This window comes from Meles meles, chromosome 21 (genome assembly GCF_922984935.1).
Source record: "Meles meles chromosome 21, mMelMel3.1 paternal haplotype, whole genome shotgun sequence".
Lineage (NCBI taxonomy): Eukaryota > Metazoa > Chordata > Mammalia > Carnivora > Mustelidae > Meles > Meles meles.
The window spans coordinates 12,916,894-13,479,069 of NC_060086.1; the positions used below are offsets into that span (position 1 = coordinate 12,916,894).

At 54.8% G+C, this 562,176-nt stretch overlaps 9 protein-coding genes and 1 long non-coding RNA gene across 17 annotated transcripts; 5 read left to right on the forward strand and 5 right to left on the reverse strand.

The window, feature by feature from the left end:
• Positions 1–3,571: 3,571 nt before the first annotated feature.
• FBXL18 (F-box and leucine rich repeat protein 18) lies at positions 3,572–43,838 on the forward strand. Its single transcript, XM_045993474.1, has 5 exons — positions 3,572–3,710; positions 9,636–9,851; positions 13,231–14,774; positions 22,629–22,847; positions 39,089–43,838. The coding sequence occupies exons 1-5, from the start codon at positions 3,693–3,695 to the stop codon at positions 39,243–39,245; spliced, it is 2,154 nt and encodes a 717-aa protein (XP_045849430.1). The 5' UTR covers positions 3,572–3,692; the 3' UTR covers positions 39,246–43,838.
• A 37,753-nt stretch (positions 43,839–81,591) lies between these two features.
• On the forward strand, positions 81,592–164,215 carry TNRC18 (trinucleotide repeat containing 18). The gene is given in 31 exon segments (XM_045993456.1): positions 81,592–81,957; positions 83,906–84,338; positions 103,640–103,795; positions 105,859–105,984; positions 106,628–107,694; positions 107,696–108,335; positions 115,055–115,157; positions 115,460–115,665; positions 116,114–116,260; positions 116,721–116,911; positions 118,230–118,659; positions 119,991–120,989; positions 125,637–125,812; positions 126,345–126,481; positions 126,704–126,832; positions 128,499–128,670; positions 130,087–130,447; positions 134,113–134,385; positions 139,047–139,292; positions 148,823–149,253; positions 152,930–153,082; positions 153,432–153,573; positions 155,216–155,333; positions 155,693–155,768; positions 155,856–155,964; positions 158,040–158,156; positions 158,754–158,918; positions 159,309–160,648; positions 162,221–162,457; positions 162,546–162,620; positions 162,919–164,215. Coding segments are annotated over 30 exon segments (8,916 nt in total). The 5' UTR covers positions 81,592–81,957; positions 83,906–84,151; the 3' UTR covers positions 163,126–164,215.
• A 1,572-nt stretch (positions 164,216–165,787) lies between these two features.
• On the reverse strand, positions 165,788–191,983 carry SLC29A4 (solute carrier family 29 member 4). Of its 4 annotated transcripts, none has more exons than XM_045993630.1 (11): positions 191,900–191,983; positions 175,390–175,560; positions 174,140–174,271; positions 173,818–173,931; positions 173,288–173,416; positions 171,843–171,917; positions 170,092–170,339; positions 169,359–169,494; positions 169,089–169,276; positions 167,930–168,170; positions 165,788–166,818 (listed from the first exon to the last, which is right to left on the reverse strand). In XM_045993630.1, exons 2-11 carry the CDS (start codon positions 175,547–175,549, stop codon positions 166,679–166,681), a joined length of 1,563 nt encoding a protein of 520 aa, XP_045849586.1. In that variant the 5' UTR covers positions 175,550–175,560; positions 191,900–191,983; the 3' UTR covers positions 165,788–166,678. The 4 variants fall into 4 exon arrangements, with proteins under 4 accessions (XP_045849586.1, XP_045849588.1, XP_045849587.1 ...); XM_045993632.1 differs by having other exon boundaries at positions 175,390–175,555; positions 191,900–191,958; XM_045993631.1 differs by lacking the exon at positions 191,900–191,983 and adding an exon at positions 179,170–179,366 and having other exon boundaries at positions 175,390–175,555.
• Positions 191,984–207,694: 15,711 nt separating this feature from the next.
• Positions 207,695–247,390, reverse strand: WIPI2 (WD repeat domain, phosphoinositide interacting 2). Its single transcript, XM_045993597.1, has 12 exons — positions 247,143–247,390; positions 241,093–241,175; positions 224,103–224,272; positions 222,670–222,766; positions 222,211–222,308; positions 221,725–221,817; positions 218,076–218,146; positions 215,630–215,737; positions 214,737–214,901; positions 213,608–213,715; positions 212,716–212,846; positions 207,695–211,796 (listed from the first exon to the last, which is right to left on the reverse strand). Exons 1-12 carry the CDS (start codon positions 247,214–247,216, stop codon positions 211,684–211,686), a joined length of 1,311 nt encoding a protein of 436 aa, XP_045849553.1. The 5' UTR covers positions 247,217–247,390; the 3' UTR covers positions 207,695–211,683.
• Positions 247,215–260,561, forward strand: LOC123934171 (Y-box-binding protein 1-like). Its single transcript, XM_045994175.1, is given in 2 exon segments — positions 247,215–247,449; positions 259,241–260,561. Coding segments are annotated over 2 exon segments (1,143 nt in total). The 3' UTR covers positions 260,149–260,561.
• A 4,991-nt stretch (positions 260,562–265,552) lies between these two features.
• RADIL (Rap associating with DIL domain) lies at positions 265,553–377,581 on the forward strand. Of its 5 annotated transcripts, none has more exons than XM_045993990.1 (20): positions 265,553–265,793; positions 286,938–287,019; positions 288,455–288,615; positions 290,726–290,800; positions 293,253–293,354; positions 293,998–294,137; positions 316,243–316,841; positions 353,805–354,037; positions 355,589–356,227; positions 358,309–358,346; positions 364,127–364,287; positions 368,365–368,477; positions 369,642–369,879; positions 370,603–370,775; positions 374,259–374,409; positions 375,314–375,525; positions 375,643–375,961; positions 376,620–376,759; positions 377,008–377,147; positions 377,457–377,581. In XM_045993990.1, the coding sequence occupies exons 1-20, from the start codon at positions 265,620–265,622 to the stop codon at positions 377,560–377,562; spliced, it is 3,996 nt and encodes a 1,331-aa protein (XP_045849946.1). In that variant the 5' UTR covers positions 265,553–265,619; the 3' UTR covers positions 377,563–377,581. The 5 variants fall into 5 exon arrangements, with proteins under 5 accessions (XP_045849946.1, XP_045849943.1, XP_045849942.1 ...); XM_045993987.1 differs by having other exon boundaries at positions 265,554–265,793; positions 375,314–375,504; positions 375,667–375,961; XM_045993986.1 differs by having other exon boundaries at positions 265,554–265,793; positions 375,314–375,504; positions 375,667–375,961; positions 377,351–377,567.
• Positions 327,694–329,770, forward strand: PAPOLB (poly(A) polymerase beta). The gene has a single exon (XM_045993991.1). It carries the CDS (start codon positions 327,834–327,836, stop codon positions 329,760–329,762), a length of 1,929 nt encoding a protein of 642 aa, XP_045849947.1. The 5' UTR covers positions 327,694–327,833; the 3' UTR covers positions 329,763–329,770.
• Positions 370,793–378,726, reverse strand: LOC123934075. Its single transcript, XR_006816733.1, has 3 exons — positions 378,072–378,726; positions 377,378–377,600; positions 370,793–372,923 (listed from the first exon to the last, which is right to left on the reverse strand). It is a non-coding gene; the product is annotated as an uncharacterized LOC123934075 (long non-coding RNA).
• Positions 378,727–380,271: 1,545 nt separating this feature from the next.
• AP5Z1 (adaptor related protein complex 5 subunit zeta 1) lies at positions 380,272–390,332 on the reverse strand. The gene is made up of 17 exons (XM_045993993.1): positions 390,241–390,332; positions 387,581–387,718; positions 387,308–387,494; positions 386,871–387,015; positions 386,585–386,697; positions 386,033–386,201; positions 385,525–385,665; positions 385,203–385,240; positions 384,966–385,122; positions 384,317–384,495; positions 383,580–383,722; positions 383,111–383,251; positions 382,335–382,446; positions 382,002–382,099; positions 381,407–381,539; positions 381,115–381,329; positions 380,272–380,866 (listed from the first exon to the last, which is right to left on the reverse strand). Exons 1-17 carry the CDS (start codon positions 390,279–390,281, stop codon positions 380,596–380,598), a joined length of 2,421 nt encoding a protein of 806 aa, XP_045849949.1. The 5' UTR covers positions 390,282–390,332; the 3' UTR covers positions 380,272–380,595.
• Positions 390,333–394,650: 4,318 nt separating this feature from the next.
• FOXK1 (forkhead box K1) lies at positions 394,651–459,066 on the reverse strand. Its single transcript, XM_045993125.1, has 9 exons — positions 458,271–459,066; positions 416,220–416,405; positions 406,815–406,971; positions 406,125–406,271; positions 405,254–405,447; positions 402,789–402,955; positions 402,416–402,700; positions 401,433–401,657; positions 394,651–400,927 (listed from the first exon to the last, which is right to left on the reverse strand). The coding sequence occupies exons 1-9, from the start codon at positions 458,951–458,953 to the stop codon at positions 400,653–400,655; spliced, it is 2,319 nt and encodes a 772-aa protein (XP_045849081.1). The 5' UTR covers positions 458,954–459,066; the 3' UTR covers positions 394,651–400,652.
• Positions 459,067–562,176: the final 103,110 nt, after the last annotated feature.

Sequence of the window (562,176 nt, forward strand, 5' to 3'; positions counted from 1 at the left end):
TAATCCACTGAACCACCCAGGCGCCCCTCATTTATTAATTTTTTAAAGCAGGGTCCACACTGGAGCCCAATGCCGGGCTTGAACTCACAACCCTGAGATCAAGACCTGAGCTGAAATCAGGAGTTGGACACTTAATCGACTGAGCCACCCTCGTACCCTTGGGTTTGGTGCTTTCACTGAATGTGTTTGGACATGCCCCCATCATGGTAATATCATACAGGGCAGTTTCACTGCCTAAAATCCTCTGTGTCCCAGCTGGTCATCGCTCCCCTTCCCTGACTCCTGGGAAGCACTGATTTTTTTGCATCTCCCCAGAGTTCTGCCTTCTCCAAAATGCGGAGTTGGAGGCATCCCATATGCAGCCTTTTCAGATTGGTTTCTTGCACTGAGTAACATGCACTTAAGTTTCCTCCATGTCTTTTCATGGTTTGATAGATCACTTATTTTTAGTGCTGAGTAATTTTCCACTGTCTGGGGGCGCCTGGCTGGCTCAGTCAGCAGAGCGTGCGATTCTTGGTCTGGGGTTTATGGGTTTGAGCCCCATGTTGGGCAAAGAGATTGTTTAAAAATAAAATCTAAAAAAAAAATTCCATTGTCTTGATGAACTACAGTTTAACGTATCCATCCCTTACCAAAGGCCATCGTGGTTGTTTCTAAGTTTTGGAAATTACAAATAAAGCTGCAATAAACATGTGTGTGCCGGTTTCCTCTGTGAAAGTCACTTTTCACCTCTACGTGGACAGCTTTAAAAGGTCATTCTGGGAGCACCTAGGAGGGGGCCTCAGTCGGTTAAGAGTCTGACTTCAGCTCAGGTCATAATCTGGAGGGTCCTGGGATCAAGCCCTGCATGGAGCCTCACGCTGGGCTCTGTGCTCAGGGGAGAGGCCACGTCTCCCTCTCCTTTTCCCCCACACCCCGACTTGTGCTCTCTCTCGCTCTTTTGCAAATAAACAAAATCTTTAAAAGTAAAATAAAAGGTCATTCTTGCTGCAGTGGGAGGAGCTTAGGGAAGGTATGGTTCCTTTAAAAACTGTTCCGGTGCGATGAGGTCTCTGCAGTAGAGACAGTGCGGGCTCAGATCCCAATTTTGCTTCTCATTCGGACCTGGAGGGCGGGGGAGGGGGGGAGGTAACAGAGATCACCACCTTCCCTGCATCCTTCCCAGCCTCCACTCCAGATATTTTGGGGAACCCACAGCCGGGAGCTCAGACCTGGCTCAGGCCAGCCAGCACCACAGAGGTGGGCTCTGGGAGCAAGAGTCACTGAGAGTGCTGTGACAAAGTGTCCCCCAAACCTGGAAACCACCCGAGTGGGTCAGCACAGCGAGGTATTGGAACTGACTCTCCACCTCGGTTGCCTGCAGCCCACACTCGGCGGTTTCCAACTAAATGCTCCTCAGAACTCAGCAACTGGGAAATGCGGGACTCCCAGTAGTTTAGAGTTTGTGAATCGCTCCTCTGTGTCGGACCCCTACGGGGCTCAGCCCGGGTGATCATTTAGTTGACAGTGGTTTATCGAGGTTTATTGTCAAGCTCTGTTCTAGTGGAGGGGTGCGTGTCTAAACGTGGCGTCTCTCCTGATTGGATGGGGGCCTCCAGATGTGGGGCGAAGATCGCACGGAAGTTCGCACGGAAGTCGGCGGCAGGGGCAGTGAAAGAATTCACCTGAGGCAGAACACTGGGAGACAGAAGTTTATTGAATATACCGGCAAGGGAGTGGCAGGCAAGACCGCAAAGCCGAGGCCTTCCGCCAGGAGGCAGTGGGTGGGGGCTGTTTTTAAAAGGGGAAGGTGAGGAGGAATGGCGACGTAGGGCCTTTTCCTTTTTTGGTAACTGTAAGTAGACCAGTGGAGAGTTAGGGCCTGTGGATAGTTTGAGGTGGGTCACCTGATGGGCCCGTCTGCATTCAGCCCAGGGGTTCGCTGTGGGCCCTTTCTACCATTCCACCGCTCAGACCTGTTTGCTGAACAGTGGCCTCTACCCTGGGGGACAGAAAGTAAACACCTCCAACAATGAAAAACATACCTGATTACAGATTGTAGGGGAAAAGGAGGAATGGGTCAGGAGTTAGGCCAGGAGGAGAAACATCAGCCTCAGAAACTCCTGATGCCTGCCCAGGTCATAGTTCTGCCTGAAGTTGTGTATTTAACTGCGGACTATACCACGAACTCTTTTGAGGCAAGGACTGTGCCTGCCCCCAGGATGGTCCACCCACAGAAGGAGCTCATCAAAGGTCCCTTGATAGGAACAGGCTCAACCCAGTGGGGTGGGAGGTAAATGAGGCCTGGGGGAGAGTATATGAAACCTGAAGTACTAGGTTGTGTAAGTGTCCCCCAAAGATTCCTGTCCGCCCAGAACCTCAGAATACGGCCTTATTTGGAAACAAGCTCTTTGCATAGGTCCCTAGTTAAGGTCGTGTGGTGTCTTTATAAGAAAGGATACATGGGGGGGCGCCTGGGTGGCTCAGTGGGTTAAAGCCTCTGCCTTCGGCTCAGGTCATGATCCCAGAGTCCTGGGATCGAGCCCCGCATCGGGGTCTCTGCTCTGCAGGGAGCCTGCTTCCTCCTCTCTCTCTGCCTGCCTCTCTGCCTAGTTGTGATTTCTCTCTGTCAAATAAATAAAAAATATTAAAAAAAAAAAAAAAAGAAAGGATACATGGCCTTGGGCGCACACACACACACACAGAGGAAGATGGCCCTGCAAAGACAGAGGTAGAACTTGGGAGTGATGTCCCTGAAGGCCAAGGGCTTCTAAGGATGCTGGCCGCCACCCAAAGCTAGGAAGAGCCAGAAGAGATGCTTCCAGCAGTTGGAGCACGGCCCAGTCGACATCTTCACTTCCTACTTCGGGCCTCCACAACTGAGAGAATACATTTCTGTGGTTTAAGATCCCCCAGGTTGTGGTACTCTGTCTCATCAGCTGCAAGAAACCTATACACGCTCAGGGTCACCCCACAGTGTTCCCCACGGATTTTTCTTCGAAAATGGTTTTTACATGCAAAGCGTTACGGGTGAGCCCAGCAAGCATTTATTCGGTGCCGATGACCTGACAGGGAGCATCCCCAGGTTCCCGCAATCCTGCCGCTGAGTACAGGGAGAGAACCACCGAACAACAAACAAAAGAAAAAAAAAAAAAAAGAAAAAAGAAAAGGACACAGTAGGTCAGATAGTGCGTAGAGCTATGGAGAAAAATACAAGATAAGGGGTAAGTTTAGGGGTGGGTGTGGACGGCAGGGAGGAGGTGATGCCGTTTGCCGCGGGGTGGGCCGACCTGTGGTTTCTGCACACTTGCAGGCACCGGGACGTAAATGACGAGGCCCGGAGGCAGCAGAGTGCTGGACCGGCCAGGGGAGACCAGTGTGGCTGGAAAGGAGCAAGCAAGGAGCACAGGAGGGGGAGCCCAAGTCAGAGACGCTGCGGCGGACGCAGCGGCGCCTGACCCAGTACTCTCGAGCTCACCCCGCGCCCTAGCAAGGCCCCAAGCAGCAGCGCCGCACCCAGCATGGCGGCCGCGCCTGGCACGCCGGCTGGCGAGCGGAACTGCGTACGGCAGGCGCCGGAAGTGGGGGGAGGCCCCGCCCCCTACCAGGGTCTCTGTGGAGCCGCGGACGCGCCGGCTTTGAGCATCCCTGGCGGGCCGGGAGGAGGCCCTGGGGCTGCGGCTCCGGCGGCCGCGGCCCCGCCCGCCTTCGACATGGCCAGCTCCGGAGAGGTACGGCCGGCGCCTCTCTCCGCTCTCCTTCCTGCCCCTTGGCCTTGGCTCCGCTCGGGCCTTCCCATCCCGCCCCGGTCCCTTTTGCGTCCTTTCCATCTAGCCCCCTGACCCGCTCCATCCTTCCCGTCCCGACCGCGACCTGGCCCACTGCTTCCCACCTTGACTTCGACCCCAGCCCCGGTCGCGCTTGCCCCTTTCCGCCCCGAGCCTGGCGTCGGCCGGGTTTGGTCCTTCCTGACCCGACCCTGGCCTCGGCCCCACCGTTTCCTTCCCATCCTTAACCTGGCCTTGCCCCTTGCCCCATCCTTGCGTCGTCCCGCCCCTCAAGCCCTCACCCTGTTGCGAAGTCCCAAGCTCTTTCCCTCTTGGGTTTTCCATCCCTTTCGCAGCCCCGCAGTCGTGACCGCCAGAGTTCTTCCCCGCCTCTGCGCCCCAGAGTTCCATGCTGCTGTAGGCCTCTCAAGCCATTTTCCCATGCCCCTGCACGTGGGCTCAGCCCTTGGAGCTGAGACGTTCGTCTTCCATGTCCATTGTGCACCCCATCTCCTCTATCTCTGAATGCTCAGTTTCAGCCCACTTTTCTCTGCGCCTGCTTGTTGTGTGACTTGGGGGCTAATGGAGGAAAAGCCATTTTACCTGGGAGACTTTTGGCTTACCCTGGAATTCCTTTACCCCATGCTCCACAAGTCTGGGACTGAATTCCTGTAATGCGGTGCAAGGTATTTTATCTGCAGACCAGGGTATGTGCAATCTGGACTCTGATTAGCATCTTTTCATTTGTTACTTCCTGCCTATCTTTATGTGTACTTGTGGCTACCTGTGTGTCTGTTTATCATCTGGGACTTGGACCTTTGAATACCCTGTTTTAGGGGCTTACTTGTGCTCTGGGGAACAGGAGTCAGAGGGTCAAGCGTTTTCTTCGAAATGTTTGGGCCTGAGGTTGCTGACATTCCTTTTCATTCGAAGTGAGTTTGGCTTAGAAGTGGCCCCTAGATTCAGGGGGAGGGTGTGGGACACACCTGCAGACTGGTGGTGGGATTGAAGGGTCAGAAAGCCACAGCTCTTTAAGGAATAGTTATGGAGTAGCCTGGCTGTGTTAGCAGATTCCAAGTGTGTACTTGCGGGAGCTGGTACCTTGTTCTTACGGGGTCCTGGCACAAAGGGGCCTCTGTTCCTTGACACACAGGAGTGACATGGCCAGTGAGGCCTCTTATTACTTTGTGGACGTCTTTTTCTACCCTGGATGTGGAGATCAAGGTCCCTTCTGGGATGTTCTATTTATTATTTATTGATATATAGCTTGCAGGCTGTGAAATTCACCGTTTTTGTTTTTTTTTTAAAGGTTTCATTTTTTTTATTTGACAGAGAGAGACAGCGAGAGCAGGAACACAAGCAGGACGCCTGGGAGAGGAAAAGCAGGCTTTCCACCGAGCAAGGAGCCCGATGCAGGGCTCGATCCCAGAACTCTGGGATCATGATCTGACCTGAAGGCAGACGCCCAATGACTGAGCCACCCAGGCGCCCCAAAATTCACAGTTTTAAAGTGTATGTGTGTGTGCGTGTGTGTGTGTTTAAAGTAAGCTTTATGCCCCAGTGTGAGGCTTAAACTCATAACTCTGAGATCAAGAGTTGGAGGCTTCATTGACTGAGCCAGTCAGTGCCCAAAGCAGTTTTAAAAACATATTTGCAAGGTTGTGCAACTCTCCCCACTATAGGATTCCAGAATGAGGTGGTCTTAGTTTGAAAGTCATTACTGGCTTTAACACGTGGACGCTCAGGATTACTCCCGGAGTTTCTTGTAGTGCTTCAAACGATTCTGAAGCAGCGATCTGTTGACTCATCTGGTTCAGTGCTTTTCCTTGGAAATTACCAAGTGATCCCTGTTCCACACCCGTTCTTGGCCTAGGGAGCAGATAAGCAAGCAGGCAAACCGTGACAGATTAGGCTGGAGCAGGAGGAGGGTACCTGGTACAGCAGGGGAGGGACAGGGTGAGGGTGAGTTAAGCCTGTCTGGCTGATGCTGGGAGGGCTTCATTGTGTTTGAGCCTAGTTCTGAAAGTAGCAGTTTTCCTGTGTGGTGGCATGTCTGGTGGAGGGAACAGCTTGTGGGAAGGCTTGGAGGCATGAGGGAGGAAGGGCATGTGCCAGAAATTGCCACCTGGAGAAGCAGAGACCTAGGAAGTGGGCAGAGTGTGGAGCGGAAACCCATACAGTTGTGCTCCTCTTCTGACTGACCCTGTATTTTATAATGCCAAATATGTTACGTATAACATTTTCACATCATGAAGGTGCGCTGTGATGCGCCTTTCTGTTGTACCCACTGCCCAGTTATTTAAGAAACATTTCTTTTGGAGCGCCTGGGTGGCTCAGTGGGTTAAGCCTCTGCCTTCGGCTCAGGTCATGATCTCAGGGTCCTGGGATCGAGCCCCGCATCGGGCTCTCTGCTCAGCGGGGAGCCTGCTTCCTTGTCTCTCTCTGCCTGCCTCTCTGCCTCCTTGTGATCTCTCTGTTAAATAAATAAATAAAATCTTATTTTTAAAAAAAGAAAGAAACATTTCTTTTCCATTTAATGTTTGCTCTTTTTTGTTTGTTTGTTTTTTTAAGTAAGCATTACGCCAAACACGGGGCTTGAACTTAGAACCCTGACATCGAGTCACATGCTCTACCACCAGCCAGCCAGATTGTCCCCCCTCGTCCCCCTCTCCCCAGCCAATGCCCAGTTTTCACAGTTAACACGTGACCAATCTTGTTTCATCTCTGTCTCTCCCTTTGGCTCATTTACATCATTCCAGACATCTCATCAATTGGTTTGTGAATTCTGTGGTTTCTTTGGGTGCCTGACGGGTAAACATCTGGGAGGGAGGATTTTTTTTTGGGCAGATACTGAAGTTTTAGTACCTAATTTTTACTCTTTCTGTCTTTCAGTTCTTAAAAAAAAAATTGTGAGATGTTACGTTCTGAAAAGTACATTAAACTCTTTTTAACCCTTATGCTTCAAACCACCCCTATAAGTGGTCATGACCTGGTTCTAAACATATGGTTCCCAGAGGCGCCTGAGAAAGACCACCTGTCCGTCCTCTTCCCTGGTCTGATTTCTGCAAGACCATGGGGGATGCCTGTCCTGGATCAGGAAGCCCCAGCAGCCCTTTTCTTGTGGCGTGAAGGGCAGTTTCAGCTGGTCAAACCCGGCCAAAGGCTACTCAGGCTACTTACCTAATGTTTTTTTTTTGTTGTTTTTTTTTTTTTAAAGTAAGCTCTTCGCCTAAGTGTGGGGCTTGAACTCACGACCCCAAGATGGAGCGTCATGTGCTCCTTATCTAATGGTTCTGAGATAGAGAGTGGGTCTGCCATAGTTCTGCCAAGGCTGAAAACACATGGTTCTGACAGGCAGAGGGAAGCGAGGGTGGCAGTATATGGGTGTATGTGTGTGGAATTGGGCGTATTCTCTGGGCTACAGGTTTTGATTCCTTCCTTCCCAGGGACCATTCCTTGTTTGCTTTTGGCGTCTGCAGAGCTTCTGGCTTTCCTGGGGAAAAGATGTGTGTGTAGACTTAGAAACCACAGGTCCTTGGCTTGGAAAACCTGGATTCCTGGCAAAAGACTTGACTATTGCAAACCCGGCAGCCACCTCCCAGGATCGGCCTTTGGAGACCAGGTTCAGCCAGCTGCTCCCAAGTGCCTGCATTTGGGAGCATGGAATGTGGGGAAAATCACCTTGTGGGGTGTGCTGAGACTGGATAGAGGGGGCTGGAACTGGGTTCCTGCCCCCCTCTTTTTTTTTTTCCTAAATGTGAGCTCCATGCCCAGTGTGGGGCTTGGGGCTCGAACTCACAACCCTGAGATCAGCAGTCACACGCTCTACTGTCTGAGTCAGGCAGGTGCCCCTGTAACTTCTGGGTAGGTTTTTTTTTTTTTTTTAAAGATTTTATTTATTTATTTGACAGAGATCACAAGTAGGGAGAGAGGCAGGCAGAGAGAGAGAGAGGAGGAAGCAGGTTCCCTGCAGAGCAGAGAGCCCGATGTGGGGCTCGATCCCAGGACCCTGGGATCATGACCTGAGCGAAAGGCAGAGGCTTTAACCCACTGAGCCACCCAGGCGCCACTTCTGGGTAGGTTTTAAGAGAAATTCAGTATTAGTGACATTCTGTGAGGCTGGAGCTTCTGACAGTGTTCTGCCCCCTGTTCTCACTGCTCTGAGAAGGCCTTCTTACTTTGATAAGCCTGCAGATAGGGATGAGGACGGGTTTGCCTCAGGCTGCTCCGTGGATTCAAGCTGTCCCTCCCTCTCGTCCCCGGGCCCTTTCCCTGCCTGACCCCCCCCCCCCCCACCGTTTGTCAGCTTTGCCTGAAAAGGACCCCTCTGGTTGAAGCTTCTCCCCGCGATGGAGTGTCTGGGTCTGGGGTGGGGTCTGGGACTCTGATACCCACGACTGGCTCTGGGAAGCACTGAGCTAAGGAAAGTCACTAATAGTTGAGAACGGTAGCCCCAGAACACGGCACCCCCGAGCACTTGGACTTGGGGGCCATCGCAGACCTCCAGAGTAGCGAGACAGGACTAAAGCCACCTCAAATGGAAAGGGGAGCAGGGAGGGCTGCCTCTTGCGGAGAAGGGAATGTGGGCAGAGCCAGCACTGTTAAACAGGGGGACGTATCTGTGGAGACCCTCTCCCAGGCCTGGGGAGGGCTTGGCAGGCCTGGAGCTCTTCAGGACCTAATAAAGGGGTGCCGCAGTCGGATTGCCTGGGAAACCCCTGGAGGCTGCGTGGGGTGTGCGCAGCGGCTCTCCCGCCCCGGGGTTCACAGTTGCCATGGCAGCAGCAGGGCTTTCCAGGCCTCAGAGCTTCCATCCTTGCAAATATGTGCAGAAGAAAAGTCAGGCCGGAGGAGGAGGGCTCACAGACAGAACTGCTGCAAACGGCAGGAGAAATAGTCCCGGTGCCGTCTCCTGGGAGTGGTCCGACAGGCACCCCCGGAGGACGGTTTGGGGGGGGCTGGACCCCTTCCAGGGCGTGCTGGGAAGATTCAGGGGTCCCTGCCCACCATGGGTTTCCCCTCAGAGCCTCCAGTTACTTGGTCCTCGATTTGGGGATTTGAGGTCCCACCAGCCCTGGTGGAACCCCTCCCTCCCTCTCATTGTACACATCAACCCAGGAGCGGCGGAAGGCCCGCGTCAGAGAAGAAAACCTTTTGCAGATAGCTACCAGAACAAACTGAAATGTGGGCACAGCTCGTGGCAGATACCAACAGGAGTTCCTAGCCAGAAAGTGTGATAAGGTGGGGCTCTGTGGCGTGCTCCCTGTTAGCTAGTACTGGTCTGAAGACAGAAAAATGTCATTAGCAGGTGCTCTTTCTTCTTCATAAGGACTGGATGGTCTCATTCTCTGGCTTTTCTTGCCCTTAATGCCAGCGCTGAGAAGAGCTGCCCCTGCTGCGGGCTGAGGGCTGGGGGTCCATCACAGCAACCCCAAGAGGCGAAGACACTGCTGTCACCCCTGGTTCTTACTGTTTCTTGATAGAATTCTCCTGCCTAAGCGTTTCTAAGAATCCAGAGTGATACTGGGACAGTGGGAGGATAGCAGCTTTCCCAAGCCGACAGCCTTGGCCGGTGGTCGGAAGTTGAGTCTGAAACACGCCAGATTTGGTAGGAACCCTTTAGTAGGAAAAACTCCTTAAATTTGGAAAAGAATTGAAATTTCATTTTGAATCTCCTACTTTTGAAGAGAGACCTGGTGGGCAGATCTGAAAGGGGCTTCTGAAGAATATCTTGGCTTCTTGCTCTGTGGTTAAGATTTTGGGAAAAGCACCTTCTTTCCCACAGACTGTGGTGAGGGCTGCTCTTGGCATTTGTCCTTGGCCGAGGAGGCCAGGCTGAAGGCCACCATTGGGGATCCCGTGGGAATTCGGTATTGTCTTTATTTGCAGGACACATCCAACGATGACGACGTGCCCCCTGCAGCAGCCGCCATGGCGGCGGGCGCCCACCTTCTCGGCTTCTCGGACGAGATCCTGCTGCACATCCTGAGCCACGTGCCCAGCACAGACCTGGTTCTGAACGTTCGGCGCACCTGCCGGAAGCTGGCGGCGCTGTGCCTGGATAAGAGCCTCACCCATACTGTGCTGCTGCAGAAGGACTACGAGGTGAGGTGCGGTCGCGAGGGTGGGGACGGCCCACGTGCCCACCCAAGGACTAGCCGGGCAGTAGAGCGCCGCGTGGCTGGTGACAAAGTGGGCGGGCGCTCAGAGTCCTGACTGGCTCAGCCTCTGAGACACCCAAGGTGACGAAAGCTAGAGGCTGAGAGGTGCTGGTAGCGGGCCGCCCAGCAGTGGGGACGTGGGCCCAGTGGAGGCTGTGCTGGGAGGGAGCTGGACTTCCTGGCGGATGCCCAGGAGTAGGTTCTGGAACTTTCTTGGTGGTGCGGGGAGGCCCCATCTTACCCCCGCAGCAGCTGTGTGTGGGCCTTCAGCTGCCTTATACCCTCCAGGCCAGGCTTCTAAGTGTCTGCTCTTGTGATGGGCAGGACAGGTGTCGCCTTGTGCTTTTTCCTGGCCTGGGTAGGGTGCTGGGGTGCCCAGAGTGCAGTTTCCATCCAGGGCTGGGCCGTTTGTCTATCTTCTTTCCAGAAGCCACTGCTAGGGCTTTTTCTTGTGGAGTTCTAGGAGTCCTCTTGTATTTTGGATCCTTTGTCAGATACCTGTATTGTGAGTATTTTCTCTTGGAGTCTGTGGCTTGCCTTTCTTTTTCTTTTTTTTTAAACAGTGTCTTTTGAAGAGAAGAAGTGTTTAAGTTGAAGTCCAATTTATTGATTTTTTTTTTGAGTTCTTGTTTTTTGTAATCTGTTGAAGTAAAGTATTAAACCTGAGGTTGTGAAGATCTTCTGCTTCTTTCTCTTGTAGAAGTTTCATAGCTTTAGCTCTTACGGTAGGCGTGTCATCCCTGATGTGGTAGTCTGTATGTGGTGTGAGGTAAGGATCGAGGGTTCCTTCCTTTGTTTTTTTTTTTTTTTTTTTTTTTTTTTTTTTTTTTTTAGATTTTATTTATTTATTATTTCACAGAGAGAGAGATCACAAGTAGGCAGAGAGGCAGGCAGAGAGAGAAAGGAGGAAGCAGGCTCCCTGCGGAGCAGAGAGCCCGATGTGGGGCTCGATCCCAGGACCCTGAGATCATGACCTGAGCCGAAGGCAGCGGCTTAATCCACTGAGCCACCCAGGCGCCCCTGGTTCCTTCCTTTGTATATGGCTTTTCAGTTGTTCCAGCATCACTTACGGGCAAGGTTGTCCTTCCCTCAATTTGCCTTGCGAATTTTTCAATGATGTGATTAAATTTTAATTACAGTATAGCTAACATACAGTGCTATGTTAGTTTCGGGTATAGATCATTTGGTGCTCAGCACAAGTGCACTCCTCAGTCCCCATCCCCTCTTCTCCACTACCCGCCGCCCACCTCCCCTCGGTCACCATCACTTTGTTCTCTGTAGTTAAGTCTGTTTCTTGGTTTGTTTCTCCCTCTTCTTTACCTTTGCCCTTTTGTTTCTTAAATTCACACATGAGTGAAATCATACAGTATTTGTCTATCTCTGACTTGTTGCCCTTAATATTATACTCTCGAGCTCCATGCACGTTGTTGCAAACGGCAAGATTTCATTCTTTTTTATGATTGCCTCGCAACTTTTTTTTTTTTTTAAAGATTTTATTTATTTATTTGTCAGAGAGAGAGAGAGAGATCACAAGTAGGTAGAGAGGCAGGCAGAGGCAGAGGGAGAAGCAGGCTCCCTGCTGAGCAAGGAGCCCGATATGGGACTCGATCCCAGGACACTGGGATTATGACCTGAGCCGAAGGCAGCCGCTTAGCCAACCGAGCCACCCAGGCGTCCCCTCACAACTTTTTTTTAAATTAAGATTTTATTTATTTATTTGAGAGACAGAGATCACAAGTAGGCAGAGAGGCAGGCAGAGAGAGAGGAGGAAGCAGGCACTCCTCGGAGCAGAGAGCCTGATGTAGGGCTCAATCCCAGGACCCTGGGATCATGACCTGAGCCGAAGGCAAGGCTTTAACCCACTGAGCCACCCTGGCGCGCCTGCCTCGCAACTTTGGTGGAAAAGTCAACTGACAACGTATCTTAAAGATAACAATACAGATCCTGACTGGAACCCACATGTTAGGAGGCTGTGGGAGGGATTCCTTGGTGAAGCTATGCATTTGAACCCTGGGTGAGGCCCCTCCAGAGCTTGGTTCTCTCGGTGAGAGCGGAGTATGTTCCTTTCTGCTGGGGGAGTGTGGGTGTGCGGGGAGGCTGAGCTGACTCCCCAGAGCCAAGGTCAGGCTCCCTGCCTGGGAGGGTTCTTGGCGGGAGAGGGAGGTGCCCCCAGCACAGTGTCGCAGCACCATGTATCAGGACCCCTGATGTGTGTGTCCTGTGCTTGCGTGGCCATGTGTGCGTGAGTCTACCTTAGAGAAGTGACCGAGATGCACAGACATCACGTGTGCGAGTGCTCCAGGCAGGGGTGCTATTGAAGGCCTCCTTGGTGGTGGTTAGGATGTCCTGCTGTTAGGATGTCCCTGAGTTCCCTCGCTAGATGTACCATGGCTTGCCTAACCAGATCACAGCAGGTGTTTGAGGAATATTTAATGATGTGACAATGCATCGGGTTTCCAGGGCATGATTCCACTGTGTGATTCAGGAAACCCCACGTAAGGTAACATTTAGCATCTCCGCCATTTCTAAGTACGTGCTGCTGTATGTTGTACAGGACGTCCGTTTGTGGTGATGTGCCGCCATCACCGGCGCTCCTAGAACTTTTCCATCGCCCTGAACAGAAAGTCTGGATCCCGAGAGCAGTAACTCCCTATTCCCCTTTTCCCCAGCCCCTAGTAACCTCGGTTCTGCTTTTTGCTTGTGAGTGTTCCTCTTCTGGATAATCGTGTAAGTGGGGTCACACAACATGGGATCTTTTAGGACTGGCTTCTTTCCCCTTGTGCTGCGTCAAGGTTCACCCCCTGTGGCGTGTGTTGGAGCTTCGCTTCCTTCTGTGGCTCCGTAGTCTTGCCTTGTATGTGCAGACCACGTTGTGCTTACCCATCCGTCTACTGGTGGACGTTGGGTTGTTTCATCTCCTGTGACTAGTGCTGCTGTGAACATCGGGGAGCCTGGAGTGAGTCCCTCTTTTTCCCATTCCCTCGGGCGCACGCCTAGGAGGGGAATCGCCGGGGCCCGTGGTCACTCTGTGTCAGCTTTTTGAGGAACCGCCACACTTTTCCGCACCAGCTGCACCATGTTTAGGTTTCTGCCTAGCCGGGGACTGTGGGAGGTGAGCATGTGGGAGGGGAAGGAGGGGCCAGTGCTCCCCTCCAGTGTACCCCCTCCGCTGGAGTAGTGAGCTCCTGCAGGGCCCCTCAGGGCTCCCCGATTGTTGTGGGGGAGGGTGTGACCCGAGGACGAAGGAGAAGGAGTCGCTTGGGTGCCTTCGGCCCCTTCCCTTCGTTGACCGCCCCCCGGCCTTCCCTGGGCCTTTCCTGCAGGCGAGCGAGGACAAAGTGAAGCAGCTGGTGAAGGAGATCGGCCGGGAGATCCAGCAGCTCGACATGGCCGGCTGCTACTGGCTGTCGGGCGCCACCATCGAGCACGTGGCCCGCTGCCGCAGCCTGGTGAAAGTGAACCTCTCGGGCTGCCACCTGACCTCCCTGCGCCTCTCCAAGATGCTCTCGGCCCTGCAGCAGCTGCGCTCCCTGGCCATCGACGTGAGCCCCGGCTTCGACGCCGGCCAGCTGAGTGGCGAGTGCAAGGCCACGCTGAGCCGCGTGCGGGAGCTCAAGCAGACGCTGTACACGCCGTCCTATGGCGTCGTGCCCTGCTGCACCAGCCTGGAGAAGCTGCTGCTCTACTTCGAGATCCTGGACCGCACGCGCGAGGGTGCCGTCCTGTCGGGCCAGCTGATGGTGGGCCAGAGCAACGTGCCTCACTACCAGAACCTACGAGTCTTCTACGCGCGCCTGGCGCCCGGCTACATCAACCAGGAGGTGGTGCGGCTGTACCTGGCCGTGCTCAGCGACCGCACGCCTGAGAACCTGCATGCCTTCCTCATCTCTGTGCCCGGCAGCTTTGCTGAGAGCGGGGCCACCAAGAACCTGCTGGACTCCATGGCCCGCAACGTGGCGCTGGACGCCCTGCAGCTGCCCCGGTCCTGGCTCAACGGCTCGTCCCTGCTGCAGCACTTGAGGTTCAACAACCCCTTCTACTTCAGCTTCAGCCGCTGCGCCCTGTCCGGCGGCCACCTGATCCAGCGCGTCATCGACGGCGGGAAGGAGCTGCGCAGCCTGGCGAGCCTCAACCTCAGCGGCTGTGTCCACTGCCTGTCGCCGGACTCCCTGCTCCGCAAGGCAGAGGACGATATCGACAGCAGCATCCTGGAGACGCTGGTGGCATCCTGCCGCAACCTGCGCCACCTCAACCTCTCGGCCGCTCACCACCACAGCTCCGAGGGCCCGGGCCGCCACCTCTGCCAGCTGCTGGCCCGACTGCGCCACCTGCGCTCCCTGTCCCTGCCCGTCTGCTCCGTCGCCGACTCGGCGCCGCGGGCCGACCGCGCTCCCGCCCAGCCCACCATGCACGCCGTGCCCCGTGGCTTCGGCAAGAAGGTGCGCATCGGTGTGCCGTCCGGCCCCGGCCCCTTCCCGGGCCAGGCGGGCCCTCAGCCGTCCTCCGTGTTCTGGTCCCTGCTGAAGAGCGTGCCCTTTCTGGAGCGCCTCGAGCTGATCGGGTCCAACTTCTCCTCCGCCATGCCGCGCAACGAGCCCGCCATCCGCAACTCCCTCCCGCCCTGCAGCCGGGCGCAGAGCGTTGGGGACTCGGAGGTGGCCGCCATCGGGCAGCTGGCCTTCCTGCGGCACCTGACGCTGGCGCAGCTGCCCAGCATCCTGACGGGCTCTGGGCTGCTCAGCATCGGCCTGCAGTGCCAGCAGCTGCAGTCCCTCTCGCTGGCCAACCTGGGCATGATGGGGAAGGTGGTCTACATGTCCGCCCTCTCGGACATGCTGAGACACTGCACGCGGCTGAAGGACCTCAGGTGAGAGGGCCCCGGCAGCTCCTGGCGGTCTGCGCGCCCCTCGGAGGTGGGAGGGGCGGTGGGGGAGCGTGGTTGGCCCGGCCACGTGCAGCTGGGCCCATCTGCCAGGGTGGCCTCTAGTGGCTGAGTGTCCGGGTGGGGCTGACGAGGGCCTCGCAGCGGGGGAACGGTCAGGGAGGCGGCTGGGGCCAAGCCCAGGGAGGGCAGGTGGGAGGTGGGAAGCGGGGCCTGACCGGGTCCTCATCGTGGCGGCTGTGAGTGATTGCGATCACGCTAGAAGATGCTGCTGTGTGCGCAGTCTTGCTCCGTCCTTGTGACCGCCCCATGAGGTGGCTGCTCCCGTTCCCGAGCGGCAGAGCTGGTAAGTAGGGGGGCTGGGAGGCCAGCCTGGGGCTTTCTGTCCGACTTTGTGATTCTTGGAGCTACAAGTCCGTGAGCTGGCCTCAGCCCCCACCACCGCCTGTACGGGAAGGGCCTTTCCGACTTCTGAGGCGCCCACGTCTGCCTTCTTGCTGGCATGTCTGTGACACTAGGCATCCACCCCCTCTCTTTTCACTGGTTCTTCTCTGTCCCGCACCTTGTCCCGCCTTGCTTCTTCCCGTGCTGTTGCGGTCACGTCACTGGCCTTTCTGGAAGAAGCGACAGTAGGGGCGAGGCCAGTAGGCCACCTGTCCGTAGGAGCTGCGGATGGATCCCTGTGTTTGACAATAGAAGGCTCCACAGGCCTGCGATCCTGCTGACCGAGGGAGTCTGTGATTAGGAATTGAGTGTTCCTTAATGAGGGGAGGCCAAGGAGAGCATTAGAGGTCAAATTTCACCCAGTTCCGAGTCAGGGTGTTTCTGGATCTCTCATTATTGCCGTCAGTGCTTTTTGCTTTCTTGCCAGCCCATTAAGCCTTGTACCTTTTCTGACTGGACTGTGGCTGAACCGTTTGGTCATCATCCAGGAGTGTTGGGTAAAAACAGAAATCAGTGAAGGTAAAATAATGTAATACAGTCACGTAATTCAACAAGTCAGAGTAGTCGAAATCTCTCCCCCAGACACCTGCCTCGTGTCCAGAACATTCAGTGTCTGCTGCCTGCAGAGCCGCCTGGACACGGCAGGTGCTCCCGGCTGCCTGGGCTGCTGGCCGGTCTGCCTGGGGGAGGGGGAGCGGGTGTGGCGTCTGAGCTGGTCCCCCCCTCCCTGCCCTGTTCCTCCACCTGTAAAGTGGGGCTGGTAAGTCCAAAGGAATTTGTACCTGTAAGGCCTATGGAACAGGGCTTGGCACCTGCTGTCCCTGTGATGGTTCTTTCTCTGTCTAGCAAGTATGTGAACACCTGTCACGCCGGGTTCTGTCTGTAATGAGAGATCCTTGTCCCTGGGAGCTGACATTCCAGTGGGGAAGTGGGCCAGCAGTGCACAGAAGAAAGAATGTGGTTTATGAGTGAGTAAGGGAGGCTGGGGAGAAAGAAGCAGAGCGGGCTGAGGGTTGCTGGAGGTCAGGGGTGGGGTGGATGTCATGAAGGTGAGATTTGAGAAAAGATTTCACAAAGTTAAGTTAGCGAAGTAGAACCTGGGAGGAACATTCCCAGCCAGACAGGTGGAGCGGCACGAGCCGCCGATGACTGGGAATCACAGGCAACTTGCATTTAAGTGAGTTAACATGAAATACGGTTTCTCAGTGGTATGAGCCACAGTTCAGGTGCTCGGTGAGTGCACGTGCTCGTGGCTGCCGTGGTGGACAGGGCGTACATATGGAACGTTCCGGTCTGCGCGGAAGGTTCTGTCGGACAGAGCCAAGTTCGTGCCAGGGCCCTGGGATGGGCGGTGCCGGCTGTTTCAGGAGCAGCCAGGGGCCCAGGTAGCTGGAGGGGAGCGGAAGAGCAGGTCACACTGCTGTGTCCAGGCTAGGGTGGGAGGCTGTGTCCGACACTCAGGGAGAGACCCGGAGTTGGCTGATTGATTGGATCCATGGGGCGGGTGGGGGATCAGGGTGAGTCCCGATGATGCTGAGGCTTTTGGCCCGAGCAGCTGAGCTGATGGGGCTGCCATCAGCGGAGAGGGAGCCTGTGCAGCTCGGCTGCGCACGTGCACGCCGGAGTCCGTGAGGCCGTGGTCCCCAGCCTGGGCCTGGGGTCACTCAGCAACAGTAGGAGGCTCTGGAAGAATCAGCAGAGCCGGCTGAGCGAGGGCAGGCGGGCAGGCGGGGAGCTGGCAGACAGAGCTGGGAGGCATCCCAGGAGCCACGGGGAAGGGCTGGGGTGCCGACCGCAGTTGGATTCTGCTGGTGGACTTGTCACGGCTGCCAGGTGCTTTTCCCACATGTAAGGTTTGACCCCTTTGACATTTGCAACAATGCTAGGAGTAGAGCTATAGTTGTCCCATTTTGCAGATGAGGAAAGTGAGGCCCAGAGGGTTGAGGAGCTGGTCTGTGGGCCCCTGGAAGCACTTCCTGCCTCGTGGGGCCATTGAGCATCCAGCAGCGTAACACAGCAGCATTCAGCCGTCACCGAGTGGCTTCCGGGGCTGGCACGTGATCCTTGTGGCGAGGTCCTCCCCGGGAGCAGGGCTGAGCATGCATGGTGGGTTTTGTGGCTGGGGAGGCCCGCAGGACCCGGGATAAATGGGTTTTGTAGGTCAGCCGAGAACTTGACTGCTGCGCATAATGGGCTCTCTGTGCACGCCGGCTGCTGAGAACCATGTCTGATCAGAGCTGGGTACTGCCTGTTCAGAACAAACATCGCTTTCTAAAAGGCGGCCAAATGGCCCGGTTCCTCTGGATTCCTGCCTTCTGCGGCAAGCTGAGCCCAGGAGGCTGGAGTGAAAGGAGCAGGTGGTACTTGCCCACCTGCCGTCGGCAGGAGCCACAGAGAGGAAACGGTGCTCCAAGCCCGGGAGAGGCTGGCACGCTGCTTCTGGGGCCACCTCCTGGGCAGCTCCTGCTCTTTCTGGTGGAAGGTCCCTGAGAAGACAGCCCTTGGGGTCCCTAGCCGGCCAGCTGCTACCACTCCTGTCCCTATCAGTGAGGCCCATCAATTCGAGCTTTGTGCCTGCTGGGACTTCTGGCCAGGAGCTGTGTCCGTGCAGCCAGGGCCGCTCCTGCGGGGAGGTGGGGCCGGAACACATCGTTCTGTGGCGCACCTCGGCAGAGAGAGGATTACAAGCTGGACAGAGAAGGGCACCTTCTTTCCCAAGACTGATTAAGCCCTGCCTCACGGGGGAGGGAGGGGAAAGCATTACCCTGAGTCACCCAACGCTGCTCATGACCTCAGAACCAGGGCAGCGTCTGGGCGGAAGCAAGAGGGCCGGTTGGAGCCAGGCCTTGGAGGCTGTCCCGAGACCGCCCTAGAGGCCTAGCTAGGTCCCTTTGGAGGTGGGAGGGCAGAAGAGGGGTGCTCCCTGAGCACCTTCCTGTGCCCACAGAACCTTGTGGAGCCCAGGCTGCCTTTCGGGGAGCTGAGGCCAGATCCTCACTGGTTGGAGGGTTGAGGAATGGCTGAGAGGGAGCAGGGCCAAGGGCCCCCCAAGGTGAAGGTGATTGTGATGGATCATTTCGTCATTCCCAGCCCCCCGCAGTGCTGAGAGCAGAGGGGAGGTTGGGATGTGTGGGCCCTGCCCGCCCGGGCAGCTGGTGGAGTGGACAGGCTTGCCCCCCTCCCAAACACCTGTTGTAGGCGGCTTCCTTCAGAGTGGGAGAGCCTGGAAGTGGTTGGCTAGTTGAAAACCTTGAAAACCATTTAAAAGTGTATGAACACAGCACGGAGCCCCGTGCTTACTGGGTTTGTAGCCAAGCTCTCCCGGTCACGTGGACCCGCAGCGCCACCTAGTGACCAGGGCGCCCCAGGTCTGTGCTTCCTTTCTGGCTGGTTGCCCCAGGGACCAGCCAGAGCCACACAGGCCCCATCTGGACTTCTGGCCCTCCTGTATTCCAACTTTCAGGTCTGCAAAGGGATGCTTACCTTAGGACTTTTAAAAGAGTGATTTGTTTTTGAAAGAGACAATGAGGGATGCCTGGGTGACTCGGTCAGTTAAGGTGCTGCCTTCAGCTCAGGTCATGATTTCAGGGTCCTGGGATCCAGTCCTGCATCCTTGCTCAGTGGGGAGCCTGCTTCTCTCTCTGCCTCTGCTCACCACTCTGCCTGCTTGTGCACTCACTCTCTCTCTCTCTCAAATAAAGAGACAAATAAATAAATAAAATCTTAAAAAAAAATGAAAAAGTTCAAACATTTTTGCAAGAGAAGCCAACTTTTCCAAAACTTCACATTCCTAGCTGGGAGGACATTTGCTTGCTGTCTGGGCCCTGTGTGACTTTGGTTGTCACCTTGCCCTCGGTTGGGGTGCATTAGGACTGCACCCAGCCACCTTCGCATCTCTGAGGGGTGCTGCTCTCTGCTGGCTCTCTGAGTTCTTTCTTTAAGGATGGAGTTCTTTCAGAACCCATAAAGTTCTGAAAGTGTCAGGCCGGGGTGTCAGGGTGTCAGGCCGGGGCTCCACATCTCTGGAATGGGACACCTGCTTGCGTCACGTCTCTGCCGGCTGTGGCCGCTGGGGGGATTCTCGCCATAGGGTGCCCAGAACGGCCCCACCAGCGGCTTCCCTCCTGCCTCATGCTTCGTGCAACTCTTGTCATCCCTCATGTGTCCTGAGTCTCCGCTGGTGGTGGGAGAGTGAACGTGAGGCTTTTTTTTTTTTTTTAAAGATTTATTTATTTGTTTGACAGCGAGAGAGAGAGAGAGAGAGAGAGAGATCACAAGTAGGCAGAGAGGCAGGCAGAGAGAGAGAGAGGGAAGCAGGCTCCCTGCCTAGCAGAGAGCCCAACGCGGGACTCGATCCCAGGACCCCGAGATCATGACCTGAGCCGAAGGCAGCGGCTTAACCCACTGAGCCACCCAGGCGCCCGAACGTGAGGCTTTTTGAAATCTTACCCCAGGAGGACCCACAGTTCCCTGCCACAGTGTTAGTGTCAGGAGCTTACTAAATTCAATCTTTCTTTCTTTCTTTCCTTCTAGAGCTTATTAGAACTCCTTCCTTTCTTCCTTCCTTCCTTCCTTCCTTTCTTCTCTTTCATCTCTATAACCCATGCAGGGATTGAACATGTGACCTGGAAATTGAGTCAGAAGCTCTATTGACTGAGTCAGCCAGGTACCTCTCTACTTACATTTAATTAAAGCAGAATTAAGGGCCGCCTGGCTGTCTCATTTGGTAGAGCATGTGATTCTTGATCTTGGGGTTGTGAGTTTGAACCCCAGGTCGGGCATAGAGAGTACTTAAAAAAAAGAATATAAAATAAGATTAAAAACAGTCTCACTGGGGCGCCTGGGTGGCTCAGTCATTAGGTGTGTCCGCCTTCGGCTTAGGTCATGGTCCCATGGTCCTGGGATCGAGCCTCGCATCTGGCTCCCTTGCTCAGTGGGCGGCCTGCTTCTCCCTCTGCTTGTGCTTTCTCTCTCTGTCAAATAAGTAAATAAAATGTTAAAAAAACACACACAAGAAAACCAGTCTCACTAGCCACATTTCAGTGAGTGGTGGCTCCCCTACTGGACAGCTCAGAATGGAACATTCCGTTGTTGGGGGACGTTCTGTCTGGTGGCTGCTCTGGTAGATGCCTGGCATTGGTCTTTCTTTCTCAAAGACCCCATTTTACTTACTTAATTACTTATTTATTTTTTTTTAAGATTTTATTTATTTATTTGACAGACAGAGATCACAAGCAGGCAGAGAGGCAGGCAGAGAGGCAGAGGGGGAACCAGGCTCCCTGATGAGCAGAGAACCAGATGTGGGGCTCAATCCCAGGACCCTGAGATCATGACCTGAGCCGAAGGCAGAGGCTTTAACCCACTGAGCCACCCAGGCACCCCTATTAATTAAATGTTTAATTTATTTTTAGAGAGAGCACGAGCAGGGGGAGGGGCGAGGGAGAGGAAAAGAGAATCTCGAGCAGACTCTGCGCTGAGCATGGAGCCTGATGTAGGGCTCGATCTCATGACCCTGAGATCGTGACCTGAGCTAAAATCAAGAGTGAACGCTCGGGGCGCCTGGGTGGCTCAGTGGGTTAAGCCTCTGCCTTCAGCTCAGGTGATGATCTCAGGGTCCTGGGATCGAGCCCCACATCGGGCTCTCTGCTCAGCGGGGAGCCTGCTTCCCCCCCTCTCTCTGCCTGCCTCTCTGCCTACTTGTGATCTCTCTCTCTCTGTCAAATAAATAAATAAAATCTTTAAAAAAAAAAAAAAAAAAAAAGAGTGAACGCTCAACTGACTGAGCCACCCAGGTAGCCCTCAAAGACCCCATTTAAAAATCTTTTTTCCTTTGTCCTGTGACTTGTTAGTGTCCCCGGGTGTTTGGGTGACAGGGATCTAGTGCATGACCCGTTTGGGCCTTGTTTGGCTTTAAGGACTCGGGGGCTATCTGCGGCCCTACAGCTAGTCCTGGTCAGATCAACGTCTCTCAGGATGTGGCCGGATTCAGAGCATTTGGGGTCTCTCTCCCTGTGGGAGCTGGGACAGGACACTCTTTTCCAGCGCAGACCTGCTGCCTTGTGGGTTTGGACATTTCTTGCTCATTCTAGAAACTTCTCTTATGAGCCCTGCGTTGCCCCCTGGCGCTTTCCCCGCGTGTCCCTGTGATGCTGTGTCTCTGTAGGGCCTTCTTATAAGGAACCAGCCCTTGGACTAGAGCCCCTCCAGTTCGGCATGACCTCATCCTAACACCATTGCATCTGCAAAGACCCTGTTTCTAAGGAAGGTGTATTCACGGGTGCCGGGGTTAGGACTGTCACACGTGGGGGTGGGGCACTACTCCCACCAGCTCCCCTCTCCTTTCTCCTAGTTCTTGGCTCCTCCTGGTAGCTCCTGGAATCCTGTTAGCTTCCCCCAGCCCGTCTTTCTTCCACTGGCTCTCATTCTAGAGGGCTCCTGTGGCCCAGTGTCCTGCCACAAATCCGGGCCTCTGCTGTTTCCACAGCTGTGTTCACAGCTGGCACTGAGCTGCCCTGTCAGTTTTCCTCAGTGCCTCCGACAGTGCTTCCCCACCACATCGCTCTGCCCTTGGAACTGCCTTGTCCTCTAGGGTTTTTGTCTGGGTGTGCAAAAAAGTTCTGTAAGTGTTTGGAGTATTGTCCTGCACTCCATGTTCCCAGGTCCTGCTCTCGTCCCTGTGGCCGGAGAGTCAGTGCTGACTCTGTTGGTCCTTCCTGCCCTTGCTGAGGCCCTGCCCGGCGCCCAGTGGGGCTCTTGCCGTCTTATCCTGTCTGTTTCTCTAAAGCAAGTCTGACCTGGGTGGATTACCAGTCTTTCTTTTGGCTTCCGCAGCTGAAGTCCTGGCTTTGTAGCTCGGCTCTTCTTACCCTGGCTCCCCTCTAGAGGACTGTGGATCTGCTCTGTACTCCTCAGCCTTCTGCATGTGGCTGGAGCGGCCCCGCCTGGCTCGGGTGCCTCTCCCGCCCCAACCCCCAGATCCCCTCCCTGTCCCTTGGCGTTCCTTCTGTGCTTTGCAGGCGAGCAATGTTGTGTGACAGGGACTATATCTAAGTATGTCTCTCTGCCTCCTGCCCAGCAGGTCAGCGTTTGAGGTGGGGGGACTGCTGAGCGGGCAGGGCAGCAAACGTGATGGCCTCTAGGGCCTGAGCAGTGACTTGGCTGGGGTCTCTGCAGTGGCTGGCTGCTCGCATCGGGTCTCCCCATGACTCTGCATCTTCTGGGAAGACCCCGGGCTCTGAGTCCTCTAGCAGTGCCGCAGGGGGTTGTGGTGTAGTCCAGCGTGGGGGCAGCTGGTGGAGGCCCTCTTTAGCTTGGGTGGGGGCCCCTAGACCGAGAGGCCCCCGCGGCTGCTGCGCCTGCCAGCGGCACGGAGCTCACTGTCCTCTCCCCCCGCAGGCTGGAGCAGCCCTACTTCAGTGCGAACGCCCAGTTCTTCCAGGCGCTCAGCCAGTGCTCCGCGCTGCAGCGCCTGTGCCTGGTGTCCCGCAGCGGCACACTCCAGCCCGAGGCCGTGCTGGCCTTCATGGCCCGCTGCCTGCGTGTCGTCGTGTGCCACATGTTCACCGGGGAGTCCCTGGCCACCTGCAAGAGCCTGCAGCAGTCCCTGCTCCGGAGGTGAGTGTCTGAGGGCGGGCCCGGCGGAGGGGCGGGGGCTGCCGGGTCGCTGGGGGCCAGCAGCTGGCTTCTTGGACATAAAGATGCCTGCAGAGATGGCGTGAGGACAGACAGGCTTCCTTTCCCCGCGGGGCCTCAGCTCCCGGGTGCTCCCTCTGCCACATGCTGAATTTCTACACAGTTGCAGCACAGAAGTGTTCTTTCCATCCCTGGCCTCCTGCGTGGAAGCTGCTTGTCCCCGTGGAACCGTTTTCCAGATGCGGGGTACCGGAGCCGCTCAGCCTGCAGCCCTTGTGGCCCCTCAGCCCCGTCCCTGGACATTTCCTCTTCCAGGGTGTGATGCCGAACCACTCCTCACAGTTGTTGTCTCGTCTCCTTAGCCTTGTTCAATCTGTGACAGTCCTCAGTCTTTCCTGGTCTTTCATGACCGTGATGCTTGTGAAGAACACTGGCCAGGTGTTGGTAGAATGTCTGTGAGTTTGGACCAGAAGTCCACAGAGGTGACTCCGTGTCCTCAGTGTGCTGTGCCAGGGACATACGGTGTCGGCCTGTCTTCTCATGGGTCTCTGAGGGTTTCTTGACTGTAGTCGCATTATTCCCTTGTTTTTTTTCTTTGAAGATTTTATTCATCTATTTGTGAGAGAGAGAGAGTGTGAGCAAGAGGGAGAAGAAGCAGACTGACTCCCCGCTGAGCACAGAGCCTGAAGCTGGGCTCAGTCCCATGACTGCGAGATCACGGCCTGAGCTGAAACCAAGAGTCGAATGCCCAACCTACTGAGCCACCCGCATGCCCCCCCATCAGCCCCTTTCTAACTAATAGTGACCTTGTGGGAAGAAACTTTGAGAGTCTGCAAATACCGTTTTCTGTCAGAGTTTTGTCCACTGATTTTAGTGTCCATTGACGGAGGTTGCCAGTGACCGTTGGTACTTTGATATTTGGCTAATGATGATTTTCTGTTTCCTTTGTTCCTTCTAGATTTGTTCTGGGAACTGTGCTGTGAGAAGGAACCAGTCCCTTCTCCACATTTCCTTAATATTTCTTTGTACCAGAATAGACTCATGGATATTTGTCTTATTCAGTGGATTTTCATCACCATCCCACTGTTCATGTGGCTGCACAGATTGTTCCAGATTTGGCCATGGGGGTGTTCTTGCAGACAGGGTCCTGTGCCCTCGGAACATGCCCCTTCCTTTTCTGAGCACACACTTCCTTTCTGGCACTATCAGACATTGCAGCCCCAGCCCTGGAAGCAACCATTTCTCCATGGAGCCTGGCTCCCTTTGTCGGAGGGCAGAATTAGAAACCAAGGTTGGCTTGTGGGTGTGCTCACTGCTGCTGGGGTGTCGTCGCCTCCAGGCCCCCTTGTGGACAGAGTGGGAAATTCATCTAGGTCTCTTACACACACAAAGAGCCCTGTAGTTCCATATCACCCATTTGCATTGACATTAAAAGCGAGTTCATACTGACACTTCGTATCCCAGGGGTCCTGCAGAACACCCCCCTCCTCCTGATACCCTCCCCCGTCGGTGAACAGCCCAGCTCTCTCTGCGGTTCGCTCCATCCTAGTGTCCATACGGAAGGCAGTTTTGGAAACAGCAGCTCACTGCCTGGCAGCTCGTATGTGTTCCCGCTCTCATCTGATCCTCATGGTCCCCTGCCTTTCAGAGTTACTCAGGATCGTTCTTTGTTTCCGGCCTCCTTCCGTGTGGTCCTGTCGCTCATTTGTAACGCAGTTGGCTTTCTGTATCACTGTGTTATTTTGCATGTGGCAGTCACACCGCGTCCTGGTGGATTATATTTGCCCGGGGTTTTGGTATGTGAGGCCTCGCTGTGGCTCAGAGTGCACACTCTATCCTCCTTGGAGAAGTGCCGACCTGTGTCTTCTTCCCTCCATCTCACCACCAAGCCCCTTCAGACAGCTGGTCCTGTCCCTGCCCAGTTACTCTTTCCATATTTTTTGCACAAATGAACAGATAGTGTTTTCTCCTATCCCCTTCTTTTTTATATGTGCTTTGCTTTTTCCTTGAAGTGTGTGTGTTGGAATTCAGTTCGTACCACTCGTGCTTACTGCCCTGCATTCTTCTTTCATTGTGGTAAGATATACACACCACAGTTTTCCCTTGTTGCAGTGTGTAATTGTGTAGCCAGGGGCATCGTGCACATGCATGCCGTTGTGCAACCCCCCTCCGCCAAGACTTCATCTTCCCAAATGGAAGCTCTGTCTGCTTAACTCTAACCTTCGGGACCCAGCCCGGACCCGGCTCCCACCCTCCGCTTTCTGTCTCTGTGAGTCTCACAACTCCAGGGACCTCGTGGACGTGGAACCTCAACTCTGGCTTTTTCTGCCCTTCCTTAGAAATTTATTTTAAGAAGCTTAAAAAAATAGAAACAGAAGACGATCGTGTATTGATGGGAAGCGTAGCTCCTCTGACTCGCTGAACCTGCCAGCAAGAGTTTGCTTTTCCAATCCCCAAGGGCACGCGAGGGTACGGGGCTTTGTATCTGTGCGTTCATCACGCCCACAGACGCGTAACGCTGCACATGGCTGTGCGGCCTGTGCTTTTCACCCGACATCAATCTGAGCTTTCTTGTTGCTCTGTACTGGGGCTGCCGAGGGCCGCGTGTGCTGATCCTCCCCGCAGGTTCGTCGCATTTTACGTGTCTGTGTGCTGACGGGTGTTCCACTTGTGTCCTGTGTCTCCTCTCTCCCCGTGAAGGTCCTTGTGCCCGCTCCCCCCACATGCGGTCTGCGCATGCCTCGAAGGGAGTGCGTTTAAGAAAATGCCAAGACGCTCTCCAAAGCCATTCTCCCAAGCCCTGCTTCCACTCACGGGCTGTGAGAGTCCCTGCCCCATGTCCTTGTCCCATTCCTTGATGTCATTAGACTTTCAGATCTTCCCGGTCTCCTGGGCGAGGACGGCCCTCTTGGTGTCCGCGCTTGGTCTCGGCTGTTCCCAGCATGGTCTGTTGTGTTTATCACCAGGCCATATCCTCGTCTGTGATCCGCTCTGCAGAACCCTTCATTCTCTGTTGGGTTTCTCTGGGGAGGGGAAGAAAAAAGCTCGGGGCCAGTGTGCCTTGGCTGTGGCTTCAGGTGGGGTGCTGAGTGCTGGGAGTCTAAACTACTGCGCTTAGTCAGTGGGCCCACCATATCAGGGCTCCCGAAGCTACTGCTTTTCTCCTCATGGTTTTTCCTGCCTGCTGTGTTCACTGTCGTTTCGCATTGCTGTCATGAGTTCCGTGACTTCCTCCACGGCCCCTGTCCACCCAGAGCTTCCTTTTAAACCTGCCACTTGTCTTTTACCCTCTCCTGAGAACGCAGGTATCAAAGCTGGTTGGTTTGTGTGCAAAATACAGCCGCATGGGCTTTGAGTGATGGCTCTGGGGAGCCTCCCCAGGGACCGCCACGTGTCATCTGAGTGCTTTGCTGCCTGCGCTGAAAGCTCAGAGAGCTCCTGTAAACCCAGGTCACACTGAGGGCTGAGTTAACTAAACAAGTGGCCAGATACGTGTTTGGCCAGGTGAGTATGTCCTGCCCCTCCCGCAGGAAACAGTGAGCTTGGGTCAGCCGGGGGTCGGTGGGAAAGCAGTTGAGGGAGGCTGTGTTCACAGGCTCCCCTCCAGTGGAAAACTCCGGATGCATGGCCTGTGTGGCCTCTGTGCCTCTCTGCAGTGCCCCACAGGTCCTCTGGGTCCCCACTGGGCTGTGTGATGGCGGGGAGTGTCACGGCAGACTCTTGGGACTCCTGAGCTCCCAGTTCCCGCTGCAGAAGTCAGGCGAGGGGTAGAACTGAAGGCTCCGATGGTCAGTATCAGATTCTTCGCCTTTGTCTTGGCTGGACCTGAGACAGCTTCTCAGGCAGGAACCGCCATGCGGCCCAAGGGGCCATGGGCCGTCTCCGCCCCGAGCATGAGAAGAAATTCCAAATTGGCAATCACTGCCTTCCTCCTCTGGGTTGAAGTTCTTTGAGGTGCAAAGATTTCCCTTCCTTCCTTCCTTTTTTCTTTCTTCTTTCTTTACTTCTCTTTTTTTTTTTTTAAAGATTTTATTTATTTATTTGACAGAGAGAGATCACAAGTAGACAGAGAGGCAGGCAGAGAGAGAGAGAGGGAAGCAGGCTCCCCGCTGAGCAGAGAGCCCAATGTGGGGCTCGATCCCAGGACCCTGAGATCATGACCTGAGCCGAAGGCAGCGGCTTAATCCACTGAGCCACCCAGGCGCCCCTTTACTTCTCTTCTTTATCAAAGATCTTTCTTTCTTTTATTTCTGAAGAGGAAGTTATTTTTTAATTTTGGGGATTTTTGATGCATGTAACATAAACTTTCCCATTTTGACCATTTTCAAGTATAGAGGCATGCCCCACTTTATTGTCCTTTATTCATAGATGCTGTGTTTTGTTTTGTTTTGTTTTACACATCGAAGGTTTGTGACAACTCTGCACTGAAGAAGTGTAGTGTCGTTTCCAACCCCTTTCTTCATTGTGTGTCTCCGTGTCCATTTTGGCAGTTCTTGCGATGTTTCAGACTCTCTCACTGTCGTGTTTGTTACGGTGACCCGTGGTCCGCGGTTACAACTGTGGAGGCTCAGGCGAGGGTTAGTGTTGTTTAGCAATAAAGTACTATTTAGCTAAGGCATGTAGATTGTAATAATGCTGGACGCCAGCACAGAGTAAGCATAACTGTTCCATGCACCAGGGAATTGAGAGTCAGTCCGTGTGGCTCGCTTTGTCACGGTGCTCACTGCAGTGTGGCATCAGGCACGGGGTCTGAGTACCTCCGAGGCGTTTGTGTAGGGTCAGTGTTGTGTAGCCGTCAGCTCTGGATTTTCCCATCTTCCCAGACCAACACTGTCCCCATCCCTCTCCCCTAGCCCCTGTTCCACTTTCTCTTTCTCAGAGTTGATGCTAAGATTTTTTTTTTTTTTTTTTGAAGACTTTGTTTTTCAGTAATCTCTACCCCCAGCATGGAACTCGAACTCACAACCCCAAGATCAAGAGTCGTACCTTCCGCTGCCTGCGCCAACCCGGTGCCCCGATGCTAAGATCTTTTAACTCTGAACTCTTTCTGTCTTTGTACTTGGTTCAGACATGGAAGCAGCAGTTACTAGGACAGTCGTGGGTGAAGGCTGTGGATCTAAAACACTTCCTGCTCCTCGGGGGGCAGCGGTCTCCCTCCTGCCCTCCGCTGGGGGCCTCCCTTGCCTGCAGTTCCCCGCAGAGCAGGTCCCCCTCGTCCCCTAGCGAGTGCGGCCATTCCTGCAGGCAGAGCCGGAACGCAGGGCGCTCAGAATGTGGATGAGTCCGGGGAATGCTTCGTGGAGAGACCTGGGCAGCTTGGGCAGTGGCCATTTCAAGACCTCTTGTGAGGAAACGCTGCTGGCCGCGGGAGTGCAGTGCTCCCAGGAGCTGACTGCCGGTGCCTCGTTTCAGTGCACGGCCAAGAGGGTCGCCGCTTCCTCCCCTGGTTTTGTGTCCCACAGGGCAGGGGAGGAGGCCCCGGCTGCTCGCAAAGTTTGGAGAAGAGCCATCAGCCAGGAGGTCTCCCAGATTCTAAGGCTCGGGTGGCCTTGCCGGACAGACTTCATGTCAGTCTGTTGTCTTTGTGGTTTGCTGCTGAACTTCTCCAGAGAAGGCTTATTAGCTAAGATTTTCGCTTCCCTGGTTGTTAAAAATGATACGTGTTTATAATCGTTCTAAAAATTCGGAACATGCATCAAGCTACTTGTAAGTGAAAGGTCCCCACGGTTCCACTCAGAGTCACGGCTGGAGGACCTGGGATGCAGTTAGCATGTGGTCTTATACTCTGATTTTTTTTTTAAAAGATTGAATTATTTATTAGAGCGAGCAGGAGAGAGAAAGCGAGAGAGAGCATAAGCAGGGGGAGTAGCAGAGGGACAAGGAGAAGCAGACTCCCCTGGAGCAGGGAGCCCCACATGGGGCTCGATTCCAGGACCCCGAGATCATGACCGGAGCTGAAGGCAGCCGCTCAACCAACTGAGCCACCCAGGTGCCCCCTCTTTTTTAAAAGATTTTATTTTTGAGTAGTCTCTACACCCAGCGTGGGGCTTGAACTCACAACCACAGGTCGGGAGTTGTGTGCTCTACCGGCTGAGCCAGCCATACGCCCCTACCCTGATTTTTTTCTTTTAAAGATTTTATTTAGGGGCGCCTGGGTGGCTCAGTGGGTTGAAGCCTCTGCCTTCGGCTCAGGTCATGATCCCAGGGTCCTGGGATCGAGCCCCGCATCGGGCTCTCTGCTCCGCAGGGAGCCTGCTTCCTCCTCTCTCTCTGCCTGCTTCTCTGCCTGCTTGTGATCTCTGCCTGTCAAATAAATAAAAAAAAATCTTAAAAAAAAAAAAAGATTTTAAAGATTTTATTTATTTATTTATTTGACAGAGAGAGAGATCATAAGTAGGCAGGCAGACAGAGAGGGGGAAGCAGGCTCCCTGCTGAGCAGAGAGCTTGATGCGGGGCTTGGTCCCAGGACCCTGAAATCATGACCTGACCGGAAGGCAGAGGCTTAAGCCACTGAGCCACTCAGGTGCCCCTCCTACCCTGATTTTTAAAAAAAATTTAACACATCGTGGATGGTTTTTGTGTGGATAAGTCTGCAAATGATTATTTTAAATTTTGTTTCGTATCTGTTATATGGGTGTCATCGCGGTTTCTGGTCCGGCCGTCATAGCTAACTGTGTGTATCATTGACTTCCCTTCACTTTTCAACTTGAGTTTTCTGGTCTGGAGCCTGGGGAGAGGTCCCGGTGGTGGGCAGGGCACGCTTACCATCGTGTCTGGACACTTCAGCACTCTCGTGGGGGTAAAAACGGAGCCGATGCCTGCTGGCACTCAGTTTTCAGAGGGCTGAGTCGAATGCTGGCTGCCCTACGCCCAGGCTTGAGGGCTTTGGGATGGACTGTCACTGTCCAGAAAGTGGGGTGCGGGGCAGGTCCTCTCCCCAGCCTCCTGTTCTCTGCCCACTGGGCTGGTGGCTGGTATAGGAGGAGGCGAAGGCTGGTTTTCTCAGGTGTGGTGATGAAGACGGTGGGCCAGGTCTGCCCTTTTAGCCTCTGGGAAGAGTCGTTGGTAGTACTCTGTCCCCCTCACTGACTCGCAGTAGGTCGCTGCACTCTTGGGGGCTCCAGCTTTGGGGAGCTGACACCTCCCTGCTAGACGTGTTCTGCCCAGAGGGGCTTGGACTGCCTGTCGGCTCCCTCCTGTTGCCAAGAGCTGGCGGCCCTGCCTGAAGGGTAGTTTCTTGCAGACACGGGAACCAGCTTTGGGTCTTCCCACCGTGTACACATGAGCCCTCTCAGAAACAGGACATCTAGGGGCACCACACAGTTCAGAGATCATGCTGTGACGAGAGGGTCTCGACGTCTCCCTCCCCGTGTAGGCATCACCAGTTGAGAAAGTTGCTTCGGCTTTCTGACCCTCAGCACCCTTCTCAACACAGCGCTCCAGCCGGCTGATGAGACTTGGCACTGAGATGCTGGTCCCCGCTCTGAGCTTCTCTTTCTCACTCTTGGTTCTGTTCCCGAGGTGCCCATCTGCCTACCTTGTCTGCCTGTAGCCTGCTTGCATCCTCCAGGCCCATCCTGGTGGCCTGCTCAGGTGCAGCCCCTGCTGGCCTGAAGTGCGCCACTCTGGCCTCTCGGACTGCACCCACCTGCCCCCTTCTTAGGACGTGTAGCACACCCCGTTACGTGCTTGGCAGCCCGTCGGCCGATGAGGTTTGGGGACTGGTGTGTGAGAGCTCTGTCTTCCCAGTGTCTCTGTGCTCTGAGCACAAGCCAGGTTCAGGGTTGGGCTCGTCGGCCTGAGACCAGACCCAGAGTCGGCCTTGGTTCGGTGGACTTCCTGCCCCAGTCCCTCTGTCCCTGTGTTCCAGCACGTGGCACAGGCCCTGGCTGTGGTGGGGCCCTCTGAGTGCCTGGTGCTGGCTGTGGGGCATGAAGGGTGTACTCCGGCCTGCCATGCCAAGGACCCTGTGTGTGGCTGCCTTTGTGTGCTCCTCCGGCGGACTTCTTGGACTCCCTGCTCGGGCCCCTGCCTGGACTTTGGGGGCTGTGCGAGCACCCCGTTCGCATGCCAGCACCCTGTTACTCCTCTGTTGTTCAAGCCTCCCGGAATCCCTGTGAGATACATGCCGTTAGCCCCGGTGTATAGACAGGGAAACCAGGGCTCTGGGGTGTGCAGCTGAGGAGTGCAGCCTGGACCCCAGCATGGGCAGGATGGGAGGCTGTGTCCAGAGGGAAGATGGGCACCCCCTCTCCAGAGGGCTGTGCCAGGTGCTGCGTGGGGTTCTCCAGAACCATGCGGGCATCTGATCCGGAGCCCTCAGATCCTGAGGGAGGCTCATGGGGCTGAAGAAACTTCTGGGCTTGCATCCAGATCCAGGTTTCTCCTCCAGCTGTGTTGCGGGGGGGCAGGGTTGAGATGCACCCTGCTGGGAGAGGCACTGGCGCCCTTTGTGCAGATACCTCCTGGTGGCCTGTGCTGTCCGCCGTTGTCTGGGGCGCGGCCACAGCTGTGGGTCTGGGCCATCCGGCACGCCATGCAGAGGTCTTTCCCGGCTGCGAAGCAGCACTGGGTGGCTCCAGGCAGCTTGGGGCCCCAGGTGGGGGACCTGCTGGCCTTCCAACCAAGTCTTGGTGCCGGGCAGGGGCCCCGGGTGCTTTTCTGTGAGGTGTCCAGCAGGTGGCGCCGCGGCCCCCTGCAACCAGCGTGTCCCTGCGCAGAGCGCTGGTTTCTCTCCTGTAGGCCCGCATTCCGCGGAGGGGAGAACTTGCAAAGGGAAAGGCGGGAATCTCTTCTCACTTCTCTAAGGCCTTTTTTCTTATCTCCTTCCCTGCCTCAGGCTCAGAAAATTACTGAGTGAGAGGAGCGCCTGGCCCCAGGCTGTTGTGCTGCTCCCCTTCCGCCGCTGCCGCCCCCCCCCCCCAGTGTGGAGATCTGGTTTATCCCCGCAGTGACTCAGCTGCAGGGTTGCTGTGACGTCTGTGGTGTGGGCCCCTCTCTGCAGGGCCAGCATCTTCCCGTGGCCTCACGCGTCTGAGCTACAAGTGGCTTTGTGTTAGGTGGTGCTGTGGTGTCCTTGTGGGTCAGCACCAAGGCCAGCAGCTCTGGCCCCGCTAGGACCTGGGTTCCCGCCCAGCGCAGCCTCTCAGGAACTAGCTGGCCTTAGGCGGGCTGCCTCAGTTTCTTCAGTGGGGAGGGGAGCTGGTGGTGAGGTGTGTCCAGCGCCAGGGGCGGCATCCTGACAGGCATTTGTGCTCTTATTTTCTGTTCTTTGCTCTTTCAAGTTCGAAATGTTTAACCTTTGGGCCCTTCTCTGACCTCTGTGGCCTCACCTGCGCTAGGTTTGGAGGGGTCCTTCCAGTGTTCCTGTTGTCAGGTTCCTGTTGGGTCTAGAGCTGGGACAGTGCCACGGGACAGCGACACCTGTGGCTTTGGAAGCTCAGCTCTTTGGGGGAGCAAGACGAAGCTTTCCACCTGCTGCCCTCCTGCTCCTACCCCCACCGTGAAAACACCTCAAGTTCATTGGGTCAGGTGTTCACTCCCACTTCCCTCCTGGCCTCAGACACCCTGCACGGAGCCAGCTTCTGTCTGTTCCATTTGCTGTCCGTCTAGAAACCCGGAGTCGTCTGTACTGGCTGAGTGAGTACCGCACAGCCGCCCTGCCAGGCTGCCCTCCATCTGGGCCCTGGTCAGACTCAGTATGGGCAGTGTCCTGGGTGGGAGCTGGGCCGCGTGGCCCTCTGCAGCAGGACTGCCCTTTGCTGCTTCCTGTGTGAGCTGTGCACTGAGCCACACCTCTGCTGTCCATGTTCCCTGGCCTGGCACTGGGTGGGGAAGGCCCTTCCCAGGGGCTGTCTACCTCTCTGATTTTTTCTGATGCTGTCCTTCCTGGAAGCCGCCTGCGAGGCCTCATGGCTCCCGGGGCTGGGGCAAGGGCAGTGTCCGTGCTCAGTCTTCGTGGTGTTCTACGCAGGGTGACAGCAACTTGCTGTGGTTTGTGTGGCCTCCTGCTGAGGTCAGCCCCACCTTCTCCCTTGGATCCCAGGAGCGGGGCTCATGCCATGGTCTCTGCTTCTGCTGGCTCTGTGACTTTGAGCCAGTCATTTCCTGTCTGAGCCAACTCTCCTGTCAGAAGTCCCAGCCACAGTCCCTGCCCCTCGTGCTGCTGTAACCTGGCAGTGGTCTCACCAGGAGCTCTGTACGTGCCCTGGTGCGTGTTACTCGGTGGTGGCGGGGCATTCTTCTGCAGATCAGACAGCCTGGCCTCGTGAGGATCGCGGACTGCTGTGGTCACCCTGCAAGATCACGGCCCTCTGCTGCTCCTGGGATATCGCGCGGCGCCCCATGAGAATGGCAGGGGTGCTCGGGGAGCAGGCTGGGGGGCGGAAGAGACTTGTGCCCTGACGCACTCCCTGAAATTTGCTGGAATTGGCTGCAGTGAGGACAAGCTGGTCCTGAAGCTTGGCCGAGGGCTCTCCAGAAGGTGCTGACCCTCCTGGTGCCAGTGACCACAAGGGCCGTGTCCATTCCTGGTCCTTCCACACCATATGTGTTTACTTGTTACAGACCTCTCTCACTGAGCCCCCTGAGGGGGCCCCGGGTCAGAGCCTATAGCTTTCCCTTTTCCAGGAACGTCAGGAACCCCGTCCCTGGGTGGGAGCAGGCACGACTCAGGTCGGACAGGCCAGACATTCCATGCCAGTCAGAGTCAGGTCTCTGCCTCTAAGGCCCTGTGGAAATTCCTTCCCCTAGGCGTCCCTGAGTGTGTGTCTCAGCATGGGCTCGTGCTGGCGGGGAATGTGGGCCCGGGAGGCCGGCAGGCGGTTTGCTGCAAGTCCCGAGCTGCCCGAGCCCCGTGCACGGTTCCTTGGCCCTGGCCCGCTGCCCTGCTCCCTGCTGGCCGGCACCTGGGCCGAGCCCCTGGGCCTGGGCTGCGATGCGGCTCTGGGCCTCCCTCTCCCATGTGCCGCTTCCTGGCCCGAAAATGCGCACGGCTCCGTCTGTGTTTGTCTTCTGTAAGCATGTTTAGAAATGAGTAAAGTTTACAGATGGAGCGATTAATTGTTTAAGTCTGGGGAACCCTGGGAGCTCTAGAATGGAAAGTGGATTTTAAAATACAGAATTAGCACTGTTTTATGGCCTTAATTGCTGTTACAGGGGCAGTTGCGCTCTATCGTGAATCGCATCGGCTTGACACGTTTTTTGCGGCGGGTTTCTGGGAACATTTCGTCATTCCTACCTGGAATGCCGAGCCGCACGTGACCCAGACAAGGACCAGGCCGACTGGGTTTTGCTTCTGCAGGTTCCGGGTGTGTGTGTGGGAGGGGGACCCTCGGCCTCGCCTCAGAGCCTGGAGGCTGGCGAGTTCTGGCTCTGTTTGTGCGGGAGGCCCACAGGGCTGCATCTGGGGGTGGATAGGCCTTGGGCCGGGTGCCATGGGAGCCACAGCAGCCACTAGCCAGTGGGGTTGGTGAGAACATCAGGAGCCAGACTGTAGCCCCTGGCTGCTGGTTGGTGATTAAATCTGGGGTCCAGAGGGAGGGGGTCCAGTACCCCATGGTGGGCTGTGACTGCGTGGGCTAGTGGGCGGGAGACCTTTCCCACCACAAGTGGTCCCCCTAGGGTCCTCTGTGGCCAGGAGGGCAGGATAGGTGGGCAGAAGTAGGGGTCTGGGGTGATTCCAGGCCACTCTGAGGCGGGCTCTGGGCATCTGCGGGATCATCGGGGAGCTTGGAAGGTGCTCCCCGCACTCCTCCCTGGTGCAGCGTCTGGGTTGTGTACTCGTTGACAAATGTCACCTCATCACCTCCAGCTTGTTTTCTTCCCAGCCACCGTCTGCCTTTCTGCTCGAAGGCCGCCGTCACGGCCCGAGTGGCTCTACGCGCTGGTCTTACCGCTTTGGCCTTTCTGTAAGACCTTTTTCTTGGGGGGAAGAGGACGTCGGCGTCAGTGTTGTTTCTCGTTTCTCTGGCAAAGAAGCACACCTAGCCAGTGTTTTGTAGCTGATTGAACCGGTTCTGCCTCTGGCCCGCTTCCCGCCTGCCCCTCCAAGACCCCTTTCTGGTTCCGTGATACCCGCAGGCCTTGAAGTCCCAGGGTCCCGCCCTCGCTGTGGAGTCGGGCCCCAACTGGTTCTGGCACGGTGACCAGAGGACATGCCTTTCCTGAGCCCCCGTGTCACCTGCTTGTGGTGGTGATGAGCATGGCACCCAGGCCGCTTCTCTCGGCTTCTCTGAAAGGGCCACAGGCAGCTGCAAGGTGCGCTTACGAGATGAAGGTGCCCTGGGAGATCGGGGGGTCTCTTCCCACCCATGCTCCGTCTTGATGGCTCCGGAACCGCGCTCTTGACCCAGTTAGGGTGGGCGGGTCAGGTGGCTCCTCGTTGTGGCCCGTAAGAGGTGTCTGAGTTCGTTGAAAGCTTGTCTTTTGAGGTATAAAAGTGTTCATACGTTTTAACCCAGCAACCCTATTTCTGGGATTTATTCTGAGGATACAGTTCAAGATGCAGAAATAATTATGCTCCCTTACATGATGTTTATCAGCATAATAGTGGAGAGAAGCCTCCACGTGTGTCCACAGGGGAGAGTGCCTGAGTGGGAGTGCTGCCCTGAGGGCCGAGCCGGAGGTCCAGGGAAGCCGGCCCAAGGCCAGCCAGTGCTGGGTTCCCTGTCTCTGTCAGGCTGGGGGGGACACGTTCTTTGTTTAATGTACAGATGTCAGGGACTGGAAGGAAGTGCAATAAACCTGACTCCCATTGTGTATGTTTCGATCCCTTGCCTAAGCCACGTCCAGAACCAGCGTGTTCTGTACCGCAGGCTAACGTGTGACAGCGGGACACGGATGACGAGGTGGGCAGAGTGGGCGGCTGGCCCAGCTGCAGTGGGGCAGGGCCTCTGTCCCCCGGGAGCAGGGTCCCTGCTCTGTGCTCCCGCACACATTTCCATCCACATTTGCTCCTTTTTTTTTTTTTAAGATTTTATTTGTCAGAAAGAGAGAGCACGCATGCACGCATGCACGCAAGCAGGCAGAGTGGCAGGCAGAGGTGGAGAGAGAAGCAGGCTCCCTGCCAAGCAAGGAGCCCGATGCGGGACTCGATCCTAGGACCCTGGCATCATGACCTGAGCTGAAGGCAGCGGCGTAACCGACTGAACCACCCAGGTGCCCTTTGCTCTTCATTTTTTTTTTTTTTTTTAAGATTTTGGAAATTTATTTGAGAGAGAGAGTGAGCGAACACAGTGGGAGAGGGAGAAACAGGCTCCTCCCCACTGAGCAGGGAGCCCGGTGCAGGACTCAGTCCCGGGACCCCGAGATCATGACTGGAGCTGAAGGCAGACGCTTCACCGACTGAGCCACCCAGGCACCTCCGTCATATTTTCTCTTTAAACAAAACAGTAATTTAGAAACAAACAAAACCTCATTTCTGCTCCCAGGAGCGTTCAGAGGAGGTACTTGGGGTCCTGAGATTTTGGGATAGGGGACGGTGCACGTCAAACGCCCGTGGTAAGTTGGCAACAGCTCAGGGAGAGATTTTTCTCCGATGCGGCTCTTTCCCCCGCAGCCGTTAACACACGGCAGGGTGGAGGCATAGGTTAACTTTTCTTTTCTTTTTTTTTTTTAATATTTTATTTATTTGACAGAGAGAAATCACAACTAGGCAGAGAGGCAGGCAGAGAGAGAGGAGGAAGCAGGCTCCCTGCGGAGTAGAGAGCCGGACGTGGGGCTCGATCCCAGGACCCTGGGATCATGACCTGAGCTGAAGGCAGAGGCTTTAACCCACTGAGCCACCCAGGCACCCCGAGGTTAACTTTTCTTAATTGCTGTCCTCAGGCACTCCCGGAAGACAGGCCTTCTGCCCCATCCGCGGAGACCCCTGGTGGACCTGCTTCTTGTGGGGTCTCCTCCCCACTCTGCGGTCACCTCTCGCTGCCTCTGGTGGGAGCCCGGCAGCCGAGCTTGCAGGTGCTGGGTTTTAGAAGGAGCGAGCAGGCCTCTGTGCGTGGGGCTCTCCTGCTCATCAGTGAGGTCCGTGGCTGGCAGTTCCAGGAAGGCCAGGGTGCCTGCCTTGTGCTCTGCCCGACACATGTCCTACACTTGCATTGCTGCCCAGGACAGCAGGAAGTGTAGATGAGCCTGAGAAGCATGACGGGAGACCTCCTTGGGGTGCCTCAGGCTGGGTCTTGGGGGTGAGCCCGTTAACCTCCTACACCTGGCTCTTGTCCTCCGAACTCACCGCAACCTTTGAGTGTTTACCTTAGCAATGCCGTTGGCCCTGGTCAGGGGAAAGTTCCTGAGAGATGACCCGTCCTGCTGCCAGTCACTAGCCTGCAATGGCTTCTAAACGTGGGTAGCTGTAAGTTTTATTTCATTGGGGCTGTTTACTTAAATCTCAAACTATATTCGAGTCACGCAGAAGCACACTGTAGCACGTTCGGAAGTTAGGAGGCGGGATACACCCGCTGCCCGCCCCACCAGAAACTCGCTTCCACCCGCCCGACCTCTTCCCTCCCCCAGCGAGCCCCAGCCCTGCACTCGCATGCGAACAAGCGCCGTCTTCCCACCTGTCTCCGCTTCTCCCTCCGCTCCTGGCGAGGCCCACCTAGCTGTGTGATGTCTCTGGTGATGCTGCTGGCCGTCGGGCCCTGGGGGCCGTGAGGCTGTAGCCGAGAGGTCACAGGCTCCTGGAAGCCCAGGGAGGGATTTTGCAAAGAAAATGGCTGTGAGTGTGCTCTGCGAGCTCAGTCCGGGTCCGGGTGGGTCCAGGTGTGAACCGACAGCAAGCAGGAGGTGGGGTTGAACTGTGGTGGGGGCACCCGCACTCATTGTCCTGGGGGACCTTGCGCGCCGTCCTGAGCGCTGTTGGCCTGGCCCCTTGGCCCCCTGGCCCTCCGCCACCTGGAGCCGCCCGGGGCTGCGCCGCCTGTGTTCCCAGCTTCGGGTGAGAAATCAGCGCCCCTTTAGCATCTTGACAGCAGCTTGTGAGGAGCCTGGGGTGGCGCTCGCCGCTGGAAGGGCGGGCAGCAGAGGAGTCTTTGCACGCACGTCCCACATCCGAGAATATTTGGTTTCAAGTAAATCACACAGCGGGTTTGCAGGCAAGGACTTGCCTGCGAGGTTCCTGGTCATAGACGCTGCTGCCTGTGAGCAGAGCACTGAGCTCAGAACTGGGAGGTATTTCCTTGGCGCCTTTATTGCCAAAACATCTAGCTCTGTGAGTGCCTTTTTGGCATTTACTCTACAACTGCCGTAAATCCATCTGGGCCTCTGCTGGAGGCCACAGGGTGGGCCGGGGCTGCGGCTTCCTTGTCCCTTCTGGGGGGCTGCAGGGAGCTTGCCTTAGTTTTGGCAGATGCTCAGGTCGCCTATTCTGTGGGCACCTTCCCATCTCTCGTCCTTCGAGACTGTGGGACAGAAGTTATCCCAGGGACTGGACGTCTTCTGTTGCGCTCTGTGGGGACCCGTGTATCTCCCTCTTCCTGGACCCCCTGCAGCTGGCGCTTCTGTTTCATCTCTTGGCCTCTGCACGGGGTGGGCGGCAACAGACTGAGACCTGCCAGCGGTCACCTGAGGGCCTGTGGTCAGGGCATTCCTTTCCCAGGCTGTCCCTGCAGGGCCCTGGGGAGGGTGACCAGGGATGGCTCCATGGCCACCGTACGCTTCTGTGCTGCATCAGGGGCTGCTCTTCCCCTGTGCGGTGGGGAGGGTGGGAAGGTTGTCTGGCAGCCACTTGTCATGAGTTGGGATGAAGGCTCGAGGCTCCCAGCAGCACCTGGCAGTTACTGCCTCGCCCGACTTGGGAGTTGGTACCCCTTGAGGGTGGCCTGTGGCCACACAGTTTTGGCTGCCTGTCCCCTCCCTCCACCTCTTGAGGGTGTTGTCCTGGCTGCGGGGCCTCAGGTGCCCAGAGGCGTGGCTTCACATGGCTTGGGTGGCTCCCAGGAGGCCCTGCTGGGCAGGAATGCTGTGGCCTGTTCCGACAGGCTGTTCTCCAGCTCTCTGTCTCCCTGGGCGGTTGCCCTCCCGACAGCTGTCTACCGATAGCTGCCTGCCCCATGTCCCCGAGAGCCCCCCCACCGCCTCTCCTGGAGTTTTGTGTGGGGGGCCCATTTTGTGTGTGGGGCAGGCACATTTCTGCCAGGGGGCCAGGCTGGGGCAGCCTTGCCCGCTGCGGGCAGCTCCTCTCTCTGCACTACCAGGGCCCTGCTAACGGCTTGCCTCTGGTTCAGTTTCCAGGCCGAGCGGCCCGCGCTGAATGTCGTCATCTTCCCTCTGCTCCACGAGGGCCTGACCAATGTCATCCGGGACGTCCCCATGGTGCACCTGGATGAGATCACCTTATTTAAAAGCAGAGTGGCTGAGGAGCCCCCGAACCTGTGGTGGTGACAGGGACAGCTGGTGCTGGGCGAAGCTGCTTCCGGCAGCCGAGCCTCCCACCTGCCGCTGTTGCCTCCGCCAGTCTCCTGGGCCTGGAAGCAGGACTGCCCTGACGGGCGTGTGGCCTAGCGACCGCTGCTCACCGCCTGCCCGTGCTGGACTCCGGGGCCCACCGGGTCCCAAGAGGAAGGATGCCCCCTCTGCCCAGCCATCCCGCACACCTGTTGTCTCCCAGGGCCTCCCGAAGCTTCCTCTTCCTTTCGGCGCTCAGTGAAGCATGGGTCTCACCTGTGAGGAGGATGAGGAGGAAGAGCCGGCTGTCAGGGTGACCTGCGGGTCCCAGCGTGGGTGTTCCTGAACTGAGACTCACAGCCGCTGTGAGCCCTGACTCCTCAGGGTCCCTGACCAGGTCCCCAGAGCAGCACGGGCCGCCAGCGCTGTCCCCCGCCGCTACTTCCACCCTTCACAGGGTGTCCTGTGTTTCTGGCCACCTGCCTCAGGCTCTGGAGGGGTGGCCTCGTGGGGGTGACTGTGCGTGTGGGGGTGGACGCGCTCCCGGGTGACACGAGGGTACAGCTGGTGATCGCGTGCCCAAGTGGCCCTTCCTTCGGGCCAGCTGGGAGCACGACGCAGTGGGCAGCTTCAGATTTGGGGCTCTCCTCCCTAGGAAGACACATTTTAACCTAATTGTGTGTCCACCGGGTTTCCAGCCAGATGGCGTCAGACAAGTTCCGGTGGCTGGGTAGGGACCCCCGTGGGGCTGGGACCGTGGGGCGAGGCCTGAGGCCGGCCTGTCGCCCAGCCAGCACGGCACTCAGCTTTAGGACCCGCTCTCCACGAAGATCTGTGTTTCTCGGGAACTACATACCTGGCCTCATTCAAGACACTTGAAATATTAAAACTTAGAAAGGACATTTAAAGCCAGAGTAGTGATCCAACTCTCCCATTTTCTAGAGCTTTATTTAGCACTTTAAAAATTTCAGTGCAGCTAATGCAAATTTGGGGAGTGACCTCCCAGTGTCCAAGGCCTCTTTCCCTGTGCTGAGGCCGCTGCCTTCTCTACCGCACGACTCTGCCCAGTGCTGGCGGCTCCTCGGCCCGTGGCTTCCGAGGGGCTGCGATCGGGTTCCTTCCACCCCGGGTCCAGGACTGACCGATCTCGGTGATGCTCCTGGAGGCCTTCGGGGGATGCTGGGCCCTGTTCACGGCTTCCAGCCAGGGGCACGTCAGTCCTGCTGAGGCTGCCTCCCCGGGACCCCCAGCCTCTGTCTCCTTCTGGGTTGGGGGTGCAGGGCCCAGTGGGCCCTGCTCACGCTGCTGGTGCCCTTCTTGGCTCCCGTCTCCTCTGGAGCCCTCAGCCCGGCCATCTTCCCACTTTGTGTCTGTGGTGACTGTCCCCCTCCCCCCATCCCATGTAGCGTGTCCTGTAGCTTACCTACTAAAAGAACAAGTCCGTGGCCCCGGGGCCTTTTCACTTGCCTTTCCGTCCCTGGGTTTTTGAGGGTGGAGGGCTGAGGGAGCCCAGGAAGCCAGACAGGGCTGCAGGAATCAAGCAGTCCCGGGGTCAGGGCCCTGGGAGGAACGGTCTCTCTGGCAGTCCCTGCTCATCCCAGGGGCTCTGCTCTACCTTCCCGTCCCTCCTCCCGTCTGAGTGGACAGGGGGTCTACACAGGTGGCGTGGGGTGAGTCTTCCTGCTCCTTGCCCTGGTTTTCATGCCTTCTCCCTGCCTCGGGCTGTAGCCGGCTTTTCTTTGCAGCCTGAACAGAGGGACTGGTCTGCAGGCTGCCCGCAGGTGAATGCCCATGGCCTTCACCTTGGAGGTCCTGATGTGGTCTGAGAGCCCTGCCTGGCCTTGGAGGCTGACGGACAGGCTGCCCTGGGCCCCAGAGAGACGGGGCTGAGGTCCCTGTAGGGCCCCATGTCTGTAGATGAGGGTGTGAGAATTGGTGGGCGCACCTCCCCTCCCCAATTTTGGGCTATTTCATGTGGTGCTCAGAGGACCCCCCCCCCCAGGTAAGGGTGGTCAGGAAAGGGCTGGTATGGGGGCTGACCGCTTCTGACCCTCAGAGCAAGCGTGTGGCTGGTGGCAGCCTGACCCGCAGGGCCGAGGTGCACAGGGCCCTGGGTGGCTCTGGGTGCCCTTCTCTCCTCCAGAGCAGCCCGGGCTCCGGCTGGAGAGTGAGCTTTCCCCCAGCCTGTGATGGTGTGTTCCCGCACTCACCTGGGCAGCCTGTTCCCACGAGCAAGCGGGTTTAACCAGCAGCATCACTGATGCCACCAAACGGGGCTGGGAGGGGCCACTGAGCCGGCGGGGGGGGGCGGGGGGGTGGCGGCGTGCAGAGCCGCCACCGCACAGCAGACCTTGTATTCTTAGCGTCCCCGTCCCCGTCCCGCTCCTAGAGCCAGAGCTTCCGCCACTCCTGCCCCGAGATGGGACTCGGCAGATGTTAATACTGAGCTGTTTCTCGCTAAGTGCTATTTTGGCAGCGGTGTTAATTGCAATTTATATTCTGCAGCATTTTATGCTGGGAAAAGAACCCACCCTAATGGTCCCCAATTGGCAGAACTGGGCTGTTAAGTGCGGACCATATGCTGCCTGCCGAGAGGGGCCTGGTCAGCACGGCTGGCTGTGCGTGCGTGTACATCCATGTGCACACGCGTGTGAGTGTGGTCTGCTTCATGCACGTGCACGTGTGCATGCGCGTGTGTGCACGCACGTTTCCATGCGTGATTGCGTGTGTGCGTGTGTACAAGGGAGAGAGAAGAGCCTGGGGCAGGTGGGCAGGATGAGGAGGGAGGAGAGGAGAGATCAAGGTGTTTATCTCTTTGTTAAGATAGAAGCCGCCTGCGCCCCCTCTGCCCTAGACCCCGTGGCTGGTCTTTCCCTGCCCTCCCCAGGTGGCCCTGGGTTCCCTGGGGCCGGCTGCCACACCTCCATACAGCCTGGTCAGAGGGGCTGAAGGTGCTTCCCCAGGACGCCCCTGGAGCCTGCAGAGACCAGAGGCCAGCAGCTTCCCTGTTCGTGGCTTTTCATTCTCACGGGCAAGTATGTTTACTTCCCAGCTCAAGGAGGCTGCCTTAGGGACACCTCACTCTGGCATATGCCCGGGGGGTGGATCTTATCCCTGCCTGTCAGCTGCCCTCTGAGCCCGTGTCCTACACCAGGCTGGAGGGTGCGCTGCTCAGGCCCGTGGCTGGGGCCCAGGATGGGCTCTGGGATGACCCCCCCCCCCCGCCCACACACACACCTTGGGCAGCTCTGCAAGCCTGGGGGCGAGCTTCCCTTGACTGCCCCTGTGCCAGGACCCACAGCTGCAGGCCACTTGGCTGAGAGGATGAAGCTTGGCGGAGGCCTGGCTGGGAGAGCTGGGCGGGGGGAGCAGGGCCGCAGGAGCCGCAGGACCCGGATGTCTGTTGGGCCTCGAGGGTCTGAAACCAGCCTGTGCCATCCTGGTTGTGCCGGCGGCCCTCCCCGAGTCTGTGCCAAGAAGGCAACGATCCTGCAGCCTCCCTCCCCACCTTGTTAGAAGGGGACCCCACCAGGGACCCACTTTCATGACCTCTTCCGGGGGCATGGGGGCAGCGGGCAGCCTCCTGCTCCGTCTGGCCCTCATTGTCTGCTTCCGGAGGGCGTGAGGGTTGCTGAGGCCTCGTGAGGAATGAGAAGCTCGTGGACGAGGATAATACTGTGTGGCTGATGATGGCAGATTTCAGCGGAGACCCTGGATTGCGGATGGAGACGTGGAAAGGGGGCACCGGTGGACAGTTCCCCTGGCCTTGGCCCCAAGCCTCCTCCCCCACACTTCGACAGGAGGGGACGGGATTGCACGGCAGGGGCTTGGGTGCCCTTGCGGTGTTTGTGCTGGGGATGCGGGATTCTCGCCGGGAGTCTCCAAGGTCTCTGAGACAGGCTGAATGGTGTCACCCGAACGTCTAAATTACTTTCTAGAGCTGTTTCAGAAATATGGGGGGGGGGCGGCGGGAGGGGAGCTTGCATTCATGTCACGGGGGCTGGGCACCTGCTGCACTCTGCCCTGGGCCAGCCGGCAGGGGAATGGGGGAGACCCAGGGCTGCTCGTGGCCGTGAGGTCCAAGAACCACGTTCACCGCCTGGGAGAGGCTCGGTTTGCAGCAGAAGCGGCTGCTCGGCTGAAGCTGGCGAGGCGATGGTTTTCTGTGGAGTCTTCACGGTGTGGGATGGATGTTCCTGGGCCGCGCTCACCAGAGCAGGCTGGTGGGCAGGCTGGTGGGCAGGCTGCAGGGCGAGGGGCAGGAGGGGCGGCCATGAGACGGCTGTGGTGCAGGGGGTTGTCCGGCCATGGCCGCAGCCCCCCTCGACCACTGCCCGTCTGTACGCGGCCAACCAGAAGCGGTTGAGCCAGCATGTTTTAAGGGGGGGGTGTGAGTCGGCCAGGGGGCTCACGGTATGAGGTGACCAGGTGCTAAGTGACCAAATACGTGTCACCTGCCTTTCCACACAGACCGTCTTTTCCGTCTGGTGATGCCCACTCCTGAATTTTGTTTTCAAATGATATTTTGAATGGGTATTTTCATGTAAATTTGTGGCATGTGGAAAGTTTCAAATAAAGTGGACTTGATTCAGAAAACCAGGTGGCCTTGCTGTCCTTCCAGAAGGGACACTCCCTGACCTTCCCCCCGTGACCCTCTAGCCCTGGGGCGGGGGGCGAGGTGGGGGACACTCATCGCCCACGGCTGTTCTGACATTGGGGTTACCTGCTTACAGATGTGAGACCCAGGAGGGGATCCGGAGGCGGCTGCTGGGTCAGCCTTTGCGGACCAGGGAGGGAGGCTGTGGGCTTCTGGAGCACAGTCGCACGGGTGTGCTGCTGCCGCCATTGCCCAGCTCCAGAACGTTCCATCCCTCTACTCTGAGACGCTGTTCCCATGACACACTGACTCCTACGCCCTCCCCAGCCCCCCGCACCACTGTCTCTCTCTCTCTACCTGAGGGCCCCAGGAACCCCAAAGGAGAGGACTGGGCTCTGGGAAGGGGCTCTGGCTGTAGCGTGGAGAGGGGAAAAGGTGGCAGCTGAGCCAGGGGGAGCCGGGGCAGGTGGGCAGGTGTCCAGGCAGGAGCGGGGACCCCAGGGTGCTGCGGGACAGAGGGACAAGGGCAGGGGCTGTCAGGTGGGCCAAAGAGGGCTCAGCTATCCCTCCTGAGCTCCCTCTGGTCCTCCAGAAGAGAGTCGCCTGAGGCAAATGCTGATTACGGGGACCAGGGGCCTCCATCCTTCCTGAAGGTCCGAGCCAATCGCCCGGCTTGGCACGCACCTAACCACAGGGCTCCCCACGATGGTCTGCTTCTGCCCAGAGCCACTGAGAAGCTGAGGAGACAGAGCCCAAGGGCCAGCAGTGACCTGCCCAGGAGGGACAGGACTGACCCACTGTGCTGCTGGTGCCAGACTGGATAGTGGGAGCACAGGAGCGAGAGGTCCCAGCGGCCCGTGCTTCAGACACCCCTGTGACCTGTGGTCACGGTGACAGGTAAGTGGTGGGGGGACGCAGCCAGGGCTGGGAAGCCATGGGAAAAGGCCACTGCTGCTGTCCTACAAGCCACGGTGTGGACGAGCAAGTGGGAGATGCTCCTGGCTTCCAGGGGCAGGTGTTTGGACTGGGCACAGCGTGGTGCCTTGCCTCAGCTCCCTGGTATCTAGAGCCTCTTCTGGAGGCTGGAATCTTCTGGAAGTGTCTTCACTCAGGTGACGGTGGTTGGTGCTAGCTCTCCACCAGGACCTCAGCCGGGCCTGCAGCCGGAATGCCTACGTTTGGCCTCTCCCTGTGGTCTGTCCATGCGACCTAGTCGGGTCTCCTCAGAGCATGGTGACTGTGTCCCAGGAAAACCCCGGGGATACGCCTTAGCTTTGGATGTCCCTTGGCGTCACCTCCACACATTGGGTTGATTGAGAAAGTCACAGGTCAGCCACGTTCAAGGGAAGGGGACACAGGCCTGCTCGACCCCCACTCCCAGCCCCCCGGGGCTCCTGTCGAGGGAGGTCCCACTGTGGAGAGTGCCTGGAATGGGAATTAGCACTCTGGCGTTTTTAGCAAGTGCCTCGCGGTCAGAGAAGAGCCCCTGCACACAGGGAAATGTGAAGGGCATTGCGCACTGCGCTAGAAAGGCCGGGCCGCGCACTTGGCGTTGACTTGGAATTGACTGGGAGGCAGCCTGGCCTTTGTCGATAGGCTGATTCTCCAAGAAAGCCGTTCTTCGTGGCGGAGATGACAGCGTAGGGGTCCTGTGTGCGGAGGGTCTGTGTTAGAAGCCCCGTCAGCCGGCAGTCGAGGCTGGAGGTGGGGGAGGGAGGGCGAGGATGACAAGCTTGGACTGTCGCCAGGCGCCTTGTGTAGGACTTAAATGTCACCAGCTTACTCCTCCTGGCAGTGCAAGGAAGCGTCACCGAACCCTGACCTTGCAGAGCTGAGGGCCTCCTGGGAGCTCCTGGGCCGCGCTTGGCCCTGCAGCGGTCAGGTGGCGAGTGATTGAGCCACTGAGTGTGTCTCTCACTGCAGAGCCCAGGCCAGAGGTCGCTGGTGTCACCAAAGCTACTTTCCCTCGGACCTTTCCTGTCTGGAGCCATATGAGGTTGCTGGGAGCGGCTGCAGCCCCTTGTACCCAGCTTTGGAGACCCTCCCCAGCGCCGCACACAGTCCTCGGCAAAGCCCTGAGGACCACCCACCCCTGTGACGAAGGGGATGGGACCCTGCGGGCGTGGGGCACAGCCTGGGAAGCCCCTGGCCGGTGGATTCCTGCCCTCCCTCTCCCCACAGCCCCACCCGCTCCCGCTTCCACAAAGCCTCATGAGCACCAGCTCGGATTCACATGGACATACACACACACACACACACACACACGAGCATGCCCTCACTGGCTCGCACGCGGCGCCTCGCACGCAGATAATCCCCACATTGTACACATGCTCACACACCCTCCACACACACCCTCGCATACCTGCGTCACAGCCACGGTGCACGCCTGCACCCCCAGCGGTCACACTCCACGTGTTCACACCAGCACTCACACCCACCCCCCCGCCACGCTTCACACCCACACGCTTCCACATTCCCATTCACACCCTCACACTACTATTGTGGGCACCTACACTCGCACTCAACGCTCGCACGAGGGACTGGGTTACTTTGACACCCCAGTTACTGAATACAACCAGTTCAATTCAAGGTAGACTTTTCTAATTTGTTTATCCTGGAAAACCGGACGATTTCAGAGAAGTAGAGCAAAGGGGAAGAGCAGTGGCCCACATTCTCGGCAGCCGCCGCGAGCTTCTGTTGATATTTTAGTTAATGTCCTTGGAGTCCCCGTTCCGTGCTTTGAAAAAAATGTCCTTTGGCTGCGCTCATCCCACTTAGGATCCTGCTTTTCACTCACGACGATAAAAGGATCCCGTGTCCTTCCCGGCTCGTCGGGCTAACGATGCGGTTCGCTGTCACACGGACGCTGGTCCCCCGTCGTTGGACAATTAGGTTGTCTCTAATTAGCCACTCTTCCAGAGAAAGCTGCTCTGATACCCTTGTGCTGGAGCGTTTTTTCTATATTTAGAATTCTTTCCTTAGGAGAGACTCTCATTAGTGAAATTTCTGGGTCTACGTATGAATTTTTTAAGGCTGGGAGGTGCCTTTAGGGGGCTGTGGAAGTGGAGTGGTATTTTGGGGTGTGGGCTGAGCCTCTTTCTACAGGATGAGCTGTCGTCAGTCCCTGGCTTCGGAGCTCCGAGGTCACCTCCCAGTTGCCAAGTTCCCTGATTCCAAAGGAACCAATTACCCGGGACGTTGATGATTATCGAAGCAAGTAAAGTAGCAAATGCAGAGAAACTGAAATGAATTAATGTCAGAGGATGTCAACCCTACCAAAGGGTGACACCCCACGATCCCCAGGTTTGCTTTTTTGTCCAGGGGAGCCCTAACCTCCAGCTGGCCATTCCCGAATTGCGGGGTGTGGTCGCAGCCAGAGTCTCAGGAGGGGACGCCTACGCGGGGCTGGGGCTGGGGTCTGGCAGCATCCCGCAGGCCATTTGCGGAGGTAGAATAAGGGTCCCCAAAGGTGTCCATGCCCGAATCCCCAGATCCCGTGACCCTGTTAGGGTCCACAGCAAAGCGAAGGTCAGTTGGCCCATCAGCAGGCTTTGGGACCGGGAGACTGGCCCCATGTAATTGCAAGCATCCTAGAGATCAGAGGAGGGAGAGCCTCCAGCATTGCCGGAGGGAGGGACCAGGACCCGAGGAAGGCAGCGGCCTTCCTGGTGCTTCCTGTTGCTGGGAAAGCCAGGGAGACGGGTTCTCCCCTCGAGCCTCTGGGACGAGCCAGCCCTGGTGACACCAGGAGTTTGGCCAGTGAGATTTGGGTCATACTCCTGACCTGCAGGACCGTATGAACATTAACTCGTGTCCTTGACCACAGTGTTGGCAATGGGCAAGGAATTCCCCCCTGCCTCTCTCTCCTGCAACCCCTGACCTGTCCTCCCGGCACACAGAGCAGCTGGCCAAGGCATTTCTACCAAAGGGAAGGATTTCTGGTGACTTCGTTTCTTTCAGTTCTTTTCGGCCCTTTTCCAGATTCTCCACAATGGTCAGGGAGGAACTTAATTCTGAGATGTAAACAAGACAAGACACACACAGGGAAACAAAGTGAACAAAAATAATTTCACGAAAAACATAGCATGGAGCTCTTAACTAGAGCAGTTCGGGTCTCTGTGCCATAGAAGGAGGGATTAGTCACAAGACACTGATCCCAAAGGCAGGTTGGGGGGTGCCACACAGCTGTGGTAACAAGATCAGGGTAAGTTTGTGCAGAGTAAAACCTGTGCCCACACAGTTAATGCGCTAGCCTTTGGTGGCGGGGTCTCGGGGGGTCGAGGAGCCCCTCTCTGGGTCCAGGAGGTGGGAGCCGTTCACAGGCTCGTTCACAGAGCCTTGGTGGGCTCTGAGGAAGTCCTTCTAAGGCACCAGCTGGGGTTTCTTCTGTCTCTGTAATCTGACCACTCCTGGGGCCTCCTAGAAGAGGAATCGTTCAGTGCAATGGTCTGTTTGTGTCCCCCGCCAAATTCATGTGTTGAAATCCTGCCCTCGACCATGATGCTCTAAGGAGGTGGAGCCTTTGGGAGGTGATGAAGAAGAACCCTTAGTGCCCTATTAAAGGGACCCCAGGGGCCCTTCCCCACCAAAGATGAAATATCGGACACTGTAAGAGCTTCTCAAAGCCCCTATGAACCTTTCATCCCCCCGCTTTTCCTTTTGGATTGGTCTACTATTCATTTATTTATAATTTTGGTTAGTCTGTTGTTTGCGCCGACGGTGAATTGTTTAATGTGCCGCACTAAACTAAAACACTTGTTCGTAACTATTTTCAACAAATGCCGTCCACCCTCCCTGGGAGAGGCTTTTAGCAGGATGTGAGCTCCGAGTCAGGTCAAATAAAGAGAATTTCTCCAACGGGGACTCCAGAGAGGCAGCAGCCGTGTCCAAGGATGCTGGTTTTTTTGGAGAACGAGGCTTTGGAGCACCGTCCATTCCTCCCGGCTCCTCCGGGACTGGGAACATGGGCCGCTGGTTTTCAAGGCCACTGCTGAGCTGCCAAGTGAGAGATGGGATGAGGCAGTCAAAACCCCACAAAATGCTGAACCTACCGAGATTCAGTCACTTTTCTGGAATAAACGTTCCCCTGGTGGCTACAGGCCTCTGGTTGATTTCCAGAGTTCTGGAAAAGTTGATTCGAATCATTTTGGCGGGGGGGGGGGGCAGTTTTTTCCATTGCTTCTATGAGGGGTGAGTTTTCAAAGGTTCCCACTTGGCCATTATTCCTCCCGTGACCACCGTCACTTTAGACGGCCATGTAATATTTCACTGGTGCTGTATGCTGTATTAGGACTTCTTCAGCTTATCCCCTATGGCTAAATTTTTTATGGCTTTCAGTCTTCTGCTCTTCCATTCGATGCTGCAGATTAAGAACAGCGCTTGACTATCATTTTACGCATGTGGAAGGGTCTGTAACAAATTCCCAGGAAGGAAGTGCCGGCTCAGAGAGCATGTGCCTTTGTAATTAGAAAGGCATTGCCCGCGTCGTGCTCCACAGGTATGGTGGAACCAGCTTACATTTCCACTACCACTGTCCAAGAATCTCTGCTTCCCACCGTCTTGCCAATAGACGATGTTCACTAACTTTTGAATTTTGCCCATCGGGTGGGTGAAAAATAGTATTGAAGTGTGATTTCACTGAGCATTTCTTCCATAAGCAAAGTTGAGCTTCTTTTTATATATTTTAAAGGTCATTGAGAGTCTCCATTCTATGTTACTTTTTTCTTTAAATATTTATTTGAGACAGAGAGTGAGAGAGCATGCATGCTTGCACAAGCAGGGGGAGGGGCAGAGGGAAAGGGAGAGAGAATCGTAAGCAGGCTCCCGCGCTGAGCGTGGAGCCTGACGCGGGGCTCGATCCCAGGACCCTGAGATTGTGACCTGAGCCAAAACCAAGTGTCGGCTGCTCAGCCGACAGCGCCCTCAAGGCACTCTTATGTTATTTTTTTCTTACTGGTCTATAGACTATCTATAAGGAAGATGAGAGTCTTTGGTTTTTTTTTTTTAATTTTTTAAAAAGATTTTATTTCTTTATTTCACAGAAAGAGATCACAAGTAGGCAGAGAGGCAGGCTCCCCAGTGAGCAGAGAGCTGGATGCGGGGCTCGATCCCAGGACCCTGGGATCATGACCTGAGCCGGAGGCAGAGGCTTTAACCCACTGAACCACCCAGGCGCCCCAACCTTTGTTTTACATCCTTAAGAAGTGCTTCGTTCCACTTCTCTCTGCTCCCACGTCTTGCTCTCTAGGGACCTGGAGACCATGGGAGCACAGACTCTGTAAGCAGCCCCTGCCCTCTGGGGGCAAGCCCCAGGCCCTGGGCCCTCCTGGAGGCTTCGGCTGTCTGACGAGCCGGCCTCAGGGACCCACCAGGTGTCTCCTGCCCATTCCTGTGTGTCTCCCTCCACTTCAGCGCTCTGTTCTGCCCGTGACTGTGGAAACCCCCCTGCCCCCCTGTCCGCCGTGTCCCTCAACATCCAGCTGCCTTTGATGTTAGCCTCCCAGGAAGCTCTCCCACTGGTCCGGGCCCTTCTGGACAGAAGCAACCCCCTCTTGTCCTGCACGACTCCGGTGCCTCGTGCAGACATCACTGCTAATGGCCGTTATTGTCCTGCCTGTGGCTTTGGAAGCCGTCTTTCTTTTCTAATACAATAAAGCTCATTTGAGAAACAGCCAGTATAAGCAAAGGAACGCTAAAGTACTCCCAACACTAATATTTCAGCGCACATCCTTCCAGCCTTTGTCTTTGGGCCGCGGAGATGTGTGCGTAGGTATCGAAGAGATTAAAATGGGATTATATTCCACAAATGACTTCGCCCAGAGCTCCTTTCGCTTCCTGTGTGTGTGGTGCACACGTGCCCGCCCCCCGTGGTCTGCGACACGGTGACTTGTGATGGCTTTGCTTACCGGACTTATTTAACTGGTCCCCCGTGATGGGGCAGTCAGGTCACTTCTAGTTTTGTTGTTTCTGGAAACAGCTGCAGTGAGTGTGCTTATAAACGGACTATGTGTGTGTGTTTCTTTCTTTCTTTTTTTTTTTTTTAAAGATTTTATTTATTTATTTGACAGAGACCACAAGTAGGCAGAGAGGCAGGCAGAGAGAGAGAGAGGAGGAAGCAGGCTTCCTGCTGAGCAGAGAGCCCGATGCGGGGCTCGATCCCAGGACCCTGAGATCATGACCTGAGCCGAAGGCAGCGGCTTAACCCACTGAGCCACCCAGGCGCCCCTGTGTGTTTCTTTCTTTAGAACAAAAGGCATTCCTACGAATCCAATTTTGGGGTCCAAAAGTGTTTAGAATTTGAGGTATCTGTACAGCGGGGACTGTCCCCCCCAGTAGCGAATAGAGTATGTTCCTCTCCTACAGCTCATCTGCTCCCTCCGTGGATGAGGAGCTTCCCCAGGGAAGATGCTGGCCCGTCTCCCCTGCGGAAGCACTCCCCTGTTGAATGTTCGGTGACATGAACTCATTCAATCAAGAGAGAGACTCTTCAGTCTGGTTCGGTCCAGGTCAGTCTCTGCGGAACGCTTGTGTCTTCAAAACACAAAAACAAAAAACCAAAAAAACCTGATGCTAAGAACTTTTGTTTCTAAAATGTGTTTAAAGCCCTAAATGTAAAAATAAACCAATAACCAACAGCAGCGGCGAACCCTAGATGGGTTAGTGCAGTCGTCCTTGTCTTGGCACGGTTGTAGGTCCTTCCGGGCAGAGAAGCCCAGGTCAGCCGTGAGCCACAGACCCTGTGGGGCAGCCGAGAAAAGAAGGGGTCCTGTCCCAGCAGTGCTGACTCTCCCCCCTGCCCCCCGCAGCAAAGACAGGGCTGGTGCAGGGCCAGGTGTGGCCAGTAGGCTGAACAGCATGCTTTCCAGGCTTCCGGCTTCACGGAGACCAGAGCCCCCAGACCCAGGCCCCTCTCCTCCACATGCCCTTGACCCCCAAAGCAGTCTAAGCTCCTTTTATGGCTCCCAGGGCCCAGCCGATGTGGGGTTGTCAGTGACCGTGTGAGGCTGGGGCTGGTGGCCCCATGTGTGTGGTCTCCCCCAGGATGACTCTCTAGCCAAGTTTGCGACTCCTCTTTGTGCTGATGAAACCGAGGCCCAGAGCAGGCCAAGGGGCGTGCATGTCCAGCTGCCAGGGCCAAAATCCTGTGGGGACAGAACAGTCACCAGGAGAGAGGTGGGCTGAGGATGACCTCATGCGAGGGGTGATTCATGCACAAACAGCACTCGTGTGTGGAGGAAGAATAGTTTCTTTGCACAAACAAGAGTTTTGGCTCCGTTTCCCAGAAGCACCATAGCTCGGAGCAGTGCTGCTCCTGAAAAAGAAAGAAAAGATATAGTGAGGGAGGAGAAAAAGCCTTTCGGTGGCCGAACAGTTGCTCTGGGGCAGAGGGCAGAGGGCAGGAGGCAGTCGTGGCATGAAAGGGCAGGCTGCTGCCCTTCTGCCTCCACCGTCAGACTGGGCCAGGCCCTGCTTCAGGGACTTCAAGCCCCTGCAGACTCCTCTGCTGACAAGGACCAGGCCAGGGACGCCGACCGTCGTGCTGGGATCTGCCACTCTGGCCAAACAGGCTGTTCTGAAGCAGACACAGGCCACCCCCCTCCCCCAACCCCTGGCCAACAAAAATCCTACTAAACACGCACGGGCGCACACACACAGAGTCATGTCTGTAGCCTTCCTGATACACACGACATGGGAGTAAAAGCCCACCTCCTTCCGTGGCCTCCCGTCACCTCCCTGACCTGTCAGCCACGGTACCACAGGTCTCTGTGAGCCCCAGAGGTGCCCTGTGTGCCCAGCTGGCCACACTCACCATCTGGTCAGTTTCCCCCAGGACTGCAGCCCCTGCTGGTCCCATGTGTCCCCCTCCCCCTTGAGGACAGCAGGGCCTGCCGTGTCCCCCGAGCTGGGCACAGTGCCTGGCACATGAGGACAGCCACCATAGTGCTGGGACTCGAGTGTGCCCTGCCCTCTGCTCCAGGTTCCTGGCAGTGGCCCCTGGTGACTTGGCTGGGCCTGGCGGGTCAGGGTGAGGCCGGCCATCGCCACGGGCACTGGCTTTGGAGGACACGTGGGTGGGTCTGGATGCCTTCCCAGGTGTCTGTCTCTTCCATTTGAGCATATGGGTCCCAGGGTCTGATGGCCAGCAGGGGGCTCAGCGGGCCCAGGGCAGAGCTTCTGAGGGTCCCTGTCCTGACCTCTGTCTGCTCCGAAAACACCCCCGACAAGGTGTACTCACCTGCCCACCACCAGGCCTGCCATGCACGCTCCTTCCGGGTCCTCGCTGGGGCTCAGCTGTCTTACTCCTCATCCAGCGGCCGGAAACCTTCCAAGCCTTAGCTCCGCCGCTCGCCCCTGTTCAGCATGCGTGCGGGGCCCAGCCGGGCCCAGCCCACAGCCCCAGCTGGGCAGTGGGATTGTGGGAGAGCCTAATGGAGACACTGCCCCCACTGAGCTTAGGGGCACCATCCCCTCTGAGGTGTGCCCTTCAAGTCCCAGCCTACAGTCTCCTTTACTGCTGTGTGGCTGTGGGGCACCAAGGGCTGCAGGACACTGTGGGGGACAGACTGCAGACACCTACTAGGGCGTGGCCACACATGTTCGTCTCCTCCTCCTGGCACACCCACAGGGATACCCCATGCCCCCCACCTCGTGTTTGTGATACTTTTTTCCTCCTGGGCCCCCAGTAAGACTGGATTTTACATCATAACCTAGAACGGAGAACACAGGCATAGTACCCCAAACTAGGCGGTCAGGAAGTGGTAGTCGCCCTGAGTGAGAGGGATGCACGTTGATACTTGACCTTGTCTTCTCCTGTCCTGTTGTTTTGTCCTTCACTGAAAAACTAAACTTCAGTTGGACGGAACCCACTAAGTGGCTTTCATGGCTTCCTGGTGAATTTTCCACATTGGCTTTTGGGAAGGACGGTTTACCGTGTGGGGTGACGTCTTACATCTTTGGGACATTAGCTTCCCCAGCTCCCCCACTGCTAACCCCCCACTCAATGCCAGGGTTGCCTCATGTACCAGCAAACCAAAGCCCCCAAACATTTCCAGATGGCCCCCTGGTGTGTGGTATCACCTCTGACCCCATGAGCGGAGGGTCAGCAGCCGGTCCTCAGGCTCCTTGGGTTGTCCAACGTCCTCGCCAGCCCTTGGTTTGGTCAGTCTTTTGTTTTGGCCATTGGGGGGTGTGTGTGTGTGTGTGTGTGTGAGAGAGAGAGAGAAAGAGAGAGATTGTTCACCCATCCACCGGAGTAACTTCCGCCTTGTATTTCCATCTACACTGCTGTGAACATGTGTGTCCACATCTCTCTTCGGGTCCCTTCTCTCAGTTCTGGGCATTTTCTTTGCTGGATTTTAGGGTAGTTCTTGTGTCAAAAAATTTTTTTTCAAGTACACTCCATACCCAACGTGGGGCTCGAACCCACAACCTTGAGATCCAGAGTCCCCTGCTCTACCAGCTGAGTGAGCCGGGCGCCCCATGTGTTGAATTTCCGAGGAGCCGCGGTACTGTCCTCCGCGGCGAAGGCACCATTTGCGTTCCCACCAGCAGGGCGCGGGGTTCCGGTTTCTCCACGTCCCCAGCAGCACCGTCCGGATGGGTGTGAAGTGGCTGCCCCTTCCGTTTGAATTTCCCCGATGATGAGTGATGCTGAGCATCTTGTCACGCGTTTATTGGCCATTGGTATGTTTCCCTGGAGAAATGGCCATTCGAGTTCATTCTCAATGTTTGAGTTAAGATGTCTGCTGTTGTTGGGGGTGGTGATCCTTTCTTAGTCTCACGCCTCACCACCCCCAGCTGTCTGGCTCCCTGAAACCATGTCTGGCTGAGTGCTGGGCCAGCGACCCCTCTTGGAAGGGGAGCCTCTGGCCGAGTTGAGCCTTTTGATGGCTGAAGCCCTAGCCAACAGCTTGACTGTCATCTTGAGGGAGAGCCTGAGTCACAGCCACTGGGTTAAGGGGCTTGTAGTTACACCCCCCTCCCAAACAGTGTGAGATCGTGCATGCTGTTGCGTGGAGTTGCTGGATTTAACATGAAACTCAGGCAGGTGTCTCTAGAAATAGCCATCCGCAGGGAGGCAGTGGTGAAGTCCACTGGAGACGGACAAGGAAGTCCTTATAGGATCCGAGTGGAAGGATGGGGATTTCCACACGCAGGAATCAGGGGAGGTTTTGTGACAGAGGGGATATTGCTAACCACCCCAAAGCCAAGGACAGCAGCGTCACTGGGAGGAGGGAGGAAGGTGGGCGGGGACACTGGAGAGGGCAGGGTCCTGCAAGGGACAGATGTCACCCCATGTGTGCCTTCGGCTCTCAGCCTTTTCATTTTAGGACCGTTCTTTTTTTCTTTTTTTTAAGATTTTATTTATTTAAGAGGGAGAGAGAGAGCTTGAGAGCTGAGAAGGTCAGAGGGAGAAGCAGACTCCCCATGGAGTTGGGAGCCTGATGCGGGACTCCATCCTGGGACTCCGAGATCATGACCTGAGCCGAAGGCAGTTGCTTAACCAACTGAGCCACCCAGGCGCCTTCGTTCTTAATGACTTTATTACATTCACACATTGGTATTGGAAGGATAGCAGTAGTAGCTTGTGTTTGTGGGGTCCTCACTGCGGACCCCGCGCCATTTGAAGCCCTCTCTCCATGAAGTGCGCTAGCTCAACCGCACGGCCTGTGAAGTGGGTGGCGTCACGTCCCCGACCCTGACCCGCTGACCACCAGCTTACACAGTCACACGGCCCACCCGACACGGAGCGTCCTGGCGGGGTTTCATTGCATTGGGTTGGGTTGGTTGGGGGTGGTGATCAAATGAAATGTGGGTTTTTTTTGTTTTTCTTCCCTGTCTCTCCCGGCTTTTTGGATCAGCTGTACATTTCATCAGGCGATTTCTATACCCTCTGCTACTTACCGAGGAATCCGTGGACCAGAGCTGGGTCAAGGCAGCGCCCTGTTGGCCTACCTCTGCAGACCTCCCTCCAGGAGGTCCACCAGCAGCCCCCGCAGTCGGGGTTCCCAGGCCGGACGTGCATTTCCCTCTGACTGCTTTCAAGGGGCTGGGCCCCGACCCCCAGGGGCAGTCACTGTTGGCTTTCCTGCCCTAGTGACACATTGTCTCATGTCATTTCTGCACAGGCGGGTTCCTCCATTCTGCTCCTCATCCCTCTGGGCTCCCAAATACTTAGGGATGAAACCTCTCTAGAATGAGAAAGGCCTTACTGAGCCCTGGGCCTGCTCGTGCCCAGCTATCTCTTTCGGGGGCAGTGAGGGTGCCCCGGAAACGCCGGGCACTTCTCCCCAGCGGCTCGCTGCCGTGTTGCCTGACAACTGGCTTCTCCTTATCAGCTCCCAGACAAACTCCAGCCAGATCCTGAAACGGCCCCACCTGTTTTTCAGTTTGTGGTTTGGGTTGTTTTTTTTTTTTTTTTAAATTTAGGAAGTGAAATGAACAACACTCATTCTGGAAGGGGAAGATAAGCCTCCGATCTGCCGGAGCGATGTCTGCTGGAAAGAAATCTCTTTTAACTTGTGGGCAATTTTCCAGCATGGCTCGGGTGGCGGGGAAGCTGGCGACACAGTCGTGGAGAGACTTGGATGGCAGGCTGTGGGCACAGGCCAGCCAGGCGCGGTAGCTGGGGTGGCATTTCGTCAGGACCTGACTTGGAGATCCACTGAGCAAGGGGGCCTGGACTCCATCACCAAGCCAGCCACCTACACCCTCCGGCCCGCCCACTCGGAGCATGGCAGGCCTTTGCTGTCCAAGGGTTAAATTTCCCAGACCTTTTGTTGCTTTTTAAAATGCAGCTTGGTCCTCCTTGACACTGGAGAGGCATTCTTTGCTTTATTGCCTTCTGGAAACTGTTCTGTCTGGCTTCCGAGGTGGCCTCGTTGCTACATTGAGTCTCTGGGAGAACACATTTCTAGGATGTGTTTGGAAGGAAATAATAGAAAACCTAGTGCAAAATGGCTTAATAATAAAGGGAATTTATTTCAGTAAGGAACCAGTAGGGAAGACTTCAGGTCAGGATCGATCCAGCAGCTTAGTAGTGTCTCCAACGACTCAGTTTAGGATGGTGACTGGCCAAATGGGTGATGGGATTCCTTGTTTATTCCTACCCCTGAATCAATTCTTATGACCAGGGAGATGAGAACACCCTGATTTTCTGGGTCCAATTAGGATCCACCCAAACCATGGGGGAGACTACAGGATAGGGGTGGGACAGATTGAATTTTTTTTATTTTTTAAAAGATTTTATTTATTTATTTATTTGACAGACAGAGATCACAAGCAGGCAGAGAGGCTGGCAGAGAGAGAGAGGTGGAAGCAGGCTCCCCACTGACAGAGAACTCGACACGGGTCTCCATTCCAGGACCCCGGGATCATGACCTGAGCCGAAGACAGAGGCTTTAACCCATTGAGCCACCCAGGTGGCCCAGATTGAATTTTATGGAGCACACAGTGTCTACTATATCTTTTTCTGGTACACAAGTATCAGAAGTACACAAGTACACTGTCGTGGATCTGACCTGAACTGATCTGAGTTGTTCTCTGTCAACCTGCAGGTCTGTTTTTAGAGGGGATGACCCTGTTCTGAGTCTCAGTGGTGCTGTCCCTTCCCCATCTCATGTTCTTGCCTCTGTATGCTCTACTTTCTGCCATGCCTGTCTCCCTTTGAGACCTCTGTTGCTCTGTGCTTGGTCTACCACAGGGCCTTTGCACAGGTTGTTCCCACTGCCTGGAGTGCCAGAGATAGAGCAAGACAGAGAAGCAGAGAGAAATCAGAGGAATAGATTAGCAGGGGGCAGTCCTAGAGCATGCCACTCTTGATCTTGGGCTTATAAGTTTAAGCCCCACGCTGGGTGGAGAGATGACTTAAAATCATTAAAACAAACCCAAACCCAACAGATTGACATGGGTGGAGAGAGGAGGGAGGGAGGCCTACAGAGAAAGAGGTCAGAGGTATTTTGGGAGGCAAGGTTGATCTGCTGAGCAGCCCATGGGGCCTCCCCTGACCCAACACATGGCTTCTGGTCACCACAACCATGGCTATGGCCAGACTTGGCCAACATGCCCTGACTTTCTGGGCACTGGTATGACAGCTGCCATCAGCTTTCTGGGTGCAAGACTGGGAGCAGGTGCTGGGCCAAACCCCCAGAGTGGCTGGGTACCCAGGGCATGGTGGGCATCCGGGAAGGGCTGGTCTCCCCCTCAGCCACCAGGGTCTGGGGCATCACCAAGTTGTCCGAACCAGATGGGTCCAATCTGTTGAGTACAGATGGGGAGATTGAGGCGGAGGTGGGGACCGACCTAAGATCCCTGACCACCTTGGGGCAAGACCAGGGCTCTCTTAGTCCTTGTGGCCCACTGCCTGATCTTAAGGGACCAATAGAGAAGGTGGCCCAATGTCCCATCACCAGGCCCCACCACTGAGTGGCCATCTCAGAAGGCTTCCAGAAGGGTCACTGCAGCTCTCCTTTTCTGTGTACTGAGGTCCAGTGCAACGTTCTGGGGACAGGGAGCCCCGGGTGGGCTGTGCTGGGCGTGTGGGGTCAGACTTGTGTCATCCCATAGGGCATGGTCAGCAGGGGTGGGAGAGGCCAGGCGGCACCCACGTCAGCAAATGCTTCCCACTGCCAGTGCTGGGCTTAGCCCAGGCACGATGGGGACCCCACAATCCTGGCAGCGTCACTGGGGTACCATGGCGGGGGGGACACAATCCCCAAGTAAGGCCAGGGCCCAGAGAGGTCACAGCTGGTGGAATGTCCTGGAAGGTTTTGCTGAACAGGGATAGAGGGAGCTGGGAATATCATTCTGGAAAGTGAGGATAGGCTGCTCCAAGCCCCCATGTGGGAACACAGCAGGCCTGTGTGGCCTGAGAGAGGATCTGGGACTTTCCCTATGGGACATACACACACACACACCTGACTTTGGGGATTACAGAAGAGCAAGGGCCTGGGGCTGGGGTATGACAGCCGCCTGCATGAGGGGTGACAACCACCCAGGTGAAGGGGACAGCAGCTCAGGTGAGGGGTGACCGGCACCCAGGTGAGGGGTGGCTGGCCCGGGCCCAGGCACAGAGGAGGAGGCAGGCCAGCAGTATGGAGGAGGGAAACCCGAGAAGCTGGGGTTGGGGAGAGGCACCCCCTGCCTGCCTTCTGGTGGCCCCAGTGGGAAGGGAAGGATCATGGTGCCTGCCATGGGGAACCCCTGAAGTCTGCACCCCGGACAAGTCCTGCGGTGAGGACCGGGGGCTGGACCGAAGACCCTGGCTCTGCGGTCTTTGGGGCGGTGGGGTGTGAAGGGGAGATGTAGCCCGGCAGGGTGGGGACACAGCATTTTGTGGGACTCATGGGAAGCTGCCCCTGGAGTTGGCCTGCCGTTCCTGGTGGGCCCCACGCTTGCAGATCCACACTGCCCCATCTGCCAGGGGCCACCCCCACCCCATCCACTCCTTGCTGGGGGGTTGGGAGGCAGGGCCCAGGTTGCTATGGTGATGGGACGCCTGGCCAGCAGGTGTCAGCAGAGCCTTCGGAATCTGGAGGAGTAGGTGTGGCTGCATGGGGGGGTGCCCTTGGCCCCTCTCCTGGGGCTTCCTCCAGCCCTGCCAGGCCCCGAGGTTGGGGAGCTCAGAGCCACCCCTGCCAGGAGCCTTGGGCAGCTATGGCCGTGGAGTGCACAAGCCGGGAAGGCAGGGCCCTGGCGTGGGGCCCTAGGGGGCTGCAAGGGGAGAAACTCCTCGGGAGGCCACTGAGAACCCAGGCTCCACCACTGCGGGCTCTAGGGTGGGGCCGGGCTCTCTCTGAGCTTTGGCCTCCTGCTCTGTAGCTCCGTGCCCTGGAGAGCCATCAGTGGCTGGCCTGGAGTAGGGGCCCATGAAGAGAATCTGCCCTTGCTGACCCCTCAGATCTGGAAGCCTCTGTGTGCCGGGAGTTCCAGGGCACGCTCAGCACACACCCCCGTTCCCATGTGCCTGTGGACCGTCCGCACCTCACTTCGGGGTCAGTGACGCAGGAATCCCATTGTACAGAATGGTCACTGAGGCCCAGGGAGGCAGGAGCCTGGGGCAGCCCTGGCTTTGGCATCCCGGCTGTCCCTTCTCTCTGAGCTTCGAGGGTGGGCCCAGGTCTCCGTGGAGGGGGACTTTCGGGCCTCTGCTCAGGCCACAGGACCGAGGAGGCTGCGGGACTCAGAGCTGGGGGCCCGAGGCAGGCTGGGCCTCTGCTGGGTGATGGAGGCAGCGGCCGCAGGCGTGATGCCACACAGGAATGAGATGAATCCACATGCTCCCTCCTCCCCCTCCCCCTCCCAGGCACGCTGCCAGCGCCCGGGAAATGCTGAGGCCTGCTCTTTTTTAAACAAAGTCTCCGCTGCCTCCCTTAGCTTATTTTCTGCACAAACAAATTAAAGATGCTGCAAAGGGGCTGAGTTTGGGAGGGGCGAGGGGAGCTGCTTCCGCCGAGTCCCTGCCGCTCTCCGCGTGGGTGCCTCTGGCCGGGTGGTCTCTGCGGCCTCTGGGGACCATGTGGGGCCCCATCTGGGGCAGGGAGGCCCCAGCCTTTGTAGATCGGCTTGTAGATCCCAAGCCTGTAGGACGTCCGCTCTTCCCCGGCCCCACCGGAGGGCTGATAACCTGGGGGTCACAGGCTCCCAGATTCTTTTCCCTGAAAAGAATCTCCCAGCTGGTGGGAGAGTACCCCCCCCACCTCCTCCCTCCCCAGTGCCCAGCATTCATCACAGGGTGGGGGGGGCGCAATGGGGTGACAGGGGGGAGAGCCAAGCACTGGTCACTGTATCCTGCCCATCCTGGGGAACCTGCTTCCTCCCCTCTCTGCTCTCCTGGCCCGGCTCCCTGATCTCTGAGCCCCCGAGGAGTGGAGGGCAGGAACCCCCTTTCAGAGGCCCTTACCCCCACGTTCATTTGAGAAAAATCAGGAAGGACAGAGAATGCCAGGGAAAAAAAAAAAAAAAAGGAAAAACCCTCAACCAAACACAGAACATCCTCCTCCCCCTTTACTCTCCACCCCGAGAGTCTGGGCCTTCTCCTCCAGATGCTTTCCTTGGGTGAGAAACATGAAATTCGGTTCAAAAGAGTGTTTATGGAAAACAGATCCTGTCCCAGCGCGGGAGCGGCAGGAACTTAGCCCTCGGGAGCGGGGAGCCGCGGTGGGGCTGGGGCTGGGACTGGGGTAGAGGCAGCAAGGCCCCCTCCCCGTGTCCACCCTGTGGGGCCTGGCTGGGGCTTCCAGCAGGGAGGTCTGTGACCCAGGTGTTGGCCGGTGCGTTCCTTCTGGAGGCTTCGACGCGGCATCTGCTCCAGGCCCTTGCCACATTCTGGAGGCTCTGGCTCTCCTTGAAAGTCGGCGTTCCCTGGCTGGAGGAGGTCTCCCTCCGACCTCTGCCCCGTCCTGCACACACTGTGTGTGTGTGTGTGTGTGTGTGTGTGTGTGTGTGTGTGTGTCTGTGTCTGTGTCTGTGTCTGTGTCTGTGTGTCTGTTAACCGTATCTGCAAAAACTATTTCCAAATAAGGTCCTATCCTGAAGTTCCTGGCGAACGTGTCTTTTGGGGGAAACACTGCTTAACCCACCACACCACTTGGCTGTGGTGGCAGAGGGGCTGCGGGCTGGGCCGCGAGGCTGCCTGGACCCAAGACCTTCAGCGATCAAAGAGGGACAGTCTCGGGCCAGCGGGAGGCTCCAGCACACCGGCACTGAGTGGAGGTCCGGGTGGGGGGATTCTGCCCCGTTGGTGGCTGGGCCGTGGGGCGCCCAGCAGCCCCTCCTGGAGAGGAGCGGTGTCCACCCACCTGGCGTGGTTGCGGGCCCCCACACCCCACAGGAACGGGCTGCTGATGGGGCTGTGGGGGCTCAGGATGCCCCTGGGTCCAGAGTGGGCACATGTCTCTTGTCCCTGTAGGCACAGCGGGGAGGCTCGGGACTTTGGGAACCTCCTGCTCAGGGCTAAAAACGCTCCAATTAAAATGGGAAGCTGGCATTGCCTCAGGCCAGGAGCTGGCCTCTTCCCTGACAAGTTGGAGACTTTAAAATCCCCAGAAGGGATCAGGTCTCCAGGGATAATCTGGTTCTGGGAGGAAAGGAGGAAAATGAAACTCCCCACACTGCCCTTGCCAGGCGGCTGGATTCCCCCAGGAACAGAATCCCTCCCCATCCCCAATGCCCTGGGCCCCGTTCAGGGACGTTGGGCACAGTCCCCGTCTTTCATCTTCCTGAACTGAAACTCTGTCCCCATTATACGTGCTTCCCACCCCTCTCCCTCTGCCCGGTCGCCTTCAGCCTACTTACGACTCTGACCCGATGTCTGACCTTAGATCTGTTTGACACCTGGCCTTTCTCACAGGCCAGCCCTGGGGTCCCTGGGGCTGCCTCGTCGGTGTGGCAGAGCCCGAGCCAGATCCCTGAAAAGAATCCCTTACCTCGGGGCAACCCCGAGCCATGACCGGCTCACCCTAGCTAGGCTTCTCCCCCGACCCCTCGCGGGTACTGGGAGGACCCTCCCTTAATGAGCCGGGTCAGGTCCCCAAACAGAATAGTCACTCCTCTCGACACCCCGATGGCTGCCACGGCCCACGCAGCCAAGTCAAGCTCCTGAGCCCTGACCCCAGAGCCCCCAGAGCACCAGGCGACAGGCCAAGGGGTCTTGGGAGGCCACAGAGCTCCAGAGACTGGCCAGTGAGCCTGAGGGTGTGTGAGTGGATACGAGGTGGGGGGCTCGGGCTGCCCACCTGTCGTGTGTGATGTTTAGCAGCCTCCCGTCCGCGGTGCCTCCCTCCTGTCCGCGGTGCCTCCTGTGGACAACAACGCTGTCACCCATCAGCCCAGCCTGCTCAGGGGGGGAGGCTCTGCCCCCTTCCTGGGTGTTGGGTGGCTGGTGGTGGGCCCTCCAGGCATGGCGGGGGTGCTGTGTCCTACAGGTCCTCCCTGCAGGCCATGGCCCTGGGAGGGGAAGGACAAGAGGGTCCTGCCCCCTGCTGCGCACCCCCCAATCCCCAGGGTGAGAAGAGGAGCTTGACACATATGTGCTGTGTGGGACAGACCCCAGAATTTTCTCTGCTGCCAGGTGGTCCCCTTTCTTGTCCCCGCTTACACACAGGGACACTGAGGCCCAGAGCCGACCTGCCCGCTGAGCAAGGGCTGTGGAGCCTGAGCCCGAGGGTGGAATTTCAGGAACGAGAGGGCAGCTGAAAGGCATTTTTAGAGGGAGGAGAAAGGGGGGGGAGCGGGGTGAAGGAGAGGAGGAGGGGGAGGGGAGGGAGAGGCACCTTGGTGCCCCTCAAGGCAGCTCAGGCCCCTCTACCTGCCCTAGCCGAGTCTCAGCGCCCCCCGGGACCCCCCTCTATTTCAGCGAGGCGCCCACCCCTCCTCTGTCCATTCCTCGGGCTGGAGACCTGTCTTCTGGGCTGAGAAGTGCCTTTGAATCCCCTGGTTTCAGATCCGGGGGCCTCTGTTTTAAAAGCCACAGGATTCGGGATCTTTAGTGAGCATGTTCAGGTCTCGGTGGAGATGGGGAGGCCACGCAGACCGGGGTCTGGGCCGGCCAAGGAAGATGCTTCTCCGTCCTGCATCCTGGAACTGGCGGGCTGCAGGGCCTGGGGACGGACGGCCTCCGGGGAGGCGGGGAGAGGGGCAGGTATTGGATGGACTTGACGGGCGCCTCAGCCTGCTGGAGCACGCACGCAGGAGGTGCTCAGTGAATGCGTGTTTCCTTCCCAGTTCATGCCACCCTCTTAAATGTTCACTCCCCCTCTCAGGGAGGAGGCTGGGCCGGCGAGAAGGAAGGAGGAACCGGCCAGCTCGGCTGTCAAAAAGCAGGCATTGACTGGGCTGTGGCAGCTGGTCTCAGCGGACCGCTGGGGGCCGCCTGGGGGGCAGAGAGGGTGGGAAGGGCAGGCCATCGCTCTCCCTGCTCCCTTGAATCACCTCCGGTCAGCAGCGTTTCCTGCATGCCCACCATGGGCTGTCGAGCGTCTTCAGCCCCACCACAGATGAAACGATCGGGCCCCGGGGGACCCGTGGTGAAGCTGGGCCCGATGCCCAGAGCTCCTCCCGCGGCCCTGGCCGTCCTTCGCGGGGACAGCTTGCAGAGTGTGGCCGGCTGCATCGTTCAGAGGTCAGAGTGCACGTGAGCACATGTGTGTGTGTGCGCGCGTGTGTGCACGGGCCTCTGCTGTCTTTGGGCGGACTCAGGGGCTCTGCGCCGTGTTTAAATACCAATGTCAAGGCTGACTGAGAGGGGCCAGACGGGCAGAGCTGCACAGCAGACACAATAAAGGCGTGGTGGCTGTGTTGTCTCCAGGGGCCCCTCCGCCCTGTGTCTGGGACGCTGTGGGTAGGGCAGGTATTTGTACAGACAGCCGTCCGCGGGGGCCACCCAGCCCTTGGCTCCCAATGGGGCCCTGCGGGTTGGGGGGGCTCTCTCTCCTACAAGCGGCAGCCACGGGAGACCCTCCCAGCACGCCGTGGCCAGCTTCCCTTCCGTGTGGGGCAGGCCGGCCAGGGGAGGGGCAGGGTGTTCTGTCGGGCCGTCCGGGCAGCCCTGCACCCCATTTTAAGCCTTAACCACACCAGGCCCGTGGCTGTTCTAGTTACTACTGCTGTGTAACAAATTGGTACAACGCGCAGCCACTCGGTACCAGCTTTTTTTTTTTTTTTTAAGATTTATTTATTTGACAGAGAGAGATCACGAGTAAGCAGAGAGGCAGGCAGAGAGAGAGGAGGAAGCAGGCTCCCCGCCGAGCAGAGAGCCTGACGCGGGGCTCGATCCCAGGACCCTGAGATCATGACCTGAGCCGAAGGCAGAGGCTTAACCCACTGAGCCACCCAGGTGCCCCGGTACCAGCTTTTTTAGCTCAGGATTTTGCGGGTCAGGAAATCAGGAAGATGGTCAGCCCCGCCCCTGCTGGTGGTCTGTCACGTGGTCACAGTCAGATGACCCCGGGCTCCGCGGTGGTCATCGCAGGCCTGGACCCAGAGAGGCTGGTGGCACGGGCAGGTGACCCAGTCAGTGACGGCCGCAGGTGTGGGGATGCCTGCCGGGGCGCCACCTGGTGGCCTCCTTGCAGTGTGGCGGTCCTAGGCTACTGGGACCCCTGACTTGGTGGCCCACCTCGGCCTGTGCATGGAGAACCAGGGGGAAGTTACACTGGACCACGGCCTTTCCTGACCCGACGTCCTATGCAAGACTTCGGCTCCATTCTTGTGGTCCAAGTCTTCACAGGCCTGCCTTGGTTCAGGGGGTGGGGTCTCAGGGGCCCCTTCTTGATGGGATATGTAAAGAAGGTGCGGGCGGGTTCAGGAACTGTTCGTGTCCAGAAAGAACATCCGCTCCACGTGTCGATGGCCATGTGCGCCTGGTTCTTTGCGCGGCTGGGGCCCTAGGGGGACCCCGGATGCCTGGGTTCCTAGAGCTGCCCTAGCAAATCGCCACACACACAGTGGCTGAGAGATGTATTTTCCCATAGTTCCAGAAGCCAGAGGTCCTAGATTACATGCTCCCTCTGCAGGCCCGAGGGGAGAACCCATCCCATGCCTCCCTCCCAGAGGCCGGTGGTGGCTGTCTGGTATGTGCACCCCCAGCCCACATCGGTCTCTGTGGTCACACGGCCCCTTTACTCAAAGTGGGTCTCTGTATCCAAAGCTCCCGATTCTTACAAGAATAATAGTCATCGGAGTAGGGCCTACTCTAAAAATCCAGCGTGTAAGTAAATAATAGATAAAATAAAGTAAGATATAAAAATGGGGTGTCTCGGTGGCTCAGTTGGGTGGGCGCCTGCTTTCAGCTCAGGTCATAATCCCTGGACCCTGGGATCGAGTCCCATGTCAGGCTCCCTGCTTAGCAGGGAGCTAAGCGAAAGCTTCTCCCTCTGTCTGCTGCCCCCCACCCCAGCGTGTGCACCCTCTTTCTCTCTCTCTTTGTGCATCTGAACCACGTTTCAATTGTAATCATCTTTATTTTAAAAGATTGATTTATTTATTGAGAGAGAGAGAACATGGGAGGGAGGGGCAGAGGAAAGGGGAGAGAATCTCAGGCAGACTCCTCATTGAGCGTGGACCCCAACTTGGGACTCGATCTCATGACCCTGGGATCATGACCTGAGCCAAAACCGAGAGTCAGACACCCAACCGACAGAGCCACCCAGGCGCCCCTCAGTTGTAATCATCTTCCTGACATCTACAAAGACCCTGTTTTCCGAGAAGGTCCCATTCTGAGGTTCTGCAGACGTGAATTTTGGGGAGAAGCTTCTCAACCCAGGAGGGAGCTAAGGTGTTCTCCCCGCTGTGGCCCCGGGAAGACGACAGACCCGGTTCCCGACTCTAGGCTTTCCTTGAGCCCCGCCTCAGCGGCATCTGACAAGTCTCGCTGCCCAGTTCCCGGCGGAGTTGCTTCCCCTGAGCAGCCTCAGTTTGGGGCTCTGTCCAGGCTGGTTCCTCCACCTGGTGGGGCTGAGCCGTGTCCCTCAAAGCCCATGTGTTGGCATCCTAACCCCCTGTACCTTGGAATACAGAGCTGGGACCGTGGGGGAGGGCCTTTGGAGGGGAGTTCAGGTAAAGGGATTTGTGAGCTGACCACCGCAGGGAGGCCCACAGGGCAAGTCTGGGCAATGGGTACACAGGGGGCAACGGGCCCCCACGGGAGGTGTACATGACATAGCCTAAGAAATTCTTTTCAACTGAACCCCATGTTTGACTTAAGCCACCCCAGTACCGATGGCTCCAGAGCAATGATAATCATTTATTTTGCTTGTGACTCGGCCGTAGGAGGGGATCTCGGCAAGGACGTGCCTCTTGCTCCCCACGGCGCACCCCCCCCCCCGCCCCGGGGTGGTTCCAAGGTAATGCCACGCCCACACGTGCATGCAGGCTGGTGACAGGGGCCCCCCCCAGGCGGCCTTCTCCACGGGCCTGCTTGGGCCTCCTCGCAGCATGGCGGCTGGGCTCAAGGAGTGTCACCCTCAAGACGCAGGAAGCAGGAGGTGCCCTTGGGGGAGACCTGGCTCAGACACGGCACCCTTGGTTCACTCCCATTCTGTCGAGAGGCCAGCTTCAACGGGGTGGTGGACGCCCCACCTTTCAGTAGGAGGCCCTCCTCGGGCCATGGTCTCACATCAGCCTCCTAAAGCAGCAGAGGCTGACCCTTCTGCGTGCATTTCTCGTTTCCTTTTTTTTTTTTTTTAAAGATTTTATTTATTTATTTGACAGAGAGAGATCACAAGTAGGCAGAGAGGCAGGCAGAGAGAGTGAGAGGGAAGCAGGCTCCCTGCCGAGCAGAGAGCCCGATGCGGGACTCGATCCCAGGACCCTGAGATCATGACCTGAGCCGAAGGCAGTGGCCCAAACCACTGAGCCACCCAGGCGCCCCCATTTCTCGTTTCCTTTGGCATTTCTGCCTTCCTCTTTAGGCCTCACAGAGGGCCCCTTGCGTGTGTCACACAGCTGGGAGTGGGTGACAGCCCATGTGGGAAGCAGCATGGACAGTCTCCTGTGCTAAACACTCCTGTCAACACCCATTTTTCATATGGGAAGACTGAGGCCCATCAGGCTAAAGGAGAGAAAAGGGACAGAGGTGGGATTTGTTCCCGGTGACCTCCCTTATATCCCTTCCCTGACCCCTGGCCCTAGTGACTCAGGGGACCACGATCCACTCAGGCCCCTGCTCCCTCTAGCCAGACTTGGCTTCTAAAACATTCTGAGCCTCCTTTGCTTGGTGCTTGGGGTAGCCTCTGCCTCTGATTGACGGTGAATTGAACTGACACATAATTTGTACCTTGTGTACAAAGGCGCGGTCATTGCCAGAAGAGAACCGAAACCAGCCATGAATAATTCCTGGGCTTTCAACAAAAACACCAATAATAGGCAAGTTTGAATAAATAGTGCTCGAGCCACCCAGGCGTGAAGGGGAAAAGAGATACCTAGAATCATTGAAGCTGGACTCCTGGACGTGGAGGCGCTGGGGCCCTGCTCCATGTGGAGGCTGGATGGGCCTTGGCTAGGTTAGGATGTCAGCAGGGTGGCACCTGTGTGTTGACCTGGGGTGGCCAGTCACCTGGGATAGGTGCGGGGGTGGGGGTATGCCTGGCTCAGCATGCTACCAGGGAGCCAGGCAGACCCTGCTGGGAGGTCTCTAGGCCTCAGCACAGACTGTTCCTTTAGCCAGGAGTGTCTGTCTCTGCCTTCTCTGCCTAGAAAACTTCTATTCATCCTTCAAAACCCTACCGGGATTATGTCATTTCATTTGTTCACTGGGTGGACATCTACTGAGGTCTAGTGGGTTGAACATGGGAGAGAGGATGATAAAGCAGAGGGCCTTTGGTGTGGGCTGTATTATGGACTGAATGTTTGTGTCCCCCCAGATTCATGTGTTGAGATCATAACCCCCAATGTGAAGGTATTAGGAGGTGAGGCTTTTGGAAGGTGATTAATTCCTGAGGATGGAGCACTCCTGAATGGGATTAGTGTCCTCATATAAGAGATCCCAGAGAGCCCTCTTGCCCTTTCACCATGGGAGGACACAGTGAGAAAAACAGCCATGAACCAGGACAGAGGTTCTCACCAAACACTGAGTCTGCTGCTGGCTTGATCGTGGACTTCCAGCCTCCGGAAATGTGAGAGGTACATACCTGTTGCTTAAGACCCTCGGGCTCTGGGTTTTTGTTATAGGACCCCAAACAGGCTGAGTTGTGTCTCCCGAAAAATGTATGTTGAAGTTCTAGCCCCTAAGACCTCAGAATGTATTTGCATTTGGAGATGGGGCCTTAATTAAATTAAAAGGGGGTCATTAGGGTAGGCCGTCAGCCAATAGAACTGGTGTGCTTATGAGAAGAGGGGGTTGGGACACAGACATGCACAGGGGGATGACCATGGAGGACACAGGGAGAGGACAGCATCCACACGCCACGGAGGGATGCTGCAGGAGAAGCCCGTGCTGGGTGCGCCTTGATCTCGGACTTACCGTGGCCTGAGCAGACTGACCTGGGCTCCTCGGCTTGTAGGCTGACTTACCGTGGGCAGTTGTGAGAAGGGGGCAGGGGCCGCTGGAAGGAATCAGTTATGTCAGGAGGATTGGGGTTCAAGACCTTCTCATCGCCATCCCGCCACGTGGCCTTGGACAAGTCACTTGCCCCACCGGGGCCTCTGTTCCTGCATCATGGCAACACCCCCAGTTCCAGCACCCCCTGGAAAGGAGAGGCAGCTCCTTTGTCCCCGGCAGACACCATGCATGGACAGGTCAGTGCAGGCCACACAGGCGGAACTCCAGTCCAGGCATCCCGAGTCTGAGCCCTGGCTCTGCCAGGGCCCTTGCAGGGTGTGGGACGTGAGGGAGGAGGACGGCTTGATTGGACACAGTCACTGGCCGAGGGTTGCCCGGGTCCCTGGGCCTCACTAGTTGAAGCCCCTGGAGTCACAGTGGCTTTGGGCTGGATCCCTCCAGTGGGGGCACATGCCAGGGAATGTGTGCCTCAGGGGGGTGGGTACACGAGGAGGCTTCAGTCTCCCCTTCTGCTTCACGGAAGGCTGGAGGACCCCACGCCTTCTGAGGGAGGCGCTTCCGTTGTGTCCTGGTGGCAGGATGGGGCCGAGGGGCAAGGGCCCCCCGGGTCAGGGTGGCGGATTGAATTGCGTGCCTCAGAAAGACATGTCCAAGCATGTGGCCTTATTTGGAGACAGGGTCACTGCAGATGTAATCGGGGAAGATGAGGGCCCACTGGGGTACAGCAGGCCTTTAATCAAATATGCCTGTTGTCCTTGTAAGAAGGGGAGAAGGGGCACAGAGACTGACCCACACAGAGCGGAGGGTGCCACGTGAAGACAGACCCAGCGGGGAGGCCGCTGTGTGAGGGGAGAGGCAGAGGCCGGAGAGGCTCAGACTCAAGCCCAGGAGGGCCCAGGAGCGTGGTCATTCCAGCAGCCACAAAGGAGGGCAGCCTGGGGGCAGGGCACACAAACTGAACTGGGTTCCAGCCCCCGCTCAGCCACCCGACCACCCGGTGTGTGATCTGGGCCGTCACAGTCCCCAAGCCTCACTCATGCAGCTGTGAGGAGGCTCCTTCTTCTCACCTGCTCGCACACACGTCCAGGAGTCGGTGCTAGCTGGTGGCGGGACCTCACCAGGCTGTCCCCTGGAGAGACCTCAGCATGTGGGAGGAGTTTATAGCTTGGTGGCCTTGGGCAATCCAACTTGTTTCCTTCTCGCCGCGTGAGCCTCTTAACACACAAGGGTGACCTGGCATCTCCTCTTCTGACCTGACCTCGGAAGCCAGGCGGTGTCAGTTCCGCGCCTCTTGTTATAGACGACGCCACCCTGGATGGGAGGAATGTCAAGGTCACTCTGCAGCCGGGAGATACCGCGTGTGGCCATTGTCCGAGGTTACAACGGGTCATGACTGCCGCTTCGGAAGGCCGGGTACTGTGCCCCGTAGTGTGACATGTTCTCACCTGGAGCAGGGATTGTGACCTGGTGTGCGGGTGGGGGAGGGGTATGCAGAGACACAGGGAGGGCAGGAGAGACAGGTCAACAGGAGACAGGGAGGTGACTCTGCAAAGTCATGCGTCAAGCAGGTGGCCAGGTCAGAACTTGAACCCCTCCCTGAGGGGGAGACGGAGGGGGAGAGGGGGAGGAGAAGGAGCACAGGGTTGGTGGCCACTGCAAGCCCCGTGGTGACTTTCTGCCTCCTTGGCAAGTCCCCGTGGGGGAGATCTGTCCCTCCAGCATCCCTCGGGTCTGATTTGATCTTGCCGTCAGAGAAGTGCTTGCTGGGTAGAGAGCTGGCTACGGTCTTCCTGCGCCGCGTTCTTCCTTTTACTACCAACTCTCCCCATTTCCCTTTGGAGAGGTTCCTTTTTCTTGCTGCAGATCTGGCGTTGGCCAAGCCCTCCCGCACCACTGATGCTCCAGGGAGAGAGTAAGGCCAGGAGAAGCTGAGGGAGAATGGAGGGGTTGGGGAAGAGGGAGGGAGGAAGAGAGCGAGCAAGCTCGGTCCAGCCGTCCCCACGGGTGTTCTGTTTCTGGGCTTCTTAGCTGTGGGCCCCAGGATTTCTTTTATTTAAGGAGGTTGAGTACCGACTCCTTCCAATATCTCTTTCCTCCTTGCGGATGGAGGGCCTGCCTGGTCTGGCCCGCGCCCTGCTCCCGGGCGCTCCGCTCCTCCTGGTCCGCGCCCGCCACCCTCCCTGTCGGCCAAACTGTCCCAGTCACTGGACCGCAGGCTCCCCGAGGACAGGACTCTGGGCCACTCTGTACCACTTAATCAGGGCTCAAGCCCGTGAGTATTTGTGAAACAAACAGGAGTGTGTAAATGCAAGGACGTGAGTGTTTGGCCTCAGGAAAACATCGACCTTTAGGAGTGTCCTGATGACTGGGGTGGTCTGAGCAGAACCTCCATGAGGCTTGCAAACCCGGGACCAGCCAGTGGCCCACTCAAGTGCTCCATTTTAGTGATCACAGTGTTAAAAACAGTGCTGAAGACGGAAAACAAAACAACAATTCAAAACATTAAAAATGAAAAAAAAGGGGCGCCTGGGTGGCTCAGTGGGTTAAAGCCTCTGCCTTCGGCTCGGGTCGTGATCCAGGGGTTCTGGGATCAAGCCCTGCATTGGGCTCTCTGCTCAGCGGGGGACCTGCTTCCTCCTCTCTCTGCCTGCCTCTCTGCCTACTTGTGATCTGTCAAATAAATAAATAAAATTAAAAAAAAAAGAAAAAAACAACAACATTAAAAATGGGCAAACTCGTGCAGACTCTTCTCTAATGTAGATCTACAAATGGCTAACCAGCACCTCAAAAGGTGCTCAACATCACTGGTCCCCAGGGAAACGCAAATCAAAACCACAATGAGATACCAACCCCCCTGTGTCGAACGGCAAGTGTTGGCGATGATGTGGAGAAACTGGAACCCTTGTGCCTGAAAAACAGCATGGACGTGCCTCAAAAAATGAGGCATAAAAATGCCGCAGGATGGGGCGCCTGGGTGGCTCAGCCGTTAAGCATCTGCTTTCAGCTCAGGTCATGATCCCAGGGTCCTGGGATCGAGCCTCGGATCAGGCTCCCTGCTCAGCAGGAGGCCTACTTCTCCCTCTCCCACTCCCCCTGCTTGTGTTCTCTCTCTCTCTCTCTCTCTGTCAAATAAATAAATAAAATCTTTAAAGACATAAAAATGCCACAGGATCGGGCAATTCCAATTCTGGGTAGAGACCCCGAAGACTTGGAGGGTTATCTGTTCCTAGCGGCGTTATTCACAGGGGCTGTAAGGTGGGGCAGCCTGAGTGCCCAGCAACAGACGCACAGATAAACAAAATGCGGTCCTGCCACACAATGGCACATTAATCAGCCTTAAAAAGGAAGGACGTTCTGCACCTGCTCCGACATGGGTGAAACCTTGAAGACATTACTCGTCGAAGTGAAATAAGCCGGACACAAAAGGGACAGATCCTGCAGGATTCCACTTATGTCGCGGTATTCAGAGGAGTCCCGTTGATGGGGACACAAAGCAGAAGGGTGGGTGTCCGAGGCACTGAGGGAGGGGGTGGGAGCTGCTTCTGGAGGCCGGAGTTTCCGTTTGAGATGATGGAAAAGTCCTAGAGCCAGACGGTGGGGCTGCCTGCACGGAAATGGGAACGGACGTAGTGTCATGAAACCCCACACTCAGAAATGGTTATGATGGCAAATTTTATGTTGTGTGTATTTTGCCACAATTTTTAAGAAAGTGCCAAGGTTAGGGGGCGCCTGGCTAGCTCCACCTAGAGCACGAGACCCTTGGTCTTGGGTTGTGAGTTTGAGCCCTGTGTTGGATGTAGAGATTACTTAAAATCTTAGGTTTTTCTGTCCTTCCTGGGCACGGGGCGGAGTTGGGGGGCAACCCCCCTTCTAGCACTGTTTCATTGGGTGTGGCCACGTGGTTGGTGAGCGCGAGTGACCTAACACTTCTGGGCTCTGGTGGTTGAACACCCCCCCACCCCCGCCCCAGGGCGGTGACCTTCCCTTCCCTGTGCTGGTCTCCCATGGAGGTCCACAACTCGGGTGAACATAGGTGGCTAGGGTGCCGTGACGCATCGCCCGGGCTCAGAGCAAACAACGTGTCAGGGAGAATACATTTTATGTGTTGTGCTAATAAGCCTTTGAGATGTTGGGGGATTTTTGTCCCTGCAAGATAACAACAGACATTTACTGCCTCTCGGTCCTGAAGGCCAGAAGCCCACAGGGTGGGCTCCTTCAGGGGCTGTGAGGGAGTCTGGTCCTCGCCTCTCCCTTTGTCTCTTAGAGGGCCGTCTCTGTCTCTGTCTTTTCAGGCTCCCTCCTGTATCTGCCAATACCCCCCTTTTACAAGGGCCCGGTCATATTGGATTAGGGGCCTGTCCTACTCCAGTGTGACCTCCCCTTAACCAATGACATCTGCAAGGACGCTGTTTCCAAATGAGGTCACACTTTGAGGTCCAGGGGTTAGGACTTGAATATCTGCATTTTGGGGGTATTCAGTCTACAACAGGCGGCCTCCCTCCCCGAGGAGGGCTGGGAAGAGCAGGGCTGGAAAGGGGAGCGGGAGGGAGAACCCAGACACTTCCAGCAGGAGGAACTGAGTGAGCAGGCCTTTCTGGCACGGGCAGCTCTAGAAGGTTCTTAAGAGACTCCCTGTGGCCACAGAAGGTGCGGGAGTGCATTCGTGCCTGTGCTGGGGGGCTCCCTCCTGTTCATCTCCAGGGTGGAGACAGGCTAAGACATGCAGGGAAAGTGGAGGGATGCGGGAAGGGGGGTGGGGCTGTCAGGTTTGATCTTCAGGATTTGTTTTTGACTTTCTGCTGACTCTAGAAATGGATCCACATGGGGGTGGGGGCGGGAGAAAGGCAGAGCGAAGAGGGAAGCTTTCAAAGCTGTAGCCATGGGAAATGTTTTTATTTTCTGCTTGAAAGAAAATGCCAAAGAAGAATAAAAAAAAAAAAAAGGGAGGGCGGGAGGGAAGGATGGGGGAAGGGAGGTGAACAGAGAGACACACGTGTGTGTCTACGCATGCACATGTGTGCGAGAGACAGAAACAGAGGTCCTGGGAGCCTGAGGGTGTGGGAGGCACCCAGGACGCCTGGGAAGGTTGGGTGCGGCTGTCCCCGCTCTCAAGATGCCACCACGGGCCCTGGAGTTGCCGTGAGGAGCACAGAAGGTGGAGGGCTGGGCAGAAACGGGCTGGGATTGCTTGCTGCCACCCAGGCTGGGTGACCTTAGGAAGACCAGCCCATTTCTCTGGGTCCCAGGGACACTTGTGACGAGTGTATCTACGACGGGGCACAGAGGCACAGGACAGATGGCGTGTCCTACGTGTGCAAATAGCAGCATCTTAGAAGAGCACTCAGAGTGTGTGTGTGTGCGTGTTAGATACCAGAAAACCCCGAGGGAGATGGAAAAGGTCCTTGTCCAGGTGCGTTCTGAGCCGGTATCTACAGCAGGTGTGGGGGAGCCCGGGGTCTGCTCTCCTGAAGACCCCTCCTTCCGGCCCTGGAGTATGGAATTTGGGCCCTGCTCCCAGGGAACGCCTGACCTCACCCGCCCATACCCCAGGCCCAAAGGATGCTGGCCTCTACATTTGTCCCCTAGAGTGGCTTGGTTGAGGGTATTTGGTGCTACTCCTGAGCTGTGCGAACTTGTCACTTTCCCTTCGGCTTCTCGTCCATCCAACTGGCACTATGGTACCAAGCCAGAGAGGACTGTCAGAGCTGGTACGAAGCAGGGGCCAGTTTGCATTAAAAGAAATATCCAGCCTGGGGGCACCTGGGTGGCTCAGTGGGTTAAGCTTCTGCCTTCGGCTCAGGTCATGATCTCAGGGTCCTGGGATCGAGCCCTCTCTCTGCCTGCTTTTCTGCCTACTTGTGATCTCTGTCAAATAAATAAATAAAATCTTTAAAAAAAAAAAAAGAAAAGAAATATCCAGCCTGGAAAAGAAGAAATTGGGAGTTGTCTGCCATGGATGGGGAAGGGCTTGGGTGTGCAGAGGCACAGGGGTCAGGGTAGTGGAAGGGGACAGAGGTAGGTCCGGGGTGGGGGCCACGGCTGGGGTACACTTTGCTCCAGAAATCTGAGCACACACAGGCCTGGCAGGGGGTGCTCAGAGGTCCAGACAGAGGAGGGGCCAGGCGGCCAGAGAGGTGAGCCCCTAAAGGCCAGGCAGGAGGCAGCCTCCTCCTGGAGCCCTGACTCCCCACCTAGGTGCAGCCCCCTCCTCCCCCAACACACGTGCTGCCAAGCCCTCCATTAGTCACCCTGGCACGGACATTCATAAATCCCATTAGTCACACCCGCACAAACTCGCCTGCAGAGCACACCCAGTACACCCAGACAAAGAAGGAGGCCCCTGAAGAGGCCTTGTTCATCCTAGAACTGTGTGGGCACCCCAGGCACTTAATAGACAGGGGGCCCTCCTCCCTCAAAGCAGCCAGCTCCCACAATCACCCCTACCAGCCAGGCACTCCCAGCTCCCCCAAATAACCACCGCCCCTCAATTCCAAACCTTCCCCGCACCCTCTGGGCACACAAGGGCCACGGTAACCGCCCACGAATGCCCCTAGCCTTCCCCCTCTCCTGCCTCTCTCGGGAGAATGACACCGTGGCCCTCTCCCCTCGGGGCCGGGCCTCGGTGGGGGTCTAACCAGGAAAACCATTCCCCAAGGTCAGCAGAACTCTTCAGCGGGCAGCCCAGGGAGCTGATTTATTGGCGGTTTATTTGGAGAAACGCTATCGCTCTTGGATTCCGGAGAGGGAAAAAAAAAAAAAATTAAAAAAACAAAACAAAACAAAACACAGGCTCGTGGTGGACTTTAACCTTGGGCTGAAACCGCAGCCTTTGTTTTCCGAGAGGCTTCCTGGGGCACCGCGGCTAGGCTCGGGCCAGGGTGGGAGGCAGGGCCGGAATGCGGCCCTGCAGCAACCTCCCCGCTCCCAGGCGGCCAAGCCAGGGCTCCATTTCCTCCGGGCCCCGCGGAGCCCTCGCAGTCCCTCCAAACAGGCTTTGAGAAATTCTAGGAAGGAGCCGAGGCTCCCACAGAAGGATCGTCTGGGGGCCAGGTTTACCGAACCCTCTGCCTCCGGCATCTGCCGCGGGCCGTTGCAGCAGTGTGTCACTGGCACGGGGAGGGGGAGGCGCCTCCGAGGGGGTGAATGCCTCCCCCTTCCACGGCCGTCCCCGCCGAAGTCCCGAGCAAAGAGCAAAGACCGTTTGGAGGTGCTTGTCCCCTATTGCGCGCACAGCCTGTGCGGCTTCTGAGAGGTGCCGGCGTAGAGGCCTGTTCCCCACCCCTCTGGCAAAGAGACACACAAGGCTGGTGACATTAGGGGTTACTATTGCAAATGCACCTTCTCTGGGTCTGTCCCCCAGATGCTCCGTGACCGTTCAGGTAGAAGGACCACCGCCCCTACCAGGCGGCCCCTAGGGCCCCGCCGACTACTGCTCTCCCTGTGGTTGGGCCATTTGCGCCAAAGCCGAAAGCTGGTGGCTGATGTGGGAGCCGACTCAGGGCTGAGAGGCGAAAAGTCCGGAGTATGCCTGGCATAGAGGGAGGGATGGGCTGGTGCGGGGTGGGGAGTTGGATGAGCCCCCGCCTCCCAGCACCGCTCCCTGGTCCTCATCACAACCCCCCCCAAAAAAAAGAATAAAGGGAGAAAAAGCCCACCTCCCTATTTCCCACGCCAGCAGAGGACTCAGGGCAGAACGATGGCGCGGCATTAAAGCAGGGTCGGCAGAGAAGGGTGGCTGGCTGAACTCTGAAAAGATGATCTGACCTAACCCCGGTGTCATCCCTTAATGGCGGGGCAACTGGGCTCAAGCAGGTGGCCGTGCGCACATTCCAGCCTCACCGCACCTTCCTAGGAGCTAGTGCCCGGCTGGTGGCCCTTCCCTAGGCTGCAATCCAGTGAGGCCCCGGCTGCCTGGGGCCCGCCGACTGCAGGGATGGAAGGTGATGGTACTGAAATGGGTGAGTCCGTTTCTCTCTTTGGTGAACCAGGAAGCTCCTGGCTTGACTCCCTGCACCGTCTCAGGGACCCCAGGCTGTGAGCGGGAGAGCAGGGCTCCCGGTGAAGTCCGGATGGGAGGCCGGCCAGGAGCACCAACGTGTGAGCAGCGGGAAGGAGGTCCCACATAGAGATTTATGGCTGCATCCGGCCCCCTGTGCACCCAGCACTCTCCGACCTCTCCGAGCCAAACAGTGGAATGGAAGACCCGACCCGGGGCCGGGGAAAGGGGCCAAGGCCGGAGGCGGAGCTGAGACACGCCGGGATCTGCTGCAGTCGAGCCTGGTGCTTCAGCCCTAGCTCTGCCCACCGAACGAACGAGCGCTCTTGTCCCTTCGGCATTCCGGCTTTGGCGCTGTGTCCTCTGGCTTTTTGGAGGGTTGGGACCCCTCGTGGCCAGGCTGGCTGAACCCCAGCTCGGTGCTGAATCGTGGCTGAGCCAGTCGCAGAAAACGGACATCGAGAATGGATGTCCCGGGCGCAGCCTCTCCGGGTTTTCGCGGTGCCCGGGTCTGGAGCTCCCTGGTTGCCAGACCAGGGACCTGGAAACAGGCTCTTTTAAGCCCCAGATCCGGCCAGGGCTTCCTGAGCGGGCAGCAGAGGCCGGTGAACGCTCGGGGCCTCCTTCACCAAGATGCCAGCACAGCGCGAGGACATAGGTCCATCCCCCTCCAGAGACGGTTTGGGGCGACGGGCGGAGGTGGCTCAGGTGTCCTTGCTTACAAAGGGATGCCAGTTTTCTCTGGGGGAAGGGGAGAATGTATGCACGTGGCCAGCAACACCAGGGTTCCAGAAAGCGCCGGGTTCTGCCAGAATAGAGCAGTGTTGGCCGAGGCTCAGGGCTGAGCCGCCGTGACAAAGGCACCACCGGGGAGAACGGGGAGAACCCGGCTCCAATTTGGCCTGTTCTTTTTTGTTGTTGTTGTTTTTTAAAAGATTTTATTTATCCATTTGACAGACAAAGATCACAAGTGGGCAGAGAAGCAGACAGAGGGGTGGGGGAGCAGGCTCCCCGCCAAGCAGAGAGCCCCATGCGGGGCTCAGTCCCAGGACCCCGAAATCATGACCCCAGCGGAAGGTAGAGGCCTAACCCACTGAGCCACCCAGGCGCCCCTGTTCTTTGGTTTTAAAACAAAGGGGAATAATTTTGTCAGTCGGTTCTCGTGCACGGAGCCCGACGCCTAGAACACACAAAAGGGCTCTCGGCTCCGCTGCCCAGGGTGGCCGCGGACGACCGCTTGGGCCTGGGCGGGTTCTCTGGGAGCTAAGGTTTGGGTTGCGAGGCGGTTCTCCCCCCCCCCCCCCCCCGCCCCATCCCAGCCGATTTTCCGCCCAGTCAGTACAAAACACACACATACACACACACTGCGTCAACACACTTTTTGGCCGCAGATCCCGCCGGGTAAACAGAAGTATGTTGCGGGGGGGGGGGGGGGGGGGAGGGGCGGAAGATGGCGGCCAGACCCGGGCGGACCGCGGACCCGGCGCCTCCTCTCCGCCCCGCACAGGGCACCCAGGCCTGGCTCTGACATCTCAGTATGGTCCAGGGCGAGGAGAGTGCTTCCCCAGCCCCCGAAGCTCGGCAAGGGAACCCCAGGGGTGCCCAACGAATGGCAGGGGTCTCAAAAGGAGCCCGGGCAGCGCCCACCTCGGGCTTGGGATCCGTCCCCCCCACCCCCGCCCCAAGATGGCTCCCGGACGCTGTTTACCCCGCGACTGCGGGGACACCGGGGCGCGGGCCCAGCGGCGAGGGGTGGAGGACGTGCAAGGACTAGAGTGCGCACAGGTCGGCCGCGGCGGGCAGCCCCTCGAAGGGACCCGCTGCGCTCCCATGCACGCTGAGCTTGGAGAGCCCGCGCGGGCAGGCAGTCCTGGGCATCGCGCCGCCAGGCCCCGGGAGCAGCCGCCGCGTCCCCAGGCCCTGCGCCGGGGCCGGGCTCCGGCAGTGACTGGCGCGGCCGCGGGCGTGAGTGTGTGCCGAGAGGGGGCTGGGGCCCACAAAGGCCCAGGAGGAGGAGGTTGGGGGAGGGGGGGTCTCGCCTGCCCTGAACCGCGACCCTAATGAAATGCAGGCTCGGTTCGCCACGCAGACAAGGCACATACCTGGAAAATGCAAACGCCATTGGCAAATGCAGGGCAAACAGGCAGAATTTTTATTAGCAACTAAATGATTTATGGCGCACATACCCCGCCATCACAATTACGGCGTCTTGGAGCATCCAGGGGTGAAAACATTAAACATTTATAAAAATAGGCCTTTCCCCCCCCAACCCTCAAGTCCTTTGTATTCCCCACCTCAACTTTGTCAAGATACATATTTTTTGCCCGAGCTATGCGAAAATTAAATAATAAAAAAAAAACCCACAAAAAAACCCCATTCCAGATCCAGGGCGGGGATAATGGGGTGGGGGATCAGGGTCTGGGCTCCGAATATTGGAGGGCAACCAGGGGGGTGGGGAAACGATGGGGACTCAGGCGTGGGAGGGCCTTTTAGGAACCCACAAAGGCCTTCGGATAAGACTCAAGGATGCTCGGCGCCTACCGGGGCTGCGCCCCCACGCACAGACCCTTCCCCTGCCTCGGCTTCCAGCAGCCCCACGCAGCTCAACTGCATTTATTTTATTTCTGCAGTCAACCCCCTCCCCCAAGGCACACAAGACACAATACCTCCTTTCTCTAACCCCCCTCTCCTCTCCGTCTTTGCTGCTGGCCGTCCCGGGGCCGCACCGGGAACCTCCCGCCGCCCCAGCCGCCACTGAGACTTGCGCGCCCTGCTCCAAGCGCGGACACCGCCGCTGTTCCCCTCGGCTCCGGCTATTTTCGTTCCTTTCTTTACTTCTCACTCCTCCCTCCTCCCCCTGCGGAGCTCTAGCTTCCAAAAGAGGGCAGCCTCGAAACCAGCGCAGAGGCTCCTGGAAGGGCAACTTGAAACTGCCCTCAAGAGGCTGAACTTTTTTTCCTCAAATTTATACTAGAATTAAATTAGACACCCCCAGTTCGCTTTCTCCAAGCCTATCCCCCCTTCCCGTTTTCTTCTAAAAGTGGAGAAAAGAAAATAGAACAAACGGGCGCTAACTAGCTCATTTTTACCCCTCCAGAAAAGTTGCTTAAAAATGGATTTAAAAAAAAAAAAAAAAAAAAAAGACCCAGCGATGCGAAAACGCTGAGTCCGCAGCGCGGGGCGAAAGAGCGGGCTTCTCTTGTTTTAATTAAAATCTAATCACCGCGGTTGCTCTCCGAGGCAGGATCGGCAAGGATTTCTGCCCCTCCAAGCTTCCATTTGAGGGTACGTAATGCCCAACCGGGCACGGGTCCCTGCGGGGCTGTAGAGAGGGTGCGGGGCCCCAGGGCGGCCCCTCCGACCGCGTCCGCAGTCCTCGCGCCCGCAGCCAAGTAGGTTGCCGCGGGCAGCTCCCGGCGACTCAACCCAGAAAGGATTTTGCTGAAAGCGCAAAATAAAAGTACAAAGTCTGGGGGATTGGGGCTCCCCTCCCCCTCCCGCCGCCGCGGCCAGCCCAGCACTTTTTGGGCTTGGCTTCTGCTTCCTCTGAGCTCAACAGATTTTTTTTTTTTTTTTTTTTTTTCCCGGTCTCGCCCTCCCTGGAGGGGGCGCGGCGGATGGAAGGCGAGAGAGGACCCCAGCCAAGAGGTTTTTAATATTACACTTTAATAGGTTTCAGAAGGCCCCGTGGAGAAATGCTAATAGGCTGAAATGTCAGAATCGAGAGGGAGTCAGTTCGCGCTCAGCCGATCTAATCCTTTTTTCTGCTCTGATTTTTTTTGGGGGGGGGGAAAGGGAGGGGAGCGCCCACGCAAAGAAAGGCTTTGGGGAAGGGCGCGCGGTGCAAAGCGCCGCGGCCCCGGCCGGGGCCGAGCGGGGGGCGCGTCCCGGCCCGCGTTTCTATAGGAACCCCTTTTAGAAGATTAGAGACTCACCCGCTACCCGCCGCCGTGGCCTCTCCAAAATATTAATCAGTAACCATCTGACACCGCGTTTCAGGGAGGGACCCGCAGGCCGAGGCTAGGAAAACGGCCTTCACGCCTGCCCATCCCGCCCAACCGCGCTGCTGGGGGAAAAGGAATGAATCGCTGCTTTGTTTTAAAAGAGTTAAAAAGGGAAAAAGCAGCCCTTGTCTGTTTTGGCTCTCCACCGCGCGTTCTGGAAGGCGCGCCTCAGGGGAGGTAGGGGGCCAGGGCCCGGGCGCGGGGTGCAGCCCGCTGGGCCCCAGGCCCTTCCCGGCTCGCTCGGCTTGTCACCACCTCCTGCGAGCAGGAAGCTGACAGGCGGCCCATTAAACCGCGCCTTGCAAAGCCCTGGATTGCGGCGACAACCATCTTCCTCTATTTTGATCACTCAGCCTAGACGCCGGGGGAGGGGGTAGGAAGAGGGAGGAGAGGGGGGGGGGGTCCGAGCTGGTGGAGGGGGAGGGCTGCCTAGAAACGGCCGGGAAAAATTCTCACCACCAGTTTTGATCATTCAGCCCCGCCGTGGGGAGCCTGGAAACTGCTGGAGCCCCTCGGTCCGTAATTGGTTTTATAGGAATGGCTGAGGGCCAAGGTGTTTACATGCGCGTGATTGGCGGTGCGCACGGCCAATAGATGGAGGCCGGGGGCCGGCCTGGTGGGGGGAGGCGGGCGCCCGGGAACAATGCGTGTTTCTTCGCTGGAGAGTACTCCCCTCCCCCAGCCGCCCCCTCCCCCCTCCCGCTGGCTTTTTTTTTTTTTTAGATCCAGCGAGAGGAACTTGAAAGGGGGGTTGTGTAATGTACCTTTTCCAATCCCGGGCTGTATATGGAGATTTGGGATTCTTTAAACCGGCGCTACCTGGATTTTATTAAAAAGCGGGGAGCTCGGCGGGAGGAAAGCTGGCTTTTCCGGGGGCTGCGGGAGCCGGGCCGCGGGAGGGCGGAGGAGTTGGCGCGCCGAGCGCTCGGCCCGGGGAGCGGTTTTCTACCAAAAAAAGGAAAGGCGGGTAAAAAGTGTGAGGCGGCTGCGGGTGGCGAAGGGGAGCAGCAGCCGCGGGATGGCGGGCAGCACGGGCGCCTAGCCGCGCCGGGAGCCGGGGCCACCACCGGAGTCGCAGTCACCGGAGCCCGGAGCCGGGAGCCCCGCCGCGCCAGGTACGCCGCCCGGCCGCCCGGCCGTCCCTGGCCGGGCGCGACGGTCTCCAAACTTCTCTGGCTGACCCCCCCCCCACCCCGCCTCCCCCTCGGGGTGCGCGGGGGGATCCCCGCAGCTCTCCGGCCCCCAAGAGCTGGATCGGGGACGGGCGTCGGCGAGGTGGGGGCACCCTGGGTAGGGTGGGGGCGGGCCATGGTGCCCCGGGCGCCCACCTGAGCCCTCAGCCCCGCTCCAGCCCGCCCAGCCGAGCTGAGGGGCGTCGGTTCCCTTCTCGGTTCCCGGCAGGCGGCGGGGAGCCAGGGACGCCGAGACGTTTTCGATTATAGGCTGTTTTTAATTAAAAGCCGGAATTCAGCCATTTTAACTGCATTTAAGAGGGGGAGAAAAGTAGAGAGAACGCAGCGGAGCCCGCAGATGGCCGAGCCAGCTTCTCGACCAGAGCGAGGGTGTTCCGGGGGCCTTCACCTCGACTTCCCCAAAGTGGGGCGTCGGGGCAGCCTCCGAAGCATTAGCTTTTAAAAAGAAAGCTACACAAAGAACATTAAAAAAAAAATCACGGAAAGCTCATCGCCTCCTTAAGACATGTATCCTCGGATGTGGCGATCTTAGATTTTTCCAAAGTAAACGCGGATCTGGTAACCAGAGCCTGATGGGAGTGAGCGAGGGAGGGAGGGAATGGGGTGTTTGTAACCAAAACCGGGTTAAAATAAGCACCCTTAGCAAAGTTGGGGAGGGAGGCTGGAGGAGGCCGGGGGGTTTGCGCGGAGGGGGTCTGCAGTTCGGGGAGCTGGGCGCCGGTCGCGGAGCTCAGGGCGGGCACCCGGAGCTGGTGCCTTTGGCATGGATCGGCGGCTCTAGGAGCGCCCGGGCCTCCCAGAATCAGGAATCCGAGCTGCTGCGGGCAGACGGAGAGCGAGCCCACGGTTGGCTCCAAGACCCTCTCCCGCCCCCATGGGAATCGGCAAAGGACAAATCTTTTAAACAAACAGCTTTAAACTGGAACTACAGGGGGATTTACCCAACGCTGGGGGAGGCGCCCCTTGGTCTGCCCGCGTTGCGAAGGTTTTCTTTGTAGATTATTTTTGGGTTGGGGGGGTAAGCTAGGGTAGGAGCAAGACTCTTGAGCCCCTTGCTTCCCCTCTGACCGCCCCCCTCCCCCCAGATCCCCGCGCCAGGCCACGTCCTCGGGCCGCAGGATTCCCAGGCCAAGGCGTTGGAAAATGAAACCAAAGCTTGTTTTGAAGGATTCTTTCCAGTCCTCGGGCGAGAATGCCACGTCTCGGGTCCTCGTACTCAGACTCTGCGACTCACAGTGGCCCAAGGGGGGCGGCGGGAGGAGGCACAGAGTCTCTTTAAAAATAATAAACAGGCTTTGCACCTTCTCTCCGGAAAAAACAAAACAACAACAAAAAAACGCTAATTGTTGGCTCGGGGCGAGCTTAGGGAAAGCAGACTCAAAAAAGGCAGGCCAGGGGCCAAGAAGGTTAAATATTAAACTTTCCGGATCAGATAGTGACACAGGGTTTAGGGAGAGATTTCGAACTACTCGTGGAAAAGGTTTCACGGTTTGAAACCCTGCAGCATGTGACGCCCAGGAATCAGTCCCACTTGGGAGGTTTTGTATTTATGCAGCCGGGTGCGGCTGAGGGGCCTTCCCCAGTTTCGGGAGGACCCGTGAGCCGCCGAGCCAGTCTGGGCTGGGGCGCAGCGCGCCACCGGCCACTTACCGAGCCAAGTGCCTGGGAGCCTGAAGCCGCCGGAGGAAGGAGCATGGATTTTTACTTTTTATGGAAAAGGGGTTACCCCCGATTTCATTTCTGGCCACCCGATCCGCAGTCCCCGACCCCGAACGGCAAGATGACTTTCTGAAACTTTGTTTTTCCCCCCCCTCCTTTTTCCTCCCCCCCACCCCGTTTCTTCTGCGGCCCGTCTCCTCTCCCCTCCAAGACGCCGTGTGCGCCGCCTCGCGCAGCTCCGTCTGGCCGCCCGGAGGGGCCCCACCGCCGGTCGCCTGTGCGCCCCGGGCCGCGGGCCCGCAGCCGAGCGCAAGCCCCGCTGGCCGCCGCCGCCATGCACGCCGCGGAGCCCCCGCCGCCCGAGGACTCTGGGACTACGCCGAGGCCGAACTTTTAGGTCCCACTGAGCGAGGCCCGCGGGCCGGGTGGGGGGCTGGCTGCGGCACTCGCGCGGAGGATGGATGGCCGAGACTTCGGGCCCCCGCGGTCCGTGCACGGCCCCCCGCCGCCGCTGCTGTCCGGCCTGGCTATGGACAGCCATCGCGTGGGCACCGCTGCGGCCGGACGCCTGTCTGCTTCTGGCTTGCCCGGCCCGCTGCCGCCCGGGAAGTACATGGCCGGCCTCAATCTCCACCCGCACCCGGGTAAGTGCCCCGCGCCGTGGCCGCCCCCTCCGGTCCCCGCGGGATCCTGGGGAGGGAGGCCCGGGAAAAACTGCTCGTGCTGTTCCTGGGCGTTCTCGGCAGGGACGCGGCACTTCCCTTTCCCTCGGCGGGTCCACGGGAGTAAGGGCAGGCTACAGAGGCCAGTCCCGAGGACCCGGCGGAAAGGGGTGCGCGGCTCGGTTGCTTTCCCCGGTGCGCCGGTGCCCTCTCAGAACACACGCGTCTCCCGAAATCCGACCCACCGGGGGCGAAACCCCGGGGCCCTTGCGGCTCCAGCCCAGGGTAGGGTTTTCAAAATCTGGGCACGAAAAGAATAAACCAGCTTCACACTCTTTGAGACATCCCTTCCCCAAGCTCGGATCATTTTCTTGGCAAACGCCCGTGGGCCCCGGTTCCGTTCCAGCTCCTCCACTTGCACCGCGCAGGGTCTCCGGGCACCGCTCAGCAGAGGGGCTGTGGGGAGGGCGGAGATCTCGGCCTTCAGCCCGCGGGCGGACACTCGCGGGAGGAGAGCGGCTGTCCCAGAACTCACACCCCGGCAGGAGCGCAGCAGCTCCGGCACTAGGAACCCAGTGTTCTCCGGCGGGCGCGCGGCGCGGTGGGGCGCAGAAACTGGGCCACCGCCATCCCGGAGCTAGGGGAAGGAAGCGGCATGGGAGCGGATTTGGCGGTCCCCGAGTGGCAGAGGGAAAACCTTGGGTCTGACATGGAACCGCGGGAGGAGGTGGCGGAGAGAGCCGGGAGGCCTCTGCCATTTTCCGGGAGGGCCGCTCAGGCTCGCTAGGGATGGCACCCGGGCAGGAGAAGCTTGTCCTGAGCTGGCCGCGGCTGCTGCAGTCGGCAGGGTGGGAAGGGAGACCAGGGGACCTCCAGACCTGCTGCCGAAGGACGCCCGGTCCCTCCTCTCTGGCTGCCTCCAGCTTCTTTGCCAGGCGTCCTACGCTTGACTTAAAAAAAAAATTCACCTCTCCTACTCCCAGAGTGTAGACCGGGAGTCTTGCGATTTCTCGGGGAGCGGCGGACTCTGCCCTCCGCGTTGGAAGGGACGCCTCTGGCCTCCCTGGCCCTGTCCCACCGAACCTGCTCGCTTGAGCGAGGCCGCGCTCGCCTGGTTTTGCTTCTCTTTGATTTTTCTCATGGAACTTTTCAGGAACCTGAGTCCCGGGGCTCGGCGGGACAAAGGGCCTTTGTGAAGCGCTGGGCAGGGGAGGGGCACTCGCAGGCGGCGAGCGCATACATACCCGCCCGCCGGGGCGCAAGGACTGGGTCTTGGCCTCCGGCCGCTCGTGTGCCTCCCCCACCCCCCCGCAGGAGCTGCGCCCACATTTCCGCCCAGGGGTCCGTGATCAGAGCTACGATTTTCTCTTAAATGTGTGCTGTGGGTGAGGGAGGGGTGCTGGGATTCTAGAGGAGGGGTCCGGGCGGCCCTGGGATACAAAGGGCCGCGGGGGCCATCCCCTTCTGAGCGCTCCCAGAGGCCACGGTAATGTTTGTGTTTGCGTGTCTTTTGAGCTCAGCCGGTCACTCAGTCCTGAGTGAGGGTGGTGGAGGACCAAGTTCTTCTGCCTGGGAGTCAGAGCCTGGATCTTCCTGGCCGGCCTTCTGCCTTCCCCCAGCCAGGGAGAGGGCGCCCCATCTCTAGTCTGGTTCCTGCCTGACCAGAGGCCAAGTGCCCTAATGAGCAGCAGTGCAAACAGCCGCTATCAAGGGGTGCCTGGGTCTGCCTGCAGCGAACCAGGGCCCCGCGGCAGACCACCTAACACCCATGGGGCCGATGGGGAGGCTGAGGCAGGAGGAGGAAGTCCAGCTGGACGTGGCTGCAAAGGCCTGTCTTCTGGGCCTCCTGCTTTAGGAGCTGCCTGACTTCTGCGTGCTTGGCCGCTGAGGTCATGGAGGAAGTAGCAGGCAGGCTCTGGGAAGAGCTGGCTGGCCTGTGCTTACCTGGGAAGGAAGGCCCGGAGGGCGCTGGTGCTCCCCCTTGCTCCCCCTTACTCCCCCCACTGTGAGTGGCCGCTGGGAGACCCTGGACCCTAGGCCAACGCCTAGAGCCCAGCCCTGTGCTAATCCCATTAGCCTGGAGGTGGAGCGCTGCTTCCCATTCACTGCTTGGGTGGGGTGGATTACAAATTCCTCAACGCAGCACCCCTCCCCCTCTTTCTTTGCTGGGTGCAGGTGCTAAATTTTCTCTTTGAGGCGCTTCTCCTACTTGGCTGTCAGCAACTTAGGTCCGGCCAGCGTTATCAGCCCTATCTTTGTTTGTTTGTTTTTGTTCTGGGAACCCGGGAGAGGCTGAGCCTTGTGCCCTGGGTCACACAGCGAGGCAATGAGAGGCCGGGTTATCTCTGGACCCCTTCCCAGTCTGCGCTGCGGAGTAGGTGGGAGTCCCTGTGAAGCCAGCCCTCCTAGACAGAGGGAGTTGCCCCAGAGCTGTGGGCTCGGCTGTGACCTCGGCAGGGCAGGTGTTGACAGGGGTTGTGGTGAGTGAGGATGCCCAGGAGAAGATGCCTTTCCTGTATCATGGGTCCAGGCTGAGGGCTTCTGCCCTTTCCTGGGCAGAAGAGGAGGTAGGTCAAGAATGAAAGCTTTGGTTAGCCATTACTTTCCCCATAACCTTGAGTATTGTTGTAGCCAGTGAGCCCTTAAATGTTAGCAGGAATCAGTGAAATGGACAAGTAAGTGACAAGCACCTGGTAGGCTTGCCTCTCTGCTCTGGGGTTGGGAGGCCTGGACTCCGGTCCTCCTCAGGCTGCAATTAAAGACCTATTAGCAGGATTTTGTACTTGGATGTTTATTCTCCCTGCCCCCATTCCTGGGGCTGGCTGGGCCCTGGAAGATACATGAATGGGGGGTGGAACCCAGGGATCAGTATGTAGAGAGAGGCCATGCACTTTGGACTGACCAGTGGACAATAGGGAGGGGGCCACGGGCCCCTTCCCGGGTGCATCGGCTCTATCTCTGGAATCCAGCTCGTCCGCCTACTGGGATTGATTTAAAGAGATTAATCAGTGGGACTGGCTGGTGGAGTGATGCGATCAAGAGATAAAGGAGATGTGCTGGGTGCTTCCTCCTCCAGCCCGAAGCTCCGCAGAGGCCTGGTGGAGGTTTTGAACTCCAGAGGGGCTTCCGCAGCCCCCTGGCTCTCTGAGGCTGCCCGTTCTTTGGCTGTCAATCCAAGCGCTTCCTTTCTTGTTCGTATGGTTCGGCAAAGCATTTCCAAGTACATCCCGCATGCCAGGCACTGCTCTGGCTCTGGGAATCTGGCAATGACCAGACAAAAATCTTTGCCCTCCTTGGAGCTCCCATCCTAGTGTGGGGGCCAGGCAGTGAGCACACAAATCAGCGAAGGAAATAATTTTAAATAGAGGTACAGGCTGTGAAGGAAAGAGTATGTCTGAGGTCTGTTTGAGCTGGAGTGAGGGGCTCCCAGGAGTGAGGGTCGCTAGGAGCAGGGCAGTGGGCGGGGGGGGGGGAGGGTGACGAGCTGGGGGTAGGGCAGGACGGGGACCCTGTAGGTCCCCCGACCGCCAGTGTTGAGGTCTTAGAATTTCACGCTGAGGAATGAGAAGGCAGTTCAGGGTTTTAAAAGGAGGTAGTGATTCGAAGTGAGGGACGTTTTACAGAAAGGGTCTGGACTCAAAAAAAAAAAAAGTGTCTGTGGCATACAAGACAAAGGAAGGCCAAGAAATGTTCCTGATTAAAAGACAGAAAAAAATGTGACAGCAAAAGGCAACGTATGGCGTGCGATTGGATCTTGGATCAAGGAAGAAATTGCTCTAAAGGACATCCTGGGGGCAATTGATGAAATTGGAGTATGGGCTGTAGATTAGCTGATAGTATCAGATCAATAGTAGGTCTCATGAAGTTGATAACTGTACAGTGCTTTTGGAAGAGAATGTCCTTGCTTTTTGGAAGTAAGAATGCTGACATGCTTAGGGACAGGGGATGCAATGGCCACCGCTGACTCAGGGATGGCTTGGGAAGAGAAAAAGTAGTATCTGTAATTTATCTATGTATGTATGGGAGACTCCGATAAATCACGGGCACTCAGTAACAGAGAGGGTGAGAGAGTTCACCACGGCTGGACCTGGGGAGGGTCATACGGCAGGTCATTGTGCTAGTCCAAACTTCTCTTGGAGTTTGAAATTATTTCAGAATAAGCATTTCGCAGAATTAGTCTGGGTTGCCAGCTGGAGGCTGTCTGGTAGATAGTGGTGAGGAGGCGGTTGGGGAGGGGACAGTGACCGGGGAAGGAGGATGGCGGCAGCCAGGGTTTGGGGGCCTCGGAGAGGCTTGGGCTGCTGGATCTGGAGAGGCAGAGAAGGAAGACAAAAGCTGGATTGGGAGGTGGGGTGTGCAGGAACAGATCTGGGGAGAAGGTGGCGATTTTAAGCTTTTTTGATTTGGAAGTGACCAGCTCGGGGGTGGGAGCAAACTTAGCTCCCTTCTGGTCACACGGAGCCCTGTTTTCCACCCCTGTCCTTGACTTCCCAGCCCAGCTTTAGCGCCGGGGGGGGGGGGGGGGGGGGTGCGCGCGTGGGAACTGGTGTCCAGACAGGTCTTGGGCCTCCCCAGGGGCTGCTGGGAGCCCTGGCCCGCGGTCAGTCCTCATGAGTTAGTGAACGTGAACAGAACACCCTCGCCGTGCACCCTCACAATCTGACACATCCGGGGCCTTCACAAGCCATCTGAAGATTCCGCCCGGCAGCCTCCAGGTTGGCCTAGGGAGGGGCTGAGGTTAAATCGTCGGAGTCTGCCATCTTGCTCCTCTGCGCGTACTGGGTGTGCGATCATTCTCTAAGCCTTGATTTTCTCATCTGTAAGATGGGGTCATTCGTGGTACTAAATGCGTTCGGTGGTTGTGACGTTTGAACGAGCAAGTCCCTTCAAGGTGCATAGCCTAGGCCTGGCCCTCTGCAAAAGTTACAGTAAAAGTGATTGCTGTAATTACTGTTATCGTTAACTGATGACTCAAGCCATCAGGCTAACAAGTTAATTCCTTGTTCTAGTCCGGTCCTCTCCAGGGGCCTCTGGAATAGTGTATATGGCCCTTGGGCTCCTGGGACTCCCAAGGTCCCAACCTGAACCCATCAGTTTAATCTCATTTTTTTTTTTTTTTTTTTTGGTGTAATAGATACACTGTAATACGCTTCAATCGGGAGTGTTGAGAACATTGCATATTTCCAAAATGAGAACACCCATGTAACTACCAACCAGCTCAAGGTCAGGATGGTTCCAGCGTCCAGAAGAAGGCTCCCTCATGTTTCCTCCTAGCGACTATCAGCCTTGCCTCCAATATCGTTCTTATTTCTGCTACCTTAGATTCGTTTTACCTATTTTTGAACTTCTATCAATGGAATCACACAGCAAGCCCTCTTTTATTTCTGGTTGGTCTCGCTCACTGTTTTGTGTGTGAAATTCATCCATCTTTGGGTGTGTGCAGTGACTGATCTCTTGTTGTAGAGTATGATACATAAAAATAGCACCATTTATCCACGCCTGTCGATGGACACTTAGGTTGTTCCAGTGTTTGCAACGGATAGTGGGGTTCTGAACATGGGCTTTCGGTGCACGTACGTACATGCTTACTGTTTGGAAATAATATCTAGGAGCAGGTTGCTCGGTCACAGGGTGTACGTTCAGTCTTAATAGTTGTGAATTTATTAGTGGTTTGCACCATTGTCTGTTCTCAGTGGTGGTATTCTGGTACCTCTGTGTCTTCGCCCTTAGTAAAACATTGTCAGTTTCTTTAGCTTCTGTTCATTCTGGGGGTTGTGTGTTAGCATCTCATTGTGTGTGCCTTTTAGAACTTTTTTCCTCTTTTATTTTATTTTTTTAAAGATTTTATTTATTTGACAAAGAGAGATCACAAGTAGGCAGAGAGAGGCAGGCAGAGAACCTGATGCTGGACTCGATCCCAGGACCCTGGGATCATGACCTGAGCCCAAGGCAGAGGCTTAACCCACTGAGCCACCCAGGCGCCCCCCTCTTTTATTTTTTTAAACTTTTATTGAGAAATATTTTTCTTACTATAAAGCTCCCCCCCTTGACAGTATGCAGTTCTACTTTATGCTTAATATAAGCCTTAGAGTAAAAGTTCCGCCTCATTTTTAAACATACATGGATTATGAAGAAAACCAGCCATGCCCTGCTTCCTGTCTCCCTAGTCTTGATTCCCTAATTTAAGTCTTTTGACTATCTCTTGCGGCCTTTTCATCCCTATTTCTGTGTAATAACTTGCTTCTACTGCTGGTTATTTTCTCTGTTGACTTGTGTGGAAGATGAAGGTTTCCCACAGGCTGTCCGAGTCTGAGTCTTTCTTGACTGTCCCATTTATTAGCGTGAGACCGTGGACAAGTTTCTTTACTTCTCTGTACCTTAGTTTTCTCATCTGTAAAATGAGGGAAAACACTAGTTTCTATTTCATGAGATTGTTGTGAGGATTAAATAGTGAAGAACATGAAAAACATTTAGAACAGTATCTGTAATATAAGAAGCACTTAGTGGGGTGCCTGGGGGGCTCAGTCTTTAAGCGTCTGTCTTTGGCTCAGGTCACGATTCCAGGGTCCTGGGATCGAGCCCCTCATCGGGCTCCCTGCTTGGCAGGAAGCCTGCTTCTCCCTCTCCCATTCCCCCTGCTTGTGTTCCCTCTCTCGCTGTGTCTCTCTCTGTCAAATAAAAAAATAAAATCTTAAAAAAAGAAGCACTTAGTAAATATTAATCTTGTTTTATCCCACCCCCCCACCATGTTTATTTTCCCTATACAGTTGTGTTTAAACCAGGCTTACTATTACGGCTTTGGCCTTGTAAATATTGTCTACATTTGAGCCAGGTAGTATAATGAAATTCACCTTTTTATTTCCTGGAGTTATTAATTGCCTTTAAAAAAGTTTTTCTGGAATATCTCAGAATCTCTTCCAGTCTCTTAGAGCACTTTTCATTTGATCAAATCTGCATGAGCTGCTGCTTTTGGGGGAGATTTCCTTCCTAGAGTTTCCATCTTCCTGTTCCAGTGTGGTTTGCTTGATGCTTGGGCCTGTTGTGGAGCCATTGTCATTCATACTCCCTTTACCTTTCTGCTGTGTTAGACCTCCTGCTTCTTGACTCCCTTGTCCGCCTTTTTTTCCTGTCTTACTTCCTTGTTTTGGTAGAGCACATCCTTCAGTAGCTTTCTGTGAAGGAATCAATCTATGGTAGGCAAGTTTTTTGGAGACCTAGTATGCCTGAGAATGCCTTTAATTCTACCGTCATACCTGACTGGCATTTCGGGAATAATTTGCCCCTAATATTTTGAAGGAATTAAAGGTTTTATTTATTTGACAGAGAGAGAGAGAGATCACAAATAGGCAGAGAGGCAGGCAGAGCGAGAGGGGAAGCCAGCTCCCCGCTGAGCAGAGAGCCTGATGTGGGGCTTGATCCCAGGACCCTGAGATCATGATCTGAGCCCAAGGCAGAGGCTTTAACCCACTGGGCCACCCAGGCGCCCTTTTAACATCTCCTTTTAAATTCCAGTGTTACTGGAGTGTGATGCTATTTTGATTCTTGACCTTCATTTGTGAAGCTTTTTTTTTTTTTTTTTTTAATTCTTTCCTAAATGCTTAAAATCTTTTAGAACTACTAAAATTCATGCTTCAGTGCTTACTGGCCATGTGGTCTTGGACATGCTTTAGGGGTGTGTGTGTGTGTGTGTGTGTGTGTGTGTGTGTGTGTGTGTAATGAGGAATAGTGCCTATTTTTTTCTATGAAGACTGAATGGGCTTATACACATAAAGCCCCAAACGTTGTTTGGCACAAAATAAGCCTGGTAGGTAGTTAACACTGTTATCCTTTTTTTTTTTTAAACTGTTACTCTTCTTTTCATCCTGGTGTTCTGACATTGAGCATGGATGTGCCTTACTCTGGGTTCCTTTGCCATTTGCTCTTTTGGGTACTCCATAGGCCATACTGATCTGGAAACAGGTCCCTTAGGATGAGTTCTTTGTTGTAATTTTTTGGTATTAACATTAATTCTTTTCAGTATTTTGTAATTCCCTTCCCACCACATTTGCTGTTCTCTGTAGTACTCCCATTCGTTTGGTGTTGGATCTCCTAGACGGATCACCTACTTCCTTACACTTCACTGTTTTCTCTTTCTCTTTGTTTCTTTGCTTTCTAGGAGATGGTCTTAACTGTCTTCTAACCTTAATATTTTTAGTTTCTAGGAGCTCCTTATAATCTGGATATTCCTCCTTTTTTTTTTTTTTAAGATTTATTTATTTGACAGACAGAGATCACAAGTAGGCAGAGAGGCAGGCAGAGAGAGGGAGGGGGAAGCAGGATCCCTGCAGAGCAGAGAGCCCGATGTGGGGCTCTACCCCAGGACCCCGAGATCATGACGTGAGCCAAAGGCAGAGGCTTTAACCCACTGAGCCACCCAGTGGGGGCACCTGGTTGGCTCAGTCGGTTAAAGCCTCTGCCTTCGGCTCAGGTCATGATCCTGGGGTGCTGGGATCGAGCCCGCATAAGGCTCTATGCTCGGCGGGAGCCTGCTTCCCCCTCCCTCTCTCTGCCTGCCTCTCTGCCTACTTGTGATCTCTGTCAAATAAATAAATAAAAATCTTTAAAGAAATTTAAAAAGTTTATTTATTTCAGAGAAAAAAAGAGCATGTAGACAGAAAATGAGAGGGAGAAGCAGACTCCCCGCCAAGCAGGGAGCCCGATGTGGGACTCGATCCTGGGACTCCAGGATCATGACCCCAGCGGAAGGCAGTCACCCAACAACTGAACCACCCAGGCACCCATTTTTTTTTTTCCCTTAAAGACTTTTATTTATTTGTTTTAGAGAGAGAGAGAGAGAGAGAGAGCTCTGCCTGTGGGGGAGGGGCAAAGGGTGAGGGAGCGTTGAGAGTGTTAAGCCAACGCCACACCTGAGCCGAAATCGAGAGTCAGGTGCTCAACCGACTGAGCCACCCGGTGAGAGTGGTCTACTTTCCATTCCTGTCTTGTTTTCTTTTCTCTCCCTTGTAAACAGCATGGCTGTCGTTTCCATGAAGTTCTGGCATTTGGGAAAGGGTTTGTCATGACAGATCTGTGATGTCCCAGCTTCTGGGATCCAGCCCACTCCCCTTCCCCTGGCCCGGGTGCCTGCATTCCTTGGTTCCTGCCATTCCCACTCAACAGGACTCCTAACTTTTGGCCTTGGGGTCCTAGAAGGCCTTAGACCTCTGTGAAAGGTAGGAGAAAAATCAGTGGGAAAGTCCTCTGGAATTGGTGTGGAAGTGAGAAGGGCCAGAGCCCTGACCCCAGGCTGGGGTGGACGTATTTGCATTATATCAGCATGAGGGCTGTTCTGGGATTCCCTTTATTTCGACTTGAGTACCTACTTTGTGGGCTGGGCTTCTGGTTGGGGCCAGGCAAAGTCCCAGACTGCCAGGGTCCCTGGAAGTGGGACTGAAGTTTAAGCCAGATGGGCCTTCTCTGGTGGCGGGGAGCTGGAGAATGCCTGCTGGGTTCTGACCTCCTGGGTGGGTGGGTGGGTGGGGGGTTGGCTTCCAGCAGGACCAGGAGGGAGGCCTGTTGGCTGTGGCTCAGAGAGAGAACTGGAGGAACAAAGCCTAGTGGCTGAAGCCAGAGGCTCCGAGGGGAGCTGGGGAGGGGAGGCGGGGCTGGCCCAGCAGGACTCCTCCCCTCCGGGGAAGGCCCTGCTGGAGCTGCTTGATCTGGCCTGGTGGCTGCTGGGGCTCCCAGACCTCTGCTTGGTTTGGGGGAGCCTCCACCGCTCAGGACTCTCACGGCTAAGTCTGTCACACTGATAGGAGCCCGGGGACAGTGGCAGTGGCCCAGCCACAGCATCAGGACAATGTAGAGAAAGCTGTCCACCCACTATCCCAGCCTGGAGCTCTGTCCATCCGCCTTGCTTAATTACCCATGTCCCAGCCCTGCAGTCACGGCTTCTTTCCTGTCCCGCTGCCTTCGTTTTACTTTAGAGGAAACTAAGGCCCAGAGAGGTTGTGGTACCCCCTTGAGTCCACACAGCTGGGAAGCCAGGGGGATCTAGGAGTGAGGCGTGAGCTCTCTGCTGGCAAGCCCCGGGGTTGAGGAGAACTAGGTCCTGGGTAGGAATTCTTCCTTCTCTTTCCTTTTTCCTCTCCTGCCTCATTTTCATTTATGTACTTGCTTCAGTTTGTGCGGATTTTCTCAGTGTGAGAGTTCATAAAAATTACTCAAGAGTGTGATATTTACTGTGTTAAGGTTCAGATTGGCCTCTCTCCCCCTCCCCCCCGACCTTTCTTCTGTGGATATTTGTTGTTGGGGTTTAAGATACACAGAGAAACGGGCACAGATCATAGATGTACGGCTGTTACATTTTTCCCACAGCCTCTCCCCTCCCTCCGCCGGCATAACCCCGGGTCATTTTCCCCTTCCCTGTCCCTAGGTGACCCCATCAAACCCCCAGAGATTTGAGCTGTCTGTCCACACACTTCATGTGCGGTATGAGGAAGTGTGCAGTGTATGGTCTCGTGTGTGTCTTTTATAGTGAGGCTTTTCCGTGGCCGTGGTCTTGGGGGGGGGGGTTGTCTTGCTGGAGGTGTTCCTGGCGTGGTGATGTCACAGTGTGCTTATCCAGCTGTTGATGGACATTTGGGTTGTTTTCAGATTTCAACTGTTACTGGTGTTTAGCCTCTTAAATTTGGACCAGGTCTGCTCATTCCTGCGCCTCGCCCTTGGGTGTATCCCGGTGGGGGCAGGTTTGCACGTCCTGCCAAACTGTTCTCCAGAGTAGCTGGACTGTTTACGCCTCTTCCCCACGTGTATTAATGTTTAATATTGTCCCACATTCCTTATGGACCTTAACCCCTCTTAATTCACATCTCCTCCCCAGTGTGAGAGGCTGAGTACCAGGGTACCAGGAGCACGTGATTCGTAATGTCGGGATCATGGGTTCGAGCCCCATGTTGGGTGTAGGGATTACTGAAAAATAGTAAACTTAAAAAACCCCAGAGAGGCTGAGTAGTCATTTTCCTGGCCATTTGGATGTATTTGCTACCTTCCCGGTGCCCATTTCTATGTTCTTGTTGTCTTTCTCTTACTGATTTGTGGGGGTTCTTTATATATTCTGGATACAAACCCTCCCCTGGTGACATGATGCACAGATCTATTTCCACGGGGTGGCTCGCCTTTTCCTTCTCTTAATGGTGTCCTGGGATGAATAGACACTTCTCATTTTTTAAAAGTTTCTATCTTTAGATAATAAGACCAGAGCAAGCGGGCTGAGGGGCAGAGGGAGAGAGAGAGACTCTCAAGCAGGCTCCCCGTTGAATGCTGAGCCCAGCGCAGGGCCGGATCCTACGACCCTGAGACCATGAACCCGAACCAAAATCCGAGTCAGACGCTTAACTTCGGAGCTGCTCAGGCACCCCTGGACGTTTCTTGTTCTAGTGCAGCTCCGTATAGCAATCTCAGCCTTTCGGTTTGTGTTTTCTTATGGTTTGTAAGAAACCTTTGTTTGCCCTCCACATGTGAAGGCATTTTCCAGTGTGGCTCTTCTGGAGGCTTTCCTGTTTTTGCCTTTTGGGTGGAGACCCACAGTCCACCTAGAATTGGTGTTGACGTGCTGTGGGAAGTTAGGGGCTCTATCGTGGCTTGACCCGCACAGATGCCCAGGCTGACCAGCCGCATGTATCGACGGCATCATCTTTCCTCTGCTTTTGTACTTGTGGGGCTGTTCGTGGACCGGCCTCTCTCGGGTCTGCTTGGGTACCCCTGTGCCGATGGCACTCAGGCTTCCCTCTCTTGGGTGTTATACTTTTGGGTATTTGATAGCAAAGACCTCCCACGTTGTTCTTCATCCATTAAGTCAAGGTTGTTTTGACTCTTTTTGATGGCTTTCTCTGTGTGTGTTGTTTGTTTGTTTTAAGATTTTATTTATTGTGAGGGAGAGCAAGAGAGTACAAGCTGGAAGGGCAGAGGGAGCAGCAGAGGGAGGGGAGCAGGGAGCCTGAGGTGGAACTCGACCCCAGGACCCTGGCACCTGCCCGTCCACTTTCTGTCTCTGTGAACTTGGCCACTCCAGGGACTTCACAGAAGAGGCCTCCGACTTTTGTCTCGGTGTTTGTCGTTCTGTGTCTGGCTTATTTCCACGTAGTGTAACGTCCTCAAGATTCATCCGTGTTGGAGCACGCGTCAGAGCTCCCTTTCTTTTTAAGGCTGAATCATGTCCGGTTGTATGGATGGGGCACATTCTGTTTATCCAGCGGATCCCTGGGAGGCTCCCACTTTCTGGCTCTTGTGAATAATGCTCCAGGGAATATGGGTGTGCACAGACCACTCCCAGATTCTGCTTTCCATTTGTATGTAACGTTTGGGGGGACACACACACACACACACACACACACACACACACACACACAGCTGTCGGGATTTGGATTGGAGTGCACTGAAGCTCTCCATCAATTTGGCCACAGTGAGCATCCTAGTAAGTGCATCTGGTGGTTTCCTTGGGAGGGACCCCCCAAAGTGGGTCTGTGCCTTTTCCCAGCCTTGAAGAGTTCTGCTGATTTGCTTTCCAAAAGCTAGGGATAGGTTGGCCCTCTGCTTACCCACCCCTGGCTGCTTCCCGCCTCGCCCCCTCCTTCCCCACAGCCAAACCCCACATGTGCTCATTCGATACATGAAAATGACATCATCCCGTTTTAATACTTCTTTGTAATCCTAACGACAAATTTTCACCGGATTCAGCCATTTACTGTCGTTGGTGATTTGCTTAGGATTCTTACTGAATGATAAGACTCTTTATACACCCAGGGCGGCAACCTACCCTCTGGCTCAGATATTACAGAAGTCCCAGCATCTCGGGATCAGTGGGAGTCTGAAGGTCATTTAATCCGGAGGGTCCTCACACTATTTTCAGCTGCTGTCATAGAAACGCCTGAGTCACATGTCCGTGCTCTGGGCTGGAATGAGCTCTTTTCTGGGCGATCACCCTGATTTGATCTTGCCGATGAGATGCTCCGATAGCCTTTGGTGAGACCATCAAGGATGCAGGCTTTCTCCGAGGCCAGAGCCTTTTAAACAGAAAGGGACAGTGTGTGTGTTTCTGTTGTGGTTCGGGGGAGGGGCCTTGGGGAGAGAAAATAGGAAAATGGGGTCCGGCGTCCGGGTGGTGTGGCCGAGTGCAAGAGTGTAGATTTTGGAATTAGAGCCTCAGTTCTTCTTCGGGCAAAAGGGTTCAGAACTTCCCCGCCCCTGCGCCGCCCGCCCCCCCCCCCCCAGCAGGGTTGAGGGGGGTGGGGAGACAGAATGAAGCAAAGCCTTGAAGCCTTTTGGCAAGCCTTATGCAAGCACCCCCCCTTCTCCTTCCCTCAGCCCTAGCTGATGCTGACCTTGCCTACCCCTCCCATCCGTAAATCTGAGTTGAGCAGCTACTGTGTGTGCAATGTAGGGCGCACTCGGGGTGGAGTGAACCCACATTTTAACGCACGGGCCTGCAGACTGGCCAGATTAGGTCCATCTCCTGTTTGCTTTTTGTTCCCCTTAAAGATGTTATTTATTTAGGGTGCTGGTAAGGGTCAGGGCAGAGGGAGCCAGAGAGAATCTCAAGCTGACTCCATGCTGAGGCAGAACCCTATGGGGGTTCAAGCTCACGACCCTGACGTCATGTCCTGAGCCGAAATCAAGGAGTTAGCCGCTCAGCAGACTGGGCCACCCAGGCGCCCCACCTCCTGTCTTTGTAAATAAAGTTTTATTGGAACAAAGCCCAGTAGTTGAAGTGGTGTCCGAGGCTGCTTTCCCTGCAGCAGGCAGAATAGGCCCACGGTGCGTGAATGATTTATTATCTGGCCCTGGCAAGAAAAAGCTTGCCGACTCCTGCGCCAGTGGGTGGAGGGGGACAGTAAACAAGGAGCTACAATAAAGGAGAGACTAATGTGTATTTGGTCTGATCAGTGGTGATAAGCACTATGGAGAAAAATAATTCAGGAAAGGGTGTGGGGGTGGGGTGGGTCGCAATCTCAAATAGCATGGTTAGCAAAATAAATAAAACAGCAGGGTTAGGGAACGCTGAATTCATCAAATGTGACTTGAGATGTTAGAGAGGGGAGTGAGATATATACAGATGGGAGTTTACAGACGATCTGCCATATCTGCAGGGAGGAATGGATTCCAGGCTGAGGTGCAAAGGCCCTGGGGTGCAGCCAGTGTGGCTGTGCGGGTCCATGTTCCAGCCCAGCCCATTTGCAGTGATAAAGTCCTTCATTATTTACTAAACCTTTGTACCCACCCTGATCTCACCGAGTACCCCTCCCTGCTCCCACCGGTGAGGACTTTAGGTGCCCATTTTATGTAGTCGGCTTCTAGAGGTGTTCTCAGTGACTCCCATTGGTTACAGTGGTGGGAGGCCCCCAGCCAGCTGAGGTGGCCTCACTGTTACTCTGGTGGGGGGGGGGGGGTCTGCTAGCAGATGGGAAGGGCACAGCCCCTTTACAGAATACATCTGGGTGGACTTCATTCCCCAGCCCCTAGCACACAGTAGCCCTACATAAGCCTTGAGGGAGGGAGGGATGGATGGATGGACAGACGGAAGGATGGACCTTGTCTGGATCCGAGTTCTGCCTTCTGGTGATCTTGGCCAGCCTCAGGAGCAGCAAAACCCTGACATCCTTCCTGTGTTTCAGGTATCAGTGAGGGGGGTGGCGATGGCTGAAAGCAGGCTGGTCAGCACCCCCAAACTCTTGGTTCCCTCCTGTTCCTGAGGTCTTTGTCCATGGCCAGCAGTATGTGGGGTGGGAGGGGCAGGGATGTTGGTGGGTCTCACCTTGGGGAGGGCAGGAAGGGGCACAGACGCGGTTAAGGCCCCTTTGCCCAGCTCCCTAATGTTCATGCTCCCAGAGGGACCCTGAACCCTTCCCCCAGGCAGTGGAGGGGGCCCACTGCATGTAGCTGGGCCTCCGTGCCTCCTTTCTTGCCCTCCCCCCCGCCCCCACCCAGGGCGCCCTTGCCTTCTCCCTGGGGCACTGGGGACCAGAGAGGGAGAAGACTGTTTTCTAAGCGCCTCCTGTGGGGGCTTCCCTCACTTTCCTTCTCTCAGGGCCCAAGTAGCAGTGGCTGGCTAGAGCTAAGGGCCCGCCACGGTGGAATTCCCAAGCTGAGGGCTTGGAGGAGCGTTGCCTAAACAACGCGGTCCCCCGTGCACCAACCCCTGAGCCTCAGTTTCTCAGTCTGTAAAATGAGGGTGAGAAGGTTCCTGCACCCCCAGGGCTGTGGGAGGGTGATCCAGGATGGGTCACCACTTTGGGCATTGGGGCACCCTGGGCAAGGAGGGAGGCTGGTCTACGGGTCTAGCCTGGCCCACTGGGGGACAGCGCAGTGCCGGCATCAGACGCCGAGAGCAGAGCTTACCTGTGGCTGCTTTTTCAGTTCAAGGTGAAATTCAGACCGTGAGCAATGAGTCGTTTGAAAGTGTGTGATGCAGTGGAAGTCAGTGCATTTGTAATGGGCAGTCACCAGCTCTCTGGTTTCTAAATTAAAAATTGATTTTAGGGGGCCCCGGGTGGCTCAGTGGGTTAATAAGCCTCTGCCTTTGGCTCAGGTCATGGTCTCAGGGTCCTGGGATCAAGCCCTGCATTGGGCTCTCTGCTCAGTGGGGAGCCTGCTTCCCCCTCCCCACCCCCGCTCCGCCGCCTGCCTCTCTGCCTACTTGTGATCTCTGTCAAATACAATCTTTAAAAAAATATTGATTTTAGGGGTGCCTGGGTGACTCACTCTGAAGCGTCCGACTCTTGGCTTTCCTCTCAGGTCGTGGTCCTCGCTGTCGACGGATCAAGCCACGCGTGGGGTTGTGTGCTCAGTGCAGAGTTGGCTTCCGATTCTCTCTCCCTCTCCCACCTGTGCGTTCTCTCCCTCGAAGAAATGAATAAATAAATAGAAAGTAAAACTTTAAAAAAATAATAAAAGTAAACTTGGATTTTAAGGAGGGGCAGGTGGAATTTGGGTAGAGGAAGCGGTCCTAGTCAGACCCTGACCTTGAGCATTTGCTCTACTTCCTGAGCCCCAGGGTTTGTCCCGATACAGAGCGGAAAAACGTTGGGCCAGCATTGCCGGGGACTTCACAGAAGCATTCCACAAATCACCTTTTACTCTGTGATCCACTTGGCACAGCCTGGGGATGTTCAGAAGTCTGCCCAGAGTCCCAGAGCAAGTGGGCCGTGGAGCCAGTGTCGGTCTTCCTGTCATCCCTGGGGACCCCTCTGTCCCCTCCTTTCCCAGGCTTCTCAGGGGCCCCATCCCTATCTCCACTCCCGTTTCCGGCAAAGAGGAGCCTTCACGGACCGTGGCTAAATGAAGTCTAAAGTAATGAAAATTTAATAAAATTAAAGATGTGTTTCCTCACCAGCCACACGTCCGTGCTCCGCAGCCACAAGTACCTGTGGCTCCTGTAAGGGTCCGCACAGATAGGCAGCGTGCATCCGACACGGCTGTGGGCCCGGTTGCCTGGCCTGTTGTGAATGGCAAGCTGGGCACTTTCGGGAACCCTCTGACAGGTACCCTAGTGGGCTCCAGGGTCCAGCTCTGCTCCTGGCCGGGGGCCCCATGACTTGAGACTGTTGGCTGTCCTCAGGCCCGTGAGAAGATTCCAGAAACGACCCGTGGGGCAGTGAAGTGATTTAGGCACGTGTGATGCCAGGTTCCTGTCCGTGTTGGTAGGGTGTTGGCCGTTACTCTTCTGAAGGATGATGGAGGATAATCATTTGTTGTGGGTGGCTGGCATTAGCTTCGCCGGGCTCCCAGAGCAGGTGGCACATGTAGCCACCAGGGGGCAGCCTGGGATCAGGGTGGGGGCCGCCCTGGTGCTCAGCCCAGGGTGGGAGTGAGAGAGACCGGAGGACTTCCAGCCAAGTCTAGGGAGAGTCCAGTGGGTCCCCAGGGGTGGGTGCACCCCAGGTGCATAGCTAGCTTTCGAGGAGAGCACCAGGTTTGCTGGGGTGGGGGCGGGGCCTCACCAAGCCTCGTGGAGACGGTGGTGACGCGGGGTGGCTGGGGCTGCAGCCAGATGGCCTGCGATGGCACATGGTGTCCTCGGGGGTCAGAGGCTGTACCTACCCTCTCTCCTAATCCTGACATGTCTACTGCTTTTGCCCCGAGGGGATTAGAAACAGTGTTCCCGTCGTCTGTCCAAAAACGGACACCTGCTACATGCTGGGCAGGTCCTGGGCACTGGATGTGGTGGGGAGGGAGGCTGACGGAGGGATCTGCGTTGTGACCAGGTGTCACTGGTGGGGGCTTGGATGCGGTGGCCGGGAGGGCCCGTGGGAGGGGTCTTCAGGGCGACGCGGGGTCTGGTTTGACGTGGGGCTGGCGTGTCCCTTAGACACGGTTGTGAACTTGCGGTCTGGGAGGGGTGTGCACTGGCCCGTGGTTTTTCCGGGGCACCAGCATCCTGGCCGGACCCAGGGAAGGGAGTTGGGGCACCGTTGAGCCCCTGTGGCGGGCGGGAGCCGTTGGTGGCATCCGGGCACCAACGCCCCACCAGGCCTTGGGAGCCGCTGGGCGGGTTTCACAAGCCTGGGCAGGGGCAGGCCTGGGCCACCCGGCTTCCGTGCGGCCCGAGGCAGGAAGAGTTGGTGGCTGATGTAAGCCCTTGCGCAAATCTCTGGCTGCCGGCTTCCGGAGGCTTCTACCCGCCTGCCTGCCTGCCAAGGAGGAAGCCTGGGGCCTAGCGGGGCCCAGAGGCCCTGCTGCCCGGGCTGGGGCCACATGGGTGTACTGATCGGCCACCATGGCCCTGGGTCCCGAAGGCTTGGCTCTGGAGTCCGGTGAGGGGGCTGGGTGAGGCTGGGCTGGAGCATGGGGGCTCCCCAGACGCAGGGTGCTGGATGGCACATGTGGCCCGAAGGTGTCCTCCTCCTGCCTGCTGCCATCTCCACTCTGGAGGACCAAGGCGGAAGCCCTGCCCCTGCAGCCTTGGTTTTCCCCCCAAAGGGAGTGGGATGGACATTCTGGCGTCCTCTGCCCCCAGGAGGCAGCGAGTGAGCACCTATTGTATACAGACCCTGCATACGGGGCTGCGGGAGACCCAGAGGTGGGACAGGGCTCTGGGAACCCCCTGTGGCCTGGGGCCCACCCGGAGTCACTTCTCTGGGTCATTGCAGACAGTACCCGCTTCCGGGGATGCGGAGACTAGCTCCTGTTGGATGCTTGGTGACCCTCCCGCTCAGCTCTGTGTGCAGGCCTCTGCCCCTCCTCCTGGGGGCGTTGGGGGAGGGTTCGGGATCCCCGCAGACTGTGTGCTGCCGCTGGGTTGTTACTCTTGTTCAGGTCACGCTTCCCTCTTAAGGGAGGCGTTAGTGTTCCCATTTTGCTGATGAGCAAACTGAGGTCAGGGGAGGGCAGTCCCTTGCCCAAGTGTCCTAGTTCCCTCTGGCCCGTGACCTGGAGGCCTGCTGGGATCTTCTGAGGGGTGGGGTGTATGGATCCTGAGGGCCAATGCTCCTCTGGGCGGCAGTGAGGGGGCGTCCCTCCTGGTATGGGCCTGGCCAAGTGGGGCGTGGCAGGGGCCGGTGCTTTTCACCCAGGCGCCCCCCCCCCCCACGCATTATTCCCCAAGTGGCAGCTGGCCACTGCATGCCCCATCTGAGGGACCTCGGGTGGGAGGCCTGGGACTCTCCTTCCTGTGCTGTTTGTCTTGCCGACTTGCTGTAGTCCTGGGATGTTTGCTGGGTGTGTGTCCCCGGTGGTGGCGCCCTGGCTGTGGGACCAGGCCCTTCCCCCCCAACCCCTAGTATCAGCTTCCTCATGCCATAAATGGGTGCACAGTTCCTCCCTCACCAGGCTGGCTCAGAGCTCCGCAGGGTCCTCACTGGGGAGGTGGGGGGAGGGATCCTCCCTGAACCGGGAGCTCAGAGCATGATGGGGGTGTAGGTCATGTAGACCTGGAGCCCCCCCCACCCCTTTGCGCTGTTGTCTCAGGAGGTCCCTGCCCTCAGCCGTGCCTCAGCTTTCATGGGCAGGTTGGGGGGACTGTCCCCTCCTGCCGAGCACTGGGTGTCTGGAGGTGAGGGCCTTCCATGGTGGTGGGCTTCCTTCTGGCCTGTTCCTCTGGGGCTGAGTTTGCAGGTTTTTTAAGTACTGGGTATGGTTGAGGGGACAGGTCTGTCCTGAGCCCAACGGTCTGGGGCAGACCAGGAAGGTTTCTTTGGTGTTCTGCCAGAGTCAGCTCTGAGAAGTGGGGGACACATGGGGAACTCGGGGTGTTGGGCTGGACAGTGGGGGCCTGGTGGGTGCCTGACAGCCCCCCCTTCTCTCTGCAGGCGAGGCCTTCTTGGGCAGCTTTGTGGCCAGCGGGATGGGGCCCTCAGCCTCGTCCCATGGGAGCCCCGTGCCCCTGCCCTCTGACCTCTCCTTCCGCTCCCCTACCCCCAGCAACCTGCCTATGGTACAGCTGTGGGCCGCTCACGCCCATGAAGGTAAGGAGTGTGCCAGGTGGGCGGGGCTGAGGGCTGTGGGCCGCTGTCCCTTCCACCTCCGGTCATCTCTCCTGTGGTGGCTGGGGGTGGGGGGCAAGCCCTGGTCATTCAGCCTCCCTGCTGGTTTTCAAACGCTCAGTGCTTCCTCTGGTCCCTGCTGCAGGGCCTTTGCACAAGCCAGTTCCTCCTCTGCAGCCTCTAACTCACCCACTGTTCATCCTATAAGACTCAGTGGACACCCCCTCCCCTGGTGCACCTCTCACTTGTGAAGACAGATATTTTCTTACCAGAGTGAGCTCTGAGGGCAGGGCCTAGTTTGTTCTGCTCACCATTAACTCCCTGGGGGCCTTTGATAATCACTGTTGGAGCAATGGGACCAGGGTCAGAGTGCTCTCCTGTGGCAGTTACTCATGGCGCTCCAGACTGTGGGTGTCTGGGAGCCCTGCAAATCCTGGACCCCCTGGGGCCACACTTCCCTTCTGTCAGTGAAGAGATAGGCCTGGGGGACTGTGAGCTCCTTCCCCGCCTCTGATGGACTTTGGATGCTGGGTCCTAGGAGCACCTGCTGCAGGCTGAGGGCTTTCCTGGGCTTTTCACGGCTCGCCGTCTGCCCACATCCTCTGCCAGAGTCTCACCAAGTCCCTATCATCATGTGTACCCAGCGTGGGGTGGGGGTGGTCCTGCCTCTCCAGGCTTGGGATGGTGGAAAGTCCTTTGGGACTGGGGTCCCATTTGAGCCTCCCACTTCAGCCAGCCAGGGCAGGGCCGGGGGTGGGGGGGACTTGGAGAGCAGAGAGGCTGCCTGGTGTCTCCGTGCTGCCAGTTTGTGCCACTGCCCTTCCTGACTCCTTTTTCTCCCGTGTTGCAAACACCAGTCACGTAGAAACCGTTACAGACCTGTGCGCGCACTACACAGCTGAATCCCCCACCCCCGAGCAGCTGTGAGAGAGGGACTGCTAGGTCTCTTTCCCAGATGAGAAGGCGTGGGGATCCCATGTGGTGTTTCAGGGGTGGAAAGAGATCATGAGCATCAGGTGGTCTTGATTATTCGGTGATTGTTGTTAGTGCGCCATTATCGAGGAACGCCACTATCAAGGGCATTGTGGGAGGAGCGTGGGTCCCGTGCGGGTCAGGCCTTGGATCTCTGGTCTTAGAGGGAGTAGCTGCGGGCAAGCGGGACCGGCGTCTCAAGGATCTCTGATAGGCCTGTGGTCCAGGAGGACCCCCAGCCCAGGCAGAGCCTCAGGACCCTCCCCCAGTGCCCACCAGCCTGCCTAACTTTCTTGGCCCTCCGTTTCCCGTGGGCCCTTGGAGGAGTCTCCTTTCCCTGCGGCTACCCTCCTGTCTTCTCTGTCCCATGGAGCCCTGATTCTGGGCAGCCCTGGCTGGGAGGAGACTGGGAGGATTCTCCCCAGGAGGCACTGACCCGACAGCTGCAGATGCTGGGTGGGCTGATAATTCAGATCAGGTGAGTGACCTGCTCGGGGTCACACAGCAGAGAAGGGACTGAGGGACTGATTAAACCAGTAAACTGCTCCACCGGTCTGTGCTAGGCTGAGGTGAACAGTCCCAGTGATTTCTGTTAGAAGTCAGGCTCCTCTATACTGGGTGACTTTAGCCAAGGGTCCTCTCTGAGCCTCTGTTTTCTCATCTTTAAAGTGAGGATCCTATCTGCTTCACAGAGTTTCGGAGTTTCCTTGAAGTTTCCGTGAGAATAACAAAGGCAGAGCTGTTGGCAGTGTTGGGCCTGTGGTTAGGGCTATCATCATCGTGATCATCACAGTCCCCTGCCTGGTTGGATCCATTTGATTCCTCTTCTTGGGGGTTTTGAGAGCCCAAGCCCCTTGGGGCTGCCTGGGCCTGGAGGGAAGCCTGAAGTGCCACTATCTGGGGGGGGGGAGGGGCAGGCAAGCCTGCTCTGGGGAGCTGGCGGTAAATCTCAGGGCTCCGTGAATAAACCAGGCTAAAATATTTTATTTTCAAGAAAAAGAGAGGGATGGAAGGAAGTTCCTCGTGGGAGTACATGTGGTGGGACAGTTCAGTTTTTCTCTTCTGTTTTCCAGGCTTCTCCCATCTGCCCAGCGGGCTGTACCCATCCTACCTCCACCTGAACCACCTGGAGCCCCCCAGCAGTGGGAGCCCCCTCCTCAGCCAGCTGGGCCAGCCCAGCATCTTCGATACCCAGAAAGGTATGATGAGGGGGGCAGAAGGGAGACTGGGCTTGGGGGGTAACTTCCGAGGGGCTTGTCTGGGGCTCCCACCACTACCAGTATTGTTCTCTGAGACCCCTGTCCCTAAGCCCCTCCCCCCCCTCAGCCTTCTGGTGTCTTCTGGTTGTGCTGTGCTCGCCCAGCCCTCTTATGCCCTTAAAACAGTCCAGGCCTGGGGCGCCTGGGTGGCTTAGTGGGTTAAAGCCTCTGCCTTCGGCTCGGGTCATGATCCCAGAGTTCTGGGATCGAGCCCCGCATCGGGCTCTCTGCTCTGCGGACAGCCTGCTTCCTCCTCTCTCTCTCTGCCTGCCTCTCTGCCTACTTGTGATCTTTGCTGTCAAATAAATAAAATCTTAAAAAAAAAAAACAAAAACAAAAAACAAAACAGTCCTGGCCTCCGCCCCTTTCACAGGTAAGACTGAAGCTCGGGAAGGTCAGTCAGCAGCCAAGACGGGACTGGGAACTCAGTACCCTTCATTTCCAGAGTCTCTCCTCCCAAGGGCTACGCCTAGCACCAACCTCCTTCTTAACCTGGGGGTTATGGGGCCCCCCTCAGGGACCCCGCTTCTGGCTGGCTGGAGGGAGGATACACCCTCACGCCCACATCCTCTCTCCCCCACAGACGGCTTCTACCTGCCCGCCCCGGGGGCTCCGGGCGCCCTGCACTCTCACGCGCCTTCCTCCAGGACCCCGGGCGGCCACTCCTCCAGCGCCCTGGCCAAAGGCTCTTCGCGGGAAGGTCCAGCCAAGGAGCGGGCAGGCCGCGGCGGGGAGCCGCCCCCGTTGTTCGGCAAGAAGGACCCGAGGGCCCGCGAGGAGGCTACGGGGCCGCGCGGCGTGGTGGACCTGACCCAGGAAGCGCGGGCGGAGGGGCGCCAGGATCGCGGGCCCCCACGCCTCGCCGAGCGCCTGTCGCCCTTCCTGGCCGAACTGGGCCCCCCGCGCGGGCCGGGCGCCGCCGAGTGCAAGGGCAAGAACCCGCCACCGCCGCCGCCTCCGGCACTGAGCCTCTGCAACGGCGCGGGCGACACAGGGCTCCCCGCGCTGGTGGCCAAGGAGGCGGCGCGCCAGGACGAGAGCGCGCGGCTGCGGCGCACAGAGGCCCTGCTGCCTGGGCCGTGCCCTTGCCCCTCGCCGCTCCCGCCGCCGCCCCCCAAGGGCCCGCCCGCGCCCCCCACCGCCCCGGCGGGGGCCTTCGCCGCGCCGCAGCCCGCGTCCGCCGGCGTTTACACCATCTTCCCCGCGGCGGCGGCGGCGGCGGCGCGCGAGCCGGGCCGCGAGCACCGCGTGGTGGCGCCCACCTTCGTGCCTTCCGTGGAGGCCTTCGACGAGCGCCCGGGGCCCATCCAGATCGCGTCGCAGGCGCGCGACGCCCGGGCCCGGGAGCGCGAGGCGGGAAGGCCCGGCGTCCTCCAGGCGCTGCCTGGATCCCCGCGGCCGCCCCCCGAGCGTCCCGAGGTGCTCCGCGAGAAGAACTCGGTCATCCGCTCGCTCAAGCGGCCGCCGCCCGCCGAGGCCCCGCCGGCGCGGGCCGCGCGCGCCTCCCCGGACACCCGGGCCTACCTCCCCGCCAAGGAGCTGCTCAAGCCCGAGGCCGAGCCGCGGGCCTGCGAGCGCGCCCCCCGCGGCCCCGCTGCCGCCCCCCAGCAGGCCGCCAAGCTGTTGGGTCTGGAGCCCGCGCGGCCACCGCCGCCACCCCGCCGGCCCTGAGCCCAAGTGGAAGCCTTTCGAGCTGGGCAACTTCGCCACCACGCAGATGGCCGTGCTGGCAGCGCAACACCACCACGCCAGCCGCGCCGAGGAGGAGGCCGCCGCCTCCAAGAAGGCCTACCTGGACCCCGGGGGCGCGCTGCCCCGCGCCGCGGCCGCCTGCGCCAGGCCCGGCGCCGACGTGCACGCCGCGGCCCACGCGCCGGGGGAGGCCTCCGCCATGCAGAGCCTCATCAAGTACAGCGGCAGCTTCACCCGCGAGGCCGTGGCGGTGCGCCCTGGCGGCTGCGGCAAGAAGAGTCCTTTCGGAGGCCTGGGCACCATGAAACCCGAGCCTGCTCCCACCACCGCGGGTGCACCGCGCACCCAGGCCCGCCTGCCACACCCTGGCGGCCCTGGGGCCGGTGGAGGCCGACAGTTGAAGCGGGACCCGGAGAGGCCCGAGAGCGCCAAAGCTTTCGGGCGGGAGGGCTCTGGGGCCCAGGGAGAGGCAGAGGTGCGACACCCGCCCGTGGGCATTGCGGTGGCCGTGGCCCGGCAGAAGGACAGTGGCGGCAGTGGCCGGCTGGGGCCTGGGCTGGCAGACCAGGAGCGCTCCCTGTCGCTGAGCAACGTCAAAGGTGGGTCTCGGGGCCCACCTCTCACCTTCTCCACGCTTCACCCTCGCCTTCCAAATTCTGTCCACCTTTGCTTCCCATCTACCTGTCTCAGGCTCGTTTTGACTTCTCCCCACTCTACTGCTACCGTTTGTCTTTTATTCACTTGTGGGCTGCGGCTGCTGTTTTGAAGTTGACTGCTTTTTCCATTAAGCACGTAGAAAAATGTGTAAAACGGAAAGGAGGAAGAAGGACAGGGATTACTCTATTTTCCCAACACCCTGAACACTTTCTGATCATTCCCTGTTGCACCTGCAGGGTTCCTAGACTACACCCAATGCCTGTCCCTGCATCCTTCATGCTTACCGCGTGACTTTTCTCCTCTCTCTGTTGGGAAATCATTATAAAAATTTATAAAAATTTTTCACGGCCTTCACTGTCCTGTCTAGAGCACACACTATAGTTAAGCTAACCGTTCCTCTCGTGGGCATTTTTCCCCCTTCTCTGATGTTTTTGCGCTCGTAATGCTGTATTGAATATTTCTGTGCGTTTCACCTTGGTATTTTGAGTCACTTTCTAAGAATAGGTTCCTAGGAGCGGGCTGGTTTTAAGTCCTCAGTCCTTGAGGGAGTAACTGCCTTACCTAGTTCGTTGTTCCCCAGACCTGGTGTGGGATCTGGTGCATGGTAGGTGTTTGATAAATGAGTGAATGAGTGACCGAGGGTGATGGATAGAAACTGGGTCCCTGTGTTCTCATAGGTCTTGACGTTTATTTAGTACCTCTGTGCCTAAAAAAAAAAAAGGCTGTTGCTAATTTCGGTGAGCAAGAATGGTGTGTTTCTTTTAAGTATTGGTGAAGCTGAGTCTTTTTCTAGAATTCGGTCCGATGTGTTTCTTTTTGTCCCTTGCGTTTGCGCTGTTGGAATGTGGTTTTGGAGGGTTGATGTTTGTGGCATTTTTCTTGGACCTGTGGACTTGATCTGCCCATTGTGGAGCCGAGAACGTTTCCAATAGGTTGGGTGGGCGCTAGGCCATATCCCCGACCTGGATGGTGTCTAGTGTGTTGGGGTGTGGGGTTTGAGACTGTTTCCCACTGTCCTTGCTCTTGAGATTTCACAATAGTTGGCCTGGATTTCTTCCCCGTGCCTCTGTTTCCAGTGTCCGGCCAGCGTCCCTTACTCAGCTGGTACACAGCTTAGACTTTACCCATGTCCTGCGCCCCTGTCTCTGGCACCCACTTGGCCCCCTTTCCTGTTACCTCCCAGACTTTACTCCTGGAGGCTGTGTAGGCATCTTGGATGAATGTCTTCTGGGACCCGCTCCCTTTCTTGGTCTGGCCCACCCGTGCTAAATTCTGGACTTTGGCCTCGGTCCATGGCACATAGCCACAGTCCTGTCCCTGCTGTCTCAGCCCTGCTCTCCCAGGTTTGCCCAGGAAGGCACAGGGCTGCCCTGGGACTCCTGCTGGCCCTCGCCCCGGCCATTTGCATGCACACAGTAGTTGCCAGGGATCTTCATCCAGCCTAGAGTGAGAGATACTCCATGGATGTTTGTGGAATGACTGAGCCGGTGGTTCTTTCTGGAGCCTGAGTGAGGGAAGCCTGTGCCCTGACCCAGGGGGCTGGTCCGAGGCACTGCCTTGTTCTGGGGTTGAAGGAGCGGATGACAGCACTGGGTCAGAGGTGGCTGGCTTGGTGGGGGACGAGCCCTTCTCCTAGGACAGAGGTTTGCATCCGGGGAACCTTCTGGGAGGCCTGAGATCTCTTTGGGTCCTTTCTCTGAAAGAATGGTCATGTGACATGGTATTTCACCCCTGTGGGGGGCTCACAGTCCTGAGTACCTGCCCAGGTTCAAGGGACATGTGTCCGTGGGTCCTGTGAGAGAGAGAGAGAGAGAGAATGCGTGTTTGAGTACGTGTGAGAGAAAATGTATGTGTTTAAGAGAAGACCTTTGAGAGTGCGCACGTGAACACGTGTGAGACGGTGTGCGAGTGCGTGTGACAGCGTGACAGGGTATGTGTGACATGGACAGAGTGTATGAGTGTGTGAGAGAGAATGTGTGGTAGTGTGACACTGTGTGACTGAGAATTTGTGAGGCTGTGACCGTATGTGTGACTGTGCGTATGAGCATGCGTGTGACTAACGGTGACTGACAGTGATGGGTGCGAGTGTGTGTGAGACGGTGTGTGTGAGAGTGACAGTGGGACTATGGCAGTGCGTGTGACGGGCAGTGACTGGCAGCATGAGACTGTAGTAGGAATGTGAGAGAAATGTGTGTGACGTTATATGTGACCGCGCATGTGACTGAATGAGTGTGACCCTGACTGCGACTGTGTGTGAACAAATGTGTGAGTGTGACAGTGTGATAGTAAGTGTGGAAGTGACAGTGTGTGTGATGTGACAGTGTGACTCAGTGACAGCGTATGACAGTGCATAAGTGTGTAACAGTGTATGTGTGTGGCAGAATGTGGGGAGGGAGGGAGGAGGGAGGACCCGATGGGCCTGGGATGAGACATTCAGGTGTTGGTCTGTCACTCGCAGCCATTGAAAAGTAGGCAGCTGGGTTCTTCCCCTTAACACAGTTCCCATCAGAAGTAGCGGTTTTTCCCGATACTGGCACACTTGGGGAAGGGCAGGAATTGGGGGCACCCCGGCCGAGTGGGTGGTCGTCAGCCTGTGTCTCCTGGTCTCCTCTCACCTTCCCTGTCTCTTGAATTTTTGGAGAGAGCCTTCTGCTGGTCCGTGGATTCAGAACCGGTCTTTGCCTCATCGGGTGTGTGCCCTTAAACAGGAGGCCCGAGCCTTCGGGGCCCTGGTGTCCGCACTGACCGGGTGGCTGCCAGGCACCCAGTAGGTGTGCCAGAACCAGGCCTGCCTTTTCTTGGCACGCGTTCAGCGTTTTGGGGTCTGAGAGCTTGTGACCGCGCCTGTGAGTTCTAGATCTTCTGGAGAAATGCCCCTGGAGGCCCATACGGGCCCGGAGATGGTCATGCCTGTCCTTAGCCCTTCAGCCATGAGCCGTAGTGACTGGTGGTGCGTCCCCAGATGCCCGGCACAGCCGCCGTCATTCAGCGGGGGGCCCGGGGAGAACCTGGTCGTTAGGTAGAATCAGCCCAGGCCCCCAGCAGCCCCTGGCAGGAGCATCTGTTGCTCTTTCGGCTTCCGCCTTAGGGAAAGCGGGCCCTGAGGAGGTGAAGGGACTGGCCCAGGGTCCCTGGGCTGGAAGGGGCAGGCGGAGCTTGAACAAACCTCAGCCCAGGTTTATGGCTCCTACGTTTTCTTCTTGCCCGTTGGTGTCACCCCTGCGGTGGAGGCATGGGGGTGGGGACTCTGGCAGGAGGGGCTGCGGGGGTGCGCCCGTGTCACCCCAGGCAGAGCTGGGGTCGTGTGGGTGTCAGCGGCAGTGATGGCCCCGGATCCTAGCGAGTGCTTGGTCAGCCTGAGCCAGCAGCAGCCACACCGCATTTGCCAGAGGGAGGCCGGGATGGGGTTGCCGTGGGAACCAGGCCTCAGCCCTGGCCTCTGCTGGGATTGGAGAGGCTGTGGCCTCGTGGTCCTGGGGCGGGGCTGCAAATGCGTGTGTCCCCAGCACCAGTGCGGTGCAGCTCCGTGCGGGGTGCAGGAGCCTCCGTGGCCGGGAAGACACTCCGATGCCAATCCCAGCCAGGGAAGCCACCTTGTCGGTCCGGGGTGTGACCTGGGCAGGTTGCTTGGCCTTCCTGTGCCTCAGTTTCCTATCTAGAGTGGGTTGAGTTCTGGGACCCATGTCCCGGGTTGATGACCCCTGAGTGAGTGAATGCACGGAGAAGATCTAGGGTCCTTCTGAGCACAGAAGGGCTGGGGTGAGGTCTGTGTCTCTGGGGCCTGCCCCACATGCCTGGGTCATGGAGGAGGAGCTGGTCTCCCACCGGCTTGGGACTCAGCGTGGAGGGTTGGGCCCTCTGGTTCACTCTTCCTCTGGCTTCCCCTCCCACCTTGAACAAAATCTAAACCATGTTCCCTTCCACAGCCTCCAGGATCCTGTAGTCTGGACCCACCTCTACTGTTATCTCAACCCCAAGCACCTCTCTTGCTTCTTAGTCTCTGTAGCCACTATGGTCTCCTCAGTGTTCTCTGGCACGCTGCTGCCCCAGGCCTTTTATACTTGCTATTCCTGCTACATAGCTTATTTTTTCTGTAGATACTTGCAGGGCTCCTTCCTTCCTTCCTCCCTTCCACCCTTCCTCCCTCCTTTCCTTTCTTCCTTCCCTGCATATTTATTGAGCAGCTCCCCTTGCGCCACGTGTTGTGTAGGGAAAAGGTACACAGCCAGGAGCGGGACTCCTTGAACCAGAGCAGTACATAGGGTTACGGAGGAAGCAGATGGCGAACCACCAGCAAGCAGGATAGTAGCACGTTGTGGTCACTGATGGGAGGGAGACAAATAAGGGAGCTTCGTGGGGAAATGGTCTGGGAGGGCTTCCTGGAGGAGGTGGCTTTTAAGCTGAGCTCTGACAGGAGAGCCTAAGCAGTCTTGGGGAAGGGCATTATGGGTAGAGGGAACAGCATGTGTGGCCCTGAGGTGACTGGAGTGTAGAAAGCCAAGGTGGTAGGGGCATGGTTCTGTGGGGCTGGTGTTCTGCGGGAGGGACAGGTGTGAATAAGGGCTCTAGAGGTGACAGGTTAACAAGGAAGGAGGAGGGTAGATCTGTAGTCCAGCCAAGCCTGGGTAGTGCAGGCATGTCATATTTCTTCAGAGACCAACCGAATTTGGAGAGAGCCGCTCTGGGGCTCTGACTTGGGGCTGGCAGGTCCCCCAAGGTGGGTGGGGCTGCAGACAGGTTTGAGGTGGGAGGTAGGGCCAGAGATGGGAAGCCGCTGACACCCTGAGTGATTGGTGACAGCCACGGCAATGGAGAGGCATCGGGCCAGAGGACAAGGGACTTGGAGCCAGGATACCCTCTGGGCACTTGTCTCTTTCAGGGACTTCAGGAATTAGTGCCAAAGCCTGTGCCTGAATCCAGAGTGGCCCAGGGAGTGGGAGGCCATCTCCTCTAGGAGAAGGTAGCTGGGCGCACACGCTGACTTCCCAGCCCAGCCGCAGGACTCTGGGTGGCCGTCCACACATTGGCCTTGCCTGCTTCCCTTCTGGCCCTTCCTACCTCAGGGGATCCCTGAACAGGGCCCCTTCCAGTCCTTTATGAAGTGGGCGAGTGGGATCAGGCTCCGTTTGGATACGGGAGCCACATTGACACCGGAGGCAAGGGACACCCTGGCTGGGTCTCAGCCCAACCTGGCTGTGGCCCTGCGCTCCCACGGAAGGCCTATCCCCTCCCTGCCTGGGGCCCGGAGGGGTTGCAGTGATGTTGAGCTGGCGTACAGGGTGCCTGCTCAGTGCCTTTGCCGACCATGGCCTTGCTGGATGGTTGAGCGGGTGGCCAGGGATGTACCTCAATGTCCCCCAGGGGCAGGCTGTGAAGCCACGTGCTCCCTTGCCCGCCTGGCCCTCCTGCCAGGCTGCTGGATGCCCTCTTTGTTGGCGCTGATCCGCCAAGTGCTCCCTGCGCTCCCCTGTTGTCCCGGCCCACCTCCGGAATTGCGGGCCATCCTCCCAGGTGCTCTCGCTGTCCCAGTGTCTCTAGCTGCCTCTGGGACACGTCCTTTCCCCAGTGCGAGGCTGCTGGCTGTCCCCCTGGGGACTTGGTCCATGGGTACATGGGCTTGGGTCGCTGGCGAGATGCCCTGGCACCCCTGAGCCTCTCCTGGGGGCTCTGTTCTTTGCTAGCTCCTGGTTTTGGGGGTACAGGGGGGGAATAAAGGGGAGATGGCAGCATTCCAAGTTGGGTTCTTTCCCACGAGGGTGGGGGCTGCTGCTGTAGCAGTAACACCTGCGTGCTGGGGGGACTGGGAGTGGCCTCCTCCCCGAGCATGAGTCCCAGCCCCAGTGGGTTTCTCTTTTGACAAAAGTCTCCGGGGCTTTTTTTGTGGCCTCTGCTGCCTCCCGTGCCCTCGTGTGCCCCAGACTGCCACATGCGTCCCGAGTTCTGGCTCATGGTGTAGAAAATGCCGAGGAAGAGGGGCTGGGGCAGGAGCGGGAGGAAGGTGGCAGGCCGAGGAGGGACAGAGGAGATGGTGGATGCCCTCCACGGGCTCCTGCCCTGCCCCCCACTTCAGTTAACTGGCTGAGTGCCAGGCTGGACTTGGGGACCTGCCTTCTCTGCCCTGAGGGGTGTTGGGGGGCCGGGCAGCTCATGGGAGGTGCAGTGGTACTAGCCTGGGTGGGTGGTGCGTGCTGGACGGGGACGGGGAGGCCCAGTGGCAGCTCCCACATTTTCTGCTCACCCCCACGTGGATCATCTCTTCTCTGGTTTTATTTTCATGTCTTGATTTTAGAAAGATTAGCCGTATGCCTGCAACAGCCAGCACCCCGATGAGACTTCAGTGGGGCTTGAGGGTGATGGCGGATTCCCTGGGACCTGGGTCTGGCTGTGCTGCTTTTTTGGCTTGAGGTCTTCCCTCCATCCTACCCATCCCGCCCCCAGAATCTGCCCTTCCACCCGCAAAGTAGCAGAGCTGCGACAGTGAATGTACTTGGCCTTCTCGCGGGATCCGTCTTACAGCATGTGGGGCGGCTCCCCATGCGAGTGCGAGTTACAGACGGGCCCTCCGTGGGGTGTGGAGGGGCCTGGCCCCAAGGACATCTGCCCGGGAGGGGGTCTCGCTGGGGCCCTGGGCTGGGGGTCACCACCTGCCCACTCCCCTTAGGGCACAGCCGAGCCGATGGTGACTGTGGGGATGAGAGGACCAGGCACCGGGAGGAGCGGCTGTTGGGGGCGCGGCTGGACCGAGACCAGGAGAAGTTGCTCAGGTGAGGGCTTGGGGGCTGCCCAGGGGCTGGGACGCATGACCCCTAGTGGGCGTGGCCTCTTGTCCTGGGAGCTGGAGCTGTCTTGGCTCACGACCCTGATCCTAGGCCAGATGGCCCCACAGTCCCTCTCCAGTGAGTTGTGTGTCCCCCCTCCTGGGGGAGGCCCTAGGAGCCATTCTTTTCTGAGCCAGAGCTGGTTCCTCTTCATGCTGGGTGTCCGCTGGGTATTCGGGGTGATAACTCTATCTCCCGTCCCCTCCCCAGGCCCACGGGGCTGTTGCCAATGCCCGTTTCCCTTTCAGAGAAAGTAAGGAGCTGGCTGACCTGGCCCGCTTGCATCCCACCAGCTGTGCTGCTAACGGCCTGAACCCCAACCTCATGGTGACCGGTGGCCCATCGCTGGCAGGCTCCGGGCGCTGGTCCGCCGACCCCGCAGCCCACCTGGGCACTCATCCCTGGCTGCCCCGCTCGGGTAGCACGTCCATGTGGCTCACCGGGCACCCCTACGGTGGGTGTGGGGTGCGCGAGTTCCCCTTGCTGGTGCTTGAGGATAGAGTGGGCCCCACGTGATCTTGTCTGGAGCCCAGGGCTGGTGCGGGGGCATGATTGTGGGTGGAGGGGAGTTGCTTGTGGGACCCATGCCCAGAGCAGGCTCCTGTCTTCCTGCAGCCAGGCCCTGGCTCTCTCTCTCTCAAGTGCGTCCTCTCCCTGCACTTGAGCTCCCTCATGAGTCTGAAGAGGGCAGTCACTAAAACACCCGCCTTGTGGGGGTCCCTTTGCTGAGCCCAGTAGGAGCTGGTGCCCAGGGGTGGGTGGCTGTGGACACGCTTGCAGCCTGTCACCCCTCAGCTTCCTGCCTGGAGGCCCCAGGAGGGTGGGGGTCTGGGGAGCCGACAGCAAGGGGGTGGGTCTCTCCCCCCGGCTCCTGGCCTTGACTCGGTTCTGGGTCCTCCTAGGCTTGGGCCCACCTCCTCTGCACCAGGGCATGGCGCCTGCCTTCCCGCCTGGCCTGGGGGGCTCCCTGCCGTCAGCTTACCAGTTCGTGAGGGACCCTCAGTCGGGCCAGCTGGTGGTCATTCCCAGTGACCACCTGCCTCACTTTGGTAAGTGGTGGCCTTTGGGTAGAGGGCTCATGGGTAGGAGGCAGACCGGGGCTTCGGGGATGTTCTGATGTCCATGGTTCCCCGTGTCATAAATCCATAGGCATCTATGTTTTAATGTTCTCCTACCCAGAACCAAAGCAGGTTTTCCTTTCCTTTTCCTTTCTGGAGCCTGCACACCCCTCCCCCCTGGCCCTGGTGCCTCCCATTCCTCGGGAGTCTGCTTGGCAGACCACTGGGTGTGGTGGGGAGGAAGGGATTGGAGACCCCCCCGTTGGCATGCTCCTGCCGTAAGAGTCCTGGGACATCCCACCTGGGGTGTGGATGGAGCGCTTGGGCCTGGGCCCTGGACTGGGGAGGTGGGTGCAGAGGGAGGCTCCAGGCCAGCCCTGCCCCGCCTCCAGAGGGGGCGGCCGGGGTCACTGGGTGGCGGATGCAGCCTCACTGTGCGTCCTGCCCCTAGCGGAGCTGATGGAGCGGGCTGCGGCGCCCCCGCTCTGGGCTGCCCTGTACCCGCCGGGCCGCGGCCCCCTGCACCACGCCCAGCAGCTGCAGCTCTTCTCCCAGCAGCGCTTCCTGCGGCAGCAGGAGCTCCTGTACCTGCAGCAGCAGGCGGCCCAGGCCCTGGAACTGCAGAGGAGCGCCCAGCTCGTGGTGAGTGGCGGGGAGAGGCGGGGAGCCCGCTGCAGTCCCCAGGGATCGAGAGGCAGATGTCTCCACAGGCAGCAACTCAGCAGTTAAGAGCTGTGAGCTGTGAGGGAGAAAAGAGGGCAGGGGCTGGTGGTCAGGGAGGGCCACCTGGAGGAGGAGGAAGCGTCTGCCCACAGTCCCGAAGGAGTTGACCATGGACAAGCCCTTCCGGTACAGGGAGCAACGTGAGCAAGGCCCAGAGGTGGATGGAGACTGGCAGGGGCAGGGTGTGGGGAGCAGCAGGGAAACTGAGGCAGGAGAGGCAGCCTGCTGGACTGGGGAAGTTTGCATTGGATGCTGTTTTCTGAGCCCAGGCTGACCTCCTCCTTGAGCCCCACCAGCCGGGCTGCCAGCTCCGTGGTCCCGGCTCCCTTCTCAGGCCGGGGCTGGCCTCTGACTACCATGTTGACTGATCGCATGGGATGGGAGACATGAGGGGTTCCCCACGTGGGTGGACTCCCCAAAAGTCCGCAGCCCTCCTGCCTCCTTCCAGAACATCTGTCCTCTGCTTGGCCTGTCCCTTTTCCTTCGGGCAGCGGTCATTCCAGTGGACTCCACCGAGGTGGCCCAGGCAGCAGGCAGGGCAGCGGACAGGGCCAGGGCCCAGGGTTTGACCCTCAGCTCTGGCATACCTGGCTCTGTGCCATTGGGTAAATGACTTAACGTCTCCGGGCTTAGGTTTCCTCCTCTGGAAAGTGCTAGTAACCCTGAATCATCAGGATTATCAGTGAGATTTAATAATTAGGAGAGTGGCTGGTGCTGGGAGCATTTCTTTCCAGTGTTTTCTGTGACTGCCTGGCTCCCTGCCCCCCTCATCTCCCCCATGAGCACTGGCTGTCCTCCCATTGCCTCAAAGAGCATCAAATGCAGGAAGAGACCCCCCTCCCAGGCATTTTGAGACTCAAAGGTGATAAGGCAGGAGCGTACTCAGTAGGTAGTGAGTTCCCCGTGAGGGTAGCTGTTCTAATGCTATCAAAGCGTGGGGAGTGGGGTGGCTCCTTTATCATCAGGAGCCTCATGCCTCTGCCCTGCCCTCCTTGTCCTGACTGCAGGTTCCCAGCAGGGCCAGGCTGGAGGCACCCCCCTCCCCGCACCAGCCCTGTCTGGGGTTCCACAAGGAACACTGTGCTTGTTACACGCGAGTCAGGATGGAATGTCCGTAGCAGGCCGGGAGGGTGGGCAGCCTGCGCCCTGGACCCCGCTTGAGGGGCCCCCGGGGATGGGGGACGTGCTGGGTGATGGCTCCTGCTGTGCTCACCCTGCCTGCTGGCCCCATCCCCAGCAGGAACGGCTGAAGGCCCAGGAACATCGGGTGGAGATGGAGGAGAAGGTGAGCAAGCGGAGCCTGGAGGCTGCAGGCAAGGCCGGCCTCGCTGCCCCGGGCCCTGGGCTGCTGCCTCGGAAGCCCCCCGGCCTGGCTGCTGGCCCCACGGGCACCTACGGCAAGGCCATGAGCCCGCCACCATCTCCCCGCGCTTCCCCTGTGGCTGCCCTGAAGGCCAAGGTCATCCAGAAACTGGAGGATGTGTCCAAGGCACCCACCTATGCCTACCCTGCCACGCCCAGCTCCCACCCCAGCAGCCCGCCGCCTGCCTCCCCGCCGCCCACTCCTGGCATCACCCGCAAGGAGGAGGCGCCTGAGAATGTCGTGGAGAAGAAGGACTTGGAGTTGGAGAAGGAAGCCCCCAGCCCCTTCCAGGCCTTGTTCTCGGGTAGGAGTGAGGTTCAGACCCCTGGGGGCCGCATGCTGCTCAGACTGGAATGGGCTTGGGTTCTGGCAGAGCTGACCCCCGCCGCTGGTTCATTACCCTCCGTGTGTCCAGCCCTTCCTTCCTTCCTCTGTCTGCTGGGTGCCTGCCGTGTGCCGGGTCTGCTCCCGGGCTCTGGAATGAACGCATGGGCATGGGGGGCTCAGCCTTTCTTGGGCCCTGCTTCGGGAGCACAGTTAATGTTCGAACCTACCTTGGGGCGCCTGGGTGGCTCCGTCTGTAAGGTGTCTGACTCTGATCTCGGAGTCATGAGTTCAGGCCCCATGGTGGGTTCCATGGCGGGCACAGAAGCTATGATACAAAAAAAACAAAATAAAACAAACCAACTGTTTCTGAAGGACTTATTCTGAGGATCAAGCAAAGCTAAGAACTGTAAGGCATACTGTGGCTGGCCCACGGGAGCTGCTGAGTGGGCACAGTGAGAACAGTAGCATGGGGATTCCCATTCTGGGTGCCCCCCATGCTGTGAGCACAGTGCTCTTCCCCACCCCGGACTGGGTCAGTGGGGTGTGCAGCGGTGGCCTGAATGGCATGCCTCCTCCCTGGTGGCTCTTAAGCGTGTGAGAGCACGGCTGGGAGGATGTGAGTTCAAGTTCAGATTCTGCCACCAGAATGCTGTGTGACCTTAGGGCAGGTGGCTGCCCCCCTCTGGGGAGATTTGATGCCATGCTCATGTCCAGCACAGAACACGTGCCTGGGTCCCGAGGGGTGCTGCGTGCACCCATCTCCCCTGGTCAGCTCTGGGAGCACTGTGGAGATCCACCTGCAGACTGTCCTGCTCTTGGAGAGGACGCTCCAAGGGGGGGAGGGTAGAGTAGGAAAGTCGGGGGGAGGGCAACATTGCATTACTGTTATTTCTTGAACAACCTGGATGCCCCAGCTCTGCTCTAACGGAATGGGGTGGGAATGGTGGACTGCAGATGCCCTGGGTGAGGACCGTGGACGGTCTACTGAGCGTTTGCTTCTGGGCCAGCCTTGTGCTGGATGCTGTGGGGTTAGGGCTGGGGAGAGAAAGTAAGCCAGTGATGATTTCTGCTTCTGAGACCTAAAGCCCCTTGGGGACAGGGTGGTGGCTGACTTTTCTCTCTGTGGTCTGGACATGCTGATGTCCCCAGATGCTGCCGGGAAGAGGTCACAGCTCTGTAGGCTGGCCGGGACAGGGGGGTGGCCACAGGGTCTCTGTCTTGGCTGGTGGGTGGATGTGCATGAGGACATGGGGGATGTCAGACGTGACAGGTTAGGGCGCCACTGCTGACTCTCCATGTCCTCGGCAGATATCCCACCCAGGTACCCGTTTCAAACTCTGCCGCCGCACTACGGGAGGCCCTACCCGTTCCTGCTGCAGCCCACAGCGGCCTCCGACGCCGACGGCCGGGCCCCCGATGTGCCGCTCCCGGCCGATGGGCCCGAGCGCCTGGCGCTGTCTCCTGAAGACAAGCCTATCCGCTTGTCCCCCTCCAAGATCCCAGAGCCTCTGCGGGAGGGCCCCGATGAAGAGCCGCTGGTAGAACGGGAGGTGAAGGCCGAAGTGGAGGACATGGACGACGGCCCTGCAGAGGTGCCCTCCCTGGAGTCTCCCCTGACATTGGCCCCCGAGGAAGCCCTGGCAGCCCCAAGCCCCGTGGCTGGCTGTGGAGGTGGTCTGCTGGAGGCCCAGGCGCTGAGTGCCAGCGGGCAGGGGGGCGTGGAGCCCCCTGGGGGCCCGGACTTCACAGAGGGGACCGAAGTACGGGTCGATTCCCCAGGCCGGACAGAACCGTGCACAGCCCCCCCGGACCTGGGGGTGCGACTGACGCCAGAGACACTGGTCGAGGCCAAGGAGGAGCCTGTGGAGGTGCCCGTCGATATGCCCATGGCCGTGTCCGTGGCAGAGGTGGTGCCTGAGGAGGGCCTAGCACAGGTGGCCCCAAGCGAGCCCCGGCCCAGCCTGGAGTTGGCAGACTGTGACGTGCCCGCCGGGGAGGGGGAGTGCCTGAGTCTGGAGGCCAGGGAGGCCGCACCTGTGCCCAGTGGCTCCTGCTTCCTGGAGGAGGAAGGCTCCGACCAGTTTCTGCCTGGCCTGGAGGACCCACTGGCTGGCATGAACGCTCTGGCGGCGGCTGCGGAACTGCCCCAGGCCAGGCCTCTGCCCTCTCCGGGCCCTGGCACCCAGGCCCTGGAGAAGCTGGAGGCGGCGCAGAGCCTGGTCCTGGAGCAGAGTTTCTTGCACGGGATCACCCTGCTGAGCGAGATCGCTGAGCTAGAGCTGGAGAAGAGGAGCCAGGAGGTGGGAGGTGAGCCACGAGGGGTGCTTGGTTTCTGGGGCATTTTTGTTTTACATTTTTAACTCTTGTAAGAATTTAAAGATTTTGAAAATCCCCAGGAGATGGCTTATTTGCATCCGTCTTTATTTTTTTAAGTGGAGACAAAACCCACATAATGAAATTGACCATTTCAGTTGGTTACAGGTTAGTAGTGTTCCGAGCGCCTTCATGTTACCGTGCAGCCGGGTCTATGGTTTTCTTAGCGATGACGTTTCTCCTTGTTCCGTCAGTGCTGGGTTTTGTACTGGCACCATTCTTGGGGTTGCAGGGGACAGGAACTCTCCTTTGAACTTAGAAAATGGTGGGGAAAATTGATTTGCTGTTGGAACCTAAGTACAGTGGTAACTAGGTAGTAAGTTTCAGGTATGGCTGGATCTGGGTGTTTCAAGTCATCAGGAGTTTCCTTTCCCTATATACCCCTTCCCCATCTCTCTCTCCAGCTGCTCCATTTTCCTCTCTGTTGGCCTCATTCACAGCAGGCCCACTGCCCCCGTGGGGGTCACCAGCACTTCCTTGCAGGCCTACAGGCCTACCCGATTCAGCAGACTCTGAAAAGAGGCCACTGCTTTCTTGGGTACCTCTGGCAAGTGTACTTTGATTCATTCTCATTGGCTCCCTGGGGTTCATGCTCTCTGCAGAAGCAAACTGTGGCCGGGGAGATGGGAAGGAACAGGCTGATTGTTCACTGCCCCTCACAGGGCTCTCCCTTCCAGAGGGCAGGGTAGCTGCCCAGCTACCTGCCCAGCTGGGTAGCCCTCAGAAGGAAACAGGTACTGTCAGCAGAAGGGCAGTGAATTCTGGGCTAGGCACAAACCCACTGGTGTTCAACACAGAAACAGGGCGTTCCAAGAAATGTGTACAGAAGGAGCTGTGGGCCAGGCGAGCCTCACCACCCCACGCTCGGCCCAGAACTGGCATGAAGGAGGGAAGGGCCCAGGCGACAGCTGTCAGGGTGGTAATGTGTTGCTAGTGTTTTGGTGCATTTTTTCTAGAACTTTTTCTGTACACACACCACTTCTAAAATTAAGATCATTTTGTAAACAATGTTCTGTGAGCCGCCCTTTTCACTTAGCATATCTCTGTGAAATATTTTTCAGAGCTGTGTGTCTTGAAACATTTTTTTAGGGACAGTCAAGTTTTCTAGCTCGTGGAGGGCCCAGCCTTCAGTAACCTGGTCCTAGATGGTACTGCCCTTTGTTTTGTTTTGTTTTGCTGTTGTAAGTAATATGATGATTATGCCTGAAGAAAAATCCTTGGCGGTCCCTCTGATTTTCCTGGGGGCCTATTCCCAGGGGGTGGAATTGCTACATCAGAACCAAGGCCACATTTTCAAGGCCTGTTTCAAGACTTGCCATAGTCCTGTGGCCCCCTGGAAGCCTGGACAGGTGCCGCCCATTCTCCCACGGGGGTCTGTTTTTGGGTTCTTGTTGTCGAAAAGTTCATGACTTCTTTTCTCTCGTTTAAATAGTTTCGTACAAAAAAAATTTTTTTTTTCAGAAGAAAATGAAAATCCTCTGGAGTCCTGCCAGCGGGTGCCTCAGAGGGCCCAGCTGGGAAGGAGGAGCTGAAGATGGGTTGCCTGGTTTGGGGACTGCTGCCCACCCTTGCTCCTTTGCATGTCCCTGCCTCATTTTCTGTTTGGGGGTCCTACTTGCCCTTATTTAACTGTGTGCTGGCACGGTTTTTGGACAAGGCTGTCCATGTGCAGCCCTTGGCACTGTTGGGTGGTGACAGGCAGTAGTAGGTGGACACAGTGAGAAGGGGACAGGGTGGAGGCGAGAAGGCCAGGGATCCTCTTCTTGATAAAGTGACCCGAGGAAGGTCAGGGAGGAACTCTTCTGGGGGAAGCATTCCAGGTTGATGGGAACAGTAGGTGCAAAGGCCCTGAGGTGAATGGTGGGTGTGGCTGTGTGTGTTGGAACAGGAGCCAGGAGGCTGGGAGTAGAGTGGAGTGGAAGGAGGAGAGTGGTAGCCACAAGGAGCTTGGAGGGTTGGGCAGGGGGTGGGTCCCTGGGCACTCCCGGAAGAGAGTTTGGAGTTGTAATGATAGGATCAGACTTCAGTGGGGTCATTTTGGGGGCTGTGTGCATAACTGGTGGATGCAAGGAGACCCAGGAGGATGCTCCAGGCCCTGGGGGTGGGGCGGGGCAGGTGGAGGTGAGGAGTGGGAGGATTCTGAGTGGAAGTTAAGGTGCAGCTAGTGGGCTTTTGCCAGACTCTGGGTGGGTGTAAGAGCAAGTCCAAGGTTCCTGACCTGACCTGTGGAAGAGCACTTTCCAGGAGGTAGGGAGCTGGGGAGGCCTGGGTGGGGGGTGACTTTGTGACCTGCAGGTGGTTTCTGCTGAGGAGGTGTGGCCCAGGGCTGGCTGGTGGCCCTGGGCTGGATCTGTGGTCCTGGGCTGGCTAGTGCACTTGAGAGGTGCTGGTGTGTAGGGATGTGTGTGCTGAAGGTCCTGGTAGCCCTCTTCTCTTCCCAGCAGCTGCTGACAGGATACAGAGCATCAGTCCTCTGCAAAAGACCCCAGGTGGCGCTTAGAGCTCCCCCATGGGCCACGGGTCATCTGTGCTGGTACCTCCACAAGGCTGGCGTGTTCAGTAGCTGGGGCTGCCGTCACAGACACCACGGACTGCGGGACTCAGATAACAGAAACGTGTTGTCTCCTAGTTGGGTAGGGGGTGGAAGTTCTAGACCAGGGGGTGAGCAGGGCTGGGTCCTATGGAGCCACCTTTGTGCCTATGTCCAGAGTTCCCTTTCCCATAGGGACACAGTCCTCCTGGATTAGGGTTCCCCTAATAACTTGACTTTAGCTTGATTTCCTCTTTAGAGGCTCTCAAAATAAGGTCACTTTCTGAGGTCCTGGGGTCAGGACTTCGGCGTGTGGATTTGGCAGGGGACACGGTTCATCCCGTAGCAGCTGGCCTAGGGTCATCCTGGCTTCACTGGGCTGTCAGTCGTGAGAGCCCCAGCAGGACTGGTTTGGAGGGCGAAGGAGGAGACAAAGGTGCACCTTGGTCCCCTCCTCTGTAACGGGGTGGCCTTCTCCTGCCTTACCCAGCAGCTAAGACTCTGATGGCTCGGAGGACCTTGTGAGCCCCACACCAGCCCCCCTTGTGAGCTGACGGGGTTCACTGAGTTGCTGCCTCAGTTTCTGCAAGGATATGGAAGAGCAGAACCCGCGCGGCTCTTAGTCGGTGGTGACACGCCTGGTTGTCACTGCTCGGGGGAGTACTGCTGACATCTAGTGGGCAAAGGTGGGAGATGCACTGCAGCACTATAGCGCATGCCCAGGACAGCCACCCTGCCCCCCCCACCCCCAGTAGCTGAGCCAACTTGGATGGTGCCAAGGTCGAGAAGCCCTGAGCCATGTGAGAAAAGTCACTAATGTTGATTTTATGGAAATATACGCATCGGTAGTAAAGAATATGCTTTTTTCTTTGGTACACGTGAAAAACTAGCACCTCAGGTACATTCGCAAAAACTGATCACACGTTAGGTCACTGAGAAAACACCAGTTTAAAAAAAAAAAGAAAACTCCTTTAACTTTGGGAGAGACTGGAGGGGAGATGACCTCCCATGGGCCACTGCAGAGATGCTGGGTTGGTGCGCCCTTTCTGGAGGGTGGCTGGAATATTTGTCAGAGAAATGTATGTACCTCGATTATGTTACTCACACAGGTGGGAATTCTCCTAGAACACGCGTGTCCTGACTGTGTGCCTATCCACCCACTACCAAGAAAAAATTTAGAAGTGACCAAAATGTCCTGTTAGTGGGGGGTTATTTTTTTAGATTGATTAAAACTCCGCAATGCAAGAGAATTGTAGGCTCCTGTTGCTGGGTCTGGCCATGGAAGGTTGCTGTTACTCTGGTGTCTTTGATCTGCAGAGGAGTCAGTGTTACAAGGTTCAGGCTCATAACATGTGACAGACATTTGTTTGCCGTGCTGCGAAGAGAGGTGAGGTGTGCTTCCGTGTGTGTGGATTGGTGCCATTTCCGTGTTTATAAAGGATGCCCACGGACATGGCTTGTGTTCGAATACGGGCACACGTTTCTGGGGCCTTCTACCAGAACGTCGGCTTTGGCACTTCCGGTGGCAGGGCAACTCTCTTGGGGAGGGGAAGGTGTTCCTTTCTTCACCCCTTTCTGCCAGGCTTGTGTTTTTTGTGTTCTCATATTACTTTTACAGTTTATAAAACTTGGGCTCCTTTTCTTTCTGGAAGTGAAAAGCGTGCATATTCCTCATGGAAAATGTAAACGGCAGATAAGCAGAAAGAGGCAGACTCTAGAAAGTACCTCTGCTAGCACTTGGCCACTCGGTGACTTTGTGTAGCAGTGGACATTTGGAACAGGGTCATGCTGTGTGCCCCGACTCTCGCGCGTACTCATTTAGCACCATGCACCATTTCTTGCCGTTCGGAAAGGCCGTGGTGTAGTCAGCATCCTGGGGGCTACCATGTGGCCTTAGGCAAGCCCTGAGCTAGCCCTGGGCCTCCTCATTCTCCTCCCTCTTTGGGGTCCGGCTGGCTGCCGTGTTCAGGAATCCTGCCCCCAGGCAGCGCGTAGAATCCTGCCCCTAGGGCAGGCATGGAAGCGTGGGCTCACCTACCTCCCATGTGCAGGTGCGGAGCGGGGCCCAGCGGTGCGGCCCTCGCTGGAGAGCCTGCTGGCAGCCAGCAGCCACATGCTGAAGGAGGTGTTGGACAGCCCCTTCGTGGACCCACTCAAGAACCTGCGGCTTCCGCGGGAGCTGAACCCCAACAAGAAGTACAGCTGGATGCAGAAGAAGGAGGAACGGGTGAGGTGTCCTGGGCCCGTTTTTGCCTGCCTGTGGGCTCTGGGGTGGGTCCCCCAGAGAAGCCATCTTGCTGGGGACATGGCTGGCTTTGCAGTTGGAAGGGCCCGATCTGAGTGCAGCTTCTGCCGCTGATTTGTTGTGCAGTCCTGGGCGAACTCTTTTCCCTTTCTGGGTCTCAGTTTATCCGTGGGACAATGGGTGACAGCCTGATGGGTCGGGAAGAGCAGGCCTGGCTGTGCCCCTCGCTGCCTGTGGGCCCCGGGCAAGCACCTCACGTCTCTGAGCCTCCATCTATAAGTGACGGGTAACGCGACGGGCCACGCTGCTTAAGCAGGTGTCCTGGGCCACATAGCCCTTGACTCAGCCCTTCGGACTTGGATTTTGATCCCTGTTCTGCGTTCTGCCCACGGCCTTGGCTAATAAGTGGCAGAGATGGGGTTCGCGCTGGGGCCCCATCACCATCAAGCCGCACCACTCCTGTGGGTGATGGGAGCCGGTGGGTGTCGGCGTCCTCACCCCGCTTTCCCTGCAGATGTATGCCATGAAGTCGTCCTTGGAAAGCATGGACGCCATGGAGCTGGACTTCCGGATGCGGCTGGCCGAGGTCCAGCGGCGGTACAAGGAGAAGCAGCGAGAGCTGGTGAAGCTGCAGAGACGCCGCGACCCCGAGTGAGTGTGCCCCCAGCCGCATCTCGCGGCCCCGGCTGGCCAGGTGACAAGGCCGCAGCAGGCGTCACCCTGCTTGGGCTCTCACAGGCACTGGCGCTCAGTAGGTTGGCTGTGGTAGGGCATTAGAGGTGTGTGTGGACCCGAGTGATGTGTGCGTATCGTGTGTCCTCCGCGCCCCCTCTACCCCCCAGGTTCACAGCCAAGCGTGTGATTCTTTTTAAGGGACAGGCGCGAGGAACCCCATAGAAGCTTGGCACGCAGAGGCCCTGGCAGGCCGAGGAAACGGACCCACGCCCTGAGCGCCCTGTCGCCCCCCCGCAAGAGAGGGAAGAGCCGCAACAGTAGCGGAAAGTAAGGCTGGCCCCTCGGTGGGTCGGGAACTGGCACAGAGCTCGGAGGGGAGGAGTACGGGCCCGAATAGGGCCTGCGTCTGGGCACCCGGGACCTCGAGTCCCTCGGACTCTGACCCGCCTGATTGGTAGCTCTCAGGGAGCACAGTGTGCGCTGCCCGGGCCAGGAGGGTGAGCCAGGCGAGTGGTGAATGGACAGGCAGACTCGTCCTCCCAGCACTGAATGGCAGATGAGCCCAGGGAGAGAGGTGTCCGTGCTGTCAGCCAAGCGCGTCCCCCACCTTCCTGCTACACCTGCTTCTTCCACGGTTAGGGACGAATTCCCGCCCTTCTCCACGTACCTCCTCCCTACAGAGGGATTCGCTGAACTTTTCAGCCCCGCCAGGACGGGCTCTGACTTGCGCTGTCACTTGGTTCCCTGTGTGACTGACAGTGTCATTCCTGTTCTCCTGGCCTGACCCGTTGGCTTGTGGCACCTGAGCCTGTGACCCAGGGGTGCTTCTTTGTGTGTTCCCTGAGTGGCAGCAGAAGCTGCGTGTGGCACCTCTGGAGGTTTTCTTGAATGGTGGCTGGAATGAGAGCTCTTCCTCCAGGCTGGACATGGGTAGGAGTGATGCTGCGATCTTCCTGGGTGTCGGGAGTAGCATGAGCCGAATGAGGCCCATCAGAGCAGCGGAGTTGGAGTGCACCCCTTCCTGGGTTACTGGGGCAGGGCAGACACTAGGCAGCCTGGTGCTTGGCTTGTGGAAGCAGAGGGGGCCGCAGGGTGGCTTCCGAAGGCACAGGAGAGGCAGTGGGTTGGCCACGGGTCTTGTCAGAAGACCTCCCCAAGGGCCCCCACGAATTGCATTTATCCTTCTTGGATGTTCCTATTGGAGGAGAGGATGGAGACAGGAAGAAATTCCCTACAGCCGGCCAAAGGAGGGTAGGGAAGCAGTTTCTGAAGACAGCAGAGGTTGGGGTTGCCAGCAGGCAGCCCCTGCATCGGAGCACAGCCTCTGGAGATGGGCACGCTTTCCTGCTTTTGCATCCAGTGTTTATTGTGACCTTGGGCTGTGTGCTTGCTTTTTGGAGCCTGTTTCCCCCTGTGTAAAAAAAAACTAGTATGTAGAACATTGTTGTGGTTGGAATATAAAGCCCTGGCATGGGGAAAAGCACATAGTAAGCACCAAGTAAATATTAGTTGCTCTTTAGCTTAAAGTAGGTAAGAGATGCCTTCAACCTGGGACCATATTCTTGACTGTGTTAATCCCAGGGGTGCAGGAGACCAGCTGGAGCCCCTTAATCCCCCTCCTGTTCTGGGAGTTCTTTGACATTTCTGATCCTTGTTCTTGGCACGTTTTGCTAAGGGGTGTGCGTGTGAGTGAGTGAGTGTACGTATGAAGAAGCACGAACGAGAAAGAGGCCAGCAGAGGATACTGCCATGGAGAAGTGTTTCTTCTTTCCTGTTAAACTCTCATTCTGCCCCATTCACAAATAGAATCCCAGCACCATAGCTTTGCAGGATCTGTGTCTCCCCAGATTCGTCACTCTGCCATCACTGTCTGTGCTTCCGACATCCGGAGCCCAGCCTTCAGGGCCGTGAGGGCGGACTCCCCCCACCCCCACCCCTACCCCTTGAGTCTTTCCTGGCCAGGGTGTTGACCAGCTGTGCATCTGGGTTTCAGGCTGAGCAGCAAGCCTCTGCTGACGTCGGAGGAGTATGAGCTTGGAGCAGGCATGAGGAAGAGGCACAAGGGACCTGAGGAGGAACACGATGGCCTTGTTGCCACAGGGAAAGCGAGGGGCAGGAACCAGCCTTGGGACGAGCACGAATCCTCATCAGACTTCATGAGTCAGGTCAGTAAGCTGCCATTCTAGGGTAGAAGGTCTGGAAGGTGTGCCAGAGGTCACACTCCCTCTCCAGGTCTGTTGATCATCCTAGTCCTGCACAGAAACTGTACAAATAATTGCTTTAGTGCCAGGGGGACTGTGCTCCAGTCTTACTGCGCTGGAGGGTGGGGTGGGGCATGGATCAAGGCCCAGAGGAAGTCAGAAACTGAGAAGTAGCCAGCCTCAGGTAGAGCTGGGACTGAAAGCCACACCCCCTGTGTGTGTTCCATGACCCTTTGCTGAAGCCACAGAGGCTGCAAGTTCTTAACCAAATAATGCAATTACTGTTGTTTAACGGTGTAATTGTCTAATGAGCAGCTTCACCGTTTCGTAGTTCTAAGAAACAAGGGCTTGATGCCATTGTAATTTCCTTGTGAACTCTCCAGGGGTAATGGGGTGAGAGCCAACTCCTTGATTTTTCTTACTTCTGCAGAGCATTGAAATCGTCCACTTAAGGCCCATGTCTCTAAATACTAATGTACCTTGTCATCCCTCACAAAGCTCCACGGAAGGGAACTCTTTCCGTTGATTTGGCCATCAGAGGGAAATACATAAGGGAGACTGGATCCAGGAGGAGTTAACAGAGCCAGTCTGTATGTCAGGATCCTTTATTTGCAAATCGTGAGGGATGCTTCTTGGCTGTTCAAAAGACCCTATCCCTCCTTTCTCCCCCGTATGTTACCTGATTAAAGAAAATACAGCTAAAATGTTCAAACGAGGGGGTGTTTATAGCTTTGAAACTGCACATTTCCTTTTGATAGCAAATGACTATCACAGGCACGGCAACCAGGAATTTAATCTGAGATCTTGAAACGGCTGTTTACTGCTTTGGGCATCCGAGGCACACCCGAGGCATTCTCTTGGCAGCTCCCGCCCATTCACTTGGATGGGCCAGTTTAGGATGTGCTGTAGTCTTCCTGGGCTGCTTCAGGTGGTCGAGTTAAATGGATCAGCCGTGCTAGGATTTGAGGTTTCTATCTTGGTTGCATGCCGGCCGGCCCCCCCCCCCCCCCCCCCCCCCCCGCGCATCAGCAGGGCCGCTTGCTTGAAGGGCTTCCCTAGGAGGCAGGAGAGCATCGGGGAGAGACAGTGGCAGCGCCAGCATTAGCGTTCGCGGCACCCATGGTAACAGCACAGTGATCAGAGCTTCATGGGCCTCATCTCAGTTCACCTTCACGACAGCCCCAAGAGGCCTGTCTGTAATTCTCCCCATTTTCCGGATCGGGGAGAACAGAGGCTCAGAGGGGTTGAGCAACTTGCTGGAAGCCACGGAGGCAGGGAGAAGGGACTGGAGCCCCGCTCCGTCAGAGCCCGTGCGCTGAAGCCCACCCTTGTCCTTTCGCCAAATGTCTTAACCCGGGACTTCCCGACTTCCCTCTACAGCTGAAGATTAAAAAGAAAAAGATGGCCAGTGACCAGGAGCAGCTGGCCAGCAAGCTGGACAAGGCCCTGTCGCTCACGAAGCAGGACAAGCTCAAGTCGCCCTTCAAGTTCTCGGACAGTTCTGGGGGCAAGTCTAAAGCGAGCGGGGGCTGCGGCAGGTACTTGACGCCCTACGACAGCCTGCTGGGCAAGGACAGGAAGGCGCTGGCCAAAGGCCTCAGTCTGTCCCTCAAAGCCTCCAGAGAAGGTAAACACAAAAGGGCCGCGAAAGCCAGGAAGATGGAGGTGGGCTTCAAGGCCAGAGGCCAGCCCAAGTCGGCCCATTCCCCATTCGCCTCGGAAGTGAGCAGCTACTCCTACAGTAAGTAGCGGACACCACGCTGCCTCGGGCCGCTTCCTCTCCTCAGTCTCCTCTGTCTGTCTCGTGGGCACTCGAAGGTCCCTTCTGCTTCTGCGCGGGCTCCAGGCCGGAAGTGTGGTGTGGTGCGGAGAGGGGGGGAGGGTATGGAAAGCGGAAGTGCCTGTGATTGGTGGGTGGGAGGGGAAGTGGACCCGCTTGTCGCGATCCTCCGCTCCTTTGCGGGAGAACAGTCGGTGCGGAGGCCTTTGTGCCATAGAGTCAGCGGCTGCTCGGCCTAGAGCGGCCGTTTGCGACGACTGACCGTAGAGCGGAGCTGGCCTTCTCTGCCCACAGGCTGCTCTCGGTCCACTGGCTGGCCGTTCGGAGGAGCCGCGTCTGTTCGCAGCGTGCACGCCGTGCTGGGCGGTGCTGGGCAGCGCACTGAGGGCTCTGCGGGCCGTGTTTGCGTCTGTGTTTCTCACAGCACTCCAGGTGGCTGCCCTAACGTTGTGCCTGGGGCTGGACCGCCTGGGTCGGGAGCGTCGAACCGGGAAGCGCAACCGCTGCTGGACTGAGGGGTCTGCTCGTCCTCTCACTGGCCGGGGCCTGCTGCATGGGAGCTCCTCCTCTGGGCACGCGGGAATGCGGCTTTCCTGAGCCGGGGTCCCCAGGCCGGAGTGTAGTAGGTGCTCCTGGGCGTGCGTGCGCGCCTGCGCAGTGGTTGGCCTTTCACGGCCTTCGGTGGCGCGTAATAGGTGCGCCTGGGTATGTGTGCGCGCGGGCAGATAGCTGGTCCTTTACAGCTTTCAGTGGCGCGTAGTAGGTGCTCCTGTGTGTCTGTGTGCACACGGGCAGATGACTGGCCCTTCATGGCCTTAGGTGGCGCATAGTAGGTGCACATGTGTGTGTGTGTGTGTGTGCAAGCATGTGTGCCTGGGCAGATGGCTGGCCCTTCATGACCTTTGGTGACACATAGTAGGTGCTTCTGGGTGTGTGTGCGCGTGTGGGCATGTGCACAGGCAGATGGCTGGCCCTTCACAGTCTTCGGTGGCACGTAATAGGTGCTCCCGGGTCTGTGTGCAGTCTCTGGTGGCTCTGGGGCGCTGTATGGCGGATAGTAGGTGCTGTGTGTGCAGATGGCTGGTCTTCCATGGGCCTGTGGTGGTGGGTAGTAGGTGCTCCTTGGTGTGTGTGTGAGTGGAGCCCCAAATGCCAGAACCCAGGAGCAGAAAGCCAGTGGCTGCTACAGAAAGGCCTGGAGGGGCTTCACATGCAGCTCCTGGCAGTCCTCAGCAGGGTCTGTTGCGGGAGTCCCCATGCCCTGACTTGGGTGGAGGGCTTTTTCGTTTGGACTGCCTGGATGTGGGTATCTGGGCTTTTGATTGGCTCTGTTTGGTTTATAGGAAGAGTGGTTGAATGTCAAGTGCAGGAAGGTAGACACCTGTAACACTGTTAAAGTTTGTTTTCTTGAGGAAAGGAAATAAAGTGTTTATGGGCTTGGAGTTAAATTATTGTTGCCCTCACAGGGCTGTTGTGAGCTCTAGTGAGTTCACGTTGGTAAAAGCTGGCTGTGGCATAAGTTTAAGCTGCTGCTGTTGGTGGTGTCTTTTTTTTTTTGTTTTCTGTTTTTTTTTTTTTCTTTTAACATTTGTATGTTTGGTTACTCAAGACTAATGGGTCTCTAGGGCTGACACAGAGACAAATATGTGAGGTAAACAGCTCCTTTGTGCCTTATGTGTTGAGGACATGCTTGATTGCCATAGCTTTTGTGGCCCTCAACTTTGGATGGGTGGGATATGACCAGGTGCATGGCTACCATGAATTCATCTCAGAAACTCATAGCCCCCGGGGGAGGAGGAAAGAAGGACTCTCCTCTGATATTTCCATCTCTGGGTTTTAGAATGTTGGAGGGAATGGGGAGTTGCTGCCTTGACTGCAAGAAGCATCCTGTCCTTGTACATCTGGAGGTCAGAGATGAGCTCAGTTCCTGAGGTCTTTGGCGTGCTCTGAGCCAGTGAGTCCCCTGTGTGCAAATGTTTGCACGCACAGAGCCATATTCGGATTGCTTGTCTGTTACACCGAGGTTGAAAATTCCACTGTCCAGGTGAGGGAAGGGAGTTAAAGTTGCAGCAGAGCAATCAGATCTGTGTCCAAGTAGATGCTAGCATTAGTAGGTAGCTGGCTCTGAAGAGAGTTCCTGGTTTGTTTAAGTAAGCTGCATGCCCAGTGCAGAGCCCAAGGTGGGGCTCGATCTCCTGACCCTGAGATCAAGACCTGAGCTGAGATCGAGAGTTGGCCGCTTAAACAGCTAAGCCACTCAGGCACCCCTCGTTTGTATTTTTCACGTAGGCTTTTCTGTAGGTAGATGAGAGGACACAGTCACAAAGCCAAGAGTGTTTTCTAGCACAAAGATGAGTGGCAGAACATGGGAAGAGAGAAAACTGCTTTGTTTTTCAACTTTGGGTTGTTGGGGCTGGGGGACATGCCTGGTGGGAAGCCAGCTCGGTCGTCATCACCCATGGTGTCTCCAGCCTGGGATGTGGGTTTGGAAAGGATGGACAGGCCGGATGGGGCTTGTCTGTGTTATCCCTGCCTAGAGTATTGAGGCCATCCTGGAGTTGGAGTCTTGTTTGGAGTGGAAAGCAGAGGTAGGTACAGGCGGAGGCAGCGAAAGGACAGACACTGCTTCTGCCTCTGCCTCACTCCCTCACCCGACACATGCACGTGCCCATGTAGTTTCTTGTGGGCATGGAGATGGCAGGTGCCGCCAGAGCTTAGCTCTGTTCGTTACTGTTCCTCGTGTTCAGAGTGGATTTTACCACATCACGGGATTACAGTCTTTGGCTGTGGAGCTGTTTTTTCCAATGAAATCTTGCTGGTCAGCCCAGCCCCATTTATAAAATGGATCAGGATAGTGTGAGGACGTTTGGGTTGAGGTTGGAAGGGGCCAGAGCTGTGCCCACTTGATGGTCCCTCTTCCCTAAAGCTGGGTGATCCTCTCCCAGGAAAGCTTGGGAACCCTGGCCTTCCCGCCCTGTGCAGGAAGGCGGGAGACTTGAGGGAAGCCAGCAGCTGTGTGCTGGTAACGAGGCCCTTTGATGGGAAGCCTTGAGTTGGAACATCACTTGCCAATTTCCTTGGTGTGACTGTGTTCAGTGGCCATTGCGATGCTGCTGGGCAGGGAGTTGGGACGCACGTGTGTGTGGTTGCTCCCCAGTCTGCCTGTGCCGCCCAGCACGCCACCACAAACTGCTCTTCTGGGGTAGAAGAGCTTTACCCGAGCCCTTCTTTTCTTGCGTCTTGTCTCTCCCCAAAAGGAGCCGTGGGCTGGGTTTAGTGACCTCCATGGCCCCGGCTGAGGCCTTCCTGAGAGTAGGGCTCTTGCCTCCCCCGGGGCCCGGAAAGGCTGTTGGCAGAGGTGGCTGCGTGGTGGGTCTGGAAAGGACGAGCTTTGTGAGGCCTGTGGCCGGGGGGCCTCCCAGGCGAGAGTCCAGAGTTCCAGGCCAGGGAGAAGAGGTCTAGGCGGTGGGACATGGCCTGTTGCACGGCCGGTAGGCACTCGGACCTCTCTGCCCCGCACGCGCTAGAGCATTCTCAGAGCCACTGAGAGTGACGAGGGACACCAGCCCCTCTGTCCTCTCCCAGCGCTCCATGACTTACTTTATTAAAAACTACTTTGACTGCAGATACGGACTCAGAGGAAGACGAAGAATTCCTGAAGGACGAGTGGTCTGCCCAAGGCCCGTCCAGCTCCAAATTGACGTCTTCCATCCTGTGTGGCATGGTGGCAAAGAACAAGCCCCCTGGAGGCCCCAAGCTGACCAAGAGGGGCCTGGCGGCCGCCCGGACTCTGAAACCCAAGCCGGCCGCCGGCAGGAAGCAGCCCTTTTGTTTGCTGCTTCAAGAGGTCGAGGCCCGTTCCTCCTTCAGCGATTCCTCGGAGGACTCGTTTGACCAAGGTTACTAGCTCCAAACACAAAGTACCTTCCGTGTTTTCTAGCGAGAGAGTGAGTGAGAGAGAGCGCGAGAGAGCGAGCGAGCGAGCACACAGGAGATGGCAGGAGATGGCGGGCAGAGGTGGCCCACCTGGGACACCTCGGGAAGGGCGGCCGTCTTGGTTCTTGGCAGCGTAGCCTGCTGTATCCGCCTGAGTCCTTCTATTTTTGTTCTTATTTGTACCTGTATCGTTGTGATAACGCCACGGCCTGGCTCTTTTTGAGCCTTTATACGGACTGTTTTTAGTCTTACCCTCTTCCGCGCTCCCCCTCTGCCCCCCTCCTCGCCTCCTCTGCCCCCCTAGACCACAGGCCTGGGTCGGGTTCTCTCGGAGGCCTCCTGGAGGGACATTTTGTAAATGGAATTCTGTCGTGTGGGCGTGTGACTTGATGTTTGTACCGCGATTTTGGTAATACCAAGCTTTATTAAACATACCGAGTTCATTTTTAACTAAACCCGTGTGCCTTGTCTCTCTTGCTGTGTCTTTACTAGACCATTAGGTTGCCGCTCCCCTCATTCGTTCCTCCTTCCCCTCCCCCTGCCTCCCTCACTCCTACCTCCCCCAAGGGCTAGAGCTGGAAGAGGCCGTCTGCCACTCTTCTCTGTTACTCAAATATCCCTGGTAGCTGTTGGCATGCGTTCATTCCTCAGGCTTAAAGTCAGCTGTGCTCACCTCCAACTTCATCTTTTGTTTTTGTTTTGTTTGGTTTTTTAGCTGCCTGTTTGTTTTTTTTGTTTTCTTAAAGCTCTATTTCTACGTAGCCACAGCTTAAAAATATAAACACTCGTTTTCTAACACTTATTTCTGTTTTAAAGGGCATGTAGGCAGTGCAGGGTCAAGACCATTTGCCGCCCCGAGTTTTGTTGTGAGATTTGAAAGCGTGGGCTTCATTGCCACCTTGAGCGGCGAGGGGCCCAGGCTTCGGAGAGAGCACTGGCCTCTGAGCCCACAGGCCTGGTCAGCTGGCAGCCCCGCCCCCCCAATCTGCCTCACCTGTGGGGAGAGGGTGGGGTTCTGTGATCCCTGCAGACATCCTGGTTCTGACCTCCCTGGGTTAGAAGCGTCCCAGGGACAAGTGGGGGAGCCAGGGGATCCTTAAGTGTTTCCTCACCCTGGTTTAGGGATTTGCTTCTGGGTGGAGCCCCTTCAGGGATTCCCAGAGTCTAGACCCCGTGCCCCCTGGGGCATGCAGAGGCCCACCTGGACGGGAACTAGGTCAGGCCCTGGGACCAGAGGCTACCCTGACTCCAGCTGTGCTCCCGTTCCTGGTCTGCCGTCTCCCTGCCCGCACCTCCCATCCTGACTTACCAGGTTCATTTTGGGTGACCAGGAGATGGCACAGCAGGGAGCCAGGTGCCCTTGGGACCCATGTTCTCTTGGGCTGCTGCCACGGCTGACCGAATGGAGTTTGGGCCAAAGAAGTGGGGAATTCAGTAACTCACCAGTCAGCCTCCTTTGCCCCTAGTCCTGGCCTCTGGACCAGTCTGGCTGGTTCACCATTCTCTTTCCTCCCTCCCTGACCTGCTCCTTCTCCTCTTGGCTCCTCCCCTTTAAAGCCAGAGTTCCAGCTTCTGTGAGTTGAAGCTCTCCTGCCCCAGCCCTGACCCCATAGAGAAGCAGGCAGCCCCTTCAGATGTCTTGGCACACGGCCGTTTGCCCAGAGTGGGCAGAGGGAGCCAGGGGCCCCTCAGAGCAGGCCAGATGTGGCAGTGAAGAGAGCCCAGATAGGGGGAGGCGAGGGGCCCCGCTGCACGCGTGTGCACGTGTGCGCACACACACACACACTCAACGCTGGTCAGGTCTTGACAGGGATATTTGGGTAATAGGGTCTTCCTGACATCCGGTACTAAAACACCTGACTGCTTGGCTTTCTAGTGTCTGCTCTCTCCCCCCAGCAGCTTGACCATACCCTCACCCTTGATCCCTGCCCATGATGCTTTGAATGTCTGTTTTGGTCTCTTGCATTTGCTCTCACGCTGCACTCTGGACGCAAAGCGAAGGCTGGGAGTAGGGCAGACGGCGCAGCGGGTCACTGAGCTTGGGTCCGAGCCTGGCTCGTTGCTCCGTAGGTAGGCAAAACCCTTTTCTTTGTGTCCCCCTGCACCTCCACTCCTCGGGGTTTGCCCCCATCGGCTATGGCAGCAGCGGATTGCTTTGGCATTTATCGATCGGGTTTTAGAAAACCGAACCAAACCGAGTTACACCAGACAACCCCACATACCGAGCCAAGAGTTTTTTGGTTTTGGTTTTTGTAAGAAAAAGTTTTTCTGTATTGCCTTGGGCTGCTTTGTTGGGACTTTTCCTCCCTCTGCCCTTGGTAGGCTCTCTCGCCTCAGGTGTGGACAGCTCCAGAAAGGCTTCCTTGGTCCTGAGACACCCCCCATCCCGGCCCCACCACTCCCTCTGCCCCGCATACCCCAGCCTGAGCAGACCAGCCACCGTGGGAAGCAGCCAGTGGGGGCTTTTTAGGCTCATAGCAGCTGGAGGCGGGGAGGGTCTCCAGAGACCAATCTTGCTTAGTGGGAAGCGAACCCTGGTTTTGGGTTTTTCCTTCCAAGCGCTTTTTCCATGTCGAGGTGCGGAGATTGGGCTGCTGCTGGCTGACTGGTATCCGGTATAGACATTCCAGGCATCCAGCAACCCAGAGCCAGCCCTCCCCCACTGGGCGTTGCTGGTGGGGAATCTTTCTGGATGGGAGAGAGTTCTGGAGTCTCCACACCTGAGCAGCCAGGGAAGGCATTCTCTAGAAGGGAAAATTGGCCACACGTCTGATTCTGTGCCCCCACCCCAGCCAGCCACCGCCCCCCCCCGCCCACCACCCTGCTCAAATTGGCCGACCCCAGGGAGGCCTGATGTGGGGGACCCAGGCGCTGCCGAAAGTCTGCCTACACTTAGCCTGCTTTGCCGCTGTGGCCCACTGGGGCGGAGACAACCATGTGATGTCCGCAATGTGGATGGATCGCAAGTGTGCACTGCCTGCTTGCCGCCTGCCTGCCCCGCTGGCCTCCATCCTGCTTCATCCATTGCTCTGGGAGCCGGGCCTCCCCCACTTCCTCTCCCTCCTCCCTCTCCTCCCCATCCTCCTCTTCCTCTTAACAACCCTCTGTCTCTGCCTCCTTCCTTTCTCAGTGCCCTTCAGGGATTCCTGAAGCTCATGTCCACCTCCCTCACCCCAGAGACCCAGGCTTCCTCGGAAAGTTGGCAGACCCCCTGCCGCCCTTGGTGCACCCGGGGCCACCACTTGGGGCTGCTGGTGGCACCCAAGCAAGCAGAGGTGGCTCAGGGTGTGGCGGGAGAACATGGAGTTGGCTGGCTGTGTCTGCCCCTCTCCATTCCCTGAGCCCAGGCACTCCCTGCCCAAGATAGAGTTGGGGGGTGGGGTGGGGGTGGGGCATGGGCCACCTGCTTATGTCCCTTCCCTCTAACTGCTGCAGAGAGTTGCCTCTGGCCTTACCTGGCCCTGCCCTGGGCTAGTGGCCCCCAGAGCCATCATCACGTGCCCAGCACTCCAGGCAGAGTGAGCAGGTGTCCCTGGGCAGTTAGCCCCCAGTGCCCTCGCCTGCCCACTCTCATGGTGTGAGGCTGTCTCCCTGGGAAGGTCAGGAGCAAGGTTGTAATCTCCCTGCAGTCTCTGTTCTTGGTGGAGAGCTTGGTTCACGTGCAGGGAGCACCCCCTTCCAGGAGACACTGGGTGACAAGACAGCCAGGGAGCCCTGGGTTTGAGTTCTGCCTGAGTGCTCGGCCACGCCAAGCCTCAGTCCCCTGGCGCAGAGTGAGGTGAGCTGACCTGCGTGCCCTCCCTTCCTGGCTCCTCATAGGTCAGGAGGCATAGCCAGCTTGTGGCTCCCTTGGCCCTGGGGACAGCGGTTTCTTTTTGTACAACAGGCTGGTCCTGTTTCTGTTTGGTCTTTGTTCAGCCTGCAAAGTGCTTTCTCCTTAGCTGAGTGGGTGCGCTGGGAGGGCCGGCCCATGCCACAGATGAACACAAGTGCTCCCAGAGGACTAGGATTTACCCCAGGCTCCCCAGCTCAGGGGAATTGCTGGGAGTCAACTTTGGACCCCAGAGCCTGCTCAAGAAGAGATCAAACTCTACCTTCTCCTGTCACTAGCCCCAGAACCCATGCCCTGCCACCCCCACCAGGCCCCTGAGTCCCTGCACCCTCACCCCACCCCCTCTCTGTCTCTCCCTGGCCTCCTCTTTCCTCTTCTCCTGCCTCCTTTCTCAGCCTTCATGTTGTACGTCGGGGCGTGTGTGTGCGTGTGTGTGTGTGAGATGGTGGAGAGAGCTGTCTCCGGTCCTTGTCCGTGTGTCTGTCCCCCTCCCCACGGCACAGGTGCATGTTGGTGTTCCCCTTACAGAAACCCTCTGATTCCCAAAGCTGCTGCCCACCTCTGGGCTGTCCTGGATGCCCACGTCTTGGGCTTGCTTTGATGGGGGCACTGGGCCATCGGCGGGGGTGGGGGGATCTGTGGGCTGGTATTGGAACCACCCCCGGCTGATGAGGAGTGAGGTGCTAGGCTGGAGCTGTGCACCCCTCGCTGGTGCTCCGGCTGAGTCGGGGCGGTGGGGGGCGGTACCTGCCGAGGCCAAGGCTCTGACTCGCCCCCTGTTTTCTGCACCAGATGAGAGCTCCGAGGAGGAGGACGAGGAGGATGAGCTGGAGGAGGAGGACGAGGCCGCCGGCGGCTATAGGCTGGGGGCCCGAGAGCGGGCCCTGTCGCCAGGCCTGGAGGAGAGTGGGCTGGGCCTGCTGGCTCGCTTTGCAGCCAGCGCCCTCCCCAGCCCCACAGTGGGGCCGTCGCTATCAGTGGTGCAGCTGGAGGCCAAGCAGAAGGCCCGGAAGAAGGAAGAGCGGCAGAACCTGATGGGTAAGTACGTACTGGCAGGTGGCATGCAGGGACACCACTGTCCCATCCTGCAGGCCGGAAACGGGCTCGGAGAAGGGTAGGGGCAGAGCTGGGGGCCGGGGGAGCCCTGCCTTGTGGGCCAGCCCCACAGGAGCAGAGTGGTACTGGTACTTGCCCCAGGAGGGGGTTCCGGAGCTATGCAGGCTGACCTTCACTGTTCATGTCCCTGACTTCCCCTGTCATAGCCTGACTCCCCCATTTCAGGTGCCTGGTGATAGGTAGCTCCAGGAAGCAGAGAGGCCTCAGGTCTGCACCGTGGGGGGCTGTAGAAGCCCAAGGGAGGCCGCTCCAGGTAGGGGACACCCAGGCTGACCCATGAGAGAGGTGGGAATCAGCTAAGTGTACGTAGAACTAGAGGTACAGGCCTGCTAAGTCTGGGCATTCGAGGCAGTTCACGTGGTGAGATGGGCATGAGGCCTGGGGTTGGGGCCTGGAAAAGGTCATCACTGGGGGTGGTCTCGTGCTGTGTCACTGTTAGCTGTGCTTACCGTCCCATTTCCCTGATGGGCAGATGGAGACAGCTGGCCCTCAAGCTTGGGCAGGAGGCTAGGCCTTGTCCTGGCCCCACTTCCTTCCTCTTTACATTCCCAGTCATATGCCTGCCTTTTTGAGACAAACAGGGGACCACCTTCTAGGCCCACCCCCATTCTCGCCTGGCCAAATGTCCCCTCGTGGGGTGCTGGGGAGCATGTGTGTTCAGGGGGTGCACTCGCCTGGCCTCAGCCTGGTCAAGTCGTCGGCCTGGCCTTCCTGCCCTTTTCTGAACCTCCGGGATCCATGCGAGGCCCTCTGGCAGGGGCTGTGACAGGGAGAGAAAGCACTGGGGTGCTAGCCTGTTCTACTCCCCGGCTCTTCCCCAGCTGCCCCTGGCTTCATGTCCTGCAGGCCACAGGATAAAAGCTCCTTCCTATGGTCTGTACTGCCTCATGGGACCTCATCTCTGGGGCAGCTTCACAGTCTTCAGGCCCTGACCTTGCCTCCTTCAGCTCTTCTTCTCCCTCCCTTTCACCCCCACCATGTCCTGCCATTGTTGCTGGGGGATTTGGGCCTGGCTCTTACTGGGCAGTGGTGCTGGCTTCCCTTCCGCTTACTCTTCTCGGATATTTTTCATCCATACGCAGCTGGAGGGCTCTCAAAGCTCAAACTTGATCAGACCACTTCCCCTGCTGAGAACCTCTGACTGGTTCCCTGATGTCCTGTGGTCACATGCCACCTGTCTGACCACCCCCCGCCCCCATTAGGCTTGTGGCTACCCAGACCGCATCATCCTGTCTACAGCCCCTGTCCTCATCCCTAAATGCGTCAGCCATCATAGAATTCACAGGCTTCTGTATTTTATCCAGGTTCTCAGCTGTATTGGCAAAGAGTTCTCCCTTTTATACTTTGAAGTCTGAGGGGTCTGTAGTGATGTCTCCTTTTTCATTGCCAAACCAGATAATTTGTTTCTGCTCTGTTTTTTGATCAGCATGGCTAGAAGTTATCAATTTCACTGATTTCTGCTCTTTTTTATTTCCTTCCTTCTCTTTTGGTGTGTTGCCAACCATTTCCTATTTTTTAACGTGCAGGCTTAGGTAATCAGCTTGGGATGTTCTTTTCTTGTGGAAACCTTAGAAGTTCCCTCTGAAGCTTGCTTTAGCTGCGTCTCACGCGTTGTCTTGTTGTCCTTTTTTCATTATTACTCTCGGTTCAACACATTTCTTAACTTGTGATTTCTACTTTTCATTCAGTGATTAGAAGTATTCTTTTCCAAATATTGGTGGGGGTTACCTGGTATATTATATTACTGATTTCTAATGTCATTCCATCTTGGTTAGAGAAAATACTCTGTAATTTCAGTCTTTTAAAACTAAAACTTTGAGGGCATATGGTATTTCATAGTAAATGTATCATGTGCACTTAAAGAATGTGTATTCTGGGGCCCCTGGGTGGCTCAGTGGTTAAGCGTCTGCCCTTGGCTCAGGTCATGATCCCAGGGTTCTGGGATTGAGTCCCACGTCAGGCTCCGTGCTCAGCGGGAAGCCTACTTCTCCCTCTCCCACTCCCCTTGCTTGTGTTCCCTCTCTCACTGTCTCTCTCTCTCTCTCTCTCTCTGTTAAATAAATAAATAAAATCTTAAAAAAAAAAAAGAATGCGTATTCTGATGCCATTATATACAGTGCTCTGTAAATCAGTTCTGTCAGGCAAGGCAGTGTGATTGGAGGTGTTAAGATCTTGTGAATCTTTGCTGGTTTTTGTCTAGTGTTATCAGTTGCTTACAGATGGGTATAACCTCCCCCCCCCCCCCATGATTGCTGGATTTTCTTTCTCCTTGTAATTTAATCCTATGGATGTTTGCTTCATGTATTTGAAGCTTTGTTATTAGGTACATATATACATTTATGATTTCCTGTTTTCCTGTTAAATTGGTCTTTTTATCATTAAAAGTATTCTTTTCTATCTCTTAATACACTGTGTTTTGAAATCCCTTTTATCTGGTAGTAAAGAGTCACTCCACCTTTCTTAGGCTTCCTATTTGCATGGTGTATCTTTTCCTGGTCATTTACTATCATCCACCTTTGTCTTCATATCTAAAGTGAGTCTCTTATAGACAGCTTATGGTTGGGTCCTTTTCCTTTTTTTTTTTTTTTTTTAAGATTTTATTTATTTATTTGTCAGAGAGAGCGCACACAAGCAGGCAGAGTGGCAAAGGCAGAGGAGGCAGAGAGGGAAGCAGGCTTCCGACTGAGCAAGAAGCCCGATGCGGGACTGGATCCCAGGACCCTGGTATCATGACCTGAGCCGAAGGCAGCTGCTTAACAGACTGAGCCACTCAGATGCCCCAGAGGAGTTTTAGGTTCATAGCAAAATTGAGAGGAAGATACAGAGATGCCTCTATGTCCCCTGCCCCACCCCCATACACAGCCTCCCCCATTATCGACATTGTCCCTCCCAGTGGTTTTGCTTGTTACCACTGAGGAACCTACCGGCCACAGACGTGTCACTGTCACCCAGAATCCGTAGTGTACATTAGGATTCACTCCTGGTGTTGTACAATCTGTGGGTTTGAGCAGATGTGTGTAGCCACCATTGTACTGTCATACAGAGTAGTTTCACTGCCTAAAAGTCCTCCATACCCCACCCCTTCCATCTGTCTCCTCTCTGCATGCCTGGCAGTTGCTGATATTCTGTCTCCGTAGTTTTGCCTTCTCCAGAATGTCATGTAGTTGGAATCGATACAGCCCGGGGGCTCTTCAGATTAGCTTCTTTCAATTAATCGTATGCATTAAAAAGTTTCTCCATGTCTTTCGTGACTTGTTAGCTTGTTTCTTTTTGGCTGTGAATCATATCGCATTGTCTGGATGGACCACAGTTTGTTTATTCCTTCACCTACTCAAGGGCGTCTGGGACATCTTGGTGACATCCAAGTTTGGCAGTTTTGACCAAAGCTGTTATAAACATCTGTATACAGTTTTTTTCTGCATGTGGACATAAGTTTTCAGCTCCTTTGGGTAAATACCAAGGAGTGTGACTGCTGGATCACATGGTAGGAGTCGTTTTGGTTTTGCAAGAAATTGCTGTAATGTCTTTTGTTACAAAGTGGTCGGACTATCTTTACTTTTTTTTTTAAGATTTTATTTATTTACTTGATAGACAAGAGATCACAAGTAGGCAGAGAGGCAGGCAGAGAGAGAGGGGGGACGCAGGCTTCCCACGGAGCAGAGAGCCCAATTCGGGGCTCGATCCCAGAACCCTGAGATCATGACCTGAGCTGAAGGCAGAGGCTTTAACCCACTGAGGCACCCAAGGTGCCCCTGTGTGGTGGTATCTTGTTTCAGTTTGCCTCTTTAGTAACACGACGTGGGACATCTTTTCGTTTGCTTATTTGCCATCCGTGTAACTTGCGGTGACATGTCTCTTAGGATTTTTGACCCACTTTTTAAATTGGGTTGTTTTCTTAATGTTGGATTTTAAGAGTTCTTTATCTGGTTTTGGAAAACAGTACTTTATCAGGTGTGTCTTATGCAAGCGTTTTCTCCCAGGCTGTGGCTTGTCTTTTCATTCTCTTTATGGTGTCTTTCACAGAACAGAAATGGGCGACCCAAGGTCATCTAAATTTTTCCTATATTATCTTCGAGGGGATTTTGAATTTTGTGTGTTACCTTTAGGTCTGTGATCCATTTTGAGTTTTTTTTTTTTTTCATTTTGAGTTAATTTTGTGAAGGGTGTAAGACTTGTTACATTCACTTTTTTGCCTGTGGATCTCCATTGGTTCCAATACCGTTTGTTGAAAAGACCTGTCCTTTTCTCCATTGTATTGCCTTTACTCCCTTGTGAAAGATTACTTGACTATATTAATGGGAATCTATTTTTGGGCTCTCTTCTGTTCCATTGATCTGGTTGTCTTGTCTTTTGCTGATAACTCGATAACTCGTTGTCATGATCACTGCAGCTTTATAGTAAGCCTCGCAGCTGGGTACTTCCAGGCAGAGAGGCAGGCAGAGAGAGAGGAGGAAGCAGGCTCCCCGCTGAGCAGAGAGCACAGAGCAGAGAGCACAGTGCAGGGCTTGATCCCAGCACCCCAGGATCATGACCGGAGCCGAAGGCAGAGGCTTTAACCAAATGACCGGAGCCGAAGGCAGAGGCTTTAACCAAATGAGCCACCCAGGCGCCCCAACAATTAACATCTTGACAATATCAAGTCTTCCTCTCCATGAGTGTGGAAGTGATTTTTCATCAGGGTTTTGTAGTTTTCATCCCATAGATCTTGTGCATATTTTGTTAGATTTAACCTAAGTATTTCATTTTGGAGAGTGCTAAGGCAAACAGTATTGTGTTTTAAATTCCAAATTTGACTTATTAATTGCTAGTATGTAGGAAAGGGAGCGATTTTTTATATATGAAGGTCATAAAATGCGACCTTGCTGGCTTATCAGATCCAGGAGATTTTTTGGTTGATTGTGTGAGGTTTTCTACGTAGAGTCTTATGTCGTCTGTGAACAAAGGCAGTTTTCTGTCTTCCTTCCCTGTCAATGTACTTTTTTTTCCTTGTCCTATTCCATTAGCTAGGACTTGCAGTATGATACTGAAAACGAGTGGTAACTGGGAACATCCTTGCCTTGTTCCTGATCTTACTGGGAAATCCTCTAGTTTTTCATCAGTAAGTATGATAGAGGGTTTTTTATAGTTCTTCTTTATCAAGTTCAGGAAGTTCTCTTCTATTACTGGTTTGGTCAGAGTTTTTATTATGAATTTGGGTTGGATTTTGTCAAATGCTTTCTATTAATGTGATGAGATTTTTTCTTCTTCTTTGGGCTGTTGATGTAATGGATTACAGTCATTGATTTTTGGATGTTGCACAATAAATCTCACTTAGTTGTGTATAATTTATTTTCGTACATTGTTGGATTTGACTTGCTAATATTTTGTTGAGTATTTTTTGCATTTATGTTCACGAGAGATACTGGTCTGTAGTTTTCTTGTACTGTCGTCTTCTGGTTTAATACTTCTGGTATTGGAGTAATTCTGGCCTCCTAGAATGAGTTCGAAAGTATTCCCTCTGCTTCTATCGTCTGGAAGAGATTGTAGGGAAATGGCTTAATTTCTTCCTTAAATGTTTGATTAAATTCAGCAGTGACCTCATCTGGGCGTGGCATTTTGTTTTAAAGGTTATTAGTTATTGATTCAGTCACTTTAATAGATAAAGGTCTACTCAGATTGTTTCTTGTGTCACTTCAGACCGTATGGCTGGATAATACTGCATTTTATGAATGTACCACATTTGGTTTATCTACTTTATGGGTTTTGTTTCCATCTCTGGGCTGTCATTAATAATGCAGCTGTGAACATCGGTGTATACGTTTTTGTGTGGACATGTGTTCAGTTGTGGCTACAGATCTAAGGGTGGACTTGGCTGGGTTATTTGGTAACTTGGTATTTAACCTTTTGAGGAAATGCCAAACTTTTCCAAAGTGGCTGTACCACTGCTGTTTTCCCCAGCACTCTGTGACGGTTCCTGTTTCCTCCCCAGTTCCTCCCCAGTACCTGTTATTATGTGTCTTTTTGATGATGCCTTACTTCTTGGGGAGGAAGCCATTCTAGTGGGTGTGCTGTGATCCCTCATTGTGGGTTTGATTTGGATTTCTCCTGGTGATAGGAGGACCCTTTCATATGCTTAGCAGCCCTTTGTATGTGGAGAAATGCCTATTTAAATCCTTGACTGCCTTCTTATAATTAAGAAGTCATCTTGTCATTGAGTAAGAGTTCTTTGTATATTTAGCTGTAACGCTCTAATTAGAAACATGGTTTTGCAAGTATTTTTTCTCCCATTCTGTAAGTCGTCTAAAGTTTTAAATTTTGATGATGTCCAAAGTTATCACTTGTACTTCTGGCATTTACGTCTTAAAAAAAAAAAAAAAAAAAAGGATTGCCCAACCCAAGGTCAAGATCAGTCCTGTTTGCTCCTAAGATTATAGTTTGTGACTTACATTTGGGCTGTGATCCATTTTGAGATAATTTTTGTGTATGGAGGGATGGAGGGGTCTTTTGCCTGTGGACAGCGTTGTCCCATATCGTTGTGTTGAGAAGTCAGTTCTTTCCCCATTCGGTCTTGGTGCCCTTGTGGAAGGAAGATCGACACAACATAAATAGGAAAGATCATTTCCAGACCCTCTGTTCTAGTTCATCAGTGTAGACGTCTGTCTTAGACCAGCAGCACAGTCTTGACTACCGTAGGAATCTCGATTACCATAGGAATCTTGGAGGAGGCTTTGCAATTGGGAAATATGAGTCCTCCATACTTGTTCTTTTTCAAGGCTGTCTTTCTGCCTCAGAGACCCTTGCATTCCATATGGATTTTACAAGTAGCTTGTGAATTCCTGCAAAAAAGCCTGCTGGAATTATGAGTAAGAATTGTGTAAATCAGTAGGTCATATTGGGGAGTACTGGCATCTTAACAGTATAAATTTTTTGATCCATGAACATGGGATGTCTTTCCACTTATTTATGTGCTTAATTTTTTTCAGCAGTGTTTTATAGTTTTTACTGTACAAGTCTTGCACTTACTTTAATTTGTGAGTATTTTTTGATGCTGTTGTAAATTGAATTCATCATCGCAGTGTTCATTGCTAGTGTATAGAAATACAAGTGATTTTTGCATATCTATCTTGTATCCTGCAACCTTGCTGAACTCATTTGTTCTAGTAGGTTTTCAGTAGTATTTTCTGTAATATAAGATCACGTCATCTGCATATATAGTTGTTTTTTCCTTTCAGATGTGTATACCTTTTATTTCTTTTTTTAACCTAAGTGCCTGGGCTAGAATCTTCTGTATAATGTCGAATAGAAGTGGGAAGACCAGGTATCTTTGTCTTCTAATCGTAGAGGAAGAACCTTCATTCTTCCACCATTAAACATCATGTTAGCAGTGAGTTTTTATGGACATCTTTATCAGGTTGAGAACATTTCCTTCTGTTCCTGGTTTGAGTGATTTTATCATGAAAGAGTGTTGGGTTTTGTCCGTTACTACTTCTGTGTCTGTTGAGGTTGTTTGTGTGGTTTTTTGTCCTTTATTAATATGGTACATTACATTGATTTTCTTATATGTCGAACCAACCTTCTATTCCTGGAATAAATTTCACTTGGTCATGGTGTATAATCTTTTTTTGTATGCTTCCCGATTACGTTCATCTCTGTTTATAAATTGTATCTTCCTAAAGGGACTGACCATGTAATCATTTAAATATGTCCTCCTCTAACGATTTTTATTGTAAGGTCAGTTTTGTCCGATACTTAGTGGAGCTAGTTCAGCTCTTTTTCAGTTGCTGTTAGTGTGGTTTATATCCTTTCCATCATTCGATTTTTAGTCTCTTTGTGTCTTACCCTTCTGTTTTATATCTCCAGTGCTTTGTTGGGTCTGTTCCTCCTTTACCGCCTTATTTCTTGGGGAGGGGGCAGGAGCACAGGACACCGGGTGGAAGTCAAGGGCACGGACTCAACTCCCTGCTGTGTCACCATGTGGCCTTGAGGTCTGGGCACATGCTCCCGCTCTCTGGGCTTCCTGCCTGTCCCCACCCCGGGGCCCTCCAGAGAACCCCCCCCCCCCCGGCCCACGCACCGTTCTTGCTGCCCCACCGGCCTCGTCAAGTACTTAACCTCCAACCTTACTCTTGCAGTCCCACTTCCCCTCTTCCAAGCACGTGTCCACTGTCCATCACTGCCCTGTCCGCCTGGCAGTCCCGCGCCCTAGGTGACGCCCCTGCAGCGTTGGATGGGGTCTGGGTTTTCTGATGGTGTTCTGTGGGAGGCTGCCGTCAGGCGGGGCCTCATTCCGTCACACCCAACAGCAGAAATCCAGCCTGCGTTTTATGGCCTGCACCCCTAATCAGCCATGCAAGCCCCCAGCTGCCTCCCTGTGCAGTGGGAAGTCTAAAGATTAATTAGTGGGATTGGTAAGCTTTGTCAGAGGCTCCCTCCCACGGAGTGTGTCCCCTCCTAGCCCAGCCCGCTGCCCTGGCTGCCTCTGTTGGGTGATGGGGCTGGGCCTCCCAGAGGAGCCCTGGAGGGTAGGCTGCCGGCTGCCCCGGGGTCAGTAGGCCTGGGGCCGTGAAATTAGGGATCTGTTTCTGTGGGGCCGAGCAGGACAGGATAGACAGATAAGGGCGAGAACCCAAAGTGGGCTGTGTGCCTGTGGCGATGAAGTGTGGACAGAGAACTCCCCGGGGTGCCGAGTGGACCTTCTCAGGTAGGAGACTGCAGGTGTCCAAGCAGAGGCCCGGAGAGACATGGCGCTCCAGGGCCCAGCAGCAGCTCAGGTGCAGGTTTGAAGGGCTGGAGCTCAGAGGGGCATCGAGAGAGATTTGTGTGTAAAGGAGCCCAGCAGCTCCAGGGTCTGGATCGAGCCCTGCCCCTTGTCTGGGAAGGACCGAGCCTCAGGTGTGACAGGAGGGGGCCGGGCCCCCGGGCTGCACGAGTTCTGGCAGGGTCTGTCCTCTAAAAGGGAGTGGGTGCCAGGGACCTCCCATCTCTGAGAAGTGGCTCCAGGAAGCGGAGAGAGGCCCCGTGGGGCTCGGGGATTTCATGTGGGCTTTCCAGCTGCTTCCCTGCGGGCGTCAGGCCCTCTCTGGCCTGCCCTGGCTTCTGGGATTCCCACGGGGCATACAGGAGGCAGAGGAGAAGCTCACGTGGGGCCAGGCAGGAATCTTCATGGTCCCTGATGATGTTCTTGGTGGGGGGCGGTTGAGGAGGGAGCAGAGTCTGGGCAGCCACGGTGAGGGGCGGGGGCAGTTCGGGACAGCAGTGGGGCCAGCAGGGTCTGCCCCTCAGAGGCGTGTGGCCCCGTGAGTCCTCCCACTCCTCCTCCTCTGGGTCTCAGGTTCTCCTCCTGGAAATGAGAAGCCTCCCTTGGAGGAGGGTGGGACCGTGGCCTTCTGCTGGCGGCCAGGGCGTCTGGGTGGGTGGGAAGTGGGGGTGCCGGGAGCCCCTGTCCACAGCCACTGCCCTCGTCCCGCATGCAGGCACGGAGTTCGAGTACACGGACTCGGAGAGTGAGGTCAAGGTGCGGAAGCGGTCACCTACCGGGTTGCTGCGGCCCAAGAAGGGACTGGGGGAGCCCGGGCCCTCCCTGGCCTCCCCTGCACCTAGCACCCGGGGCCCCGGTCCCACCAGCCCCGACAAGGCCAAGCTGGCGGCAGAGAAGGGGCGCAAGACCCGCAAGCTGCGGGGCGCCAAGGAGCCTGGTTTTGAGGCAGGGCCCGAGGCCAGCGACGACGACCTGTGGACACGGCGGCGGAGCGAGCGCATCTTCCTGCATGATGCCTCGGCCGCCGCCCCAGCCCCCAGCAGCACTGCCCCCGCTGCCACCAAGCCCAGCCGCTGCGGCAAGGGTGGCCCGCTGAGCCCCCGCAAGGACACCGGCCGTGCCAAGGACAGGAAAGACCCCAGGAAGGTAGGTGCTCCGTGCAGGGCCTGGGGGGTGGGGCGCGGCAGGAAGGGACCTGGCCTCACCCCTCCCTTCCAGGGCTCCCTCCCCTCCCGTCTCAGGGGAACACCCTCCTGTGGGAGTGAGGTGCAGGGACCCCAGAGGAGAGCACTGCCGAACCCCCCACCCCCCACTTGCGATAGGGAGGCACTCGGCGTGCTCCTCGAGCAAGGGCTCGGTATGGGTGCCCGTCTCCGAGTCGGAGTAAGTGCTATCACTCCAGTGAGGAGCTTGAACCACAGGGCAGGGTCTCTGCGGTCACGGTCATGTGCTACATGGCTGATTGTGTCGGGGACAGAGTCTGACGCTGTTGATCCTCCTGTGGCGCGTGGCTCCCCCCCACCACCCGCGGGATTCTTCCTGAATTGTCTGCCTGGGCTCCCCAGCTGGAGGATGCTTGCTTTCTGAGTTCTCTAGGACGGGCGTACTGCTCCCCTCCGTGTGCAGGCTGCTAGGAAGCTCCTGGCCTGCTGTCTCCCCTGCTGTTTGTGTGGTTGCGTTCAGACCTAGCAGCCGGCAGCTTGGCAGTGGCCTCTGACTCTGGCCTCCCCAACCCCGACCCTGATGGAGGGTGATCTCTCGGATAATGGTGACATTCTAGAGGATGTCGTGATGAGGGATGAGACTCAGCACTGATTTCCCGTAACGGGGGCTGGTGAGGCAGGTGCCGTGTTCGCGGGTCCTTGGCTGTGATTGTGCTCACCTGCTTGTCCATGGCTGAAGCCCCGTCAGCCTTCCCCCAGGCCTTGGAGGGAAGGTGCTGGATGCTACAGAATGCTCGTGGTGGTCTCACTAGATGGTCCGCTGTAGGGCCCAGGTGGCTTCTCACCCCTTTACCACTTTGTACATCTTTTACTGGCAAAGGGAAACTGTGCTGTCCGCTCACGACCCTTCTGGCACTGACTCCCTGGATTTGGCAGAGGGCTGCGTCCCACAGGACTGCACCCCAGCCCATCCCCGCTTCTCATGGCAGTCCCGGGCTTCAGCTTGGCCCCAAGCGGCCACATCAGCGGTGTAGCGGGGATTCCCCAGACCCGCGGCTCAGGGTTAATGATTCCCCAGAGGGATGCCCAGAACCCAGGGGGCGCGTTCCTTACTGTGACGGTTGATTAGGACAGACAGTGCAGCCACAGATTGGAGAGAGGCCCCGGGCGGGGGCGGACGTGGCGCTTCTCTGCCCTCTGCAGGTGCTCCCGACCCAGAAGCTCCCTGAACACCTCGCATAGGGTTTTTTGGGGACTTCTTCACTTTGGCAGGATTATTAACTCAGTCTCTGGACCCTCTCCCCTCTCTGGAGGATGTAGGGGGTAGGGGTCGAGCTCAGAGTTCCTGGCTTCTCCACCTGGCTTGGTGTTGCTGGTGAGTGGCACCCATCCCAAGGTTCGCTGGGAGCTAACCCGCAGTCTCCTCATCAGGACAAAAGGTGCTCCGATGATCCGGGACATCCCAAGGGGCTTAGGAGCCCTGGATCAGGAGCCAGGGGAGGAGACCAAGTATGTATTTCTTCCCATGTCTGTGTATCACGAGACCCTGTTGAACAGGTTACGCGTATTAACTGGACTTCACAGGTGGCCTTGCTCCCCACTAAGGTCATGACTGCTAATGATCATCCAGGCTGAGCTTTGAATACCCCCTGGGCCACACTGGGCCCTGGGCTCTTGGCCAGGACGCGGGACCCGGTGTCAGGGAGGAGTGCAGAGGCTCACTGAGCCGAGCCTTCTGACCGCACAGTTAAGGCCTGGAACAGAGTAGGCGAACTGTTGACGGAAGGAGGACGGAGATGTCCGCGGAACCCCCCAGGAACAGCCAGTGCACGTAGTTTTGTGAGACAGCGCTTCCATATCCTTCTGAGACTTGTACATTCCTGTTTGCCATCAGCCTTATTTTATCCTCCTTAAAAGTATTTTTATTAATTTATTTTGCGGGGGAGGGGCAGAGAGAGAAGCCCAAGCGGACTCCCTGCTGAGCACAGATCCCGACCTGGGGCTCGAACTCAGGACCCTGAGATCTCAACCTGTGCCCAAGCCAAGAGTGGGATGTTCAACTGACCGGTCACCCTGGCACCCCAGGAGTTGTTTTCTTAAAGAAGGTTCCCAGAAAGGGGCTTTCTGGCCAGCGGGAAAGAAACTGTTGTCAGTGTTGTCTGATTAGAACAGTGGTGTGGAGGTTGCAGGAAAGGAAGGGAAGTACAAGTCCACCCAGAGCCTGTCTTGCTGTCCCCGCTCGGCCCCGCGCGCACAGCTGCAGAGACGGTCACCTCGGGGTGAGCTACTTAACAACAGATGTTTGGGGGAAAAGTCAACAGAACCACATTACAGACGGTCCTTCAACCCCTAGGATGCCTTCCGATTTCGGAAATGTGAACAGGATGAAGGCATGCATCCGAAACGAGAAAATACAATTCTATCTCGTCCCCCTGCAAATGGGGAGCCACACTGAATACCTTCTGTCCCCGTACCGTCGTCTGCTCTGTCCCTTCGGATGCCATGTGCTGTGGATGTCATTTGTCTATTGGGAAGCCATGACGCCCGCGGTGGTCTTTCTAGTATTCGCTCGGGATTCTCTCTGTTTCTTCATTTCCCACATCCTCTGCTCCATGATCTTGGTTGGCAGTTTCAAGAATGTGTCTTTTAAAAAGCATAAGGTGACCCCCACTGCTCCCGATCCTGCCACCCGCTCATCTCCCCTGGGTCGTGCAGACCGTTAGCCTGAGCTGGCTTCTAGCCCCAAGTACCCCCACATTGTTCTTTCTGCCGCCGCCGCTACTGGCCTAAAAGCTTGTAACTGGATCTGTGATGCGCCAGTGTTTCTAAGGTCCCGGCACAGCCGGGTGCTGGTGCCTGATGCCCGAAGCCGGCGGGTGTGCTCTCGGTGCTCTGAGACCGGTTTCCACGCCGTGGGCAGGGGCAGTGCGGGGCGGAGGGCGGCCCATCCCGCTCCCCCATCCCTGGCGGGGCTTGGAGTGTGTTGGACTTGGCTCTCCCCTCACTGCTGGGGTGCCCCAGAGGCAGTTGGAAGGGTTTTGCCTGCTCCTTCTGGCACATGCCTGTGGAACTCACCGGTATTGTCCTGTTTTTGTGGCTTCACTTGGAAGAGTGAAGTGGAGGCCCCTGTGCATCCATCGCTGGGGGGGGGGGTTAAATTACCTGCACCCCGCCCCCCAACACACATACACACACACACGCACACACACACAGCTGTACATGAGCACCGGCTGACGTGACGCAGTCTCAGTGTTCATCAGACAAACTTTGGGGAGGAGGAGTTGTAAGGCAGGACTTTTGGTAAATTCCCCTCTGTTTAAAAAAAGAACACCGTGTGCGTGCAGATGTGTCTGCATAGCCCCTGTGTTTACGTGGTTGTACGAGCTGGTGGAAGGTTCTGGAAGGATGCGCCAGGCAGCCGCTACTGGTTCTGATTAGTGCCGTGGACTTGATGGGCTGCACTGGAGAGGAAGTTACACTGATACGCACTTGGGTACTTTTTTTCTTTTTTCTGAGTAACGTATAGTAGTAATAAAACAATTAGGATTAAGAACAAACGCACTTGCGGGAAGGAGGGGGGAGGTGTTTTGTTCCTCTCCCGAGGGTGAGTGGCGGGGGCGGGCGGCCTCTGATGGCACCTGTGTTGCTTCCTCACCCAGAAGAAGAAGGGGAAGGAGGCTGGCTCAGGGGCTGCGCTGCCCCCACCCCGTGTTCCCGCCCTGCCCCCTGACGCCCGGGCTCCCCACACCGGCTCCCCAGCCGCTGCCAAGAGGAGCAAGGGCAAGGCCAAAGGGAAGGAGGTGAAGAAGGAGGTAAGGCCCGCTGTGCCCAAGAGTGAGGTCCCCGTGAGCCCCTGCAGACGGGGGTGAGCTGGGTGTGCCCAGCCCCCGCGCCCTCCAGCCCCCGGCCGGGCTGTTCATCCTCAGACCCACTGTGTGTCTGAAGGTGCTGCGGCAGCACGTGTGGGCTCGGCCGTCCGACTGGCGGCCCCAGTTTGCCCTCCCTCGGGCCTGTGGGCTGAGGCCAGCTGGACCCCTGCTGCACCTGTGGCAGGTGTCCCTGCTGCCAGACATGTGCCCCCGGGTGTCTAGGGAGGGTCCTAAGCAGCAGGACTTGGGATGGCGCGTCCTCAGCCATTGGCCTGCTGTGCTCTGTCCCCAGAATCGGGGGAAGGGGGGAGCCGTGAGCAAACTCATGGAGAGCATGGCTGCCGAGGAGGACTTCGAGCCCAACCAGGACTCGAGCTTCTCCGAGGATGAGCACCTGCCCCGCGGCGGGGCCGTGGAGCGGCCGCTAACTCCGGGTGAGTACCGCAAGGCCGTGGGGGCTCCGGCCGGCAGTGGGGGCCCCAGGAGGGTACCTGGGGAGATGGCGGGCTGGGGCCCTGGGGTTGGGTGGGGGCCTGGTGTCCGTGGTGAACCGATAGGCGCCGGCTGGACTCTGGTTTGGTGAGCTCACAGGGTGGGGGGTGGCAGAGACCGATGGTTGAGTCTCGCGGGCCGCAGGCAGAGTGCGGTCTTGGCCCTGTGAAAACAAGGAGCTGTCAGTTGGTCTAAGTGGAAAATCTGTGCGGCCGGGGCGGTTTGGAAAGTGCTTCCTAATGCTTTGTCGCAGACGGATTGGGGGGGCCCAGAGGGGGATGGGGAGTCGGGATGGGAGGCCCTGTGAGGATCCCGGTGAGCAGCGGTGGGCTGCAGCGCCGTGGGGCAGCACGGACGGAGACGGGGTGGGGTGCGGGAGACGGGATGGGGTTGGGCATGTTGGGGGGGGCGTGTGGGCGGATGAGAAGGGGTGTGGACGGGTAGTGGTAGGGTGGGCATGGAGGGAGCAGGGGGAAGGTCCTGTGCCATGCTCTGCTGCCTGGAGTGTGGGGAGCCGGGAGGATGTCCCCGGGAAGCGACGTACACCTGGTACGTGGCCCCCGGGGTCTGGGGCTCAGAGGGGTGGTGGAGGATGTGAGTTGGGTGGGACAGCCGGGAGCGAGAGGACGAGCAGGGCTGTGGGCCTTCCGCCCAACCGGGAGTCAGCTGTGGTGTGTGACAGCTCTCAGTGGTGGATGGCGGGAGGTGTCTGTCCTCCCCTGTCTGCAGGCCAGCTGGGCTCGTTCCAGCAGCGGGAGGGCTCGAGGGACTGCTGGCGCTCTGGCCGCGCTGCCAGAGGCTCCCGAGGGCAAGTGGGCTCTTCCCTTGTGCCACTGGCCAGAGGGGGGCGGGCAGTCCATGCGCCCACGGTGAGGCTGTGGCGCGGGTGCAGGTGGCGATGGGCAGGTGGGCGGACCGTTCTCTGCAGCCCGGTGACCTGTGCGGGTTGTCTAGCCTGGTCGCGGCCGGGTGGAGCCAGGCTCAGGGTCCAACGGGGCAGGAGAGTAGGCCTGAGAGTCGGAAGCAGTGTGACCCAGCCTGGAGGAGGAAAACTGAGGTGCGCCTGGATTTGGGGTGCCAGAAGCACGTGGACTTCAAGCCGCAGGGCAGAGGCAGCTTCAGGATGAGGACAGGCTCGGAGGTGGTTCAGGGGCCCAGTGAGGGCTGACGGCCTCGCTGGCAAGTTTGGGGTTTGGCTTCCGCCGGGACCGGTGGCGTTCTGGGTGGAACGTCCTGGACGTTTGGCTGAAGGGGTAGCCGGCCCCGCGGGGATATGATGACCTGGAGCCTCTCGCCCAGGCGCCAGTGGCCGTGGTGTGTGGGGTAGAGGAGGGCCAGCACGAGCAGGCTGTCACCCCTGGCTCCTCCCTGCTTGGAAGCTTTCCAGAGGCCTGGGTCAGAACGGGAGAGGCTGCTCATGGCTCCACCGTGTGTCCCTGCACAAGGCCTGTCCGGCACACGGGTGGGCACACGCGTGTACACACACAGCCTGCAGGGGTGGGGGAAGGGGAGCTTGGGGCAGGGAGAATGGGTCTCTGGCTGCCCCCTGGCTCCAGCCCTGTCTCGCCACTGCCTCCTTTGCAGCCCCACGCTCCTGCATCATCGACAAGGATGAGCTGAAGGACGGCCTGCGTGTGCTCATCCCCATGGACGACAAACTGCTGTACGCCGGGCACGTGCAGACGGTGCACTCTCCCGACATGTGAGTGGGGCCCTGGGGGGCTGCGTGGGTCGCGGTGCTGGGCTCAGGGCCTGAGGACCCTCAGCTGGTCCCACGTCCAGGGTGCCGGGCCCCTGGGGGCAGCTTCTCGGAGCTGGGTGAATGGCCCCGGAAGCCCCCAGGATGTGCCGGCCTCTCTCGGACCCGGAAGCCCTCTCCATCCAGGGGAGGAAACAGACCCAGGAGGGGAAAGACTTGCCCCAGGTTTATACAGGGTATCTGCAGCTCCCCAGGCTCCAATGTCCCACCTGGGAGGTCTGGGGGCAGGGCTGGCACTTGGGGGCAGGCAGGAGGGTCCACAGGGTCCGTCCTATCAGTGCGTCTGTGCTGTGGCCTTGCAGATACCGTGTGGTGGTGGAGGGCGAACGTGGGAACCGGCCCCACATCTACTGTCTGGAGCAGCTGCTGCAGGAGGCGGTGAGGGCCGGGGTGGCAGGCCCGCTGGGTGGGCGGGGGCCGGGGCCATTCCTGGTGGATCGGGTGCTCAGTCCCTGGCTTTTCCAGATCAACGACGTGAGGCCGGCCTCCACCCGCTTCCTGCCGCAGGGGACCAGGATCGCGGCCTACTGGAGCCAGCAGTACCGCTGCCTGTACCCGGGCACCGTGGTCCGAGGTGGGCCCCCCGGCGTCCCCCATTCCCCCATTCGGTCGGGCCCCAACCCCAGTGGGCACAGACGTGAGTGACTTACGAGGCCCCTGGGCTGGCCACAGCCTCAGGCCCTCGGGCCCTCTGGTTTCACACCAGCCCCTCAGGGGTCCCACCATCGGGGAAGCCCTCTCGATCCCCGATCCCCATTTAATCCCCGATCCATCCCTGGGATGGATCTCGGGTCACGTGGGTGTCACTGACTGCCGCGAGTCTCACCCCAACACTAATGAGCGACATTAGCTTTCTGATTTCCACATGTGGACCGAGAAGAGGGGATGGTGGCCCCCGGGACAGTTGAGGTGCTGTTAGCAGAGTAAGAGATTGGGGAGCTAGACCGATGAAAGTAATAGGAGCTGGGACAGCGCCCCCCATAGCCATTGCAGACCCCATACTTCCAGGAAACGGGTGTGGATGTCCATTACCTTACCAAAAACACCACCCCCGACCCGCTGCCCAGGACAGGACAGCCCGCGGCCGTCTAGCATCCGTGTAGACACGGGAGGTGGGGGTGCTGGGCAGGAGGTCCTCTCTGGTCACGGTTCATCGTGATTCAGGTCCCCCGGAGCTTTCTGTGTCCTGCGCCATGATGGGGTCACTCTAGGGACTCCCCGGTCATGCCTCTGAGAACTTCATTTCTCCTGGAGAGCCTTTGCGTAGCTTTCTGAGAAAGCCTGTGGGAGGTAAATCCTTCCACTAGATGCGCGCCCGATCGCTGTTCTAGCCTGTGCTTGGAGACCGTTGTTGAGCTGGGCGTCAGGCCTGCGTTGGAAATGATTTTCTGCCCCTGCCTCAGAGGCACCAGGCCGTTGTCTCCTGGCTTCTGATGTCTGAGAAGTTCAGTGCCGTGATTACCGCCACAGCTTTGTAGGAAACTTGCTTTTGCTCTCTGGAAACTGTTAGGATGTTGTCATTATTCCTGGAGCTGGAATTGTGTGTGTGTCCGTGTGTGTGTGCATTGCTGGGGACTCGGGGGCGGAGGGCTCCGTGAAGCAGATGTCCTCTATCCCCAGCCACCTGCGCTGCCCCCAAGAGCCGGTCCCTGGGATGTGCCCTCCCAAGCTGGGCCCGCCGGTGGCACCTCTAACTTTTTCTTCTCGGTTGTCTGTTTCTTCACCGTTTTGTTCCGCTTCCCGGGGAGGACCCTCCGCTAACCGCGCTCTTCCGGCCCTTCCATTCTCTTGAGTTTTTGAAATTCTGGCTGTCATGGGAGAAGTTCCCAAGAGATTTTTCTTATTTTCTGAATCTTTCCTTCCCTCTCCTCTTCTCTTCTTTCTTTACTTTTTGGAACAGTTTTGTCCTGTCTTCGTGGTTTTTTTTTATTACTTTGTTTCGTATCTTGTTGCTTGGATCCATGTTACCGTTTTTTAAACTTCCCCAAGAATCTACGGTTTCCCTGTGGGGCTTCTCCAGCTCCCTTGTCTCCCGAGTCCCCCTTCCTCCCTCGCAGGGGGTCCTGTGCTCGCTCTTTGGCCTCCCCTGACCTCTCTGGTCCGCATCTGCCTCTCCTGGGAGGCTGTCTTTTTGGCCCTGCTGGTCCCTAGGAAGCAGATTGGAAACTGTGTTGTGGGGACCCCAGGTGTCAGCAGCCGGGGTGCACCGGCTGCAGGCCGGCACCCCGCCCATGGCCTGTCCTTGGGGTCTGGCGGGGCGTTTGCATGTGGGAGTGGCTCTGCTGTGCCCAAGGCGTACACCCTTAGCCTGTCCGGTGTCGTGGTCCCCTCACCCCTGGCCGCGCTCCCACCTGCCGCCAGCCCCTTGCCCGCTTCCCTCTGTCCCTTAGGCTGCCCACCCTTGCCTCGCCCCCTGTTGCTCAGGGGAGGCTCTTGGGGGAGAGTCTTGGGAGCGAGTCGGGACACCGGAATGGGAGTGCTGGTGCTCCTGCTGGGACCACGTGCCCTGAAGCTCACATTCTGCACCACTGTATACCTGTACTTGCACAGGTCAAGCCCAGGGCTGCTTACTGGCCGGTGTCTGCTCTCCTTGTGCCCCTCAGAGAGCAGGGTCCATGGGCCTCCCTCACTCTGCCCCTCTGCCAACAGGCTTGCTCGGCCTCGAGGATGACGGGGATTTGATCACCGTGGAGTTTGATGACGGGGACACGGGGAGGATCCCCCTCTCCCACATCCGTCTCCTGCCTCCTGACTATAAGATTCAGTGTGAGTGCCGGCTCTGCTGCCCAGGGATGGGGCGGGGGTGACCCTCACATTCACACCTGGCTGAATCCACACCCGCTGAGCCCAACTCTGGGCTCTGGCCACGTTTGGACCATTCACAACCCTGGGGTGGCAGTGGCAGGAACCGTGGGTGGGGCTCCCCGAGTCGGCATCAGGAAGCGACTCCTTGGGCTCCCCAGGCCAGTCACTGGTACCGGATGTTCCATGCTCCCGGTGTCCACGAGAGCATGGAATTCTCCCTTGGCCCTGCGTGTGATACGAAGCTCGGGTTCCCTGGCTGGGCTGCCTGACCTCTGGGGCTCAGTGGTTGTGAGCTTCCTCCGTGTTTTTGAGGGGGCAGTCTTGGCTCAGCTGCACCCACGCTGTTCATTTGAGGAGCCCCATGGAGCTTTCTGTGCGTGCAGACACCTGACTGCACCCCTACAGACGGGCCGCTCTCCCCAGCCATGCAGCCCCTGCAGGCAGGCCACGTGGGGTCAGCCACAGGGTCATCCAGCCCCTGTCCCCCATAACAGACAACACTTGGGTGGCTAGGATTGCAGAGACCTGGGCCTGAGCCCCCGTCTGTGTGCCCTGCAGGTGCGGAGCCCTCCCCAGCTCTCCTGGTGCCAAGTGCCAAGCGCCGCAGCCGGAAGACCAGCAAAGACATGGGGGACAGCAAAGATGGCAGCGCCCTGGGTACGGAGGAGCCCGGCGCCAAGGCACGAGGGCGTGGGCGGAAACCCAGCACCAAAGCCAAGAGTGGTATGTCGGCCCCAGCTTGGCCTTGGCCGAGGCCCAGGGGCAGGTGTGGGAACGGGTGGGCATGGGCCACACGCACGCCTCTGTGGGGACTTGGTCTCGGGTATTTGGACTGTGTGACAGATTGGGAGACCGAGGCCCGGGGAGGCACATGGTCTGTTGGGACAAAGTGGAGGTTCAGTCAGGTGGTTCGCTCCAGCATCCGGGGACAAGTGCTTGGAGCCAAGACAGCTGGGGACCACATTGGGGTCACCACCGATAGGATGACAGTGACTGGGGGGCCCAGAGTGGGCGCTGCTCAGGGGCGCAGGGCCGGGCTTGAAACAGGGCTTTCTGGCTAGGGAAGCCCCTGGCCCTGGCCTCACAGAAGCTTTTTTTTCTTCTCTTTTTTAGATAGAGCTGCCGTCCTGGAGGAGGGGGGCCCAACAGAGGAGGTCCCCAGTACCCCGTTGGCCCTGGAGCCCATCAGCACCCCGAGTTCCAAGAAGAGCCCCCCAGAACCCGCGGACAAGCGGGCCAAAGCCCCCAAGGCCCGCCCAGCGCCCCCCCAGCCCAGCCCAACACCATCCACCTTCACCAGCTGTCCGGCTCCCGAGCCCTTCGGGGAGCTGCCGGCCCCCGCCACGGTCCTGGCCCCCGCCCCCCTCGTCGCCATGCCCATCACCATGCCCGCCACCCGGCCCAAGCCCAAGAAAGCGCGGGCTGCTGAAGAGGCGGCCCCCAAGGGCCCCCGGAGGCCCGGGGAGGAGGCCGAGCTGCTCGTCAAGCTGGACCACGAGGGCGTGACGTCGCCCAAAAGCAAGAAGGCCAAAGAGGCCCTGCTGCTGCGAGAGGACGCGGGGGCGGGGGCCTGGCAGGAGCCCAAGGGCCTCCTGAGCCTGGGCGGTTACCCCTCGGCCGCGGGCGGCGGTGAGCCCAAGGCCGCCCGGCCCAAGGCCGCGGATGGCGAGCTGGCCCAGGAGCCCGGGGCCGGGCTCGAGTTCGAGAGCTCGGGCCACCCCAAGAGCCCGGACAAGGGCCAGGCGGAGCAGGACGGGGCGGAGGAGTCGGAGAGCGGCGGCAGCAGCAGCGACAGCGGCGGCGGCAGCAGCAGCAGCTCGGAGACCGAGGGGGAGGAGGAGGCCCAGGGCGGCGGCGGCCGGAACTGCAGCGCCTCCAGCTCCCGGGCGTCCTCGTCCTCGTCCTCCTCGTCGTCGTCCTCGTCCTCGTCCTCCTCATCCTCGTCCTCCTCGTCCTCGTCCTCCTCATCGTCCTCCTCGTCGTCCTCGTCGTCCTCGTCGTCGTCCTCCTCGTCGTCCTCCTCCTCCTCCTCCTCGTCGTCGTCGTCGTCGTCGTCGTCCTCGTCCTCCACCACCGACGACTCTTCCTGCAGCTCCGACGACGAGGCAGCGCCCACCCCCGCGGCCGGCCCGTCCGCCCCCCCGCCTCTCCCCAGCAAGGCGCCCAAGCCGGCGGGCAAGGGGCGCTCCTCGGCCCACTCCCCGGGCAAGAAGGCGCCGGCGCCCCCGCCCCCGGCGCCCCCGCCGCAGCCCCCGCAGCCCCTGCCGCCCAAGGCACAGGCCGGGGCCGGGGCCGGGGCCAAGAGCCGACCCAAGAAGAGGGAGGGCGTCCACCTCCCGACCACCAAGGAGCTGGCCAAGCGGCAGCGCCTGCCGTCCGTGGAGAACCGGCCCAAGATCGCCGCCTTCCTGCCTGCCCGGCAGCTCTGGAAGTGGTTCGGCAAGCCCACCCAGGTACCTGAGGGCCGGGGCCAGGGCGGGGGGTGTGTTTGCCGCCGTGTGCCGGTCCTCCCATCTCCTGTCCGCCGAGAACTGGGGGTTCGGGATGAGCTATGTGGGGCGATCCCACGTTGTGCTTGTGGCCCCCGGGTCTGGTGTCCAAAGCCGCGTCCTCCCCACCCACTCCCAGCAGTGCTGCGTGAGATGTGGGGCCCAGACCTGCCCCTCTGCGGAACACAGGCCAGAAAGCAGGCAGGGATGGGCCTCCAGGGCGGGCATCCAGGCACCATGCAGAGGGGCTCTCAGAACCCCACAGACTCTCGGTGTAGGCTTCGTGCTTAGCTGTCCTCTGGGGGAGGGTGCGTGTGACCCCAGCAGGAGGTGCAGCTTTCGCTGTGGGGGCTAGATCGGGTGCCCACCCACCCGTGATCGAAGGGAGCAGGTGCTGGTTGCCCATAGAGTCACTTGGCCACCCTTGTCGTAGATGCCCCCTGCCCCCGGGGAGCCGAGTGGACGGAGGAGGGAGGGAGTGGCCACGGGTGGCGGGAGCCTGGTGCTGTCAGAGACTAGTTGATGTAGGAACCGTAGCCGCCCCCTTCAGCTCAAATTTATTTTCAGCCTTGAGCTGAGAAGAACTTCAGCAGTGTTTAGGACCTATAGGGTTCAGTGACAAGGACATTGAGAAAGTCTGTCCCCACTGGGGTCCAAGGAGTTAAAAGTAGGAAAAGGGGATGCCGGAGCAGGTTGGAAATGAGCATGTAGGTCTCCGCTGTTCAGGCAAACTGGCCGAGTCCCCCAGCTGAGGAAGTTTCAGATCTGCCGTTGAGATCGTGCTGTTTCCGTGGGGGGGCTCAGCTTTGCTGAAGTCCGATCCTGGGGGGGCGGGGGGTTGCCCCAGAGCTGCTTGGGGCTGTGGTGGGTTTTGGCATTTTGGTGTGTTCCATCTTGGGACCCGCATGTCTGTCTCCGTGCCAGCCTATGAAGTGTTCGTTGAGTGACTAAGAAAAAGCCAGCACGCTCTGGGGGCCTGGCTGATGTGTGCCTTGTGCTGGATCATGAGGGCCCCGGGCTGACCTTAGTCAGGAATGTCCCTGGGGGTGGATGTGGTCCAGGACAGCACCCACCCGATCAGGCCACCTGGGCGGCCAACTCCTAGCCTCACGCTGCCTGTGGGGGTGTAAGAACGGGGCTGTGCAGCCGGTGACCCAAAGGGCTGTGTGACCGCTGTGGGGGGTGGAACCCTGCTGGAGCTGGGAGCCTGCCTTGTCCCCTTGCTGGGGCTCACTGTCCTTCTCTGGGCCCGGCTGCACGAGCCTCCTGGACAGTGGGTGCGGGGTCCGCGGGCCCTCCCAGGCGCCCGTGCCAGCACCGCTCCGGAACAGGGAACAGAAGCCCCTCCTAGCGGCGGGTTGTCCGTGTCAGGCGCTCGGTGTGCGGAGGGGTGAGGAAGGCTTCCCAGCTAGAGCGAGCAGGGAGTCGGCTCCCTCCCAGCCCGCCACCCCCGCAGGACCCCCCCCCCCACTTCCACCGAGCTCAGGGACAGGGGCGGGTCGGCCGGGGTCCCCTGACCCACAGCGTGTCCCGCAGCGCCGTGGCATGAAGGGCAAGGCCCGCAAGCTCTTCTACAAGGCCATCGTGCGTGGCAAGGAGATGATCCGCATCGGGGACTGCGCCGTGTTCCTGTCCGCCGGCCGCCCCAACCTGCCGTACATCGGCCGCATCCAGAGCATGTGGGAGTCGTGGGGCAGCAACATGGTGGTCCGCGTCAAGTGGTTCTACCACCCCGAGGAGACCAGCCCGGGCAAGCGCCTCCACGAGGGCCAGGTGAGGTGAGGGCTGGGGGGGTCTGGGCTCCGGGGTCAGGCAGGGCTGCGCAGGGCTCACAGCCTCCCTCTGTCCGTCCCACATGCAGCACTGGGACCAGAAGTCCGGCCGCAGCCTCCCCGCTGCCCTGCGGGCTTCCAGCCAGAGGAAGGACTTCATGGAGGTAGGGACTCGGGGTGGAGGCCAGGGCCCGCAGGCTCTCCGCACCCAGCACGGACGGGGTGCAGCCGGGCCCCCGGCCCCAGCCCTGTGTCTGGCTGGGTGCTGTCTGCTGCGCTGTCTCCCTGCACTTTGGGGCCCTTAGGCCTTCGGGCCTTTGTGTTGGTCTGTGTGTCTATCGATCTCTCTTGTTCTGTGTTTGAGCCCTGGCCTCGGCCTCTCTGGGGTGGGGCGGAGGGGTCTTTCTCTGTCTCTGCCCTCAGGGGCCCCCCAGCCCTGACGCCCGCCCGCCGTGCCCGCAGCGCGCCCTCTACCAGTCCTCCCACGTGGATGAGAACGACGTGCAGACCGTGTCGCACAAGTGCCTGGTGGTGGGCCTGGAGCAGTACGAGCAGATGCTCAAGACCAAGAAGTACCAGGACAGCGAGGGTCTGTACTACCTTGCGGGCACCTACGAGCCCACCACGGGCATGATCTTCTCCACCGACGGCGTGCCCGTGCTCTGCTGAGCACCCCGCGCCCTGCCGGCTGCCTCGCGCCCCGAGCGCCGACAGGGGCCCCTCACCATCACTGCCACGTCTCGGGGACCACGCGCATTGGTTGTGTGCATGCAAGTGTGCCCTTGGACAGCCCGGCGTACGTGAGTGTGTACATGTGTGTGCCTGTATGCATGCACGTGCGTGCACGCGTGTGCACACGTCCCCAGCCCCCCTCCCACGACCCCGGGCGCCCCTCCCGCCGGGGCGCCTCTCTGCTATCAGGGTATGGCTCTGCTGGGCCCTGGACTAGGGCCGCCCCTCCAGCACCTTGTAAGCACTTGGCCGGGCGGGGCCCCCAGGACTTAGGACCCAAGCGCCTCCAGGCTGAGGCCAAGGCCCAGCAGGGATGCAGCAGGGAGGGGGTTTTCCAAGGAACCAAACTGACACTCGCTCTGGGGTTCCTGCTGCTTGAGGGCCCTCCCCGGGGCTCTTAGGGCCCAACCCCCCTCAGCACGGAGCTGTACCCCAAGCCTCCAGCCGTGAGATGGGGTGGGAGGGCCAGACGCCTGCCCTCTCACCGGCCAGGCCAGGCCTGCTTGGGGCTCCGGCCAGGGCCCGGTCTCTGCCCTCTCAGGATGGCCTGGACTCCGGTGCAAGAGCCAGGTGCCAGGTTGGGGTGGGGGGCTGCTCACCCTGAGGCCCCGGGGAGGCCCACCCCTCCCGGCTTGGTCCCGTACACTACACACAACCCCAATGGTGCTGAAGCCCCGGCCCCGGCCGCCTGGAGGGAGCGGCAGCTCTCTAACCTGTACAGTTCTATTGTACCAAGACAAGAGACTCTCCCCGCCCCTGTATCATACGCCTTTAAATGGAGTCAACTTTTTAATTATATATATAAAGATAAATATATATAAATATATATAAATATAAACTTTTTAAAACTGTGAAAAAATAGCTATGAAATTATAAAAAAAAGCGAACACATTCTGACGTGCAGAATATTATTTTTTGTTTCCTATTAGATTGTGAGTGTCTAGCACCCAGCTTCACGGGCCTCCCTTGTCCTGAGCACATCCCACACCCCCCCCACCCGGCCCAGGTGTACTGTACTTGTCCCCAGAACAGAGAAGCAGTTAGGGAGAGCAGAGGCGGAGGGAGGGAGAGGGGGCCAGCCGGGCGCGGCGGCCCTGCTCCCCCCGTTCGGCCCCGAGAGCACTTACCAGCCCCTGCTCCTTCCAGGGGGACGGGAGGCCTCGTCCAGACAATCTTAAGGGAAGGAAAAGCCAGACTTCGGTTTTGTTTTTTGGGGGACTTACTGTTTTCCTTTTTTTTTTTTTTTTTTTTTAAGTTTCTTTTGGAATTTTGTTGGCGAATTCTGTGTGATCTTTTTCATAAAAAAAAGAAAAAAGAGAAAAAGCTATAATCGGAGAACTGCTGTTGTCTGGAGTGGTTCATTTCGGGGGCTGGGGGGGACCCTCTAACTTTCCAGGGCCGGGGGGGGGGGGGGGGGGGTGCCTCCCCTCATGCGGGGCTGTTTACACCCAAGCTCCTGTCAGTGAAGGGAAATGAAGGGTTTCTCAGTGGTCCTGGCCACATCAAAAGCCAGAAGTGGCTATGCTGGTGGCCGAGATAGGGGACAGGACCATCGGTGCCAAAAGCACTCTTGGCCAGGCCGAGGCTGGAGGTCTTGCACTCCCAGCCACGCCCACACCTGCAGACCCCAGAACAAGGCCAGTGCAGTGGTCTCAGGGATCCTGGGCAGGGGTGGGGATGCGGGACGCACCCCTCCACGGTTGGGGGGAGGCTGGGCCCAGCACCGCTACCAACCCCCTCCTGCCCTGTCAGCTCTCAGGCTGACCCCACAGGTTCTTGCCCAGCGACCTGCCGAGGGAAGGATCCTGGTGGGCGTTCTGATTCAGAGAAACGGAGTCACCGGCCCCCGGCGGCCACACCCACCTGGAGCAGTGTGCTGGCGCCACCTGGTGGCCGCTTGTGGTATTGCCTTGAGGTCTTGGCTCCCATGGCTGCCCAGGGCGCCCACCTGGTGGGGCGGGGTGGGGGTGGGGGTGATTCCTGCCCAGGGGGTCCCGGTGGGTGGGTCCCCGAGGCTGCAGGCCTGGACCACAGCCCCTCTGTGTAACCAACCCTTCTCCAAGGGACTCATACCAAAAAGTGGACCACCACCACTGCTTGGGGAAACTAAGGCACCAAACCATGCAGGAAGTTGTTCGTATCCCACGAATCAGCAGCATGAGCAAGCCTGGAGCCCAGCACCCTCAGCCTCCGGTTCTGGCTCCATCCCTGTGGGCAGGGGGCAAGCTCCCCCTGCCTTTTGTCTTTTTCCCTGTTCAAAAGCATGGGGTGCAGCCCTTCTCCCTGACCTGAGAGCCGAAGGAGCACCAAGGTGCCCGACACACCCCAGATGCGTCCAGTGCCCATGCCACTGTCCACCGCCTGGCTGGTGCATGGAGACCCTCCCGCTGCGGGACTGGTTCACCCCTGCCCCCCGCCTAGAAACTTCAGGCCTGGATACGGACAAGGCCACTTGGCAGATGGGAAAACTGAGGTCCCAGCCATGTGGGTGGCCCTGTCCCGCCAGGACCCCTTCCCCAACCCCCAGTGAACGAGGTGGCGGGGACAGCCCCCACCCGCACAGATGCTACTCAGAGGCCGTAGCTGGGCAGGTCTCTGCCTTCATCTTTTAATGGCCAGTGCGGTACAGTTAGTGGACAGACGGACAGGACACGGGGGCGGGGTGCTCACAGGGGTGCCATGGGCGTGGCAGGGCAGGCTCTCCTCCCCCTGGAAAAGCCTGTCTTTGGCAAAACGCTCCAGGATCCCTCAGCTCGAGGGTCCTGGCTGGGCAGGGACCCCGCATCTCTCCTTCCTCGCAGGGACTCACGTCCCTCCTTGGGCCTCGCTGAATGCAGATCAAGGACTCAAGCAAGCCATGACTTCAGTCGGAGTGTGTCCCTTGTAGCAGACAGGTGGAGCAGCCAGAGACGCGATGGGGGTCCCCAGGCAGGTGCAGACCGCCAGGCTGGTGGCATCAGATGGGCGCCCGGGTGCACGGCAGCAGGGGGAGGGGGGGCACCCGGGCCGGCGCAGAAGCTGTGGTCGTGGAGAGGCCAGTGGAGACCCTGGTCTGAGGCCACTGGGACCCAAGGCTACTGTTCCTTCATGGCAAATGCATTTTGCTTGGGAGAACCAGTGTTTGGGAATGGGGGGGGAATGGGGAGCCCCTCTCCTTGAGGACCTCTTAGGTCCATGAGGAGGGCTCCCTGGTGAAGGAGGGCTGGGGTTGGGGGCCGCGGGTGGGGTGGTCTGCTCTCCCGGCCGAGGATGGCCGCGACCCCAGGGGTCACTGCACACACAGGGTGAAGGGCACGTGTGAGACAGAACAGGGAGCAGTGCTGGGTGGCCTGGGGTGGCCGATGGCTCAGCAGAACCCTGGGGCCAGAGTGACGGGCGTGACTGTCACAAGGAGGAGGCCCGGGTCCCGCAGGCACTGTAGGCAGGGGGGTGGGAGGGGGCCTCGGGCCTCGGGTCAGGGGCTGTGGTGCGGGGGGTGCCCAGGCCTGGTTCAGAGGCCGGGGGGGAAGGAGAAATTGGCGGGCGCGTGGAGACAGCTGCTGCCGGTGTCCCGGGTGAGGCTGTAGGTGCAGTAGGCCACCGCCGAGCCCAGCGTCAGCCCCGTCATGTAGGACACGGTCATGGTGTTCCCTGCGGACGACACCGGACCTGAGGCGGCGGGCAGGGGTGGGCGCTCAGAGGACCACCCCGGCGGCCCGGAGTCCATGCTGCGGCTCCTTGGGCGTGGAGCAGGCGGCCAGCCGGGGACTGTTAAGCCCCAGTGGATCCATGGGGTCCCCAGGTCCTGCTGCTTCACTTGTCTCCTGCCCCCCATCTCCACATCTCTCCTTGTCATGGACCATCCAGGACGTCTAAGGGCTTCTCGAACCACCGTGCCCAGAACATGCTGCAGGACCGTGTGCCCTCAACCTCCCTCCCCTTCCATCCCAGTGGGCGGCGATCTTGGAACAGCCCAGCCTGGGGACTCCCTCTTGACCCCCGATTCCTGTCTCACGTCTGGTCTCCCAATCCACCAGCCGGCCCTGGGGGCTCTACCATCAAAACCGATCCAACATCTGCCGCTTTTTTGCAGAGATACGGCACCCTGCCCTCTCAGAGGCCCTGTCCCCCACGGTCTGGACAAGCTCAGTAGTGCCTGCCTCCTGCCCCACCCCTGCTGTTCCCTCCTCGCTGTCCAGGCACCCCTGGAAGGGGTCTTAACACACATTCCGGCCCTGCCCCTCTTTGGGCCTCCCATCCCTACCTTCCCTGGTGGTCCCCCTGCACCGTGGGCTATGCTCCCCGGCTTTCGCAAGGGCTATTCCCTTGCATTGCCCCACAGCTGGCTCCCTCCCCACTTCCTCCACCTCTCTGCTCAAAACTCACCTCCCTGGGGAGGCTTTCCCTGACTGCCCCGCTTACACTGCAAATTCCCCGGCCCAACAACCCCCATCCCTTTCCTCTGCTTGGCTTTTCTCTGTCATGCTTCTGTCCGCCACTCAACACGTTGCACGTATTGTCACGCGTCACCTTGAGGCTGTCAGCCCCACGAGCACAGGGATCATTGCCCCAGGTCCCCAGTGCCTGAAACCGGGCCCAGCACAGTCGGGACTCAGAGTAGTTTTGCGATGCCCAGAGAAGTAAGTGACTGATGCACGTTCCGCCCCTCTGAGCTCCCTGAGCTCTACTTGACCTTGGAACCCCGACGCACCTGTTGGCTACATGGCCTTGGTTTCCGTGGGCCTCCATTTCCCTGCCTTACCTGCCAGCTCACGCTGCTTGGGGCTCACTTTGCCCGCCGCCAGGATCATGGGCACGCTGCCAAAGTAGCCGCTGCTAACACCCATGAGCAGAGAGAAGACGCAGGGCCAGGCCGGGTGGCGCAGGGTGGGCGCGCCGCTGGGGTAGACGCACAGGATGAAGAGGGGAATGAAGGCCACGCGCAGGCAGGAGCAGGCCAGCAGGTGGGGGCCCCGCCAGTCCACGGGCAGAGCCGCCAGGATCTGTGGGGAGCCGGGCACGTTCACGGTCTCTCCCGAGCACACTACCCCGCCCCCCCCACCCCGCTGCGGCCCCCAGACACGGTCCCTGTCCCTGGGTGCTCCCAGCCCAGGGTGTGTCCCTGTTCCGTCAGCTGTGACCACTCAATCCATCAAATCCCTTGTTACAGCAACACAGTCTTTGCTACACTCTGCTTCCGTCTGGGCACTGCATGGGTTCCCCCCGTGTCCCCCCCACCTTTCCAGGGCGCAGACCTCCAGCCTCCTGACCCTGCCTGAGAAAGGAGGCCCTGAAGGTCTGCAACAGTTCACGGAGTGGGAAGTAGCCGGATTAGGGGTCGAGCCCACTAACTCAGCCTCGCTCCCTCGTGAACCAGGTTCCTTTCTCGGACCGCACTGCTGTGTGACCTCAGGCAAAGGGCTTTACCTCTCTGAGCCTCATGTTCCTTCACCAGAAGAAGGCCCACATCAGGCCTGCCCTGGAGATGACAGTCTTGAGCTTACCCGAACCCTGACCTCTAACCCTGCCCCGCGCTTGTAGTTCAGGGCTCTGTGCCCACATTTTCCTGGCCCCTTGGGGGACCTGCTCCTGGTAGTACTTTCTGTGCTGCTCCAGAGGCCCCTTAGCTAGGGAGCGTAGACACAAGGATGAGGTTGGCCCCAGCCTTTGTGGGAACCGCCGATAGCGAGGAACTGCCCTGCAGGGTCACTGGGGCCCTCCGCGGGGCGGGTGGGGTATGCTATCTGGCGTCTGGGGGTGCCTTAGCTTGGCTGCTCCCCTCCCCACTCGGGAGCTCAGGTGTCCTCAGCTCAGGACCTGCCCCTCCCCGAGGACCCTCCCCACAGGGCCCCGGGCTCTGCCACCTCAACCCCGCAGTGCCCTCTCCTATCCCAGGGGCACGGGAGGGGCTGCAAACCTGCCTTGCCCACGAAGTCAGAGAGGTTAAACACGGCCATGATGAGGATGGGCAGCCACTCGCCCAGGACGCAGTGGCGAACCTCAGACTCGAGCCCCGGGAACAGGCACAGTGTGATGAAGTAGGTCACAGCGATAGAGAGCATGTCGGCCCAGATGGCGCGGGCCACAGCGTAGCGGTGCAGCAGCAGGGCTGTGGGTGGGGGCCGGGGGTCAGGGGGGTCCCCCCGGCAATGCCCAGAGGACAGCCCCACCACCCCATCCCCTGCCCCCACCTTGGAAGGAGGGCCAGCTCCGTGTCACTCTGGGCTGAGGCATGTCGAAGCGCGTGTAGGCACCCCCGCCGGTCACCTCGTGGGCCGGGCTGTCCTTCGGGGACCCAGCATTGACCAGGCCTGGGCCTTGGTGCTCCTGGAGGGAGGATGGAGCCCGGTGGGCTATGGGAGGGGAGGGGCTCTCCAGCCCCCCAAGTATCTGCCCCGGCTTTTCCCTCGGCCCCCAATGCCTTTCCTGTGGATCTTCGCAGCTACCCACCACACAGGTCAGGTTTCACTTCTCGGGGTACCTCCCTGACCACTGAGGGGCCCGTTTGTGCCAGCACTGGGACACCTTGCGGGCCCTCCCCACGGCTTGGGATCAGGACTGCCTTTCCCATGCAGAGCCCATGGCACTCTCTGGGCCCCGTCTGCGAGGACTTTGCTGCTGAGGACACCGTGGAGTACAAAAGCACCCCCGGAGCAGGGATGCTGCCCCCCCAACCCCCCACGCGACCCTCCTGGCGCCCTCCCATGGGCACCCACTCTGGGCCCTCCGGGACCATGCAGCCCTGCCACCACCAGAGGGCGCCCCGCCCCGCCCCGCCCCGCAGAAAGGCTCTGCGTGACTTGTGCCCGCCAGGCCTCAGGTCCGCAGACGGGAGGAGGTCCCCTGCAGGAAGGAGCCCGAGACCCCAGCGTGGCCTCAGGGGGCCTGGCCGGACCTGGCGGCAACAGCGCCCGGCACACTCACGAAGTGGACATCCCCCGCCGCGACGTCGTGGTGCACGCGGTAGCCGGCTCTGCGGCCCGTGCGGCTGTCGCGGGGCCGCGCCGTGTGGTAGAGCACGAACCGGCTGCGCCGCACGAGCAGGTGCAGCAGGAAGCAGAGCAGCTCCAGGCCAGCGGACACCAGGAAGAAAATGAGCGTGCTGGCCCGCTCGTCCGGCAGCAGCAGCTTGGTGAGGATGCGGCTCAGGGACGCCATCACGCCTGCCGTACCTGCAGTGGGGAGCATGCCTGCTGGGCCTGGGCCCCAATGTCCACTTAAAGACCCTGGCTCCGACCTGGCCCCGCCCCCTGGCCGGCCACAGCCCAGCACCTGCGCCTGCCCCAGCCCAGGCCTGGGCCCCAGACATGCAGGGAGCAGTTCACAGAACGTGCCTGCTCAGACGACTCTTCCTTGGCACTGTGGCCTGCTGATACGCACAACCCAGGAGCATTTATGCTGCACCTGCTGTGTACCTGGTACCATCCAGCCCTGGGGACACAGTAGGGACAGGGGAGAAAGGGGTCCTACCTCCCCAATGCTCAATGGGGTGTTGCTGTAAATAAGTTGCCTAAAAATGCCAACACCTGTACAGGATGGGGAGGCAGGCAGAAGCTAGGGGAGAGACCCAGCAGGATAGGGGGCAGGCAAAGGTAGGGGGAGCCCCCCGCAGGGTCGGGGGGCAGGTAGAGGCTCGGGGGGAGCAGCCCCGGCAGGGGCTGGCCTGAGTGGTCCTTGTCCATGTCCCAGGAGCTGCCAGGAGGTGTGGGTGTGGTCTCGAGATCACGAGGGAGGGCAGTGGGGTCTCAGCAGGCAGGATGTAGGCGTGGGGTGTGACTGTGAGCCACGGGGCAGCGTCTGGCAGAAGCATGCCATGACCACTGTCTGCTGAACTGTGGGCTGTTCCCAGGGTGTGGGGTTCCTGGACGCCTAAGCCACCCCAAATCACCACTCGACAGCCACCTCGCTCACCTCTGTGACAAAACACACAGAAGTGATCTGCCTGCCCCGGGCCTTCTTGGAACCAAATCCCACAGACCTAAGGCTTGGAGCCCTGAGGGCATCTGCGCAACCTTCCCCACATGGTAGGGGGAGCAGAGTACCTCGAAGACAGCTTTCTGCCTGGACCGCACTGCGGGTCCTGGCCCCGCCGGGCACAGAAAGAGACTGAGAACATCTGGAGGGAGGTGCTGCAAAAGGGCCCTGATACGTGGGTGGGGGTGGCAGGGCCAGAGGGAAGCGGCCCTGTGCTGGGTTGCAGGGATCAGCCTGGAGGGCAAGTCCAAGGGTGCTGGGTAGGCTTCAGATTTGGGGGTATCATTTGCTGAGCAGGGGCAGGTGGACTGAAGAGGGGGGCTTGGGACAGTGAGTCTGAGAAGCCGAGTGGGGGTGCCGGGCAGGGCTCAGTGCGTGGGTCTGGGGCTCGGAGAACAGCGTAGTCCGGACAGGCTCACCAACCCCCCGCCCCTGCATACACGCACACACAGACACACAGAACACCCAGCTGCACCAGCACGCCGAGCCCCTCTAGACCGTGCCCCGCTCGGAGCAGCTCCCGCGTCTCCCATTACAGAGGTCTGCACCCCCGTACAGGGGTGCACATGCCACAGCTTTTCCCTTCCCGCCTGGAGTCCCTGCCCACACCTGCCAGGCAGGGGGACATGGCGGTCCCCATCCCCTGCTCGGAGCTCGGCCCCTCACTGGGGGTTCCTCCTGAGGGGGCTGCAGATACTCACTCTCCCCGGTCATCACGCCCTGGGTGTATCTCTTGGGCAGCATCCCCGTGTACCCGTAGAAGCTGGATTGCTGCACTTGGGGGGAGAGACAGAGAAGCAACTGTGAGATGCCACTATCACCTGCGGCCAGAGAGATGGGCTCCACCCACCCCGCCCACCAAACAGCGCGTGCCAGGGGCCACGGGCCGGCCACGCTCCATGCCTAGTTCTGGCCAATGAAACACGAGCAGAAACAACACGCGTCACATTTGGCCGAGGCACAGAAAAGCCCCCGTGGACCTCTGGGGTTTCCTTCCCCTAGCGGCAGTGACCGGAGAGGCTCCGTGTGACAGACAGGGACCACAGTGGCCCGGCTTCCAGCGACCACGTGGGCCCTCGCCTCCGTCCACATGCTGGGACATGCAGTGAGAGCCAGAAATAAGTCTTGTTCCAGGGAGCCATGGAGATTGGCGTTACCATGGCCTCCCTGTTCTCATGCTAACCAACAAGCTTCTAGAAATTCAGTGGCATCTCGGGGGTTAAGACACCCGGGCTAAGACCCTATGGGTTAGTGAATCCATGGTGTACATGGACAGACCGGAGAGGTCAAACTAGGAAAACTAGGATCACCTGTTCCTTCCCGGTATCTGCTTTTTCACAAAACAGAACAGAACGAAACGGACCTGAGGACAGTTTCCCAGAGCCCTGATTTCACTGAAAAACACACACGGTCACCCAAATGCCTCCACTGGCTCATAGCGTGCAATATTTCTTTCCGCTCAAATTGTGTGGAAGGGTACAAGGCAACTGGCCGGGACCTTTCCATGCATCACCGCCATCAAGGAGGAAAGCCGAGGACCAGGTAGGATTAAAAGGGATTAAAGACGTGACCGTGAACAGGGAGTGATCCCGGATCAGATCCTGGGTTAGAAACAGAACGCTTATAAAGGGTGCTATCAAGGCGACGGGAGACGCATGGACACGGGTCACAGAGAATAGCACTGTGCAGCGTCACGCTTCCCGACTCGGGCTGCCGTAACGTGGCGATGGAAGAAACGTCCTACCTTCTAGAAAATACACCCTCGACCGTTAGTATCTAGGCAACTCCCACATGGTGTAGGGTGAAAACACAGATTATTTTATACGTATATGTATTCAGGGGTAAAACGTATATGTATCTATGGGTGTAACGGGGGACAGAGAGAAAGCCCGTGTGACAAGACGTCAGCCATGGGCGTGCTAACGTGAAAGGTCTATGGGGATTTCTTACGCTAGTCCTGCAAGCTTTCCGTAGGCTTGAAATAGTTTTAAAATAAAAACTTAAAAAGATGAGCTAGAAAGCCACTGTCCAAACGAAACCCAGTGGCAGGGTGGCATGGTGGCGTGGGCAGGCTGGTTCTGGAAGCCCGGGGTACTTGGAAGCACCACTCCCCCCCGCCCTGCCCGCACCCGGCCCAGGTTCCTACCTGTGCAGCCTAAGGCCACGGTGCCCACAGCGGCCAGGTTGATGGCGTAGGCCTGGTCATGAGAGAAGAGCTGTAGCCAGACGTCACAGATGCTGATAAAGAGGAGGGGGCCCAAGGCCAAGAGGTAGCCTAGGGGGAGAGGCCAGAGAGGTGGGCGGTGGGCACTGGGCTGGGGTCTCCCCTCGTCCCACCCTTCCTGCAGAGCCCACTCAGAAGTGCCCTCCCTGTCTGCCTTTCTTAATACTGAGAGGGCCGAGGACATTTTACAAGTGCCTGGAAGGCTTCCTGAAGGAGGCGCCATTGAGCTGGGCCTTGAAACTGGATGTTGCCATGAAGAAGATAAGGGACAGGGAAGGGAAGAGCAGACAGGGCTCCACGACACAGTGTGGGGGTGCACAGAAGCCTGGACCCTCTTTTCACACACTGAACCCTGTAACGTTCCTAGGAGGCGTGCCCACTTCACAACACGGGGAGACTGAGTCTCCGGGACCCTGGGGAGGTGAGCGGCCGGCGGTGCGCGGGCAGCGTACCCGCGGTGATCCTCGTGTGCAGGCTCAGTCTCTCCACCAGCGCGTTGTTCAGGAGCACAGCCGCCAGAGCCACCAGGATGTAGGTGAGGCTCATGTCGAACACGATCGAGGTCCCTGTGGGGGGAGGGGCAGCCGGCAGCAGGTGCTCAGGGGGAGCCCCGCTCTCCGCACCCCTCCTCGCCAGGTGCCCGAAAGTGGCTGACAGCCCAGAGACGGGGAGTGGCTGCCCCGAGTCACTCGGCAACACAGGCTCCCCAAGCAGAGCTTCGGGAGGGCGGCCGCCGGCCCGTGGCTGGGGCAGGGCGGGGCGCGGGGGACCCACCTGGGTACTTGTGGTGCAGGTAGTCCACGTCGGTGATGAAGCTGTTGTAGGGGAGCAGGAAGCCCACGCCGGCCAGCAGCATTGCGAAGTAGATGGCGTGGTAGCCATCGTCGGGCACCGGCTCATCGACCGCTGAAGCCAGAGGCAGCTGGTAAGAGGGGGACGGACCCCTCGAAGCCCTGGCCACTGTGCCAGGACCAGAGTCTACTGCAGCACCGCCATCCCTATAACCACCACGGTCATGGCCGCCCTATCCACCGGCATTGTGGCTACCCCGCCCCCCTTCACTGTCAGAGCTGTCCCGGCAACCCCCCACGGCCATCACCAATGTGGCAGAAAGGCGGTTGGAAGACTCAGCCAAGGTGAGATGCCCCAGGACGCTGTCTGTGCTTTCATGGGTTGAGTCCCCCCCCCCCATCAGCACGCGGGTGTCCAGGGAGCGCACACATGGACATGGGAATGGGACTGCCCTCGAGGACCTTCAGAGACCCGCTAGCAACGTGGCTGCCTCCCACCCCGGTGCCCCGAGGCAGCTGGCCCCAAGGCAGGGTCCAGGTTCCCAAGGGAGAAAGACTTCTGCGTGGAGACACGCTGGTGCCATTGACCGGGAAGCCAAATGGCTACCGGCCACAGGCAGAGAAGAGGGCTGGCATCCTGGCTGGGGCGGTTCATCCTGGCTACCAAGGGGAGATCAGGGATGGAACAGAACAAAATGAGCTATCACAGGGCTCTTCCGAGCACAGGGACAGCCCTAAGCCATGTTTTGGGGCTACACTGAACAGGGCTCCTGGACCGTTCCCCTTTCGTAGAAGACATAACCAAAGCCCAGACAACGGTAACGTGCCCAAGGTGCTCAAGCTGCCAGAGGGACGGAGCTGAACCCGAACCTGTCCCACATCAGCCCCGCACACGGCCCTCTACCCAGCAAGTCTGGTCGCAGCGGTAACTGGCCCATTTTTCTCAAGGTGAGAGAACCGAGACTCAGAGAAGTTTAGGCCCTTGTCCAAGGTCACACAGCCAGGACAAAAATCAAGTTTTCGCACCTCATATCGGTCCTCCCTTCAGGCCCTTGCCCATCGCCACTGAAGGGAGGCCAGCGAAGGTGACTAAAGCGACAAGGACATCGGCTTGATCATCCCCATGGCAGACCCCTCCTGATGGACGCCATGCCCCGTGCTAAGGAACCCCCCAAGGCTCTGCGAGGGTTCTCGCGGCCCATCCCAGCTTGCCCCCCCCACCCCACCACTTACCAGAGTCCATGAAACCCGGGACGCCCTGGCCCTGAGTCGTCCCCGCCATCCCCTCCTCCTCCGGCCGGCAGCTGTCGAAGCTGAAGCTCATCACCACACTCCTTTCCGGCGTGCCCGCCACACTGGGCTCCTTGAGGCGCTGGCTGCCCACGGAGCCCATGGCAGCCTGGGCTGCAGAGAGGGGGAGGAGACGGACTGAGGGAACGTGGGGGACCCCGGCCACCGCCGTGCCCCTGGGGCTTGGCAGCCACACGCCATTCCCATCTCGGGGCACGGGACAGGGAGCCCGACGCGGGTGGCACAGTGGCACGGAGGGCGAGAGACGGGGCGGAGGAGGAAGCTGGGGGCAGAGCGTGAGCCTCGAGGGCGCCCTCCCCGCAGTCTCACGGACAGTAAGGGGGGGCCGTGCTGACCCAGGCCCAGGCCCGCGGGATACTGTGAAGCACTGCAACCCCCCGCTCTGGGGCAGGAAGTCCTTCCTCCAGTCTCGCCTCAGTTTCTCATGCTTCATGTCTACTACCTTTGCCTTTAAAAGAAAGGAAGCTAATTCATCTGTGATGAAGAGACAGCCCCACTGGGGGGCTGGGCTGGGGACGGGGGGAGTCCTGGGGTTCCCCCCCAAAAGAGTTATCCATTTTTCTTTTTTAAAGATTTTATTTATTTTTTAAATATTTTATTTCTTTGACAGAAATCACAAGTAGGCAGAGAGGCAGGCAGAGAGAGAGGAGGAAGCAGGCTCCCCGCGGAGCAGAGAGCCCGATGCGGGGCTCGATCCCAGGACCCTGAGATCATGACCTGAGCCGAAGGCAGAGGCTTTAACCCACTGAGCCATCCAGGCGCCCCAGATTTTATTTTTTTAAAGTAGTCTGTGCACCCAGCGTGGGGCTCGAGCTCTCAACCCTGAGATCCCACACTCCAGCGACTGAGCCAGTCGAGCCCAGCAATTTATTTTTCTAATGATTTTTAACCATTTATCTCCTTGTAGCTCCTCGCAGGGAACCCGAGACAGAGGCAACACCAGAGCCTCCGGCCCTGAGCACAGCCCCTAGACCCCCGCCCCACGAGGGTGTGCGGAGCGCCCAGGGAAGAGGCCAGCAGAAGGCCTACTTCCCGAGGGATCCCACATGCCCGGGACTGCCCCAATCTTTTTTGCAGTCGCCTGTCCCCACCCCTCCACCTCAGCCTGCTCCTGCTTTATCTCATTACCTCCCGCTCTCCTGCCTCAGTTTGCCCCCTCCCAGCCTCCAGGCCTGACGTGCTGACCATTACGGAGTGCCTCCCACGGGCCCCGCGTTCCCACCTTTCTCACTCTCCAGAGTTTTTACTGGGGCCTTGGAGCCTGGAGCTGTCCTGCTTCCAGGCTGGTCCAGGGACTGGGGGAACTGGCCCTGCCAGCTGGGGACTGCCTGGGCTGATGGACACCCACAAGCACAGAGAAGAGGGTCCGCGGTTCTCGGTCTGGGGGCTGGGAGGCAGGCGTAACCTCCGGTTGTCTCAGTGCTTTTCCTGAGTGTCCCCCAGCCCTGGGCCTCCTGCCACATCTGGAGCTGGGGGGGTGGGTACCAGGTGGGATTTAGGACAGAGCTGGGCCTGGTTTGAATGACCGTGGCCTTGGGCAGGATCCCACACAGGAGGCTCAGAGCTCCAGGGCCCTGTGCTCCTGGCCTCCCGGGCAGACAGGAAGGCTGGGGAAGGAGCCAGCGCCAGGCAGTGGTCTACAGCAGTGGGACGCTCTCCCCCGCAGTCCATGCAGGGCATAAGCCCAGCCCCAGAGGATGCCCGAACGCTGGACCCCTGACCTGTGTTCTGCAAAGCTTCCCAAGATGCAGCGCCCCGGCCGCGCCTGGCCACGCCACCCGGGAAGGCGGACGTGCTCAGCATCGAGCCTGGAGGTGGCCCCACTCCTCCCTCTGGCAGGCAGCGGTCGCCCATAATGCCAACCTCAGCCGCTGTCCCCACGTGCTGCTCCGGGGTCCTCCTGTGGGCAGGGGGCTCTGGCTTCCCCTGTGGCAGCCCCAGGCCCCTAGGCACGACCTCACTGGTGGCAGAATCGGGGGAGCACTGAGGTGGCTCGTCTCCACCTCTCCTGGCCTAGGCCAGCTCGCTCCCTCCCAGACCCCTCAGTCTCTACACCCACGGCCTGGAGCCTGAGCTCTTCCCCCCTGCCCATTCCTCCTCCTCTCCTGTGCCTCTTTAGTTAAAATTTAAGGACATGCACGTGGGTTTAAAAATCCAAAACTGGGGGCACCTGGGTGGCTCAGTCATTAATTGTCTGCCTTCAGCTCAGGTCATGATCCCAGGGTCCTGGGATGGAGCCCTGCATCCGGCTCCCTGCTTGGCAGAAAGCCTGCTTCTCCCTCTCTCACTCCCCTTCCTTGTGTTCTGAATCTCTGTGTCAAATAAATAAAATCTTAAAAAAAAATAAAAATCCAACAGTGCACAGGCTCCTCTCTGCTCCCCCCACCGTGCCAGGACCTCTCCATGTCCACTCATGGGCCTCAGTTTCCCTACCTCCCTGTTGTGGACAAGGAAGGTGAGACAGTACTTCACAAATTGGGGTGGGGGGTGGCTGGGGGGTCAAAATCCGGGTACTGCTGTGGGCCTGAGTGGGCTCCTGACCCCAGCTATCATTAAACCCAGGCTCACGGGCCCCCAGTTTGCACAGAGAGCCAAGGCCAGAGGTCACACAGCCCGCATTAGAGTCCCAGTCAGGTTGAGCACCTTTGGCACCCCCATTTCACCTGTGACTGAGAGGACACTGCTCCTGAAGGTGCCCACAAGGCCAGGCTGACCCCTCTACAGCGTGTCCCCCTAGATGGGCCAAGGAACCCGAATTCCATTTGGAAAGTCAGCCCGCTGGCCCTCTTTAGGCCTCATACTCATCCTGGGCCACAAGCCCTAGCCAGCAGGCCACCCTTGGATGTCCCTGGCCCCCTGTGCCTAGGCCTATTGAGTTTCTTTGCTGCTCCCCCACAGCCAAGCCCACACATTGCCCAACTACTCCCTGCTGGTTCTGCCCACAGAAAAGGGGGTTTCAAGGTCCCAGGCCGCCCCCTTCCTGCAGTTGCCGCTGGAGCGGTGAAGGCACAGACTCTGGCCGGCAGCTCCCACAGCCCAGACCCACCCCCTCCTCCCTGGCCTTGGTTTCTGCAGGTCCCAGGGCTAGCAGCACCCTGCATCCCCCAGGCTCCTTCTGTCTGTGTGGCCCTATCAGCAACAAAGTTGGTTCCCAGCCCTGCACCCCTAGGCAACAGACAGACTCCCCAGGCTACCATGAGGTGACCCCTGGGCACAGGCCCTGCCTCTTACGGCGGCGGCTTTTCCAAAAGGTAGGAGGGAGCTGGCTGGGGGAAGAGGCGAGATCGGGCAGAGGAGGGGGTCCAGGGAGGAACTTCAGGTGGAAGGACCCTTTAGGCATGCTTAGGGAGGGAGGTGGCTCCCAGACCTGGGCATGGCCTGGGACCACCGGCCACTCTTCTGGGTCTGGGTCTTGGGCTCTCAAATGGGCTGATGGGGTGGGGGGGCGGTGCTGGTCCGGTCCAGATGCTCGATGGGGCAGGGTAGGAGTACCCTCTTCCCAGGACAAGGATGGGGTGGGGTGGGAGATTCGGGGTCCCCGGAGCCACGTGCCCCCCCTCCAGGACTCAGCTGCCCCGAGCCGGCGCGGAGGGGGAGGGGGCGCGGAGTGGGGCCGCGCGCGCCGCAGACAAAGGCTCCGACAGGTCTCCGCGTCCCAGCCCATCCCCGTCCCCGCCCGCCACCTCCGCGGTGACCGCTTACCTCGGCACGGCCGGGCCCCGGGGTCCTCGGCGCGCCCGGCCCAGCCTGTGCCCGCCGCCCCCGCGCCGGGACCCCTGGGCGCCCGCGCCCCACGCTCCGCGCCTCGGGCCCGGCGCAGCCCGTGTCCTCAGCCGAGTCCGTTGTCCGCCCGGCCCGGGTCGGCGAGCGTGTCCGGGGGGCGCAGCCGCAGCCGCAAGCGCGACGGGGGCTACAGCGAGCCGCCCTGGCCCGCCCCCCAGGCAGAGCCCCGCCTGCCTTCCCCGCCCTCCCCGCCCCCTCCCGCGCGGAGCCCCGCCCCCGCCCTGCCCATCCCTGGGAGCCCGCAAAGGCGGGGGCGGGGCCAAGGTTGAGATCATCGCCCCCATACCCCAGGGAGGGGCGTGTAGCACGGCCACCCCCGGGGTGCCCTGCGTCGCATGTGGCAGGACACCCCCACTGATCTAGCCCATCACCTCCCCTCATGGGTGTGGAGGCCCACCACCCCCGTGCCCACCTCCTCCCGCCCTGGGTCCTCTGGGGAGGGGGCAGGCCTGCCGTGCCCAGATTAGTGGGTGCAACAGGTCACGCGGGTGGCCAGACTCAAAGTTTTGAAGGATGAGTAGGAGTCCGTGGGCTGGAGACCGTGAGGTGCCCAGATTCCAGCCAAGTAGAGGGGTTGACTCAACCCCTGTGCCTCTCCCTCGCATGATCCCCACGCCTGCCCAGTGTCTCCTCCTCCCAGCTTGGGAGCCTCGGTTTTCTCCCAGGTCAATGGAATTATAACCATCTCTCAGGGCTGAGGGTCCCAGCTCCCACACTTCTGTCGGATCCTCAGTTTACTCTTCTATAACGTGGTTTAAGAGAAACGCTGTGGGAGGTCAGGGGACATTGCAGAGAGGAGCCCGCAGGGTCCCTGGCAGAGGACATGAGCCAGTGATGGAGGGGGATGTCCATGCAGGGAAAGGGGTCCTACCACAAGGTGAGAACAGGACCCAGGTGAGAAGTGGACAGGTCCTACGTCCCGCCGGGGCTGGGATCTTGTCGGTGGGAATCAGGCGAGCCCCTTCCCCACGCAGAACTGGGCCACCGGGACAGGGCCAGAGGAAGTGGCTGCTAAGGCCCCCGCCAGGCTCCTGCTTGGATGCCTCCCCTCGCTTCCCAGCAGATTTGCTCCTCCTGTTGGGGTGAGACCCACCTCTGCCACCCAGCAGTCAGCCCAGAGCTGTGGTTGGCACCGTTTCTCAAAGCCTTGCCCACCCCTTCTGAAAGACCGTCAGCCCCTGCGAGTAAGCCCCTGCTTGACTTCTGTCTGGATCCTCAGCCCTGAGCCGGTTGTCTCGTGTTGTTTGGACCAGGGGAGATGGCCAGCTGATCGAAGTGATTGATCTATTTATTTATTTGAGAGAGAGAGAGAATGCAAGCAGAGAGGCAGGCAGAGGGAAAGGGAGAAGCAGACCCTCCGCTGAGCAGGGAGCCAGATGCGGGACTCGATCCCAGGACCCAAAAATCATGACCTGAGCCAAAGGCAGACGTTTAACCGACTGAGCCACCCAGGTGCCCAAAATGACAGATTTTAAAGTAAATGAGCCTTGTGCTTCCACCATGGGTCTGGAGCTTTGAAAGGGCCTATGCAGGAAGCCATGCCGAGCTCTCCTGGGTATAAATAAAAATTATTCAGTGTGTGTGAGATGCTGCCCTAGAAACCGGCGACACGTTGGTTGGGGGGTGGGATCTCTGCCCCCAGGGGGCGTCAGTCTAATGGGGGTCGCTGGCAACAAAGAGACATTTTGGGAAGCATCCAATGCCGGCAAGACAATAGGACAGAATGGTGGCCTAGTGTTTGACTGTGGGGACTGGGGTGGGCGTCATCGCCTAGTGGTCAGGGAGGACCATTCTGGGAAGGTGACACCTGAACGGAGTGACGGAAAGGAGCCCATTGTGGGGTGGTTTGTGGTAAGAATGTTTTGGGCGCAGGGAAGGGCCAGGGCGAAGTCCGGGAGCCGGAAAAGACTCATTATATTCAAGAGCAGAAAGAAGGTCAAGGAAGAACCTTCCGGGGAGAGATGGGAGGTGAGGTCAGGGCAGAAACCCAGCCCGAGGAGAGGTCTTGTCAGTGGGAAGGGGTGGGATCTCCCCAGAGCAGTCCAGCTGGAGGAAGAAGCATGACCCGACCTGGGTTTTTAATCCTCAGTCGCTGGTGGGAGTGCAAATTGCAACAATCCTTCTGGAAAGTAAATTGGCCTAAAAAACGTGCTTACCCTTTGATCCAGAAAATCTAGCCCGAGGAAATAATTCTAAATACAGAAAAGGCTTTGTACCCAAAGATGTGTGTTGTAACAGCCAAGCTTTGCAAATACAGCCCCATTACCCTAGGAGAGTGGGTAAGTTAGAGTCATCAGGAGGGGGACAGACAATGTGATCGTTATATTTGAAAGACCCAGGGAAGCCAGTAGATGTCTGTGCAACCACACTGAGGAGTCCTAAGTCGCCCCTGGGATGTACGATTCTGAGGTACCCCCAGACCGTGGAACCGGTGGGGGGAAAGTGATTAGGGACACAGAAACAGGGAATGGGAAGGAATAAAAAGATACTTGGCATCTAGGCCATAACATGTTTTTTAAAAATGGGTAAAATCTGGGTGCCTGGGTGGCTCAGTGGGTTGAGCCTCTGCCTTCGGCTCAGGTGATGGTCTCGGGGTCCTGGGATCGAGCCCCATATCGGGCTCTCTGCTTGGCGGAGAGCCTGTTTCCCCCTTCTCTCTGCCTGCCTCTCTGTGATCTCTCTCTCTGTTAGTAAAGAAATAAAAAATCTTTTAAAAAATGAATAAAAAATTTAAATATGGGTAAAATGATATTCTGTGAAAATAAAAATGAGCAGGCAATCTGCTCCCAGAAGAGAAAGGAATCTACCTAGAACAATTCCTAGCCAGGACCCAGAGGATTCTGTTGAAGATCGATTGTCCCCTCTGCTCGAAATCCCAGGCTTGGTTGGGCAGGTTCACAGAACTGCAGAATTTTACTAAAGTTTTAAAAAAGGAGCCACAGCATGGAAAAAAAAAGAGACAGAGAGAGAGAGAGAGAGAGCGAGAGAGCTTCTTCCACCTGACAGGTTTCTCTAGGAAGACAACAGACCTGTCTCACCTGTGAATAGCCATAAAAAATCCTCAGTGAGATGGTAGCTAACAAAATCCACTGACTTTAGCAGGCTCGACCACGTGGTACATGCAGGGATGATCTCCTGTAAAGAATACTTTTGTCGGGGCGCCTGGGTGGCTCAGTGGGTTAAGCCGCTGCCTTCGGCTCAGGTCATGATCTCAGGGTCCTGGGATCGAGTCCTGCATCGGTCTCTCTGCTCAGCAGCGAGCCTGCTTCCCTCTCTCTCTCTCTGCCTCTCTGTCTACTTGTGATCTCTCTCTGTCAAATAAATAAAATTAAAAAAAAAAAAGAATGTTTTTGTCATCATGCGTCGTAGGAACAGATCAAAGAAAAAACACTTGGTCACAGATACGGACACGAAAAATGGGTAAAATACCATATTTGGCTGGCCTTTGGTAAAAGACAACATCTATTCCTAATTATTTACGGACCCTAACGAACTGGGAATGAGTGGGCTTTTATGTGGATGGCACGTCAAAGGCACAGGTCTTGAAACACGAGAAGCAAGATTCGGATAACTCTGGTATTTTGCCCTTCTGCCCTCCCCAACGTCCGAGTCCTCGCTGGTAACATTGGACAAGAGAAACAAATAAGACGTTTAAAAATCGGAAAAGAGAAGTCGAATGATTCTTCTTTGTAGGTGACAGGATTATACAGCTGAAAGAGCCAAGGGACCAAGATGAAAATCTTTTGAGGGACTTCTGCAGCTCTCCCACCGGGAGGCGCGAGCGACAATCAGAGAAAGGAAACGAAAGAAAAGATTCTTTGACATCGCCAACCCAACAGATAAAAATCCCTGCAATAAGGTTATTTTCTTAGAAAAGATTTATTTGTTTATTTGAGAGAAAGAAAGAGAGCACAGAGGGAGAGGGAGACTCTCAGAGGGACTTTCCGCTGAGTGCGGAGCCTTACGTGGGTCTTGATCTCACGACCCCAAGATCAGGACCTGAGCTGAAATCAAGAGTCAGATGCTTAATCGACTGAGCCACCCAGGCAGCCCCTATCCCTGGAATAATCTTAATTAGAAACGTCCAGTACCCATACGAAAAACTTATAAAAGGACATTTAAAAGAAAAAAAAAAAAAGAAAGAAAAACCTCTGCCAGGCACCCAGAAGAAAATAAATAAACAGAAAGGCATGCCCCGTTCTTCCGCAGGAAGACGAAAAAGTGTGACCAACATGTCATTTCTCTATTTTTTTTAATATTATTTATTTATTTGACAGACAGAAATCACAAGTAGGCAGAGAGGCAGGCACAGAGAGAGGGGGAGGCAGGCTCCTTGCCAAGCAGAGAGCCCAATGCGGGGCTCAATCCCAGGACCCTGGGATCATGACCTGAGCCGAAGGCAGAGGCTTTAACCCACTGAGCCACCCAGGCGCCCCTGTCATTTCTCTAAATCGATCCTCTGATCTAACATCATCCTAGTAAAAATAACAGCAAGATGTCCTTCCTTTGGAATTAGATAAACTGCTTCTGGAATTCATACAGGAAAACGAATTTGCAAGAATGAGCCCAGAAAAGACCGAAGGAGAAGAAGCAGGAGGAGGAGGAGAAGGCGTCGAGATAAACTTGCTAGATACCGCACCTGAAACTAAGCTCTTGTCCCACAGGTGTGGGCTAGACTTTCACAAGATGAGCCAATCGAGGGGACAGAAGGCAGTTCCAGAGGACAACCCAAATTCATGCACTGACAAAGGCAGCTTGATGTATCCGTGAGAGAAAGACGGATTATCCTTGAGAAGTGTTTGTCACCATTGGGCGACAAGCTGAAGACAACAGAAAAGAAAATAAATTTGGATTCTGATCTCGTGCCTTATACCAAACCTAAACCAGAACCTATGGGCTCTGTTTCTCTGGAGATCCTAAGGCAGTGTGAAAAACCATGGTGTTACAAAGGGAGGGAGAGCATACACGGGTGTGCCTGCCTGCACACAGATTGTTCTGGAAGGATGGTAGGTTGGCAGGTAACAGCGATTGCTTTGGAGAAAGAAAACTGTGGGGCTGGGGTCAGAGAAGGGACAGTTATTTTCACTGTAGCCTTTTAAAAAAATTTAAATTCAAATTAATTAAAAATTTTCTGTAGCCTTTTGTGAGCTTTGAATTTTTTGTTATTGTTTTAAGTAAGCGCAAACATGTGAGGAGCCCAACGTGAGGCTCGAACTCATAGCCCTGAGATCAAGACCTGAGCTGAGATCAAGAGTCAGACCCTTGGGCGCCTGGGTGGCTCAGTGGATTAAAGCCCAGGGTCCTGGGATCGAGCCCTGCATCAGGCTCTCAGGGAGCCTGCTTCCCCTCCTTCTCTCTCTGCCTGCTTGTGATCTCTGTCAAATAAATAAATAAAAATCTTTAAAAAAAAAAAAGAGTCAGACCCTTAACTGACTGAGCCAGGTGCCCCTACATTTCACATTTTTCAAGTGGGACAGGCGGGATATACAATTACACACCCAGACTATTCCCTCCACGTGGAGAAGGGACTAGAAGGAAATGTAGCAAACTACAGAACTGTGTTCCTGAATGTTCCTCTCTGTTTCTCCACCATTTCTACAAGCCCGGTCAATTTGTCATGCTTTTTGCTGTGTACATGTTTCTCATGGAAAATGAAACACGTGTTTACATGCGGAGATAGACATCTGCCTCCCCTACCTGGTTCCCATGCTTCCCGCATCCTGGCTCCTGACGGCACCGAGTGATGGGAGGACTCAGGGCAGAGGGACCCCCGGGCTGGAATGATGGGAGAGCCTTCGGGGTCTGGATTAGGGCCAAAGTCCCGGCCTGTGATTGATGTTGCCCAGTGTCCAAAGGGTCTGAGCAGAGGATGGTGGTGTGTGTGGGGGTTCAAGGCTGTATTGTGGGGGCTCAAGGGGCCATCGGTGGTAGGAGGGGTGGGTGCCTCTGAGAAGGTCTCAGAGCTGAGAGGTGCAGGCCATCCCCATCGCTGGCTGGATCAGAAGATTTCCTCGGGTGCTATCCAGCTGTGGGCTCTGCAGAGCAGGAAGGAACCTTTGGTGTCAAGGAGGACATGGGGCCGGGATTCCCCGGGTGGCTCAGTCGGTTAAGCATCTGACTCCCGATTTCAGCTGGGGTCCTGATCTCAGGGTCGTGAGATCGAGCCCCTCAAAGGGTTCTGTGCTGGGCACAGATTCTCTCTCTCTCTCCCTCTCCCCTTCTCCACTGTGTGTGTTCTCTGTCTTTCTCTCTCTCAAATAAACACAGAAATCTCAAAAAGCAAACAAATAAATCTCCCAGCTCCCCTATGACATGGGACCATTAGCGTCCTCACCCAGGTTATGTGTGAGGCCCAGAAAGGTCCCTGGCTGGTAGGTCCACGCTGAGCCTTGTGGCTTTGGATCCTTGACTCTGTTGGGCTCCTCTCTGGGGGGCTCTGTGCAGCGCCAGGAAAGGGCTCTCTGCGGGGGGCGCCAGGGTGGGCAAGGCTCGGGGCCAGGCCTGTTGTCACTACCAGTGACACCCGGGTCTCACTGATACCAGTGAGGACTCTGCTAGTCGATGTCTGTCCTCTCAATACTGTAAGCAACCCTCCCTTGGAGGAAAGCCACCTGCCAGGATGAAAATGCAGCCAATAAAGGTCCCATCCATGCAGCAGGTGACAGGCTGTGGAGGAGGAGCCCGTGGCATGCCTGTCCCGTCATCTGGGCTCCTGTGGCATAGCCAGCTCGGTGCCAGGAGAGGCGGTGCTGGGATCTGCCTCGGGCCCCACCAGCAGGGGTTTGCCTCAGCTCTGCTCAGTCCCGGCCGATACGATTCCTTGAAAACCTCGTGGGCTGCCTGTGTATCAGATTACAACACTCTCCAGTGGGTAAAAGCCGCACAGGCACATGAGACATCCTCTGAGACATCCTCTCTCTGTTTGGGGCTCTGGGACATGACACTTAAGAGTTTTCGGAGACTTCTAGTTAAGCCGGGAGAGACCAAGTGTTATGATTCTCAGAAGTCTTCCCATCTCGCCGGAAGTTTCGAGCCCAGCCTGGAGGGTTGCTCAGCCCCGTCTGTTACTCCAGACAGTGGCACCTTGGAGATGTTGCCGTGTCCACACCAAAACCTGGCCACAGCCCAGGCATCCCCTAGCAGGAGATGAGTACCTAGACGGTGGTCCTTCCAGACTGCAGTGTAGTTCTCAGCAAGAAGAGGGATCACACGACTGACACCCCAACAATTAGGAGGCATCTCAAGAGCGTTGCAGAGAGTGGAAAGTCGTCACGGGCACAGAAGGGCACACACGCGTTCATTTGGACTTCTAGATGAGGCAACGCGGATCTAAGGCAATGAAGACGGTGGTCCCCCTCGGGAATCGTGGGGGGCACAGGGGGCTACCTGGGGTGACAGCGATGTTCTCTATCTCGGCAGAGCTCACTGTACACAGCGTGTGCACCTGTCAAAACTCAGCCGGAGTGGAGTCTTTGGGGTTTTCCATATAAAGAATCATGTCATCTGCGAAGAGAGAGAGTTTGACTTCTTCCTTGCCAATTTGGATACATTTTATTCCTCTTTGTTGTCTGATTGCCGTTGCTAGAACTTCTAATACTATGTTGAACAAGAGTGGTGAGAGTGGGCATCCTTGTCGTGTTCCTGACCTCAACCGGAAGGCTGCAAGCTTTTTCCCATTGAAGATGATATTTGCTGTGGGTCTTTCATAGATAGATTTTATGAAGTTCAGGAATGTTCACTCTATCCCTATATTTTGAAGCGTTTTCATCAGGAACGGATGCTGGATTTTGTCAAATGCTTTTTCTGCATCAATTGAGAGGACCATGTGGTTCTTCTCTCTTCTCTTATTGATTTGTTCTATCACATTGATTGATTTGCGAATGTTGAACCAACCTTGCAACCCAGGGATGAATCCCACCTGGTCATGGTGGATAATCTTTTTAATGTGCTGCTGGATCCTGTTTGCTAGGATCTTGTTGAGAATCTTTGCATCCATATTCATCAGTGATATTGGTCTGAAATTCTCCTTTTTGGTAGGGTCTTTGCCTGGTTTGGGGATCAGGGTAATGCTGGCTTCATAAAAAGAGTCTGGAAGTTTTCCTTCTGCTTCCATTTTTTGGAACAGCTTCAGGAGAATTGGTGTTATTTCTTCTTTGAAAGTTTGGTAGAATTCCCCAGGGAATCCATCCGGTCCTGGGCTCTTGTTTTTTGGGAGGTTTTTGATCACTGCTTCAATCTCATTACTAGATATCGGTCTATTCAGGTTGTCAATTTCTTCCTGGTTCAATTTTGGGAGTTTGTAGCTTTCCAGGAATGCATCCATTTCATCTAGGTTGCTTAGCTTATTGGCATATAACTGTTGGTAATAATTTCTGATGATTGTTTCTATTTCCTTGGTGTTAGTTGTGATCTCTCCCTTTTCATTCATAATTTTATTAATTTGGGCTTTCTCTCTTTTCTTTTGGATTAGTGTGGCCAATAGTTTATCGATCTTATTGATTCTTTCAAAAAACCAGCTTCTAGTTTCATTGATACGTTCTACTGTATCTCTCGTTTCTACCTCATTGATCTCTGCTCTAATCTTGATTATTTCCTTTCTTGCATGTGGAGTTGGTTTGATTTGTTGTTGATTCTCCAGTTCTTTAAGGTGTAGAGACAGATATGGACCCTCAACTCTATGGTGAAATAATCTTCGACAAAACAAGAAAAAATATTCAATGGAAAAAAGACAGTCTCTTCAATAAATGGTGCTGGGGAAACTGGACAGCGATATGTAGAAGAATGAAACTCGACCATTCTCTTACACCGTACACAAAGATAAACTCGAAATGGATAAAAGACCTCAACGTGAGACAGGAATCTATCAGAATCCTAGAGGAGAACATAGGCAGTAACCTCTTCGATATCAGCCACAGCAACTTCTTTCAAGATATGTCTCCAAAGGCCAAGGAAACAAAAGCAAAAATGAACTTTTGGGACTTCATCAAGATCAAAAGCTTCTGCACAGCAAAGGAAACAGTCAACAAAACAAAAAGGCAACCCACGGAATGGGAGGAGATATTTGCAAATGACAGTACAGACAAAAGGTTGATATCCAGGATCTATAAAGAACTTCTCAAACTCAACACACACAAAACAGATAATCATATCAAAAAATGGGCAGAAGATATGAACAGACACTTCTCCAACAAAGACATACAAATGGCTATCAGACACATGAAAAAATGTTCATCATCACTAGCCATCAGGGAGATTCAAATTAAAACCACATTGAGATACCACCTGACACCAGTTAGAATGGCCAAAATTAGCAAGACAGGAAACAACGTGTGTTGGAGAGGATGTGGAGAAAGGGGAACCCTCTTACACTGTTGGTGGGAATGCAAGTTGGTGCAGCCACTTTGGAGAACAGTGTGGAGATTCCTGAAGAAATTAAGAATAGAGCTTCCCTATGACCCTGCAATTGCACTGCTGGGTATTTACCCCAAAGATACAGATGTAGTGAAAAGAAGGGCCATCTGTACCCCAATGTTTATTGCAGCAATGGCCACGGTCGCCAAACTGTGAAAGAACCAAGATGCCCTTCAACGGATGAATGGATAAGGAAGATGTGGTCCATATACACAATGGAGTATTATGCCTCCATCAGAAAGGATGAATACCCAACTTTTGTAGCAACATGGATGGGACTGGAAGAGATTATGCTGAGTGAAATAAGTCAAGCAGAGAGAGTCAAGTATCATATGGTCTCACTTATTTGTGGAGCATAACAAATGACATGGAGGACATGGGGAGATGGAGAGGAGAAGGGAGTTGAGGGAAACTGGAAAGGGAGATGAACCATGAGAGACTATGGACTCTGAAAAACCACCTGAGGGTTTTGAAGGGGGGGGGGAGGTTGAGGAACCAGGTGGTGGGGTAATAGGGAGGGCACGTACTGCATGGAGCACTGGGTGTGATGCCAAAACAATGAACACTGTTATGCTGTAAATAAACAAAACAAAACAAAAAAAACAAAAAACTCAGCCGGGGTCCCCATTACATTTGCGCATTTCACTCTTGGTAAATTCTGCCTAAAAAAAAGCCCCACAGGGGCGCCTGGGTGGCTCAGTGGGTTAAAGCCTCTGCCTTCAGCTCAGGTCATGATCCCAGGGTCCTGGGATCGAGCCCCACATCAGGCTCTCTGCTCAGCAAGGAGCCTGCTTCCCCCTCTCTCTGTTTCTCTACCTGCTTGTGATCTCTCTCTCTGTCAAATAAATAAATAAAATATTAAAAAAAAACCCACCAAAAAAACCCCACAACAACAACAACAAAACCAAACCCAAACCAAATATCGACCTCTAGCTAATGATGAGCATGTTTAGCGGTGAAGTTGTCTGCCACTGACTTAGAAATGTCTTAAAAACAGCAAGATGGGTTGGTGGCTGGCGAGGGGGACGGGGGGGACGGGCAGCTGTCCCAGAAAGCTAACGGAGCAAACACAGACAGCGAGCATATGGGTGCTTTCAGCCCCATTCTTCCAGATCTCTTTATGTTGGAAATGTTCATAATAAAATGTTGGAGGGGAAAGAAGAATAAAGAGAGCCTCGCGGTGCCCCGGCCTGCCCGGCACGGCTCCTGCGGGGCTGTTTCGGGCCACCGCAGCAGCGCCATCTGCTTCCTACGGAGCTCAAACCTGATTTAGTCCCAACTTATTAACTTAAAGCCCATTAGAATCTTCCCATCCACCGCAGCCAAGAGCCTGGGGCCTGTCCAGGACACAGCCGGGGTGGGTGGGGAGGGGGGAGAGGGAGCCCCCCCAGGGCGGAGGGAGAGACGCCGTGTGGGCTGCTGTCCATGGACGTGCCTGGCGGGGCCGGGCTCAGCAGCTCGGGGACAGACGGGGGTCTCTGCTCCTCCGTGTCCCCCTGGTGCGGGGAGCAGCCTTCGCCGGAGTCATCTCCTCTAATTCTTGCACAGACAGGGGTGCCCCCTGAGCCCCCTATTAGAGGTGGAGAAGCCGACAGGTGAGTGGCAAGGTGGGGCTCCCACAGGGGAAGGTGGCTCTCGGTCACATATGCACCGCGTCTCATGGTCACAGTGGCCCCGGGACACGGGATTACAGAGGCCTCCGAGGTCCCAGGGACCACGGCGGCAAAATCTACTTATGACCGTGGACAGAAAGGCCCCTGGAGTTGCCCAGGCACCAGCCCCAGAGAGGAGAAGGCCCTTGGCTGCCGTCCCCCCGGGAGGACACAGAGTCAGCCCAGCGCACCGCCCCTGTCTCTCTGCAAGGACGGCGACGACAGGCTTGGGAGAAGAGAAGACCCAGTCATCTGGGCAAAAAAGGCAAATCAAATAAACAAGCAAAGCCCATAATTCTCTCCTCAGAGGGCAGAGACACCCATGTGGTGCTGAGCAGGGTGGGATGGGGGGCAGGGGGGACACGTAGAGACAGCAGCCCCGGGCCAGGCTCTGCTCAGATTGTCACCGCGACTCTGGGAGGGGAAGCCAGGACAGAGTGGGGAGGCTCCTGTCACACAGCCAAGCCAGGTTGACGCGTGTCCCTCCTCGGCCACCCCTGTCTGTCCTGCGGGTTATGCCGTGCCCGGGACCCCTACACCCCAGGCCTGGAGCTCAAAGGGGTGGTACTCCCTGACCAGGCTTGAGGACTGGGGTCCCCAAGCCATAAGTGGGCTCCCAGGTCTCCACCCCTCAGGACACCCCAGGTTGGCCAGCGGGCCGCGATGAAGGCTCCCGGGGCTGCCGCCGCTGGAGGCGGGCCAGGATGACAGAAACTGCCTGGCCTGGCTCCCAGAGCTTTGAGCAGGGAGAGCTCTTCATTATGGCTGCTGTGGGTGAGGTGGGGGGTGGGGGAAGCTTGGGGACCCTGGGACCTGCGGGGAGCCCTAACGCCACCCTCCCTGCCGGGTCCAAACCTTTGGCTCCCCTGCCCGCCTGGCCCATGCACCACCTCCCTGTCACCCCAGCCACACCCGGTCTTCCTGTGGCGTCCCCTCCCCCACAGGGAGTTGACTCCTTCCCGAGCTTTACTCACAGAGTTCCCTCTACCCGGGGGGCCCGCCTGTCATCACAAGCTCCCCTCTACCCCATCAGTATCTGTTTGTCTGCAAAGGCTCTGGGCCACCGTCCCCTCCTCCAGGGAGCCTCCCCTGACTTTGGTGAGGTAGGGAAGACCCGGAGCTCTCACTGGGTATCCGGCATCATTAAACCCTTGCTGCAATGACAGCCTGATTTCCAGGTGGGGATGAGGCCCAGAGAGGTGAAGGCATTTGGCCAGTGCCACACAGCTAAGCTGCTCTCTGTGTCTCGGCACAGGGCTGGGCCTGGGGGCAGGGGAGGGGGGCTCCAGAAGTGAAAGGGGCTGTTCACAAGCCGACTCTTGTCCATGGCGGGCAGGGAGGGCAGAGTGACACCAGCCCGTTGGCAGAGCCCCTACGCGCTGTCTCGCATCCCGCTGCTCTCACGCCCATTTCACAGATGAGAGATGGATGCCAGGGAGCCCCAGAGGCTGGCCCAGGCTTTCCCAGCTGGCCTCGGGGGAAGGGGCGGAAGCAGGGCTGGAGCCCCGCGCCTGTCTGCGCCTAGAGCTGTTACCCGGCTTGCGGCGGGGGCTCCGGGCCACACCTGCACCACACCTGGGCCTTACCTGGGGCTTGCTGGGCTCCGTCTGAGGCCTCTCCGGTGGACTCGGAATTTGCTGGTTGGGCACGCTGTTCGCGGGAGCCTTTGTACTCTCTATTTACAAGAGGAGGCTTGTGAGCAAATTAGCAGGGTAACCAGGGAAAATGTTTGCTTCCGTGGGTGGGAATTGGAGCCATCTGTTCCCAAGCGCCGAGAAAACACTGGAGCAGTCGCGGGGGGCCGCGGGGAGGCTCCCTGGAGCCCTCAGGCTGTGTGTCCCAGGGCGGGGAGTTCACCCTCTCTGGACCTCACTACCTGCCTCTGTAAGAGCCGATGGGGAGTGCACAGCTGTCACGACCTCAGAAGACAGCCCGCCCGCCTCCCCTCTCCGCCTGCGCACCCCCACCCCCTGTGGTGTAGACGCGGCCCCTCCTAGGCAGAGGAAACAGAGGAAGCTGACAGGAGGACAGCTCGGGCCTTCCCAGCACGAGCTTCTGGGGTTTTATCTCCCATTGGATTCGTTTTGTTCCCAGGCTGAAAATAGCTTTATTGTTTCCTCTGACTATAAAGATGGTAATTCACCAACCCAGGGAGGTCAGCCGAGTGAGAGGCACTGCTCCTTGGATGGAGGACATCTGGTTGAGGGGGCCATGGGTCTAGACGTTTCCGTGAGCTGCTTGCCACGTCTGGGGGCCTCGTGTGCGGTGAGAGCACCGACCGGGAGACGGCAGAGAGAGACGGAGGGGGGCCGCCCCACCCAGGACCCTTTGGTTCCTTGTCAAGGTCCCTGGAGACTGTCCCCCGACGCCTTGTCGTTTCCTCCGCTTGGGAGAGCAGAAAGCTTGAGTTTGAGCCTCGTCATCAGAGGAATCTGAGTCCAGCCCGGGGCCTTCTGCCTCCCAGCTGCCTCCCAGACCGCTGAGCAGGGCTCACTTGCCTCATTGGCCAAGATGAGGTCCCAATAGTGGCTGCATCCCAGGATCGTTGCTAACGACGTGCATGACACGTGCCGACCGTCCAGCCCGCTGGCACTGAGGTCAGTGCCCGGCGGCTGGGAGCCACGCTTGGCAGGATCAACAGTAAAGTGCCCGGGGCGTCTTGCCAGGCATGACTCCAGAGGCTCTGGGCTCTGCGCCCGGCGTGCAGGGTTTCGCGGTGAGGCTGGACCGCCCAGCCCGAGGCCTGTGCAGGTGGCTCTCTGCAGGCCGCCCGGTGCAAAGAACAGCTCAGGCTGCAGACGCACGTGGAATAACAGGAGACGCGCATCGTCGGGCCGCGCGGGATGCTTTTCGTCCCACTGTTCCAGAACATCCAGGCAACCCGGTGGGCGGATCAGCAGTCAGGGCAGACCTGAGCAGGAACCCCTGTGGGGCAGGGCAGGAGAGGAGCGGGGGCCCCCAGAACACTTAGGGCGTGCGGGCCTGGGTGCTGGGGGCCGATGCAGGAAGGGTCTCCACCAGGGACAGGGAACCTCAGCCTGCCGGCAACCAGAGCATTAGGGTCTGCAGGTGTGCTGGGCACCTGGAGGTCAGGCTGTCCTCCAGGCTGGGAAGGGGGCTGGATGGGGCCTTGGGGGGCGGTGGGCACAGTACCCATGCCCTTGCACCCTGTGGGATTTAGTGAGGGAACATTCTAGATGCTTCAGCTCTGCCTTCTCAGGGCTGTGCTGGAGAACACAGCTGCCCCAGATCCTGCCAAAGGGACGCTGCCAAGTGTCCCCACGCTGGTTCCCTATCTGAGCAGTCAGTCCCAAGCCCCCTACTGGGGCTCTGCGGGGACGTTTCCCCTGATGACCGGCTACGTGGCTGGAATGCAGCCCCGGACTGAGGGTAACCAAGGGGCGTGCAGGCGTGGAATGTGAGGACAGAACTTGGCCTCGAAGGCTGGCTGGGATGGCCACACTCCTGCACGTGTGACGTTTCATCGGGAGCAACGGGGCTGGCAGGGGTGGAGAAGAAGGGAGGTGGTGGACTGGGGTTGGCTAGGATGGGGGACGAGAAGTCAGAGGTCAGCACAGTGTCCTTGCCCCCCCGCCCCTCACCGCAACGCCATGTCCTGGAAGGGAGCCCAGTTGATGCCAGGTTGTTAGAAGGTGTGAGACAGAACACATTTATTCAACATGTTTGCTTGATTTATACCCACGTGGGGGGTGGGTAAAAAAATCTTTTCTTTGACCTTTGAACCAGTCCCTGAAAATTCAGGGACAGGGCTGAGCCCACGTTCCAGACGGGATACCTTCGTTCACATGGTTGGATCCCCCCTCGGAAGCCTTCCTGAGCTGTCAGATGCTGCCAGTGCCTGTGGTCGTTATAATTAACCACGGGCTGCGGGGTTAGGAGGCGGCGCGGTCGGGAGGCCCAGGGTGTTCGCTGTGGGGTCTCCTGCCTGTTCTCCAGGGGCGGGCCGTCGCTCAGAGGAAACGCAGCGCTGCTGGAAGGCAGCTCTTTTAGCTCTTTCGTCCCTGGAAGGAGCTTAGCTTGGCTGCGTTTTCCTAATCCCCTTGGAGGATTAAAGACACTTGGTCCTTGTCCCTTGATAATGCCATTTAAGGATTTACAGATCTCAGACTCTCCCCAGAGAAAGCCCAGATGACTTTGTTCTCGGCTTGCTGGGTGACCTTGATCTGGGGCTCTGCTCCTCCTCCTGTAACGGAAAGAGGTTGGCAGTGGTCAGCGGCCCCTGGAATGTCCAGTGTCTAAGGGGGTGGACTGTGCTTGCCGCAGTTAGTGCTGGTTCGAAGAGCTTCCTAGTGGGGGAGGCAGAGCCCCTGTGGGGGAGGCAGGGCTGTCGGGCACGAGGCAGAAGGCCGGTCTTAGGACAGCATCCATGGGAACACAGTGGTTGGTCAGGCATGGGCACATGGCTTGTGCACGGCCCCCCAGAGCCTTCCTCAGAACTGTGGCTGGATTGAGCTCATGGGCTTCCCCTGTGGGGTCTCCTGACTTGGGAAGCCAAGATCAAGCTGTCTGCTATGTGCCAAGCACTGACACGTAGAAGGTGAAGTTCAGGATGACAAGCAAAAGAGAGAGAAGCAAAGCCCTGGCCATGCTGTGACCCTGGATCTAGCCTTACCTGATACCTACTCTATGCGCCAGTAAATTCCCTTTCTGGTAGAAAGCTGTTCTAGCTGGTGTTCCTGCTGCTTGGGACTGGAGGAGATGGGGATGTGCCTAATGCCAGGAGGAGGAACACTTGGATTTCATCAGATTCTCAGTGAGGCCCCCGCTTCCTCCCAAAGACCAAGAAGCCTCCAGGGAGATTTCTTCCCACTCTGGAGGCCCACGCATCTCAGCAGCACTGATAGGATAGCCGTGGTGGGTTCATCATCAGACGACACGGAACGTCTTCCTGTGCTTGCCTTTCGGCCCCCTCCAGTCTGCTCTGTGCCCTGGGAGGCTGCCCCGTAGGGGCCACACCAGCGGGGTCCCTGCCTCAGCTCCTGGTTGGGTTTGGTCAGTGGAAGTCCCCAACGAGAGACTAGAGAGAGGAAGGAGGGTGGGGTCAGGGCATGTCTTCGCTGACTCCCACCTGGGGACCTCGGCCGGCGGCTTCTCTCCTGCTATCGTGACCTCCCAGAGCCCCTCTCTGCATGACCCTCTCCTTCCAGGCTCCAGTATCTGCTGCTCTGGTCTCTGCCCCTGCTTTTGGAGACGAATCGTCCTGGAATTATCCCAATCTGAGTGTGCCGTCTGTTTTCTCTGAGGGTCCGGGTGACACGCAAGCCATGAAAACCACACAGGATTGGTTGAAACGTGGCGGCTCCGGATGGGGCAGCAAGGGAGGTGGCGGGGGCCAAGGGGCCAGTAACGGGCCCACGGTGGGTCTCACACGAGCCACATGCCTCTGGCGCTCTTCTTCCCCATGTGAGGGGCCAAGACTCCCCAGACAGCCGGGCCCCAGACGGCGCATCGCGGGCTCACAAGCTGGAGTCTCGTATCACTTACCAACCGTCAGGTGGTCACAACAGCGTTGGACGTGATGACGCGCAGTGACGGCGACGTGAGGGAAGAGGCCCGCCCACCGCAGCGTGACATGCTGTAGCTGTTTTGGAAAGTGGGGTGCTGGCTCAGTGATCCAGTGCGGCCTCCCCAAAACTGAAGGCTGAGGCAACGGCAGCAGCTCGTTCTGCTCACGGATCTGGAAGCAAACCTGGCTCAGCCGGGCGGTTCTCACTCTGCGTCTCAAATGCGGTCCGTCCCGTGCCGAGGGTGGCTTTTCCCCTCGTGGGTCTGCTGCCTGGGCCACGGCTCAAAGCGCAGGGGATGGAGCTGCCGTGGCTTCCTCGCCACACCTTATGGTGGCCTCATACGTGGTGGCACGTCGTGGCTTACATTGTGGCCCCCAAAAGTACGCCTGAGTCCTAAGCCCCAGTGCCGGTGAACATGACCTTGTTTGGAAATAGGGTCTCCGTACAGGTTAAGAGCAGGGCCGGATGGATTGACGTGGGCCCGATTCCAATGACCGGTGTCCTCAGAAGCAGAGGGAGATGCGGCTACAAGCCAAGGAATGCCCAGGATCGCCGGCTTTCAGCGGGACCTGGGAGGGAGCCTGGAGCAGACCTGCCCCTGGCCCCTGCAAGGTGCGGGCAGGGCTGCCTTCTCTTGAGGACTCTCTCCTTGGCATGTAGGTGGCCGTCATCTCCCATGTCCCCACATGGCTGTCCCTCTATGCTTGTCTGTGTCCTGAAACCCTCCTCTTCTAAGGACGCTAGTCCTGCTGCATTGGGGGCCCCCCTCGGGACCTCATTTTACCTTAATCCCCCTTTAAAGACCCTGTCTCTGAAGACACATTTTGAGATCTGGGGGTTTTGGAATGCATCATTAATTTGGGGGTCGCGGTTCAGCCCACAGGATGCTCTGAGCCGTCGGTATGTGGTGCGTGTTGCGGAAGCCACAGGAGCCGGGTGCACGGCAACTCCGGGCTCCTGAGCGCCTTTCTCGAGAGACCTGGTCACCGCTGCCTTATTCTGTCCACGGTGGGTTTGCAGACGCCCTCTGACCCCCGCCGAGGGAGGCATGGGCTGGGAGGAAAGACAAAGGTGAGAAAGAAAAGAGGGAGATGGAAAGTAACTTGAAATCAAGGCTGGAGCCCGTGAGCCCGTGAAACAATGCACTCACTGTGATGTTCGGAGGACTGTGCGCGACTTTGTGAAGTCCAAGTGAGAGCTGTGTAATAAATATTCATGGGAGACAAAGAACGCCGCCTTTAGCCAAAGGTTCGCCTCTGAGCTCTCGAACATCTGTCCACGGAGCCCGGGGACACAGAGGATTCGGGCGTGTTGCCGACCACACACCCTGAAGCATCACGGTCTCCAGCCCCCGGCCCCCAACATGTCACAGGGATGAAGGACCAGGCCTGCCTGCAAATCCCTTCCCGCTTCACAAAGGCCTGTCCTCAGTGGGGCTCAGACGTGGGGAGCTCTTGGTCTCTGGGGTCTGCGGCTTCACATCCACCCCAGACCTAATTGTCCCATTGTGGCCAGAGACTGTGAGGGGCCCAATGGCCTCCCCATCTCAGTTATCCTGGGCTTTTAAGGGATTTTTAATAATTGATGATATGACTGCCTTCCGAGCTGCTGGGAGCTGAGGGGGGCTCTGGATTTTTCCGTGTCCCTGCATGGCGGGGGGGTGGGCAGCCTCCCTGACCTCCATGTCCCTACATGGGCGGGGCAGCCTCCCTGACCAGGGGGCTTGGGCCAGGGGAGGCAGGGCCTTGGAAGCACTGCAACCGGAGACCGGCCTGCAGGGAGGTCCTTCGCCGGGTCACTCACAGCTCCCCACCCCCGTCTCCCAGGAGGGCCTGACCATCCTCTCTCCATCCCAGCAGGAGAGGCCCAGGGCAGAGTCCTGGTCCACCCGGCGTGGGTCCCATGGCCACCCGGTGGTTGGGGGGAAGCAGTCGGACGGCCCCATGGCTGGGGGAGCTCATCCCAAGAAGAGGGTGCTGTTCCCGGACAGCAGAGGATGCAGCATTCATAATGATGAGGGTCACACTACAGCATCTAGAATATTCGTCAGGAGGAGAAAGCCAGAAATTGAGGGAGAAAAAGAGTCGATGAGTTAAGTGGGAACCAGCCTTTCTATTCTGGTCCCTTTGATCCTTATCGGCGTTGTGAGGTGCTGTCAACTCCGAGACGACAGGGCACCTGCGCTTTGAAGCTGCAAATGATTTTTGTAAGCAACCAAGTTTGTGTTTTTATCCCCTACCAACCCTCCCAACGACGGCTTTCTCAGGGGCGGTGGTCAGGGCGCGGAAGGCTCTAGAGGGCTGTGCTGCCTGCAGGGCTGGGGACGCTCGGTGGGGCCCCCCATGGGGGGAGAGTTGGGGGGAGTATCTTCAGATTCTGTCCTGTGACTTCATCGTGCCACTGGGCTGGGCACGGTATGGCTCGGCATGGTACGGCTCGGCTGGCGCCCGGGGTCCCTCCCCCTCGGCCAAGACAGCCCGTGTCCTTTGCCTCCTCAAGGACATTTGCAGGCTCTGAGTGTCTTCCCTTAGCCTGTTTCACTGGAAACCACAACCTTGAGCTCGAGAGGCCACACACAGTGACGCAGACACACACACACTCAGCAGACATCTAGACATGAACACGCGCATGCACACACACACACACACACACACACACTGACACGCACAGGCCCTCTCCGCAGACCAGTCTCTCCACGCCGGTGCCAAGGTCGGCCTGGATTCAAATCTTACTCTGCTGTGTGTCTTTGATCACTCTTCTCAACCTCTCTGAGCCTCAGGTTTCTTATAAAATGGGGGGCCCCGTGCAGTGCTGATGCAAAGAACCGTGCGCGTTTGGGAAGGCGCCCGTGCAGAGCCTGGTGCGCGGCGGTCCAGCAAAGGCCCAGGGCCACGGCGGGCTCATGCTCTCCAGCCCCAGGGAGGTTTGGGCTGAGGCTCCCCGCTGTTCTTGGGTGGGACTCGGGCTCCCTCCAGGGGTGCCACTTGGGGCCTTGCCAGCTTCTGGAGCCTGGCCTCCTCCCTCCCTGTCCCTCATGCTCCCCCGGTTACCCCCAAACACCAGAGATTTGCGTCTTGGGCCTTTGCACAGTCCGGATCTACCCCACCCTCCGCCACCGCCGGCCTACTCACCCCTTTGTGGGTCATCAAAGCCCTGTCACCAGCAGCTCCCCGGGGCAGTCATTCCTGACGCCACCTGCTACTCTCACCGTGAGGCCCTGAGATCAGGGGCACACATTTGTCGTCTTCCCGAGAAACTGCCAGCTCCAGGGGACAGAGGCTAGTCCTGGCTCTCGTCCCAGGGCCCGACACCGCGCGTGGCACGTGGCGGGAGGACCGCATTGTCAGGCCGGGACCAAGTGGGTCCAGAGGTTCAGCGTCCCGAGAAGCGCTGGCCAGCAGCATCGGTGCAGGTGTGGCCTGGGAGCAGCAGCTCCTGGCTCTTGGGGACTCCGCCCCAAACAACCCCAGAGCCCCGCCCGCGTGTCGCAGTGCCTGTGTGTCCCCGCGGCTGCCTCTGCCTCTGCCGCAGGTGTCCTTGCTGGCAACCGCGCTCTGCCGTGTGTGCCCCAGAACTTTGGAGCGCCCCAGCTCTGGCAGGAGGCCCCGGGAGGCCCCGCACAGCGTGGTCACTCACTCTCCGTGCTGGCCGCCAGAACCAAACCAGTAAGCCGGATGTAACCTGGTGCCGCCCCTTTGGAAGAGAGTTTGGCAGTTTCTAAATAAACTCTACCTCTTTCTTCCATATGATCAGGGGTTGGACCCCATACTCTGCACCCCCTTGAGCTTCCACGGGAGCGAAAAGCTCATGTCCCCATGAAAACCTCTGCATGGATGCCTACGGCAGCTTTATCCACAACTCTCCAAACTTGGAGGCAGCCAAGACGTCCGGCACGAGGTGATGGGGAACACGTGGTCCATCCAGACGGGAACAGTGTTCTACAACGGGTTCACGTTCACACTGCAGAGGAAGGAGCCATCCAGCCTTGAGAAGACATGGAGGAACCTTAAAGGCATATATTAGGTGAAAGAAGCCAGTCCGAAAACACCACGGACTCCAGGATCCCAACTCTATGACGTTGGGGAAAACGCAAAACCGTGGGGTGGATCCGTGGTTGCCGTGGGCAGGGGGATGGTTGGGGGCGGAGGAACATGGAGGACTTGCGGGGCTGTAAACCTTCTCCATGGGACGCTATAATGACGGCCGTGTGTCCTCACACATGTGTCCAAACCCACAGACCGTATGACCAAGAGCAAACCTGACTGAATTACGGACCTTTATGTTGTGTCCATACGGGCTTATGGATTGTAACAAAACGCGCCATCCGGGTGCGGGATGTCGGGGGAGGCGGTGCGGGTGGGGGGTGGGCAGGAGGATGCGGGAAGCCTCTGGATCTCCCTCCTGATTTTGCTGTGAACGTGCGGCTTCTCTGGGCTGGTGATCCCCATGGGCCATCGTGGGGGACAGAGCGGCAGCTGCTGGGCCATGGGCTGAGCATCCACTCTTTCCCGGGTCACACCCCCCTCCTCCCTGCTGCCAAGAGGCCTCAGACCTCTGCTGGTACCTGGGGAGTCACTTGGAAGCCAGTAGTGCTCAGAACGAGAGCATTTTTTGTGTGTGTGTGCGTGTTTTTTTAAAGATTTATTTATTTATTTATTTGACAGACAGAGACAGAGATAGAGAGGGAAGCAGGCTCCCTGCTGAGCAGAGAGCCCGATTTGGGGCTCGATCCCAGGACCCTTGGGATCATGACCTGAGCTGAAGGCAGAGGCTTTAACCCACTGAGCCACCCAGGCGCCCGAGAGCGTTTTAATAAACGGGAGAGTCTGGATAGAAACCAGGTGCTGAGAGTGGCAGGTGAGTTCTTTCTGTTCACTCTGAACACAGCGTCAGCAGAGCCAATAAACCCAACCCCGAGGCAGAATCCAGCCTCTCCCTGACCCCCTATTCCAGGCAGCACCCCCCCATTCCAGGCAGTGTGACCTCCCAGGGCCTGTCCCCCAGGACGTGAAGCTCCCATGGGCACTTGGAGGCTGAGTGTTCCACTTTCAGAAATGGGGAAGCCACTATTAAGAACTATATTACATCAACATATGATTAAATAAATAATTCTCAATGTAAAATACCAGTTTGGGAGGACACCGTCAGGAGGAGAGGTCATTTGGGGGTGCCTGGGGAGCTCAGTCGGTTGAGCATCTGTCTTGGGGCCCAGGTCATGATCCCGGGGTCCTGGGATCAAGCCCCCATCGGGCTCCCTGCTCACGGGGTCTGCTTCCCTCTCCCTCTGCCCTTGCTTGTGCTCATTCTCTCACTCGCTCTCTCAAATTAAAAAAGAGAGACAGAGAGAGAGATGCCCTTTGGGGGTTTCACACAGTTGTTTGTGGGCTCGCCCACCAGGGGGGCCTCCTCTAGGTCAGCTGTCTCCTCCTGGCAGTCTCAGGCCTGCGAGGACTCTGGGGGAGCCCAGGGGCGGGGGAGATGGCCCTTGGCTTCCCTCACACGGTTTCCAGTCACTCAGGCAGAAATCCTGGAGCGGAAGTGATTTTCTTCTGAGATTTTAGAGGCGGCGAGAAATCTCACCTTCCAGGGGGCCCCCTGGAGGAAGTCAGGGAGGGAATGGGCGTCTCAGGCCCGGGAGGCCTATCTGGAGACAGTTTCCCTGGGTGATGGGGTCCTGGCACGGCTCAGGGGAGGGGGTGGCTGTTCGGGCCCTGGGCACCTGGGGGGCAGCCCCCACAGCCTCTCCTGGGAGGCTCCCACAATGAGGACCCAGGAGATCTTCCTCCAAACACGTGGGACTCGATGACATCTATAGGCTCCCAGAGGAAAGGCCTCCCAGCTGGGCGAGTGTGAGGTTTCCCGGTGAAGGAAGGGCTCTTACAGACTCTCCAAGAGGTCCCTGACCTCAAGGAGAGGCTCTTGAACTCTGTCTCGGAGGGAGAAAATGAACACGGTGTGCTGTGTGCTGGAGAACGGCCTCTGCCCTCGGAGCCCGCTCGGGGGCACGTGGCCCAGGAACATGGAGGTCAGTGGCCTGGTCCCAGCTTTGCCGCCACCCGCCCGGGGGAGTGGCGGGAGGTTCCCGGACCGAGTCTGAGCCCAGACTCGCTCATTCGGCGTGTGTGCGTCTCACCTGCCACAGGAGCAAGGCTGGCCGCTCTACCTTCTTCCCCATCACAGACTCTGAAAATCCGACGTCCTATGCCACCCCCGTATGTAAGATTATACGTCTAAGAGAGGGTATTTCTGCAAACCATCCCCGCAGTACCGTTACCGCACTGAGGAAGAGGGAACGATGTCTCCTTAACATTGCCACGGGCCATCAGTGCTCACGTTCCCCCGAATGCTTCGTAAATTTTCCCACCCTTCATTTTGAAAAGAATCAGTCTTATAAAGGGGTCGGAAGGTGTGTAAAGGGAACACCGACAGACCCTTCTGCGTTCGCTTAGATGGTCATCTGTCCTAACTGATGTCCAAAGTTTCATCCGTAGGCACACGAACGTCATTTTCACATCCCGCACAAGCCATTATTGCTGTTTTTGTTTTTTTCTTATGGGTCTGTAGGTCTTCGGGCACCTGGATGAAGCGTCGGCCTTCAGCTCAGGTGCTGATCTCTGGGTCCTGGGATCGAGCCCCACATTGGGCTCCTGGCTCAGCGGGGTGTCTGCTTCTCCCTCTGGCTTCTCCCCCTGCCCTTCCTCCTCCTCCCTGTATCTCTCTGTCTCAAGTGAATAAATACATTTTTTTAAAAGATTTTATTTATTTATTTGACAGGCAGAGATCACAAGTAGGCAGAGAGGCAGGCAGAGAGAGGGGGAAAGCAGGCTCCCAGCTAAGCAGAGAGCCTGATGCGGGGCTCGATTCTAGGACCCTGAGATCATGACCTGAGCTGAAGGCAGAGGCTTAACCCACTGAGCCGCCCAGGTGCCCCAGAATAAATAAAATCTTAAAAAAAAAAAAAATCCGTGCGTCTTTATATTCATCAAAAGAATCATCAATGTCTTTGCTCATCACTGTTGTTTTTTCCCTCCCAAAACAGGATATAGCTTTTCTCTTACTCTTGTTTCTTTTTCATTGCTCTGGGAAAACGGGTTCATTCATTCCACAAGCGTTACCTGAGTCGCTCCCCATGTAGACCGGTCATTTCATTAAGCGCGCTCTTTGCGTCGCAGACTTCTGCTATCGTGCGGCTGGATCTCTTGTTGCCCTCTCCCACTGCTGTGTTTTTCTCACTATTACCAGCGCAGAAGACTTGACCTGTGTGGTTCCATGACCAGACACCTAACTGAGCATTCTTCTGTGATCGGACACACTCTCATGGGTTTTCTTGGGCCTTCCAGGGAGACGATCATGTTATTTGCAGACGATGAAAATTCACCTCCTCCTTTCCACTATATTTTATTCTGCTTTTAATTGGGGTAAAATATACATACTATAATATTTCCTATTTTAGCCATTTTTAAAAAGATTTTATTTATTTATTTGACAGACAGAGATCACAAGCAGGCAGCGAGGCAGGCAGAGAGAGAGGAGGAAGCAGGCTCCCTGCTCAGCAGAGAGCCCGGATGCAGGGCTCTATCGCAGGACCCTGAGATCATGACCTGAGCCGAAGGCAGAGGCTTAACCCACTGAGCCACCCAGGTGCCCCTATTTTTTTTTTTTTAATTTGACAGAGAGAGAGATCACAAGTAGGCAGAGAGGCAGGCAGAGAGAGAGGAGGAAGCAGGCTCCCTGCGGAGCAGAGAGCCCGACGCGGGGCTCGATCCCAGGACCCTGAGATCGTGACCTGAGCCGAAGGCAGCGGCTTAATCCACTGAGCCACCCAGGCACCCCCAGGTGCCCCTATTTTAGCCATTTTTAAGCGTAGAGTTCAGTGGCGTTCGGTACACGTGTGTTGTGTAATCTTCACCACTAATTCCGGAACCTTCCATCATCATTCCAGACAGAAAGTCTGTCCCCGTTCCCCGAGCCTTCCCCACACTGCCACTGCCGCCTCGGGCACAAGGCATGCGTCCCGGGTCTTCTTTAGGGCTCGTGGCTGGGGCTGTCCTGTCCCTTTTCAGCAGAGTTGCCTTTCGAGTTTCTCACCCCGAGAATTTCCCCTTCTTTCTTTGGAGCCCTGTTGGGCGTTTGCGTTTCTAGCCGGAGTGGGGGTGCTTCTGCGTCCACCAGGTTCGTTCCCGTTGCTAGAACCCTCCACGTTTCCCTACCAGCCCACACAGACTTCCATGGCAGGCTTTCCATTTCTGGAGCAGAAACCACGACGCCTGCCTGCCTGCCTCCCCCGTGGGCTCTCCGGCGTCTCCTTTCAAAAGGGAATGCTCTATCTAGTCCACGATCGGCTGAAGCAGTCAGGCGAACGCAGCAGACGAGTGGAGGGCTGAGTATGGGTTTTAAGTGACAGCTGGGGAATGACATCTTCTCTTCACTGGCCGGTTTCTTTACCAGGTTTTATTTTAAGCTCCTCGGAGCATGTGTGTTGCTATTGCGAACCTTTGCTCAGAGCTCTCTGGCAGCCAAGCTCTCCCCCAGTTTATGCAAATAGAAGCCCCCAGAAGGCAGCCCCCACGCGATGGCACAGAGCTCTGGGTTCTCAATCAGCGGAGCTGTCAGGCCCGCCTCTCCACGGCCCAGGGATCTGAATTCCGATCTCCTGCCGTGGATGTGGGGGGCGGGTGTGCTTCTTCTCTCCATTGTAAAGACACGTGTGAACTAGATAGACATTCAGCGTCCCCTGGGGCGGGAAGACACGCACGGACCTGCGTCTGCACAGGCTGCGAGGGCTAGTGAAAACTGGTCCGATCTTGGGGTGGTCTCTAAGCATGGAGGTCGTCACCTCTCCCGTCCTGCGGGAGCGGTGGCTCCCCGCCCTCACGCCTGCCCTGACCCTCTGACCTCTTTTGGCCGGGAGGATGAGGTCAAGAGAACAGTGTACCAGGTTTTGTTTGTTTTTAAAGAGACCTGGCAGACGCCGGACCGCCAGCAAGCCACCATGCTGCCAGGAAGCCCAAGCAGCCACGAGGGGACAGAGGGGCCTGGGCGCCCCGGAGCGATTCCAGCCAAGTGAGTCGAGAAGCCTTCTGGGGAGCAGCGGGGTCCAGCCTGACGGCAGAGTGGAGACTGACAACGAACCGTCTTGAGCGGAGTTCTGGGTGATCGGCCGTGCACAAGGACGTTTGTTACGCCGTAACCATCTTGCACAAGGTACATACATTCGGATACCTCGTCTCCCCAGCAACCCCCCTCCTGGGTAAGAAAGAGCCCCGCAGGAATGACCCAGGACACGTGGGTACAGGGATGTGGGCAGAAACCCTGTTCGCCACAGCCCTGAACAGGAGATAAGCCACATAGCCGGCCCCAGGAGGAGGTGCAAACGAGTGACTTGCCTTGCACAAGACGGAGAGCGACTCGGCCACGAGGACACGCGGGGATTTCCTGAAAACCCAGGAGGAAAATGTATGTACGTGTCCTATTCTAAATATATCCTCAGGGATAGTGCGACTGTCTGCAAAACCCAACAGAAAGCCTTTGCATTCCTTCCATCCATTCACGGATCTGCTGTGTAGCTATGGATCCTAAGTGAAATGCGCTGTGTTTGAGGGGGATGAAGGCTGCGAGTGGAGCCCCCCCGAGAGGAGGCCGTGAGCGTGGCCGGGGCACTCAGAGAGTGGAAACATCCCGCTGGGCCTGTGGCGGGATTAGACGGGAGACCCAGCCCACGGGCCCTTTCAGGCAACCACGACAAGTACTGAGGACCCGCCTGCCTTCGGGGCCACGGACAAGGTGACGGTGGAGGTCGCCTGCTCGGCCCCACGTCCAACCACCCACGAGAACCCAGAAGAGAGTCGTGGTTGTCGGGACACTGTCCACACTGAGCCTCCGTGTTTATCATTGGAAAACCATTACCCCGCTTTCTGTTTGAACACAGAGGGGCTGGGATGTGCCTCACGCTGGGGGACCCCCGTACTCCCCACTCCTCCCCGGGCAGGAGGCAGCAGTGGCCGCCAGGCCCCCGTGTCCTAGGCCCAGGGAACGGGGCCTCTGGCCCGCACCTCACAAATGCCCACACAGCGCAGCAGCTCAGAGATAGAGGAAGACAGGCCGGCACCCGTCCCCGTGGAGTGGTGGCCCCTATCCGGTGGCCGCTGTGGAGCAGGGGTCTGGCCCAGCCCCACTGGAGGGAGGAGGGAAGGGACGGACAGCGTCCTCATGGGAGGGTGGCATCCCGGGCTGATGTAGGACAGTCGTCCACCCCTCAGGAAAACCTTACCTTGAGGGTTTCCAAAAACGAGTCTCTCGCTGGAGCATAATTACAATCCAGAACAAGAGGTTTCGAGTTTTAAATAGATTTGCCATGTTTATCTGAAAGGAGCCCAGCAACGGAGGGCCCCTCCCACCAGACTGACCTGGGAGGTCCAAACCCTCGAAGCACGACAGGGAAGCTACATTGAGGTTCAAGACCAGGAAGCTGACAGTGACCTGTTCCCACCTCTCACGACCCTGTAGACGGAGGGGACGTGAGGGAGGGTGCCCTTGGAAAGCACGGCCAGCCGTGACAGAGCCCTGTGTGACCTGCCCCTGTGACCTCCCAAACCCCTGTTTCCCTGAAGAGCCTTGCTAGGGGCCACGCCAACATGCCTGGCCCTTCCTCTCTGGGAGGTCATGCGCAGAGCAAGCCTGGCCCGGGAGGGAGTCGGGGACCCGGGGCAGCTGAGCCGTCATGGAAACGGGAGGAAGCGCTCACTGGAAACGTCATCAGTCTCCAGGACCACAGTCACTGCCGTGATGACCAAGGCGGCAGGGAGAAACTGGTAAGGGTTTCACTGATTTTAGTTAAGGGCTTGCTTTAGGGCTGGTGCTAGGATTGGAACCGGAGTCCCCAGGGCGTCATTTCAAAAAGGGGTCGGGCTTGAGAATGCTCTCCATTTACTAAGCACAGTGCCTTCCGGCGTCAGGTGCCTCGTGCCCAGCAGGACTGGCCCCTTATGGACACAGCCCAGCGTGTGCGATGTCGCCGATCCCCGGCTCAGCATTCCTGTCCCTGCGGACTTGCCTGAACTCACTCGTGTCCTGGGTCTGGCAGACTCCAGCTAGCTCAGGGAAGGTCAAATGAGGGCGGTTGGGGGTACCTCCTCCAGGGACGCAGAGGGTGGCAGAAAGCCCCACTGCTCTGCTGTCCCCGCCACCCCGCCTCCCGCTCCCTGGAAACGCCGTCTGGCCGCTGCAAGGGAACTCAAGTCCATCTTCATGCTCGTCCACCAAAGAGAGATACAGCAGGAAAAACAAAACCACAAATGCCCTCTGTAAAAAACAGGAACCAAAATGAGCCCATGGCAAGACAGAAGGAGCCTTGTGTGTTTCCCTGAAAAACTGACTGGTGTGTCCGTGTCCTTGAGCGAGTGGCCGGTGGGGGTGGGACACAGCAGGGAGGCCATCCCCGGGGGCTTCAGGGGCTCACCTGCTGGGGGCACTGCGGGCTCTTCAGAAGCAGAGCACTAACCAGCCCTGTTGGAGCCTTTGATGTAAAAGGAGCAAGTCCTCCTGCCTGGAGGGAGAAGCGTGGCGCAGCCATGCCCCGCTCAGAAGGACACGTTTCTAACAGAAGCCACCGAACTAGCCCTCCCCCAAGTCACAGCTGAGCCCAGGTGGGAACGTGCACAGAGCTCCTCCCGGGGCCTCCCCCATCACCGGCAGGCTGTCACTTCCAACGGCCTCCACGCGGGACAGCCCTCACCTGGCTGAGCCGACCCACCCCGCTTGAGACACAGCGTCCCGAGGACAACCTGTCAGGGGAGGCCCAGAATGCTGGTAGAAAGAACCGGCTCATCTCGTTCACAAAGGACAGAAATCAACTCTGGATGAAAACCTTTATGAGATTTCAGTCAGACTGCGGGATTCTGCTGTTTTGCCATAATATTCTAGGTAAGGATTACAGTGCGTTTAAATGTGGTAACAAAAGACATGTACAGCCCGGGAGAGGGGAACGAAGCAACCAGGGGAGGAAAAGGACACCACAGGTTTCACAGTCTTAACGCAGTTGTAAAATGCAAACGGCAAGGGCTTCCCAGTCTGATTGGGTCTGGAATGTTACCAGTGAGCACATTTACTCATAGTACATGCGCGTGTGCACACATGGGCAAACACACGCGTGAGCACACACGCACACACACACTGCCGCCTCCCCCGACCCCATACACACAGGCAGCATGTACAATAGGCTCGCCTGAGAAGGAAATGTGAGAAGGAACAGATTTAAATTACAAGTCAGTAAAGAATGAATCAATATGGAGAAAACGTATCAAAACAGCCCCTTTAAATTCTGAGCTTTGAAAAGATTTAATTTTTCCACATGAAAGACTTTCCTGGTCTGATACCAGCGAAGGAAAAAAGGGGCCGCCAATTTTTTGTGTGTTTCACAAAATCCACAGGGTGAAAAGCTACAGAATGGGCCACGGGGGTTAGGGCGTGGGTGGGAACTGGGGTATGCATCAGTGAGCTCTGCGCGGCAATGAACTATGGTGACATATTTTCAGTAAGAAATCAGTTGTTCACAAAAGAGAATTCTATAGAAAGCACTCCCCCTCCCCAACAGAACACCAGTGGCTTGAATGCGCAGTCTTCTTACATCTCTGACACCGGGCGCAGGACCCAAACCCCAAGTTCTCGACCTGCCCATCTTAAGAATTAAGTACACTTGTAAAGTAACATTATTTGGATTTCCAGCTGTGTTAGCTACAGTGTCGCAAAGATATCTTAAATGAGAAGTCCTATCATTCCCTGCATGCGAAAGTGGGACCTCCGGACATTTAGGATGGGGGACACATAGACCGACTCAGCACGGCTGGCGCAGAGCAGGGAGGCCATTACCAAGGCCATGACCAAGGCCACCACGGACAGCAGTGTCGAGCCAGGAACACTGTTCCCGCCACCGACTGCGTTTCCCTTTGTGAGTCTGTGACCTGAGGATGCCTAGTGTTTTCTGTATATGATCCCGTCTTCTCTTCTGCTCCCTAAATGGATCCGTGAGGGGGCAAAGCCTGGGAACTCCGTGGTTCTTGGTGGCCAGGAGGTGGACCGGCCACTGGTGGAGGGGGCTCGCTCTGGGGCGACCGCAGACCCGCAGTGCTCTGCCTGCACGTCTCCCCACACCCCTGCCCAAGATCCACACAGAGGCCCTCTTAGGGGCCCTGGAAGCTGGGAGCGGGAAAGGCAGGGACGAAAGGGAGCCACGTGACCTCAACTGTGCCGCGTACGTTGTTATTTTCCCACCAGCTTAGTACTCCAGAGACAAGAACTGAGAACCACCATTGGCTCTGCTCTGTAAGACCCGTTTCTGTCCCGGGGTTTGCGGGTGCCTGTAGCCTGCAAGGCAAGGATCGTCCTGTGGTCCTGCACAGGAGACCTGGGCTCCCAGGGGGCCCACGAAGGCCACGGCAACAGGAAGGTGCTAGAATTGGGGGCTGCAGGCAGTTTTCAGCTCTGGCTTCAGTCCACCCATGGCTTCCACGGCTTTAGAAAACATGAAGGGTTTTGTCCCAATCCCCAAGGGTCAATGAAGGGAAGCGTCTAGTTTTGTTTCCTATCCTGATTCCTTCAGGAGCTTGGAATGCTCTGATGTAATAGAAAGTTAACCCTGGGGTACAGTGAGCAACCGAGGGCCACGTCGGGTTCCACCGGGTGACTTTTCGTCTCAGGAGCCACACGAATGGGCATCTCGGCAGCTTCTTCGGGTTCCCTCCTTTCCTGTGTCCCTGCCCGCGTCTTAGGCTCGAAGCACCTGGCCAGTCCTGCATCACAAGCCGCTCAGGTCACCTGTTCTAAGCGCCCATCCTGCCATTGAGGAGATGGTGGCTGACAGGCAAGGGAGTCCCTAGGCTCCCAGGACAGACATGGCCATGTCCTCTGCCAGGAGAAACCACAGAGCCGACCTGACTCCCCACACTTTGCCGTGAGTGTGGAAGCCGGTGAGCAGACGCCAAGGTGGACAGTATTTAACACACACAGGAAAGGCAATTCTCTCTTTGGTAACGAGGAGGCCCCAGCTCTGGGCCCCCTTGCCCACCATGCGCACCTTTGATGCCGATTTTCGCAAGAACACTCACCCCGGCCACATGGGCCCCTGAGGACACGGAGTCCAGCGCCTTGCTCCAGAGGGGACAGAGAGAGGGCCTCCCAGGCCTGACACAGTGGGTCTGCACCCATGAGTCCTCGGGTGAGGAGGACCCCTGCTCAGGGCTCAGCCGACGCTGAGACGGAGGTCACAGCTCATCGGAGGTGCAGGCAGGCGCCGCTGAGGGAAGCTCATCTCTGACTAGCACAACGCCTCTGGCGGCTGCCGTAACCAGCGCTTCTAGAAACTTCTACCGCAGTCAGGATGCCCTCTGCACAGAGGCTTCCACCTAAGCTGACCGCTGGACACGCAGCCCCAGAAGTGTGGACTGACCTCGAGGTCGGGCACACGGAGTGGGCCGGCCGTGCCACTGACTGCCCTTCCCCTTCTCCAGGCCACACGATGGCCTCAACCAACACAACCCAGAGTTCTGGCCCCGTCTGCTCAGAAGCCCTACAAAGGGAGAAAGGAGAGCAGATCCAGTATTTTTTTGTTTTTCACCCCCGTCCCTAACTGTCGCCATTCCAAAGAATCTACCGTGATTTTTTACAGCATTAATTCCACTTGAATTGCCTCAAAGCTTGGACTGCTAGATGCCTTGTTTGGATTGCAGAGTTCGAGGTATCTGTGCTGTGTAACTCTAAAAAGTAAAGGGGAGCTGGGCTAACACCAAAACCCGTGGCCACAATCTTGCGACACTCTGAACAATTCTGTAAGGTGAAAATAGAAAAGGCACGTATCACCCCATAAAGCAGATGCTTAGAGCCAACTCCTGCTCTCACCGTGTTTCTGTCTCTAGTATTTCTAACACAGGTGAGAAGAGCCCCTGGCAGACAGCGGGGCTCAAGGTCAGAGGGCAGTTTGGGTGCCCCCCACACTGTGATTCTGTGCTCCAGGGGTACAGGGAATGGCTACAAAATTCCCTAAAGACGAGCAACCTCCCCCACCCCCAATTTCTCACCAGGAAGATTAAAGACCAGGTCATTTAGTTACACCAGTGAGACCACTTTCCTTCGCTCTGGCCTTCCGAGGTTCTCTTTCCACTGCACGTGCTGTCCGAGAGGAAGACTTTGAATACCAGAAAGAATGCCTCTCCTCCAGCACCCACATGGAAAATAAGGCCAGAAAGAAGATAAAAGTCCGGCAAGCAAGAAATCCCAGAATAATCCAATTTGGAAAGAATTTAATAACAAAATAAAATGGGGAAAAGGGCCCAGGAGGGACTGTGGGGAGAGAGGACTCCTCCACACAGCGGACGCCCTCCCGGCCTGGCAAGCCTGGAGAGGGCTCTTGGACCCGCCCGAGCAGAACCCGCCTCGACACCCAGAACCGCTCTGCACAATGCCATCTCGTCCTCACGTTATGCAGGTTTTAGAAGCCGAGCAACTGCAGGCGTCAAAAAGTGGCTTCTAGTTCTCCCACGCCGGCTTGGCACATTAATGCATGCAAAGCAAGGTTTCAGGGCTTCACCAAACAGTTAATTTTGGCAAAAAGAGAAAACAAACAAAAAGCTAAGATTCCTAAGCAGGATTAAAAGCCACTGAATTGAAAACGATGTATTTCTCAACAGTATGGAATGAGACTACAGCTACGATCGTTTTTTTTTTTTTTTTTTTCTTTTTAAGTCTCTGCCATCCTCTCCCCAACTCAGGTCAAAGTTCATAGCAGCATAACAAAGTCCTCCGTCAAGCCAGTGTTCTCTGCTTCGGGGGTCAGATTTTACAGGTCAAGTTCAGTCCGTCCGAAGAATCATAGGAGGGTGCTCACTGTCCTCCTCCAGCCGCAGAGCGCTGGCCTCCTCCTCCAGACACGCGCCGCCCACTGCTCCCAGCTCATCTGTGTAGGCTGCAGAGAGACAGTGGCCATGCTCAGGGGCTGGGAGGCGGGGAGGCGGGGAGGCAGGGAGGCAGAGAAGCTGAGTGGCGGGGAGGTGGGGAGGTGGGGGGAGGCGGGGAGATGGGGAGGCAGGGCCTGGCAGCTGCAGGCTACAAAGCACATCAAGACTGAACTATGGTCCCTCTCTGACTACAAGCTTTCTGCAGCCTTGGGCAGCTCAAGATGAAGTCCTTTATTTTCCAAAATTTGTAAATGTCAAAAGGATGGCTGCACAGTAAATAGGGGCTTCCCAACAGGCCACAAGTTTCCCTCAGTGAACAGAGAGAATGGGGACTGTTCTCAAACTGGTGATGCCCCACGCTCGACACAAGACGTTCGGTGACGTTCAGCGCTTCACCTGACGGGAAGGGCCACCTCATCTCAGAGTCACCGGTGAGTGAGCACAGTCTCCCGTGTAAGAAAACCTACAGGATCGCTCATGTGCAGTCAAGCTGACTAGGGGGGAGGGAGAGATGGCTGCACGGCCCATCCGTCCGTCTGCTCGCCAGCCGCCCAGTTCCCGCAGCAGGAGGGGCCCCGAATGCCGGCCTACAGCACCGTCCTCCCAGGACCCGAGCGCTGAGGGGCATCCCACGTGGGCTTACTGAAGACTTAGAGTGGTATTTTAGCTGAGCGGCAGCAACCCAAGGACAATTCTGTGTACCCAAAGCAGCCTGAGTTGTCGTGACTATTTCTTCTTCGAAAGTGGACACAGAGGATTCAGCCTGAAATCCCCAGCTGACAAGAGCTCGCCTCTGAGCCCACCTGTCCCCTGCCCACAGGGGAAGCGGCGGGCAGGCAGCGCAGCTCAGGGGAAGCGCGCCAAGCACAGACCGCAGCGGGAGGGCCTGGCACCATGCACCTTCCAGGCTTGCGTCACGGCCCTTACCAGGTCTGGTCGGAGACGAAGGCACGTGAGCACCTGTGGCGGCCGCTGTGCTGTAGGTCTGGGTCACTAAGGGGCAGTCGTGAGAGGCTGAGTCTAAGATCTCATTCGTTGTCTCCATGCTGCCATCCAACCTGGAGGAAGCAGAGAGTTCAGAACACTGAGGCGGCTTGGGGGTCCTGACCTTGACCTTGCCGCCTTGGGGCCCGCGGGGGCAGATGTGCCGCAGCAGAGGCCAGAGGCTGCTCGGGGTGGACACGCAAGCGTGCTGCTTGCCCTGCGCTCAGTCAGCTCCTTCCCCGCGTGTCTTCACGTGGAGCTGGCACCAGAATTTGTCCACGGGAAGTCGGATGAAAAAGTTACAGCCACTGAGATAATCTCGCAGTTTTAAGACTGAAGATCATAAACAACTTACTACTAAAAAACAAGCCCACTTTCTCCCCCGTTACAGTTACAGTACCGTAGTGTCATTTTTTGAGAATTTCTGGATAGTTTTAAAAAAGCAAAAGCAGTGCTCGCTTCGGCAGCACATATACTAAAAAAGCAAAAGCAAAAGCAGAGTGCACTACTTCCCAACGAACAGACACGAATGCCTTCTTTTCAGAGAGGACACCTGCAGGTCGCAGGGAGACAGCCCGCGCTCCCGGACGTGCGCCGCACTGGGGAGGACACCAAGAGCATTGCCCCTTTCTCTCAACATGCCCAGTTCCTGCTGTAGTCCGCCTCACCCCGCACCAGCCACCTGTCCACTCTCTGCCCAGACGGCGAACGGGACGCCGGCAGAGAGGCGTGGGAGCGCGGAGAAGTGAGGCCTCCCAGCCCAGGCCAGCTCCATGGGGACGCATCCCTTCGCGCCCCTGGCTTCCGCGGGAACGGCCGGCACGGGCCCACTTACTTGTGCTGTTTCATCAGGGTGCACTCGCCGCCCTCCTGCGGGTCCAGGTTGTACATGTACAAGTACCCGTCGGATGCCCCCACCAGTAGCCGGGGGATCTTCTGAATTCTAGCGAGAAGAAAAGGAGCCCATGTTCCAGGACCATGACTGCAGCCAACGCTATTCCTATGCCGGCAGCCCTGCCTTCAGCACACCTGGGGAGGAAGCCCCTCACCCCTGCCCCACAGGAGCACAGGTGGGTGCCATGCGCTCCACAGATCATCTGCTCGGGACAAAGATCACACCCGCCGTGCTGCCTGAGGCCACAGCATCGAAGCCGAGAGGGCACTTTGTGCACCTAAACACTGAAGCCCACGGGAGAACAGGTGCAGACAAGGTCAGTCTCATGGCTTCTCTACTTGCTAACGGTGAGTATTTTCATAAGCTTTTTCACCTGAGTTATCAGCTGCACAAAAACGAAGTAAAATGACATTTATAAGATTCGCGGAATCAGAGGGGCGCCTGGGTGGCTCAGCGGGTTAAAGCCTCTGCCTTCAGCTCAGGTCATGATCCCGGGGTCCTGGGATCGAGCCCCGTATCGGGCTCTCTGCTCGGCTGGGAGCCTGCTTCCTCCTCTCTCTCTCTCTCTGCCTACTTGTAATCTCTATCTGTCAAATAAATAAATCTTTAAAAAAAAAAAAAAAGATTCGCGGAATCAGAGACGTGCCATCCCAGGATTTTCAAGACCATACTTCCCTGCACGGCTCTGCTCCGAGAGGCTCACGAGACGCCACGTACGATCCGTGTGCCCCAGAGCGACACAGACAGGGCCCCCCAGGGGTGAACTGCACCCTCCTACAGTTTCCACTCGCGGTGTTTCTTCATTACCAGTACAAACATCCCAACCGTCGGAGGAAGACTTTTTGGATCAGAACACCGCAGACAAACCGCTGGCGTCTGGTAACAGGGAAGCGGCACCTACGTGCTCCCTCCACTGCCGCTTCGAACCAAGTTCCTGGCCCAGGCGAAACCTAGCCCGGCCCCAGGGCCGCCAGCGTGGCGGGGGGGGGGGGGGGGGGGGGTCTGCGACCAGGCTCCCGACTGGACAGACAGCAGCGAACGGGAGAGCGGCAACCCTGAGCCTACTCACGTGGCCAGCGAGCAGATGTTCTTGTGGCCGCAGAAAGGCAGGCGGACTGTGGCAAAGGCTCTGCCCTGGTTGAACATCTCTGTCACCTGGGAGGGCAGATAGCTGGTGGAGGCCATGAAAACCTTCCCGAAGTAGCCGGTCCAGGTGGTGGGCTCCTCCTGAGGCCTGGGAAGGGGGAACCATCGTCAGACATGGAGCGACTCATGGGAGCCAGGCCTGAAAGCTGAGGATTTCCCCATCCCTCAGGAAAAAGGGGTGCAGAGAAGGACAATGTCTTGAAAGCCTGGGAGCACTACGGGCCTGTCTTCTGAGAAGGTCACAGACCCGTAGACGATCCCCCCCGCCCCCCAGCACTTTGCAGCAAATGCGAGGATGTACGGGGCCAAATTCACGATCCGCCCCCTGCCCCACATCCTTTTAACACGAAGTCTCCAAAAACCTGATAAGCAAAATCTCAAATTATTTTCCCAGAGCCCGTTTTTGTTGTTGCTCTTCTTGCACATATTTTAAGTCATCTGAAGTGATCACTGGGACAGCACACAGACAATGCTCACCCTAGAGGGTCTTGTGAAAACAGAAACTGCCTGTGAGCAGCTGGAGCCTGCACCTACTCCGCGGGGGTGCCCATACTTAAGTACGTCTGTGGGTTAAGGCGGTGCTAAGAGGCGGATGGGTGCACGGACCCCAGGACGCCCATCGTTACCCTCCCGGCTTCATCTTTCAGGGAAGGCTGTTACTCTGCCGAGCCCGGACCTGGTGACACTTACTGGAGAGCTCCGGGGCCTTACTGGCAAAAATGACTGAAGGCAGGGTAGTGTCTGTTCCGGGGCTCCCATCCAGGCAGGGGAGAAGGGCCTGGTGTTTTGTACAACAAACGGGTCTTTGCAACTCACTTTTCTTTCACAGTCTCGAGTTTGAAGATGTGCACAGTCTCAGTGTTGCTGGACGCAGAGAGGAACATGCTGTCCATGCTGAAGGCCAGGGAGAAGATGCTCACACACCTGGGGGCGAGCGGAAGGGGCCGGGGTTACGCCATCGCCCACAGCCCCTGGTGCCCGCGATCCACAACCTCTCTCCGGGGACTTTAAAAAGTCAGAGAAGTTCCCAGAATAGGACACTTGAGTCTACTAGTATCTTTCTTACTCCTCTCCAGAACTCTTCCCTTTTTTTTTTTCCTAAAAGATTTTGAGAGAGTGAGAGAGAACACGAAAAGGGGAGAGGGGCAGAGGGAGAGGGAGAAGCAGGCTCAATCCCAGGACCCTGGGATCACGACCAGAGCTGAAGGCAGACACTCAATAGACTGAGCCACCCAGGCGCCCCTCCAGACATCTTTTCAAAAATTTTTCTGAAGAAAAGAAAATGTTTTAAAGTTAAAACCAAGTTAAGAGCAATTCTTTGGTATTTTCTTAGCCCATTTTCTTTGACATTCCAAACAACAAAGGGTATTGGGGCTTCACGAAACCATTTCCAGCTGTATTAGGCTGGATTTACAGCACTAAGGTTAGCAAAAGAAAAGCCAGTAATTTAAATTACAGCAACTCTTAACGTGCAAGAAAGCAAACTGACAACCTTGATAATATTTAAAAATAAAATAGAACTTTCAACATGCTAAGACTGTACAGTTGATCCGAAAAATCACTGTAAAAATGCCAAAGCCTCCACTAAGTGCCCTTCCTTGCAGCTGGACAAGGACAGGGCACGTTTTGCCCTGAGGCCTTGGCCAAAGCCCGGGGGATGAATCAGGGATGGCTCAGCGAGGCGTGAGTGCAGACGGGAAAGGTGTGCCAGGGCCGCGCTAGAGGAACGGGCTTATGAGAGGGTCCGGAGGGCCTCCCCAAGGCACAGACACTCGATACAGACGTCAAGGGCTCAGGAGTTGGCCCCGTCGCAGGTGTGACACCAGCCCAGGAGACCCCATAGGGACAGATCGCTCCTCCGAGGAACCACTGTTCCATGTGGTCGGAGCTGGGAGCGACCGGAAGAGAGCCAGAAAAGCAGGCTGTGGGAGGCCAGGCTTAGAGAGCAGGGCCGACGGGTGTGCTGTTAGCTCTACTGGCGGGAGGCGCCCTGAAGGCTCCACATGGGCTGTGCTCTGACGAACAGACCAAATGGGCCAACAGCAGAGACCGAGGGGCACGAGAAGTCACACAGTGGGGATCCAAACCAGGCGGGCAGGGGTGCCGGGGAGACGGGGGTTGGTGGGACCGGCCTGCGGCGCCAACACCCCACCAGCTAGCTGCAAGCAAGAAAGGGGCTAGTGCAAGCCCCTCTGAGCCACTCTGGCTCAGGTACTGCACTGAAGACCGTGCCAGTGTCTCCCAAGGTAAGGCCTCTGAGCGACGATGGACAGATAGACAGGAGCACACTCTGGCTGGTGGCTGAAGGGCCAGCACCAGGAAACAGCTCAGGAAAGCAGTCTGGGACCCACAGACAGGGGAGGGGTCACCGGCACATGGACAACATGGCGTGGGAGCTGGGGGGGCTGCACAGGACAGGATGAGAGCGGCTCTGGGGCAGAGGCGAGATATGGGGAAAGGAAACAGGGCAGGAGCAGCCAAAGAAGACCAATCTAGAATGGTGTGGTTTAAGGAAAACAAGCGAAAAGAGGAAAGAAATCCAGGAGGCCGTGATGGGGAAGGGCTGGGGCACGGGAGACAGAATCCTAAAACATGCGCGTGCCGTCTGTGGGAAGGACCCACAGATGAAAGACAGAAGTGAAACTGTGAGGTCCTGGGAGGGGGCGGTTCTAGAACACTTCCTGGCCCAGTTTCCGCCCTGAGGCCCTGAGCTGGGTGTTCTCAGCTGCCCCTTTGGAATGAGGACCAAAGCCCCCAAGCCAGTCCTGTGGCAGAGGCTCCAGGCCTCAGCAGGACAGACGATCCTTCCTCCCAAGCAGGCATCAGGGAAGGGAGGTGTGTAGACAGACAGGGAAGTAAGTGGTGATGGGGTGGAGGGGGAGCGGGGTACAGGTTTTTGGGGGTAGAGAAGCAGGACAGGCGCAGGCTGACCAGGTCAGGAAGTCACTGGCCTGCTACCTCGGAGCGGGCAGAGGGAGCCATGTGGTCCCATATGCCACTCCTTCCTCATTGCCGGGCTGTCCGGCCATCGCCCTCTATTCAGTGGGATCACAGACAAAGGAAAACCACTTTGCTTTATAAAAACGTCCCTCTGCCTCTTGGGAGGGCTCCAAAGCCTCCGCGGACCGTCTGGCAGGGCTGAAAGCACTTCCGCAGTCAAGTGCGGTGCCCAGCGCGGCTTGAAGTCCCCACGTGACCCAGAGAAAAACAACTGTGGTCCAAACTCAGCACCAGATCAACGACGAAGACTCACATATCTTACCTCTTCACTCCTCTCCGGAACTCAAAAAGTTTTTGTCCCTCTGGAATGGAGAACACCCGAATCACAGTCCCCTGTGACAGGTGGAAAAGAAAAGAAAGAAGGATTTTAGCCAAGGAGAGCCAGCCCGTGTCTCCTTCCCACGAGACTCTGAAGGACAGACGACGGCAGCGTCTGTCTCAGCGGCGCTCCTTCCTGTGGATGTGGCCGCCGTGACTCACTGCTTCTCCCCAACACCAACAGCCTGGCCGTCACACGTGCGCCAGCCCCAGTCCTAAGGCCCGTGACATCTCGCCTCTCACGCACTGAGCCCCGAAGCACGTGCCGCACGTCGGGGGCACCACCTAACCCAGCTGAGTCTGAGAGGTTCGCAGCCCCCGACATCCATCCTAGTACTTCAGGCTGAGTTACTGACCAGGGTGGGGGGTCCACTTCCCCACGCGCAGGCGAGGCACCCGCGAGATGCCGGCACCCTCAGAGCCCACCTCCCCCAAAGTGACAGGACTTGGGACACCTGGGACAGTAAGTCAAGAGAGCCAAGAAAGTGAACACAAATGGGGCTTTCAACACTGAAATGTTAGAAGAATACTAGCAAGCTACAATACTAGCGTAAGAAAGAGACTCCTAGAACAAAACAGAAAACCTGAAAACAGGCAGTATTTCAAAGTCTCGGGGCTGGAAGAACTATTCAGTGTGTCACCTGACACCACGCATCTTGGAAGGTTCAAACTGTTCAGTATTTAAACTGTTAATAACATCTGACCTGTTTATACATAGTAAAAATAAACAAACTATAAACAATCTAATTACAGAACACCAGAAACAGTTTCCTTCTTTCTTTTTTTAAAAGACTTTTATTTATTTATTTGACAGACAGAGATCACAAGCAGGCAGAGAGGCAGGCAGAGAGAGAGGAGGAAGCAGGCTCCCCGCTGAGCAGAGAGCCCCATGTGGGGCTTGATCCCAGGACCCTGAGATCATGACCTGAGGCTAAGGCTGAGGTTCAGCCCGCTGAGCCACCCAGGCGCCCCTCCTTTTCTTTAAAATATTATCTAAAAGGGGCACTTGGGTGGCTTAGTCTGTTAAGTGTTCAACCCTTGATTTTGGCTCCCGTCATGGTCTCGGGGTCATGGGATGGAGTCCTGAGTCAAGCTCTGTGCTCAGCAAGAGGACCACCCCTGCCCCGTGCCCCTCACCTGCCTGAGGGCACACAGACGCTCTCTCTTTCACTCTCTAAGATAAATCTTTAAAATAAAATGTTTTTTTAAAGACCATGATTCTCTTTGGATAAAAGAATACCAAATGAGGGGCGCCTGGGTGGCTTAGTGGGTTAAAGCCTCTGCTTTCGGCTCAAGTCATGATCTCAGGGTCCTGGAATCAAGCCCCACATCGGGCTCTCTGCTCAGCAGGGAGCCTGCTTACCCACAGCCCCCCTCTCTCTGCCTGCTTGTGGTCTCTCTCTGTCAAATAAAATAATTAAATTTATTTAATAAATAAATTAATAAATAAACAAATTAAGTAAATAATAAAGTCTGCTTCCCCCCGCCCGCCTGCCTCTCTGCCTACTTGTGATCTCTGTCAAATAGATAAAATCTTAAAAAAAAAAAAAGAATACCAAATGAGTTTGTAATTTTTGAGAATTAGAGGGATAAAATAGCACAATCACATACAAAAATAACCACAGTTAAGGTTTGATCCTTTGTGGTCTCAAGTTTCTTTTTTTTATATTTTATTTATTTGACAGAGAGAGAGAGATCACAAGTAGGCAAAGAGGCAGGCAGAGAGAGGAGGAAGCTGGCTCCCCGCCGAGCAGAGAGCCCAATTCAGGGCTCGATCCCAAGACCCTGAGATCATGCCCTGAGCCGAGGGCAGAGGCTTAACCCACTGAACCACCCAGGTGTCCCTGGTCTGAACTTTCTGATTTAGAGGTTTTTTTTTGTTTGTTTTTGTTTTTAACTGGCATACCTAGTGCGTAAGACTAATTAACCAAGGGCTGCTGGCCCCAGCCAGCCGGTGCCCTCCCCCACCGCCCACGCCCCCACCCTGCCTGCACTTCTGAAAGTAGGATTAGGCACACATCTAGGCACAGCCCTGGCACCCAGCACCCAGAAGGTTGGGGAAGGACAGTGGGGGATTAAAAGGAAATCAAAAGATTGCTCTTCCTAGCCCAGGAAAAAAAAACTGTTCTATTCTTAATGGCCTCAAGATCCCAAAAGTGCTTTAGGGAGCTTCCAGGACCTAACAAACACAAGGGAGATGAGATTATTAACCAAGGGGGCCACTTCAGTAGGAATGGACAAGGTGACAGTGTCAATGGCCCGCGGTGTTTAAAAGCAAAGCCAGGGTTGGAGCCCAGGTCTCTGTGGCTGCCCAACCTGGTGACTCTGAGCAAATTATTTAAAGTCTCTGAGCCCCTGATATGAAACAAACAAGTGTTGACGTTGTTGAGGGGACGGAATGCGGTCATGAAGATAAAGGATTCCCAAGGACTGAGTGATCCACAGATGATCTTACAAAAATTGTGTGTGAGCGTCAATTTTGGAGACCCACGCAGGAAAGTTCGAGTGAGCTGACTTTTCTTGGCTCTTACTTGGTTGGCTGGGCTGAGCAGAGAGGCAATGGGAGAGATGCTACTTTCAGTTTTTTGTGAGAAAGCATCATAGCACAACTAGGCAGCTGGAAAGCCGGGACTGGTGCTCGGAAGGGAAGAACAAGCCAGAACGAAGGAAATTGTCAAGAGCCAGGCCAGAGATGAAACTATCGAGATGAGAGGACCAGCAAAGGAACAAGAGTAGCAGCCTCGTGAGCAAGAGAGGAGGGCTCTTTGCTGTCATGGAAGCTAGAGGGAAGGCCAGAGTCACTCTGTCCTGTGTGGAAAGAACTTCAAAAAGACCACATCCTTTTAATCCAGAAAGTCTGCCCACTGGACTCTTCCTTTTTGGGGGGAGGCAGGCAAAGGAGGAGAGAGAATCTTAAGCAGGCTCCTTGCGCAGTGTGGAGCCCAACATGGAGCTTCATCTCACAATGCTGAGATCATGATCTGAGCCAAAATCAAGAGTCAGAGGCTTAACTGACTGAGCCACCGAGATGCCCACTCACAGCAATCTCTTAAGTCAATAAAGATGCACAAAAAAGATTCATATGTAAGAATCATCTATATTCTTAATTAGTTATGTTCCAAATGTTATTATCTTATTGCAATCTAAATGATAGGAAAACCAGAATGGTCCCCAAAGGGCAACATTCCAGTAAACAAGGACTGAATACGGTACAGCCACTGAAGCGTTTTCCAACTTAGAGAAATCTAGCATTATGCAGAGTGAAAGAGAACGGTGAATTAATAACAGAAGGAGGAAAGGAAGCACACAGAAGCGTGTTCAGCCCCGCCAGGCCCAGCACGCGCTCGTGGCCCCGGGAAGCTCGCCGTGGGTACTGCTGACGTGCGCTTGCCTCCTGCGCCCGACTCCGCAGCTCCTGCCCTGACCACGGGCACTCCGACAGCGGGGAGCGCATCCCAAGCGGGTTGTTACGTGTGCTGCTCTGGGAGCCGGTCGGCACAGAAACCCGTTTGCTACCTGGACTGTGTACGTGCAGAGTGAGACAGGGAGCCGAACCCCCGAGCCAGTTTCCTACCGGGCCACAGCAGACGCACCTTCTCCGAGGCAGTGGCAAGCTTGGTTCCAGTGGAGTCAAACGCCAGCGCTGCCAAAGGACTGTCGTGAGCCGGGATCATGTTCGCTGCTCTCTGAAAGGTAAAACCAACGTGACGCAGCTGCCACGCAGCGAGACAGGTCCTCAGGCTGAAGGGCCTAGTGGTTGTGGCTAAAACCCCAACCCATTCAACAAGAAAACCACAGGCTCTGGAATCACGGGGTGGGGCGGGGGAGGCCTGAGGAAACGCTGCTCTTTGGGGCTCTTTCCACTCCCCCAAACAGGCACACAGCTGGGGGCTCTGCGCCGTGGGAGCACGGGCAGAAATCTGCAGGCAGAGGCGCCCAGCCCTGCGCCACCACCGGGAATGCGGCAGTGAAACCCGCCTTGCCCACCCAAGGAAAAGTGGACGCTAATGACGCCCCGGTGCTGGGGGCAGAGAGCAGGGCCGCTGGCGAGAGGGACCCTGGTACAGAAGGGGCCTTACCAAGTTCATGGTGTCGAAGACTTGCACCTCTCCGATGGTGGCACTGCCTGGGTACGCCAAGTAGCCATTGTCATTGTGTATGGACAGCGCGCACAGGCCTGCGGGACACACGGAACCAAACACAGTCAGGCCCAGGGGGTCCTGCTGAGCTGCTACCCGCAGGTCAGCCCCGATCAGAAGCGTGTGTCTCCAGGCCCGGCCGCAGCAGCCCCCAACCACCTCCCCCGGGGGCAGACTGAAGGCCACGGTGGGACCTCGTGAGCAGCCCCCGAACTGGAAGCTGATGAAAGCAATGATTTCTGTGGTCGCCAGACCAGTGGCAGAAGGCCGGCAGCTTGCTTGGTTTAAGATCAATACTTTCAAAAGCTATCTACCCAGGTGGGACCTACAAGGAGAAAACAGCTCATCTTTGAAAGGTACGATCAGAAAAGCAAGACGATCTCGCCCCACTGAGCTTACCTGCAGGGTTGGGGGGCGTCTCCCTGATTGTGTGCAGGACCTTCATGTCCCGAATGCTGTGTATATAGAGAGACTCCTCCAGACACACTATCAGCCTCTAGGAAGAGATAAGAATGGAACAGCAAACATCAAGGGCCAATTTGATCTTTGCTCACTCCCTTACTGAACCGGCTCCTGGCCAGAGACAAGCCCAGTTCCCTCCAGAACAGCACGCAGAACCAGCCATGACCACCATGACCAGGTGGCCTTCCTGGAGCTCATGTCCACAGCCAGTTGCGCCTGCCCCCGTGACCACTTCCGCCAACCGCACCAGGACCTCAACCCGTGTGACTCACTGCACGTCTGCAGAAACTGTCCAGCTGCAGCTGAGAAAGGCACCATCCACGTTTTCAGTTTGTCTGCCCGGCTCATCCCTCCCCCCGTGAAAATCAGAGCAAGTGCCTAGGACAGTCTGGTAAGGGTCAGCTGCTTTCGGAAACCCATGCTGAACGGAGTCTGCCAAGACCGAAGTAAAAGCCTGGGGATTTCTAAAGTCTCAGAACTCACTACCCACAGGTTCGAAGTCCACAACAACACCACACAGAGCAGGGATGTGCTTGCGGTCCGTGCACCCAGCGGACGGTTACGACAGCTGGTGCGTGAGCATACATGCGTATGTTCTACGTTTAAGGAATGTTCGCCTTGTCATTTCCCACTGTAACCACGTCCTCCGGTTCGCAGATCAATGCGGGCAGGCCTCTGCCACAACCATCTAGCTGGTGGGCATGCTGTGGACGCCCTCCCTTCGGGGTGACGTGTGAGCCACGCTGGGCCACTTTGTTAGCTTTCCGCGCGTGGGGTATGTGACTGTCACAGAAAAGCCGGAGGATCTCAGGGGCCGTGTTCCATTTGGTGGGGAAGCAAAAGCCACAAGATATTGTTGTGAACTGAACTCGAGTGCCAGACAGTGAGTCCGTGCTCTGCGCCAGATGTTTTGTGAGTCTGGGGAAGATAACAAAAGGAGTAAGTCCTTCATCTTAAAAGTAAAGGGAAAGAAGTAAAAAGTAAAGGGAAAGAAGTTGGGAAAAAGATGCCAGCAGACTGTTTTAAAGTAACACGTACAAAAACTGAAGAAGGTGAGTAAACCATGGCACAGGCCTACAGACAAGCGCGCGGTGTGCGGAGAAACGCTATGGCTTGTGTCTCGACGGATGAGGGGACTCAACCTGGGGGACAGCAAGGGACAGCGTGCTCTGAGCAAACCGCTAAGGAAACGGAGCTGAATTGGGGAGCTGGTGCGAGGCGAGCTGGTGCAGGGCCAAAGGCTGGGGGCCCGGGACCGCCAGCTCTCCTAGACCACTGCAGGACGCCGCGATGGCGGGGACAGGCACGAGGCACACTGAACAGCGAGCCGTGGCCGGCACACCCAGCAGTCTGGGCCGCGCGCCACTCACCTGCCTGTTCAGCTTCACGGCCAGTATGGTGTTCGAGTAGCTGTAGTTGCAGATCTCGGTTCCTTTCTTAAAGTGGCAAACCTTGAGCTTCCGAGGAGCTTTGAGGCTGACGATGGCCACCAGGCTGCTTGAGAACAGCCTCTCGACAATGCACACATCTTCAGTGTCAGCTGCAAGCGGGCAAACAGCACATGTGTATTCACGTCAACAGGTGCAGTCTGTGCGCACACACACATGCACGTCCAAGTGCTCATGCATGCCCAGCAAAGCACCACGGGCTTACGCAGTGGCTGTCTGATGATGGGACCGGGCTGCGGGGACAGTTCCAGAACACAGGCGGGGGGAGAGGTCACAGCCTGCGGGCAGACAGACTGGGGCTACACTCACGGCCTATCAGCCGCGGACAGACTGCTCCCAGGTCTCCCTGCTCCCCTTCTCGTTCCTCATACCATTCTGCTCACTGGGTGGCTCCTTATACACACCCTGGAACGTGAGCTCCACGAGGGCAGAGGCCTCATGTCTCCGCTGGCGCCTGTGGTCCTGGCCCTTCCCCACTGGCACTGGACAAGTCACGGGCCCCCGGTAATCTCTACATGACCCGCTCTCTGCATGTCTGGTCCTCCTCATGCGTAAAATGGGAATCACAGCTCCTCTACATTACTGTCGAGGGGGTTGCAAATACCAGCACTCTACACCCATTACCTCCCCACTCCCCACATTAAGTGGGGACACTCTCCATTCATAAGATGGCGAGTTAAAAGTGAACACACACGACATCTTGCATAGAAAGTCACAGATACAACAGAGCTTCCGAAGATAGTACCTTACACCCGCCCACCCCTACTAAATGCCCACAGGTCTCCCGATCTTTATTCCTGCCCTTGTTTCAGTGCTAAATACCTGGTAAGTTCAGACCTAGAAGCAAACAGAAGACTGGACTGTAGAAAAATCGCAGAGGCAACAATCCATGTTGCTTCCGCATGTGGCCTGTCTCTCTCCATGCCCAGTATTTCAAGCACACACCCGTTCGTCCACCCAACCATGATCTGAGGCTGTACCCTCTCTCTGGACCAGCGCTGGGCACACAGAGCAGAGATGACCAGACAGGTCCAGCCCAGGGGGACCTGGAAGGTCGGACCATCAGAAGCCGCAGCAGCATTTCCAGGGTAAGTCAGATGCCCAAATATGAAAACGCACACAAAAGACAAAATACAAAGTTCCTCGAAAGGATTCCTTTCCATTAGCTCTGTTGCTGGATTTAAATGTGGTAACAAGGACATGCTTAAGTCAGTTTAGAAACCTGACTACTAGAGACAATGAAAGAACAAGCTCTAAGGGACCTTTTATTAAGATAAAACGATTTCTAGGAGCACCTGGGTGGCTCAGTCGGTTAAGCGCCTGACTCTTGATTTCGGATCAGGTCGTGATCTCAGGGTTGTGGGATCAAGCCCTGCGTTGGGCTCTGCACTCAGTGAGGAATCTGCTTGAGGTTCTCTCCCTCCCTCTCCCTCTGCCCCTCCCCTCTGCCTGCCCTCTAAAATAAATAAATAAATATTTAAAAAAAGAGAGAAACAATTTCTAAGAAAATGCGTGGTATCAGCCATTTTGGTGTGGCTGTGACGGCCTGATGCCCTCAGCACGACGAGGTACTCCCATATAGGGTGGTAGCCAGAATCACATGTGTACGAAGTGACATGACACACGGCTGTGCGGGAGAACTACAGGATTTTGCTCCTCCTTAGAATGAACAGGCAGTGAAATCAAGTGTCTGATTCCCGTCACGTTTACACAAAGCACAACTTCCCCTTCTGACAGCAGCAGGCTGAGCTCGATGCAGACAGAGCAGGTGTCAGTCAGCAGCTCCCAGCCCGGCAGCATCTCAGAAAGTGGCCAATCCCTTCTAGGCCCCGACTCTCCGCGCAAGGGCAGAGTCAAGGGATGTCCTGCTGCCACACGCAGGCAGGGTGTTTGGTCTGTCCTTCCTGACAAGCAGGTCTCCAGCCTTCGCGGTGCTGTCTGGCACATGGCAGAGCTGCATCACCAGGGCGACCACGCTCAGAAGAGACCGACGGGAAACCAGACTGTTGGTCGTGTGCAGTGAGAAGTCCTGATCAGCCCCTTCCCCCTGGAACCTAGCGGGGACACCACAATATGACCAGAAGCTTGTTTGGTGAGCATCAGGCGCACTGGACTGGCAGATGCCGGGAGAGCTCCGGGCCACCAAACTTGGCTGCTCAGGCCCAGGGGACAAGGGCACCTCCTCCATCCCTGTCCCCAGTCTTCCTCTTCAGGCTCCCCTTGCCCGTTACACCTTGGTCTTTCTTCAGGATTTAATGACTGTCTGGGATGCACTTAATCAATCACTTTCTCTGCTTCTCATTCTGGCAGTTACCCATTACCACTGGCCAGCCAGCGGCGTCCCCAGCCAGGTCAGGCTGCACCCCCAGGTATGGCACCCCCTGGCCCAAGAGCAGCTGGTTAGAAGTTTGTCTGATGACTGATAGAGACCTAGGATTAGATTCCGGGGTACGTCCCAAACCTTTCAAACTACCATGAAACAAAACGCAATCTCTTGAATAAGGACTTATCTAAAAATGGGCTAACGCTGCCCATGGTATTTGTGTCCATGGTAAAGGAGCACCATGCCCTTGGGTGGTAAAGTCCAAGTGCGTTCGTTCCAGCATGAGCACTGGGCAAACGCTGCCGGTACCACAGTGCTCGCAAGGTTGGGGGTATGACGGGGACCAAGACAGGCAGGCACCTCGTGGAAATCAGACTGAGTCCTGACTGTGCTGTTCACTAGTTATAAAACCTGGTGTGGACTCTGAGAAACAAGCTGAGGGTTTTGGAGGGGAGGGGAGTGGGGGGGTTGGGTGAGCCTGGTGGTGGGTATTAAGGAGGGCACAGTTTGCATGGAGCACTGGGTGTGGTGCATAAACAATGAATTTTGGCAAACATACATACAAAAATTAAATTAAAATAAATTAAATTAAAAAAATAAAATTCTCTATCTCCCCCCAAAAAAATCAAAATGGCATATGCCAGTAAAAATTTTAAAATTTGAAAATTCTTTAAAAAAAAACAAAAAAAGACCCAGTACCCGGTACCCACTTCCTCAGTGGCGAAACAGGAGCTGGAGCCTCATTCACTGCATGACCGGGAAACAGTGAAGAGAAGGTGGCCTATGGGACACTGAGTTCTTACAAAATAAGTAAATGTTATTGAAATTCACTGGCCCTCTAAATTAAATCAGTGGTGAAAACAACTCATTTCCAAGTACAGTCGATCCTCATTATTCAGATTCTGCATCTGTAAATTTGCTTGGTTGCTAGAGTGTATCTGTAACCCCCAAAATTAATACTTGTGCTGCTTCTACAGTGATCCGGGGACACGCACAAAACAGCAAGAAAACATGGAGGCGCGGGATGCACGCGCTCCCATCAGAAGCCGAACAGGGTGCTACCCGCCGCTTTCTAGTTTCCAGCTCACACTGTGAACAACTGTCCTTTCCACGGTCTGTGTTTTCACCTCCTGGGCTTTCGGTCAGTGATCCCACAGCTTACAACGGCCTCCGGCCACAGTGCCATCCGGTGCTCCCAAGGGCAAGAGGGCCAGGCCGTGTCCCCCAGAGACTCATGTGCGGCTGGTAAGCTTTGTTTAGCATGAGTCCACGTTGTTGCCATGAGTTCATCATCAATAAATCAACAGTATGTATTCAGATCAGATGTCTTTAAACAGAAACATATAAAACAAGCTCATGCATTCATCATCTGATGAAAACACTGTGACCAGAGGCGCACAGGAGCCCCATGCCCGGAGCAACTCTTCAGTATCCGCTAAGCCACTATTCGCGGTAACTTGCCAGAACTGGACAACCGTAGTAAACAATGAGAATGGACTATTTTTCTTCAAAGAATGGATTCTACTCCTGTCTGACACAACCTTATTTCCTTCACCCATTCGACACATGCAATTAGAGGCTGCCAGCAGCGTCTGCTCCAGGCACAACGAGGGAGAGGTGAATAGGGGCCAACAGCCAGCCGTGTGGAGCCGAAGGCCCTGGGCGGCACCGAACAGTTCAGGGTCAGGCAGAGGAGGGGAGCCAGCAACGGAGACTGAGTGAGGGGGAGAAAAACCAGGTCCCCGTGACCCCGAAGCTAAGGGAAGATGCTGCAGTACAGAAACAGCCACTATGCCCGGAGTGGCTGCCTGGCGCGGTCCCGAATCTGGGGTGACCTTGATAAATCTTGACGGAGAGGTGGAGGTAGAAGGGAACGTGAAAGGTGGGGAGGAAGTGAAGAAGTCTGGCCACGGCAGGAGCCGAGCTATGAAGCGGGGAAGAAATGCGGGGAGGGCCGGCAGCCCATGTGTCACTCACACGCATCACCGTACGGTTGAGGTGTCTGTCCTCACACACGAGCTGCCCCGTGTGTCAGTGGAGCGACTGATGACGCAGTAACGACAGGATAAATGGAAGACTGGAAGGGGGACCGCAACCTGATCCGGGTCATATGCGACAATCAGCAGCTGACATGGCACTCACTGGTCAGCACTGAGAGCTTTTCCCCCTCAGAGCAGAATAGGATCGCCATGTCTATCCAACATAGAGCTGAAGCACTGAGCAGAGCCACAGGAAAGCAAACGAAGTAAAAGGAGTCAAGAATACCCAACGGGTAGAAAAATCTCTTCAAGATGGTGCTGCGAGGCCTGGACGGCTGCACACAGAAGGATGAGCCCGGACCCCTTCCTCACACCGTACACCAAACAGACTCCAGATGGACTGAAGGCTGAGATGTGAGATCCGAAACCATGAAATTTCTCAGGGAAAACAAGGCAGTGATCTCTGTGACCTCAACCTTGGCAACATTTTTCTACATGTGTCTCCTTGGGGAAGAGAAACAAAAGCAAAAATAAACTATGGGGACTGCACCAAAATAAAGTGCTTCTGCACAGCAGAGGAAATGAACAAAATGGAAAGGCAACCTACTGAATGGGAGAAGATATTTGCAAATGACATATCTGATAATGGGTTAATATCATATATATATGTATGTGTGTGTGTATATATATATACACACACACATATATATGTGTATATATACATATATATATACATATAAAAACTTGGCTCAACCAAATAATCTGATTTAAAAATGGGTAAAGGACCTGAATAAACATATTTCCAAAGACAGACATGGCCAACAGACACAAGAAAAGATGCTCAACATCACTAACCATTAGGGAAATGCAAATTAAAACCATAATGAGATACCTCCTCACACAAGTCAGAATGGCTAGCCTCAAAAAGAAGTCACAAATGCTGGGGAGGATGTGGAGAGAAGGGAGCCCTGGTGCACTGCTGGTGGGAATGTGAACTCCTGCAGCCACTCTGGAAAACAATACAGAGGCTCTGCAAAAAATTAAAAATGGAAATACCGGGGTGCCTGGGTGGCTCAGTGGGTTAAGCCTCTGCCTTTGGTCATGATCAGGTCATGATCTCAGGATCCTGGGATCGAGCCCCACATCGGGCTCTCTGCTCAGTGGGGAGCCTGCTTCCCCCTCTCTCTCTGCCTGCCTCTCTGCCTACTTGTGATATCTGTGTCAAATAAATTAAAAAAAAGAAAAATGGAAATACCGTATGATCCACAATTCTACCTCTGGGTACTTACCCAAAGAAAATGAAAATACTACTTTGAAAAGATGTACGCACCCCTACATTTACTGCAGCATATTTATAATAGTCAAGACCTGGAGGCAACCCAAGTGTCCACGGATGAACGGATGGATAAAGCAGCGGTGGACACACACACTGGAGAGTATTCAGCCACGGAAGAAGAGTGAGATCCACATGGATGCACCTAGAGGGTATTATACAGAGAGAGACGAATACCGCATGGTTTCACTTATGTGTGGAATCTAAGAACAGAACAAAAGACTCATAAATACAGGGGACAAAGTGGTGGCTGACAGAGGGAAAGGAGTTGGAAGGATGGGCACGAATGGGTGGAGGGGAAAGGAGGGAGGCTCCCAGGTATGGAGTAAGCCATGGGGATGTAAGGCCCAGCGTGGGGAATGCGGTCAGTGGCGGTGCAGGAGCGCCATATGGAGACGGACGGTGGCTGCAGCTGCCCCGAGCACGGCATGCTTTCAGAGTCGTTGAATCACGACGTGGCACACCTGAAACTAATGGAATGTTGTGTGTCAACCATCCTCCAGTTTAAAAAAAAAAAAAAAGCAGTAGATAGATCAAGATATATAGATAGGAATCACTGTCCATCCTGCCACACGAGTGGCAGTTTTTTTCCTAGTTTGGAGAGAAAAATCTGTCCTGATTTTCCAGTAGACTGACTGATATTATCTCCCTGGGATGTGCGAAGAGCTCGATCAGCCATGGGTACGGCAATGCTAGTCATGGGATTCTAACAGAAGCGATCCTCTGGCCTCGCCATGTGACCGTTTTCTTGAAGGCCTTAAAATGGGGAGGGGGCACATCCACATTGGAAAAGAAGTAAAACGATCACTACTTGCAAATCACATGATACTATAATATGGAAAACCCTCAAGACTCCACCAAAAAATCATCAGAACTCACAAATGAATTCAGTAGTCAGAGAAGACAAAATTAACATGTAGAAATCAGCTGTTTCTATATACTGATAATGAGCTATCAGAAAAAGAAACTAAGAAAACAATCCTATTTACAAATGCATTAAAAGAATATCAAAATAAGGGCGCCTGGGTGACTCAGTGGGTTAAAGCCTCTGCCTTCGGCTCAGGTCATGATCTCAGGGTCCTGGGATCGAGCCCCACATTGGGCTCTCTGCTCAGCAGGGAGCCTGCTTCCTGCTTCCCCCGACCTTGCCTGCCTCTTTGCCTACTTGTGATCTCTGTCAAATAAATAAATAAAATCTTAAAAAAAAAAAAATCAAAATACCTAAGAATAAATTTAACCAAGGTGGTCAAAGACCTGTATTCTGAAAACTGTAAGACGCTGACGAAAGAGACTGGAAAAGACACAAATAAATGGGAAGATAGTCCATGTTCATAGATTGGAGGATTTAATATTGTTAAATGCTCATACTACCCAATGCAATCTAGAGAGTCAACACAATCCCTCTCAAAACACCAAAGGCATTTTTTACAGAACCAGAAAAAGGAATCCTAAAATTTATATGGAACCAGAAAAGATCCCAAACAGCCAAAGTAATCTTCAGAAAGAACAAGAAGGCTGGAATTATGCTGATTTCAAACTATACTACAAAACTACAGGAACCAAAATAGTATGGTATTGGCACAAAAACAGACACAGAGACCAACAAAACAGAGAACCCCGAAAAAAACCTCACCCATACATGGTCAACGGATCTACGACAGAGGCGGCAAGAATATACAATGGGAAAAGACAGTCTCTTCAAAACACGGAGCTGGGAAAACTGGATCACTTTCTCACACCGTACACAAAAAAAGTTAAAAATGGGTTAAAGACTTGAATGTGAGACCTGAAGCCATGAAACTTCCAGAAGATGCCACAGGCGGTAGCTCTCTGACGTTGGTTTCAGCAACATTTTTCTGGACCAGTCTCCTCAGGCAAGGGAAACAAAAGCCAAAATAAACAAATGGGGTTATTTGAAACTAAAATGCTTTTGCCCAGCAAAGGAAACCATCAGGAAAACAAAAAGACAACCTACTGAACGGGAGAAGATACTTACAAACTGTACATTAGATGACAGGTTAATATGCAAAATATATTAAAAAAAAAACTTAGACAACACAACACCAAAAAACCAAATACCCCAATTAAAAAATGGGCAGGGGACTAGAATAGACATTTTCCCAAACACATACAGATGGTCAACAGGAACATGAAAAGACGCTCAACATGACTAATCTTCACAATGTGACAAGTGTTGGCAGGGGCATGGAAAATAGGGAACCTCTGTACACTATTAGTGGGGTGTCAATCAATGCAGCCACTTTGGAAAAGTAGAGAAGTTCCTCAAAAAATTAAAAATAGAGCTACTGGGCACCTGGGTGGTTCAGTGGGTTAAAGCCTCTGCTTTCCGCTCAGGTCATGATCTCAGGGTCCTGGGATCGAGCCCTGCATCGGGCTCTCTACTCAGCGGGCAGCCTGTTTCCGAACCTCTCTCTGCCTACTTGTGATCTCTCTCTCTGTCAAATAAATAAATAAAGTCTTTAAAAAAATAAAAAAAATAGTGCTACCAGAGGCACCTTAGTGGCTCAGTCAGTTAAGCATTAGGTCACGATCTCAGGGCCATGGGATCGAGCCCCTAGTCCGGCTCATGCTCAGCAGGGAATCTTGAGATTCTTCCTCTCCCTCTCTCTCTGGCACCCACCATGATCTCTAAATAAATAAATGAAATCTTAAAAAAAAAAACAAACCCACAATGACTTATCACTATGCACACATCAAAACGGTTAATATTAAAAAGATTAGTAACAGCAAACACTGGTGAGGACATAGGCCCAGATTCCCATACAGCATGGGTGGGAATACAAAATGAGACAGCCTCTTAGAGGAGAATCCGGAAGTTTCTCATAAAACAGAACACACTTTGCACTCCTAGATATTGACTTAAGAGAAATGAAACAGGTCACAAAGAGATCTGTACAAGAATGTTCATAACAACTATATCCATAACAGCTAAAAATGGAAAAACTATGGATGTTCATCAACAGAAGGACAACAGAAGGACAAACCCACGCATTTTGGCAACTGAGTCATGCATTGAAGTGGGCAACTGAGTCATGCATTGAAGTGGGAGCCCTCAGAAACACTGTGTGACTGAAAGAAATTGGCCCTGAAGAGTACATGCTGCATTTTCACGACTGTTTCAGGCAAAACTCATCATTTCAGGCAAAACAGCCGGGGAAACCCAGAACAAGCCTTGCCTCTTAGGGGGCGAAAGGGAGCTGGAGTTGATGGGGGGCAGGAGTATGAGGGAACTTTCTGGAGTGATGGTAAACACTGATATGTACGTATGACTTGTCAAAACAGAATGTTAAGATTTATACAGTCCATTTTAAGTAGACATTGCCTCAAAATAAAACAAACAGCGCCCCCTAGTGAGCAACATTTACAGTGGTGTGTTTAAGGAAGTATGTGCTGATGCCTGTGATGCCTGGGGAAATGCACACAAAAGACGGACAGACGGACCTGTGACAGGATGAATACAGTGAAGTGTTGATGAGACTCTAAGGGTGGACATATGGTGCAGCTGCACCAACTTCCCTGTGTTTGAAAATGTCCATGAACAATATGGTGGGAAGAAAACAGCACATGTCATTCATCTGCTTAAATCCGAGTGCAGAGAAAGTGAACAAGTAGCGGGTTGGGTGTTTGCTTATTTTTTCGACCAACTACAAGTCTGAAAAATTTTTTGAAATTTTAATGGAGGAAAAATAGTCTATGTAATTTTAGAATGTTTTTAAATGGGGGGATGCAGGAGGTCATAAAGCTTTTTTTCAACTGCAAATACTCATAAAAGAGAACAGTATAATAAACCTACTATACCCATCGCTTGGAACACATCTTATCTTTCTGCCATTTGGCTTCAACTATGTTTTTCTTTTTTGAAGTTTCAAAAAGAGGCTCATTATTATCTTGAACTTCACCCCAAATACTTCAGCAAGTCCCTCTAAATAGCAAAGGACACGGGAAAACCATCTTTTCCAGCCCATGAATACAAATGAAAGATATCATAACATCAAAATACATTCCAGGTCGATCGAGTATTTAATGTAAAACACAATACCAAAGAACTAAAGACCCCACCGGAGAATGTTTTATGCACCCACAATACAGGAAACGCCTGTCTGGAGCCTTTCTGGTGCTCCAAAGCATGGAAGCCTTCAGAGAGCGGACAAATCATCTGAGTAGGCAAAAACTCAAGACTCCAACCCGGCAAGAAGACCACAGACAAGGTCAAAAAGCAAACAATCCAGGGGAAATATTTGCAACCTGCAACAAGTGGCTGATTTGCTTTAAATCGGCCAAATGTATTTATTTATTACCAAATAGGCCAACAGAAAAACAGGCAAAGGAACAGTTAAAAAACAAGAAAGGAACAAGCAGTTTAAAAAAAAAAAAAAAGCACATGAGAAAAATAGAGTTCCATTTCAGGTACAATTTAAGAAACGTAAAGGCAAATGAATGTATTTTTTTAGCTCCGTACTACGAATTTAGATCAATTCTACGAAATGTTTGATAATGCCCAGTGCCTCAGTCAGAACACAGGCACCCAGGCCCTGTTAGTAAGAACCCTTTTCAAGGGCGAGTTGGCAGTATCTGTCCATTTACACATGTTCTTCTGTTGATCCCATCTTCCCAACTCCGGTTTATGTGACTGCTCTACTCACAGTGGGCCAAAGAAAGATCTCACCCAGCAATTCCACTCAGACAGGTGTCTCTCTCCTCAAGAGACAAGAAAACACGCGTCCACACAAACGCTCACAGCGGCACCATTTACTAGAGCTGAGAAGGAGAAGCCCCTCGGCATCCCTCAACAGAACATGGTGTGTCCGTGGAAGGGGATATTGCTGGGCAGTAAAAGAAACGAGGTGCCGAGACACGCTCTCACGTAGATAAACCTTGAAAACATTTGAAGTGAGAAAAGCTGGCCGGTCCCATCAGACTCTGCTTATCTGAGCTGCCCAGGGCAACTGGCGCGCCGCGGCAGAAACCAGATAGGCGGCTGCAGGGAGGCAGCCAATGGCCACGGAGGAACTCGGGGTTTCTTCTGGGGAGAACTAGGTCTTCAAGTTAGATTATGGTATGTTGTACAACTTAGGAAATGTTTAAAACCCACTGACTTGTACACTTTAAATCAGTGATTTTCACAGCATGTAAATTACATCTTGAAAAAGCTGTTACACAGCACAGTTGGGGCATCTGGGTGGCTCAGTTCTTAAGCATCTGCCTTTGGCTCAGGTCACGATCCCTGGGTCCTGGGATAGAGCTCCGCATCCAGCTCCCTGTTCGGCGGGAAGCCTGATTCTCCCTCTCCCACTCCCCCTGCCTGTGTTCCCTCTCTCACTGTGTCTCTGTCAAATAAATAAATAAAATCTTTTAAAAATAAATAAATAAATAAATAACAGCACAAACAATTGCAGAATTGGGGTTCCGGCCAATATGTTAAGATGCAAGGTAAGAAGTGTAGGGCAGCAGGGATGGAGGGCGGATGCGAGTTGTTGGGTGGCACCTCCTTGCAGGGGTGGGGTTGGGTGGGGTCTTCTCGGAAACTCCAAGTCCCCGAATCCTAGAAACCTCCCGCAGGCCTTGGGGTCTCAGAAGCCATCACAGCTCTCGTCAGACTTCCAACCGAGCCGGGAACCAGGAAAAGCCCAAGGCCCTTGTGCAAAGGGCAGATGAGTCGCGTGACCCTGCAGCTAACCTGCTTCTGTCCCCACTTGGGAAGTGGTGACCACGCACAAGGACCCGCCTTGGGGTGCCTTTCTGTCCTGCACCAAGGGCCTCCGCCTTTTCAGGAACGTACCTTCACAACACGCCCTGCCTTTCTGCGCTGTCGGTGGCTAGGGCTAGTTAATTTTCTACTGCAGGATTCCAAGAAGCTCTGTAACATTCTTACAGGATACCTCACTCCCAAGAGCACCTTTAAACATGTAAACACGGGCAGTCACTTCCCACTAAACCCAACACAGCCCTCCCACGCAACTATGGCACACCAACCATCAACCAGTAACCCAAGGGCCTCGCATCCAACAAACGCGGGATAAAGGTGGCTAAATGTCTGTGATTCTTCAAAGTGGCCTGTCACAGAGACTCGGGCTCCGAAAAACACTCCCCTGACCCACCGACCCCTAAGAGAGTCTGAACGTAAACCTCAGTGACCTCAGGTGTTGCCAAAAGCTTGGCCTTCAAGGCCCATTCTAGGAGGCCTCGGCTACAGTTTCCAACAAATGTTCTTCCCAGAGATTGCCTATCCAAAACTTCATTTAAGAACGCAATTACTTGATTTAAAAAAGAATGCTGTTTTGCTTCTGCAGGTGCTGCTTAGAGCTGACAAGGATAAAACTTCTAGAAACCAGGAAGAGACAAGACGCACGTCCAAACGAGGCACGTCTGCCGGACGCCTGCAGCTCTATGGAGAGGCAAGAGCCCGCTCTTCACCACAACGGATTTAGGCAGAGAAAGGCCACTGGATTTCTCCCCCTAAGATCCAAAACCATGTTTCTTGGAAATGAATATTCCAACCAGGTTGTCTGTCAAATCGGAACGATCTCAAAAGCACCATTTCTCAGACCTTCAGGGGTAGGTGACGGCCTGTAGGGTTGACAACAGTGAGTCTTCAGGTGACAGGTGCTCTATGTCCAGACGTCCGGCTGGTGACAAAGCAGGTACCGGCCACCTTTGTGCAGGTCAGAACAGTCTGCATAAGCTCGATTTCAGAGCTCAATGCTCTGAGTATGTTTCCTTAGCTCAGACACTTAAAAATGCAAACATATACAATGCAGAATGTGAAAAAGCCAACTTTTCCTCCCAACTTATGGGCTACTCTACAAATAACATCTACATACCCTTTATTTTGTCTACGGGGGAAGGATTTCACTGCAGTCCTTTTTCAGGGAAGGGAGATCGACATATCTGCACATTATGTATTTATCTTCACACACACAAGGGATAGAGAGTGGAGAGAGAGACAGAGAGAGAGAGAGAATGACAGGACAAAAGGGCACGGGCACAAACAACAGGAAATGCATACACGGGAGTTCCTGCAACTTCAGAAATTACAATATAGATGGGAAAAAAAAAATCTTCCACTATTTCTGGCGGAAAGGCTTTTTTTGTTTGTTTGTTTAAATCACCAGCAGAAGAATGAACAGTTGTTCATCCTGTTCTTCCCAAGACCAGTTCTGGCTCATTCTTTCTGTAACAGCAACAGTGACTGAGAGCAAAGATCTGAGTTTGTGACACGCAGCTGAGATTACGAGCCTGCACGACATCTCGAAGCATCACGTGTATTCTCTGCTCTGGGTCTATTTGTAGAAAAATTCCAGAAACCAATCTTTCTTCGGTAGCTAACCTGTTTTGGAACAGATGTTCTTTGATTCTTTGATCTACTAAGTAAAAGTGTGTATGGGAGGGGCTCCTGGGTGGCTCAGTTGGTTGAGCATCTGCCTTCGGCTCAGGTCATGATCCCAGGGTCCTGGGATCCAGCCCCACACTGGGCTCCCTGCTGGGCGGGAAATCTGCTTCTCCCTTTCCTACTTACCCTGTTTGTCTTCTCTCTTTCGCTGTGTCTCTCTGTCAAATAAATAAAATCTTAAAAAAAAAAAAGTGTGAGAGAGAGAGGACAGTTGGACAACGTTCCAGGAGAAAAAGAATTTCATCACTTCCAGTTTAAAGTATTAACCCTTAAAAAAATTCTGTCTGTTTTCATCACCTATTTCTAAGGGTCAAAGTTCACAGAAGAGCAAAGAAATCTTCCACCTTACCATGTTGGTCGCTAAATACCCACTCTTTTCACAGTATTATCAAAACATCACATTTTGTTCCATCAAAAACCTTTAAAAAAAATGAGGCACCAAGAATCAGTAAATAAAGTTCAAGGGAACCGATCAGTGACTGAACTGATTCCATCTGGGAAAGGGTAAAGACCGGGCTTTGGAATTCTTACACTCTTTCTCAGCACTGAGTCTCCAAATGGGGGCTGGGGGTGGGGGGGTTCTACGGACTTCAAAGCAGGTGACTGACCCTAGTCACTACAGCCACACTTTCACTACACAATTCAGGGGCTCACTGGGGCGGCGAGTTAGTAAATGTTTTAGTCATTCATAAAAGCCTGATGGAATCCAGGGATCAGGCTACCCTTCTGTGAAGAAATCCCCTGCAGGGAACAATCCTATGAGGGACCATGGGAAGGTGACCAGTTCGGAGATTTTTTCAAACTACTGACAGCCACCTGAGATAAGCAAGCACACGAGTTCCCAGCTGTTTTATCGCCCAGATCGCATCTTTGCGCTACATACAAGAAAAGAGGCTTTTTGAAAAGAAGATTTAGTAATCATCAGCAGGCCAAGTCTGAGGACAAAAAAAGGAGTAAACTCTAAGGCAACCCACAGGAAGTATGAGTCAGAGACACTGGAGAGCTCCTGGGAGAAGGCCTGGGTGCTAGCCTTTGGGGCAGCAACAAACGACGGAGAGAAGTCCGCCACTCCACTGATGGAGGGGAGGGGTCACCCGAAGGGCTACTGAGGAGAGGGGGCCGAGGCCTGGAGGGAGGCTGTAAAGCCTCTCCCCTAGTGGCGGACCACAAGAACTCCTCCATCTCAAGCAACAGGCAGAAGTGACATCTCCCCGACATCCTCATCTTATGCAACAAGGGTGGGAGGTGGTATTTGTGTCTGTGCTTGTCGCCGTGTCCCCAGCCTAACACTGGACACAGATACATGTGTTCTGTTGTCTCTCTCCACTTAACCGCAAGTGTCAAGGGCAAGTGTCAAGGGGACAGGAACGTGGCCGCTACCGCATCTCCATGCACAGAACAGGGCCCGGCACACAGCAGGTCCCCGAGACGTGTTCATGGAGTGAATGGAACCAAGAACGAAGGAGAAGCCTGCTGGCCCTACTCGCCCCACCTCCCCCTTCTTCAGAGCTATCGGCAGGCAGAGTAGAATTCCAGAATGGAACACCAGACCATCGAGAAAGCAAAGTTGGCAGCACTGGAACAGTCGCTCAGGAGGGAAGATACCGACATTGTTAATAAGGAAGAAACCTGACTGCACAATCGCACACTCACAGCGCTGAAATGCTAAGTATTCAGTCTCTCCCTGGATGCACACCCCATGTGACCAATTACAAGTATGCTGTGTGGACAGAACTCCTAACTCTCTAAAAAGGATTCTTAGCAGAGGTGAGGCCATGGGCAGGTTTCAGGGCTGCTTATCATAGACAGAGAAGTCTTGGGGCATCTGGGTGGCTCAGTGGGTTAAGCCTCTGCCATCAACTCAGGTCATGGTCTCAGGGTCCTGGGATAGAGCCCCACATCGGGCTCTCTGCTTGGCGGGGAGCCTGCTTCCCCCTCTCTCTCTGCCTGCCCCTCTGCCTACTTGCGATCTCTCTCTGTCAAATAAATAAAATCTTCAAAACAAAAAACAAACAAAAAAACAAACCCACATGTCTCACAAAGGACTAGTATCCAGAATATATAAAACTCTCAAAACTCAACATCAAAAAAGAAAAACTCAAATAATCCCATGAGAACATGGGCAAAACGTGAATTTCACTAAAGAGAATATAGGTGTGGCAAATAAGCACATGAAAAGATGCTTGACATCATTAGCCGTTAAGGAAAAGCACATCAGAACCACAGTGAGACCACAATGCTCATACCTACTAGGATGGACACAATGAAAAAAACAGTTATAACACAGATGCCAGCAAAGACGGAGGAAGTGGATATCTCATACCTTGTCAGTGGGAAGGTAAAAATGGTACAGCCACCTGGAAAATACTTAGGCAGCTTCTTTAAAAGAAAAAAATGGGGGGATACCATATGACCCAGCATTAGTCTTAGGTATCTATCCCAGAGAGACAGAAACTTAAGTCTACCCAAAGCTCTGTTCACAGCAGCTTTATCTGTAATAGCCAAAAACCAGAGTCAGCCGAGCTGCCCTTCAACAGGGGACTGGTAAACTGTGGTCTGGCCACACCCATGGAATACTTCTCAGTCATAAAAAGGAATTACCGACACACACACAACGGCTTGGATGAATTTCCAGAGAATTATGCTAAGTAAAAAAAGCAAACCCCAAAAGGTTATACTCTTCCATTCACATGGCATTTTTGAAATGACAAAATTTAAGAAATAGAGAACAGATTTGTGGTTAGCCGGGGTTAGGGTGGGGGGACAGGAGGGAGACAAGTATGGTCATAGAAGGACAGCAGGAAGGATCCCACTGTGTCGGAACCATCTAGAGTCTTGCTTGTGGTAGAACAGGAACCTCCAAGGGCGTTAAGACCGTACAGAACTTATAAAAACTCACGCGCGTACAAGTAGAACTGGGGAAACCCGAATGGGAGCGACGGGTCCCGTCAATGTTGCTCTCCTGGCTGTTGACACTACCCTGTGCTCTCACACAACACTACCACTGCGGGAAACTGGGAGAAGGGTGTAAGGCATCTGTATTATTTCCAACATCTGCACGTAAATCCAATCACCTCAATCTAAAAGAGGTCACTTTTTTAAAAACAAAAATAAAGAACAAAGCGTATTACAAACTCCTATCTATAAAATGAAACCGCACACAAAAACAAAAGTATACCTTTACGTGTATGTTACATGTGTGTAACTACGTAAGTGCATAGGAAGTAAGTTATGTATGTAGGAAGAGCCCCCAAGCTTTCTAGCATATTCACTCTGGGGAGGAGGGGTCTGTACCTCCCATGCAATCTCCAAGCATGACTTACCCAGACACACACAAACGAAAACCAAAGAAACTCAGGTCTGAGATGAAGCAGTCTATGTAAAGTCACAAGTGAGTGACTGAGCATGAAGTCAAAGCTCACACGACCCTTCCACAGTCCCGTATCGCCTCTGACATGTGGGTGACCCGACTGCCGGAAGACGACAACAGAGGAAAATAAATCATTCCTACGGCAGCTGTGAGGTTTTCCACTTTCTGGAAGCCCTTTAGAACAGAAACCAAAATGGTTTACACAATGGCATTTAAAGTGGGGAGGAATGACAGAATAATACATACAAAATGGTATCATGTGTTAGAAAAAAACCACCCATAAAACAAATGTTTCTATGCGTACCCGTGGAAGTACGCGCACACACAGACCTTGGAGGACATGTACCATCCGTGGGGATCGAGGGACGAGAGGAGTCCTGGTCAAGGGGTCTCGGGGCTTCAATCACAGTGTCAGAATTTGAGAATGCATTCCAATTCAAGTATCATTTGTCTTTTTTTTTTTTTAAGAAGGGGGAAAAATAAAGCAAACACTTACTGCATTCATAGATCTGTTCCAGCTTATCCACAGAAGAAAGGGAGAAAAATTTATAACCGGACTTACTACCAACAGCTAGGGACCTGCAAAAAAGCCAAATCAGAAATAAGAGCTGATACATGTAGACAGTGATAATGCACGAACTAGCTCCAAGTTACCAACCAGCAACCATCATCTCTACCAAAAATCTGCACCAATCATTTCAGATAGTTTGCGGCAGGTGAGTGGTGGCTGAGCGGGAAAGGGGAATGGGGCAGGGCAAGACGACCCGGCTCACAGCCAGGGAAAGGTGAAGGTCAATGAAGAACAGGCAGTATTCTTGTCTACAGCCTACAAAGCGTTAAACATAAATGTGACAAATTAATGGAAGTAATCGGCCCTAAGTCAATGACCCCCTCTGAGCAGAGTGGGGTGTCTCAGGTGATCTCATCTACGTGCGAGTCCAAAGTCTAAACAAGCTGACACCCCAAACTTTAAGCAAAGACAAGGACAGCGCAGGGGACGATGACACCCTTCGGCTTCAGCCAGGCCCAGCAAATGCAGTTCGACCACCTGTGTTATTACGCCCGGGCCGGGCAGTGGGGTGGAAATAAAACGGAGCGAAGAGCTAACTTAGAATCTGGCAGCAGACTGCACAGCTGACCTACGACGAAAAGGTGAAGCCACTCACACCTGACACCAGCCCCCAGGAGTTGGCTGAGAGGCTTCAAGGGACCTCACGGGCCCTCCCGGCCCCCAGCACAGGAGCCGAGGGACACTCCATGAAGGTTTTCCTCCTCAGACGATTACTACCCGCTGGAACGTGACTGACCACAGGAAACAAACAAACAAACAGAAGAAAGCACAGCTTTGAGACACAGAAGATAAGCCAAGGAAGTAGGAAGCGTGGGACACGTGAGGAAGTAGCTACTGGGACTGCTGTGAATTCAGTGTCTGGGAGGACATGGAGACAAGCGGAGGCAGGAGACAAAGCAGAAGATGAGACCAGGAGGATCTGCACACCAAGAGAAAAACCAGGGCCCCTCTAATGGCCATTTCACCTATTAAAAACTTGAGATTTCCAACCTCTCTTTCATCCATATGCAGGAGGAGAGTACATTCTAAGAACGGAGCTGCTGTAAGCACTATTAAATTTTTAAGCTGTAATGGGTTTATACATCCTAGATGTATAAAGAGAAACAAAACTCCTTCTACCAGTCTGCTTTTGGGGGAAAAAAATACTTCACTGTACTGGATTAATTGTATCAATGAAGTGATTAGGCAGTTACCTGTAAGTATTTTGAAAAGCAATAAAGGTGGCAATAAAAAAAATAGAATACCTAGGAAAGCTAAAAAATAAGACAAACTCTCAGGAATGTACAACTTTTGGGAAGTTGGGTGTTTGGGAGAATGTTTTCCAGATAACTAATGGTTGCTATTATTAAGCACCAATACCCCCCCCACCATTTCTGATTAAAAAATGAGAAAAAGTCACTCTTGTACTATATGCTTTCCTGTGTTCCTACTGCAATGGGATGGGAAATTCTTAACATTTTCCGGGGCTCCCATCATTAACCTACCCTAGTATTACAATACAGTGATCCTCTCAGATGCCAGCAAGGAGTTGAGGGTTTTGTGTACTGACCTCAGATGGCCAGGCTGTAGTACTGAGTTTCTAAATACATTTTCCACCTTTTGTTCTGCTGACAGGTGTCACTTCCTTGTGGCCCTGCCCCCAACACTAACAGCCCCTCTCCCACTCTAATTTCTTAGACTTAGGAACCAAATCACCAAGCTTATTGGCCTTATATATAAAAGAAGCTTAGAGAGGGATTCTTTCATGGGCAGAGTTAAGGAGCTTTAACTAGTTAATGAGAACCTGGATTTTGATGCTGTGCTCCTAACAGAATCTGTCAAAACTGGGCTTTGGGGACGCCTGGGTGGCTCAGTGGGTTAAGCCTTTGCCTTCGGCTCAGGTCATGATCTCAGAGTCCTGGGATCGAGCCCTGCATCGGGCTCTCTGCTCCGAGGGGAGCCTGCTTCCCCCTCTCCCTCTGGCTGCCTCTCTGCCTGCTTGTGATCTCTCTCTCTCTGTGTCAAATAAATAAATAAATAAAATCTTTTTAAAAAACAGAACAAAGCTGGGCTTTGGTGATCAAACATCAGAACTTAGATGTTCTTACAGATATTCTGAAGCTGATTTAGGATATTAAACACCTTAGCTAGAATTTTAATTGTACGGTTTACAAAACCTCAATCAGCCAAAAATGTAACCAAAAATATTTCAGTTATTTCAATTATTTTTTGACATGCATATATGCTATAATACGAATGCATACTTTATCAATAAAGGTAGATGTTTTTAAAGGGTGGTAACACCAACAATCAGGTTCGTACATCCCTCTTTGGGGAACGGTCCTGTTTTTAATAATTTCTCATGATTTGCCTGACCATACAATGGCAGACATATTAATGGGAGAGGCAGAGTAACAGAGAAGCTTGAGATTTCCTTCTTAAATAATCTTATTCCCCAATAAACGTTTGTGTGTGTGTGTGTGAGAGAGAGAGAGAGAGAGAGAGAGAGATCTTTTATTGACAAAGGGAAAACCCAGCTCACTATAATAGAAAAAAGGACAGATCTACTCAAGCCCCTACTTCGCTACTACACCCCTGCCTTCAGACGCGCCTGCTGTCAAAATCGAGATCCCCATTATATACCCTGGAGACAAGGTCCAAGTCCTCTGCCAGGATGGGAGCGGGAGTGCTTCTGGAACATGCTTGGGGCCAATCCTCTGTATTTTCATCCCACACCCTGTATCCCACTTCTGGAACTTCCCTAGACTGCCAGTCCTGAGCCTGGGAATTCTGCAGTTTAAACTAGGCTGGCTCTCTGCTTTCCCCACTAGCAATTTGGGAGCCTCGTTCCTTCACTACCTGTTAGCTGCCAAAATGTTGTTGCTAGTGACTCCTTCCTTACCGGTTTCAACCTTTTAAAATATCTTTTGGTATTTATTGGTTGACATTTGTAGTAGGGTTTTGGGAGGGAGCCAAAATAAATGCTCGTGTCTGACCCACCCTCTTTAACTGCAAGTCTGTCACTAAATTTAAACTTGAGTGTTCACTATCTAAAAGACAGTGATTGCCACTAAAAACAGAACAAAACAACAACAAAACCCTCAAGTGTGAATCAGATCTCTTTCTTAACTCCTTTTTTCTTTTCTTTGCCTTCTTATCAATAATTGTCCCGCAAAGCTTTCCCTTTCCGTCACCTTCTTACTTGATTAAAGGGCTGCACGGCATCCGTCCACGCCCATAAAAAGGAAACCACCTGAACTGCTGACCTGGGGCCCTAGCTAGTAAGCTAGTCGAGCAGCAGGCCCTTCCCTCAGCTCACAGGATTTCCACCCCGGATCTCCACCTGGATAGATGGAGATAGGCCCTGAAAATACCACAGGAGCCAAAGCAGAATTCATCTTTTGTCCCCAAATTGAATCTTCCTCTAACCTTTCCCCCATAATGGAATCACTGTTCACCCCAAACCCAAACTAGAGATTTGGGAGTAACCTTAACTTCCCTGCACCTTCCACATCCCACAGGTCACACCAAGTCCCAACGGCTGACTAGTCTGCTCTCCACGGGCCACTGCTGTTGGACGATATCCTCCTGGGTGACTGTCCTGCCTTCCTCCAACACTCTCTACCCAGCAGGCAGAATGACCTAAAACTTTAAGGCTGAAAGATCCTTAAAATCCATGCACAATCAAGCCTCTCAATTTGCTGATGAGGAGAAAGTGGAGACTAGTGACTTTCCCACAATAATCTCTGTAACCTAGAAGAATCTCATTTAAACAAGCGTCTCTATAATTTTTCTGGACACTAACAACATCAATGCTACAAACGGAAAACTTGGAAAACCAAGTCCCTTTCTTTCGTCTGCCCCTTTTGGAGTGTTGTTTAAAACAGATGTCGCCAAACTACGGGCTTCCCACAAGCTGAGTGGGGTCCGGTGGAGGACTTCAGTCCTAGACATTTTCATTTAAGTGACACTGTGGTCCTCTATAGTTTCTGGAGATGGATAAGTAAGGGAGGCAAAGGGGTAAATCGTGCAGCCTTTCCTCCAGAACTTGTGTGTTTCTTTAAGACAAATTACAGTCATTTTAACTGATAAATTTCTAGTATAATCCTCACTTACCCTTAACAATTTATGTTCATACTGTATTAAGGTCTCTGGCAAGTCCAAATTAGGACACAGAAATCTCTTGAACTTCAGGACCCACTGAGGAGTGGGGAAGCACATGATTTTCAAGTGTGAAAATGTCTAATTTCAAGCCAGATTGATACAGTCTATTAATATAATATAATATTATTATATTATAACTAAAAATATATTATATTATAACTAATATAATATCCCATATTATATATGGGATTTGTAGCCCATTTGAAATGAGAGCCAAAGAGAACACACTCTCATATTTACTTTCAAATAAATAATGGGTAGTGAAAACCTGAAAAAAAAAAAAAGGTAGAAAATATTTTGGAAATGCACTAATTTATACAAGACATAAAAACAACCACGAAGCTACCACTTCTTACCGATCTCAAAATACTAAGGGCTGAAAAACCAAATCACAGATGGCTTGAAATGCTCTATTCGCTTCTTGGATGAATATAATATAGTTTATCGCAATTACAACCATGCGCAACAGGTTGTCCAAGATGTTTCTGTTGTACTGGTTTTTGGTCACACAGTATGCTTATATATCTGGCAGTTATAATCTTCAAAGATTGCTACAGTATGATTTCTAAATTCACTGTCCTCAAACTCCTACCTTTTAGGTAGAAAAGACAGTGGGGCAAAGTGGAAAGATCACTGGAAAAGAAGTCAGTCCCATCCCCCACTCCACTATTGGCCAAATGAAGATCCAGGTACAGCTCTGGACCTTTGTGAACTTCAGGTTCCTCATCTGTAGACCCAGAAGGAGATCGGCTTCCTTCCAACCCTGGGTGGGATCCCCCTGCCGGACCCTCTGCACTAACCTCCCAATTCTGGGGAGATGCTGCTGAGCACCTGCTGCTTGCCCTTCCACAATGAACTTTTCATTAAAAAAAAATTTTTTTTCTACTTTGCTGATACCATTCAGCCAGTAACAACTCAATCAACTACTTACTATGAAGCCAATGACCCATTCCTCCTCACTTACATCACTTCCTCTTACTCACTTCCCAAGATGGCTCTCCTCCCTTCCAGTTCCACAACTCCTCCTTCCTTCTTCAGAAACTTCATCTATTAACTATCCTCACAGGTCACCCACACAGCCTCGGAAGAATCAGCCTCAAACCCACGTGGGTTTGGACAAACACCGTTCCAAACCATGGGTGGGCATCAGTGGCCGCTCTTCCCCTTGGGACATCCCCAAGATGTCCCTCTTGGCTCAGTTTCTTCCCAGATCAGAGGCCAGTGTTATTGCTAAATCTGTTTCTTGCTCGGGCAGGACATCAAAGTCACTTAAAAAAAGAACAGCGAGACAAGAAGTCAAAGAAAACAAAGAGGGAAAGAGGCCCTAAGATGATGAGGCGACTAGGAGAAGGGCCTGAAGGGAAAGAGTGGAGGAAGAGGGCTGACGAAGAAGGGGAGGAGGAATACAGGAAGAAACGCACTCTCACCGCTCCGGAAGCGTCTGAGACAACAGGTCAAGCCACAAAGTTGTGCCCCAACTTTGTGAGAAGGGAGGTCCCACAGGGTAAAGCAACCTCTCGGTGGGTGGGTGCAACACCTCCCCATCTCCATCACTTTCCCCGCCCAGAGATCGCAGCTCCAGCGCAGCTCGCGGAGGGTCCCCGAGCTGAGCGCCCCTCCTTCCACTTTCCAGGCCCGCCCCCAGAGGCGCCCCCGCCCTCGCCGGCCTCCACGCCGAACCTCCAAGGCTCGATCTCGGGTCCGGGTCCGGGTCCGGCCCCAGCCTCGGGGTCGGGGTCCCACCCGCTCCAGCCCAGGGCCCAGGCTCCCGCCCATCCCGACCCCAGGCCTCTGCTCCCGGCCCCGGCCCCCCGATGCCCGCCCGGCCTTACGTGTTGTCCTGGTTGAAGTTGGCGAAGAGCAGCTGGCCGGCGCCGGCCTCGCCGCTCTGACTCGCCAGGTTCATGGTGGGCGCGCGGCGGGCGGGCCCGGCCCGAGGCTCGCGCGCGGGAGGGCGTGTCGGGTGCGCTCAGGGTCGGCGCCGGGCCCCGCTCGCCGCCTCGCTGGCCGCAGCTGGCTGCCCGGGGATCAACCGCCGCCTCATCCCGTGCCCGCTCTTGTTTATGCTCCGGAGCCGGGGCACCCTGCGCGCCTGCGCGGCCCCGCCTCCTCGGCGCACGGCCTCCCCACGGCGCAGGCGTACTGCGGAGGTCCCGCCCCTTCACCTCTGGCCGGGGCCTGGGGTTCTGGTCGAACGCGCGCACGCATGGGGACGCGCCGGCCGGGCTTGCTGGCAGACCCAGGGCGGCGCATGCGCATGGAAAAGACTAGGTGCTCGGTATACTCCATCACATTATCAATATTAAAAGGGCCCGCCGTGTGCCAGTCGCGCTAAATATTTATGTACAGCATCATATTTGATGCTTACAGCAACCCTACTTAGAGAACGTTGCATTCCCATTTTAAAGATTTGAAAACTGAAGCTCAGAAAGAGTAACCTCTTTGCTGAGTGCTGGATCCGAGAACAGAAACCCCTTTCCTCAAGGCCCATGCGGAGGAGTCCTCCTTATATATATTCATCCATTAAATAATATTTAGGAAGTACCTTCCGTGTAAACTAAATGGGCCTTCTTGCCCTTAGAGAAATTACAGATTACTTGTAATTAAACACAATTACAAGTCGGGGTACAAGAGAACTCATAATGAGGTCACTCAACCTAGACTTAAAGGGTAAGGACCGTGCAGTCAGAGAAGGCTTCCTGAAGGAGGGGAGACCTGAAATTTGAATCGTAGGTAACCAGTCCGAGGAGATGGAAGCATTCTGTATTGCAAAGGGCCGCAGATGAGAGTGTGTCCTGGGAATGCTCTGCTCAGTGTGTCTGAGCTCGGATGGGACGGCGAACACGAGACAGATTTGACTTGTGAAATTGGAGCTGGCTGAACCAAGCTGGGTGTTGTTAAGCTACATTAAGCAAGAGACTGAACATTATCCTAAGAACAATGGCTGCCACTGAAAATACTTAGGCAGGAGAACGGCACAATCAAATTTGTGGGTAGGAAGTTAATTCTAGCCACAGAGTCAAGAGTGCCCTGAAAATCGTTGAGGAAAGAAGGGTCTTTTCTATAAAAGGTGCTGACTCTCCTATCTCACGCCAAACTCAAAAACTAGTTTGAGATGGATTGTAGACATAAATGTGAGAGGTAAAACAGTAAGCCCTCCGGAAGAAAACATGGGAGAATGTCTTCATGACCTTGGGGTAAATAAAGTTTTCTAAGCAAGTACTTTTAAAAGTACTAACCACAATATAAAACATTAATCTTCAAAATTAAGCACAACTGCTTACCAATAGGCTATCAAGAGACGTTGAGAAGGCAGGCCTCAGAATGTGGTACATATACTTGCAATACATATGTTTGCAAAATGAGTTTTGATAAAGAATGTCTTTCCAGAATGTTCAAAGAATTTCTGCAAATCAGTAAGGAAAATACCAACTCATTTTTTTTTTTTTTTTACTGGGCAAAATACTTGAGCGCAGGCACTTCACAAAATAGCAAAATGGCGAATGAGCCCTTGAGAAGGTGATCATCATTAATATTCATCAAGGAAATGCAAATTAAAAGCAAATGAGATACTGCATGCATCTACCTGGTAAAATCAAATAGAAACAAAGACTAGCCAAGGGCACCTGGGTGGCTCAGTTGGTTAAACATCTGCCTTCAGCTCAGGTCATGCATGATCTCAGGGTCCTGGAATTGAGTCCCACCTCAGGTCCCTGCTCTTCGGGAGTCTGCTTCTCCCTCTGCCCCTCCCACCTCCTCATCTTTTCTTTCTTTCTCTCTCTCTCTAATAAACAAAATCTTTTAAAAAAAAAAAGGAAGAAACAGAGACCAGATTTGAAAATACTCTGAGTAGACAAAACCAGTTTAGTCAGACAAGCAAAGTTTAATTTAGCTTATTTTGCAAGACAGGCAAGGCTAACTCATCCTGGGTCACTTCTTGATGGTGTCTCTGAAAATCATAAGCGAAACAAAGTAGTTCCCCCAAATTGATATGTGATAACTGCTAACCAATTCTCTAGCATTTGAGAAAATTCTAATACCGTAACCAGTCACTGTGAAGAGTGAATAGTCATTGCAGAAGCTGCTGTATAATGATATACCTCTGAGGGGCGCCTGGGTGGCTCAGTGGGTTAAGCCTCTGCCTTTGGCTCAGGTTGTGATCTCAGGGTCCTGGGATTGAGCCCTGCATTGGGCTCTCTGCTCAGCAGGGAGTCTGCTCCCCACCCCCGCACCCCCCCCACTTGCCTCTCTGCCTACTTGTGATCTCTGTCTGTCAAATAAATAAGTAAAATCTCTTAAAAAAATGATATACCTCTGAGCCTCCTTCCATGTTTTGGTTTGAGTGCTCCTCGTTTGCAAACTGTTGTGTACACAATAAATTTTTCTAATTACTACTTCAGTGATTTGTTGATTTTCTTTTTTTAAAAAGGTTTTATTTATTTATTTAGCAGAGAGATACACAGTAAGAGAAGGAACACAGCAGGCTTCCCCCCAAGCACGGAGCCCAATGTGGGGCTTGATCCCAGGACCCTGGGATCATGACCTGAGCCGAAACCAGACGCTTAACGACGGAGCACCCCTGGTTGTAATTTTTTATTCTGAACTTTTGACATCCTCTATTGGCTAAAATTAAGATAATTGACATGGCCCCCCGGGGGGGAGGGGCTCAGTCATTAAGCATCTGCCTTACATTCAGGTCGTGATCCCAGGATCCTGGGATGGAGCCCTGCAGGGTGCTTCCTGTTTGGTGGGGAGCCTGCTTTTCCCTCCTCCTCTCCCTCTGCCCCTGCTTGTGTTCCCTTTCTTGGTGTATCTCTCTCTGTCAAATAAATAAATAAAATCTTTTAAAAAATTTTTTAAAAAGATAGTTGACAACACAAAGTGTAGACAATAACTTTGGAGCAACTGGAACTTACTTTCATACACTCTGAGTACAAGTCTAAATTCTTAGAATCAGGGCGCCCAACTGGCTCATTCGATAGGTTGTGTGACTGGAACTCAGTGTTCTTAGTTTGAGCCCCACACTGGGTGTAGAAACTGCAAGTTACTTAAATATAAAATCTTTTAAGAAATAGAATCATTTTGGAAATGGACAGTACCTACTCAAGTTAAATATACATATTCCCTATGACTCAGCCATTTCACTTCTAAATATATCCTCAATAGTGATTATGTATATTTCCCCCAAAAGACATGTATAGGAACACCCCTAGCTGCTTTTTCATAATATTTTTTCAAATAACCGAAACATTCATCTATGACAGAATGAATAAGCAAATTGTGATACGTTCATACAAAAGAATACTACAGAGCAATTAAAAGGCCACACACACATGAATGAATCTCACAGGTATAATACTGAGTGAGAAGAGTGAAAAGATACAAAAGAACACAATACTGTATGAGTCCATCTATATGAAGTCAAAAACAGGCAGAGTCGTGGTTCCTTCTGGTGGGGGATTGATTGGGAGTGGGGAGGAGGAAGCCCACTGGAGTGTGGGACATGTCCTGTGTCTTGATGTTAGTGGTTGGGCATATACATATGTATATGGGCATACATGTAAGTGTATGTAAATATAGAGTATATGTATATACATATATAAATATATGCAAATATATATTTATACTGTATATTATATGATATTTATATTATATTATATTAATAATTATATATAATATAATATAAATATATAAATAAATATATGAAAATGTATAAATATACCTATGTGGCTGCCCATAGAGCCCACCTCCAATCTCTTAAGTCAAGGTGTAGCACAGAAGCAATGTCTTTAGTGGTTCTGTCTTTATCAGTTGGCACAATTTCCTGTGGACTATTATTTTTGAACAAAGGAGTGTAGGAAGGTGTCCAAATAAATCCCCTGGGTTCTAGACACCGTCCTTGACTTCATTTTGAAAAGCCACCCAGTTTCCCCTTGCTCATCAAAATCTATTATTTCATCCAGGAAAATAACTTCTCTCTCCATTGGTTCAGCCAATGAAGAATTCCAAATGGTGGGCGGTGGGGAGTGGGCAGGGTAGACTCCATTTCCAATTTACCAGAACCATGACTCTGTTCCCTGAAGTAATAGGGGTCCTTTTGCTACTAGAATCTCAAAATCCGGTGAACCCAGTGCTGTGGGGATGGAAACCAAAAAATTTTTCGGTGGATTACTCGTTGTAATCTGCAAGGAAACACCACCATCTCTACTGCCAGTTGATGGCATGTCCTGAATGTTGCAGAATGACATCTCAACCCCACAGGGTGTGGCCTCTTAGCTGGCTAAGCCTTCGGGAAGCCATTCTACCATCTATGTGGGTAACATCATACATGAGAGGAATGGTGAATTCCAAGGGCATGAGCCCATTGTCAAGCTTCCTTCCCCTTAATGTAATTTCTTGGCCAGAAGACATATGGTTTGAACACCTGGATAACCCTTTTAAAAATGGTAACCTCCAAAGCGTCTGCCTTTGGTTCAGGTCCTGGTCTCAGGGTCCTGCTCAGTGGGGAGTCTGTGCCTCCTTCTGCCCCTCCCCTCCCCCTCCAGCCCTACTAGAGCTCTCTCTCTTCTCTCAAATGAATAAATAAAATCTTTTTTTTTTTTTTTAAATGGTAACCTTGGGGCACCTGGGTGGCTCAGCAGATTAAGCCTCTGTCTTTGGCTCAGGTCATGATCCCAGGGTCCTGGGAATGAGCCCCGCATTGGGCTCTCTGCTCAGCAGGGAGCCTGCTTCCTCCTCTCTCTCTGCCTGCCTCTCTGCCTACTTGTGATCACTCTCTCTCCGTCAAATAAACAAAAAAATCTAAAAAAAAAAAGGTAACCTCCACACTTTCTCACATTCTTTATCCCTTTCCTTGCTTTATATTTCTACATAGGACTTATCACTTTCCAGGGGACTACAAAACACCCCCTTCTGACTACAACATAATCCTTCAGGAAGGGAGGGTTTCTGTCTGTCTTGTTCACTCTGAGCTCGGATTACCTAGAAACTTGGAACTTAGTGCCTGAAGAACTAAACTCTGGCCTCCATTCGTGGTGCCCATAATGGGCTGGAGCTGAGGACTGCTGCCCACTCACCCCGTTTTGGTCCCACTGCTCTCCTCTCTGGGTGGCACCGAGAACCACAGGCGAGTGTAGCTGGGGAGTAGTAGGCTGGATTGGCACCTGAGAGCTGACCTGTGTGTGACTCAGAAGCACACCCTCATGTCCCAGCTCACCTGGGGACGGCATGAGCTGACGTTCCTGACGGCAGGTAGAGCAGGAAAGATGCTCGGGACCTTCTCTCATCACTTCAGGAATCCTCCAGCTAACTGACCTGACGATGCCAATCCCATGAAGAAGAGGTTCCCTTCCTCCTTTCGATCTTAGAGCAGAACCAGCATCTGCTGGTGCTTAAAGCATTCCTCAAGCAGTCTTCTCATGCACCACATTCAGAGATGAGCAATCCTCCCACGGGCGAGTTTCTAAATAAACCCATGGATTGAACAGCTGGCAGAGAGGAGGGAACTACGGGCTGAGTGAAAGGGCGACGGAGTGCACCTTGTGGGAAGTGAGGCAGCGGGAGGGAGGTCGGGACAAGCACAACACTGAAATCAGACAGGCACACTGAGGTTCAAATCCAAGTTCAGGTTCTCTGGAGGTATGTCTCCTTAAGTAAGATCAGACCCTCTCTGAGCTTCTATTTCCTGAACAATAGCCAGGGCTAGATAATTCGTCTCTTGGGGGCGCTATGGAGATTGGATGAATGGGAGCAAGCACTACAGAAGAAAGGGGCAAGAATCTTTGAAAACCATCCCTCCAGGCTAGCAATGAGAACACCGCCCAAAATGAGCAAAATCTACTTCTTCGGAACTCTTAAGGCTTGCAGCCTTCTAAGAGGCGTTTATACAAGCACAACAGCGGAATCTCAGTAAAAGCAGTGAGATTTATAGCATTTTTATTTTTTCCTGATACCATCTCTCCCTCCGAACTCCATGGTAGCCTTGAATATCGGTAGCTTTGAACATCAGCAGCCTTGCGATGGTGACAGGTGTAAAAACAAGCAGCCTAGCCATCACTGGAAGGGGCGGAAAGGGTTTGGAGCTCCCCAGAAGTCCCATACCCAGAACATGGTCACCATTCTGGTACAGGTTTTGCCAAAGAGCTCCATTTTCCTTTCTTTCTTTCTTTCTTTCTTTAAAAAAAGATTTTATTTATTTATTTGACACACAGAGAAATCACAAGTAGGCAGAGAGGCAGGCAGAGAGGGTGGGGGAAGCAGGCTCTCTGCTGAGCAGAGAGCCCGAATCAAGACTCGATCCCAAGATGCTGAGATCATGACCTGAGCCGAAGGGAGAGGCTTAACCCACTGAGCCACCCAGGCACCCCCAAAGAGCTCCATTTTCAAAGCATGTCTTTATTTGATCCAAGAGTTGGTTGAGTTTCATCGTGAAATGTGGTTGGATTTTGCCAAAAGCATTTCTGCTTCTATAGGATGATTCCATTTGAAATTTATCTGTTCAGTAGCTTGGTCAGACTGATTCTGAGAAGTCAGCCCAACCCTCGCATTCCCCAGTCCCACCCTGCTCAATCTCTGATTTTTTCCTCTTCTTTTTGCCCCTTAACATGCCTACCTAGGATCTTCCCTGGTTCAGCAGGAGTCAGCGATGAGTCCAAGTTTGTGCATAAGCCCCTCGGCCAGTTAGATTTCTGCCTTTCCTGTTGTATGTATGGGATAGACGCTGCTCTTGCAATTCGGAGAATTTACTTCTTTCTGCCTTAAGTTCAGCCAGAAACTCAGAGCTCAACGTTCTTTCTCTGGTCTTTCCCGAGAGGGTGTAGCCCTGGGCACGTACACTGTCTTCCCTAAGGCCAGGTTGACTGGAATATCATTTGAAACACTGATTTTCTAGGAGGCACTATCGAGAAGCAGGAGCTAACTGTTGCATAAATGCAGGTGTGAAGTTCTGGTAAGCTCCTCGTGCCAATGAGGTTTCCACCTGTCTTGACGCAGTTGGATGCAGCATGGAGAATGCTTTCAAGTTTACCCCATTTATAGCCGCTTTGAATGTTCTGGTGTGGTGCATTCTTCCTGGCTCCCAGAGCTGTCTGGAATCCCAGGAAGGCTGTGGGAATCTACCAGATTTCCCTTGGAATTTTCAACTCTGGCTTCTGCATGAAGTCAGTCTTCCCTGGTGTAGCAGGAGAGCTCCCCATCCCAGATCCCCACATTCCGGATTTGGCTGATTACTTTCCTGTGGGTTTCACTTAACACGAGGATAATTGAGAATGTTCCTCTTGTGTCTTTGACTTAGAACTAGAGGAAATAACATTTTGGGAAGGAGATATTATCTGTGATTCCCAGAGCTGGTGTCAATGGGGCAATCCGTGCATTTTAGAAATTGACATGCTAGAAGGTTACTCTGATTATACCCTCGGGATGGGTTGGTGGGTGAGTAGGCCTGTTCTCAGCCTCAGATACTTCCAGATTGAGCCAGCTCCCAGGCTTGTCATTTTTAATGTGCGATAATGTGATAATTCTGCTTCTGGCCACCAGAGGCCAGCAAGGCCCAGACAGTGGACTCAAGGGGATTCTCTAAAGGCTGGATCCTGTGCTTTGAATCCTCTTATTGGGGCTGGCATCTAGGGTGTCCAGTAATCAGGAAGTAGGAGAGTAGGGCAGACTGGACAGGGGTGGACGAGGGCTGGGACATGTCAGAGAGGCCCCGGAGAGAGAAGGGCTGAAGGCCAGAGCAGGCAGTCACCTTCTGGAAATTCAAACAGTGAACATTTCTGTGACTGATGTTAATTAAAGCTTATAATTATTAATTATAGCAAAAACTGGGTCTATGAGCACCACACACTTGAACTTTATCTCTTCTGCATATATACACATGACAGGTACAAAGATACGGCCTTTTAAAAAAATTGCTATAGGGGCGCCTGGATGGCTCAGTGGGTTAAAGCCTCTGCCTTCAGCTCGGGTCATGATCCCGGGGTCCCAGGATTGAGCCCCGCATCGGGTTCTCTGCTCAGTGGAAAGCCTGCTTCCTCCTCTCTCTCTCTGCCTGCCTCTTTGCCTACGTGTGATCTCTGTCTGTCAAATAAGTAAACAAAATCTTTTAAAAAATTGCTATATAGGGATGGCTTCGTGGCTCAGTTGTTAAATGTCTGTCTTCGGATCAAGTCATGATCCCAGAATCCTGGGATTGAGCCCCAAATCGTGCTCCCTGCTCAGCAGGGAGGCTGCTTCTCCCTCTACCCTGCTCGCCTGCTTGTGCGCACACACACTCTCACTCTCTCTCAAATAAATAAATAAATTCTTTCTAAAAAATAGAGAAGATTCTTAGCAAAGAATCCATTGTTTTAGGCAAGGTCATCATTCTAAGGGGAATGGATGGGATCTATTCATAGATTTCCTAGAGCTGATTGGGGAACTCGCTGATTGACCTGTTAAAGGTTATGTTTCTGGGGCTTTTGAAGCTGCAGTTGGGTTGGGCACTAAATCTTGGTTGACTGACTTAGGGTCTTAACCGAAGTGATGCCACTTTGGTCCTATGGTTTCTCTTTAAACATTCGATTAAGTTTTGCATGTCTTTGTACGTATAAAAACCAAAACAAAGTTTTTAAAACCTACTTACCACATCACATCAGTTTTTATGAATATTTTGAAAATGATATTTTCCTCCTGGGGTCCCAGGGAAATTTTTTTTTTTTAAAAGATTTTTATTTATTTATTTGACAGAGAGAGAGATCACAAGTAGGCAGAGAGGCAGGCAGAGAGAGAGAGGGAAGCAGGCTCCCCGCTGAGCAGAGAGCCAGACGCGGGGCTCGATCCCAGGATCCTGGGATCATGACCCGAGCCGAAGGAAGCGGCTTAACCCACTGAGCCACCCAGGCGCCCCTATGGGAGAAATTTTTTTTTTTTTTTTTTAAGATTTTATTTATTCATTTGACAGAGAGATCACAAGTAGGCAGAGAGGCAGGCAGAGAGAGAGGAGGAAGCAGGCTCCTTGCGGAGCAGAGAGCCCGATGTGGGACTCGATCCCAGGACCCTGAGATCATGACCTGAGCCGAAGGCAGCGGCTTAATCCACTGAGCCACCCAGGAGCCCCTGGGAGAAATTTTTTAAATAAAAAGCCAGAGGACAATCCTCTCATGTTGAGGGGGAAGTCACCTCCTCCCCCAGCAAGATGTTTGTATACATTCTTCTCATGACAATTCAGGTTTTCATTACTGATCTTACCTGCCTGGTTGTTTTTGCTTTTAGTCTGAGGCCCCCAAGTCAATGGAGGGCCTGGATTTGAATTTGGCTTCAGCCTGTGTGGACGTGTCTCTAGGTCTAATGTCCTTTGAATGGTGCCCTGGGCATTTGGCAAATGCAGAGGTAACTTCCAAGTTCCTTTCCTCCTCCAGGATTTGGATAGTATGCTGAGATGAGGGGTGTCTGGAAGGCAGAGACCAGATGCCCCAGGATCTGGCCCCTATACCCTTCCTTCCCCAGTTCACTTCCTGCTCTCATCTCTGCTGGTTTGGAAGCTCAGGATTTGGATTCCTGGCTAAGGCTGGAGTGGAGCAGAAGGGAGAAAGGCATTCGTCTGGAGGTGGTGGGAGGCTGGGACAGTTCAAAGAGGGTCCGATGACGCACTTGCCAGAAAGGAGGAGGTACCCTCTAGGCTGTCAGGCCCCTTAAGGGATTGCTGTGCCCAGTGTGTGCCCCTTTCTTGCAGCTGTACCCAGTGACTGGTGGATGGGAAGCCCCCCTCCACTTGCCCCTGCTGTCCACCCGAAGAATAATCCCTTGATCAATCTTCTTGCCTTAATCTCCTCTCAGAGCCTAGTTCCCAGGAACCCCAGCTGGAACAATCTGGTTCCTGGGAGCTGCTCCTTTGCCTTCCTGCAAAGATCTGAAGCTGGCTCCAGGCCCCGCAAAGCTGGAAGAGAGGAAAGTCTCCCCCGCCCCAGTCACAGTGACTTCCCCAGCAGAGCTGATCAGTGACCAGGACAAACCCTGCTCCTTCAGGCTCAGAGCCCAGCACACAGTAGGCTGAACAAAGAATGGACAGTCAGAGTCCCAGTTCTGAGCGATGACAGGGGGCAGGGGATCATCCTGATCAGACAAGCTCTCCAGCAGTTAGACAGACACGGTTAAAAAGACAACCCCGGGCCCTAAATGGAGTCATTTGTGTTAAGAGCCTCACATCAGGAAATCAGGACTTAATACCTAATCTAACTGTAGTTTTCTCCCTCTACCTCCTCAAGGTAATCTTGAACCCGCTAACCTGGAATTTCCTGGTTGGCACTAGGAAATTGACAGATAGACACTTTCCTGTTCCCCTTAGGAGGGCAAACTTGTCTAAAATAACGCATTCTTTGCTTATAGTGTCCCTTTTCCATTCTCTTTCTTGAAAAACCTTTCCTTTCCTGCAGTGGAGTTTCCCTCTGCCTGCTGGATGGGATGCTGCCCGATTCATGAATTGATTAGTAAAACCAAGTATATCTTTACTAGATTGAATATTTGTTATTTAACAACCTGTATCAAATAAAATCTGAATATATATTATAAAATCTATATACAAGTATATATATAAATTATATGTAAGTATGTGTATGTATACAGACTATATGTATATTTTACACATACATGTACATAGGGATGGATTATAGATAAAATATAGATATAGATACTGATGTAGGAAATGTTGGGGTTTGGGAGCGAATGGTCACGAAAGAAGTCTTGAGACATCTTTGGTGCAAAAAGCTGGTTTCATTAAAGCATGGGGACAGGACTCCCTGGGTAGAAAGAGCTGTGCCCATTATGTACTTTCAAGTTGAGAGGAGGTTAGGGAGAGCTTAAGTCTCTTAGGAATTTGGAAGCAAGATTTCCAGGACCTTGAGGGACAAGCTGTTGTTAGGAAAAGGATACTTATTCCTGTCTAGTAAAACCCTAGTCATGAGACCCTTCAGATGCATATCAGTGGTCCACATGCTTGGAGGATGGTTGCTAAGAAAAATCTTGGGGGAGGGGGTAGAGATAAAGGAATTTTCTAAAGGATTTTTTGTGTGTTAAAGGAGAATTACAAGATCCTGGAGGTCAGGAGAATGTTAAGCTAAGATTGCCTTTTGCCCTTAGCAAAGATTAACACGGAGGCAGTTTCTAGAGGAAGGTTACTCTGCCTGTTCCAGGGACTTGTCAATGGGCTGTAAGTTGGAAGGAAACCTAATTTTTTGTTCTTTTGCCTTTGTTCCCCGCATCAGATCCCATCTGAAAGCGCAGTCAGAAACTGGAGAGAAGCTTGAAAGGAGTAACACTTGCAAGTTTGTAGCTGAGGACTGCTTCAGTGTGGGTGTGTGAGCTGAGCTTTCAGTGTGTTTGTGCCTTAGAGGTGCAAGGAGCTGTCGGAGGATTTAAAAATGTTTCTGGCTTTTCCGCAGAGTGCACTACACTTTGACATTGACCCCTATGGTCTTCGGTCACGTAGATAGCAATCTGGTGGGTGGTGTTTGGAGAAGAGCGTGGACAGTGAGATCTGGGATGGGGAGCCTCACCTCTTGGGGGTAGGGAGACCAAGGACAGACTTACACTCTAGAAGTCCGGCCGGACTTCGCGATCACCCAGATTATCTGTAGAACCATACAGGTACTCAGTGGCTCCCCAACCAACTGGCCAGGGGCTCTGACAGAGGGCCCGAGTTGTCAGGACTGTGGCAAGCTTCCCAGGAAACGCTGGAAGGTGAGCACCCCTGGGCCAAAGTCAGTGAAAGAGCGTTCCCACAATGCCCCGCCACTGCAGAACCGACCCGGGGCAGTTGTCCAGAGACAGAAAAAGTGACCGATGTAGGACCCCAGAGAGCCCTGAGCAGCCCCACCGCCGCCGCCGGCCTAGTTACCATCACACCCCTGGAGGAGCCGCAGCTGCCGCAGCCAGCCCCAGTCACCATCACCGCAACCAGGAGCAGCGAGGCCAAGACCCAGCAGCCGCCCCGCAGGGAGCGGCGACCCCGGTGGCCTCACATTGGCGGCGCCTGCGGGCGGGGACAAGAAGGTCATCGCAACGAAGGTTTTGGGAACAGTAAAATGGTTCAATGTAAGAAACGGAAATGGTTTCATCAACAGCAATGACACCAAGGAAGATGTATTTGTACAGCAGACTGCCACAAAGAAGAATAACCCCAGGAAGTACCTTCGCAGTGGAGGAGATGGAGAGACTGTGGAGTTTGATGTTGTTGAAGGAGAAAAGGGTGCGGAGGCAGCAAATGTGACAGGCCCTGGTGGAGTTCCAGTGCAAGGCAGTAAATACGCAGCAGACCGTAACCATTATAGACGCTATCCACGTCGCAGGGGTCCTCCACGCAGTTACCAGCAAAATTACCAGAATAGTGAGAGTGGGGAAAAGAACGAGGGATCGTAAAGTGCTCCCGAAGGCCAGGCCCGACAGCGCCGGCCCTACCGCAGGCGACGCTTCCCACCTTACTACATGCGGAGACCCTATGGGCGTCGACCACAGTCTTCCAACCCTCCTGTGCAGGGAGAAGTGATGGAAGGTGCTGGCAACCAGGGTGCAGGAGAACAAGGTAGACCAGTGAGACAGAATATGTATCGGGGTTATAGACCACGATTCCGCAGGGGTCCTCCTCGCCAAAGACAACCTAGGGAGGATGGCAACGAAGAAGATAAGGAAAATCAAGGAGATGAGACCCAGGGTCAGCAGCCACCTCAACGTCGGTACCGCCGAAACTTCAACTACCGACGCAGATGCCCAGAAAAGCCTAAACCACAAGATGGCAAAGAGACAAAAGCAGCCGATCCACCAGCTGAGAATTGGTCCGCTCCCGAGGCTGAGCAGGGCGGGGCTGAGTAAATGCCGGCTTACCATCTCTACCATCATCCGGTTTAGTCATCCAACATGAAGAAATGAAGATGAAATTCCAGCAATAAGAAATGAACAAAAGATTGGAGCTGAAGACCTTAAGTGCTTGCTTTTTGCCCATTGACCAGATAAAAAGAACTATCTGCATTATCTATGCAGCATGGGGTTTTTATTATTTTTACCTAAGGACGTCTCTTTTTGGTAATGACAAACGTGTTTTTTAAGAAAAAAAAAAAAAAAGCCTGGTTTTTCTCAATACACCTTTAAAGGTTTTTAAATTGTTTCATATCTGGTCAAGTTGAGATTTTTAAGAACCTCATTTTTAATTTGTAATAAAAGTTTACAACTTGATTTTTTCAAAAAAGTCAACAAACGGCAAGCACCCGTTAATAAAGTTCTTAAATGTCAAAAAAAAAAAAAAAAGTGACCGATGTAGGCAAAGCACCTGTCTGGCTTTGTGATTATCATCCTTCTTCCCATTTTGCACACCAGGGAGATGTGGCTGGCTGGTGGCAAAGCCAAAGCCAGAGAAAAGTTACGTGGGACAGCTGCCTACTGTCCACTCATTGTCTACCTACCAGGGATGGGTGTTTACCTTGCACCTGGCCCTGTCCGTAGCTGTGGTCCCCACAGGTTAGAAGAAGCTGATCTCACAGCGGAGGGCTGAGAGAGGAAAGGGAGCCCAGCCAGTCAGGAGCTGTCCACCCATGTCAGAAAACGCCGCTCTGTGACGCTGGTATAGTGAGACAGAGATCAAAACCAGCTCAAAACCTTGTCTAGCTACAGACAAAATTAAGGTCCCTGTGCAAAGCACAAAAATACAAATAGCCCTACTCTCCTGGCTAATACAAATGACAGTCACGGATTTGTCAGTCACAGCCCCACCCTCCCCCTGCTCTGTCCCCCTTTTAGAAAAGAAAATATGCCACCAAAAATCGATCCTGCTTCCTAATAGTATCCAGTAAAAAGTACAACCCCACTTCCTTGCACTTCCTCAAGCACCTAAGGCAAGTACAAATTCTGCCCTGAGTCTTTCCTGACCCTTCTTGGAGGAGACCCCTACGGTTCCCCCATGGTGCGCCCTCTGACTTCTTGCCACCAGTCAGTAAACCTCCCCGAAGTCTTTGGCTGGTCGGCATTGACAGGATAATACCGTGGGGCCCTGGGTCTGGTTCGAAGGTGGCACAAAGAGAAGGAGAGCCCATTTCCTTAAAACCTCTGGCAAAAGTGACCTTTGAACTGGGTCTGGAAGAATAACTAGAGACCTGCTAGCCAAACTGAGAGGGAAAGGCCTTCCAGGTGGAACAGCATCTGTGTAGTCACAGAGCATGAGAAAGCTGTATACATTCTGGGAATCTGTTTGGATTCATTTGCTGGGTATGGGGGCTGGGCAAGGCTGTTTTATCCTAACTCCAGGGAGGCCACTGAAGGATTTTAGGGAGAGGGACTTAATCAGACTTGTGTTTCAGAAAGTTGCTCTGGTAGGGAGGGTTTATGGGCTGGTGAGGCAGAGACAACGGGGACAATGGGGACTTTGTTGCTAAGCATATAGTAGATGGTCGTGTGGGATCTGCTGATGAAGGACGGAAGTCACCAGGAGGGAGGAAAAGAATCAGTTCAGGTCAGAAGGGGACATCGGGTCTTGGGGACAGATGGCAGAGGGTGGCCTCATGGGAGGAGACTGGTGATGTGGCCAGGGCTCCATCCACGGAAGGGGTGAAAAGCATGGATGGTGGCTGGGGGGGGGCTTTCTCTCCCACCCCGCTTGCCGCTCTGCCCTTCCAAAGAGCCAGGAAGACAGTAGATGCTTCATCAGTGCGCGTCCAACAGTACAGGGCATTTCAGGGACAGACAGATGTAGGTCTGTGTCTGCTTGAGCACAGCCCCACCCGCAAACTAGGAAGGGCACTCCTACCCTGTAGAGTTACAGAGGGGACTAGAGGGGTAATGACAGTGATGACACTGGGCCTGGGCTGCCTTTGTTCCTTCAGTAATCCTGCAAGGAAAGTGCTGATATTTCTACTTTACAAGTGAGGAAATTGAGCCTTGAGTGGGAAGCACCTGGGTTCAGGGCACACAGCTAGCTGGTGGCAGAGGCAGGTGATGGATCCTGGGAAGGCCACCTTCAGAGCTGGCCTGGCCGATGGGGTTGGCATGGGGTGGCCTTCTGGGTCGGGGGTCAGAGAAGGAGCCCCAGAGTCCCAGGAAAGATGGGGTGGGTTTTGGCCACCTGGTTGTGGGGCCAATCTCTTAGGTGACCGTGGGAAGGGCTGCAGTTTGCATCTGGAGACAAGGGGAGAGGCACCCCCTCCCAGGAGTGGTGATGGACAGACCCGGGGACAAGGCTGGGGGAGCCTGAACCCACTGAACCCTCCAGTGAGCAGGAGGTAGGCTTGCACCAAAGAGACCACTGGCCACAGTGAAGTAGGCACAGGTGAACTTCTGCCATGGGGGGAAAGGACAGAGCCGGGGGTGGGGGGTGGGGCAGCGGGGATCCCGGAGGGCTCCAGGGTCAGGAGCCCACGGCCCGTCCGGTGGCTGCTGCCACCCCTGGCACCCACCCCATCTCCTTCATGCACAGTCTAACCCTGACTCCCCCGCGGGAGTCAGGCCCTCAGTTGCCATAACAACTGGATCCCAGCAGTAAAAATAGTAAGATCTCTTATTCAACTTTTTTTTTTGCTCTTTGAGAAAAAGAAAATCCAGTTCAAGGTTTGTGTTTCCCTTCAGGGGTCTCCTCTGGGGCCCCGCTGAGCCCATTGCCAAGACCTGGGGAAGGTCGACCACAGGCTGGGGCCGGGAGGAGGCCAGCGGGCCAGCAGCCTGGGGAGCTCTGGTCCCACACTTGTGGCTTCCCTCAGTCTCTGAAGGGCTGTGCTCAATGCCGGTCGATGCCTCGGGCCTGCCCTGGACTCCGTGGAGAAGAGGGGGCCACAGGGAGGTCAGACCCCTGGGGGCTTTCACTTCTATAAAGTCAGCAGGGACCTTTTTGGAATTGAAGTTGAGGGCAGAAGAGGAGGTATGCCTGGCACCTGAGGACAGGTGTGTCCCAGTGGGGCTGACAATAAGGCTTGGGTGGGGGGGATCACAACAATGGTGAGGGAGGTTAAGGTCAGGGAAGAGGCCATGAAATGCTGGTTCAGAGCTCAGATCCTGGGCAGGTCCTCTGGCTGTGTGACCTTGGGAGGGTCCCCTGGTCCCTCTTAGCCTCTTTCCCTCCTCCATTGAGAGGATAGGAGGTGTTGGTTACTGTACCCATGAGCCTCTCCCAAAATGTAAAGAGACAACTGAAACAGGTTTCCTGAATGTGACTTATTCTCTCCTGGCACCTTGTACTCTGGACAGAATGTCTTTTCTGTTTCATTTCCAACAGCTGCTCATCGCCGGCCGGCTGACTCCCTGATCTTCTAGAACCACGCTGCCCCCTAGGACTTTCTGCAGTGTTGGGAATGGTCCGACAGGCCAGCCACTGATCACATGTAGCTGGTGAATGAGTACTTGAAATGTGGCTTGTGTGACCCAAGAGCATTTCAAATTGCATTTCATTTTATTTAACGTAGAAATAAACAGACACAGGAGGCTGGTGGCTTTCATGCTGGAGGTCGCAGCTCTGGGAGGTCCAGATGAAAGTTCAAAATCTGCTGCTGGCTCACCTGGAACCTTGACCTCAAGTCCAGATGGCCAAAACCCAAATCACATCTTCTCTCAACTCCCTGCGGCTCCTCCCTTGGTCTCCTCCCCCCTCTCCACACCCCCAAATGTCATCAGTACTCACCCAGAAGGGCCAGCCAGAAGCCCAGGGGTCACCCTTCACTTCTAATCCACTTGACCTCCTAAACATCCCCAAACCCCTTTTCTGGTCCCTATCTCCAGCCCTCCCTCTCCCCGCAGCCTGTGAATGCCTGTACCTGCAACCCTTCTTGTCGCCACCAATCCCAGGTGTCTCTGTGCCCATCCTGTGCCCAGCATTTGGGAGTGCAGAAATGAATTCCATAGGGTTGCTTTGCCCTGGGTGGGATTATTTCCTGAATGTGTACTAGGATCTCAAAGAAAGCCTTGTTATTTAAAATCGCAGGGAGCTGGGGTTTGGGAACCAAAGGGAAGGGAGAGGAGGGGGGAAGGAGGTGCCTGCCTTTCAGTTTAGACACCTGTCCTTCCATGGTGAAGGCTCTTCTGCCTCCCTCGGTCCCCAAAACTGTCGTCCGCTCCTGTTGGTGGTTTCCCACAGCCTATAACGCGAACCAAGTTCTCCTAAAGGAGAGAGCTGGATTTCGTAGAAGATGGGGGTTGTGGGTGAGTGGGCAGATCGTGAGTACGCTGCGATCCGACATTAAAATGCGCGTGCTCCTGTCTGGGGGTCGTGAGGGTCCCTAGAGTCACAGTCTCTGGGAGTGGAGAGGTTCCGCCAGAGACTGCGGCCATTCCCGGGCCGATCCCCTGGGCCGTCGCGCCTCGCAGGTGCTCGGAAGCAGCAGGCGCTGGCCTTGGGGGAAGCGCGAGCTACAAGTCCACTCCCCCGGCCGGCCACCGGCCATGCCGGGGGCCTGAACGCCTGGCGCGCCAGCAGTGTCCGTTCCCTTTCCAGCCCAGTCCCGGCAGAGGACAGCGGGGCTCCGTCTAGTAGGCCATGACCTCGCTCTGGAAACTACCGGGGGAGGGCACACGGGGAGAGGGAGGGAAGGGGCTCCAAGGGGAAGCCCCCATCCCTCCCTATCGCCCCTCCTACTCCCCCAGCCAGCCAGGGCAGGAGGGGTCTGCTGGGCACCGGGAGGGGGCCGCGGCCGAGGGGACTAAGGCGATTGGCCCGGAGCCCCCCCGTCGGCTCCGCCCCCGCCCCATCAGCTCGGGATTTGGCGTCGGCGTCTCGGGCTCCGGGTCGGCTCGGCTCCAGCTCTGGCTCCGCGCGGCCCCCCGGCCGGCCCCCGCCCCGCGCCCGCCTACCTGCTGCTCCCGCGCCCCGCGCCTCCCTCCCTGCCTCCCGCGCTCCCTCCTCGCGCCGGTTGTCGGAGCCTCGGGCTGGGTGCTGATGGAACCGCCGCGATGTTCGCTCCCCGGCTCCTGGATTTCCAGAAGACGAAGTACGCGAGGTGAGGTTGGGGGCGCCCGGAGAGAAGGGGAGGGGAGGGGGCGTGCGGGGAGGGGCGCACGGGGCAGGGGACGCGCGCGGGGGGAGCGTGCGGGGAGCGGACCGCACGGGGAAGGGCGCGCGGGGAGAAGGGGAGGGGAGGGGGCGAGCCGGGAAGGGGACGCGCGCGGGAGGGGGAACGCGCGGGGAGGGGGCGCGTGGGGAGCGGACCGCACGGGGAGGGGCGCGCGGGGAAGGGGACGCGCGCGCGCGGGGGGGGGGCGCCGGAAGGGGATGCGCGGGGAGGGGGCGCGCGGGGAGGAGCGGCCGAGGCTCTCTCTCGGCCCCGCGCCGCCGGCCTTGCTCCCCCGGCCGCGCGGAGAATTCGAGTTGACAAATGGACCCTAGCCTCGGCCGGAAGAAACCAGAAAGGAGACTTGGCGGTCTTTGTGAGAGTCTCGGCGCCCAGCTTTGCGCCCCGGAGCGGGAGGAGCGCGGGTTCCCAGCGCCTGCTCTCCTGGCGGCGAGCCCTGAGGCGAGTCGCTTCACCTCCCGGAACCTCAATTTCCAGGTCTGCAAAACGCGAATAATGAACGTCCCCGTCCCTGGGACCCCGTGAGGCACTTTGCGTGGCTCCCGGGCCAGAGTAATCGCTCAGTTTTTGTCCGGCGTTTTTAATGAGAAAAGGTGTTAGCACGCCCCAGCGGTGTTTCCCCAGTACCCCCTACACTGCCCTTGCCTTCCCCTCACTGTTCCTGTCACTGCACCCCCACTCCTTTCCCCCCCAGCCTTCACCGTCCCCATGGCAACTGGAGGAATGAGTTTAAGTGCTCTTTTTAGGTGGGGAAACTGAGGCTTAGAACCCAGGGAGAGCTGCTTGTGCCTCTCGGCTTTTTCACAGTCTTGAGCCTCAGTTTCTCCTAAAATGGTGATGGCAGATACTCCCCCCCCCACTCCCCGCCCCCCCGGACTGCGGAGTGGAAGCCAAGCTCCCCCTTGCACTGATTACAAGTTAAATGGAGAGGTTCATAACTATTAAGTTTCTCTGAGATTTTTGGGGGTCTGCTTGCCTGAAAGCTGGCAGGAAAACCCTTCCTGGAAGTAGCCCTCAGCCCCTAGAGGTCTTGAGGGAGGACAAGCTGTTCCCGCAGTGTGGGCATTTGCTTGTGCTGGGGCACCCAGGGGGGCACCCAGCCTGCCCTGCTGACTTTTTGCCCTCCCCCTCGGGTCTGCTGCTTCTGGGTGGGGTAGGCAGGGGGTGAATTTGAGACAGAGTGGCATCATTTTTGATATGCACATCTATGTGGCTCATTATCTCCTGACAATTGCTGAGGGTCCCTGTCCCCAGGAGGTCCCCACAAGTTCTGGTCAGATGGCAGAGCTTGATCAGAGATGTCCAGGCTGAGCATGGCATGGGTGGGGGGGAGGCTGTGCCTGTCTCCTTCGTAAGGTTGGGGAGTCCCACTGGAAGGGGACAGGTGGGGAAGTTCTTGTGGTTTTTTTGTTTGGCTGGAAGGTGGGAGGGGCTGGCTGCCCAAATCCATGGAGTCCTCTCTGATACGGGCACTTGGATTTTCAAAGGCTTGTTCTCAACGGTCCTGTATGCTATTGTGAGGTATAGGTTGGCAGAGGGTTTGCTAGAAGGAAAGGGAAGGTTCCAGGACTTGAGGCCACAGGTGCAAACAGGCACAGAATGAACTCTGAAGCCTCTACCATGGGCCTTCGCCTGTCCTGCATCTGCTGTGTGGTCTCGGGTCAGTGTCTGAACCTCTCTGGATCTCCGCTGGTTGATTTGTAAGGATAGGAGGGTTGTTCTGAATGAACTGTAGATTTGGACCCTGCTGCTGCCCTCCTGGCTGGTTTAGAGCTCTCCAGCTGGGCCAGGGGCTGGACCAGGAGCATTTTCCTTTCTACGGGTGACGAGTCCAGGGAGGAAGTAGAGAACATCGATTAGAATTATTTCTGTTCCCTTCCTCATGGCATGGCCCTTACCCTGGCACAGCCCACAAGTTAGGTCCTTAATAAAGGCTTCCAGATTGAGTGACTTTTTAATAGTGTGAGCCAGCATCATCCAGTAGAAATGTCACACCAGTCACAGGCGTAACTGTACGTTTTTAGTAGCTATTCAATTTAATGTGTGACTGATTTTCTATCTCATTGTCATAAAAAGGCAAAAAAGAGTGAAATTAATTTAAAGAATGTATTATAGTCGATCCTTAATATGCAAAATGTTGCATTTCAACATGTAATCAATATGAATGGATCATTCATGAGATACTTAACATTCTCTTTTCATTACATTCTCTCAGCAAGTCTTTGAGATCTGTTTGTGTATTTTATACTCATGGCCCATCTCAGTTTGGACTAGCTATTTTTCAAGTGCTCAAGAGCCCCACATGCCCTGCGGCTGCCGTATTCAATAGCACGGGAATATCCTCCAGGACGAGAGGTGTGCGTTTGTCGCATTCAGTTCGGGCTGCTGTAAGGAAGCACCGTAGACTGATGGCTTATAAACAATAGAAAATGATTTCTCATAGTTCTGGAGGCTGGAGGTCTGAGATCAGGGTGCCAGCATGATTGGGTCTCGGTGAGGGCCATCTTTTGGGTTACAGACTACAGACTTCTCATTGTGTCTTCATGTGGCAGAAAGAGAGGAGCCGCTCTCTGGCCTCTTAGAAGGGCACTAATCTCATTCATGAGGGCCCCACCCCCTTGAACTAATTATGCCCTACATGTCCCACCTCCAAATGCCATCACACTGGAAATTAGATTTCAGCATAATAATTTTTGGGTGGGGGGCGCCTGGGTGGCTCACTGGGTTAAGCCTCTGCCTTCGGTCCAGGTCATGATCTCAGGGTCCTGGGATCAAGCCCACATCGGGCTCTCTGCTCGGTGGGGAGCCTGCTTCCCCTCTCTCTGCCTCTTTGCTACTTGTGATCTCACTCTCTATGTTAAATAAATAAATAAATAAAATCCCTAAAAAAAAAAAAAAAGCATTTTTTGTGGGGAGGAGGGACAACACAACCATTCAGCCCTTAACCTTGTTCCTAGTTAAATGCTGTGTGATACTGTAAAAGATGTTTTTCCTTGTTGAGGCTCTGTTTATCATTGGGTGGTTGGACCAGCTCATCTTTCAGGTTCTAACCGGAACCCTTGAATGATCTGCCTGGATCAAGAAATACATTTATCATGAAGCTATAGGAATTAAAGACTGTAGTGTTGGTGCAGGGCTAGGCAGATTGGCCAGTGGAACAGAATAAAGAGGCCAGAAACAGATTCATGCCTATAAAGACATTGATTTTTGAGAAAGGTGGTATTGCTGATCAGACGAGGCAAGCCTCGTCCATTGAATAAACGGTACTGAGACAATTCGTTATCCAGACAGAAACAGTGAAACTGGAGCCCTACCGCATTTCTGGATGGATTAAAAATCTTAGAAGTGAAATTTTTTAAAAATGAAAACTTTTAGAAAATAGGAAAGACTATCTTTTGGATTTCATGTTAGGTAAAGATTTCTGAAGGCACAAAAAGCTAAGGCCATTACAGGGTAGATGGGTAAACCAGACTGCGTTAAGAATTACGGATTTTAAAAAAATATTTTATTTATTTATTTGACAGACAGAGATCACACGTAGGCAGAGAGGCAGGCAGAGAGAGAGGAGGAAGCAGGCTCCCTGCGGAGCAGAGAGCCCGATGTGGGGCTCAATCCCAGGACCCTGGGACCAGGACCTGAGCTGAAGGCAGAGGCTTTAACCCACTGAGCCACCCAGGCGCCCCTAGAATTATGGATTTCTATTCACTGAAAAGTGCCGTGAAGGAAGTAGAAGACGAGCTGCAAACTTGAAGGATATATTTGCAGCATATTTACCCACCAAGATAATTAACGTCCAGAACATGTGAACAGCTACCATGAGAAAAAGACAAACAAGAGGATAGAAAGTGTAAAAAGACCGATCGTTTTGCAGACGAACACAAAGAGAGAGAAGAGAGCACGAATGGGCAGTGAGCATATGAAAAACTGCTCGTTTTCATTGGGGGTCTTCCCTGGAGAAACCTGTGCACACATGCGTCGCTGGAAACGGACAAGAATTTTCTCAGCAGTGTCATTCGTGATAAGCAAGACCTGGAGACATCCCAAACGTCATCGGTAGCATGGCGGATATCTATAAAGACCCTGCAAGGAGAGTGACTTTCCCACTCAGGCAGCCTTGTAGATAGATCTCATAGATGTGTTGAGTGGTAGCAAAACACAAAGGAAGGTATGAATCCCATCATTCAACGCTTAAAAACACGCAAACCAACTGTCGTTTAGGAATGCAGAGGAAGGAAGGTACGTGGAAAGCCAGAACACGATTATTGCAAAATCAGCTCAGCGGCTACCTCTAAGGGAGGGGGGAATACACAGGGTGCTTCTGGGTCTTGGCAGTGTTCTAATTCTTGACTTGGGAGGAAAACCAAGCTGGATTCTACGTGTCCTATAAGACAGTTACCATTCCCAGGGGGAGACTTACGCATGTGGCCACACCTTCCTGCAAGGGAGGCTGGGAAGTGTTGTCCCTGTTGTCTGTGCCCATTATTGCCTCCCTGGGGCCCAGAATAGCACCTATCGTCTGAGTAGGTACCAGTTAGATGTGGTGAATGACTAGTGGCTGTGTGCCTTTGGGCAAGGAAATTAACCTCTGGGCATTAGCCAACTCCTATGGGTCTCAAGTTCCCTGTGATGCTCACTGACTGCCCAGTTTATAAAGACCAGGTCTTGGGGCAGCTCCAGGAATGGCTCCCATCGCACTCTTCTTGCCACGGGTTTGAAGTTGCCACTAAGGCCACGTGAAGGTCAGGGCCCAGCTTTTCCCACAGCGGTGTCCTTGGGGAGTGGGAGTGGAAGGAGCTTGGAACTTGTGTTCTGATTCTCATCTCCTTGCTGGGTTCTCTTAAGTAGGCAACTTAGTCACTGAGCCATGGCACCCTTCTTGGACTGTGCACCTTCCTTTCACCATCTCCTTCGGCCCTTAGTTGTTGGGGTTAGAAGTTACTGTTTTTTAATCCTTACACGGTTTGTGCCTGGTCCCGGAGCACATAGTGAGGTTCACACCTGGGCCGTGCTTTCCTTTTCTGCCTCCCACACAACCACGGGGATCACGATCCCTACGGTCACCTGTGTTTGTGGCGTAGGGCCAGAGCAGATGCGATGGTCCCCGCTGGACTCAGGGAATGGAATCCCGAGTCCTCCCCGCTGCCTGCTCCCTGGCAGGACCCTCGATGCTCTCTGTGTGCAGCCTTCTTTGTTCACTGACAGGCCCGCCCTGAGCATTGGTGGGGCCAGACAAGTGTCCCACGGGAAGCCCACACACCATATGTCTGAATATTTTTTTTAAATATTTTATTTATTTGACAGAGAGAAATCACAAATAGGCAGAGAGGCAGGCAGAGAGAGAGGAGGAAGCAGGCTCCCTGCGGAGCAGAGAGCCTGATGCGGGGCTCAATCCCAGGACCCCGAGATCATTACCCGAGCTGAAGACAGAGGCTTTAACCCACTGAGCCACCCAGGCGCCCCATATATGTCTGAATATTTTAAGTTGGAAATCTAGCTAACAGGCTTTTCAACAAAACAGGTTCTGTCCTCTTGGGCAAATACACTTCTATAATGACAAAAATGGGACACTCCGGTAAAGCGTGGCCGTCGGGTGGTTGGAGGCTGGCCGCGGGTGCCTTGGCATTTACGGCTGGGCCAGCTGTGCCTGGATGGGGAGTAAGATAGAGGCATGCATAATTTATTAATTGCTGTATATTTCATACCAGTTATTTTTCTCTTCATTGCAGCAAAATCATTAATTATGTTACTTCCACTCAAGATTTTCCCTTACGTTGGGTTCTAGTAATCATCTAGAGTTGTGCAATCCAGGGCAGTCGCACTAGGCCACCTGTGGCTCTTTATTTATTTATTTATTTATTTAAATTAATCAAGTAATTAAAGTCAGCTCCATGCCCAGCATGGAGTGCCACGCAGGGCTTGAACCCACAACCCTGAGATCAAGACTTGAGCTGAGACCAAGAGTCAGACACTCAATCAACTGAACCACCCACGTGGCCCTACCTGTGGTTGTTTAAATTCAAATCTAGGGGCGCTTGGATGACTCAATTGGTTAACAAGCATCTGCCTTGGCTCAGGTCATGATCCTGGGGTCCTGGGATCGAGTCCCATATCGTGCTCCCTGCTCAACAGGGAGTCTGCTTCTCCCTCTCCTGCTCCCCCTGCATGTGCTCTCTCTCCCTCTGTCAAATAAAATACATCTTTAAAAAAAAAAATAAAAGATACCCCACAATTATAAAGTAAACCAAATATAAAAAAATTTGAAAAAACCCCTTATTTTTATTCTAGAGTATCCAAACTTTTCTTAAATTTGAAAGGCAAATACAAATGAAGATTAATAAGCATAAAACTTGAAGTCAGAAAGTATTTACGTAAAATAAAGTATTTGTATTTTGTTTATTTAAGTGCTTAAGTACAGCTGAAGTATTTTGATTTTATTTATTTATTTATTTTTGCAAATGTGATTGAGTCTCCTCTTATGAAAAGGAAACTTCTTGCCTCTAGAGCCAAGGTGAAGAGTAGGAATCATGCCTCTGGTGGGCATATCGGGCCCCGACGAGGGCAAGTTCAGGGCTGATACGAATTTATTAATCGTGCATGGTGTTCCTCGGCTGCCGTGTGCCCCTGTTGGGAATTCTGGGTCCGGTCCTGAGTGTCTCCAGAGCCTGGAACCATTGCCAGAGCGGGACATGGCGGCTGAGACCGCTGGGCAGTGACTCTCGGGCAGGCACCCGTGTGCCGTGTCTGAGAGCAAGGCTTTGATGGATGGGTTAACGGGACTTCCTTCTGACCTCAGCATTGGGGGTGCCCATGCCCTCCCCGCTATCTGGTGTCACCCACAGACCTCCACAGCACGTGGACGCGGTCTTTTCTTTCTTAATGTGATAAAGTATACCTGACATTACATTTACCATCTTAGCCGTTTTTAGGTGTCCAGTTCAGGGGCAATAAATCTCGTTCACGTCGCTGTGCGTCATCACTCCCACTCTGTTCCCATCAGATACTCCCTTCCGGCCTCCCCTCCCCCAGCCCCTGGCACCACCGGCTGCTTTCTGTCTCTGCGACTCGGATGACTCTGGGAATCTCTCGTAAGTGGAGTCATACTGCGTTCGTCCTTTCGTGGCTGGCTTATTTCACTCGGCAGAACGTCCGCAAGGTTCATCCGTTGTGTCTGAGTTTCCTTCCTCTTTAGGGCTGAACAGTATTCCACTGAATGGGTTTGCAGCTGTCTTTGGTCTCGAGGACACAGGACAAGAGAGGTGGAGAAGTCCTCTCCTGGGGCTTGCCTGGGTTAGTCATAAAGTGGATGGCTGGGGCGACAGCTTGGGGTGTTGCCAGTGATGAGCACTGGATCCCCCGTGACCCAGATGCACGAGGCTCCTTTAAGTTGGTTTGTGGGTGTTGGCGAGAGCAGGACCCTCTATGGTTGTTCTGCAGCGTTCTCCGTGGATCAGTTACACTGGCGTCACCTAGTGCTTGTCAGAAATGCAGAATCGCGGGCTCCATCCCAGACATATGGAAGCTCATGCTTTAGGGGAGGACTCAGTTTCCTAATAATACCATGTGAGTGAATGCAGAATTGAGATGTCGACAAGCATGCAGGAAAGATGGGCACTGTTTCTGCTCAAGTGCCCGGGGGTGGGAGGGCTTGAGGGTCAGTCAAGTACTCTCAATTGTAAGCAATAACAGAAAGCCTCAACTTGGACTGGCTTAGAGGAGAGAGAAGGAAGGAGGGACAGAGGGAGACAGAGAGAAGGGAAAGGAAGGAGGAGAGAGAGAGAAGGAGGATGAGGACAAGGAGAGGAAGGAGGAGGAGGAGGAGAGAGAAGGGAACATCAGAAAAAAGAAATGAGTTTGTGTCCAGAACTGGAAAGTTCAGGAGCGTCTGGGCTCAGGTGCAGCTGGATCCAGGGTCTCAAAGAGGACCTGGGCTGTCTCTCTTTGTTTCTGGGCTCTCTTTCCTCTGGGGGCTGCATTGTCTGGACTGCTCGAAGCCTTTGTGGACCCAGAGTTTCTCTTTCCTGCAGGATCACCACTGTCCTGGATTCGAGTGTCTCTGTCCTGGCTTGGATGGCATGGCCACTCCTGAGCCTGTCACTGGGGTCAGGGGGAAGGGCCATGTCAAGTTTAGATCCTTTGGAGCATAGAGTTTGGGAGTCAGGCATGGCTTGGCGGGGGTGATGGTGTGTGGTTCCACCTGAGCCCAATGGAGTGAGAGGAGGAAGTTGTGGCCGAAAAGGAAAGTGAGTGCCTGAATGCCATCAGATAGGATTGCAGCTTGTTGCATCTCCTAAGGAGGGTGTGGGGGTCCGTATGTCCTGGGGACAGAGTCTCAGTGTGGGGGAATGGAATGTTCTGGAGCCTGACGGTGGTGGTGGCTTCTCAACAGGGTGAACGTGCTCATCACCCTTGAACTGGACCCTGAAAACTGGTTAAGACAGTAAATTCTACATTGAGAATATTTTACCACGATGGAAAAAAAGAAGATAAATAAACGAAACCTAGCTGAAAACGGGGACACACGCAGGTCATTATAAAATGCGAGGGGAAAGAGGGAAAAAAGAAAAAAGGAATGTGAGCATTGATTTAATGTTATTTCATGAGCCTTCCAGATTCCGACTTTACCGCTTTGCCCCATCACTGTCCCAGCTGCCAGGTCCGATTCGGGGTGCCCTGTGCTGTTTCCTTAACCTCCTCAAATCCAGAATTCACCCCCCATCTTCCTGTCAGACGTCCATGTTTCCGAGGTGTCCAGGCCGGGTGTTCCGGAGGCTGTCCCAGTGTGGGGGTCCCTGGGCTAACCACGGGGTCTCGTGGTTAGACTGAGGCTCTGTGTTTTTGGTTTCCGTGTTTTTGGTGGAAGCGATGCTGGTTCTTCTAAGAGCCTCGAAACGGGCAGTGAACCCCGATCGCTTGCTCACGTTGATGTCCTCCAGGTTTTCTGTCTGTAAAAGTTATTGTTGGTTTTGGTAATTGGTAGCCCCTGCGGGGAAGGATTACTTTGAGATTGTGTAAATACTCCAGTCCTCACGTGATGGAAACTTTCATTCATAAAAGCAGATGCCCTGTAGCCTGAACTTGACAGTTACCAACGTTTTGCCAAAGTTGCTTCATCTCTCTTTTCTCTCTGCCACAGTATTTGGGGACAAATCCGGGAGGGTCTGATTTTAGTGCACATCTCTAGCTGGTGAGGACAGGTTTTCCCCAACCACTAGACCCCGTCCCACCTATCAGCGTTGGCAGTAATTCCCTCGTGCTACTGATGCGCTTGAATTGTAACTTTTACCTAGTTTTAGAGAAGGTGTATTTCCTTAACCACGTGTGGTTCGTGCTGTGTTAGATAACATACATGTTGAGGTTAGATCAGGATCTAGGTTCAAGATCACGTTCTTGGCCCGAAAGGCAAGAAACTTCACTGCGCATCTTTCTGGGAGGTGTGAGACATCTGACTACCCCATTTCCGCTGATGCCAAGATTGATCTTGGGGTCCCTTGGCTCCTTTTGAATATCCAGCCACTCAGCACTGTTTCCCCCCCCAAACTTCTCTGCACTTAGTGTACCCAAGTGGGATCTTCATTATTCATCCAAGAGAAAACCATGGTTCATTTCTTGTCAAGAAAGGCCTCCAGAGGACAGAATGAATGAGTCTGTTTGTAGAGTTGATATTCTAAGATTGTGAGTGTGTGTGTGCACATGTGTGTGTATGTGTGCATTTGGTCCCAGAGAGGTGTAAATCTCCCAGCAGGCAGCCTCCGTGCTCAGGGATGGGTGCCTGAATCTTGGTCATAGGGGATGGAGCTGGGTGGAAATCCAGCTTCTGCATATCCCAGGGCCCTCTGCTTCGGAGTTCCTGTGGTTCTGCCTGTTTCGGGAGGGCGTGCTGGACTATTGGCCATCGGTGACACTAGGTTGGCTGGGCTAGTCGTTCCAGGGGCCGTCTCTATGAAAGGGATGTTTTCCATGAGCTCTCACGGGAGATGTTCTGGATTGTAATCCCATCGTGGCAGCAGGGAGGGGAAGACCTCCGAGAAGGGGGGTGGGTCAGGGAGGCCAGGGTGGCCTCGTCTGGGGGAGGCTGCGGGCCACACGTTTTGGTGACAGAGCCAGAGCCATGGTCCCCGAGGAGTCCTTGCATCCCAGCGTCCCTAAGTCAGGGTCTGGCTGTACTCTGCTGGCCGCCTTTATGAGCCTCATTTCCTCTTTGGAAAAATGGGCTAGGAAGCATCGCCCCCCGCCCCCGGCCCCGCAAGCTCCAAGGGTTTTGGAGGGGAGCTGAGGAGTGACTTCAGATTCATTTCAGGCTCTGCCCCAGGGAAAGCGTCAGTGAACCGAGCAGGTGTGGGTCCCAGGCTCAGGCAGCTGTCGCCCCGAGGAGCCAGGGGGTGGGGTGTGAGCGAGCCTGGCGAACCGTGGAGTGCTGTACACACAAGCCTTCTGGCGTCACAGCAGCATCCCCAGATGCGACTGGATGCGCCCAGAAGTGATGGTGCTTGCTTGCCCAGGGGCCTTGTGGCTGGTGTCCTGAGAGGCCGACTCTTAGTCACAGATAAGCCGCCTTAGTTTGGGTCTCCCCAGCAGCAGACCCCAAGACAAGGACCCAAAGGCAAGCAGCGTGTGTAAGAGGCGATCCCAAGACACATCAAGAGAGTGGGGAATGAACCCAGGGAAAGGCATGCAGCTGCTGAGGGGTTTGTTAAGAAGCAAGCTGGTTCTGCTTGGGAGACCGTGTGGGGCCTGCATTGGAGGTGCCCCACTGGGCACAGAGGCCTGGCACCCTCCTTGGCTCACTGTGTCCCTGGCAGAGTCTGAGTGCCACAGGCAGTAAACTGTTGGACACTTGGGTGGGGGGTGGGATTGCCTCTGCCTCTTGTTGCAAGGACTATGGAAGTGCCCCCCGCCCTACCTAGGATTTCTGGATCAAAAGGTCTCTCACTTGCTATCTTCCAGCAGCTTCGGTGAGGCAGGGGACAGGGGTGGTCCCTGCTTCTGAGATGGGGACTCTCATTATCCCAGAGGGGAGAACGTTCCCCAGGGAGCCGCAGGGAGGGTACGGGGCTGGGGCTGGGGTCTGTCCAGGTCTGTCCGGCCAGTCCTACCAGGTATACACCTCCAGGCGCTGTCCGCATGGAATGCCCCGAGGCCTGTGTTCCCTCCTACAGACTGTGACAGAGTTCCCCAGTCCCCTTCTCACCCCTTCCTCAGTTTCCCCTTCCTGTTCCCACTCGCTCTCCCCAGGGATTTTGATCTTGAGACCACTGTGGGGAGGCACTAGTCCAAAAACTCTCTCCCAAAGCCTGAGCCAAGATGCTGTCTGCACCCAGGAGGGGCCTGCATTCATGAATGGACACAAAGAAGTATCCTGGGGCCAAGCTGGAGAAAGGGAGGCTCTCAGGGCCCAGGGCCAGCTTGGCCCTGGGCTGCCCTGGCCTCTGTGGGACAGACAGACAGACCCCCCTTTGTGTGGAAGCCTGGAAGCATCTCTTTAGTCCTCTGTCCTGGGATCCCAGGGCTGTCCACTGCCAGGCACGGCCCTGTCCGGAAGGGCCGGCCACTCTAGTTTTCCTGGGAGAGGAGAACTGCTTCTCTCTGGGGGCTACAGCCCTGGGCCCGGGCTGGGAGGAGAGGGAGAAACTGCAACAGCTCTGAGGCTAGGCCTTATAAGAGGGGAGGTGAGCAGCTGGGATGTGCTGGGGGTCCAGGCGGTGGGGACCTGGCAGGTCAGCCAGCTTCAGCCCTGCCTGGGGCAGACATGGTTTAGAAAGCAATCCCCCATCCCCCTTTTTAAAAAGGTTTTATTTTTAAGTAATCTCTACACCTAGTGTAGGGCTTGAACCCACAACCCTGAGATCAGGTGTTCCATGCTTCACCCACTGAGCCAGCCAGGCACCCCAAAAAGCATCCCTTTTCAGACCCCACCCAGATCTAGCCCTCGGGAGCATGGGGCTGCTCTGCGGGCTTCTGCAGAATTATAACATACAGGAGAGCCTGCCTTTCGCTTATAGCTCCAACCCCAGACCCGCTGGAGAATCAGCCCCTAGAACAAAGTGTCAAACAGTGCCAGTTGCCAGACACCCCCCTTAGGCCCGCTCCAGTCACTTTCCCCCACTCCCAAGGGTACCCATTGTTCAGGGTTTTATCATCAAAGTCTCCTGTTGCTGATTCTTGAAATTTCTAGAAATAGAACCGAAGAGCGGTACCGTGGTCCAGCGCCGTGTCTGAGATGCGCGCTGGGTTCCCCGTGCAGCTGCTGGCCTGTCTCCACCCAGTCTGCCGTTCCGTGGTGTGGCTCCCTCAGTTTCTGTCCCTCCTGCCCTGGATGGGCATTTTGGGCAGTTTCCAGCGCTCTCCTCACGACCAGCCCCTTCCCTCCCCCAACTCCGATGCGGCCGTTTTGAGAACTCCTGGTCTCACATACGGATTTCAAACATGGACTTCCGTGTTTAAGATGTTTTTTTGATGAGATTTTTATAAAAATTACGGAAGTAGTAGATGGACTCTGGAGCCGGTGAAACAGTACAAAAATAAAGGGAAAAAAAAGTAGTGTTTCCCACCCTTCTCCCTGAGGTCTGTCCCCTAGGGTTTCCCATCACATCTTCTGCTTTTCCAGTTCAGCTCCTGGGCCATCTCTTAGGTTGCGTGACCTTGGACAAGCCTCTCATCCTGGCTGGATTGGCCCAGATGTCTCGGGAGTCTGTCTGCTCCAAAATTTTTGGAAGATTTTAAAAGCCGGGACTGTTCCTAACTTGTTATATCTTAAGTCGGAATGACTTCATAAACACTGAGATGATGGGCGATTCAGGTAGTTGACATGGGCATTACCTGTTGCATGCCTGGCTGTGCCCTAGTACCAGGAAGATGAAGGTGAATTGGGGACAGGCCTTTGTTTGCAGTTTGGGGGCCAAGACCGACCGTGAAACACCCACAGCCATATCGCAGGGGCTATGATAAGTGTTGCAAACACAACTGTGGGAGTCCAAAGGAAGGAGCTACTCTCTCTGCCTAGGAATGCCCCAGGAAGAGAAAGAAGGGGTCCATGACAGCAACGGCTTGTGCAGAGACCTACAGGTGAGAGAATGCTGTTTACTCTCCAGTCCAGATGGCAGTGTAAGGATCAAGAAACGCTTTTCAGGGAGGCCTTTGGACCTGGGGTTTGAAGGCTGAATAGGAGTTCTCCACCTAGAGAAGAGGGGAAGGGATTTTTAGGCAGAAGAAAAGATATGTGGGAGGCCCAGAAACATGATGACTATGGGCCACGGGGAGAGCTTTCTTGGGGTGGGGAAATTGTGGGGTCTAAGGCAGGGATAGGAAACAAAAGAAGCAGGTCCCCCGAGGACACAGGCTCATTTTGTTCTTGTTTTGGCAGAGGCCTTTGTGCTCTGGGTTGACCAGGGTTTTGCCCGGGTGCATGAGATCTTGGAGTCTTGGTGTTAGACTTTCCAAGATGGAAGGGACTGACAAAGCTGGGGTTTGGGGGATGACTGGGGATCATGGGCCACTTGTGGCCAGGGTTGCTCTGACCACTGGCCAATGAGGCAGTGGTTTTGGGAGCTGGGAGAGGGCTCTGTCCCTTCCATTCTTTGCCTCCAGATTCTCCATCCTGGAGAGAATGCCCAGATATGTTATACTATCGTGTAAAAGACTGATGGCAGAACCACAGACAGGGCTGAAAGGGGATGTGAGTGCAGTGCAGAGAATAAACCTGAAGTCTGAAGATCTGGGCTCACATCTCAGCGGCACTACTTCCTAGCCTGGAGTTCAACGTCTCTGAATCCTTGTATAAGAGGGCAGTCAGAATCTCCGACCTGCTCACTTTGCAGTAAGGCTCAGGCAGGAGGAGGGAAGGGAAAGCGCTTGCCACTTTAAGACAGGACTGGGACAGGCACCTCCTGGGACTCCTGTACTGTATTAGGCAGGACACTGAGCCTCAGCTAAGCATAATTTACTTGAAGGAAACACTTGAAACTGATTTGGTGTTCATCTTGGAAGGAGGGAAGGAAAACAGATTTTCTGCCATCCATCCTTCCATCCATTCAGACAACTTTGTCTCTATCTATACACTTACTTTTCTACCAAGCTATGTGCCTATCTCTCCTACTCACATACTCACCCACCCCTCCATCCGTCTACCCATCCATCCCCTCATCATCTGTCCATCCCCCACCCATCCATTCCCCATTCATCCATCCATTTACCCCCACCCATCCCCCATCCATCCATCCACCAATCTCCCCATTAATCCATCTATCCATCGATCCATCCATCCATCCATCCTACCATTCATTCCCCATCTTCCCACTTGTGGATCCATCCACCCATCCCTCCAGACAAATATCTACTTATCGAGTTACTTGCCTATCAAGCCGTTTGCCTCTCTCTCCGGTCTACTTACCCACCTTCCCATCCAGCTAGTTCCGAACTTGGTAATTGGAAATGTTTTGGGAAGTATGGTTGTTGTCTTGTGGACAGTGGGAGAGCCAATGAAAACATTTAATAAAGTCACGTTATCTTCTCCTTTTCATGATCAGTTAAAAATGTTCAAATTTGAGATCTGTAATACCAAGGTGCATCGATAATGTCTCTAGGGAGTTATGGGGATAAGGCAACATTTTGCAGCCGCTGAGAAAGCTCTGTCAGCCCTACAGGAGTAGGGGGACATGGGTAGACAGCCTAACTCCAGATGTTATCCTCCAGCAACTTCCTTTATTCTGGGCAGCTGTGCACTGAGTGCAGGGTCAGTTTCCTGGGGAATGAGTCAGGAATGGTTCTGGAGCATAGAGGTGCTGGAACGCTGGGATGCTGGGAGGGATTGCCTCCTGACCCCTGCCACAGGCCCAGCTCCCACTCCAGCCTGGTGGGCTTCCCCCCACCTCCAGCCTCTGAGCACTCCTCCACCTTCTCACTCCTTTCCTCCTGCCCTCTGGGCTCCAGAAGTTCCTGCTGCTGTCTTCCATGTGACCATCCCATCATGTCTGTGACATCACCTCCCAGCAGAGGACTGGTCTTCTGTTGTTGCAGTCTTTACATCATAAAAGCATTGGCATAGTGACCCTAAGAGAATTTTCCCCAACTTTTGAATTGGAAAAATTTTGAATGTGTATCAAAAAGTTGCAAGAAAAGTTTATGAAAGCCATTGACTTAGAGCACTGGACATTAACATTTTGCAATGTTGGCTTTATCATTTTCTCTTCTCTCTGAACCTTTTGAGGATAAATTGCAGGCATCCGGACACTTATCCTCCAACACGTCAGCATGTGTCTCCTAAGGAAGGGCATTCTTCCCCATAACTGTTATCTCTCCCAGCCTATGATACAACACTGTAATCTGATAGGTGTTCTTCCCTCCAAACCCTTAAATGAATTCTTTTTTTTTTTTTAAAAGGTTTTATCTACTTATTTGACAGCCAGAGATCACAAGTAGGCAGAGAGACAGGCAGAGAGAGAGAGGGGGAAGCAGGCTCCCACTTAGTAGAGAGCCTGATGCGGGGCTCAATCCCAGGACTCTGGGATCATGACCTGAACCGATGGCAGAGGCTTTAACCCACTGAGCCACCCAGGCTCCCCCCTTAAATGAATTCTTAAGAAGAAAAATGCCATCAAGAGTGAATCCTATGGCCTCACCACAAATATGTATTTCATTTTTGTGCATTAATGGGATTTCTTCCATCTGTATACATATTTTGACCTTATTATAATCATAATAAGTTATATAGTCACTTTCCCACCTGATGATAGATATATGGCAAACATTTCCTATGTCATTATGCAGTTAAAAAAACTGACTTCTAGTTACACACAAAGACCTTGAATATAATCCCATAAAAATTCAAACAGTATAGGGCAGTGGAAAATCTCCTTTGATCTCCCACCCGGTCCTACAAGTTCAAAGAAATAAGGGGAAGCCAAAGTCCTCTGTGACCAGAAACTCCAATACCATCCATCTTTCCTCTTTTTTTCCCAGGCATCTTTGGATGCCTTTACCACTGACCTACTGTTAGACATTCAGATTAACTCCTTTACTGGGATTTGTCCAGCTTGGGCTTTTCATGTACCTCACTCAGTGCTTCTCTGTCTCAGCGGCCCATTGATGTCCCAGCTTTAATACCAATGCCTGGATCCCAGCCGTGGAGCTCTAGAGATTCCAGGTTATTTGATCTGGGATGTAGCTGGGGGCATTGGCATGTTTAAAAGCTTCCTAGGTGATTTTTTTTCTTAGCATTAAAAAAAATTAAATTTTTTCTTAGCATAAAAAATTCTTAGCATTAAAATAAAATGGGAAATTTGAAACTGACATATGAAATTTCCTATTTTATTTCATTTTAAAGTAGGCTGCACACCCAGTGTGGAACCCAACACAAGGTTTGCACTCACAACCCCGAGATCAGGACCTGAGCTGAGATCAAGAATCAGATGCCTAACTGATTGAACCACCCATGTGCCCCCAAATTTGCCATTTTAAAGTGAATGGCAAGTCCCCCTAAAAGGAGACCCCGTACCCATTAAGTGGTTGCTCCTTCCAGCCTGGGGCAACCACTAATCTCTCTGTCATTACGGATTGGCCTATTCTGGATATTTCGTATAAATAGAACCATATAATATGAGACCTTTTGTGTCTGGCTTCTTCCACTCATGGGATGGCATCCCATGCTTGAGGTTTGTATGTGTAGCAGATATCAGAATGTCCTTCCCTTTTACCACTGAGTACTGTCCTATCATATGGATGGATCACGGTTTTTTTGATCTACCTGTCCTTGTGCAGCTGAGGTTGAGAACCACTGGCCTAACCTTGTACGGCCTCACCTTCAAATTGGAATAATAATATCTACTTTGACAGGATGTGGTGGGCTTTAATGGGAGGTACCTGGGTGGGTCAACCATCAGTAAGAAAAATGGTGCCTGGGCTCTTTAGGCTCTCCAGGAAGAGGTGAAAAGTATGCCTATTCTTGTGGCCTTTTGAGCCATTTTTTAAAGAAGACTTATTTATTTTAGAGAGAGAGAGAACATGAACAGGGGGAGGGGTAGAGGGAGAGGGAGAAGCAGACTCCCCACTGAGCTCAAAGCCTGCCATGGAGCTCAATTCCATGACCCATGAGATCATGACCTGTGCCAAAATCAAGAGTCAGTTGCTTAACTGACTGAACCATCCAGGTGCCCTACTTTTGAGCCACATCACCTCATGGTAACTATAGGGTTGGTAGTAGTGTCTCTTTTTACATACAAGGAAGCTGCAGTCCAGAGAAGGGAAGTAATTTCCCCTAGGTCTCCAAGCACCTAAGTGACTCCATAGAAATCTTCCATGCAGCTATGCCCAGCTCCAAAACCCTGACTTCATCCTGTTCAGAATGGGAATTCAGCCTCTGCCCTTGCCTCCCTGCTGGCGCGGACTCTGGATCCTGACTCTGTATGGGGAGCTCTCCACGTGGAGTTACCCTACCCTTCCCTCACAAATGCCATGGCCCTGCGGTTATCTAAGCAGGAGGGTTGGCCACAGAATGGTGATTCTGTTCCTCAGAGAGGAGGCAGAAAGGCCCACTTCCCTCCTTTAGTTTAACTAGTAACAGCCTCCTGGAAATATCAACTCTTTGGAGAGGAACTTCCCTAAATCTGGAAGGCTGTTCCTTTCCTGTCAGCTCTGTTCTAGAACATTCTAAATTTTATCTATATGCTTCATCTGTTAAAAATGAGTCCCTTATCTCTCTACTGGGAAATGGATAAACAAGCTATTGTACATCCAGACAACAGAATAGGGCTCAGCAGTAAAAAGGAAGGAGCCATCGGAACACCGTGACAACACGGATGGACCACACATGCGTGAGGCCCAGTGAAAAAAGCAGACTCAAAAGGCTATGCAGGAAAAAACAAAAAAGAAAAGATGGAAGGGCTGAGAATAATTGCCAAGAACAGTAACGTGTGATTTAGGAAGGCCCATTTTCTCCTTATGTAAAACAAGTTTATCTTAGATGCATTTTATTTTTATTTTTTAAAAGTTTTTATTTATTCATTTGACAGAGAGAGGCAGCAAGAGAGGGAACACAAGTAGGGGGATCTGGAGAGGGAGAAGCAGGCTTCCCGCCAAGCAGGGAGCCCAATGCGGGGCTCAACCCCAGGACCCCCAGATCATGACCTAACCAAAGGCAGATGCTTAACTGACTGAGCCACCCAGGTGCCCCCTTAGATGTATTTTAAATAGAACTAAGTAAATCCCTGCTTGGCATTCAGAGCCATTTCTTCCCACCTGAAAGCACTTTGACTTTATAAAATAAATTCTTTTTAGACATTAAAAAAAAAAACCCAAACCCAAAACCACTGCAGCCGACCCTGAGACGGCATTTATGTGTGGAAAGACAAAGCTATAGGGGCAGAGAACAGGGTGGTGGTTACGTGCCTGGGGAGGGGTAATCAGGGACCCTGTGTGTGTGGGAGTTTGGGGAGAATGAAGGATCTCTTGTTAATCTTGACTGTGGTGGTGGTGACGTCAGTCTCTATTTGCCTGAGCTCATAAAACTGGGTAGCAAAAAAAGGAAAGAAATTATACGGTATGTAAATGCAAAGGAAAAGTGAAAACCTAAAGAAAACAATTCATTGTTCTCTTAAGAAATGTCTGCCTGGAGGCTCTGAAGGAAGAAAGTAGGCCACAAGGAGGTAAAGAAAAAGTTCTTGGTTCTGGAGGGTTGTGGGAACTCTGTTTCTTGGGCGTTTGCCCCGGGGCCCTGGGCCCTCATCTCCCAGCCTTTTTCTCTGCCCGCCTTTCTTCTGTTCAGTGGCTGGAGCACGGGGCAGAGACAAGGAGGGTTTTGTGGAACCCAGAAACAAATAAAGAGCAGCCCATCATGGATCGCCATGGCAACACGATGTCGCCCTTGAACCCCTGTGGCTGGCACCGTGGGTAGCTTACTGGTGTTTGTTAAGGGAGCAGAGGAGAGAGTGGCCGGGCCGTGCCTGGTGGCAAGTGGACAAGAGCTCCCTCAGCCCCAGACTCAGTTTCCCACCTTAGAGAAAGGCGTCAGCTGTGTCCCTGCACAGTTGGCCTCTGCCCGCCCTCAGCCTCGTCGGCACAGCTCTCTTGGGGCTTTTGGGCGGGATCTATCAAAATGAGCACTGCGCCTACCTGTTAGTGTCTCTAGGGCTATAGTACAAATGGCCATACACTTGGTGACCGAACACAGATTTGGTCTCCCAGCTCCGGAGGTCGGAAGTGCAAGACCAAGTTGTCGATGGTCCTGACTCCTTCCCGAGGCCCTGAAGGAGAGGCTTCTGTGCCGGTCTCCCAGCCTCTGGCGGTTTCAGCAGCTCTCTGTGGTCACATTACTGTGGTGTGCGTCTCCATTGTCTCGTGGGCTTCAGCTCTGTGGTTCTTTCCCCATAAACACCCTAGTCATGGCAGATTAGGGGCTCGCCCTCCTCCGGTGGGACCTTATCTTAACTGAGGACACCTGCACCAGCTGTGTTTCCAGATGAGGTCACTTTCTGAGGTCCTTGGGGGTTAGGATCTCCATCCACATAGGGATTTGGGGAAGATACCATTCAGCCCGTAACACTGCCCTGTACACACTGGGCTGCTTGCCACCCTGCTCTGCACACTCATGTCTACTTCTCCCTGGGCCAGCGCCCTTCCTTCTCCTGTCTTTTCGTCTGGTAAACTCACTTATAACCTCGATATCTGTTGGCCGGTGCCCGCTGTGGAGCTGGGTACTATACGGGTGTGCCCATGCCTTGGGGAGCCTGTGCCCTCTTGGAGGCCTTCACACTCTGCCTTGTCGCTCCTCTCAACTCCAGCCAGCATGTGGTAGGAGCTCCCGAGCGTTTCCTGAAAGGATGGGGAGCACAAATCACATGGTATTGGGATTTCTGCTCAGATCTGGTGCCTTCTGGATTGTGAGCTCCTTGAGGGCAAGGCCGGGTCACCCCAACCCACTGTCCCTAGATCTCAGTGTAAAACCAGCATACAGAAGGTGCTTAACAAAAGTTCTATGAACTGTGTGGCCCTGATTCGGCATAGAGTTGTTGACAAATCCTCAGTGAAGTATGCTTAATGTGGATCCAGCATACAGGAGGTGCTCCATAAATGTTCTGCGATCTGTCATGATGTGGTGCCAGCACCCAAAAGCTCAGAATATGCTTGGTGACCTGCACCAGGCAGGGACTCAGCAGACAGAAGGTGCTCGGTAAATGCTCTGTGAACTCTACCGCACTGAGCCCTTGGTTCTGAGCCGCACGCCCAACCCTAATGTCTGTGGGTCTTCAGAGTAATTACTGGGATCCTGGAGGGGAGTATTTGATGTTGCAGTGGAGTTTTGTTTTTTTTTTAATATTTTTATTTATTTGACAGAGAGAAATCACAAGTAGGCAGAGAGGCAGGCAGAGAGAGAGGAGGAAGCAGGCTCCCCGCAGAGCAGAGAGCCCGATGTGGGGCTCGATCCCAGGACCCTGGGATCACGACCCGAGCCGAAGGCAGAGGCTTTAACCCACTGAGCCACCCAGGCGCCGTAGGGGGGTGACGGTCAGCAGAGTCCAAGGGGAACAGGTGAGCTGCCCGTTTCCCTGATCCTGAACCTGTGTGGTCCAGGGAGGGAAACAGGTGCTTGCAGACCTCACCCCCCAGCTCTCTGATGCTCCTTCCCCACCCTGCCGGGTGACCGTCCCAGCCTGACATACACCCCGCACCCCACCACGCACAGTCATGCCAGCCTGGCCCGGCACTAAGTGTGTCCCACCTGGGGGAGGGTGACACCTCCTACACTCTGTGCTCTAGCCTCCCCTCTGCAAAATGGGTGGGGAAGGGGCCCAGGAATGCCTACTGCTCCAGATAAAGCCTACTGGTGGTTCCACATGTGGATCTACGCCCAGCAGCAACGAGTGCGATGGTCAGGAAAGAAGTGTGTGCAGATGCTTACGGACAGGGTTCTCCGTGGTGGCCCCAGCTCGGACCGTCCGCCTCCGGGAGAGCAGATAACATAAATAGTGTCTGGAATTCTCTATGGTGATGAAAACAGCCGATCCCTGCATCCACCAACATGAATGAATCTCGCCAAAGTCACGTGGGACCCAAGAAGCCAGACAAAGAAGGATTTGTGCTGTGTGATCCCATTGATGGGAGGTTCAAGAACGGGCCAAACTAATCAATGATGACAGTGTCACAAGTGGTTTCCCTTGAGGGAAGAGTCACGGGGAGGGGACCTAAGGGCCCTCTCTGGGGCGGGGCGGGCCATGAGCTCGGGCTCCTCCTGTGTGGTGGTGGTTATGTGGGAGGGGGCACAAGTGAGACCCGGTCAGGCTGTACCCGCAGGGAGCCCTGCTCTGTGTCAGTGAGACGGAAGGAAAGGAGAAACAGGAAGTGGAGAAAATGCTGTATTTAGCAAAGTTTTGTAGCGAATACCACACTGGGGATCAGGCACTAAATATTGGCCAGTTCAAAAAAAGTGTAATAGAGGGGGAAGAGGCAGGTGGGGAGGGGAAGGAAGTGGGACTTGGGAGGAGGAGGGCGGGGAGGAGAGGGAGGAGCGGGAGGGAAGGGCTCCTCTTTTCCCACCAGGAGAGACCCCAACTTCAGGTCTCCTGGGAGTCCTGGGACCACAGCTGCTCCCGGCTTCCTGGCCCAGCTTCCGGGAATTATGCCTCTTCTTTCCAGGTTCATGAACCACCGAGTCCCCGCCCACAAGAGGTACCAGCCCACCGAGTACGAGCATGCGGCCAACTGTGCCACCCACGCTGTGAGTTGGCTTTTGGGGGGCCGAGAGCGGGGGACACTTTCAGGTGGGAGGGGAGCAGGCTCTTCACCCTTGGAGAGAGTCAACATCTCTTCCACGACAACGTCCTAACTGATGGCAGGTCCTCTGTGGCCCTTGGAAGAGTGAGTGGGATCTGGAGGGAAGGCCATTTGGGTACATTGGACTGTGGTACTGAGCGTGCCTCTCTTTTGCTCTGCGAACCTTCACTGGCTCCCTGGTTCCTGCACAGCATCTGGACCCCGTAGGAAGCTCACAGCAGGTGTTAGCTCATAAATCGGCCAGCTTCCCCCCTGCCACACCCTTCTCCCAGATTCCAGCACCTGAAGGTGTTGTTTCCTGGGTAGAAGGTACACTTCCAGGCCTTGGCATATGCTGTTCCCTCTGCCTGGAGTACTTGCCTTGCCTAAGAAATCCTTCTCTGGGCATTGGACCCCTTTGGAAATAATGAAAGATCTAGACCCACGTTGTCGGGTTTGGCAGCCTCTGGCCCCGTGTGGCTATCATGTCCTTGAAATGCAGCTCGTCCCTTGGAGATGTGCTGGGAGCGTGACCTCCATGCCCACTTGGGAAGACTTGGCAGGGAAAACGGGATGCAAGATATCTCCTTAATATGTTTATGTATAGTACACAGTATTTTGGATATACTGGGCTGAACACAAAATGGTATTCACGTTCATTTCACCTGTTTGTTTCTCCCTTTAAAAACACGGGTCCCAGAACATCCGAGATGACCTGGGCAACTCACGTTACAGTTCTGTTGGCTGGGGCTGCCGTAGACCATTTCTCCTGAAAAGGTGCTCCCAACACAAAACTGGGCACACTTTCAGGGGGGTCCCTGAAAGTGCTTTGGAGAGTTCTAGACTTCTGCGGGGAAATGATGGGTCAACCAAGGTGTGAAGAGAGAAGGGTTCTCCAGATGGGCCTGGTGGGGAGGGCTATTTTCTCCAGAAGGCGCTAACTACATGGGCAACCACACAGGTGTGGGGCAGCGTGGCGTGCCCGGGGACCGAGACGCTGGTGACCAGTGATGCTTCTTGAGGCCGGGAGCCTTTTGTGTTTTCTACAACCTTCTCTAGAGCTGTGCTGCCCAATATGGTAGCCACAGGCTCCATGGGGTGGCTGAAATTGAGACTAAAATCAGTGAAAATGAAATAAAATAAAAAACTTCACGTTATTGGCAAGTCACGACTCAGGTGCTTGGTAGTCAGGGGCCCAGTGGCTCCCACGCTGGATGGTGCTGGTCTAGGACCTTCCTGCCAGGGTTGGAGGTTCTGTTGGACAGTGCAAGTCTGGAGGAGAGGGTGGGCGTGTGCTTGGGGAAGCTCAGGGACTGCGTACCTCCCTGCTCCCCACGTCCAAGCCTGGCCCTGCAGCACCCGTCCCCTCTCTGCAGCACCCATCCCCTCTCTGCTTTCAGCTCTGGATCATTCCCAGCATCCTCGGCAGCTCCAACCTCTACTTCCTGTCCGACGACGACTGGGAGACCATCTCCGCCTGGGTCTACGGACTTGGCCTTTGTGGGCTCTTTGTGGTGTCCACCGTGTTCCACACCATCTCCTGGAAGAAGAGCCATCTCAGGTGCCTCTGTCTAGTCCACGGGAGGGACGTGGGCTGGGCAGGGTGACCGGAGTGGGTGGCGGGGCAGGCCTAGCTGAACCAGGAGGGGTCTGGGGCAGTGACTGTCACGCTGTCTTTGCCTTGGCCGGCCACCCGGGATTGGGTCCCAGCTGGGCAGACCCACCTCACCCCCATGAACTTCGTTTGTTCACCTCCAAGAGGCTCGGAAAGCAATCCCCAGCTCCCAGTATTGTTACAAGGGACCATCCTAACCATTGTAACCATCAGAATGACCTCCCCCTTCTGGGCACCCTCCCCCACACCGCCCCTCCCCGGATCCAGGCCTCGTACAGACATCACCCATGATCTTTTCAATAATTCTGTGGTCTAGGCATTGTCTCGGATTTTTAAATTTTTGCTTTGCTTTCCATTTTTAAAAACACTGGGGCAAATACCCATAACATAAATGGACTCTCTTCGCCAGTCTGAAGCGTCCAGTTCAGGGGCTTTAAACACATTCACACTGTGGCGCCAGCACCACCAACCGACTCCAGAACTTTCTTCCTCTTCCTGAACGGAAGCTCTGTCCCTTTTTCTGCAGTGACCCCTCATCTCCAGCTTCAGCAGCCCCCTCCTCCACCCAGGAGCCCCATGACTCCGCTCTCGCCCCCATTCCCATTTCCCATTCTTGCCTTCTCCGTGGGTCTTGGTCCTGCCCCACTGTATGAGTTTCTTGTGGCTGCTGGAACAAAAGACCACGGACGGGGCGGCTGGAAACAACAGAATTCTTTCTCTCGTAGTTTAGGAGGCCAGAAGGCCGAGATCCAGGCATCGGTGGGGCCATGCTCCCTCTAAAGTCTCTAGGGGAGGATCCCGCCTCTTCCGCCTTCTGGTGGCTCCCGTGTTCCTAGACTTCTGGCTGTCACTCCCAGCTGCCCGTGTCTTCACACGGCCTTCTTCCCTGTGTGTCTCTTTGTCCAAATCTCCCTCCCCTTTTTCTCACTAAGAAACCAGTCATTGGGTTTAACAAGCCCGCTTAACCCACGGTGGGACTGTGCGGGCCCTTCCTGTCCTCACCTGTCACATAGAGGGTGAGAAAAACAGCACCTGTCTTCCAGGTGGGATTAAAAAGTTAATGCTCGTAAATACGCTTAGACCGGTGATATGCTTATGGCCCACGCTGCACACATCACGCTAGCTGCTGTGGTCACTTTCATTTCTAGGAGGACACGTGATGAAACCACACGCAGGATCCCCGGTCTGTTTTACCGAGGGCTGCAGTTTTCTGGGTAGAACCAGTTTATAGTAGTTATCTCTGGCTCTGTAATACGTTACCCTCAGTCACAGAGGTTTTATTTGTTTTTAAAGATTTTATTTATTTGTTTACTGGGTGAGCAAGAGCGGAGAGCACAAGCCAGGGGGAGCGCCAGAGGGAAAGGGAGAAGAAGGCTCCCCGCTGAGCAGGGAGCCTGACGCGGGGCTTGATCCCAGGACCCCCGAGATCATGACCTTAGCTGAAGGCAGACAGCTCAACTGACTGAGCCACCCAGGCTCAAGTCACAGTGCCCCAGTCACAGGGGGTTTTAAATAACAGGAAACCTTGGAGCATCTATGATCGAGCCTCAGAAATCACCATATTTCTTCAGCCCTCTGTTGGTTACATGTGTTTGCCTTGATCATCGTGGGAGGGGGCCACGCATGGGTGTGGATACCAGCAAGTGGGGCTCTTTGGGCACCATTTTGGAGGTTGGCCACCATGCTGGGCAAGCACTTTGACGGCTACCGTTGGCTACTCAACGTGAGGTCACGACAAAAACAGTGAACATTTATTGAGCACGTCCTGATACGCGCAGTGCTATGCTACGTACCAACGTGCTTAACCCGCATGGCCGCCCTGTGATGGGCTGCGGGTGTCCTCCCCACCCCACAGATCAGAGAGCTGGTTCAAGGTCATAGTCCATAAGTGGTGAGGTTGGGATTCGAACTCAGGTTTTCTGGCTCCAGACCTGGACCTGAACCAGAATGCTGGCACCCAGCCCAGTCCCCCTGCACCTGTGGGCAGGGAGGCACGTTTGTCACAGGGTGTGGCTCTGGGGCCTTAACCCTGTCCCCTACCCCTTCTCTGCCCCAGGATGGTGGAGCATTGCCTGCACATGTTCGACCGTATGGTCATCTACTTCTTCATCGCGGCGTCCTACGCGCCCTGGTGAGTACCTCTGTACCCTCCCCGGCAGGGGTGAGGTGGTGGGGGGTGGGGTGCGGGCCAGGCCTGTCTTCCTCTCTGTGAATGTCTTTTCTTTGGCTGGGTGATCTGTTGACTCCCGCATAAAAGCGTGTCGGTAAATGGATGCCCTCTGCCTATTCTCCTTCTAGAAGCAACTACTTACGACCAGTTTTCTGGGTCTCTTTGCAGAATTATTTTGTGCAAAGAGAGCCCAGGTGTGTGCCCATAATACTGTAAATGCATCAGCGTTCATACTTTTCCTCTGGATTCTAATGCAAAAGGAAGGGCACTTTACAAACGGTGATTTGCTTCTGCTCTCTTGGTGATGTCGCCGGGGGCATCTCTGTGTATTAGTACATTGAAGAATGCCCCGTCTTTTGCTTTGTTTTTCTACAACAGCATAACATTTCCTGGCCGTCCCCTGCTTGTGGATGTTTCTGGCATTGGGGCGCTCTGTCCCTTGGGTAGGAGAGACCTTGCCGCGCAGTCAGTCTCCTTGCTCAGTACCCGCGCCTGGATGTGTTGGCTCGAATCCTATGACGTTGCTAAGAGGCGGCCTTTTCTGACCTCCAGAAACAGTTTCATGTGGCCAAGTGGGTTGATTGGATGTGCGGGAGGAGGTAGACAGACAAAGGGGCTTGGTCACCAGTTTCCGGGCTGGGTGCATGGGAAAGCAGGACATGGGGCAAGGCGGTGTAGAATCATTTGGTGGGTAATTTTCTTTGAATGGCTCCGGTTTTCACGCCGTTTTCTGCAGAGTCCTGGAGGTCCCCCAGAAGACCGTGGGGAGTGGGGGTGTGAGTGACCGTGGGTTCCCCCATCCTTGCCTCAATCAGGAAACCATATTTTTATGTTTGTTTTTGATAGATTGGATTTACCTGTAAGATTCCGGAATAAAATCTTAAAGATTCTTTTTAAAAAAAAAAAAAAAGATTTTATTTATTTATTTGACAGACAGAGATCACAAGTAGGCAGAGAGGCAGGCAGCGGGAGATGGAGAAGCAGGCTCCTTGCTGAGCAGACAGCCTGATGTGGGACTCGATCCGAGGACCTTGGGATCATGACCTGAGCTGAAGGCAGAGGCTTTAACCCACTGAACCACCCAGGCGCCCCTATTCTTAAAGATTCTTGAAAGCCTCTGGAGTAGCAGAGAGAGAGAGGAGCAGAAATATTTGTTTGAAATGCAGCACACTTTTTTTGGGGGGTGGGGGAAGATTCATTTTCTTCTGTTAAAGTCAGGTGGAGATTCAGTGTGATATTTTAGTAAGCAATGACCTGTGTTGTTGAGGCTCCCCCCCACCCCATCCGAGCCAGTCCTCCCATCCCTTCCTCCGCCCGTCCCCTCTGTCCCATTTTATACTGATTCTCCTACCCACCGGCCTGTTTTGTGTCTGTTTGGAAAGCCAGTTAGAATGATCTTCACTGATGGTTCTTCCAAGCGATGAGTCGGTTTATTTATTTATTTATTTATTTTTTTACCTTTAAACTTTCCAGTTATACATGAACTTCTTCATAATAACAATTGGACTCGGAGCCGATTGCTTTTTGGGGGACACGTGGGTGGACAGAGGTTGTATATAAGGCATTCTCATTCAAGAAATTCACTCCAGGAAAAAGTGAAAGGATCCTTCCCCCCAACCACCGCCGTCATCAACTGTCCCTTTCTAGAAGGATCTCCTGCTCCCCACCCGACCAGGGGCTCTGATCGGTGTTCTGCACAGTTACATGTCTCTCTTCACGTGTGCAAATAATGCAATCCTTTTACTCTCCCCTCGCTCCCTGCCACCACACCTAGCGACCCGCTGGGAGATGTCCCCACCTAAGTACGACTCGTCTCCTGTTTCCCAGCTGCTGGGACAATGCCACAGCGTGGTGTATCTGGCAGGGTGCCATTGGGAGACAGAAACCATACAATGATTTGAACGTGGCACATTTGGTATAAAGCATTCATCATAGGAGATTAGAGGAGGGGAGAATCGATTAATGAGCGTCAAACCCCAAATCTAGAGAAGCCCGTAGTGGCAGATACAAGGGGACGGCTACGACCAGGCCTGCCTTTGTCCAGGGCAGAGATACCTTTGCCCACAGGGTGACAGAGAGGCTACTGGAAGGGGCTGTGGGTGTGGCCTGCTGCTGTGGCCAAATGCTGGAGAGAGCAGGGCCCCTGCAGGTGCCCCGGGGGAAATGGCCTCAGTCCTGCAGTGCAGAGAGAAGCCTGCTCTCGGAAGCTCGTGGGAGAATCAGGAAGGAAGAGCCTTTTCCTCTAATCATTGCTTATTGTTTCTGTCAGTTTCTCTGTCTGTCTTTCCACCCTGAGAGCCCACGTCCCACCTGCAGAGCCACGGGGCCCAGGGCTGCTCTGGGGTCAGTCTTCCTAGGAGGGGCTGGGCCCCCGGGGACCCCCTCTCAGGCTGTGCCGTTGGCTCTCTTTCAGGCTGAACCTTCGGGAGCTGGGCCCCTGGGCATCCCATATGCGTTGGCTGGTCTGGATCATGGCCTCGGTGGGCACCATCTATGTCTTCTTCTTCCACGAGCGGTAAGCCAAGGCTGGGGTTGGGGCAAGGGATTAGGTGGGCTGGGCCTTCTCCCTGGCCTTGGGGAGAGGAGGCCCCAGGATGACCCCAAAACATGAGGGCACAGCTCTGCCCGGCATCCTGGGGTTCAGGCCCGGGGATGGCCACCAGAGCCACAACCTGTAGGGCCGATCTGAAGAGATTTTGAAAAAGACCTTGTAGGTCCCGTGTTACCTTTGTTCCCTAAGTGGAATTGTTAGATGAGGGGAGAGGCTCCATTCTGCCATATGAGGAAGGAAACAGAGCTATGGAAGCAAAAGGGAATAGCTGACTTCTGGAATTTCCAGGGAGGGCAAATCTCAGACGGATGGAGGGCAGCTGCCTGGGCCCGGCAGGGAAGAGGTCCTGGGATCCCATGGTGATGACGGCCCCTGGCCCGAGCTGTGGCAGGGGCCCGCACACGTGCTGTATGTACTTAGAAGGGACAATCCTGGCCTGTCCTCCCACCGATGGAGACCAAATCCCGGAGGGAAGGACAGCCGCCCAGGGCCACCCAGCTCTGCCGGCCCCTGCCGCGTGTCACGGGGTGAAGTCCGAGCCCAGGAGGGCTGGGCAGAGGGCGGCGTTCTTCTCACTCTTTTGGTTGGGGTGTCCCCTCCTACCCAGAACGGGGAGCTGTGTGCCGTTCCTCCTGGGGAGGCTGTCCCGAGGCCCAGATGGCTTGTCTTCCTGCCAGGTACAAGCTGGTGGAGCTGCTCTGCTACGTCGTCATGGGCTTCTTCCCCGCCCTGGTCATCCTCTCCATGGTGAGTCCCACCCACCCGGCCAGGGGGCTCCCAGCGGGCTGGAGGGACCCCGAGTGACTCTGGGGATGGCCGCGTCTGAGCCCTTCTGGTGCATGGGCAAGCTGAGGCCTCAAGAGGTACTCAGTAGAGCAGAGAGGCTAGCCCTGGGGGGCTCAACTGGCCTTGCAGGGGCTGACCCCGCCTGACCTCCAGGGAGCATGGTACCCTCCCCGAGTCAGCCCCCATCCCTGTGTCAGGCTCCCTCTGTGTTTAAGGATTCGAGGGGCAGACCCATGGACAGCGAATAGGATAGTGCCTGGCACATAGTAAGTCCCCAGTCCCTGGAGATGGACATGAGGTCCTATTCATGATAGCCTGGCTGGCCTGCGCGCGGGGGCCGCCCCTGAGTGGGTGAGCCGGGATTGGCCGCCATCACCACTGACTGTGGGGACGAGAATCTTTGGGCCACTCCACCGGGCCTGTGAGAGGCAGAGCCCAGGCAGAGAAGCAGCTGGGTGGGCCACACGTGGACCGCCTCGCCTCTGCCAGCCTCAGTTGTCCCATCTGTCAAATGGGCACAGTAAACTCACCAGCCTGGCACCCTCCCGAGTTTATTATCTTACACCGTGGTTATTGGCAGGTGGTAAAATTATATGTCATCAAGTTTAGTGTTTTTAAACGTTGTATAGTTTTACAAACCTAAGCGGTATGGTTAGGAAGGTCTTCCTTTCTCCAAGTTCATGTAAATATTTACCTGTGTCTTCTCCTGTCTTTCTTGTGGTTTAACCTTCCCACTGTGTTTTTCTCCTGGATGCGGTGATACGTCCCCGAGTCCGTAGCCAGTGACGTCAATTATCTGTCATTTCAATGTGCTCCTTTGGTCACACGTTTAATTCACACGTAGATGCGGGTCTACCTTCTATATTTCAGTTGTTTCGCCCAGGGGCCTGTCTCTATCCTGACACCAAACCGTTTTACTTAATGTAGCTTAATTATGTTTTAATCTGTGGCCCCGTCAGTCCGTCTGCTCAGCATTTTCCCAGTGATTTGTATTTATTCTCACAGACTGCCTTTTCCCCTCCAAGTTCATTTTTTTTTTTAAGATTTTATTTATTTATTTGACAGAGAGAGAGATCACAAGTAGGCAGAGAGGCAGGCAGAGAGAGAGGAGGAAGCAGGCTCCCTGCTGAGCAGAGAGCCGGATGCAGGGCTTGATCCCAGGACCCTGAGATCGTGACCTGAGCCGAAGGCAGAGGCTTAACCCACTGAGACACCCAGGCGCCCCTCCAAGTTCATTTTTATTTAAATATGTATATTTATCTATAGGCTGCATAATATTAAATTAAATATTATATTATTGTATCTGTATTAAATATTTTTAAAATTTTAAAGTTAAAATATTTAAATTTATTTTTTAAAAAATTAAAAAATTTTCTGAGAATTATTAAGTTAAACTTTACATTATATAATTTATAGTAAACAAATATTAAAGTTTAAAAAATTAAAAAAATTTTTTTTATTTTTAAAAAATTTATAGGGCACCTGGGTGGCTCAGTGGGTTAAACCTCTGCCTTCAGCTCAGGTCACAATTTCAGGGTCCTGGGATCAAGGCCCACATCGAGCTCTCTGCTCAGCAGGGAACCTGCTTCCCACACTCTCTCTCTGCCTGCCTCTCTGCCTACTTGTGATCTCTCTTTCTGTGTCAAATAAATAAATAAAATCTTTAAAAAAAATAAAATCTTTTAAAAAATAAAATCTTTAAAAAATCTTTACAATATTTTTAACATTTAAAAAAATTTAAAACATTTAAATATATTTTTAAAAAGGTTTAAAAATCTATGAAGAGTATTTAAAAAATAAAATAAGTATGGTGTCATTTAAATGAAAAATGTTTAATTTCTTTAAATTTTAAAGAATTCACTTAAATTTATTTTAAACATCTTATGAATTATATTAAACCAACTATTACATTGTAATATCTTGAAATTTTAAAGCAATTTAAATTTTTAAAAATTTGAAAAATTTTATGAAGTATATTAAATATTACATTATATAATTTGTTAGATAAATATTTTTTAAAAGCTTAGACTTTTAAAAAATTCTTTGAAACTTACTTAAAAATGTATAAATTTTAGGGGCACCTGGGTGGCTTAATGGGTTAAAGCCTCTGCCTTTGACTCAGGTCATGATCTCAGGGTCCTGGGATCGAGCCCCGCATCAGGCTCTCTGCTCAGTGGGTAGCCTGCTTCCCCCTCTCTCTCTGCCTGCCTCTCTGCCTACTTGTGATCTCTCTCTGTCAAATAAATAAAATCTTTAAAAAATGTATACATTTTATAAATTGCATGAAATAAGTACTGAGTTATACAATATCCATCAAACGATGTATTACATATGTTTAAGTACATTATATACTTCTGTATAGTCAGGGTATAGTTAAATACACAGTCCCTACAAAAAATAAGTCTGAAAACGCGTGAAGGAGCCAAGCCCCTCGTCCCCCTCCTCCCCAGTACGGTGCCCCAGCTGCAACCACAATTCAGTTTGTGAGTCCTTTTCGTTTATTTATTTATGTGCAAATCGATGTGGCCATGCAGACATACGGACTCCGTTGTTCCTCTTCCCTGCGACCCACTTTCCACCCTTAGTGCGTGCTGTGGGCACGTCTCCATGACTGCCGCGTGCAGTCCTGCCTGCCTCCTTTGCTGGTGGAGGGAGCAGGAGCGAGGAGGGGCTGGGTCTCCTGGGTCATTAATGCTCCAGTATGACGCTCTCGAGGACCGAGGGCATCCGTGTCCGCAAGGATGCTGAAATACCGTGGAGCTGTTCAGAAGCTGGAGGGGGCTGTCCCTGTGAGACGCGGACGGGTCCCCCCACAGGGTAGTGACCCAAGGTGGAGTTGCAGCATGGGCAAGATGGTGAAGGAACCCCTTTGTCTGGAACAGTCCGTTCCTGTGCCTCGTACATCCACGTGAAGTATCTAGCATGTGTTTCTGGAAGGATACTGTCAGCAGTGGGAGGCTGTAACAGGTGTCTGGGCAGCCCCGGGGGGACGGGGGGCAGGGGGGGCTGGTGTGGCAAGTTCTCCTCGCTCTGTCTCAGCCATTCCCTTTAACCACGAATCACTCATGTGGGTGTTAACAGCACTCATCTCTGATGGCAAGGACTACTCCTTTGTTCTTAATGTTTTTTGTTTGGTTTCTCTACAATTCTTCATCCCGGACCTGTATTCCTTTTAAGAAAGTTGTGATACAGTATACGTAAAACTTGGCTGCTGTGAACCCAGAATAGTCTTCGAGATTTTGATAGAAAGGGTAACATCTGAGAATTAAGTTGGAGAGAATAGACAACATGTGTCAAGACTTCCTACCCAGCCATCTGGGCTGGCTCACCATCCACGTCTCTTTTCGTTTTGGGGTGTGGGGGAGAGGCGGGAGGGGGCTCTCAGCCTTGGCGGCTGCCTCTCTGACCCGTGCCCCACCCTTGTCCTTCCCGACAGCCCAACACGGAGGGCATCTGGGAGCTGATGACCGGAGGGGTTTTCTACTGCTTGGGCATGGTGTTCTTCAAGAGTGACGGGAGGATCCCCTTTGCCCACGCCATCTGGCATCTCTTTGTGGCCTTCGGGGCTGGTACCCACTACTATGCCATCTGGAGGTACCTTTATCTGCCCAGCACCCGGCAGGCCAAGGTGTCCAAATGAGGCGGCCCAGACTGCACAGGGCTGGAGCATCGCGAGAAGTGTTTCTATGAACTCTGGTCCAGAGCACGGCGCCCGCGCCTGTCTGCACGTCCACGGGCAGAGTTGTGATGGGTCGGAGGCCAGAATGTCCTTCGGGTCCCAGGTGAGGAAGAAAGCATGTAGTCATTTTGGCAGAGAAGCAATTAACCCTGTAACGTGTTTCTATTCTAGGCAAGTGTTTCCTAATTCAACCAACATTAACATCCACAGAAAAGGGAGCAGACATTGTCCTGGCAGACTTGAGGGGGACTCTGGGCCCGTGTGGGAGTCGGTGGAGTGTTTATACCCCACTGGCCAGGGCCTCCTCTGCGACCAAAGTCCTGGCTGGGGGATTGTGCCCTGTTCAGGGAAGAGGTCACCCAGCCTGTAGGTCAGGGATGATGAATATCCGTGACCGTAGCAGACATCACCAATCAACTGCAGCATGGTGCGGAATCAGGATTCTTCTCCGGGAGGGGCTCTGGGCGGCCATGAACCTATGGACTCATCACTCACAATGGCATCCCTTAGACTTTCCTGTCCAGTGTGCCCTGCGGTGGGAGCACGGCCAGACGATGTCAGGGGGCCTGCTTATTTCCTGCTGGGGAAGCTCCTGGAGCAGGCCATCTGAGGGGGCAGTGAAGGGAGACTGAGGCAAACCGCCCTAGCAGCCCCTGGCCTTCTGCTCCACATAGCTGCTTCTCAGAACAGAGGAGGAGTGAGTGATGGGGGATGAGGAAGCCGTTACTTGACCATTTCTTCTGCTGAAAAAATCCAGAGATAGTATCAGAGCCATTCGTTCCGGGGGACTTGCTCACCTGCTCCAGATTTAGGGCTTGTGATGCCAGCATTCGGATTCTTGCTTGGTGCTGAGCAGCAGCCCTTGGAGGCTCCTCCGATGAGCCCTGGAGGGAAGGCCTGGCTAGTTTGATAGGGATTTGGGCAAAGCGTCCCCAGCATTGGGATACCCCTACCTCTCAAGCCCCTAGTGGCCCCATGACAAGGCTTCCAGGGACCTGTCCTCAGAGCGTCCCCCTGGGGCCTGGGCTGGCCCCTCTGTAGCTGATGCTTGGACATTTACTGGGGAAGGGGATCCAGGCCCAGCTTCTGAGCTGAACGGGAACCTGGGAAATCTCCGAATCAAGCATCTCTCAAGGCAGACAGTCCTCAGCCTCCAAGACAGGACGCCTTGTGCTTAGTTCTAGTACATTCCCAAGTATTTCAGGGTTCCTGAAATCCCATGTACTGAAGCCAGTTGGAAATCATCAGACACGTTCCTCAGACAGGCGGGTTCTGAGCTGACAGATGCTCTGGGGGTAAGCTTTGTCCGCTTGCCGTGTGTGTGTGTGTGTGTGTGTGTGTGTGTGTGTGTGTCTACACTGGCACACCCAGCCTGACAGATGCTCTGGGGGTAAGCTTTGTCCGCTTGCCGTGTGTGTGTGTGTGTGTGTGTGTGTGTGTGTCTACACTGGCACACCCAGCCTCGAGAAGCTGCCTTCATCCAGTCTGCCCACCGTCAGTTGGGGTCAGGGTTGGAGGTTGGGGTGGGGAGAGGAAGTTTGCGGGGGAGGGCTCCCCAGGGAGGGGCTTGCCAGTGATGGGGGGAGAGGGACACTGACCTGGGACTTCTTCAGTGGCCCCAGAGCTGAGCTCCTTCTGTGACACCTGCATCTCCTTCTGCCCCCTCCTTTTGGCTACTTGATCTTGGATTTTCCCCAAGACAGCCTGCCCCTTTATGCCGACCTTTGGAGGTGCTGGTTCACCCCCTCATCCACCCATCTTACTCCTACTCATTCTCCAAAGCCCTGCTCAGGCATCGGTATTGAGGGACATCTGGCCTTCCTCTGACTTAGGGCTTCCTGCCTACTTCCCATCGCCCCCCCCCCCCCATGCTTACCTACATCGAGGCTCGGAGCTCTGTCCTTCATCACCCTGGTCTTTGCACCTGCCTCCCACCCCAGGATGAGCTGTATCTTGCTGGACTTGACATCCAGTCTGGCTGCTTCTGTTTGTGAGTGCTTGCGAGGGCTTGGGCCAGTTCCTTAACCTCTGCTCTAAGATGGGGATAGTAAGGCAGCACCTTGCAAGTTTGCTTAAAGATTCAGCAGGGTAATGAATGTGAAATACCCAGCCTGGTATTCTGATTAGCTCCTTCCGCTGTCCTTGGGAAGCAGCCTTTGATAATGAAGATGACCCTCGTCCAGGAGTGTCAACTGTGCTGGCCAAAGGAGTGAATCACTAATGGTGAAATTTCTGACTGTGGACAGTTTGGTGAGGACACTGCTGTAGGGCCGTGACCAGGTTCCTTCCCCTTGGTCCAATTCAGGATGTTTCCATGAACCCTTTCTCTTCCTCAGCATCATTGTGAAAGTGAGTTTCCCAGCATTCCATTTCACCCAAACCTAGGCCCTGGACCTCCCCCAAAGTGTGTCACCACAGTGCAGGGAAGGAAAAGATGTTCTTCAGGCCAGTCCCTCCTGTGGCAGTCTGAGCGCTGGGCAGGTGGGATGGAGAGGGCAGAGCACTGGGAACTCAGATGCCAGCTCCCTCTTCCTGGCCACTTTCGAGGCTGTCACATGCTAGAACGACCCAGCCGAGTGGCTGTCATGTCCCAGGGAACCAGGGAGGAGGTCAGAAGGACGCTTCCATGCTCCGGGCTCTTCTGTTGCTGCTCCTGAGTTAGGCGGGCTAGGGGACAGGCCTGGAGGTGACAGCCTGCTTAGCGAGTCCCCTGGCCATCATGAGGGCCAGCCAAGGCAGGTGCGCTGGCTGGTGGAGAGACCTGCCTGCCAGTTGGCAGGCTATCCCTGACAGGCCCTGAGCGGAGCTTGCTGACGGCTGTCCCCGGAGCCAGCAGCTTTCAGGCCATTGGGCTTTAAGCCAACATCACGGACCAGAGCTGCCTTTTTCCCTTGATTGGAAATCGTGCATATGGTGGGAACAGGGCTGAGCGTCCTTTCAGGCTCAGGCTGGGGAGGATCCTAGGAAAGTGCTGGGCAGGGATGGGGGCAGGATGGGAGTTGCAAGGGGGAGTAGAGTGAGGGTCTAAAGCCAGGCTGGTGGTGGGTGGGGGCCCAGCACAGTGGGGTGGCCTGGAGGGCTTCCTGAAAATGCTGCCCGCCTGGGTTTTCACCGCACCAGGCTCTCCTTTCCAAATTCGTCTGCAAGCGCTGTGGCACTGCAAATGTTTTCCCACAGCTCCGCTGAGCTCCTGCATTTGGGGTCAGGCCTCTGTTGGGAAGCAGAGGCGGGGGACAGCTCAGGTGCTTAGAGAGGCAGGTAGAGCTCAGAGGTCTGGGAAATGAACCTAGAGACTTAGTCAAGAAGGCACTGGTCACCTTCGCCCCCACACACTGCGCGACCAGATGCTGAAAGGTGGGTTCTGGGAAACACGTTTTGGGGTCCCGAAAGAACCTGGGGCCATCCCATGTGAGTACGCAGACACATACACTCACTCACGGGTATGGTGCAGCCCAGATGTGAGGGGAAGGAGCAGGAATCTGGGGTGGCAGAGGCTTTACCCAAAGGGCACCCCTCCCGGGGTCCGATCTCTGTGCTGGCGGCTTCCTAGACATTCTTGTCCATTGGTTGACATACTCCCCTCTGCAGGGTAAGGTCCATTTGCTGATCTTACAGAGTGGGAAGCCAGAGCACAGAGAAGTTTGGCGACTTCCCCAAGGGCACCCAGCATCCAACCAGCAAAGCCAAGCTTTGAAGCCAGGACTATCTAATCTCCAAGTGTCAGGTCCCACGGCCGCACCACCTGTTTTCAAGGACACCTGCTGCCCCCGCATCTGTCCTCCAAGGAGGAATGCTGGGCTGAACATTCTTAAGAATTGCAGAAACAAAACAAAACACTGGTGTGTAGCATTTGCTGATTTTTGTGGCATCAATGTTCCCATGGCTGATTTCAAGACGCCGAGGTGACATCACGGAAGATGTCTTGGGAGGGGAAGCCCTTGTCTGGCCCTTGAAGACCTGCATGGTCCCGCCTGGCACACCACTGCCCCCACGGCTTCCCTCACTTCCCGGAACCTTATGGAGCTAGCCAGGGGTCCCTGGGGGCCCTGGCAGGAGGCGGGGTGGGCCTGGCACTGGGCTGCCCAGATTCTCTGCCTGTGGGGTCTGGAACCTGGAGCCAGGAAGGCCTGCTCGGGGTCCAGCCCTACACGGGCCAGCATGCCAGACTCTCAAATCCCTCAGGTTTGGCCAGGGAGCCTCTGCAGGGGTTTGCTGGACCCCAGATCCCGGCTGCCACCCGCCTAGGACTGCTGCTGAGCCAGTAGATCAGGATTGTATTCTGGAGTCTGGATGCCGGTTCCAGAAACCCCACTCTGGAGCTCATCTACTTGGAGGCCATGCCTCGCATGTCAGTGATGGGGTTCCCAAGTCAGAGTCCAGAGGACAGACTTGTGTCCAAGAGCGAAGGACCTAACCATGGCTCTTGCTTTGGGCTATCTCTTTCTCACTGCGTTTCCGACATTCACAAGGCAGGAAATTCACAAATACCCCTTAGCAGCCTGCGTTTCTACACGGGCCATTCCTGAAGTTGGGCTCGATCCCTAATATTTCATAAGCTCTGTGCCAAGCCCTGGGATTTGTGTTGTCTTTACAACAACTCTGCGAAGTAGGTAGGATCTCCTTTCATCGATTTGGAGACCGAGGCTCGGAGAAGTTAAGTAACTCATCCAAGGGCACACAGCAAGTAAGTGGCAGCTGTGGGCTCTCCCCCACTCCACTGTTTGCTCTAAAACACTGGCAAGTCTGTTTTAGGGTTCCCAGCCTGTGGATAGCTGCTGCTGACATGCTGGTGGGCATGTCAACTGGTCTGTGTGCTCTGACCGGTTATACCGAAGGTCTGAGGCTTTGTTCACTAGCCCCGTGTTCAGGTCCGTGTTGGAAGCACTGAAGAAGCTTCCACTCAGGCTTTCAGAAGAGGCTGATCTGGGAGAACGTGTAGCCGTATGGCTCCTAGTGGCCAGGAGGTCGGCAGGAGTGGTGTTGCCCCCATCCCTGGGCTTACTCCCAGGACATTCTCTGACCTGAGGCTATCCTGCTCACACAGGAACTGGACCCCTATAAAGCGCTCCAAGCCCCAGGCCCCGGCGGGACACCCTGCCTGTGCACAGGTGGCCGGCTGGAATCTGTACCTCCCAGGCTAGGAGGCTGAGCAGCAAGACCTTGACCATGAGGCAGAAGGGATGGGACAGCTCAGTTTTGTACCCAGAGTTGGGGGGAGGACCGAGGAGTGACCTGCCCAGGGCACAGAGCCGGGGAGAGCTGGGGCCGGTGCCTTCTCCTCCCACACCCCTCTCTTTCCTTCCCCAGGCACCGTGGCCAGGCTTGTCCCCCTCCAGCGACAGAATGTGCAGCCTGCTGCCTCTCTCACAGCCCAGCACAGGTGGCATGGGGCCTCTGGGTCTGGCAGGAAGGAAGTACCAGCCCCCCCTCGTGGCCTGGTTTTCCGTGTGTGGATGTGGTGCACTTGAACTTCCCACACGCTGTGTGACTTGGGTCAGGTTACTTACCCTCTCTAGGCTTCCCTCTGGTCAGCCGTAAAAGGAACTGGTTGTCTCGCTCGGCTGATTGTCAGCTGCTGGTCGGTTTCCAGACTGTGCATGTCCTGGGTGGGCACAAAGCCCATACGGGGAGGGAGGCTGTTCCATCAGGGACAGTACTAGTAAATCAGTGTTTCTCCAGCCTTTTTATGGTCGTGGAGCTCTTTTGTGCTCTTAAAAACTATGGAGGACACCAAAGAACTTTTGTTCATTATTGTTAGATATATCTAATATTAACATTCGCCATACTAGAAACTCAAACTGAAAGTATTTGAAAGTACCTATTAAATCACGCAAAGGTAAACTCCCTACACGTTAACATCAGTAACATTTTTTCTATTAAAAATAGCTACATTTTTCTAAACAAAAAGAGACTTCAGAGGGAACGTGGCGTGGTTTCACGTTCTGGCGTGGTTTCACGTTCTTGCAAATCTCTTGAACGTCGAGCTCAGCAGAAGCCCACAGTCTTGGGTCTTGGGACTCCCCCGCCTGGGTTTCAGTGAGTGTGTGACAGTCACCTGTGCCGTAGTCTCTGGAAGCCATTTGCATGAAGACAGGACGATGTCACAGTGTCATCATGAAAACAGCTTCACCTCGTGAGCCCCCGAAAGGACCTTGGGAGGCCGTTGTGGAGAACCACTGATCTAGACTTTTCCCTCTGTTTTACGGCGAGTTACAAATGTCGCTCAAGGGGCCGAGATCCCAGACCAACACTCCATTCATTTTAGCCCGTTTTAGCTGATCCTGGAGACGTGGGCAGGATGGGGAGGCAGGACAGGTGTGGGCACTGGTCTGGGACACCCTCGTGGATGTGTTGGCCCTTTGCATCCAGGCCCGGGCAAGTTCTCAACCGTGGTCCTCGTGGACTCTGCCCTGGCCTTTACTCTAGGCGAGTCGGAACATCAGAGGGCAAGCCAGAATGCTGGTAGGAGGCTCCCGGGCTGGTTTTTCCCAACTCAAGTCTGTAGTAGGTTTGACTCTGCCCTGAGTGGGTCCTACCAAGAGCTGGTTTTTCTGGAAGGTTTAGGGTAGCTGGCTCCGGCCCAGGCATGGGGCGTGAGCTGTGGGGTTGGGGTGGGGGGCGGAGCACGGCCCTGTTCTGTAGGTGGTCTGGTTTGTAGTGGGGGTAGGGCAGAAGAGGGAGGTGCGGACCGGGGAGGGGTCCCTGCCCGCTGCCTGCTGCATGGCTGCTTGGGCCTATGGGATCCCGATTGTCGCTGTCCACTGCCCATGGGAGACGGGAGGCCATGGTGGTGTTGGGGTGCTCTGCATACTTACGACATCCTGGAGACCAGTGGTTAAATACCCCGGGGCTGGCAAGTCGTTAAAACAGGAGTGGTGTGAGACTGTCCTCGGTGGGAATCCTGATGCCGTGGGAATCGGCAAAGGCTACCGATCAGAGCCTGGTGTCTCTGGAGAGCTGTTTGAGCAGCATGCCGCGGCCTGCGGTCTGCGTACACGTCTCTGCCGTCCACACTGTCTTCATCAGCGTATCAGGCAGTGTACACACGGCTCTGAACGTGTACACATTCCCATTCTTGTGTACTTCTCCCGGCAAAACTGGCAAGACAGGGAAACTGAGGCTGTTCAGGGAGGCTATGTGACTTGCCCAAGTCATCCATGGTGCAGAGCCATGCCGGAATCCGCGTCATGGCCCTCGGCTGTCACATTGTCCTCCTTCTGCCGCCTTGCTCCCCGGGAGCTGGGCTCCGGGGCCGGGGACCAGGCATCTCCTTCACGTCCTTCTGGGGCCCCGTTCCCTTGGCTGGAGCAATGCTGTCCTCTGGCTGCTCGGTGCCTGCTCTCAGTCAGTTTTGCCTGAGCTCTGCAAGGCCCGAGGATGAAATGTGGGTGTTCTCTGCTCCTGCCTTTGGGAACTGGCCCGGGCTGGGGCCCTCCCCAGAGGGTGTAGAACACTGGAACCCAATGCCTCCCACAGAGCCTGACAGCCACGGAGCCCCGAGCTGTGGGGCGGCCCTTCATCACTGGGGCCCCGTGATGGTCTGGGTTAAGTGGGTTAACCCAGGTCTGCATGGAGTCTCTCTGCCCACACAACCTCAGCTCTCAGGTGTCCCGACACCTACTCTTTGCAAAGCTGGCCTCCTGATCGGCTCTCAAACCCACCTGTACCCTCATTGTGGCATTGCCATGGCGGGTGGGGGGGGTCACCATGTCCCAGCTGCAGGCCCTCACGGCCTGTCCCATCGTGGGGATCAGGCTGCAGGCTGCATGGGTCAGCTGGCCTCCATTTATTCCCAGACGTCTGTGTTTTCCAAAACTTTTGATCAATATCCATCATAAGAAATGCATTTTACACTTTGATTCCGGTTCACACGTCCATCGCCGAAACAGACCTACCCGCGTGATGCCCAGGGTTGTTTCCCACGCTGCCCTGTACATCCTACCCTTTGTCTTTCTCTCAGCTTGCCGGGTGCAACCTGTTACAGTCCTTGTATGTCTCACAAGGGGGTCTGGATCGTCAGCTCCGGAAACTGATCTCGGTGGTTCTGTCCCAGGAAGGCATGGGTGTTGGTTTACATACGAAGTGCCTATTTGTGTGATTGGCGGGGGCCCGTGTGGGGCCAGACCTTGAGAATTTGAGGGCCCAGGGCCAAATGGGGACGGTTAGGGAGAAGGAAGTTAGGGGCTTTAGAGGATCTGGCTGCTCAGAATCCTGACCCCGCTAAGAGGAATCCAAGACCCAATTTTGGGGTCTCTTGTCTTGATGATGGCCCCAGGTTCGGGGGGAACCTTGGGGGGCTGGATGGTCATAGAGACCTCAGGAACGTGGGTCATTGTGCCTTCAGTCAGGGCTAGGAAGGTAGGAGGGAGACAGCGAATCCGACTGAAAAATGAGCAACTTTGCAAAAGCTATTGTGTGTCCAGAAGCAATTTCAGATCCTGGGCCCTGATCCCCGTGGAATGAATCGTCCGCCAGTCCTGTTTACTCCCCCGGGTTTCACGAGGAATCTTTCTACTCCTGTTGCTTGGGAAATCCTTTCTTTTGGGGCGTGGGGGTGGGGAGCAGAAGGTCTGACTGCCTTTCACATGTGTTTTTCTAGACGTGTCGTGTCTACAGTGTTGGAGACCGGTATCTGTGACATGACTTTAAAAAAAAAAAAAGATGTCCTGCTGGTATTGGACCTTCTCTGTGTTTGTGAAGTTTCTCTTTTGTATTAATATGGCCTTTGATAAACCTTTGTAGCCAAGAGGAATAATCCTGCTGGTCAATGTTACTGTTTGCCCTGGAGTAGAAAGAATTAAAAAAAAAAATAAAAATTCAAGATGGGTCACGCTTGTCCAGCTGTCTTTTTAAAAGTAATGTCTGTCCAGAGATGCCTGGGTGGCTCAGTCGGTGAAGGGTCTGCCTTCGGCTCGGGTCATGATCCCCGGGGTCCTGGGATCGAGCCGTGCGTCGCGCTCCCTGCTCAGCGGGGAGCCTGCTTCTCCCTCTCCCTCAGCCCCTCCTGTGGCCTCATGCAACTGCTCTGTCTCTGTCTCTCAATTAGATAAATAAAACAAATTAATTAATTAATCAAATAGATAAATTAAAACAAATAACACATTAAAAAATGACATCTGTTCATTCTTTTTATCAGAGCAGTCTCTTTTCACTGTAGAAGACGTGGACTATTTGGAAAAGCGTAAAGTAAATTAAAAACCCTTCTGTCTCTTGGTGCAACACAAGGGACCCTAAAATACAGTGGCTTCGAACATCAGCAATCACTAGCATCTCTCATGGCTTCCGTCAGCTGGGAATTCAGAGTCTGGGCCTCAGCCTGAGGTGTGAAGGCTGGCGACGAACTCCGTCCACTCACAGGTCCGGTGGGTGACCCTGGCAGCCGGAGAGGTTCCTGACTGACCAAGCAGCCTGTTCCAAAATGTAGATTTTACTATTCAGGGATGGGAAAGCTAAGAGATCAGGAAATGACCGACCTGGATAGGACAGCGTGTCCCTCACAGTTCCTGGGGGTTGGGAGGGCACAGGATGCCACACGGGGCCATGCAGGAAGCTCTAGGGTCGGACAGGAGTCAGAGAGCAAGGGGAAGACGTGTGAATTGTGGCTTCCGAGGGAAAGGACAGTTAAGGTTTAGGATCAGATTTCAGACTGGCTAGTTTGAAGAATTTCCGCAGGTTCTGGGCAGAGGGGCTGTCCTTCCTTATGTGGCACTTGGTCCTGGGGTGAAGAGGACAGGGGAGTATTGGTCTGGAGAATATGGCAGCCCAAAAGAGAAGGTGGGGGAGGGCTGGTCTCCATCTCTTCCTGGAGACCACCTGCCTCCAGGTGGGTTGTTGACTCTCTCCAGAGATCGACTACCCCGGGGAGGGGCAGTCTTCCCATGATCGGTGTAAGGGCCCAGCCATGAAAACATCAAAGGCAAAGACATCTTGATACACACCGAGAGACTTGCCCCTTGGTCTGAGTTTCCCTTTCCAACAGGGCGGCTGGGTCCCAAGAGAAAGAAAGAGCCAGGTACGAGACATGAGACATGACCTTTTTTATGACCTAGCTCTGGAAGTCTTCACTTCTGCTATGTTCTTCAGTGGACACAGCTAAAAAGTCCTTCCAGGGGAAAAAAAAAAAAAAAGTCCTCCCAAGTTCAAGGGGAGGGAAGGCAGACCTCCCCACCACAGTGGAAGGAGTGTGTAAGTTGCAGAGGTATCGACAGGCCATCTTTGGCTACTGCCTCAAACTCCATCACCCAGAAATAATCACCGTTCACAATCCTGGTCTATTCCACTGGCCCCTCTTCTTGAATGTGTTTGGCGACACAGAAGCGATGTTATTAATAACATTTTGTGTTTTGGGGCAAGTCCGTTAGCCTCTCGTGGCTTCCGTGTAGACACTGAATTAGATTAAGCGCTCTCATGCATGTCTTCCCTTGGGTGATAGAAAGATCTCCAGCTGGACCAAGCTCTTTCAGCCCAAATTGAAAAATGACCACGTGTTCCCAATTCTCATTTCAAAAAAGTTACTGCATCGTGTTTTCTCCATCTTAATTATTTGTTCTTGTACATAAGTCATAAACCCAATGGTACCCTCCATAAGAAATGGTCACAGGCATCAAACCAAGGAAACAAAATAATGAATGGAAATGTCAGACTTAGCCAAACATATTTGGTTTTAGATGTGTGTTTCTTGAGGCCATCTGTGCTTATGTTCGTGATTTTATGTTGTAATCATATCACATGGTCGTAGTTGATCCTAAATCCTACTTGGTTTGAAATACAACTTTTCAATATGTTCCCCAGTCCCAAGACTGGGACTAGAGTTTCCAGAGCCTGCCTCCTCATGCATAGTTTACTGACCACAAAGGTGGGTGATTTCTTAAGTCCCACCGACACTAAAATCTTTGACAATCAAACAAATGGGGTTCAGGTTTTGTAGAACAGACCAAGCAAGCGAGGGTCTTGACCTCAGCCATTTTAACGGCGTGGAACGCTTTGTTTCAACTGGACACACCTCCTCCTGGCTTCATTTCCCACGTCTGTGCTTGCAATCAGTGTTTTCCCATGAAACGTCTCACCTGAGCGGCAGATCGAAATGCCTATTAGAACCGACATCAGAATAACCGTGTCAACTTTAAACTGAGTAATATCAAATATCATTTCTCCATATTCCTGGTACCCGATACGTTCCCAGTGCCAGGAAGTACTACACAGTTGACTGGAAGTTGCTCAACATACAACACGGCAAGAAAAGTAACAATCACTGAGTTTTGGCTGACAAGTGTGCCGGGAACCGCCAAACCCGGATTTGGGTTTCGGTGCCGAGTTCATCAAGAATGGAATCCCAGGGGGCACCTGGGTGGCTCAGTGGGTTAATGCCTCTGCCTTCGGCTCAGGTCATGATCCCAGGGTCCTGGGATCGAGCCCCGCATCGGGCTCTCTGCTCAGCAGGGAGCCTGCTTCCTTCTCTCTCTCTCTGCCTGCCTCTCTGCCTACTTGTGATCTCTATCTGTCAAATAAATAAATAAATAAATCTTAAAAAAAAAAAAAAAAAGAATGGAATCCCAGGATTCAATCCCTTGTTTGGACAGAAAGAAAGGCCGGGATCTTAGACCGTGCATGTGCTTGCTGCCACCTGTCCTTCCTCTCCTCTGCCCGCCCCCCGCCGCCCCCCCCCCCCCCCCCCCCAAAGACAGGAGCCTCCTGTCTTTCTGCCTCTAGACAGGTCATTTCTTGGGAACCCTGCACTTGGACCTCCGGCACCTTTCCTTGATGATATCCCGGTCTCTGTCGCCCTCTGGTGGCCATAGTGGGGCAGCGCAACATTCCGTTTTATTCCGTGGATTTCCGAAGGCATTCAAACCCTGCAGCTCAAAAACTCGTTTTGTTCACCTGCCCATGGGCCTGGCGCAGATGAATAAAACTCAGTTAGTTAGCCCTTGATAAGCCTCCACCTGAAGGGACGGGAAGGAGATGGGTGCCAATCTATCAATTCCTTTGTTTACTCATTTAGCCAGTATTTAATTGAGCACCTGCTAGACATCCAGTATCGCAGTAAACAAGGCAAATGAGGGACTTGCCTTTAGAGAACACGTTTGAGAACAGAAGTTACGCGTGGCTGGAGTGCTGGGTTGGAGGGGTCATGGAGCGGTCACCAGGCCAGGTAGGTAGGGTTTGATATAATGCGAACCCGGGAGCACAGGAGAGCGGTGCGGGTCCAAGTCTGGAGGACAGGGAGCCCTTCCCGGAAAAGGTATTAGCTATCTATTCCCGTGTCACAAACTGTCCCCTGACCAGTGGGTTAAATCAATAAGAAACTGTTCTCATCCTGCGGTTTCCGAGGGTTGGGAATTTGGGAGCAGCTCTGCTGGGTGGGTCTGGCTCAGGGACCCTTGGGAGATGTAGTCAGCCTGATGGTCAGGACAGCATCCATCGGAGGGCTGCTGAGGCTGGAGGGCCCGTTGGGGATCCCCTTGGAGGTTGACTACCCCATAAAAAAAACACCAAATCTGAGGGTTGCCTGGGTGGTTCAGTGGGTTAAGCCTCTGCCTTTGGCTCAGGTCGTGATCCCAGGGTCCTAGCATCAAGTCCCACGTCGGGCTCTCTGCTCAGCAGGGAGCCTGCTTCCTCCTCTCTCTCTGCCTGCCTCTCCGCCTACTTGCAATCTCTGTCAAATAATTAAATAAAATCTTTAAAAAAACCCACACCAAATCTGAGTCCTAAAAGAAGAGTGGGGATTGGAAGAGGGATGAAGAGGAGTGTGAGGCTGAACTGTGTCCCTCTAAAATCCACGGGTTGGAGCGCTGACCCCCAATGCCTCAGAACGCAACTGGATTTGCAGATGGGGCCTTTAAGAGGGGATTAAGGTAAAAACAAGGTCATTGGGGTGGGCGTTAATCTACTATGACTGGCGTCCTTAGAAGATTAGTACACAGACACACCCAGAGGGCCGTCCACATGAGGACTCGGGGAGAGCGCAGCCATCCACAGGCCAAAGACAGAGGCCTTGGGAGAAGCCAACCCTGCTGACGCCTTGATCTTGGCCTCCTAGCCTCCAGACCGTGAGAGAATAAATGTCTGCAGGTTCAGCAGCCCAGCATGTGGTGTTCTGCTATAGCAGGTCCAGAAAGCTAATACAGCTGAGAAAGTTGAGAAAGTGTTTCAAGCATGAGCCAAGATCTAGACGTGTGAAACAGTGTAGTAATCCCATATAGTTGGCATTATGAGATCCGGAAGAACAGGGTCCAGCAAACTCCTGTACAGAACCAGAGAATACTATTTCCTTTATGTTAATCCAGGCTGTAAAGTCTCTGTTGCGTGACAATGGTTATAGATAAGACATAAACAAATAGGTGTGGCTGTGTTCCAATAAAACTTTATTTACAAAAACAGCGGCCCACAGGGCATCGTTTGCCAACACCTATTGAAGAGAGGTGCAGGGGCTGGGTCATGCAAGAAGTACCTTAGGAGGAGAACACAGAACTAACCCCAGGCTCTCCTTCCAGCCCTGATATTTACCTGTTGAGGGTCGAGGTTGTGTGTGGGGGGTTGGTATATGGGGAATCCTGTAAAGGGTCTTCTATAATCCAGGCTCAGTTCTGGGCTCTACCTCTGTCTGGTCTCTCTGAACCTTTTTTTCTTCATCCGAATAGTGGCAGAAACAATGTCTGCCTCCCACGAGTCAACGTGAGCTCTAAGTGAGGTGACCCAGTAGGTAGTCCATTAATGACTGTCCCCCCTCTTTCCTCTTGCATATAGGAAGTCACTCTTATAAGACTTTCTACCCCAATAGCGAGCTGTCAGCAAAAATGTTCACTGCCAGAGTCAGAATTCTGCATCTACATCACGACCAGGCGAATGCCCCGGGTGTGGACAAAGGGATGAGTCATTATTTGATTTGTTATTTAAAACTCTGGCTGCTGGGTGGGGACAGGTTTTATGGGAAATGGAACACTTTCAGGGTCTTAGCTGTTCATATATTGGGGATGTCCCCTTTTTGGTAATGGTTTGTTTTGCCTCTTTCCCTCCTTTTCCTGAGCCTGTCCATTGGGAAACTAGAAAGTGGGGACAAAAGCACAGCTCCGCCTCTCCTGCGGAGGCCCCACCCCTTGAGCTGTGTTCAGAGGTTGGCTGCTTTGGTCCTGGCTCTCAGCGGCCAGCCCCGCCCCCGAGGACCCCGCCCCTACATTCGAGGCCACGCCCACATCCATTAATTGGCCGGCAGGTGGCGCTGGCGCTCAGCCCAACTCCTCACGAGCCCCGCCCCTCCCTCGAGGCTCCACCCCCTCGAGGCCTAACCCTCGTTCTTTAGGTAGGTGGCCGTCCCGGGGAAGCCTCGCTCCGCCCTAGCAGGCCCTGCCCCGCCCCACCAGGCCCCGCCCAGCAGTTGGTGGTGGGGGGGCAGGAGTCCCCGCCCACCAACAGCCCCCGCCCCTTGTAGGCTCCGCCCCGTCCGTTGGGCGGCCGGCAGGAGGCGCCGCGCCACGCGCGGGGCGTGGGGCCCGGGCCCGGGCTAACGGCTGTGTGGGAGCCGCGCGGGAACGCGGCGGCGGCGGCGGGCTGTGGCGGAGGTAAGCGCGGGTTGCGCGTGGAGCGGCGGCCGGGGCCCCGGGGCGCAGAGCTGGCCGGCGGGGAGGCCGCGGGGCGCGCGCTGGGGCAACGGGGCCCTCACGGGGCATCTCCCGGGTCGTTCCGGCTGGGCTTGTCCGGTTGTCATGGAGACCGGCCACTGTCAGGCCCCCGGCGCGGCCCCGGAGGGGGGCGAGCGCGGGCGAGGGCGGCCGGGCCCTGCGGGTTCCAGGGTTCGGCTGTGGCCACCGTCCCCTGAGACCCGGGAGTCTGGCCCTCCGCTGCAGGGCACCCCAGTCTCCCTGGTGGTCCGTTCGAGGAGGTCTGGCAGCGCGGGCGCTGCAGGGGAGCAAGGCATGGGGGTCCGCGTCCTCCCTCCAGGGTCGGCGTGACATACCCCCCGGCCCACAGCCGGTCCTGGTTTTCCTGCTCACATAGCAGCGCGTTCCCCACGCGTGTGCCAGCTGAAAGCATTGTCTCCCAGCTATTTCTGTACCACCTCCAGCCCCTGACAAATACTGCAGCTAAGAAAACAGACGCCGAGCTGGAGTTGGGGGGCCCAGGGGTGGGGGTGGGGGGGCCGCCCCCCAGGAAGAAACTGGCTTATTTCCCATCAGGGAGCCGGTTGGTAGGACCAAGGTGGGGGGGAGCCGCAGACCCGCCTGCTCAGCAGCCCCCACACACCCTGTTAAGTGTTTAATCTGAATTGCCCAAAAGAATTTGCAAGTGGAGGGTGATTACAGGTGTCTCCAGTTAGTACCTCTTGTGCATTCCAGAGAGGAGCCGGTCCTTAATCCCATTGCTGGGAAAAGTCCCCTCTCAAGAGGGTAGCCTGTCAGAATTACATCTGATTAAATTATTTTTGTATTTGACAGCACTGCTCTGGCTCGAGCTGTCAAGGTAGGATTTATGGAGGGTGGGGACAAAGCTGAGCCCGAGAGTCTACCCTCTTCCTTCCCTGTCCGGGTGGAAATTCTAATGAGTTCCACATTGCGGCATCAGCCCGGCTCTGACCTCTCTCATTGCACTCACTGGTGTGACTTGAGCTTGTTTTCATCAGAAATTGGATTCTTTCTGGAGAACAAGAGAAAAACATCGCCCAAGAGAAGCAACAGCAAGTTGCTTACACCCTTGGGCCCGTGTTTCCCCCAAATGTTTGTACGAAAGAGGAGTGGGCAGCAAGGGGAAGGACAGGTCATGCCTCCAAAACCCAGATCGGGTTACCCAGGGCACACCCCGCTCTGGAGGGTGTGCCTGCACTCCTGGCCTAGCTAGGGACTGTCCGGCGGCGCAGGGGGACAAATAGGTCGTCCTCTGCATTCTGCAATGGGGGAGGACGTTGGCGAGGGCACACGTGGCCGCCGTCAGGGGGGGCTGCTCTCTGAAGATGGCCACAGAAGGAGTGACCGTGGGGAGAAAAAGGCTTCCTGACCAGATAGACCAAACAGACCAGGGTCTGTGTTTGCCTGGACTTCTTGGGGCTTAAGAAGCCGCTCGTGAAGAGAACAGATCACAGTCTGTCCTACATTTTCTCTGCTCTTGATGTGATTTTGCGAACTTTGCCTTGGAATCCTGCTGAAGAGAAGGGAGGGGGGCTCACTTCTGAGGCCCTGGGAGGGGACCTAGCAGCTGGGTCAGTTTCTATTTCTTGTTTTTTAAGGCAGAATTAATACAGAACCTGGCCCGTGTGCCAGGCACAGCAGTTCCCTTCTACGCCGTATCTGGGGGCCTTTCTTGCAGTCGACGGCATCGTATTTAAGTTCACATTCAGACCCCTTCTCGAGAGGCAGCGGCTCCCAAGCCTCTGGGCCACTTTGGGTTTGGGCCGAGACCCTGGGGCCTGTGCTTGAAGGAGGCGGCCAGGTAAGCAGAGCATCTGGGGAGGGTTCAGGTCCTTTGAGAAGGTTCCGACCCAGAGGCTTCTGAGCCGGGGTGTCCTGAGAGGCACGTTGTGTAACGCTTGTGTAACGCGGAAGGCTCGAGTGGGAATGGGCTGCGGATGTGGCGTACGAACTTAGCATGCAGGTTCTAGCCAAAAGGCCTCAGTTGTATCTGACCGACCCATGCAGGGGGGTGCGGGGCCAGCTCTGGTCTCCTTAAGATTTCACAAGGAGATGGGTCTCACATTCCTCATGGGAAGAGAAACGAAGCCTTTCTAGAGCCATTCACAGAGGCCAGAGAGAGCCCCAAAGGCTTGTTCTGCTGAGGACACTGACTGCATGTGCTAAAGAGCTTTGGGAGGGGGGAGAGGCACAGATGATAGGCTACAGGACAGGAGTGTCCCCCGCCCACCCCCGAGGGGCAGGAGTCAGTGTTTGGAACCTCTTCTTTGGCCTTTGGCGCATGATGCTGTCAGAAGGTTTTGAAGCCTTTGGTATTCTCTGAGGGTGTGTGGCGACTGACAGACCAGGCTGGTCCTAGAGGAGTTGAATGGTGGGTCTGCTTCCACGCTTTCATCCAGACTCTCCATCCCAGACGGAGTGAGGGACTTAGAGAACGTGACGAAAGCCTAGTGGACGGCTAGCAGGAGGCCCAAGCACAGGTCCTCTGTAGGTTTCCTTGGGGTCGGTGTCGGTCCTTTTGTTTGGGGGTTCCTCAGTGACTTTCTCCTGCCCTAAGCACGTAGCTTCACTTCCAGAAAGCCTTCTCCGGTGCCCGTGGAACCAGGAGTGGGTCAGGACTGCAGACACCGGCTGAGTGAGTGCTGACATTTGTCCCAAAGGCAGCGGCCCACTGCTGTACTCACGGGGACCTGGGCCATTGTTTGCAGAGCCTCGAGAGGGTAGACTTTTCTGGGTTAGTCTGTCTGCTGTTGTCTTCGGCGAGGGCACGAGCACAGGATGTAGGGTGGCTGGGAAGATGGGTGCGGGTTTTCAGTGTCCCCGACTTGTTGCAAAGCTTCAGTGTTTAGGAAGCCGAGGCGGCCTTCCTGCTCTCACAGCTCCTGGGTGGGGAGAGCCTGGTAAACTATCTCTTTAGAATCCTAAGCCCTTCGAGCTCTAGGTGCATGGAATTATGATTTTATGACACACCACAGCATCCCAGAGCTGTCTTCTGATTTGTCCAGCGAGACTGCATCTCTGGCCTGGACCAGGCCTGAATACCAGGCTGGATGTGGTGGGTGGGAAGCATACATTCCAGTCATGCCTCCCTCCGCTGGTTCTGGAAGAGCCCTTTTGTGTCCATTGTAGTCGCTTGGATGTTGTAGAGCAGCTGTCCCAGGGAAATAGCTCCTCCAAGCCAGGACCAGTCATCGAGGAGCCGCGTTTTGGAGGATCTGTGTTCCGAGTGTCTGATCACTCTGTTAATGTGTCCGTGTCTTTGCCTGTTTTTTTAGTTCCGTTGGTGCTTGTGATTAATTTCCCGTATTAGAGGCTATGGTGTAGGAGAGGCTGAGCTTAAGGCAATGAGAGTTGCTGCCCTCTGTGGGCTGCCTCCCACGGGACAGGGCCAGCCCTATCGCAATTCTGTTGGACAAGTCCGCTCATCCACGTGCCTGCGGCCCGTTTCCTGGCTGCCTGCCACAGGGCACATGCGCCTGGCTTTCCGCAGACATCAGAACCCCGAGGCAGAGCGGGTCTTACCTCTTGATGATCTCTTCATGCTTCCTGGTAATGGCTTTCCTTGAAGGGCACTTCAGGCTGTTCAAACCTGCTTTGTCCCCTGCGGTCCCTGCGACTTAGGTGCTCTGGTGGCTGGAGGGAGCGTGCTGCTGGCTGGGTTGGGACTTGGGACCCTGGATGGCCCCTTATGTCCACTAGACTCACCTGAGCCTCGTTTGCTCTTGCCACTCGATGGTCGATGCTAACCCACCTGATGTTTTTCTCCCAGGACGCAGTGTTTTCCGTGCCGTTGGCCAGAGCCACCCGCCCTCGTCCATGACGACGGGCCCGCCATGTTTTATGGGACCCACTTCATCATGTCTCCCCCCACCAAGAGCAAGCTGAAGCGGCAGAGCCAGCTGCTGTCCAACATGCTGTCCAGGACGCTGAGCTACAAGTACCGGGACCCGGACACCACCTTCTCCAGCCTGGGTACCAGCGACGACCCCGCGGAACTCTCCACCCAGCTCTCGGCCCCTGGGGTCCTGAAGGTGTTCGGGGACAGCGTCTGCACGGGAACGCACTACAAGAGCGTCCTGGCCACCGGCACGTCCAGTGCCCAGGAGCTGGTGAAGGAGGCGCTGGAGCGCTACGCCCTGAGCCCCGAGTGCGCCAGCCAGTACGTGCTGTGCGACGTGGTGGGCCAGGCCGGCGGCTCGGGGCAGCAGTGGCAGGCCGAGTGCTTTCGGGTCTTTGGAGATAACGAGAAGCCCCTCTTGATCCAGGAATTATGGAAACCCCGAGAAGGCTTGTCCCGGAGGTTTGAGCTAAGAAAGAGGTCCGACGTGGAGGAGCTGGCAGCCAAGGATGTGGACACCATGACCGCAGGTGAGGAGGGAGACGCCTCAGGGAACGCAGGGGCTGGCCTGGGGAGAACTGAAAGCCAGAGGCTCAGGGCTCTGTTTGGAGGAAAACTCAGGAAGGTATGTTTGCTCTGTCACGGCGTTTAAGGACTTCATAGATTTCCTGCTTTAATCCAAGCTGCCGTGGAGACTGCGGTCCATCTCTCCTGCAGGACCGGGGGCTGGTGCTTTAGTCTTGCGGTCAGGTGCCTGGGTGCCGAGAGCCGGGCGCACCACATGCTCTGGGTCCGTGTGGGTGGCAGGTGCGTTAGGGAAAGTCCGGAATCTCAGGGACTGGCCGGTGAAAGGACAAGGGAGGAAGTCGGGTCTCCAGAGGGGACAGGGTGTGTTGGGTGGACCTGGGGCTGTTGGAGGCCTGTGGGCCGCTGCTCTATGTCTGCTTCTTGTTCGGTTGGGAAGTTGGTTATCTTAATAGGTGAACACCATAAACAGTAATTTTTTTCAAACGTGGAAAGACTCCTAAATGTATTTTAAGTTGTATTTGTTTTTTTCTTGATTTCCTAGAGAAGATGGCAGCTCTGTGTAAAGAAGGGACTTGTCTTATGTGGCCTTGCGTTGTCGTTTGATTTCATGATGTCCCGGGGTTGAAAGGGGCCTTGAGCCCTCCTGACCTGTAGTGTGTGTCCCCGAGGTGTTGCAAATGCTCGTTCTCTCTAGCCCTGCTTCTCTTCCGGGGCCTGCTTTGTACTTTCAGTGTGTAGAGATGAGCAGGGGGTGGGGGTCGGTGGGTCTCCCAGGGGCTAGGGTCACTCAGGCTTGATGGGAACCTCTGAGTCTCACAGTCCAGAGGGGGCCATGGTTGACATTCAGCAGCAGTGGCCCTCTGTGACCTTAGGCAAATTAGTTTGCCTCTTGTGGCCTTGGTTTCCCAATCTGGAGAATGGGGCCATGACTTCAGCATCGTGGGCATTAGTGATACAGTAAAGCGCTTAGCGTGGTGCGTGGCAGATGTGCAGGGGGTCACAGTTGTGTATTATTCATGTTTCCTGTATGTGGTAAGCAGTCTGTTCCGTGTGCTCCTAGGCAGAAGTGGGCTGAGGACAGAGTTGGGGGTCCTTCTGATGGAGGGGAGTTACCCCCGACGGCTCTGGGAGTGGCTGGCACATGGTGAGAATCACAAGCAGGCCCGGGTGTAGTTTGTATTGTTGTTTTCAAGCCTCCCTGGACCAGCACCCGGAGCTCCCCAGCCCCCCTGCAGGCCCAGGCTTTGGTTTTTTATCTGGTCCTGCCTTGCCTCCCACGAGGCCAGGCAGACCTGCTGAGGGCCTGCACTGGTGTTCAGCTCCTGGTCACTGTCTCACCTGGTGTTTTCTCTGCTGAGTGAAGGGCACGGGGGTCACTCTGCCCTGGGTGCCCGGCCAGGGCCTTCGAAAGCTTGCTCTGTGTCCTACGGGTGATGGCTGGTGGGGCCCTGGGGCCAGATGCCATCTGTAGGACCCAGAGCTCTGTCTCCTTCTTCACCAGCCCCTTGTAGATGGCCTGCCTTTTTTGTGAGTCGAGGCAAGAGAAGCCCCGATTGCCCCCAGCCTATTCAACCTGGTGTTGGTTTTGCAAAACCTTTCAAATAAAGAGTCTATTGACAGGGACCAGTCTCACTGACACACTTCTCCAGGCTGGAGGCGGGTTGTGTTACCTGCCTGAAGCAGGCCTCCTGGACCCCGGGAAGTCAGCCTTTGCTGCCAGCCTTCCCTTGGGGTGTGGTCTGGGCACTCCGGGATCCCTGACCATGCTGTACCCCCTGCCCGTGATGGGCAAGACGGTGCAGTGAGGCATGTGGAAGTCGCGGGTCGTCTAAGCCGCCCCCCAGGAGCTGCAGCGAACGTTCCGTGTGTGTTGACGATTCTGGGCCAAGTCCGATAATGAGAAGGCATCTCCAGCTTGTTGGTCCGCCTGCTCAGGAAGACTTTGCCAGGTATCTCCTGCTGAATCCCACTTCCCCCGGCCCCTGCTGTGCCTGCCTGTCCTCTAGAGAGGGGGCGCCTCGCTGGCCTGTGTGTGCCAGGAGGCTGCGGGATGGCGGGGGGAGCGTGTGCACAGGGGCAAGCAATGCCTGCCGAGGTGAGGCGTTTGGTGTTCAGGACCCGGCTGAATTCCCCTGCACTGCGGTGCTCCACGCTTCTCTGCTCTCCTCCTTCCCCGGAAAGCAAGCGACCTTGTCCCTACTCTTCCCGTGAGCCAGCAGCAGTCTACCTCGTCTGGGAAGAGTGGTGGAGAAGGGAAGGGACTGCCTGTGTGTGCACATGTGTGTGTGTGTGTGTGCGCGCGCGCATCTGTGCACTACTGTGTGCGTGTGCATGGGCACGTGACTTCACGCCGGCCTGGGAGTCGGGGCTCGCTTAGCCAGTGCCCAGGGCTTGTGTCCTGGTGGTTCTTTGGAGCTAAGGAGCAGCCAGGAGCGGGCACCGGGAAGGCCCTCTTCCTGCAGACTCAGGGGGTCCCCTCTGAATCAGGGCGTGAAAGAGGGTGCGCTGGGCGCTGCCTGGGGCTCCCCTTCACCGTTTGGACCACTGCTGTGCACCCATAGTAATGCAGTCAGGCACTCTGGGTTTTGTTTTCATAAACACTGTCTTTTCACAGCTGCCAGCTTCCCCCTGATTTCCAGAGTATCAAAATATTGTGCATCCGCTGGGGGAGAGAGGCGGCTGGCGTAGGCGGGGCAGCAGGGCCTCGCCCACTCGCGTATTCCCAGGAGGCTGGTGTTTCGGATCAGGAGCACAGACAGGGCTCTGGGTCCTGTCACTGACACGGAGATAGGATCACTTTTGCACACTTTGGGGAGGGGTGACAGCTGGGCCATGTGGTCTCTATCAGTGGCTTGTGAGGGGGAGAGTGAAGGTTCTTTTGTGTCCCTAGGACTAAAGGGTGTGTTTAGCCTGGATTTCTCAGCCTTGGCCTCACTGACGTTTTTGGCCTGCGGTTTGCTGCCAGGGCCGACCTGTACACTGGAGGGTAGTTCGTAATTCCAGGCCTCTGCCCGCTAGGTGCCAGCAACACCCCTACTCACCGTGGCAACCGAAAATGTGTCCTGGCATTGGCGGGTGTCCCTGGGGGCAAACTGGCCCTGGACTGGGAAGCACCAGTTTGGACCCAGTGACCTGAGCTTGGTTTGCTGGCCACAGCAAGTGGTTGACCACTGGGGCCAGTGGCCATGTGCCTTCATGGTCCTCAGGCCACGCGCAGTCTCTGTGGCTCACTGAGGGACTTGGGTGCCTTGAAAGCTCAGTGACTTAAGGGTGATACACATGGTTTGTTTTTCTGCCCGTGGATGCCTTTCTGTGTGGCCTACGTGGCCCTCAGAGTCTTGGCATTGTTCCATTCCCTGCAGTTGGGGGCTCCTTCCCTGCTTCGGGTGTCCTCTGTGAAGGAGGCGAGCTTAGAGTGGGTCTAAAGCCTCTGGCCCGAGGTGTGCAGGCCATGCCACTGCAGGGCCTCTCGGCCTCGGGGCTTGTGACCAACCACCGTTCAAGGGTCTGTATAGCGTGGGGCATACAGTAGGGGCTCGTTAAGTGCCTGTTGAAGGACTGCTACACATAAGGGGAGCAAGCTGCTCCCTGAGTCCCACTTCCCATGTGTGTCTAAGACTCCAGAGTTGGAATTCATTTTCTTTGCTGGGGGTTGGGGACGGGGAGGAGAGAGGGGGTGGTGTGCCAACGGGGTGGTGGTCCCTGGTGCAAGCTGTCACTTGAGTAATGGAAACTGTGCCCTTGGGCACCTGACAGTACAAGCTGCCCACCTCCCCTCTCCCTCAGGCCCAGTGTGAGTGGCCGGTGGTGGCAGATACTTTGACTCTGAGCACCTGATTTTGGTATGTGGTTCCTTCCACCTTTCCATCCACAGATGGGCAGATGGAGCCTGGGACCCCCCGCCCTCCTGCCAGTGACAGAAATGTTGGGGCTGCCCTCTGCTATCTCCACTCATGGATTGTGCACCAGGAATTCTGTCCTCACACATCCCTCAACCTCCCCATGCTTTTGACATTTTCCTTCTGCAACGAATCTGCTCTTTAATAACGTCTCTCAGGATAAAAGAGGCCATCTGGGTTTTCGCCTCCTTTTATTTGGGAGTGACTGCCTTGTGAGTCTTGAGTGAGACTCCTTTGAGCATATTCGCAGGGATAGAATCATTGTGGGCAGAGTTTATTTTATGCGGTTTGGTGAAAAGCAAGACAACTGCTAACTCTTCTTATCAGTCTAAAGTTATTGAGCTTAAAAGACATTTTTGAGAATTTTTAATTCAAAGAGAACATAAAGTCGAATGGTTACTTGCTTGTACCCCGTCTCATCTTTAATTCCTTGGGTAGATTTTTAAAAAGTCCAGAACCTTCAGTTTTACAAAGAAGTGCAGTGTTGGAGGCGGCTTAACGGTCCTGTTCCCCTGAGCTAAGTGGCACCCACCGGGGGCCCGGCCAGCAACACCCTCGCCTCTCCAGGGACTTCCGCCCGCATTATACAGGGAGCCGCCAAAGCTTACCTCCAAACCCACAGTGGGAGGTCAGAACTGGTGTAAAATGTTGACAAGCTGTAAACTAGAGGGATTGGCGAAGCGGCCAGTGTGGACACTGTAGGGCAGGAATTTAGGCAGTGAAAGGAGAGTATGTGTGCGGGCGTGCGGGCTCTCCTGGGGTACTGGAGCCAGAGGGGTTAGGTGTCGTGGGGGGGGGGGGGGGATGAGCAGGAACACCAGACATCTGGCAGGCCTCAGATCCACGGTTCCTCATCTTTCTTCATGTTTGGCCCCCAACTGGGATGCTCACATGGTGAGAGGGGGTGATAATTGCTTGTCGCTAGTAACTAGTGATTCTGTAAATAGCACTTAACTCATATTTTCTAAAACCTCTTTATAGTTTTGCTAAAACTGATTTTAAAATTCTGGAAGAAGGATGTTAAGAAAAATCCATCAGCCAGCATTTGTGCTAGAACAACAAACCCGCTAGTTCTCGATCCCTTCTGGGCTGTACCAAATTGCAGTGGATCAACCTCTTTAAAGTTGTCTTGAAACGGGTAGACATCAAACCAGAATTTTGAATCTGGTTAAATGGAAAGAGAAACCTCACAGCCCAGCTAACCACGTGAAGCATATCCAAGAAGTATGAACATACTAACAACTATGCTTTATTAACATTTAAAGCAGGTTGGTATCTGTTGGTTCCCAAAAGGGTCTTATACTTTTGGGGAAAGACTGTGGGGGATGTACTAAATCAGATGGCATAGTGTCTCTCACTGGTTTTAGATAATAATAAACAGAGAATGCTAGTCAACTCCTTTTTTTCCTTACGACTGAAGTGGCAGAAACGTCTCCAGAGATCTTGAACACATGTTCAGATGCGTATGGAGTGAAAGCAGTAAGTGAGGCCCAAGTTCACCTTCTTTGTTGTGCTGAACTTGCACAGACTGAGTCCATCTTTGTGAAAGGAGCCTGGTTCTCAGATGCCCAAGATAGGTTTGAACAAGACGAGCATGGGTAGGGGAGATTGACCTCCTCAGCTCTGAGATGTGTTTTAAAACCATGGTAATTAAGACATGTGGTTTAGGGGCAGGAATGTCCAAGCAGATGGAGGGCACAGGATAGAGAAGGCAGAGGCAGACCTATGTTGACTGACCCAATGGGAATTTGGTGCAATATAGATTGCCTCCTAGGTAGTGGGGAAAGGATTTTGTAATTGGTGTTTGGATAATTGGCCTCAGCTAAAAGAAGGAAAGACTTCACAGAAGGCTTAAGAGGGACAAACTGCAAGGGGAAAAGGTAGATGGATTTGACTATATCAAAGTTTAAACTTTAAAAAAAAAAATATTTTAGGGCGCCTGGGTGGCTCAGTGGGTTAAAGCCTCTGCCTTCGGCTCAGGTCATGATCTCAGGGTTCTGGGATCGAGTCCCACATCGGGCTCTCTGCTCAGTGGAGAGCCTGCTTCCCCCTCCCTCTCTCTCTGCCTGCCTCTCTGCCTACTTGTGATCTCTCTGTGTCAAATAAATAAAATCTTAAAAAAAAGATTTTATTTATTTATTTGACAGAGAAAGAGATCACAAGTAGGCAGAGAGGCAGAGAAAGGGGGGAAGCAGGCTCCCTGCATAGCAGAGAGCCCGATGTGGGGTTTGATCCCAGGACCCTGAGACCATGACTCGAGTTGAAGGCAGAGGCTTAACCCACTGAGCCACCCAAGTGCCCTATCAAGGTTTAAACTTTTAAGGACACTACATGATAAGATTTATATCTCCCTGTGGTGCTGTAAATTTCAGTTTGTTGCTTTTGAGGGAGGCAGAGTTTTCCATCATTTACATACAGCACATTATCCATTCCCCAAATCACGGGCACTTAGGTTGCATCCAGCTTCGTCCTACTACGAACAATGGCACGTCCACCCTCTTAAGGGTCCGTCCAGAGTTCTCTGATGGTATTCTCCAGAAACAGAACTTCTGGCTTGTAGACATGTCCACTTGGTTTCCTAGTAAGCACTGCTGGTCCCCAGCTTCCCCAGAGAGGCTGCCGGGACCATGGTGTACTTCCTTGTGTGGCCCTTCCTCATCCTCAGGCACTGAGTATGAGCCCCTGACCCCCAGACACCTCCCTCATCAAAAGGTGCTGTGGTGTCGTGGGCTGCTGGAGTCACGAGGCCACAGGAACTCCCCGTAGCCAACTGGGACGAGTAGCTGCGAACCGAGCCCCGAAACGAATTGGGTTGCAATGTGTAGATCAGAAACTGACCCCTACCTAATCAAAATCCAAGAAACGAGTCTTCTGGATGTTGATGACTGGTGACTCAAAGGAGAAAGAATCTTCTTTTTTGTGCTCATTCATTAACTTGTCAGCGAATACTTGTCGAGTGCCACTCCACTGGTGCCTGGCTAGGTGCGGATATAGACCGCAGGGAAAAAACGGAGAGATCATGTCCTCATGGAGCCGAGAGTCCAGTGGGAAGCAAAGGCAAAGAAACAATCGCACAGAAAACGTAAATTACAAACTGGGGTCAGTGCTGTGGAAGAAAAGCACATGTGCTCGTCGAGCGTGAAGGTTAGGAAAACTCTCTCTGAGGAGGTAAATTTTAAGCCAGTCTCAGGAATGGCAACACGTTAACCAGGAGAAGAGTAGTGGACACCTGTGCAGCCAGAAGAGCTTTCGGGCCGGGGAAAGAGCCTTGTGTGCGGACTCAGGGATGAGAGACAGTGAAGCAAGGCACTGGGAGAAGGCCATGTGGCTGGAGCATGGGGCGAAGCTGTGGGCATTGAGGCTGGAGAGATGGTCAGGGGAAGACCAACCTGGGTTGTTGGGTATCTTAGATTTTATTTTTATTTTTTATTTATTTATTTTTTAAAGATTTTATTTATTTATTTGACAGACAGAGATCACAAGTAGGCAGAGAGGCAGGCAGAGAGAGAGAGAGGAGGAAGCAGGCTCCCCACTGAACAGAGAGCCTGATGCGGGGCTCGATCTCAGGACCCTGGGATCATGACTCGAGCCGAAGGCAGAGGCTTTAACCCACTGAGCCACCCAGGCGCCCCGGGTATCTTAGATTTTAGACTAAGTATAATGGGAGGCCACTGAAGGGGTTAAAACACCACTCTGACTCCTAGTAGAAAATACTTGAAAAAGTCAGTAGTAGGCAATTAATTAGGTTATTACAGGAGTCTAGATGAGAGTTGAGGGTGACCTCAAGTAGAGTTATGAGAGAACAGGTAGAGAGAAGTGTATGAATCCCAAATATATTCTGGAGGCAGACTCAACAATATTTGTAAATGAACTCGATGGTGAGTTCGAGAAAGAGGGAGGTATTGAGAACGACTCCCAGTTTCTGGCATGCGCATTTGAGGGGGGTGGAGATGCCATTTACTAAAATGGTGACTACTGAGAGAGAAACAAATTATGGAGGGAAGAGTAAGAGCTCTCTTTAGACTAGGTTAACTTTCAGATATTCAATGGAGGTGGTAGATAGGAAGTCAGAGCATACAGATCTGGAGCTCAGAAGACAGTCTGTTATGCGGCATCTGGATGGCTCAGTCGGTTAGGTGTCCGGCTCTTGGTTTCGGCTCAGGTCATGATCTCAGGGTTGTGAGATTGAGCCCTGTGTGGGGCTCTCTGTGTGCTCAGATGGAGTCTGTTTGGGATTGTCTCCCTTTCCCTCTGCCCCCTCCCCTGTCCTCTCTCTCCAGCGCGTGCTTTCTCTCATATACATACATACATATGTTTGTGTGTGTATATATAATCTTTAAAAAGGGTCTGTTACAGAGGCTTAAATTAAGCTGTAAATAGGTGATATTTAAAGCTGTGAAAATAGGGGCACCTGGGTGGCTCAGTGGGCTAAAGCCTCTGCCTTCGACTCAGTCGTGATCTCAGGTTCCTGGGATCAAGCCCTGCATCTGGCTCTCTGCTCAGCAGGGAGCCTGCTTCCCCCTCTCTCTCTGCCTGCTGCTGTGCCTACTTGTAATCTCTCTCTCTGTCAAATAAATAAATAAAGTCTTAAAAAAAATAAAGCTGTGAAAATAGAGATCGAGGTAGTGAATGTGCATACGATAAGGAGAAATGAGAGCTTCATATCAAAATGAGAGAAACACCAACTTTAGAGGCTAGGTAATGGAGGGGCAATCAGAAAATTAGGCTGAGGGGAGGCCCAGGATATACATGCCAGAACAAAGAGTGTGGTGCCATGGAGGCCAAGGAGAGGCTACTCTAGGTCAAAAAAGATGTAGATGGTTGGATCCATTGGATTAAGCAACATGGAAGTCACCAAAGACTTTACTGATAGCTGTGTTGCTGGAATGTTGAGCATGCAAACTATATTGAGATGGGTGGGAAAATAGGTACTTCTGTTTCTTGCAATATGGTGGGATTACTTACCCTAGAAAATCTTTCTGTATAAAGTACCTGGAAGTGTTGGTTGAAATATAAAAGAATCTCCTTTAAGATGCATAGCTGAGTACCCAAGAAAATAACATAAATCAGCAGGGGTGAAAAGAAACCAAAAAGAGGTACTTTGAAACCTCAGAATCTTAGCTGGCTCTCTATGTTATGATTGCTCTGGAGGCATTTGCCAGTCTTTGCAATCAAGAAACTTTTAACAGCTGCCCAAGAAAGAGACCTAGAGGGGCGCCTGGGTGGCTCAGTGGGTTAAAGCCTCTGCCTTGGGCTCAGGTCATGATCCCGGGGTCCTGGGATTAAGCCTCGCATCAGGCTCTCTGCTTGGCAGGGAGCCTGCTTCCTCCTCTCTCTCTCTCTGCCTGCCTCTCTGTCTACTTCTGATTTCTCTCTGTCAAATAAAATAAATAAACTCTTAAAAGAAAAAAAAAAAAAGGAAAGAGACCTAGAGCTTCAGGACCTAAAGAGGCAGGGAGTGGGAACTGAAACCCCTGGATATGGTTGCAGCTCTTGAAGGGCGACACACTGAGTGAGAAGATGGGAGAGGAGGAATCTGATAGCTGCTGAAAGGAGGTGACAGAGAGTTCTCCTTCTGGATCTGGGCTCTGGGTGGGGAAAACTCTTCCCTAGAATCAAAAACCACGCTTCCTTTAACGTATGTTTGGGATTCAGAATCACACTACTCAGGTGATCTGGCTAGTCCTTGGAAAAGGAATTCAATTACAGCATACAATTTGATAGCATACAAGGACATCTGATAGGGACGAAACAATTCCTCTTTGGAAGGACATCCACACAGGCATACCCAGAATCACCAGAGATGAGATCACGGTCCAAAAATTATAAGACCCCCCAAAGCAATGCCTGTCTGAGTCCGTAGAAAATAAGCTAGACTCAGATTCTCAAGAGTATTAAGAATTAATACTTGAGAATGTTAATAATTGGGACCATTAGTTATAGTTATAACTAGTTATAGAATAATAAGTAAGTTGGAAATGTTTACTGAATAAAAGGTAGAAAGGAAACAGGAAGTAATAGAATGTCTTCCAAAGAGGGAAGATGTGGAAAAGAACAAGATAATGCTTCCAGTAATTAAAAATGTAAGTACTTAAATAGATGCTTCCGTGATGGCTTAAACAGCAGACTAAGTACAGCTGAGACTAACTACAACAACTGGAGAACTGATCATCACCCAGGAGGAAATAGGAGGTAAGAGACATGGAGAACCCAATGAGAAAATTTATCGCATGTCCACATGAGAATCGCATGTCCACAAGAGAATCAAGAGAACCATGTGGGGAGCATATTCCAAGGACGTGCCTGAGTTTCTTCCTGAGGTCATGGAATAAAAAGCATGAATCTTATGATTCAGAAATCACGTGTGCCCCCTTGACACCTAGTGGTGGTCATACTGCAGGACACTGAGGGCATGGAGGATTTTTGCAGCTGCCAGAGGAAAGGACAGGGGAGCAGGTCAGCCAGACTGTGCACTTCTCAACAGAGACCGTAGAAACCAGAGGCGGCAGCTGGGAAGAACAGAACTGACAGCTCCGAGTTGCAGACCCACCTACATCACCAGCCCAGGCATCTGGCCGCGGAGGACGCAACGCAGGTGCTTTGCACCGTAGACACTCACTGTGAGGGGCTTCTGAAGGAGGTGCCTGAGGGCGAAGGCCACCTGAAGCTGCCCCTGGAGAGGAAGACAATCTGAGGTGTATGGGAAAATGGTGATCAAGGGACTGGACGGTAAGTGTGTGTAACCAGTACGGATGAAGCCGAGAGTAAGGCGTGCCCCTGACCACCTACACCTGTCAGAGTTTTGTGGCAGAACCTCGAAAACTACAACTCCCGTGAGGCTCCGCGCGGCACGCAGGCGCCGTGGCATACGTGGTGTCCGTGGCCGTTCTAGAACGCCGCTCCGAGGGCCCGGGCGCCATGTTGGGGCCGAGGGGACTGCAGGGAGGCGCTTGAAGCAGCGATAGTGGTGTGGGAGCGGGTTGGACCTGGGCTGGTAGGAGTCCCGCCCCTCCCGCTTCAGCGGATCATGACCCGGGCAGCGGCTGTGGAGGTCGCAGTGGCAGGGGACGTGGCGTGGCAGGGCCGGCGCTAGAGATGATGCCGTTTCCGGTGACAGCCCCGGGATCACAACAGACACCGCCGCCGCCCAAGCGCTATGGCATCTCCTCCCCCATCAATTTAGCAGCCCCCAAGGAGACTGACTGCGTACTTACCCAGAAGTTAATTGAAACCCTGAAGCCCTTTGGGGTTTTTGAAGAGGAAGAGGAACTGCAGCGCAGGATTTTAATTTTGGGAAAATTAAATAATCTGGTAAAGGAATGGATACGAGAAATCAGTGAAAGCAAGAGCCTTCCACAAGCCGTAATTGAAAATGTTGGAGGGAAAATCTTTACGTTTGGCTCTTACAGATTAGGAGTACACACGAAAGGCGCTGACATTGATGCGCTGTGCGTCGCGCCGAGACATGTCGATCGAAGTGACTTTTTCACCTCATTCTATGACAAATTGAAACTACACGAAGAAGTAAAAGATTTAAGGGCTGTTGAGGAGGCCTTTGTACCAGTTATTAAACTGTGTTTTGATGGCATAGAGATTGATATTTTGTTTGCGAGGTTGGCACTGCAGACTATTCCAGAAGATTTGGACCTAAGAGATGACAGTTTGCTTAAAAACTTAGATATTAGATGCATAAGAAGCCTTAACGGTTGCCGGGTGACAGATGAAATTTTACATCTAGTTCCAAACATTGACAACTTCAGGTTGACTCTCAGAGCCATCAAACTGTGGGCCAAGTGCCACAATATCTATTCCAATATATTAGGATTCCTGGGAGGTGTTTCTTGGGCCATGCTAGTAGCGAGAACTTGCCAGCTCTACCCAAATGCAATAGCATCAACTCTTGTTCGTAAGTTTTTCTTGGTATTTTCTGAATGGGAATGGCCAAATCCAGTGCTACTGAAAGAGCCTGAAGAGCGGAATCTTAATTTGCCTGTATGGGACCCAAGAGTAAATCCCAGTGATAGGTACCATCTTATGCCCATAATCACACCAGCATACCCACAGCAGAACTCCACATACAATGTGTCTGTTTCAACGAGGATGGTCATGATTGAGGAGTTTAAACAAGGGCTTGCTATCACACATGAAATTTTGCTGAGTAAGGCAGAGTGGTCCAAGCTTTTTGAAGCTCCAAGCTTCTTTCAAAAGTACAAGCATTATATTGTACTCCTAGCAAGTGCACCAACAGAAAAACAACATCTAGAATGGGTGGGCTTGGTGGAGTCAAAAATCCGAATCCTGGTTGGAAGCTTGGAGAAGAATGAATTTATTACTCTGGCACATGTGAATCCTCAGTCATTTCCGGCACCTAAGGAAAATCCTGACAAGGAACAATTTCGTACAATGTGGGTGATTGGGTTAGTGTTAAAAAAGCCAGAAAACTCCGACGTTCTCAGTATTGATCTCACCTATGACATCCAGTCTTTCACAGATACAGTTTATAGGCAAGCAATAAATAGCAAGATGTTTGAGATGGATATGAAAATCGCCGCAATGCATTTAAGAAGGAAGGAACTTCATCAACTGCTGCCTAATCGTGTGCTTCAGAAACGGAAAACTCATTCAGTGGAAGGTGTCACCTTAACAGCTTTGAGTGACAGCAGCCTTGACTTATCTACAGACAGTGAAGACAGCATGTCTGTGCCTTCACCTCCTGGCACTATGAAGGCCAGCCCAGTGACTGGCAGCTCTCAGGGCAGAAACAGTCCTGCTCCTGCTCTAATGGCAGCATCTGTGACCGCCGTACAAGTTACTGAAGTTTCCTTGCAACAAGGGACTCCCAGCGAAAGCTTAGGGGGTGTATCACGCGAAAGCATTCCTCAGACTGCCTCACAGCCAGCCCTCCTTCCACCACCAAAGGCCACAGTTGCCATAGTTGTTTCTTCAACACATCTGGTAAACCATCCACCCAGGCCTTCAGGGAGCACTGCGACAGACATAGCTAATCCTATAGTGGGCGTCTAGTCAGCATTCTTACCTCGTAAAGGACCAAGGAAACTAAAAGAGCAACAGTCTCATAAAGTACAACTCCATTAGAAACTACTCCGACAGTGGCTGGCCTTGTGGCAAACATCCAGTACAGAACTCTCTAATATCCCGGCTCTCCCTGCAAATCCTGTAACCAAGAATTTGGGAAGACAGATTGAACTGATACAGACAACCTCAAAGGTCCATAAACCATATCTGCCAACTCAACCTGTTGTCTTCAAATGCTAAAGGAGGAGAACAAAGGGTACCAAACTAGATTTGACTCAAGCTAGATTTAGCCTTACTTGGTAACTTCCCTTACTTGGCTAATCTTGATCAGAGGTCCAGGTTAGTATATGATGCTGGAAGGTACTACTACAAATGCGTCAGCAGCAGTTACAGTAACTATTTTAAAGGACGACTGCTCATCAAGAGAAAAACAAGAGAAAAAGCCCTCCAGCTATATTTGTACCCCTGCCTGACATCGGAACTGGATTTATGTTTGATGCATTGTTGGGGAAAATTTGCAATACAAACTGGTATTGGAATTCCTTACACTGATGACGTACTTTATGTATATTTTTATTAGAACGTAGAACTAATTTTAAGTTTTTCAGCTTGATGAGTTTTAGTTTTTTTCCTAAAGAGTTTTCTTCATTATTAACTGTCAAACTGGATGCCCTTGTGCAGTGTGTACTAAACTCCAGAAAAAGCACAAACATCCATTTAGCTTGGCCCCCATGACATAGCTTTAACCCTTTAAAATGAAATGTCCGCTCATTGGGTATATGTCTGACACTGAAACAGTGATCAGTAAGTCTTTGGTTTTGCCGGGACGCCCTCAAGAAATAATATGTTGGTTTTGCCTGTGGAATTGTTTTAGAGTGCATGCAATCAGCAGTCACACAGCAAATACTGTCTCAGAGCTAACAGAGCTCCATATTCTTGTGTCCTTAAGCATTTGTCCTAAACAAAAAAACTTTTACTTCCCCTCCCTTCTCTTTGCTTGTATGTACGAGGTATGCTTGTATGTTGAGTCCTAAAAAAAAACCCAGAGTGCTAATGTGTTCTTAACCATGATGTGAAACCCACAATCCTGTGGCCGCATGGTACAAAACACTGGATTTGATCCCATGGTTAATATTTCATGAAAGCTTTACTGAAAGTAATGATTTGCGAACCAGTTATCGGTCTTGGATGGCTGTTTGACCTATACAGAGGAGAAATTTTGTATGCCCCACAGAGTATCTGCTTACAGTAAAGCTAATTTCCAGTTTAAGCCTGTAGCAAAAAGGCCTCTTCTCCAAAATTAAGCCAATTTTTATTTTTAAAGGAATCACTAAAATTTATCAGTAAATTTTATGTGTGGAAACATACAAAATAGTTCCTAGCAAGCATGTGATATCTAGTAGCTTCCGGTTTTTGTTTTATTCTACAGAGATTAGGAATGTCTTCCTTTAAATTAAAAAAAAAAAAGACTACTCATAACTAAGTGGCAGGACGTCCATGTTTAGGACACATGAATGGCAGCAGATGTAGATGAATTGAAGTTTTGTCTTAATTTGGACACAGTGAGCCTGACAGTTTTTCCGGTTAGCCTGGTCCTGATTCCTGCCTTTCTACCACATGTGCATTTTTCATGTGAAACCGTAATTATTTCTTAAGCCCTTTCCCTATCCTTCTAGATTAACTTTCCAAAGTTGGAGTATAGTCTTCTTCCTTTTAGGCTCTGCAGTAATTGAGGCTTTGTTTTCACCCCTAGTTTGTGATGTCAAGTACACAGTGTTCCTGTTGCTCACATCTTTGCCCTGTGAAGTCCCCTTGCCCTTCTGCCACAGTAAGTCAGGTAAAGTGTGCACGAGAGCTGTGGGGTCTGGCCGGCATTGCCAGGCGCAAATGTAGTCTTGGCATTTTGTTTACACGTGGGTGGAAAAATTAGTTTTTTAAGTGTTTTATGTAACTCTACTTGTTTAAGCACATCGGAAACTTGGAGCTTTCTAGTTTTCATTAACTGAGTATCAGATGAGTTTTTTCACATGATGTACATACATAGTGTCTCATGACTGGAGTTGGCTTTGTTTTATAAAACCTGTACCCCTTGTATTTTTCAAGCGCTATTTTGCAAACAAGATGATGTATTTCTCCATTGAAAACACAATCAAAATAAAGAAGCAAGCAAAGGGGTTTAAATCTACAAAAAGAGTTCAGATGCTTGGGATGCCTGGTGGGGGGGGCTCAGTTGGTTAAGTGTCTGCCTTAGGAAGGCTCAGGTCATGATGATCCTGGAGTACCTGGATCGAACCCCATGTCAGGCTCTCCGCTCAGCAGGGAGTCTGCTTCTCCCTCTCCCTCTGCCCTTCCCTCTGCTCCATTTCTCTCTCTGCAAAAAAAAAAAAAAGTTCAGATGCTCTTACATTGTTGCAGAGGAGGGTAAAGACATTGGTGGAATTTTTGACTTTATTAATTCTAGAATTCATGTTATAATGCTAAGGGAACATGTGAAAGCATTAAAACTTCATAAGGGTAAAAAAATGGAGCAAAAATTTTAATCAAAAGAAGGCAAGGGATGCCTGGGTGGCTCAGTCGGTTAAGCTGCTGACTTCAGCTTAGGTCATGATCCCAGGGTCATGGGATCAAGTCCCGAATCGGGCTCCTTGCTCAGTGGGGAGCCTGCTCTCTCTCTGCCTCTGCCTGCTTGTGCATGCTCTCTCTCTGACAAATAAATAAAATTTTTTTAAAAAAGGCAAGAAAAAAGGGGGGCAGAGCATAGGAAAAATAGGTAAAAAAAATAGTCTAAGAGGGTGGAAATGAAACCAAGTATATGTCACTATACGTAACGAATGGACAAGACTTTCTGACTAAGAAGAGCGCTTCGGATTCCATGGAATAACTGAGTGCAGCTGTATGTACTTATGAGAGACACATCCAAAAGTTAAGACGTAAAAGAATGGAAATAATATGCGCTAAGGAAGAGAGACTGGTAGAGTGACAATGTCACCCAGGCAGATCTCAGAGCAGATAGCAACTAGGGACGAAAAGTGACCCCTGCTGTAGAGGTAGAATAAATAACGTCCCATGAACATGGAACCATTTGAAACTTATTTGCACCCAATAAATGAGCCTCAACAGAAAGTAACATAACGAGTGAGGATTAGCAGAAATTGCCAAAGTATCACTGTCATCAAAGATTTTAAAGCAGCTCTTTCATTAATTGATACCAAGCAGACCCCCCCCCCAAAAAAGACAGGGGGAACAGTTTTGAACATGAGAGGTTGGCAAGCTCCTATAAGGGCTAGATAGTAAATATTTTCAGCTTTGTGAGGCCATACGGTCTCTGTCTCAACTATTTAACCCTGGCTGTGTGGAGTGCAAGCAGCCACAATATGTACACAGAGGGCCGGGGCTGGATTTGTTACCCATCCCCCACCGGTTGGCGTTGGTCATCCCTGATCTATTGGACATCTATTAGAGTACCTTCCACCCAACTATTAGAAAGTGTGTATCATTCTCAAGCCCTGGACATGTGCAAAAATTAGCCTCCTGCTTGATCAGAAAATAAGACTCTACATATTACAGAATGTCAGATTCATAGAGTATAGCCTCTGATTACAAAACAGGTTTTATTTTATTCAATAACATATAGCATAGAGAAGAGTTTTCTAAAGAAGATGCCAAAAAATGACGGAAACCATTAAAGACTGATGCACAGAATCTCTTAATTGTAATAAATAATGAAGAGCAAAAAGTGAAAAACAAGCCCACGCAGGGAGATCGTAGAATACGTAAAGCTGCCAAATGATACTATCTGGACTGTATCAAGGGTGCCGGAAACAGTCTGTTCAAGATGAAACTCCCCAGTAAAACATGGGCAAGAGAAGTAATAGGCTTCTCAGAAGAGGAGCTAGGAATGCAGTCAGCACAGAAAGATGCCCCATCTCCGTAGCAGTGAGGAAACATGAATTAAGAGCATAGCAATTGTCAGTCTGACAACATGCGGGCTTGTGGACGAGCGGGAGCCGAGGGAGCTCTAGCACAGGACTGTGAAAGTGGGACGTGCTTTCTGCCCCTTGGGAGACAGTTTGGACTTAACCAGCACCATTGGCCTGCTCGTGCATGTCTCTGCCACCAGGCTGTGGGGCATTGCTCTGATTCCTTTTACTGGTCCCCTGAACCTTGAAGGTGCCCTTCTGCGAGCCCCCTCTGCAGCTGCCTCCGGAGCGCTTCACGCCTCCAGTTTTCCTCCAGTGTGCATGTAAATGGCATTTTCCACATAAGGCATGGTGTCAGAAGATTCGGGAAGCACTCTCCTAGAGACTCTGTTCCACGGATCACCAGGTGACACGTCCAGGAGTGTTGGGAGCAGCATTTCGTAATAGCTTAAAGCTTGAAATAACCCACAAACCCGTAAATGGGGGAATGGGTAGTTGATGGTGTCTTCATGCAATGTACAGCGTAGAGCTGTGAGGTCAAATGAGCCATAGCTCCATGCATCAGCGTAGAGCTAGCTCATAACCTGGAGTAAACAAGACAATTGCAGAAAAATAGCGGGATACAAAGTAGAGCAGTATAACTTACGGATACAAAACTGTATGATCCAACCATAAATTAAGAATAAGGGAACGTTAATCACAGAATCCAGAGTAGTGCTTCCCTTTGGTGAGATGAGAGGTGGGGAGAGGACAGGGAGGTGTAGTTTCAAGGACACAGTGAGCCTAGAAATGTTCTGCCTTTTTCAGTTTAGGTGGTGGGTGAAGCAGTGTTTGTTTTATTGTTGGTCTAAGTTATAAATGCTCTCAGACTATTCTGTGGTCAAAAACCCAATACCGCAGTGGTATCTTAGAAGTGTCAGGAGCTGCATTAGGTAACGAGCTGAGCCTGAGACAGGTTTCTGTTCTTTCTACTGGCGGCGGCGGTTGTTGGGGTCATCAGGGACCCACAGCTGCCTGTACGTTCAGCCCCACCATTCTAGATCATGCCTGCAGTCCAGAAGGTCCCCTCTAGCACAGGATGATCACAGGGCCACTGCCATCACATCAGTGTTTGAAGCAGGAAGAGGGGGCCAGGCAAAACCGTCCCTGCCAACCGTATCCTCCTTCTGTGGAACTTTCCTAGAAGTCCTAATTGGAACATGCTGTCCTCGCTCACTGACCGGACCTTTGTCGCGTGACCCTGCCGATCTGCAGGAAAGACTGGGAAAGGTAGTTTTTGTGAGCTGGGCGTGTTACCTCGTCATTGCTCACTGTGCTGCTGTTAGGGAGGAGGAGAGAATGGGTCCTGACCAGCAGTGACGGCCATCTCCGACACAGCACTCAGATATGTAGACGTTCAAACACTTCCACGTAATTCAGGGATCAAGAAAGACTTCAGTGTATCAGAACTTCGGGGAGGCAGCTGATGTGGGATTTAGAAGGAGGGGGATAGCTTTATTTTTCCTTTTTTTTTTAAGATTTTATTTTATTATTATTATTTTTTTTAAGATTTATTTATTTGACAGAGAGAGATCACGAGTAAGCAGAGAGGCAGGCAGAGAGAGAGGAGGAAGCAGGCTCCCTGCTGAGCAGAGAGCCCGATGCGGGGCTCTATCCCAGGACCCTGAGATCATGACCTGAGCTGAAGGCAGAGGCTTAACCCACTGAGCCACCCAGGTGCCCCTTATTTTATTATTTTTAAAGATTTTATTGATTTACTTGACAGAGATCACAAGTAGGCAGAGAGGCAGGCAGAGAGAGAGGGGGAAGCAGGCTCCCTGCTGAGCAGAGAGCCCGATGCAGAGCTCGATCCCAGGACCCTGGGATCATGACCCGAGCGGAAGGCAGAGGCTTTAACCCACTGAGTCACCCAGGCGCCCCCAAGATTTTATTTATTTTAGAGTGCTAGCACAAGTGGGGGGAGGGGCAGAGATGCTCTCAAGCGGACTCCGTGCTGAGCGTGGAGCCCACCGGGCTCAGTCTCATGACCCTGATATCACGACCTGAGCCGAAACCAAGAGTCAGACGCTCAACTGACTGAGTCACGCAGGCGCCCCCAAGGAGGGCCATTGCTTTACACGCTTATACTGAATGAAGCCTGGACCCTGGTGAGCTCCCCACCCACTGTGTTAGGTACAAATACGTGTCTAATATCTCCGTGAGAGAAGCAAGTAAACAATACAGAGCAGAAAGCAAACAGAAAATGTGCAGGGGAGAGGATCAATAAAATGAAAAGTAGGTTCTTTGGAAAGACTGGTAGTGCAGGCTGGAAGTAGTGCGTGAGCAAAGACTGAACGTCTGGACAGGACAGTCTCCCTGGCAGAGAGAGGGAGAGAGTGTGAGCAGTTCGGAGGCACGCCCAGACCCAGCCCGCCGTGCGGACCCCAGACCCATGTCTGAACAGGCCAGTTCTTCTTCAGAGTGAGGACAAGATATTCCAGTACTGCTCCCCTGACGGCTCCAGAGGACAGAAGGAGAAGCAGCAGTTTATGAAGCTGGAGCCAGAGAATTTAAGGGCGGGAAAGCGGGGAGGGTCTCTCCGGCCAGCCCTCCAGCGTGGTGAGCCCAGGGCTTGGGTTTCTCACCACACCCCTGCTCTTGTTCCCTGGAGCCGCTGGAGCTTTCAGGACCAGAGTAGCTTCAGAAACTCGCACCTCTGGATTCTTTTTGGTCAGAGGTTGGCCGAACAGTTTCTTTCTCAGTTGTGGATGCCCCACGTGGCTGGTGTCTGTTGTTTTCAGTGGGAATGCTGTCCTTGTCCACAGTCAGCTGACTGGTCCCGTTTAGATTGTTGAATTTTAGGAAACAAACACCTCTCTTGGGGCGTCTGGGTGGCTCAGTGGGTTAAAGCCTCTGCCTTCGGCTCCGGTCATGATCCCCGGGTCCTGGGATCGAACCCTGCATCAGGCTCTCTGCTTAGTGGGGAGCCTGCTTCCCCCTCTGTCTGCCTCTCTGCCTGTTTGTGATCTCTGTCTGTCAAATAAATAAATAAAATCTTTAAAAAAAATACCTCTCTTAATGCTAACAAATTCACTCATGTTTAATTTTACATAAATCTGCTCACACGATAGAAACTTTTTTGTGCCACGGAATTCTGCTGTCTCACATCAGTGCCTCTGCCGCTGTGATTCCTCCCGATTCCCTGGTAATAACGTGGTATGGGCCTGTGTTTATTTTCTCTTGCCATAGGGTAGAGTTCTACAAGCACGGCACCCAGTCCTCAGCTCCCGGGTTGGAAGTCTGGTGTGGTGTGACTGGGATCTCCAGGCACCACAAGGTCAAATCCAAGATGTCACCCAGGCTGAGCTCGTGTCAGGAGGCTCAGCCTTACTGTTGGCAGAATTCGTTTCCTTGTGGTCAGAGGACTGAGGTTCCCACTTCCTTGCTGGCCCCATCTCCTTTCCACATGGCCCCCCACCCCTGCAGGTCAGCAATGTTGGACCAGCCCTCCCTTGTTCTTCGAATCTTTGCTTTCCTCTTGGCTTTTAAAGGCCCATGGGCTGGGGTTAGGCGCCCCCCTTGCCCCGGAAAATGTCCCTTTAGATGAACCCAGAGTGAACTGATCAGTTACATCTGCAAAAACCTCTTTTGCCCTAAAGCAGAGCATCACTCGGGATGTGACGGCTTCCACATGTACAGGTCCCTCCACATTCAGGGGAGGTGACGCTACAAGGGCAAGGGTCATGGGGTCATCTTCGGTCTGGCTCCCCGAGATCCACTGCTATAACTGTAGCAATGACAGAATGTTCCACCCCTCCAGGCCCCACACCTCATGCTGTCATGTGTCCGTTCAAGTGCAAATGCTTGTCGGGTACATCGTGGGAGGCGGGCGCGGAGCAGGGGCCCGAGTCCGTCCAGTAAGCGCAGCCCCCAGGTGTAGGGTGCCAGCCTCCCCACTTGCCGGCCTGTGGGACCAGAGGCCCCGGCCGGCCGTGGTCAGCCAGGTGCGGGACAAAGATCACGGTGCTCCTGGTAGAAAGAGGGCGGTGGACAGCGAGGCGGAGTCGCTGGCGGTGTTTGAAATCCAGCCAGGCAAACTGCAGCTGGAGTCTGTGGTTCCATTTCAAGGCCTGGGACGACTCCGCCTGCCGTCCACCGGGCTCTGAGCCAGCCTCGAGTTTTCCTGAAAGATGGGACTCCTCCGCAGCCCAGTGAGTGACTCCCTCTGGCCACAGCCTGGGCGGGGTCTCCCTTCCTGCCCAGCTCGCTCTGCCCTTGTCTGAGCTGCTTGTGCTCGGGCACCTGGAGGCCCAGCTCGGCCAGGACCCCAGGGGCATTTATCTGTCACACAGGCCCCCGCCACAGACCTTCTCCGCTTCCAGCTTCTGCTGAGACGTGCGGGTGCTCGCGAGCTCCTGCAGCACCCCTGGGTGGACGGGGAGAACGGCTGAGGGGCACCCCGAGTTGGTCTCTCGAAGGGGCTTTGTGTGGCCCAGCGCTCTGACCTTCAGGTCCTTCCGAGGCGCTGAGAGAGGCTTGAGTGGGACAGTGAGCCTCGTCTCTGTGCCACAGTCCCCTGCGGTGGGGTCTGACTCTCGTCCTCTTCTGTCTGCGGGAGGCTGGGCATTTGCTGTCCTGCAGTGGGGCTCCCTTTGGACTCTCAGCTCTTTGCTTCTCTCCTCTTGGCCTCTCGAGGCGGGTAGCCAGCAGAAAGTGGGAGGCTTCTGCTGAGGGGTCTGTTCAGGCCCTTCGGTTACAGGTCCTGCTTCCACACGACCAGGCCCCCTTCCAGGCTGCGGGGGGGATGTCCCCCGTGTCCTTGTGAGCCTCCGCTGCTGCCCGCTCTAAGTCCGGATGCCCGGGACACGCCGCTCCCAGCCGTTTCTGCTTCCTCGGAGGCATTTTGGGGAAGTGCACACTCTCTCCCGAGCCCTTACCAGCAGCGTCTTTCCTGCCGGCCTTCCTCTGATTAGCCTGCTGAAGGCCAGCAGGGCTCTTTCTGCCGTGCTCCCCGGATTCTTCCGGCTTCCACCCTCTGCCCGACTCCGGAGTACCTTCCCCGTGGTACATATTGGCCGCAGCAGTGCCTCACTTCGCAGCACGCATGTCCACCGTCATCTGTGCAACAAACAACCTCGCATCTAGTGCCTTCTAGTGTCTCAGGGCGTTAGCGGGTCGGGAGGCTGGCGCCGGGTAGCAGGACCCTCGCTCACTTGGCGGCTCTGGGCCCTCAAGCCCATGGGCTACTGGCAGCATGGAGTTCCTTGGGGTCGCAGGACTGAGGTCCCCATCTGGCCTGTGCCTTGCCTTCTGCTGCTGCTAGCTGTCAACCAGGGACCCCTCCCAGCCCCGCAGTGGGGCACCCCCTTGTTCAAACCCTTCTCAGAGGTCAGGTCTCTGTTTTCTGTGACCAGCTGGAGATAACTCCCTGCTTTGAAGGCACTCACGTTAGGTGGGGCCCACTGGATTGTCTCTGTATCTTAAGATCAACGCGTTCCGGGCCTCACTTAGATCTACAGAATCTCTTGGCCCTTGAACACAACGATGGGAGTAATCCCAGGAGCGGACGTGATGGGGGTCATCGTAGAGTCCGGCCTCCCTCAGTGGCCTCCTGTAGTTTCTCTGCGCTTGGGCAATCTGGTGCAGACCCTCCTCAAACAGGAACATGCACGGGGTTTGGGTCAAAGTCTGTTGTTTTAGGAATGGGATCGCATACTTGATTTTCCTGCCAAACTCCTTCTACGTGTTTTTTTTTTTCTTTGAAGATTTTATTTATTTGTCAGAGATGGAGAACACCCCCCCCCCCAATCTATTACAGTTCCCATTCATTCACTTTAGGAATTAAAGAATATTCCATGGTGTGGATGGAGTGCTATGTATGTTTTTGGGATCATTAAGAACAATTTCACAATACAGGACTATGCATGACTTACCACAAAAATAGGTAATAATATGTATTACTTACCACTAAAATGAAAAGGACTTTTAGTTAAACCGGACACAATGCTTCACTATTACTTAGGATTCTTAGTTTCGTACTTCCCTAAAGAGCTCTAGTAAACCTAAAGATTTATTTAAATGTAGATTTTTTTTTAAAGATTTTACTTATTTATTTGACAGACAGAGATCACAAGTAGGCAGAGAGGCAGGCAGAGAGAGAGGAGGAAGCAGGCTCCCTGCTGAGCAGAGAGCCCAACGACGACGAGGGGCTGGATCCCCGGACCCTGGGGTCGTGACCTGATCTGAAGGCAGAGGCTTAACCCACTGAGCCACCCAGGCGCCCCATTAAATGTGGATTTTCATCAGTATTTGTTTTGTGCATACATGAAAAGATAAAGGCGAGTGAAATAAGTCCAGTGTCTGATTGTTCTTTTCAAGCCCGGGACATGGATGTGTCCGTGCGCACACAGTGGCCTCTTCTCTGCCCTCGGGAGCACAGAGAGGGCCCCACCATGATCTCTGTGGCCTTCTTCCCAGCAGTTGGCATGAAATTGTGTGAGTTTTGTATGTGACAGCCGCGCTCATGCTCCTTCTTCAAATAATCCGTAACTGACTGAAATATTGTAGGATCTCCCCCAACCCCTGGCCTCGCGGGGAGTGACAACCAAGTTGTGGCCAGGCTGACCGGCTGTGTGCATACAGGACACCTTACCACTTTCAAAGATGCAAATAATGGCAAGAATTTAAAATGCAAAGGAAGGTGTATCTAGGAATGGATGACATGTCGACCCTGAGTGTGTACGATCATTCATTCGTTTAGTAGACTGAAGATGATATATGTTTAAAAACTTTTACTTATTGGGATGCCTGAGTGGCTCAGTTGGTTAAGTATACAACTCTTTTTCTTTTCTTTTTTTTTTAAGATTTTATTTATTTATTTGAGAGATATAGAGAACAGAGAGAGAGTAAGAGAGAAAAAGCAGGCTTCCCGCTGAGCAGGGAGCCCAGCGCGGGGCTTGATCCCAGGACCCGAAGGCAGATGCTTAACCTATTGAGCCACCCAGACCCCCCAAAGTGTACAACTCTTGATCTCAGCTGGGGTCTTGATCTTGGCTCGGGTCTTGATCTCAGGGTCATGAGTTCAAGCCCCACGTTGTGCTCTGTGCTGGATATGGAGCTTACTTGAAAAAAAAATTATTTTCACCAAAGTTACATAGGTGCACAGTTAAGGCAGTCCTCATTAAAAACAAAACCATAGGGGCACCTGGATGGCTCAGTGGGGTAGGCCTCTGCCTTCGGCTCAGGTCATGATCTCAGGGTCCTGAGATCGAGTCCTGCATCGGGCTCTCTGCTCAGAGGAGAGCCTGCTTCCTCCTCTCTCTCTCTGCCTGCCTCTCTGCCTACTTCTGATCTCTCTCTATCAAATAAATTAAAAATTAAAAAAATTATTTTAAAAAAATAGAAAAATAAAAACAAAACCACAAAGACCACACATGGACTTCCCTGCCCCAGCCTGCCCTTCCCAATTTTGCACTCCTCCAAGGAAATCATTCTCATCCGTGAAATATTTCTTTCTTGTCATTTAATTCCATTAATTCCACAGCTTAAAATAACAAGCTTATCCTACTACTACTTGATTTTTTTTTTTTAATTTTGGGCACATGTAGTGACTTCCTACCGTGAGGGTAGGAATGGTTCTTGTTCAAACATCCAGCTGCCTTGCATGCTCCCTGTGCAGTCAGTCTGAGCGGTGGTTGGATTAGGAACCAGGGTGCACTTTTCCTTCCTGCCCAACCTTTAGTTTCTTTTGAAATTAATTATTGTCATTATTGTTTGTTTTTTCTTGGTACTTTTCGCTAATGCAGTATTCCCTAGCTCTCTGCCAATTACCTTATTTCAAGATGCTCAGGTATCCGGGGACGCCAGGGTGGCTCAGTTAGTTAAGCATCTGTTTTCAGCTCAGGTCATGATCCCAGGGTCCTGGAATCGAGTCCCACATTTGGCTCTCTGCTCAGTGGCAAGTCTGTTTCTCCCTCTGTCCCTCCCCTGCCTCTCTTCCAAATAAATAAATATATAAACATCTTTTTAAAAATCAAAAAAATATATATTAAAGAAAAAGAGAAAAGATGCTGGGACATATGGCATATTTGATCGGCTCCAGGGTTTTGGAGTCTCCTGCCTTATTTCAGTCTGGGCTGGCCGCCCCTGAAGCCTGTAGCCATGGTTCATATGCCTCTCCCTGGGTAAGGACCCCCTGTTTCTCCTGGTTTCCCCTTCCTTTTTCTAGGTTATATGCCCCTCTCTTGGTGGGGTGTCTCCCCGGTGGCTTCCTGAGAAAGTGCGCAAGGGAATTAAAATCACTTAAGACCCTGTATGTCTCAAAAGATCATTATCGTGCTTAACGCTTAGTATTTATCTGGATGTAGAGTTGAAAACAACGTTCTTCCTAGAACTTTGACAGTGTTGGCTCATTTCTCATAACTTCCAGCGCCCCTCTGAGAAGCTGCTAGATACTGTGTTTCCTCACCCCTCATGCTCAGTGGCTTTGTTCTCCTTCTGGAAGCACATGATTTCTTTATGCTGCTCCCGCCCCAGCCTTGCCCTGAACAGTGACCTGTGTGCCTTGGGAGGGTGTATTGGGACTCTGGTGTTAGCCTTACCTTTTCATTTAAGAAATATGGTTGCGTATCTTGACCCTTCATGCATTTTTGTTATTATTATTATTTTTTTATTTATTTGTCAGAGAGAGAGTGAGATAGGACGCGAGCAGGCAGAGCAGCAGGCAGAGACAGAGAGAGAAGCAGTCTCCCCGCTGAGCAAGGAGCCCGATGTGGGACTCGATCCCAGCACCCTGGGATCATGACCTGAGCTGAAGGCAGCCACTAGCCGACTGAGCCACCCAGGCGTTCCCCCTTCATGCATTTTTAATCTCTCTTATGTGTTGGACTTTTGATGGGCCATTTTAGTCTAAAAACTGGTGATCTTCAGTTCTGAAAAGCTATGTTACTGCCTTGATGATTTCTTTTGGCTCTTCTGTTATTCAAGTCCTGGATCTGTTTTTCTGATTTTTGGTCTCCTAGTTTCTCATCTTTGTCTTTTTGCTCTACTTTCTTTTTTTTTTTTTTTATAATTTTATTTTATTTATTTTAAAGATTTTATTTATTTATTTGACAGATAGAGATCACAAGTAGGGAGAGAGGCAGGCAGAGAGAGAGAGAGAGGAGGAAGCAGGCTCCCTGCCAAGCAGAGAGCCTGATGCGGGGCTCGATCCCAGGACACTGGGATCATGACCTGAGCTGAAGGCAGAGGCTTTAACCCACTGAGCCACCAGGCGCCCCTTTGCTCTACTTTCGAAGCAGCAGCCTCCACCGTCTCTTCCAGCCCACGGTGAGCGGTGAGCGAGGAGAGCTCATTCCAGGGCAGCAGTGGGGGGCGGTGGAGATGCAGAATTGGGGGGGCGGCGGGAGTGACCCTTCTCTGGGGGCAGGATTCCTCAAGAGAGATGGGACTGCTCTGCTCTGGTAGGAGGAACTGCTTCTGCCGCTGGACCCAGGGGACGCCCACTGGCTGTGGCTGGAGCGGAAAGTGGCCCGGGGTCAGCCGCATCTGTGTGTGCTAGCTGTCACGTGTCACTTGGTCCTTCCTGAGAGAGGACTTAGCGCCATCTCATCATCTTGGGGGAATCAGACAGGGCCTTGGGTTCAGCTAAATAACGTTCTTGCTTCTGCCACACCGCTGCTTCTTTGCCACAGTTCTGGAAGGCTCTTCACAGTCAGTCCATCTGTGATTGATTGACAAATCGCTTGAGCATTTTATCTACTCGGTTACCCATTATCTTAATTGAGTTATTAGTTCCTTCTAAAGAGGGGATGTTACTTCCTCCCTGAGACTCGAATTAATCTGAGAGGGTCCAGGGTTTACCACGGAAATAATGCTCATCAGTGCTGTAAAATGCAGTGTCTCGGAGCGGGGGAGGGGGTAACTCGTGCCAGGCATGAAGGAGGGCACGTGATGGAAGGAGCGCTGGGTGTTTTGTGCAACTGACGAATCCCTGACCTCTACCTCTGAAACTAATGCTATACTATATGGTAATTAACTGAAGTTAAGTAAAATAGAATAAAATTTTTAAAAAATGCAATTTCTCTCTGCTTAAAAAATGACATTCCTATTGTCAAAAATTTGGAAAATAGGGAAAGTATAAAGAAGAGACTAAAAATCACCTAAACGTCCGCTCCGATCGTTCCAGGCTCAGTGTCGTATTTACTTTCTTACACAACTAAATATACATAGTTATATGCCCTCTTTCTAAACTTTTATTTGTTTGCTCATATTGGGAACATAATTTTTAATGCCAGTGAGTGATTATACCTGCCATATCCCTATTGGAGTTAAGAATAGTTCCCATTTTTGTTCATAAATAAGCTTATATAAACATCCTTGTACATAAATGTTTGATTCCTTTCTGATTATTTCTGTAGGACAGCAGCCTAAAAGTGGGATTCCTTTGTGGAAGGATGGAGACGTCTCTAGATACTGCTATGTCTCTATCTAATAGTGGTAGAGCTAACATATCCTGAGAGCTATTTTTAGTTTTTATTTTTTTTTAGAGATTTTATTTAGTTATTTGACAGAGACACAGCAAGAGAGCGAGCACAAGCAGGGTGAAGGAAGGGCAGAGGAGGAAGCAGGCTCCCTGCTGAGTGGGGATCCCGATGTGGGGCTCGATCCCAGGACCCTGGGATCATGACCTGAGCGGAAGGCAGACGCTTAACCACTGAGACACCCAGGCACCCCTCGAGAGCTATTTTTAAAGTTGGGGTTGGATCAGGACCACTTTCCATCCCCAACAGCAGTTTCTGAAAATGCCCATCTCTGTACCCTCAGCATCACGTGATTCCGTCATTTACAATTGTCCGCTGGTTTGACAGTTTCTCGGTGCTGCAGTTTGTGTAGAGGATTTGTGAGGTCGACCGTTTTTATGATGTTTACGAAGTGTTTATATTTCTCATTCCGTACTGGTGTGCTTGATTTTGAGATACTGCAAGTACATGAGAGCAGACACAGATTAATGTGCTGAACTATTAGTGTCTGTCTGACCCCACTCAAGGGATAGGGCTGCTACAGACAGAGTCCCGGGGATGGGGGAGGGGCACGTTGTTTCTGTGGATTCAGATCTGGATCCTGGATTCAGATCCAGTTTTCCTGGATTCTCCCAGGGTACATGGAGAGAAAGTCAGGGAGCTCAGGACATCTGCATTTTCCCCGGGAATCGAGTCCCTGGGTCGCCGGCAGGAAGGAAGCATTGGGCAGCTCCTTGGGGAGAGAGCTGGTGGTGTGCGGTAGCAATGGGGCCGGTGGCAGTGGAAGCTGCAGGGCTGGCAGCGGGTGGTGGGTGCCCACTGCAGACAGCCTGCATGTGCCGGGGAAGGAGCGGACACGACTCAGCCCCTCCTGGTGGCAGCCTGTTTTCAGAACCGCTGGGGTAGACTAGGCTGGTGTAGACTGCTACCGTGAGTGGTCTCTGTGCCGTGTGCCTGGCTTCTGGTGTCCCCAGTGTCTCCTGCAGGGCCCCCCACCAGCCAGGCTGTGTCCTCTATGCCCTGGAGAGGCTGGGGTGGGGTATGTGTGGTGGCAGCTGGGGAGGGGACCATGTGCAGGTGAGGCAGAGAGCACAAGGACTGGCCTCGGGGAAACAGTATGAGACCAGCACTGCCAAGCTGAGCTGTGCCTGGAGGACAGGCGTGTCCCCGCATGTCCCCGCATGTCCCCGTGCATCCCTGCTGGCTTGGCTCCTGGGCGGGTCATGGTCTGCCGTCCCCATCAGGTCACTCTGACTTAGCCCTCGCCTTTCCCTCTCTCAAGTCGCTGTCCTGATTTCCTCACGTCCGCCTTCTCGCTTTTCAGTGATAGCAGCCCTGTGGTTTTGCCTACGCAGGAGTGTCCTTTCAGCTGTTTTGAGTGTGTGGGTCTTTGGGAAGAGGATCTGCGGAGACCCTTCCTCAGCTGTCCCAGCTGTCCCGAGCACTGTGCTGTGTCTGTGGAAAGGATCGCATGGCGTGGGCTCGTAGTCTGGATTTGGTGCCTTCCAGTGATTGATTTTTGTGTGTTAAATCCACTTGTGTTCCTGGCATATATCCCGCTCGGTGGCGATGTACCCTCCTTTTTATCTCTTGCCGGATTTGGTTTGCCAGTGTCTTGTTGGAGACTTTTTCGTCTCTGGCCTTGTTTTTGTTTTTTTTTGTTTTTGTTTTTTTTTTTTGCTTAATAGCCTATTCTAAAGACGTGCTCATGTTGCTGCTTAGGGAAGTGAGTCCCTCGCTATCATTGCCGTGCAGTACTGTGTCGTGTGAATGCGCACGGTTTATGTGGCCATTCTCTTGCTGACACACTCGGCTTGTTTCCAGGCTGGGCTCAGTCGGGTGGTGCTGCTGGGCCTGCGTGCACTTCTGTCAAGTCTGCACCTGGGAGGGGTGCCTGGGGGGGCTCAGGCGGTCGGGCGTCTGCCTTCGGCTCCGGTCATGATCCTGGGGTCCCAGAGTCGAGCCCCACATCAGGCTTCCTGCTCGGTGGGGCACCTGCTTCTCACTCTGCCCCTCCTCCTTCTCGTGCTCTTTCAAATAAGTAAATAAAGCGTGCACCTGGGACTGGAGTTGGGGCGGGGGGGCAGTGGGCATGCGCACGTCCTGCGGCCAGAGATGCTGCTCAACCTTTTTCTCCTAAGCGTTCCTGCTTGTTCTTCCTCCCACCCGCGGTGTGAGAGTTCCGGCTGTTCCGTTTTCTCTCTCACACTCGGTGCAGCCTATCTTCTCCATTTTAGCTCTTCTCAACAGTGGTACGGTGGTACTGCTTTGTGGTTTTAATTTGTAAATCTGATGATTAATGAGGCTAACCACATTTTCCTATGTTTAAAGAACATTCGGGACACTCTGACTTTGCAGTATCGGTTCAAAGCTCCCGTCTACTTATCTGTTGGGTTCTCTGCCTTTTTCGTATTGATTTTGGAGACGAGTCTTTTTCCGATGTGTGTCCTGCAAATGTCTCCTCTTCTCTGCATGTGGCCTCTGGATTCTTCTGAAGAGAAGTTCATAATACAATGACTGTGTCGGAAAAGCAGAAACCACCCCAGATGGGGAGGGGAACTCTGGTTCCCGGTCCTGTCGTATTCCTTTAGGAAACCCTCCAGGTCCCACTCAGTAACAGGTCAGGAGTTATTTCTCAAAGAAGAAGCCGTGCTCCGAACCCCAGAGTGGCCGTAGATTCTCCGGGGGCTGTCGGGTCCCCAGGGTCAGGACAGCTTGCCTGCAGCCCAGACTCACTGCCCATCTTCCTCTTGCTCTGGTCTCCACTGAAACTTGGTCCCTGTGGATTTAGTGGCTCACTGAGGTGTGCTCTTAAGGGCGGGAGTGGGTGTTCAGGGAGGGAGGCCTCCTGTTGTGGCTCCCACGTGAGGTTATTGTATGTTCTGGAAGCAAGGGAAGGCCGGTCTTTTCAGATACAGGAAGATAGTCTGCTTCTCTTGGCAAGTAAGGCTCAGATTGAATCAGGGGTTCAAGCTTCTCAGGGTCATTGGAGCCCACCCTGGTTTCCCTGTTCCAAGCGTTAGGGTCCTTCTTTTTCCCAGTGTCTTAACTTATACACGGGAAACTTGGTGAGGCTGTGAATTCGGTTTTCACTGTTATTCCACAAACCATACAGTTAAATTTTATATCTGATTTTTAGTTTGGTTGACAAAAGAGAACATTCTTTTAGAGTCCCTCCGGAACTTTCTTGTTTCTCTGAGCAACGTAAGCGTCATATTGGAGAGCTGTACTTGTCAGGGTCTGTAACCTCGCGGACCTGAGAAGCATCTGTGGGCAGTCTTCCCTTTGTGAGCAACGCCTCCCCCACCACGTAAGAAGTCTTTGTGTGCCCAACGTCATGAGCATCTTGGCCTGTGTTTTCTTCTGAGTGCTTTCTTGTTCTGCCTCCATGTCTAGATCTGTAATCCATCGGGAGTTAATTTTTGTGGATGGTGTGAGGTAGGAGTCGTGATTCATGTTTTTTCTGTAAGGAGATGCAGTTGGCTCAGTACCATTTATTGAGAAGACCATCCTTCCTGTGGATGTGAGGTTCTATTCCAGGACTCTCATTTCTGTCCCGGTGGTCTGTTGGTCCGAATCCCGGTGCCCCATTCTCTCAGTTCTCGTAGCTTAGAACAGGCTCTTATCTGGTAGTGCAAGTGTTCAGCGTTGTCGTTGGTCTTCAAGGCTACCTCACCCTTTGCATTGCCATATACATTTTACCAGTTTGCATATACGCACACATGCATGCACACACTTGCTCATGCACACGTGTGCCTCACACACACACACACACATCTGCCGAGACCCTGTCTGCACTGCACTGGGCTTACACACCAATGTGGAGAGAACTGACATCGTACACTCCATGAGCTTGGTCTATACCTCTCTCTGTGTTAAGACTTCTATTTCCGTCAGCGGTGCCGTGCAGTTTTCAGTGTCGTGGTCCTGCACGTTGTCTGGTGGACTTACTCTGCAGTGGTTTTGTGTCATTAGTTTTGCAGATCCTTTTCTCATCGTCTCTCCCGTGTGAAAACATGATGGGACGTGCACACTCGCCACGTCTCCTCACCTCGCTAATTCTAGTAATTCGTCCATAGATCCTTCCGCGGTTTCTAGAAACACGATCCAGTGTCTGCAAAACACTTACAATTTTCTTTCTTTCTTTTCCATTCTTAGATCTTTCCTTTGTTTTCCCTGCCTTAATGATACTGGCCGGGGACCTCCAATGTGATGTTGAACAGAAATGGTCACAGCAGCATCCTCGTCTTCTTCCTGCTGGGGAGGAGGTTCAGTATACATTTTCTTGAGAATTTTCTCTGCCAGTGGTCAGACTGGTCCTCAAAAGCTGTGCTAACGTCTTCCCATCCACCTGCGGTATTAAACCTTTCTGGGGTTTAATGTGAGAAGGAAGTGGAATTAAATGCAGAATGCCCAGAAGAAGGCTGGCTGTGCAGTAGGTAGGTGCTCCCCAAATTATTTGTAAGTTAGTTGTTCTTTTTTGTGTATTTTGAATACAAAACATTAACTTTAAGGATTGCTTGTTACCAAGAACTCCATCCCCTGTCTTTGCTAAGGTGGAAAAGGACATTCTAATTCAAGAGGACTCGCCCGAGCCCCCCTCTGCATTAGTGAAGAGTGTATCCCAGCTGTTATTAGGGATTATTTAAAATAGTTTAATTCCCCCAGTTCTAGTAAAATTCCCTTACGCAGGACCGTTTTGTTGCCCTGTCCATTGCCAGTGGTAACCACATCTGTGAGACCTCCAGCCCCGGCCGGCATTGGGTGTACACAACACTAAAATTTCCAGATCGTACATATTGTTTCAAACTCCGAGAGTCCCGGAGGGAAGAGCAAACAGGATTCCGAGGTAAAACCGGCAGGTTAAATTTATTGTCCTGAACTTAGTGACGTTCAGGAAAGAGCTGTGTTTTTCTTTCCAGCGCTGTTCTGGAGCCAGCATCGAGCCCATGACCGGAGCTCTGGTGACAGCTACCCACTGTTTTCAAAATTAATTTTGCCACCCCTGGTATGTGCAGTCCTCTCCTCTCCGCCAGCAGAGGGGACATCTGCTCCAGCCTGTTGTGGCGAGCAGAGGGGATACATGTCAAAGAACTGTGGCGCCCGGGGTGTCACCCCCCACCTCCTCCTTCCCTGCCTGGCTGGCTGCCTCCCCACACCCCCGGCATGGCCGAGCAGGGGACGAGGAACCAGGGAGCCCTGCCCCGTGGAGCCGCATGCCGGGGGGCTTCTCCCCGGGCCGGTGAGGGGCTAGCTAGAGCCTGTGGCCAGGGGAAAGCAAGGCCCGGAGCTCCTTTCTGCAGATGCGTCCATTCTCTCACGGTCTCGATCATGGTCACACCTGCAGATTCGGAGCCCCTTCCCAGTTCCCGGGTCAGAGGCAGACCGTCCAGGAGAGGCTGGCGGCCCCGTGCCTCCCATTTCGGTTGTGCCTCTGATTGCTTCAGAATCTCCTCGAGTTCAGGTGTCCTCTCAAAACGTGGAAAGTGATCACTTTGCTTCCGGGTCTGGTGCCTGTGTGTGTTAGCAAGTGTTAGGTGGCCTGGCGGGTCCTGTGTGTGTGTCCTTGGTTGTGAACACGACAAGGTGGATGCCTGTGTGTTTGTCCTTGGTTGTGAACAGGACAAGGTTAGGTCCCTTGTGTGTTGGTTGTGAACAGGACAAGGTGGGTCTTGTGTGTCCTTGGTTGTGAACATGACAGAGTGGTTCCCCGTGTGTGTCCTTGGTTGTGAACACAGCAAGGCGGGTCCGCATGTGTGTCCTTGGTTGTGATCACGACGAGGCGGGCCCTGTGTGTGCCCTGGGGCAGCACAGAACCCTCCCCAGGTTCTGATTACCCAGACCCCTGCTTTACCTCCTTTGCTGGGTGCTTCTGCTTTTCCACCGGGGCGGGTATGTCAGGATGGGAGTGGGGAGCCCGTATCTGCCACCTTTCCAGGAGCTGACGAACACTTGTCTAGAGAAAAGAATCGGAAATCCAAAACTCAAGTTAAATTGGAAGGTGGTCAAGTAAGTTTACCAAGGGCTCCGTGCATCTCTGTAGACAGAGCTTTGGGGACAAAGGAAGGAGAGTGGCCCTGCAGGAGTTCCTCTGCCTGTCCACCATGTTCCAGAGCCTTCTGGGTGCTTTTATGAAGTACAGATTCCTGGGTGTCCCTCAGACCTACAGAATCAGGCCAGAGCCTCTGGCCCCACTGAGCTCAGTCGCAGAGGAGCAGGAAACTGTGGGATCAGCACATCCTGCCCACGTGGGGAGGGTGGCGGGTGTGATGGGAGAGTGGGTGTCCTCCCGCCTCCCAGGCCTTGGAGCGCACCTCCACCCGCTCCGCCCACAGGCCGGGGGGGGGGGGGGGTGGCGCTCTTCCGTAGGGTGAACCGCTTTCCACCTAGACTCCCTGTGGCCTGGAAGGTGTGGACCCTGCCGCCCTCTTATTTCATTAGAACTCCTTTGCTGGAGAACAGTGCTTCCCCATCCAGTCTCCCCCTCGTGAATGAAATCCCTGACCGGTGCGGGGAGGGGGTGCAGAGACACCACCATCAGGCCCCAGACCCCGACGGCACCCGGCCCTTGCTCTCTTCTCCTTAGCCGCATCACAGGCAGCCTGGGCCCCAGGGGCTCAGCGCCCTGAAAACTGCCGCGTTGTGCAGGCCAGCGGCATGTGCCATGCTTCTGAAGGTTTCTGGGGGTGAATCTGGCCAGGATTCTGTGGGGCTGTGTGCCACCTGGCATCCCCCACCCAGAGCGCAGGACGGCAAAGTTTGTAGCTCTGTCCTTGTGCGCGGTGCGCAGACACGTGGACCCGATGACGGCAAAGCTGAAGGAGAATCACATGTCATCAGGGAAGGGGCTGTCCTTACAAGCCCTCGGGAAGCCTCGGGTCCTCCTCTGAGCTGCTCCCCGGGCGCGGGACTGGGGTTCATCTCCAGCAGCGGCATCAGGCTGGCCTGACTCCGGAGCGCCCCACCCTGCCGTGGGAAAGCCATGGTCACACACCTGGGGCAGGCCCACAAAATGTTTTTGCCTTTTACTTTAAGAAAGTTTAAAGAAGTAACAGTTTACAGAATAATGTGATTGACACCCGTATCTTCCTCCCAGAACTGACACGACATCTTGAAATCATATTGATCTAGAATTTTCTTAAGTGAAAGCAGAGCGTTGTCTGTATACGGCCACAGACAGGGCCAGGTTCTGGGGCAGCACGTATGTCCTGCCGGCTGCGGTACCCCTGTCATACGCAGACTCCACACGACCCTTTGAGACAGCCGTTTCCTCAGTTTGCTGCGTGTCTTTTCTGTCTGTTTTTAAGAAGAGCTTTCCGTGGGTGCGTAGGTGACCCGTAACCCGTGAGCAGCACGCAATGATGTTTCCCGCACTTCTGAAGGGTGTGACCAGGAGGTCCTCCTCCTTCCGTGTTACGCTCTGGCCTGCTGCTTCCACCCCGCTTCCGGGGGCACGCCTGACCCCCCTTTCTCCCTGCAGCATTTTTATCCTACGACCACAGTCCCCCAGAGGGTCCGGTGGCCCATTCTGTGTCCTTGCATGGGTGTCCACGCATTCGTGAAGGTTCTCCCGGCGGTGCCACGGCCCGGGGGTACACGGGGTCCCGTCAGGGTCACATCTGCTGGGCGCTGTGCTGCGCTGCCCTTGAGCCATGCTGGCCTGGATGCGTCCCTTCTGATGGCCGCTGCACCCCACCGCCCCTCAGCCCTGGCCCTTCTGTGCTCACGTGACTGCCCCAGGATCCAATAAGGGGACCTGGAAGCCAGACCGAGCTGCCCAGGAGGGTCTGAGTGCTGGGTGAGAACCGCTGCTTGCCCCAGCGGGGTCAGGGAAGCCGGCCCTGGGCCCGGGGAGGGCCATGTACCAGGGGCTGTGGGAGCCCAGCTGCACTGGAACCTGGTCGACGGGGAGCTCTCTGTGGGCTGCAGTCTGGGGACACTGGCGTTGGTCTCAGGCCTCAGCTGGGGGCCCCTGGGAGCCCCTGGGAATCTAAGAGGAAAGGACCACTGTCTCAGGTTCCAGACTCTTGGAAGGTGGTTCTGAGGCTCCTCCCGTCCTATGGCTCCATCCCAGATGGAGAAGCTTCAGGCCTAGAACTTCATTTGGGGCTGGTTTTAGTTATGGCTTCATGGTCATACCGTGCTGCCTCAAGTGCTGGGGTCTGTCATCCTTCAGAGGAGCAGGTGGGACAGGGCAGTTGCGGCAGGGGAGGCTAGCTTCCATCTGCCCTGCCAGCCCCTGCCAGTTCCCCTGCCTTCCCCCCACCCTTGGCCCCGCTTGTCCCCCACCTCCTTCTGCCCCTCCCACAGCCCCCTGCAGCCTCTGCCTCCCCCCAACCTGCTCCCATGCCCTCCTGCTCCCCCCACCCCCTCCCCCACTCCCTCCTGCTTACTCTCCCCATCCCCGCCTGCCCCCGGCCCCCACTCCCTTCCCCCCCCTCCCCTGCTCCCCCGCCCTTCCTCCCCACTGCCCTAGACGCTGGTGCCTGCCAGGGGCTGGGCTCTGCAGCAGGCAGGGAGCAGCCGGTGCCCGGGCAGACAGCCTCACACTGCAGCTCTCCGCCAGCCCGGCCTCCTGCAGACTCGGCTTCCCGCCTCCCGCAGGCTGCAGAAGCCGGCTTCCTCTGGGAAGGGCAGGTCTCCGGTAAGGCAGCACCTCGCTGTAGCTAGCCTGCCTCGCTTCCTCGGGCTTTGTCTGGTCAGGGCGAATGGTTGTGGGAAGGGAGGCTGCAGGTGGGGTGGAGGGAGGCTGTGCAGAGCAGAGTCGGCAGAGGGCTGTGAAAGAACGCGCCAGGGTCAGCCCTGCCTTTCCCGGTGACCGGAACCCGACCTAGGCTCCATCTGGCTTCTGGGTTTGCAGCGGCATCAGTTTAAAAGACCACATCCTGGATGCATAAGACTCTTTCATGGGGGGGGTGTGTGTGCACATGTGTGTGTGTGTGTTTGCATGTGTGTGTGTCCGTGCACGCATGTGCGTTCTGACCTGGCCTGGCAGGGGCGGCCTCAGGGGACAAGCAGCCATGCTGTCCTAGACAGACCAGCCATCTCAGTGCACCAGGTGACGAGGGCACGGTAAAGAGGGGTACGGGGGGGAATGTGCAGGTGACGAGGACACTGTAAAGGGGGTGCGGAGGGACCATGCAGGGTTCTCGTCTCGCCTGGTCACAACACGCACTTGTGTACGTGCACATGGGCACTGCCCTCCCCCCATGCACACGTGTGCACACACGCTGGTGGGCCAGCAGGGCTCTGGGGACAGGGCAGCGACTCACATGAGCACGCTGACCCGGCAGAAGTTGATGCTGCAGTGGGTTTGGCATCGGGAGGGGAGGGGCTGCGGTGCGGCTGGTAGGGATGGGGTGGGTCATGGGCTCCTGCAGGGCATCTCAGGTCGTGGACGGCTGGGCTGCCTGCTTTTTGGAGGAAGCCCCAGAGGTGTCCTGGCCTGGCCGGGATGGGGTCAAAAGGTGGAGTCTTGTGCGCTTCTCCAGCTCTGCTGAGCAGACGGTGCCTGGTGTCATGCGCGGGTCCGTGAGATCTGAATTCAGTGGTGCCCAGAGGCGGGCCTCAGTTAGCCTCTGACCATTTGCCCCGTGTTGCTTCTGTTTCAGGGATAAACGCCCAGGCCCGGAGGCTGCAGCGGCACCGTGCCAAGGGAACCCCAGTCCTGGCTTCGGGGGGTGCCCGGAGCCCGCCCACGCCCCGGCTGCGCCGCACCGTCAGTGAGAGCAGCCTGAGCTCCGCTGCCACCCAGGGCCCCGAGGAGCGCACCCGGGACACCATGCGCTTCTCCCTCTACGAGTCGCCCCACCTGCTCCTCCTGCAGGGCTACAGCCAGCAGCACGTGAGCACCCCTGCCCACTGCCCGGCCGCCCCCACCCCATGGAGTGGTCCGAGCAGCCAAGTCAGCTGTGGCGTCGAGGAGGCTGTGGAAGCGGGGCTGTCCTAGATTCTGGAGGGAGCAGAGTCTTCCCCTGTGCTTGGTTTCCAGAGCGTTCTCTGTCCAGGCCCCAGTAGGAGCCAGCAGGGGGGTGGGGGGGAGCCCACCCAATACCAGATTCCTTCTCAAAGACTCGTCTGCCATCTTCCAGGCGGTGTCTCAGGCCATGCCGTGCCCTGGCTGTGGGGACCCCAACATGGGCCCGCCCCCTTGTCCAGATGGGTGCTCGGCAGGCTTGTGGGGCACACGGCCCCGAGTGCGCTGTGGGAAGCCACCTCTGAGGTGGCCCTGGCCCCCAAGTGCATGCTTCCCACCATGTCTGTGGGGGGCCCTTGGCTGGAGGAGTGGAGCCCCCAGAAGCTCCCGCCGGCTCTTTCTCCCTGCTCCTCTGCTCCCCGCCTGGTTGCTGAGCCCCCTTCAGGCTCCACTGGTGCGCGCTGTGTGGCTCTCCGAGCTCAGCTTAGTCCTACCAAACCTGACCTGGCGCCTGCAAGCCGTAGGCATCGATAGGAGGCCGGCCAGGGTTGCAGACGAGGCTTTCCTGGGGCTCCACTCCAGCCCATGGGCAAGAGCTCGAGGGAAGGAGTCCTCAGGCTGACTCCCCGCGGAGAGGCCAGGAGTGGGGGGGGGGGTTCCTCTAGCACCAGGTGGGCTGGGTGGGGAGGGGAGGGCGCCCTCAGCACGTGGGTCCTCAGCACGCTTCTCCATACGCGGCGTGTCTCACTAGCGCGTGTTAGACCTTCAGTCGTGGGTGTGACTTGTCGCATTCCCGTGAGGCGAGATAAGTCGAGGGCCCCCGGTGGTCACTGCACACACTCGGAGGCTGGGGCCCGTCTTGGTGCAGGCTGGTGCGTCCCGATCCCGCCTGTTCTTCTGGGAGCAGACTTGCTCTTTAGCCCGACATCTGCTTTCTGCACTGCTAAGACCTATTGCTGCAGAAACACAGGCTCAGGAGTTTCCTTACGGGAAGTTTCTTGTTTATGAAACAGTGTCACTGCATGAGGGTTTGGGGAGATGCTGTCTCTCGAGGAGGCATCTGTCCTCGCCGAGCTGGAGCCGCAGGAGAAGGAGCTTGCCCGCAGTGGGTCACAGATCACCGGCAGGGGCGGGGGTGCTTGGTGGCTCTTGGCCATGCCTGTGAACCAGTGTCTGTGCCCAGTGTGGCCCTTGTTGGGCCTCTGTTGTCTCCGAGCTGGAGTCATCCCTAGGTGTCCGGTGTGCCCCCGAGGCCTCTCTGGGAAGCATCCTCTCCTGGGGACTGCGTGGGTGCCCAGTGTCGGTCAGGCTGGGGCCAGCAGTAAGCTAGGAAGGGCTCCAGGGTAGGGCTGTCCCAGGATGGCGGCCCTGGCCACGTGGCTTAGGTGACCAGAGATGGGGACACCTTTTCCTTTCTTCCCAGTGACGGGTTTGCCCGAGGTGGTGTCCTGCCCCTGAGGCCTAGTATTTGCGTTTCAGGACAGCCTGGTGTACCTGCTGAACCGGGAGCAGCATACGGTGGGCCAGAGGACCCCATCCAGCAAGCCCAGCGTCAGCCTCTCAGCCCCAGACATCCTGCCCCTGCACTGCACCATCCGCAGGCACCAGCCCCCGGGCCCAGAGCGGGCGGCGAGCAGGCTGGTGCTGGAGCCCATCCCCGGGGCGCCCGTCTCCGTCAACTTCGCGGAGGTCGGGGGCCGGGCCGTGGTGCTGCGCCATGGGGACCTGCTCTCCCTTGGCCTCTACTACCTGCTGCTGTTCAAGGACCCGGCGCAGGCCCAGCCCCTGCCTGCCCAAGCCCTGGCCCGGCTGCGTGCCATGCCACGGAGCTGCGGGCTGTGCGGAGCTGTGCTCCGGGCCCGGGGCGCCTTGACCTCTGGCTCCACGCCGGCTGCCCTGCCCCGGCCGAGCCTACTGCACCTGGAGTTCGAGCCAGAGGTGGAGGACGCGCTGCTGCAGCGAATCCTGACGCTGGTTGAGCCTGGGGGGGACGACCACAAGCTGGCCCCCGCCTTCCTTCTCTGCCTCTGCATCCAGCACTCGGCCACCCGCCTGGAACCCGGCTCATTCGGGCAGCTGCTGCTCAAGATCGCCAAGGCCATCCGAGAGACAGTCTGGGTCAGTCTCCGGTGTGCTGGGTGCAGCCGTGGCAGGGGGGAGGGCGCTCGTGGCTATGGGAGGAGCTGGGTGGGAACTGTGGCCACCCATGGGAAGTCTGAGGGCCAGCCTGCCCTGCCTGTACACACCCAGTGAGCCCGGGGTGTCCTCTGTGGCACTCTGTCCCTGTGCAGTCGGCTGTGCATCCTGAGCTCTGGTCCCGTGTCCCTCCCAAGTGCAGCCCAGCCACGGCATTCCCCGGAGCCCTTGAGCCCCAACACCCACTTGGCCTTCGTGCCCCGTGCTTTCTGCCAGGAGCAGGCTGGGCTTCTGCCAGCACTCTGGTGTGGAGCCCTCATCAGCTGGTGGTGGGGGCACAGGACTGGCTGGCTTCTGTACGTGGAAACACTTCCCTCCGTCGGGGTCTCTAGAGCACAGTACCACGCGTGTTTGGGCCCGGCTGGGGATGTCAGCCAGCGCCCTGGGCTCTACCTGCTGCCTGTCAGTGGCTCCCTTCCCCTCCTGGAAACGGCTCCGGGACCCGCCAGGCATCCCCTGGGGGCAAGTGCAGGCCTGTCCCTGCAGGGCCAGGGCAAGCGCGCTGTAGGCTGCCTGGGTCCAGCCCTCAGGGCCCCCACCGACTCCTGGCCCCCCACCTTCTAGTGTCAGGACTCCCTGGGGACCCAAAGCATGACCGGTAGTTACACACGGTCCCTCCAAGAGTTGCCCATCCATCTTGGCCTGTAAACTGCGTAGATTGTAGAAACTGGATGGGGTCCTAAGATTAAAACCCAGATTTAAAATGTTCAAAACCTTTTAAAAGCAAAAACCAACATGGGCCACCACGTTCAGAGGTTTGTGTAAGTTACCCGTGTGCATCGCGGGCATCTGAACTTCCCAGGGTTCCCACGTGGATCGATGTTGGGACTGTCCTGGTGTGGTCGCTTCCCTCGTGTGGTCTGTGCTCAGGAAGGGTCAAGTCCGTGCCATGCGGGAACCTGACCACACTGGGGCCTGCGGTGACTGTCTACACAGAACACCGTCCCATCCTAAGTCAGCTCTGGGGCGAACACTTTCTAGTGAGTCAGATGCTATGATGTCCGTGCCGTAGGCCCTGTCCCAGCTGGGGAAGCTGAGGCTTGTCGAGGTGAACAACTTCATCCAAGGTCTGGAGCTCAGAGGCAGAGGAGTCCAAACCTAGGCCGTTCCCTGCTTCCCAACGTTCCCCTGTTCGTGGGCCTCAGCCCTGGTCTTTTGAGAGCCTCAGACATTTTGTTTGTCTGTCCGTGTCTTGTCCATGTCTTGGGCATCAACTGCTCTCTCTCCCACCCACTCGAGGCAGATCCTAGAACAAGTAATGGGGTCAACAGCTAGGGCTCTGCTTAGACAGAAGACGACTTGCTATGAAAGCAGGAACCGTTTCTTTTCTTTTTTCCTTTTTAAAAAATATTTTATTTATTTATTTGACAGAGAGATCACAAGCAGGCAGAGTGGAGGGCAGAGAGAGAGGGGAGGAAGCAGGCTCCCTGCTGAGCAGAGAGCACGAGGCAGGGCTTGATCCCAGGACCCTGGGATCATGACCTGAGCCAAAGGCACCAACTGAGCCACCCAGGTGCCCCACAGGAACCATTTCTTGATTAAAAGGGACAGAAAATGTTGGTTAAGCCTGCGTCCCTGCCGGGATGTTTAACTGTACCATGGACACCTGAGCACGCGTCCATCTACTCACTGTCCCGGCGGTGGGTGCCGGAGTGCCGGCGAGCCCGTGTGTGAGGCTCAACAGTAAGCGGCGTCGAGTGTTCATTCCAGGGTGTGTGAAACGCGCGAACGCTTTACTTCTCACCGCGCCGGTGGTTCCGTCAGCGAGTGGGTGTAGGTTCTGTCTGCCGCGGGAAGTGCGCAGGTCACATTCAGGAATGGAAGGGAAACTTACCCTTTCCAGCCGCCCTTCGGGTAAACAGCCTGCACGGTGCAGGACGTCTGCCGCAACAGCGCCGTGGTTTTTAGGTGGACGGTGTCCGTGGATTTAGTGGTGTTCTCATGGAGCGCATCCTGTGGTATCCTGTTTTCTCATGTTTGCTCTCTTGTCTTTGTAACTGTAGGAGAAAACCAAAGAACTGGCGGAGAAGCAGGCGCAGCTGTAAGTCTGGCTTCCCCGTGGGCCCCTAGATCCCGGGAGACCTGCACCGCCCCATGGGGCCAAGATGGGGGGGCAGACGCCTTTGCGGTCAGCTATGGGCTTCTGTTGCACTGTCCTTCTGTCTCCGAGTGGCTGTTTCCATGTCTGTGCTCGGCCCCTGGGAAGCGCTGGGTTTGGGGAGTTTCTCCAGGGCGCCCGTTAGACCAAGTCGGCGAGAACCTCTCCAGAGCCTCGTCCTGCCTTCACTTCCCCCAGTGACGGTGCTCCAGCGAGCCTGCCTCTTCGGGAGAATGCAGACTCCCAGCGTGGAGCTAGGGCAGTCCGTGTCCATTGAAAGCCCTGCCGTTGCGTGCATAGCGCTGCTGGGACTTGGGGAACCGGTGTTAACGATGGGGACGGGCGTGTGCAGCCACCAGCCGTGTGCACACCTGAGGGGCCCTGCCAAGAGGTGCTGGTACACGGGGTGCACGCGGCCTGCTCCTAAGTCCTCGTCCGTAAGCGCAGAGGCCAGAACAAGCCACGTGCCCCTGGGCAGTGTGCCGTGTGGTTGTGCCGTGCACGCTCAGGCGACAGTGAGCGTGAACACCCCGTGCGCTTCGCCAGTGTTGGAATCCCGCCCCGGCGCGCAGCGGAGCCCCACGGTGTCACTGCGAGTGCGCTTGGAGCCCGCAGCTTGGCCGTCCCTCTGGGCTGTGCGGGTGCAGCAGCAGCCGAGGGGCCATGGTCACAGGGGTGGTTCCTGCCCATCGCAGCTGGGTCCGTGGTCTGCTCGACTCTTGTGTCTGCCGCTGGTCCGCAGCCACCGTGCTGTCGCTGTTGTGCTTCGGTGTTGTCCACGGTCCCATGAGGGGCAAGGAGGACTCGGCTCTGCCCCTGTCGCAGGCACAGAGTGGAGCCTGGGGCCGCAGTCCCCCCCGCCCCATGTGCCAATGACTAGAGGTGGAGTGCGGCCGCTCGCACACGCGGGCTTTTTGGCCTGCGCTGACAATAGGGGACGTGTTCAGAGCCCAGTGCAGTGCCCCCAAGGCAGAGTCTGCTCCGGGAGGCCCGGGCTCTGCCGCCCAGCTCACCCTGTGGCGCTCAGTGTAGACCAGGCCCCTCAGAGGGCGGCGGAGACAACAGCGCCCGCCACCGTGCGCTAGGTTTTCCATGTGAGGGGCTGGCCTTGGGGACCCGGGGCAGGTGTGGCCGCCTCACCCCTGCCCCTAGCCTGAGGGACAGCCTGGCTTCCAGGGGGGTGTTGGGGCCTGGAGGGGATGGAGCCAAGGTTTTAGGGACTCCCCCAGCCCTCACCCTAAGTAGCTCCTCCTCCTCCCAAGTGCCCACTCATCGGGGAAACTGAGGCCTCCCCCCAGCAGCTTCTGCACGGTCTGCATCCAGAATGCCTGTCGTTAGGGCCAAAAAACAGCCCCGTGTCCATCCCCAGGGAATGCTGCCTTTCTCCTCCTTTTTAAACAGTCTTTGATTCACTTCCAAAGTGTAGAAAAGCCCAGATGACACCAGTCACGCAAGAGCCCACACCCGAGCTCCGTGTCATGAACGTTGTGCCCCGCGGGCTTCGGGTCCTCACGTGCTGTGCTTCTTGTCAAATTGTGGGCGACTGGGGACCTTCACTGCGTGCTTTTTCTGCCCCTATGGTCCTCAGCCTTCTCCCTGGACGCCCGTGAGCACGGGCGCGGCACTAGCCACTCTTCAGATCTGGATCCGTGGCCGAGTCCCTGGGATTTAGCCCTTCGTGGCTACGGATTTGTGCAGGATGGTGACTGACAGTTCGTGGACATTTTAATTAGCATTTTCTCATCTGAATTCACATGTCAAAGTGATTTAGGACTTTTCACCCGTTGTCCTGGTCTGACTTTAATAGCAAGGTTCCCAGAAAGCGGACGGGGCCGCCTGGTCTGTTTCCAGTTCCCCGCGTCAGGTCGTGTATGGTGAGGCCGTGGGGGCTGGTGAGGTAGCCTGTGGGAGTGTCTGGGTGCCCTGGCCCGGCCCGCTTTCTCAGTGATTATCTGTGTGTGTGGTTCTGTCCCTCTGCTTGTATTGGTTCTGGGGACTTCTGCTTTCGTCGTCCAAGTTACTAGGATAAAATTGTTCCTTGTATTCTTTTGGGACTATTTTCATCTCTCACATATTTAGTTCCTGTTGAATTTATGTCTTTCTACTTACCTCCCTTCGATTTATCTTCCCGGATTTATCTGTCGTCATGTTTAAAAGGACCAGTTTTGTTGTTTCTGCTTACTTGGGTTTTGATTTCTGCTCCATTGACCTCTTTATTTCCTTATTCTTGCATAATTCCTATTTCAATTTCTTCTTTGAATTTTGAATATTTTTGGAATTTCTTAAATTTTAATTTAATTTTTATTAGCAAAAATGCATTTGATTTTCCTTTCGGTAGTAATTTCTCTCCCATATGCTTCCCAAATAGGTTTTTAAAAATTTATATTGTGCAATCAGTGATTTGGCTTATTTTTATTTATTTTATTGTGGTAAAAAACACCTAATTATTATTTTTATTTAAAAAGAGTATTTTAGGGGCGCCTGGATGGCTCCGTGGGTTAAAGCATCTGCCTTCGGCTCAGGTTGTGATCCCAGGGTCCTGGGATTGAGCCCTGCATCCGATTCTCTGCTCAGCAGAGAGCCTGCTTCCCTTCCTCTCTCCCTGCCCGTGATCTCTGTCAAATAAATAAATAAAATCTTAAAAAATTTTTAAAGAATTTTTTATTAAGATTTTATTTATTTGACAGAGTGCACAGGCAAGAAGAGCAGCAGAGGGAGAGGGAGAAGCAGACTCCCCGCCGAGCAGGGAGACCGATGCAGGGCTTGATCCCAGGACGCTGGGATCACGACCTGAGCCGAAGGCAGATGCTTCACCAGCTGAGCCACCCAGGCGCCCCAAAAACCACCCCGTTAAGTTCTGAAGTGCATATTAGCGGTTTCCAGTCCCTCCCTCCCTCCAGCCCCTGGCAGCCACCATTCTGCTTGAGTTGGGCCTTCTCAGATATCTCAGCGGAATCTTGTGGTATTTTTCCTTCTGTGACTGGCTCAGTCCGCTTAGCGGAACGTCTTCAGGGCTCATCTGTGTCCTAGAATACTGCAGGGTTTCCTTGATTTTTTTGAAGGCTGAAATATATTTCATCAGACCATGTACCAGATTTCATTTTTACCCTGTCCTCCGTCCGTGGACACTGAGTGTGACCCACATGTCCCGTATCGACGCTGACCCGAGCACTGCTCAGCCATCCCGATCGGTTCCTTCGGGTGAATACACAGACGTGGACTTGCTGGGTCAGACGGCAGCGCCACTGTCCGTGTTCTGAGGGTGTCCGTCCTGTTTCCCACAGCGGCCGCTCCCTTTTGCACCCACCCCCCAGCAGTGCACAAGGGTCTCCGGTCTCTCCACACCCTCTCCAACACCTGTCATCTCTTGTCCTTTCAACGACGGCCACTCCAACAGGTATGAGGCGAGCGCGCGTCATGGTTTTGGTTTGCGTTCACCTGGCTGTTGGCGAGGCTAAGCACCTTTCCGCGTGCCCTTCTCTGGAGAAGTCTCTCTTCAGGACTTCAACCCATTTTTTATCCAGGTTGTTAGTGTTTTTTGCTTTCAAATGATCGGCGTTCCTTCCGGGTCTGGAAACTAGCCCTGCTCGGATGCAGGGTTTGCAAGTGTTTCTCGCGCACCGTGGGTGGCTTTTTTACTCTGCTGTGGCTTCCTCCGCCATGCAGGAGCTTGGCAGCGCGAGGTCATCCCACTTGTCTGCTTTTGGGGTCCCATCCGTAAAACCATTGCTTCTGCTCAGTATTCGCTTGAAGGGAGGGCACGGGCCCCGGCGTTGGTGCACCGCCGTGTGTGGCCTGCGGGGGCAGGTGTGCTGTGATTTGACACCGAAACGTCACTTGGCCATACCTGGTGGTTGACTCGGCAGGAGAGGCCCGTCTGTCCGTTTGAGTTCTGGGTGAAAGTGAGAAGGGCCATGGATGTGGAAAACACAATGGAATTCGGCTCCGAAGAGCCCGATCCATCCTTTCTTACTGACCTGCACCTCTTCACGCCTGTGTGCGCACACGTGTGTGCGGGGGGGCACGGATTTGGAGGAGCAGCACTTGGGGCTCTGGAAGACAAGCGGGAGGGTGGCGGCCGCAGACCTACTAGTGGTGAGAGCGAGGACAACTGGCCCAAAGCCACTGCCTTCCCTCGTGGGGAGCAGGGCAGAGAGAGCAGCCACACCGCGGTGACACGAGCGAAGCTACGTCAGAGCAACGAAACTGCAGGCACGAGAGGAACGTGCACATGGGAGCCTGAGGTCCCCACCCGGGCCCACGGGGGCTGCCCCACAAGCTGGCCACCGTGACCCTGGCTGTGACCATCACGAACGACAGGAAGTCCCTGAGCTGCTGTGGTGCCCGCCAGGCAGGACGAAGGGCCCTGTGCCCTGGCCGGGCCCGGGGACAGCACTGTCCTCGCAGATGTCGCCAGCTGGCCTGCCCCTCCTTGTCCGCCAACAAGATGGTGCTCTGGCGCGGGGTCGCTCGCTCTGCTGGGCAACAAGGGTGCTGTCCCACGCAGACAGACCCGAGTCATGTCTGGGTGGTTTGCTGATCAACGGATCTGTGCTCATGTGTCAGGAGAGGCCCCAGATGCAGTCACGGTGGCCCCAGAGACTGTGTCCTGGCCCTGCAGCCACCAGGCTCGGGCATCCTCAGAGGCCACCACAGCGCAGCCCGCTGACCTGCTTCCGCTGAGCAGGTGCGACAGGACAGGACATCAGACCCAGAGAGACCGGCCCTTGACGCTTGCAGTCGAGGAACGCCCAGAGATCTGCACGGCCTCGCCACATCCCCTGGACTTCTGGAGAGGTGCCTCAGGACAGTGCTGGGGGCTTCCTGCCGCAGGCACAAGGTCGTGGATCCCAGGGGCTGGTGCATGGGAGACCAGAGGCGAGGAGAGGGGCCTGGGGTGGATCTGGGCTGGGCCGGACCCCACCGGACCCTTGGAGACAGGTGGCCCTGATGTCGCCATCGTCCCCCAGAAAGGGAGCATGGAGTCTCCAGGGGCCGGCCCAGGAGGGAGGAGCGCCCCCAGGTCTACCTCCAGCCTGAGCTGGCTGTCGCCCAGGCAGGTAATGGGCATTAGAGGGGCAGGAAGGTTCCAGCCCTGTGCCCGGGGCCTGGAAGCTTTCCGATTTAACGAGCTGCAGCGACACGTGCGGCCCTAGCAGGGGAGTCCGTGTGAAGAGCGTGTGTGGGCAGCGCCAGGCCTGAATTGGGCAGCCTCTGGTTTCCTGTTAACCCTAAATCTCCCAGTGCCGCGCTCTCAGGGCCTTGTCTGACCCACGGAGTCTCCACACGGTCTTCCGGCTACGACCAGGCGTCCTTAGCTAATCCCACCTGTGCGCCTCTCACAGCAGATCATTTGCCCATGTTTAGCCTGAACTCGCGCTGCTGCTCCTGCCCGCCGGCCGCCCCCTCCTGTGCATACCCACGCGCTCCTCCGCGCTCCCTCCCTGTCTCAGTCCCAGAAGAGATGCGAGAAGAGTTTATGAGAGTCTTTTCCCAAGGGCTGTTGCCCCTGGTGGCCCCTGTGCCGTCTGGAGCGCATGGGTCTCCAGCCCACGTGTCCCGCGGCGTGTCTGTGTAGCCCCTGTCCCAGCCGGGCCGCCGGGGGTTTGCTGGGGTCCCACTGGTGTCCCGTTGGAACGCGCGTCCTTGTGTGCACCGTGCTGATCCGGCCTCCCTTCCCGGGGGCCCGCCCAGGACTAACTCTGGGTCCTCTGTCTCGGCAGCCAGGAGCCCCTCTCCCTGGCCAGCTTCCCCATGGCGGGCCTGGTCCCGGACCTGCAGCACATTCTCTTCTGGATGTCCAACTCGGTGGAGCTGCTGTACTTCCTGCAGCAGAAGTGCCCGCGCTACCTGCAGAGTCTGGAGGAGGAGCTGGACGTCACAGGTGCGGGCTGCTGCCCCGGGGTGATGGGGGGACGGGGGGGCCCCCGGGGGGGCAGCGGCCCGGCCCTTCTTCATCCCAGGCTGGAGTTGGCCGCTTGAATCAAAGGAGGTGGTGGTGTGTCGGGGTCCCTCTGAGAGGGGGTGACCCTGGCGTCAGGCAGACCCAGCCTCGGGTCCCCCGTCGTGTCATGCACTCAGCGTCTTCCGCCGCGTGTCGCCTGGGGAGGCAGGTAGAAAGCACGCAGTGCCTCGGCCCCAGGCTCTCCCTTACTGGGGGCTCCAGGGTTTCTGAGAGGAGACACGGTGCCCCGGGGGCTGGGTGGCTTTGGGGTCTCTGTGGCAGGGGATACGCCCGCAGAACCTGAGATGGCGCGCTGGGAGAGACTGCCTGGGGCAGCCGGAGGTGGGGGCTTCCAGAAGAGGGTGGCTTCGGCCCGGCCCTGAGGCTGGCTGGGACTTTAATTGCTACGTGTCTGCCTTGTGGTCCCGGGAAACAAGCAGAGAAGGAGTGGGGGGTGGCCCCAGGGGCCGGGGTCACAGCCTCCCATGGGTGAGCCTGGTTTTGATCCCACTCCCTCACTCCTGTGACAAAACCTGAGCCGCTCACCCGCCTCTGTCCCTGTGGTAGGGGGATCCTGGGCAGGCGTGGTCAGTGGCCCTGCCACTGAAAGCTGCCCCCCCCCCGCCCCCGCCGCTCCCCCTGGAGCTGGGAGGGAAGCCAGGCAGGCAGGCCAGCCCTGGCCAAGGCTCCCCCGTGGGCTCAGTCTGCCAGACGCAGCTAGGCGTCTGTGTGCTTAGCCGTGTCTCCTGGGGGGTGGCCGTGGGCACGGTGTGGAAGAACCCTGAGCAGGTAGCCTGGGGCCCTGGACCCGGCCCTAGACCTCGCCCAGGTGGAGTGAGACCCTGCTGAGTCCCCAGGAGGGGCTGGATTCCCAGAGCTGAGGGGCTCCTGGTGGCTGACGGTGAGGGGCGGTGGTCTGCACAGGGCGGACTGTCCTACTGTGTGCTGGCTCGGCCGCCTGGGAGCTCTGCAGACAGGTGGGCCACGTGGAGCCAGTGGAGGAGGCCTGGCGGGGACGTGTCGGGGTGATGGTTCGCAGAGCCAGCGCTGTGTCTGGGTCCCTTCTCGTCAGTCATGGCTTCTTTGTGTTTTCTTATCCCCCACCTCACAGTGAAAGGGACAATGGGAGCTTCCTTGGACTTCTGGGGCCTGGGAATTAGGGCTTCTGGAACCTTCTGTGTCCCAGTGGGCATTCAGGCCTGCTGACCTATTGCCCCTATCCCTGTTATCCTTGGGTGAACGTTGTGCAAGGCGTCCAGTGAGACCTCCCGGGACAGGCTGCTGTGTGCTCTGTCCCAAGGCCTGGGCCTGAAGCAGCCCTTTACCTGGTTTTTCCCCCCCAAATATGACATAAACGGCCTTCCCTGTGCATCTCCAAAGCCAGGGCACTGGGCTGTCCCGAGCGTGGTGCTCCCAGAACCTCGGGCCTCCTTCCTCCGAAGCTGGTGTCCTTGGGGCCTCCAGCGGTTCCGAGTGGAGGGGCCCCTCTTCTGGACGTGGGGCTGGCTGGGGAGCGCTGGGCCTCTGGCTGGTCTCCAAGCGCCGGGGGCCCTTCTGAGCTTGGGGGTGTTGACAGTCCCCCCATTCTGGCCACAGCAGAGTCAGCGGGGAGAACCGCTGCCGCCGTGGCTTCTGGGCGCAGTGTTGGTGGGTGAGTCCCGTGGCCCCATCTCGTCTGCCCTGGTTTCACACACTCTGGGGAGAGGCTGTGGTCTTTGGGCCCCGTCGGGCCTGCCGCCCGAGCACAGGGACCCCGCATCTGGCTGCGTTAAACGGGCTACATGGGGCTGATGGGGGCTCCGCTTCGTAGCTGCTGCCTCTGCTCTTGGAGGGAGTTATTTTTGGTCTGGCCCTGGAGGTCGCTTAGGCTGGCTGCTGCTGGGAGAGAGAGCTGCTGCGTGGCCGGGGCCCCGCCTCTGTCCATCCTGGGGAGTGCGTGGGCTGGGGAAGCTGCGGCACGATCTGGGCGTCCCACAAACAGTGTCCTGTGTGGGGCAGGCGCTGGAGAGCTTGGAGGAAACATCACATCAGCAGAGGCCAGAGGCCAGGTTAGAGTTGCCTCTCGGCCTCCTGACCTTCAGCAGGAAATTTCTGTGGGAAGAATTCTGAAAACAGATGTCACGTCCTGAATGCTGGAAAATCGCCTTTGCGTTCCACAAACAATCTCGGTTATTCCAAGCTCTTACCCAGGACTCCTCCCTCCCACGGGCAGCCGGGAGGTGGGCCCAGCGGGGGTGGGGGCACTTTATCCACGGAGACTCTCTGGGTGCCTTCGTGGCTTTGCCTCAGCCATTGTGGATCTGGGGGCCTCAAGTACAGGCCTCTGACCCCCAAGAGGCTCGTGTGAGTGTCAGCTCGGTTGGAAACCGAGCACAGGGACCCTGCATCTGGGAGCAACCCAGCAGAGCCTGCACCACGGGAACAAGTGTTTCAGCTGGTTTTCCCGTGGCGTCAGAGCGACCCATGTGGCATCTGCCGGGAGCCTCCCCGTGGCTGTGCTCCGCAGAGTCTGGGCCTCCTCTTTCTGCCGTCCCTCTTCTGCCAGAGCCCCCATGCCCATGGCGGGGGGTGGGGGTAGAGGTGGGCTTTCTCAGACAAGCTGGCTGCCTAGGAGGTCCCCTGGTCTGGGCCCCGCTCCAGGGAGAGGGCTCGGAACTGGTTTCTTGGTTCGGGTCCTGCTGGCTTTGGTCGGCTGGGGGTCATGTTTGATCTCCAGGGGCCGCGGTCAGCAGTGGGCACCTTGCGTGCTTCTGTAAACCCGGGGCTGCTACAGTCCAGCAGCCTAGTAAGAGACTCTTGCTTCCCCAAGCCATGGGACCCCCAAAGTTGCCTGATTTCTCTCTCCTCTGAAGGCTAGTGCGGCTGCCGGGAGCAGCCACACCCCATCAGGGTCAGTCCCAAATGCGACCCCATAGCCGGACTCAGGAGAGGAGCCTGGGCAGGCGGGGCAGGCCTCTGGCAGGTTCCTGGGGAGTGAGCCCTTTGGGGGTGCTCTGTGGGCCCAGGGGCAGGAGAGCCCCGAGCCCTGCAAAGACAAGGGCCTGGCACAGTGGTGCACCCAGATGTTTGGGGGTGGGGAGGGAGGGCTCTGTTTCCATTCTGTGCTCCTGGGGCCCCGTCAGACCCAGCGCCTCCCTCCCAGCCCTGGGAGGAGAACCCGAGACCAGGGGATCCGCGCTGCGCGGGATCATAAAGGCCGTAGCAGAATGAGCAGTGCCAGTCTCTGCAGGACACACACGTCCCAGCCGCCTGGCTGCAGCTCTGCAGCGAAGCGAGTTGCTGAGGGCGGGAGACTGGGCCGCGGGCGCTCTGGCTGAGCGCTACTGGGCTGCCGCATGTCTCCCGTGTCGGGGGGGGGGCCCTTCAGGACATCCCCCTCCCCGGGGGCTTCTCGCCTTTGCAGAAACCCTTCTCAGAAGGAAGGAATCACCGGGCATCCACGGGCACCCCCTCACCCTGCCGGGCAGCCTCCCTGCCAGCCGCCTAGGCTCAGCTCCAGCCTGATGGCGGAGGTGGATGCCCCTGGGCTTGTGGTTCTGGGGGACCCGCATGGAGCCGAGGCTGCCTCCCTCCGTGGGGCTGCCGAGATTCCAGGCAGTCTCTCCCGGGTGCTTGGGGGGAGAACGGGGCACGTAGGCCATTTGGTCTCTCTCTTCTCGGAAACATCACGGTTCTGGGGAGTGACGGTCTCCTTCGGAGCTCCGGCCGGTGTTCCTTTGACCTGTGTGCGGAGTGAGAAGTGGCTGCAGGGGACCTGGGTCACAATCTGCTTTTGCTGGGGCTGCTGGTTCCAGTAGAAAACGTGTCCGGAGTCTGTTCAGTAACGAGCTGAGGATGCGCCTCGCGTGGCTTTGGCATCGCTGGGCCTGGGAGCACGGGGCTGCGGGAAGGCGCGGCAGCTGGGCTTGGGGGGCAGCTGGCCGGGCTGGGTGGCTTTGGCTTTCATGGCCCCAAACCCCAGATGGGGACGTGGCCTGCGCACTCTGGGGGTGACCGTGTGCTGCCGTCTCCCCGCAGGCTCCAGGGAGTCGCTGTTCTCCTGCGCACTGACGGCCAGCGAGGAGGCCATGGCGGCGCTGGAGGAGGTCATTCTGCACGTCTTCCAGCAGTGCGTGTACTACGTCTCCAAGGTGCTGCGTGCGGCTGGCTCGCTCCCACGCGGCGGGGGGGTGCTCCTCGTGGCACCCCCTGGGCTGGGGGCGGGGCGTCGGGAAGGAGACGGGTGCTCGTCCCACTTTGGGGCTCTAATGGCTGCCTCTGTGCCCTCGAAGGCCTGCTCCCAGCTCCTCAGCTTCCTGCTCGCATCATCCTTGTCCTGGGAGCCGGCCGTGCAGGGCCCGCGCTGCTGGCGGGCTGGAGGCTCTGGGCAGTGATTCGGAAGGTGGAGCATGGCTCGGTGGGCACTGGTGGCCATTGTGGCGAGCAGAGAGGGCGTTGGAGCCTCCGGGTATGGAGAGGGTGCAGGCAGGTGGAGAGAGGAGGGGCCCCGGTGGCAAGTGGTCCTGACTGGGGGAGCCCATGGGACTTGCCGAGACTGAGTGTGAACTCAGATGGATTTGCTGGGGCACGTGGAGCCTGGCCCAGCTGCTCTCCAGCGGGAAGCAAGAAGGGTTGGTTGGGGACAGCACGCTGGGGTCAGTGCTCGGAGAACCGATGGGGTTAAGACAGTTGAGTCAGGCAGCCCTATGCTCAGTTGCTCCCAGCTACACAGAGCCCCGTGTTGAGGAGGACACAGCCTCAGTGTCTCGGCCAAACGGGGAGAAGCCCCCAGCCCAGGTGCCCGGGGGTCCGAGTGGGGACGCGCGTGGCCCTTGACCTGTTGTCCCAGGATCACCTTGAGGGGTGGTGGCAGCAAGGACTCCCCATGGAGGTGTGTGTTCACCTTGTTTCTGGGGAGCAGCCGATGCTGCCCTGTCACCCCCGCGACGAGTGTGGGTGCCTGCCGTCCCCCCGGCCTTCCACCAGGGCTGCTGCCTTGGCCCCCAGGCTGCTGTGCCCGGCGCCGCTCCACGGGAGGGGTGTGCCAGTGCTGGGGGTGTGGTCCCCGAGAGACCAGCAGGCTGCCCGCTGGCCACTCTTCTGTCTGCTAAAACAGGAGGGGCACAGCCCCCCTCTCCCCCAGACCTGTGGTGCATCTCTTTCCCAGCCCTTTGGCTGGGGCTCTCTACCCCTCCGGGTGTCCTCTGCACCTTTATCCGGAGCTGGCCCTAGGCAGCTGGGGCCTGTCCGGCAGGACGCGCACTCGGGCCCAGGGAGGGCCTTGTGTGCAGCTGGTGTTTCCCTCTCGCCCCCAGTCCCTGTACGTCTGCCTCCCGGCCCTGCTGGAGTGCCCCCCTTTCCAGACGGAGCGCCGGGAGAGCTGGTGCTCCGCCCCCCAGCTGCCTGAGGAACTGCGCCATGTCGTGTCCGTGTACCAGGCCACCATGGACCTCCTACGGCAGTTCCGGGTGCACCCCGAGATCGCCTCGCAGATGCTGGCCTACCTCTTTTTCTTCTCCAGCACTCTGCTCTTCAACCAGCTCCTGGACAAGGGTGAGGGTCGGGGCGGGGGCCAGAGACCCCTACCCCTGCTGCGGGAGAAGCCAAGCGGGTGTTGGCGGGCACTGGGGGGGCTGAGGCATCTCACTGCCTGGGGGTCCAGGCGGCAGGTCGAGGCCCAGGAGAGCAGCTTCTGCGGCGGAGCGGGTACCTCCAGGAGCAGGACTGTCCCGCAGGGTCTGCAGAGCAGCCCTGGGGTAGGGGTGGGATCTGCATAGGCCTTTTCTGATTCCTTTTATCTCCACACAGCCCCAGCGGGAGCGAGGAGGGACAGGCTCAGAAGGGGCGCGGCCTCTGCACCCCTGGCTCTCCTCCCTGCCAGGGGCTTGGGGTGCCAGTTCCTTCCAGCCAGGGAGCCCCACTGGGACACAGGGACGTGACCATGCCGTGCTGCAGACTTGTGGCACATATCACCAGCGTGGCCTTCCTGGGCTGGTCGGGGTCCGTGGGCAGGATCTGGGTGGGAGCAGGGGTCCTCGGCTGTAGGTGTGGTCTCTGCATTTGGGATTCTGTGGCTGTTCCAGCCCTCCCTCCCAGAGAGGGGTCCAGAAGCAGGCTAGTGGCCTTGGAAGCCCATGTATGGTCATCAGGCCTGTTCTCAGAGGTTTCGCATCAGGGAGCATAGGCGTTGGGGAGCCCCCTGGGGGGGGTGGGCAGGAAGCCTGCTGTGTCGGGGGGCAGGTGGGCATCAAGTGAGACCTTCTGTCCTGGCCCCAGGCCCCTCTCTGAGCTGCTTCCACTGGCCCCGCGGCGTCCAGGCCTGCGCCCGCCTGCAGCAACTCCTGGAGTGGATGCGGAGCGCCGGCCACGGGGAGGCTGGGGAGCGCTTCTTCCGGAAGCTTTCCTGCACACTCAATTTGCTGGCCACGCCCCGCGCGCAGCTCATCCAGGTAGGGGGGCGCCCGACAGATCAGGTGAGGGTCACGGCGCTGGCTTCTGGGGTCAACCCCACAAGGGCTTGCATAGGGCTTCTGTCCCACAGCTGTGCCTGCCTGCAGGCAGGAGGCCCTGCACCATCTGACCCCACACGGCCGGGGGGTCTGCACGTGTGATGAAGGTCAGGGGCCCCGAGATGGGGGTCCTCCTTTGTCCACTGGGCCCCGTCTAAGCACGTGACCCTTAGAAGCGGAAGAGGGAGGCAGAAGCCTGGGTCCGAGAAAGGATGGGAGAAGGGACTCGATGCCCCGGCTGGCTCTGCAGAGGGACTGTGGGCTGTGGCGGCCTCCAGAAGCTGGGCACAGGCCCCAGCCAGATTCGGACGGCCCAGGTGCGCAAGGAGAATGCAGCCGTCCTGGCTCCTTGGCTTCGGCCCTATGTCTGCTGGACATCTGGCCCCCCGGAACTGTCTGTGTGTGGTTACTTGTCAGAGGCACGACAGGAAGCTAGGCCCCCCCTAGCCCCCCGGTAGCTACCCGACAGTGGTCACGGATGATCCACGAAAGCGAACCGGTGGTGTCCCTTTCCCGCCTGGCAGGAGTGCCCCAGGGACTGTGGGGAGAGGTCTGCCTGGCTGGTGCTGCTGGGAGCGTCGGGACCATGAGCACCTTGGGCGTAGCCAGCAGGACGCCCCTGCGGGAGTCACGGACCCGCCCAACTGGTGTCAAGTCGGAGCCCCTCTCTCAACCCAAGGGTCACCACACAGGTCTCACGTGCTTTTGGGTCACCGGTGCTCTTAATAACAGTGGTAACTGGTGGCTGGCCGTGCATCCGCGAGGTGTTACCAGCTTCCCGCACAGTGACCTCAGCCTCGTGCTGGCCATGCCGCGGCCCCATGGGCACGGATCACTCAGCGGGTACAGACAACCTCCCACGTGCTGGGGACTAGATCCTGCTCAGGTGTCTTTTAAGTTACTGGATTGTTTTATTCTTGAAGTGACACATGGGTTCACCAGAGAAAATTCAGCAACAGGACATGTGGGTGCAGATCTCAGATGGAACCTCGGCATTTGGTTGGCTTCTCGGTGGCACGAGCCCCCATGGAGAAAGAACGCGGAGAGGAGACCCATGGAGCTAGGAGGCGGGTGCCCGTCTGAGCCTCGGAGAAGGCCCGAGAACGTGTAGGGAACCGGCCCGCGAAGGGAGGTCCTGGCCCTGGAGCCGAGCAGCCAAACCCAACCGTGTGAAGAGACAGCAGAGGAGCAAGAGGCCAGGAGTGGCTCTTTGAAGCGCGTGAAGAAGTGGGAAGTCACTGACGGCCAGTGTGGGAACGAGGAAGGGGACATCTTCAGCACGAACGTTGACAACGAGTAGTAACAACCGCGTCTTTGTCAAACTGTGGAAAGCATTTAAAACTGCTCACAGGAATGGGCGCGTGGCTGCCCACTCGGAGTTTGCCGTGGCTGTCCCGCCACAGGGGCTGTGGCCCACACGTCCCAAACGTGCGCACGGAGGTCACGGGGCCACCAGTACCCGGATCGGCGCCCAGCCACCCTCGTCAACGGGAGACACACAGGAAGAGGAGGAAGCCGTGGCACCGCGTCCTACTGCCCCTTCCTGCACAGCTGGGCGCTCGGGATGAGTTCTAGAGCGCAGACGGCGAAGGGTCTCTGGGCTGGGAAACCCAGGCCACGTCCTGATGACAGGAGTCTCACTCTGAGAAAGGGGGCTTCCTGCGGGCCAGGGAGCTTCTGAGTGCTGGAGGCGCGACTGCTGCCCGCTCAGTGGGGCCTGTGCCCTCCCCATGGCAGGGGAGTGCCTGGTGGTGCTGGGTGGTCGGTGACAGCCTGGGGGGTGCAGACCTGCGTCCCACCGTGAGCCAGCCGGGCAGACTCAGCACCCACTCTGGGAACGGGAGGGAGCGGGTTCCGACATGAGAGACAGATGTGGGGAGAGGGGGTGGGGGATGCGGATCGGGTTGGCAGACTTCTCTGTTGAAGGGCTGGGTGGTCGATGTTTCAGCCTTCGTGGGCCACGGAGAATTTGGCCATCCCAGGTTCTTCGTTGTTTTAATGCTTTTATAAAAATGTGAAAACCATTTTCAGCTTGCGGGCCCTATAAATATAGGCCTCAGGCCACAGTTCACCATTCCCTGAAACAGACTTCAGGGAGAAGAAACTTAAAAACCACCTTCGTAAAGAGAAGACTTAGTGTCTATAAAATAACAACAGGACTTTATAAAAGAACCACAAGGATTCTTAGAAACTAAAACCATGATAGCAGAGAGGAAGCATTCAGTGGCAAGATTGGGAAAGTCCAGGAATTCACCCAGAAAGTGTCCCCACACTTGGCTAAGGACACGGGAGTGTGCTGGACCCGCGCTGACACCAGCCCTGGATGCCGCACGGCCATGGGACGGAAGCCGGGATTCTCGGAACTGAGCAAACCCAAAGGCACCGCCTCAGGACACGGATGTCCCTCCCGCAAAGGCGCTGGCTACCCACAGCCCTGGCCTCTTGGCGGTAAATCCAGAAGAGAGCGGCAGAGGAGCGAAGGGAGGGGAGAGAGAAGGACCCGCCCGCGAGGCCCAGGCTCCAAACACTGAGTCAGGAAAGAGCAGGGGAGGTGGCTGCCGCGGCATGGGGGGACCAATGCGCCCCTCCCCCCACTTTCCCTGAGGTTCCAGAGCATGCAGCCAGGAACCAAGAGCTTGAAGGTGGAACAGACTTGCAGGGGGACTGAGTGCCACAGCGTCAGGACCACGGCCATGAGAAGCCTCTGAACCTTCTGGAAGAATAAGACGGGACATATCCTGGAGATAGCCATCAGGGTGCTTTCTTTCGAGAGACACGTCAGAAGCTGGGGGCCCCAGAGGGCACAAGTTGGGCCAGCGCCTCCAACGGCAGTCATGAATGACGACGTCACAGAGAGGCGGATTCACCCGCAGAGGAGAGAGGGACCCAGAAAACGAGGAGGGGCGTCCCCGGCCAGCGGAGCCCAGGGTTGCCGGGACGGCGCAGGCTGTTGGATTTGGGGCACAAGTTCACCTTCCGCACAGCTTGGGCTGCTGGTCCCACCTGAGGGAGCCTCCCTGCCCTGTGCCCACGGAGCCAGTCTTGGGCGTCCCAGGTGGGAGGAGGCTTTGCCTTCATGCTTTCCTTCGACCTAGTGGGTCGGGTCTCTTATGTGCTATGAAGCAGGAATCCCACTTTTCAAATCCCTGGGGCCCTTTCCCTCCCTTCTCAGCCCCGGGGTGGTGACGTGGCAGGAGGCATAATCAGTAAACAGAGCCCTGGGTGGGGTGCCTGCTGGCTGCCCCCTGGGCCCCTCAGTGACCTCACCTGCCCCCAGGGGTGCCAAGGCCCCCCCCCGCGAGCTGGGAACCTGGGGCCAGGCAGCCCAGGCCCTCTGCCCCCAGAGCGCCTCGATCACCCCTCCTGGGGGTATGGCTGTGCCACCCGGGAGCCTTTGACCACAAGCTGCTGCTTGTCACACAGATGAGCTGGGCAAACCTGCGGGCCGCCTTCCCCGCCCTGAGCCCCGCGCAGCTGCACCGGCTGCTGACCCAGTACCAGCTGGCCTCGGCCGTGGGCCCCATGAGTGCCTGGGAGCCAGGCGCCCAGGACAGCCCGGATGCCTTCAAGTCAGGTGAGCCGCCTCTGGGCCAGGAGCTGGGGGCCCTGTGCACCGTGTTGGGGCAAAAGGGAGTTCCCTGGGGGGCTTCCTACGGGAGCCTGCAGAGCCTCGGGGACCTTCACTCTGGCGCATCTTCCTCTGGGAACACCCTGCCCTGTCCCCCACCTGGGGACCCTCACAGAGGGGGGTGGGGGTAGTCAGAGCCTACAGGCCATGACCCAGATCCAACCGCCGGGTCCGGCTGGGCCCTACCCATTGAGCCCAAGGCTGCAGCCTCGCTTGGGGCATAGACGACCAAGAGGAGAGCAGGGTCTGCGTGCGGAGACGGTGTGCTTGCCATGTGCATGCGCACACAGGGCCTACGTGGGCCTGTGTCTCACAATTAGGGACACATCTCTCTGCTGCCATGATACACTGTGACACACAGAAATTACAAGGAGGTAGAAACTACAGTTGGAAGCTGTGTCCCTGTCCCCCAGGGGCTCAGCCTGGACGGAGCCACTGCCCTGAGCAGGACTGTGGGCTCCTCACTTCGGAGGCCCGCCACGTGGGGGTGCTCCGCCGGGGGCCTCCACGGGCTGGGTCTGTTCTAGGGCAGACATGCCCTCGCCGTCTGGGTCCCAGGGCCTCATGCAGGTCACAGTGGACGGGGGGCGGTGGCAGGAGTGCCCGGAGGGGAAGTGCCCGGAGCCCGCTGTGGGCAGAGGTTCCAGCTGGCAGCTCGAGCTTTGCCCTGGCGGGTCACTGGACACAGACGGCAGAGCGCTGGTCTGGGCCGGTTGCCTTTGCCCGGATGCCCCCACGGCAGCGTCCCCAGCCCTGATGGTGTGGGGTGGGGGTGGCTGGCGCACCTGGGGAGGAACAGGAAGTCTGGTCTTGCGGGGCCGGTCATGCCGTCCCCTGCCCGTCCCAACAGAGGAGGTCCTGGAGTCGTATGAAAACCCCCCACCCATCGTGTTGCCGAGTGAGGGCTTCCAGGTGGACTTGGAGGCCGACTGTCTGGACGACAGCATCTACCAGCACCTTCTCTACATCCGCCACTTCCTGTGGAGTCTGCGCAGCAAGCCCAGCCCCGTTGGGGGGCCTTCCCAGCCAGGGGGCCTCGAGGTACCGGGTGCAGCTGGGGGTGTGCGGACTCGGATAGCAGGCGGCCGGGGGCAGCTAGCTCAGGGCCTGGCTGCTGCCCCTGGGAGTGCCCGGAGCCCCTCTAGTTCTCCCACCAAGCCGGGCCGCTGAGTTCCTGAGTTCATTCTCCCCCTTGCCCCCCAGGGCCCGCACCACACCACCTCTGAGGGCCAGAGCGGCCCGCTAGTTTGCAGGGGAGCCCGTGAAGCTGGCCAGGGGCACACTCTGGCTTCTGCGGGGGCTCCCCGTGCACAGGGCCCTTCAAGAAGGCAGAGCCGCGGGGGCCCCCAGGCTGGCCCCCTGCACGTAGACTCCTCGTGCCTACTCACGCCTCCCAGCACCCCACTCAGCCTCGAGCCCGCTGTCCCTGACTGGCCCGAGCCTAGAGGCACCTGTGGGAAAGTGCTCCTGGAAGGGAGGAGGAACGCAGCTCCAGAAGGTGAGACATGTCCCCAGGCTCATGCCCGCACGCCAGCCCTGCTGCCACCTGGCAGAGCCCCTTGGGACTTATGCCACCCGTGAGGTCCTGGCAGTTCCTGCCCAGGGTGGCTGGGCCATGCGGAGCCATCTGTGGGACTAAGTCACTACCCTGAGGATAGAGGGGGGCAGGGAGGGATGGCTCAGGAGACAAGCACAGAGGAGGGGAAGGCGGGGAGGCAGAGGGACGGGGTTCTCTAGGCCATGGCAGCGCCAGCCGAGCTCCTGAGGATCTGAGTGCTGGGGCCACAACCACAGGTCCTTCCGGGTGGCTCCAGCTCAAGAAGGGGGTAGGCTCGCTCAGGGCCCTGGTGTTGGGCTGGGGGGCCGGGTCAGACATGGGCCGTGACATGGGGCGTGAACAAAGGTGGAGTCAGCACTTAGAGGTGCAGAGGGAGGAAGGAGGGTCTCAGGAGAGTGAGCCTGAGCAGAGGCCCCTGTTCGGCCGCTGGAAAGGGCCAGCCACCAGGGGGATGGAGGCGCCTCTTCCAAACACGCGGGGGTGTGGCCTGGACCCCTTACCCTGACAGTAGTCGGGGACTTGCTAGAACACAGCACCCTTCCTGGGGACAGGCCGCCACAGCAGTGGAGACAGAGCCCCCCACTCCTTGCCCACCCAGGGGACAGCGTGGGTCCCGCGGACGAGCCCCCTCCGGCCCCATCCAGCCGCAGCTCCAGCACGGAGGATTTCTGCTACGTCTTCGTTGTGGAGCTGGAGCGGGGCCCCTCGGGGCTGGGGATGGGCCTGATCGACGGGCTGGTGAGTGGCCCTCTGGGTTCTGCTGGGCCGGGCCGGGCCCTCTCTTTACCGGCCCCCAGCTCATGGGGAAGACCGGGACCGGGGTCTGGGCTAGGGGTGTAGCGGGCGGCTTGCAGGCATCTGAGAGGAGGAAAGGGCCTGCAGAGGACATGACGGTGTCTGGTGCTGCCCTCGCAGTCCTGTGGCAGAGCTCGTGAGGGAGCCGGGCCTGGGCACACAGAAGCCTGAGACCGCCACTTCTCCCCCAGCACACGCCGCTGGGCGCCCCCGGGCTCTACATCCAGACCCTGCTCCCGGGCAGTCCTGCGGCGTCGGACGGCCGCCTGTCCCTGGGAGACCGCATCCTGGAGGTGAATGGCAGCAGCCTGACCGGTGTCAGCTACCTGAGGTACCCCCTGCCCTCGTGCTGCAGCCACCAGGGGAGCCCCTGGTCCATGAGCAGGTCCCATCCCAACCCTGTGCTGGGGGCGAGGGAGCGGAGGCACAGCGCTCAGTCGGCTCCTTCGAGCTCTGAGCACACAGCAGCCCCACCGGGGGGCCCCCTCGAGGGGGTGTGTCACAGCAGGGTGACAGAGTGGGTCCCTATCCCAGGTTCTGCCAAAGCCCTGCCTGCCTCACCTGTCCCGAGGCTGGGCCTGTGGGGAGTCCCCGCGACGCGAGCCTGGCTCCCTCCTTCTCCCCCTGCGCTGGGTTTCAGAGCCGTGGACCTGATCCGAAACGGGGGCAAGAAGATGCGGTTTCTGGTTGCCAAGTCCGACGTGGAAACAGCCAAGAAGATCCGCTTCCGCACGCCGCCCTCCTAGGGTGACGGCCACCTCCTGCCGCGCTGTTCCCGCGTTCCCTGTTGTGCGAGACGTACATCTTAGTGTATATTTTATTTATATGACAGAGAACACTAAGTTGCGATGTTTGTTACAAAGCTTTTACGTGTAAAGGTTTTAATGGAAATGTACAGATTCAATAAACTATCTTTCGTATTCTGAAGGGCTGGCTGTGTATGGAATGAAGGTGGGCGCAGCGCCGGGCTCCCCGGGAGGACACAGGGTCCCAGTGCTGCCGGTGGGGTCTTACCTCTGCCCCCACCCCGAAGCACGGAGCTCCTGCTCATCACACACTCAGCACAGTTCAAAGATGGTCTAGAACCGCCTGCCCCAACCCCTGCCAGGCTGTAGTTCGAGCCCTTACCCCATGGGGGCACCCGGGCCTCCTCTTGCTCACCACGGCCATGACTCGGCCCTAATACCAGCTGGTAATCTGCGCCCAGGCCGGCATCCCCCGGGTCACCCTCCCCTCACCCCGGCAGGAGACTCACCTTGTCCACCAGCTGGCTGGCTGTGGTGGGGGTCGTGGCGACGGTCGTGGCGACAGCAGGGCTTGGACACCGGCGCCAGGCGTGTTCAGCAGGCTTGGCAGCAGTGGCCGCAGCAGGGAGCTCAGGGCTGGGCTCCAGGCCAGAGTCGTCTTCTCCGAGAGGAACAGAGACCTGGACGGGGAGGGGCCCTGGCTCGTCAGCTGCTCACAGGGAGAGGGGTCTCGGAAGGAGTCCCCCCCAACCTGTGATGTCCTCGGTCAGTCCTGAGCACGAGGCTTCCCGCAGCCCCACGTGGCCCGCTGGTGGGTGCAGGGGAGAGGGGCGCCCGCGGCTAGATCACGTGTATTTAAAAAAAAAAAACCAAAAAAACTCATTTTAAACATGTGATTGAACCCAAAAGAAAAACACGTAGAGCCCCAAACTGAATCCAGGGCACCAGTTCCGAAAGGCCAGCAGCAGCCCAAGGGAGGCCTGCCCAGCTCCTGGTCTCGGCGGCTCAGCGCTGAAGGAGAGAAACCCGAGGGGCTGAACGGGGGCCCCATGTAGCTGAGTTCCCAAGGGGCTGGAGCCCTGGGAGTGGGGACACACGCACAGAGTCCCCAGCAGGCCCCTTCCAGCCAGCTCCCGCCCACTTTCCCAGACGCTGCTGTAATGTCACCCTGAAACACCAGGAAGGCGCTCAGGTCCCAGAACAACTCCCTCACCCGCACTCAGCGCAGCTGAGCTGCAGCGGACTCCGAGCTCCAGGCCCAGAGCCTCGCAGGTAGACTCGCCCGCCAGGAATGCTCTTAGCCACGGCGGACGCACGAGCCGCCAAGCCCAGCTCCTCAGCATGTCTCAAGCTCTGGTCCGTCGGGTCCACAGCCTGTTGGCCAAAGCACAGGGGACAGAAGCCCGTGGTCAGTGGGCAGTGACCCCACGGTCAGGGGGGAGCACCCCGCTCCCCACCAGGCGGCAGCAAGAGCGTGGACTGCAGACTCAGGGCGTGAAAACCCCCGGGTTTGAAGTCGGGTAGCTTCTGTCTAGACTGTCGGGCAGCAGGGCGGTCCGCCAAGCAGAGAAAACGGAAAGGCAGCATCTCTGGACTGGCCCTGGCTCGCTGACAAGCGGCGGAACGTGTCTTCTCCAACCCACGCTCACCACCTGTTCGCGCGCAGCTCTGGGACCCAAGCCTGAAGCACGTGGAAACGCCGCAGGCCGAGCGCCCACTGAAAACACGCCCTGAGACCGGGCAAGACTAACGCCTCCCTCTGGACCGACCATCTCCTCAGCCCTGGCCTGCCTTCCCGCCTCGGGCCCGGGCCGCGCGGGGCGGGGAAGGGGCGGCCGAGCAGGGTCTGTCCCGTCCGGCGAGGACCAGGGGGCCCCAGGCGCGCCCCGCCCCGACGCCCACCGCTCCGCTCCACGGGCGCGTCACCTGTCGTCTCCCGGAGGTCCTCCGGGGCCCGGGACGCCAGGCGGAGCCGAGGAGGACACGCTGCCGGCCGGAACCCGGTTCGAACCACGTCCGCCAGCCGCAGCAGCGCGGTTCGTTCTGGCGTCCGCCTCGTCCGGCGTCCGGAGGCGGGGCCAGAGCCGACGGGGCGGGCGGGGCCAGAGAGGTGAGGCTGGCGGAGACTCGCGGAGCGCCAGCGCCACCTGGTGTCCCGGATGCCTGCGCGCAGCCGGCGGAGCTGGGCGAGCTGTGGGAGCTAGGGTCCAAGGCAGGAAGCTGACCTCAGTGGAACTGGGGCAGGCGGCACTAAGGGGTGGGGGGAGGAACCACACCTCTCTTGCGCTCCCACACTCGGCGAGTCTCCCCCACTCGGCATAATACCAGCGCGATCCTGGCTTGGAGGGTCCCCGCTGGGTTGGCCCTGCCCTCCCAGGGGGAGGCAGGAGGCTGCAGGCAAGAGCCCCAGCCTCGGCGTCTCCCATCACTCTGTAGCATCGGAAGGCGGGCTAAGAAAGGACACTGAGCAGAGGCCCTTCCCAGTGGCGGCTGCACCAGCGGGAGAGTTAGGCGACTCCCTTGCCGATCGCCCACATTCGTGCTGTTATTTCTGTAACATCTGGGACACTGTAGGGAGTTGGTGGGAAGGAACGGCCCCAAGCGTCTGGCCCAGCCAGGCCGGAGTCCCCACGTGCCCAGGGCCAGGCCTCCTGGCCCAGCAGTGCTCCCCACACCTGGCCCTCCCCACTGCCTCGTGCACACACGGACTTTCAGGAAGAGGTTTATTGCCTCGGCACCTCTTTTTGCCTCCAAACAAGGAGCTGCCAGAAACACACCAAGCAGCCCCCACCGACCCCCAACGGGGTGAAAGCTCCAAATCGGTGTCACCACAAATCTCCAAATCTGTGTCACCACACAGCTCAGCATGGGACAGAGACAAACACCCAAAGGCTGAGGACGGGACAGCCTGACCCGCACAGAGGAATCCAGACCCACCCGGGGCTCCTCCCTGGGTCTCACACCCCTGCTCTCGGCAGCCGCAGCTTGGCTCCCATTCTGCGGCCGGGCCGGCGTCCCCCAGGTCCGCGCCCCTCACCCCGGCAGGAGGCCCATTTCCTTCTCCACCAGGCGGCTGACCGTGCGCAGGGCCAGCGGCAGGGCGGTGTTGGCGTCACGGTGGTAGCGGGGCTCGGACAGCTCTGCGCTGGGCGTGAACACAAACTGGGCCACGCTGGGCATCTTCAGCAGCGTCAGGAGCTCAGTGGCCCGCGTGCGGATGGCTGCCGTGCCCTCTTCACAGTGCACGGAGCTTGGTGCTGGGCTCTGGACCAGGGTCCTCATCTTCGACAGGAACAGAGAGACCCTGAGGACGAAGGGATCCCGGTCACTCAGCGGCAGGTGCACTCCTCACGTGAAAGCTCAGGCTTCACAGAGGGGCCCAGACGCCCGAAGCTCTGGGTCGGGGGCATTAGCTGGGAGCAGCGAGGCCGTGGGGACACTGCAGCCACCAGTATCCAACCGGAGCCCTCGTGCTGCGAGCCACATGCAGACCTTGGGGACGAGGAAGGCAACCGGCACCAGCTCCCCTTCTCCTTCTGCCCCAGCCGGTACCTGGGAATCAGGTCTTGGCTCCGGGAGGCCAGCTTGGTCAGCGTGGTCATGAGCACGGCGATGACTTGCGGGGGGCACTCGGGGAGGGTGGCAGATGGGCGTGACTGGGTGAGCTCGAACAGCAGGGCCTCCAGGGCCTCAAAGAACCTGTTGATCTGCTCCACGGTGCACCGCCGGTCCCAGGACACAGACAGGTACTCGCCGATGGCCCAGGCCTGCATGGGGACAGAGCCTTAATCTCGGCAGGCACCCCGGTGTGGGAGAGGGGTGGTGGCGCGGCGGCCAGCCTTACCACGGAGGCGAGCATGGCCCCCCGGCTGCGGACACTGCTCACGCTCCCCACGAACTCCAGCAGCTCTTTCGCCAGTTCAACCACCAGTGACGGGTGCAGCGCGCACAGGGCCAGGAACTGGGAGCTCAGCACCCTGCCCAGGGAGGACATTGCTGGGCTGTGGCCAGGCCCCAGACCGTGGCCCCCCATGCAGAACCAGAGTCAAGAGGGGGGAGAAGCCTCTGAACAGGTTCAGGCCCAGATGCTTTTAGCCCCTAAAGGAACCCACATGGCCCACTAGGGAGGAAGCTGGGGCTGGTGAGTAGTGTGTGCAAAGGCCTGTGTGGATCAGGCCTTCGGAAAGGGGCACAGATGGTCTGGAAGGCTCCATGGAGAGGGACCGGGGCCAGCACTGGAGATTACAGAACTGGGGGAGGAGGGACGGAGACGGGGCTGTTCTGGACCGGGAAGAGGAGTGTGGGCCGCGGCTGGGCCCCAGGGCACATGCTGCAGAGGGCAGCTGGAAAGGGGCACAGCTCAGGGAGGTGGGGACTCAGAGCCGAGGCCGCCTGAGCTGGGGGCGGTGAAATGGGGCTGGGTCGGCAGGAGGGCCCACCTGTGCACACGGGCCTCGTACTGGGGCACCTGGTAAAGGGAGTCACATCTCTCCAGGAGCAGCAGCGCCAGCTGGTTGGCCAGAACCCCATCAGCAAACTGGGGATCAGGAGGGAGACACAGACTCAGCCCCCACCCCGACATCACCCTCCCCCACATTCCGCTCCACACCCGCCGGTGCCCGCCAGCCCAGGGCTGCTCTTGGGGGCGGTCAGGCTGCCCTCCCGGTGCCTCTCGCTGATCCAGAGCGGGATCTGTGTTCAAGAACACCGGCTCTGCCGAGGCCCAGGGTCACCCCCTCCGTGGGAATGGAGCAGCCTGGAAGCGGGCTCACCTGAGTCACTGCGGAAAAGAAGGCCTGCAGCAGCGTGGGCACGGCCTCGGCGCACTGGACCACCCGGGCGCAGCTGGCCATGGGCTGCAGCAGCTGGTGGAGGGGCGCCAACCTGGAGGGCAGGCCGCGCATCCCACTGAGCGCCCGCACCCGCTCCCCCGGGGCCCACAGACACGCCGGTGCCCAAGGGGACAGGGCACGGGGTCGCAGTGCCATGGCCCGGACGAGTTCTGAAACCACCTGCCTGCGCCACCTCCTCAGAGGACACTTCCTGCCCCCGCCCCCCCCCCGGAAGCCACGCACACCGCCTCCTGCTGAGCCCTCTGCTCCCCGCTCCCGTGGGACACAGGGAGGGCGCGCGTGGTGGTCTGCGCTCAGGATGCCTTGTTCCTGGCCCCCTACCCGCTACTGGAGAGCGCCACCCCTCGGTTGCTCCCTCTGGACAATGCAGTCACCACAGCACCGGCTTCACAGGGTTGCGGGGACCGAATTGGCGCGCTGGTAAGGGGCTGAGTGTGAGGCCTGTGCCCGGCAAGCACCCGCAGCGTGGCTAGTGACTGCCATGGGCAGGGGGATGGCGGGGGAGGGCGACAACAGGGGCCTCTTCGGCTTAGAAGCCGCACTGCTCAGGGCCAGATGTCCCCAGACATGTCCCACCCACCCTGGGAACAGGCTCTAACCATGTGTAGTGGTCTCCGAGCCGACCCAGGGCCGTGGGGCCAGGGACCCTCACAGCCAGGCCCCACCCGAGGGCCCCCCCGCCTGAGCAGCCCTACCTCTCCACGGTTCCGCTGGCCTTGGCCCGCAGCAGGTGCTGGAGAAGAGCCTGGAACTGTGGGTCCCGGGAAGCCTCCAGGCAGCTGGGGTTCCTGAGGGAGGCGTCCCACAGTGGCCTCTCAGACGCAGCCGGTGACAGCCTGTGAGCAAACAGACGCCCGAGACCAGGCTCAGGTGTGGGCTCTGGGCCCAGGCCACCGGAGGCCCGACTCGGCCCCAGCCCTCGCGGAGATAGAGCAGGTGTCATCCCGCGCCAACGATGAGCCTCAGGGGGACTGGAAGGGATCTGGGGCTTGGCAACTGCAGGGTGAGGCTCTCCCAGCGAGAGACACGGGCCAGAGCCTCCGGGGCCCGGGGCTGGAGAGAGGCGCTCTCGTCTGGGCAGCTCGCGGAACAGCAGGGGACGAGGAGGGACCCAGTTGGCAACGGGGAGGGGACCCAGGGACAGGCATCACCCCGCAGGCTCACCTGAGCTGCAGATCCAAGGCCGCGGTCAGACAGGGCAGGTCCAGCAGCGCGTGGAGCATCTCCACAGCTGTGCCGGGGTCCACCAGCCACGGCAGGAGCTCCACGAACTCGGAGGTGAGGGGCGGGCTGTTCCAGGCCAGGAGCTGCAGGAACAAGCGTGGCGGCTCGGTGGGCACCAGGAGGGCCCGTGTGGAGCGTGCGGCCCAGCGGCTGGACCCGTGGCTGCCTCAGGGGAGTGCACCTCGGTCCCGGATGGGCAGGGTGTCAGTGCCCCCCACTTTCCCTGCGCCACCTTTTGCACCAACAATTACAGCAATCACCTTGCACCTGTCACTGTTTTTCCTCTAACGGAAGGACCGAGGCTCCAGTTAAATTTGCAAAGACCGCGCGGAGACCCCGGCCAGTCACAAACAGCGTGTTGAAAGGTAAGAGCACAAAGAGCTGAACACAGCCAGCGAGGCTCCCAGACGACAGGAGCCTACCAGCTGTGACAACTGGGGCAAATTCTAGAATGAGCCACGGTCCAGCTTTGCGGCTCTTCTGAACGGGCTCAGTCTGGGGTTGTCCCTGGCGGGGACGCTGTTCCTACGGGAAGCATGGACCCCCCGGGCTGTCCCACGGCCCTCTGCCGGCAACCCAGGCCGCTCCCTGGAGGCTAGCGACCGGTGCCAGTCTGGAGCACGAGCATGGGGCACTGTACCCCCCACCCCCACCGGCCCGAGAACAACCGAGCGTGCCTTGAAGAGGTTGGGGAAGCTCTGCTTGAGAATGTCAAGGTTCCTGCCGAACAGGGGCAGGCTGTCCCCGCAGAAGCGGACGAACTCGAAGGCCAGCGTGGGGCTGTGGAAGAGCTCGCCGGGGACCCTGGTGAACAGGTGCCGGAGGACGGCTTCTGAGTCCACGGCCGCTGCCTCCCCTGAAACGCAGCGGCCTCGTCAGGGCCCGGCCCAGCACAAGGGACCTCACCTTGTCACGAGGACGCCCCTCCTGCTGGGGGGGGGGGTGGCGCTCAGGGTTCCGGACACCAGGGGCCCTGAGGTGTGCACGCTGCATGGGGAACCCCGGCCGAGCCGCACCCGTCCCACCCTGAGAGCCTCCGGCGACCGACCGCCCAGTCCCTCTGGGTCACACGACGAGGAACGCTCTTTGGAAGGTGCTGGTTTCACGGTCCCTCGCACGAAACTCCCATGAACTCTCGTGGCAAAAAGTGTTCCAAGATCGGCGTAAAGCTGCTCGGCTTCAATGAGCCCCCAAACCTGCCTGACGGCTCTCCCACCGGGCGCGAACGGCTGCTCAAAGCCATGCTTCTGCAGACAAAGGAAGCCGCGAGGAAAGAGAGCCCCCCCCCCCCCCCCCCCCCCCCCCCCCCCCCCCGGCGAGGCTCACCGTAGCTCAGGAAGAACTGCGCGATGGGCAGCAGCGCCCGCGCCGCGTCCCCGCACAGCCGTGTGTGCAGCGCCTTCAGGCAGGACAGCGTGCGGTACAGGAAGGACGGGTCCTGCCGGCAGAGCACGTCCAGCACCAGCACGGCCTCCACCAGGCACTGCGGAGACGCGGGGGGGCCCGGGTTACAGGGAGCCGCGTGGGGCACCTGCCCCGCCCCCTGACCCCGTGGGCACTTACGGCTTTTTGCAGGTCCGCGTCCCCCTTTCTCAGGGCTCCTGGGAAAGGAAGAAAGGCCCCCCGTCTCCGTCAGAGGCAACACAGTGAGCGAGAAGCACCCTGTTCTGGAAGCTGGAGGAAGGGGCGGACAGCGACCCCCCACCCCCACCCCAGGGCGGAGGAACAGGACGCTGGGACAGACGCCTGGGGGCTGGGGACAGGTTTTGCCCCCTGCCCAGCTCCCGGGGTCTGCATGAGGAACACAGAGTCCCTGCAGACTGCAGGCCCCCCAGGAGCGGCCAGGGATGCCCCCTCGGGGAGGAGATGCGGCGACGGGACTCACGCCGCGTGCTCTGCTCCACCAGGCGCTGGCAGTACTCGAAGGCCTTCTCTCTTAGCCGCTCCTGGGGCGGCAGCAGGTGGCTGGCGGTGGACGTGGCCGACAGCACGGACAGGGTGGAGCCCTCCAGCTCCGACTTGTCATCTAGAAAGGAGAATGAGGTGCTCGAGGGACAGGGAGTCCCTGTGGTAGGAGGCCGAGACCCGGCCCCACCGCGGCCGCCTTCACCCCCACTGGAGGCCACGGGCGGGGCGGTGTCTCCCCCGGAAGCCCAGTCTGTCCCCACCACTGGCCGGTCTGCACGGGGGAGGGGGTTCGGTGAAGCTGTCGGCACCCGTGCTGACATGTGCCCTCTGTGACCGCGCTGGCTTCTCCTGCATGACGGGGACGGGCCTCTTGGGGCTGACAAGGCTCAGCCAGTGCTCCCAGCATCACTTGGGGGCCACACCTGGTGCTGTCTACCTCCTGCCTGTGTGACCCCCCCCATCCCCCCCCGACCCCCATGTCCCACCTGAGTCGGGGGCGCTGGGGCCCTGGGGGCCGCTGGCCAGCAGCCACGCCCGCAGCATGGAGAAAGCCTGCACGTTCAGCCACTGGTCCTCCGTGAAGTGCTGGCCCGTGGACAGCACCGTGAAGAAATCTGTGGCTACCGCCCCATCCACTTCGGTGACAGGGCCCGGCTGCAGGGGACAAGGAAGGACAGGCTGTGGGGACGGAGGCTGGGGAGGTGCTGGGGTCTAAGGCCGGGGGGGTGTGGCCAACGGGCTCACAGATACCAGGGAAGGTGGGAGGGGGGCTGCGTGCCAGTGGGATCCCCGCCCTCATGCTCTCGAGAACCGGGGGCGGCCCCCCAAAGACACAAAAACACTGGCACCTGAGTGGACGTGGTCCTCTGTCAGGTAAGTGACCCCTGCCAGCAGGTTTGGCACACAGCATCACGGGCTAGGGGGGCTGTGACCCCGGGGACCCAAAGCCCCCCCACCTGAGTGTAGACGCGAAAGAGGAATCATTCTGGAACCAGGGCAGGTGGAAGGACAGGGAGGTCCTGAGTCTCCAGGCTCACCTGCCGGGCTCTGGGTGTGGAGAAGAAGCCTCCAGAAGCCTGTGGGACCCCTTGCTGGATGCTGGCGTAGCGAAGCCAGTCCACCAACCTCTTGCTGAGCAGGCTGGTTTGGTCTATGGGTGGGAGTCAGGCAGGGCCAACATGTGGGAAACAGTCAATCCCACAGACTCGGGCTGCAGTGGCACTGGTAGAACTTTCTAGAAAACAAGCTCTGGACAGGGTGCTGGGCCCTCAGGCCTCGCCTCTCCCTCTGTGCCCACAATGGCCTCTCAGGAAGGGTGGCTACCTTCATGGAGGGAGTGCGGGGCCAGGCGTGTGACCCTGGACACGACCGGGAGCAGGTGCCTCAGACTGGGTCCCTCGGGCTGCCGGCTCTCGAGGACCCTGAAGGCGCGCTGGCCCACGCTTCGGACCTCTTCCTTTCTGTCACCCTTCAAACGGAACACGGGGGAATGTGAAGTGATTACCTGTGTGTGTGAGCGACACGGTATCTGGTCTGAAAACACGGGGGAAGGGGCTGCCGGTCCTGGAGGCCGCCGCTCCACGAGCTTCCCTGTTTCCGTACCGCCGCCACTTACCACGTCCGGGGCGTCACCGGAGCAGCCGGAATCGGCCTTCCCAGAGCCCTGCCCCGTCCCCGGGAACAAGGGGAAGGAGAGCAGGAGGGGGCGGGGGAGGCTGGTGGGTGCCCCAGGGCCACCAGGGGCGGGATGGGCACATCACCTGGGCCAGGAGCACTGAGGCCACCAGGCTCAGCTGCTGGCTGCTCTGGACGTGGTCACAGGACAGGCTCAGGTCGTCGGAGGGCGACCTCTCTCTCAGGATGGCAGCGCACAGAAGCTGGAGCTGCTCGGGGCACTTGGGCGAGCGGAGGGTGGTCTGCAGCAGGTCCACGCACGTCTTCTCCAGCCTGGGAAGGCAGGGCCGCGTGCACGGGGGGCGCGTCACTCAGCACCCCACCCGCGCGGCCTCGCCCCCGGAGGTCAGCACACTCACCGCCTCTCGTATTTCGTGGCCGAGACGATGAGGAACAGCCTCTGCAGGGCGTCCGCCGCGTCAGGCCCCGGGTCGTCCTTCTGCAGCAGCTTCGCGACCCGGGAACAGAACTTCTGCAGCTCCTCGTCCTGGATCTCCCTAAATGAAAAGCGGTGTGTTGGCGACCTGGAGTTGGGGGACCTGTCCGCGGGAGCCGGAAATGCCGCCCTGAGCTGTGACCCATGGTCCTGGGTCTGAAGGGATATCCCCTCGGAGCAGAGAAGCCAGCATCACGGCCTTTGTGTGGGAAAGCGAGGACACCACCTGCGGCTCCGCCCTCCCTGGGATGCAGCCACTGTCCCCTGTCACCATGGGGTCACTCCCCTCCCCTGCTGGCAGGGCTTTCAGGAGAGACGCCACACCTCCAGGTTTTTGTTGTCCCAGGAGTGAAAGAACTAAAACCCATTGATGTTAGGACTCAAAATGAAGGATAGTCTGAAATAAGTTGCTTTTCGAGAAGATTCCTTCAGTGAGCCTGCCGCTCCTGGGAACAAGAGGGAAATCTGCTATGTTAGAGGACAAACACTGGGTCACGTTCTCAGGTGTGACTACCACGGTTCCTAGTATGTACTCGGCTTCGTTAACAAATTGTATCTTCAAGCATCAACAGAAACAGAAATCAAAACAGAAATCTGGTTTTCTGGGTTTCTCTTCCAGTCTGAAAGGCAAGGCAAGCCCAGGAAACATAGTACTAGGGACCTCTGGCTGCGGGGGGGCGGTGCTCTCAGAGGAGGGCCCCCTCCAGCCCCCTAGCCACAGCTGAAGTCCACCGGATCCAGGCTCGACTGATCAGACACTCGAGCTCAGAGCCTGGGATTCTGAATCGAGACAGGGCAGCTCCAGTCTCGGGCTGACGAGGAGGGCAGCCGAGCATGTGGGGCTGGGGGCCTGGGGCTGCTTCCTGTGTTTCCTGTTCTTCCTTGAAGGCCAGCCGACGAACCTACGTGGATTCCCCACCACTCCCCGTCTTCCTCCTACCTCCTAACCCGTTTTCATTTCTTACAAACACAACAGTCACGTGTGGGATGTAGGAAAAGAGGCCTGGTCGGGTGTGTTTCTCCCCGGGCTAACGAGACCGAGCGGGAAGGTACCAGGCTGCCTCAAACTCACACAGCAGACTCTTTCCTAGAATGGTGGTACCCCTCATCCCAGTGAATCCCTTCCAGTATATTCTCTAGATCCCAGATTCTAAAAGGCCAATTTGCTCAAACCCTCCAACAGCTCCCCAGTGCTTTCAAACCTGAACTACTGACGCTAACAAGGCTCTCAGGGTCCCGGGCTCGCCTTCTCCGAGAACCACGAGTCCTACTTCTCTTGTGCTAGCCCAAATCACAGACGTCATGAGCGTAGAATCCAGTGAAACACTAAGACCTAACTGATCATGACGAGCTTTCCTCAAACCCTGATGGAGAGAATTCGCGCAAGTCATGCATCTTGCTTTGGGATATTGGAAAATGCGTTACCCTCAACTCTCCCACTGCCCTACCTGAGACAGGGAGAGAATGCAGAGAGTGAGGACTATTCATTCAGCGAATTTATGACCTGGAGTAGAAGCTGAGCTGGGGAGAAGTGACCCCCGTGAGGTCCCGGGTGGGTCTCAGTTCTTACGTGCCTCTTGGCGAGAACACTAGGGTGACTTTGTCACATGCTCAGTGAGGTGCTATCTTCACGTACTACGTCCCCGAAGTTCAGGTGAGCTCGGTTTCTAATCCTCGAGCTTGAATACTGGAGTATCTGTCCAACAGTGAAGGAGACGCAGACTGTGCTATGAACCCACAAGACACCTTCTGAGCAGATTTTTAAGGGTTATTTTGACCACAGAAGATTTCGGCCCTGTTCCCAGCCTTCAAACCTAACTGGTATTCAGGATCTTGTTTCCCTAGATGGCAGCAGCCTCCCAGTCTTTCCCACCAACTGGTCCAGCTCCGGACCCAGTTTAAGGTTTTTTGTTTTGTTTTGTTTTTAAGTTTATCACTGCTCTGTGGTCCCGAATGCATTTTCTTCTAAACAAGCGGGGTGAAGTCTTACACCATCTGATGGACTGTGGGGTTTTAGTCTCGGCCTGCATTATGCTTTCTCCCGTGGCTGGTCAGGGGCTCAGGAAAGGGGCTACGGACTAGTCAGTGGGGGTCCAGGGCCAGCTGGGGGCCAGAAGCCGGTGGGTAATTTCTCCACCTTATCTAATGCACCCTCAGGAGAGCGAGTTTCTAAACCGGGGATTTCGCCCCTGGCTCCGAGCCCTCCGACGGTATCCGATTCCCGAGGCTGGCACGCAGAGCTCGCCGGGCCCCAATGCCAACAGGCTCTCCAGCCTCTGGGCGGCTTCATGTTCTTGCCCCTGAAGCACCGGACAGCCTTTGGCTCCCCGCCTGGCTGCGGGACGCGTGGGTGTCGCCGCCAAGCCTGGGGGCCCCGCCCCGCTTCCCGGGCACGCACCCTTCGCGGCGAGGCTCAGGCGCTGCCGCCTCCTGGGACCCGCCGGAACGCCCCCGCCCCCCCCCCCCCCGGGCCTATAGAGCGGGTCTGTGTGGGCTGCTGCAGGTCGCCGCGCGCGGGCCCCGCTCTGTAAGAACACCCCCCCCCCGCCCCCGCCAGGAGCCCCAAGGGAAAGGCCGGGCCACCTGGCCTGGTGGAGCAGACTCTCGGCTCCCGCCGTGAACATGCCGCCGCCGCCGCCGGGAGACGCAGCCCCGCCGCTTCCGGGTCGCGTCACGTGCTGCGTCACGTGGGCGGGGCGGCCAGGCCGCCGGCCAATGGGCTTCGGCGGAGGCCTTTCCCTCGGGGGCGGGGCCGTCCTTGGCATCCCGGGTCCCAAGACCTAGGACCTCGGCACTTCGGGATCCCGAGCTCCCAGGAGCCGGTGACGCGGGAACGTAGGCACTCTGGGACCCTAGGATCCGTGATCCCAGGCCCGCCTCTCCCCCCATGGACTCTGGGCACCCGGGTGCCGTCAGGAGAGGGCCTGTGGGCAGCCCCCGCGCCACTGCCCCATTTCTGGGTCGTCTCCTGACCACCCACGGCACTGTCCTCTGGGGGTCCTTGGCTCAGTATGACCTGAACGCACGACACACGCTCCGTGGCTGGGCTGCCTCCGTGTCCAGCAGTCTGCAAGGGCAGCCCAGCCCCTCCGCAGTGCAGCTTTGCTGTTCTGAGGCTCTCTCATATTTAGCGCCTACCGTGGGCTGTAGCGCTGCTTTGAATAGTCTTATTCCCTGCCCGCCATAACCACGGACCATGGCTGCAACAGGCGTAGAGAGGGAAACCCAGCTTCTAGCCCTTCTGAAAGACGTGTCCACTGCAGTATTCCCGCCTGCAGGCTGCGTGTGTGGTAAAAGCACGTACAGCCTGAACTGAGCAGGCAGGGTGCCCGGGGGGAAGACTTCCAGAGCGTGTCAGACCTAGGGTGGGGAGGGGCGGGCGGGAGCCAAGGTCCTGAACAGAGCGGTTCAGGCCTGCTTCTTGAGGCTACGTGCACCTGACCGGAACCTGATGTCTGGCAGCAGGATAGACAGCACACGGGGCGGCTGCCCAAGCTAGGTACAGGCCATGAGGACAGGAAGTAGGCAGACTCTCACCATTCATGACTAGGGTTTATAGGACCTGGAGATGGACTGGGCACAGGAGGAGGAAAAGGGCAACAGCAGGTTCCTGGCTTTCTGTGCGGTCCTGTTCCCTTGGCACTCGGGCAAAAGACACGTCTGGGGAGTCATTCGTTCAATGAGCCGGCAAGGACCGAGTCCCTTCACTGTGCTAGGGAGTATTTTAGGTTCCGGGGAACAGTGAACAGGGGAGGCCAGGCCCCTGCCCTCGGGGAATTTATGGCCAACAAGTGGACAGTGATCAAATGCGCAAACATACACCGCAGCCTAATTGTGGGAAATGCCACGGAGGGAGGATGGTGCCGAGTGAGAGCAGGTGCTGTGGGCAGTCGGGTTTCTGGGCAGGGTGGTGGGAGTCAGCAGCAAGGAGACGCCTGATGGAGGAGAGGGGGCGGAGAGAGAACAGGCCAGCTACTCACCTGCCAGAAACCCAGACTTGGCAGTTTTGAGATGTCCTGATGGCACCCAGGAGGCGTGGAGGGCAGCTGGTGCCAAGGAGTTAGAGACAGGAGCTGCAGAGGGATGCGGAAGGGAGCTGGGCCTCCAGGAAGTCTGTTACAGGGGGTCCTTGGGGAAGGCCAAGCACCGTGCCTCGGCAACCTCACCGAACCTGTCAGTCAACTCCGAGCCAAGTTTTATTACCATTTGAAAGACAATTGGACTGAAGCTAAAACCAGGTAAGGTGCCCGAGGTCCACACCTGTCAGGGGAGAAGCATGATGAGCCAAGCAGCCATGCTGTCCCCCACCTGTCACCCACTGAGGAATGGCCGGAGCAGCGGGAAGACATCTGGGAGGATGCGGGGCCACAGAGGTCAAGTCCCAAGGGCTCCTGGGGTTGCACACCAGAAAGGGAGCAGGGAGTCGCAGCTGCTGCTGGGAGAGGGGTATGGGAAGATTGCAGGGGGATGGCAGGAGGGTCCCAGGGCTAGGAGGAGTGGCCCCTGGGGGTGGCCTGAGGCGCTGGCCCTGGCTGGGCTGCAGAGACTAAGCTGGCTGTTGTCAAGAGCGTTTGATGAAGGATGTGGCCAGGGCCAGGAAGCACCCTCCAGCCTTCCAGGCCCCGGTAGGAAAGGGAGAGGCTGGCAGAGCCGAGGCGGGGTTTGCGCCCCCGCCCCGGGCTGTCCCGGGAATCACAAGCACCCAGGAGGCTGGGAGTGAAGCTGCCAGCCCGTAGCTTGGTTAGGGCCCACGGCGGTGGAGGGAGTCTGCTGGTTTACCTGGGCCGTGGCACAAACAGCAAATCTGCAGGTACCTGCACTGAGACCTGGGAAGGAGCTCCGATACTAGTGTTGTAGCTTAAAAAGGCGGGTATGAAGGTAAAGCGTGTATGAAGTACGCAAAGTGTAAGTGAACTCTGTGATCCTTCCCACTAATCTGAGTGTGATACACTTGGAAATGTTTAATGGGGCGCGCGAGGGGCTGACCTGTAGTGTTTGATGATTTCCGTGTACAGATACCCCCCAAATGGCAGATTTTCGGCTGCCACCGTGATGTCACAGGGAGAGTCAGACGATAGTAAGAAACAAACAGCATACTTACCGCCTTCTTTTTTAATGTAATGTATTTAATCCTAAGTGTATATCACTAAAATCTGAATGATGGCTTTAGCAGCTGGCTGCCCACATTCCTGAAACCACGGCAAGCTGCCGCGGCAAGCTGACCCTGGCCCAGCCCTCCCCTGGCTCTCGGCACCTCCTCTTGTCGTCGTGGGTTAGTCCTGCCTCTGCGGTTCATACAAACGGGGCCCTGCATTATACAGGCTTCTCTGTGGCTCTGTCCCCCATTGGGGGTGTCACAGCCGGCCATCCTCACGGCTACGTTCTGGGAACAGATGACCGTGGGGACTTAGCACCGCTCAGCCATTCCGCTGTCGGTGAACCTCTGGTCAGCCTCCAGCTTCAGCAACCGTGAACATGGCTGGACGTGCAGGCAGTGTGTGGCGGGGGCTGTGCCCTCTGCCCACTTCCATACCAGCCCACCATCGCCGGCTGGCTCCACTTCTGAGAACACAGCCATGGGCCAGGACCGTTCTCTCTGCACACACGCACAGCCCAAGCCTCTTCCCAGGGGTCGTGACACACGATGGTTTCTCACAAAATTCACGTTTGTGCCAAATAGTATCCGAAATCTTATTTTTATTATCTATTTTTTAAGTGGGCTCCATGCTGGGCAAGGCGTGGGGCTTGAACTCACGACCCTGAGATCACCACCTGAGCTGAAATCAAGAGTCGGTTGCCTAACCGACTGAGCCACCCAGGTGCCCCTGTCTTAAGCTCTTCCGAGTGAGAGATGGTTGTCTTACTCAAAACCAAAACTGAAAAATCCACGCATTTCAGGAAGATGCTAGCCGGCCATCAGAACCCTCGAGACTTACGATCCTCACTCTTGGTTGTGGTTTGGCTAAAATCCTCCAACGCCCCATTACCGTTGTGGTGAGGCTGACCATTAGGATCGTACGGTGTCCGTGGGGTCACGTGAAGGACTGCTGTGATCAGATGTCGGCTACAGCCGCAGGTGCCTGTAGGACCTTGGAAAAGGCCAGTTCCTGAGCTCAGAGCGGTGACGAGCCACGAGCCACAGGCACATACAGCAGAGAACCTGGACCAGAGGTGCGGCTGTGTGACAAGTGCATGCTTCTCGGAGATCCCGAGCCAGGGGCCTTCTCAGCAGAGGCACCCTGCTTCCTGCGACGATGTAACCGTAAAGCCGGTGGGTGCTACAGAGAGATTTCACTGCTGCCAATGGGCCCTGGTCCCCGTGATGCGCAGAGCACTGCGAGGCCGGGCGCTCGTTCTGCGGATGCAGAAATGGAGCTTCTTGCCACTTAAACCTCCCCCTGCCCCCCAGCCAGACTTTGAATCCAAGTCTGACCTCGGCGTCGGGGCCAACCACCTTTGCTAATGTCGCCCTTAACTTTGTCGCCGGTACCCAGAACACACAAGGCCCAAGAGACGAGGTGCGCACAGGGGCAGAAAGGCTCACGCAGCCGAGTGCCGGCGGGAGGGACCCTCAGCTGTCCAGGGTCTGCTCCTGGCGGGTGCCTGGGCACAGCCGCGGAGGCAGCTGTGGGCACTGGGGGCATCCCCAGCAGAGCTGCCGGTGCCTGGGTGCAGGGCGAGGCTCCGCCAGCTTGTCCACGTCCGGGGGCCGACGGGAATGGTCTTCCTATCCCTGGGGTGCAGACACTTGGATTCAGGGAACTCGCTGGGGCTCTGTGAGGCCAGGAAATCACGGGTGCCTCCCCTGACAGTCTGCGTCTTCCCCGGAGGGGGCCGCTGAGCACAATGGGCAAATGCGCACCTTACCCAGCAGCCGCCCCTCGGGTCAGGCGCCCCCCTCCAGGGAGCCCACAGGGGCTGCGTGTCCGGGCATCTGCCCATCCACCCGTCTGCCTCCAGGAGCTGCTCCCAAGGACCACATGGAGCCCCGGGCTCGTTTCTGTAATATATAATTTTATTTCTGGTTATAGAAACAAATGCTAAGGGGAGAAACAGAACTTCCCCACCCACATACAACAATTTAATAGATAAAAGGACAGTTAAAATAAGTGGAAAACAAGTAGAAATTTTAAACTTTGTTATAGCTTTAAAACATTAATGTCTGATACAATTAGAAATCACATTCAGATCTCAAACTTTTAAAAAAAAGTATGGCTCCTTATTAAAAAAATACTGTATCCCATTTGAAATGAAAACGCAGGCGGGCCCGGCTGCTGTGGGCCTCTCGTCTGAGGACCGGACCACTGGCTCCCTGCCACTGCCGGGGCTTCCCGCGGGCCCACGTGGCAGAAGCCGGCAGCACGGCGGGGCCTTCCATCCCGTGAGCTGGTTTCCACTGTATGGGTGCCACCGCTTTTAAAGCACTGATTATTACATGTACTGTGGGAAATACTTTAGACAGCCACTGTAAAAAACAAACAACAAAACACGCTCCCACACGCGCACACACACCCCTCACACCCGCCCCCCCAAGTTATCGTTACAGGCGAATTGCCAGCAGGTAGGAAAACAAAAAGTCTCAGTACTGGTTTAATCCCTCCGCCCTCGGGCCGAGCTGCGGGGGGTGGGGGGGGTGTGGGGCACGCGCGGCTCCTGGGGCTGAACTTGGTGGACCCAGGTGAGAGTCGGGGTCACACTTCTGTTTCTTTCCTCCCCAACCCCCATCCTGAAATACAGACCGAGCCGTGTAAATTAAGAATATGGGTATCCAGAAAGCCTTTGGAAAGGAAGCTGGGAGAGAAGCAGGGAAGGGCCAAATTTTAAATGTTTAGATTTTAAATCCCATTTTTAAGGATTATTTAAAAAAAAAAAAGGAAAGAAAGAAAAAGATGGGGGTCAGTTAACACAGAACTTAGAGGCCAAGAGCTTAGGAGGCCACAAGCCCGTTAACTTCACCTGGGAAAACCCAGCTTGGAGTCACGGACTCGTTCCTGCCCAGCCCGCTGGCTCGACGTTCAGGGGCCAGGTCTCAACGCGCCTTGGGACTCGGGGAGACAGCTCAGAAGGGCAAGGCCCTTTACTGTGGCTAAGAACCTTCCTCTCGGGCACTTTTTACTATTTCTGACACGGAGTAAACCATCAATAAGTATTTGGATGAATCAAACTAACCATTTCAGAAAAAATTCCCGAACAGAGGAGCCAGGATTCTTCTAATTGTATTTGACTCTTTTAAAAAGTAACAGGGTTGGAGCAAAGAAGAGAGGCACCTGAAGACTCTCTGACCGGCCTGGGACGCTGGGAGACTAGAACCCGCAGGAAGTAGGCCGTGGACGCAGCTCCCATGCAGCGTGCTCCCGGCCGCCCCTCCACCCCTACCGCCCCGGATCCCTGCTTCTCCCATCTCCCAAGTGCACCCCAATGACAAGCAGGTGCCAGAACTGGACAAAGTGCTTTGTGGGGTTTGTCCTTAGAGACAGCGCTGCTCCGCTCACTCCTGGCTAAAACGGTGAGGGCCAAAACCAACGGTTAGAATGGACACATAGGAGCCCCAAGTCTCACTAATTCCAAGACTTTCAGTTCCGTCCTGTGTAAAAACGCAGCAGCGCCCTGCACCCACCTGGCTGCACCCTGAGCGTTGAAAACCTCACGGGGGAATCGAGGTCTTGGGAAACAGCTCCTAAAATGAAAGGGCTTTATAAAAACGGGGAACCAACTTGAAAACGATGGACAGAAACAGGGTGAGGGACGGTGCCCCTCTGTAGCAGCCTGTCGGCGAGATTTCATCTGAGCACTGTCACTCCGAGGCAGAAGGATCGTCAGGGCGGCTGGGGAGGGGCTGCCGGAAACTGTCTTTCCTTCAGGCCAAACCAGCAGTGGGGCCGAGGTCAGGCGGCCTTCTGCCTCCCAGATTCTAGAACCTGGTTCTAGAACAAGGATTGCGCTTACAGACTCGCGCGGACACAGGCGTCTGTGCCCACGGGCTGGGCTGCCCTGAGGTCCCTTTCAGGGGAGCTGCGTCCTCCCAGAGACGGGGCTGAGCCGTGGGCCCCTGAGGCACCCACACAGTCGCTCACGCGCCCGGACTGACAGCTGTGCTCCAAGGGCTCGGGGAGCCGTGTTTCTTCTCTGAAACATTCTCACGTTCAACGACGTGCTCCCTCCTTTGTGTGAGGCCTGTTTCTGTTCTATGAAGAAACTGACCCCAAGGCCAGAGGCAAGCCTGCTCTTTCTCCTGAACTCTGGACCCACGACAGGACTTCCACCTCGGGGGCTCATGTCACTCCCTCCGGAGAGGGTGGTGCCCTCCCAGTGCTCCACGGAGCACCTGAGACCTGTTCTCAGGAAAGCGAGCGTGTGGACCCGGTGATGCTGCAGACCTCAAGCCGGTCATCCGCCAGTCCCAGTGAGCAGCAGGAAAGGGACCAGGATGTCCCCACTGGACCCTGTAGGTCAGGCTGCTTGAGGCGAACTGGGGACCCCCATGCTCCAGCCGTGTTGACACCCCCACCCTGAACTTGTTCCCTCCCGGCTCCAGAATCACGGATTACTCATTTCATCAACCCAGAAACCCCCCTCATCTTCTCAACTTTGCTCGGTTCTTAAAGAGAAAAACAGCAAACCTCAAACATGAACACGCCAGAGAGGGAAGCTGACAGGCTTGGTCGTGGGCACACAGACCCCGTTGCCCCAGGGTGCCCTCGTGTGGCTCTGCATGGCGGACCCGGTGAGGGGTCCTGCCATCCCCGGAGCGTGGGGCAGGGCCACGACGGCCAGGTCCCAGGACTCGGGGCTGTTCCGGCATCTGTCGAAACCACTCGAGGGACACACGCCATGTAAACGTGTCAGAATTTACAGAGCTGGTGGTAAAGGGACAGTCTGGCCGGTCGTCGGCTAGCACGCCGTACTCAGGAGGGCGTCAGCGTAGACAGACTCAGACAGCTTAGGAGGTCCACCCTGGGGCGCCAGGAGCCACATATCCACGGCCTTCACTGTCCCACACTGCCCCGTGCACTGGGCCCTGTGACACCGCCGTGACCTTGGGGTGCAAGCCTCCCCCTTCCAACACGATAGCAGACTGTCTTGCTGGGAAACACCCGACTACTGAAAAGGGGTGATGTGTGTGACTCCCTTCCGGGGCAGAGAGGGTGTTTTCCCATCTCTGGTGCTGTAAACATGGCAACCGGTCCAGCAGGACGATGAGACGAGGCACCTGGTACCGGGAGCACAGGGCCTGTGTGCCCCCCGGGACACTGCGAGGAGGAGGGGGGCTCATCCCGAAGCCCACACACCTTTGGCCTGGCTGACCTCTTCACACAGGCGCGAACCCCGGGGTGATCAAGAAGGTCCTTGGACCCTTGAGACCACGGTGACACCGCTCAATGCCAGAACGGACCTATTTCTGCTTCTCCCAATCCTGGCCGGGGTTAGCCTGCTCTCTAGGAGGGTGGGAGTGTTTGTGGCTTGTGGTGGGTCACAGGCAGCCCCAGTGCGGAGGGCCGCAGTCCTCTGGTGACGTCTGGCCTGGTGCCCTTGCTTCCAGGTTGGGGGAGGCTATCCCTTGGTTGGCTCTGAGGCACAGAGGCGGGGGCCGTCCCAGGATGTGCGGCAGCATGAGATGACCAGAAACCCACGCAGAAGCTCACTGTCTGTGAACCCAGAGTGGCCGTTCCCCCAAGGCCCAGCCTGAGCGGACCCCACAGGGTCCCCTTCCCAGCCCCAGCAGGAGCTGAAAAAGCGTGAGCTCCCCGCGTGACGCAACACCAGCCATTGACATTCTGACCTCTCCGTGCTCCCTCCTCATGGAACCCTTGGCCGGACAGTGCGATCATCACCCAAAATGAGGAGAAACCCAAACACCTCAAGAGCTGGGAAAGCAAAGGGTCAGAGCCAGGCTGACCCAATCAGGCAAATGCCTGATGTGCGTCCGTGACTGAGTCCTGAGTTCTCTGGAGATAGTGACAGCTTTTCCACGGTAGACAAACCTGGGCAGTCCCCCTTGCAAGGACTCCGTAAACGATGACCACGGGGGAAGAAGCAGCAAGAGGTGAGCCGCAGGCAGGTCCTGGGGTCAGACCCTTAGAGGTAAGGCCCAAGGCAAGGACCTGAATCGCCCGTGTGCGTGCCTCGGCTCCGCCCAACCCGTGTGCCCGCTCATGCACACACCACACACCACGAGAGACCAAGTTTATAAAGCAACGGAAAACATCGATGCGGAACAGAGCGCGACTTCTCATCACTGAAGACGGCACACTGGCCAAGTCCATGCCCATGTCACTGAAGCCAACAGGTGTGGATGTCACAAGAGGGCACTTTCCCCACTTTAAGTTTGGTGCAGTAGAAATGCCTCATTCGGGCTCTGAGGACGCCAGGGCAGCTGTCACCACGGGCCAGGGAGGACGACAGGCCGCACGTGTCCCCAGCAGCCGGCAACTGCGGGCTGTGGCGGCAAGACGGCTTGTCACACCCAGCCCAGCCACAGCGCTGCGGGTGGGGCGCACAGCACACGAGTCGGTCTTGCGTGAACAGCCTGGAAGCAGAGTTCCACGGTTTTCCTCTCGTCTGAAGCCAGTATCTGACATGGCCCGTGAGGCCTGCTCCTCCTCTCAGCGGTTTTCTGGGCACTGCGTGCTCTCGCGGGTGCTGCTGTCGGGGTGGGTGGGCGCAGGCAGTTTGCTGGGCTGGGGTGGGGGGGAGACCAGTGCTGAGGACAGGCTACTTCCAGGAAGAAAACTGTCCCCGCCGGACTTCGGTGCAGGGCCCAGGGCTGCTGTGCCGCATGGGGCCCAGTGCTGGGGTGGCCGGCCACGTTCAGAGTCACTTTTCACAGACGCACTTGACATTTCCTGAGAACGTTCTCCACGAGGAGCTGGAGAACTGTCATCTGGCGGCTCCCTTCCTGCTCCGGGAACCGCTCCAGGCAGCAGGGGGTGTCTGCAAGCACAGGGGACCCTCCCTGGGGAAGCTGGTACCATTCGCTGGGTCCTGTGGCCAGGAGTTCGCAGCAGCCAAAGGCAGGGGTGGCCCCCGCTCCTGGCCCCGGTGCCGCAGGCACAGGAGACCGCAGGACATACGGCAGGAAGTATGGGTGGTAAAGCCAGTGTGACTCGGTGACAGGTGGTGGGAGCGACCTGGCCAGCGCTTCCCACGGCAACCCGGCTCGGGGCCTCGGGCCGCAGAGGACATGGCGCTCACTGATTCCTAGTTTCGGAGCCCCCAGACAAGGTGCACTGCTCCTCCCCCAGATAACTTTCTGCCCCCAAGGGCAATCCAAGCCGCCGATCTTTCTTGGAGTTAGCAGACGGAGCAGCGGCGGCGACTCTTCTCGGGATTAATGCCGGCTCACAGCCCAGACCCACGCTGTTGCGCCGTCCGCAGACATGGCCTCACAGCCACGAGCTTCCTCCTGCGTTTATCTCAGATCTGTGATGAAGCCTCAATTCATTTCAACGAAACAAGTCTTTGGGGTCCGAAGCCAAACCAGAGTCCCCTCCCCCCGATTAATGCCAAGACTTTCCGTGTCGCTACTTTAGGGCACAAACCCCACGAGACAGTCTGAGCTTTGGCAGGTCCTCCCTCTCTCCTGCCTCCTCCCGCTCGGCGGCTCTCGGGCCTTGTGCCTGCCGGGCCCTCCTGCGCACGGCCTCTGTGGTCCTCGGGGGCCAAGGCTGCTCCAAAAGCCTTGTCTGTGCGCGTGGCCTGGCCGGCCCGTGACCCAACCCTCGACCGCAGGCCTGGGAGGAGAGACAGTGCAAGGGAGAAGAAAAAAAAAAACAAGCATTCCCGGATCATACAATCAGCTGTCTGAATTTGTTTATGGGTTTTGTTTTAAACCACAGCAGGGGCAGGAAACAGAACAAGGAGGACGAGCGTGTCCGGGAGCAGGTCAGCGTGGAGCCTCCTCGTCACGGTCCGCAGGCGGCGGGAGGCCGGCGGTCAGGGCCCGGCCCCAGAATCCCTTTCGGCGAGCATCCCACTCGGCCCCCACACGGGGTGCGTCACTCCCCGGTTCCGGGTCCCTGTGGGCCGGCAGCCGCGATCACCCCGGCCTGCGCTGTCACAGTCCCACTGGGTTCCTCCACACGTGACCTTTTAACCTCGGGTTCCCCGGTGGAAGAGGCAGAGGTGGCAGCGGTGGCCGGGGTCGCCGGGGTGGCTGGGGTGGCAGCCGCTGCTGCTGGCTCCTCGGGCCCCACCTCGCACACCCGCGTGACCACCACCGGCGTGGACGAGCTAGCCTGAGCTGCCAGGAGCTGCAGGGGGCTGGTGAGGGCTAGGAGTGGAGGAAAAGAGACGTGCGTTGGGAACGGGCGAGGACCAGCGTGGGCCAGTTCTGAGCACACGGGACCCCCGTTCCCAGCACGCCCAGCCCAGGGGTGCCTGCCCCTCGCCAGCTGAGCCTTGCGTGCCGCGCCCTCCCTGCCCCCACCCTGCTCTCGCCTGAGTGGCCTCCTCTTGCTGTTGCCGTTGGCGTCCCTATAGACAGCCAAGGGCTCCTGCCCTCGTCTGTAGCAGGTGCTTAACACAGGCCGCCTGCCCTGAGCCACCCTCCCTGCGCCCGCCCTCCCCATCCACCTCCAGCCGTTGCCCTTCCCTCCCACCTCTCGTCTGACCCAGTGGGGCACAAGGACCGGGACTGGGGGATCTGCCTCTGCGGCAGGGGTTGTGCCTTGGCCCGACCACGGGGCCCGCGGATCGAGGGGACATGCGATCTCGTGCCGCAGGCCTCCCTGGCAGAACAGTGGGGCTGAGGCGAGCAGGCATGGGCAGGGCCTCACCGTAAGTGCTGCCGGCTAAACTGTTGGTGGGGACCGCGTGCTTGCCGTTCTGAGTGACGGCCCGGACGGGGAGGTGGTGCTGCCCGAGGGTCACCGGTGTGGCTGGCTGCAGGATGGTGACCGTGTGTCCGGGGACCCCTGGGGCCATCTGGCTGGCCACGGTCTGGATGACTCGGCTGGCGGTGGGGATGGTGGCGAACGCAATGGTGGGCTTCTCCTCCAGGCCTGCAGGAGAAAGGGTGTCAGAACCCCATCGGCCCAATGGGGCGGCCCACTCTCCTTTGTGCTCAGCAGGAAGTCTGTTTATGGGGGAACAGACTGTGGTTTTGAAGCATCGACTGTTCTCGAAAGAAATATCCCCCAATGAAATACATTCCGAGTAAGAGAAAAACAACTGTAGGATTTTAGAAAAACCTCTAAATACCTTGAACTTTAACCAACCCAAACATAATGGGGAAAAGAAAACGTTATTTGGAACAAAAAGATCGGCAAACTGCTTCGTTGTCATGACACTCTGAACGGGCTGCGAGTCATGAACGGGCTGTCAGTCAGCAGACGGGCTGCCAGTCAGCAGACGGAGGCCCGCAAGCCCAGGAGACCGTGTGTGGCTCGAGGGCTCCTGCCCAGGCAGCTGCACTCTCAGTACGGACCCCATGACCCCCTGGGCTCGAGACGCCACACACAGGGACCTGTGGCGACTTTCTGTGGGACCGCTACAGCCTCCCGGCTGGGGGCCCTGGAACCATCACCCTCTGGACGGCAACATCAAGCTTGTGTCCCAGGCCTGTCACCTCGGGGGCCGCACACCTGGGCACGGTTTAGAGGACCACTGGCGTGGATTTAAAAGGACATGCTCCCCAAGACAGTAAGTAGCCGGGAGGAAAGGCAGCAGCCTGAGAATCGTCGGCCCCCAGGGACAGCCCGTCGCCCTGGCAGGTGAGCTCCATCCCCATCCCAGCCCGGTGAGCACACACCCTCCTTACCTCTGGCCTCGCTGCCCAGGTCCAGCACGGCTGTGCCCGCTGCCTCATGGGCGCCCCCTGCCGAGGCCTGGCTGGTGAGGATGTAGCCATTGGCGGAGCTGGCGGAGGTGGTGACCACCCTGAGCATGGTGACAGGAGGGGCCTGCTGCACGACGTGGATCGCGTGGCCCGACGGCTGCTGCGCCGTCACTATGGACGCCGGCATGTAGGCGACGGGCTTGGCCACCAGGCTGGGCGGGCGGGGAGGCACGGCCATGATCACGGGCTGGGCACTGACGGGAGAGCCTGCGTGAGAAGGAACAGGAGCGCTAAGGCCCACAGGCGCGCAAGGCTCCGCTCTGCCACGCCAGGGGCAGGGACGAGACCATCTTACCAGGCGCGCTTTGGGAATACCGATACTCTGGAACAGAAGCTAACTTTGACCCAAAGTCAGGGTCGTGTGGAATGGGTGAGCCCTCTCGAGACAGGCACTCTGGGGTCTGCAGGCCACTAGAACGAGGGGACATTAGCCCGGGGTGAGTGGGCGAAGCTGGAGCGCTCCTGAGGAAGACACAAGAGAAGGGACCATGGCAGTAAGTACACAAGGTCAGAAATGAAAGTGGTGCTTCGCAAGACATAGACACCCCAATGTCCACGCTTCATGGCCCCTTGGCCAGCCTTTCCCGATGCTTCTCTGTCCTCACGAGGTGGTTCCCATGCTAACGTAATACCGCGCGGTGACAACGAGCTATCCGACAGACCAAAGGCCAGCAGGCGTTTAAGCCCAGGAAGTGGGAGATGCTGTCATTTGTGGCTTCCAGAGAATCTGCTTCCTCAAAGGGACCAGCCAGTCCCCTATGGGATTGTTAAAGAGCTAGGCTTTGGTGGGACGGGTGCGAATTTCCCACCAGGATGGACCTACAGCTGGAGGACCAGACAGGCTTTGGGTGCACGGCTGTCCGGCTCGCACGGCTACTAGTCTGGGGGAGGCTGCTCCCTCTGTCACCGTTCACCATGGTGCAGCTCGTGCTCCGCTGGGGCTATTCCGGGACTGCCTGTGCAGCGTGGGGACTCACGGTCCCTCAGAGTCCCAGGGTCAACGCAAACTCTCCAAGGCAGGACGCCGGGGCTGCCTGGAGGAAGCAGTCTTTGCTCTGCGTTTCTCGTGAGCACAGTAAATGCCCCCGTGGGTGGTACTGTTCGCCCCTCCAGACATGGGGTGCTGTGGGCGCCCTGGTCTCCTCAGGCACAGACCTGGCACCCTCCCCCCGCCCCCGAGTCTTCCTCCTGCTTTTCCCTCCTCTCAGCGGGCTGGTCTGCCTCCCACCCAGACCCGGAGCCCATCTGCTCGTGCCCAAGCTTCCCAGCCCCTGCGCCTGTGACAGACGGCCTTCCTCTGACCTCAGAAGCCCAAACTCCTGGCAGGCCCTCTTCAGCTCTGCACCGAGCCTACCCTGCTTTCTGCCCGCCTCCCACCCAACACAAACACACCCACTGCCTTCCTCCTACAGAATCCCGGCTCTGCAGCCATGAGACGCCCTCCCTCTCCTGAAGACACAGCGCACACAGCCTTCCTCTCAGGCCCAAGAATTCCCTGCTGGCCACTGCAGATTCATGAGACTGTGGCCCTCACTCCCAGGGTGACCGTGAAGACAGGTCCCCTTGTCGTCCTCCAGAGACACCCCTGATCAAGGTTCCCTGGGCAGTGTCGGGTGCATAGAGCCAGCCCCGTACCTACTCCCCTAGCTGGCCACAGGCTCGTCTGACGAGTGACAAGTCATGGCGCTCACCATTAGGGGCTAAGCTGCGTCTCCAGAAATCAGTGCTTCACTGGGGGGCCTTGGAGCTGATAGGTAAGATGGTCCCTAACCCAGTGACCGGTGTCCTGTCGCAGGGGCAATCTAGACACTGGTGTGCTCGGGGAGAACGGCAGGGGAGATGTGGGTGGAGGTCAGGGAGCTGCCTCCGTGAGCCCGCGGGCGCCGAAGATCACCCGCAAAGTGCCAGGAGCGGGGAGAGGCCTGGAGCAGATGCCCTCACGCCACAGAGAAACGCACCCGCTGCCACCAGGGTCTCTGGCTGCAGGAGCGTGAGGGAGGAGGAGCTGTCGTCCGGCCACCAAGTCTCTGGGCCGCCCGCCCAGCGAACTTCTCTCCAAGCCCTACTCACGCAACGTGGTGTTCGGGAAAACGTGAGCTCAGCTGATACGTTCTGAATTCCTACCTTACCAGTACGACGGTCACTTTTGCTCCGATTTCTGCTCTGGCTACAGAACCGAGAATCAGGCCAGACCCCATACCAGACGTTTCTGGACATCTGAGCAGTCTGCACGGAATCATATTAGCTACAGGATGTGGAAAGCACAAAGTTTCCTTCCAGGGGGAGAATTTCGGAGAACATCCGTCCTCTCTTGCCCCATGCTCTCCCTGGACTGGCGACCTCGGGAAGACCTCTGGGCCCGTCCACGTGCAGAGCGGGAGGGGCCCTGAGCAGAGGGCAGACGGTGCCCACTTCCCAACGGCAGCTTCGTTAACAACACAGCCTGTCTGAGCTCGGCCAGACCTGTCCTGTCGGGCCCTCTGCCAGCACGCTCGCATCCACGGACCCCGCAGGCCCCTTCCACTCCTCTCTGGCTTCAGGTGCTGGTCCCACCACCGCCACGTTTCAGCTTCTGAGAACGGACCCGTCAGAGGAGCAGCCAGTGACCCACTTACTAACTTCACTGTCCCACAGTCACCGGTCCTGACACTGTCTCACTCAAAAACATAAAAGTGACGCACTTGAAGAGCCAGAGGCGGTCCCGTGAACGTGGGTGTCTGGGGAGCCAGGCTGCCGAGCGAGGGCAGAGCAGGGGCTTACCTGGACGACAGAGGCCCGAAGGGGGTGCGGAAACAGGAGACGCCCCTCTGCCTCCGTTTTCGGAATGCCTGTTCCACGAGCTTCGCTTCTGAGGCAGGGTCTATTCGCCAAAAAGACCCCTTCCCAGGCTCCTCCTGGGAACGAGGGACTTTAATAAAGTAACGGTTCAAAGAGAGGTTGTGCCGGATGGAATTCTGTGGGCAAGCAGAGACAGTCACCAGTTAGCATGTCAGAAAACGGAATCTGAACGTAACAGACACGAGACCAGGGGTGATGGGAGAGCCCAGCGTTCGTGCTGGTGTGGGCACTCCACAGGGGGCAAGGTCACTGGATTCTACCGGGAAGTGCAAAGGCACAGTGGTAGTTTCTCCTAACAAGATTTAGCACGGCATTTCTTGGACAAAAGTGAAACCGAAAGACGGGCCATGACCCAGCGTCTGCAGATCAGAACTTGTACTAAGTCAACCGGCCAGGGGAAAAGAAGAACCAAGGGGCAAACGTTTCTGAATAGGGCTGACACGAAGTCTGTCGGGCACGAGGTCTGACGGTCCCGGTACACGGGGGCCACTGTGAGAGCACAGGGGCATGGTCCATTTCCAACACAGCGCAGGACTGGAAGCCACGCTAGGAGTGAAAACACCAGGCAACCGCCCTCCCTTCTCTGGACATCGGACGGAGAGAAGATTATTTGGACTCGCTGGGGCTGTCGCTCAGTTCCGACGTGCCACGGGCCATGAGCAGAGACACTCCCCGCTGGGACCACTCTGTCCCACAGAAAATGACCTCCCCGTTAACCTCCTTATTCCCAGATCTCCCTGTTAACCTCCTTGTTCCCAGACTAGAAGTCTGGCTTCTTGGGCTCGGGCCTCACCTGCCAGCCTTTGTCAGCCGTGCGGTAGTAGGGGTAGTGCTTGGTGATGTGGGCGTAGATCCCACTTAGTGTTAGCTGCCTGTCCTGCGCAGACGAGATGGCCTGCACGATCAGCTGAGCGTAGGAGTACGGTGGCTTCGACTCATCCTGAAGGGAAAGGCAGTGGCCGTCAGCTCCGGCAGGCTTTCCAGGCCACCCGCCGTGTGCCCGCGCTCCTGGAGAGCACCCGAGTCCAGCTAACTCAATCCCAGGGACCACCAACGCGTGTGCACTCAATGAGGGACAGTCGTTCCAGCCCCACAGGGAGAAATCAGATTTTCATCATAATTTAATTCTGAAATTCTCACTTCCTTGGCAAATCGATTTAAAGATAGGTATCAGAGGAGAATGAGCTAAGATACCAAAGCTGTAAGGAAAAGCCCTGAAGCCGTCGTGTCACCCACAGAGGGGATGAGGACAGAAGGCCGAGGAGGTGCAGAGCCGGAGAGCGGGCCTGGGGCCTGAGCGATGTCACTGAGGGAGCCCCGTGTGCTATTCAGGCAGGGGGCTGGCGTCCTGCCCCCGAGCGTGGCTCCTTCTCACGCCCGCACCCCGCAAGCCCGCCGCGCTCACTGGAACAGCCCTGGGTGTGCCCGCGCCGTGCCCCGGGCACGGTCACCACGCAGCCGCGTGCGCTGTGAGGCCTGAGACCTTAGGACTGTCCCCTCCAGATGTGTCTGCCTGCTGCTCCGAGGCGGCCTTCGCGGCAAACTCTGCGGCCAGCTGCAGGTCCGAGGTCACGTTCTGAACAAAGCGGTAGCCGGACGACCCAGCCCCACGTGGACTGGCCGGGCAGGAGTTGGGAACACTGCAGAGAGAAACGACACGGCCTGAGTTCATGACTCTGGCAAGGAAGACTTGAAGTCACAGGACTTCAGGACCTGCCAGGTGATGCTGGGCGATGCCAGGTGATGGGGAAATGCGACCCCTTCCTTCCCTGTACTGTCAGGATGCCACCCCTTGCCTCTGATAAAGTACCACCCGAGAGCAGCCAGAAAACAGTGCGATGTGTGGTGTTAGAGCGGCAGTTTCTGACCGTGGTGCGGAGCTGTGGGTCCTGACCCCCTCCCCAGCACTGCACACAGCCTGGGCCCAGAGGGGCACCACCCACAGTGCAGGGGTTGCTGAGCCTGCCCTGGGCTCACTGTCCACACGAGGGCGCTGTGGACCAGGGCTGCGGACACAAGGCCTGCGGTTGGGGGTGGGGGCATCAGGACCTCTGGGATGGGCCCTCCCCCAGTTTCTCAGGGACTTCCGCCTCTGTGGCCCAATGGCTCTCTCTCCCCGGCTGCCGCTGCCGTGCCAACGGGAGGTGGGGAATTGCAGCCAAATACACGGGCCAGACACACCTGTGGCTCAAGCAGGTCCTGAGCACACACTGGCCATTGCCAGGCCTGCAGGGTCCCTGGCCCGCATCCTGCTGGAGCTCGCCTGGCCCGGCCCAGCCCAGCGGTGACAGGCGCTGGCACAGTGCCTCTCTGTTAACAAGGTGGACTTTGGTTATCAAACTACAATGAAATTCCGATTCTGAAAACTAATTCTATTACAAAATATTCAGAGAACACCAATGCAAACACTAGGTAACAAGCCCAGGTAAAAGGTGACCCGCTGGCCAGCCCCACGTGGGACCACAGGCGCCCCATCCCCCATGGAGTCCGGCCCACAGGACGGGGACAAGGCCAGTCACAGCGGACCTGGGCCTCTGCCCTGAGGAGAGCTCCTCCAAGGCAGCACCCCACCAGGAATGGTCCAGAAGGCCCCAGCTTTTGGAACATGCCCTGCGTGCTCCTGTATCCTCCCCTCTGTCTCTCTACTGAGCCGCCCGGGTGCCCCAGACTCGAGGAATCTTAGCTGAGAAGTTCTCTTTTTTTTAACTTAATTCAGAACCAGATAAACAACACCCAAGCTCATAACGTTAGGGGACCGGTAACACAGTCACACGCTCGGAAGCAGGCTTCTCAAACAGCCGTATGGGAACCAAATGCCCCTGTGTGGCACGAAGCTGTGGTTCAGCGGTCACACGGCCCTGAGGTGAGGCGCCTTTCCCGAAGATTCTCCGCGCTGTGTCCCGCCAAAGAGTGCAGAAGCACAGGATGCCTGGTGCACAGCAGCCCCGTCAGCCCGCTTGGTTCCCGCGCACACGCGATGCCCCCTGTGGACCTGAACACAGTAAAGCACATCAGACCACAGGGACAAGAACCATCACTCCTGGACACAAAGTCACACCCAGCCGGGAGGCAGGTGGCCTCCTGACCTTGTGTGAGGCAGACCGGCGCCCTTACCAGGGGCAACAACACACCCGAGCTCTGGGCTCAGGCACATGGGGCCGTGCTGGCTGCCACAGGTCACTACTTTGCAGAAGATTGCAGAAAATGTATCTCTAACTCTCAGAGGCAAAACCCAGAGTAAAGGCTGTCATTCACCAAGAGTGATTTCGAACGGGAATAATCCACAGGGGAGCAAGCACGGGGGCAGCCGGGGACTCGTGCCGGCCAGCGCTCACAGGGGACAGAGCGCCACTGGGTAGGTCCCCGCGGGCACGTCCCAGGAGAATGTGTGTGTGCGACAGCCCTTCTAGCCTCAGAGCCTCAAGCTTCCCCGTGAACCCCACTCAGTTGTCCCCGCGGGCCTGTCTGTGCCGAGATGGCTGTCCCTGGCACCCGATGGCCCTGACGTTGCACCGCCTCCGGAAGAGAAGGATGAAAGCGAGAAGCCACATGAGCTCGGCTCCAAGATGGGCCTCAAGAACCAACCAAGACACTCAGTATCCCATACAGAGATGTATTCCCCCCTCATCCCCCGCTGGAAAAAAGATTTTTTTTTCTTTTTTTTTTTGAGTAGACTCCATGCCCAGTGTGGGGCTTGAACTCACGACCCTGAGATCAAAAGTTGCAGGCTCTACTCACTGAGCCGGCCAGGCTTAGCAAAGAACTTTGTCGGGGTGGTGGGGGGGTCTGCATCTGGGCACATGGGGAAGAAGCGGAGCCCAAGCGGCTGCCCCCTACCAGATGTCATACCACACGAATGCTCGTTCTTCCCAATTCGGGATTCCAGGAGGAAATGCAGCGGAACGTGCACTTTCAACCATTGGTCGCTGACTCCTTTTCTGGGAAACCAGCTCTGAAGTCACATTTTTATTTCAGGCAAGACAAGTTCACGGTCTCAGGGGGCAGCTGCTTGGGCTGGCCAGTCCTGCCAGCAGCTCTCTGGGCTGGGGCAAACCCAAGCTGGCTCTGTGACTGCCAGGCCCAGCACGGGACCTCTGTGACCCCGCAGGTCATGCCTGGCCTTGACTCTGCACCCTATGTTGACAGTTTCTGGGAAAAAAGGAGGAACCCAATGGGAAAGGTGTTTGTAGGTCTCACTATGACGGTAAGAATTCATGCTGAGAAAAACCAGCAGGAAAGAAGCAGGCCAGCCAATTCTATCCCTGGGGCCCACTGTGGCCTTTTCCGTGGCACCCCACTGCCCCAGGCTCCACCAGGCCTGGACCCCCACTCAGATGCCGGCCTGCCTGGTCTGCCCTGGGACTGTGGGCATTTTCTTCCCGTGCCAGTCTCCCCGGACTCAAACCGCATAGCCGAGATCAGTGTGGGTACCTGGGACCACCAGGTGTGGGGGCTGGAAGCAGAGGCTGAGCTGAAGTCTGGAGGGCACAGTCAGGTCCTCTCCCCTCCCGGGACCGCTCCTGGCCGTCATGCAGAGAACCACGACCCTCGTGCCCCAAACGGTGTGCTCAGGACGGTTGCTGGGGGCATCTATGCCCCACTTCCCACCCCATCCCCTAGAGTGGCCACCTGGAACCCTCTGTGAGCCCCAGTCCCACACCACCGCTTCAGGGATCATCCAGATGGTTTTCTGGAAGCTCAGTCTTTTTTGTGGAGTGCTAATGAGATTTTCATTAGATTATTAAATTTTAGTCAAAAAACAGAATCAGCTCAACAGCAGCTGAGTGAACAGACTTTTCAAGCAGAAGATCACACTTTCGATGAAGACACAGAGCTAAGTGGTAATTGTTTCTCATTCACGCCTTTTGAACTTCTCTGAAGATTAGGATGTTTTTATTCTCTAAAATAAGTGGCTCGACTGAAGTAAACACCGTGTCTTACTGAGACACCATTTTACTGAACATACAGTCTTGCCTCCTCATCCTCCCAGCTTTGCTGAGGTGCACCTGCGAGGCCCATACAGGTGGGCGGGTGGGTGAGAACAGCAAAAGGGAGCATGACCTTGACCCTGGAAGGGCACAGACCACGTTGGTTAGCTGGAGCGAAGGCCGCCAAGGCAACTGCAGAAGACAGGGAAATGTTCTTGGAATTTTAGAAAGAGGAGAAAGAGAAGTTCAGTGAAGGCGGGGAGGGGAGCCTACCCAGAACCCCCAGAGCCCTCGGGAAGCTCCCTGGAAACAGTCCAGTCGGCTCCCAGCGCTGCAGACGTGCTGGGGGAGGCAGGGACACAGGGACACTGTGTGCTGAGAGGATAAACATCAGGTCCAAGAGGGTCAGGGCCCGGTGGGTGGGTGAGGGCACCAAACTCTCTAACGGCAACACTCAAAGCTAGAAAGTCATGTGTCCCACTGAGAATTTTCCACGTAGTGAAACTCTTCATCTAGAGAGTGGAGAAAAACAATGATTTTTCAGGCATGGAAGATTTTTTTGTGTTCTTAATTCACCTGTCCTGTACCCGTTTCCAGGAACCAAGAGGAGGATGTTCGTGGAAAGGGAAAGACCGGGCAGAGGGAGATCCTGGAATGACTGGGGAGCCGATCCCAGGGTCGTAGGTGCCCCAGCTGGGTTGAGGCAGAGGGCGACCAGGCTCCCGAGGAAGGTCTTCCCAGCAGGTCCACGCGAGGGATGGAACTAGGAGCGCAGGACATTCACGCGGGGCAACAGGTGGATGTGCAGGTCACAGGGACATGGGGACCGAGCCAAACGCAGTGAACAGGCCCTCAGACTTTCCCCCCACCCCAAACTGGGGCGGGAGCGGCCAGAACGCGAGCGAGGAAACGGTGGGCGATGCGGCTGGCACGGGCACACTAAGAGAACACCAGCATTCATGGACCCAACAGTCTTGAGGTTCTGGGCTGGGGCGGGAAGACAAACCCTGAATGTCCACCCAGGAAGTCAGTACGAGACACACTGAAAGGCCGAGAGTAGGGCCGTGGACCACGCAGAGGTGAGCCAACACCTGCAGCCAGGGACGTCTTCGTTCTCATAGGACGTGCACGGATCCCCCTTGGTGAGAACCCACTGTGTACATCCCAGCAGCATCCACAAGGCGGATGCCATCCCTGTGGTGCCCCCAGATGCCACTCAAGCGTCGCGTGCAACCTGCTGGGCAGCACCGGGTCTGCGGGCATACGCGTCCCCCCAACCCCAGGATCAGGCATCCTGCCCTCGGCATGCCCGAGGTCAGTGCAGGTCCCAGCTCCTCTCCTCATCACTGGTCCTTGATTCCCGCCCCTCTGACCCTCCCAGAGCTTATCTTCAACAAAATAACCAAATCTGAGAATCCATCACCCCCGCAAAGACACGCAGGCAGACGTTTCGGGAGGGCTGCCCCCGAGAGCAGGGCCCTGGAAATGGCCCATGGGTCCCCTTGTGGGGACCCAAAAAGCAAATCCCAGCCCCTGCAGTGTGGTGACAAGGGAAGGAGAAACCCACAGCAGCCCTTTGAGACAAGCTGTCGGGAGACGCCACCCAGCCGGTCCTGGGAACGGCGCGCTCCGCGAGCTTCATTCTCCGGAATGTTTGAGTTGTGTGTGATGCACGCACAGTAATTCTGTAACCTGGAAAGAATGAGACAGCAGGGAAAGAAGAGCCAGAGGCCAGCTTCTGAGGCCTCTCTTAGGAATGCTTACGATAAATGTGATGCCCCGAAATCCTGGGAAGCTTTTTCAAAAGCCCAACACGTTTCTGCAACTCATTCTGCCCTGTACAGCGGTCGGCACGCTGGCCTGAGCTGCTGGTGAGCCCAGGTGCCGCCAGGCGCACAGACCTTGAGGCGCAGCCTGTCTGGGGCAGACCTTGGGGGGATGCCCCCCAGCTCCTGCACTCCAGGTTCTTCCTGCTTCCCAGAGTGTGGGGCCTGGGAAAGGCCCACCATCGCGGGCTCATGGGCCCACAGGCTGGGTGTTGCCCACAAGGCATGGCCAAGAACACTCAAAGCAGGAACCTTCAAAGGGCCCCAGTGAGATGTGGCCAAGAACCAGAAAATGGCTACTCCAGTGAAGATAAAAACTTTCTCTCAGCATTTTAAAGCCAAAACACATCCAGGCACAGATTTTGGCAAGACGGAAAATACAGAGAACGCGGAGGCCCGTCTTTCTGTATGGACAATCCAATTTTTATTTCTTGGAGTCTGGGAAGGTCAAGGGACCGGGTGGGGGTGTGAGGTCCACAGGAGAGGTGCCAGAGAGGAAAGTGGCCCCCAAGTGAGCCTCAGACACTGGGGTTTCTGGAGCAATGGATGCATCAGCAGGCAAAGGCCCCTGCTGGCGTGACGGGAGGCATCTGGAGGCAGGGCTGGGAGCTGTGACACAGGAAACATCACCCCAAGAAAGGGCCCCCATCGGCTGGAAAAACGCAAGCACTTCTCCCCAGAGGACGGGACGGGATGGATCGCAGGGAAGGGAAAGTGGCCGAGCTCCAACCACCGACAGGGTGGATTGTGCCTGAAGACCACGGTCAAGGGTGGTTTCAGTTTGAAGTCGGTGGCCTAGATTTTGCCAGAGTCACAACACCCATTACTCAGGTTTTTGAGCTCTACACCTTGAAAAAATCAAGGAAAGGAAAAGCTTCTTAAAGAAACTGCTTGTAAAGTCTGGCTCTTGTGAAGACCAGCTCCGCCCCCCACCCCCACGCTTCAGCCTTCATTTCTGCTCTGTCCCTGAAACTCCCGGCTCCAAGAGCTCTTTATAGATTGGGGTCTCGCATTGTAAAACCCAGAAAATAATGAACTGATTTTTTTCTTCCTAAAAACACCACTTCTTTGCAAAAAGAAAAAAAAAAGTCAACAAAATGCTGCTGAAGACAGCAGAATTTATTTCAAAGAGCATTCATTCATTTTCTGGGTGGAGTACATCAGCACGCACACACGAACACACACACACACACACACACACACACACACACACAGACAGACACACACCCACAAACAAACGCCCAAAACCAAAACACAAATCCAACCACAGGCTCGCCACACCCCCTGGAAGGGAAGCAGGAAAAGGCCAAACTGAAAGGAAGGCGGGTGGGGCTGCAGCATGGGGCGGGGCTGTTTGTTCCCCAGAAAGTTCCTCCAGGGAATGTTCCTCCAGGGACAGCCACTCAGAAAACCCTGGAGCAGACGGAGGCTCAGGCCAGGGTGCTAGAGACACCGGGTTCCGGCAGGAAAGAGACCCAGATCAAGGCCCCTAGGCAGTAGGCAGTGCGGGTGAGCAGGCCAATGGCGAGAGCAGGACGCAGGCACACCAAACTAGGAAAAGGGGCTCCCTCCCCTCCCGCCGCTGTCCAGTCAGAAGGGACAGGAAGGGGGGGGACAGCTGCAGCAGGCAGGCCATGCGCAGGGGGCCAGCCCCACCCTCTCTGCCCTGGGTCCCTTCTCCGGTACTGTGGGGTAGGGAGGCGGGGGTGGGGGGGGTGGCCCAGGGTGGAGGAGGGGCGGGTGTTTGTAAACACATGGCCCCACCCCTGCAACCGCCCAGAAGATGAACAGATCTTGGCAAGTGAAACCACAAGGGCCCCTGAGGTTTCTAAACACTCAAGTGGATTCCACAGCGCTAAGATAAACGGATGTAAACAGAAGTCCTTTCTCTGATATTTAAAGGCCAGAAAGGGAGAGAGTGCCAGTCCCACAGTGGCTACTTTCTCCCCAAATCTTCTGCCAGAGGGAAAGGGGAAGGGGGGTAGGCAGGACACAGCGTCCCCACAAATCAGGCTGGGGCCTGGCCCCTCACTTCCCCGAAGGCTCAGCACAGCTCCGGCCACACCGGCTCAACCCCTAACAGCACTCGTCCACACTTCCCTTGATTGCTTCTAGCTCGCGCCTCCTTCTGACACAAAAGTGCCGTCCGGATCACAAAGCCTGGCTTGAATATTGTAACCGGGTGGCCACCGTTTGGACCTGAATATTCCTGGGAGACAGATTTACTTTCTGAAGCCCTCCAGGTAAAAAACCAACACATTTTTCTTTCTTAGAAAGCGACTATTGGGCTGGATCATGAGCCGATGGCCTGGGCCCTGCAGGCACCCCCAGCCGCCCAGGACCATCCACGAGCATCCGGCAGCACCGGCGTGGGACGCAGCTTTAGGCCGCTCCTGGACAAAGGTGTCAGGGCAGGCCTGGTTTTGTGTCAGCTTCGCTGAGAGGTAAGTCCCGCATTAGAGCACAGCCCCGCATTTCTGGGGTACTCACGGAGTCAGCGGCCATCCCCACTGTCTGAGTCCACGGCGTTTCCATCATCGCCCCGGAAACAAACGCCACAGCAGCTGGCGAGCCTGCCCTCCGACCCCCAGCCCTGCGGCTGCCCGCCTATTCCAGGCATTTCCTGTCAACGGTGTCCTAACGGTGTCCTAACGGTGGCGGCTGTCCGCCCTGGCCACCCTCAGTCCGCATCGTGTTCCCACGGGGCAGCCATGCTCCGCCACGTGTCAGTGCTTCATCCCTTTTTAAGGCCAAATTAACGTTCCACCGTGACTGCACACGTCTGACCCCGAGGGGCTCCCGCCTCGCAGCTGTTGGGGACACTGATGCCCCGAGTGCTTGTGCATGAGTTCCGGCCAGGACCTCCCGCTCCGGTGAGCTGCCGGGTCCGGAGCGGCCCGTCAGCCGTGCGAGGAAGAGCCAGAGCCTCGTCCGCTGGGCCACCTCATCTCCCCGCGTGTCATTTCCTATCCATGGATACATCACAGATACGTAAGTGCAGGGATGTTTTCACGTGAACATGAAACGCCTGCTCTACTCTAAGTTCCAGCTCGCCGTCTGGAACGAGGTCACACGTTCCACGCGGGGCTTTAGAGCAGAGTCATTCTAGGAACCTGAAGGGAGCGATGCTGCCAGCATCGTGCCGAACACAGGACCTCACACGCATGTGGCTCGCAGGATGCTGCCGCTCGTCCCCATCTCCCAGAGCCAGGACATCTGCCTCTGGGCTCACGACAAGGAAAACAAGGCCCAAGGAGGCCCCTGGTTCTCCCATCAGATACATGGCCAGAACCAGAACTGGGGGCCCAGGCTTGAGTTCTAGGCCACGCATGATCTACGTTGTCACTCCCTCCCTAAGAGGGAGACACACCTCGTCCCTGGCTCTTCAGGACCGGGACTCCAAGCCAGCTCAACGCAAGCTGTTCCCAGTGTGTCAGCAACGTGTCCTAGCAGGAGAACAGGACGTGTGTGGTGAGGCACGACTGTTCCAGAAAGACCGAGGGACACATGGTTCTAGAACATGAGGGCCACCGGAGCATCCCTTAGCGAGGGACGGCACGGCATCTGACCAGACAGCTATGGGGACAGCAAAGCTCTCACCCGAGCAGCAGCGGTTCTCTAGACGTGGCTCGGAGACACCCCTGAGGACCGAGACCCCTGCAGGAGGTATGTGGGGACAAAACCAGACTGAGACATGACCTGCCTTTTCCAGGTCTGACATTCACACTGATGATGCAGCCGCCATGGGCAGGCGACACCAGCACCGGCACCACACGGAGAGTGGGTGGGACACGAAGCCGAGAGCCCAGCTAGCCCCTCTCTACGGGGATCTCCCCGAAAGCCTCCCCCAAGGACTCTCTGTACACCACACCAAGGTTGAGATCGTCTGAGGACTTTCTCTCCTTTTGACTCTAGATCAAGTCCTAAAACTTCGTAAATGACATTTAGAAAAACAAAGTTCAAAATAGTTTCAAAATCTCCAAGCCCCTGCAGTTTTCCAGAGACCTACTGAGTGCTGTCCAAGACTTGGAACGCCTGTGTCCCCCTCCTGCTTCTCACACAGACGGCCAGAGCAGGGGGACCCCGGTGCTTGGCACGGGGGAGGGGGGCGGCGGTCGCGGTTGTGGCGCTTACCTGATGGTGCCGGTCGGGGACGGGACGGGGCTGACCAAGCTGCGGAGATCCGGCTCCGGAATGTGAATCTTCAGAGGGGAGATCTGCGGGTAGAGGGGCCGGAGGGGAGACGCCGGGGCCTCCTCCGGACGGTATAAAGACGTGAACTGGATCTTTATGGCCGTGCTGGGGAATCGGAAAGTGCACCTGCAACAAGGAGAGCTCGTGTTAGTGCAGGGCAGACAGGGATAAGGCCGTGAGGCAGCTGCAGAACGTTCTGGTTCACCCGATGGTGGGGTCGCCGGATGTCACAGAACCCCAGCGTCACTCTGGGTTCATGGAGTGCAGCCAAAGTCCGACCTGGGACACCTGCTGACAGCAATACGGGTTTTCCTTTTCCTGCACACGTGAAGACAGAGGTAGGAACCCGGCAGGGCCCAGGGAGAGGCTCAGACATGCCTCCACCTCCAGCCCACCGGGGTACCTGAGCGGGGCTCACTAGCTAGCAGAGAACGCTCATTGGGAAACTGAACCACCATGGTTGCCGCTCAGCAGTGAGCGTAAAGACAGGCTGCGACGTGAGAAGCTCTGGAGCGGGACCACGGGGCAGAACCACCCTAGCCAGGCCGGCAGGCTCCCCGCAGAGGAATGGCCCCGCGACTCCCCGCGCGACCAGCTCTCAGCTCTGGGCCTCTGCTGGTGGGTGGCCACACACACCCAGCCACACCCTGCGCACGCCACACCAAACCAAGGTCACCTACCCTCCAAGAAACATCTGCATAAAATCTGGACATTATGTATCCAGCACACCTGACTTCCAGACGCCCAAGTCATCAACAGGTTGCTAACTGCAACTTTAGTTACAAACAGAAATGCAAACCCAAATGAGAGCAGAGAGGACAGTCCTGCCTGTAGCAACTGCTCAGAAAAAGCTCTTTGTAAGATAAGGGGAATATGGTTGGGGGACTGCAGGGAACGTGTGTCCACTCCCACCTTCGGTGCGCTCCCGACCGTTCCCGAAAGGTGTTCGGAGCATGCCGGGTGTTCAAACAGGCTGCATGCCCCCTCCTGCCTGTGTTAACTCAGCAGCACGATTTACACCGCAGGGACACCTTCAGACTCCCGGGGAAACAGCATTCACCCTCTTCATTTGAATTCCCTTTTCCTCTTCGTCAAATTGTTTTTAAAAAAACCTGACTTAAGAGCAGGTCAAAATAGGTTCTGGCCCATGAGAGGCAGTGAACGTCTAGAGTGGGCACACGGGGTACTTGAGCTTTCCCCTCGGGAAGCCCCTGCTCCTGGAATGACTCAGCAGCACACGCTGGCATCTGCTCCAACAGCCAGGCCGCCCGAACCTCCCAGGGGAAGTCAGTAACTCAAACTGGCTCGACTGGCCAGTACTCATTCTTCCAGAGATGCCCGAGCACGGGGACTGGCCGTCTCCACAAAGGCGGGGAGCAAAGCGCCAGGCCGCTGTCTGACCCAATACACCAGCTTTGTATTTCCAAACCCAGAATCACAACAAAGAGATTCTGACACCATTTCCGTTCTGGGAGATGCGGTCCAAACACCAGCATGTCAGGGTGGGGGTGGGGTGTCCACCCTGTCGGGTCCACATCACCTGCCCACGCCGTTCTGCGTAAGGCCATCTGCGGCCATCTAAACACATTCTGCAATTTTCCTCTTGTAAGCCACAGATAAAACGTTTGATGTTGCTTCCACTTTCCTTAGTTTTCCCACAACCCAACAGAAACCTCCTTCGTTAGTATTTTGTCTAGAACGTTACATCACACACTTGCCTACGATGCTCTCTGAGGCCTCCGGGCTCTCCAGACCTGGAGGGCACGGAGCAAACATCTGTCCCAGCTCATGCCTGAGGACGGCTGCTGTCCCCGAACCAGAGGAGGAAGGAAAGAATTTGCAATGGGGAATCTGGCTGAGGGCTCCATGCACACGCATACCCGTGCACACACACACGCACACACGAACACACGCAAACACATGCACGCAGCCCTGTGCCACAGTGTCACACACAGAAGCAAGAACGACGAATATTTAAAGGCAGTGTTTCTGTCCTTAACCATCTGTCTCTTCCTTTGGCAGCTGCGAAGGGACACAATAAACTCCACTCCACTACCTGCCAGGAGGGCCCGGCATTGTGCCGTCTGCGCTGTGAAAGCCCCCGCACAAGCGTGCACTCACAGCACCTCCCTACCCTCATCAGGGCAACCAGAAAGAGGATGTGGCTTCTGGCCTATGGCAGGTCACAAGGCAGAGTGGAACGTCAGAAAACAGGGCTGTGGGTGAAGACAAGAATTGGCACAGGATCCTGGGAATGGGGGTGGGGAAGCCAGGCTCCTGGCAGCCGGGCCCGCCCAGGGCTGCAATCGCTCCCAGACCCCAGGGCGATTCTTGGGAAGTGAGCTATGTGCCCAGGGAGGGCTTCTGAGCCCCCCCCATGAAGGCGAGGTGTCGGGATGGGAACTGAGAATCAGAGACACAGCCTGTAGGAAGACGGAGGCTGAGAACCGCTCCTGAGTTCAGTGACCCAACCTCCGTGGTTCCGTTCTTAGCTAACAAAAGGGGAGGCTCTGAACACACGAGATGACCTCCTAGGCACCTTCCAGTTTAAAAAACAAAGATTCCAGATAATACATGCACACATGTGGAGTTTTTAGTAAAACAAAACACAGCATTTTGTAGGTCAGGGATTTGGGTTAGCAAATTAGTAGTGAAATCAAACATCATCTATAACGGATTCAAACATGCAATTTCCTACTGTAAGAGTCATCCCAATTAAGGTTTAACAATAAACATTTTCTTATTATTTACTGCAGCAGCTATTTCAAAAGCTGCTCCTGACCCACTCTTCCAGAAATTACCCCGAGGCAAACTGTTTCCTACCTAGGAGGAGAAACACCAGGAAGTTACTTAATTTAAACAGACATCTCCCCAGAGTGCTCCCGGGTTCACCAATTACTTCTCTCCCTATAATATTTCCATTCCGGTTTCAGGCCCTGGTCGGTGTTTTAATGAGCATGTTTTGCAATTAAAGCTATTCTCTGGGAGGCGCTCCACGTTCCACCTGACCCCAACCACACACGGCGACCCGCTGTCAGCGCTGGGGATCGCGGCTACAGAGGAGCGTGTGTGGGCGTGAGTGCATATGTGTGTGCCTGCACGTGTGCGCATGTCCCGCCCCCGCCTGCAGCAGTCCGGGACCGGCATGCACGCACCCTGGGAGGGACGGTCCTTCCCATCCCCTGCAGCACGCTGGCCTTCGCCTACAGACAGAGAGGAACTGGGTGCTGGTGCAGGGCTGGGGCGGGGGGAGCTGGCTTTCACAGGTGACAGAGAGACGTTCTAAAATCCACGTTGGTGCGAGCTGCGCAACTGTCCACAGAGAGAGAACCCCTGAACTGGATAACTTAAGTGGGTTAGTTGTGAGCTCCATGAATTACACGTCCCTCAGGCTCCTGTGAAAAACTGTTCGTGCCCCCCAGCTCCCACACTCAGGGTCTGCCCCAGGTTCGCGCAATTCCCGGGGCCACATGGAGGCCAAAGGCTCCTAGAAATTGGGCCAAACCGCGGCGGCCCTGCTTCCATGCAAAGCTGCCCTCTTCGGCAGCAGGTCAAAGATCATGGCCCAGAAGGCTGGTTCTGGCTCTGCTCAGCATGAAGGAGCCTAAGGGATTCCGGGGTGACTGGGGTGGTCGCTTACTGTTGCTTCCACCTGGTCCTTAAAATAGAATCCCACCCCCGGCCCTACCAGCCAGGACATGGTCGGACACAAAAGGGCTCCTCTAATCCTTACCGATACAAATACAAGTACAGTGATCTTCATTCTAGACACAGGAAATAGGCAGAGAGAGAAAGAACTCCATGTGAAACTTTCCAGAAAAATTTTAAAAATTAAGGCAACAGAGTGTTCCCCTCCCAAGCTGTAATAGCCCCCCAGCCTGCCGCTCAACCCACTGCATCCAGCAGAGCAGATGGGCCTGGGCAACCACACAACGAATGGGGACGACATCCCGCACTGACTACGAATGCCTGAAACTCTGCACGCCAGCCACACCACCCCCAACCTTCCCAACACCCCCCAGCAGATGACAGCCCAGGACGAAGGCTGCGGACGGGCATTTGTGTCCTGCCCCCAGTGAAGTCCACTGGACAAGGAACCAGCCAGCAGACCACCCTGGCAGGTGCAGCAGCAGTCTGTGGAAGGACCTAGCTCTTACGTGTGGACGGAAATCCAGGAAAGAAGAGACACTTGGGGAGCATCTCTTACAGGAAGACAGGAACCAAACAACTGGGGGGCGGTCTCAGAACTAGACGACCGGAGCAGAGAAGAAGGCAGACCCCTTGTCTCCCAAGATAAAGGCACCTGCTGCCTATGGAGTGAGGGCCTCAAAAGGCACCTCCAGGGAAAAACAAGAAACCCGGACAATGAGACGGACAAAGAAAAGAAAACTCGAGAAGGAAGCCTGGATGAGACAGGAAAACGTCTCCTGAAAAGACACAGAAAATTTTGGAGGCTCTGGCCAAGAGGTTCACATTGGAACAAGAGTTGTATGGAGGAGTCCTTCTCAGGAAGCTACAGGGAAGAAGGCACAGGATCCTAGGACCAGACCCGTGGCTTTTGTACCAACCTCCTGACCATCAGAGAATCCAGTGTTTGCTACAAACACTGGCTGGCTAGGCTAGGAGGTGAGGACGAGAGCGTCATGGGCCGCAATCTGTTCACCCTTCCTGGCAGAACGTGACGGCAGGCCTGGCATGGACAGAGCCTGCGGGACGCCGGTGTGGCTTGTAGTGACCCAACATGACGGGCTGCAGGAGGGGGTGCTGCGTCTTCCTCAAGCGGCTGCCATCTGGCTAGAGAACAGGAACCAACCTGGCAAGCCTTTGGCGTCGGGGAACCTCAAGGAAGCCCCCACTCCTGGGAGACCGGTAGAGAGGGTCCGCACCAGACAACGATAAACAAAAGACCAGTTTTCAAGAATGACACTTGCCTCCAGAGGTCCCTACCGTGGTTCCTGCACCAGGTGGGATGGGCTGCTAGGAAGCACATCATCTCCACGGCCCTCTTCTGACGAGGCCAGGGAGGCTGGTGGGCAGAGATCCTTCCAGAATGCAGACCCAGCAACGGCCTTGCAGGAAATGCTTTTGAGAACGTCTGTGACCAGTGGGGGTGTTTCCTGTTCTTCTCTTTTCCAGCGGGGAGTTAGGATTGCTTTCCTCAGCCTTCTACTCACCTCAGCATTCCACAGAGGGACCACCTGGAATGCCCTGATGAGGGACGTGCTCATCACCGCAGACCCTGCATTTTACGGGATCCAGCCACGGAGTGGGACTTGGGCAGCTTCCTCTGATGACGGGGAGGAGTGTTTTTATTTTGGAAGAAGGGACACATATGTGTGTGGCCAAAAGGCAGACCATGGCAGAGACAGCAACTTCGCTGGACACACATCCTCCTGCTCCGACAGCGAACAGCTACGCACGCAGCCGTCTGCCTAAACACAACGCTTCTCTGCCTCTCCTGCACCAAGAGACTGTGCTGGTCAATGAGATACGACCAGTCGTGCCCTCAGGAGGAACAGACCGTCGTCTTCACCTCTTCCCCTTCCCAATAACCAAAGTGCTGATGGCAGAAGCTGCAGCAGCCCCCGTGGGCCATAAACTGGATACAGCGTAACACAAGGATGTAACAGAAAAAAGCTGGGAACTGCTCCATCAGCTTACGTTAAGACTGTTAGAGCCAGAAAAAAAAGATCAACTTCGCCCTTCTTACTCTGACCTTGGTTACAAAAACCAAAACTATAACCTAACTAAAAACAGCCAAAGAGCTCCCTACGGCAAAGAACTGCTGAACAGATAACGGTGTGTGGTTAGGGGCAAACATTCTTGGAAGGATACTTCTCATCCCCGTGCATCAGCCTGCTCTCCTCATCAGGGAGCACCGGGTAACTGCAGAGCACAGCGCACAGGGTTCTTCGGAGATGTAAATGGGAACAGAAAGTGAAGTGACTGGAAGCACACGCAGCATCCGGGCACTCCACACGCTAACCACTGCCCTGTGGACAAGTGTGATGGTGGCAGATCGAATGCAGAGACCAGAGGGCTTAGAGTCATGGTGAACGGCGTGGGATCTGAAGCTGGTCAGGCCTGGCTGGAGAACGGGCTGTGGGGACAGTGTGGGGGTACCTGGACGTCTCCGAGCCCAGATGCAGCGAGGACACCGAGCGTGAGGCCTGGCACACAGCAAGTGGCCAACAGCACGCCGGTGTTCTCATGAGCACAGAGAGCAAGAAGAAGGACGACAGAGCCTTGGATTGGGGTGACTTCCAGGACCCCCATCTTCTATCCAAATATTCTTTTGACATTGTTACCGGGTCCTTTAAGTAATGAAACAGTCAAGAATTGGGGAGCAAATACTTGATAACGAGTCCTTTGGATTTTGCAAGACATGACAGGTCTTCCAGAAATTTTGTGGAGAATTAATCCTGGCCCAGATCTGCCCTTGGGTCTGGATCTGTGGGGGAAAGGTGGGAACATGGCCAAGCCTCTAGGTCTGAGGGCAAGGCCGGGAGGCCCGCGGAACAGGACTCCACAGACCACCTGCAGGGCCCCTCTAACCCGGGGGGGCTCCAGCCCTGTGTTCCAGGTGGAGGCCAGGAGGCAGCTGTCCTCAACGCAGCCCACAGTGGCTCCCACATACCTACGTCTGCAATTAGAAAGCCAGAGGGGCTAGAAGCTCGGATTCTGTAAGAACTTGGGAGGAAAGTAAGACTGTCCAGGACAAGGTTTTGAAAAACTTACATATCCAATCCCCAAATCAAGGGATTCTGACAATCTTATTATTTTTTTAAGCCTAAAAGATCTAATTTTACTAACAATTTAATACATTTTGCTAGAACAGCCAAAACTGCAGGAGGCAGGCTGCAGCCACGGCGATTCGTCAGGCTGTGAGGACACCCTCACGGCGAAGCTAGGGGCCATCGGTGGAGGGGTGCACAACGTAGGTGGACCAACAGGACAGGAATCAAAATACAAGCTCGAACCAGGAAGAGCAAAGGGAAGCAGGTTTTGAGGTTTCGGAAGGCGGGATGACCACTGTCCCTGCCCAGGCTCTGGCTCTGTCCGGTCCGACACACTGACAAAAACTCAAAACCCAACCTTCTCTGCCTGCTCCTTGTCCCTCCTCCATGAACCGAGGCTGCGATCCTGACGGCCCGTCTGCTCACTCCACCTTCGAACTGACCCCTCAGCCCTGGGTAGGGGCCTCTCACATAGCTGTGACCGTGGCCAGCCAGGGCAGCGGGGAGCAGGCGGTGCCAGACGTGCCGCTGTCCGCGCTCAGCTCTGGTCAGTGCAGCAGCAGCATGGGCGCGGGAATGAAATACGGCAACTTGGTTTTTTTCTTTCAAGATTTTTATTTATTTATTTGAGAGAGAAAGAGAAAGAGAATGCGTGTGCACACACAAGGAGGAGGAGGGTTAGAGGCATGGGGGGAAGCAGGCCCCACGCAGAGCAGAGAGTCCAACGCGGGACTTGATCCCAGGTCCCTGAGACCATGACCGGAGTCTTAAGCAGATGCTTCTCCGACTGAGCCACCCAGGCGCCCCTGCTTTCATCGTTAGGTATTTTTCTATGATCTATTTTTTTAAAAAATAATATAGTTTTACAGTCAGGCCAAAACTACTTTTAGAGAAAAAAAAAAAAGAAAGAAAAAAGACTGCAGAATACTCCGGCCCCTCTGGTAAACTCTAAAATCTGGTTAGAAATGCAGCCAAAGGCCTGGTCAAAGCCGGGGGGTCCTTGGTAAAAATGGAGGTTTAGCCCCCCGCTGAGGAGCTCCGAGTAGAGACAGCGTGGAAGACCCCTGCCCGCAGGGAGCAGCCCTGATGACGTGCCGTCGTCTCCCAGAGCCTGCTAAGTGGGGCCCACTCACAGCAGTCCCGGGCACCCCCTGCGGGAGGCGGCCAAGAAGGCGCCCTGGGGTTCCTGGTCCCTCCAGGATCATTTCACCCCCTTTCTCGGGAGCAAGACTCTGACCAAATCCAGCCACAGGGGGTTCGGGGTTGTTTCTGGGGTGTCCCTCCGAGGACTCCTGCTCGTGTCTGCAGTGTTACTGTGTCCTCTGTGGCAGGGAGAGCCCCAGCACCTGTGTTTTCAAGGACCAGAGACTCTTCCCCTCAAGAAAGCCTCGTTCTTGGGCATGTTCAGGAAACTCCTGAACGCCCTAAAACGCACAGTGATGGGCCTGGCTCAGGGCTGCTCCACCCTGCCAGCCCCCAAGGGAGGTGTTACTGCTGGGGCCGCTCTGCTCTCCTGGCACGCGGCGCACGTGTGTGTCAGAGCCCACGACAAAGTCACCATAACCGATTTTTGGAACTGAAAGTCTATCGAGAGGTGAGGGCATGGGGCGCCTGGGTGGCTCAGTGGGTTAAGCCTCTCCCTTCAGCTTGGGTCATGATCTCAGGGTCCTGGGATCAAGCCCCGCATCGGGCTCTCTGCTCAGTGGGGAGCCTGCTTCCCCCTTTCCCTCTGCCTGCCTCTCTGACCACTTGTGATCGCTCTGTCAAGTAAATAAATAAAACCTTAAAAAAAAATAAAAAAAGAGGCGAGGGCACGGAAACAGCTTACCAGGTGAGAGGAGATAAATTCTCACTGGAGCACCGCACAAGCCGTGGCACGAGGGAGGGGTACAGCTGACACCTGGCTGCTGTGGAATCACCAGAGACGAAGGACAAGAGAGTCACCTCGTAAGGGTATGGACGGTACTCTTTCACTGTCTTTAGCAGAGTCAACGGGCCAGAGTCAGAGAACGTTCAGAGGGCGAGGGAGGGCCATCGCTCCATTGCTCTATTGCTCGTGGGGGGCCCGGGAGGCGCGGACTCAGTCGCTGCCATCCGCATCCACGCTGGCTATAGACAGGCTCAGGCGGAGATGGCGCTGTGGCGGCCCTGAGTGCCACCCGGCAGGCTGGAGATACTCCGCCCACAGAGCCCAGGGTCTTCAGGCCAGGCTGCCGGGGATCACGGTGTCACTGAAATGGGGGGGGGGGGGGGTGCTCTGTGCAGTGATCTGTACCTACCTAACAGCCACCTGATCTGGAGATGGGGGCCCAAAGCGCCCCGTCTGTACATACCGCTTCCCCTCCTCTCCTGGAGCACGGGGCACTCAGGCACGAGAGCAAAGCCACCGGGAGCTCCAGGAAAGAGAAGTCACCACCCAGTAAGTAATGGTCCCATCTGCCCTTCAAAACTCCCTGCCCTTCCTCAGGTCATGGACCCCCACCCTACCGGGGATGACATCCAGGTGACATGAGGAACTTTGGGTGGGGCAGGGAGGGCTCTGACAGCCACCGGGACGTAGCACTCAAGGAGAGGCATTCCATGCAGGGATAATTTGCAAAACTGCAATAAACTGCAAACTAATTAGCAAAAAATAATTTGCAAAATTTAGTCTTTTGCCTAAACCTTAACACGAACTTCAATAATAACGCACTAACAGTTAAAAACTAGCATCTGCCATTAGCGAGTGTGCCAGGGAACCGTGCACTCAAAGCTCTAAACACAGGCACTAACCCGGACACCCCGTTTCTCCAGATACTGCTCTTATTTCCATACGTGTACTCGGAGGACAGCACAGAGAAGCTGCTGTGGTATTGTTGCCCTGGGAAACAGAGGGGCAGAAAAAAAGACTTCGGACAAAGCAGCTGTTGAACTGCACAAGGGGCGGAGAAACAGAAAACAAAGCAGCAATCAGCTCTGCATGTTTATCTTCTGGATTCTGGAAACTTTTGTCAAAAAGGCCCAAGTTCAATTTTGTTCAACTTGGCAGAGGAAATGCTTTCAGAAGCTGAAGGCAGAGCCCAGGAGGGCCTGCCAGAACGGCGTCCCCACCGCAGCCGCCCAGTGGAAGGTCTGTGGCAAGGCTGTCCTTCTACAGGGACGCGCGAGCTTGCCAAGAACAGGAATGTTCCGGGCAAACCACGAGGCCACCCCCCACACACCTCGCACTGCACTCAAGACCTTCCCTTCTGATACACCCCAAGACAGTAGCAAAGCTCGAGAGAGAATCCTCAAACAGAAACCTCCAGTTCACCTCCACAAAGAATAAATGATCCTTGCTGGCTTTTTTTTTTTTCTTTTTTTAAGTTCCATTTGTCAAAACACAACAGGGACTGTGTCTGAATGCGTCTGAATGCCCGACAATTCACATCCTTGCTTTATCAAGGGCGAGCTCAGCTTACTTTCCTAATTTGGAAAATGCGACTAGGCACAAAGCGAAACCTGCAGGGAGCCAGCTGGGCCAAGTTGGTGAGGGAGGGGCCGCCAGCGGGTGTGTGCAGCTCGGGGGGGGGGGGGGGGGGGGGGGGGGCCAACATCTGCGAGCTGCATTGGCATCTAGCCACTTCCCAAAGAACTGTACGCCCGCCAGCGGGCCTGGGAAGCTGTCACAGTTGACAGAGATTGAGAACTGTGCACAATCCATCCAGGCCCATCCAGGCCTGGGCAGGCCCGCTCCTGGTGCACCACGCACCCCACACCCTAAGCATGCGGGCCCAGCCTGCAGGGCCCCAGGGCAAAAGGGAAAGTGCTCTCCTGCCCTCAGTTCCACCCGGGCTGGGTTTCACTTCAGGCACAGCCGTGGAAAAGATTGGATGGGACACTGCGCTGAAACCATACAGAGCAGCATCCTCTCGCTCATCTGTGGAACTCCTGCTAGCCCTCTTCTGTCCTCAGTGGCAGCAAAAGGGAAACGGGCGGCATCCTCTGGGGGTTCGTGTGAGAGGAGAAGCTGAGGGCTGCTCCTACCTCCCAGCAGCCTTAAATGGCACGAGGCTGAGTTACAAAAGGAGCCCACACAGGCAAGGCCAGGGAAGGGTGTTCCACGGGGGCTGCGAGGTGAAGGGGTGTGCTGGGTGGTGGGGTGCACAGGACGGCGGCCCAGGCAAGCTTCTGCCGGAGCAAAGGCAGAAGGTGGGGCGCACACCTGAACATGCTTCCTTTATTCCTCCCCCAACTTTTTCCTCCGTGCCCATGCCCTAGCTAAAAGGCTATTTTCCAGCCATCTCTGCGGTGGGAACTGACCAGTGAAAAGTGAGCAGAACCTCATGGGCAGGCCACGCAGAAAGTTCCCAAAGAGGCAGAGGGATAGCTACCACATGAGCATTAACTATCCATTAGTTCTTCCTCCATTTCTTGCCTAGGATGAAACTGTGATGGCCGGTGCACCAGCAGCCACCCTGGACAAGGAGATGACCTTGAAAATAAAAGCTTCTTGCTAAGAATGGTGGGGCAGAAAAACAGAAGCAGGCTTGATATTTGCTGAGCCAAGTCAGGCCTCAGCTGCAGTCTGTGCTAGAGGCAGCAGAACTACACTGAACACACACACACACACGGCAAGGTGCAAGCCTCTTATCCTTTCCACATCTTGGATCAAAGAAAACTGCTTGGTTTTAGAAAGGGAAATAAGTCGGGGCGCCTGGGTGGCTCAGCGGGTTAAAGCCTCTGCCTTCGGCTCAGGTCATGATCCCGGGGTGCTGGGATCGAGCCCCGCATCGGGCTCTCTGCTTAGCTGGGAGCCTGCTTCCTCCTCTCTCTCTGCCTGCCTCTCTGCCTACTTGTGATCTCTATCTGTCAAATAAATAAATCTTTAAAAAAAAAAAAAAGAAAGGGAAATAAGTCAGGGCTCCCTACTAAAGAAAAAGCTGAATTACTGTCTGTACAGTGGCTCCCAGAAGGGCGGGCTGAGTTTCCAAAACAGTCCACTGCACAGCAGGGCACTGGGGAGTGGGCCGGGAGCCTGTCTAGCAATGCCGTTATCACTTTAATGCACACGAATTAAAGACCCAAAAGGCCAATGGCCCCAGAAAACCTAAGAAGCAGAAAACGCTGACTGCGTTGCTTCAGTTTCTTAAAATTTAATGGTGATTCTTTTGAGCAGTATGTGCCTGAAGAAAACAGGAGGAAGAAAACAGGAGGAAGAAAACACTTCCTGGCTCCTGGAAGAACTCCTCTTCAAGCTGCAGCCAGGGCGGTCCTGCCACAGCACCAGGGAAGCACGTCTGCAGCGAGCAGGGCGCACGCACGCACGCTGGCCGGGAAGAACAGGCCAGCCGACACCACGCGGCATGGGCTCCTTCTGCGTGTTCTGGAGGCTTCTTACCAGTGACATCACTCAAAGACGGTCCTTGAAAGAAATCAGCTTAGCACATTCAAAACGAACAAAGCAAAGCAGCTTCGAGAAGACAAACGAAGCCCGTGTTTTTAGGCGATGCTGACCAACAGGCTCTCCGGCTACATTTCCTGCCCCTGGGACTCGGGGGAGCAGCACCGATGTCCTGTGAGAATGGGGTGCACTTCCGAGCACCAGATCGCGGACTCCCACAGCGTTAAGGTGGACCCGGTGTGCTCCTCACTTTGACAGACGAAGCATCTGGGCTTGGTTGAATATAGCACATGTCAGTCGCAACCATGAGGCTGAACAAGGCTCTCGTTCGGACGGCAAAGGCAGAGGGTGCCAGCGCCTGCCACCTCTTCCGGGGGTTCTCCAGGGAGACTCTGTGCTTTTGGCCACATGCCTCCAACAGACAGCTCTGCATATGAGGCTCCTGGGCATGACCCGACTTTCTGGGAGCTGTACCCAAACCCAAGGGAGAAAGGGAAGGGGCAGGGACACAGGCCGAGGTGGGGGCCACTCTTGCCCCCCACCCGGCTTCACTGCCAGCCCATTGTGTTTCCTCAACATTCCTGTAAGTGGCGTTTCTGAGAGAAAGTCCACTGAGAACCTCCCGCACCACCGTGTAACAAGTGAGCCCCAGACCGTCTCTGCGGCACCCTGGGACACACGCCTGCCATGCCCAGATCACAGCAGCACCCCCACGCAGCTTGCACTGTCACCAACAGGGGTTCCAGACAGCCTCTGGCCAAGACGTCATGGGAAACCTACCCATAGAACACGCCTTCAGGTAAGGAAATCCTGCCAACACATGTCAGACCTAAAATGAGAATCCAGACACCACCTGGGAAAGCTTCTATAACAGAAGCACACGTGTGGACGGTCACTGGAGCAGGGACACTCGGGAAGGCGGCAGGGAAAGGGCACACACCCCCATTTCGATTACTTGGTCAGGGCAGGACATAACCCCCACCTTGCCACAGGCCCCCCTTCAGTAAGGTCCCCAACATATGGGGGAGACCTCTCCCGGGCGCAGGGCAACCATATGTCCTGTGGGACATGGGCTGCACTGAAATTCAAGTTCAATTCTAAAATGAAACAATATGGACATCTCTTGTTTTCCCAGTTTTATTTGTTCCACAATCTTCCTGTTCACTGAAGATCGAGGGGATTACCCAAGTGACGCCTTCCACACAACCCAAGATGAGCTACTGTCGCTGTGCCTCTTAAATGTGGTCACATTTATTACCGGGAGTGGCGGTCGCCAGTTAAAGTAAGAGGAAACACCAGTGTTTCTAGGTCTGAGGCGAACATGCCACTCAAGGAAGAAAGTCATCCCGTGACAGCTCACGACAGTTCTAAGTGGCAGTGAGCAAGCTTGCTTGCTCCAGGCTTAATTCAAGGAAGGTTTAAGTATTTCTGGGCTATTTTTCAGTTAAAAATTAAGATAGTATTAAGTTCCACCAAAACTCACACATTCGTCAGATGCTGAGCTGGAACGCGCAGGCCGGGCTGGGGCCAAGAGCTCTCATCACTAAACTCGGCTCCTCCCGCACCCAGCCCGTCCTGTCCTCTGCTCTCCACATGCTGGCGGGACAGTCTTCGTGAGGCCTCACATCGAATCGGGTCCTTCCTCAAACTACCCACAGCTCTCAGAAGAAAATGCGAACTTCGAGCTCCATGGGGTGCCCCCAATGCACCCTTCCTCTGGCGGCTGCCCTGCCGGGAAGGCTCGCACCCACCCCAGCCCCGATGTGGGTCCACGGCATGGTGGCCACACTCGGCGAGGACCCCTCTGTCCCAGTGCGCAGCAGCCCCACACCTGCCCCAATGCACTCCATTCTTGTCCTCACAGCACACACTGCACTCCGCGATCATAGGGGCGGGTACCCAGGGCGCAGGGCCAGGCCCTTCCTGCTCATGGTGGTGTTTCCAGGCCTGGCACACAGGAGAGGCCCAGCAATGCTCGCTGAAACGGGACAGAGGGAAACTGCTTCTGAGCCGTCAGCCCAGGATCCTCACGGCTGGAGGGCTGGAATGATTCTTTCTCAAAGCTGAAAATTCTTCTCAGTGACCGCCGTCAGCTCATGGTCAGCAGTCAGGCCATTTTCTAGAATACCTCCTTCCTCTTCTTGACAATAGGCTTGGCTGTCACAGGGAAGGAACGCCACCTTCTCACCAAGGCCACAGGGGAGGTGGGGAGTCACGTTGCCACCACAGGCCACAAGGCCACAGGGGCCAGCTGGGGAACTCGGGGCCGGGGGTGGGGGTTTCCATGCACTGCGAGTGCAGCACACGCCGCAAGGCCCCACAAAACCCAGGACTCTGCGTGAGACTGAGCTGCTTCGGGATAACCCGCAGCTAGATCTGGGCAGAGGTGCACTCCACGGCATGATGACCAGCGCCTGGAGGCTCACAGCAGAGAGTGAATTACCTGGAAGGCTCCAGCAACAACAGTGAGAATGAGCCCACCTATGAACAAACGAGCCACAGAGCTACGCCAAGAAGAACACTGTAAAATTCACTAAAGGACAAGGAGACCCACCTGAACGTGAAGATGTGCTAACAGTTTGCGAGAGTCTACCTGGCATCTGCTGTTGGGGAGAAAGGACACTGCGCCAGGTGACCGAGACAACACTGCTCTCTGCACACAGAGTGGGGCTGGAAACACACAGGCCTTGTGCTGCTGAGGCCTGAGAGGCAGCCAGAGACCCACAGTGGAGAAGAGCCCCTGCAAAACATGCCACCGCCACGTGCGCTGAGGCCAGGGACCCAGGCTGTCCCCACTTAGGGAGCATCTAGGGAACAGGTCATTCCCCTGAGGACTTGGGGACAATGGGCCGTGCAGAGAGTGAGAGTCAGGCTAACCCGGGGTGGGAACGATGCGTGTGCACTGGGCACACCTGCAGGGCCCGTGGAGGCCCGTGGGAAGGAAGAACGAGGGACACGCCCACTTCACCCACCAGAGTGGTACCAGAGAAGGACTCATGAAACAAAGGATTTAAGTAAAATCCAACGTTTTCAACATGATACCCCAAATGCCCGGGTTCCAATAAAAAATGACCTGTCCTACCACGAATGAGAAGGTCTCAAATGAAATGAGAACAGGTGCCAAAAGACACCAACGCAGGACCTGGTGATGTCAGGGTCACACGACAAGGGTTGCAGAGCAGCCATCGTGGAAACTCTGGCAAGCAATTATGCGGAAGCAGAGGACAGAAAGAAAGAGGACACAAGGGACTTTCAACAAAAGATCGAACATCCACGTTGTCCGAGCCCCAGAAGGAGACCAGCACATGGAAGAGAACAGGGAACATTCAAAGAACGGCTGAAAGTTCCCCACGTCTGGCAAGAGGTGAACCTACAGATTCAAGAACACAGATGACTCTGAAGCAGGGTAAACGCAAAGAAACCCACACCGACCTTCTGAACACCCAAGACCTTTTCTTTATATCTTGGAAGCAGCCAGCATGAAACAGTGCATTCTCTATGGGGGGAGAAATTCAAATTTCAAAAAAATTTTGGGAGCTAGAGCTTGGTGCAGAGTTCTTAGACACAACACCAAATGCATGGTCCGTAAAAGAGAAAAAATAACAAACTAGGCTTCACCACCATTAAAACCGTCAGTGCACGTTGGTCAGAGGACAAGGGGCTTCAGGCTGGCCGAGGGACCTGCCACCACGGGCCGGGCAGAGGCTCACACCAAAACACCAACAGCTCTGAAAAGCCAGCAGCAGAACCCAAACCACTCGGGTAGAATGCAGACAGGAAAGCACAAGCAGACACGTCGGTTCAACAGTCCCCAGATGGCGGAGCCGCAGGAGGGGAGCGCCTTCCCTGGCTGTCGGGAACCCCAAGTGAAGATCCTGCCGAGCTATCGCCAGGCCCCTGGCTGAAGGGCCATGGCCAGAACCAGCGCTCCCAGGTGGTCTCCCGGGGCGGAGACGCTCACGGATGGTCGGCTGGCAGTGTCTTCACCCAAACACATGCCCATGGTTCAACTTCACAGCTATGCTCCTGGGCTTTTCCCCTGTGAAATGAAGCTCCTGTCCACTTGAAACCTGAACGCCACTGTCCACAGCAGCTCTATGGGTAACAGCCCCCAAACCGGGCCAGGCAGACGTCCCTCTGTGGGTGGAGGAGGCTGCCTGGCCGCCGAGGCCAAGCAGGGCTGGGGCAGGCCACACCTGCACGGAAGGTGTGATGTGGTGTCTGATATCAAACAGCCGAACCCCAGATCACAGGCGACAGAGCCGGAGAACAGAAGTGGTTGCCAGGGGCGGGGCACGGGCTAGGTGTGGCCCGGGGTGGGGGGGTGGGACGGCACCAGGGAGGACTGCGCTGTGCCGGGATGGCCCCGTGTCTGGGGGTAGCTGGGGGGTTCCACAGACCTCACCGTGGGGTCACATGACATAAGCATGCATGGCAGCTTCCTGGCTCTGACCCTGTCCCACGACCACAAGATCTAACAGGCAGCGGCAAATGGTGAGCACACGGCAGACCTCTCCAAAGAGAGTCACGGCTTCCTGTGAATGTACAATGACCTCAACGTAAGAAGCGCGTGGGGGAGTTGGGACTCCTGGGGAAAGTCACACTGACGGCAGCAAGCCCCGCCCCCACACATGCAGGGGGCATCCACGCTCCTTTATTTCAAAATGGAAGTACCACGTAGGGAATAAGAAAGCCCGCCGCCAGTTCATCCACACAAAACAGTGTCAGTGCGCATTTATCAGGAAGGGGAGGGGAGAAGGTAAGGGTGCTTAGTGGTCTCCCGCTTCTACGACAGAAAAAATAACCCGACAGCCCTCAGCACAGCCGGAGGGCAGAACCGAACCGCCTTACCGACTCGAGGCCGGGTTCCTCACCTCTGGGAAGGTACCAGTGACTCCAGAAGGGAACGTGGGCAGGTGCACCAAAGCTAAGGCCAGACCAACGCAGAAACATTTGAGAAGCAAGAGGACTCAGAGTACGGCTCCCACTCTCCTTGCTACAGATGAAGGAACAGGTACCCAGCGACATGGGGAGGGCCGGGGGCGGGGAGTCAGGGGCAGGCACAGCATGGCCTGGTCCCGGCGCATGCGCCCCACACGGCACATGCCCCCCCTTCACCCAGGGAGCTGAGTCACCTCAAAAACCAGACAAAAACCGACAACTAGCTGTAACTCTAATTAAAAAAAAAAAAAAGGAAAAGAGAAAGAAAAAATCAAGCCATCAGCTTAAAATAAAATTATCGTAAAATTAAAACACACCAACACTGTGATGCCTCCTCTTCGTAAGCCAGCTCTGACTCTGTAAAGTGGGGTCTGGTGCTCTGCTCACGGGCTGCCAGGGGACTGGGTCTACCTGCCCCGTGTGCCTTTCCCACACACGTGCCCGACCTGAGCCCGCCCAACGGGCACCCTGGCGACAGGGACACGCGAGTGCTCCTGGGGAGGCTCCCATTTTCTTTCCCTCCAGGCAGACTGGCCTGGCCTGTGGTCATGCATCCTTATGATGTGGACAGCCATGGCCCCGGGTACCCCCGGGAAATGTTGGAAGCGCCATCAGACACAGAACACGGCTCCGCAGATACTCGAGAGAAGCAACCCTGTTTTGCTGGTCCTCGAAGGAGAGATTCCAGGTGTTGAGGTCTAGGTTCAAGTGTGGCAACTCCTAGCCTGTGGACAGCTTGTTTTTGCTTCATTTCTTTATCTTCCAAGAACCAGCTGTGGGCACGAGCCCTCCTTCGGGGGGAGAGGCTGGCTGTGGGCTGTCCAAGGGCACATGACTTCCTCAGATGCCCCACAAAGCCTCTCGGCCAGACCCGGCTGCCATCAGTCAGTTACACAGGAAAACAAAGAACTTGCAAAGTTTCATATTTCACAACGCCAGACTATTTCCAAATATCCTATTCATTCATTCCAAACTTGGCTCTGCTCGAGTCAAAAGCTGAAATGTTGATATACAGAGAGCTTCTCATAGGTTAGGCATCCCCGACTCTGCCACCAGCCAGAAGGCCCAAGGCCCAGCTGGTCCGCTGGAGAAGAGGACGGCCGGGCAGAGTGGGGTGTGCAGACCATCTCGCCAGGGCCTGGGCCCCGTGTCACACTAGGCCTTACGCTGACAGCGTCACTCAGAGACATGCTCCTTCAGCAAACGGAAGCCATTATTTACGCTTGCTCCTTGAAATGAGACACCCCCACGCTCCAACACAATTTCATCTAGAAGCCTTTTGAGTGTTTTCTGTATTAGACAAAATCAACAAACTCCGTTGCCCAGAAAAGCTACCTTTTCGCCTCCACGTGAAGCCTGATCTCTGTTGCTGTGGGTTTGGGTCTGCGGCTGGGGCGGGAAGGGGCAGGGCAGCGTGACAGTCACACATACCTCTACGCGCACACACGCTCTCCGAAAACGTGCGTGAAAACATTACGCTCATCAGGCTCTCTTTGGAGAAATGGAGGTCAGCGCAGAAAGGACACTGGCTCTTACGGGCTTGCTGCACAAGGAAGCAGAGCCGGATTGGCGGGGAGGGAAGCCGGGAAGCCAGAGCGGAGACTGCGGACGGCATATCCTTGGAATTTTGAACTGTGGGAACAGGTCGCCTCTTCAGAAAACATTAAAATCAAAATTTGTAAAATGTGTTTTCTAAAAGTGAAACAAGCAAAAGAGCGCCCGATTTGGACACAAATGCGAAACCTGGACCTTATCTCGCACCTGGGCCGTGTCTAGCAGACTGCGAAGGTGAAAGGAGGTTTGCCCCCTCAAAGTCCACGAGGTGAACAAGAGGAGAGGGTCTCACCTCTGTCCTCGTCCGTCTGTGTGGCGGTGACGAACCCTGTGAGCTGCAAAGCAAGTGCTTTGCGGTGTTCGGAACCAGGGACTTTAGGAACAGCTCCAAGATGAGAGAGAAAGCAAACGGCGGCTCTCGGAATCTTATTTGGGAGCTGACCCCCCTTGGGCCCTCCTGAAGTGAGTGGCCCCGTGGGTTGCACGGTCTGGTTCTTGCCCACCTGACTTTCCCACTACACCGAGCTCGGTGAAGGCAGCAGCCCAGACCTCTGCCAAGCCTGGGGCCTAGCACAGAACCGTGCTGAAAAAAATCACATGAGAGAACCACTTTTCACTACTTTAAGCTTAAACACTGGGCTAGAGAACAGTTAATAACTTAGCTGACTACTTCGAAACTAAGTAACTAGCAAAACAGCAGGACAGGAAGAGACTTTTTGTTAAGTCACAAACCCGCCTGGATAAACCACCTGAACCGACTACAAATCCGGACGTGCGGCTCAACGACGGACAGGAACCAGGGGCGGGCCCTCAGAAGTACTGACCGTTGCGCCCTTTCTTACTATAATTTTAAAATGAAATCTTGCTCAGAGTTCTGCAGAAGTCACAGAGCTCTGAGCACAATTTAAAAATAAACGTCCTGTCTTGTCAACTGGAAATACACAGAACAGAGAACTATGACTCCTCCTTCCCCTCCCAAGCTCCCCGTCCACACCACCCCTGCTCGGTCAGTAATTCTCACGCCGGCTGTCTGAGCAGCGTCTTGTCATAAATGGCTCTGAGCGCACCCCAAAGTATCAGCAGAACTAAGTGTCGCCTCCCTGAGGACCAGATGAGCAAGGAAGAGGACAGGAAGCCCGAGGGGTAAAGCGAGAAGCCAGAGAGCTTGCGGAAGAGGACACGGAGGACACAGAGGACAGAGAGGACACGGAAACTGAAGACACACCGTATGGCCGTTTTCAAGGTGAGGGAATAAATCCAGACTTCAGAGCGCAATGGTCAGATTCTGTCAGCTCTCTGCGCCCCTTCTGAGGAAGGATGGGAAGCCCAACAAGGGGGCTCGCCCACCTGTTAGGAGCGCCCCTCCTCCCGGTGGATGGACAAACAGGAGTGAGCACGGTGTCCCCCCATCCACGTGACCGTCCTGCAAGGTGGAAGGCGCCGGGGAAGACTCGGAAGGAGTACACTCCCGTCTTCAGGGGAGCAGCTGTCCTTAGTTGGATTAGCCAGGACCATCCGCAGCATCGACCCCAGGCCACGGCGCTCACCACGCCTCCACGTGTAGGGTCTCCAGCAGCCACGGCAGAGCTGGCAGGTGCTCCCTGACAGGTCAAGCACGCGAATGCCTGGTTTTGGATGTCCTCATAGGAAAGGACTCCCGAGGTACCCCAATGGCCAGCCATCCTCTGCACACTGCCCAGCTCCAGCCTCGCCGGCCTGCCTCCCTCCAAATGCACGTCTCCCAGTGCCCAGAGGCCTTGCCCCAGTCCGAGAGGCTGAGCTCCAGGCCCGGCTGCACTCCAGGCCAGCTTGCGGCTCTGGCCTGCTTCTCCCTAAGGCTACTGTGCTCCTTCATCGAGGGCACATCTGAACGTTCCCTTCCTGGTGGCCGCACATGGGGCCTGGCCTGGTTGGCTATGTGCCCCCAGGGAGGGCTCTGTGATGGCACCTTGTCTGCCACATGGGACTACGGGGAGAACAGCTGGTCAGCCTGGGTGATACGCTCAGGCCTGTGCACAGGCCACAGGCCCAGGACTAAGAGCAGTTGCCACCTTCGTCATCATCACTGCTCTCCCACAGGCTCGTGGCCACCTCACTCCGACCCCCGGCGGGCTGCTGCCGACTGGCACTCCTCACCGTGCTGCTAACCACACACGTGCCTCCTCTGAAAACTTCCAATGTCCCCACCCTCTCCACTGGCCAGCACGTCTGAGGTCCACTAGGAGCACCGCGTCCTCCTTTACCCCAGGTCCCTCTTCCTTAAACATCCAGGTCGGTGGTCTCACTAGAGTGACTGCTGGCTGCTTCGGCCAAAACCACCTCTTCCTCCGGGGCCACTGCTGAACCAGGCCTCACGCTGTGTGGCTGTGGGTACCCCCAGACCAGTTCTCTTCAAAGGAATGTGAGTGCTGGGACGACAACCGTTTCTGGGCCAGCATCCTGAGGACAGGGTGGCTGTTCCCTGTGGCGGCCCCTCCTGCTGGGAAGGAGCTCTGCTCCCATCAGCAGCAGGGCCTGCCTACCGCTCTTCCTTCCATTCCCGCAGCTGAGAAACCATTGTCGGAGGCGCCCGTTACCCAGCCTCGCCTCTGACAGATGCATGGTTTCACGCAGGAGCACGTGGCCTTTACCGCTGCGCTCCCGGAGGCTGCCCTCCGCAGAAGCTCCCTGCGGCAGGAACGCACCATCCCTGTGCACCGGAGGCACCTGCCACACAAACACCAGCATGCTGCTGCCCAAACCAAGCCACGGTAAACTCTGTCTCGGGCACGGCGCCGTGCAGAAACACCTCTTTCCATGCCAAAAGCAATGCCGACCTAGGGTCAGAGAGGAGGGATCCGTCCCAGCTTCGCCACCTGCCAGGTTCTCGAGCCCTGTGAGCCCTTAGCGGCTTGGAGACCGTCTCAAGTCTCCGACTTGCAGCTCGGTGTTCCGAGCACCCAATGGCTAGAACAACACCAGACAGGGGCTCTGGACATGACGTCGATGGACACATGCCTCTATAGAAAGAAGAACTGAACAGGAAAGACACCAGGACAGCAGCACAGTGACGAGAACCAGCAACGCCACAAAGAGCATGGAGCGGGGGCTGGTCAGGACGCGGAGCTGCGCTAACTCCGCATGATACAGGCCAGGGCTCCACCGAGCTCCGTTCCTGCTATGAGCAGTCTTGACTGCTCTCACTGTGGGGACAGGCCTGCGGGAGGTCAGCCCTGTCTCTGGAGCAAGGGAGAGAAGTCCTGCTAGCAGGAGCCGCAGACGTGGTGCCCACGTGATTCTTAGAGTCCAGAACAGTTCTGTACACAAATCCCCCGTCTGCGTCCCACATTCAATTGTGAATTAAAACACAGACGAGGGGCGCCTGGGTGGCTCAGTGGGTTAAAACCTCTGCTTTCGGCTCAGGTCATGATCCCAGGGTCCTGGGATTGAGCCCCACATCAGGCTCTATGCCCAGCAGGGAGCCTGCTTCCCCCCTCTCTCTGCCTGCCTCTCTGCTTACTTATGATCTCTCTCTGTCAAATAAATAAATAAACTCTTTAAAACATAAACAAATAAGTAAATAAAAAACACAGACGGAGGCCACTGCGGCTGGAGCCCAGGCGTGTGGGGCAAGTGTGCGTAGATCCCAAGGCCGCACACTCCCTCATCCAGGACTCTGCGAGGCTTCCATCAGCCCAGGAAGGAAGTGCATCTGCTCTGCCTTACAGAGGAGGACCCCGGGACCTGGGGGGATGAGTCATTTGTTCCAGGCCATGGAATGACCGAAGCAGTCAATGACAGCCTCTGTGTAAGCCCTGACCTTTTGCCTCTTCAGATGCAAAGGCAAAGAAACCGAATTTTGTGAAACACTTCAACAGTGAGAACCACGGACGCTGCCGATGAGTCAGCTTTGCACTGGGCGATCAAAGCTAACAGGACGACTTCCTCCTGCCTGGTGTTCTCTCCGGGAGCGCCAGACCTTACCCACGGCGTCAGGCACGGGTCTGCGCACTTCCCGGAAAGGAAGCTGCCACCAAGTGGCGACAGACACACGGGCAGCGCCCGGCCACTTGAGCCAGGGGCCATCAGCGCAGCATTGACGTGCAACAGCACGATCTGAGTGTATTATTGTGTGAATGAAACCTCACGTGGCAGAATCAGTCTGTTTTACTGAAGTTAAGTTCTGAAATGCTCCCTTTCAGTGCCAGGTGACCACACGTGCCTGCCACAGACCTCGCCACCACGTCTCCGTGCCAGGAAGACCTGTCTGTGTGCGCAGGGGACAGTCTGAGCTCTGGGGCGAGGTCTGAGTTGGTTGACAAGACCCGAGTGTGGCGGTGAGGCCCACAGCAGAAGAGAGGACAGCGCTCACAGGGTCACCGGCCGGCAGTGTGAGTCACCGCAGCCTGGCCAGCGACGGTCCAGGCCACCGTGCACCCTGCAGCTGGTGACTCAGCCACCGAGAGTTAGTAGGTGCTCGGGAAGCGCCCCGCTCCTCACGGGCCCTGAGAAGAAAAATAGTCCTTTGTGGGGCCTGTGACCGAGTCAGGGAGGCCAATAAACACAGCCATGGAAGAGATGCAGTGTAGGAGCGACGAGGGGGGCGAGAGCAGCCCCAGAGGAGGGCCTCAGCCCAGTCCGGCAAACAAAACTGGGGGAGGAGAGGCATGCATGGCCGGGAGACAGGAGCGGACATGGCATTCGAGGCCACGCGTGGAGGAGGCACTGGGGACACAGGGACGGGGCTTGAGGCTCACAGACACCTGCGCCCCACCGTCCGCACCCCACAGTCCGCGGGCCCAGGCTGCTGTGGCTTCACCACAGAAACGTTCAGAGAGAACTCTTTCCCGGGTCACACAAAAGAAGCTGAAGCTTACTGTTGGGGGCAAATTGTTATATTTTTATGACACGAGTTTATTATACCCTAGACGCCTCTGTCCTTATTCTGCCACATAAAATCCCATACTAAACTGAGAAACTTAGACAGTTTAAGGTCAAGTGAGATTCGAAGCGATCGCCCCTTTCCTAAGGAAGCAGAGTCTTCTGAGATGTTCTCCAAGTTACCCTTGGGCTAATCGCCCCCAAATCAGCAGCCGTTGATAAGGCAGAAGCTGGATCAGAGCGTCTAGAAGCACATCCGGTTTTCCCGAGTGAAGCCGGATCATTGCTGGCAACCAGACGATGTTTACGAAACGACCAGACTCGCTGGAGAGACCTCGCTGCCATCCTGGATCGAGCCCAGAAGCAAACACCGTGAACAGCATCAGCACCAGGCAGAAAGTGAAAAGGCCTTTATCTGGCTCAGGACGCAGGCCCCTACAAGAGTGCGGCCCTGCCGGTCCAACCCCGTGTCCTTCCCAGCTCATCCGGACCCAGGGTCTGTGCCAGACCTGCCGGACCTGTGTCCTCCTCTGCGTTGACCCAGAATGGGGAGAACGTGGGAAAACCTGAGGGTGGAGGGCGAAACACACTTTCACACGCGGAGGCCAGGCAGGACCATGTGGCTCTCAGGGGCCGTACACACGGGAAAGACGGGGTGACCAGTCAGCCCCCCGCAGACGGATGGCCCAGGCTGGGGGCGGAGAACAGGCCACAGGCGCCATGGAACCAGGCGCTCGCTCCCAAAGACCCCCGGTCTCCGCGCGTACTTAGTGCTGCGGAGAAGAAATGAGCCATCTGGGGGAAAGCGGGTCATAAAGCAGATTAATTCCACCTAAGATTCTCTCGCGTGGAGACAGGCCTGGTTTCAGGGGCAGCAGCGGCGGCCTACTGAACTAGTTTAATTGTTATGTAAATCGCACGCTCAGCCACATCCCCAAATCCCGGAAGGCCTATTCATCAGCTCCGTTTGCTCTGAAATAAAAACGGAGCAGACCCTTCTCCTGCAGCCCCAATGTTCCCAGGCGCCTCCACCACGTCTGCGCATTTGATACACACATCAGCACTCCCGGAGGCACGGGAAACGGGGAGAAGGGAGAAGCTCTCTCCTTCCCCGCCGGCCACCAGGCAGGCCAGCCACAGCATCTCGTCCCCATCGGGAGAGTTTCTCCAGAGTGCAATGGAGTTGAGCCAGGGCAAAAGTAGCTGAGTTAATTCTAGGGGAGAGTTTTTCACGAACGGTTGAGTTATTTGTTCACTTTCAATAAATTCATTTGAAGACCCTGCAAATCCAAAGTGTTAAAAGAAAAGTGGCAAGTGTCTGTAGCCTCTGGAGAGGCAGCTGCCCAGGTAGGCGATAAAAGGACCAGCCCTGCCCCTGAGCCCCAGGGGACCTGGCCGGCACTTTATGGCAGAGGACGCAGTCCCTCGCGCACCTCGCAAACACAGCTCTCCCGTGAGAGGTCTGTAACCTGGTGCACCAGCACCTCTTCTAAGTTTTCCCACCCTGAAAACAATTCAGAAAAAACTAGCAATCATATTTTGGATTTGGTTACCACGAGCCTTATCTGGTGCTGTCTGCCAAGGACGGGTGGAGAGGTTCCTTCCTGATAAGGGGGAATCACAGAAAGCAGGGCCAGGTGCCAGGAGCTGCCTGCGGGGCCTCCCTCCCGAGGAAACTTCAGCACCAAGCCCAGTGGCGGGCAGGCTAGCAGAGGTCTCCCAGCTTAGTGTGGCAGAGAGGTTCAGTTAAACAGACATTAACATAAAAAAAAGGTGCCTTATAGTCCGGACCAGAAGGACTCAGATCATCAGCGGTTGTGAAACTGCAAATATGCAGTTTCAGCAAAATGCCTTCCCTTAAGAAGGAAGCAGACACAAGGAAAGACATGGTGTTGTGTTAGCGAGCATCCCCGCAGCAAGCAGCTGGACAGGGCTTTTCTCCTTTCTACATTCCCATGTTTTCCCAAGTTTCTTTAGGTGTGGACTGCAGATAGAATACTGAAGAGTCTCACACAGTAAAGGAAACCAGAGCACAGAAGCTACTTAGCACTGTCTGGGGCTTTCTTTTAAAAACTGGCTCTGTTAGAAATGACCAAAAATTGGGGCGCCTGGGTGGCTCAGTGGGTTAAGCCTCTGCTTTCGGCTCAGGTCATGATCTCAGGGTCTCTGCTCAGCAGGGAGCCTGCTTCCTCCTCTCTCTCTCTGCCTGCTTGTGATCTCTGTCTGTCAAATAAATAAAAATCTTAAAAAAAAAAAAGAAATGACCAAAAATTTTTGACTTTTAAGAATTACAGAACGCAGGCTTATAAGATAAACTCCTAAATAAACTGCAGAACAAAAGACCTTGAGCTTTCTGCTAATTACCGTATTAGCAGTCTGGAATCCTCCAGAACAGAAGGCATTTTGGATAGACGAATTCTCTGAAGAGATAATCATCTGCTCCTGTGGAAAGTTACTAACTTTGAAATTTTCGCCTATTTTTTAAGTTAATTTATTAAAAACACATCTTGACCTCCCTGGCCTCATCAGTGACCGTGAACCAAATGAGGTTACCGTTCTGGACTAGTAAAAGACGAAGGCAGAGTTGTAATAAAAAATTACTGAAAATTACAGAAAATTACTGACGAGAAAAAGAGGTATGAATGCGTGCATCAAACCTCCACATGTCGGAGTTACGGTTCAGTCCCTTAGAGGTTAGAGGGGAATCAAAAGACCAGAAACTCGAAGGATCTCTGAACATGGGCTGAACGTGCTGCCAGGGTTTGCCTTGCCTGCGGAACCGGACATCCCAGGGATGCCGACCACACATGCACAGGCAGGAGGGGACTATTCAAACAGCCATGTCCTGGAAGGCGGGGGGGGGGGGGGATATGGGACACTCACACTCTCCTCTGCCACCACACACTCAGCGGGGCAGAGGCCCAGATCAATCTCACAGGCCACACTGGAAACACTTCCACACGTGGTTCTCAACCTCCCGGACCTTCCACATTAACAGGGCAGAAAGCGCGGAGGGGAGGAGGGCACTAGGTCTAGAAAATACACAATTACAAACAACACTAATACCTTGAAAAAATGCAGAGCCTGCAACCGAGTGCCCCGACTGGGCCTGAGGAAGCGACGCTGCAATGATGTCACGGAAGAAGCTGGACAGAGCTACAAGCAGGGGACAGCGAGGGCTGAGGATGAGCTGGCGGGACAGCAGGCAGGCAGCAGGGACCCTGCAGGGCCCGGCTGCTGAGGAGTCATGGGCCTACACCAACACGGACGTTAAGGAGCCGCAGACGTTCAGACAGGCAAGAAGAGGGGTAAGAGGAGGCCGATCCAGAGAGGAGAGGGAAAGGGAGTGCTGGGGCTGGGGAGGGAGTGTCCAAGGGGGGATGGAGCTGCCAGCGGGGGGGTGGGGGGGACAGCTTCTGGGCCTGGGGTGGCAGGTGCGCTGCCCCCACTGGGGGGCTCAGTCTGTGCTCCCACCCCCGCTCAGTTAAAGCTGCCCAGTGAGGCCCCATCTCAAATCTCACTGGCATTTGAAAAACAAATTAAAAAAAAAATCTACTTTAGAAAAATTAAATTCTTGGGCTGATGCAACTTTGTAAATCAAGGTATTAGGAAGGATCTTACAGGAAGGGGCAGTACATGAAACAGGCAGAAGAGAAGCCGGTCTGCCCACCCCCAGGTGAAGCCAGAGGGTTCCTGGGACAGTCCGACACCCTGGCCCAGAGAGAGAAGTGGACGTCGGTCTTGTGCGTTAGAGGGAAGTACCCCTCCAGCCGCAAGTCCCTGCCCAGGGCACACCTGCAGGAGTCCTTGGGCCCCAGCACACAGAGGATGCAGCCAGGGACAGCCCCTCGCTCCTCCCTGCAGTCCTGTCAGGCGGGTCTGGCTCTGTCCCACCTGCTGTTCCCCTGTCACTGGCCTGCCTGCAGTCCCCCTCAGAGAGCCCCAGAGGGACACTGTCCACGTGCATGGCTCCAGCCTCCAGGCCTTTCGAGTTCACATCCTCTTGCCCCAGTGGCTGGGTCGCCTGTCTTTCTTGGCAGACAGCGACCAGGGCCAAGGACAGCCCTGGCACACACAGGGCTCCCTGCAGCTGGGAGATCCATTCTTTGGGCTCCATCTGGAGCCAGAGCCCAGGTCTCCCGAGTGCGAGTGGGGTCGGCAGGGAGACGGGTGGCAGAGCTCGCCTTGTACCTCCGGGGCCTGCAGCCAAGGGGAGGTGGTGGGCCAGGGCAACAAGCACCCACACTCTCTCCAGCGTCAGTCAGAGGGGGGCTTGGCCACCTGGCCTCCCACAGGCCCGGCAAGGCGGCAGCAACTGCAGACTGCGGCGTGAGTGGGAGAGTCGCTAACGTGGGTCCCCAACGCTGGCCTCTGCCATGACGCCGGGACCCCTCTGCGGCGGTCTGCACCTCGGCTCACTGGCCTCCAAGCAGGGGTCCCCATCACTCACAAAGGACTCAGGATCCTCCGAGCCAAGATGCTTCCTGCGCTGCCACCAAACCTGCAGGGGCAGGATCTGGACCCCATACCGCCCGCTGTCGGAGGAATTTAGCCCCACGGTCTTTTACGGAGCGAGCAGCCTCCAAACACATATCCCAAACACACAGACAGATGCTCTCAAAACAGCCACAAGCACACACACACCTTTTCCCTCCACGGGGAGGTTTTCTGTACTCACAGACACAAGCGGGGCTCAGCTCCCAGGCATAACCCACGCGACTACCACCTGCTGCTCCCCGCTCTGACCCCCAGATGAAACCACGGCTGCGACTGTACTTTCATTCATTGTTCCTGGAAAGATGAGCTGAAAACATCTCCAGAGTCCAGAAGGGCCTTGCCACCGTCTGGGCAGCGCTCTGATTCTTAGGGAGCAACAGCCCCTGCCTATGGGGCTACCCTCAGCTCATGAGCTTTCCTTACGGAAGCTTCTATCTTTGACACACAGAAAGAAACAATCATTCTTAATGCTGTTCTGTCCCCAACGTTCAGGTGTAAAAACCCACCCTTGTCTATGGGCTCCATACATCTTACGCACATTTTCTTCCCTCCTGCACCATGAGGCCAGGCACAGCGGGCAAGCCCTGCGCGAGGTGAGGACCCTAGGCCCGGGAGAGGGGGCGTCCCTCAGGGGCTTTAGAGAGTTGTACACACACACACGCACACACACAGAGTCTCCCACGCCCTCAGAGCCAGCCCATCACCAAGCCCTGCAGACTCTACAGATCTCTCTCCCCAGGGCCACGGTCAGCACTCTTGTCCCTATGCCTGAGTGTGACCTCCCAGGGGGCCCCGCTGGGCTTATCACTCCTCTCCTTCAAACCTTCCCGCGGGCCCCTGAGGTCACCTCAATTTCTGGATTCCCCTATCAGAGGGCCTTCCCCCTGTCGTTTCACAGCCACGCACCTGTGGGTCCCACTCCCAGGGAAGTCCCTGTGCTTGACGCTCCCTATCAGGAGCTCCTGCTCGAGGTTTAGATCTGAAAACAGCATTTCCCCAGAAGGGGCCTCCCATCCACCTGAGGAACACGTCCTCTGGTTTACTCCTTGCACCTGCGGAAATGAGACCACACGTTCCTCTTTGTGATTATGACGTCCCCCCGATTCACAGAGGTGAGGAGCGAGTCTGTCCTGCTCCCTCTGCTTTTCCAGCTCCCACAGCACCAAACGCGCAGGGAGCGCCCACTTGCAGCGAGAGGAACATCGAAGGCCTTAGGAGCCACCTGGGCATGGGGGTGTGTGTGGGGGGCGTGGGGGGCCATCTTCTCAACTCTGTTTAGTTTCCACATGGGGATACTGGGCGTGGGCACCGCACAGAGCAAGGCCCAGGGGAGAGGAGCCTGGAAACGCGCCTGGGGATGGGACAAGAAACCTGAAGCCCCCCCCACCCGGACCAGGTAGGAGCAGAGCAGGCTGAGGTGCTCCAGCTGAGACACGGAGGGGTCCCCAGCAGGCCAGTGCGCACACAGGAGCGCTGCAGGGGCTGAGAGGAAGCTGGGGAACGAGGGGACGAGGGACAGGCAGGAGGCAGGCTGCATAGCCGGGAAGCACAGAGGTCCGGGCACCTGAGACATGGAGACACAGGCGCAGGCCTGTGTCTCTGGGTGTCACCTCTGAAGCCGTCTTCTGGAGAAGTGCAGAATGCACACAGCACAACAAGGAGACTCGCGACACCCCTGCCCCGACCACTGAGACAGAGGACGGGTTCTACACAGGACACCGGGAGGCAAAACAGGGGCTCCGTGCCTCTGGAGAAGGGACAGAGACACGGTAGCAAGGTCACCTCGACGTGATGCTTCTCCACTGAAAGTACATGGCGAAATGTGAACAAGGGTCCATTCTCCATGGGCCCCAAGCACACCCTGGATTATGTTCTGTACTTGTCTATACTCTCAAACACCTGAACGGACATACCGATCACGGAACCACATCTGCCTTCCATCCCCAGTTCTTGCCGCTTCTCTGTGGACTGCCACAGGGGTGGAACAGGCCGATGGCAGGCCGATGGGAGGAGGCCAGCCTCCCTCTCGGCGTCCTGTGTGAGCCCCCACGAAGGTGATTCAAACCCATTGAAGAGAAAGCCCGAGCTCGTCTTTTCACATCCCTACCCTGTGGGCAAGCAGGTCAGAGAAACTCCCAATGAATCTGCCCGCATCGTACCCCTCAGGAGCTGGGAGGGACCCTGGCCGCCCAAGCCCCTTCTGCAGCCGTCCTCAGCGACACCCCGTCAGTGACTGGCACCTCTGCTGGAAGTGAGGACCCGGATACCCCACCGGGATTGGCTCCAGACCGAGGTACGGCCTCCCAGTCACTTCTGACACCGAGACGCCACACAGATGGTCACGATGATGGCAGCGACGGTGATGATGCGGGCTTGTGGAGAGGGCACCCGTGTACCACATGCCAAGCCAGTGCTCTGGCACGCCACCTTTAGTTCTCATAAATAAAGCAAGTGGGCAGTGTGCCCATTTTACAGATGAGGAAAGGGGAGCTTGAGGTCAGGGCACCTGCCCAAGGGCACCCAGCTGGAGGGTGATGACAGGCCTTTTACTATTTTTTAAATTTAAATTTTAATTTAAAAAAATATTTATTGATTTATTTTAGAGAGAGTGCACGTGTGGGGGGGAGGGGGACGGGGAGAGAGAGAACCTAAAGCAGGCTCCCTGCTAAAAACAGACCAAAAGCAGGGCTGGATCTCAGGAGCCTGGGATCCGGACCTGAGCTGAAATCACGCGTCAGATGCCTCACCTACTGAGCTGCCCAGGCGCCCCAGATGCACACCTGCTAAACGCGAGGCTTCTATCACTTCTGATCACTGTCTTCTGCCCGGTTGTTTCTGCATTCAGACCTCTTCTGTTGGCGTCTTTATTCATTCTGCCACCAATTTACAAAGTGCCAACCACGTGCCCTGCCTGGGATCGCTGGGTGGTGCCGGGTTACAGCGATAATAAGGCAGGCCATCCTGCCCCGACACCAGTGCAGGTCTGCGCAACAGACCACCAGCCCTACAGTCAGCGGGACGGCGAGGCCAGGGGCGCTGGGGGCGTGCGGCCCACAGGACGCACCTCGGGGAGGAACCAGGGAGCTGCCCTAGGAAAGGGGCTTCTGAACAGCAAAGCCGCATTGACTCGGACCTGAAAGCCTTCCTAGTAGGACTGGGAACAAGAACAGAGCCCACAACCATGGGATTTATTCCGTGGCATCTGGAGGTTCTAGCAAGTTCAACAAGACAACAAGAAGGAATGAGATTAAAAAAAAAACAACAACAAAACATCGGAAAAGAGACAAAACTGTCATGTGTGGATGAAAATCTGACCTAGAAAATGCATGCAAAAAGGTCAACTTAAAAGACTGTTAGGGGAAATGGTAGCTGTGACTGGATACAAAATAAATATTTTACTCCAGCACTGAATGGCAAAAATTACTTATTAACTACAAAAAGAAAAACAGTAACCATCGGGTGGAGAAGCTACAATACCTAAAGCAAGCTATTCCCGTGAACTCTGCCGGGAAAGGCAGCTGTGCCTGAGAGATGCCAGAGGAGGGTGGGCGCCCTCCCGCCCCGCATTCCAGCCCCAGGTCCCCACCCCCAATCTCAGCAGCCCAGCAGGACTCTCTCATCAGACCAATCTCATTCCAGAGGCATCTGATAAAACAGCTGTCCTGCTCTGTTTTTTTAAATGTCAAGGCCAATACAGAGAAAGGCCAAGGAGCTGTCCCAGAATAAGGAGACCACAGAGGCTCCATGCTGGACAGGATGCCAGACACTGCAAGGACGCCCCTGGGGCAGGTGACGGTCCTGGTCCCCACAGGGGCTGATGGCCCTGGTCCCCGGGGCGACGGGTCAGAGAGCAGCACCACAGTGAGGTCCGGTTTCCTCAACTCAGTTTCCAGGCTGTGGTTATGGAAAATACCCTTATCCTAAGGAAACACAGACTGTAGTAGTAAGGGAAAAGGGGGTACAGTACATTTAACCAATTCTTGCGTACCATGTACGCATGCAGGGAAACAGTAAAGCGAATACGGTGGAATGTTAAAAATGGGTGAATCAGGGCCGAGGACAGGAGTTATTTGAACTAGTCTGAACGAGTCTGGCAACTTTTCTGGAAGCTTGAAATGTTTTCAAAGTGTAAAATTTTAAAACTAAATTAGTATTATAAAGCCCATACCAAAAAAAGTATTATAAAGCCCCAAGACAAATATGTAAAACACCTGAAATTGAACATAACATATTAAGAAACATAGAAGCTCCATACAAAGAAAACCTAACATAAAGGTGGGGATTAACCCCAGTAAAAGGCACCATCGGCAGGGAGGAAAGTGTATGAGTTAGAGCAGGGGTTGGTGGGGAGGCACACACCGTTTCCATAAAGGACCAGACACTAAGTAAGTTGGGTTTCCATGCCACACGGTCTGTCTCAACTAAGCAGCCACAGACCACGTAAACAAATGGGCGTGGCTGTGTTCCCATAAAACTTTATTTATACATACAAGAGTCTGGTGGGACTGGGCCCACAGGGTACAGTTTGCTGCCCAGACTGAACGGTGCTGAGACTGGCTAAGTGCTCTCCAGAGCCTTTCCTCTTCTTCCTGGACACACGGCCCTCCCCTGGAGTGGTTGTGGCCTCCGCTCTGATCACGGGCACAGGGGCACAAGTGGGACCCACCACTTCCAGGTCCGGCCCACCAACACTCCCCTGCACAACCCTCCTGCAGCCTGGAGAGTCGAGCTACCCACGGTGGGCTCACCAGACGGTGCCGGCTGGGTCCCTCATTTGCCACACGAAGGACCCATTTTCTGACCACTGACTGGAAACACTGATTTGGGACTAACTGTAAGTCAGATGCTGGAACTGATCTATTACAACCAGCAGCAGCCACAGAAGATTGTGTCTGTAAGTCATCATCCAATCAATATATGCCGCGTGTCCTCCAAGTGCCACACACTCTGCTGGAACTGGGAGGGCTCAGTCCTGCCTCCGTGGGCCGTGCCACTCCCTGCAGGGGAGGACACAACCCACAGTCACAACAGAGAATGACCATCCACGCTGACCCGCGCCACCCGCTATGAGCAGGCGTTCGCGTACACACCACACGGGACAGGCAGACCCACCATACTCATGCACTTGTTTATAAAGGAACTGCTCAAAAGGAATCCATCGCTAACCAATACACGTGGTAAACCCAGGGCTAGAAAGGGCCACAGAGTTTTCAGAAAACTCCCTGCACCAGCAAATGTGTCTCTCCTCTTTATTACCTCCAGGAGCCATCTCTTGGGTCCCTTACTTCTTTCCTGGGGCTTCCAGAACTAGGGTAATAAAGGGGAAAAGGAAAACTGTCCATTCTCCACTTATCTGCAGTTCAGAGTTGTAGAAATTGAAGACAATGACCAACGTCTTCGGCCAGAAGATGTTTCGCAAATGCTGTGGCTGGCTACTTCCTCACTGCACCCCGTGGAACAGCCGTGGGTCTGCCTGAGGCCCAAGCCCAGACCGGACCAGTCGGTCTTCCTCACCTCGAAGCATACTGCAGAAAAGAACACTCGTGCCTTGGAGGTGAATGGGGTAAACTGAGGCAGCAACCACAGCCAGGGGCTGGGGATCCAGGCTTGCATGGCCGTCAGCATGTGTGGCTACTTACACTTAAATGAACTTCCAGCTAAAAATTAAAAACTGAGTTCTCAGTCACATTTCAAAGGCTCAGTGGCCACACAGGAATAGAGCCACCATCCTGGAGGGCTCAAAGAACATCTCTATCACTGCAGAAAGTTCTCGACTCTGTGAGATCTCCTGTTGGCTAACCCAAGGGTTAGCAGGTGTGGAAAATCCATTCATGCGGCAATTTGCAGAGAAAAACACAACTGCTAAGAAAACGAGATACTCAGCAATCTTCCCGCACACTGGGAGGGGAGGGAGGGCTATAAACGTTCCTGGTTAATACGGAACCAACCAAAGGGAGGTGGATGCTCTCAACGGAAAGATGTTTTGGGCAGGCTGTGAGGAGTCACTGTTCCCAGCTTCAGGGATGTACCTGCCAAGTGACCGGATATATTTGTGTCCGCAAGGGCGGCGGCAGAGGAATACAAACTTCTGTTCACAGAACTTCACAGCCAGCAACCTGTTTGCTCTGCCATCAGAGTCCCTGTTCACGTTCCTTCTAAATCAGCTCCGAGGGCTCACGTGGTTCCCAAGCTGTGTTCCAGATATAGCTTAGTGGAACCGTACAGAAGGATCCCGAGCTTCACCCATAAACTACAGTCAAATCATGTGATAGGAGGGAGTCTTCCTGGGAAGGCTGTCGATGGACAACTGGTCCCGGTCATTGCCCGTGTGTATGTGTGAACCCGAGTCACCCGGGGCTCACCAGCACCGGGCGCGAGCAGCACTAACCGATGGGCTGAACGGGCCCATCCAAAGTCATCACGCAGTGACTACACACACACACACACACACACGCACAAAATACTAGATGTAAGCCAAATGATGTTATGAGGTACTAATAAGACCAATGACTACATCATATGACCTTTTTTTATGTCTTTTTTTTTTTTTTTAAAGATTTTACTTATTTGACAGACAGAGATTACAAGTAGGCAGCGAGGCAGGCAGAGAGAGAGGAGGAAGCAGGCTTCCCGCTTAGCAGAGAGCCCAATGCGGGGTTCGATCCCAGGACCCTGAGACCATGACCTGAGCTGAAGGCAGAGGCTTCAACCCACTGAGCCACCCAGGCACCCCGACCTTTTTTTATTTCTATAAAAATATACCGTCAGCTCAACTTTTAGAGCAAATTTCAAAATTAAACTATACCAAAATGCCGGATCCTTTCAAAGATTTCTGTTTTCAAACATGATCTGTTGAGTTTGACGGGGATCAAAATCTGCTTTTCTGTATATAAGAAGACATACGACGTTAGAGGATCTGCGTAATTCAGTCAGTATTTCCCCCAACCATCAATGCGTGAAGTAACAAACCACGCACGGGTAATCGAAGATGTATTCAAAATGCAAGACAGAGCAATGGATTTTAACCTAATAGAGTACAAAAGCCCCCTGAGGACGCTTCGGACCCCACAGCACAAGTGACCATTAAGAAACCACGGCCTGTCCAGTTTGGGTGCAGCATCAAGGAAGGGCATCTACCACCATCCGAAAGCCCACGGAAACAGCCGTCCCCCTGCCAGCCCAGGTCTGCCGGAGGCTGGCTTTTCTCCCTGTGCTGACCCAAAACCTATTGCAGCAGAGGAAAAGCACAAGCAGCATGAGACCCCAGCTGTCCTCCCCAAGCCGGACAGGAGAGACGGACAAAAAACAAATAGCCCTATTCTCTGGTTCTTTGTTTTGGGAAATATGGTGATTTTATCACAAGAAATGATTCCTGAGATTTGTTTACTCCTGCTGTTTTTAATGGGTTCGTAAATAAGTATATTTTAACTTCTTGGTTCTCATCTCTAATGTGGTGAGTGTAAGAGACAAACTGCGCCCATACATGATCTCTCTGGGGTCCCCAGCCATGTGTGAGGGCATGAAAGGGCTCTTGGACCCAAAACCTTGAATCCAGGGGGTGGCTGGGGGTAAGAGGTGGCAGGCCACCGTTAGTGACGCGGGGACCTGGGCTGAGGGGCCAGGCCGGGCCCAAGTGGGCTGGGGGCAGCTGCTGTGGCTTCCAGCAGGAAGGTGACGGCCCGAGCCCCGTCCTGCACACACGTGTGGAAGGATGAGAGCCCTCCCTCGTGGAGGAAATAACCTTTCTGGGCATGGTTAAACATGTCACCAATGACTAAGGGGAGAAGTTTCTTCTTCATCAAGCCATGTATAAAACACCCTATATAAAATCTGTATAAATCATGTATAAAACACCCATCTCTTCTCTGTGTGCCTCCTGGAAAGTATTCGTAGGAGAGAGAAGCCACACGTTTGCAATCAGCTCATGATTTAGTGTGGGAACCGCTACGTCCAAGGACAGGAGAAGCCGCACGAACTCCTCCGTGTCCTGCCGTAGGCATCCCAGGAGCAGGGCCGCCGGGGCCCAAAGGGCACAGGCCAGCTGCACCCAACGCCCCCACAGCCTCGGCCCAGGCTCCCAGGCGGCTGGCGGCACACCCTCGCGGCTTCCCTTTGTATGTTCACAAAATACGTTTACACCCAGAGATTCCATTTTCTGTCCTCTAAATCCATCAGGAACCTCTTACCAGAAAACCGGAAACTTGCAAAAGGCGAGAGAGTGGTACTGAAAGTTAACCATGAAACCTCCTAGCGAGTCACAATGCCAGGCCCTACATCCAGGAAATCAAAGTCAAAGCATTTCTATAATCCTCTCATTTTAATATGAAATGCTTTAAATGTAGGGTAATTATGGAGATGAGACACTGCTATAATTTGAGTTGTCACTAATTTACCAAGTTTATCCCCTGACATTCACAAGATGCAAAAACAGCAAATAGTAAATGACTGTATCTCCAAATCAAAAGCTTTCCTTTCATCTCAGCACATGATCTGAAACAGAGCTGTGTCTCTTTTTCCAAAGCACTAACCGTGAACATCGTTAAAACTCTATAAAATACCCTTGTAGCATCCACCAACCGTCTCCCTTTATCCACAAAAGGCATTCCTAAATTATTATAATAAATATATAAACATATAAATACAAACATTCAATTCAGCACACACATCGTGAGAGACCGATGTCTAAAATACCATATACGTTCTCCTGTAAGGGTGACAGGTCTGAAAACCTCGGCGTGAACTGAATGCTGGAGAGTGGCCCATATTTTCATTAACAGAGATTCAGGGTCCTAGCCCCCAATTCACTACGGTCCCGTAAATCCTCACAAAGGAAGCGACAGAGTAACTGTGGACAGCTGCATGCGACCCACAGTGACTGTCAACGAGCAAGAAAACCAGGATAAAGGGTTTACTTAGCAAAAATGCACATGCCAGGTTTTGGCCACACTCCCCAGACACGACGCGGCTGAACCTGCTACAGCTCCGTCTCCGCGGCTCCTGCTCCCAGGGTCCTGGTTTCTCCATGCGGCATTTCTCACTCCTCCAACTTCCACGTCCAAATGGGCACCAGACCAGAACGTTTCTTCCTCAGAGGCCCTTCCGGCTACTGCTCCTCTCTCCGGCCCTGCACGGCCCCGCACAGCCCCGCACCTCTCCCTGCAGCACCCCCCGCCCCCCTGCACACGGGTCCCCTGAGCTGACATCACCCGATGCCCCCCATGCAGACCCCACGAAGCACGCAGCCTGCTCCCAGGCCGACCGCCATGGCCGAGTACCGTTGGCTGACTGCCGTCTTCACCAAGTCTGCGCAGTTTCCAATGAATTTCAAAGCGACTTCAATCTGATAACTCCTTGTGTGACAGTGAGTAACTAATTCCATACTTTTTAAGGGACCAGTTGGAAGAGCACTGGGAAATCATAAGAAACAAACTCAACTGCAGTAAAATGCTGTGGGGGTCACAGTCACATCCCATCGCAGTCCACGCACAGAAGCCATGATCCCTCCCACGGGCCACCCTCCACGTGTCTTTCCGGGGGTGGAGCGCACCCACGCAGCCAAGGTGAAGGGCTACAGGACGGGCAGTAATCACTTGATGGACCCAGGCAAGGACCACCAGAAGGTGCTAACGCAGACAGACAGACATCTCTGCTTCCTGACAGACACACGCACTAGCGTCTATGAGGTGGCTTCTGGCCAAAAACAGATCAGCTCTGAGTCTGATCAAATTTCTAGGTCCCACAACTGATTTACAGTAAGCATACAGCAGGGGACCCAGTCCACAAACGCAGGGGGTGGGAACTCTACAGGACAGAGGGCCTGGCTCTTCAGCCAGGAAGAAAAAAAGACACAGATGGAGCCTATAGATGACCAGAGATGTAACGACACCAACCGACCGCGCTGTCTGATTTAGCTCCTGATCCGAACAAACGCGCCGTAAGAAATTTGTGAGACAGCAAGGGAAATGCAAGCGCTAACCAGAAGTTTGATGAGAGTAAAAAATCACAATAAACTTTGAAGGTGTGTTCACGACATTGTGGTTAGGTTTCTTAAAAAAAGGATCTTCGGAGTGCCTGGGTGACTCCTTGGGTTAAGCCTCTGCCTTCCGCTTGGGTCATGATCTTGGGGTCCTGGGATTGGGCCCAGCATCAGGCTCTCTGCTCGGTGGGGAGCCTGCTTCCCCCACCCCCGCCCGCCCTCCATCTGCCTCTGCCTACTTGTGATCTCTATCAAATAAATAAATAAAATCTTTTTTTTTTTTAAAAAGGATCTTCATCTTTTACTGAAGTGTTCACACACACAGAACGATGGGACATCTGTGACCCGCTTCCAGGTTGCCAGGGGGCTGGAGGAAAGATGAGTGGGGACAAAGGTAATGCAAGCTAGGTCCCGACATGTTAACCGTTGATGATGGGGACGGTTACGTTCAAGTTCACTGCTCTATTCTCACGTTTGAAATTTTTGGTAACAGAAAGGGTTAAAAAAAGAAAAAAAGAGCCATGTTCATCACAGAAAGTCTGGGAAATGCAGAAAAGTCAAAAGAAAAGAAAGAATCCCATGACCTTACCACTCACAGAGGCTACCACAAACAGAAGTCTTGTTTTTACTGTAATTAATCGAGTAGTTCACTTTTATTACAAACAGGTTTAAAAAAAAAAGGTGCAAAAAAAAAAAAAGGGAAGAGCAAGTGAGGGGCTGTGCACGAGCCTGTTTCTGTGTAGTTCACATCCAATTCTAAATCTGACGGTATAAAGGACCACAGTCACACAGGAACCACGCCCGCCCGTGTACCCAGAGAGGGCGGGCCACACAGCCCAGCGGGAAGCTGACTTGCCACCTCTGAAAACCACGTGAAATCGATGACATTACTTCCCCCACACCCCCGGAAGCTGCAAATTCATTCAGTTAACTCATATGTTCGTTCAACAAACACAACTCAGTTGTGCACCTTCTGCCAGCCAGTTCCTGTCCTGGGTGAAAGAGCTATTCTCGGCCCAGCCCTCAGGGAGCTCGCAGGCTGGAAGAAATGCTAGACTCGCGGCCCAGGAGGCTTTGCTGAGTCAAGTCAGGTGGGGGCTGAGTTATAACGGATGCGTACTCCCTCCCTGGGAGTGTCCAGGGGACTCGGCACAGTGTGGCCACTCGGCAGGAGAGCAAGATCAGCTCTGAATGGGTCACAGGGAATGGTCTTCCCACCAATAATTAAAAAATACCGATGTTTGGGGAAGAATGTACTTGCAGTAATAAATGGGGGTAAATTCTGGTGTTCATCTTAAGCACACACTTTCTGCAGTAGAAAAGAAGAGGAAAGGCATCGTGGGAGCTGTCCCTGGGAGTGGGCAGTGCGAGCGATGCCTCCCAGGAGGGACGTCACCTATCAGGAACTGGCGTGCGTATCATCACAACGCAAACAAAACAAACAAAACCTTCAAGGCTTATGCATCACACTCCACTAAGTCCAAGCATAGCAAGTCCATGAAATGCCCAGTACAACAGAAATTTTTAATTTATGGAGGGCGCCTGGGTGGCTCAGCCACTGAACGTGTGTCATGAACCCAGGGTCCTTGAATCGAGCCCCACATCGGGCTCCCTGCTTGGCGGGAAGCCTGCCCCTCCCTTGTGTTCCTTGTTCCTGCTTGTGTTCCTGCTCTCACTGTGTCTCTGTCAAATAAATGAATAAAATCTTTAAAAATTAATTAATTTATTTATGGTAAAGAAATTCATAGCTTCAAACATTAAAGGCAAAACCACGTACCAATGCCCGAGAGGAAATGGACAGTAATTACTATCCTTCTTTAAAAGCCAGTAATGAATTTCCCACTTTGGAGCAACAAAAATGTACACATTCAACTCCCTTGCACTAAATTCATTAAAATTTCCTGATTGCTTGCTATGCGATAGGCCAAAGAGCCTTGACCCAGCACTAAAAAAGGAGTTGACAAGAGCCCACTCCTCATACAGGACGACTCCGGTTTACACTCTCTAAAACAGAAAAAACTGTCAGCTAGCTCCAACCACTAAATGCACAGGTCAAAAGGCTCGGCCAGTTTTCAGAAGCAAGCAGGAGGAGGGAGACACAGATGCCCCCTGAATGGTTCTCCTCCTGGCTGGTCGTTCTGTTCTCATGCATTTTACATCACTGTCTACGTGGAGACTGCTCAGAAGCCCGGCCGAAGGCAAACACAGGCACAGTGGGGCAAAGAACAAGGTCAGAGAGCGGTCAAGGGCTCACGCTGTTGGCCACGGCACAGCGCTCCGCGACGTGCCCACCCAGAAGTCAAGCCCCTTGAACACAAACCAGCCGGGGGCCCACCAGCTTCCACGACACGGTGTAAATGACGGACCTGCTACTGGCCTATTCAGAGGATGATCTGAGGCCTCGGCGAGCTGGCATTCCTTCTCCTCCAGTTTGAGAACAAACTAGAGGGCACCAGATTCAGTAAGCTAGGCCCCAGTCAGGAGCGGACCTACTCAGCAGCTGGGCAGGGAGCTCTAAAAATCCCACTGAATTATGGAAAGGTGCATTAGCGGAATAGGCCTCTAAGAGCCTGGGGGCAGGGCAGGGATGCAGCTGTTCTGCCTGTCACTTTCTCACCAGAGGAGTGGTTGGCCCTGTAATGTATTTAATGGCCGAGAACATACACTGATCAGGTTAGGAAAAGAAAACAAAGTAGTAACAAAGATAGGACAGAATAACTTTGTTACTTGCCAAGCCCCGACTTTAAGAAATTACATCCCTTTCACCTTTGTAAAATAAAGGTATGCTGTCCCTCTCACACCCTAAGCAGGAGTGAGTCATTGTTGAGGCTGTACTGGGATACCAATGTAATATTTACAACCAAACACAGTGAGACCCTAGGGAGGGGAGAAGTTTACAGAAGCAAGCTTTGGTCACTGAGAATCACCCCAGCAAAAATCCCCCGGACTCTCTCACAGAAGCACAACTAGACCATCAGAGACAAGCGTGGAACAGGAAGCCCATTGGAGAAATATAAACACTACTGAGGGGTTCAAGGCACTTACTACACAGAAACAGAAAGTGCCCAAAGAGGAAGCACAGTAGTTAAATAGGTTCTCTCCTGATCAACAGATCCTGAGAAAGCAAGGATCACGGGACACAGCCCATGGCAGAGAAAAGCAGACACAGGAACCAGAAGACAAGGGAAAGTGAGTCAATATCCCTAAAAGCACCCATGGGGCATCTGGGGCCCAGCCATCCCTAGGGCTGCTGGGGTCTGCCTTCTCCCTGCCCTGGCCCCCATGCCCTGCTGTTTCCCCTTCCGGACCAGGAACCCCAGCTGTGCTAGGAAAGCCTGAGTGCTGGGTACCACTGTCCTGTTCCAGAAGCTTCATCTCCAGGGACACTGGAGAGACAGCACTTCCTGTCCTGGACCCCTGCCCGGGGATGGGAACGTCCCTTCCCAGCCCAAGTCACTGCCATTCAGACCTGAACCCCCATTGTGGGGAAGTGGGGGGCACACCTCCGACACTGAAACCACCTGATGCTACCCTTTTCAGGAGTGCGTGCAGAGTTGACCCGGGATTCAGACCCGGTGGGGAGTGGGGCGAACCTGGGGACCCAGGCTGGCCGAGCCTCAGGGGTGTCCTCTGGTCCAGGCCTGGCAGGAGCAAAGGTGACCCTTAAGGTTTAGGCCAGGCGGGGTCGGGAGACCCTCGGAGCCCAAAGTCCGGTTAGGCTGGAGGTCGGGAGTGGACCCAGGGTCCAGACTGAGCACGGATCGGACCTGGGTCGGAGAGCGTCCCTGAGGCCCCGGCTGGGCGGGGTCGGAGGCGTCTCTGGTGTCGGGCAGGGCAGGGCGGGGTCGGGCCAGGGCTTGGGGTGACCCCAGGGTCTACCCAATCGGGTTACGGGTGGTCGGGCCCCCGGGCCAGGATGACCTCCGGGTCCAGGCCGGGTCAAAGGCCGAAAGCGACCCCGAGTCGGAGTCGGGCCGGGTGTCCTGGTGACCCTGGCGTCCAGGCCGGGTCGGGGGTCCAGGGGTGGCCCGGGGTCCAGGCCGGGCGGGGGCCGTGGCACTCACTGTTTGGGCAGCTGCAGGGCGGGCGCGCCGCGCCGCTGGAAGGCCCCGTCCACGAAGACGCCGTTCTTGCCGAGGCAGCGCAGGTAGAAGTGCGGCTCCTGGAAGGTGAGCTGCAGGTGGCGCCGCGAGATGAAGCTGGACAGGCCCATGCTCAGGTCCACCGAGCCCTGCGACGAGTTGCGGCCGATGGTGACGCTGGGCTGCCGCATGAGGAACTCGAACTCGCGGCCCTCAAGGCGCGCCAGCGCGGGCCCGGGGCTCCGGCGCACCGAGGCGGCCGCCGCGGCCACCAGGGCCTCGCCCGCCGCGGCCCCCGCGCCCGGGCCCGCAGCCGCGCCGCCCGCGGCCCCCGCAATCGCGCCCCCCGCGCTCCCCGCGATCGCGCCCGGCAGCGGCGGCGGCGGCGGCGGTGGCGGCGGCGGCGGGGGCTGGGCGGGCGGCGGCGGCGACGGGGCGGCGGGCCCGGGCGGCGGGGCCGCGGGGGCCGCAGCGGCGGGGAAGGCAGCGGCAGCGGCGGCGGCGGCGCACAGCACGGGGCTGCAGGGCGCCGAGCGCAGCGCCAGCAGGGCGCGGGCCCCGCTGTCCTCGCCGACTTCGGCCATGTTCGCGCAGCTCCGAGCGGCCTCCGGCGGCGGCGCGGCGGCGGGGGGCGGGGCTCCGCGGGGCGCGGGCGGGCGCAGCATCCCGGACCGGATCGCTGCGGAGCGGAGCCGGCGGTCGAAGGAGCGCGCGCCCCCTCCCGCCGGCGCTCCCGGGGCGAGCCGGGGAGGCGTCCACGCCGGCCGGCGCGCTGCCCTAACCCCGCCGCCACATCCCCCCACCCCCCCACCCCCCGCCCCCAGCTGCCGCCTCGCCCTGGAGGGGTCGCGGAGGGGAACCCCCGAAAGATTCCCTGGAAAGTTTTGCTCCAGGCTCCCTGGGGATGGGGACGAGTGACCTCAGCAGTCTCCGGGCCCTCCCTCGGCCCACCCTAAACTGAGGTCACACTCACTCAAATGAACGGTTTTCGAACTGTAATTGAAGTTTGTCAAAAGATGCTTGTGATCCCTAATGCGCCCTGTGTCTATTGTAGAGTCATTTATTCACTCAACAAACAGCCAGCTCAAATCCCGTGGCCACACTCTGGGCACCAGCCACCGCCTCGCCCTTCAAACCGCTGACCGGCTGGCTCATGGGGAGCCCTTCGGTGCTCCAGTGTGCTGGTCAGGCCTTCCCCCTTCAGCAGGTCCCGTAAGAAGTGTGGCGAGTCCTGCAAGGCATTGCTGGGTGGTGGCCTGTGAGTGTGAGGGGAGATGGGGCTCCCAGGGTGGGAAGCTTGTCTGCTTACTCACTTTCCCCTGGACCTGCAGTCCATATTGGGCCAATCATCACCTGAGCGAATACACAGAGACAAACAGAGATAGGCAAATGTTGGGGGGGAGGGGTTTGGTCAAGGAAGATATTTTTATGAAAAGCTGTCACAGGAGAACCTACTTCACAGAGGGAGCAGGACAGTAAAAACGGGGTCAGGGATCTCGTCCCTAAGGAATGACGCAAGTCCAAGGCTGATCTGTGGGGAGAGGGGCTGGGGGTCTGGGGGATGGCATTCCAGCCATGCAACAGCACGTGTTAAGGAAGGGAAAGGGAGCGTGGCACCTTCAGGGGGATTGACGGGTCCCTGGGGATGGAAGCGAGAGTGGCCAGGTCAGCTGAATGCGATTAGGGCCATTTGGGTCATGTTGGGATTTAGGTCTTATTCCACTAGCCACAGAAACCAGCGAGGGGTTATTGGCAGAAGGACATCATGTGGACCCACATATTTGAAATAGAATCACCAGCTGGTATGTGGAGTCTGGATCAGAAAGGGGTCAGTGACCGTGGGTGGCCGGTTGGGAAGCTGGTGGCCCAGGCAAGGGGGTGTTGGAGGAGTGAGGTGGACAGACGTTGGGGGATCCAGGCAATACTTACGTCACCCAAAGGCATTTACAAACACACTGGTGTTAAGGAGGTAGAATGGGGCGGTCACTCAAGAAAACAGTGTGGCCCTTCTTTAAAACATTAAACATAAACTGACCACACGATCCAGCAATGAGACTTCTAGGTATAAAGCCAAAAGAATGGAAAGCGGGGTCTTGAAAAGGTATTCATACACCCACATTCAGAGCAGCATTACTCACAACTGCCCAAAGGCGGGAGCCAAAGTTCCATCGACACACGTGGGATACACAGCCAAGGGAATATAGCTCAGCCTTGAAAAGGAAGCCGATTAACACCACGTGGAGGAAGCGCACAGCCACAGAAAGACACGTCCTGTCCTGAGAGTGGTCAAGGTCTTAGACACCGGCAGTGGAAGCGTGGACCCCAGGGGCTGGGTGAAGCAGTAGAGAATGGAGAGCTAATGCAGACAGAGTTTGGGTTTTGCAAGATAGAGAGGTTTTGGTGCTGGATGGTGGTGATGGTTTCCCAGTACTGTGATTGTACTCAACACCACCGAACTATACACTTAAGAGTTAAGCCGGTGAAATTCACGTGGTCTATTTTACAGTGGTATCTATATTTTTAAGAGCAAGGGATTTACATGCAACCTCCAAGGTTCGTTCTTCTGGCTCATCTGGGGGGACTTCTCACTTTTTAATGCCAGGTTTGTTTGAGGACAAGTGGTCCATGTGTACCTCCAGGCCCTTCTGGACTAGGACGCGTGAAGACTTATGCACAACCTAAGCTATAGGAATCTTTTCCCGAGGACCTGCGTGTGCTAACACCAGGAGCTCACAGGGCTGACGCCGGGTGACCTTGCCAAGTCCGGAACCCCACCATTTGCAGTTCCTTCCTCCAACAGCCAGCTGCTCCATATACTGACAGAGTCAGCAGAGGGCACAAGGAAAGGGCCAGTAAGGACCACTGAAGACAGTGGGTTCTTCTTGCTCTGTCCTGGTCCAGAGGGCATGCTGAACCTGGTCCAGAAAGCACGCACTCAAGAAAGGAGCAATGAACGGCTGGCCGGGGAGAGCCTTGTCAACCTTTGGGATCCCAAGATACGCAGGCTCTTACCCTGTTAGAAGCCTCTGGAGCTGGCTGTGGAAACAGGAAGGAACAGAAGTTAACCCCAAGGCACTAAACCATTGACAAGTAGGCCGAATTGGGAGGTGACCATTAAGGCTGTGTTGGAAAGAGGCAGTGAGCTATCTGGAGAACGAGCTCATTAAAAAAGCAAAGAAAGAAAAGACAAAACATGGGAACACGTGATTTCTCCAAGAAGATACACCGATCACAGACAAGCACAGGAAAAGACACTCAACTTCATTGCTTGTTAGGAGCCAGTTAAAATGACAGGAAGATATTACTGGACACCTACTAAAATTACTTAAAGGAAATGATGAAGCCAACTGTCGTTGCTAACGAGGAGGGGCGGCAGGCCCCCCCGACATAGCGGGTATTTGAGAAAACGGTCTGGCAGGTTCTCGTGCAGGTCAGCAGACTGACCTGATGGCTGGCAGTCCCATCGCTAGGCTTTAACCCAAGTGAAACGACAACTTGTGTTGACACAAGGACCTGTACACAAATACTCACCACCGAGCACTTGAAACACCTCAACCGCCCAGATGAACCTCAGCCGGGAAAGAGGTAAACAAACTGCCGTACAGTCACGTGATGGGTTTCACGGCCCCAGGAAAAGGAGCAAAGTGTGGAACGACACGGAGGAACCCCCCAGTGCACGCGTGGGTTTACTCTTACAGGACATTCTGGGCGAAGTACAACTCGAGAAATGGAAGCAGGTGAGTGGGGGCTGGGGGGCTGGGGAGAGGCTGAGCATAAAATGACACGTGGAAATTGTTTTTTGGCCGGGGGGGGGTGATGGTGGCGGTGACTGTGTGACTCTGTGTGTGTCCAAAGTAGCAAAACTGTACACTCAGAAAAGTGAATTTTACTGTATGTAAATAGTACCTGTTTACAAATTAAAACAACTCTACAGAGCTTGTGTTTACAGACCCCCGTCAAGGCTTAAGAACCAGGCTGCCCGGGCGCCTGGGTGGCTCAGTGGGTTAAGCCGCTGCCTTCGGCTCAGGTCATGATCTCAGGGTCCTGGGATCGAGCCCCGCATCGGGCTCTCTGCTCCGCAGGGAGCCTGCTTCCTCCTCTCTCTCTGCCTCCCTCTCTGCCTACTTGTGATCTCTCTCTCTGTCAAATAAATAAATAAAAAAATCTTTAAAAAAAACATTTAAAAAAAAAAAAAAGAACCAGGCTGCCCAATTCAGAAGCCACGAGCCACGACTGGCTGTCTATGTATATTCTAATTAAAATGAGGGAAAATGAAACTTTCCGTTCCTCAGTGGGCATGGGCCATGTTTCCAGCGCGGGCTCTGGACAGCTGCGTGGCTGCCGTGCTGATCGCTGCAGATAAAGAACATTCCCATCATTGTGGAAAGTTCTACCGGCTACGCTGCTCTGAGAGTGGGGTGAGGCTGGGCTGCTGGCTTCTTTCTGGTGGCTCCTCTCTTTATCTTCCGAAGTCCAGATTCATGCTGGGCTCAGAGCAGCTGCACAAAACCCACAAAGAAGGGACGGTGGGGGGCCCCAGCAGCTCTGAGGGGTTTTTACTTGGTCTTGGGGCGGATACGTGCAAAGCAGCAGAGCAGAGCCCCAGCATGAGGCAGGAGGCTGAGGGAACCTTCAGCCCCAGAGCTGGCTGGTGGGGCCAAGGAGGAGAAGCCTCCGAGTCTGGAAGCTGCTGGTCCACACCAGCCTTTTCGAGGGGTGGGAGCTCTCTTAACATCTGTCGAATGCCTGGGGAACCCAGACCACCGTCTTCTCGTCCTTTTCCTGTCTGCCAAGTGTCTCTTCCTGCTGCTGCCGTATCCTCCTGGGATCCTTCCTGCGGCCCCGGGGGCTGCTTCCTGCCTCTTTGCTGAGTCCTGAGGGCCTCCTGTCATGCAGCCATGGGACCTCGGGCCCTTACTGGACAGGACTGCAAAAGACAGCCAGAGAGGGACAGAGAGCGCGAGAGACAGAACAGTCCTCCATCGGAGCCCTGCCTTGCGGGTTTGAGACCGCAGCCCAAGAACCCCAGCGACGTGAGCCCTGCTGTGTGCCGAGCTCCCTGGGAGCAGGCTGACTTGTTTTTCTTTTACAGCCTACCACCCTGTCCTTCCTGAAACACCAGTTCGGGAAAAGCTGCGTCTGACTTCGGCAACACAGGACGAAACCAAGGCTGGGGTGGAAAGCTCTCTTGGCGGGATACCCTGGTGCTGGCACTTAGGAAAAGGGGCCTGCTGGGTGTGACTCATTGACTGCTGTGTGATCAGTGGCTTCCACATGCTGTGGCTTCCGTCAGAAACACACGTCACCTCCCAGTTTCTGTAGGTCAGGGACTGGGGAACGATTTAGCCGGGCGGCTCTGGCTTGAGGGTCTCTGTCAAGATGTCGCTCCCCAGCTGGGGGACCTCCCCACGGGCCGGAGTGGGGGGGCAGGGTGGCTGGCTTCCCTTAAGAGGAAGCATCCAAGAGAGAGCAGAGGGAGGGCGGCAAGGTCTCTGTATGACCCTTGGAAGCCCCGCCCTGCCATGTCTACAGCATCCCCGTGGTTACCAGGGCAGGCCAGCTCAGTACGGGAGGGCACCCCCAGAGAGCGCTCTGGACGGATTGCAAGAGCATTGCACGAGGGACATGCCCGGGGTAGGTATTTTCTTCTGATCTTCACCATGAAGACCTGATGGGGTGGGGAAACTCACGAAAGTCTTGGGATCCCCCCAGGGTTGAGACTTTTCAGCTCCCAGACGTGTCCAGTGTCGTCGAGGGGTGGTTTTCCTGCCCCCTGTGGGTTCCCCCGCTGTTTCCTGTTCTCGGGCTTGCGCTCTGGGCAGCTGTGGCTCTCTGCGTCCACTGCCTGTCTCCTGGAGTGTGGACAGAGGTCTGCCCTGTGGCCTTGCTTCTCGGAGGGGTCTGAGAAGAGTCGTTCATTTCCCGCGTGCTCACCTTTCTTGCGCAGTGTGGACAGAACCGTGGGGTCTATGCCCCTGGCACGTGGGACTGGGAGTGGGAAGTGAGGATAAGTGACGGTTCAGTAGCTCTGTTTCTGCTTCTCAGTGAAGGTTTGAGCGTCCGTCCCCACTGCAGGCGGCTCGAACCCCTAAGAGCTCGAGTGCTAGCTCTTCTGGGGAGAGGTGTGAAGGGCCCCCTGGATCACCTCTGCACCCGGTGAACGGGGTCCCCCCAGCTTCCCAGCCTCAGGTCAGAGCCCGGACAGGGAAGCACTATGGCATGGCGATGCGGTGGCCATTCTAAGGGTTCGCGATTCCGGACACGTGCAGGAATGCATGAGGGACAGCTTCCAGCCCCTGCGTTTCCAACATGCAGCCACCGGTCCCATGCAGCCACTGAGCATTTGAAATGTGGCTGGTCCAAATGGAGATGTGTTGAAAGCGTCAAGTACACTAGACAATGGATTTCAAAGACTTAGTTACAAAAAAGGCAACATATGATTAATACATTCATAATTTTTACATGGGTTACAGTTTGAAATGATAATATTTGGGGCGTACTAGGATAAATACTGTTAACACTAAAATTAAAGCCCCTTACTTATTTTCACCATCTTAACGCAGCTCCTAGAATATTTAGAAGTACATCTGTGTCTCACATTCTATTTCTGTGGGATGGTATATTAGAGGCCAGCGACCCTTGTTGGGTCCAGTAGATATTTCTGTCTTCCGGACGATGCTTTCCATTTGTGTTTGAGCAGAGCGAGGGCTCCTAGCTCTCAGCTTGGTGTCTCTGTGTTGTAGGGATTCCTTCCTCCCTTACTTGTCAGATCGCCTTGTGCAAGTCGCTGTGTCCAAGTGGCCTGTGTCCGTAGCTGAATCTGCCATGAGAGGGAGGTGTAGACCTCGAAGGGACGTGCAGAGCGTGTGCCGAGCCGTGCGCGGTGTCTGCCCCAGGGTGCTTTGGTCTTTGGCCATGAGAACCAACGCCGGCCAACTTAAACAAGAAGGGAAATCACCCGCGTGTTGCTGGGCAGTTCACAGGACCAAAGAGAGCCAAGGTCCAGGCTTTCGAAAAGGGTGGGAGTCAGCCGCCGTGGGAATTCAGAGCAGCAGCACCCCAAGGCTGTTCTCTTGTTGGGGGAGGGGGAGCAGTGGGGGGGCCTGGGGATAGAGCAGCCCAGGCTTCTCCCCTTCTTGCACTATCCCCTGTGTGCAGGAATGCCCAGGGGACGGCAGCTGGCCAGCCGGCAGGGGCTCTGGACCCAGGTCTGGGCCAAAGGTGGGCAGACCCCGAAGACGCAAGCAGAGGGCGGCCGGTCCTCCAAGCAAAGTCTAGCCACTGTGAGCAGGAAGGGGAGGGTTTGCTGAGCAGGCAGAAACAGTACGTATCACTGCCTCATTCCAACCTGATTTCGTCAGCGACCACTGGAGGACTCCGCCAATTCAGCTCTTTAGAGAGACTCTTAAGTCCATCTTTGCAAACTCTGAAATGTGGAAACATATCAGACACGTACAGAAGAGGAAGAAGAAAATAAACCTCCACGGACCTGTCACCCAGCTTCCACGAGGATCCAGGTAGGGTCAGGCTTGTCTCATCTATAAGCCCCCCAAATCCTCCTGAATCACTTCGGAGCATTTCTCAGGCATTATATCATTTCCTGTAACTCCATGGGTGTCTCTCCGAGACAGGAGTTTGTTTAAAATAAATAAACAAATAACCACGGTATCATCACCCACAGAAGAATCCCAACGATGCTGTAATCGGACCACGTTTCTGGCCGGTGTTCAGATTCTCACTTTTTTTTAAAAAAAAGATTTTATTTATTTCTTTGACAGACAGAGATCACAAGTAGGCAGAGAGGCAGGCAGAGAGATAAGGGAAGCAGGCTCCCGGCTAAGCAGAGAGCCCCACGTGGGGCTTGATCCCAGGACCCTGAGATCCTGACCTGAGCCGAAGGCAGAGGTTTTTAACCCACTGAGCCACCCAGGTGCCCCAAGATTCTCACTTTTTAACAATGTTATGGAGGCAGAAATTCAACTTCACCCCGTGAGTGCAGTTTGGCGAACTGTCGCCCAGTCCGGTCTTCCGATATTATTTAGAATGTTTCCGCTGTTCACAGTGGCAGCCAGTGCTCGCTCGGGAGGACAGCGTAGCGAAAAGTTATAACGTACACTCGGGGTTCAGCCCAGCACCTCTACCCCGGGGAATCTGCTGAAGAGAAATGAACGCACAGACCACAGACTCCTCCATGAATGTTTACAGCAGAATTATTCATAAAACCCGAACTGGAAACGATCCACATGTCTATCAACTAGTGGGCTGGTTTCCTTTTTTTTTTAAACCGGTAGATTCCTACAATCAAGCCCGATGGGCACAAACAAGGACGGCCTGCTGGTATGTGGGACAATAAGGATGAACCCCAAGCCTGGTGCTTAGAAAGAGCAGACCACGGACCCCACGATGAATGATTCTGTGTCTGGGAAATGGGTAAGAAGGGAAAAGTTTGGAGGAGAAAGCATCTCGGGGTGGCCTGAATGCCCCTTCCGGAACTCTTCCCTTCCTCTCTTCCCTCCTCAGAAGCTCTAGCATCAGCTAGAAGTTGGTGAGTTCAGTTCTGCAGTCCCAGCGGCCTCCATGCAAGGGCACACGAGGCTTGGCTAGGTCCAGAAATAAATGCAGACAGAACAAGATACAAATTTAGACACCAGGAAACCTCCTGCCCGTGTCTTGTTAGGGATCATGTCTTCGTGTCTTAAAACAATACTTTGCTTCTGTCCTGTTCAAAGTCTTTTTTGGGGGGGGGGTGTTCTAATCTGATTTGCTAGCGGATGCCAAAACGGAGGTGCTCTCACATCTGTTTATAACCAAGAGGCTACACTTCAGATAGGGTGGGTTGGGGCCCCCGGCTCACGGCATCTCACTCATGCCTACGAGGACGCGATCTTCTCCAAGACCTCCAGCAGCTTCTCGTCCATCCTTACAAGGTGGCTGGAGGCCATGTTGTCCTGGTTCAACATCTGGGAGGACAGAGATTAGATCTGAAGTGTTCTCACAGCCCATGGAAGCTGCTGGTGAAAAATTAACCAGACTAGTCCCTAAAGCAGATCTCTTCCTTTGGCAATTCGCTGCATTGTACTTTATTTCCATTGACATTTATTGAGTGCTTGCTGTATGCCGGGCACTGTGCTAGGCACCTTGCCCATCTTATTTCCTTCTCTAAACAACCCCGTGGAAGTGCGATCGCCAGCCCTGTTTGACAGCGCAGACAAGTGAACCAAGGTTTAAAGAAGTGAAGGGGGTCACCTGAGAGCCCCGGCTGGTTTAGCTGCCAGACCAGGGTGTTGTCAAAGCCCGCTTGGGCTCTTTGTACCCCCTGCTCTTTGCAAATTCCTGAAACTTATTAGGTGAAGAGGAATTTTATAAAATACACAGGCAAGGGATGCCTGGGTGGCTCAGCAGGTTAAGCCTCTGCCTTCGGCTCAGGTCATGATCTCAGTGTCTTGGGATCGAGTCCTGAGTTGGGCTCTCTGCTCAGCGGGGAGCCTGCTTTCCCCTCTCTCTCTTTGCCTGCCTCTCTGCCTACTTGTGATCTCTGTCTGTCAAATAAATACATAAAATCTTTAAAAAAAACACATAGGCAAAAACCCTTCCCTTAACGCTTCCTACAAAATGCTTTGTCACCCACACAGGTGACAATACGCTTCTGCTCCCTCGGTTAGGAGCGCTGATGGCTCGCAGGGGCGGTGGGTGCGTGGCCAACCCTCTCTGGTTCCAGGTGCGGCTCCCACACTTAAACTGCCTACAATTTACTCGCTCCCTCCCGTGCCTCAGTTTCCCACTTCCTGTAAACCTCTGTAGTAGATGGGGGGGGGGCCCTGTGTGTAGAGGACACACTGTAGCGCCTGGCAGGGAAGCCAGATCTCAATGTGCTACTCGTCATCCAGCCCAATCACCCCACTGCCATTCAAGAAAGGTCACCGCTGGGTCACTAATCTCGTATGTTTCAACCTACGGTTATCATCAGAACCCAAGCTCAAAAAAACACACACAGACCCAAGTGTATGGCACAACCAGAAATCCCCCGAGGTCTGTACAGGGAAGAAGATGGAGCCAGACACAGTGAGACAAAATGAGATTGGACGTCACGGACGCATTGCCACAGGGGGCGGCTGCCTGCTTCTCACCCGTTTCCAAACGCACATGACCACAGTCCCGGTTTCGAAGTGGGAGGAAAGGAAGCAGCGAATGCAGCTTCCCACATCTGTGAAGAAACGCATAGCCTAGAGAAGGAAATGGAATTCCAGGAGCCCTGGCTTCTAGCCCAACTCCCAGCCATTTATCAAAAGCATGGCTGGGCCAGACGCACTCCAATCGGGGGTCATTGAAAGCAGACGAGATACTGGCCTCCCGTTCTGCGCATACCTTTGCCGCGGACGCGGTGCAGGGAGGCCACGGAATGCACACGACACCCGCACAGCCCAGCATCCCCCCGGTGTCCGGTATCCACCGGCCATTTCCCCCTCCGCTGTTTACCGGATCACGGCTTCAGAGGGAAAGGCAAGCTGGCTAAGAGAGTCTCACAGAGCTCATGCTAATGGAAAAGGACTAAATCAGTAAGACACCATTTTTGCTTCCCTCTTTGCATGTCTATCAGTGCCCTGGAGAGCGAGCAGCTAGCTGCTGAAGTTGAAGGGTGTGGGCACATCCACTCACCAGGTTGGAAATCCTCCCTGGCAAGGGTTTTCTTAGCACATCAAGAGCAGCAAGTGCAGGTCCCGAAAGGTATTTAGAATAAACCAAGAATAAAAGGATAACGTCTAAGAAAAGCACCAAAAAACCAGAATATCGCAAAAGAAAGGAAGGAAGGAAGGAAGGAAGGAACAGAGCACAGGACCCAGGATCCCTGAACGTCTCTCAAAACTAAGAATGAAAACTGCTGATTCCCACTTGGGAAAAAGCCATGCTTCATGCCACGCACAGAAAAACAAAGGGGACTCCTATGACACCTCCCTGTTTCTCTGTAGGCCACGATCACGCAGCGGCTACTCTCGCGCACGGGACCTGACTGCCCGGCCCCTCCCCCACAGACCTGAACTAGCCATCGTGGACTTACAACGCTCCAGGGTGGAGGGAGCTCTCCTCTCTAGGATGCCAGAAGGGAAGCGGTGTTGGAGTGAGGGGACTGGGCCGCACGGTCCCTGGGGGAGCCACCGTGGGCAGCTGTGGCTCTGGTCGGGTGCTGCCAGCAGTCACGTGCTCGCAGGTGGTGCTGCAGGGTGGGTCAGGACCACAGGCTGGAGTTACGAGGGCAGAAGCACTAGCAGCCTCCTCCGTGCCTGTTCTGCACTTCCTCCTAACTCGCACAACTCCGGTTTTGCCTAGGATGGCCCTGAGCCTTCCTTGAGGCCAGGGGCGGCCACTCAAGGTCACTGTGCTTCATGTGCTTCAGCACGGGTCACAGGGCTCAGGATGACCGACGCGTTCTAGTCTGCCTAGGCTTTCTTGGGTGCAGCGAAGAGAGTCCCGCATCCTGGGAGACCCCATGGTCCCGGGCAAACTGGAACTGTTGGCCATTCTCCAGGAGGGCTCTTTGAAAGGGGAAGAGGCCGCTGGCCAGCACGTGTCCCTTTGCCTGTCCCCCTCTTGCTGCACGGGGTGTGGGCTCCTGGGCTGCAAAGAGTTAGCAGAGGGCTCATGGGTCAGGCCCTCTCTCCACGCACCATCCCGGCCTGTGACATCCCAGCCTTCCTCAAGGCTCCTCTCAAATGCGAACAGCTCAGGTCACTGGCAGCTGGAAGATTCCCTCCTCCTCAGACGTGGCATGTAGGTAGGATGAATGGATGAGTGTCCCGGGGCTGCCGAAACAAAGTACCCCAAACCGAGTGGTTTAATCCACAGAGAAGTGTTCTCTCCCAGTCTGGAGGCTGGAAGTCTGAGACGGAGGCGCAGGAGCTAGGGGAGGACCCATCTCCAAATTTCCCCTTTTCGTAAGAATCCCAGTCATAGTGGATCTGGGGCAGTATCTCCTCCTGTACCTCCTCCTGTAATTTGTTAGAACGGAACAGCGGTTCTGTTCTAACGAATTACACCCGTCATGACCCTGCTTCCAAGTAAGGCCACATTCAGAGGTGCTTGAGGCAGGGTTTCGACCTAGGATGATCGTGGGGACACAGCTCGACCCAGAACAATGACCGTAGTGTCAATCATCCGAAACTGGGGCACTCTGGGGAGAAAGACGGGACACATGCTGAAACTGTGCCAGGATCACGGTGTGAATGGGCTGGAGAGCGCAGGACGCGTGAGCCACCCTCCGTGACGGTGACCGGGGGGCCACATCACGCACACACGTCTAACTTCAGCACCGGCTTGGTTAGAAGGCTTTAACAGCGAAGAACAGAAAACCTGACCCCATGTGGCTCCGGCACAAAGGGGACTTATGGCCTCACGTGTAAGGACTTAGGAGAAAGGCTGGGCCTTGGGCGTGTGGATTCGCTGACTCCGTGGCACCAGTGGGCACTCAGTTTCTCTCCGCCGTGTGGCTCTTCTGGCTTCGATGTACTGACTCTGGGGCTTCTGATGTGGCTGCAGGGGCCTTAGGCCCCCTGTCCTCCCAAACCAGGATCTGGAGACCAGGTTTGCTTCATGCATCCCTATTTAGGAACAGAGACACTTTTCTCTCTCTCCAGCCCACCTCCCTTCATGTCTTGTTGGCCAAAGTTACCCTCTGTACCTGTGCCCAAACTATGCCCTGGTCAGGACTGTGGGACCCACCACTGTGCTTTTCTTAGCTTAGTCGCGATGCTTTCTTACGAGCTGGGCCCCACTGCTCCTGCAGTGGATGGGGGTGGGTATCTGGACAAAAGTGGAGTTCTCTGGGCAGGAAAAGGAGAGGGGCAGGGAAGGGGCTGCTAGGGAGGCAGCCAGAATGCATCTGCCGCGGAAGGGCAGAGAACACATGCTGAGGACCAGCAGCCCATCGGGGGCAGCTTAAGAGGAGAGATTTTCATGCCTGGGCATGGAAGCAAAAACTAGGGCCCTGGAACCTGCAAGTTGCTACTCTGGCGGGGAAGTTAACGAAATGCAATGTTTTGGGAAGCTGGCAGCGGCCCTCACGCCTCATAAGGTGGAAGGTGTGATCACTGAGGAGATGAGATGGTCTTGTTGACTGCCCTGGACCAAAGACCCTTTCGCAGCAGATTGCGCCGCAATGCGGCCTCGCTAACGAGCGTGGAGGAGAAGCCGGCAATCAGTAAAAATGATTGTTACCAAGCAACAAGCCAGCACGGCAGGAATGGAGTAAAGGGGGCCTGAACGGGCCACAGAAATCAATCATCAGAGAAAGGGAGCATGGAGGGGGTGGGTGAGTAGGAATACCGGAGAGCCTTTCCCGTGTCTGTTCTATTTCATTGTAAGAAAGGACACTTCTCCTGCTTAGAAATGCAACGTATGTTTGTTGGAGAAAATCACAAAGTATTTACAAAAAAAGAAATAGTCTCATGCCTCATCTCACCACTGACTACTTTCCAACAGGTGAGCGCATTTCCCGGAGCGCGCACTGGCACGCCCCCCCCCCCCCAACCCCTGTGTGCGCGCCTGCATGTTCTGTCTGCTGGCTTACCTGTTTCGAGTCACTTCCCTGTACGTGGTATTTCCCCCACGTTATTAAAAGTTCTTAGCTGACATCATTTTAACCGCAGAGTGCGTGCATCGATCAGCGACTTTTGGCAGAAAAGCATAAATCTGTGCTCGGGAAGGACTATCAGCGGGTGGGGGGAAGCAGGGAGCAGAGAACATAAGTGTTCACATTACTCACAGTTGTCACGTGCTGCCTGGTGCAGGTAGGTCAGAGGCTGGGCCGCCTGCTGGTCTCTTCTTCAGCTCAGGGGGGAGGTGGGGAGAAAGCCTGTATTGAAGAGGAAGGGGTGGGAGGAACGTGTCTGATTTGTGTGTATGGGGGGGTGAGGGGGGATCCCGGAGCATTGATTTGTGCTACGAACCATAAAGCAGAACATCAAACTCTCTAATTATTAGTGGCATTTTTCAAAAAGATGAGCCATCAAGTGCCTGAGCCCTTCCTAGAATAACAGTGAGCTGCCCCCCTGCTGCACCTTAAATTTCCTCCCTTAACTGGTCTGATGGATCCTTAAGCACTGGAGAGCCATTACCATAATCATCTCTCCTATTATGAGTGTCATTTTTTTAATTAAAAAACCAAAAAACCAAAAAGCAACCACCTCACAACAGCGAGGCTGCGGAAGAACCTTTCAACCCCCCTAGTGAGACTCCCCCTGACTTGCCCACGAGGCGGGTCTGTCCACACCCTGAACACAGATACGGTCCACTCATTTAATTCCGGTAACCTTTAAGGAGTGAGGAGGCCTTGCCGATCTCAAATCAAGCTATGTGATCTGTTTCTCGGGTTTATTATTTTTGTGAGGCAAGTGTCTGCCCTCCTGAGCTGAAGAGTCCCCACTGACTACCCAGTGTGACGATGCTAGTCCCCCCCAACCCCCCCACTGCATCGTTCCTGTCCTCTATACCAAACCTGGTTTAGACTCACAAGACGACCACTGTATCCGAGCCAGGCCAAATTCTATACTTTGAAGCACGTTCCCTGTATTGTTGGGTGAAGGATGATGCCTTTCCAGCGAATTAGTTGTCTCTTTATCCAACTGATTTTCCAAGCTAATACGATACACTGGTTTTAAAAGGATGGTCTTCCGTCCTCACGCGAACGGATGGCACGCCGGTATTCTTCGAGCCAATTTTTTCCCCCTTTTTAAAAAATGTTTCTGGGGCGCCTGGGTGGCTCAGTGGATTAAGCCGCTGCCTTCGGCTCAGGTCATGATCTCAGGGTCCTGGGATCGAGCCCCGCGTCGGGCTCTCTGCCCTGCAGGGAGCCTGCTTCCTCCTCTCTCCCTGCCTGCCTCTCTGCCTACTTGTGATCTCTCTCTGTCAAATGAATAAACAAAAATCTTTAAAAAAAAAAAAAATGTTTCTGAAAAAGAACGTGCTTCCGTTCAGAGGCGTGAAAATCTTGGACTGTTGCTCCTCATGCCTGATAGGGGCCGCAGCAGCTGGATGAAAAAGCCATTCCTCTCTGCAACAGGAGAATCTGAACGCTGGCCCACAGATACCAGGCCAGCTCCCTGGGAAATGAAGACTTGTCTCGGTCAGTGATGGCTTGCTGTTTGGCCCTGGTGTGTCTGTTTAAGAAAAGAAGCCAAACTTCATATTTATAGAATAATAAATAATGCAATATTAGTTACTGGTTAATGGCAGAATGGCAATGTCAGAATGCAAGACAAGCATGGGAGCTGAGAGTCAAGGTTACATGAGGGGAGGGAGAGAGATGGAATTTTTTTTTCCTCCTCCCACCTTCCTAATATGTGTCTGCTTAAAAAAAAAATCATTTAATCGGGTGTTTCTCAGTTTTTAAAATAAGGAGGGGGCTGCATGCAGGCGAGACCGATCGGTCATGGGCCCTGCCTCCTGTGTGGAGCCTTCTGGAGCATGTGGGGGACCTGGTCACGTTCCAAATCCCCCTCCAGCCGCCAGGAAGCAACTGTTTTGTGTGTGTGAGTCTGGGAGCCCCAGCATCTTGTTGGTGTCATACTGGAGTGCGGTGGCGGGGGGAGGGTGTCTTTCTGCTCAGGCCTCTGCAGAGCTCTTCCTGCTTAGAAAAGAGGTTTTGTTTGACTCTTTTTGGCCTCAGAGGCACCAAGGGGAGTGATTAACAGGGAACCACCTCGAGATTTCAATAGAGCGGCGGCGTGAACTCCCAGGGCGGGCAGGGCCTTTGTGTGGCAGAAAACGGGCGGTAAAGTGGAGATAGGGTTGCCGGCTGGGAGTCTGGTCCTCGGCCGCTCGGTTTCGCCCCTGCCGGGCCAACCTCAGACCCATGCTGGTCTGCAAAAATTCATCTGCCTGCATCCTGGGCAGTGTGATTCACAGGAGCTTTCTCCTCCAGGGTGGGCCCTGGAGTCTGGCCGGCAGAGTGGGGAGGCCTGGCCTCACAAAGCGCTCGGCGGCGAGGGGCCCAGAGACCCCGTTCTCTTTTGTGAGATCCGGCAGGCAAGAGAAGCGCAAAGGCGTGGGGGGTGGGGGGCTGGGCACTGATGACATGTGGTCCTGGGGAAGGGGTTTCAAGACGGCCCCTCCTTGGAGGCGCCAAGTTGGCTGGGCCTCCAAGCCTCAGTGCCGGGAGCAGAAGACAGGCTCCTATGACCACAACAGAATCTAGGGAGTGCTTGGGAAGTGGAAGGGAGGGGACAAGGCAGAGGGGAATTAGAGCAGGAGGCAAAGCAACAGCCAGGAGGCCCAGGCCCGGCAACCGTGGCCTGGAGTGGGAGGTGGGAGGTGGGAGGAGGTGTGGCAGGTTCCACACCAGCTTGACATTCCTTGGGTGTCTGAGTCTGAATGCGAGCATCAGCGGGTTGCTCTAGACACAGTCGAGTGAGGGGCAGTGGGGACGTTTTCAGTCCTCAGAGCACAGACCCCGTCTCTCCATTGGAGAGCTGCTGGGTGCCAGGCAGGGTGGGTGGCAGCCTCCAGAGCAGATTCCAAAGCCAGGTGCTCAGCATCGGCCACTCTAACTTGGTGGGAGGCCCGGTGCTAACATGGCCACCGGCGATTTCGCCCAAGCGTGGAAGTGCTTTGTGACAGGCTTCAGAGGTAGGGGCACCTGGGTGGCTCAGTGGGTTAAGCCTCCGCCTTTGGCTCAGGTCATGATCTCAGGGTCCTGGGATCGAGCCCCCCCACGGGGCTCTCTGCTCAGCAGGGAGTCTGCTTCTCCCTCTCTGTCTGCTCCTCCCCCTTGCTCCTTCTCTCTCTCAAGTAAATAAATAAAACCTTAAAATGAAAAGAAAAAAGACTTCAGAGGCAATGGCGCGTACTGGTTGAAGTGAGGAGTGTGTTAGTCCACTCAGCCTGTGGCAACAAACCGCTCGGGTCCACTTACAAACAACAGACGCTGACTTCTCCCAGTCTGGAGGCCGGGAGTTCAAGCTCAAGGTGCGAGTAGACACCAGCCAGGCTGCAGAAAGCCTCCCAGGGCTTTAGCCACGATGACATGGTGGCCAGCGTGCCATGCCCAACACACGCAGCTCCAGGGGGAGCTGCGGATGCAGAATCCAATATCCACCGTCCGCTGTCCCTCATGTCCCTCCACCCCGCCCTCTCCAGGGTACAGCTTCACGTGATGACCTAACAAGGCCTCAAACTCAGCTGTCAGGAGCCAGAAAACTCAACTCGAGATGGTTTCAACAATGTCGAACTGTGTCAGTCCACACGATGGGGGCTCTGGATGGAGGTAGAATTTGGGGCTGGCCTGCCTCACGGCCCCAGCTCCCTCAGTCGACAGTGCGGCCAGCGCTGTTTTCTTTCTGCGGCAGCCTGGAAGGCCATGGCCACAGAGCTCGCCCCCTCCCATGGCTTCTCTTCTCACAGCAGCATCTCAGAAGGAAAGAACACTTTTCTGGAAATTCCTATCAAATGGAGGCCTGACCTCTCCCTGATGGCTCTGAGAACGGCAGACAGCGACTGACTTCGATTCCTGAATCACTCACCATGCGCAGCACAGACCCAGCTGGGCCCAGAGCTGGGGTAGCCCCCTCTCCCCGATGGCTCCACAACACATGAAGGCTACAAGAGACAAAGGCCACACCACGCGGTCCCCTGACAGCATCTGTCCCACCAAGTCCTGTCCAGCGGTGCCCTGAGCAGTTACTCCGGTCATCTCCACATTAAAGGTGAGCACATAGAGGCGTGCTGAGACACATAGGCAGCGAGCTCTGGCACTGAGGTGTAAATGGGGCTCGATCCCGACCTCACACCCACTTCGCAGTGCGCACAGGCCCTGCAGTCAGGACAGAGAGTCATCAGGAGAAAGAAAAAACCCCAAATGGAAACCCACTGTGAGTTTCCTTACAGTCACACTATCTAATAGCAATGTGGCCAGCATACAGTTCTTTCCTGCTCTTTGTATTGTATAACGTGTACATTTCCTCTCCCCAACCTTTTAAAATTGAGGAATGAAATGCACACACACACACACACACACACAGGTGCATACATCTCGCAAATAAAGACATGTTCACTTTCTGCTTCAGTATAACGTATGACCACAAATTTGGGAACTTAAGAAAATGCACTTACCTCCACTTCCGTGGGACAGGAGCCAGGGCTTGGCTGTAGCTGGCTCAGGGTCTCCCAGGCCCTATGATCCAGGGACAGACTGACCTTTGCTCTGGAGATGCGACTCTTTCAAGCTCATGCAGGTCACTGGGAGATACATATCCTTATGACCGCATGACGGAGGGCCCCAGCTTCTTCCTGGCTGCCGGCGGGAGGCCACCCTCAGGTTCTGGAGGCTGTCCGCAGTCTCCTGCCACGTGGCCCTCTCTGGGGGCTATTCACTTGGCTGTTGGCTCCTGCAAGGCCAGCTAGAGAGTCCGTCTCCAGTCATCCCGGGAAACAAGCATGATGCCTGTGACATCCATCGTCCTTCACAAACGACACGACATCGTCAAACGAGGGATATCCCACCCCTTTCACCAAATTCGGTTGGTCAGAAGCACATGACGGGTCCAGCCCACACTTGCAGGGAGGGGATGATACAGGGAGTTGCCTCACTGCGGGTCCCCTTGGGGTGCGCCTAAGTAGAACCTAGGTGAAGAAATGGAACATTGACCACCAGCCTGGAAGCCTAACTTACCCAACCCTGTCTCCACTTAGGGGTAAGACCATTGCAGAGCTGGAACCGGCTCACAAGAACCAAATGTTAAATCTTCAGGCATTCTGTGGGCTTGCTGTTGAACAGGTACTATCGAAAGTTAAATTATGTAAGTTTACAGTGAAATCGGTGCTATTGACAACAAGGTTTCAAAATCCATTACTTCCCAATTGTCCTACCATGACCTATGCTCTCCAGATTATCTACATCTATCGGATCCATATGCTGGAAGTAGCATTCTCAACCCTGCCCTCAGACACTCCATGTCGGTCACTTGAAATCGTCCGTCAGAGGAATATTTACATTGCCAGAATCTAGAAATTTTATAGTTCAGAGCTTGGAGGTTGAAAAGGGTGGTAGAGGGGCGCCTGGGTGGCTCAGTGGCTAAAGCCTCTGCCTTCCGCTCAGGTCATGATCCCAGGGTCCTGGGATCGAGCCCCACATCAGGCTCTCTGCTCCGTGGGGAGCCTGCTTCCTCCTCTCTCTCTGCCTGCCTCTCTGTAGTTGTGATTTCTGTCAAATAAATAAAATATTAAAAAAAAAAAAAAGAAAAGGGTGGTAGACAAAACAAAGACTACGTGGCAGAGATTACATGTGTCTGGCAGAGTCTAAAATATTTGCCATCTGACCCAATCCCTAGTCTAGACTTCAAGTAATAGAGAAAAATTAACAATGTATTTAAACTTAACTTTGTGTCAAGTCTGTAGTCCTCATCTAGTAAACAGCCAAAACGTCGAGGAAAAACTGTATTTGGAAGCCACCCTCGAATTTGGCAAAGAAGTTGCTCACAGCACCGATGAAATTCCAACGTCTCTTTGGCTTCCTTTCTGTCTTACTTACTAACGTACCATCAGCCGTGTTCATACCCCGGATTACATTGACTGACAAGTTTGTTGGGAAAATAGTAGGTTGGGAGGCAACTCAATCTGCCAGATCCGCGGAGAATTTCAACTAGGGGTTGGCCAGGGTACAAGAGTCCAGCGAAAGCAAGCAAAAGTGTTCTCCGAGCATCAGTGGGCTCTAAGAGATTTTGAAACGAGACTTCTGTTTATCATGTAGAGGGGCATGTAGAGGGGGCTGCCCTTGCTTGGTGTCAGCGACATAGGCACGCCTACAGTCCCATGGCCTGAACTTCAGCGTGAGCACTTCCCGGCTTCCCCGGGTAACTCGGCCAGGTTTAGAGTCGCCTCTTTCCCACGTGTGACCCAGGCCCCTCAGAGCCCAGAGCAGCGCCTGGCACAGGCATTTTAGATGTTGCTGAAGCATGCAAACTTCAGCGGAATACTGACTTTGACAGGGCAACCGGCAGTGGCAAAGCAATTGTGAGCCTGAGAAAATGACAAAACGGAAGGAAAAAAAAAAAAAAAAAGTCGGAGCGGGGGGTAGTTTGCTTTCTCATGCCGGCAGCCTCCTCCCATCTTTCTGGCATCAATGGGGTATAAAATCAAAGGCGGGTAGAACAGCCCTACTAGTGGGCCGCACAGCCCCGTGCTCAGAGTGCGCCCCGCAGCTGACGGGAGAAGCCGGACACGTCACTGTTCCACTCTCTTGGCCACCCACCAGCGCCGCTCAGCTCGCATTCACCGCGCACGGGGCACCGGGGAGCGCCCCCGTGGCCGCCGCACAGCAACCGGGACTCGGGCTGCGGGCGGCGACCTCAGAGCTCCGCCTCCGGGGCCACGTGGACGCCGGAGGCCCCACCCCGCCTGCCGCGGGATCCCAGGGCCTGCCCGACGCCGGCGCCGCGGGCGCGACCTTGGGCGGGTCGCACCGCCCCCGCCCCGCCGGGACCCCGGGATGGGCAGACGCGCAGCTGTCGCGAGGACGTAACCGACCCTCGCCCCGCTCGCGCGCAGACCGGAAGGCGCGTCGTGACGCGTTGTGCGCAGGCGCGACGTGCCGTGCAGGGCGTGGGGCCGCCACCTGGGGGCGCCGCTCCCCGCCGGCGCCGCGGGGGGGAAGGGAGGTGCAGCGCTTGGACCGGACCACGTGCGCACCACGTGGCGCACCCGGCAGCCTGGGACCCTGGTAGGGCGACACGACCCGCCACACCGCGCAACCAGCAAGCCCGAGAAGGCCAAAGAATCGGTCTCCCCGCAGGCACCCCTGCTGACCTCTGGCCTTCGACCCCACCACCTTTAGGGTTACCCCTGGCCTGTGGCCGCGCGGTGTGTTTATAAACAGAGCTCCCGGCGGGGCCTAAACCCCGGATCGCGGATTATCTTCCGGGGAGTGGAGCCTCTTGCGCATGCGCCTTGTGCCCTCTGCGTGGCTCTGTCTGCGCAAGCGCACTGGCGGAGGGGGCACGCCTCCACACCAGGCTGGGACGTGTGTCCGGGAGGGGGAGGGCGGCGGCCGGGAAGAGCTGGGGACCGCGGCTGAAGCCTCTTCAGGCCCTGCGGGGGTCCTTCCGTGGCTGCACCCCGCAGCAGGCCGGCTTGGTGCCCTGAGCCCGGGCCTCGCCTGTGAAGGGGACCTCAGGTGGCTGGCCAGGCATGTGAGCTCTGGACCTGACCCGATGTCCTCCCTGGCCCACGTGGAGGCCCCAGAGAGCCTTTAAACACAGCAGCTCCCCCCCCCCCCCCATGAAATGCATGAACAAAATGTGGTGTTTACACTCAGTGGGATGCTGCTTAGGTTTAAAGAGCATGGAAGGAACTTTTATGTTAGGTGCATTTCATCACAATAAAAAGGGAGGGCAATTCTGACCCAAGGATAGGTGAGCCTAGGGGACATTAGACTGACTGACAGAAGCCAGAGAGGGAAGGACGACTAATGTAGGAGTCCACTCAGAGGAGAGATCTAGAAAAATAGAGGTGCCCAGGGGATGACAGTTCTTTTGATGGGGACAGAGTCAACGGATGGTGGTGGCAGCTGCTTCACGCCCCTGAACCCTGCACAGAAGCATATGGTTAAAATGGCCAATCGTATGTGGTGTATGTTTTACCACATCCTCCCCACTCAACATCACACCGAGTTCTGCCTGAGGATATCCTTTCTAGGTTCTGAAAGGCTCCACCTCTCCAGTCCCTGCTCACATCATCCTGAACCCCTCCAGCCCCAAATGGCCACCTTTCTTACCTAGAACACGCCATCGTCTCTGCTCCTCGGTGTTGGGATAGACATGCTTTTCCCTCTCTACACAGCTGTTTCCTTCTTGCGGACTCATCCAACAGACACAGACCTGTGCTAATTTTCTGCTAGACGTGCAAGACCGGGGGTGCACAGGTGATCCAAACAGGAAAAGACTCTCCTCGACTTTATATTCTGGCAGAGGGCATAGTCAGGAAACACCAACAGCAAAATGTCAGCTGGCAGAAGTGCTGGGAAAACCATAAGGTGGCTGGAGACCGGGGTTCGAAGCTAGATGCTTCTGAGTGCTGGGCAGCTGGAGCCGAGGCCCGAAGGACAGGGAGATTTCCATGCAAGAGGCAGGGGAGAAGTGGAAAGGAGGATTTTTCTGGAGAGAGAGGACAGCTAGTGCAAAAGCCCTGAGGCCTGAACGGCTTTTGGAGTGTTTGAGGAGCAGGAAGAGACCGGGCGGCAGGAGCTTGTGAGTGAGGGAGGGGTTTAAGAGACGAAGGCAGAGACTTAGGGCTCCCGTCATTATAACTATGGGAAGTGCCCTCAAACTTGCTAGTGTAAAGAGACCGCTTTGTTGGCCCACGGTCTGGTAGGTCAGGAGTTCATTTAGGGCTCAGCTAGCAGTTCTCTATCGCGGTCTCACACGGTTGCCATCCAGTGTGGGTGGGAGTGCAGGCATCTGGAAGGGGCTGGCCGCCCCGGTGGCTGGTTGGTGCTGGGAGCTGGGAGCTCAGGGAGGGCTGCCTTGGGCGTGCCCACCTGTGGCTCCTTCAGCTCGGTGGTCTCAGGGCAGCTGGACTTCTCGTGTGCAGAGGCCTCCGAGTGAACCAGGCAGAGACCACATGGCCTTTTAGGATGTATCCCCAAAAGTCACATAGCCTCGCTTCTGTCGTACTTTGTTGGGTGGAGCAACCTGAAATCTGTCCAGATTCAAGGGCCGGGATCCACCTTTTGGGGGGAGGAGCGTCCACGATTTTCGGAGCCTTTTTTTTTTTTTTTTTTTTTTTAAATCACTACAGGTGATCTTAGCTCTTTCTACAGGTGGAGAAAAGGATGTGTAAGGTGAAATGATGGGGCCAGGGTTGCAGAGCAGAGAGGGGCCTGGAGCTGGGCCCTCTCTCCCCCATCCATCCCAGGGCCTCTGCTCTAGCCACACAGAAGGGGGCTTCAGGGTCTGAGTCCGCCGGACCTCGTTTGGCCGAGATGTCTCCTCAGAGAGTGGTCCCCTCCTAAAACAGCACCAGCCTTCTGTTTCGTGACACTGTCTCACCGCCTCTAGAGCCTTGGAGGGTGGTTTCCTGGGCCTCGCCTGCTTCTGAGAGCCACCCTGCTCCCGTTCCTGGGCATGTCGGTGGCATTCAGGCCAGCCTGACCCACCAGAAACGCTCGGGAGATCCTGTGTAAGGAATCGCTGGATTCCACGCCGGGTCTGCACAAGCTTGCCATGGGTTAAAGAGGTGGGACGGGCCAGGCTTTGGTCAGCTGTGGGGTTCCACTGGTACCTGGAGAGAAAGTCTTATTAAAACATGTGTTTGGGGGGGCGCCTGGGTGGCTCAGTGGATTGAGCCGCTGCCTTTGGCTCAGGTCATGATCTCAGGGTCCTGGGATCGAGCCCCGCATCGGGCTCTCTGCTTCGCAGGGAGCCTGCTTCCCTTCCTCTCTCTCTGCCTGCCTCTCTGCCTACTTGTGATCTCTCTCTCTGTCAAAATGAATTAAAAAAAACAAACAAACAAACATGTGTTTGGGGCACCTGGGTGGCTCAGTGGGTTAAGCCTCGGCCTTCGGCTCAGGTCATGATCTCAGGGTCCTGGGATCAAGCCCTGCATCGGGCTCTCTGCTTGGTGGGGAGCCTGCTTCCCTTCCTCTCTCTCTGCCTGCCTCTCTGCCTACTTGTGATCTCTGCCTGTCAAATAAATAAATAAAATCTTAGAAAAAGAAACAAACATGTGTTTACATCACACCTCCTCTCTTAAACGTGTAGTCACGGGATCCCAGCCGTGGGCGTGGCACTCCTGCAGCGGGAGCTATTAGGCCCTTCATGCCTCGTCCCACGGAGCAACAGTGAGGTGAGACGTCTTCAGTGCAGGACCCATTTTTAAACACTTAGCTTTCCCCTTCCACCCAATTGTAATTTGTTCAGAATTTTAAAACCCTAGTTTTGGCCCAGCTTCCTCCTGCTCCTTCCCAATCCTCCAAATCCGGAGAAAATCTGTATCAATATCTGTATCTATGCTTATCTTTCAGTATCACTATCTCTGTATATCTATCCCTAGAATATAGTCCTTTCTTCCTTTTTTTCCCCAGTTTTAGACATAAAAAGTCTACCATACACACGCGCGTGCGCACACACACACACACACACACACACACACACATCAGGACTATGGAATTGACTGACCCAGGTTCCTGTACTTGACTTAATTGCTGCTGAGGACCTCACCGTCGGGAACAGAATTTGGTACCTGGGCACGGAGCGCGAATCCTAGCATCTCAAATCATCAGAGAACAGGGCTAAAGCAACGAGACGCGGAGTGAGGTTCTGGACCTCTCCTGGTCTGCCAACTGCATACTGGTCTGTGACCAGAAAGGACAGACACTGGAAATACACATTATGAAACTTCTTTAGGAATCTGACATTTTAATGACATCCGAGAGTGGCTCCCACAGACTTGTCATCTGTCTTACAAAACACAGTGGGAAGAGGCCCGGAGCCTGGTCCTACGCTGAACATAGCTTGGGAAGGGCTGGAAGAAGGAACTCACCTACAACTTTTGGGCATGGCATGAGCCATACCTGGAAACCCAAGATAACTGGAAAATTACCATACGATAGATGGATATTAAAAAAAATAATCAGTGATATTCCTATATATAAAGTAGCAGCTCCTCAGAAAATACAGTGGGAGAAACTATCCCTTTTACCGTGCAAAATAAATGACAACAGGAATACACTAAAAAAAATGTGCAAAATCTGTATGAGTGATTTTCTCTTTCAGAGAACTGGAAGACACCAGAAATTTTCTGGACAAAATCCAGCTTACAAAGGTCCCCAGCTCACTGTGCAGGAGGCCTAGAGGACCTCCAGGCTTGTGGCTTCTTGCAAAGACATATGAGTACATACACGTCTCTCTCCTCGGACCTGCCTGTTCTAGATACTTCGTGTAAGCGGAATCATGCAGTGTTCTTTGTGTCTGGCTGGCTCCCTCCACTGAGCATCATGATTTTGGGGCTCGTTGTGTTCTGGTGTGAGTGAACACGTCATTCCTTTTTGTGGCCCGATAGGATTCCACTGTATGTCCACGTTTTGCTTACTTGTGGATCTGCTGATCAACACTTGGGCTGTGTCTTGCTTTTGGCCCGTAAGAATAATGCTGCTGTGAGGGGCGCCTGGGTGGCTCAGTGGGTTAAAGCCTCTGCCTTCGGCTCAGGTCATGATCCCAGGGTCCTGGGATTGAGCCCCGCATCGGGCTCTCTGCTCCACGGGGAGCCTGCTTCCTCCTCTCTCTCTGCCTACTTGTGATCTCTCTCGTCAAATAAATAAAAAAAAATCTTTAAAAAAAAAAAAAAAAGAACCATGCTGCTGTGAACCTGTACCTACAAGTCCTGAGGCTCTGTGTGTGCAATTCTTTCGAGTGTACAGCTGGGACTGCCAGCGGCTGGGTCACATGGAAATTCCATTTCAACTTTCCGAGAAATTGCCAGGCCGCTTTGCACAGTGGCCACACCTTTCTACATTCCCAGCAGCCATGCGCGGAGGGTTCCAGTTTCTGGACGTCCTTGCCAGCATTTGCTAGTTTCCGCTTTAAAAATTATATCTGTTCTTTGTGGGTGCGAGGTGGTATCTCGCTGTGTTTTGATTTGTGTTTCCCTAATGATTAATGATGTTGAGTATCTTTTCATGTGCTGGTTGGACATTTATGTGTCTTCCCTGGAGAAAGGAAATGCTAATCAATATTCAGAAAAAAAAATTAGCCAAATTTAATGAGGTTTTTTCCTCTGTGTGTGTGTGTTTTTTTAATGACAGGCCCGCAAACATAATTCAACATGCGTTACAGCAAACCTTGTAAACAATATCAAGGGGTAACAGGAACCAAGATAAATAGTGTTGAACACGCAACATAGAGAAAGAAGGACCTAGAATCTACAACACTTCAGGAATCTAGCAGCCAGGACGGGACCTTTTTTAAAAAATAAAATATTGAGAAAATAATATAGAGCAAAGCCCTCAAACTCTGCTTTATGTTGGAATAACGGAAGAAGTTTCTCCAGTGCTCTGATGGACAGATTGTACCCAATAAAGACTAAATCAGGGTTTCTGGGAGTTCCCACATCAGTATTTTTTTTAAAGCCCCACAGGTGGTTTGTGTCAACGTGTGGACGGGGCTCGAGGACCAGCATTGGAGAACAGAGACCAGAGCATCTCATACTTTGTGGTGTCTGTGACTCACTCTGGGAGGGGCGGGGACTCATTCAGAGGCAGATTCCCATCCGGGAAGTCAGGGGTGGGGCCCAGACTCTGTTTCTAAGGATCTCCGGATGCGGGAGCTGCCAAAACAGGACCGTGCTCTGAGTAGTGAAATCTTCCAGGTGATACCGAGGCCCTTGTTGCTGACCCTTGGTCTGCATTTTCAACATCGAGGATAGACTATGGCCTAAGGCCAGTGGCAGCTGGGGTTTGCTGGGAATTCAGGCTCTCGGGCTGCAGCCCAGTCCCCTGCCTGGGAAGCGGCATTCGACAAGGTCTAGGGTGCTGCTCCCTGTCTTGGTCCTGTGATCTCACAGGCTCATAGTGGAGGGGATGGGCGGTGGGTGTCGGGGCTTCTGGCTTCTGTCCCTGGTAGATTTGAACAACTGCCTCCCCACACCGGCCCCCCCATTCTTGGATTGAAAGCCCCTATTAGGAGGGTGATTTTGTGTTTGCTGGCCCAGTCTGCCGCCCCTTCGGTGATCCTGGAGAGCTCCCCAGCGCCCTGGAGGGGGCAGTGCAGGCCGGGGATTGAAGGAGGCCACAGCGGGCAGACCTCCGCGGCTCCTCCCGGACGGGGATGGGTTCTCCCCAGGCTTCCAGCCCTGAGCCCCCGTGTCCTGGCCACATGGGGAGTGTGAGGCGAGCACCCCTCCAGGAGCCATCCTCCGACAGGGACCGTGGGGGTGGACGCAGGCAGTAGGGCCGTGCTGATTGGCCAGAATGGGGAGCCCTCCATATTCGACCAGCAGTACTTAATGGGTTGTCTACTGTGTGACCAGCAGCCTGCCCAGTGCTGGGGACCGAGATCCAAGGCAAGAAAACCAACAGTGAGCAAGTCTCCCCGTGTCCTTGTAAACTCTAAGTGCTCCAAGGAGAGCCTCCTGGTGCTTGGGGACGAAGGGAGAGCGCTGTGACTTCATGGGGAGGCGCAATCTAAGGGACGGATAAGGCACTGCGCAGGGTACGCAGCGCAGAGACTGGGAGACAAAGCCCGATGCCCGTCTGTGCCAACCACACACTTCCTCACCATAGCCCCTTATCGCTGGCTCAGACGAGTCGCAGCCAATCAGAACTAGAGTTTATGGGACATTGTGTCACTCCCAACCCACAGAAGCCCGACTTCTGAGGAAATAGCCACCCCCAAAATAATGAGCACGTGTCCCCTGGGCGTGCACCATGTGGGAGACGTGGCGCGAGGCCATGTGGAAAAGCAAAGCCCAGCTCTTGCCTGCAAAGAACCACTGCTTCTATCGAAGAGATGGGAAATCACACGGGAGAAGGAAGAGGACAGGCCAGCGTGGTTGTGGAGCAGGTGCTGGAGGGGTGAGGAGGCACCATGGGGTTCAGAGGGAAGAGGGTGGGTGCTGGGGGGAATTGGGGGTGGTCCCGGCAGGTGAGGGACACGGTGGGGGCAGGTTAGGGCAGTGTGGACCAGAGTCATGAGGCATGGTGGGCGGCATGGCTGATGCCGGGAGCAGGGAGCCAGGGCTCCCCCCCACTACCTCGAGGGACCAGACAGCACCCACCTTGCTGAAATTCCCCTGAATTTCAGGGGCACCTGGGTGGCTGAGTGGATTAAGCCTCTGCCTTCAGCTCAGGTCGTGATCTCAGGGTCCTGGGATCGAGTCCCACATCAGGCTCTCTGCTCATCAGGGAGCCTGCTTCCTCCTCTCTCTCTCTCTCTTTCTGCTTGCCTCTCTGCCTACTTGTGATCTCAGTCTGTCAAATAAATAAATAAAATCTTAAAAAAAAAAAGAAATTCCCCTGAAGCATCCAGCTTTATCTTACAAATGCTCATGCATTTTGCAATCTACTCGGTGACAGAGTTGTGTTCAGCATAAAAACAATGTTTTGAATTACTTGTTAAATTATTAGAATTTGGTTCCTTAATAGTTCAAGACAAACATGTTTCAGGCATTTCATTGACCGGCTCCTCCTCGGCTGGACAGATGGGCCGGGCAGACCTACTTCCCTGGGCGCATCGGGGCCTGATGGCCTGGGTTCAAATCCTGCATGACCTTCCCATGTGACCCGGTGGGTCGACGCCTGGGCTCCCTGGAAGGGGAGTAGTCACGGGCCCCAGCTCCCAGGGTTGGTGAATCACAGGAAGTCTGGAGCAGAGCACGTAGCCCACAGCTGATCTCTGTTCCATGTCATGACCCCACGTCAGTCGGTAGGTGGTAGACGTTCTGGTGCTCGGCATCACTCACAGGTCATGCCCATGGGGGTCATGGGCATCACTGACAGGTCATGGGGGTCTCGAATGGTTCACCTTCGAGTGTGTCCAGGTCTCAGCTTTGCAGTTGAGGTCCTAAGAGTTCAACTGTTGTGAATTTGGAGGCGAGCAGGGGTGTAGGGGCAGGGTCTGAGGCATGGGGATCTGGCTGCCGTTGGCCCTGGGGGAAATGTCAAGGGGAAATCCTAACAGGCCACCAAGTTTACCACTTGGAAAGACGAGGGAGAGGCCCGGTGCCAGAGGCCAGGGAGTGGAAATTGCTCCGGGCACTGTGCGGTGAGGCCACCATGGGTGATGGATGGATGCTGGTGCCTCTCGAAATGCACCTGTTGAGCCTGGGCCCTCAGGGGCGTTGCATCTGGATATGCGGCCTCCGAACTGCTGACATTCACTGCAGGTGGGGCCTGATCCCGTTCACTGAGTGTCCCTGTTAGAGCTTCTTTCTGTCACGTAAGGTCCACCGCGAGGGGGTGGCCGTCTTCAGGCCAGGGCGGGAGCTCCCACAGGCTCTGCCGGACTTGACCTCAGGCTTTCAGCCGCCGGAACTGTGCAGAAAGTGTATTTCTGTTGTGTAAGCTGCTTGGTCTGTGGCGCTTTGTTGGGGCGGCTGGGGCAGAATCCTCACCATTCGGATAATAGCTGATGCAGGGAAGGGACCGTCATTTATTAGATACCTACTGTGTGCCACACTTGAAAGGCTCTGCACAGATGATTTTTTTTAAGCTCAGAGAGGTGTGCTCTGACCCCCACCCCTTTCCCCGGTCTCTCCCTCTTTGTCATGATACGTTTTTGGCTCATTTGTCCATTTTAATTGTCTGTCTGTCTGTGGCCCCTCAGCCGGATTCCCAGCCTCTCACGGAGTACTCGGCACAAGCAGATGGCAGATCCGGGCGCTGGAAGATCACAATGGTCCTTACTGAACCCTCGAAACAGTGAGGGAGGTGTGGTCTGCCTCTTACAGAGCAAGTCCTGAGGCTGCGGGAGGGCGGGAGTGGGTGCCTTGTCTCTGGCTCGCGCACATCTGGACCGTGATGGCTTCCGATGGCTCAAAAGACCCTGGGCTTCCCGCGAAGCCCAGCTGCCTTCAGAGGCTGGGAAGCTCACTTGCAGAGGTGTTGAGCTTGCTGAGATGTCCCGTGGGGCGGACAGCTGTGGGGGACAGGTCCGGAGGCTGCTTCCAGGCGAGAAGGTGCTCGATTTGGGAAGGATGTCACTGTGCCCTTCACCTGGGACTTCACGTTTCAGGGTCACGGGGGCTGCTCCCACAGACCCGGGGATGGGACTCCCCACCACAATGGCTCTCCCATTTCTTTTTTCAGACTGCTTAAGTTCTTCTCTGTCCTGAGCTGATCTCTATTTCCCTAGTTTTTTTAGAAGAAAGATGATAAATAGGACAGAGCCATGAGAACGGTGGGTCACAAGACCTTTCTCTTGCTTGACATCAACCCATTAAACAGAACTTTGCACTTGGCCCTTCGGCCTCTACCGAATCTGTCTCACTCGACTCCCCTCAGTTCGTGTTTGTCGAGCCCGCCCACAGGAGCCTCCTGGGGAACTCTGCCCACTGTCTGGCCAAACCCCAGACCCATCGTGTCTTTTGTCTTTCCTCCCAGGAGGGAGATGAGCTTCCTCCGACACGAGTGGTCTCTCTGCATCAGGCGCCTGCCCTAAGGGCCATCTGCTTGTCCCTTCTGGTCCTAGGGTTTACAAGACTTCAGAATTTTTGCCCAGCCAGACGTCGAGGTCCGCAGCTTCTAGAATCTGCCTTTCGTTGGTTTTTGGCAAAGAAGGACTGATGTTCATCTCTCCTCTCCTGGCATCTTTTCGCGCCTCGGGGCTCTCTGAGGATGGGGGTTACCTCTGTCCTGGTCCCTGACCCGTGTGCCGTGGCACCCCCAGAGCCTGGCAGAGAACATGTGCACAGTAACCAAGTCGATCGGCCCTGAACTGAAATGCCACCATCTAGCGATCCCGTCTGTGGTCCTCCCGACATCCCAGATCCCCCGCCAGGCTCCTGCATCAGCTGTCTTAAAACACAGCATATCCTCTTTGGTAACTCTACAAGTCACTGAAGATCCTAAAAATAACCCGACAAAAGGCAGTCCATACTTCAGTGCTCAAGAGAATGACTGCCAACAGTTTTCGACTCAGATTTCCATGTACGTATGGAACAGTTCTGCTGGGGGGGTCTCCAACACATCTCAAACCCTACCTGACCCCAATCAACCCATCATCCGTCGCACTGCTTTCCGAGTTCCCTAGATGGGTTAACAGCATGCTATCCACCAGATCACCCAAGACAGAAATCTTACATTTGACCCCCCGGGAGGTCCAATTATTCATCGAGACTTGCCCAGTCTTGCTCCCTGGAATGTGGCTTCTCCTCATTACCGTAGCTTCCCTGGGCTCTGAAACAGCCCCTTATCACGTCTCATCCGAATTACCACCACCACATTCTTGCTGGTCTCCTGACCTATAACCTCTCCCCCGGGGTAATCTAATCTCTCCCCTCCTGCTGAGATAAGACCGCATTATATCCTTCTGCTCAAAAACCTTCAGAGACTCTCCCATTTTCCACAGGAAAATCCCGTGTGACATTCAAAACTCCCCATCCTTTGGTCCAAGTCTCTGTCTTCATCCTTATCTTCTACACAAGGGTCACCTCCTCCAGGAAGCCTTCTCTGATCTTGAGGGTCAAAATTAACAAGCCTGTTTCTCTGCTTTCCTGTGGTGCTTTTGCCAGGTGCCTTTCACTGGTCTTACCCCCTGCTTTATGGTTTGTCACTTTTAGCTCTGTCTCCCTCTCTGGACTGAGGACTTGTCAAGGCCAGTGACCCCTTCACTCATCTCTGTGCAGCCGGAGAGAATCACAGTGTTGTTCAGGCGGATCTCAGCACAGGATTCATCTGGGCCTAGAAATGCGAACCCGTAAAGCACAGACATGCCATCTGAGCATTTCCTCCTTCCCTGGATCTTTGGTTTTCTCTTTTAAGAAGTGTTAAGTGAAGGGGCGCCTGGGTGGCTCAGTGGGTTAAAGCCTCTGCCTTCGGCTCGAGTCATGATCTCGGGGTCCTGGGATCGAGCCCCGCATCGGGTTCTCTGCTCAGCGGGGAGCCTGCTTCCTCCTCTCTCTCTGCCTACTTGTGATCTCTCTCTCTGTCAAATAAATAAATAAAATCTTAAAAAAAAAGTGTTAAGTGAAGGTTTTAGATTACATTGTCTTTTTTTTTTTTAAGATTTTATTTATTTGACAGAGAGAGATCACAAGTAGGCAGAGAGAGAGAGGAGGAAGCAGGCTCCCTGCTGAGCAGAGAGCAGAGATCCCAGGACCCTGGGATCATGACCCAAGCGGAAGGCAGAGTCTTTAACCCACTGACCCACCCAGGCATCCCTACTTTGTCTTATGAACATCTAATTTTTATCTATTTAAAAGTTAAGAAAAGGCGTATTTCCCAAGTACCCATTCCCTCTCATTCTGCACGAGGAGTCACCTGTCTCTTTCCTGCTGGGGACAGCTCAAGGGTGGTGGGTGGGGCTTATATAGAATCCGGTGTCCACCCCCCCCAGCCACTGTGGGGGTGGGGGTGGGGGGCGGGGTTTACATGACCCAAGCCAGCCCCCCTGGAGGCTTCTTCCTCTGGAAACCCCACCCAGGGCGAAGAACAAACAGGCTACAAAATGAGGTTCTTTTCTGTGCCCCCCTTTTTTAAAAAGCTCATGTTTTACTTCTTTTTTTTTTTTTTTTAAGATTTTATTTATTTGACAGATCACAAGTAGACAGAGAGAGAGAGAGGGGAGGAAGCAGGCTCCCTGCCAAGCGGAGAGCCGGATGCGGGGCTTGATCCCAGGGCCCTGGGATCACGACCTGAGCTGAAGGCAGATGCTTAATGACTGAGACACCCAGGCGCCCCTTCTGTGCCCCTTCTTATGGAGCCTTCTGTTGTCTTAGGATGTACCAAAACGAGGGCCCTGCCCCCTGTGGGTTAGGGGACACTTAGATTTTTGACAGTTACAACACGATGGAATTTCTAGAGCTCCCGAGGGCTTGCTAATACTCCTCGTCTTCCTTAGGGACCGTCACGGGACACCATATTGAGGTGGAGTCCACGGGCCTTCCAGCTCTCTGCTGGAGGCAGCTGTTATCGCTTTTCCGGGGCATCTGAGGGGGCAACGCTTATCTGGTGGGGGTGTGGGCACAGGCAGCTGGTCACAGCTCACTGTTCAGCATGGTGGGGAAGTCTCTTGTGATGGAGACCTGCGGGCACATAACTTAGATTTTATTTGAGACAAGGAAAAGGTGAGTTTTGCCCTGGAAACACGTGACAATAAGCAAGCAGAACCTCCGAAGAGGGGCTTTTAGAAGGCAAATGTATAGACTTTGGTGTTTTTCTCCTTTTCCTAACCTATAGCTTGGCTTCCAGGAAAGGATGTGGTTTGCTTTCAGACGCAGGTGACTGTTTACGAACCCAGCTGCCTCCTCCAGAAGGAGGGTCCTCACATGTGGGTGAGGAGGTCACCCATAACCTTGTGGGTGTGGTTCTTCTTAACTCTTGAGTCGTCTTCCTTCTGGCCTGTTCGCAAGCCTGGCTCTCCAGCTTCTTGTGAGTCCTCTGAGCCCAGAATCGCCCAGGGAAGAGTTTGTAGGCCGTGGAAAAAGAGTGACTTAAATATCAGATAGGAGCTAGTTTGGTCTGTGGCCCCACAGAGTCACTACTGTCCCAGACTCTTCCTGCCATTCTGCTCCAACCAGCCTCAGCGTGTGGCTTCCATCCTCAAGGTCACATAATGCCATGACTGCTGCTGCAGCACCAGCCATCACATCACATTCATATTCCATACAGGAGGAATGAGGAGGGAGGAGGGACAAAAGGCATTACCAGCACGGTCAGCCACTTAAAAAAAAAGTCTTTCGCAGGATTTGAACCCAGTGGTCTTGCCTTTATATCTGGTCTACCATAACACTATCACACAGCCACCCCAAGTTTTAAGGGAAGTTGGACACATTCCCATCCTGACGAAAAGTAGGCTTTTATTAGGAAGGAAGAGAGACACAGAGTGGATGTTGGGGGGGGCAAATCTCACTCTTTACCTCAGCCCCCAACATCCTTCCCAGGACTCGTTTTTTCTTAGATTCGTTACTTTCTGTGACTTTCAGCCAAAGAAGACTGACACCGTAACTTACTTTTTTCTTCTTACAAAAACAATGCATTCAGATTTACTGTGGGGGTAAAAAAAAGGAAAATACAGGGAAAAAAAGAAAGATCAAAATCACCTGTAATACCACTACCCAGAGATAAACATCATTAATAACATATTCATAACAAACACTCCACCAACCCGTGGTTTTCTAGCTTTTAGGAAATAAACAGAATCGTAAAGGGACACAGCTTTCCAGAGCACATTTGGTAACTTGGGTGGTTTCACCCTAGGGTCTGTGCACGGCTGCTGGGCTGCCATAATGAGACTGGCCACACGGGTTCTTCACACCTGGGCTCTGTTCTGACCCGTTACTGCCCGGGGAGTACTGGCTGCTTGCTGTGTTTGTAAATAAATGATATGTTTTTAAAACACTATTTATTTTGAGCAGATTATAGGTTCTCAAAAAGTTGCAAAAAATATATATGCGGGGAGGTCCCACAGACTACATCCCGTTTTCCTCAATGGTAATATGGATAATCAGAGTCCGGTCACCTACCCAGGAAACTGACATTTGGGGAAAGCTGCACTACTCAGTTTCAGCGCCTGTGGGGGGGGGGGGGTGTGGGCAGTTCTGTGTGCTTTTATCTCACGTGTAGACGTGGGTAACTGTCACCACAATCAAGACCCAGAACCGTTCCACCACCACAAAGATCCCTCTTATGCTGCCCCTCTATGGTGCACTCGACCCACCTGCATTCCTGCCCCTGGGAAACCGCGAATCTGTGGTACTTCCCTATCATTTTTTTTTAAAGATTTTATTTATTTATTTGACAGAGAGAGATCACAAGTAGTCAGAGAGGCAGGCAGAGCGAGAGAGGGGGAAGCAGGCTCCCTGCTAAGCAGAGAGCCCGATGCGGGGCTCGATCCCAGGACCCTGAGATCATGACCTGAGCCGAAGGCAGAGGTTTAACCCACTGAGCCACCCAGGTGCCCCGCTTCCCTATCATTTTATCATTTAAAGAATGTTCTAGGGACGCCTGGGTGGCTCAGTCATTAAGCATCTGCCTTCGGCTCAGGTCATGATCCCAAAGTCCTGGGATGGAGCCCTGCATTGGGCTCCCTGCTCGGCGGGAAGCCTGCTTCTCCCTCTCCCTCTCCCCCTGCTTGTGTTCCTTCTCTCGCTGTCCCCCTGCCTCAAAAAAATAAATAAAATCTTGAAAGAAAGAAAGAAAGAAAGAAAGAAAGAAAGAAAGAAAGAAAGAAAGTTCCGTAACTGCAATCCTATTGAATGTAACCCTTGGAGATTGGTTTTTTTCTCTCCACTTAGCATAATTCCCTTGGGATTCGTTAAAGTTATTATGTGTATCAATGGTTTGTTCCTTTTCATTGCCAGGTAGGATTCGTGCTGGTGGGGGTAACGGTTTTGTGGAAGGGTACTGAGTTTGTTTCCAGTCTGGGGCCGTTGCGAATAAAGCTGCTACAAACAGCCGTGTACAGGTTTTTGCGAGCACCTCAGTTTTCATTTCTGGGCGGATGCCCAGGAGCGCAGTTTCTGGGTTGTACAGTGAGTGCATATTTACTTCTGTGAGAGACCGCCAAGCCATTTTCCAGAGCGGCTGGCCCGTTTTACGATTCTGCCAGCAACGTGTGTGGGATCCCGTCTCTCCACACCCTCGCCAGCACTGGGAGTTGTCACTGTGTTTTATTTTAGCCTTCCTGGTAGGTGTGTGGTGACATTTCGTGGTGGTTTTAATTTGCATTTCTCCAGGGGCTGTTGTCAGACTCTCCTCACGTGCTTATTTGCCATCTGTTTATTTTTATTTTTTTTCAGTGAAATGCCTTTTGGTTCCTTTTGCCCATTTTCCAACTCGACTTTTTTCCCAATGGATTTTGGAGCGTTCTTTTTAAAAATTTATTCTAAATATAAGTCCTTTGCTAAAGAAGTTGTTTGCAAATATTCTCCCCTAGTCTGTAACTTGTTTTTTAACCTCTTAACAGGGTCTTTTATTCCCCCGCCCCCGCTGAGATATAATTGACATACCAGAAATTCACCCCCTTAAAGTGCACACCCCACTAGCTTTCAGTGTATTCACAGTGTTGTACAACCGTTCTTACTATTAAATTCCTGAGCACGTCCATCACTCCAAAAAGAAATGCCAGACCCACTGGTGGTTCCTCCTCATTCTTTCCTCCCCTCCAGCCCCCGAAATCTATTGTCTGTCTGGATTCGCCTGTTCTGGCATGAATCCCACACCACGGAACCTCGTGTGTCCGGTTTCTTTCCCGCAGCATCATGTTTTCGGGCTTTGCGCATCCTAGCAGGGGCTGGCGTTCTATTCGCCTGACTGAATAGTATTCCCTTGTATGGACAGACCATGGTGCGTGTATCCATTGTTACGAGCTGAGCTGGGTCCTCCCCAAAGGAGATGTTGAAATCCTAACTCTCCGAACCTCAGAATGTGACCTTATTTGGAAATGAGGTGGCTGCAGAGGGAGCTGGTTGAGTACAGGCGTACTGAGGAGTGAGCGGGTAATGACTAGGGTCTTGATAAGATAGGCAGAGCGGAGAGGGCGGGGTGAGAGCAGAGGCAGAAAGGGAAGTGAACACCCACAAGCAGAGAAACTCCGAGCGTGGCGGGCCACCACGAGGCTGCGAGGAGCAAGGGAGGGTTCCCCTCCAGCTCCCAGAGGTGCACGGCCCTGCCCATGCCTCGATTTCAGACATCTGGTCTCCAGAGCTGTGAGACGGGACATTCCCCTGGTTGCAAGTCACCTGGTTTGCGGAAATTGCGTTCGGAAGCCCTAGGAGGCTCACACACACGTTCATGGTTTGAGGGGCATCGGGATTGTGTCTGCCCGTGGCTGTTAGGAGTCCCGCTGCTGTGAACAGTCCATGGACAGGTTTCCATGTGGACATGTGCTTTCACTTTGCTTGGCTCTAAACTTAGGGGAATTGCTGAGTCATATGGCAGTTCTGTGTTTAGCAAAATACACAGAACATGAAATTTATCATTCGAGCCATTTTAAAGCGCACAATTCAGTGTCGCTAAGTAACTGACAAATTGTACGACCATCCCCATGATCGGGTTGTAGAATGTTGTCCCTAAACTGAAACCCCGTACCCATTCCCCATTCCTTTTCCCCTTCCCCCTAGACCTGCAAATCATTAATCTGCTTTCCGTCCCTATGTATTTGCGATCTCAAGTATTTCATTTAAATGGAATTCTACCATAGATGTCCTTTTGCATTTGGCTCTTTTCACTTAGGTTTTGCAGTCCAACCACATTCTGGCATGTGGCAGTAAGCACTTCGTTCCGTCTATGGAGGAATAATATTTTACTCTCTGGACGGACTGCATTTCGTGTATCCGTTCCTCCACTGATGGACACTGGGCTTTTTCCACCTTCTGGCTCTTGTGAATCGTGCTAACGAACGTTCACGCACAGGTCTAGGTTTGAATGCCCGTTCTCCTCTCTTCTGGTTATTTACATGGAGTGGAATTGCTGGAATATTCTATGCAAAGGCATCTACACCCCAGAAGGGGGTCTTTGCCAGAACCCGACCCCCTTGGCACCCTGATCCTGGACTTGTAGCTTTCGGCACTGCGGGAAATACGTTTCTGTTGTTTATAAACTACCCGGTCCGTGGGAACTTTGTTGTAGCAACCAGAACTGAGACGGTTTTGCCTGTTTTTGAACCTGATTGGGCTTCCTTGCCAGGCAGTGTCTGTGAAAGACTCATGCCTGTTGTTGGGAGGGGGTTTGCTCCCTCTCGTTGCTGTCTCAGATTCCATCACCAGAATATTCTACACGCTACAACTCACCAAGGGACGTTTGGGTAGCGTCCAGCTTTTGCTGGTCATAAATGAGGCTGTGGTGGGTATTCTTGAACTTGCCTTTGGGTACATCCGTCCTTTATTTCTCTTGGGAAGGGATGAGCTTGCCAGGACGTGGGTTGTGCTCCCACGGAATGGGAGAGACTTGTCTTTTGCCCAAGCTGTGATAGAGTTGTGCTTTTTCTTTGCATTTCTTTGGTGGTTAATCATGTAGAACACCTTTTCGGAGGCCCGTCTCCCACTTAATGTTCTATTTGAATAAGACTCACTATAATCTGGAGAGGCTGGCGCTCTTGTGACCGTTGGATGGATGGGGACATTCCGAGGGCAAGCAGGGCCCGTGGCTTGTCTGAAGATGAGCAGCTTGTAAATGCTCGAGCCGGGCCTCTTCCCATGGCAGAGCGTGCTAGGAGAGGAACAATTTCTTTTCTCCCCTCAAACTGGAGGAAGACCACTAGAACTCAGTTTGTACTTTGTTTTTTTCAGATGAGCGCTTTAATCATTAAAGCTCGGCGACGAGTGGGTCAGGAAGGCGCTGTGGGGAGCAGGCTTTGTCAGTTACGGTGCCCTACCAGATGCTCGCTGTCACTGTGACTTTTACGGGAAAGCGTGTTGTTCCGAGTTCTAAGCCAGGGATGTCGGAAAGAGGCCTGGTGCACCGCCTGTGGGAGCCTGTCTGTGTACCCAAAGAAAACATTACAACTTGAGTAATAGCAAGTCCTGGAAATGATGACAGCCGCTTGCAAGCTTGTTGCGAGCCACTGGCTGGCCTTTGCAGAAACCTGATACTCAGGCATGCGTGTGGGAGGCAGGAGTCCCTGCCACAGCCATGGCTGTCTCAGATTTCAAAATCTCTGAGATGCTAGAATCCATTTCCCCCTCTTTTCTAGGTCAGGCTCCCCCGGAGCAAACCCTGAGATGGAGATTGGTGTGCAAGTCACCCGTTAGGGTCGTGGTCCCAGGGTGGGAGGGGAAAAAGGGAAGGAGACCAAGAAGCCAAATGGGGTCAGCGGTTTTGGCAATGTCCCCCAGAGGGTTTGTCCAGGCTTACGCCAAGGAGCTGGGCTTTCATATTCAAATACCTCTGTGTCCCCAACGAATGGCTCAGCTGGGGGTGTACTCTCCAGGCACCTCTCCATTTCTGCAGGTGCCTCCATCAGAAGCAAAGCTCCACGAAGACATGGGAGGTCAAAAAGAACTGCGAGACTTTGGGGGAGCTCAGGTAGTGCACGCAGTCATCTCCTGGGACATGGGAGATGCTGGGTCTAGACTTTGACCTCGTGGCGTTTCCTGCCTGAGCATCTCCGTTTCGGAACTGGGGGGATGTGTGGCTGCCCACCTTGCTCACAAATCAGGAATCAACTTCATCAGGCTCCTGGGTGTGATAAATTGTTAAATGTGTGCTGATAACTTATAACAGTTTCCTTTTCTCCAGGAAACAAGAGGCCAACAAAGCTTTCCAGTGGTCTGGTGGTTTTCTCTTCCTCTCTCCTCCAAAGCCCTTCCCTGCCCGATGCACACACGGGACTGTCTACTGCGATGTTGTTCACTGGGCTAACGCATGCTTATGGGAAAGTGCAGAAAGCATGAGTGTGAATGGATGAGTGGATGTCTCCAGAGTGAACCTGTCTGTGTGACCACCACCTGGCTCAAGAAGCAGAAACTTCCAGCACCTTACGAGATTCCCTGTGTGCCCTCCCCTGCCCACCGCCACCCCACCCCGGAAAGCGCTGTCCTCATGTTGGGCGCCAGAAGTGAGCTTTGCTTCCTGTTTACGTTTTGTTTTGTTTTTTTTTTTGTATTTTTTAAAGATTTATTTATTTATTTGACAGACAGAGATCACAAGTAGGCAGAGAGGCAGGCGGGGGGAGAGGGGAAGCAGGCGCCCCGCTGTGCAGAGAGTCAGATGCAGGGCTAGATCCCAGGATCCTGGGATCATGACCTGAGCTGAAGGCAGAGGCTTTAGCCCACTGAGCCACCTGGGCGCCCCTCCTGTTTACGTTTTATACACGTGCTGTCTCCTGGGAAGTGCTCTTGGGGGCCTGGGTTCGCTTACTCAACGTGAGCTTTATGAGCTCCTCTGTGTTACGGTTTGTTGTAGTGGTTCCTCTTTTGCATGGCTGTCTACTGATCCTTCCGGTCACCGATGGACATCAGAGCTCCTTCCAGTCTGGGGTCTCTGAAATGGTGTGCTCGGGACGGTCTAGATCGCGTTCCTGGGTGCATGTAGGTATGCGTGCCGGTGGGCGTACACCTGGTGGAACCGCTGGCTCATGGGTATTTGCATGTTCACTGCCGGTTTGACAATAGGGGTGTGCTGATTTACCCCTCGGAGCCTCGCAGCAGCTCTGCGTCCTCCTGGAACCGCTCAGACACTTGGTGTTTGCAACCCAGTCAGAATGGATACTTCTTCAATACTCTCCACCCTCAGGGGGCGCCTGGGTGGCTCAGTCGGTGAAGCAACTGCCCTTCACTCAGGTCACGATCTCAGGGCCCTGGAATCGAGTCCCGCATCGGGAGTCCCTGCTCAGCAGGGCATCTGCTTCTCCCTCTCCCCCTCGGCTCATGTATGTCTCTCGCCTTCTCTCCCTCTCAAATAAATAAATAAATAAAATCTTTAAAAAAATATTCTCCACCACTGGTTCTTACAACTTTTTTGCAGGAATTAGAAAAAGGACACCCCTGCCTTAAGACACTTGCATCCGATGAAAATGTTCTTGATAAAAGCTGATTTTGTTAGAGCGTGACATGTGAGTGCCCTCTGCTGGAAGACTGCTGAAATTCATAGTACTGACCTTGGACGCCTGAGATGGAACCTGCAGCCTCTTAGGTGTGGTCCCCTTGGGCAGTGCACACCCTGGACAACCACACATGGTGACCCTGTTGCTCTTCACCATTGTCCACACACAACAGAGGTGATGGTGAGGACGGGGTAGAGATGACCCAATGAAAGTTCACAAGATGATGGCCCAGGGGCTCCATCTGGCCTGCTGTGCTATTTGGCCCACACAGGAAACAAAATTGAGCTGATATTTTTAAATCTGGCAGATCTTGTCTAAAAATTTGGAAAAATATGGGAAATCAAAGAAAGTAGAGAATTAGGGCTCTCACTCCCAAATTATGACACAGAGGCTATTCTGCATCTGTCTCCAGTTAGCCTCAGTTTCCACCACACCATACTGTCCCCCAAGCCCAAAGCCTCTGTCAACGGTTGTAGCAAAATGGAAATATGCTAATGCTGGCACCAGATTCCTTCCCTGAGTCTTCACTTATTTATGGTAACTGCTGCCACAGGCATATAAATCCGTGATCACTAGTCTTGACACTGACAAAGGAAAAAAAACTGAAACCAAACACCCACCCTGAGCTGCTCATCAGATTGTGAGATAAAATAACTCCCATCTCCTTTGTGCTGGAGTGCAAATCCCATGGGACAAGGTTTCTGTGGAATCACAGGGTCGAAAGGCTGCAGCTGACCAGCAGGACCTGCCCCAAGGGGTTGGTGCCTCCCACACCAGTGGCCAAGCAATGGTGAAAGTGGGTGAATATGGCGGGAGGGCAGGGCACGTGGGAGGGGGAGGGGCCGCATCCAGGACTTGCTCGGAGGGAACCTGGGGTCCCAGGGATCAGGGCTGGAGGGGCAGCCGCGTAACGTACTGTGGGGCTGAGACAGAATTCGACACGTCAGGTCTTTCTGTTATGTTGCTTTAAGCTAGTCTCTTCATTAACTCAAGAATTTTTCAGTATCTATCTACACCTATCTCTCTCCCTCCCTCCTTATCTATATATTGGCCTCTGGTGGCTAAGTAAACTAACTTTGAAGTAACTGTCTTTTCATTTTTGTTCAATGTGAATGACTAGAATATTAGGTGTGCTTTCTGGACACTTCCGTGTGCAGGCGCTCTGTCGTCTCCAAGAGCCTTTACCCTGACGCTGTCTGCCCTACTGTGGGCGCTAACAGAAGCCCCGTTTTGTAGACTGGTTTTACAGGTAAGGCCCAGGGTCACACTCCGTGCGGGCGGGAGGGTGGGTGTGAACCCAGACCTTCCCGATGGCGGGTCTCCTGCTCAGACACTGTCTGATTTAGAAGCAGAAGCTCTTACCTGTGGCGCCAGATAGAATGTGGGTGGGAAGCCAGTGCTTTGTAATAATTACCAGTGTGCTGGTACAATACTGCTGCTCTCTGGGAAATGTGGGTCTTTTTGAGTTTGGAAGTCATGAACTCTGAGAGCCCACGGGCTGAAAACCCTCAGAGGCCTACCCTTATCTTCTTCTTACAGGGCCTCCCAGGGTGACCGGGCACTTTGTACAAGGTCACACGGCCGCGACGGTGGCAGAACCGGAATTAGAAGCCTGGGTCCTGACTCATTGATTTTTTTCCACCCGATGTCGCGCCTCTGAGTTTCCAAATCCGGCAGGCATCAGAGCACGCTGCCTTTTAGAAGGACCAGCCAATTTACATTCTCCCTGGCAAGGCGGGAAGGCGCGGGCTGCCCCCTCTCCTGGAGGGGCCTTTCTCAAATTGACAGTTGTTGGCAGCCTTGATCCTGCGCGTGGCTGTTCTGAGCAGGCGTCCTCCTCCGGCCGGCGGCTCATCTCTAATTCCAGGCGCGGTGCAGAGGCAGCCCTGACCCGGCACTCCTGCTCTAGTAAACTGTCTTGCCCTTGAGGCTGGGCCTCTGCAGGAGAGCATGGGTAGTAACCAGGCCGGCGGGATGCGCTTGCAGGATCCCACAAGAGCTTGGCATGGGAGTGTTTGCAAAGCTCGTGGCATGCTGGGCAAACCCACGGCAGTGTGACTGCCGCGGTGTTGGGGGGGGGGGCACGACAGTGGGCAGGAGGAGGAGGCAGATGGGAGGGTGTGACCGTTTCTCCTCCGGAGCTGGGCCTGGAGCCCGTCACTTCCCTCCCTTCCCACTGACATTGCAGGGCTCACCAGGTTCCGTGCCAGCCAGCGGAGGGGGTGCCAGAGCTCCCCGGCACTCGGGCTCTGCACGTTCCGCTGTGCTGGAGCCTTCCATCTGAGACATCTGCCAGCTAGATGCAAGAAGAGGTTTTTTTTTTAGGCCACGAAGAGGTGATTATTTTACATTATGTAGGAGTAGCCATCCAGGAGAATGAGAAATTTCCCTCTGAGAAGGAGATAAAGAGCCGTTGCCTGAATCCTGGCGATTCTACAACTCACGGAGCCTTCTTTATCTTCGTGGGGAAGGGTGTTGGGGACGGGCAGGGGGCGGTGACGTGTGCGGAGTCCTTCCATGGACGGGAGTCAAAATGGGTCGGACGTGTTCATCCATTTATGTCCTCATTAAAAAATAAGGTATTGAGGGGCGCCTGGGTGGCTCAGTGGGTTAAGCCTCTGCCTTCGGCTCAGGTCATGATCTCAGGGTCCTGGGATCGAGTCCCGCATCAGGCTCTCTGCTCAGTGGGGAGCCTGCTTCTCTCTCTCTCTCTCTTTCTCTCTCTGCCTGCCTCGCTGCCTACTTGCGATCTCTGTCTGGTCTGTCTGTCAAATAAATAAATAAAGTCTTTAAAAAAAGATAAGGTGTTGAATACGTGTCTTATCTCCTGTACGGACCCAGCCCTCGAGGCCCAGAGAGCCTCGAGGATACCCACACAAGTGACGAAGTCCTGGAGGGGCACTGCTGGGGGTGCGCCAGTGCTGCTGGGGAGGTGGGTGTCAAGGAATCTTCTGGAAATGAGGTAACACTTGCACTAGGTCTGAAAGGATGCATACAGTTTTCCCCATTAGACAAAGAAAGGATGGGCAATTATGGTGGAGGAAGAACATGAGCCAAGGCCCTGAGGCAGAAAAGTGCATGGAGTTTGGCAAAAGGGATCACCTGGGGTGGCTGGAGTATAAGGCATCTGGGGAGAAGGGATGCAGAGAGCCTCCGAGGCTGGGTGGGGGCTCCTTGCCTCATATTTCCATGGAAAGGAGGCTTTCTCTTAGAGGGGCATAGCAGGAGGGGGAGGAGAGTTTGTCTCCCTTGCAGAAGGAGGGTGGCTCCATGAATGGGGAAGTTGAGCCGAAAGCCATTGCCAATGTGTGCTTTTCTCTTTCCTTGTCAGGCCTGTTTGCCCACCACCAGAGTGTCCCCACTGTGCTCAGGGGCACAGCACGCCTGCTGGCCCCGTGTCCCCTCCCCCACGATCTTCCATGTGGACAGCCGGGAAGGTCGGCCTGAGAGACCTAGACCCACCCACGGCAGCGAAACTCCCGGGCGGGCTGGGCCCTGGAATGCTGGGGTGGAGCGGAGCCCTCAGCCCATCAGCAACACCCAGACTGGGTCTGGTCCTTGAACGAGGGAAGCGCATTCTCACTGCTTTAAGCCCCAGCACGTTCGGGGGTTGGTTTGTTACAGCGGCTAGCCTGGGTTCGATGAATGAGGTGTTGGGAGAAGAACAAGCGGCAGGAGGAGAGGAGCAGAATTGACCTATGAGGGGGCTCCTTCCTTGAGGGACTTGCCCTGTAGCCCGGAACGCGCCAAAACACGGGATACAACATACCGACCGCCAGGGGGCGCTGCTGCACACGCTGCATCAAAAGTCTCCCAAACTCTTAAGCTTTGGGTAAAAACAGCCAACGTGCACGCGCGCGCGCACGCGCGCACACACACACACACAGCGCCATGGAAAACGAATTCCAGTATTACGTCTAATCTACAAGTTTTGTATTTTCCAAAGAAGGTAATAGTCAGTTATGTGCTGCCCTAAAACTTGAAAATACATTATTTGGGGTTTGCGCACACGGACAGACACCAAGTTCTCCCTCCTATTTGCATAAAATATGTGATTTCTTTGTCAGAGGTTGCCTTCCGTCTCTAGACAAAACTCTGAACGTGTCAGAAGTGATCTCAGACACCGCACCACGCACGTCCCGGACACACGGCTTGTACTCCAGTCGGTATCTCAGCGCCACCTCTGGGAGGACTCAGGCCGAGAAAGCCCACTGGGATCACTGATTGCACCGGACACAGAGGACACACGACATGGGGGGTTCAGCTGGACTTGCGTTTCCAGGTCCAGGGCTGGACGTCAACCACAGATCTTGAAAGTGCAGTTGGAGACCTGCGATCTTATCTACTCAGGCTTCGGTTTGGGAAACTGGCCTCCCCCACCCCCCTTACCCCGCAGCCTGTGCCTCCAACATCCCACTGATAGTCCCAGCGGGAGCCAGCATGCTTGCTCAGCACTGGCCATGGACGTTCTGGAGGGGATTTTCTGACCACAGCTGGTCCAACCAGAGACTCCGGGTCTATTAGAGGTGAGTCTGAGTCACTGGACCCCGGGGAGGGAAGCCCTGTGTGCCTCGGGCAGAGGACATCTTCTTCCAGGTGACCGGGCATGCCAAGAAGGGGGACCGATGCCTGGGTTCCTTCAAGTGCTCCGGTCCCTGGCTGCGGTCCGTCCTGGAGCCTTGAGTCATGCTCACGGCTTCTGCCTCCTTAGTATGCAATCCCTTCTGCAGTTGGTTGTAACCCAGAGCCAAGGAAGTCCTACCTCACATGGAAACAGAGGCTCCCTGGTGTCCAAAAAGCCTTGTCATCAAAGTGGGATCCAATTATGTTTATTAGCCAACACTTACCGAGTCTGGAGAGTAGAGAGCTTTACAACACCAAGAATCAGAGCAGAATGGCTGCAGCTCGACTCTGTCAACCAGAAACACAATTAATCAAAGCAGTGCATTTCCCAAGCTCCCTGTCAGCCTGACGCTTTACGGTATTGGGATATGATTTAAGAGGAAGCCGATGTTACAAAGCGAAGGGACTGGCGTGCCTTAAATACGAACACCCAGACAAACAAGGGAGGGGATGGGTGGTCACACTGATTGCTCCGGGCGACACGTAAGGTTCCTGGAGGGACGCTGGATGTCTTACAATCAGACGGGGAGTCTAACGTGGGACGCTTGCTCCCTGCTCCACACACAACCCAGCTTCCCAGGGCACAGGGTGGGGACTGGGCACGGATTCAGTACTGGGTCTGCCTGGTACCTTGCAGAGACACTGCCTTGGGTCCTCATGGTCGTCTTGCTCCAAGAGCAAACCAGGCAGCAGCCTGCGAGGGAGCAGTTTCTCTCCTGAAAGGCAAATGTGGAGTCTTAAGTCTTTGAAGGCAGAGTGAGGACGCCAGGCACATAGGGGGTGCTCAATAAATAGTATCAAATAAATGAATGAGTGAATTAAGTTTACTCTTCCCAAGCTGCCTGGATTCCAGGGGAGGGGACACAGGTCCTGTCACTTTGCGGAAGGAGCATCAAGGTAATATTTTTAGAAGAGCAGGTGGGTTGGGAGATAGGGCTATGGTCACTTTCAGAAAACGTGACCCGCCTAAGACTGGAGGGAGACAGTGACGCCAAGGAACCAAAGATTTGGAAGAACCCTCTGCCAATCCCACCCACGGCCCCTATTTATGATTTACATAAGAGAAATGCAGCAGAAGGAGCATGGTCTGTGGTTCAAACTCGGCTCCTCCATTCATTTCCAGAGTGACCTTCGACCTGCACCTCCCACACACGTTAAGAGCTGGCGTGTGCATTGAGCAGTGGCCGAGGTGCCTGTTAGGGTCACCACCCCAGGTCAGCTGCCAGGCCCTTTGCACGTCTTAAGTGCCGTGCGGATGGTCTGTATGTGACATGGCCTGCGCTGTTAGGAAGACTGATGTCTACCACCGACTTTGTTAGGACAAGGCAGATTTTTTTTTTTTTAAGATTTCATTTATTTATTTATTTGACAGACAGAGATCACAGGTAGGCAGAGAGGCAGGCAGAGAGAGAGAGAGAGAGAGAGAGAGGAAGGGAAGCAGGCGCCCTGCTGAGCAGAGAGCCCGATGTGGAGCTCGATTCCAGGACCCTGAGATCATGACCTGAGCCAAAGGCAGAGGCTTTAACCCACTGAGCCACCCAGGCGCCCCCTTTTTTTTCTTTTCTTCTTTTTTTTAAAGGCTTTTTTTTTTTGAGATTTTTTTTTTAAGATTTTATTTATTCTTGAGAGACACAGAGAGAGAGGCAGAGGCAGAGGCAGAGGGAGAAGCAGACTCCCCACTGAGCGAGGAGCCTGACGTGGGACTCGATCCTGTGACCCTGAGGTCATGACCCGAGCTGAAGGCAGATGCTTCACCAACTGAGCCCCCAGGCACCCTGATCTGTGGCAGAGTATTGCCAGAGGAGGAACACTGGGGAGAGTCCAATGACCCAGAGGTCCTGCATTTGTTGAGAGAATGGCTTGGACCCAGGGAACCTGGAGAAACAATGCTGGAGGCAGCCCTGGTGGGTGAGCAGGAACCTGGTGGGGTGGGTCTCGGCTTGGCAGCCCTGGGTGGGCTCTGCTGTGTGCTTATAAAATCAGAATCAAGGGATTTAGTTTCAGGACTTAGATAAATTCCACCATTCTCTCCAGGTGAGCGCTGGGTCTCCCACGCCAGCCTCCAGTGAGTCTCTGGCTCAGGATCAGGATCAGGATCACGATAGGGCCGATTCTGTATTCTGCCTTGTAAAGGGAGATGCCCAGTCCGGGCCCCCACTCAGAGGCTGGTCTTGGGCTGACCCTACATTGCCCCAGGTGTGGAGGGAGTGGAGGAGCGCGCCATCGGGTCGGGGACCCCTGCACCTTTCTTGGGATACGGAGCTCTGAATTGAGCTTTGGCCAATGTTCGTTGCCATCTTCCATGAGCAGCTCAGGGTACACGTTTCGTGCCTGTGTATTTCCATCTGCAGGATCTCTCTTCATTCTCTAACTACCTCACGGGGATATAAAATGCCTGCAAAGTACTTTTTTGTTCGTTAGACAAAAAGAAAAAAAAAGACCCTACCGAAATAGAAGATATGATTAATACTGCACGATTGTAAAAACGGTGATCAGGGAATTAAGAATTAAGGCATTATGGGACAGCCACGGCAGTGAATATTTTAGAAATAAAACATACATGATAAAAGAATTATCACAGCTACTAATTATAGAACAGGGACTATTAAGGGAATGGAGGAACGTCTGTGCTGAGGGAAAAATGGGAAGAAAATTGGCGAGCAGAGAAAGTGGAAAACAGAGCGGGAGAGAAATATTTATGTGCGTTGTCTTTTCTGTTAGCACCGTCTGAGATGTGACGTGTGGAAGGGAACATAGTCATTTGGAGAGAGAAGTGATCACTGTTGAGTGAGAATAATTTATTTTAAATGTTTATACTGAAGTCAGTTTCACGGAGGTGTCATTTACATCTAGTGAAATTTACCCTTATTAGTGTGCAGTTCTATGAGTTTTGACAAATATCATCATGGACCCTCTCCAGCAATGGAGTTCTAGAACATTCCATCATCCCCCAAAGCTCCATCTCCACCTCCTCCTTTTGACTTCCTACCACAATCTGCCTTACGCCCCCCATCCCATCTGGAGATGTCCCGCTCAAGGCTGGGAATGACTTCTTGATGACCAAATCCAGTCGATGCCCTTGGGACGGGTTAGCTGTTAAGGCAACTGAGTGGGGCCAGGAAGCAGGTGTGTACAGAACAGAGGCACTGGCCCCAAGGGGAGTAGAGGAGACATGGAAGAATTTAGACCTGAGGGTCCTGATCCCCTTGAAGGGAGAGGCCAGACTGCCCATCTGAGGGATGAGTTTGGGGCTTTGGATAAGGTGTGGGAAGGGTGGGGGACAGCGGGAAGGCTCAGGAGGAAGGGGAGGGGAGGTCACACTGTGGGGGACCAGAGCTGGCCTCTGGGCTCCGTGTGGTGAAGGAAAGGGGTTGGTGAAGGGAAGGAGCAGGAGGTGAGTGTGCAGCAGGGCTGAGGGTCGGGGACAGCTGCAGGGGACAGGGGGCACAGAGGCAGTGCTGCGTTGGCTCCCCACAAGCTTCCTGTCACCAGGCCCTTTCTTAGTGCAGTGGGAGGAGCAGGAACAGGACTTCCATTTTCCATTTTATATGCAAACGATGCTGGAATTCATAAAGAAGCACTGTGTGTTGTCATGACTGGAATCACTGGTTCTCAAACTTTGTTCCTTGGAGCTGGGGTGCCGTGGGCCCCTCCCAGCACAGGGTGGAGAGTTGCGGGGGCAGGTCCTTGTCCATTTCAGTCATAGCAGCTCTGACTGCCCGTGACTCTTCATATGGGGGCTGGGGGTCTCTACATCCACAGGGACCTTTCCTTCGACAGAAGCATTTAGTTACTAATAAATAAAATATAACAGAATAAGATGTTCTCTGTGAGTTTATGAGAGACAGAACCGCACATCTCAGATTCTATAATGAGATGATTAAAAAGGCATGATCCTGCTGTCCAGCCGCACAGCCACACTCAGCCACTCCGAGGAACAAAGCAGACATTCGGTCCACGCATGGTTTTAGGTGGCTTAGCAGAATAATGTGTACTAAAAATAGGAACACATACAGAGATAGAATCTGCCTCAGGGGGACAAGCAGGACAAAGCACGACCCTGAGGAAGAGCTGCCCAGGGAGGGAAGGAGAGACAGAGCAGCTTGGGGACGAGGGCATCCACGCCCGTGGCTCGTGAGCCCATGTCACCAAGGAGCGTCTGTGGGACTGGAGTGTAGGGAAGAGGGGGCAGGGGTAAAAGCTGGAGAGCGTCCCACCTCTCAGAGCAGGTGGGGCCCGGGAGCCATGGCTAGGATTTTGGGCTTGGTCTTCAGAAAAGCAGAAGCCATGGACGGTTACAAGAGTGTGTCCTGAAGGATGCAGTGGGAGCAGGAGCGCGTGCAGAGCCCAGGGCAGGGGTGGGGGAGGAGGAGGACAGCTGGGGCTCAGACACGGTGCAGAGGTGGAGGGACGTCGGTGGAGTCTGGAGGGTGAACGTGGCACATCTCTGTTGGCTTTGGTTACCCCGATTAAGGGAGAAGACAGTGAAAGTGTTTTGTAAATGGAGTAGCCGAGCCGAGAACACGCGGGTTCTGATGAGCACTGAAGGGTTCTCTTGGGTGATGAATCTGGCAGGACTGTGTCCGTTCTCTGGAACCTGCTGAGAAAGGCAGCCCTGGCTTCCATTTTTAGATGGTTTTATTTATTTTATTTTCTCATTGAAGTACAGTTGAGATATGGTGTTATCTAGTTTCCGGCGTTCAATACAGTGATTCCACAGTCCACGCCGTACGCGGTGCTCATCGCGGTAAAAGCACTTCTCATCTTTACCGACTTCACCCACCCCCCCTCCCCCCCCCACCGCCCACGGCCAGTTTGCTCTCTGCATTTAAGAAGCTTTTTGTCTCAAAAAAACTGAGGTAAAAAAAAAAAAAATAAAATAAAAAAATTTCCATTAAAAAAAAAAAGAGAAGCTTTTTGTCTCTTTCTTTGCCCGTTTGTCTTGTTTCTTAAATCCCACATATTAGTGAAATCATATGGTATTTGTCTGCCTCTGACTTATTTCCCTTCGCATGATCCCTCTGGCTCCATCCACGTTGTGGCGAACGGCAAGATCGCCTTCTTTTTTTATGGCTGAAGAACTTTCCGTTGGGTGCATCCACCACACCTTCTGCATCCATTCTACCTGTCGGCGGACACTTGGCTGTTGCCGATGACGCTGCGATAAATATGGGGTGTGTGTGTCTTCTCAGGTCAGTGTCCTCGTCTTCTTCCGGCTGGTGGTTTTGTTCACCGGTGTAGGCAAGTCTAGCCGCTGCCACAGACACACAGGCTGATGCGGGCCGGGCTTTCTGGAGCCCCTGCCAGGTTCCTTGTCGGGGGCAGCTCTGCTGAGAGACAGGGCACCTGCTCTGGGCCCTGCTGAGGGGGGACAAGGTACCCCTCCCGTGGACGCTGGGGACGCAGATTCCAAAGACGGCCACAGTGATCTCTAGTTCCGTGTGTTCTTCTAGAGCCTTGCCTCCTTCATCAGGGTCCCCCTCACCTTCGGAAACCGAGCAGCCCTTCAAGACAGCCTCCGAGAACACGGTCCGGCAGAAAGGATGCTATGTGGCTTCTGAAGCGAGGTCATCGATGTAGGGCACATTTCCACCTTGTTCTTGGGTGACACTTGCTCTCGGATGTGCCACCATGCGGTGAGCGGGCCCAAGCGGCCACACAGAGACCACACGGGGATGCTGAGTATGGGTGCGCTGGTGGCCCCGTGAGGTCTGAGCCAATGGACCAGCCACCAGATGTGTGAGCCAAGACCCCCTTGGGAGACCACCCCGCCGTCCAGTGAGGCCCCCCACAGCCTGGGAGCCCCAGGTCCTCTGTCCCTGCCATGCCCTGCCCAATTCCAGACTCACAGAATCCAGGCACGGAATGACACCCTTGCAGCACTCAGGTTTTGAGGACAGAATCTTCTGGATGCCCCTGGCTTCCTGGCCTGTTCTGCAGAGCCTCCGCTGCCCGCTGCCTTCCCTGGGCAAGGGGGCCTGTGCGGGCGGCCGTGTGAACGGCTTGGTTTGTTAGGTTGAGCTTTATGTGGTTTGGTCCGGAGAGAGACTTTGGAGCTGTTGCACACCCTCTAAAACTCAAACTAATTAAGCTTCAAATTAATTACAAACATAAGGAAATTGATCAGAAAAGCAATGTACATGGAGAGGAGAAAGGAAGTGGAAGTCAAGCCCAAGACAGAAGGCCAGAGGCTGCGTGACCAGCGGACGCCCTCCTGTTGGGCGCGCGGCTGTTTCCAGGCAGGGCCCCTGCTGCTTCCTCAACATCAAGGTTTTGGAATGCTCCACCACACCATGTGTGCCTGAGGTCCCTGCTCCTGCTTCTGGAGACTGATGACCCGCCCATCTATCAGGTGGAGGGAAATTTAGCCCGTGGAGGCTGTGGATGTTACCCTCTCTGTGACGCACTGAGAAAAGGTCCTGATAAGGAGTGCTGCGCCTGTGTCTGCAGGGCTCCGGCGGTCCTGACCCATCACAGTGTGAGCTCGTTCCACCAGAGGTGGGGGGCCAACCCACGGAGGGCAGTGGTTGCCCCTGAATGGTTCACCTGAGAATGGTTCACTTTAGGTGATGTGAATCTCACCTCCGTAAATGATTGCAGCAGCAACATGCAAACGCCTCTGTGGGGCTGACACTCTAATATGCCATCGGATGAGAAGGACTGCGGGCCCAGAGGGGCCAGCCTGGCTCCCAGCGCGTTCTGGGGGAGCCAGGATCTGAATCTAGGAGGCCTACCCTTGAAGCCTGAGCTTTTCACCATGGAGCAGTTTGCAGGAACATTTTCCAGGGAGAGGGATCCTTCTTCACACAGGGCCACATCCTCAGCTTTTTAAAAAGACGTTTTCTAGAAAGTACTTTCCTGCTGTGAGGAAAGGGGCCCGTCCTCACTGTATGTCCCTTTGCCGTGGCCTCCTCGGCTGGTCTCAGTGCTCACCAGACGCTGAGCGGGCTCCACAACGCCGGTCCTGTGGGAAACCCAGAATCAGAGTTGGGCTCCACATGGCAAATTACGGTTTAAGTCCAAGCAGTGCAGGGTGCCTCCTGCGGTGGGGACGTCGGACTCTTGCTTTCGGCTCAGGTCAGAGCCCTGTGTCAGGCGTCTCCCCGGGGTTCTCTCAAGACCCTCCCTAGGTCCCTTCCCCTGCTCTCGTACATGTGTGCACGTTCTCTACATAAATGAAATCTTAGAAGAGTGTATATATTTCCAACATAATAATGATCCTGAGGTCACAGTTTCCAGAGATGAAGCCCTGCTCAGGACCTCATGGCTTCTCAGGCTTTTAGAATCTTCTATCCAGAACCACAGGTAACTCTGTGTTAATTAAAAAAAAATGTTCTATGTATTGATGGGGATTGGGCTACATAGGGTGTGCTTTTGTCCAAACCCAATGAACATGCTTTTAAAATCTGTGCAGGTTGGTGTGCCTGGGGGGCTCAGTCGGTTAAGTGTCTGCCTTCAGCTCAGGTCATGATCCTGGGGTCTGGGATTGAGTCCCAGGTCGGTCTCTTTGCTCAGCGGGAGCCTGCTTCTCCCTCACCCTCTGCCCCTCCCCCTGCATGTGATCGTGCTCACTCTCTTTCTCTTTCTGACAAATAAATTAAAAAAAAAATCTTAAAAAAAATCTGTGCAGGGGCGCCTGGGTGGCTCAGTGGGTTAAAGCCTCTGCCTTCAGCCGGGTCATGATCCCAGCGATCTGGGATGGAGCTCCACATCAGGTCTCTGCTCGGCGGGGAGCCTGCTTCTCCCTCTCTCTCTCTCTCTGCCTGCCTCTCTGCCTACTTGTGATCTCTGTCAAATAAATAAATAAGAGCTTTAAAAAAAAAATCTATGCATATCATTCTATGCAAATTTACATAAAGGACAGTAAACAGACTAGTAAACAGTAAACAGACATAATGATATGCATGCTGATGTATTTAGGAAAAGCGTATTGATATTTGCAATTTCTTTGGATTGCATCAAAAAAAATTAAGGGAGGGGTGGGTGATGTGATGGATAGATAAGCGATAAGGTCAGCACGGCTGAGTGTTCACGGTGGAACCCAGGTGTTGGGCGTTCACTGCAAAATTCCTTCAACCTTGCCGCTTGTTTGGAACATTTCATGATAAGCTGTTGGGGGAAAAGCGCACTCTGGGGTGACTCAGTCCCGGGGCGCAGTTCATCAAGCCTACCGCTGGCTGGGTTCCTGTCCCACTCCTCCCCTTGGGGGCGGTGGGCTGTTCGGCAAAGCACAGCTGGGCGAGCAGGTGCCCCTCCGTCCAGCCCACCTTCATGAGAGCCCTTGGATTCCCTTTCAGATATTTTTTAACGTTGCAGACATTTTCATTTCCTGGTGAGATGAACATGCCCAGCCTAAGGCTTTTGTTTTTCTTCTGAGAGGCTTCTTAACCTCTGCGTATCCTCTGGAGTCATTTCCAAGTCATCTTAGTTACTGTGGCTTTGTAACAAGTCCCATAGCAGAGTCCTACCCTCCAACTTGTTCCTTCTGCTGCTTCCTGCCCCTTCTCTGGCAGTGCCCTGTCCCTTCCTGGCCCTCTGTGTTTCCCCGTGAGTTTGAGTAGACTTCCTTTAGAAAACTGCTCAGCCATAGCTGCTGATGCCCACCTGTTTCCGCCCTCCGGCCCGGATCTCCCACCCGAGGCACACGCTCCAGTGAAACGCATGGAAGTCCGCCGCCGGAAGCCTCCCGCCCACCGGTAGGGGGACGGGTGTGTGTGTTGTGCATGGGTGCAGCTTGGAATGCTCCGCGGCTGTGAAGATGGAGGGATCATCGCCACCCGCGGACTCATCTCACAAAGGTGACGTTCAGTGAAACAAGACAGACGGGAGGCTCCATCCCGTGTGACTGCTCGTATATGAAAGACAAAACCAGCCCCAAGTCACCTGTGCCGCTGGAGTTGAGAGGGAGGGTACCGTCTGGGGGAAACAGTGGACTGGAACGGGGCCCGGGGGCTTTTGGGGTTCTGGTCACGTTCTCCTCCTTAATCTGAGTCCGTGGCCACATCTGCTTTGTGAAGACACCAAACTTTAGGCTTATGGTCTGTGCACATCCACACGTAGGGGATGCCTCGGCGAAAGGTTATAAAAAACGGGTGGGGGCAAGGCGGCAGGGCATCACTTCCTTCCAAAGGAAGCCTTCTGCCCAGGACAGACTGGCAGCCTTGGGCAGGGCCTCGGCCTCCACACAGCTCCCAGCCGCTGGCTGGCGTGGACATTTTCTGGTCTGCGTGGTTCCTCCAGGCTCTGTCCCCTTGCCCTTCATGCCCTCTTCCTCTCTCCCACTCCCGCCGGGCCGGGAAGTCTTTCCGGTCTCACAGGGGAGATGCCTTCTTACCCTATTCAACTTGCTTCTCCAATCTCATGACATAGGAGAGAACGTTCTAGGCCTCTGGGCACAGACTTTTGACATTCAGTCTCTTCAGGCTGTCCTGCTACAGACGGGGGGTGGGGGGCTTATAAACAGCAGACATTCATCCCTCACCATCCTGCAAGCTGGACGTCCAAGGTCAAGCTGCCAGCATGGTCGTGTTCCAGCAAAGGCCTTTCTGGTCCACAGATGGCAGTGAACTCGCGGTGTGCTCACGTGGTAGAAGGGGTGGGCAGGGCCGTGGGGCCTCCTTTATGAGAATACAAACCCCGTTTGTGAATCCCATTTTATAGGAACCCTCCACCATCCCAGCCCAAGCACCTCCCATAGGCCCCGCCTTCTGACACCATCCCCTTTGGGGGTTAGGATTTTGACATAGGAATTTTGGGGGTCACGTTCAGAACGTAGTGATGATTCGCTTTCTTTCTGAGTTTCTGCTCTGCCATTCATTGACTGAAGCACTACCAGCAGGGTCGAAGGAGGTCTCGGGGATGATAAAAGCATCACTTACATTTCGGAATCGGGGAGGTGATGCGAATGTATCCAAGACTCCATTGTGAAGGTACCAAATTCCACCGAACCATCTACAAAGTTCATTTTACATGGTGTGGCTCTCACCCCAAGAAGAAAAAAAGAAACAAAGGGCATTCGTTAATAATTCAAAAACAGGACCGACCTGCATTATGGCACAATTTCTGAGCCAGGTGCAGGGAGTGAACCCAGCACCTTTAAATCTATCCTTGCTAATTGCAGTGAGCTCAGACTCCTGGCCGTGGCAAACTGACTTTATGTGATTAATTTAGCAAATGTCATGGTCAAGAGGACAAGCTGTGGAGCATACGGAATGGGGTCGAGGCTCAGCTCTGCCACTTATGAGTTCTCTGACCTTGGCGAGATTTCTGATTCAAGAAAAATTGCTCATTTATTATCAGCCGCCCGAGAGGGAATGCCTGACTCTTCTCGTATAGCCTGTGTTTAACTTTTAAGGTCTCATGAACTTTCCCCCTGGGAAACAGCAGATCCGGCCACGAGACGTCCAAGAAGAAAGAGTGTAATCAGAAGTCCTAACATCGCCCAAATGGTGCCAAATGTTAAAAATAAAAAAAACGACAACAGGCCGACTGAAAATGCTCTGGGAGTCACAGATCCTGAAATTCTTTGTGCTTCCGTCTCTTTATTGGTGACTCGGGAGTGATCACGCGACCAGTCTTGGTGTGGGTGGGATGGGACAGGGGTGTTCGATGCCCAACCCGGCAGCTGAGAGCTTTGCTGGTTTTCTTGTAATTCTTCTTTTTTTTTTTTTTTAAGATTTTATTTATTTATTTGGCAGACAGAGATCACACGTAGGCAGAGAGGCAGGCAGAGAGAGAGGAAGGGAAGCAGGCTCCCTGCTGAGCAGAGAGCCCGATGTGGGGCTCGATCCCAAGACCCTGATATCATGACCTGAGCCTAAGGCAGAGGCTTTAACCCACTGAGCCACCCAGGCGCCCTCTTCTTGTAATTCTTATTACTATTAATTCAACTGTCGGTTCTCAGGGAGTTCGGTGAGGGCAGAAAATCGCTTGTTTTCTTCCGTGCTATAGACTCAGTCTTGAATAGCATGCCTGGCCCCTGATAAACAGCTCAATGAGGAACTGAATGAATTATATTAATATTCAAGATGCAAACCAGCCTGTCCTTTATCTCTGGAGTCTGAGGTTGAGCCACATCCTTCTGTTGCTCTAGGTCTCGCATTCTTGGTGCCCCGCAGAGCCCCCGGGAGGCTCCAAGAACAGGTTCGCTGAGTGAACGGCCTCATTGGACTCCTTGAATACAGAAGATTCCGAGGAGCCTGGTTTTGTGGTTGTGGAGGGAGAAGTATTTCCTGGGGATTGAGTCTGGTGGGTGCAGAGTCACCAATGCTCTGGGTGACTCTGGACAGTGCAGACTCAGTGGGACTGGCCAGCTTTGTCTGAAGCAGCTTGAGGGAGTCAGCAGCTCTGACGGGCTCCTGCCTTGCGGACCTGTCCTCGGAGCCGGCAGAGCCAAGGAGCTGGATGGCTCATTGTAAACCTTGCCGCGGGAGTCACTCCTCACTCCGGGATCCCGCCAGGATCTCGGCTGGCCTCAGGGGGGATGAGCAGTGATTGCTGACCTGTGGCCTCCTGGTGCTGCAGAGCTCCCGGGGGACGGTCTGCAGCAAAGCCGTGGCCGTGAGCATCTGAGGCCCGAGGACCTCCCACGAAGATGAGGCTGGTGGCCCAGCAGGACCAGACTCGGGAAGCAGCCAGGGGTGGGGGGGACACACATTGTCACCTTCCACTGGTTGACAACACTCTGTCTCCTGGTCCTCCTGCCCTTTCCGTCTGTAACTCTGACTTTAGCAGAACCCTACTTTTGTGCACGACTCGGCAGCTGCCCTGACAGACCGCCCTCCTTACGGTGACCCACCTGTCACCCACGAGGAGGATGGGCTGACCTGCTGCCTGCTGGGGCCCCGCTAGGTCAGTACGGGCCTCATTTTCTGATCAGCAGGTCTTGTTTGCCCAATTATTTGAACAGTTTAATTGCATGTTGTCTTTGTAGGTCACAGCGATGCTCTTAGAAGTCCCCAGGAGCTGGAAGCAGAAGTGGGGTGGCTTAGAACAGAAGCGTATCCTCACACGGGTTCGACAGCAAGGTGTCAGGGGGCCACACACCCTTGGAGGGCTTGAGCCGAGGATCCTTTCCCGCCTCTTGCAGCTTCTGGGCGCTCCGGCGTTCCATAGACCGTGTCATATCACTCCACTCTCTGCTCCCCTCCCTCCCCCTCTTCACAGGACTGTCTTCTGTGGGGCGCCCCACGTCTCACATCCCCCCTCCTTCTCTTACAAGGACCCCCGTCATCGGGTACAGGAGCCACGCACAACCCAGGGGGAAGTGCATCCCAGGATCCTTAATTACAACCTCATGGATTCTGCTTCCGAGGAAGGGCAAATGCACAGGTCCTTGGATCAGGACTTGGGTGCATCTTCATGGGGGACACTGTCTGACTTTCCAGGACACTCTAGTTGCCAAGGATGAGAAAAGCACTTGAACTCATTCCTCTTTCAGTGTCTGGCAAGCAGCTGGGTCCCGTAGCTGGGAAGAACAGGTCAGCTCTTTCCACTTAGGATCACGCCCTTGACTGTTGTCCCCTAATGCGGTCTTCCTCCCAACCTTCGTGGCCCTATTTATGAACCTACACACACCTTTACAGAGAAACGTCTCGCATGCTAGCTCTAAGTTCCCGGCTAGAGACTGGGTGGCTGGAGATCTCCTCAGCTGGCAGGTGACGTTGGGTGGATGAAGGGGGAGGCTGGGTTGCACCCGGTGCCTGGAAGTGTCCCGTTGAGGCTCCGTGGGCAGTGGGCAGGCACTATGTTCGTCGTGATGACTCTGAGTGTGATATGTAAGACACAGCCCCACCGGGAGATCCAGGATTTCTATCATCCACACGTGGAACATCGTCTGGTGGGAATGAAGGGACGGCAGAGGACATGTGTCCAGAAATGAGAGGGAGCAAAGGGGATAGATGTTGCAAGAAGATATATTTATCCATCCCTCCTTTAGCTAAAAATTCGTTAGGAAGCAAGAGGTTCCTTCCCTCCCTCACCTGCTTCTAAATCAGACCGATTTTTCTTTTAATACTTATCTTTTTAGAGGTGGGGAGGGGCAAGGGGAGAGAATCCCAAGCAGGCTCCACACCCAGCACAGAACCCAAATGGGGCTCGACCTCATGACCCTGAGATTATGACCTGACCTGAAATCAAAGAGTTGGACGCTTAACTGTGCCACCCAGGTGCCCCCAGACTGATTTTCCTGTTTAAATGTCAGAGAAGGTTTTGATTCTTTCCGGTAACATCATTCATTAAGGAAGGCCTAATGTAGCTTGCTAGGAATGGCTGCTATCTGCCGTTGAAATTTATCCCCCTTTGCATTTCATTCAGGATTGGGAAGCCTGGGCAGGTCATACACTACCTTGCTCTGCCTTGTTCAGCTTGGACTTACTGTTCGATGCAGCAACAGAGGGTGTGGGCTGCAAATCCCGGCTCTCACCCCTCGGGCCCTGAATAAGACGTCTGAAATTCTTTATCAAAAATCAGATTCAGATATCCCTTCTCCATATTCAAGTGCAGTGACCTCCAGCAGGCTTTGTCATCTCTTTTTTGCAAGGCTTTATTCAAACCTCTGGCTCTGTGGAATATTTCTCGGGCTGCAAACCTAGAAATGTGCATAGTATGAAAACACTACATTCCTTGCATCAAAACATTATCCATATTTATAACTGGCTTCTTGTTTGCAACCAGAATTGCTCCCACGTCCCTGAGATGCCCACAAACGTTCACTTAGTTCCTAGGGTCACATTGTGCTTCCCCATTTCCCCTTCTTTCTGCCTGTTTCTCGTATTATGGCCTCGATTCATGGTGGCCGTCATCCTCTTGACTCTCGTGAGTGGGCACATCGTTGCCGTTCTTGGCCACGATGGTCTGAACATCCTTCTTTCTTCCTTCTCCTGTTCCCCCTTAAATAAGCCTCCAAAAAGTGTTTTTCTAGACCAGGCCTTTATGATTCTCTTTCTTGTAAACTTGACTAAATGGCTCCTAGAGCCATTCATGGGGAGGTATTCGTGGGGCCGGTTGTGGGGGATTCCCAGACAGATATTAAGGCTGCTTAGAATAAGAGACATATTCCATAAGATTATGGGAAAAGAAAAATAAATCAAAGCCACGAAAAGGAACAAATAAGTTCCCTCAAGAACTAAGTCACTGTGATTAAATTTCAAATCTGGAACTGGAAATCCTGTTGGTCTGGGCAATAAGGGAAGTCGCATTGCCTGAGTCACATTATTTAATGGGGAATAAAGCTGGCCCATTTGTCATTTTCCGGTTTCAAACGATAAAAGGACTTTCTCAGTGGTTTTGACACCAGGGACACTGAGCAAAGTAATGTGCAAGACAAGAGCTCGACCTGAAAGATTCCTGCCCCTCCCCACCGCAGGACCTGGGACATTCCTTCCTCGGGGACGCTGCTGGGTGACTCATCGAGAACACCCCAATGGGACTGGACGGGGTGCCTGCCTGAGCCGAGAGGACCGAGAGAACGGAAGAGTGCGTTCCTCATGGGGCAGCACCAGCCCAGATTCTGCGTAGACGTTGCTCTCCGTGCGGCCTTGGCTTGCCATGGGCCCTGTGCTCCCCGGAGCCGCTCTGGGTTTCCGATGATAAGACGAGCTCGAATTTCACCTGGGAACACGGCAGCAGGTGGGTTTCTCCACGCACCTTATCCTGCTTCCCATATCGTGTAGCCTGGCCCCTGGCTTTGGCGCTCGGCCCCCAGTCACCACCTGGACCCTGGAAGGTCTTCAGAAACGAGGCTGCTGGCCACGGCGCATCAGCCAACTGCTGGGCTGGCCTCTGCTACCTGTTCGTGGATCCCAGGGCTTTCCCTTTCTCCGCTTCTTCTTTGGCTTTGGTAGAGGGCACCTTCTTATCCACCCCTCCCCCAAGCTTCCTTGAGCTATAATTTACAAATAACACTGCGAAAGCGAAAGGTGTACAATGTGACAATTCGATGTGAGTCTATGCTGTGAAACGCTTCCTGCGAGAAGGCTGGCTAACACATTCTTCAGCTCCCATCTGGAACTTTCCGAGAAGTGATGCATAGGAGTAGATAGTTTTTTGTTTTTTTCTTCTTTTAAGAACTTGTGTGCCTGAATAGAATTCTGCTTGATGGATAGTTCAAGCATAGAATTCTAGGCAGACCAGAGTCTTCTCTCTGAATTTGAAGACACAGACTCTTAGTGTGATGTTCTTTTTAGGTTGTGATTCACTTTTACATCAGTACCTTGGACGAAGCATTTTACTCTCCACGATGGGGGGTGGGGCGGAGGCGGGGCGGGGGTCATCCTGCCAGGTGACCAAAAACTAGGCACTGTGGCTTAGCCACGTTGACCCATAAAATTACCACCCCAGCACAAAGAGACATTTCCCCTGGACTTTTCACCTAGAAAATTCCCCTAAATGCTGGAAGAGTCAATACCTCTGTCTTCTTTTTGGAACTGCGCTGGGCTACCGTCAGAGAAGTATTGTTTGGGCGTCCTTTTTGCTCCTTATGGTTGCAAATCCTGGCTTAGTTTCATTGTGAAAACACTCCTCCTCAGGAGGAAGGGCTTAGGTTTCAGACTTTCCAGAAGCGAGGTCGTAGGCCACACCCGGCACGTGGCCAGGTCTACTCATGGGCTCTGGTCTGGGCTGTTAGGAGCACCTGTGGCCAGCGGTCCCGGGGGGCAGCCCCCCCCGGGCTGATTCACCTCAGGACTTGCTGTTCCAGCTTTGTTTCTGGCAGGTGCAGATTCCCAGGAAGGCATCATTGTACCAGGTATGAGGAGAAGATCATCCAGGGGGTCCGGTCCACGCTAGGGGTCCACGAGGCTGCGTATGCTAGATTCAGACTTGTCTGTTCCTTGTACGAGCTCTGGGCAGCCTTTTCATTTTCCAGGATGGCTCTGGAACTTCAGATTGTCGGGCAGCCGAACGTTCAGCTTCGGGGAATGTGCACGTACTTGAATCCCCTCAAGAACTGAACTGCCAGCCCCCTGCGGTTACTTCCAAGCTCGAACTCACCGCTGACTAACGGCGACATCTCTGGGGATCCGAGTGCCTGACCCAGAGCCGTCTGCTTTACTTCTCTACCTCCAAGGGACGCCCCTTCTGGCCGAGTTGAGCTCGGAGGGGAGAGGGTGCTTGTCTAGTGCTAAAATCTAGTTCAGATTTTAACCTTTGAACAAGTTATGTGTGTGTGTGTGTGTGTGTGTGTTTACACAAAGGTAGAATTGCTCATGCACTAGGAAAGAGATGCTTTGACGTTATTGAGAAATTACTGTACTGAACGGGATGTAGGAGCGGACGCACAGACCGATGGTGATGGTGTCGCTGGGTAATCCAGCTCTGATGCCTTGTCCTAGGACCAGCTTCTAGACAGATGGTTAGGAGCTCATGTCTAGAAGGCCAGTGGGCAGTCCGACGTGCAGGCTGCTCTCCGAGATGGGGTTCCCTTCCCCCAGACCTGAGGCTTGTTCCCCCGATCTCACTCCTCCCTGCTGAGACCCTGGGTGCCCAAGTACTGTCGAAGAATTTCCTGGACATTTTCCCTCTGAAAACACAGTAATATCCTTTCGACTTTTCCCGTATCAACTCCTTTGTAGAGTTCTGGGACCCTGTTTTGCAGTTAAAATACCCAAATCACAGCTGAACCTCAGTGATGGGAAGTTTTGTTGTTGTTGTTTTTTTTTAAGTGACAGAAGTGAAAACTCAGAACAAGTGTTTTTTTTCTTTAGCAGGCTCCACGCCTAGTACATTAATGCAATGCGGGGCTCTATCTCATGACCCTGAGATCACGACCTGAGCCGAGATCAAGAGTTGGACACCCAACTGACTGAGCCATCCAGGGGTCGCACAGGGCAAGTGTTTTAATTGCTCTGTCCTTTGTGGACTGGTGGCATTGTTCCCTCTTTCTGTGTTGAGCTGGACGACTGGAAGGGGAGTCTGCCTTGTCACTTACTCATTCATCTCTCATTTATTCGCTCAACAAACATGCCTTCGACTTCTGTAAATCAGCTGGACTAGAAGAGGTCACTGGTGTCTGAATTTCCTAAACCCACTGGCGTTCCAGTAGGGCTCAGGAGATCCAGGACAGCGTTGCTGACTGGGCGTTCAGACTCTCCCTCAGCTCTGGTTTCCCACGTGTCCGTGGAGGTAAGAACTCAGGGGTTCTGAGATTCAGCGACAACACGGGCACAAGCCAAACACATCAGACAGATGGGGGTTACGCTGCCCCCCACGGACAGGGTAAGATGGTCTGTACCTATGATCCTCGGAGAGAGTTCAAGAGGGGCTTGAAATTCTGTTTCAATATATCCTCTGTTTTCTCTCCTTTCCTGTAAGTCACCTGTGAATCGGAGCTCCCCTCTAACTGCCCGGGAGAGGGAGCAAGCTGCATTTCATGCGATCTGAGTCCTTTTTGTCCCCATTAGAAGTAGGGCTCTGGGCCTTTAGATTGGTAATAGGTTTTATTTCTTGCAGGGTTTTTGTGATTTTGATGAGAAATGTTTTAGGAAGTATGGTAGGATGTGTGGGTGAGTATTCTGGAAACTTCCATCGGATAGGCTTGTTGTGATGAGGTCCCTGTGATATGGATGGTCTCACTCGTGAGCCCCTTGGGATGCAGCTCGCTGTGGTAAAGCTTCTGGAACCTCTGCTTCCTGGGGTCCCATGTGTCATCTGGCATGCGCTGGTGTCCAGGAGTGTGTGTCCAGGGGTGTACGTGCAGGAGTACAGGGGTGTGTGTACGAGTGTGTGTGTGTGTTGATCTGCTCAGAGGCTGAAGATTGCTGCCAGCACAAGGCAGTGCTGGGTGAGGTGTGGTCGAGGGGCAGACTCTCCCTGGGCTCCCCAGCCAGCTCTGCCAGCTGAAAGCTGGGGGATCGAGTTACTCAACCCTGGGGAGCCTCAGTTTCGCCATGCATGCTGCAGGGACGATCCCAGCACCTACCTGGGATGTCTTCTGAGGACCGAGGGCGTTCATGCAGGTGATGCTCCGACAGGACTCCAGGCACTAGGCGAGCCACCGACACTTCCTGGGCAGGCCCTCGTGAGCTGCAGGAGGCATGGAAGTCCCGGTTTAGCACAGACGGGTTTGCTGAATGACTCCGTCACCGGCTTCCCGAGGATCGCTCGTGAGGCTTCAGACCCTCCCCCACCCCGACCGCCGTGTGAACTGCGTGTTCCTGCAAACACACTTCACTCTGTTCTATCAGGACTGGGGCCCTGCCTTGACATCGCCCACCGCCTGCACTATCCTCTCTTTGTCGTACCCCGCCGCCCCCATTCTGTGGGCACATGGGCGCTCGGGTGGGCTTTCCCATAAGCCCAGTTCGTTGTTTTCTTGGTTTTTTAAAAAGCTTTTATTTATTTATTTGAGAGAGATAGAGAGCTCGAGGTGGGGAGGGGGAGGCAGGGGAACAAGCAGACGCCCCACTGAGCAGGGAGCCTGTCGCGGGACTCGATTCCAGAACCCCGGGATCACACCTGACTGAGGCTCCCAGGTGCCCCTGTTTTCTCTATTTTTGTGAAGTTACAACCCTGTCTCTAACAGAAAAATGAGAGTGACAGAATATCCTGGACCCTATTATCTTACGGTTTTGGCAAATTGACTTATCTTGGATTAAGAGCCAGAAGGCAGCTCTGGGCCCAAAGCCAGCTGCTCCCGATGTTAACATGGTCGTGACAGTGGCCACCAGGGCTAACGCTTGACCCTCCCTGTCCCAGTGACTTGCAAGAGGCTTCCATCATCACGCCCCATGGCCGTGCGTGAACGTCGCAAGGGCTGGTACTGGTGACTTGACTGGTCTGTTCACAGAGCGGTGTGACCTCTGTACTCTGTGTCCTTCTTGACCCGTTCTGGCTGCTGCAACAAGATACCACAGACGGGGCGGCCTAGACATCACGGACCTTTTTCTCTTCAGTCGTGGGGGCCAGACATCCAGGTTCAAGGCTCCAGCAGGTCCGGTGTCTGGGGAGGCCGCTTCCGGGCTGACCGTTCCCCAGGACATCGAGGGGCAGAAGTGGTGAGGGAACTCGCTGGGGTCTCCTTTATAAGAAAGCGAATCCCAGTACTCGGGGCTTTACTCACGCGGCCCATCTTGCCCTCAAGGCCCCTCCTCCTAGGACAGCCACCGCGTGGGTTAGCATTTCAACATGTGAATCCCCACTGGATTTCCAAGGCGGTCGTGCCAAACAGAGATGATGTCCTCATTCATGGATTCGTTCAAACCCCTGTGGCCATCGAGGCACCCGCGGAGCCCGGGCGTGCAGAGATGAATGAGCAAGCTGCGGGTCCTCCCCAGGAGGGCCGCACAGTGTAGCGGGAGAGACAGCAATGTCGTTATTGCATATACGGTGTGACCAATGTCACGGTAGGCACATTCGGGAGGCACCATCGGGTTTCAGAGGAAGAAGTCAGGCGAGAGGGCATGAAATCCCCACGGTCCCATGCCACCTGCGTGGGAAATGCCCAGATGACCATGCTTTAGTGGCACTTTGTGGCCAGGACACCTGGCCCCTGGGATTTACCAGCAAACAGCGACAGCATCGATGACCTCTGTCACAGAAGGTGCTGCCTCAGGGTTCCGAAGGAGCTTCTGAAATATGGAAAAACGTGAAGGCAGAGGTAGCCGGCACCAGGCCCTATGACTCAGAATCCGGAATTCAAATCGTCAATGTGTTGCTGTTTAAATTTCAGATCAGCATTTTTTAATATTTAAAGGAGCTAGAATAATAAACTAAAGACGAAGTACGCTCTCTACTCTCTCCAGTCTCTCCTTTTCTCTCTCCAGAGGGACTGCACGATAAATTCAGCTTGAACTTGTCTACCCCGTTTATAAGGATTTCACCACGTGTCAATGAACGTCTATTTCTATACCGAATTGCAGACAATCACTTCGTGCATTTTCCACTTTCACAGAAGTTCTCTGTTATCCATAACATAACATCCGAAAGCTCGAGTTTTAATACATTGTGTTTTCCAAGCCGCGGGTCTCCTTATACATATATTAGCTTATTAATTTTAAATGCTGGATGGCATTCTTCTGTAGAATGGATGTTCTAGGATTTGTTTATAATTTTTTCCTACCGATGGACCTTTAAGTGGTCCTATTTTTCCGCTCTGACCAGCGATGTGGCAAAAAGCGCTGTTCCCGCAGCTCCTGGTGGGAGCGGCCAGCGCTTCTGGACGGCAGTTTGTGCGTCTGCTTTCCCAGATAACGCCGTGTGGCTCTCCACAGCAGTCGTGCCCTTTTTCGGACCTGGCACGTGGTGCGGCCTCTTTCTATGAAACCCTTGGTGGCCTCAGGCTCTGTGATGAGCCAGCGAGATGTGTGAGACCTGGTAGCGCGCTGCAGCTGTGGGCTGCACTGGTCTAGACGCCCACGACGGCCGAATGTAGCTTTCCCCGGAGCTGGGTTCAGGGACGTCATGGCATTTGCTGGAAATCAGCCCTGATGGCAACATTTGCACCACGGAAACTGGCAAATTGCTGCGAGTCAGGATTTTCCTCCTGGAGATTCAGGCGGTAAGCACTGACCACCTTCGGCCCCAAATCCTGTCTTCTTCACTCCCAGGGTATCAGACCCGGGAGACTCCAGCTGTTGGTGGCTGTGAGTCTTAACACCCGTGTAGCTGTGGCGGCTGCCATCGTCACGGAATTAAGCGCGGCCTCGGCTACGCTGCTGTTCTGGACGGAAGTGGATGCCAGTGAGAGGCTCTTCTGGAAGCAAATTTTAAAATCGATATAGACTGCAAATGGTGTCTTTATTGAAAGGCTTTGCAAACACACATTTACATACATTCCTACCCCTGTTCCTTTTTTTTTTTTTTTAAGATTTTATTTATTTATTTGACAGAGAGAGAGATCACAAGCAGGCAGAGAGGCAGGCAGAGAGAGAGGAGGAAGCAGGCTCCCCACGGAGCAGAGAGCCCGATGCGGGGCTCCATCCCAGGACCCTGAGATCATGACCTGAGCCGAAGGCAGCGGCCCAATCCACTGAGCCACCCAGGCGCCCCCCCCCCTTTTTTTTTTTTCCTACCCCTGTTCTGAAACTCCTTTACCAGCGAACTCTTTTGAAGTTTTAGTTCTCCCATTTAACAATATTTTGGGGGAATCTGTTGTACAGGACATGGCATAATCTGCTTCACGCCTTTTTACAGGGGCTGAGCATCCATTTTATGGATACACCACAAGCTGATCAGTCCTCCAGCGACGGGCGATGGGGCTGTTTCCCATCTTTGCTTATATACCAGATGCTGCAGTAAACAGGTTAATGCCTGGGCCGTTTTGCATTTTTGCTAAGGCGTATTAAGGATAGATTTTTGGGTGTAGAGTTTCTGGGTAACATACAGAACACTTTTCTGGGGGACCGGCTTTACCGAAGTATAATTTATACAGTATAAAACTCAACCGCGGTTAAGTGCAGGTTCAATGGTTTTTACTAAACTTAGACATTCCGCACCCACCACTGTGATCCGATCTTAGAACCATTCCGCCACCCCTCGGATTTTCTCGTGCCTGTTCCCGACCTCAAAGTCAGACAAATACTGATCTGCTTGCCATCTCTGAAGCTCTATCCTTTCTAGAAATTTCCTATAAATGAAATTATACAACATGTGGCTTTTCGTCTCGAGCTGCTTTCATGTAGCATCGCGCTTCGGAGTTACCTCTGCGCTTTTCACTGCACCAAAAGCAGCTTCCTTTCCAGTAGGGGGTCAAGGGCCACTGGGCGGGTCCGTCACATTTTGCTTATCCATCCTCCACTTTGCTGATGGACACTCGGCTGGTCTCCAGCTTGGGGCTTCTATGAATAATAGTGTAATGAACACTCGGGGACGAGACTTTGGGTGGGCTTTTCATTTCTCTTGGGTAGAGGGGTAGGAGTGGGATTGCTGGCTTGTAAGGGAAGTGTACATTTAACATTTCAAGAAATTACTGAGTGTTTTCCGGCTTTACGTGTGTATTGACAGCGTGTGCCGTCCCTGAGTCCTTGCCCCCGACAGTCCTAGGCTTGTAGCTGTTCTAGCAGGTGTAACGGGATCCCGCAGTGGTTTTAATCTGCATCCCCTAATGACTAAGGACACCAAGCATTTTTTTCTTCTGCTTATTAACTATCTGCCTAACTTTTTGGTGACCTGTCTTTTCAAGTCCTTTGCTCATTTTTAATGGGGTTCTTTGTCTTCTTCTTACTGAGATGCAGAAGTTCCTTATATAATCTGGTTACAAATTCTTTATCAGATACACCATTTGAAAATACGTTGTCTTAGCCTGTGGCTTGTCTTTTTGATTCCCTAATGGTGCCTTCTGGAGAGCAACGGTTTTTAACTTCAATAAAGTCGAATTTATCTCTGTTTACAAGGATTGTGATTTTTGTCGTCAGATATAAGAAATTTCTGCCTAACCAAAGTTACAAAGATTTTCTTCAATTCTTCTCTTCTAGATGTTAGAAGATTTTCATTCTTGTTAGGGATTTTCATTCTTATATTAAGGCCGATGATCCACTTCGAGTTAGTTTTGTACGCGGTGTGAAGTAAGGATTTTAACCCTGTTTTCTCTTCACAGGTATTCCGCCGTGCCCGCACTGTTTACGGAAAAGGTGATTTCTTTCTCTGCGCGTGGCCTTGGCACGCTTACAATAAATCATTGAACTACCCGTATGTGGTCTATTTCCTAATTCATTTCCTCCTTCTACGTATCTCTCTCCTTTCAAAAGGCTTTTACATATCCCTTGGGGGTATCACTTTTTAAAAACAAGTTAGTCTCTTTTACTGTTTGCTATAGGATCTCCTCTTCCAGGGAATCCAGCCCAGGTACTCTGAAGAGTTGGATAAGACAAGGTATGTGTAGATGTCCAGGGCTGTACTTTGAAAGCATTTTCATTATTCAGCCCACTGCCCCAATCTCAGCCCTCCTGCCCTACGGGAGTCAGTTTACGGGGACTCTTAACCCTGGGCCAGGCCAGGAACCCACCCATCTCCCATGGGTCCTGGCTTTGCTTGGAACCTTCCTGAGACCCCCTAGAGATGTCTGAAATTGAAGTGATACCAGCCTGGGAGCCTCTGATACGCACCATTCAGGGAGGTTAGGAGATGCCGCACAAAGTCACAAAGTGTGCATGTTTATGGCCAATATAACCCCTTTTGAATTACACTCCAGCTCTAGATATTCGGGTCTTTGCTCTCTGCCCGGCTGGCTGAGAAACTGCCTGGTAACCGTCAGCTTTCACGGGCCCTCCCCACACAGTCCTGGAGGACTCTGGAAATCTTCATCTTCAAAAACTGGAGCTCTGGCCCCATTAAACCCTGACTCTCTTCTGCATCCCCGGGACCCACCTTTCACTCTCTGTCTCTGTGTGTTTGACTGCTCCAAATGGAAGGGCGCTCGGTAATAGAATTGTACGCCATTTGTCTTTCGGGTACTGACCTTTCGCTCAGCACGACATCCTCACGGTTCACCCACGATAGAGCAGGTGTCGGAGTCCCCTTGGACTTGCAGGCTGACTGATGTTCTCCTGTACGTGCAGGCCATATTTTGCCTCTCCGTTCATCTGTCCACACGCATGGAGCTGCTTCCATCTTCGGCGAGGGCGAGCAATGCCGCTCCGAGCACGAGGGTGCAAACACTCTTCCGGACCACAGTCTCAACTCTTGGGGTCAATGTAGGGAGGTAGAGTGGCTGGATCCTACGGTAATTCTATTATTAACATTTTCAGGAAATGCTGTACTTTTTACATTCCCACCTGCAGAGCACGAGGGCTCCAATTTCTCCACATCCTTGACAACACTGGTTATTTTCTGTTTTTTCCCCCCTTTTGGTTAGAAGCCATTCCAATGGGTACGTCTAGACCATTTTGATACAAGACTCATTTACCTCTGAGCCAGTAGATTATAAAGATTGGCTCCAGATAATTTTTTTTTTTTAATGACCAAGGACTTGACAGAGGTGAATCAAGGCTTGGTTCTTCGGCTCGCAACAAGTCAGTGAGGGTCGTTTCTGGATCTCAGACACCAGGTGGTGTTTTCATTACAAACCTTGCAGGTGTACTCCGTTTCCCAGGCTGGAGCTCTAACCCCTGCTACCGCCGAGCCTCGTTCCCTGTGTGCCAAAAGCCTCCTCCTTCTGCAACAAGAGAAGAGGGGAGCGTGTTGAACCGAGGGAGGGTAAGAGAGAGCAGATGAACGTTAGGGGAAAATGAACTTATCTCTGAGCATTTCCACTAAAAGCTGGGAAAGGTCACCTTTCTGTCTCCCCTCTTTCTGTGAGTGAAATTGTGTGAGTCCTTGGCTCCCTTTAACCGGGTGAGAGAGTATTGGATGTTCTTGACAAGCCCATGGGGCTGTTATAAGGATCAAAAGAGATTATAGCTGAGCAAGCACTTGGGTTTGAAGTGTTACATCAATGTATGGGATTGTTATTAGTGTCCCGTGGATCTCTTAAGACGGAAAAAAAAAATAAGCCTCCTCCCATGGGGCGTCCCTGGCAAAGAGATGACCGTGACTCTCGTTGCCCCGACCACACCTCCCTTTCTCTGCTGGATCCAAAGTTCTGGCCCCAGAAATTTAATAGCCATTGCAAATTATTTCCCATTAGACTTAGCTGCAGCTGGACGTTTTCAGTCTATTCTGACTCAGGTGCATTTTGTTTTGCTTGCCCACAGAATGTTTAAAAATTATTTTATTTTGTTGGCAAACTACAAAGTCAAGGGAGTCCCCAGCCAAAACCCCCAAATCTAGGTTTCTGCCTTTTTGGGAAAAACAAGAAGATACAGCTATCTCAGGATGGCTCTTTCCACCTGCTAACCGAGGTCCTTTTCCCACCTGCTTGACTCACCCCGGGGACTTGAACTGCAACTCTGATGTGAACAAGAACCCACACAAGGATGGCAAGCATGAAACACACCGATGATCTCTGGGGGATTTGTGAACAACACTGAATGGACTCAGGGAATGTTTGATTTTGGGGTGTGTGTGGGTGTGTGTCCCTCCAAGGGCCTGGATGTGGTCATTGTACTTATCTCCCGGTGAATTAAATCCCTCCAGAATGCTGGGAAGCAAAGTCCTCTGGTGGATAACTGTATCAAGGCTTAGAGAGATTTTGGAAAGAGGTGATTCTCAGGGTAAGCCTACAACCTTGAGTGTTCTGTATTAAGAGGAAAAAATCCCAGACAAACTTGAAATATAATCAGATAAGAGGATCCAGGATGATGAGGGGGTCCGGAAACCAGGCTATGAACTAAAATCCTGGGGTAATGCCAGCAAAGAGGATGAATAAGACATCCCCCTGCCCCCAAGAGCAATGTGACATCAGTCCGTGGACAACAGTGTCTTTGTGGGAGTCCCTGAAATCTGGGTAGGAGACTGAAGACTCGGCACAGTCCAAGACCAAGGAGAGGATTTTAAGAAGGAAGGGTTTGAACCCAGGCAGCTGGTTCACCAGCAGTGGTCTTGGCCACAGCCCCCAAAATATCTCTGTGCCCCTGAGAACTTGACCATGCCCCCCTGGGCTTGGTCCTGTCACCATCACCAAGTACCAAAGGGCTCAGGAGTGGTTACGCCCACCCGTGTGGGGGTAGTAGGCACACAGACCTCAGTATTCACCGTGACCTCAAGGTGGCTCATGAACTGGCACCAGCCCTTCTTGGTTGTGGTCTGGGGGCTGCTGGCGGGAAGCCCACCAAAGCTGGTCACACTGTAGATTCCGAAAGTGCCCCTTTAATGGACTCCAGAAATAGACACACAATCCTAAAATTCACATGGAACCACAAAAGAGCCTGAGCAGCAAAAGCCATCTTGAGGAAGAAGAATAAATTTGGAGGCGTCACACTTTTGATTTAAAACGACACTGCAAAGCTATAGCGGTCCAGCAGCACGGCATGGGCATGAAAACAGACATGCGCACAGACAGAGCAGAACGGAGAGCCCAGAAACAAACCCTTGCCCATATGGCCAACTAATATTTTAAGGCCAAGTTAATGGCGGGAAGATAGTATATTCAATGAATTGTGTTGGGAAAACTGCATGTTCACACGCAAAAGATTGACACTAAATTCCCATCTCACACCACTCCCAAGAATGAACTCAAAATGGAGACAAGACTTGAACGTAAAACCTAAAGCTGTAAAACTGTTGGAAGAAAACGGGGAAAATCTCCTCGATGCTGGTCATGGCAATGATGTTTTAGATACAATACCAAAAGCGTAAGCAAAAACAAAGACAAAACAAACTCCTGCATGGAAAAAAAAAAAAATCAACAAAGAGAAGAGTGGGAGAAAATATTTGCAAACCATGTATCTGATCAAGGCTTAATGTCCAAAATACATAAAGATCTCATACAACTCTATAATAAAATAATCATAACAGTAATAATGTAATAAAACACGGACAAAGGACCCAAACAGTTTCCCAAAAAAGACATACAAATGGCCTAACAGGTACACAAGAAGGTGCTCAACATCACTCATCATCATGGAAATGAAAATCAAAACCACCGTGAGGTCACCTCACAGCTGCTAGAATGGGTGTCATCAGAAAGGCAAGAGCTAACAAGGGTCCACGAGGATGTGAAGGAAAGGGAACCCTCGGGCACTGTTGCAGGGAATGTGATTTGGCGCCGTCACTACAGAAGGCAGTAGGGGTTCCTCAAAAAATTCACACCAGAACTACCACGTGATCCATCAAGCCCACCTCTGGGTATATAACAGAAGGAAAAGAAAGCACTGTCTGAAGGAAAGGTCTGTACCTCCATGTTCATTTTAGTATGATTCCCAGTAGCCAAGACGTGGAAACGACCCAAGTGTCCATCAATGGATAATTGGATAAAGAAACGTGGTCCATATACAATGGAACATTATTCAGCCTTAAGAAGAAGGAAATCTTGCTATTGGTGACATGGATGGACTTGAGGCATGATGCTAAATGAAATAAGTTAGAGAAAAACAAATACGATATGATCTCACAGTGGAATAAAAAAAGAATGTCGGCGATCAGGGCTGGGGGGTGGGGGAAATGGGCCGGTGTTGGCCGAAGGGCACACACTTGCAGTGGTAAGGTGGAAATGTTCTGGGGGGGATCTCAGATTCAACATGGTGACTCCACGTAACGATGTTGTATTATACACTTGCAATTTGCCAAGAGAGTAGATCTTAAATGTTTTCACCCCGAAATAAAATTGTCGTGATGTGATGGATGTTAACTAAGCCGGTGGTGGGGATCACGTTGTCACACGATATTCAGACTTTTGAGGTTGTTGTTCACTGTCTTCTAAGCACCATTGTTGCCAAAGAGAAGGTAGAATCCAATTCGATGTTTGTTCCTTTGCAGGCAATGTTTTCTCCTTCTGCCTTTTTTTTTTTTTTTTTTTGGCCTGCTTTGTAATCTTTTAGGACTTTCCCCTTGTGAAATTTCCCAGGGGTGCTCTGTAGGTGCTAATGTGTTTCACGCATTCTGACCAACTTTTAAGGAACTCAGTCAACCCCATACTTGTGTCTTTATAGAACTCTGGATAATTATATTAAGAATTTTTTCTCTTCCTCGTTCCCACAATTCTTTACATACGAACTTCATATTAGGTGTCTCTCGGAGTGGTTTGATTATCCAGAAAGTAATTCATCTCTAGCTGCCCTCTGGTCTAGCTGGTCGTCTGCTCTGTCGAGTTTAAAGTTTTTAATACCATGTTCTAAATTTCTTTGACTTATAATTGGTCCTTTTTATAAAATTCACGCCACCCTATCTTACCCCAGCCTGCCCACACGTATCTGTCTCACCAGGCACTGCTTTATTTGGGGCAACAAAATACTTCATGAAAAAACAGAAACCTTTTCGGTGTCAGTTTCAGTATTTCAAAGAGCTTGAAAACTATGTATTTGTGGTTGACCTTCACCTTGGTCAAGTGGGGAAAAATCTGAAGAGAGTAATGCAGCCAGAAGTGCTACTGTTTTAAAAAAAATTACTCCTGTCAAGGCTAACGCTACTAATCTTGAGATTCATTTTAAACTGAAGCAACCTGGGACTTATTCTATTCTCCAAAGAGGGACAAGTGAGCTAAACAGACATTGTCTGAAAAGCTTTAGGAACTCTGCCACTGCTATTCTGACTTGTCACACAGTTCTCTCCACTCACCTAAATTTAGATTGTTCCTTGTTATGAAACCAGGACATTCCGTTTTTGTTCAAAAAGGAATGACACAGAAGTCAGCTCAGCTGCTTTTAATTCATAAAACACATTTAAATTTAGCCGAGGAAATAAAGATGTTAATTACGGCATTATTTATAATAGCACACATTGGAAACAACCCAAGTGGTCAAAAAGAAGGAGATCAGAAAATAGACCATGGTACATTCAATCAAAGTATATTATGTAGATATCAAAAGTGATAGCAACGAAGATTCAGTGGTAAGATGGGAAATACTTCTATAAGGTTAAATGAAAAAGGGGACGTAAAATTGCAGGTGTACTACTGTTATAATCATGCCTATGTAAATACACTTGAAAATAGGAAAATAAAAAAGAATGATAAAAGAGAAAAGGTAACAAACTGGGATGCTTTTTTAATGAGGGAATTTTTGCTTGTTTTTTATTTATTTTTAAAGATTTTTATTTATTTTTTATTTTATTTTTTTATTAACATATAATGTATTATTAGCCCCAGGGGTACAGGTCTGAATCACCAGGTTTACACACTTCACAGCACTCACCATAGCACATACCCTCCCCAATGTCCATAACCCCACCCCCCTCTCCCTATCCCACTGGCAACCCTCAGTTTATTTTATGAGATTGAGTCTCTTATGGTTTGTCTCCCTCCCAATCCCACCTTGTTTCATTTATTCTTTTCCTACCCCCCAAGCCCCCCACGTTGCCTCTCAACTTCCTTACATCAGGGAGATCATATGATAATTAATTGTCTTTCTCTGATTGACTTATTTTGCTATGCATAATACCCTCTAGTTCCATCCATGTCATCGCAAATGGCAAGATTTCATTTCTTTTGATGGCTGCATAGTATTCCATTATATATATGTATATGTGTGTGTGTGTGTGTATGTGTATATATCTATATATATCTATATATCTATATATATATCTCACATCTTCTTTACCCATTCATCTGTTGATGGACATCTAGGTTCTTTCCGTAGTTTGGCTATTGTGGACATTGCTGCTATAAACATTTGGGTGCATGTGCCCCTTCGGATCACTACATTTGTATCTTTAGGGTAAATACCCAGTAGTGCAATTGGGTCATGGGGTAGCTCTACTTTCAACTTTTTGAGGAACCTCCGTGCTGTTTTCCAGAGTGGCTGCATCAGCTTGCATTCCCACCAACAGTGGAGGAGGGTTCCCCTTTCTCTGTGTCCTCGCCAGCATCTTTCATTTCCTGACTTGTTAATTTTAGCCATTCTGACTGGTGTCAGGTGGTATCTCATTGTAGTTTTGATTTGTATTTCCCTGATGCCGAGTGATGTGGAGCACTTTTTCATGTGTCTGTTCGCTATCTGGATGTGTTCCTTGCAGAAGTGTCTGTTCATGTCCTCTGCCCATTTCTTGATTGGATTATTTGTTCTTTGGCTGTTGAGTTTGATAAGTTCTTTATAGATTTTGGATACTAGCCTTTTATCTGATATGTCATTTGCAAATATCTTCTCCCATCCTGTCAGTTGTCTTTTGGTTTTGTTAACTCTTTCCTTTGCTGTGCAAAAGCTTTTGATCTTGATGAAGTCCCAATAGTTCTTTTTTGCCCAGGCTTCCCTTGCCTTTGGTGATGTTCCTAGGAAGAAGTTGCTGTGGCTGAGGTCGAAGAGGTTGCTGCCTGTGTTCTCAAGGATTTTTTTCCTCAAAGACTTTATTTATTTACTTGACAGAGAGATCACAAGTAGGCAAAGATGCAGGCAGAGAGGAGGAAGCAGGCTCCCCGCTGAGCAGAGAGCCCCATGCGGGACTCAATCCCAGGACCCTGAGATCATGACCTGAGCTGAAGGCAGAGGCTTTAACTCACTGAGCCACCTAGGCGCCCCCTCCTCGAGGATTTTGATGGATTCCTTTCTCACATTGAGGTCCTTCATCCATTTTGAGTCTATTTTCATGTGTGGTGTAAGGAAATGATCCAGTTTCCTTTTTCTGCATGTGGCTGTTCAATTTTCCCAACACAATTTGTTGAAGAGGCTGTCTTTTTTCCATTGGACATTCTTTCCTGCTTTGTCAAAGATTAGTTGACCATAGAGTTGAGGGTCTATTTCTGGACTCTCTTTTCTGTTCCATTGATCTATGTGTCTGTTTGTGTGCCAGTACCATGCTGTCTTGATGATGACAGCTTTGTAATAGAGCTTGAAGTCTGGAATTGTGATGCCACCAACTTTGGCTTTCTTTTTCAATATTCCTCTGGCTATTTGAGGTCTTTTGTGGTTCCATATAAAGTTTAGGATTGTTTGTTCCATTTCTTTGAAAAAAAAAATGGATAGGATTTTGATAGGGATTGCATTAAGTGTGTAGGTTGCTTTAGGTAGCATACACATTTTCACAATATTTGTTCTTCCAATCCATGAGCATGGAACATTTTTCCATTTCTTTGTGTCTTCCTCAATTTCTTTCATGAGTACTTTAGAGTTTTCTGGAGTATAGATTCTTTGCCTCTTTGGTTAGGTTTGTTCCTAGGTATCTTACGGTTTTGGGTGCAATTGTAAATGGGATTGACTCCTTAATTTCTATTTCTTCTGTCCTTTTGTTGGTGTAAAGAAATGCAACTGATTTCTGTACATTGATTTTATATCCTGACACTTTACTGAATTCCTGTACAAGTTCTAGCAGATTTGGAGTGGAGTCTTTAGGGTTTTCCACATATAGTATCATATCATCTTCAAAGAGTGATAGTTTGACTTCTTTTTTGCCGATTTGGATGCCTTTAATTTCTTTTTGTTGTCTGATTGCTGAGGCTAGGATTTCTGGTACTATGTTGAATAGCAGTGGTGATAATAGACATCCCTGCTGTGTTCCTGACCTTAGTGGAAAAACTCTCAGTTTTTCTCCATTGAGAATGATAATCGCAGTGGGTTTTTCATAGATGGCTTTGATGATATTGAGGTATGTACCCTCTATCCATACACTTTGAAGAGTTTTGATCAGGAAAGATGCTGTACTTTGTCAAATGCTTTTTCAGCATCTATTGAGAGTATCATATGGTTCTTAAAGATTTTTATTTTTAAGCAATCTCCACACCTAACATGGAACTCAGACTCACAACCCTGAGATCAAGATTTGCCTGCTCTACTGACTGAGCCAGCCATGTGCCTCGTGTTCACTTTTTAAAGCCAAGATCTTGCCCTCCCTTCCCCTATATTCATGTTTTGTGTCTTAAATTCCACTTATGGTGAAATCATATGATATTTGTCTTTCGTTGACTGACTTACTTTGCTTCACATAATACCCTGTAGTTCCATCCATGTCATTGCAAAATGCAAGATTTGGTTTCTTTTGATGGCTGCATAGTATTCCATTGTATATATATACACACCACATCTTCTTTATCCATTCATCTGTCAATGGACATCTGGGCTCTTTCCATAGCTGGGTTATTGTGGACATTGCTGCTATAAACATTCGGGTACACATGTCCCTTCAGATATTTTTTTTTTTAACTTTTTTTTTTAAACTTCTACTTTTTTTTTTTTAAGATTTTATTCATTTATTTGACAGAGACAGATCACAAGCAGGCAGAGAGGTAGGCAGAGAGGCAGGCAGAGAGAGAAGGGGAAGTAGGCTCCCTGCCAAGCAGAGATCCCGATGCGGGGCTCAATCCTAGGACCCTGAGACTATGACCTGAGCCAAAGGCAGAAGCTTAACCCACTGAGCCACCCAGGTGCCCCAAGGTCACTACATTTTTATCTTCAGGGTAAATCCCTAGTAGTGCAATTGCTGGGTTGTAGGGTAGCTCTATTTTAAACTTTTTGAGGAACCTCCATACTGTTTTCCAGAGTGGTTGCACCAGCTTGCATTCCCACCAATAGCATAAGAGGATTCCCCTTTCTCCACAACCTTACCAATATCTTTTGTTTCCTGACTTGTTCATTTTAGCCATTCTGACTGGTGTGAGGTGGTATCTCACTGTGGTTTTGATTTGTGTTTCCCTGATGCCGAGTAATGTGGTACATTTTTACTTGTGTGTGTTGGCCATTTGTATGTCTTTGGAGAAATGTCTGTTCATGTGTTTTGCCCATTTCTTGACTGGATTATTTGTTTTTGGTTGTTGTGTTTGAGAAGTTCCTTATGGGCTTTGGATACTAGCCCTTTATGTGATGAGACATTTGCAAACATCTTCTCCCATTCTGTTGGTTGTCTTTTGGTTTTGTCAACTCTTTCCTTCACTGTGCAAAAACTTTTTATCTTGATCAAGTCTCAATAGCTCATTTTAGCTTTTGTCTTCCTTGCCTTAGGAGACACGTTTAGCAAGAAGTTGCTTCAGCCAAGGTTGAAAACAGGAGGAGGGTGGGGGGAGGGCGCTGGGCATTAAGGAGGTCACATGATGGGCATTAAGGAAGTCACGTGATGTCATGAGCACTGGGTGTTATATGCAACTGACGAATCACTAAACTCTACCTTTGACACTAAGAATACACTGTATGCTAATTAATCGATTTGAAAAGGGCAAATTTTTATAATCCGAGAGTACTTTTAAAATATTATATTATTTAGGAAAATCTTTAGTGAAGATAGGGAATATGGTAGAGCAGTCAGTGGCCAGACAGGAGTTCCGGGTTCTGACCTGGGCTTGGAGGGTCCCCAAACTGTGTTAGCTTTTGTGTCACCTTTGGGCTATTGTTTGCTGTGTTTTCCCCGTCCCTAAATCATATCCTGTGTATTTTTTATACTTCAAACAAATCTTCTAAAGTTCCAGTCTAGTACCATTATGTATTTCTTTTCTTTCTTTCTTTCTTTTTTTAAAGATTTTATTTATTTATTTGGCAGACAGAGATCACAAGTAGGCAGAGAGGCAGGCAGAGAGAGAGAGAGGCAGAAGCAGGCTCCCCACTGAGCAGAGAGCCCGATGCGGGGCTCAATTCCAGGACCCTGGGATCATGACCTAAGCTGAAGGCAGAGGCTTTAACCCACTGAGCCCCCCCAGCCACCCCATGTATTTATTTTCCTTAAAATTGTATTTTCTACCATTTTATGGGATTTGGAGTCAGAGGTAAGTGATGATTAGTACATTATTTTGCTTTGTCTCTGTTTTTATTCTTCGTGGTCTAATCAGCGATTATAAAGGCAGCCTTGTTCACAGTCTTTGTTCGTCAAATGGTGATTCTCCCGTAAATCTTTTCTTTCCCCCCACCACAAAGCCTTACCAATTGTTTCTAGAAGCTTAACCCACGAAAGCTGGGTGCAGAATAGCATATGCTGTTTCTAACTAAACTGTAGGATTTATTTCAGTCCTTAGTAATTTCTTTCCTCTTTGAATCAAATAAGCTCCATATTTCTCATGGTGTGGATTACAGACTCTCGCTCTTTGCTCTGTGTAGTGTGGGCAGGAGGAAATGCGAAGCATTGTGTAACATCGCATTGAAAGTTGCAACTCGTGGGCTCTGCATTTGGCTGAGGCTCCCCCTTATGGACCAATTTAATCTTACTATGTCAAATTTGGTTTCACTTGACACGTATTTCATGATGGACCATCCCCTAGGTTGGCCAGCCTGGACCTAGTCATTAAAAAAACCCCCAGCACCAGTGGGGAAATATTCGTGGCAGACTAAACTGTGGGTTATTAAGACAGCAGTCCCATAGCTATCCACCCTTGAAAATGTGACTACTAGAAATTTCAAAATTACACTTGTAGTTGACATTTACATTTTGCATTATATTTACACTGGGCTGGGCTAAAATAGAGAATCCAGAAATGGGTCCATGCACATATGATTAAATAATTTTTTGACAGAGATTCCAAGGCAAACCAATGGGGGAAAATAGTCTTCCCAACAAATGGCATTACAGTAATGGGATATCCGTGTGGGAGACAAGTAAGCATCATACCACAGACAATATGAACACGGAATGGATCACAGACCTCAATGTGACCTTAAGAGTTAACGTTAAGACCTTAAGGAAGGGGCGCCTGGGTGGCTCAGTGGTTAAAGCCTCTGCCGATCTCAGGGTCCTGAGATCGAGCCCCACATCGGGCTCTCTGCTTGGCAGGGAGCCTGCTTCCCCCCTCTCTCTCTGCCTGCTTCTCTGCCTACTTGTGATCTTTGTCTGTCAAATAAATAAATAAAATCTTAGAAAAAAAAAAGGTTAATGTAACCTCACAGACCTTAAGCTCAAGGCTTAAACTATAAAGGTTCTAGAAGAATGCATAGAGCATGCAAGAATTTTTCAAACAGGACACAAAAAGAAAATGGTGAAATTTTAAAAAATGGGTAAACTGGACTTTAGAAGACATTTAAAACTTTCTGCTAGAGAATATCATTGAGTAGATAACAGGGCAGGTCACGTGATTGGAGGATTCCTTTGTTTGTTTGCAATATTTGTCATACACGTATCTCACAAAGGACCCGAATTATACAAACATTCTTTTTTTTTTTTAAAGATTTATTTATTTGACAGAGATTACAAGTAGGCAGAGAAGCAGGCAGAGAGAGAGAGAGAAGGAAGCAGGCTCCCAGCTAAGCAGAGAGCAGAGAGCCCGATGCGGGGCTCGATCCCAGGACCCTAGGATCATGACCTGAGCCGAAGGCAGAGGCTTTAACCCGCTGAGCCATCCAGGCGCCCCTGTACAAACATTCTTACAGCTCAATAAGAAGATGGATTGCCAGATTAAAAAAAAAAATGGGCCAAATATTGGAAAAGACAATTCACAAAAGGTGATATTGTTGGAAGGCGGTTTTCCATGGGGTTCTTGTGTTCCCGCACGGTGGAGGCCTTCCGAACAAAGAGCAGGCTCGAACGGCAAGCCTGCGCTGCAAGCTAGAGAAGAAACTGCCACCGGAGAAATTTAGAGAAATACCTCCCTGGGGAGGTCTCTGGAAGGGAAAGACACAATCTCCTTGGTCTTCTTGAAATATTTGCTTACATTCCAGGGTAATGAATAATCTCTCTCTTCATAGGCGAGGACCAGCAGCTAAGCAGCCAAAGAAAAGGTCAGAGTCTTTTAATTTTAGGGTCCCGCAGTGCATTCCACTGTGCGTACAGGTAACATCTGGCCCTCGGTGCCTGGCCCTGCGGGAATTAGGGTATAGGGAAATGGACGAGATGCTGCTCTGTTAATCTGTTTGCCGTGAGTAATAAACCTTCCCTGTCTCTGCCCCAGGGGTCTTGGGTCCTTCTCTCGCGGTCTGTGTATAAAAATTTGGCAAAGTAAATAATTAGCTTGCATGAAGGGGAAAATCCCAGGCCCTGTCCGGATTCTGACTTCACGCGTCCAGCAATGAGGCTGGTGTGACATCTTTGGCTGTTGGGGACAGAAAGGGCATGCAGATCTCGCTAACTGCAGCCTCTGGGATCCAAGGGGTGGCAGCCTCCCCCAGGAGAGTCACCGCAGCCGAGGACCCTGTAGGGCTCTGGGCTTGCATTTCGAGGCAGCTCCTGGATCACGTGGCCCTTGAAAAGCAGCTGTTCACGTGCTCCTGAGCTCTGGTGGAAATGCGATGTCTGAGCCCTGGATGTCTGGGATTCTCTGGCGGAGATTCCCACTGCTCTGTGACTGACCCGTGGACAAAGAGCATTGACGCTGCGGACAGCCTGGCCCCAGCAGTATCTTCGCTTTGTACGGGAGAGTGGAGGCTGTCTGTGGGGGAAAGCTTTGTCTCCCGCTCTGCTGTCTGAAGCCATGCAGGAGTTGTCAGCTCTGCTGGGGTCCTTCATTCACAGTTCACAAAATCTCCCCCCGATGGCCGACCCCCGACAGCGTCTGCTAGGGCAGGGCAGCCTTGGCCTGGGCGGGGCGGGCCAACTCCCCCCGACGAGGGCAGCTCAGACTCTCAGACCCAGGCAGATCAAGGACATCCCAAGCTGGGGTCACGCACTGTGGAAACAGAGCGTGATTGCTGATGGAACTGGCCAGATCCCTCCCGGAGGTGGCCGTGACAAAGGCCATGAGAGGAGGGACCAGATTCCTGCTGTAGGTGGGAAGGTCTACGGTCACTGGGCACTCGCTGTGCTCTCCAAGCAGACCCACGGGAGGCGCGCGGTGGATGGAGCCCGAGACCTGTTCTCAGTTTTCCACAAACAAAGCCGGGTGAACATCCGTGGGCACTCCTCCTTGGGCAGATCCAGAGAGACAGAGCCCTGGGGTGGGAGGGGCTGAGAATTTAAAAATGTTTCTAGATGCTGATAAATTGCCTTCCAAAGCAGGATACAAATGTTTTTTGTTCCACCCCTTGCGCTTTTTAGTACGGGGTTTAAAATATATTTTACTAAAATACAGAGCACTGACTTCTGTTTTATAATACTCTTTTTACTTGAAAAGCTCTAGGAAGTCTTGTACCTGATGCACTGCTTTTCACTCAGAAATGTTTTCAGAGCACCTACTCCCAGCCGGGCGCTGTCCTAGATGTGAAAACGCAGCTGGAAGCAAAACAAAGCCCCGTTCCCATGGAGCTTCTGCCAGGAGCGGGCCGAGCCCGCAGCACCCAGCAGGACCGCAGCACAGGCGGTGGCGGGCGCTAGGAGGAGGAGTCAACAGACCCGAGGGCTGGGGGTGGGGAGCAGAGGGGGTCAGGGGGCAGTTTCCTCCAAGGTGGTGCCATTTGAGCAACAACCAAAGAAGCTGTCGATATCAGGATCAATAGATATTGAGTTCCTGAAGGTATGTTGTATATAGAAAACCCTGGCTCACAGCCGCACGTGTCCAGGAGAGGCCACACGACTGGCCCCAGCCAGTGGCCGCGGAGGGAGGGCCGTGGATTTGAACAGATCGCAGACCCTGCCTGGACCAAATGGACCAAACTGGCAGCGTTGTCCAGACCAGGGAGCAATAGGGCGTGTTTTAACCAATGGTGCACACACCGGTGGGCTCATTCTGTCCTACCCGTAGCAGAAGCTGTCATTTATTAATTAGCACTCCCTTGTCCAGAACTCAAACCTGGTGCTTCTGCTCGGTGCGTTTCCTCGTGGGCCCACACTCCTGCTCTGCCTTTGCAAGGGCTCTGCTTTGTACATTTTCTTTAAGCTCTGTCTGTCTTTGTTTTATGTCTTGATGGTATCCATTCTGATCAGAATAAAATAAAGATACAAAGAGTCAAAGATCTGAAAAGGCCAAAATTAATTTTTATTTATCTGCAAAGCCTTGCACATGTGAGGATTAGTTCCATTTTGGTTTCTTGGTGGTCAATGGCCTCGAGCTATTCTTCCTTACCACCGCCTGTCCCTCTTGAAAGGTGGTGGCCCAGTGTCCTCACCCGGTGGTTGTGCCACGAACGATGACCACTGGTGGAAACCAACTCCCTCGAGGCTTTCCGAGGAGGTCTTGAAGCCAGTACAAGGCCAGGAAAACAACTCCATGAAACTCAGAAGCAAAAGACAACTGACTTTCTGTAGCAGACAGACTGCCAGAGGTTTGCAGTAGGGCTTTTGGCTGCCCTGGTCTCTGGGGAATGTTGTTCTGGGGCTGGTCTGGTGTCTGCTCCGCTACTCTGGATGCCCCTGGAGCCGAGAGCTGAGCCAGGACTCAGCCATTTTTGCTCAGGATGCTGAACATGTCCGGTAGCATAGTATCACTTGGGGCACAGACTTTGTCTTCATGGTCTGTAGTGTTCTAGGACGCCGTTCAGTAAAGATATAAAATAAAACATACTGTCCAATGCCTCGTGTACGTCAAAGTGGGATTTATATACTATGCTGCTCTCTAATATAAATGACTATTGTTATGTTTCTAATATAATGATATGATAGAATATAACAATATAATGTAATATTCATAGGATGACTTGGTTGTTTGGTCATCTCAGTCCTTGGAGGAATAGCTTTAAATCAGATAGAAAGAACAGAAATCCAATTTGATTGTTAAATAGCTGGGATTTAATCCACCAAAACTTTGCTCACTAATTAGGTTGGAACTTTGCGTCTTGAGCTTTAATGAGCACATAAACCGATGGTGATCCTGTTTAAAATGCGGTGTCTGGCTCAGAACGTCTGGGGTGGGCCCTGAGAACCTGCGTTTCTGACCTGTTCCGGGGGTGGGGGGATGGGTGCTGCTGGGCCGTGCACCACGTTCTGAGCAGCAGGGGCCTCCTGGGGCCTCCCCGTGGCCAGCCTGGAGACCCCGGTGTGCTGGGCGCTGAGATCGCTCTCTGCAGCAGGACCTGGGGGCAGCGGGAGGCCCTGCACGGCCCCTCCTGAGCTGAGAGCAGCCCCCCCTTGGACTCCAGCTCTGCTGCTTTCTCCATGGGCCACATTGGGCTAAGAACTAGCTTCGACTTTAGGTAGACATGGGACCCTGTGTATCATCACATTGTTTAGATTTCAAGGGACAGAAAACCACAGTCCGAAATGATTTTGATGAAAAGGAGACAGGTTCATGTGTTTGGAACATGTGGGAATAGGCCGGGCTTTAAGCCTTTAAGTGATGTTACCTGGACCCGGTGTTTTGCTACATCCTCCTGGTTCCACTTACCACCAGGAGGGGTTGGCTCCCACCGTGTGTTCACGGACTCCCATCCTACCCAGACAAGCTCCAGATGGCTGGGCCACGTCAGACCTCATGCCCTCCAAGTTCCAACCTAGAATCTTGGCAGTGTCTTGTGCCTGACTGTCTCCTATTGGGTTACAGATGCCCCTGCCTGTATGAATCACGATCGGCAGGAATTAAACCGTGATTGAATTGTGTCCCCAAAGGGATGCCGAAGCCCTAACCACCAGTAACTGTGAATGTGACCTTATTTGGAAATAGGGTCTTTGCAGATATAATTAGTCAAGACGAGGTCTTGAGGGGGTGCCTAACCCGGTATGACCGGTGTCCTCATAAAAAGGAGACATCTGGGCACGGGGATAGAGGGGCGCACAGGGAGAAGGCAGGGATGGGGGTGAGGCCTCCACAAGGAAAAGAACGACCCAGACTGAGCAAACCACCTGAAGCCGGGAGACAGGATGGAAGAGACACTCCCTCATGGCCTCAGCGGACCCCCTTCCCCCGCCATGCCCTGCCTTTGCCCGCCCAGCCTCCAGACGGAGGCAGGACCTGCACGCGGGTTAAGTGATACGGTCACGGTCTGTGGACTTCGCAGCGGCCGTAGTAGGAAAGGAATGCTGCAGCCTAGGGCCGCCCCACCAACCTTTGCACCATCCTTGTCTCTGGGCCCACGCCCACGACCACCCTGGGGCAGCCCTTCCTTCTCTCCTCTGCAGACTGCCCGGGCTCCTTCAAGCGGCCCAGGGGAGAGAGACCCACTGGATGGCTGATGCCCCGGCTGGAGTTCCCGGGGTCCGGGGGACAGGTAAGAACCCCGGGCATCTGGGCTCCAGCCCGAGTGTCTGCTTCCTGAGCTCGTGCCGCCCTGACAAGTGCCCAGGCCACGCTGCCCCTGCGCTCTGAGGACCGTGCTTCAAGAAGCCCTGCGCGAGCCATCCTGTCCCCAGGCCTCCCTCATTTGGGAGGCTTAGCTCCAAGTCTTACGTTCACTGCCTCGTGAGACTGCTCAGACTTTCCTCCCTGCCCATCTCAGCCCTGGCTATGCCTCGGAGAGCCGAGTGTAGCCAGCCTCGTTTAGAACACAATAGACGTGCAAATTGCCAATTGGTGTCTAGATTTGGAAGGAAAAAGCTGAAAGCCTCTCTGCGGTGTGTGCATCCCCAGACAGACCCTTTTACCCACGACAGCCTTCCTTTCAACGTCTCCAGCACTGTTCACGTTTATATACATCCTGACGCGCCTCACCCCGGTTCCCCAGGACCAGGCCTAATTTACAGTGTTAGAAAGTAAAATTGCACTTGCTTTTCCCCGGGATTTAAAGTAGGGAGTCATTAGTGCAAGTGCCGTTGGTCTTCAGCTGTCTGCTCCTTCGCTGTGCAGCGTGGGCCAACTCGATCATCAGCCCCCTGCCCGCTGCCGGCCACCGGCCATTGCCCCATGCCTTCTCAAACAAAGGGACAACGGGCTCAGTTCTTCCTCCTCCCGTGGCACCCTGGCTGTACGTGGGGCCGGCGAGTCCCTTTGTGCCTCTGACCAGTGTTCCATCCTCCTCCTCCCGGCTGCTAGGACTCAGGGAGGAAAGATTGCCCCAACCAGGAAAGGGCCCATTCTCGCCAAGAACCTCGGAACAGAGTAAGGGCTTCGTCAACAAAACATCAAATCTGTGTCTTATTGACCCCAAAAGGACACCCAATCCACCGTGCAGGCAGGGCTGTCCTCTCCCTCAGGAGGAATGAGTGGCTGTAGAGGGCTGCGTGGAACACTGGTTGATTGGGAGGAGAGGGCGTGGGGATGAACACCTGAGCCCGCGGAGGGTACAGCAGGTCGGACCACTGGTCACAGTCCCTCACTTTCCTCGAATGCTCCCTTCTGTGGGCTTCCTGGCCCCATTGTGGCTGGGCATTTGCTCTGGCCAAAGGGGCGTCAGCAGGCATGACACGTGCAGGAGCCTGAAGTGTGCTGCTGGGATTGTGCATACACTCCTGGCCTTGACCTTCTACCTCGACAAAAAGAAGAGCTTCCCCTGAACTGCTTCTGCCCTTTCATCTGGACCCCAAGAGAACACATGCAGTGTAGACTAGAGTCTGAATCCTGGAGGTGAATGGGAGAGAAGCCAGCCAGACACAGAGACCCCTCGATGAGCCCAGCGTCGCTCAAGCAGCACACGCCATTTTCCTTTGCTGCCGAGGTTCTGTGGGCTGTGCGTTACACGGCGACGCTGACTGCTACAGAGGCAAAGGCCCTGATGGAGAAGTTGAGATGTGAAATAACAAAACTGCCTCACTTCCAATTTACCTAGACGGGCCCTGCTCCCCTCTCAGAAACCGCAGGTCCGTGCGTGGATTTTTCAAACGCCAGACTCGTTTTTGCCTCCCTCGTTATGATTTGCAGGGTAATGATGTCATTAAACCGCTTTTAAAACTTCCACATTAGGCAAGTGATGGGATCATAACCAACACTTTGGCGCGATTTCAAAACTGAAGGGGAGTTGTGAGGTGGGTTCATTTGTAATAAAATGAAATGACTCGGAGGTTTTAGTTTTCAATTATAAAAGTTCTAGTGCCAAAGGCTCAGCTGTGCAATTTAGTCCTTAGCGATTTTCACTCATATCTTCTCAGCACTTGACATCTAAATACCGGGGCGGTCGACGGCTGTCAGGGAGCTCCACTCACGGGCAGGGCTGTGCGCGGAGCTGGGGGAGGAACGGGTGTGAAATTGTTCCCCGCTCTTGGGGAACGTAGAACTTAGAGTAAACCTGAGCCGCTAAATAGATCAATTATTCACTTAAAATGCTGCAAGAGCTTTCACAATGGGCTCTTTAGGAACCTTCTTTTTATAAACCATTATAATGATTTGTGTTTATTTAAAATAATTTACCCAATATAAAAAGGCACAAAGAAAATACAGATTGCCAGTCATCCTAACATTCAAATAACCGCTGTTAACATTTTAATGAATAACTTCGCATTTTTTTTCAACACACATACTAGGTAGTTTTGTACACGGATTTCCTTTTTTTTTTTTTTAAGGTATATTGCTTTTTTCATGTAATGTAACATGGCCAACTTTGCTGGTAACTGCTGATGTATGGTGTAATTATAGCGGCTGCCAAGCATTCCTTTGCAAGGATATGCCATGATTTGCTTCATCAGTTTTCTATCAATTTAGATTATTTTCTGATTTTCTGGTTGTAAAGAGCAATGCAGTTAACATCCTTATACATTTGTGTATGTCCAATGGTCGCCTTATGACCTGAAGACAAATGGCCCCATGTGGAATTTCTGGATCAAATGTCCACTTTTTTGAATCAAGCCCTGGATGTATTTTGGTACACTGACTTCCAAAGCCTCCGCGGTAAATGTCTTCTCTAAAAAGTGTTCATTATTTTGATTAGATGACTATGTCACAATTCAAACATAACGGATATGAGTTTCTCTCCATGTCCAAGGCGACTCAAGTGTGTTAGTTGGTTCTAAAAAGTTGATGTCCTTGTGACTCTGTCAAGAACTCTGAGTTTTGGTCCTTTCAACTCATGTCCGTCAGTCCTTCCCTTCCCTGTTGTAAGCTCTGCCCCCCCCGGGGGGGTACAGCCATACGTATGCAGGGGGAGGGGCCCAGGCACACTACTGCATCTCTCCTAAGACTTGGGCTTCAGGCACCTCCTCCCAGCACACCGACCCACGATAGTGGGGTTTTCAGCAAACCAGTACTACCCTCCTCTGAACAGCTGGGAAATCACGGGGCTGAAAACAGGCAGCCTGTAGACTCACATGGTTCCCCGGTTCCCCCATGGTTAAGGCTACTCCTTCAGTCACTTTCACTCCTGCCTTGTTTCTGTGGGTACAGGAGTGCCATTCTGGATCTTGTTTCTTTAGGTTTGGAAAGAGAGGGCATTACAAGCAAATAAGGAACTCGTGAAGTGATTCATGTGGGTGTTGGATTTCATGGCGCCTTGTAGGATCAGCGGGTCTGGGAAGGAAGCATTTCCCGCTGTGACGGGGAGGGCTTTCCACTACGTTTCTGGGTTACCCCTTCAGCCTCTGGTCCCCGAGTCCTGTGTCTGACCCCGTGGAATGTGAAGGCAACTCAAACAGAGACGAAATACAGGAAAAGCAGAGGTAAGGGCAGCTGGAGGCTGTGACACGTGGCTCCCTCTGGCCCTCCCAATGGAGTCAGTCCAACTTGCTCTCCCCCATGGTGCTGGCGAGTCTGGATGCGGAGCCCCCAGGGGGCTGGCGCAGGACACAGACCCCTTCCTCTAGTCCACGCGATGTGGCTTTCGAGCTCTCTCTGGGGGCAGGGGGAGGTTGCTCTCCGGTTTCCCACTCTTTCCCACCCCATCCCTTGTTTTTAAGAGGAACATCTAATTAGGGCGTTAGGCCCACAGAGGTTGGAAATAAAAGGATGGAGGAAAAGGCTCATCGGTAATAGACTCCCCCAAAGACCACCGTGCTCCGGTAAACGGCAGACAGAGTAGAGTTGAAGATGAGACGTGTGATAAGGCCTAGAGCTCATCTCTGCCTAAGGGCCACAGGTTCTAGCCAGCAAGAAGACACAGCCGCTGGAAGGACGGAGCACGGGCACAGAACAGCCCCCCTGCATCTAAGAATGCACAGAGCATCAGGGGAAACAGACAAACTCCCTTTTGCAATGATTTCAGTTACTGGAGGATAATCAGGCAAAAGTAAGCAATGATGTGGGAGAGCAGCACGGATTTCAGCAACGGCCTAGCGGACCCTCGCGGAATTCCACGGTCAGGGGCAGGGCCGCAGCAGAAGCCAACGGCAGTGAGAGGAGGTCGGAGGCTGCACAGTAGCCCCCCCAACCCCCAGGCCAATGGGGAGACTTTTACACGGCCCCCGCCCTCCGACTACGTCTCTATTAAGCCAGAAGCTAATACAAAAAGATAAAGTTAAAAAAAAAAAGCGCACTGGTTGGGAATTTAGTAACACACGGCTAAATTAGTTGTGGGTTAGAGAAGAAATCTGTTTGGGAGTATAAAAAGAGCCCAAAGTTGATTCTTTGGGGGAGGAAAAAATGCACAAAAACACACAAAAATACACACAGACACACACACACACACACATTAAAGACAAATTTCCTGCGAGACTGTTAACAATGGTCGTGTTACCAATGAAGAATTATAATTATTTAAGATTTTTTTAAAAGATTTTATTTATTTATTTGCCAGAGATCACAAGCAGGCAGAGAGGCAGGCAGAGAGAGTGAGAGGGAAGCAGGCTCCCTGCTGAGCAGAGCCCCATGCGGGACTTGATCCCAGGACCCTGAGATCATGACCTGAGCCGAAGGCAGTGGCTTAACCCGCTGAGCCACCCAGGCGCCCCATAAATTTAAGATTTAAACAAAGAGGGCTATCAACGAGTACAGCCGATCTGGGTTCTTCCGGTCGGTGCGTTATTAAGTGACCATGAACTCTGAGTGAGTGAGCGCTGAACCCCTGCTCCCTGGGGGAAGCCGGCCTGCGTCGCTGCCAGCCTCTGGTCACAACGTTTTCATCAGGCGATCAATACATCACCTTGTTTTATGTGTATTTCTCTTTAAAGACACCTTATTTAATATATATTGTTGATTCATTAACAGCAAACCCACAGCCAACAGTGCTATAACTCACGCCTGAATGAACCTTGACTAACTTGCGTGTCTTCTCTGCAAACAGCCTCTAGGCACGTAGGAACGTGCGTGCGTTATCCCTGGGCTTTGGGGACATTGTAAACAGCAAAGAGCTCAAAAAATGCAAAAATCATGACACCAGCTAGATGCAGGAAGGACCCTTGCTTGTGCTACGAGAACTGAACGAGGGGCGGGGAGAGGGTTGGCTGGCTCGGCCATGGCCAAGAACGTGTGCCTTGTGTCAATCCCATCTTTCACTGTTCTGCGCGGGGCGGGGCTCCGCACACCCACGGCTCTGCGGGTGCTTATTCCGAGGTTACACGTAGGCGTTAGTGCAAAGGCAAAGTTGGGAATTTGGAATCTGTAGACAAGAGGGACTGACTTTGCGGACCAACCTATTTTTTTTTTTAGATCTTATTTTTTAAGATTTTATTTATTTATTTGACAGAGAGAGAGAGATCACAAGCAGGCAGGGAGGCAGGCAGAGAGAGAGGGGAAGCAGGCTCCCCGCTGAGCAGAGAGCCCCAAGTGGGGCTGGATCCCAGGACCTGAGACCATGACCCGAGCTGAAGGCAGAGGCTTAACCCACTGAGCCACCCAGGCGCCCCCTTATCTTATTTTATTTAATTTATTTTTTTTTTTAAATTTTATTTACTTATTTGACAGACAGAGATCACAAGTAGGCAGAGAGGCAGGCAGAGAGAGAGAGAGAAGAGGAAGCAGGCTCCCCGCCGAGCAGAGAGCCCGATATGGGGCTCGATCCCAGGACCCTGGGACCATGACCTGAGCCAAAGGCAGAGGCTTTAACCCACTGAGCCACCCAGGCGCCCCTATTTTATTTTTTTTGAAGATGACTTCCTTTAGAGCAGTCTTAGGTTCGCAGCGAAATGGAGAGGGAGACACAGAGGTTTCTCATATGCGCCCTGCCCCTCCCCCAGCACAGCCTCCCTGATATCAACATTGCCCACCGGGATGGCACCTCTTTCTCGAGGATGGGTCGCAGTTTACCTTAAGGTTTGCCCTTGGTGTTGTACGTTCTGTGGGCTTGGACGAACGGATAATGGCGTGTAACATGACACAGAGAATTTCACTGCCCTAGAAATCCCGTGTTCTGCTTATTTCTCTCTCCCTCATCCCCCAGCCCAAGAAACCCCTGATCTTCCTAGTCTCCATAGTTGGGCTTTTCCCAGAATGTCCTAGGGTTGGAATCATACAGAACAAAGCCTTTTCAGACTGACTTCTTTGGCTTAAAAACACGCATTGAGGTTTCCTCCATCTCCTTTCAAGGCTTGATAGAAATGAGCTTGGTAGCTCATTTTGTGCTGAATCATATTCCTGTCCGGTTGGACCACAGGGTATCCGTCACCTACTGAAGGACGTCTTGGCGGCTTCCAAGGTCAGACAATTATGAATAAAGTGGGCATAAGTGTCTATGAGCAGGCTTTCGTAGGGACTTAAGTTTCCAGTTCGTCTGGGTCAATTTCCGAGGAGCGCCGCTGTGGATGCGCTGGTGAGGGCGCGTGTGGATTTGTGAGAAACCTCCAGGCTGCCTTCCGCGGCAGCTCTGCTGTCTCGCGTTCCCACCAGTTTTAACTTTTAACAGCAACTCTTTGTGGTTTTAACTTGGGTTTCCCTGATGACATGTAATGTGGGACATCTTTTTTGTGCTTATTTGCCATTTGTAACAACTTTGCTAAGGTGTCTGGTAAGATCTTTTGGCCAAGGTCCACTTTTATAAAGGTGAAAGAAAACACAGAGCTGGGACGATCTGAAGAATTTAATCTAATTCCTGGACTCAGCTAGACTATAATCTTAATAAGGGTGAAACCTTGTGTTTTGGTCATTGCTGAGTTTCTAGCCCAGACAACAGTGCTCATTACATGACAGGACCTCTATCTGCTGAATGGGTCTTGATCATTAAGTGATTAAGTCCACATTCATGGGTTTGTTCTGGGTCAGCAAATGTGGCCTGCAGGCCAACTCTGGCCCTGTTTGTCATTGTAAATAAAGTTTTATTGGGACACAGACACACCTGTTTATGTACATGTCGTCTAAGGCCGCCTTTGCACCACGAAGGTGGAGTTAAATATTGCAAATGAGACTGGCTGGCTCCAAAAGCTGAAAATTACTATCTGGCCCTTTACAGACGTTGCCGCAGCCTTGGATTATCCATCAGGTCAGCCTGTTGTCCGAGGAAGGGCAGTGCCCTGGAGAAGGGACGGGGCACCCATTTCGCGTCCCCAACACTTCCTTTTACTTTATGTATCATTGGTTTAGTCTCACGTGATACGAAGGCCTCAGATGCTATGGATGGCTAGAGAGCGGCACCTCCTTCCTGGTGTCCAGTCTGGTGGGGCAGAAAGAGAGGTCAATACAGGTCCGCTACTCTTTTTTTTTTTTTTTTTAAAGATTTTATTTATTTATTTGATAGAGATTGCAACTAGTCAGAGAGGCAGGCAGGGAGAGATAGGAGGAAGCAGGCTCCTTGCTGAGCAGAGAACCCGATGTGGGGCTCAATCCCAGGATCCTGAGATCATGACCTGAGCTGAAGGCAGAGGCTTTAACTCACTGAGCCACCCAGGCGCCCCCAGTTCCGCTACTCTTATGTGTAACTCCAAAGTTCAAAAGTTCTCCAGACTGAAAGTTTTTTTGGAACTCTTTTGGTTGCAAAACCTGACCTGAACTGATGAGAGACTATTTATAATCATTATTTTCCCCACTTAGTCTGAATATTCATGTGTTTTCCTGCAGAAATATTAATGGATTTGATTACAGGGTGCTGCCCCTGGAGTCCTCGGGCTTCTTAATGTAATACAGAGCATACGCAGTGCATTATCTTTTGAAAGCTGCAAAGTTGTGAATTCCAAAACACACCTGGCCCAAGGGTTTCTGAGAAGGTACATGGACCTCTAATGGTGACATGACACGGCACGGTTATAATTCAGTTGTAATCAGGCCTCAGCTTTGATCAGGAGGACAGTTCTGGAAGGTGGGTCTTGGTGGGTGGGTGGGGGCTGGACTCAGGAAGCAGTCCTTTGTGGGCACCTGGCAGCTGAGCCCGGGTTATGAGCACAAGTAAAGGGTTCAAAGCCATTTGGGACGAGACAGAAGGAGGATGGGGCTGTCGTACCAGAAGGAAATTGAGGACTTTTCCTAGGGCTCATTCACCTCCAGACAAAGTCAGGACGTTCATACTGTACGGTTGTTCTGCCCACGCTCCCTCCAGCAGGCAGCTAACCGCGCCTCAGGACGGGGTCTGAGGGTCTCCGTGCCCCTGCAATGACAGAGAACCCCCCCCCCCCCTTGCTCCTGACGTCATTAGCCCAGGAGTCAGTGCGGGCAGCGTGTCCCGGGCAAGCCGGAGCTGCAGGCCGACAGGGAGGCGAGTGCCTGGCCCTACAGTCTTCGCCACTCCCATCCCACCGCAAAGCGGGGGCCTGGTCGAATGCTCAGAAGGGCTGAGATGCTGGCTGAGCAGCATGAACGGCAGACTTGGAGTGCGTTGGAGAAGCAGGATGACAGGGAAACAAGATGGAACCAGAAAACCAATGAGACCATCGACTCATGGCTGGTGTTGGTGGTTGGTGTTTCCTTCTTGTGGGTGCCAATCTTTTTTTTTTTTCCCCTCTCTTCTCACTTGGGACCAAATTATGCTTTCAAAAGCGAGTCATTTTTTATGGACTGATTGAATGACTTCATTGACTTGAAAGAACTTTCTGCCAACTACCTTTAATTGCTTTTTTTCCTTTAAATCAAAGGTGCTTATGTTCAGTCCTGGATCGGCTCCAAATTAAGTGATTATACGTTGTTGCCTTGATCCTCGCCTCTAATTTCCTCCAAGTAAATGGACTATTCACATCCTTGCCTAAAAGTAACGACCCATTCATAGAGGGAGCACCTGCCAGCGTGGGTGATTGGCTTCCTAGGGAGAGCTGAATTTGCACAGGTAGGAAACTCCCTCAGAATTCTTACAAAAAGGACCAAACTGGAAGGCAGGAGAGGGTAAGGGGAATGGTTGGTTGCCAGGATGACAAATTAAGAAGCACGGTGCCCGTGATGGGGTTGCTTTTCTCTTTGGATTCGATTCATGAAGCCATGGGGAGAGACCATCTGAGCACTCATCCTGCGTGCAGCGGGGGGCATTTGGGGACATGCGGGGACACTGCTGAGGGCCGTCCTGGGGGAATCACGGCTCCAGCACACAGGGGCAGCCCCGAAAAGAGGCACGTTCGGCTATCATGACCATGTTTCAAGCGGCCGATGCCAGGTCTCTGGGCCCATGCCTGTTCTCCTAGCTTCTGCAAGAAGATCTTTTTGTGTGACATCAAGCCCTTCGGAAAGCCATTTTTCTGGGGTGCCCCGAAAAGCGAAGAATACAAGTTACTGTCATGGAATATAATCCAGTTAGAACAAATTGCCCAGGCATGAAGGTGAATTAGCTACAGAGACGTGGACTGGCGGGGAACTGCCTGATTTGGTGATTGCCATCTGCTCAATTATCAGGGTGATAATTATTTGAAATGACCTTCCAGCCCATCTCTAGGAGAGCACAAGAGCAAATATATTCCTCAATCCGTTAACTGTTTTTTTTTTCTTCTTCTAACTTTCGTGTCTTAGCTCTGATGGAATGCAGGGAATTTAGAACAAATGGACAGGCTGGATGGGGGCACACGGGTGCCTGTGAGAGGTGGCAGAGTTGGGAAATGCACCCCAACCACATTCCCCAGATGGGGGGGTTCTGCCTGCTGGGGACAAAGGAGAAGAGAATCCAAGAAGGTATCTCGACAGAGGAAGAAAGAGGAAGCCAAGTTTCTGCCTTGTGAGAGCTGCTCTCTCCCCCAGAGCCCCTCACCTCCTGCGCACATCGCCTCCGTCGGTGGCCTCTGGGGACCTTCTTGGAGGCCCAGTCTGCCAGCACGGGTGCCTTCGCTAACGTCCTCTCCCATGTCTCCCTCCAGTGTTTCCAAGATGCCACCCTGCGAGGTGCCGGGGAAACAGTGCTGCGGCAGAGGCAGGCGAGAGCCCCTCCAGGCTTGCGGCATAGAGGAGGACACAGAGGAAGCCCTTGTAAACCATGAATAAATCATGTAATTACAGACTGTGAACGGCTACAAAGGAGGGAAGGCAGTGAAACAGACCAGCAGATGGAGAACGCCTTATGGAAGAGCTGAGGGCGGGTTTCTCAAGCCAAGACCTGGGGGAGAAGGAGCTCACCTTGCAAAGGAAAGATTGTTCTGAGCAGGAGGAGAAGCAGCTGCAAAGGTCCTGTGGCAGACTGCCACCAGATTTGTTCTGGAAACTAAAGACAGAAGCAAATGTGGCTGCGGTGACGTTGCTTAGGCAATGGATTCATCTAGGATAGATTTCGCCAGCGGTCGTTAAGTTCCCTGAGCATATGGGTTGTATCCAGCAATTTTTGGGGGTTTCTCAAATTGCTAGAGCAAAAAGCCCAGAGTAGTGGCAGTGAGGAAATATTCACAGAAAGGAGTTGTCAGTACCTTCCAGAACTCGGGGCGCATGGCTTGGAAGCCTGACACACCCACCTTTGGCTTTTCCCGTGGGTGAATTATTTTTCGTGTTTCCATGCTGGGAAGAAAAAGAATTAATAACCCTCCAGGAGCATGCCTGGGCCCTATGGTTTATATTTAAAGATTTAACATCACCCACTTATAACATCTTCATTAATTTATGAGGTTATAGTGTTGTTAGTTGCCTAAAACTCTCGTCGAGACACTGTAGGATGGGAATAAATACGAAAGTCATTACCATGATCGTGTCTTCTGAGCCTGGGGTGGCTGGAAATAAACCATCAACTGGTTTGGGCGATTTGCTCGACTGACTGCAAACCGCTGCTTTGTTGTTAATAAGTTCAGTCACGGCAAGCTATGGAGGCGTCAGGAATAAAACGTAGCACTTGGAAGAGAACTTCATATGAATTAATGACATCATGCTGGAGGTGGGGAAGCGATCGATAAACACAATATGGACAGGGGTCAGAGGCCTGTCTAATGCTACGTGAGAAGCCAGGCTCCTCAGGCAGACCCAGTCGCTGCTCAGCGCTCATGGCCAGCTGACTTCGGGACGTCACTCAAACTCTCATGCCTCAGTTTCTTCAATGATGAGGGGACGGCTTCAGTACCACCCCCTCTCACGGCGTGATAGGGCCTGCTGGCCAAACGCGACCTGAACACCTGTAGAGGCTGTGAGCTAAGACTTTTTTGCATTTTTAAAGAAAGATTTTATTTACTACTTGACAGAGAGAGAAAGAGCAGCAGGCAAAGGGAGAAGCAGGCTCCCCGCTGAGCAGGGAGCCCGATGCGGGGTTTGATCCCAGGACTCTGGGATCATGACCTGAGCCGAAAGCAGACGCTTAACTGACTGAGCCACCCAGGCATCCTGTTTTTTGCATTTTTTAAGAGATTTTATTTATTTATTTGGGAGAGAGAAAGTGAGCGAGTGAGCATGCTTATGAGCAGGGGCGGGGCAGAGGGAGAGGGATAAGCAGACTCCAGCTGAGCAGGGAGCCTGATGGGGGACTGGATCCCAGGACCCTGGGATCATGACCTGAGCCAAAGGCAGATGCTTGATTGACCGAGCCACCCAGGCGTTTCAACAGAAATACAAAAACAAATTCCAAACAATTTTTTTTAAAGATTTTATTTATTTATTTGACAGAGAGAGAGATCACAAGTAGGCAGAGAGGCAGGCAGAGAGAGAGGAGGAAGCTGGCTCCCTGAGGAGCAGAGAGACAAATGCGGGGCTTGATCCCAGGACCCTGAGCCGAAGGCAGAGGCTTAACCCACGGAGCCACCCAGGTGCCCCTCCAAACAATTTTTATCTGCTTGCTAAATCAAGTTCAGTAGGACCTCTATTTTCTAGTAGTTGATTTTCGAATGTGTATCAGGTTAATAGAACTGCCATCTTCAATGAATATCTCAAAATGAAACTTTTCATTGCGTCCGAAACCAGCTATCTTTATAACCAGTCCACTGGCCGTCTCTGTTGCATTCTTTCTCAGTTCTGTGCTCTGTCGGAACAGGAACTTGACCTTTACACGACCTTCCATGTTCACTAGCTCTCAGCCAGAGACAGTGGTCAGTCTTGACATTTTTTGCAGCTACGTTCTGTTGGTGGGTTTCATATAACTTGCAGGAGTGGGACGAGGCCCCACGGGACCCCCAAGGATGGGTATCTCTGGGGTGTATTCCCGAAACATGCTTTGAGCCACGATGACTTACCAGAAAGAGAGGGTAGGGCATTTCTACTCCTTTCCCTGAAACATCTGTTTTAGGTAACTTGTGGTCTTCCTCTGGAAGTTTGAGGTTCTGTGATTTTAGGTTTTCCAAAAATAGTTTCACTGCAGCTGCTTTCCAGAGCCCAGGCAGCTGCCTTTGGATGTAGGACTTCTTTCAAAGAAACAGCAGTCACACTGCTCTGGATGGTTTTGCCCTTGGAATGGACACGTCCTTAAGGTATGTTCTGTCTGGGGTCTCGGCACAGATGGACAGATTCCTTTAGCATTTCAAAGTATTCCTAATCAGCCAAAAATATTTAATAGGTGCTCAGAGTTCCATAGTGCTAGATGCTAGAATTTCTAATAAAGAGAAATCGTTGCCCTTGTTCCCACATGGCTCATGGTTTGAAAGGGAAAAAAGGCTATTGGTAGACTCTGTCCTAAAGACAAAGTCACAGAGTTGTCACAGGACATGTGTGTGGAAATCTTTGGTCTCTGAACTTTGCCCGGGCAGGCAGACGTCTGGTGCTGCCATCAGCATCAGCCTGTACGAGAGAAGGCATGGGAGGCGAGGAGATGGGCAGGGGCGGGGTTCTTTGGAGCGGGAGAGCGGGAGAGGGTTGGTGTGCCTTTGCAAGAACACGTGGGGGAACCTGGTGTGAGCCCCGTGGAGTGGGCACGTTATCAGAGTTCCTCCTGAGAACTGCAAGGTGACAGGGCTGTGGAGCGCCCCCTGGTGGCAGGGCAGGGAATGAGGAGCAGGTTGCACCCATGCCAAGGGGGATGGGACCACATGCCTTGTGCTGGTCGTGGTGACCAGGCAGTGACCAAACGTGGACTCAAGCAGGGAGCCACTTGGAAGGTGACTCCCATCCAAGGAAGGCTGCCTGGGAGGCAACGTGACTCAGCAGGCGGGTGGACGGCAAGAAGTCTGGAGTTGCTGGAAGCAGTCCGATGGAGGATGCACTGCTCGGGTTGGGGACGTGTAGTGAGATTTCCTGCAGGGAATATGCAGGGGAACCCCAAAACACCCGCAGAGCCTCTGCCACATGCAGGGTGTTCCAGCCCAGATCACGACCGTACCAGCCAAGAGTCGGCTTCCCTCCCGGTCCTCTCCTTCTCCCCACGGAGCCTGCCCCTGGGGGACCGACGGTAACAGCTGGTGAGTGTGCGTGGAGGCAGAGCAGGAAGAGGAAACAAAGGGCCCTTCTCCTTCTCATAGACGTTTTTTGATCCCAAGGGCAGCTCAGCTGATGGAGGAAAGACATTTGAGAGTCAATGATATTAGAACATTTTTATACTTTATCCCTGAGAAAAAACGCTGCTTGTTGATAGTTTCTGGAAGTGGCCCAAACCTCTGTGCGATCTGCCGGAGAAGTCACTAAGGAGTCTGAAGAGAAAGCAGCAGGAAGGATGAAATGTGCTCCTGTCTCCCGCTCTAATCTTGCTCTGTCCATCAGTCTCTTACGTGGGTTTTTTGAAAGGACAGGAGAGCTCAAGTCGAATAAGGGATTCATTCTCATAATTCAAGAGTCACCATCCTTTCCAGGCGAATCCAGAATTTATGGCTTATCCTAGCTCTCCAAACATTTACCTTAGAGGGAAATGTTACCAGTGCGCATGGCTAATGACGCCCCAAGTCCGAGGAATTTACAAGAGTTTTATTCAAGCCGGGGTTTTGTGGCCACTGGAGCCCAGCACCTGGGAAGGGGCTGGGAGGAAGCAGGGAGAGCCGGCTGCCGTACAAGCCTGGGGGGCCCTGGCAGGAGTGTGTCTGTTGCAGCACCCTCTCTCCTGAGCTGAGGGGGCCCTGGTGGCCGCCCGGACCTCCTCCCCCAGAGGTAGATCCCCCAGGAAGGGATGGACTCTGCAGTTGAGTCTCCCCAAGCTGGGGGTCCCATGGACACAACCCAGTGTCCACCACCGGGGGTATCTCCTGTCTCTCAGGATCATTGAAACCAAGCCCTTGAGACTGGCTGTCTCCCTTCCCTGATCTGCTTCCCTGCTCAGATCATCGGGTGGACACGCCTCCCTGCTACTCAGAGAGCTCAGGTTCATGGCTATAAGCAGCTCATCTCGAATGTGTTATGAACATTATTTCAGAAGGTGCTCAGATTTTTATTTTTATTTATTTATTTTTAAAAGATTTTATTTATTTGTCAGAGAAAGAGTACACAAGCAGGCAGAGTGGCAGGCAGAGGCAGAGAGAGAAGCAGGCTCCCCGCCGAGCAAGGAGCCCAATGTGAGACTCCATCCCAGGATCCTGGGATCATGACGGGAGCCGAAGGCAGCAGCTTAACCGACTGAGCCACCCAGGTGTCCCAGTGCTCAGATTTTTAAAAAGCACCACACCTGAGGTTCAGATCAGTACCTTTCTCACGAGACACACACCATTAGAACTTCCAGAATTTCCCCATTGCAGTTTCTGAAGGGCCAGACCACCAGCAGGAGAATGCAGAGAACACCAAAGTGACAAGAGGAGGCATCCGTGGCTCCTTTGAGCGCCGACCTGCTCCGCGTGTCTGGAATCCAGGCTTTCCCCTGATCGCACTGGCCCCCAGCCCAACCCGTCTCGCCTGTGACAGGTCTCACCTTCACCAATGGTGTCTCTTGCAGGACGGGGCTCAAACCACCCAGAGGAACACTTGCTGCTCGCCTTTCCACCCTCCAGCGGCACCTTCATCCCTTGCCGGGCTGCAGAGCAGCAAGGAGAGAGGCTCAGCTGTCAGGGAGCTTCACGTCGGGAATGTCAGGCCCTCGTGGCCGTTTTCCTCAATTATGTTTTCTGGATGAACATATTTCTCTCTGCTTGAGAGCTAGGTCAGCAACCTGTTCAGCTTTCTGCTGTGGAGAAAGCCCACCGGTTCTCGCTCGGTCTGCATGTAAGTATGAGAAACAGTCCCTCTTGTCCACTTTCAACTTTTGATTCAATCTGGAAAAATTGAGTGTATTCTAAAAATATGCATATGATTGCATTAATTTCTCAAGCATATTTAATGGTGCAAGTAGCTTCTGATGTTTAAGAACCAACCAACAGATAGAAAAAAATAAGATTTAACTTTAATGCTGACTTTCATAAAATGTGTACCTTCATTTAAAAGGAGAAGTACAAAACTGTAGTCTGGGAGTTTGCAGTTACCTTACTGGATATGGAGTAATCTGGAACCCACTGGAAAACACATCACATTTTGCTCAAGAACTGCTTGTGTTTGGAGTACCTGGGGGTGTTCAGTCAATTAAGCGTCTGCCTTCAGCTCAGGTCATGATCCCAGGGTCCTGGGATCGAGTCCCGCATTGAACTGCTTGCTCAGAGGGGAACCTGCTTCCCCCTCTGCCTGCTGCTCCCGCTGCTTGTGCGCTCGCTCTTTCTCTGACAAATAAATGAATAAAATCATTTTTTTAAAAAAAATTTTATTCATTTATTTGACAGAGAGAGAGATCACAAGCAGTCAGAGAGGCAGACAGAGAGAGACGGGGAAGCAGGCTACCCGCTGAGCAGAGAGACCGATGTGGGGCTCGATCCCAGGACCCTGAGATCATGACCTAAGCAGAAGGTAGGCGCTTAACCCATTGAGCCACCCAGGTGCCCCAATAAATAAAATCTTAAAAAAAAAAGAACTCGTGTTTATTCTGTTTATCTAACAAGAAACACCCCTGTCCTAGAAGAAAATGGGGTCACAGGGAACAATTTAGAAAATGGGATTCAAGAATTCTACACTGATTTTTTTTTAAGCAGTCTCCATACTTAGCATGGAGTCCAGTGTGGGTTTTGACCTCATAACCCTGAGATCAAGACCTGCTCTCAAGTCAAGAGTCAGACACCAAACCAAGTGAGCCACCCAGGTGCCACTCCCACACTGACTTTTGAGCCAATGCGGGTCTACGTGACTACACATGTCTCTCTCCATGGCCTCTGTGACAGTCTTTACCCCACGGTGCTGATCGTGGTCCAGCCTCTTCCCATTAGAGCTCACGGCAGAACCGGCAGTGCCCTTCCCAAGTGACCCATTGGTTTTGGTATTTAAGAGCGAGTTCCCATTGGTAGGAATCCTACTCATTTCTTTAGAAGACGCTGATTATGAATTATGATTATGATTATGAATGCTGCGCTATGGAGGGCGAACACAGATGGAAGGCCATCCTCTGTCTTCAAGGGCTCGGCGTGCTCCTAGGGAAGGTAAGGCATGGCCGCAAACGACTAGTGTCCAAGGTGGCGTGGGAGAAACGGCACAGGACATCTGCAGGTGTTACGGACACCTGGGAAGGCAGAGCTGACCTCCAGCCACACAGGATTATCGTGTCTGGAGGCGAGGGGCGCATTACCAACGCGGTGGGCCTTGATCCAGACTCGGGAATGTGAGCAGGCGTGCGAGCTTCTCCAGCCACCCCTTATCATGTGACGGGAATCTGTTTCCTACGTGATGGCTAAGCGAATGTCTCAGTGTTGAAAAAGGCTCATTAACTGGAAAAGTTTAAACTGAGTCTTATTCTTACTTCCCAGAGCTTTAGCCCACAGGGGCCGGCTTTGTCTGTCTTATCACTGACGACGAACACTGAGAGGCGTTTCTGTGTCCTCGCGACACACGCTAGTGGGGTGAAGAACAGTTTTCTTTTTTGAAAATTAGGAGTTGTAAGAAGGCACCTGAGCAGAGCCTACCTGAAATCTTTGGCTTCTCTAGTCTGAATTTAGTCTCCTTGGGAGATGAATGTCAACTACGCTGACGTAACAAGAAGTATTTTCTTCATTGTTGGGGGGCACCTTTATAAAATACCATCTTTCTCCATAGTCTCGAAGAGAATCGTGTCTTCTAGATGTTTCCGCTGGGAAGGGCAGTCTCCTGCGGGTAGCACTCCCACCCCCATTCCGCCTCACGGGCACAGACTTGGGTCCGGGGCACGTCCTCACTGGGGCCGCACCTGCTGACCGTCTCGTGGGGAGTGCCTCGCCTCCCGCAGAGCCAGGACCTGTCCTGGGCTCTGAGTGTGTCGTACGTGTGTCATAGGGCACCTGGCCAACCACACTGCTGCATCTGTCCTCCTGGGCTAAGGGGACAGGGCCCCTGCTTCGGCATGAGAAGGTGCGTGCAGGCTTCTGCCCAGCACCAGCTGCCAGGAGGGACCCGGGGCCACGGGGCCAGACACCCACCACTGAAGCAGATCCTGTGAAGCCTCTTCTGTAGCGGGGGACGGCGTCCTGGCCGAGAGGCCGCGGGCACAAGCACATGGAGCTTCGCGCCTGGCGACCGGTCTCACCTTGGAGAGCCCTCCGTGGAGGGGCTGGCGTGAGTAGGGAGTGGAGGAAGGCCTGGAGCTAGAATACATCAGGTCATGTCCAAGGAAGCCGTACACCACCCGCGGCAGTTCGAGACTCCCAGCCCGGCTGTAGGGTACGTGGAACAGCTTTTACTTCCCCTATTCAGTAAGTTCCGGGTCCATAAATTCCCTGGCCCTGTCGCTGGTATGGAAATGAGAAACTCTCGACCAGCATAGTTGATATGCACTCAGGATTCTGAAGTCTGATCTGAAGTATGGCACGAACATCGTAAGCATTCAACCTATCTCCCCTTGATCATGAATTTAGATCAGGAACCACGGTCCAGGGGATGGAGATGTCTGGAGGCTCAGAAGGAAGGAAGCTGGGCAGTTTGCTTCACTCTCATTTAGAGCCCAAGGCGCCTCTAGACACAATGACCAGCGTGTGACTGGGGGTAAATATTGATATCTTGAGTGATCCAAGCATTGGATGAAAAACTCATTTGTATATCAGTTATCATTCTTAGAACGTTCTGTTTAGAAATGGGGCTCTAACACAGGCTTGCAGCTGGCGGAGGAGGAGGGAGACTGACATTCACAGGTCAGCAAGACGTGTGTCAGGCACCACACCGACAATTCCGTCTCCGTGGCCGTGCTCCTAATACCTCTGACATAGGGAGGGGACCACGCGGCTGGAGCAGCCGTGCAGGACACTGGCCCCACTCACAGCCAGCTTCCCAGAGCCCTTGCCCCGGCTGAGCCCCGAGCCCTCTGTTCACCCGGCAGTCGGAGATGCAGGCTCTGGTGGGAAGCTCGAGCAGGCCCGTGTCTGAGGTCCATCCCTTTCGAGAACTTTCAAGTAGGCAGCTTTGCAGGTCAGGAGAGAGAGATGTCACCTGGCAACGCTTTTTGTGGAAAAGATCCGTGAATTTCTGTTAATCACAAGCTTAATGTGAGGCGAAGCGCCATGTGACGCCCAAGCAGTAACACTAGTTGCTGTCAACAGATGGTTTAAACCGGCCCCTGGTCGTGGGAACTGGCACCGCCAGGAACAGGTCCGTCTTCCGGAATGCCTCTCCGTTATTTTGAGAGGGACACTGACAAATTAAAGAAAATGGTGATGTGGGTGGTGGGTCTGGAAAGTGCGTCATGTGGGAAAGGGATGACGGGACAGGAGCTCTTTGGTAAAGGCCAAAGAGCTCGCAGGAAGGAATTTGGTGGGGGAGGGTTTGTTCAGCCAATGTCCAGGAAACCCCTGCTCTATGCTCAGCTCTGTTCTGGATGCCAGGATACGGCAAGAACCCAATGGACACGATACCTACCAAGAGGTGACTGGCATTCTGGGGGGAGGGAGGGGGGACCCAAAATAAAACAACAAATCTTTAAGGAGTATGCTAGAGCATAGGGAAGTGGGACAGGGCCTGTGGGGGTGGGGTGAGGTGGCAATGTTCAATGAAAGCGTCGGGGGGGGGGCCCTATCGATGATGTGACATCGGAATGGGCCTCCAAGAGGTGAACGAGGCGCCACCTGGGAGATGTGAGATGGGCAGCCAAGCAGAGGACAGCTTGAGCAAAGGCCTGAGATGCGGCGGGCCTGACCCCCAGCAGCGGGACAAGCGGGGGCGGGCTGGAGGAGGAGGGACATGGCCTGGGTCCAGGAGCTCCTTGTGAAACCCCGCCGGCACGGGGAGCTGGGACCTGAGGGTGTGGTCGGCAGGGAGGCCGGAAGGGGAGGCTAAACCAGCAGAAAGTGGACTCGGGCTGGGTCCAGCGGTGGAAGGGATGAGAAAGGGGCCGGGGTGCAGGGGCCTTGAGGGCAGGGGCGCAGCAGCTGCGGCTGAGCAGTGGACGCACGGAGCTGAGTTCACTGAGCCCGGAGTGCATGGAGCGCTCGGGCGCGCGAGGGTGGGGATGCCTGTTGGAATAGGAGGGAAGGAGGTTGGATTCTGAGTCTGAGGGTTGGGGACGGCTGGGCTGGGGGTCCTTTTGGGGTCTCAGCACAGCAAGGAGATGGAACCGAAAGCCCCGAGCCCGGGTGAGGCAGCCACTAAGGGAGCGTGTGGAGCTGGAGAGGGTCCGGTGTCTGCACACACCCCAAGGTTCCGGGGAGTGGGGAGAGCAGGACGCAGCCCAGGGGAGCCACCGGAGCAGTGGGAGGGAAGCCCAGAGGGTCTGCGTCCTGGAGGCCAGGCGGAGAACGAGGCTGGATGAGAAGCGGGTGACCACATGGGGTGTCACGTGCTGCGGCTGGAACCAGCAAGAGGCAGGCTGAAGACCGAGCGTCGGATTTGACGGTGTGCAGTTCTTGGCGGAGTCGACAAAGAGCCAGTGACATGAAATCGGCTGGAGAGGTGGCAGGAGGGAACGGGCCGCAGCTCCAGAGGCAACATCAGG

What these genes read in the sequence shown, in the direction of transcription:
- FBXL18 (XM_045993474.1), top strand. An exon ending in ACGCGGCTGAAGGACCTCAG is followed by an intron (nt 14,775 to 22,628) that starts GTGAGAGGGCCC and finishes CTCCCCCCGCAG; the next exon opens with GCTGGAGCAGCCCTACTTCA. An exon ending in CAGCAGTCCCTGCTCCGGAG is followed by an intron (nt 22,848 to 39,088) that starts GTGAGTGTCTGA and finishes CCTCTGGTTCAG; the next exon opens with TTTCCAGGCCGAGCGGCCCG.
- SLC29A4 (XM_045993630.1), bottom strand. Translation starts at nt 175,549, where the DNA reads ATGGGCTCCGTGGGCAGCCAGCGCCTCAAGGAGCCCAGTGTGGCGGGC. An exon ending in GGGCGTGATGACCGGGGAGA is followed by an intron (nt 170,340 to 171,842) that starts GTGAGTATCTGC and finishes TCCCCACTGCAG; the next exon opens with GTACGGCAGGCGTGATGGCG. An exon ending in GAGCTGGCCCTCCTTCCAAG is followed by an intron (nt 169,277 to 169,358) that starts GTGGGGGCAGGG and finishes CCCCACCCACAG; the next exon opens with CCCTGCTGCTGCACCGCTAC.
- WIPI2 (XM_045993597.1), bottom strand. Translation starts at nt 247,216, where the DNA reads ATGAACCTGGCGAGTCAGAGCGGCGAGGCCGGCGCCGGCCAGCTGCTC. An exon ending in AACTTCAACCAGGACAACAC is followed by an intron (nt 241,176 to 247,142) that starts GTAAGGCCGGGC and finishes GCTTTTTTGCAG; the next exon opens with GTCCCTAGCTGTTGGTAGTA. An exon ending in TTGCCACTGCCTCGGAGAAG is followed by an intron (nt 218,147 to 221,724) that starts GTGCGTCTGCTG and finishes CACCTGTCACAG; the next exon opens with GGGACTGTGATTCGGGTGTT.
- RADIL (XM_045993986.1), top strand. Translation starts at nt 265,620, where the DNA reads ATGGACCCTAGCCTCGGCCGGAAGAAACCAGAAAGGAGACTTGGCGGT. An exon ending in CCCTGGTCATCCTCTCCATG is followed by an intron (nt 294,138 to 316,242) that starts GTGAGTCCCACC and finishes TTTTTCTCCCAG; the next exon opens with GACGCAGTGTTTTCCGTGCC. An exon ending in GCGGAGAAGCAGGCGCAGCT is followed by an intron (nt 358,347 to 364,126) that starts GTAAGTCTGGCT and finishes CTGTCTCGGCAG; the next exon opens with CCAGGAGCCCCTCTCCCTGG.
- PAPOLB (XM_045993991.1), top strand. Translation starts at nt 327,834, where the DNA reads ATGATGCCGTTTCCGGTGACAGCCCCGGGATCACAACAGACACCGCCG.
- AP5Z1 (XM_045993993.1), bottom strand. Translation starts at nt 390,281, where the DNA reads ATGTTCACGGCGGGAGCCGAGAGTCTGCTCCACCAGGCCAG. An exon ending in ACGCGGACCTGCAAAAAGCC is followed by an intron (nt 385,123 to 385,202) that starts GTAAGTGCCCAC and finishes GCGTCTCCGCAG; the next exon opens with TGCCTGGTGGAGGCCGTGCT. An exon ending in GCTTCCCCAACCTCTTCAAG is followed by an intron (nt 383,723 to 384,316) that starts GCACGCTCGGTT and finishes TTGTTCCTGCAG; the next exon opens with CTCCTGGCCTGGAACAGCCC.
- FOXK1 (XM_045993125.1), bottom strand. Translation starts at nt 458,953, where the DNA reads ATGCTGCGCCCGCCCGCGCCCCGCGGAGCCCCGCCCCCCGCCGCCGCG. An exon ending in CTGGAGGGGACAGTCCTAAG is followed by an intron (nt 406,272 to 406,814) that starts GTCTCAGGCCTC and finishes CTTTCCCTTCAG; the next exon opens with GATGAGTCGAAGCCACCGTA. An exon ending in GTATTCCCAAAGCGCGCCTG is followed by an intron (nt 402,701 to 402,788) that starts GTAAGATGGTCT and finishes CTTCTCACGCAG; the next exon opens with GCTCTCCCGTCAGTGCCCAG.